At 39.8% G+C, this 568480-nt stretch overlaps 6 protein-coding genes and 2 long non-coding RNA genes across 17 annotated transcripts; 5 read left to right on the forward strand and 3 right to left on the reverse strand.

The window, feature by feature from the left end:
• Positions 1 to 4777: 4777 nt before the first annotated feature.
• dnajc19 (DnaJ (Hsp40) homolog, subfamily C, member 19) lies at positions 4778 to 30306 on the forward strand. The gene is made up of 6 exons (XM_073041254.1): positions 4778 to 4892; positions 5628 to 5679; positions 24092 to 24165; positions 28603 to 28679; positions 29085 to 29155; positions 30132 to 30306. Exons 1-6 carry the CDS (start codon positions 4890 to 4892, stop codon positions 30200 to 30202), a joined length of 348 nt encoding a protein of 115 aa, XP_072897355.1. The 5' UTR covers positions 4778 to 4889; the 3' UTR covers positions 30203 to 30306.
• A 3970-nt stretch (positions 30307 to 34276) lies between these two features.
• On the reverse strand, positions 34277 to 110878 carry fxr1 (FMR1 autosomal homolog 1). Of its 4 annotated transcripts, none has more exons than XM_073041250.1 (17): positions 110741 to 110878; positions 88341 to 88393; positions 86128 to 86221; positions 82828 to 82899; positions 81442 to 81590; positions 77849 to 77942; positions 74007 to 74123; positions 66797 to 66967; positions 64039 to 64117; positions 63129 to 63238; positions 58071 to 58157; positions 55574 to 55769; positions 46792 to 47001; positions 43705 to 43914; positions 43476 to 43571; positions 39182 to 39249; positions 34277 to 35323 (listed from the first exon to the last, which is right to left on the reverse strand). In XM_073041250.1, exons 1-17 carry the CDS (start codon positions 110789 to 110791, stop codon positions 35171 to 35173), a joined length of 2010 nt encoding a protein of 669 aa, XP_072897351.1. In that variant the 5' UTR covers positions 110792 to 110878; the 3' UTR covers positions 34277 to 35170. The 4 variants fall into 4 exon arrangements, with proteins under 4 accessions (XP_072897351.1, XP_072897350.1, XP_072897353.1 ...); XM_073041249.1 differs by having other exon boundaries at positions 39182 to 39279; XM_073041252.1 differs by lacking the exon at positions 43476 to 43571.
• LOC140725600 (uncharacterized) lies at positions 110776 to 162522 on the forward strand. Its single transcript, XR_012098392.1, has 6 exons — positions 110776 to 110885; positions 113289 to 113326; positions 136991 to 137065; positions 143803 to 143854; positions 156717 to 156762; positions 160228 to 162522. It is a non-coding gene; the product is annotated as an uncharacterized lncRNA (long non-coding RNA).
• A 24530-nt stretch (positions 162523 to 187052) lies between these two features.
• Positions 187053 to 308748, forward strand: LOC140725601 (coiled-coil domain-containing protein 39-like). 3 transcript variants are annotated; one of them, XM_073041255.1, is made up of 20 exons: positions 187053 to 187233; positions 190586 to 190705; positions 192550 to 192696; positions 193035 to 193193; positions 194631 to 194723; positions 197363 to 197491; positions 204256 to 204447; positions 205947 to 206050; positions 214337 to 214469; positions 227461 to 227655; positions 229769 to 229933; positions 258122 to 258259; positions 260010 to 260218; positions 272293 to 272416; positions 280550 to 280709; positions 282975 to 283081; positions 295704 to 295844; positions 297584 to 297763; positions 298194 to 298285; positions 308128 to 308748. In XM_073041255.1, the coding sequence occupies exons 1-20, from the start codon at positions 187144 to 187146 to the stop codon at positions 308249 to 308251; spliced, it is 2802 nt and encodes a 933-aa protein (XP_072897356.1). In that variant the 5' UTR covers positions 187053 to 187143; the 3' UTR covers positions 308252 to 308748. The 3 variants fall into 3 exon arrangements, with proteins under 3 accessions (XP_072897356.1, XP_072897357.1, XP_072897358.1); XM_073041256.1 differs by lacking the exon at positions 297584 to 297763; XM_073041257.1 differs by lacking the exons at positions 280550 to 280709; positions 282975 to 283081.
• A 4948-nt stretch (positions 308749 to 313696) lies between these two features.
• ttc14 (tetratricopeptide repeat domain 14) lies at positions 313697 to 357774 on the reverse strand. 3 transcript variants are annotated; one of them, XM_073041258.1, is made up of 12 exons: positions 357509 to 357774; positions 348334 to 348455; positions 345501 to 345700; positions 344885 to 344969; positions 344662 to 344791; positions 334410 to 334565; positions 330287 to 330358; positions 329341 to 329460; positions 326277 to 326399; positions 324994 to 325111; positions 317016 to 317116; positions 313697 to 316124 (listed from the first exon to the last, which is right to left on the reverse strand). In XM_073041258.1, exons 1-12 carry the CDS (start codon positions 357652 to 357654, stop codon positions 315161 to 315163), a joined length of 2337 nt encoding a protein of 778 aa, XP_072897359.1. In that variant the 5' UTR covers positions 357655 to 357774; the 3' UTR covers positions 313697 to 315160. The 3 variants fall into 3 exon arrangements, with proteins under 3 accessions (XP_072897359.1, XP_072897360.1, XP_072897361.1); XM_073041259.1 differs by having other exon boundaries at positions 357579 to 357731; XM_073041260.1 differs by lacking the exons at positions 313697 to 316124; positions 317016 to 317116 and adding an exon at positions 321995 to 322566.
• A 4983-nt stretch (positions 357775 to 362757) lies between these two features.
• Positions 362758 to 485867, forward strand: abcc5 (ATP-binding cassette, sub-family C (CFTR/MRP), member 5). Of its 2 annotated transcripts, none has more exons than XR_012098393.1 (30): positions 362758 to 363124; positions 370584 to 370746; positions 376434 to 376594; positions 377853 to 378008; positions 380960 to 381107; positions 390124 to 390357; positions 391208 to 391381; positions 392333 to 392480; positions 393904 to 394052; positions 397255 to 397362; positions 401270 to 401614; positions 401836 to 401907; positions 408167 to 408291; positions 413620 to 413692; positions 428300 to 428503; positions 430421 to 430564; positions 434066 to 434165; positions 454585 to 454769; positions 457001 to 457147; positions 461305 to 461434; positions 461598 to 461751; positions 466291 to 466419; positions 467677 to 467863; positions 468070 to 468159; positions 470947 to 471136; positions 471324 to 471483; positions 478957 to 479035; positions 479538 to 479587; positions 479679 to 479792; positions 484034 to 484053. XR_012098393.1 is itself a non-coding variant. In XM_073041261.1 (30 exons), exons 2-30 carry the CDS (start codon positions 370636 to 370638, stop codon positions 484988 to 484990), a joined length of 4284 nt encoding a protein of 1427 aa, XP_072897362.1. In that variant the 5' UTR covers positions 362759 to 363124; positions 370584 to 370635; the 3' UTR covers positions 484991 to 485867. The 2 variants fall into 2 exon arrangements, 1 of the variants encoding a protein (XP_072897362.1); XM_073041261.1 differs by lacking the exon at positions 479538 to 479587 and adding an exon at positions 484889 to 485867 and having other exon boundaries at positions 362759 to 363124; positions 484034 to 484198.
• Positions 485868 to 495851: 9984 nt separating this feature from the next.
• Positions 495852 to 500708, reverse strand: LOC140725607 (uncharacterized). Its single transcript, XR_012098394.1, has 3 exons — positions 500631 to 500708; positions 498282 to 498419; positions 495852 to 496763 (listed from the first exon to the last, which is right to left on the reverse strand). It is a non-coding gene; the product is annotated as an uncharacterized lncRNA (long non-coding RNA).
• Positions 499921 to 560268, forward strand: rnpepl1 (arginyl aminopeptidase like 1). Of its 2 annotated transcripts, none has more exons than XM_073041262.1 (11): positions 499921 to 500609; positions 519998 to 520138; positions 538343 to 538494; positions 540950 to 541066; positions 542570 to 542805; positions 546408 to 546521; positions 548001 to 548113; positions 551403 to 551511; positions 554483 to 554707; positions 555958 to 556100; positions 556946 to 560268. In XM_073041262.1, exons 1-11 carry the CDS (start codon positions 500148 to 500150, stop codon positions 557180 to 557182), a joined length of 2049 nt encoding a protein of 682 aa, XP_072897363.1. In that variant the 5' UTR covers positions 499921 to 500147; the 3' UTR covers positions 557183 to 560268. The 2 variants fall into 2 exon arrangements, with proteins under 2 accessions (XP_072897363.1, XP_072897364.1); XM_073041263.1 differs by having other exon boundaries at positions 551403 to 551442.
• Positions 560269 to 568480: the final 8212 nt, after the last annotated feature.

Genomic DNA, 568480 nt, shown 5'->3' on the forward strand with positions numbered 1-568480 from the left:
TTTAAGAGCTCTATCTAACTCTTTCTTGAAAGCATCCAGAGAATTGGCCTTCACTGCCTTCTGAGGCAGAGCATTCCATAGATCCACAACTGTCTGGGTGAAAAAGTTTTTCCTCAACTCTGTTCTAAATGGCCTACCCCTTATTCTTAAACTGTGGCCTCTGGTTATGGACTCCCCCAACATCGGGAACATGTTTCCTGCCTCTAGCGTGTCCAATCCCTTAATCTTGTATGTTTCAATCAGATCTCCTCTCTTCCTTCTAAATTCCAGTGTATACAAGCCCAGTCACTCCAACCTTTCAACATATGACAGTCCCGCCATCCCGGGAATCGACCTCGTGAACCTACACTGTACTCCCTCAATAGCAAGAATGTGTCCTTCCTCAAATTTGGAGATCAAAACTGAACACAATACTCCAGGTGGGGTCTCACCAGGGCCCTGTACAACTGCAGAAGGACTTCTTTGCTCCTATACTCAACTCCCCTTGTTATGAAGGCCAAAATGTCATTAGCTTTCTTCACTGCCTGCTGTACCTGCATGCTTACTTTCAGTGACTGATGAACAAGGAGACCTAGATCTGGTTGTACTTCCCCTTTTCCTAACTTGACACCATTCAGATAGTAATCTGCCTTCCTGTTCTTGCCACCAAAGTGGATAACCTCACATTTATCCACATTAAACTGTATCTGCCATGCATCTGCCCACTCACCCAACCTGTCCAAGTCACCCTGCATTCTCCTAACATCCTGCTCATATTTCACACTGCTACCCAGCTTTGTGTCACCTGCAAATTTGCTAATGTTACTTTTAATCCCTTCATCTAAATCATTAATGTATATTGTAAATAGCTGCGGTCCCAGCACCGAGCCTTGTGGTACCCCACTGGTCACTGCTTGCCATTCTGAAAATGATCTGTTAATCCCTACTCTTTGTTTCCTGTCTGCCAACCAATTTTCTATCCATGTTAGTATCCTAACCCCAATACCATGTGCTCTAATTTTGCCCACTAATCTCCTATGTGGGACCTTATCAAAGGCTTTCTGAAAGTCCTGGTACACTACATCCCTTGTCTCTCCCTTGTCTATTTTCATAGTTACATCCTCAAAAACCCCTTCGTAAATCCATGCTGACTCAGACTGATCTTGTTACTGCTAACCAAATGTGCCGTTATTTCATCTTTTATAATTGACTCCAGCATCTTCCCCACCACTGATGTCAGTGGTCTATAATTCCCTGTTTTCTCTCTCCCTCCTTTCTTAAAAAGTGGGATAACATTAGCTATCCTCCAATCTTCAGGAACTGATCCTGAATCTATAGAACATTGGAAAATGATTACTAATGCATCCACGATTTCTAGAGCCACCTCAAGTACCCTGGGATGCAGACCATCAGGCCCTGAGGATGTATCAGCCTTCAGTCCCATCAGTCTACCCAACACCATTTTCTGCCTAATGTGAATTTCCTTCAGTTCCTCCGTTATCCTAGGTCCTCTGGCCACTATTACACCTGGGAGATTGTCTGTGTCTTCCCTAGTGAAGACAGATCCAAAGTACCTGTTCAACTCGTCTGCCATTTCCTTGTTCCCCATAATAGATTCGCCTGTTTCTGCCTTCAAGGGCCCAACTTTGGTCTTAACTAATTTTTTTTCCTCTTCACATACCTAAAGAAGCTTTTACTATCTTCCTTTATATTCTTGGCTAGCTTACCTTCGTACCTCTTTTCTCCCTGTACTGCCTTTTTAGTAATCTTCTGTTGCTCTTTAAAAGTTTCCCAATCCTCTGACTTCCTGCTCACTTTTGCAATGTTATACTTTTATTTTTATACTGTCCTTGACTTCCCTTGTCAGCCACGGTCATCCCCTAATCCCCTTAGAATCTTTCTTCCTCTTTGGAATGAACTGATCCTGCACCTTCTGTATTATTCCCAGAAATACCTGCCATTGTTGTTCCACTGTCATCCCTGCTAGGGTATCCTTCAGTCAACTTTGGCTAGTTCCTCCCTCATGGCTCCATAGTCCCCTTTGTTCAACTGTAATGCTGACACTTCCGATTTTCCCTTCTCCCTCTCAAATTGTAGATTAAAACTTATCATATTATGGTCACTACCTCCTAATGGCTCCAAAGGGTTAGAGTTGTTTGTGACGAAGTTAAACTTCTAACCAATATTCATTGCTCAGCTTCTAGTTGTAAATTAGAACCAGTCTTCGGTTCTTGATATAAATTGCAAGTGGTAATCTGTTTCAAGCTACAAGGATACCTGGACTGTCTGCTAAAGGACATGGTTTGCAAAGTGAAGTAACTATGAGGTTTCTTGTCTGCATCAGCCAAATACAAGACACTGGGGCTATGTTAAATAGCCTAAATTAAACGAGGCAATTACAGCTAAGTTACTTGTACCATTGTCCACAGAATCTTTCAGACTATCTGTATAAATTACATTGTCCCAGCAAAGGTATCTGGAAAACATCACATACAAATGACATCATCTATTAGCACAACAGTATGAATTTTAGAAAGCATTGGAGATTGTTAGGAATGGCAAAGGGAATGACAGAGTGATGGGGTGACATAACGAAGAACTAGAATTCATTCCTCAGCCTTTGGTTTCTGTGATGGAGAACTCATTTGCATCCAACTCGTTGGTGTGTTCTTTTAGTTTGTAACAATTGTAACTGTTTAGAAATCCTTTGCAATTTATAAATCTTTTATAATTCAGAAATCTACTATAAATCAAAAATCCTGAGTTTTAAGTGTGTTAAGAACTATTTGTCTAAATTTAAATGTATATCATTAACATAAAATAAACTGTGTTTAAACTACTTCATTAGCAGGAAGTATCTCTTCCTGGTGGTGGGGTGGGGGGGGGGGGTGGAATCCACCGGTCAAGCAGTGGGTACTAATCCTTGAAGAGTAGGATGATACAGTATAATCTCCCTGTAGCGAGGGTACCTGTAGATGCCTATATTGGTTAGAGTTTAAAATCTTTTGCGTTTAGTGCTTTGCAAACAGGGAACCCAATATCATCACAACTTCCTCTATGGCAAATATATCTCTTCAGGTAAGGTGTACTTCTACTCTTCAGCAGAGTAGTAAAGATCAAATTGTAAAATCCATTCATCAAAAAGTATCTGGCCATTTTCCAGCAGGAAACGTGCAGATTTTAGTAAAGACACCATTCACTCTGAACTAATTCCTGCAATAAAGTCAAAGCTTCCAAAATATTTCTGCAAACGTAGCTGAGTGTCAGATCTTTCAGATGTCATTCATAGTCAAAAGTTACCTTGTAATAGTAAGTATAACATTCATTTCACATTTTTTCCAGAGGTAACAATCCTTAATTTCCTGCTATCCTGAGTATCTAAATAAGGACAGCCTTCACTTCCACCCACGCTGAGAAAGCGTCACATCCCCACTCCCATCTCATTCTTTGGGTTCCTCAGGTTCTTACAGTAACAGGATATCCTCTGAGGCATACATAAATGTCAAGTATCATGGTGGAATTGACACAAATACATGGTCTCATCATCCTTTTAGAATTAATCATGCTTAAGATTATGCACAGACCAAATTCAAGATGCTAAATTAGAGGTCCCATAAACATTGTGCATAGTGCAAATTATTTTCTAAATATTGCTAAGAAAATGAATATATTCTGCATAAAATGGCAAAGGTATGGTGTTGAATTTGTAATCTTACCTCTTCTTGGGAGATCAATGAAGCCATTCTCTGGGTGAGACTGCTGGCAGAGAATCTAAATGGCTTCCTGGCCAGGCCAGGACATCCAGAAATGTCAATTTCAATTTCCACTACAGGTGTTTATAAATATGAATCAATTGAGTGCCTGGAATATGACAAAAGACAATAACATTCATGTTACTGCATCTTTCTGGAAATCTGACTAATTAATTTTATTTTTTTGTCGGTTCATGGAATCTGCCAAAAACCCAAAAAACGTGCTGGGCTCCTTATGTAAATTGTCTCTTTGAGTATGGCATCCAGAATCCCATTTCCTTTCATCAGGACCATACAAAAAGAAGCCTGGAATATGTATGTAACAGCAAAATCATCTCACAAGTAAGAAACCGGTCACTAAGAACACTTTTCATCTCTGCTGATGCTGATCTCTAGTCATCTTAGAACCCACAGCATCTTCCTGGAAAGTCTTTTTCAACCTTGAGCGGCTGCACTCCGAGAAAAAATATGTATTTTTCAGATTCTTCTCATCAAATTTCCCACTAAAAACCGCAAAGATAATTGATATTATCATATACATTTGCCTGGAATATTTTGAAAATAAAAAGAACCATACAAAAATACTGCATACTTTAAATAATGCTTAAAAGGCATATTAGCAAATACATATGAGTTTATTCGGGTTCATAAGTTTTCTCTTGACGGACAGAAACGATCTTACATTAAAATAATTTATTTTTACACCTCACATTAAAACTAGTAAATTCACTACTAAGGAAGCAAACTCCAGTAAAGTAGAATGAGAAAAAAAAAACTTTTATTTTGCGTACGTCGTTACCTTGAGAGTTAGTATGTGTGGTACTATTTCCAAGATAAAATAGTCTACATGAGCACCATTTTTTAATGGGAGATAATTCCTTACCCTGCTCCGTTCACCACGGGTGCGTGCCCGACAGCTGATTGTCAACCACCCAAGGGTGAGAGGCGGGGCTGCCTGGCTCACGGCGGCCTCGGAGGAACGCACCAATCACGGCAGCGGAAGGCGAAGGAGGGCGGGAACTCCCACCGCCGTCACAAAACTTCACGACAGTAATCCACTGCACGGCAAAGTCTCGGGCGAACTTGAGGTGGGGAGGTTGCTCGGAACAGTTGGGACGGAATGTTACCGGCCAGTGTGTATTTTAACTAAAGTTAAAAATGGTAAGTGTAATACTTTAATATTATCTTTCTTTTCTGTCATAGTGGAGTCGATTTCAAATGATTAGCTGTTGGGAAGTTTCCCGGGATAGTGTACGATTAGTCTGTCATATTTGGAGGTGTTCATGCGTGTGCCAAGCTCACGCCGCCGAGTCCAGTTGCAGATAGCGTGATCGGTGCCCTTAACATTACTTGAGATAATAAAGACTTTAGGATCCCGCTTTTACTCAAGTTTATGACATTATTACTTATTTCTTCCTTCAGTACCTCGCTGGTATAGTTAGGGTAATATGAAACTATTTGGGAAGCCTGAATGCTTCTCAACATTACACTTGTATTAGTTAATTTTGAAGTTCAAGGTAAATCTGTAATCGAAGTCATAATTCGAATCAGGTTTATTATCACTGACGTCATGAAATTCGTAGTTTTGCGGCAGCAGTGCATAAAAACGATAAATTACAGTATGATTTTACTCAATACACGTGGACTGGAAGAGAGGATGAAGAGTCGATAATAGTTGATTTGGAGTTATAACTGGAAGAAGACCTGTTGTATTAGAGGAATTTGAAATGACGAAGGCAGACTGCTTTTGTGCAAAGCTTGTTTAAAGATAGCTCTTTAGGGCACATTTTTAAGAAATTACTGCTATGTAATGGCAGTGACTTGTTTCAAAAGTAAATAAATTCAAAGCCATGTGTTTTCTAAAGATGTGTAATATTACTGTAATTCTACTTCTAGGCTAGCACCATGGTAGCAGTTGGCCTGACAGTTGCAGCCGCAGCATTTGCAGGTTTGTATGGAATACTGTTCTTTTCTGTTTTATTCCTGTAACTAATATGTTTACAGATGTGCTTATTATTTTATCCATACCAAAAAATGTGATGTACACTCAGTGGCGGCTCTATTAGGTACACCTCCTTAATGCAAATGTCTAAATCAGCCAATCATTTGGCAGCAACTCAATGCATAAAAGCACACAGAGGTGATCAAGAGGTTCAGTTGTTGTTCAGACCAAACATCAGAATGAGAAAGAATTGTGATCTAAATAACTTTGACTATGGAATGATTGTTGGTGTCAGATAGGGTGGTTTGAGTATCTCAGAAAATGCTGATCTCCTTGGATTTTATTGCATACCAGTTTCTAGAGTTTACAGAGAATAATGCAAAAAACAAAAATCTGGTGAGTAGCATTTCTGTGGGCAAAAGCAGCTTAGAGAGAGAGGTTAGAGGAGAATGGCCAGACTGAATCAAGCTGACAGGAAGGCAACAGTAACTCAAATAACCATGCTTTACAACAGTGGTTGGTATCGGGATAGCCAACATGTCAAACCTCGAGGTGGATGGGCTATAGCAGCAGACGACCATGAACACACACTCAGTGACCACCTTATTAGGTACAGGGGGTACCTATTAGTGGCCACTGTGCGTATTTCTCACATTTATACTTTATTTTTTTGAAAAGTACATGACATGCATTAACATGTTAACGTTCGGCATGAAAAATCAGAGAATAAATTGTATTTCCTTATTTGGCTTAAAAAATTAAAGTGCTCTCCAGTGTTTTACAGCTTACAGCTAGATCAAACAAGGAGAGGAGATCAAGGGATGATGATAGGGCAAAATGGCAGTCAACAGGATGAGTTGCAAAGGCAGACAAAATCGAAAAGGGTGAATACAGTACTGAAGATGTTATATTTGAATGCACGCAGTATACGGAATAAGGTAGATAAATGTACCACAGTTACAGATTGGCATGTATTATTGTAGGCATCACTGAATCACTGCTGAAAGATTATATGCTAGGAGCTTAATGTCCAAGGATACACATGGTATGGCAAGGACAGGCAGGAAGGCAGAGGGGAGTTGCATTACTCTGTTGGTAAAAATGAAATTAAATCATAAGAAAGAGGTGACATAGGGTCAGAAGGTGTTGAATCATTGTGCATAGAGTTCAGGAATTTTAAAGGTAAAATGACCCTGTTGGTAGGTGTATACAGACCTCCAAACAGTGGTAAGGATGTGGTCTACAAATTACAATGAATTAGCAAATGCATGCCAAAAGGGCAAAGTTACAATAGTCATGGAAAACTTAAATATGCAAGTAGATTGGGAAAATCAGGTTGGTGCTGGATTCTAAGAAGGGGAATTTCTAGACTGCCTACAAGATAAATTCTTAGAACAGCTCATGGTTGAGCCCACTAAATTCGGTATTGTGCAGTGAACTTGAGTTGATTAAAGAGCTTTCAGGTAAAAGAACCCTTGGGGCATATGATAATATGATTGTATTCATCCTCAAATTTGAGAAGGAGAGCTAAAGTCATATGTATCAGTAGTGCAGTGGAGTAAAGGGAATTACAGAGGCATGAAAGAGGAGTTGGCCAGAATTGATTGGAAGAGAACACTGGCAGGGATGACAGCAGAGCAGCAATGGCTGGGATTTCTGGAAGCAATTCAGAAGGCACTGGATATATACATCCCAAAGAGGAAGAAGTATTCTAAAGGAAAGATGACACAACTGTGGCTAACCAGAGAAGTCAAAGCGATCATAAAAGCCTAAGAGAGGGCATATAATAGACCAAAAATTAGTGGGATGTTAGAGGGTTGGGAAACTTTTTTAAAAAAAAAAACAGAAGGCAGCTAAGAAAGTCATTAAAAAAGGAAACACACATAAAATGCTGGAGGAACTCAGCAGGCCAGGCTGCATCTATGAAAAGGAGTACAGTTGATGTTTCGGGCGGAAAGCCTTCAGCAGGACAGTACTCTTTTCCAAAAATGCTGCCTGGCCTGCTGAGTTCCTCCAGCATTTTGTGTGTGTTGCTCAGTTTTCTGGCATCTGCAAATTTTCTTTACCTTTTCAAATCACAAAAAAAAAGAAATACGAAAGCAAGGTAGCCAATAATATTAAAGGGAATAGCAAAAGTTTCTTCGGATACATAAAGTGTAAAGGAGAGGTGAAAGTAGAGATTGGACCACTGGAAAAAGACGCTGGAGAGGTGTAATGGGGGACAACAAAATGGTGGATGAACTGAACAAGTATTTTGTATCAGTTTTCACTGTGGAAAACAATAACAATATGGTGGAAATTCCAGCTGTCAAGAGGCATGAAGTGTGTGAAGTTATCATATTTGAGAGAAGGTTTTTGGAAAACTGAAAGGTCTGAAAGTAGATGTCACCTGGACCAGATTGTGTATACCACAGGGTTCTGAAAGAGGTGGCTGAAGAGATTGTGGAGGCATTAGTAATGATCTTTCAAGGATCACTAGATTCTGGAGTGGTTCAGGGAGACTGGAAAATTGCAAATGTCATTCCACCCTTCAAGAAGGGAGAGAGGCAGAAGAAAGGAAACTGTAGGCCTGTATGTATGATCCCAGTGGTTAGAAAGATGTTGGAGTCAATTATTAAGGATGAGGTCTCAGGGTACTTGGAGGCACATGATAAAATAGGCCATAGTCAGCATGGTTCCCTCAAGAGAAAATCTTGCCTGACAAATCTATAGGAATGCTTTGAAGAAATAACAAGCAGAATAGACAAAGGAAAATCAGCTGATGTTGTGTACTTGGATTTTCAAAAGGCCTTTGACAAGGTTACACACAAGGCTGCTTAACAAGTTGTGAGCCCATGGTATTACAGGAAAGATTCTATCAATGGATAAATCAGTAGTTGATTGGCAGGAGGTAAAGAGTGGGAATAAAGGGAGCTTTATTTGACTGGCTACCGGTGACTAGTGGTGATCCACTGGGGTTGGTGTTGGGATCAACTCTTTTTGTGTTATATGTCAATGATTTGGATGTTGGAATTGATGACTTTGTTGCAAGTTTGCAGGTGATAAGATGATGGGTGGAGGGATAGGTAGTTTTGTGGAAGTAGAGGGGAATACAGTGTTAAGAAGTGTCTTGTCATGCACTTTGCTAGAAGAAATGAAAGGTAGACTGTTTTCTAAATGGAGAGAAAATACTCTCCAAAGGAACTTGGGAGTCTCTGTGCAGGGTTCCCTAAAGGTTAATTTGCAGGTTGAGTCTGTGGTGAGGAAAGTAAATGCAAAGTTGGCACTCATTTCAAGAGGACTAGGATATAAGACAAGGATGTAATGTTGAGACTTTATAAAGCACTGGTTAGGTCTCACTTGGGGTATTGTGAGTAATTTTTGGCCCCTTATCTTAGATTGAGCAGCTTGTATGAAGAGCACTTGATGGCTCTGGGCCTGTATTCTCTAGAATTCAGAAGAATGAAGGGTGACCTCATTGAAACCTATCAAATTGTGAAAAGGCCTTGATAGAATGAATGTGGAGAGGATGTTTTCTGTGGTGGGAGAGTCTAAGACCAGAGGACACAGCTTCAGAATTCCTTTTAGAATGAAGGTGAGGAGGAATTTCTTTAGCCAGACAGTGATGAATCTGTGGAATTCATTGCCATGGACAGCAGTGGAGGTAAAGTCTTTATGTATATTTAAGGCAGAGGTTGATAGATTCTTGATTGGTCAGGGCGTGAAGGGATTTGGGGGGAAGGCAGGAGATTGAGGCTGAGAGAAAAAATGGATCAGCCATGATGAAATGGTGGAGCAGACTTGATGGACCAAATGCCTAATTCTGCTCCAATATCTTATGGCCTTGTGGTCAAACATAAGGTAATGAGGGCAATAAGAAAATTCCACAATAAAAACTACAGAGAGTAGTGGCACGAATCCCGTGACAAGTTGAAAAGGACCAGCAGAAATGGAACACACCTGGAGTCTGGTTTACTATAAATTAAGACTATATTTATTACTACTACAAATTAATATCATTAAAACGGGATAATACAATACAGGTTATAAACTATTATTTATATATATCTCTGTAAATGTGTGTGTGTGGATACAAAGATAATAGTCCCAGACGTAGATATCAGTCTTACAGTGTCAGGTAAGTTTAAGCAGTTCAGTTCACTTTGTGTTGCGTTGAGTTGAATTGATGGGGAGAGAGAGAGTTAATTGAGTTGTTGTTTAAGTTGGCAGCTTTAGTTCTTGCTTCTGAAGTCTTTAGAGTCACTTTGTGTGAACCCCACACAGACACAGACGGACAGAGCCCCTTCTAGGGAGCGGTCTACTAATGCACGGCATGGGTTCACCACCAGCATACCCCCACAGGCAAGCTCTTACCCACACCGGTAATCAGGGGTCAAAATTAATCGGTCCGTGGCCTCCACCCTCGTGGTGGTCTTAAACTCCACCAGTGGTTTCTCGGGTAGCTTCCACACTTCTCCCGTGTCATGTCTCCTCTGCCGTTATCAGACCAAAAGCCTCAACTTTTTATAGTCCATTCAAAATTTCAACCATCAGCTCAACAGTTCTGAGCTGTTACCATGGTGACTTCCTAGCTTGTGTCTCAGCTGGCGCCGTACTCTCTCTCTCAAGGTCACAATTAAAAGTGTTATCAAAACCAAGTCAGAGTCCTCTCTCTCTTTTAATTGCCTCCTTGTTCATTAGACTGCTGAATTTTCTAGCAGTTTCTCACCTGCGTAACAGTAGAAAGAAAAATGGGAAGTTGCTGCACAGGTGTTTGTGCAAGACCTTTAGTAAAATTTACAAGATAGTCCCATTCACTGCTTTTTTCCACAGCCTGTAAAAGTTTCACTTCAAATTTTATCTCATTTCCTGCTGAAATGTACAAATGAGTTAGTTTTGACAACATTTCTGGTAGTGCAACCTAGTTAATGCAGTTTATTGTAAGATTTCTTAACTGTTTTCTGCTCCTGGGTTCAAGAGAGCACTGAAAAGTGACAACTCTGCGTGCAGCTCTGATAGGAATCATCAATTATTCCTGTTTAGGACTACTACAGCTGAAAACCACAGTCACAGCCATGGGTACTTCAACAAGTGACAACAATTTAAGCATCGATCGATTGATACTCAAAATCATTGTATCCCAGGCTGCAGACTCGGGACTTGAGTGCAGTTCTCCTTTAAGAAAACAAGCGGGGACAGTGCGCCATTCTACAAGTACAATTGAAATGCAGAGGGCTTAAACCTCAACTCCCAACTATCCTGTTGGTGAATGTACAGTCTCTGGAAAATAAAATTGAAGACCTCAGAGCAAGATTGCTGTACCAGAGGGACACCTGGGACTGCTGTGTACTTTGCTTCATGGAAACATGGTTATCCTCTGCCATTTTAGACACCATTCTCCACAAAGGCAGGTCAGTTAAAGGTAGAGGAATGGTGTATGCTCTATGATTAAGTCATCATGGTGCACCAACGTGGCAGTTCAGTTTTGGACCTGCTCACTCAGAGCATCTCAAAGGTTCATTTTATTGTCAAAGTATGCAGAAGCAATAAGACTCTGATATTATTCTTCCCCAGAAAGACATGAAATACTGGAAAACCGTTGGAGTTGTTGCAAACATTGGGGAAAAACCATTGGAGTTCTCCTCCCACCCCAGCACCAAAAAGAAACAAATCCCCCCCCAACCCTGCGGCCTCTAGTGATCAAATGATCTTTTTAACTGCCAAAAGGGGCTTTCCACTATCATTCTTGTAGCGGTGTACATTCCACCTCAGACCAGCATCAGGCAATCACTGGAGGAGCTGAGCACCATAATCAGCAGGCATGAAAGAGTACACCCTGATGCCTTCCCAATCATTGCAGGGGATTTCACCCAGGCCAGCTTGAAAACTTCTGAACAACTACCACCAGCAATTACCTGTGGAACCAAGAGAGCCAAACACACTTGACCACTGTTATACCACCATCAAAAATGCTTACCATGCCAGCCCACTCCCACACTTTGGAAAGTCCGATCACTTGGCGGTACTTCTACTCCCAGCATATAGACTAAAGACTGCAGCCCCAGTGGTGAGGACCAAGAAGTTATGGTTAAGGGAGGCCATGGAGTGCTTTGAGTTGGTGGACTGGATGATATTCAGGCATTCATCTTCGAATCAGAATGAATACACTACAGTTGTCACTGACTTCATCAAGACATCTGTAGATGAGTGTGTTCCTTTGAGAACATATTGGGCATAACCAAACCAAAAGACATGGATGAACCAGGAGATTTGTAGTCTGCTGAAGACTAGATGTGTGGCATTCAAGACTGGTGATCCAGAACTAAACAAGACATCCAGGTATGACTTACAGAAGACTATTTTAAGAACGACAAAACAATTTCAATTGAGGTTAGAGACGGAATTAGAGCACATAATTCTGGCAGGTTTTGCAGGCCCAAAAGCTTCCCACAAGTGAAACCTGACACCATGAATGGCTGTGATGCTTCACTCCCAGATGAACTAATTGCCTTTTGTGCATGCTTGCTTTGAAAGGGAAAATACATCTACACTTGTGCGAATCCCTGCAGCATTTGGTGATCTCTATCTGGCAGGCCGGTGTCAGAATATCTTTCAAGAGGGTGAACCCTCACAAGGCATCAGGCACTTATGGTGTACCTGGGAATGCTCTGAAACCTTGTGCCAACCAAATAGCAGGAGTGTTCAAGGACATATATCCAATCTCTCACTGCTGCAGTTGGAGGTTGACACCTGCTTGAAAAGGGCAACAATCATACCAGTGTCCAAGAAGAACAGGGTGAGCTGCTTCAGTGCATATTACCCAGTGGTGCTTGCATCTGTTGTGATGAAGTGTTTTGAGAGGTTGGTCATGGCTAGAGTCAATTCATGCCTAAGGAGGGACATGGACCAGCTGCAATTTGCCTATCACCACAATATGTAAACAACGGATGCATTCTCACTGGTTCTCCACTCGGCACTGCATCACCTAGACAGTAGTAATACCTACATCAGGCTGCTGTTTATTGATTACAGCTCAACATAATAATACCCTCAGTTCTAATCAACAAGCTTCAAAATCTGGGCCTTGGTATCTTCCTCTGCAACTGGATCCCTAACTTCATCACCTGAGACCACAGTCAGTGTGGATTGAAAACATCTCTTGGCTGACAATGAACACTGGCACACCTCAAGAATGCATGCCTATCCCACTGTTCTACTCTCCCTACACCCATGATTGTGTGGCTTGGCAGAGCTCAAATGCCATCTATAAATGTGCTGGCAACACAACTATTGACAGACTTTCAGATGGTGATGAAGAGGCATATAGGCATACAGGAGTGAGATAGATTAGCTGGTTGAGTGGTGTTGCAACAACAACCTTGCGCTTAATACCAGTAAGACCAAAGAGTTGATTGTGGACTTCGGGAAGGGGAAGACACGGAAACACACTTCAGTCCTCATCGAGGGATCTATCCTGGGCTCAACATTTACAATTACAAAGACAGCATGACAGGGGCTATGGGCGCTTCAGGTAAAGTGTGATAGAATCCTTAGAAGATAGTACAGTCAGCCCTCCTTATCCGCGTGTTCCGCATGCGCGAATTCAATCAACCACAAATCGAGAAAACCGGGAAGTTCTCTTCCAGTACTTGTTGTTTGAGCATGTACAGACTTTTTTTTCTTGTCATTATTCCCTAAACAATGCAGTATAACAACTAGTTTACATAGCATTTACATTGTATTAGGTATTATAAGTAATCTAGAGATGATTTGAAGTATACGGGAGGATGTGCGTAAGTTACCGTGGATCGGTATTGAAAAAAATCGGAAGTTCTCTTACTATGTAAGTCGGAACAGGTACATCCAGTATTATTTAGCGTCAGATAGTCAAACATTTGTCTTAGTGTATAGTATATATTTTACCTTTCTATGCATATAAAACACTTAAGAACGTATGTTTCAGCACCCGGCTTGGGAAGTTCCCGAGTTTGATCCAGTGACAGACCACTTCCAAGCGAGCTCTCCTTCCATCCTGGTTGATATGAAGGATCAAAAACCCAAAACCCAATAATTAAACCACTGTGTTGCTTAGTAATATTTGTAGCTTTCATCGGGGCAGGGCCTTTCTCACTTTATCCTTTAAAATTGTTCCAATTGTTGACCGACTGTAGCCTAACACTTTTCCAATGACCGATGGCCTTTCACCTCTTTCCGATCGCTTTATTATTTCCACTTTATTTTCAATCGTGATCGTAATTATTTTCGTGAACAGACAAAATGTCCATCACACTGAGACAGGTTAAATCGGGTCTGGGGTTCCGCTGGGTCCTAAGAGCCACTGTATTTAGACAGGTTGAATAAGGGACTTGAGCATCTGTGTTTTTTGGTATCCTCGAGGGGTCTCGGAACCAATCCGTCGCGGATAAGGAGGGCCAACTGAAATCATAATGTGATAGAATATACACTTCAATTTGAGAGAAAGCAGATAAAGTCAGATGTCAACACACACAAAATGCTGGTGGAACACAGCAGGCCAGGCAGCATCTATAGGAGAAGCATTGTTGACGTTTCGGGCCGAGACCCTTTGCCAGGACTAACTGAAAGGAAAGATAGTAAGAGATTTGAAAGTAGTGGGGGGAGGGGGAAATGTGAAATGATAAGAGAAGACTGGAGGGGGTGGGATGAAGCTAAGAGCTGGAAAGGTGATTGGCGAAAGTGATACAGAGCTGGAGAAGGGAAAGGATCATGGGACGGGAGGCCTCAGGAGGAAGAAAGGAGGGGGCAGGTGTAGCACTTGCTTCCTCACCATCATTCAGGGTCCCAGACAGTCCTTCCAGGTGAGGCGACACTTCACCTGTGAGTCGGCTGGTGTGGTATACTGCGTCTGGTGCTCCCGGTGTGGCCTTTTATGAGACCCGACACAGACTGGGAGACTGTTTCGCTGAACACCTACGCTCGGTCCGCCAGATAAAGCAGGATCTCCCAGTGGCCACACATTTTAATTCCACGTCCCATTCCCATTCTGATATGTCTATCCATGGCCTCCTCTATTGTCAAAATGAATCCAAACTCAGGTTGGAGGAACAACACCTTATATACCGGCTGGGTAGCCTCCAACCTGATGGCATGAACATTGACTTCTCTAATTTCGGTTAATGCCTCTCCTCCCCTTCTTACCCCATCCCTGACATATTTAATTGTTTGCCTGTTCTCCATCTCCCTCTGGTGCTCCCCCCCCCCCTTTCTCCTGAGGCTGCCCGTCCCATGATCCTTTTCCTTCTCCAGCTCTATATCACTTTCGCTAATTACCTTTCCAGCTCTTAGCTTCATCCCACCCCCTCCGGTCTTCTCCTATCATTTTGCATTTCCCCTCCCCCCCCCCCACTACTTTCAAATCTCTTACTATCTTTCCTTTCGGTTAGTCCTGACGAAGGGTCTCGGCCCGAAACGTCGACAGCACTTCTCCTATAGATGCTGCCTGGCCTGCTGTGTTCCACCAGCATTTTGTGTGTGTTGTTGTTTGAATTTTCAGCATCTGCAGATTTCCTCGTGTTTGCTCTTTAAAATCAGATGTATCATTTTTGCTGTGGAGTGAAGGGAATTATAGCAGAGTGGGAGAGAGGCTGGCCAAAGTGCAGTGGTGGTAGAAAGTTTGTGATCCCTGTAGAATTTTCTCTATTTCTGTGTAAATATGACCTAAAATGTGATCAGATCTTCACATGTCCTAAAACTAAAGAGAACCCAATTAAATAAATAACAGAAAAACATTATACTTGTTCATTTATTTATTGCAAATGATCCAATTTTACATATATTTGTTGGGAAAAGTATGTGAACTTCTGGGGTAATGCTTTCAGCAAAAGCTATTTGGAGTCAGGTGTTCCAATCACTGAGATGAGACTGGAGGAAATTCAGTACTGTTGCTACTTTCTCTACAAGTGGGCATCCTGCAAAGATCACACCAAGAGCATAATGGGCAATGCTGAAGGAGGTGGAAAGACCCAAAGGTAAAAGGGTAAAAGACCAAAAGACCTGCTGAAATCTCTAGAACTTGCTGAAGTCTCTGTTCATGTGCCTGCTATAAGAAAAACACTGAACAAGAATGGTGTTCATGGAAGGACACCATGGAGGAAACCACTGCTCTCCAAAAAAAAAAAAAAAAATTGCTGCACATCTCAGACTTGCAAAAGACTGCCTGGATGTTCTACAAAGCTTTTGGGACAATGTTGTGTGGACAGATGAGGCAAATTAAACTTTTGGACAAAAATGCATGTTGCTATGTTTGGAGGAAAAAGGGAACCAATACCAAATCCTCATCCCAACTGTGAAGCATGGTGGAAGTAGCATCATGGTTTGGGGCTAGTTTGCTACCTCAAGGCCTGGACAGCTTGCGATCTTTAAGGGAATTCAAAATTGTATCAAGACATTTTTCAGGAGAATGTCAGGGTAGGAATATCTGTCACCCTAAGCTTAATAGAAGTTGGATAAAGCAACTAGACAATGATCTGAAAGAAGAGTAAATCAACAACAGAATAGTTTAAAAAGAAGAAAATTTGTGAATTTGAATGGCAGAGTCAAAGTCTTGACCTTCATCCTATAGAAATGTTGTGGAAGGATCTGAAGCAAGCAGTTCATGCAAAGAAGCCAACATCCCAGAGTTGAAGCAGTTTTGTAAGGAGGAATGGCCTAAAGTTCCTCCAAGCCGATGTGCAGGACTGATCAACAGTTACCGGAAACGTTTGGTTGACGTTATTGCTTTCCAAGGGGTTGTCCAGTTACTGAAAGCAAAGGTTCACATACTTTTTCCAACTAATACATGTAATATTGGATCATTTTTCTCCAAAAAAATGAACAAGTATACAGTTTTTGTGTTATTTAATTGGGTTCTCTTTATCTAGTTTTAGAACTTGCGTGAATATCTGATCACATTTTAGGTCATATTTATGCAGAACCAGAGAAAATTCTACAAGGTTCACATACCGTAGATTCCGGACTACAGAGCGCACCTGATTATTAGCCGCTGGCTCTAATTTTAGAAATAAAATCAATTTTTTAATTGTAAAGGCCGCACCGGATTTTAGGCCGCACCGCTACTTTTAAATATACATACGTATCGGTAACACAAATTACGTTGCATATACTTTTTTACTGAACAGCACGAACAACATTCCAATATCTCCTAGCGACTGGTAAAAATATATATATTGCAGCCTACCAGGAAAAGTTATTGATCGACTTTAACTTAAAAGCAGCGTTTTCGATCGGGTCTAATCGGGTCTGACGCTTGCGCAATGCGCTCGGGTCTAATCGGGGCTGACGCTTGCGCATTGCGATCGGGTCTAATCGGGTCTGACGCTTGCGCAATGCGCTCGGGTCTAATCGGGTCTGACACGCTTGCGCAATGCGATCGGGTCTAATCGGGTCTGACGCTTGCGCATTGCGATCGGGTCTAATCGGGTCTGACGCGCTCGGGTCTTGCTTCGAGTATTTTCCATGTTGATGAGGGTGAGTACAAATGACTGATTTACAATAATTTAATTGTGAAAGTGCGCTTGATTTATCGTACAATTTCATTGGACCTCTGTGAACTACTCATCAATTTTATTGGTCTACTGTTACGAGGCAAAATGTTTACGAGGCGGCATGAAAAAAAAAAACCATGTATTAGCCGCTCTGGATTATTGGCCGCAGAGTTCAAAGCTGTTCAAAATGTGGGAAAAAAGTAGCGGCTTATAATCCGGAATCTACGGTACTTCCTAGCACCACTGTAAATTGGAAGGGGATACTAGCAAAGATGACAGAACAGCAATGGCTGGAGTTTCTGAAGGCAGAGGATAGACACATTCTAGTGATGAAGTATTCTAAAGGAGGATAATGCAACTGTAGCTGACAGGGGAAGTCAAAGACAGTATAAAAGGAAAAGAGGGCATATAAAATAGCAAAAATTAGAGGATTAGAAGTTAAAGAATTGGGAAGCTTTTAAATACTAACAAGGCAACTAAAAAGCCATGAAGAGAGAAAAGATTAAATATGAAGGTAAGCTAAGCAATAATATAAAAGAGGATTCCAAAAGTTTTTCAGATGTATAAGAGAGGCAAGAGTGGATATGGGACTGCTTGAAAATGATGCCAGAAACGTAGTAATGGGGGGGGAACAAAGAAATGGTGAATGAACTGAAGAAGTGTTTTGTATCAGTCTTCCCTGTGGAAGACATAAGTAGTGTGTCAGGGGATAGAAATGAGTGTACTTGCTATTACCATGGAGAAGATGCTTGGGAAGCTGAAAGGTCTGAAGTGGATAAGTCACCTGGCCAGATGGATTACATCCCAGGATTCTGAAAGGGGTAGCCGAATAGATTGTTGAGGCATTAATATTTCAAGAATCGCTAGATTTTGAAATGTTCCAGAGGTCTAAAACTGCAAATATCACTCCACTCTTTAAGAAAAGAGGAAGGCAGAAGAAAAAAAAAATTATAAGCCAATTACCCTGACTGTAGTGGTTGGGAAGATGTTTGACTCCATTATTAAGGATGATGTTTCAGGGTACTGGGAGGCACATGATAAAATAGGCCAAAGTCAACATGGTTTCCTTAAGGGGAAATCTTGCCTGACAAATCTTGAATTGCTTGTGGAAATATCAGGCAGGATAGACAAAGGAGAGTCAGTGGATGTTGTTTACTGGGATTTTTGAAGGCCTTTGACAAGGTGCAATATATGAGGCTGCTTAACAAGTAGGAGCCCACGCTAACAATACTAGCGTGGATAGAAGATGGGCAGGAGGCTAAGAGTAGGAATAAGGGGCCTTTTATGTTTGGCTGCTAGTGGTGTTCTGCGGGGGTTGGTGTTGGGACTGCTTCATTTCATGTTATATATCAGTGATTTAGATGAGGGAATTGATGGCTTTGTGGCCAGGTTTACAGATGATACAAAGGTAGGTGGAGGGGCAGATTCAGATTCAGTTTGTTGTCATTTATAAACCACAAATACAATACAGTTTTAAAAATGAGACAATGTTCTCCGGAATGATATCACGAAAAAGCACAAAACAGACCACACAAGAAAAACTACAAACCCATCAGACAAAGCTAAAGCTACAAGACATGCACAAAACCACAGTTACAGATAGTTATAGTTAACGTATAGTTTCAACAGTGCAGACAATACCATAATTGATAAAAGACTAACTGACAAAGACCACATAATTATAACACTTAGTTTCAACAGTGCAAAGCAATGCCATAATCTGATAAAGAGCAGTCCATGGCATGGTTTAAAAGAAAGTCTCAAAGTCCCGACAGCCTATCATCTCATGCAGATGGTAGAAGGAAGAAAAACTCTTCCTGCCATGAACCTCCAGCGCCGCAGCTTGCCGATACAGCACTTTGGGAGCTCCGACCACAGCCAACTTCGAGCCTCCGACCAGCCCTCCGACACCGAGCACCATCTCTGCTGAGCGCTTCGACCCCGGCACCAGCCGCCAAGCAACAGGCAAAGCCGAGGATTCGGGGCCTTCCTCCCGGAGATTTCTCCGATCGCACAGTAACAGCGGCAGTGAAACAGGCATTTCAAAAGTTCCACCAGATGTTCCTCTGTGCTTCACACGTCCGTCTCCATCAAATCAGGATTGTACACGTCCTCTACTTGTAGATAACAGATATTCATTCCTGGAGTGGCCGCTGTGTGCTGTGTCACACCGCCATCTTGGATAATGTTGAAGATGCAGGGAATCTGTGGTAGAACTTAGATTGGGAGAATGGGCAAAGAAGAGGTCAATGGAATATAGTGTGGGAAATTGTATGGTAATGCACTTTGGTAGAAAGAATAAAGGTGTAGACCATCTTAAGAACAGAGAAACTTCAAAAAGCAGAGGTGCATAGCGACTTATGAAGGATTCCCTAAAGGTTAACTTGTAGGTCAAGTTGGTGTTAAGGAAGGCAAATGCAATGTTAGTATTCATTTTGAGAGGATGAGAGTACAAGGGCAAGGAGGTAATGCTGAGGCTTTATAAAGCATTGGTCAGATCACAGTTTTGGGCCCCTTACCCAAGAAAAGATATGCTAGCATTGTAGAGGGTCCAGAGGAGGTTCATGAGAATGATTCCAGGAATGAAAGAGTTAACATACAGTGCCTTGAAAAGGCATTCAACCCCCACAACTATTTTTATATTTCACTGCCTGATTTTCTAAATTTAAAATATATTGAAGTAGGATTTTTTTGAGCTAATCTACAAATCAAAAGAAAAATTCCAAAACCTGTGAACAATTTACTAAAAATTAAAACAAACTTTGTGAGGCTGAGGAAAATTCATCTGCTCTGTAATTACTCTGCCAACTTTCCTCAAGTGCCATACCGTATATTACCTTACCAACTCACCCAATTTGCTGATGTAGAAAATTGGAGGATCACCTGAGCAAATATCCCCTCTCTTTGTAAGGTCCAAGAGTTTGGTAGGTTTTTAACAGACCAAACAGAATGAAGACAGAAGAGCATCAAAGGAAATCAGGGAAATTATAATAGAGAAACATGAATCTTGGGAAGAGAACAAGACCATCTCAGCAGCGCTAAACATGTCTTGGAGCTCAGTGCAGTCCATTGAGGAAAACATGAACCAGCAGCCACTGCTGCTCCCAACTAACCAGGCACAGCTTGATCAACTTTGCAAGGAGGAATAGAAACATTTTGCTCCATCACATTGTGCAAAGCTAATAGAGACTTATCCAAAAAGGCTAACGGCTGTAATAACTATAAGAGGTGGTTCAGCTAAGTACTGAGCAAAGGGATTGAATAGTTTTGAACTGCTGACATTTCAGCTTCTGAATTTTTAGTTTTCCATGCTTTACAATTTTCTCTGTCTTGGGGCTCTGTGAAAATAAAAGCACAAAGATTTCCAAATAAAAATTCTCACTTAATTTGATTGAAATCCCTGGTGGTAATACTCATTTACGTGAACAGGGTTGAGGAACATTTAATGGCTCTGTGCCTGTACTCAGTGGGGTTTAGAAGAATGAGGTGGGATCTCACTGAAATCTATCAAATATTGAACAGATAGAGTGGATGTGGAGAGGATGTTTCCTGTTATGGGGGAAGTCCTAAGACCAGAGGGCACAGCCTCAGAATAGAGGGATATCCATTTAGAAAGGAGATGAGGAGTTTCTTTAGCCAGAGAGTAGTGAATCTGTGGAATTCTTCACCACAGACAGCTGTGGAGGCCAAGTCATTGGGAATAATTATAAAACAGATAGGTTCTTGATCAGTCAGGGCATCAAAGGTTGTTGAAGAAAGCAGGGGAATAGGGTTGAGAGGGATAATAAATCAGCCATGATGGAATGGCAGTGCAGACTAGATGGGCCACGTGGCCTAATTCTGCTCATGTGTCTTACAGTCTTATGGAAAGAAGAGATTTACTTGACCAAAAAGTCTAGGACTTGGGGGGTACAAGTTTTAAAGCAGATTAAAGCAGGACAGCATGAAAAGAAACTTATTCACTCAATGGACAGTTAACATGGAAACATACAGCACTGGATAGAACAGCACTAGATAGAGGCATCAAATGATAAGGGAATAATGGTGGAAAATGGTACTGAAGTAATCAGCCATGACCATGATGAATGCTGGGGTGTGTTTGAAGAGCTGGATGCGTTTCACTTGGCTCCTGCTTTTTTATCAGTCCCATTTGCCCACATTTCTTCCTATTCTCTCCCATTCATCAACTCTCCCTGATTCTCCTGTCACCCACCTACTCTCAAGCAATCTTCAGGGCTAACTAACCCATCTTGATTGTCTGGTTTTGTCAGTGTGAGCTTTAATCCTTGCAGCCCAGTAAAAACAATTTGTAGAGTACAGTGCAGCAACAAGGTTCATCGTGCAATCAGTTCATCTTCTTCCTCTCTTTTAAATGGTATTGTAAGGTCAAGCCTGGAGGCAAAAACCACAACTGCAGCGAGCACCCCTTACCATGACAACATTCTGACGTAGAGTGACATGGCTTAGACGCTGATGCTTCCTCTTATCTGTAGTCATTGATTTTCTACACTACCACTGAAAATTTTCTGGCCCCAGATTCCTCCTTATGATTATTCCTTCCCCTCCAGCATGCATTGAATTAAGTTTTAAAGCTACATTGCCAAAATCTGGAGCTTTTTGAAGTTGGGTTAGTATATCTGAAGCAAAACTTCTCGTGGCTATGCTCTGCTGGCTGAATGCAGCTCCACAAGTCGCAATCACTAGCAGTATCATATTCAATAAAAAATTATCACTGGTTTAGCAGCGAGCAGTGTATAATCAAGCTACTTGATAAAGGACTATGCAGACATTCACAATAAATTAAGGGAATTTGCAGAAAATGCTGGTATTTGAAGAGTGCTAAATTCTGAGGTTCATGGAGTGAGGTTTTAGGCATTGAGGGCAAACCCAGAGAAGAATTTGAATAGAAGATGAGTGTTTTAAATGGCATTGTTTCGGTTATAAAAGTAAATGATTTTACATTGAACCATTCAATGTTATTGATATTCAAATATGTTTTTTCCAGAAGCCCTGAGTGGCTTCTTCTGGACATCCCCATCATTCTCATACAATTGAGACCAGATAACATCCTAGGATGTGGTACTGAATATCAGCTTGCCATGCCAAAACAAGCCACACTTTTAACCAAGCTACACTGGGGGTAATTTCAAAGATGTGAGGGGCAAGTTTTTTAGTGTTGGATGCCTGGAATGCATTGCCTGGGGTGGTGGTAAAGAAAGAAACATTAGAGACTCTTAAGAGCCGTTTAGATAGGTATATGAGGAAAATGTAAGGATGTGGACATTGTGTGTAGGCAGAAGAGATTAGTTTAATTAGCCTTTAATTGGTTCAGCACAAAATTGTGGGCCAAATGGCTAGGTCCTGTGCTGTATCTATGATCTATACCACTGGCCTCAGCCAGCCAATGTGGAAAATTACCCAGGTACCCCCTTTTCACAGAAAGTAAGACAAATTTAATCAATCTAATCTCAATCTAGAATATTGATGGAATTTGGACCAAAAGAGTTTAGTCGCAGATGTGAGAGCAAAATTGATTCCTTGTTATCAAGGTGGTATTTGGTCAAATGCTACAGGCAGAAGTTCGAGTAAAACTAAATGGGGGCATCCCAAAGTAAACAATTTAGTGTCTGTTGTTACACCAAGCAAAAAGATGTGATCACACACAAAATGCTGGTGGAACGCAGCAGGCCAGGCAGCATCTATAGGGAGAAGCACTGTTGACGTATCGGGCCGAGACCCTTCGTCAGGACTAACTGAAAGGAAAGATACTAAGAGATTTGAAAGTGGGAGGGGGAGGGGAAATGCGAAATGATAGAAGACCGGAGGGAGTGGGGTGAAGTGAAGCTGAGAGCCGGAAAGGTGATTGGCAAAAGGGATACAGAGCTGAAGAAGGGAAAGTTGTTCCTGTTAGGTGTCAGTCATTCCAATCCAAAAGCATCATTGCTGTAACAGTTTGGGTTAGAGAAAGTTGACTATTTTCAGCTACTACACTCACCTGTCAAGGTCAGAAATGAGGATGATTACTCAACTGTTCAGTATTCAGTTCCAAAGGAGACTTACAAGGATATTGCCAGAATTACAAATTTATGTCAGTGTTGTTTCCCTTTAACAGGAGATTGGAACGAGGTTTAGGGTGGACAATATTATAAGAGAACTAGACAGTGATTAAAGAAGCAACTATTTCCCTTTAGAGAGGGAACAATATATTTTTAAAATTAATAGAAAGATGAGAAGGGACAAGGAATTATCCTTTTCAGTCAAAGGGTAGAGGAGTACAGAACTTCCAGTCAAAAAGATGGTAGAGGCAGATACCAGAAGCAGGAAGATGGGAATAGGTTAGTTACATATTTTCTATGAGCTGAATGGCCATCTGTATTATTTATTTATTTATTTATTGAGATACAGCGTGTAATACATCCTTCTGGCTCTTCAAGTTGCGTTGCCCAGAGATCCCCCGATTTAATCCTAGCCTAATGACGGGACAGTTTGCAGTGATCAATTAACCTACCAACCAGTATGTTTTTGTACTGTGGGAGGAAACGGGAGCATCCAGAGGAAATCCACGCCATCGTGGAGAGAATGTACTACTTAAAGGCAACAGCTGGCGTTGAACCCGGGTTGCTGGTACTGTAAAGTGTTTTGCTAGCCACTATGCTTTTGTGCCTGATTCTACAAATGGCTGGTCATACCATTTATCAAATAATTTAATAAAAGAAAATTCTTAGTGATTTACAGTGTCATTAAAATATCAATTCACAATTCAACTTTTTCAGTCTTGCTGTTGATTTTTTTTGTCATTCAACAGTTCTGGAAGGAATATCAATTTTCTTTCTCAAGAAAACAATCTAAGTTTGTATTCTTTTCCATTAAGTCATTCAATTTTTATGCAGGCTGGGATTTTTGTTTTTCCTTTTCAGGACGGTATGTTGTGCACGCTATGAAGCATGTAGAACCTGCTTTGAAAAAAACCATTCAGAATCTACCAAAATCGGTTAGTTTTTATACTGCTTGGTTTATAAGGACTTTGTACATGGTATAAAATGTCTTCACACCAATAAATCTTAAACTCTGCCTGGATGTATTCATCTGCCAACAACTAATGTAAATCTTTCCAGTACTATTTACCTGCTCTAATCTATTCCCCTCTCCCCCCAAACACCTTGCTGTATTAGGTTTGTTAAACATTGAAACATAGAAAAACCTACAGCACAATTCAGGCCCTTCAGCTCGCAAAGTTGTGCCAAACATGTCCCTACCTTAGAAATTACTAGGCTTACCTATAGCTCTCTATTATTCTAAGCATCATGTACCTATCTAAAAGTCTCTTAAAAGACTCTATCATATCTGCCTTCACCACTGTTGCCGGCAGCCCATTCTATGCACTCAGCACTCTCTGCGTTTTAAAAAAAAACCTACCCCTGACATCTCCTCTGTACCTACTCCCCAGCACCTTAAACCTGTGTCCACTTGTGGCAACCATTTCAGCACTGGGCAAAAGCTTCTGACTATCCACACGATCAATGCCTCTCATCGTCTTGTACACCTCTATCAGGTCACTTCTCATCCTCCGTTCTCCAAGGAGAAAAGCCCGAGGTCGCTCAACCTGTTTTCATAAGGTATGCTCCCTAATCCAGGCAACATCCTTGTAAATCTCCTCTGCACGCTCTCCATGTTTTCCACATTCTTCCTGTTGTGAGGCAACCACAACTGAGCACAGTACTCCAAGTGGGGTCTGATCAGGGTCACTATTCTCATAAGTGCGCGGCTCTTAAACTCAATCCCACGATTGATGAAAAGGACGTATTAATTGTCTTCACCAAACTTGCCAACAAGGAAAATGCTGTTGTTCTGTAAACAATTACCTTGCAGAGTTAAAACACCTTTTTAAGAGTTTTCTTGGGACCATGATGTGCTGAAGGTAAATAAGCCATTATTTTCCCATCACTAACCCTCTTGAATTCTTTACAGTACTTGATCCAACCACATTGTCCCCTAATCATGTTTCTTTGTAGTTCCCAAGATCCACAAGCAAGATTTACTAAGATAGTCTAGTCATTACAGTCAGACCTCCTTATCCGTGGGTTCCACATGCACGGATTCAACCAACCGTGGATCAGGAAAACACGGAAGTTCTCTTCCCAGCACTTGTTGTTTGAGCATGTACAGACTTTTTTTCTTGTCATTATTCCCTAAACAATACAGTATAGCTATTTACATAGCATTTACATTGTATTAGGTATTATAAGTAATCTAGAGATGATTTAAAGTATATGGGAGGATGTACATAGGTTACTGCGGATTGGAAATTGAAAAAACCCAGAAGTTCTCTAAGTGGGAACAGGTACATCCGGTATTATTTAGTGTTAGTTAGTCAAACATTTGTCTTAGTATATAGTATATATTTTACCATTCTATGCATATAAAACACTTAACCTTATGTATTTCAATAATTAAACCACTTAGTAATAATTGCTTAGTGCTTAGTAATAATTGTAGCTTTCATCGGGGCAGGGCCTTCGCATGCTCCATTATTCTCACTTTATCCTTTAAAATTGTTCCCATCTTTGACCAACTGTAGCCTGACGCTTTTCCAATGACCAATGGTGTTTCACCTCTTTCCAGTTGCTTTATTATTTCCACTTTATTTTCAATTGTGATCACTTTCTGTCAACGGAACAGAAACAGCAGCAGCCGCAGGCGGCAGGTCCCGAGCTCTGCTGGGTCCTAAAGTCCACCGCACTGAGACAGGTTAAATAAGGGACTTGAGCATCTGTGTTTTTGGTATCCGCGGGGAGTCCTGGAACCAATCTCCCACGGATAAGGAAGGCCGTCTGTACTGCCTGTTTAAAACCCGCTAAGTGAGGGAAACAAATGGTTAAACTTGATATCCATTAACCTTTCTCCAATCAACATTGCTCCCCAAATGCTTACCATCTTAATAGAAAAATAGTTGACTAAACTATTCCATTGCATGATGCCTTTAAAGCATAGCAAGATATATGCTCCAGCAGATTTTAATCTTTTTGATACACTTGAGTTTGAATAATTGTTGTTTAAAAAGTTGGCTGAAGAAGAAGAAGAAAAAAAACTTGCATTGTTCTGGGGGGTAAAGCAGAACAGTGAGATTCAGTGTTCTGATCTCACTGAACACTGGCTTCGTAAAAATGTGGTATAAATTTGGTATGAATAGGCATATTTTCACCATTGGCACCCAATTTTTATTATACCTTTTATCATTCACTTCATGATCTGAGGCCTCTCTCTCTCGAACAGAGGGTACCCTGTCCCTTTCTACCAGCACCTTCCTTAACCTGGCTGAACACATCCTTGCATTAAACCTCTTCATTTTCAATTTGGAGGGAAATATATATGACCAAGAATGTTGCTATGGATAGATGTGTAGATCCAAACAACCATTCACACCTTACCTTCTTATTCTGGCTTCTTCCTCTTTCCTTTCTGTCTAGGAAAGGGCCTCAGTCCAAAATGTAGACTTAATACTCTGAATAGATGCTGCTTTACCTTCTAAATTCCTCCAGCATTTTGTGTGTTACTTTGGATTTCTAGCATCTGCAGAATCTTATGTTTATGATTCCTTTCCCACTCCTACTGGTTAACCAAGGTTCTGTTTCCTTTTGATCATCTTTTTCATTTATTTCTGCCCATTCAGCTGGACTGCCCCCTTGGTCTATTCTTATCCTCTCACCTAGCTGGTTCTACTTATCTCCTTCCAACCTCTGTCCTCCACCTGCTCAGAATTTTCCTCAGCTGTTTCCATCTATCAGCCAACAGCACCAGCCTCCCTAAACTTTGCCCCCTCCCACCTTAATAATTCTGCCTATTGCATACTAGCCCTTGCCTCATCCTTTCCTCTCACTTCTATATTCTTGCTTTCTACTGTCCTTTTGCAGGGTCTTGTCCTAAAATGTTAATGACTATGCTTAGATAAACTTATGCAAATGACAGTAAACTCAACTCTGACTGTCCTGTTACCTCCACAGATGCTGCTTGGTCCACTGAATTATTCCAGCAGCCCCTTTTCTGCTGTAGATTTCAGCATCTGTAGTCTTTACTCCATGGGGTAAATGTGTTTTCCACTTCCTGAATCTTCTTTCATAGATTGCAATCAGTATCCCTTTGGCATCCAACTATGTTTGGAACTATGTTTTTTCCTATTTCTGAGCCCTATAACACTTCCATTGCCTTTTCCCATTTTTACAGTCTTCGTTAAATCCTTTCTATGTTGCCCTTCAAACACATGCCTTGCTCTTTCCAACTGCAGTTTATCTTCCACCATAGCTTAAATACTTGCAATCCCATCTGTTTAATTTCCTTCACCTCTGGTGTCACATCCTCTCATTCCATCCAGAAAAAGGTTAGGATTCACCTCATTTTCCCCTTCCACCTCATTGTTTTCCACATTCAAGTGGATCATCCTATGATTTGACACTCAGAAGTGATGCCACTACTAGATACTTTTCAATTGCATCTTTATTTTCAAAGAAATGGCTGCCTTTCGGATGCTTAAGATTACTTCATCTCCTCCAGTACCCTCTCCCTTTTCACACCTTCTGATGCAATTCCAATACTTTAATCATTCTCGCTTTCCAAGGACACAGATACTTTGTATATGAAACTGCAATTTGCTTGCACTGCTTTCAGTTTAATGAATTGCATTCTCCTCTGAAATAATTGGGTCATGGCTTTGCAAAACCCCTCTTCAAAAAGGTAACCTTAACTTACATTTGTCTGAAATTATTTATTCTGCTTCAACTCTCGTATGGTTCTAACAAAGTTCAATGTAAGTTCAAGAACTAGCAACTTACCTTCCTACTTGGCATATTCTACTCTTGCAGACTTAACTGAATGCAGTAATTTAAGATAATCACTCATTCTAACCTTACATTGAGTATTCAGGTTTTTCCCCTTCCTCTTAAGGTAACCTCTGATTTCTTTTGTTTATTTGCAATACTTACAAATATCTGGTTTGTTTTCACTGGTCCTTAACACTTCCTTTCACCATCACTTGTATCATTTAATTTCTCCTAGCTGCACCATGCAACAAGTATTTTTCTTTCTGTACCTCCTAGAGCACTATGAACACAGTACAGCAACCATTCAAAGGAAATAATTATGTGCATCTTGTCAGGGAAAACAGGACGGCAAATGATCCATCCCTTTCTAGTATTGGTCACACTTTTTTAAAATCAAGAATTATTGGGACTAGACATGTCAAGCAATGTTGACTTCCTTTAGTTTAAAGGCATTTTGCTATTTAAGATCATGACATCCAGAACCTACTGATAATTCTCCAGGTATACGCTTGAATTTCTACTCGTTTTCAAGTTTATAATAAAGTATTCACTTTACTAAATATGTACAACAATGTTAACTTTTCAAAGCAGTAATTTAAAAACTTTGATTTCAGGCTTTCAGTGGTTACTACAGGGGAGGATTTGAAGCCAAAATGACAAAGAGAGAGGCAACTCTTATTCTGGGAGTGAGGTGAGACAACATTTCAGCAATAAAATGCCCTTATAGGCATTGATGTTATGGTCAAATGGGTATTTATAAAATTATATTTTGAGATTTTTGTGGTCTTGATTAATATGTTGCTGAACAGTCATTTCTCAGGATATAGTTCTCCAGGGCACAAACCTGCCTGCCAAATAATACTTACTTAGTATTTTTGAAGGTCAGGTTGCAAATTTGGATCTCCATTCTTGGAATGTGTTCTCATATACACTTTTTTCCAATTGGAACACTTACATAATAGAAACATATAGATATGTCTTATTGATACATTTTTAAGCACAACTGACAAGATCGAAAAATTGCTATAGTTCTTATAAAATGTTTAATTTCATTTTTAGGTTGTTTAAAAATTAAAAGTACCTTATCTTTTAAAAGCCCCACAGCTAACAAGGTTAAAATCCGGGAGGCACATAGGAGGATCATGGTACTCAATCACCCAGATAAAGGTGAGATTATCTATTAAAAGCAAACCAAGCTCTTAAATTTTATTTGTATTTTAAACATTCTGCTTCAAATATGGATTAATAAGCGGATGAACTTAGGGCATGGATCAGCATAGTTTTGGTCACCTGCCTACAGGAAAGATGTAAGGAAGGTTGAAAGAGTGAAGAGAAAATTTACAAGGATGTTGCTGGGACTTGAGGATCCAAGTTATGGGGAAAGGTTGAATAGATTAGGACTTTATTCCCAAGAATGTAGAAGACTGAGGGAGAGATTTGATAGAGGTATAGGTAGCTTAAATGCAAATGGACTTTTTCCACTGAGATTGAATGAGACTAGAACTAGAGGTCGTGGGTTAAAGGTGAAATGTTTAAGGGGTACATGAGTGTGGAATGAACTTTCAGCACATGTGGATGCAGGGTTGATTTCAACATTTTAAAGAAATTAAATAAACGGACGAGAGGACTATGTAGGGCAGGGGTGTCAAACTCATTTAAGGTCACGGGCCGGATTGAGCAAAATGCAGCTTCATGCGGGCCGGATCAGTCGGATGCGTGCGAACGCAGCTTTCGTTGCCTCCGTTTTTTCAGCCTGCTCTCATGTGTCTCAGTCTCTGCTATAACTACAAAGTGTTTCACTTTACAAATTCCGTTTCTTATGAAGAAGACTGCCGAATAAACACTAAAAACCCTGAAAACCTGGTACCTGAATAAACTCAGCATTAGCCATATCATATGCCATAGGCGCTTCGATTACTGGGGCCAGCTTTAATAGTAATTAGATATTATCTCGCGGGCCAAAGATAATTCCACCGCGGGCCGGATTTGGCCCGCGGGCCTTGAGTTTGACATATATGATGTAGGGCTATGGTCCAGGTTCAGGTCAATAGGTCTAGGCAGATGAATGATACAGTAGACTAGATAGGCCTGTTTCTGTACTGTAGTGTTCTGTGACTAATTCTTAAATGGGTTTATTTGGCAGGTGGATCTCCTTATCTTGCATCCAAAATCAATGAAGCTAAAGATTTACTGGATTCTCAGAACAAAAAGTGATCTTGTCTGAAAGTAGTAAACTATGATACTTTTTCAAAAACAATTGTTATTGCGGTTTATTAAACCTCATGTAATCATTCAATAAATCAGATGCTAAAAGTTAATTGTATTTAAGATCAAAACCTGACCTAATGCAAGGCTTTTAATTACATGCAGCTTCTTGCATTTCATATTTAAAAAGTGATATATGCCAGAATTGTAATGCAAAATGACAACTAACTTCATGCAGTTAGAATTTCTTTCAATAGAGGGTGGTGAGTCTCTGAAATTCATTGCCACCAATAGCTGTAGAGGCCAAATCATTAAGTAAATTTAAAACAGAAGTTGATCTGTTCTGGGACTCCTCCCCTTTGTGATTTTTATAAATGACCTGGATGAAGTAGTAGAAGGGTGGGTTAGTAACACAAATGTTAGGGATGTTGTGGATTGCCTGCAGGACATCAATCGGATGCATAACTGAGAAGTGGCAGATGGACTTCAACCTAGATGTGTGAAGTGGTTCATTTTGGTAGGTCCAATTTGAAGACAGAATAATGGCAAGACTCTTGGCAGTGTGGAGGATTGGAGGGATCTTGGTGTCTGTGTTGATAGGACACTCAAAACTGCTGTGTAGGTTGACAGTGTTGTTAAGAAGGCATGTGATGTGTTGGCATTCATCAACCATGGGATTGAGTTCAAGAGCCATGAGGTAATGTTACAGCTCTACAAGACCTCATTAGGAGTACTGTGTTCAGTTCTAGTCACCTCACTACAGGAAGGATGTGGATACTATAGAGTGCAGAGATTTCCAAAGTTGTGGCCTGGATTGGAGGTCATACCTTATGAGAATAGGTTGAGTGAACTTGGCCTTTTCTCCTTGGAACTGTATAAGATGATGAGGGGCATATTGATCATGTGGATAGCCAGACACTTTTTCTCAGGACTGAAATAGCTAACACATGGGGCTTGGAAATAGGTACCAAGGGGATGTCAGGATAAGTTTTTCCACACGGAGTGGAATGCACAGCTGGCAGCGGAGGTGGAAGCAGATACAATAGGGTCTTTTAAGAGCCTCTTGGATAGGTACACATGGAGCTTAGTAAAATAAAGGGCTGTGCACCAGGGAAATTCTAGGCAGTTTCTAGAGGTTACATGGTTGACACAACATTGTGGGCTGAAGGGCCTGTAATGTGCTGTAGATTTTGATGTTCTATGTTAGGTTATAGGAAGAAGGTAGAAGAATGGGGTTGAGAGGGATTAAAAACAAATCAGACATGATTGAATGCTGGAGCAGACTTGATAAGCTGAAAGTCCTAATTCTACTCCAATGTTTGGTCTAATATGACAAAATTAATTGACTTTTCTCATTTGTAATGGCCAGTTGGTGGCGTAGTGGTATCAGCGCCAGACTTCAGAGCGAAGGGTCCCAAGTTCGAATCCAGCCAGCTCCCTTGCATGTTTTCCATCCGTGCTGGGTTGAGTGTCAAGCTAGCAACTCTGCCTCATAAAAATAAGAAAGCCTGCTTAAAAAACAATGCTGTCACGACGGCAGCCCGATAATTCCACTTGGAGTAAGGGCTTTCTTCTTCTTCATTTGTAATATAAAAGCTGCCTATATGTAAGAGCATAAATTTTAAAAACTGATACAAGCATTGAATTAGGCTACATCCACACTATGCGTTTTTGGAAATATCTCTATCCACACAAACAGATTTTGGCGAATCTCCTGCGCAGGACACATCTACCGAAAACAAGCGACGTGTTTGGTGTCGAATCTCGCTGTAAAAGTGTGCGTTTGTGTAGTTACAGACTAGAAAAACTTAAAACGATGGACAGCTGTTGGCTCTTACACAGGAGAACTTAAAACTAAAAAAAACATACTGGAGCGTACAGCGGCAACCAACGGAGTTCAATGACAGATTGACCCGGCTGACAACGAATATTGAAAAACTGACCAACTCTGTTGCATTAATAAACACCTTGTTAAATGTATAAAACATGTCTGCATCAGTGTTATCTTGTATTTCCATACAATGTTACATTAGGCTGTTACACATTAGATTTGTCAGAGAAGTACTTGCATAAACAGGTAAACCACCTTCATACGAGCAAGGACAGAAAACGGCAAAGTGAGTACAGTTCACTTATTTATTCAGTAAGTTATGGGTCAAAGTATTTGGTGAGTACATTTCTAACTCTTCTGGCTTCAGTCTTTGCCGTCTGTTCTGAAATTGTTAGGTTGCGTTCAAGAAAACAATGAAATAACGCGCTGCCGTCTGATAGTGATTTCAGAAGTCTCCGGTTACGCTGTCCACACTGATCTGCCCGAGCAGCGTTTTCAAAAATAACCCACCCTGGAAAGCGTTTCTGAAAAGCTCCGTTTTTGGGAGACGAAAACGCCATTTTAGTGTGGACGGAGGGTAATAACGAAGAGAAAAAGCTTCGGTTACGGATTTATGCGGCGTACTGTGGATGTAGCCTTAGTTTGTTCTTCAGACTAATTACTGCTACAGGAAGTACCAGGGCACAGCTTCTTAGAATGAGTTTGTTGATGCAAGGCATTTCTCCAAAAAGTTAAATTACACATAGTTCACCATAAGCAATTGTTATCAAAGTTAAGTACTCCAATTATTTGTAAACACTCCAAATGTAAGATAGAACATACAATGAATTAGAAAAGAAACTTGAAGTACATGTTCTTCACTTCAATATTTAGAAAGAGGTGATGGTCAATAAAATTTAAAAAGCAGTTTATTGGAAAGTATAGTCATTGTAAAATAGAACACTAAAGCCCCAGAGAAAGGAAAGGAACTTGTTTAACCTGATGTATGATGTGGGAGCAGTTGCCCAAGCATCAGTAATAGTTATAGGGTTACATGGCTTTGTGAACCCCAAAGTGTTTTCCAACCAAGTCAAAATATATTACCCTTACTAATAGCAGAAACAATTACTAAACAGCATATTTCAAAATCTGAAAACAGCAGTAAGATAATTGAGAGAGAATCTACTACTAAGTTTTTGGTTAGCACTTAAGCACAAGTTCCTTTGTATATTATACTGACATCATTTGCAGTAGAGTCTCACCCAGAGCAGAATCCTGGCATTAAATCAGATCTCACTGTTGAGTATTAAAACATACCTGGGAAACACATTAATTTATCTCTTTTAAATGGTTACTGTTATTCAAGTTGTATAAAAGAGCAGACTCCATGCACAAGGTAAACAAACTTCATCCTTCAGCTAAAACCAAATCTCAGCATGGTACATAGTTTTCTGAGAGGGGAGCTATGCTATTCAAATGAAACATCTTATGTTGACCAAAATGTTTAATTTGTGGATGGTGGTTTGAGAATTTAGAAATTTCTCACTGTTTCATTCCACTGAGCAAATGCAGATTGTGGAGTGCAAGTATATCCAATAGGCATTGCACTTCAATGCTATGGCAACAAATACATTGACATAATGCCAAGTAAATGGGTGTGGTACCTATACAATAAAAAATGAGTCATGGAAGAATTAGAGCACATGTTATAGCCAGAAACCATAATTAAACAGAGACTAATTTGAGCAAAATTCTTAATGAATTTTCTAAATAATAAATGGGTGACTGAGTTTCAGATTTCAATAAAAAACTCATCTATATCAAGACACTTATTGTTTGTTAACTGCCATTAATTTTCATTGTGCACCTCATTACCAGAATATGAAGGTATGTTACAAAAAGTAGAAAGATGCAAGGAGTTTCTTTCTCAAACAGGCCAGGATAAGATGAGGGATTTGTACATTTTCCTTTGTCTTATTAGAGTGTATCAGTTACTAACTACTTCTCTACAATGAACTAGGAAATTCCTAAACCGTGGCCAGAATACAATCTAACAAATCTACTATTCCCAAAAGTTATAGCAACAAGATCAAAAATACACCAGGATTCCCCATTTTCTTGCATTCTCATCCTAGAATGTTCCGCTTCAAGTTCCCCTTTTGTATGGTTCAATGTGCGTATATAGAAAGAGTGTCTTAAATTGTTCTGAGAGAAAAAACTCAGTTTTGCACATAGAAAATCACTTGTTGCAATATTAATGTAATACAGAAATATTAAATTTGAAAACATTTGTTTGTATTTTGTCAGAAGATGGAAGATCAAACTTTATTTATCAACTATGTCCATACAAAACATATTGCACATCAACCAAAACGAAATAAAAATACTCTAAGCACTCTAACCAATGTAGTTTACATGGAAAATTGTCTCTCTGGAACTTAATCTTACAGTAGTTGGATTATTATGGCAATGACCTCTACAACCAGTTTAGTGTAATATTTAAAGCATTGCTTGATTTTTAAATACTGTACAGTTAATAAATAAACCAAACAAGCCCTTTGTAAAATAGTCACTGCCATCAACATCCCATTGTCCCTGCAGATGTATAGATGCAAACAAGTATTCTCCAGTGGTCTGCAATTTTCTCTACATACAGCATTTAAAAAACTTAGAGATTTAGTAAAATTGACCAGTTTCCAGACTAGTATCCCTAATGTTAAATTTACAATTCAGTGCAAAATTTTGAAACTGCATTTTTCTATTGTTTTATTCCTTGAAAAAGTGGTTGCATATTGGAGAACTTGACAAAAAGCAGCCAATGCTTCACTCCATAACATATTACAGTAAATGTCAGTGATCTCCATCTCCAGAATAATCTGAAATTTCTTTGTATGTTTTAAAACATATTCCTACAACCAGCTATCTCTTAATTTTGCATCTACTGTCTGAAGGCACAACATCTGATAATGTATTGAGAACTCAACTAAGTGAAAAACAAATTCATACAAGTGTTTTATTCAAGAACCCTCCCATCTCCATTCCAGTATGGAGGAACTAGAAAAAAAGTGCGTCATAAAGTCTAGCAGTCCTTCCTCAATCTTTGGCAAGCTTTTACGAGCACTGTTAGAAAATGTAATTTATGTAGAACTCGATAATGTGGATAACTTTTAAGAAACACCATTCACCACAGCCCCTTGGTAATCACTTTTTTGGATCTCATTGGAATTAGAAGCCTTGTTTGCAGAGGCTTCAGAAATATTGCTTGTTCCATTCACGGTCTTGATGCCAGGACAGAACTCATCAAGTACATCGTCTTGCACCTGCAAAGGAGGATTATTAATATTGCTACAGAAAAACTGACGTGATGCATATTTTGCAAATAAATCTGAATCTTCCACAATCACTACGAATTATGCCCTCTACATCACAGAAACATTAGCTGCAGAATAGGTCAGTGCTGAATTCCAGCCAGTCACTGAAGCTCTGAACTAAATTCCAGTATTACTAATTTTAAACAATACAACTGAGGGGCCAAACTAAGATTCAAACAATTTCAGAAATGACAACTTAAAACAGAAAGAAAAGCCACTGCTGCAATTATAGGAAGGTCAGAAAATGTCAAGAGCTGTGAGGGCACAATTAACTAGAGGATGCAATTAACATAGTTCCTACATAGCTCTACCTGAAGGTAAAAAATGAAAATCATTGGTTCAAACATCACTGCCTAAGATTAAACATAGAATTGGAAAATAAATGATGCATTTAAGAGTTCAGAAATAGAGCACAAGTCAGTAATTGGATACATGGACAAATAGTAAAGTTATTGAGAACCAGGAAAGTAAATATTAATGACAGTTTTAAAGTTGTGATGTCTACAATTTATGGAACCAAGGCAAAAAGGAAATGGCCACAAGTTTTTCCCCCCTATTGTGTTAGAACATAAGAAATAGGAGGAGGAGTAGGCCATCTGGCCCGACAAACCTGATCTGTCATTCAATAGATCATGGTTGATCTGACCACGGACTCATCTTCACCTACCAGCCTTTTCCCCATAACCTTTAATTCCCCTACAAAGCAAAAATCTATCCAACCTTGTCTCAAATATATTTAATGAGGTAGCCTTCACTGCTTCATTAGGCGGAGAATTCCACAGATTCACCACCTTCTGAGAAAAGCAGTTCCTCATCATCTCTGTCCCACTTCTACTCCCCCAAATCTTGAGGCCATGACCCCTAGTTCTAGTCTCAAACCAACCTTTTGTGATTCACGCACAAGCACTCCCAAGTCCCTCTGCATAACAGCAGGCTGCAAGTTTTTAACAATTTAAATTATAATCTGCTCTTTCATTTTCCTTCCAAAGTGGTGACATCATTTACCAACATTGCAGTCCATCTGCCAGACCTTGCCCACTCACTTAACCCATCTACATATCCCTGCAGACTCTCCATATCTTCTGCACAATTTGCTTTTCCACTCAATTTAGTTTCATCAGCAAACTTAGATATACTACACTCTGTCTCCTCTTCCAGATCTTTAATGTAGATTGTGCCTAGCACTGACACCTGTGGTACACCACTCAGCAGTGATTGCCAACCAGAGTAACAACCAGTCTTCTATCCATATCTCAACTCTATTCATCCTTATCAGCAGCTGTGAAGCACAGAAGTTTACATTTACAATGGAAGCAAAACTTGTAAAAATAAACTTCAAAACTGAATTTAAAAACTGACACACAAGGCCATAAGACATAGGAACAGACTTCGGCCATTTGGTCCATCGAGTCTGCTCCATCATTCAATCATGGCTGATCCTTTCCCCTCCTCAGCCTCACTTCCCGGCCTTCTCCCCATAATCTTTGATTCAGTATCCACTCAAAAACCTATTAATCTTTCCCTTAAGTACACCCAACGACCTGGCCTCCACAGCTGCCTGTGGTAACAAATGCCACAAATTCACCACCCTCCCGCTAAAGAAATTTCTCTGCATCTGTTTTAAATGGATGCCTCTCTATCCCGAGTCTGTGTTCTCTTGTCCTAGACTCCCGCACCATGAGAACCATCCTTTCCACATCTACTGTCTATGCCTTTAATAATTCAAAAGGTTTCAATTAGATACCCCCACCCCATCCTTCTAAATTCCAGCAAATACAGACCTAGAGCCATCGAACATTCCTCGTATGATAATCCTTTCATTCCTGGAATCATCATTGTGAACCACCTCTGAACCCTCTCCAATGCCAACACATCTTTTCTTAGATGAGGAGCCAAAAACTGTTCATAATACTCAAGATGAGACCTCACCAGTACCTTGTAAAGCCTCAGCATCACAATCCTGTTCTTTTATTCAAGACCTCTTGAAATGAACGCTAACATTGCATTTGCCTTCCTTACCACTGACTCAACCTGCAAGTTGACCTTGAAGGGTGTTCCGTACACAGACTCCCAAGTCCCTTTGCATCTCAGATTTTTGGGTTTTCTCCCCATTTAGAAAATAATCTACACATTTATTTCTACTACCAAAGTGCATGACCATGTATTTTCCAACACTGTATTTCATTTGCCATTTTCTTACCCATTCTCCAAATCTGTCTTAAGCCCTTCTGCAGCCTACGTTTTTCCTCAATACTACCTGCCCCTCCACCAATCTTTGTATCATCTGCAAACTTAGCAACAAAGATGATTCCGTCATCTAAATCATTGATATACAGCATAAAAAGCTGTCCCAACACCGACCTCTGTGGAACAATCAATCAGTCAATACTCAAACCATGCCAGTAACTTTGCTGTAATATCATGGGCTCTTAACCTGGTAAGTAACCTCATGTGTGGCACCTCTGAAAGTTCAAATATATGACATACACTGCACTCCCTTTATCTAGCCTACCTGTAATCTCAAAGAATTCCAACAGGTTCATCAGGCAAGATCTTCCCTCAAGGAAACTATGCTGACTTTGTTCCATCTTGTCCTGTGTCACTAAGTAGTCCATAACCTCATCCTTAACTGACTCCAACATCTTACCAACCACTGAGTTCAGACCGTCTTGTCTATAATTTCCTTTCTGCTGCCTTTCTCCTTTCTTAGAGTGGAGTGACACTTGCAAGTTTCCAGTCCTCTGGCACCATGCCAGAGTCCAATGATTTTTGAAAGATCATTACTAATGCCTCCACAATCTCTACTGCCATCTCCCTCAGAATCCTAAGGTGCAGTTCATCCAGTCTGGGTGACATGTACCCTTAAGTCTTTCAGCTTTTTGAGCACATTCTCCCTTCTAATAGTAACTACACTCACTTCTCTTTCCTCACCCCTTCAACATCTGGCACACTGCTAGTGTTTTCCACAGTGAAGACTGATGCAAAATACTCATTTAGTTCATCTATCATATCCTTGTCCCTCATTATTTCTTCCCCGGCCTCATTTTCTAGCAGTCCTATATCCACTTTCATCTCGTCTATTTATTTTTATTTTCTTAACATACTTGAAAAAAGCTGTTACTATCCACTTCGATATTGTTTGCTAGCTTGCTTTCATATTTCATCTTTTCCGTTCTGTTAATTCTTTTAGTTGCAGCCTGAAGGGTATTAAAAGCTCCCCAGTACTCTATCTTCCCCCTAACTTTTGCTTTGTTATATGCCCTCTCTTTTGTCTTTACATTAGCTTGGACTTTCCTTGTCAACCATGTTTGTACTATTTTGCCATTTGAGTATTTTTTTTGTTTTTGGAACACATCTATCCTGCAACACCTTCATTTTCCCCAGAAACTCATGCCATCTCTGCCAGCATTTGGCCAACTCCTCTCTCATACCACTGTAATTTCCTTTACTCCACTGAAAGAGAAGAACAATTCTATAATAGGAAGGGTTGAGGAGGAAATGGTCAAATGTCCTTCACTCAATAAGATTTTCTGAAATCAGAACTAAGGGGTTAAGCAGCATTACGTGGACCACTGAAATTTCCCCATGAACAAGGAATACCTTACTTTGGAATGTTTAATGTGGAGATCTAAGTGACTGAAATGGGCAATTTTCATTCCTGATAGGTCATCAAGAGGTAAACTGTCAACAGTATATGTTAAAGCTGTGCTTTTCTTATTAAGATTTCAGTGCATGTTGACAGAGTAACCACATTTATATGAGGACCAATTAGGTCATCAGACCTCTAAATTTCGTTCAAGTTCTTACCAAAGTAACTGCTTTTTTGTTGGCTGCAAGGTTCTCTTTCGGCTGGACCCTTTGTCGACTCTGAGATTCTGCTCGAGATATATAATCAGCTACAGTTACTGCCATTAAAACAAAAAAAAAGCTCTTTACAAATTATTCTTTATGCCCCTAAATGGTTTGCATCGGTTAAATTTACAGGCATCTTCAGCCAACAGTTTTAAGTCTAAAGATATTTTAAAATTATATACAATACTATCCTTGCAAATATATTCTAAATTAATCAAAGATTGAGAGACCACAGAAAAGGCAGTAAAGAAAGCAAGTTTGTTTAACTACAATGACCTTAATCAGCACTTTTCCCAAATTCAGTACCAGTTCAAGTAACTGCCAAATAAATGAATGATTATCAACCTTGAACATACCATTTTCCAGACTTAAACATCCCAAGTTTACTGAGTTTTGGTGGCAATTTAAAAAAAAAATCACACTGATTCTAACTCATTTGTACATGAAATTATAACAAAAGATTACAATAATCTGTTATGATAGTTCAGATTTAATTTTATTCTATCTGCTCCTTTGAACATAATGATAAGATAGGGTCTTTTAGGAGACTCCTGGATAGGTACATGGAGCTTAGTAAAATAGAGGGCTGTGGGTAACCTTAGGTAATTTTTAAAGTACGTACATGTTTGGCACAGCATTGTGGGCCGAAGGGCCTGTATTGTGCTGTAGGCTTTCTATGTTTCTATAACATTTAAACCAGCTAAAATACATCTCCCAAAGGTGTTTATGTGTACTGGAAGTAATACTAAATCATTAGCACCTTAAGTAGGACCGTTACAGTAAAGGAATCGGCCATTTGGTCAATCAAACCATCACCAGTACATCTGTATGTTTATCCATCATCTTCCTACCATAATCCCACCCTCCAGCTTAATCCTCAATCTCATTCTTCCCCCCAAACATGCGTAAACCTCTAATCCTTTCACCACTGTCAAAATATGCTGGGTGTTTCTATTTTCTATTCTCCCTCTATAGTGATTTCTCAAAACAAGACCAATTTGGCTTCAGTTAAGCTTTCTTGAAAATAATCTAGGTTTTAAAGACTGCTTCCAAAAACAAACAAAAATTGTTAAAGATACGGCCACTAAATTTTTGCTCAGGATGACATTTCTCAATTATAAAAGTTGTCAATAGTTTACATTGCATTTCATAGAGCAACCATTGCTGTGGATAAAAAGATAAATTTCAGAAAACATGTAAACACCAAACTGTTTTGAATCAAGTCTTCAGTTTTACTGTTCATATGTTTCTCTCTCTGCTGATGCTTTCTGAATCAGACCACTAGTTAAAGCAAGGTATAATTCTTCAGTAAATCATTTTAACACTTAAAAAATAGTTTTGGTTGATTGTGCCACTTTGAATGAAGTGTATAAAATATTTAGGTTCATTGAAGATTTTGAATAATGTACATCTTGCATCACAGATGAGCTCTAGCTGCTACTCAGCAATATAAAATATTACCATGCAGTTAAAGCTTAAATAGTTTAGAAAATAGAATCCGAGTAATTTGACTACTTCAGTTATTGATTATATAAATTACTTAAATCTGTTGAACAAGCTATTGTAATACAATCATTTTAAGTTGCCTTTCCAAGACAGCAAATAGAACCACTACAAATATAAATGCATTTGGCTGCATCTTTGAAATGGTCAATTCACAGCATAATTCAAACCACCAAAAGAAATATTCAAAATTTTGTTACTCCGAAGGATCATCTTCTTCTTCTCAAGCCCATCAACCCTACTGGGGCATAGGCCGCCAACAGCAGCTCTCCAAAGTCATCTATCCATGGCCAGTCTTCCAAGTTTTCCCACAGGTGTAGCCCATCTTCAAAGATCCTTTGTCTCCCAGGAATTAGATCTTTGGAGCTTCTGTTGGTGTGTCTTGTAGCACTGGGATTTTAAGGGACGGGGTTACTAAACCCATACCCAACCTTCCTTTTGCAGCTGGGCTTGGGACCATCCACGGCAGAGATCCATAGGGTCACAAAGCACTGAAATGCCCTTCAGCCCAACTTACCCATGCTGACCAAGGTGTCTACCCGAGCAACTGATATCTCCTTGTGTTTGGCCCACATATCTCTAAATCTGTCCAATGTCTTTTATATGCTGTAATTGTTCTTGCTTCTACCATTCCCTCTTGCACCTCATTACTTACACCACAGTAATTTTGTCAGAGAGAATTCTTTACATTGCCAACTTAAGCAAAATTCTAAACCCTCCCCCACCCCCATTTAAATTTGCAAGCAGGATAAAATGATATTTCCTATCCTCTATACAAGTTTTGTGCACTTTATGCAGTCCTGGGTAGGCCTGTAGTCTAGTGTAGTTTTTTTTCTGTTTTTTTTTAATGTAGTTCAGTCTAGTTTTTGTACTGTGTCATGTAACACCGTAGTCCTGAAAAAACGTTGTCTCATTTTTACTATGTACTGTATCAGCAGTTATGGTCGAAATGACAATAAAAGTGACACAAGGACATAAAATGAAATTATCAATGATGAAGCTGAAGGGGATGTAAAAATTTTAGTACTTCAATTTCAATGTTAAACCTGCTCATCCAATGCTTAGCAGCAGCCAAAGACAATGATGTGAACCACAAAGATAGAAAGTCAGTAACAAACAATAAATGTACTCTGGACAAACTGTATTTTCAATATAAAGATCCAATTCTGGTCAGCAAAACACAAAGTAGAAATATTCAATTGCTGGAGGCAATACAACGCCACAAAGTTAATTGTTACTGTCAATGACTGAGATGAGGAAAGAATGGAAATATACATAACTTTAGCCTGAAGAGGAGACTCCTGTGGCAAGACTACATATTCAAGCATCCAAAGGGGGGAAAAAACCACTTACCAATACTGTGAATGGTTACAAGAGATTACAAGGCTTACTGCTGTCAGATATTTTATTGAGTAATTTATCTTGCTTTAAATGACAAAAAAAATCACTAAGTACACTAAAATGAGAAAGCACATAGTAGTGCAGATTACATTCCAGCTAAATTATATAGGCTGGATTTTCACTGGCACAAAAAGTGCAGAAGCATATTCTGTCCAAGTTTCACTGAGAATTGTAACCACTTATTTATTATACATTCTCAATCTTGACTACCAGGATGGGATGGAAGAAAACAAAAAGTAATTTATATAGTTCAGACCTGCTGAAGGGTCTTGGCCTGAAACATCAACTGTACTCTTTTCATAGGCCTGGCCTGCTGAGTTCCTCCAGCATTTTGTTTATGTTGCTTGGAATTCCAGCAGCTGCAGATTTTCTCGTTTGTAATTTATGTAGCGTTTTAAGATGCTATTATGGCAAAAGTGATAAAACTGATTCCCTAACTAGAGACAGTGACAAAAAAATATATTTTGTTGTAAAGGATGTCTCAAGATTTTTCCCAAGTCCTATCAACTATTCTTATTACCATTTCCTATGAGGTCTGAAAACACCCAAGAGAATATAGGCAAACAGACCTTACTAGTTCTTAATACGTTTAAATGCAACAATGAACTGGTGACCATTCAGCCCCTCAACTTGTTCTGCTATTTACAATATGAACCTCAACACTTCAATCTGTGAGCAATATTGCTTGATATCCTTAAAATTAACTTACCTACAGTATTTTAAATTTGAGGTAAGAACCTTTATCACATGAACAAAAATTCTTCCACTGCCTTCAAACTTAAATTATGTGCCCATTCAGTTTTGGCCCAAGCTGGATGGCTTTCAATTTACCTTTTCCAAACTAGCACTGAAGTCAACTGTCATACAATGCATTTAAGCTGGCAGTTAGTAAGTGAAGACCTGAGATTTTCATACTGTACAGATTCAAAAATCCAAGATCTGATCTATCTGGAAACTTTGACTTTTCAGAACACTGGCGACTCTCTTAAAAAACATAATTTTAAGTTCAAATCTCAAAAACAAAATCAGTGATTTTTGCATCTTGCATCAATATGCAACATAGCAGGTGATCTCAAGTTCACAGCTGGGTTATTTATAAAGCAATTAGCAAATCTATGCTAGTTTTTCCTCTTTTTCTCCCCCATGAGTTTGTTGTTAAATTGCCTTTTCTCCCCCCCCAACGGTATAAAAAAGTTTAAATGTGTTAGAATTTCAAAACAATTTTATTATTTATAAGCAGCAGGCCTTTGAAACCATGCTGATTAAACTAAGTTTATTAGATGATCTGCAATATGGTAAAATGTTAATATTCCAAACACCCTAACATGCTAATTTTAGGCATTACCTGGCTGGTTGTCTCTACTCAGAGAGCTTTCAATCTGACCACGTAAACGACGCCTGCGGCTGCGATTACGCCGCTGTGGCTTCCTTTCATTATCATCTGTAAAGGGTGAGGGAGGCTTTCTCTTTAATGTTTTATTTACAATAGTAGTCTGATGCATGGAGTTAATTCATTAAATACTAATCTGACAAATATTCTTTTGAAATAGTATACAAGTTGGATATTTACATACCCAAACCATTTTCATTAACTGAAGCACTGTCTGATTCTGTCATTCCATCAATCATGGTAGCATCATCATCAGTTCTTCGTCTACGTGACCTCCTGCGGCGGGTTGAGCTGCTATGAGATTCACTACCATCAGTGTCTGCTGTTTGGTCCGTTTCTGTGTTATCTGCATTATCTAGCAAACTATAAGGATTGCTATCTGGATCCTTGAACACTAAGAAAAAAAAATATTGTTAACAATCTGTTTTTAAATATTTAAATTATCTGTCCATTTGGTGTCTTAGGTGATCATGAGAAGTTGATTTATAATTGTACCATAGTTCATGCAAGTTATTAGTTACAAAATGTGCCCTTGACACAAACCACAAACTTCTAATTAATTCAATCCATTTACAACATTAAATGCACTTTAGTAAAAGAGAGCATCAAGTGATCCAAGTGAATAACAGAGATCTCTTTTCCCAGCACGTACAGTGGCGAAGAAACAGCTTATCACTGGCACAGAATGTTCAGACAATTATCCCAAGGAGTGGAGGATTTCTTTTCCCAAATCCGGGTAGAAGATCTCTTTTATATAATAGACAAGAATTCTAAACCTTCGGTAATTTCAAACATTAATAGCAGGGACATTTAATTCCTCTACCACAAGTCCCAACATATCGATGTAGTTATGAAGGAGGCAAGACAGCAATTATACTTAATTAGGAATTTGAAGAGATTTGGTATGTCAACAAAAACACTCAAAAGCTTCTACAGATGTACCATGGAGAGCTTTCTGACAGGCTGGTATGGAGGGTGGGTGGGGGGTTGCTACTGCACAGGACCAAATGAAGCTGTAGAGGGTTGTAAATTTAGTAAGGTTTGTCTTGTGTACTAGCCTACAAAAAGTACCCAGGACATCTTCAAGGAATGCTGCTTCAGAAAGGCAGCGTCCATTATTAAGGACCTCCAGCCCATGCCCTTTTCTCACTGTTACCATCAGGTCGGAGGTACAGAAGCCTGAAGGCACACACTCAGCGATTCAGGAACAGCTTTATTGAATACTGGATACCGTGTCCAAATATGGGTGCAACATTTGGCAAGGATAATAAGACCTTCAAGAGAAAGCAGCAGTCATTTACTGGAATTATATGAGAGATGGGAGACCATGAGGAGAAACTAGAAAAAAAAAACCACATTTGTTTTTCCTTCAGCAGAGAAGGTTGAAGGAAAATTTGAAGGCAGCAAGATGGGGCTCCAAAACAGAAAAAAGCATTATAATTGGTATATGGCTAAGTAATCATCAGATGTAGTTACCAAGTATGTGATGAGATGGAAGAGTTTATTAATGGAACCTAGACATTAAATGAGTGGTAGAAGCAGAGACAATTCCAACTATCAGAAGAATATCCAATAGCTACGTCATGGGTAACACTGCAGGGTTATAGAGGGAATTGAAAGCACTGGACAACCTTTACAAAAACCAACGAGGCAAATAGTCCAGTTCATACTATAAAACTTAATGTTTTATAATGCAAACAAGTAGTCTTAAGGATAACATATGGACAAAAATGTGTAAAAATGCTTGATTCAAGCTGCACAGATTTACCCGAAATATCTTTCACGCCATAACTGTCTAGATTTACCGTGCTGCCAAATTTTACGCAAATGATTGGCATTTTACATTAAACTGTGTAATAATCACCCTTTGATCACTATGCAAGCCATAGTTGTATCCCCATGATAAAAGAAACATACAAATATCAACAGTAGGTAGACTCCTGGATTTTCCAAATCTAAGAATTTTGGTCATTTTACTGCCAACCAGAAGTTTAATAGAACTACTACACCAACTCTTAAACTGCAAAACTGAATTTCCAGGCTGTTATGCTATGCTGTATATATATGCAAATACACTCAAACCCCGTATAACACTACTCTGAATAGTGCTGATTTCTTACAATGCAGTTATTCAATTCTTTACTGAAATATTTAAGAATTACAAAAATTCATTCTAAACACTTAAAACTTCTCAACAGCAGTCACCATTACAATAAACATTCAATCAGCCAATGGGAACACTTTACATATGTCTGAGCCACTCACATATTAGTTCATGCTCTTACACACATGGGGGAGGCAATGTCCTTGCTCCCTGACCAATTTATTCTTTCTTTCTTTTTTTTTTTATATAAAGTGTCTGGGAAACAGCTTGCAACTTCCAGTGAGGGTAGTACATCTAAGATGTCCAGGAAAAGCATAGCATGGATGTGAAACTGCAAATGATACGGAGTGAGGATATTAATGACAGTGATGTTGCAGAATTACTGCATTCTCATGGTGAGAGCCTTAATAATGAAGAGCTCGAGAATTGGAGGCGCATTACATCATGGGTGAATCTGAGGACACAGATCGAGAAGAGGAAACACCAGCAAGAAACTTCACCACAAAATTCCTCAGCAGTAGTGTCACCACAATCACACAAATCATGGACCAGTTCATCGATAATGATCCTGACTGGGAGTGAAGCAATAAGGTGAAGAGAGGTGTTCTCAATGCAATTTCCTGCTACCAAGAACTGCTTTATGAAAGGACACTTCAGAAAATGAAGTCAAATCTCAGCACCTACTCGAAGAAGAAGCCAAAGTTTGAGGAGGACCCACAGACTGGTCTCTCCTCTAAGATGTAACCACCACCCGCTTCCCTCTGCTGCTGCGAACTGTGGCCACTCCACTGATGTACAGATTAGGCCTATTTGTGTATTTGTTATTCCACAAATTACTATGTATACAATTAAATGATATATCATATCTCAGGCTTGATTTGTTTTCTAAAAAAAATATCTGGCATACATCTCTATTTACATAATGTTATAATGACTCGATGTAGTGCTCACCCTCTTGAGGAACGCATCCTTTGCGTTAAGCAGGGTCTCAGTGTAAATAAGCAAAACCCTACTACTGCTCTCATTCAAAACTGACCAAATTATGCTCTATAACGAAAAGTAGACTTTGTGTGCTTTCAAAACACAGCCACAGCTGAAATAAAACTGAAGAATCCAAAACATTATTCTCTGACTCTACTTAATTGAAGACCCATTCAAAAACCTTACCTGAACTAACTGATGAGTTGCTACCTCGTGCTCCTCCACGACCTCTGCTGGACTGTCCACCACCTCGACCTCTCCCTGTTGTAGGCCGCCTTCGACTATCACGATGTGGTCTTGAATCACGATCGTCATCAGCAGCCTGTGACCAGTCACTTAATTCATCTCTTCTTTCAGATTCAGTCTCCGAAGCATTTGACAATTCAGAGTTCGTACCTGAGCAATGAAAAAATAAATGGTTGATGTGACCAACACCCAGGTCCAAATGCAAATGCCCCCTTGTCCAATAAGGCAAAGTTCATTACTTTGAAATCTAAAAATCACAGGCCAGGATGAAAATTTCTATACATTAAAATGTTCTCGAATTATTTATCACCAGGTTGAACAGTGGAATCCAAACATAAGTACGACAAGTTGTATGATCTTAAGGAACAGTTAGCTTTCATTTTTCTCAGTTTCTCAAGCCTTTTTGCAGAGCAGCCAAGACACATTTCAGCAAATCTCTATACATTTCCAAAGCACTGGGAAGTTAAAATTTATTATCTTGCGGATGTCTGGAAATTGGAGGAGATGCGGGTGAGAGCAGCATCAATGGTGGAGGAAGGGAAACCCTGTTATTTGGGGGAAGGATATTTCTGATGTTCTGGGGAAAAAAAGTTTCATCCTGGGAACAGATGCAGTGGAGACAAAGGAAAAAGCATTTTTAAAGGAGATAAGTGGGAAGAGGTATAGCCAAGAGCCATGGGAATCTGAAGATTTCTAAAAGATGTCAGATAGACAATTTGTCTCCAAAGATGTCCAAGAGGAGGAGGAGGAGGGTTGGAGAAGGGAGAAGGGATTATCAGTGCGGCCACTGAAGTGGGCTCTTAGACAGTGATGGAAGAAGAACTCTGCGTCATGGCTGGCACAAAACTCACTGAGGTGAGGGTGAAGGGATCAGTTCCAGGTGCTGCTGATAATAGAGTGCCTATAAATTATTTAACCAATGTTTCCTGTTCTTTCTCATCTCCGCTAATTTCCTTCAAATGATTTTTTCCACTTTCCATTTTACGTGAACACCATGCAACCACAGCTCTGTTAAGAAAATAGAACAATACAGCACAGTATAGGCCCCACAGCCAATCCAAGGTCAACCTAATCTAAGGTCAATATAACACCTCCCTTTTCTCACTTCCAGGGGAATCCAGCCCTGGGAACTTATCTATCCTACTGTTTCCATATCAGCCTGTTCTTTGGTAACATCACATTCATCAAGCTTTCTCTCACAGATAAATATTGAAGCAAAGTATTCCCCCTTCCTCCAGGCATGATTGCTCTTTCATCCCCGATTAGTCATACCCTCATTCTAGTCATCCTCCCATTCTTAATATACATATAGAACATCTTAAGAGTTTTCCTTAAACCTAGGCACCAAAGCCTTTTTGTGTTCTAGTTCTCCTGAGTTCCTTCTTAAGTCCTTTTTTGGCTTCCTTATAATTCCAGGAGCCCTTTCTGAACCTCTTACATGTGCTTCCTAAACAACCTTCTCCTCAACAGACACATCACTTTGGATACAGGTGGGAGGTGGGGGGGGTTGACCTAATAGAGGGAACCCTCAGTAGTCTCTGGCACTGAGTCTGCCTGTGACTCAAACAGGATGGGGGGGGGTGGGGGGGAAGAAGAGGCATGCTGTAGTGCTAAGGAATTCATTAGTTAGGGGAACAGACAGGAGGTTCTGTGGGCAAGAACGAGATACCCAGATAGCATGTTGCCTCCTGGGTTCCAGAATCCGGAATATCTCGGATTGAGTCCTCAGCATTCTTAAGTGGGAGGGTGAACAGGCAGAAGTCATAGTCCACGTAGGTACCAATGACACAGGTAGGACAAGTGACGAGGTTCTACATAGGGAGGTCAGGGAGTTAAAGAGTAGGACCTCCAAGGTTGAGATCACAGGATTCCTACCCATGCCACGTGCTAGCGAGGCTAGAAGTAGGAAGATGATACAGTTTAACATGTGGTTAAGGATGGTGAGACGATTTTTAGATCATTGGGATCTCTTCCAGGAAAGGTGGGACCTGCAGAAGGGACAGTTTGCATCTGAACCAAGGGGGAGTAATATCCTAGTTGGAAGGTTTGTTAATGCTGCATTGAGGAGCTTAAACTAGGTTGCAGAGGGATGGGAACCAGAGTGCCAGAACAGTTAGTGGAGAGATTGTGGAGGTAGATGTTGGGAAGACCTCAAAGTTAGGAATTAAAAGGCTGAGCATGTTGCAACAAAATCGAAAAGGGTGAATAAAGGACTGAAGGTGTTGGAACTGAACGTGCACAGAATATGGTAGATTAACCTGCAACACAGTTAGATTTGCAGGTATGATGTAGGCATCACAAAATCATGGCTGAAAGCTTAATGTCCAAGGATACACATTGTATTGAAAGGATAGGCAGGAACGCAGAGGGGGAGCCATCGCTCTGTTGGCAAAAAGTGAAATTACATCATTAGAAAAAGGTGACACAAGGTCAGAAGGTGTTGCATTGTCATGGATAGAGCCAAGGAACTGCAAAGGTAAAAAGACCTTCATGAGAGTTGTATACAGACCCCCAAACAGTACTAAGGATATTGCCTACAAATTACAATGGGAGATAGAAAACACATGCCAAAAGGGCAATGTTACAATAGTCATGGGGGACTTCAATACACAGGCAAATTGGGAAAAACATCAGGTTGATGCTCAATCACAGGAGGGCGAGTTTCCAGAGTGCCTACGAGATGGCTTTTTAGAGTAACGTAGTTGAGCCCATGAGAGGATTAGCGATTCCAGATCGTGTCTTGTGCAATGAACCAGAAAAGAACCCTTCAGGGCAAGTGATAATATGATTGAACTCAGCCTGAAATTTGAGAAAGACCAGCTAAAGTCAGATGGAGTAAAGGAAATTACAGAGGCACAAAAGAGGAGTTGGCCAGAACTGATCGGAAAAGAACACAAGCAGCAATGATGACAGAGCAGCAATGGCTGGTATTTTTGAAAGCAATTCAGAAGGCACAGTATATACACACACACACTGCAAAAAGGAAGAACTATTCTAAGAGATGACAATCATGGCTAACCAGAGAAGTCAAAGCCAACATAAAAGCCAAAGAGAGGGCATATAATAGAGAAAAGATTAGTGGGAAGTTAAGGATTGCAAAGTTTTTAAAAACCAACAGAAAGCTACTAAAAAGTCATTAAGGTAAAGATGGAATATGAAAATAAGCCAGCCACTAATATTAAAGAGGATACCAAAAGTTTCTTCAGATACAGAAAGACTAAAAGAGAGGTGAGAGTGGCAACTGGACACTCTGATGCCGCAGAGCTAGTAATGGGGGACAACAATATAGTGGACAAACTGAATAAGTATTTTGCATCATGTCTTCATTGTGGAAGATACTAGCAGTATGGTGGAAGTTCCAGGTGTCAGGAGACATGAAGTGTGAAGTTATCATAACCAGAGAGAAGGTTCTTGGGAAACTGAAGGGTCTGAAGATAGGCAAGACACCTGGACCAGGTGCTGTACACCCCAAAGTTCTGAAAGCATTGGCTGAAAAGATTATGGAGGCATTAGTAATGATCTTTCAAGAATCACTGATTCTTGAGGAGCAGCAGCTTAGGAGAACGGCGACTCTATTGCTTGCAACTTCGGAATCAGGATTTTGTGGCTCTGGAGGTCAGGTGGGGGGATTTGAGATTGGTGCCACTGCAGGACACTGGTGTGTCGTGGAAGACAGAAGATTGAAAGCAGCAAGCTGGGGGCTGGCTATGTGCCAGAGCCCCGAGATCTTTGGGCACAGAGTTCGGAAAAAGCAACGCAACAGATTTCTAACATCATAAATCAGCAAATTACTTGTTATGTCTCCCCTCTCGCTGTGAAATGGGTCACCTCTTTTTCCCCTTTTTAGGGAGAGAGTGAGCCTGTGGTATGTCCAATTATCGGGTGAACGAGTAGTCTTTGGGGTACTGCAAGTCTGTGTCTTTATTGATACTTTGCTGCACGCTTGAGTGCTTGTGGGGGACTTTGGGGTTCTAACATTTAACTGTCATTCATTCTTTGGGGCACTTCTGTTTTCGTGGATGTTTGCAAAGAAAAAGATTTTCAGGATGTATATTGTTTACACATTTCTGACATTAACTGTACCTTTGAAATGGTTTCAGAAGACTAAAAAACTGTAAATGTCACTCCACTCTTCAAGAAGGGAGAGGGGCAGCACAAAGGAAATTCTAGGCTAGTTAGTCTGACCTCTTTGGTTGGGAAGATGCTGGTTGATTATTAAGGATGAGATCTCAGGATACTTGGAAACACATGATAAAAACAGGCCGTAGTCAGCATGGTTTCCTCAAGAGAAAATCTTGCCTGACAAATCTGTTGGCATTCTTTGAAGAGTTAACAAGCAGGATAAACAAAGGAGAATTGCTTGATGTTGTGTCCTTGGGATTTTCAGAAGACCTTTGACAAGGTGTCACACATGAGGCTGCTTAACAAGCTACGAGCCCTTGGCATTAAAGAAAAACTTCTAGCATGGATAAAGCAGTGGCTGACTGGCAGGAGGCAAAGAGTGGGAATAAAGCGAGCCTTTTCTGACTGGCTGCCGTTGACTAGTGATGGTCCACAGTGGTCTGTGTTGGTACAGATTCTTTTAAAATTATATGCCAATGATTTGAATTGATGGCTTTGTTGCAAAGTTTGCAGACGATATGAAGATACCTGGAGAGGCAGATAGTTTTGAGGAAACAAAGAAGCTACAGAAGGACTTTGCCCATTCTCTTAATCGGTCTAAGAAATAGCAGATGGAATAGCATGAGAAGTGTATTGGTCATGTACTTTGATAGAATGAAAAGGGTGACTATTTTCTAAATGGAGAGAAAACACAAAAAGCTGAGTTGCAAAGGGACTTGCAAGTCCTTGTGCAGGATTCCCTAAAGGTTAATTTGCAGGTTGAGTCTGATGAGGAAGGCAAATGCAATGTTAGCATTCATTTCAAAAGGACTAGAATATAATAGAAAGGATGTAATTTTTAAACTTTATAAAGGTACTGGTGAGGCCTTGTGAGCAGGTTTGGGAACCTTATCTTAAAAAGGATGTGCTGAAACTGAAGAGGGTTCAAAGGATGTTCACGAAAATGATTCCAGAATTGAATGGCCTGTCATAAGAAGAGCGTTTGATGGCTCTGGGCTTGTATTAAATAGAAATCAGAAGAATGAGGGGTGACCTCCTTGAAACCTATTGAATGGCGAAAGGCCTTGATAGAGTGGATGTGGAGAGGATGTTTCCTATTGTGGGAGAGTCTAAGACCAGAGGGGACAGCCTCAGAATAGAGGGGTGTCCTTTTAGAACTGAAATGAGAAGGAATTCCTTTAGCCAGAGGGTGACAAATCTGTGGAAAGCTTTGCCACAGGCAACTGTGGAGGCCAAGTCTTCATGTACAGTACCTATAAAAAGTATTCACTCTGCTTGGAAGTTTTCATGTTGTATTGCTTCACTACAGTGAATCAGAGGATTTAATTTCGCTTTTTCGACACTGATCAACAGAAAAAGACTCTTGTGTCAAAGTGAAAACAGATCTCTACAAAGTGATCAAAATTAATTACAAATATAAACCACCAAATAACTGATTGCATAATTATTCACCCCCTTTAATATGACACACCAAATCATTACTAGTGCAGCCAATTAGTTTTACATGTCACAAAATTAGTTAAATAGAGATCACCATGTGCAATCAAGGTGCTTCAATTGATTTAGTAAAAATACACCTGTATCTGGAAGGTCCAACCACTGTTGAGTCAGTATCCGGCAGAAACTACACCAAGACAACAAAGGAACACTCCAAGCAAGTCAAAAGGTTATTGAAAAGCACATCTCAGGAGATAGATACAAGAAAATTTCCAAGTCACTGAATAGCCTTTGGAGTACAGTTAAAGACAATCATCGAGAAATGGAAAAAACATGGCACAGCTGTAAATCTACCTAGTGCAGGCTGTCCTCAAAAATGAAGTGACCGTGCAAGAAGGGGACTAGTGACGAGGCCACCAGGAGACCTTTGACAACTCTGGAGGAGTTACAAGCTTCAGTGGATGAGATGGGAGAGACTGCAAACACAACAACTGTCGCCCAGGTGCTTCACCAGTCGTAGCTTTATGGGAGACTGGCAAAGAGAAAGCCACTGTAGAAAAACTCACAGGAAATCTCGGCTAGAGTTTGCCAAAAATCACGTGGGAGACTTTGAAGTCAGCTGGAAGAAAGTTCTATAGTCTGATGAAACCAAAATTTAACTTTTTGGCCATCACACTAAATGCTATGTTGAGCGTAAATCAAGCACCACACATCAAAAACATACTGTGAAGCATGGTGGTGGCTACATTATGCTGTGGGGATGCTTCAATGCAGCAGGCCCTCAAAGGCTTGTGAAGGCTTGTGAAAACTTGATGCAGTCTGCAAGAGAACTACGATGTGGGAGAAGATTTATTTTCCAACAAGACAATGACCAAACCAAAGCTACACAGGAATGGCTTAAAAATAAAGTAGTTAATATCCTCGAGTGGCCAAGTCAGAGTGCAGACCTCAGTCCATTTGAGAATCTGTGGTTGGACTTGAAGAGGGCTGGTCACTCATGATCCCAATGCAATCTGACAGAGCTTGAGAGAGCTTGTAAAGAAGAAAGGGGAAAAATTGCAGAGTTCAGATGTGCCAAACTGACAGAGACCCATCCACACAGGCTCCAGGCTGCAAATGCAGCAAAGGTGCATCTACTAAATACTGACTTGAAGGGAGTGAGTAATTATGCAATTATTTTGTGTTTTATATTCGTAATTAATTTAGATCACTTTGTAAAGATCAGTTTTTACCATGACAGTTTTCTGTTGCTAAGTGTCAATAAAGCCAAATTAAAACCACTGTGACAAAATGTTGTAGAACAATAAAATTCATGTTCCTGGGGTGGGGGGGCGGGGATGAATACTTTTCATAGGCGCTGTATATTTAAGGCAGAGGTTGATAGAGTCTTGATTGGTCAGGGCATGAAGAGGTACAGGGAGAAGGCAGGAGTTTGGGCCTGAAAGGAAAATTGGATCAGCCATGAAGTGGCAGAACAGACTCGATGAGCCAAATGGTTCCAATTCTGTTCCTGTATCTTATGATCTTATTTCCATTGTAAATTTCCCTTAGTACATCTGTTCCCAATTTATGCTCCCAAGTTTCTGACTAATAGCATAATTTTCCCTCTCCCAATTAACTTTCCCATACCATCTGCTCCTATCCCTATCCAAGGCTATGATGTCATAAGATGTAATCAACCCCATTTCTACTTCTGCTCTTCTTTGTCACATTGTAACATGCACTCAGTTAAAATGCATGAAATTTTAACTTCATGCTATTTTTTCCCCCTGATTTAATCTTGTTCACTAATCCACTGCTAAAACATGTCCATGAATCTGCTCAAGTTGGGAATTTTCTAACTTGCTGCAATGCTTTGACTTTTCTTTTTAAAAGTAAAGTCTTTCATCTAAACTTTCCACTCCCTCACTTCGACTATCTAATGACCAGATTCACCAAGAGCTTGCAATCCAGATTAACTGAGATCCAGCCAAAAGTTACCTTTCACACCAATAATATTGCAGTACCCCAAGAATCAAAATGTATCTCCTATACCACTGTGTGTAATTTACACATGGCCAAAGGTTAACCCTCTTTGAAATTCCTCATTTTACAATCTTCTCAAAGACAATGCTGAATCCAATTTTAAGATAATCCCACATATACCAGAAAAAAAATGGCATCCTACCAACTCTCCACCAAATTTTCTTCCACAATTTAACCAAACTATTTGACTTTAAGTTGATCTTTACTGGCCATATTAAACTAATGGATTTATTGTCATCTGAAATTCTAATATCATGCTATACAAGCAATTAGTTCATAAGAAAGGTATTGATAGGGAGACTAAACATTTCTTTTTTAAAAAAGTTCTCTACAACTTCATACTTGTTCTGCCTTTAGTGGCATTTCCCTACATCAAATCTGATTTAGATACAATCCTTCAAATCTAAGGGTTTATTGGTATTGGTCTTGAATGCTCAGTGATTAAGCATCTATTGGCTTCTTTGTGCAGAATTTCAAAGGATTAATTACCCTCCGGGTGAAGAAGTTTTGTATGTTCAATGTTCTGAAAAGTCAAATCCTACTTCTAGAATGTGGCCCAGTTATATAAATCCAAGGCAAGGGAGAAAGCAACACTGTTTCTTATGTGAAGAACTCTCCTCATTAGTTCCTATCTTCAAATGGTGATCACTTTTTCCTGCCCAAGTCCCAACTCCATCCCTCCCTAGACACTGGAAACAGAAACACTGGTGTAGTTAGTAGTGAATGATATGTTGTTTGCAGATGCAAAAGGCTTCAAATATATGTCTTGCTGCAATTTTCCAGGACGTGGAGAGACCATACCTTAAATATATTACTGATTTTGGACTCCTCATCAAAGAAAGGTGGTGCTTGCTATGGAGGGAGTGTAGCAAAGGCTTACCATACTGATTCCTGGGATGTAGGACTGATTATATTGAACAGCAGAACAAGTTCAAAGGGGTATATGGCCTACTCCTGATCAGTCTGCCATTATATAGTTGACTTACTTTAACTCTGGACAATATTATGAAAAGTATAATTTCTTCAGGATATGAACTGATTTTATACTTTATTCCATTTTGATAAATATTCTGTATGAATAGAGAACAGTTTAATGACGTAACTTAACATTAATATACATTTAAAAAAGGTTAATTACCATAACCTGAAGTGTAATTTGGACCTCGACGACCACGGCCTCGATAGGGTCTGTTACCACGCAGTGAAGCAGTACTCTCATCAGTGATATAACCCTTATCTTTCTCTGGCCGACTTGGCACTGGCCTATACCCCATACCAATCTGACGTAGTTGCTCATCGATTAGCAACCGGTCCAGTCTCAGCTGTTCTACTTCCTAAAACATACAAGACAAATTAATATTATTCCACAAAGGAACAAAAAGAATAATTCTGGATTAATACCTAGTGATAATTAAAAGCTTGCAGTAATAGAAGAGGTGGCAGGGTGTAGAATGCCCACTGGGAAAATAAATATTTGCTTGCAGCAAAATTTCAAGTTATAGCTTTGATCATTTTTTAAATGGCATTTTCTCATGCAGATGATAATTAATATTTTCCTTGTGCTATGCAAATTTTAAATGACCAGAACTACCTCAATTTCAAATATACGAAAATGTTTCAAAGATCACTTTGTGCCAAAAACAAATGAAACAGAACTTAAGATCATCACCTCCCTCTGGTTCCTCTTCTTCATGGCCACTGCCCTCTCCTATTGGATTCCTTCTTCAGCCCTTTACTACTTCCACCCATCACATTTCATTTGCTTACTTCATTCCTCCACCTACCCACTTTCCCCCTCACCCAATATCACCCATCACCTGCCAGCTTGTACTCCTTCCCCTTGCCCAATGTCATATTTTTACTTCTGTCCCCTTCCTTTCCAAACCTGATGAACGATTTTGGCTCAAAACAGTGACTGTTTATTCCCTCCCAAAGATGCTGCCTGATTTCAGTTCCTTCAGCATTTTGTTTGTATTGCTCAAGATTTCCTGCATCTTCAGAAACTCTTTTTAAGCATTTCTGTACTTTTGTTTTCTATGAAGTACAGAAACCTGTAATCTTTGTCAGCAATTTTCATTTGATGTACTCACTTGCTTTTCTGTCAAGTTCCATAACAAAAGCAATGGTCAAAACATGTTGCCTTTGGGATTTTTAGTGCTGATATATTTTTCAAGCGGAAGTAGGAAAAGGCCATCAGGCCCTTCAAGCCTACCCCACCATTTAACATGATTATGGTCTCAACTCCTCTTCTGTGCCATCGCTCCATATCTTTCTATTCCTCAATCAATAGCAGCAGAGTAGTGCTGAGTCACCATTCTTTGTAAGAAGAAATTTCCATCCACCTTAGTTTTAAATGACTTATCCCTTATCTTGTAGTTACTTCTCCGTGCTCAAAACTCTCCAACTAATATAAGTATCCCCACATCTACCCTGTCAAGCTTCCTTAATATTTGTATGGACAAGGTCATCCCCCATTCGATTGGTAGTACAACCTCCTCACCACTTTGTACAATCTTCAATGTTACTATATCCTTAAGGTATATATGTCAAACTCAAGGCCCGCAGGCCAAATCCGGCCCGTGGTGGAATTATCTTTGGCCCGCGAGATAATATCTAATTACTATTAAAGCTGGCCCCAGTAATCGAAGCGCCTATGGCGTATGATATGGCTAATGCTGAGTTTATTCAGGTACCAGGTTTTCAGGGTTTTTAGTGTTTATTCGGCAGTCTTCTTCATAAGAAACGGAATTTGTAAAGTGAAACACTTTGTAGTTATAGCAGAGACTGAGACACATGAGAGCAGGCTGAAAAAACGGAGGCAACGAAAGCTACGTTCGCACGCGTCTGACTGATCCGGCCCGCATGAAGCTGCATTTTGCACAATCCGGCCCGTGACCTAAAATGAGTTTGACACCCCTGCCTTAAGGGAATCAAAACTGTACTCAGTATTTCAGGTTAGGGAAAGAGTTAGCAGTGGGTGATGTGAGAAAAGTAAGTAGTTTATTATTCATATACAGGTGGGTCCTGTTTTTCGAACATTCGCTTTACGACAGCTCACTGTTTCAAAAGACCTACATTAGTACCCGTTTTCGCTAACCAAAGAGGATTTTCGCTTTTACAAAAAAAAGACGCCCACTTTATACGAGTTTACCCCATGAAAGACTACTATGACCGTGAAGCCTTGTGCAGGCAGTTGTGTGCGCATGTGTGTACGTGTGTATTTTTTCTCCAAACCGACTTTGGCTCGCTGTCTTCCAGATTTTGAGAGTGAAACTACACCGTACATACAATATTTCTACTTTATATAGGCTGTATATTTATCATATCATTCCTGCTTTTACTGTATGTTTGTGTTATTTTAGGTTTTATGTGTTATTTGGTATGATCTGGTAGGTTATTTTTTGGGTCTGGGAACGCTCAAAAAATCTTCCCATATAAATTAATGGTAACTGCTTCTTCGCTTTACAACATTTCGGCTTACAAACGGTTTCATAGGAACGCTCTACCTTCGGATTGCGGGGGGAAACCTGTATTTCAATGATAAACCACTGCTACATATCTCCAATTAACCCCAGATAAGGAATGGCTTAATGAGGTTCAAAACTGTCACTATGAACAGAAGATACAATGCATACCTTGAGGTAAGAAATATGATACTCCAAAAGAACTTGCACATTTCCAATGCTCTCCTTTGTTCCAACAAAAGTAAATGGAACCATGCCCTAATGAAATTTAAGAATAAATCCACCATTAGTAATATTCTTCAAAACAAAGTAGAAACTTTACTTTTAATTAAGTATCAATATTTTTTAAAGTGAACTTACTCCTGTAGTAATCAATATAATTATAGAAACATAGAAAACCTACAGCACAATACAGGCCCATCGGCCCACAAAGTTGTGCTGAACATGTCTATAGCCCTCTATTTTTCTAAGCTCCATGTACCTATCCAAAAGTCTCTTAAAAGACCTCATTGTTTTGGCCTCCACCACCGTTGCCGCCAGCCCATTCCGTGCACTCACCACTCTCTGAGTAAAAAACTTACCCCTGACATCTCCTCTCTATCTACTCCCCAGCACCTGTGTCCTTTTGTGGCAACCATTTCAGCCCTGGGAAGAAGCCTGACTATCCACACTATCAATGCCTCTCATCAACTTATACACCTCTATCAGGTCACCTCTCATCCTCCATCGCTCCAAGGAGAAAAGGCTGAGTTCACTCAACCTATCCTCATAAGGCATGCTCCCCAATCCAAGCAACATCCTTGTAAATCTCTTCTGCACCCTTTCTATGGCTTTCACATCTTCCCTGTAGTGAGGCGACCAGAACTGAGCACAGTACTCCAAGTGGGGTCTGACCAGGGTCCTATATAGCTGCAACATTACCTCTCGGCTCCCAAATTCCACGATTGATGAAGGCCAATACACTGTACGCCTTCTTAACCACAGCATCACCTCTGCAGCTGCTTTGAGCGTCCTATGCACTCGGACTCCGAGACCCCTCTGATCCTCCACACTGCCAACAGTCTTACCATTAATACTATATTCTTCCATTATACTTGACCTACCAAAATGAACCACTTCACACTTATCTGGGTTGAACTCCAAATGCCACTTCTCAGCCTAGTATTGCATTGTATCAATGTCCTGCTGTAACCTCTGACCGCCCTCCACACTATCCACAACACCTCCAACCTTTGTGACATCAGCAAACTTACTAACCCATCCCTCAACTTCATCATCCAGGTTATTTATAAAAATCACAAATAGGGGTCCCAGAACTCCCTGAGCCACTCCACTGGTGACCAACCTCCATGCAGAATATGACCAGTCTATAACCACTCTGTCTTCTGTGGGCAAGCCAGTTCTCGATCCACAAAGCCATGTCCCCTTGGATCCCATGCCTCCTTACTTTCTCAATAAGCCTTGCATGGGGTATCTTATCAAATGCCTTGCTGAAATCCATATACACTACATCCACTGCTCTTCCTTCATCAATGTGTTTATAGTCACATCCTCAAAAAATTCAATCAGGCTCATAAGGCATGATCTGCCCTTGACAAAGCCATGCTGACTATTCCTAATCATATTATACCTCTCCAAATGTTCATAAATCCTGCCTCTCAGGATCTTCATCAACTTACCAACCACTGAGGTAAGACTCACTGGTCTATAATTTCCTGGGCTATCTCTACTCCCCTTCTTGAATAAAGGAACAACATACACAACCCTCCAATCCTCCGGAATCTCTCCCATCCCCCTTGATGATGCAAAGATCATCGCCAGAGGCTCAGTAATCTCTTCCCTCGCCTCTCACAATAGCCTAGGGTACATCTCATCCAGTCCCAGCGACTTATCCAACTTGATGCTTTCCAAAAGCTCCAGCACATCCTCTTTCTTAATATTTACATGCCCAAGCTTTTCAGTCTGCTGCACGTCGTCACTATTATCACCAAGATCTTTTTTCATAGTGAATACTGAAGTATCCATCAAGTATCTCTGCTATTTCCTCCAGTTCCATACACATTTTCCCACTGTCACACTTGATAGGTCCTTTTCTTTCATGCCTTATCCTCTTGCTCTTCACATACTTGTAGAATGCCTTGGGTTTTCCTTAATTCTGCCTGCAAAGGCCTTCTCATGGCCCCTTCTGGCTCTCCTAATTTCCTTCTTAAGCTCCTTCTGGCTGGCCTTATAATCTTCTAGATCTCTAACATTACCTAGCTCTCTGAACCTTTTGTAAGCTTTTCTTTTCTTCTTGACTAGATTTATTGCAGCCTTTGTACACCACGGTTCCTGTACCCTACCATAACTTTCCTGGCTCATTGGAACATACCTGTGCAGAACTCCACACAAATATTCCCTGAACATTTGCCACATTCCTTCCGTACTTTTCCAAGAACATCCATTTCCAATTTAAGCTTCCAATTTCCCGCCCGATAGCCTCATAATTCCCCTTACTCCAATGAAACGCTTTTCAAAGTTGTCTGTTTCTATCTCTGTCCAATGCTATTGTAAAGGAGATAGAGTTTTGATCATTATCTCCAAATGCTCTGCCATTCAGAGACCTGACACCTGACCAGGTTCATTTCCCAATACCAGATCAAGTACAGCCTCTCCTCTTGTAGGCTTATCTACATATTGTGTCAAGAAACCTTCCTGAACACACCTAACAAACTCCACCCCATCTAAACCCCTTGCTCTAGGGAGATGCCAATCGATAATTGGGAAATTAAAATGTCCCATCACGACAACTCTGTTATTATTACACCTTTCCAGGATCTGTTTCCCTATCTGCTCCTTGATATCCCTGTTACTATTGGGTGGCCTATTAAAAAAAACACCCAGTAAAGTTATTGAGCCCTTCCTGTTCCTAACCTCCACCCACAGAGACTCCTTAGACAATTCCTCCATTGAATCCACCTTTTCTGCAGCCATGATACTATCTCTTTTCAACTTAATGTATGCATATTACCTTGAGATATGACATCTTCTTTGATCCTATTTCTTCAAACACAAATATCCAACTTCCCTTCCTGATCATTATCTAAATTGTATTATAACTAACTGCCACCCCTTGGGCAGTAACTCTGCAGTGCTGCCAACCCAACACCTCAAGTGTCAAACATTCCTTGCTCCATCAAAATTCCAGCTGCATCATAAGATCAGTATTCAGTTTTTTTTAAAGTTACCGAGAAAGAAAAATGCACAAATAACTGCAAAAAGATAAATATCACAAAACACTATAATACCAAAATGTAAGTACCATACTCTTAATTATGGGGGTACATAGTGCAATGGAATCATTTAATCTTTTCTGGTCAATGTGTCACACACTAAAATGACAGTCAATAAACCTTGCTCTTCTGTGAATACAGTCAAGGATATTCTATATTGCAATCCAAAGTCACTCTTCAGTGGAACAAGCCATAGTCTTGGCTGACAGTTCCACAGAGAAGCATCTGTAATGCTGCACTCTTTGCAGATCCATTTTAGGTTAGATACCAAAACATCTGACCTCCTGCTCAATTATTACACACAGCACCAAGTCTAGGATCTTGGGATTACTCAATACCATTTGTAGTTATTAAAGACCCACCAAAGATAACATTTTAAAGTTCCTAGCAAGCTTTCCAAGAAGCCCACAAATGGCTATCTGCATATTAAAAGCATAAATGATTGCATGACCATGAGGAAAGCTTCAAGCATAAATGGGACTCTTATCTTCAATTACCAACCACCTAATTTTTGGTATGAGCAACAAGCAGTTGAAATTAATATCACATCTCAAACAACTTCACATGGAAAATATTTTTTTGCACTTGCTGCAAGACCATAGTACTTCTGCAATCAATACAGCAAAATTCCCATAAATTTTCAATGGAACATGCAGTTTTAACCAATTAAAGAAAAATAAAGCAAGATTGAAGATCTACTTAAGACCTATTTAGCAATTTCCTTTCCATCAATGCTACTAATAAACATTAACCATCAGCATTGATATTTCAATTCATTTAGCTCATGTGCTTGCTAACACATAGCTTTCAAAATATACGTATTGACTACTGAGTCAATTTGTTTAAGGCAAAGCACAAGTCAAATTTTAACCAGGTAACAAATCAGAATACATACAATTTTGTTTGTGGATCATAATTTTTCAGTTTCCATAAAACAAAATTACATTGATGTCGTGTTTTGGAGGATCTGTCAAGACCTTCATTCCTTTGATTGTTCCTAATTGCCCCTGAGGAGATGGTGAGCCACTTTCTTCCACCAAAACATTCTTCCTAACCTGCTGGTAGGGTTTCATAGTCACCAATGAAAGAACACCAATAATAAGTCTCTTGACCAAAATTTCTTCCAGCACCAAAAATGTTCAACATTGTTCAACACTTAATTTTCTTAAAAAAGCTGAACTATAAGGCAGCAAGAAGTTCAAGTTCTAAGCAGCAGAACCATGATGCTTCCAAAAAAAACAACAAAAAAAAAGAAAAATTGTATTTAGATTGGAATCATTCAGTTAAAAGATGGTGCCTAGAAATTCATCTGTTCCACCTGTCGGCTACATTCTGTCTCCAAAAAAAAATCTATTCCCTGGACTACAATGGAATGATTTGGAACCAGAATGTAATACATCAATTCAAAATCAAAATAAAACTGTAGATGGTAGAAATCCATAACAAAACAAAAAATGCTGGAAAAACTCAAGTCAGTAAGCCAGCTTCTGTGGAAAGGTGAAAGATCTTTGACCTGAAACATGAACAGATTCTCTTCGCACTGATGCTGCCTGATTTGCTGAGTTAAAAATGTTTAGTACTATTGACCATATGTATATTTTGGCAATGGGCCTTAAATTTAAATACTAATACAAAAGGTCAACAAATAATGTGCTACCAAAGTTTTCTTTCATCTTACTTAAAAAAAATAAAACAATTAGTTACCTTACAATGTCACAGAATTATAAAAGCAGAATATAGCTTAGAGATTTTACTATAATTCATATTACTAAAGTTTCATGAGATAAAATATAAAAGCACTTGCAAATATTTCAGAATTGCAGCATCTTAATATTGAGAGAAAATTTTAAGTGTGGCTGGATTCCCAAAAATAATCAAATATTAGTACAATTGAACTGATTAAGAGCATTACAACAATCTGTACAAAATACATATAAGCAACATTTAAATAGATTACCTCTTCTCTTGGTTGCCTGCTGTCATTATCACCTTCAATTCGCACCCTAACTACTCCCGATTTGTCTACTATCTCCTGAATAACTTTACCATTTTTGCCAATTACTTTTCCTGCAATAAAAAAAATGGAGATTGGCAAAGTTAGGGAGAAGTCCAATTTGAAAAACATTTTCAAAGTCATATGTTTTACAAATCAGTTGATGGGGGCAAATTGAACAATTCTCTCCAATTCCTAGAAAAGCAATTCTAAAAATAAAATCAGTTTAATTCATGCTTTGTAAAATAATTTAAAAATCACTTCTGAAACAATGGGCATAATGAACACATTTGACTGCTTTTCAGCATTAAACCTCATGTTACGAGTAGGAAAGCCATTTGATCCAATGTTTAGGAAGCAATTTGTATATATAAAGTTACGTGCCTGTACTGTGCTTCCAGAGAATGAGGGATACAGGCAATATGCAGGTAGATAGGATGAGTTTTGATTTGCATTATGATCAGCAAAGATAGTGCAGGTCCTAGAGCCTGTTCCTGTGCTATACAGTTCTATGTTCCTACAATCCACCTTTTCAAATTTATCTGTCTATTTTATCAATAAGATATCTATAATGATTGACATACAATGTTTCTGCATGGATGAGCATAATGTAAGCACAGATTGATCAGAGATTGAAACAAACAAACGTCATTTGGGTTAAAATATTTGTGCATTAGATTTACTTCCTTAAATATCATTGTTTGGTTTCACAAACTATTTCCACAGATCTCAAAACAACAATCTGCTGATTTGAAATGAGCATTTCCAGGGGTGAAACTGTATATGCCCTGCATCAAGACCAGCATTTGTAATCTCTCGTGTCTCCAGACATTACAAATTTCATTTATCACTACTTTCTACATGCAATACTTACCTACTAATTCTCTGGGAACTTGAACAGAATCCTCTACAAACTCAAGAAAACTTCTAGCTTTCTGGACTGCCTCTTCCGTCTGGAAACAAAAGATTATTAAACTTCTCATTTGTTACACAGAATATTAAACATTGCATGTAGTAATCACTTTTGCCAGCATCTCTTCCTCATGATATTTCTCTTCCAATATTTTAACAAAGTTCCAATTACATTATAGTCAAAACAAAATAATACTGGAAGTACATTCTTACTGAAGTACTTTTATTTCTATTTCTTTTCTAATAACATATTTATCAAGTGGACAAGTCTGATGCAAGGCACACACTTCAAGGTTTTAAGAGCAGCTTCTTCCTCTCCGCTGTTGGATTGCTGAATGGACAATGAACCCATGAACTCTACCACACTATATTTTCCCCTCCTTTTGCACTACTTATTATTTTTATATATTTATATACATACACACACACACATTTCTTAGGTAATTTATAGTATTTTTACTATGTATTGCACTGTACTATGGCTGCAAAACATCAATTTTCATGACATATGCCATTGATATTAAACCTGATTCTGAACTGCGCAAATTCTATTAATAGCAGTGAACTGTGACTGCGCTCGTTTATGGGACATCAGCACTAATTAATTTCAGGTTGGCATTATAATGCAGAAAATCTCTTCAACAATCAACTTGATGACATTACTAGATCAACACCAATTTTCTCCTGGATTAGACAGCTTCAGAGAGCTTTGCAAATAGTCAAGACCAGTAATACTTATGAGTCGCAAATTAAACTTCTATTCACAAATTACAAACGTCTCAAATGCAGACAAGTGAAATTTAACAGATGACAGAGGACCAGCTCATCTCACATTACTGTTCATTGCCCAGCAAGTTTAAACCAAACTAGAAAAAAGTCCTTTTTAAAAACTAGCAGCTATTATTTGAGTTTAAGTCCTCAACACAGGAAACAAAACTCCAGTTTATAATTAAACATCTCCAAGCTGGCAGTTTCAATGTTTGAAATGGAAGTTGAGTTTTTAAAGCACAAGTTTACCCAATTTTGCTGCACTCTATCTCAATAAATTTACTGCACTTTTTCTTTAATTGAAAAGCCTTGGTTTTCTTACACTGAGAACTGCTAATATTAAAAAACAAGCAACACAGTACAATAGCTCATGACTCATCATAGAGCCCCATACATTTCAATACACCATTTCATTAAGTGTGATTCAAGATCGGATAATAACTATTGTTAGAATTTATAAATGGATTTTACTTGAATTATACCGCGGAAATCAATAGCAGCACACAGTAAGTGCAATGAAAATCAGCAGTTAAGACGTAATTGAATATTTCTTCTTCCAGTAGGAAATAGAACATCTTCCAACTTAGGAGTAGTTTGTATCATAATCTCTGCAGTAAATTAGTTGTCACAGTACCATTTGTTACATCTATAAGGATGTGGAAAATGGATTCGTTCCCTACCTACAATGCATTCATTATCTCTTTTTTTAAAAAAATAATCCATTTGTTACTGTGATACAGATGGCACCGCACAAATGTTCTTGTGCTGATGATATTAGATGATATATTTATGATTTTAAGCTTAGCAATGAATGGACAGAACTCAAACTGATCCTGTTGAAAACTGAAGTGGTCAAATACTGAGTGAAACATATATTGCTGCAAATATGAATATCCTTTCTGTAATTGAAATTTACAACTATGCCAAGCAATAATTCTACTTTGAGGACTATCTCCTTTCACAAAATTGTTTCACTGAACAAAGCAGCTTACATTCATTATGCGATGCTAAGGGTGTTGCTCAACAGATTAATAGTAGAAATTTTAGCAAATAGATCAGAACGATGTATTTTTACTTTTTATTAAGAATATATACATAGTGTATTTATATGTAAATATAGGAAAACAGACATTGCTCAAAATTATTTGAATTTTAGATCTCTTTCTATGATAAACAAAGGATATCACAGGTTATGAAAAGATAGGAAGATCTAAAGTTAAAATGCCAAGTATAACATTTTTTGACAGGCTATCTTTAAAGATATTAACTGGCACGAATACTTTCTTGGTACCAACAATAAATTTCTTTGCTGTGACTACTTATCAGAATAAAGTTAGTTACCTTATGCTATCCAAGGGAATAAATGTAAACATACCACTGATTTTCAAATGAGATATTATTACTGGCAAAATGCTGAGCTGTATTACAAATTTCCTTGAAGTACTTTATTTGTAGCCTTTTTATAGATATGCCAACACAAACTTAATATTATATAACCTTACTACTATGGTTTTTGCGCAATCAATTTGAACACATGACTTAATTGTCACTAGAATTCTCATTTTCTCAGGGAGGTGACAAAAGCAAGCCGGTACAATTCAAGCATAGAATGTAGGCCATCTTTTCTTTAAAGTAAACATTTTTCTTCATGGTCCTACAAAGGTTAGCAGGCCCAAATAAAGTACTACAAACAACCCATAGGAGAGGGAATTGATAGTGTTTCTGGGATTGTCTAAAAGAAGCCAAAATATTAAAAGTGTCTTGATTGGATGAGGGAAAAATGATTAAAGCTTCATTTCAAGTTTCCATAAAACTACACCAATTTTGTATCAATGTTGGTGGATATTTTATTTAAGTTCTTTATAATAAAGTGCATTGTTAAATATTGCTTCTATTTGGGTTGTCAAAGTTTTAATGAAATCTATAGATTTATTAATTGTCTGCAAACTTGCCTCTCCATAAATTCTGAATGTCCCAGTTTCTTCATCAAGTTCAATTGCTGTAACACCAGAAACCTTTCTTGCTTGCTGGATATTGGAACCATGCGTTCCGATTGCGAGTCCCATTAGATCCTCTCTGACAGTGAATTCTTCTTGGAATGCAGCTGCTAGCTGTTTGGTACTCTGGCAGTTTGGTTTAAAAAAAAACAAGAGCTGTAATTATTTCAGCTGATTACAGATCAGACATTTTTAACAGATCATGGAATAAACAGTTTAAACTGATTTTTTTTAAATGGTCCTTAAAAAGAACTAATTTTGCATGTAGAAGATAGCTTATGGCATTCATTTAAAAAGGTAAACTTGAATACTAATGATTCTGTTGGTAGCAATTACATATGCCATTAGCAATTAAAATCCCCCCCAAAAAGAAACACATTAACATGATGTAATGGTGCAAATCTAGGGTCTCCAATCATAGCAACATTACACACATTGTATCAATCTCACGACAGATGAAAGCACTGCAATCTTCCTTGGTTGTTTCCATTTGAAGCCATACTGTATTTTCAAGAAAGGTCATTAACCTGAAAGGTTAAACTGTTTCTCTATCCACAGATGCTGCCCCACCTGCAGGATGGTCTCAGATTATAACCCATCCTCTTGAGGATATCAACAAATTATATTTATGAATGTCAAAAAATCCATGGTATACTAATTTTACAGCAATTCTGTACATACTGAAACTCTGTGTTCAAACACTCTTAAAAGATGATCTAACTAGCAAATTGGTTTGCAAAAGTTATTATTTCACAATAGAATGAATGGGAAAATATTTTAAATTAAATCAATGGCATGACAAAGGTTTTTATAATAGACAAGGGCCAACATATACAAATTATTGTCAAGACAAGTATTCATTCAAAATGGAATCCTGTCTCCATTAATGAATCAATATATTTATTATATTTGGCTTTATACTACCTATATAGCCCCCCCCCTCCCCCCCATTCTCTTCACCAGTTTCTAATTTTCAAAGACAAAACTGAAGCTGCAATCTTCTCTCCTGGAACTTGTTTTTGTTTTCTTTACCTCTCCATCAACTTTCCTCCAAATCCTACTCCTTTGAGGAAGAGAATATTATCTTCATCTGCATTTCTTCCACCCAAATCAAGCAGTTATGTTGATGCTCTCCAGATTTGAGATCGCTTGTAGTTACACATTTACTCCTCAAAATTAACTCTTAATTTAGAAAGTCTTTTTAATTAAAGCCAATCTTATGCAGATTTTGAGAAGTTAAGATCCAATGTCAGGCTGTGGCTTTATAGCGTATTTTTGTTACTCAGTGAAACTATAAATAAATTAATTCTGAGCAAAAAATTAAAATGTCAAATCAAAGAGGAACGCAAGTTAACAATGCACACCATGGTATATGTAGACATACTCATCAAGGACTGGAGAAACAACTGGAAAAGCAATACCATGTACATTTCTTCATCCATTCCACAAATTAAATATTCATAACAGCAACAAACAAAATAAACCTAATAGTTTAGAGCAGTTACCTCCTCAAAAAGACAAGCCAGGAATAAAAAATCTTTGTCTTTTTTGTACGAGTTACTTGGTGGTAAGTAGTCACTTGGAAGAAGCTCATACTTTCACAATTGTAAACTATATCCCAACTCAAATACAACTCAATTTTTAAAAATCATTTACATTATAAACAATACTACCCTTTACTTCATTAAGATACTTTGCATACCACAATGCTACAATTTTTTTCCTCAATGCTAATTTTAATGTTTCTGGCTAAATATAATTATCCTAGATGAGCACTGCAGCAAGGCATTAAAGTGGCATACAACAAAAATGAAGTAGTAATATGCTTTAAAGGATCAAGACAAAGTTCAAGGGGTTTGGGTGTAGGGAAATGGCAGCTGGATATAAAATGGCCAACAGCCGCACAACAGTGTCTGGAGGTGACTTTCCAAGATTATTGGCTGGGAATTTGAGAGGATTAGAGCTAGGGGAAAACATCAGAACAAGGAGGAGGGAATTGTTGGGAGAAGGGGAAAAATAACTAAAGGACAAAATAGAGCTTACTAGGAGTCCCAAACCAGATTTAGGATCTGCTTTAGCAAAATGTGATTGCAACAATGGATAGCTCCAAGTACAACAGTCCTGTAATACCCCCATTACAGTTTACCACCTACTGTAACAGGACTACAGAAGATGCCATCTCCCTGAACTTACACTCATTTCTAGAGCATCAGCTCAGTAAAGACATTCATCTTAAACTATTGTATATATTCTACAGCTCCACCTTCTATACTAATTCCAAGCAAAATCATTTCCAAAGTCCTTGACTTGGCACTCAACATCTCCACCTGGATCCTTGACTTCCTGACCAAAAGATTGCAATTAGTTAGGGGAGGCAGCCACCTGCACTACAATTAACTTCAATACTAGAGCCCCACAAGGCTGCATCTTCACCCTCCTAATCTACTCCCTCTATACCTACCGCTATGTGGCTAGATTCTGCTCTAGCTCCACACCAAGTTTGCAAATGATACCACAATCATTGGTATCTCAAATAATGATGAGTCAAAGTACAGGAAAGAGAAAGAAGAGCCCAGTGACAGAGTCACAACAGCAACAACCTTTCCCCCAAAGTCAGAAAAATAAAAGAACTAGTTACTGACTTCACAATGGGGAAATGCACACACCCCTGTTTACATCAATAAGACTGAAGTCAAGAGGATTGAGAGCTTCAAGTTCCAAAGAATGAGCATCACCAATACCCTGTCCTGGTTCAACCACATAGACACCATGGCCAAAGAAAGCTCAGTAACACTCATACTTTTGCCCATACATAAGGCAAAAGAAATTTGGCAGGTCACCTTTGACCTTCACCAATTTTTAAATTGATGCACCTACACAGTTATCATGGTTTGGTAGAGCAACTGCTCTGGCTTGACCATACGAAACTGCATTGAGTTATGAACACAGCTCAGCACATCATGCAAACTGACCTCCCCTAAATAGACTCTACACTTTTCACTGCTCCAGTAAAGCAGCCAGGATAATTAAAGAGGTCATCCTCCCCAGATATTCTCTCTTCTTCCCCACTGCTCCCATTGGGCAGAAGATACCAAAGCCTGAAAGCATGTACCACCAGGCTGAAGGACAGTTACAATGTTTGAACTTGCAGCTTATTGCTCAGCTGGACTATGCTTTCTCCACAACTAACCTTGTACTACCTCAATATTGTAAAGATTGATCTGTGAACTGTAGGCAATTCAGGTTTTTCCACTTAATACATGTGACAGCAATAAACCAATCTTTTATCCCACGATGGAATCTCATCCTGTGTACAACTGATATGTGAGAGTCACGATGTACATTTTCCAGTGAAATTTTGGTAATATTATGTCAAAAGAGTTATTACTGCGATTCACTCCATGTAAATTTTCAACTGCAAAAAATGCAGAAAAAGTAAAAGTTTGAATTTCTAAATATTATTGCTAATATTTTTTCTAAAATTAACTATTAATGCAAGTAATTTGTCTTATAACCATATAACAATCAGAGCACGGAAACAGGCCATTCCGGCCCTCCTAGTCCGTGCCGAACTCTTAATCTCACCTAGTCCCACCTACCCGCACTCAGCCCATAACCCTCCACTCCTTTCCTATCCATATACCTATCCAATTTTACCTTAAATGACACAACTGAACTGGCCTCTACTACTTCTACAGGAAGCTCATTCCACACAGCTATCACTCTCTGAGTAAAGAAATACCCCCTCCTGTTTCCCTTAAACTTTTGCCCCCTAACTCTCAAATCATGTCCCCTCGTTTGAATCTCCCCTACTCTCAATGGAAACAGCCTATTCACGTCAACTCTATCTATCCCTCTCAACATTTTAAATACCTCGATCAAATCCTCCCTCAACCTTCTACGCTCCAATGAATAGAGACCTAACTTGTTCAACCTTTCACTGTAACTTAAGTGCTGAAACCCTGGTAACATCCTAGTAAATCGTCTCTGCACTCTCTCTAATTTATTGATATCTTTCCTATAATTCGGTGACCAGAACTGTACACAATATTCCAAATTTGGCCTTACCATTGCCTTGTACAATTTTAACATTATATCCCAACTTCTGTACTCAATGCTCTGATTTATAAAGGCCAGCATTCCAAAAGCCTTCTTCACCACCCTATCTACATGAGACTCCACCTTCAGGGAACTATGCACTGTTTCCTAGATCTCTCTGTTCCACTGCATTCCTCAATGCCCTACCATTTACCCTGTATGTTCTATTTGGATTATTCCTGCCAAAATGTAGAACCTCCATCTGCCAACGTTCAGCCCATTCTTCTAACTGGCATAAATCTCCCCGCAAGCTTTGAAAACCCACCTCATTATCCACAACACCTCCTATCTTAGTATCATCGACATACTTACTAATCCAATTTACCACCCCATCATCCAGATCATTTATGTATATTACAAACAACATTGGGCCCAAAACAGATCCCTGAGGCACCCCGCTAGTCACCGGCCTCCATCCCGATAAACAATTATCCACCACTACTCTCTGGCATCTCCCATCTAGCCACTGTTGAATCCATTTTATTACTCCAGCATTAATACCTAATGACTGAACCTTCTTAACTAACCTTCCATGTGGAACTTTGTCAAAGGCCTTGCTGAAGTCCATATAGACTACATCCACTGCCTTACCCTCGTCAACATTCCTCGTAACTTCTTCAAAAAATTCAATAAGGTTTGTCAAACATGACCTTCCACGCACAAATCCATGCTGGCTACTCCTAATCAGATCCTGTCTATCCAGATAATTATAAATACTATCTCTAAGAATACTTTCCATTAATTTACCCACCACTGATGTCAAACTGACAGGTCTATAATTGCTAGACTTACTTCTAGAACCCTTTTTAAACAATGGAACCACATGAGCAATATGCCAATCCTCCAGCACAATCCCCGTTTCTAATGACATCTGAAAGATCTCCGTCAGAGCTCCTGCTATCTCTACACAAACTTCCCTCAAGATCCTAGGGAATATCCTGTCAGGACCCAGAGATTTATCCACTTCTAAATTTCTTAAAAGCGCCAGTACTTCCACCTCTTTAATTGTCATAGGTTCCATAACTTCCTTACTTGTTTCCCACACCTTACACAATTCAATATCCTTCTCCTTAGTGAATACCGAAGAGAAAAAATTGTTCAAAATCTCTCCCATCTCCCTCAGCTCCACATATAGCTGACCACCCTGATTCTCTAAGGGACCAATTTTATCCCTCACTATCCTCTTGCTTTTAATATAACTGTAGAAACCTTTCGGATTTACTTCCACCTTATTTGCCAAACCAAACTCGTATCTTCTTTTAGCTTTTCTAATCTCTTTCTTAAGATTCCTTTTACATTCTTTATATTCCTCGAGCAATTCCTTTACTCCATGCTGCCTATATATATTGTAGACATCCCTCTATTTCCAAACCAAGTTTCTAATATCCCTTGAAAACCATGGCGCTTTCAAACCTTTAACCTTTCCTTTCAACCTAACAGGAACATAAAGATTCTGTACCCTCATAATTTCACCCTTAAATGACCTCCATTTCTCTATTACATCCTTCCCATAAAACAACTTGACCCAATCCACTCTCTCTAAATCCCTGCGCATCTCCGCAAAGTTAGCCTTTCTCCAATCAAAAATCTCAACTCTAGGTCCAGTCCTGTCCTTCTCCATAATTATATTGAAGTTAATGCTATTGTGATCACTGGACCAGAAGTGCTCCCCAACACATACATCTGTCAGCTGACCTATCGCATTCCCTAACAGGAGATCCAACACTGCCCCATCTCTAGTCGGTACTTCTATGTATTGGTGCAAAAAACTATCCTGCACACATTTCACAAACTCTAAACCATCCAGCCCTTTTACAGAATGAGCTTCCCAATCTATGTGTGGAAAATTAAAATCTCCCACAATCACCACCTTGTGTTTACTACAAATATCTGCTATCTCCTTACACATTTGCTCTTCCAACTCACGCTCCCCATTAGGTGGCCTATAATACACTCCTATCAGTGTTACTACACCTTTCCCATTCCTCAATTCCACCCAAATAGCCTCCCTAGAGGAGCTCTTTAATCTATCCTTCCAAAGCACCACCATAAGATTTTCTCAGACAAGCAATGCAACACCTCCTCCTCTGGCCCCTCCTACTCTATCACACCTGAAGCAACCAAATCCAGGAATATTTAGTTGCCAATCACACCCTTCCTGCAACCATGTTTCACTAATAGCTACAACATCATAATTCCAGGTATCAATCCACGCTTTAAGCTCATCCACCTTTCTTACAATGCTCCTAGCATTAAAATAGATACATTTAAGATACTCTCCACCTCCTCCTCTCTTTTCATCCCTAACAATGCATTCAAATTTATTATCCTTTTCTTTCTTCTCCCCGACATCTTCGGGCTGAGCGCATCCCTTCTCCATCACCTGCCTTTCCTCCCTCACACACTACTTACTTGCTCTACTGGTGAACTAACCTCCTCTCCCATAGTTTCCTCAAATTGATTCCTGCCCCCCCATCTTACTAGTTTAAAGTCTGCCCTGTAGCTCTAGCAAACCTCTCCGCTAGGATATTGGTCCCCCCAGGATTCAAGTGTAACCCGTCCTTCTTGAACAGGTCACGCCTGCCCCAGAAGAGGTCCCAATGATCCAGAAACTTGAATCCCTGCCCCCTGCTCCAATCCCTCAGCCACGCATTCATCCCCCACCTAATTCCATTCCTACTCTCACTGTCGCGTGGCACAGGCAGTAATCCCGAGATTACTACCTTTGCGGTCCTTCTTCTTAACTGCCTTCCTAACTCCCTATACTCTCGTTTCAGGAGAATTTACTTCTCGTTTATAGAATTAATGATTCTATAAATGATCAGGAAAACTGCAGAATTTAGGAAATATGTATTTTAATCCATACATGATGCCACAAAAATATCAAATTTTTAAAATGTTTACAATTTCCTTTCTGATATCATTCATATTTTATGAAATTTAATTCCCTTACTAAAAGTGTTTTATATTCTATGTCCTATATCTTTAAAAATAAAATCAATGATTAAAGTCATCTTCAAACCTTATAAGAACAAGTAGTTTAAAATGAAAAATAGGTTTTACTCACCTCCAGGTGTTTAGTTGCCTCTTCATTTCTGGACACAAGCATGAGTTTTGTACGAATGCTACGCAAGTGCATATCACTAAGGATGCTAACTCTCTTCACTGTAGCCTCTTTCGTGGACTGGTTTTAAGATGGAAAAAAAACATCTTTTGCATTGATTTTAAAGATTCAACAATAAATCTCCCACTCCTTCCTTACAAACTTTTTATTTTGTAAGAACTTTAAATTGGACATTGCCTCTCATTAATGTATACAAATATTTCTTGATTTACAAAAACCAGTTATTTATAGGAAGTCAAGTTTGCAAAAGTAAATTGAAAATGTCAGTCTTTAATAATCTGTTAACAAAAACTAGTTGCTTAAAAATGCATCAATAGAAGTACCCATACCACTTACAAAAGTATTAAATTTTTAAAAATCATAAAAAAACATTACCCTGTTATCAAGAGAAATGTGCAACAAAAATATTGATAGGCCGGACATCCTTCTTATGAAACAATATAGAAATAAAATCTTTAAGCTAACAGTAATAGTGACTTTGTATGTCAAGGTGGCAGCAAGAGAATTAAGAGGAAGAGAAGGCACAAACATTTAAATGGTGACACCAGCAAGAAGTTTGATAGAGTCTGCAATGTTGATTCCAAAGGTCTGCCTGTATTTCTCATTGGCTGATGAAAGCAGCTTAAGGATGTCAGAACTGTCTCCTCTTGCATTTGTTAAAGTTCGTAATGGAAATGCAATGCATCATCCATTATGTAGTCACATCTGATACTACACTCTATAGGTAGAATGATCATCTTTCAGAATGGTTACTGTTATCTTGACCTTTCACATACTCCATTATTCTCACTATCCTTTAAAATTGTTCCAATCGTTGACTGACTGTAGCCTAACGCTTTTACGATGACGTTTCACCTCTTTCCGATCACTTTATTATTTCCACTTTATTTTCAATTGTGATTGTTTTCCGTCAACAGAACAGAAACACTGCGGATTCAGCTGCAGTCAGGGGTGGCGGGTCTGAGCTCCCCCAGGTCCTAAAGTCCACCTGCACTGAGACAAGGTTAAACAAGGGACTTGAGCATCTGCAGTTTTTGGTATCCACAGGGGGTCCCAGAACCAATGCCCCACGGATAAGGAGGGCCAACAGTAAATGAAGCCAGTGAGGCCTCTATCAGGAAGCTCTAGAATTCGACCCCAATAGCCTCTACACATCAACATTGTTAAGGGTTTTGTCCCTTTACATTTATTTAGAAATATGGCATAGAATAAACCCTTCAAGCTGCACTGCCAGGCAACCCACTGATTTAATCCCAACCTGATTTACAATGTCTAGTTAACCTACTAACTGATGTGTCTTTGGACTGTGGGAGGAAACCCATGCAAACTTGTGATCCTCAAAAGTTCAACACCACATTTGGCTGGGTTAAACCCCACCTGCCATTTCTCCACTCCTACCTCCAACTAATCTACATCACCTTTGCCAGTTTTCTATACTATATACAGCAATCTTCATATCTGCAAACTTACTAAACCACCCACCCTTCTACTGCTGCCGCAAAACAAATTTCATGACAGATCAGTGACATAAAAGTATTTTGGAAACCCTGCTCTACAGTTTATCTGACTGTCTGGATATAGTGTAATGGAAGTGCTGCCTCCCTTCTCTGTTTAGCTCCATGCCCCCCTTCCTCGACCCAGATATTTCTTACGGCAACAAGCTCCACTGCCGAGCCTATTACCACTGAAATACTATAGGGTGGGGAGTGCCACTCAGCCAGAGGGCGAGATAGTCGCTCAATCATGTTAAAGAGGAAGTGATGTAGGAGAACACAAGATCCGGATGGTCTGGCTTCATTATCTGAACCTTTGCTGAAGGAACACGAATAACAAACAGACAGGGGCAATGTCCCCAAATTTATTCATTTATTTAACATCTGCTCGGACTGAAAACTGACATTATAAAAACAAAATTCCATCTGCATGGCAACAACAGTTATACACATGGGAATTACTGCTTGGCTGTGCACCTGTACATGTTAGAAGGAAGAGTGAACAAAGGCTAAGGCCAGGTTCCTGGTGCAACACAAATCAGGCCAAGAGGGTCACTTGATTAGGACAGCCACATTCTCAATATTAATCAGATATTTAAAGCACGATGAATGATGAGCAAGTCGCAGGGTATACTTTGCACAATATTGTTCAATGGGGGCCGGGGAAGAAAGAGATCTAAGCTGATATGATCTTGGAATAGTACAGTCATCCAGACTTTTGTTACATCACCACACCACTGAAGATTGAATTGTTGCGTTTTGAGTGGTAGATCAAGAGAAGTTTCAGCCACAAAAAAATTGCAAGGCAATTTTTAGTTACAGTATCTTCAAGCCTGGAGCAACTTCTTCGCTCTAAATCAGGGCTTCCCAATCTTTTTTATGCCATGGACCTCTACCATTAACCGAGGAGTCCACAGACCACAGGTTAGAAACGCCTGCTCTAAATGAATGCACAAAGAGCAAAGCCTTTCAAAACATCCTGCCTTGTGTTTAGGAGAGAAGCTAACTTTCTTGATTTACAATTCACTTTGTAAAAGCTTTCAATTCCGTGGTATCTACACCTGCTGCCTTCCCCACAAGATGCATATTAATACAATTTCTACACACATCAGACATTCAGAAAAATCAGTAAAGACTGGTTTGAACATGTCAGCATTTTGAGAAACAGCAACAACCTTCACATTCAAGTCTTGCATTATTCTCTTGTAGCAAAAATAAGATACGTATTCTAAAGAATATTTAACATTGAAAATTTGTAAATCAAGGAGTTTCATTATAGTTTCAAGTTGCTTTTCTGTCAATAAGAATCCCCAACCATCAAATTAAATGCTACTGTTACAAAGCACATGAATCTCTAGCGCACTTAGAATGTCAAACTGTCCCCATGTCACAGTACTCAAACTGCACAACTGTCAATGAACACATGTAGAATTCCAATAATTAATCTCCACAAAATAAATTGAGCAATTTCCACATGGGTTATCAGAGTTAAATTATATTCCACCCACAATGTTTTAAAGGACTGCTATAACTAGTGACAAAACTGAGACAACTGTGAAAATGCATAATTTGCACATTCAAGTCCAAATTTTATTTTTGTAAAAAAAACAAATATTCTTCCAACCTAACTTTCATTAATGAAAGTATTTGCCTATTTATTAATCTTTACTTCAAATCAAAACTACTAGAACTGAAATACATTTAAAATTTATAACATCAAAAGACACAATAAGTGGAAGTGAGAGATGGCCTCGAGACAAATCAACCTTTCAATGAAATGAATACCAAGAGCCTGTGTCCCTGCTGCATTGCTCCATGACTCTAATCCCTTATCTGAATTCAAGCTCTGTAATTCTCCAAATCCCTTGATAGCTAATGTTCAAGGTCTCAGACCTTAAACATACTTAGTAGCAAGGATCCTCATCTCAATGGAGATGAGAACTTCAAAGATTCACAGCCCTGAATAAAGAAACTTCTCATCCCACTCAGAAAGAGCCAATTCCTCTTCCAAAGATTATGACAAATTCCAAGCCTCCTACAACACAGAAGTAGTCTTTCAACATCCATCCTGCTATTTATATGAATTTCCAAGATCATTTTTCTCAATGAAGTTGCAATTTTCTCTTCACATTTGTTGTCTTTTAGAGAGAAGAGAGATGTGCTCCATCCCCATAAAACTAAGAGAATGCTTCCTAAGATAATAGAAACCAAGTCTAGTATTAAAAGTGTAATCTCAAAGCCCCATTATGATTGCAAAACACTTTTGAGATTGATTATGTGCTTGGTTCTTACCAAAACCAACAACTGACCAGTGTCAGCATTATAGAAAACGCAGTCTGCCTCAGTTGCCTTCTTAAAATCTTTATGTGCATTTTCATATGCGCAGCTGCATAAAATAAAAGAAGAGTGTCAAATCTAGATGAAATACTTCAATGCACAATTGACTGACAGGCTAAAATATTCCAGTAGTTCTGCATTAAAAATATAGAAATTACAATAATAAAGCCCCGAAAATGCTAACCTTGATTGAGGTCAGAATCAAACAGCACTGGTGCAATACAGTCTACCACATCTGTGGCACACAAAAACTTTCTCAATTGCTTTGTAAATCTTCTTCCACCACCTCTCCTAGCCATGTATTCCAGATCATACTTCATGTATAAATATGGCACTCACCTTGCCCCGATTCTTCTTTTTCCATTCTGGCTCCCCTCTTACCCCTTCTCTATTCACCTGCCCGTCACTTCCCTCCACCGTCCCTTTCTCCCATGGTCCAGTCTCCACTCCCATCAGATTCCTTCTTCAGCCCTTTACCTTTTCCACCCAACACCTCCAGGCTTCTCACTTCACCCCCTTTGCCCACCCACCTACCCTCCCCATCTCCTTCCCCTCCACCTAACTTCTCATTCTAGCTTCTTCCCCTTCCTTTCTAGTGCATGGTACTCCAGCCTGTCAATTATCTTGTCTTTCATTGCCAATTTCAATGTCAAAGGGAAAGTCTGCTTACGCATCTTCACAATTTCATAATCTTGAATTCCTGCTACCTCCCCCCAAACCTCTCACCCATTAAACATCCTTTGGGCTCTCTGCCTCAGATACTCCAATTTCACTATTCTTTCCATATCACTAAAGATCATTGGCCTGTACATCCTCCTGATATCTCCAATGTCCTTAATAAAATCTGGAAATAATACTTTAGCCAAAGGTAACCAGCAAATAGTAATAACTGAACTACAATTTAAATACATGCATTTTCTACTTTCATTTATAAAGTATTGCCAACTTTTCCCAGCGCCTAAAACTTGTATACAAGATTACTCCAGGTCTCCATAATGGATTTGCTTTAAAAATATGCCATTTAGTTTATATAACACACACAAAATGCTGGAGGAACTCAGCAGGCCAGGTAACATTTATGGAGAAGGGTGCAGCCGACGTTTCAAGCCAAGACCCTTCAGTAGGACTGGAGCGGAAAAAAAATGACGAGCAGTAGTTTTAAAAGGTGGGGGCAGGGGAGGGAGAAACACAAGGTGATAGGTGATAGGATTGTAGGTGCCCAGTGAAGTGGCCTCCCAACCTGTGTCAGACCTCACCAATATACAAGAGGTCACACCAGGAGCATTGCACACAGACGCTCCATCCACCAAAGGAAGCAGGATCTCCCAGCGGCCACCCATTGGAATGGGAAGTGGAATTAAAATATGTCTATCCATGACCTCCTCTACCGCCACGATGAAGCCACACTCAAGTTGAAGGAACAACACCTTATATTCCATCTGGGTAGCTTCCAACCTGATGGTGTGAACAATTTCTCAAATTTCCAATAATGCCCCCTCCTTCCATTCTCCAGCCCCTTTCCCTCACTCACCTTATCTCTTTGCCTGGCCATCACCACCTTCTGGTGCTCCTCCCCCTTTTTCTTTCTTCTATGGCCTTCTGTCCTCTCCTATTATATTCCCCTTTCTCCAGCCCCATATCTCTTTTACCAATCAACTTCCCAGCTCTTTACTTCAACCCCTCCTCCTCCCGGTTTCACCCATCACCTTGTGTTTCTCCCTCCCTGCCCCCACCTTTTAAATCTACTACTCACCTTTGTTTCCTCCAGTCCTGTTGAAAGGTTTCAGCCCAAAATGTCAAACGTACTCTTTTCCCCAGATGTTGCCAGGCCTGCTGAGCTCCTCGAGCATTTTGTTTGTGTTTGGATTTCTAGTATCTACAGATTTTCACGTTTGCCATTTATTTGTATTTTCCCAAAGATGTGTAACTTGCAATAATTTTCAAGTGCCTTACACCTGCCCACTTTAATGTGTTTGTCTTCCTGAACTCTGGCTATTTTTGTCATGTCTATTAGTGACGTCGCACGTGATGAAGACCATGGAGCGGCTGATAATACAGAATCTGAGGCCACAAACCAGGCACGCCCAGGATCCTCTTCAGTTTGCGTATAAGGAGAAGGTGGGAGTGGAGGATGCTATCATGTATTTGCTGCACAAATCACTCTCTCACCTAGATGGGGCCAGTTGTGCTGTGAGGATTACATTCCTTGACTTCTCTAGTGCCTTTAACACCATCCAGCCCAAGATCTTAAGGCACAAACTAACGGAGATGGGAGTAGACTCTCACATGGTGGATTGGATAGTGGACTACTTGACAGATAGACCTCAGTATGTGCGGTTGGGAGACTGTAGTTCTGACACGGTGGTCAGCAGCACAGGAGCACCGCAGGGAACCGTACTCTCTCCGGTCCTGTTCACCCTGTACACATCAGACTTCCAATATAACTCGGAGTCCTGCCATGTGCAGAAGTTCGCTGATGACACGGCCATAGTGGGGTGTGTCAGGAATGGACAGGAGGAGGAGTATAGGAAACTGATACAGGACTTTGTGATATGGTGCAACTCAAACTACCTGCGTCTCAATATCACCAAGACCAAGGAGATGGTGGTGGACTTTAGGAGATCTAGGCCTCATATGGAGCCAGTGATCATTAATGGAGAATGTGTGGAGCAGGTTAAGACCTACAAGTATCTGGGAGTACAGTTAGACGAGAAGCTAGACTGGACTGCCAACACAGATGCCTTGTGCAGGAAGGCACAGAGTCGACTGTACTTCCTTAGAAGGTTGGCGTCATTCAATGTCTGTAGTGAGATGCTGAAGATGTTCTATAGGTCAGTTGTGGAGAGCGCCCTCTTCTTTGTGGTGGCGTGTTGGGGAGGAAGCATTAAGAAGAGGGACGCCTCACGTCTTAATAAGCTGGTAAGGAAGGCGGGCTCTGTCGTGGGCAAAGTACTGGAGAGTTTAACATCGATAGCTGAGCGAAGGGGGCTGAGTAGGCTACGGTCAATTATGGAAAACTCTGAACATCCTCTACATAGCACCATCCAGAGACAGAGAAGCAGTTTCAGCGACAGGTTACTATCGATGCAATGCTCCTCAGACAGGATGAAGAGGTCAATACTCCCCAATGCCATTAGGCTTTACAATTCAACCGTCAGGACTTAAGAACTTTTTAAAAGCTATTATTAATGCTTTTTGAGATAGTGATTTAGATGCATATCATATTTTTTACTGAGTTAAGTATTGTATGTTATTAGTTTTGCTACAACAAGTGTATGGGACATTGGAAAAAAAAGTTGAATTTCCCCATGGGGATGAATAAAGTATCTATCTATCTATCTATCAAATTACAACACAAGGACATCCTTACTCAGTGGTTGTCTAATGTTCTTAATCTGGGTCAAATGTTGTTTATCCAGTTTGAAATACCATGTGTTAAAAAATGACAAACAGCAGAGCCACCTCCACCATGATACTGAAGAAAAAGCAATCTATATATTTTAAACAAAGGTGGTTAAGGTATACAAGTGTACAAATCTTCTACTTACGCTTCCCTTAAATCATCTGGAACATCAACTGTGCACTTAAAGAATGTGTTCTTTGTAATTGCCTTACTCGGATTCACTAGACGCAATCGTTCAAAAGTAACAATTTCATTGTAGGTTGCATCGCAGGCAGCATATTCAATGACATAAAACTACACAAACACAAAATAATCAAACTTTACTACAAAATCCAATTTTACATACTAAGTGCTTTCAAAATATTTTTTTAAAAATTGCAAAAGCCAACACATTTACCAGCTTTAAAAAATGGTCAGTATGAAGGCTAGAACATATTTTAAAAAACACACCAAAATACTTAAAATAAATGCAACTTTCCATCAGTAGATGTACAAGTTTCAATGACCAAAAAAAATGAAGGGCTATGTGGGAAGGAAGAGCTAGATTAATCTCAGAATTAGTTAAAAAGTCAGCACAACACTATGGACCAAAGGGATTGTACTGTAACGTTCTATAAAAATGACTGCTTCAAAGTAATAAGCCAGATCAGATTTATCTTGACTTTTAAAAATATACGAGAAGGACATAGCTAAACAATTCTCCTTATTGTCAGGAAGGTGCTGTACTGTAAATATAGTATACCAGAACAACTTGGCTAGAAAAACAGCTAATTTTAGAACAAAATTCCTTGGTATAATAAAGATATTGTCTCATATTAAAACCTTTGCTTTATCCAGTGCTCTTGGCTAGTTTATGAATAGCAAACCAGATTGGCTTCTATGAGGGGAAGCCATGATGGATCATCCACTCTACACTTCCTGCTAAATATGGTTAAGAATACTTCAGCCTTAGGTACCAGTGTTGCATCCTGCCATGATTAAGGACAGGGATGTTTGTGGAGCCACCTTGTGGTTAAGTATTTAATGCTCCAACACTAATCATAACTAAATGCAGCAAGACTACATAACTTTAATCTTACTAATTGGTGGCTAGATCACGTGGCATGCTGTTTAGCACAATGTCCTGTATTGTAATTTCATTTCATTAAGTATGCCTGCTGCTGCTCCAACAAAAGAGAGATCAGAATGCCACAAAGGAAAATGTTCATACGAAGTCACAATCGAACCATTTCACAATTTGGAAAAAAAAATTAAATTCAAATGTGATGGATATCAACTAATTATCTCAAATTTCTCATTACAATGGTATACTTCTGTATATTATTATGCTGTTATTTATTTCACTTATGGTTTAAATTACTCCTCTTCAAAAGGTGTTCATAACTGTATGCCATATTGTATCATGGCTTAATTAAAGCTTTATTACTGCCTCTAGGCTTAAATATTGAAAAACCACACCAACAGTATAACTTGCAATGTATTGCTGTAAAAAAAACCAAAACCAATTATCCAGTTTTCTTTTCCCACTTACATCTCCTTTCATCATCCGAACCTTAGCAAGCCACCAACCACAGGGCTCATGTTCATTTGCTCTCGAGTAAACCTTAGAGGAATAAAGACAAAATAAAAGCAGTTGATGTTTCTTATAAACTTCTAAAATTCTGATACTATATTTGGTGTTCACTCAAAAGCTATTGCTAAAATTGTACTGTTCAAATCTGCAAAACTGAAACTTACTTTAAATATAAAGAATGCTAGATACAATGATGCAAAGCTAGGCATAATTTTCACAATCTTGAGATCTGATACCATCTTAAACACCCCATATAGAACTAACAATAGACCTTCAACTTGAAAAGCCAAGTCCTTTAAAAAGACCTGTTACAAATGAACATTTGCCCCTTTTCCAACCACACCCATTCACCACCTTCAACTCTTTCCTGATTCCATCCACACAATTCATCTTCAGGCTGCCTTCCCCAACCACCCTCCCACCACTACTCCAATCAGTCCTGATGAAGGGTCTCGGCCTGAAACGTTGACTGCTCATTTCAACGGATGCTGCCCGACCTGCTGAGTTCATCCAGCTTGTTTGTACATGTTGATTTGACCACAGCATCTGCAGTGTACTTTGTGTATACCACTCCAAAATCTTTCCCCTTCCATCTTACATTCCCCACTATCACCACCTTTATTTATCAGATTCTAGCAGTGGTAGCCCTGTGTCACTGCTTACTTTTCTCCAGTAACCATCTCCAACTTTCAGACTTCCCTCCTTCCACCCCACTCAATCTGCATTTTTACTGCCATCTCATCTTCCTCCATTCATCGTTCACTTGCCACAGCCTCTCAACTACATGCCCTCTCCTTCAACACCTAGCATAACCTGCCTGTCATCTTTCACCATTTTCCTTCTAACAATCAGCTCAGGCTCCTGTCATGTCACTCCTCTTCTGTTCTCTACACTGCCCATCTCCCCTCTCCACTTTCAGTCCTGATATAAGGTTTTAACCCAAGATATCAACAATTCCTCCCCAATAAGGAATCGATCATACAGTTGACTACGCATCTACAACAGTGGGCAATGAAAATAAAGAGAAGAAAGCCTGAACAATCATGGTAATCAGCCACATGCACAACTGTTGTCAGAGAAATCAATCTGGTTGACTGTCTCAAAGTATTTTAAGCTCTGACAGTCTGAGGAATACTCATCCACATCAACTGTCAGCTAGTATCAAAAATACTGATTGTACTTGCAGAAGACACAATGACTGGCATAGTAGCATAATGGTTAGCAGAATTCTTTGCAGTGCCAACAAACCAGGTTCAATTCTCGCTGCTGCCTGTAAGGAGTTTGTTTTCTCCAAGTAACTCTGGTGTCCTCCCACAGTCCACAGATGTACTGGTTGGTAGGTTAATTGTTCATTGTAAATTATCGTGAGATTTGGCTGGAGTTGAATTGGGGGTTGCCGGGTGGTGTGGCTTGAAAGGCCAGAAATTGGATCTCAATAAAAACAATTATAACAGCCTCAATGTACTGAAAGACCTAAGTTAATCATGTTGCAAATCAAAGTCAAATTCAGAGGGTGAGACAAATGGAAATCTCTGGTTTCTGATTGCAATCTAAAATGCCCTCATAAGGCACTTAGTTACATCAAACTATTATGTCAACACAATTAAAATGGACAGCCACATGGCCATCAGCCTCTCAATAATAAAAAATCACATCAGCTGAGCAGATTCACATTACCCTTCATAAAAATGTTTTAACATTCAGTGCTATACAAAATGTTTTCAGAAATAACATTTTTATATGTCAAAAATGCTTATTTTACCAATATAGACATTCAAGGTTGGTCACAGACATTTACAGTACTGAGACAAGTCTTGGGTACAAATATAAATCTAAGGTGCCTAAGACTTTTGCACAGTACTGCATTTGCCAACATGGAACAGAGGACAAGTTTGTAAATCAGGCTTGAGCAAAGGATGTTGGGAATGGTGAGGGCAAAGCACTGCAGGAGTGGTATGGAACAGGTGACAGAGCAGTACCACGGGCAGGTGGTGGGGTGCAGATATACCCAGCCCTGAAACACCAGACAAGGAAATTTGATTCCAAACAACTGGTTTATTGGTTATTACAAAATGTCTCTCTAGTGCTTCCCACTCTTAACCACGATTCTCATTTTCCTGCCCCCTTCCAGTCCACAATTGAGATCCATATCAGAATCAGATTTATTATCACTCATATAAATCTTCCTCCAAGAGGACAACAAATTTGTGTGGTTTGGAGATTTGCATGCCTCAATAACCCATAGAACTATGTTGGCTGTAGTCAGAGCTTTATGCGTTGGCTCTTGGTAGCGTCACCCATGCCAAACAAGTCAAAGAGTATGACCAGACTAAGAACAGCCCACTGGTCCTGCAGGTTCAGGATTTCAGCTCAGGGCTACCAACCCTGACTAGCAAAACAAAATTCCAAGTGTGAGGTGGTTCATTCTAATAGGTCAAATAAGATAGCAGAATATAGTATTAATGGCAAGACTCTTGGCAGTGTGGAGGATCAGAGATATCTTGTGGTCTGAGTCCATCAAAGTTACTGCTCAGATTGACTCTGTGGTTAAGAAGGCATATGGTGCATTGGCCTTCAACTGTGGGATTAAGTTTAAGAGTCGAGAGGTAATACTACAGTTATATAGGACCCTAGCCAGACCCCACTTGGAGTACTGTGCTTAGTTCCGGTCACCTCAGTACAGGAAGGATGTGGAAACTATAGAAAGGGTGCAGAGGAGACTTACAAGGATGTTGCCTGGATTGGATGTTTCCCTGAAATGGCTAACACAAGAGGGCACAGTTTCAAAGGTGCTTGGAAGTAGGTACAGAGGAGATGTCAGGGGCAAGTGTTTTTTTTACACGCGGAGAGTGGTGAGAGCGTGGAATAGGCTGCTGACGAGGGTGGTGGAGGCGGATACAATAGGGTCTGTCAAGAGACTTCTCGATAGGTGTGTCGAGCTTAGAAAAATAGAGGACTATGGGTAACCTTAGGTAATTTCTAAATTAAGTATGTTCGGCACAGCATTGTGGACCAAAGAGCTTGTACTGTGCTGTAGGTTTTCTATGTTTCTAAAATTGCTACAGAAACAGCAATGAAGAATCCTTCTACATCTGAGTGCAACGGTATTCCTGATCTCCACCTGGAATTTGCATGACTAACAGTAGCAAAAACTGACAATGAATAGAAAACTCAAAAAAATTCTTGCATCACTAGCACAAAACAAAAATCACTGTTCATTTTTAAATGGCAAAGCAATCATTTAAAAAAACAACTTACCTCAACCTCATCTCCTTCACTTATCTCCTTTTTGAGATCAGATGGGGGTGGTAACCTCACATCACAGAAAGGTATCCGACGTGCTGGTTGCCAACTTTTGAAGAAAAATCAGTTTTAATTAGGAAAAGTAAAACATTTAAAAGCTCAGATTGTACTAATATAACACCCTGGGAAAGGTTTCACTGTCAATGTAAAAGCCGTGTTTGGGTTATGGTTAGAGACAACGGGTGCTTTGGAATGCGAGCCGTCCAATAAAGGGAGTGTGTTTTAGTGTTGTGTGCCTGACACCAGTGTGAGCTGGGTCTTTTGTTCAGCAGGAGATGAAGGGAGAAGAGGCCGGAGAGAAGAGGTCATTGGACTCGACCAAGAGCGGGGCCATGATTCGAAAAAGCCGGGGAGATCTAAGGAAGATCGGCGATGGGGAAACTGTGAGCTCCAACTTGTGCACATTAGACTGCTTCATTAAAATGGGCTCTTTTTTTGCTTTTTCTTTACTAACCCTCAAGTCAAATTAAGAATTCTAAAGCTAAATCATTTTTTTGTATACTGTGTACTGTCTGTTATGTTGTGGTCCTTATTTGTAACAGGGTAACAAATCACACAGCATCCTCACAAACAGGGGGTTTTGGGACACTGGCACTTCAGTCTCAAATGTTTGGTGGGGCTGGAGATTGTCTTCCCTAGACTTATGCAGCCAATGGAACCAGAGTATTTCACAAACAAGTACCTTGTCCAATTTCTACATGTATTTGTTTCAATAATTTATTTGCCACCAGCAAGAAGGCACTGACTTTCACCAGCACCATCTTAGACCAGACTTGCATTTGGACCAAAACACTTTTATGCACTTTAGGAAAGGCCAGTCTGTGTTGGCAGAAACCTCTCCATTACCATCACATTGAGCACCAGTGCACCCCTGAGCTACATGCTCAGCCTGTACCTGTTCATGCTGCTGACATATGACTGCACTGCTAAATCCAGTTCAAACAGAATGAAATTTGTTGATGACACAAATGGCTGACATAATCAACAATGACTATGAGACAGTGTACAGAGATGAAGTAAAATGGTTGGTAGAATGATGTGAGCACAACTTGAGTCTCAATGTGGAAAAAACCAGAAGAGAAGATTGTGGAATTTAGGAAGCTGCACGCTGACCACTCCTCACTACACATACACGGCTCTTCCATGGAGAGAGTTAGGAGTATCAAGTTTCTGGAAGTACAGTTAACAGACAATCTCACCTGGTGCCTCAATACCACCTCTAAGGTCAAGAGAGCACAGAAGGGTCTCCACTTCTTGAGAAGATTGCAGTGAGTGAACCAACACTCACACCCCATTTTATCTAGTTTTTAACAGGAGCACCATCAAGAGCGTTCTGACCAGCTGCATAATCATCTGGTACGGGAATTGCAAGGCATCTGACCACAAGTCCCTACAAAGGATTGCAAGGACTGTTTCGATGATCAATGGGGTCTCTTATCCACTCGTTAAATATTTATCAGGAGAGAAGTGTACGCAGGGCCCTCAGCATTGTCAATGATCCCTCCCATCTGTCCAACAATCTCCTTAACTCTCAACCATCACATGGGAAGTACTGTAGCATTAGAACAAGAACTGTTAAAATGGGAAACAGCTTCTTCCCCCAGTAAGACTACTGAACTCCCTGCCACCACCCAAGTCTCATCACATATGAAGCGCCAGGAGCCTTACACTGTTTACTTTTTAATTTGTATTGTGTATATACACTTCTATTATTTGTGGTAATATTACTTTATATGTTATGTACATGAGTTATATGTAATGTGTTATGCATCCTGATCCGAAGGAACAATGTTTCATTTAGCAGCACACTGCATACAGTTGAATGGCAAAAAATCTGAACCTGAAGTCCACAGTATCATGTGATATGGATACATTAAGACATCACTATTCCCCATCTCCCCCCCCCCCCCCCCCCACCACAAGTTCCCCAACTTTCATGACTTTCTCTTTGGTGAATACAAATGAGAATGAGTCACTTAAGACCTTGCCAATTTGTGACTTCACACAGAAACCACAATGGATCCTTAATGGGATCTATTAGATACTTTGAAACATTCTTTAAACATGTAGAAGCCAACTAAAGTTATTAAACAAGTCTAAGCTTAATTTTCCACATTCATGTAAGAGATATATAACCAAATTTTACAATTTGAATAGAAGATACTTACTTATTCTCAAAAGTAATGAAAACCGAATCTTCAAACACATCTTTGACAAATCCCTAAAAAAAATACAATGACAAGATATTTTAACCAACTCACTTGTATAAAAAGATTGCCAAGTCAAATGGATTGCTAGATTATAAAAAGTTATTACTTGCAAAATTGATTGTAATACCATACTTTAAATTCATTTTAACATTTAAAAAAAAAATCACAGAAAAGGAGAATGACTTTGATTATGTTCCATAACACGGATACAAATGAAATGAACATTGATTGAACATAGGAAAAGATCAAAGGAAGTTCGGTATAAAGTTTATTTGCATTAAATTCTGAGAACAGACACAGAAGTGGTAAAGTTGATCACAAGTATGGCTATTTCAGTAACATATACAAATAAACAAGCTGCATTCACTTCCCAGCAGATTAAAAGAGTAGCACACGTAGGAAGAGAACATTCTTGAAAACATTCATGCTTCCACACCACAACAAAACTACAAGCAGTCCCCGGGTTACGAATGAGTTCCATTCCTGAGTCCATCTTTAAGTCGGATTTGTATGCAAGTTGGAACAGGTACATCTGGTATTATTTAGCGTCAGTTAGTCAAACGTTTGTCTTAGTATATAGTATACATTTTACCTTTCTAGGCATGTAACACTTAAGAAATGTATGTATTTCAATAATTAAACCACTGTGTTGCTTAGTAATAATTATAACTTTCATCAGGGCAGGGCCCTTCGCATGCTCCATTATTCTCACTTTATCCTTTGCTTGTATCCTTTAAAATGTTACGATCATTGACCGACTGCAGCCTAACATTGTTCCAATGACTGATGGCGTTTCACCTCTTTCTGATCACTTTATTATTTCCACTTCATTTTCAATTATGATCATTTTCCGTCAACGGAACAGAAAACTGCAGATTCAGCAGCAGCTGCGGGTCCTAAAGTCCACCCGTACGGAGCCAGGTTAAATGGGACAAGTGCGGGCGGTGCTGACTAGAAGTGTGTGTGTGGGGGGGGGGGGGGGTCAGGGTGAAACTTGCTAAGAAACATTTAAGCCAAATACAAAGTTATACACTCAACACCATGTTAACGGCAACAACTTAGACGGCGTTGTGATCCGACTTAAAATGGTGGACGGCATTCTTCTCCCTCCGTTCGTAAGTATGAGTTGTTCGTAACTCAAGGACTGCCTGTACAATAATCTATTTTCCAATCTATCCAAAATCCCCAAGTTTTGCCACATGGGTTCTTTACCAAAAGACACCCACTCCTCCAACAATTTTGTTTTTCCTCCAGATTTCCATATTTAATCTCATGTCTCTTCAATTCAATAAATTCACAGGGAAACTTTTCTATACTATCGTCCATCATCATTCAGGACATTGAATATAGAAATCAGGATGTTTTGTTTCAGTTGTACATGATGTTGGTTAGGCAGCATTTGGAATATTGTTTTCAGTTCTGGTCACTCTGCTAGAGGAAATTTGCCATTAAGGTAGAAAGGATCCACCTCCCTGCTGTACAACTCTGACCAGGCAAGATATTTTTAAAAAGTAGTGAATGCAAAGTCCCTACCAGTCCAACAAAGTCTTTATTTGAAGGTGTCAAGTATTACTGTGCAAAATTGGCAATGGGAACACATGATAGTACAAACCCCATTTCCAGAAAAGCTGGGATATTTTCCAAAATGCAATAAAAACAAAAATCTGTGATATGTTAATTCACGTGAACCTTTATTTAACTGACAAAAGTACAAAGAAAAGACTTTCAATAGTTTTACTGACCAACTTAATTGTATTTTGTAAATATACACAAATTTAGAATTTGATGGCTGCAACACACTCAACAAAAGTTGGGACAGAGGCATGTTTACCATTGTGTTACATCATCTTTCCTTTTAATAACATTTTTTTAATCGTTTTGGAACAGAGGATACTAATTGTAGTAGATTTGCAATTGGAAATTTTGTCCATTCTTGCTTGATATAAGACTTCAGCTGCTCAACAGTCCGTGCTCTCCATAGTCTGATTCTCCTCTTCAGGATGGGTCATACATTTTCAATAGGAGATAGATCTGGTCTGGCAGCAGGCCAGTCAAGCACACGCACTCTGTGTCTACAAAGCCACGCTGTTGTAGCCCGTGCAGAATGTGGTCTGGCATTGCCCTGCTGAAATAAGCATGGACGTCCCGGGAAGAGACGTCACCTTGATGGCAACATATGTCTCTCTAAAATCCTAATATACGCCTCAGAGTCGATCCTAATATACGCCTTCACATACATGCAACTCACCCATGCCGTGGGCACTGATGCACCCCCATACCATCACAGATGCTGGCTTTTGCACCTTTCACTGATAACAATCAGGACAGTCGCTTTTCATCTTTGGCACGGAGAATTCGACACCCGTTTTTTCCGAAAATTAGCTGAAATGTGGACTCATCTGACCACAGCACATGGTTCACAGTCTTTCGGTCCATCTGAGATGAGCTCGGGTCCAGAGAACTGGCCGGCATTTCTGCATAGAGTCGATGTATGGCTTCCTCCTTGCATAATACAGTTTCAAGTTGCATTTCTGGATGCAGCGACAGACTGCGTTAAGTGACAATGGTTTTCCGAAGTACTCCTGAGCCCAGGTGGCTATAATTGTCACAGTAGCATGACAGTTTCTTAGGCAGTGCCGCCTGAGGGCTCGAAGATCACGCGCATTCAACAGTGGTTTCCGACCTTGCCCTTTACGCACTGAGATGTCTCTGAAATCTCTGAAGCTTTTCACAATATTATGTACTGTAGATGTTGAAAGACCTAAATTCTCTGCAATCTGTGTGTTGGGAAATGTTCCTTTTGAACTGACTAACAATTCTCTCTCGCATTTTGGCACAAAGGGGTGAGCCACGACCCACCCTTGCTTGCAAAGACTGAGTCTTTGATGGACGCTACTTTTATACCCAGTCATGATACCTCACTTGCTACCAATTAGCCTGCTTAATGTGGAGTCTTCCAAACCGGTGTTACTTGAATATTCTGTGCACTTTTCAATCTTATTTTAACTCTGTCCCAACTTTTGTTGAGTGTGTTGCAGCCATCAAATTCTAAATTTGTGTATATTTACAAAATACAATTAAGTTGGTCAGTAAAACTATTGAAAGTCTTTTCTTTGTACTTTCATCAGTTAAATAAAGGTTCACGTGAATTAACATATCACAGATTTTTGTTTTTATTGCGTTTTGGAAAATATCCCAACTTTTCTGGAAATGGGGTTTGTAGATAAGCCCCCTATTAGGATGAGCTAGTCCAATCACAAAGGAAGTAAAGAAAATTGGAAAAAATGGTTCACATTCTAAGTTCATGGAGCTGGAAGCAGCCATGCTTTCAAAAGTTCTGAAAAGAAAACTATTTTTTTTTAAATCAGATATTTTTCCTTCCACTTATATGGGGCTTCAGTTGGGTAAGGGGGTCAAAGACAGAAGTCAGTAAGATAGTGGGACAGAGAATTCAAATCACAAGCAACTGGAAGCTCAGGGTCACGTTTGTAGGGGCAGGAGCAGGAGTCCAGTGTTCGGAGTCCAGGCCAAAGTTACAAAGTGTATTTATTATCAAAGTATGTATCTAGTATACAACTCTGAAATGTGTTCAAAGAAGACATCAAACATCAAAGACACAAAGAAACAAATTATGCAAACGGCAAAAAAAGCAAATATCACACAATATTATCAAACTGCTGCGTCCTTCAAATGGTCTAGGACAGTGGTTCCCAAATATGCCCCACAGGGGGGGGGTAATTTGATTTTTAAGGGGGGCAATTCGAGAATGAGTTATTAACAGTGAATTTTTTTCTAGTAAGTCTGTGTGAGTATGAGTGTGTGTGCGAGTTAATACATATGTGTATATATAGTATGCATACATAAAAATACTTGTGTGTATGTACATGTGTAATTGCGTATGTACTGTATATATAGTGTATCACCATCATTACAACCATCAAATGGCTTTCATAATTAAATTAATGAATTGACTGATGTAGGAAGGAACGAATGAACAAGTCCAAACGCGTAAGAAACTCGTATGAGGTCGCGCCAATGCTGCTTTTTGCAGTAGCTTTCGGTTCTTGGTGGTGTGAAGGTGTGTACATTGCGTCATCTCTTTTAAACGGTGTATCTGTCTTTGTATGCTGTAGAAACGAATTGGCATTGTTTTATTTATTTATTATTATTTTTTTAATATCACTTAATGTTCTTTTTTTAACAATTTCTTAGTAATTTCATCCTCAGAACTTTAACAGTCCTTTGGTTCTTTTATTTTTCTCTTTCATGAATGCCATGTTCTTTGGAAGCTTGTTTAAACCAAGTTAATGGTCTTTTAGGCTTCCTCCAGGTGAATAGGAGTTCACTTTTTGAATAATAAGAATTATATATCACCACAGGGGACTTCAGGATTTTAGAGGTGATTAGGTGGGGCATGGCCAAAAAAAGGTTGGGAACCACTGGTCTAGGAACATTCAGTATAGTTCAGTTCAATTTAGCACCGTGTTGTTCGTTGACTGCAGGCTGTAGAGACAGTCCATATCGAAGCACCCCAATCAAAACCATGTAAAGTAGCAATAAAAAGAGTAAACAGAAACATATATAAGAATCAGAGTCCTCTAAAAACAAATCCAATTGACAAGCTGAGCCGATCAAACCTTACTCAAGACATAAGACTCCTGCACCATCTTCCAGCAGCAGCAAGCAGGAGGGAGAGAGACACCAGTCAAACACAGACAGGACTGAACACCTGCCCGCCCTTTGCTCTTGTACTGGGTTTCAATCTTGCTCGACGCTTTAATCGGCAAGTAATAGAGCTGATCAAAGGTTTGCACTCCATTTAGCCACACACTCCGTTCTCAACCACGCCAAACTCCCTCAGAGGATGCAAAGCGCCAAATCACTCAGTTGCCCCAAAAACACATCAAAATGCAAGTTACAAACTCCAATATATTTAAAATATATTGAGTAGTTAAATGAACTGCCTGCAAGACATCGCCATTGATCGCTGGTACCACATTAACTGTTTAGAGAGCACGCCGCAGTCAGTGATCTTGAAGGTGTGGTCAGCACGCAATGAAGAGACAGGAGATCCTCGGGTTGGTGAGTCTTGTTGTGGTTTTTCGTGCCTTACAAATGACCAAGAGACGCAGAAGATTCTTCAAGAAGGGTTAAACTTTAATTTGCAAATCAAAGCTGAGACAGTCATTGAGCTAGTCGCTGATTGCCCCCCCCCCCCCGCCCCCCATCCCCGGACACAGCATTTTTTATAGCAATCTCCTGGTCCAGTTGCATTAGCATATGTAATCGATCTATAGTTGCGTATTACACGTACCTCACATACATCATGTCCCTTTTTTTCCTATCAATTGGCTTAATCATGTTTTAATCTACATCTCTTAGCTACTTCTCATTAACACATCATTGTCTTCTACATTTTTAGGATATATGCATAGCAAATAGCAAGCTCTTTCTGTAGCTACCTCTCATTAACACACCATTGTCTTCCACATTCTTAAGATACATGCATAGCAAATTTCAAAACTGACTTCATAGTTTTAAATTGACTTCATAGTTTTGGTAAATTTATACTAGAGAAAGACTAAGAGTCTGCGCACAAAAGCCCCAATAAACTCAAGCACTTATTCCCAAATCTCGGGTTAAACTATAATTTTCTGCGCCAAGACCTCAAAGTATTCTCTCCCTGTTACCCTGGGCCGCTGAGCCAAAAACCTGTCCCTATGTATCTGAGACAGGGAAAAAGACTCAGAAGCCCTTACAATCTACTCCCACACTGTCGTTTTGCTCCTGTTCATCCTGCAGGTGCTGTAGGCTGTAATGATACATGTTTGGTGTTTCTTTCTCCACTAAGCTTGTTTCAGTAATTGCCACGAGCATCGGAAATTGTTTGGTTGCAGCACGCACTGCAAGAGATTTGAGACAAGGAAGAAAACAGCACAGCACAAACGCACAGCTCAACAATATAATACTGAGTTATTGCTATTTTAGTCAGCCATGCTCCCCATCCTCCGAGTCTACTTTCTAACCAATCAAAGAACTGATGTTCAAATCCTGCATTCTGTTTGACCTCCGTCCGCAGATTCTTTAACTTTTTCATTGCTCCGGTGAAAGACCCTTCTGGGCTAGTATTGTTCGGTATGAAAGTGCAGCATTGTTCTCCAAACATTACACACACACACCCTTTCTCTGCCAAAAGCCAATCCAGTACCTGTCTGTTTTGCCACGCCACCCTGCTAGCTGCATCTAGCTGTTGCCCTAAGGCCTCCAGTGCATCATCGGTGTAGTTGATGAACCTCTGTTGATTGTAGTATATATAGTTTATCCATTCTACATTTTTGCTTACCCCTATCACAGGTATGATAGTTTTCCAGCCTGCATCTCATGCCATATCGCCGCTTTTTCCTTCTCGTATTGTTTTTTTTCCTCCTCATTATCCCAAACTTGGACTTCTCCCTGCATGTTTACTGTTCCCGTCAGCAGGGGGCACTGCTTAGGGGTTCCTTCCTCATTATAGGGAGGGGGTTTTTCCTGTTTCTTTCGCATCTGGGTACAGAGCCGAAGCCAGCTTCTCACCGTACCCTTCTCTCTCTCTAACAGGCTGTTTCTCCAGCCCCTTAGAGTTTTCCTCGCTTGTAATCAATATTCTACCTGTCCTCCTCAGCCTTTCTCCCTCCGTTCTCAAGAGTTTTAGCACTTCCATTTCTCGTTCTCTTTTTTGCTCTCTTTTCTTAGATTTATCTTTTGATTTGTAATTTTTAATTAGTCCTTCCATTTCTTCACACAAACTTACATCAAACGTTCCTTCTCTTGGCCACTTTGTGACCAGGTTTTTGGTTCTTTTTTCCCATTTCTCTGAAGTTTTTGTGATCTCACATTTATTTATCGGGAATTTTTTGCTCAGAATCTCTACTGCCGTTCCTTTACCTGTCATGTTATTCTCTCTTTTAAGGTATTTCAGAGATTCACAGTTTGTTTACTTCTATGGTATAATCGATACTCCTCATATTCCTTTTCCTCTCTCAAGTATTTCATCCGTTCAATCCCTTCTTGCATTTCTCTCTGTACCTGTTCTATCTTTATCCTTTCTGCCTGTATCTTGTGTTAGAACCGCTGTGACATAACCCTCCTGTCGATTGGATACATACAAATGAAAAACCTTCTCGTAGTCAGGCAAAGCTAATGCTGGTGCTGACTGCAATTCCTGCTTAATAGTATTGAAAGCTATCTCCGCCTCTCCAATCCACTGTAAGCCGTTCTTCAAATTTGTATGTCCTGCTTCTTTCATTATCTTTCTTAAAGGTGCCACAATCTCAGCATATTCTCCTATCCAATCTGAGCTGTACCCTGCCATTCCCAAAAATGTCATCATCTGCCCTACAGTCTGGGGTTTTGGGGCCTTAGCTATTGCCTCAATCTGATCTGGTGCTATCGCCTTCACTCCCTTGGATATTACCCTGCCTCAGTACTCCACTTGCTGCGTGCAGAATTGCAGTTTCTTTTTGGATACTTTATGTCCTCCGTGCGCTAGCTTCTCTACCAGAGTTATAGTGTCCTGCTTACACTGTTCCTCACTGTGGGAGCAAATCAACAGGTCATCCACATATTGTAACAATCTACTTTCCAATGGCATGCCCTCTAGGTCTGCCTTCAATACCTGATTAAAAATGTGTGGTGAATGTTTAAATCCTTGCGGCATTCTGGTATAGGTATACTGAGCACCTCTGTAAGTAAATGCAAACAAATACTGACACTGCTTGGCCAGAGGAATGCTGAAGAAAGCCGAACACAAATCGATCACTGAAAAGTAACTTGCTTCTGGTGGAACATTAGTCAAAAGCGTGTGTGGGTTGGGGACTACCGCTGGCCAGTCCTCTACCACATCGTTTACCGCTCGCAAATCATGCACCAATCTCCACTTAGATTTATCTGCTTTTAAGACCGGCAACAATGGGGTATTGCATGGACTGTTTGTTCTTTTAAGCACTCCTATTTCAAGCAACCCCTGCACTGTCAACACTATTCCCTCTTCTGCTTCTGGTCTTAGAGGGTATTGTGGTCTCCTGGGTGGAATTGCTCCCCTTTTCAGCCTTATTTCCACCGGACTAGCTGTTTTTATTTTCCCTACATCCGTGTCATGCTGTGACCACAGAATAGACGGCAACTCATCTAACCTTTTATCTTTCTGCTGGCCTCTTTCCTTTCCCAGCACGGGCATGTGTGGTTGGGGAGTTATTTCGACCTCTCTCACTGTCCCTACCATATCTACACTTATCATTATTTTAATACAATTGTTGTCTTCTGATATCCACACCTCTGGCGTGATTTTCCTCCACACTGTTACGGTTTCAGCACTCTTAACTAAAGGTCCTAAGTCTTTAGACTGATATCCCTTATTTACCAACAACGCTACGTGGGGCGCAGCCTCCGGTATCCTGTACCATTTTTCTAAAAAGGTGTTCCACTTAACTTGTAAAGCTGCCCCTTGCTTTCCAATTATCACAGCCTCCCCTTCCAGGTGCTGCTGGGTACATGCCTCCAGGTGCCATCTCTCCTCTAACTCCCTGTTCTGAGTCTCGCCAAAAATCACTGTACAATGTAGCTCAGATTTGGGCATTACAGCCCTGGGTAATATAGCCTGCACGCCCTTTTTCCATTTTTCCCAGATTTTCTGAATCTGGTCTGCAATGTCTCCTATCCAAAAGACATTAGCCTTCTTGTCTTCTCGCACTATCAATTGAGCCCCTGCTCTTTCCACACTCAGCCCATTTCTGGTGCATTCTAATTTTAATTCCAGTTTCAACAAGGCATCTCTGCCTAACAAATTAATCAGAGTTCCTTTAAATACTAGCACCGGCAAAACAATTTATTTATTTCCCATTCTCAACCGCACTGGAGCCGTGCACTGTGTTTTCCCGGAGAACCCTACCGTCTTAATAAACTTTCCTGACATGGGAAGGTGAAGGGCATACTGTGGCTGTACGCAAGTGTACGTGGCTCCAGTATCTATCATCATTGATGTCAGTTGCCCTTCTAACATAACCTGAACAATGGGTTCCTCATCTGCCTCCCTTGTTATCATTGGGTAATGTCCCTTCCCACTCAAGTTCTCAGGGCAACCTCAGTACCTTGCATAGGGGTTCACAGGTCCGCTTGGGCCGGTGGGGGCTAGTCCTTGGCTAAACTTTAGTTCCCTTCTTATCAGTTCCTGCTGGTGTATGACAGGCCATAGTATAAATGGACAATCTCTTCTCATGTGACCTGGCTGATTACATTCCCAGCACAATCTCTCTACCTCTCTTTCCCACTGTCTTCTCACTGGTCTCCTTTGCCCATAGCTCCTCTGTCCCCCTCCTTGGGACTTCCAGTCCTGTCTGGGCTGTCTGAATTTAGTCTGTTCCTGATAGAGCATTTGTGGGAATGCTCCCTCAAAGTTAATTATTGGCATGGGGTTTTCCAGCCCTTGTCTTACAGTATGATCGGTCCCTCCATATAACAGTGCTTTGTCCAGCTCGATGGCCGGTGGTTGTTGGCAGCATCTTTTTGTTTTTCTCTTTTTCCTTCTTTTTGAGTTCTTCGAGCTGCATTTGTATTAACTTTCTTTGCACCTCGTCCTGCCGCGGTCGCCAATTATGTCGTGGTATGAAACGAAGGGCTGAACGGGCAGGGAAAGTAGAATAGAATTAGAGTAGAAAGTCCTCGTGGATACCGCCTTAAGAGATAAGGGTCTGAACGGACGAGGTGTTAGAATAGAATTAGAGTAGAAAGTCCTCGTGGATACCGCCTTAAGAGATAAGGGTCTGAACGGGCGAGGTGTTAAGACTATGCGTAGAATTAGAGTAAGTTATAGGAAGAAAAAGTCCACGTGGTGTTAGACTAGGACTAGGTGTAGAATTAGAGTAAATAATATTATCCAGTAAACATTTAGTGATCGATTACGTAGACATGATAAAGACAGTGAGAGGGAAAAGATACATGCTGGTAGTAATTGATCAATTTAGCAGATGGGTGGAGGTGGTACCTTCAAGAGATCAAGGGGCAAAGACAGTGGTAAAATTCCTGACAAATGAAGTGATCCCAAGGTTTGGAATACCTACAGAAGTTAGTTCAGACAACGGTTCAGCTTTTATCCAGAAAGTGGTCAAACTGGTACTACAGGCACTGAGGATAAAGCAAAGGCTTGGATGCAAACTAATCGAATAACATGCCTGACACCGCATGAGATGCTCACTGGGAGGCCCATGCCAGTGCCCCAGTGGAGAGGGCCGTATAAGGGACCTAGCTTGGAACAATTGGAAATAGAATTGAAACAATACATGCAGCAGCTAACTATGATACATAGGTCTATTTATGCCCAGGAAAAACAGAAAGAGCCGGAGACCGTACAAGGGGAAGGATGGATTAAACCAGGAGACCAGGTTTACCTGCGAGTTTTTCGGAGAAAGTGGAACGAGCCAAGAAGGGAGAGACCTTTTACGGTGACTAAGGCATCACCCACCGCAGTTCAGGTAGAAGGACGCTCCACCTGGTACCTACCACCTGAACCATTGCACAGTCCTGCAGGGGCAATCAGCGACTAGCTCAATGACTGTCTCAGCTTTGATTTGCAAATTAAAGTTTAACCCTTCTTGAAGAATCTTCTGCGTCTCTTGGTCATTTGTAAGGCACGAAAAACCACGACAGTCTCAGGTCACTACAGGCAGGAGTCATCGAAGCCAGTGATCCCCAGGTCACCAGGATTGGAGGTCCATGCAAGTCCGGAACTCAAGGCCCAAAGGTCAAACCCATTATCAACTGGAAGTTGAAAGGTCAAAGCTCCTGGTTTGGCTTGCCCAGAGATCAGAGGCATTATGTCTATGAGTCTACATGCCCAGAGGCAAATGCTCTGGAGTTGGAGTGCTCTGTGAGAGTGAGTGGGAGAGAGGGAAAGGGTGTTGTGTTGTTTCATGTCGTCATTGCTTGTATTGTTTTCATGAACATTGAAAGCATGCTATGTTGGCACTGGAATATGTGGTGACACTTGCAGACTGCCCTCTGCATATTATTTGGTGTGCTGGTTGTTGACATAAATGATGCATTTCATTGTATGGTTTAATGTACATGTGAAAAATAAATCTGCATCTAAATCAGGCAGAATGGAATGCTCTGCAAAGATCTGTGTTTTTTTTCTTTAATGGTGAGATTGCCATTAGCATTCAGAAGAACAAGTTAGTTGCCACTGAGGCTGCAGAATTTGTAGATCCCTGTACTATTTGCATATATTAATAAGGAAGCCATCAAATGCATGCCAACCCCTAACGGAACTATCATTCGCTTACTCGCCACTTTCTGTGGAGCCCTGCAAATTATTCTCCCACATGCCTCCACGATTTTTTTAGCCAACACAAAAGAATAATTTACAACAGCCAATTAACCACCTGGCTGTTGAAATGAAAGTTTGTGCAAATTATACATAAACAGGATCCAAACTTAGGATCCAACTCAGATTTCTGAAGTTGAGCAGCAACACTGCTAACTGGTGCCTCACCTCGTCACACAGTAAATTAAGCACTTTGCCACAGTGTTATATGGATGGGAGAATGGAATGGAATATAGCTCAGGACATAGTCAAGATACTGCTGAGATTGTGGGCTTGTAATGAATATTGGTTATTTATCAATCTATGCTAGTTTATTGATTCATTCCCACTTTTTCTCCATTGCAAATTATATTTTCTCTTTTGAAGGCAGTGAATAACTCAAAAATATCAGAAAGATTTTAAAATCTGGAGTGCAAACATCATACTCTAAAACTTACAGCTTTATGCACATCAAATACATCATTTCTCTTTATGTAGTACTTTTAATGCGAACAGTACACACATTTCTGAACAATTTCAATATGAAAGATCGATGGAGATCAGGTCTTCTCCTGCAAATCTTACTTCATGAATCAATCGCATGATATTAACCCAATACTAGGTTACATTAAGCTACTCTTTAAATAATGAAAGGAGGACAGGGTGCTCAGAACAGCATTTGGACAAAGTTGGCTCAGGAGATAAAGTATTGTAGCGATGTGCTACACACAGAGCTAGAAATAACGACACGCAGTCTGTAAGTTGCACTCAAGACTAGTTTATTCAAACTTTGCGGCACTGGCTTTTATACAGTTCCGTCGCGGAAATGACATTAGAGATGCACTACAAAAGTCTCTTCCCTCGTACGGCTGCTTTAGCGGGTTCTACAGGTCTTTGGGTACGCAGGTCGGGATCTGTCCATGCTGTGAAGTCGGTACGGGGGCCAGGTTGCCGAGCCTTTCGCGTAGTCTGTCCAGGACTGCTGCGGGTTCTTCCTCTTGCCCCCTTGGGGCTGGTATGAACTCTCCTGGGATGATCAGGGGCTCGGCCGAAGAGGTATGCAGATCTTCTCTGGGCGCTGTGCGGATTCCTAGCAGGACCCAGGGAAGCTCAACCACCCAGTTAGGCCCTTTCAGGCAGGCCATGAGAGCTGACTTCAAATGACGGTGGAAGCGTTCCACTAGTCCCTTCGACTGTAGGTGTTAGGCAGTTGTGTGGTGTAGCTGTGTTCCCAACAGGCTGGCCACAGCTGATCACAGGCCGGAGGTGAACTGGGCACCTCTGTCGGAGGTAATGTGGGCCGGTATCCCGAAGCATGCTACCCAGGTTGCAATCAGCGCTCGGGCACAGGAATCGGCGGTGGTGTTGGTGAGCAGGACCGCCTCTGGCCACCTCATGAACCAGTCTACCATAGTTAGGAGGAACCACGCTCCTCGCAACACTGACAGGGGCCCCACGATATCCACATGAATGTGGTCGAACCTCCGGCAGGTGGGTTCAAACTGCTGCAGCGGGGCTTTGGTGTGCCGCTGCACCTTGGCTGTTTGGCACTGCATGCACGTTTTGGCCTATTTGCTGAGTTTGCGAAGTCCGTACTACACGAACTTGCTGGAGACCAGCCGGACAGTTGTCCTGATAGATGGGTGCGCCAAGCTGTGTACGGAGTTGAAAACTCGCCGCCGCTGCCAGGCTGCCAGGATGATGGGGCAAGGTTGGCCAGTAGCCACGTCGCACAGGAGGGTCCTCTCACCTGGGCCTACGAGGAAGTCTTGCAGCTGCAAACCCGAGACTGCGGTCCTGTAGCTGGGCTTCTCATCGTCTGCCTGCTGCGCCTCCGCCAGTGCTGCATAGTCCACCCCCAGGGACAGGGCCTGGATAGCTAGTCTGGAGAGTGTGTCCACCACGACGTTGTCCTTGCCCGAGACATGCTGGATGTCCGTCATGTACTCGGAGATGTAGGACAGATGTCACTGCTGGCGGGCCAACCAGGGATCGGACACCTTCGTGAATGCGAAGGTCAACGGTTTGTGGTCCGTGAATGCGGTAAACAGCCTGCCTTCTAAGTACCTGAAATGCCGGATTGCCAGATACAGTGCCAACAGCTCCCAGTAGAAGGCACTGTACTTGAATTCGGGTGGCCGTAGGTGTGTGCTGAAGAACGCCAGAGGTTGCCAGCACCCTTCGATGAGTTGCTCCAGCACCCCACCGACTGCAGTGTTGGATGTGTCCACTGTGACGGCAGTTGGAACGTCTGTTCTGGGGTGCACCAGCATCGCAGTGACTGCCAAGGCTTCCTTGGCTTTAACGAAAGTGGCCGCAGCCTCTTCATCCCAAGTAATGTCCTTGCCTTTACCTGACATCAGGGTGTACAAAGGGCACATGATACAGGCTGCTGAGGGGAGGAAGCGATGGGTAGAAGTTCACCATACCAATCAACTCCTGCAGGCCTTTTACTGTGGTGGGCTGGGCAAAGTGGCGGATCGCATCTACCTTGGTGGGCAGAGGTGTTGCCCCGTCTTTGGTAATCCTGTGGCCCAGGAAGTCAACGGTGTCGAGTCCAAACTGGCATTTGGCCAGGTTGATCATGAGGCCGATATCATTCAAGCCGGAGTAGAGCTGGCGGAGGTGGGACAGATGCTCCTGATGACCACTGCTGGCTATGAGGATGTCATCCAAATAGATGAACGCAAAGTCCAGGTCGCGTCCCACCGCATCCATTAGCTGCTGGAACGTCTGTGCGGCATTCAGAGGAATTCGAACAGTCTGAACGGGGTGATGAGTGCTGCTTTGGGGATGTCTTCAGGGTGTACCGGGATTTGATGGTATCCCCGGACTTGGTCTACTTTGGAAAAGATGCTTGCCCCGTGCAGGTTTGCTGCAAAGTCCTGTATGTGGGGCACGGGGTAGCGGTCTGGAGTCATAGCCTCGTTCAGTCTGCAGTAGTCACCGCATGGTCTCCAGCCCCCGGCTTGGTGCTTTGGGCACCATGTGCAGGGGGGAGGCCCATGGGCTGTCGGACCACCGTACAATCCCCAATTCCTACATCCTCTTGAACTACTCCTTCGCCAGGCGGAGCTTGTCCAGAGGAAGCCTTCATGCACAGGCATGGAGGGGTGGTCCCTGGGTCGGAATGTGGTGCTGCACTCCGTGTCTGGGCAGAGCTGCCGTGAACGTAATGGAGTCCAGGCGTGTGGCCAGCAACCTGGGTTCACCCAGGGAGAACATCTGAAAAGTCTTGGCATGGACCAGTCTTTTCCCTTGCAAGTCAACCAGCAGGCTGTGAGCTCACAAGAACTCCGCCCCCAGGAGTGGTTGGGCCACGGCGGCCAGTGGGAAGTCCCACTTGAACCAGCTGGCGCTGAACTGCAGCTGCACTGTGCGGGTGCCGTAGGTCCGTATCGTGTTGCCATTTGCGGCCCTCAGGGTGGGTCCTGGCTCCCTGCTGTGGGTGTCGTACCCCATTGGGGGTAAGACGCTGATTTCCGCTCTGGTGTCAACCAAGAAGCAGCGTCCCGACTGTTTGTCCCAGAGGCAAACACTCTTACTTTGTAGAAAGGACAGCCACTTTGTAAAAATTGGGTCACCACAGTATAAAGATTCCAACAATGCCAACAAACTGTCAAAGGATGCAAGGGATAAATGGATTAGTTTGATCATTAGAATCCAAACGGTTAACACAAGCAGGGAGAAACAGCAATTGGAAAATAGTTGATGTAGTCAATACATTGAAAAGTCATGTGCTACTTTTTCATGACTATCTAACCCAAAGAATAAAAACATTTATGATGGACTTAGTATTCAAGGTCAAAAGTAAACAAAACAATATTCATTGGAATAATTAAATGTTTAAAAGCAACATTTAAATTACCTACATCATGTACATGCAAGTCTGAAGAAAGAGAAATAAGAACAGTAATTCTTACAATTACATTTTTATCTAATACAACCCCAGATGATTTTCTTTAACCGCAGAATAATACCAATCTTGCAAAATCTGGAAGAAAAATATATTTTTTCAGTACAGCTAAAGTTTGGGATATTAAAAAAGCTAGTTCTACATGTTGAAGGATTAAGCACAAGAGAAGATACGTAAACTCCAAAATCAGGGCAGTGAAAAGAAATTGATAACAATTATTAACCTTAAGTACAAGATCCATAGATATTTGTTTTGAAACTTTCCAATCGATTGAGGAAAAGGCTTGAGGGAATAAAATGGGCTACCCCCATTCTTTTGCTTCCTGGAAGACAATATTCTGCAATTATTTTCACAATAAATACAAAAATACAGAAATGATAAGAGTAGAAGAATTCTCACGGACTCAAATAATACAGCAGCCATTAGCTACTTAAATAATGTGCTCTTGAATGTTACTCTATAATGAAAAGGCAATATTGTAAATCAAAGACATGTCATGGACTTTGGGATATTACTGTGGGCAGTTTGTTAAAAAAGTAATGAATTGAACAAAAGTTAAATTTTGTGGGATCCAGATATACTGAAACGCAGTAGATATATGTTATGATGGCACATCGTCCTTCAATACAAAGAGCTTGGAGTACAGAAGAATGGAAAATATATTGCAATTATACAAAGCTGTTGTGATTGAAGTACAGTCGGCCTTCCGTATCTGCGGGGGTTTGGTTCCAGGACCCCCCCCCCACAGATGCTCAAGTCCCGTATATAAAATGGCGTAGTATTTGCATATAACCTACGCACATCATCCCATATACTTTATATCATCTCCAGATTACTTATAATACCTAATACAATATAAATGCCTTGTAAATAGTTGTTAAACTGTATTGCTTAGGGAATAACGAGAAGAAAAGTCTGTACTTGTTCAGTACAGACTCAACTATCGTAGCTTTTCTGGGAACGCTGATGCTGCCTCGGCATCAACTGATGCCGATTCTCCCGTGATCTTTAAGTTCTGAGGCTGTAGCGCTTTACATAGCTTGCCAGCCATCCCTTACTAGCCTTAAACTCCTTCCTCTCGCTCACAACACAAGTAGCGAACGAACGAGACACGAGGCAAACAATTCTCAAACAACAAGATTACAGTACCTTACACTCCCTCTTAGACTTTGAGGAATTGCTTTGAACAGTTAATTGCTTTTTAGGAGCATTCTTTCACAGAAACAAAGGTTGCACACAACACAAGTAGCGACCGAACGAGACGCGAAGCAAAAACTGCTCAAACAATGAGTACTGGAGAGAGAACTTCCAGGTTTTCTTCTCGATCCCCATCCGCAGTTGGTTGAATCCGCGGATGTGGAACCCACAGATATGGAGGGCCGACTGTATTGTACAAAGCTTCAGTCTTGGTACTCAAGAGAAACTTGCTCTGGCACATACAGCTTGATAAGATTTCTTATAGTTGGCTTGGGAGAAATTGAGGATTGGCATATACTTATCTAATGATATGAAACCTGATCAGTCCTCCATTGTTTATTTTTAAAAAGAGGAATTGACAAATTTGACTCGACTCGCTCCAAGATATGGAACCTCAACAGGCTTGCTATTTCACAATGAAAATGGAAAAGAAAACCTCTTCACACCGTGCGCCGTATATCCATGTCAATTTCCCTCTACGTCAGGAAAGGTGGGAATGTACTACAGTTCATATCAAGATTGGTAGATATTTGACCAAAGGATTGCAAGGATATGAGAATTCCACAATTTTACCAAATGGTGGAATAGTCAAGACATTGTGTGGCCTGGAAACAAAAGCAGAAAATACCGGACACACACAGCAAATCTAGCAGCATCAGTAACAACAGGATATAAACACAATATATTCTGCAGATGCTGGAAATCCAAAACAACATGCAAAATGCTGGAGGAACTCAGCAAGTCAGGCAGCATCAATGAAGGGGATTAAACAGTCAATATTTTAGGCCAAGACCCTTCATCATGACCAGAAAGGAAGGGGGGGGGGAGGGGAATAAGAGCAGCCAGATTAAGAAAGTGGAGGGTTGGGATGGAATACGAAATGTTGCTCCTCCAAATTTGAGAGTAGCCTCATCATGACATGAGAGGCAAAAATGTTTACATTTCAACTACTATTCTCTAGTAAAATTGATTCTCTTTATATAACATACACAATATATTGGAGGAACTCAGGTCAGACAGCATCTATGGAGGGGAATAACAGTTGATACATAAAAATATAAGAAATAGAAGCAGGAATAGGCCATCCAGCCCATCAAGCCTGCCCCGCTATTCAATAAGATCATGGCTGATCTGTCTGTAAACTCAGCTCCATCTACCCCATAATCCTTAATTGCCTTACTATGTAAAAACCTAACTGTTTCTTAAATATATTTAGTGAAGAAGCCTCAGCTACTTCCCTAGGCAGAGAATACCACAGATTCACCACCCTCTGGAAAAAACAGTTTCTCCTCAACTCCATCCTAAATCTTCTCCCATGAATCTTGAGGCAAAGTCCCCTAGTTCTAATCTCACCTAACAATGGAAAAAACTTTGCTACTTCTATCTTAACTATCCCTTTCAAAATTTTGTATGTTTCTATAAGATCCCCTCTCATTCTTCTGAATTCCAGAGAGTATAGTCCCAGGCGACTCAATCTCCCCTCATAGGTTAACCATGTCATCCCTGAAATCAACCTGGTGAACCTCCTCTGCCAGTATATTCTTCCTCAAGTATGGAGACCAGAACTGCACATAGTACTCCAGGTGCAGCCTCACCAGTACCCTGTATAGTTGCAGCATGACCTCCCTGCTCTTGAATTCAATCCCTCTAGCAATGAAAGCCAACATTTCATTTGCCTGTTGTACCTGCAAGCCAACTTTTTGCGAATCATGAACAAGCACTCCCAAGTCCCTCTGAACAGCATGCTGCAATCTTTGGCCATTTAAATAATAATCTGCTCTTCTATTATTCCTTCCAAAGTGGATGATCTCGCATTTACCAACGTTATATTCCATCTACCAGACCTTGGCCCACTCACTTAACCTACATATATCCCTCTGCAGACTCTCCACATCCTCTGCACAATTTGCTTTTCCACTCAGTTTAGTGTCATCAGCAAATTTTGCTACACTACACTCAGTCCCCTCTTCCAAATCATCAATGTAAATGGTAAACAGCTGCGGGCCCAGCACCGACCCCTGCGGCACCCCACTCACCACTGACTGCCAACTGGAGAAACACCCATATATACCAACTCTCTGCCTTCTATCAGTTAACCAATTCACTATCCGTGTCTTATTTATAAGTCTCTTGTGCGGCACCTTACCGAACACACTCTGGAAATCCAAGTATACAACGTTCACCTGTTCCCCTCTATCCACTGCACTCATTATGTCCTCAAAGAACTCCAGTAAGTTTGTCAAACAGGACCTGCCCTTTCTGAATCCATACTGTGTCTGTCTAATGGAACCACTCCTTTCTAAATATTTGGCTATTTCTTGATGACAGCTTCATTCATTTTCCAGACTACAGAAGTTAAGCTAACTGGCCTATGGTTGCCTATCTTTTGCCTAATCCTTTTTTAAAAAGTGGTGTGACATTTGCAGTCTTCCAATTCGCCAGGACCTGCCCAGAGTCTACAGCGTTTTGATATATGATTACCAACGCGTCTACAATAACCTCTGCCAATTCCTTCAGCACTCTGGGATGCATCCCATCAGGACTAGGGGACTTATCTACCTTCAGGCTGTCTAGTTTGCTCATCACTATCTCTTTAGTGACAGTGATTTTATTGAGGTCTTCACCTCCCATTTCGTCCATAACATCCTTCTTTGGTATATTAGACACGCCCTCCACCATGAAGACAGACACAAAATAGTCGTTCAATGGCTCAGCCTTTTCCTTATCACCCAATATCAATTTCCCCAATCATCTTCCAAGGGACCTACGTTGATTTTAGCCACCCACTTTATATATTTTTTAAAACTTTTGCTGTTTTTATATTTTGTGCTAATTTACTTTCATACTCTACATTCCATTTCCTTATTTCTTGTTTAGTTGTTCTCTGTTGCTTTTTAAAGTTTTCCCAATCCTCCAGTTTCCCACTACTCTTTGCGACTTTGTACACATGAGCTTTTAACTTGATACTATCTTTTATTTCCTTAGTTACCGAGGCTGGCTCTCCCCACGCTTACTGTCCTTACTTTTGACTGTAATATACTTTTGTTAAGCACTGTGAGAAACCTCTTTAGTGTTTGGGCCAAAACACTATCAGAATTCATTTTTATTTTCTGCATATTTACCTTCCAATTACTAAGCCATCTCTCCTGCTTTGCCAAAGTGGCATTTAAAATATCAAAATTTGAAAACTGCACAAGAGTAATGGAAAGAGAAGGAATTTCAACATAATATACCAGTTGGTCTTCTATTTCCAAAATATAATCAAGCTATGCAGTCAAATCTGTTATCTTCAGCATTAACCTATTTCAATTGCAACTTATTCATTATACCTTTAAAGTTGTTGTGGAATTCAAATAATGTATTTGTCAGTTTGTCTTCTGTACTGATTTGGAAATATAAATATGCAATATATAAAGCTCATCTTATGTCTGACTTGGTATACTACATGACTATTCTAGGATATTGATCATTATAGAAATTTGAGAATGGATGAGAGCTTTCAAAGGCATTCAAAGAATTAGTTAAAGATACCCAAAGTCAACATATCCAATGCTCACATTCATCTCCCCCCCACCATTTATTCCATATTATACAAATAAAAGCTATATTATTAAAGCCTTTAATAAATACTTCAAGCTTCGGTGGGCTCATTTTACATATTAGCATCACTAGGACATTAAAACTAATTTAATTTACCCTTTAACAAACTGGTTACAAAAATGACTTCCAAGAGCCTGATAAGTATGCGAGAATACTACAAGTATTGCTAACTTATCTTAAGTTTTGAAAATCTCCGGACCTTCAACATACTATTCAATCTTGAATTAAAGTACAAGACAGACAGTGCAACTATCTTGCACTGTTTAAAATTAAGGATTTTTCAGAATCAGTTTCTTTTTTAAAAAATCACCGGCATGTGTCGTGAAATTTGTTAACCTAGCAGCAGCAGTTCAATGCAATACATAATATAGAAGAGGGAAAATAAAATAATAGTAACAATAAATAAATCAATTACAGTATACTTATATAGAATGGATTAAAATTGTGCAAAGAAACAGAAATAATATATAATAAAAAGTGAGGTAGTGTCCAAGGGTTCAATGTCCATTTAGGAATCAGATGGCAGAGGGGAAGAAGCTGTTCCTGAATCATTGAATGTGTGCCTTCAGGCTTCTGTACCTCCTACCTGATGGTAACAGTGAGAAAAGGGCATGTCCTGGGTGCTGCACGTCCTTAAAAATGGAGCTGCCTTTCTGAGACACCGCTCCTTGAAGATATCCTGGGAACTTTGTGGTTATAAAAACCAACTTCCAAGCCCTGCATTAACTTTTTTGATGGCCAGTTTTGTAAATTTTTTAAATAGATCTGTACATTGCAAGGATATAGCAGAACTATGAAAACACCCTGAAAACGAACAGCGGTGATTTTTTGTGAAACATTTATACGTTAATATTCCAGGCATCCAAACGCAGATGTAGCATTATATAAAATATATTGTTTCTTGGATATACTGTGTATGCCTACAAGAAAACAAATCCCAGGGTTGTATATGGTGACATGTATGTACTTTGATAATAAATTTACATCGAACATTACCAAGAATAAGTTAACTAGTCATTCAGCACTTCTATGGCTATGGATCTCTACTGATGCGCGCAAAGACTCAAAATTACCCTATACATGACTGCATTTCAAAATGTATGCTGTTTCAAAAAGTTAAGAGACATGAAATCAAGAACTTCAGAGTTTAATGTTTTGTGCTTCGTTGTAATAAACGAGGGGGAGTTAAACTCTTCAACCGGGACAAACAGAACCTAGTGCTTGAGCTGCAACGTCATAAATATCCTAACAGGATTAAAAAGCGATGTCAGATACAATCTAGAAAAATATTGCAAGTGTCAAAGGGCGAGTAATTGATATAAACTGAAAACTTCATTCACGAAACATTTAGAAACGGGCCGTCATCTACATAAACCTATAAACAGCCGAAAGTATTTTTTATTTTTATAAAGTAACGGACAAGATTAACAAATCACCCAGCTACGATTAAATTATCTCTATAATAAAAAATTTTTGCCTCGTTAAGTTAGTTCCATCCCTCCTCTACTCTCATTCTCGATCCCTTTCCACTGTTCATTTTCAGCAAATATAAAACACCATTGTTTAGGCAGTTGATGTTTGAAACGGGAAAACGAATAAAAGAAATCGTACACAGCGCGGGGGGGGGGTGTGAAGGAGAAAAATAATAAAACTTATTCTCCATCACATTATTTCTACAGCAGATACCCTTTCGTCAAAGCACCACGCCTGAAGCCCGCGTTATTTTAAACTTTCCTATGCACTTTTATAGCCAAAAACATTACGCCTCAGCCTCCCAACATATGACCTCGGGTTAAAAATAACCTGAAACAAGACTCCAAAAGCATCAGTAAACTTGATAAAACATGACAGACAAGTAACAGCCGGTGAGGTAAGTACGAGAATGACGTACGTGAAATAGTTGCTGGATGAGAAAATAGTATAAAAATCAACTTTTAATAAATAAAAGAGCCTAAAAACAGAACCGTCAACAAACGGATGTTCAAACATCAGTTTCTGAAAAAAGGGTTCATTATTGCTATCATTACCCAAAAACGAATTTCTATTAGGAGTCGATCACGCAAGTATATTACGGTTACAGTTAACTGTGAAAACAAGGCCTAGTAACTATCTTCAAAGCAAGGCCTGCAGCTTCAACAACTGATTACACGAGTTCTCGGGAAGCCCCGACCAATCACCCACTCCTACGCCATTTAAACACTTGAGAATTAATAAGCTTTTTGAATAAGTTTGTTTTTAACGAGATCCATACGCCACATTTTAGATTAAGTGAAGGAAAATACAATAAAGTTGTGACTGCAGGAAGTTTACCTTATAAAAAGCTCCGTTGGATCCGCGCACTTCTACAGTCAGTTCCTCCATATTGGAAGCGCAAGGGAGACTGGGATGTGTTTCTAGAATTTGTACCAAGCCGCTGCGACACCTCGGGGACTGAGAACGCAGAGGGCGGAAGGAGGTGGGTAGGTAGGTAGGAAGGAAGTGGGGGGGGGGGGGGATGAGTGGGCGGGACAAAGGGGTTGCATGGAGGAGGGTGAGGGTAAGGGAGGGGGAGGGGGAGGGGGAGTGGAGGGGTAAGGGAGGGGGAGGGTGAGGGGGAGGTGGGGGAGGGTGAGGGGGAGGTGGGGAGGGTGAGGGGGAGGTAGGGGAGGGGAGGGTGAGGGGGAGGTAGGGGAGGGTGAGGGGGAGGTAGGGGAGGGAGGGTGAGGGGGGAGGGAGGGGAGGGGAGGGTGAGGGGGGAGGGAGGAGGGAGGGGAGGGTGAGGGGGGAGGGAGGGGTGGGTGAGGGGGGTGGGGGGAGGGAGGGGTGGGTGAGGGGGGAGGGGGGTGAGGGGAGGGAGGCAGGGGAGGGTGAGGGGAGGGAGGGAGGGGGAGAGGGGAGAGGAGGGGGAGGGGAGGGTAAGGGAGAGGAGGGGGAAGGGGGAGGGGAGAGGAAGGAGGGGAGGGGGTTAAGGGGGAGAGGAAGGGGAGGTGAGGAGGGGTGGGGTGGAGGGGGAGGGGAGGGGAGAGGGAGGGGAAGGGGAGGGGAGGAGGTTAAGGGGAGAGGAGGGGAGGGGGTTAAGGGAGAGGGAGGCGGGGAGGGGAAGAGGGAGGGGAGGGGTTGGGGGTAAGAGGGAGGGGAAGGGGGAGAGGAAGGAGGGGGAAGTGGGAGAGGGAGGGAAGAAGGGGTAGGGAGAGAGGGAGTGGGGGAAAGAGGTGGGAGGGAGGGAGAAGAGGGGAGGAGGAAATGTTGGGGAGTGGAAGAAGAGGAGATGGGAAGAAGGGGAGGGAGCAGCAGGGGAAATGGTAGGTGAAGAAGAGAGGGAGGGGAAGAGGGTGAGGGAAGGGGAAAAGGAGAGGTAGGGTAAATGGGGGTTGGGAGGGAGGGGAGGAAGAAGGTGGTGGGGAGTGGAGAAGGGGAAGGGATGGGGTGAAGGTAAGGGAAAGGAAGAGAAGAAGGGTGATAAGGATGAGAGGGGAAGGGCAGGAGGGAGGAGATGGAGAGGGGATGAATGGACAGAGAAGAGGGGAAGGAAGGGGATGAAGAGAAAAAACGTGCAGGGATGTTGGAGGGACAGGGATGTCGTGTGGATGTGGGAGCAGAATGGTTTGATAAGGGGAGGGATGGGATATGGATTCAGAATGGTGAAGGATTGAGGAAGGGAGGGATAGAGTGTTGATGGGGAAAGATTGAAGAAGGAGGTATGGTTTGTGGATGGAAGAGGGGAGAGAAGGGGTGGAGAGATGAGTGGACGGAGGAAGGTTGGAGGGAATGGAAGGAGGAGGTTTGGAGGGAAGGGAGTGAAGGAGAAGTGGAGTGAGAAGGTGAAATGGAAAGACAACAGAGGAGGGGGTGTTGATGGAGGGGAAGGGGAACAGAGAAGGATGGGGAGGAAGGGGGACTGGGGGTAGGGAAGGGAAACAGATAGGGGAGGGAGGGGATGGAGAAATAGGATGGAGGAGAAGTGGAGAGAGATGGAGGAGGAGCAGGGCTGATAAAAGATGGAAACAAGAGGAGGGTTGGAGGGGCAAGAGAGGGATGGAGGAGTGGTGAGGGGAAGGGGGAAAGGAGGAAGATGGGGATGTGAAGTGGGAAAGGATGAAGATGGAGGGGAAGGGGGAAAGAAGGAGGATGGGGAGTGGGGTGAAAAGAGAAGGGTTGAGGGAGTGGAAAAGAAGGAGGAAAGGGGTAAGGAGAGGAGAGGGGAATGACGAGGGTTGGAGGGAGAAGAGTAGTGATGGAGGAGGTTAGAGGTGTGGGAGGGATGGGATGTGAGTGAGGGAAGGATGGAGGAGAGGATTGGAGCAGGGGAGTGGGGATGATCATGGAGGGGGAATCGGCAAAGTGGGAGGGACCAAGAAAGGGAGGAGGAATGGGAAAGGTTTGAATTGTGGTGGAGGAGAAACGGAAATGAGGAAGGGGAAAGTGAGGAGGGTGGGGAGGGAAAGGGGAAAAGAAGGAGGATGCGGCAGGCATGGAGGAGGGGAAGGAGAAATGAGGACGGCGAGTGGGGGAGGAGGAAAGGGAAGTGTTGGGGAAAGAATCGAGGGAGGAACAAAGAGAGTGAAGGGATAGAGATGGTGGGGCATGGAGGAGGGTGGGGAGAAGGATGGGGTGGACAAACGTGAATGGGGGAAAGGGCAAAGGGGAAGCGAGGAAGGAGCTGGCGAAGAGAAAAGGAAGGAGAATGCATTTGCGGAATGGGGAGCGGAAGGGTCAAGGTGGGAGCTTTAAAAATCAGTGCTTCGTAGCTGTTTTTTCCTGATCTTGAACAGCGGCCCATTGGAATTTGGGATTCATCAGCAAGGTCAAATGAAAATAAGGCAGGGCAGGCAGAGTGGCTATTGTTAGAGTGAGGAGACTTTTGACTTTGGCTCAGCAGGTTTGGGCAATAACAGGTGTGGACAACGAAAGTATCTGGTAAGCTTTCTCTTGCTCATTCTTTATCTGTTACTGTGTAGTTAGGGAAGTAAGAATGGATCCAGGGGCTGTATTTTTTGTGTTCTGTGTGTAGGATGTTGGAATCCTGGGAGACCACTAGCCTTCCGGATAACCGAATCAGCACCAGGTACACCGAGCTACAACTCCTCAAAGAACATGTTAAAGAATTAGACCTGCAACTCTGGTGATCTTCAACTCAAAAGGAAAACTGAGGAGATGGAGAGGTTGTCACTCCGAGGTTGCAGAAGGCAGATGAATGAGCCACTTTCAGGAGAGGGAAGGGAAATGGGTAGTTGGTACAGAGTACCCTTGTAGCCGTTCCCCTCAATAACATGTATACATGTCTACCACTTTGGATACTGTTAGGGAGGAGCCCCAGAGGGACCAACATCCTTGCAGGCAGGTTTGCTGGAGCTGTTGAGGAGGGAATAAACCAATTTAACTGGGGGCTGGGAACCAAAGTGATAGGGTTGTGGATAGGGATTTTGGTTTACAAGTACAGACAATGTATAGTGAGACGGTTAGGAAGGACAGGCAGAGGATAGGGCAAAATTGCAGTCAGTGGGATGAGTTGTATTGTTAAAGACAAAATTGAAAAGGATATATACAGGACTGAAGGAGTTATATTTGAATGCACTGAGCATATAAAATAAAATAGATGGAGTGCAGTCAGAGATTAACATGTATGACATTGTGGGTATCACGGAGTCATGGACGAGAAACAACTGCAGTTGGAAGCTTAATATTCAAGGATAGACAATCTGTTGAAAGTATAGGCAGGTAGGCAGAGGAGGAGGAGTGGCTCTGCAGGTAAGAAGTGAAATCAAATTTTTAGAAAGAGGTAACATAGGATCGGAAGATGCAGAATCCTTGTGGGTAGAGTTAAGAAACTGCAGGGGTGAATAGACACTGACAGAAGTTATTTACTGGCCTTCAAACAGTAGTAAGGATGTAGTCTACAAATTACTGCAAGAGATAGAAAAAAAATGTAAAAAAGGCAATGGTGTTTTAGTCATGGGGGATTTCAATTTGTAGATAGATTGGGAAAATCAGGTTGATGCTGAATCCCAAGAGAGAGACCATGGAATGCCTCTGAGACAGCTTTTTAGAGCAGCTTGTAGATGAGCCCCCGGGGATTGGGTGTTGTGTAATGAACCTGATATAATTAGGAACTTTGGGTAATGGAATTCTTAGGAAACAGTGATCATAATATGATAGAATTCACCCTGCAATTTGAGAGGGAGCTGGTCAGATTTGTCCATACTGCACTGAAGTAAAGGGAATTACAGAGGCATGAGAGAGGAGCCCGCCAAAGTTGATTTGAAGGGGGCACTTAGCAGGGATGACAGCAGAGCAGCAATGACTGAAGTTTCTGTGAGCAGTGCAGGATAGATACATCCCAAAGAAGAAGTATTCTAAAGGCAGGATGACACAACCATGTTGACAAGCGTAGTCAAAACCAACATAAAAAGAAAAATAGAGCAAAAATTAGTCTCCTGCCTATCTCCTCCCTGCTTCCCCTCCCCCAACCCTTGATCTTTCCTCTGATTGGTTTTCCACCCTCCCCCCACCTTCTTTATGGGGGCCCCTGCCCCCCCTCTTTCTTCAGTCCCTGACGAAGAGTCTCGGCCTGAAACGTTGACTGCTCATTTCAACGGATGCTACCCGACCTGCTGAGTTCATCCAGCTTGTTCGTATGTGTTAACTAAAAAATGCGTAAGGGAGTAAAAGATGCAATATGAAAGTAGGCTAGCCATAATATCAATGATACCAGAAGTTTTTTCAGAGATAAAAGATTAAAAGAGAGGAATGAGTACATATTGGACTACTGAAAATGACACTGGAGAGACAGTAATGGGGGACAAGGAAATGGCAAACAAACTGAATAAGTATTTTGCATTGTCTTCACTGTGGAAAACACTAGCTGTATGCCAGAATTTTAAGAGTATCAAGGGGCAAAAAGTGAGTGAAGTTTCTGTTACTAGAGAGATCGTACTTGGGAAGCTGAAAGATCTGAAAGTAGATGAGGACCTGATAAAATAGGCTATAGTCAGCATGATTTCCTCAAGGGAAAATATTGCCTGACAAATCTGTTGGTATGCTTTGAGGAAATAATAGGCAGAATAGACAAAGGAGAATTGGTGGATATCCTGTATTTGGATTTTCAGAAGGCCTTTGTCAATGTGCCACACATGAGGCTGCTTAACTAGTTAAGAGATACTGGTATGATAGAACATTGACTGATTGGTAGGAGGTAAAGAGTGGAAATAAAGGGATCCTTTTTGGATTGGCTGCTGGTGACTGGTGGTATTTCACACACGGATCTGTGTTAGGTCTGCTTCATTTTACGTTTATTTGAATGATGAAATTGATGGTTTTGTGACCAAGTTTGTGAATGATAAGAAGATTGGTGGAGAGGCTGCAGAAGGACTTAGATTGGAAGAATGTGCAAAGAGGTGGCAGATGGAATACAGTGTCGGCAAGTGTAAGGTCATGCATTTTGATGGAAGGAATAAAAGCATAGACTTAATGAGGAGAAAATTCAAAAATCTGAGGTGCAAATTGGGAGTCCTTGTGCAGGTTTCCCTAAAGTTTAATTTGGAGGGCGAATTGGTGGCGAGGAAGGTGAATGTCTCCCATTGAAATATCATATGTTGAAAAGCCAAGGTAGAGTGGATGTGAAGAGGATGTTTCTTTTGATGGGGGACTCTCAGACCAGAGGGCACAGCCTCAAAATAGAAGGACATCCAATTAGAACAGAGATGAGAAGAAATTTCTTTAGCTGTGGAGTTGTGGAATTTGTTGCATCTGTGGAATTTGTTGCCATAGGTAACTATGGAGACCAGGTCACTGGATGCATTGAAGGCAGAGGTGTGCAGGTTCTTAGGGAAAGGTAAGGAATAATAAAGTTAGTTCGGGAGGAAGTAAAGGAGGGACAAGGGGTGGGGGAGGAGGGACAAGGCGTGGGAGAGGAGGAACGGGAGAAAGGAGTGATGCATGAGGGGGAGGTGATAGATGGGGAAGGAGGGGAAGGAAGAGCGTACTGCAAGGGGGAAGATAGGGGAATGACAAAAGGAGGAGGATGAGGAAGAATGTGGGAGGGGATGGGGAAGGGGTTTCAAGGAAGGGAAAGGGAGGACAATGGAGCAGACTGAGGGGAAAGGGAGGAGAACAGAGGGGGGAGGATTGGAGGATGGGAAAAGGTATGGAGGGGAGGGAGAGTGATGAGAGAGGACGGATGGAATGGGAGGAAGAGACAAGGGAGAGGGATGGGGTAAGAAGGGTGTGGCTTGGGGAAGGGCCAAAAAAGAGGAAGGAGGTGGGGAATGTGATGGGGTGGGGCAAAGAGAGATAAGAGTGGAGGGGGAGGGTGATGCGGAAAGGGAGGATTATGGGGAAGGTGGGGAAAGAAGGGAAGGGCAAGTGGGGAGGGACAGAAGGAAGAAGGTGGAGGAAAGGAATGGGAGGGACAAAGGGGGAGGGATAGGGAAGGGAGGAGAGTGTTCAGGGAGGGAGGGGTTGGGATGAGGGAGGAGGAAGTGTGTGTGGGTAATGGGGAGTATGGAGAGGTTAGGAGAGTGGGGGAGGGGAGAGCCAGAGGCCATTGGAGGGTGGAGGGAGGAAGGGAAGGGGCAGTGGTGAGAGTGAGGGTAGGGTTAAGAGATGTGTGTGAGCAATGATAAAAAAGGACTGTGCTAATTAGAGTGATTTATAGAGCCAAGGAGCACAAGGGGAAATGAGGCACGCTTCTCAGGCACAGATCATCAGAGTTGCACAAATACAGAGATGGCCAAAGTGAAGGTTTGTGCTCTATTCAGGCTAACATGCCGTAAGTCAATGGGTGGTTGTAAGCCACCCAGTCAAAGAAATGGGTTACTGGGAGGGAGAGAAGAAGGCACACAGTCAAAGAGAAAGAGGAGAAGCAAAACCATGATAAGAAACAGAGCGACTACCCTCATTTAACTATATTGACAGCTTTTCTCACTTTTTTGTGTTCTCCACACACTGAATGTTGTTGTGTGGGCAAAAATGTCATGATTATACTCTATATACAGCTCTGTAAACCAAAGGTCTCTTAAATAAGGCCCTCATTCTACTCTTGGTAGGATTCTCTCTTGTTATTCAAGGATTGGAATTATTAACTCATAAGTACAACAATACTGAAGTCAGTGGCACCAGAAAAAAACAAAATTTCCATTCGTTGGAATCACATTTTATACCAAAGAATTCAAATCATAGAGCTTCTGTTGACAATTTGATTTGAACCCAGGAGCTGTGTCCAATATTGGACTTCAGGACTTAATGGAGAAGGACTTATTTTAGTTGTCCAGCAAATAAGATTATACATTGCTGCAAAATTATATACCAGCTCGAATGTGCTGCAAGTGAGTCAAGTCAATGGAAGAGCATGAGTTTTAGAGACCACAATAAGAGTCTGTAATGTACAAGGGATTAGGAAATGAATCTGTACTCCAGGAAAAGGAAGAAGAGAGAGAATAAATCTACCGTAGATTCCGGACTACAGAGCGCACCTGATTTTAAGCCGCTGGCACTAATTTTAGAAATAAAATCATTTTTTTAAATGTAAAGGCCGCACCGGATTTTAGGCCGCACCGGATTTTCGGCCGCAGGTGTCCCACGTTGTAATATGAGATATTTACACAGAAAGATATTACACGTGAGGATTTTTTTAACTTTTAATTAAATCCATATGGTAACAAAAACAAATACATATTGCAAATGCTTTTTTTCGAACCGTGCCCGTACGCGGCTACTTTTAAATATACGTTGCGTATACTTCTTTACTGAACAACATTCCAATATCTCCTAACGACTGGTAAAAAATATATATACTGCAGCCTACCAGGAAAAGTTATTGATACCTTTAACTTAAAAGCAGATTTCGCTCGGATCCAAAGCCGCTCGCGGAATCCGCTCCCCCCCTCCTTTCCGTTTCATCGCAAACGGCATTAAAAAGCAGATTTCGCTCGGATCCAAAGCCGCTCGCGGAATCCGCTCCCCCCTCCTTTCCGTTTCATCGCAAACGGCATTTTCCCACAAGACGCCGCGAAACCGGGTGTGACGTCATAGCATCCCGCGATGTAGTACAGAAAACAAATATAGTTTAAACTAAGTAGGGTAGGTAGCACAATGCTTCGAGTGTTTTCCATGTTGATGAGGGTGAGTACAAATGACTGATTTACAATAATTTAATTGTGAAAGTGCGCTTGATTTATCGTACAATTTCATTGGACCTCTGTGAACTACTCATCAATTTTATTGGTCTACTGTTACGAGGCAAAATGTTTACGAGGCGGCATGAAAAAAACCTTGCATTAGCCGCTTTGGATTATTGGCCGCAAAGTTCAAAGCTGTTCAAAATGTGGGAAAAAAGTAGCGGCTTAAAATCCGGAATCTACGGTATATATTGTGTCTTATGCTCTCCGTGGCCACTTCGTTAGGTACACCAGTACACCTGCTCTTTAATGCAAATATCTAATCAGCCAACAATGTGGCAGCAATTCAGAGAGCATTAAAGCATGCAAATGTGGTCAAAACCAAATATCAGATTGGTGCAAGATGGGGTGGTTTGAGTATCTCAGAAACCACTGATCTCTTGGAATTTTCATGCACAACATTCTGTAGAGTAGAGAATGTTGCAAAAACAAAAGCAAAAATCCAGTGATCAGCAGTTCTGCGAGTAAAGATACCTTGTTAACGAGAGGGGCCAGACTGGTTCAAGCTGACAGGGATGCAACAGTAGCTCAAATAACTAGATGTTACAACAGTGGTGTGCAGAAGAGCATCTCTGAATGCATAACACTTCTTGCTGGAGAGGCTACAGCAGCAGATGACCACACTGGAATCTACTCCTGTACCTAATAAAGTAGCCACTGAATGTACGGTATATTTGGCATGACCCACTTTGAATTAGATACCAAACCGTAGGGTGGAAGCTTTCGTCATGATAGATGTTGTCTCCTAATTTAATTTCATCTATATATTTTTAAGAGGACATGGGTAACTAACAATATTGACTATTTTTGATTAATTTCATATTTTTTATCTTAATTAAATCTTTTGAAATTGCCTTTAGTAGTAAAATGAGTGAATGGATTGCTGTCAAGATTAAAAATAATATTAAAATAGTATAGTAAAATAGATTAGATGGTATCCGATATAGCCTCATCTACATCAGTTAGACCCAACATAGTTCAGGGATTGCTTCGTTGTGCACCTTCACTTTGTCCACCACAAAAGGCAGGCTTTCCCAGTGGCCACCATTTCAATTATGCTTCCCATTCTCATTCTGACATCTTGGTCCATGGCCATGATGAGGTTACTCTCAGGTTGGAGGAGCAATACCTCATAATCCATCTGTGCAGCCTCCAACCTGATGGCATGAGCATAGATTTCACTAACTCGCAATAATTTCTTCCCCTCTCCTCCTCTCCTTTTCCATTCTCATTCTGGCTCATCGCTTACCCCTTCTGCCACAACTATTGTTGGCAGATTTTCAGTTGGTGATCAGCAGGCATACAGGAGCAAAATAGATCAACTAGTTGAGTGGTGCCGCAGCAACAACCTTTCACTTAATGTCAGTAAAACCAAGAGTTAATTGTGGACTTCAGAAAAGGTAATATGAGGGAACACACACCAGTCCTCATCGAGGAATCAGAAGTTGAAAGGGTGAACAATTTCAAGTCCCTGGGTGTTTACATCTCCGGATCTATCCTGGGCCCAACTTGGCGATGCAGTTACAAGAAGGCATGACAGTGGCTACATTTCAATAGGAGATCTGGTATGTCAACAAAGACAGTCGCAAATTTCAACAGCTGTACTGTGGAGAGCATTCTAACTGCATTACATCTGGTATGGGAGGAAAGCACTGCACAGGATTAAAATAAGCTGCAGAATGTTTTAAGTCAGCTCTATCATGGCCACCAGCCTCCCCAGCATCCAGGTTATCTTCAAGGAGCGAAGCCTCTGAAAGGCAGCATCCATTATCCCTATCACCTAAGACATACCTCTGCTCATAGTTATCATCGGGGAGGAGGTACAAGAGCCTAAAGGCACATACTCAACGGTTCAGGAATAGCTTCTCCCCTGCCATCAGATTTCTGAATGGACATTGAACCCATGAACTGTACCTTACTACTTTTTTTTTTGTCTTTTTGCACTATTTAACTTAAAAGTATGTATATACTTACTGTAATTTACAGCTTTATATTAATATGTATTGCAACATACTGCTGTCACATAACAACAAATTTCACAACTTATGCAAGTGATATTAAATCTGATTCTCTTCTCAATGGACCGTCACCTCCCTCTAGTGCCCTTCCTTCCCTTAGCCCCATTCTCCTTTCTCCTATCAGATTCCTTCAACTTCAGCCCTTTACCATCTATCATCTTACAGCTTCCCACTTGATGCCCCCCTTCCCCCCACCGGTTTCACCTATCACTTGATAGCATGTACTCCTTCCCCACCTTCCACTTTCTTATTCTGGATTCTTCCCCCTTCCTATCCAGTCCTGATAAAGGGTTTGGGCCCAGAGTGTTGACTGTTTATTCCTCTCCTTATATGCTGCCTGACATTCTGAATTCCTCCAGCAATTTGCGTTTTGCTCTAGATTTCCAGCAACTGCAGAATCTCCTGGGTTTATGAAATAAAGTATATTTTGCGATCCGTGAAAATATAAATGAATAGATGTTTCCTATTAGCAACTTCAAAGTATGGTACTTCTGTAGATCATTCTTTCATTGTGATACATATTGATACCAATGACATAGGAAGCAAAAGGGAGGAGGTCCTGTAAAAAGAGAAGAAAGCTGAGAAGCAGGACTTCATCAGTAGTAATCTCAGGATTACTGCCTGTACCACATGACAGGATAGGTATAGAATGAGGTGGCAGATAAATGCATTGCTGAAGAATTTGAGCAGGGGGCAGGAATTCAGATTTCTGGTCAATTGGGACCCCTTTTGGGGCAGGAGTAACCTGTACAAAAGGATGGGTTGCACTTGAATCCGAGGGGGACCAATATTCTTGCAGGCAGATTAACTAGAGCTGTTGAGCATGATTTAAACTAATATAGCAGGGGGATGAGAGCCAGGATGATAGAGCTGAGGATGAGCCAGTAGGTTTACAAGAAGCTGATGGATGTAACATGAATGTAAGGAAGGACAAGCCAATGATTGGGTACAAATGCAGACAGACCAATGAGATAAATTGTACTACAGTGGCAAAATTCAAAAGGCCAAAGAATGCACGACTGAAGGTGCTGTATTTAAATGAGAATAGCATTTAGAATAAGGTGGACAAACTCGTGGTGCAATTAGAGATTGGTCAGTATGACATTGTGGGCATCACTGAGTCGTGGCTGAAAGAAGGCCACAGTTGGGAGCTCAGCATCAAAGGATATACTTTGTATCGAAAGGACAGGGAGGAAGGCATAGGTGGTGGTGTGGCTCGGTTGGTAAGAGATGGAACTACATCTTTAGAAAGAGGTGACATAGGGTCAGAGAATGTTGAATCTTTGTGGGTGGAGTTAAGAAATTGCAAGGGTTAAGAAAAACTCTCTTCACTAGGGAAGACACAAACAATCTCCCAGATGTAATAGTGGCCAAAGGAACTAGGGTAAAGGGTGAACTGAAGGAAATTTATATTAGGCAAGAAACAGTGTTGGATAGACTGTTGAGCCTGAAGGCTGATAAGTCCCCGGGACCTGATGGTCTGCATCCCAGGGTTCTTAAAGAGGTGGCTCCAGAAATCGTGGACGCATTGGTAATCATTTTCCAATGTTCTATAGGTTCAGGAACAGTTCCTACTGATTGGAGGGTGGCTAATGTTGACCCACTTTTCAAGAAAGGAGGGAGAGAGAAAACAGGAAATTATAGACCGGTTAGCCTGACGTCAGTGGTGGGAAAGATGCTGGAGTCAATTATAAAAGAGGAAATTACGACACATTTGGATAGCAGTAGAAGGATCAGTCCGAGTCAGCATGGATTTATGAAGGGAAAATCATGCTTGACTAATCTTCTGGAGTTTTTTGAGGATGTAACTATGAAAATGGACAAGGGAGAGCCAGTGGATGTAGTGTACCTGGACTTCCAGAAAGCTTTTGATAAAGTCCCACATAGGAGATTAGTGGGCAAAATTAGGGCACATGGTATTGGGGGCAAAGTACTGACATGGATTGAAAATTGGCTGGCTGACAGGAAACAAAGAGTGGTGATTAACAGGTCCCTTTCGGAATGGCAGGCTGTAACCAGTGGGGTACCGCAAGGTTCGGTGCTGGGACTGCAGCTGTTTACAATATATGTTAATGATTTAGATGAAGGGATTAAAAGTAACATTAGCAAATTTGCTGATGACACAAAGCTGGGTGGCAGTGTGAAATGTCAGGAGGATGTTATGAGAATGCAGGGTGACTTGGACAGGTTGGGTGAGTGGGCAAATGTATGGCAGATGCAGTTTAATGTGGATAAATGGGAGGTTATCCACTTTGGTGGCAAGAACAGGAAGGCAGATTACTATCTAAATGGAGTCAAGTTAGGAAAAGGGGAAGTACAACGAGATCTAGGTGTTCTTGTACATCAGTCAATGAAAGCAAGCATGCAGGTATAGCAGGCTGTGAAGAAAGCTAATGGCATGCTGGCCTTTATAACAAGAGGAATTGAGTATAGGAGTAAAGAGGTCCTTTTGCAGCTGTACAGGGCCCTGGTGAGACCCCACCTGGAGTATTGTGTGCAGTTCTGGTCTCCAAATTTGAGGAAGGACATTCTTGCTATTGAGGGAGTGCAGCATAGGTTCACAAGGTTAATTCCCGGAATGGTGGGACTGTCATATGTTGAAAGATTGAAGCGACTGGGCTTGTATACACTGGAATTTAGAAGGATGAGAGGGGATCTGATTGAAACATATAAGATTATTAAGGGATTGGACACACTGGAAGCAGGAAGCATGTTCCTGCTGATGGGTGAGTCCAGAACTAGAGGCCACAGTTTAAGAATAAGGGGTAGGCCATTTAGAACAGAGATGGGGAAAAACTTTTTCACCCAGAGAGTGGTGGATATGTGGAATGCTCTGCCCCAGAAGGCAGTGGAGGCCAAGTCTCTGGATGCATTCAAGAGCGAGTTAGATAGAGCTTTTATAGATAGCGGGGTCAAGGGATATGAGGAGAGAGCAGGAATGGGGTACTGATTGTGTATGATCACAGTGAATGGTGGTGCTGGCTAGAAGGGCCAAATGGCCTACTCCTGCCCCTACTGTCTATTGTCTAAAGGATATATTGTCAATGGAGGGAGTCCAGAGGAGGTTCATGAGGATGATCCCAGGATTGAAGGGGTTAACATAGGAGGAGTGTTTTGGAGTGGTGTCGCAGCAACAAACTGCAACTCAATGTCAGTAAAACAAAAGAGCTGATTGAGGACTTCAGGAAGGGCAAGACGAAGGAACACATACCAATCCTCATAGAGGGATAGAAGTGGAGAGAGTGAGCAGTTTCAAGTTCCTGGGTGTCAAGATCTCTGAGGTTCTCACCTGGTCCCAACATATTGATGCAGTTATAAATAAGGCAAGACAGTGACTATACTTCATTAGGGAATTTGAAGAGATTTGGTATGTCAAAAAATACACTCAAAAACATTTATAGATGTACCGTGGAGAGCATTCTGACAGGCTGAATCACGCTCTGGTATGGGGGAGGGGCTACTGCACAGCACCGAAAGCTGCAGAGGGTTGTAAATTTAGTTGGCTCCATCTTGGGTACTAGCCTACAAAGTTCCAAGGACATCTTCAAGGAGTGGTATCTCAGAAAGGCAGTGTCCATTATTAAGGACCTCCAGCACCCAGGGCATGCCCTTTTCTCACTGTTACCATCAGGTAGGAGGTACAGAAGCCTGAAGGCACACATTCAACGATTCAGGAACAGCTTCTTCCCCTCTGCCATCTGATTCCTAAATGGATATTGAACCCTTGGACACTACCTCACTTTTTTATTATATATTATTTCTGGGGTTTTTTTTCATTTTTTAAATTTATTCAATATATACTACAATTGATTTACTTATTTATTATTTTATTTTTTTCTTCCGTATAATGTATTGCATTGAACTGCTGCTGCTAAGTTAACAAATTTAATGACACATTCCAGTGATAATAAACCTGATTGTGATTCTTTGGGCCTTATACTCACTGGGATTTAGAAGAATGTGGGAGGATCTCATTGAAACCTACTGAATGTTGAAAGGGCTAGAGGGCAAAGCCTCAAAATTGAGGGGCGACCTTTTAGAACCGAGGTCAGGAGGAATTTTTTTTAGCCAGAAAGTCTTAAATCTGTGAAATGCTCTGCCACAGACTGTGGTAGAGGCCAAGTCCATGCATATATTTAAGGCAGAAGTTGATTGTTTCCTGATCAGTCAGGGCATGAAAGGATATGTCTGGAAGGCAGGTGTATGGAGTTGAGTCAGATCCAGGATCAGCCATAATGACTTGGTGGAGTGGGCTGAATGGCCTAATTCTGCTCCTATGTCTTATAGTCTTATCTGGTTAAGCTTTCATTTTCCACTGAGGATGTTATATTTGGATAGGCCAATTGGACTTGCAAGGGACCTTTGATAAAGTAGGACATACGGGGCAAAAAATACAAAGGAGACAAACATGTCAAACAATTATAAACTACCGATCTGACCCAAGTTGGTGCACCACGATTTAGGTATGTTGTGTTAAGGTTTATTGAGAATTAAGAGATTTAATCAAAACTATCCTCGGGATGCAATGATGGTAAGAAGTTGGATTGTTCCCAGAGTAGAATTTGGAAATTTAATGAAGGTACTCAAAATTGTGAAGTTTTTTCAAAACTGCTTCTTGTTCACAAGTATAAGTACGTAACTACTGGACATACTGATTTTAAAGTAATTAGATAAAGAGGCAAAAGCACAAAGAAGAAAAAATACTTGTACATGCTGCATTGTTATGATCTAGGATGTTCTTCCTAAAAGTGTGGTCAAAGGAGATTTAATGATCTCTAGAATTAATATTTTATGCGGGGAAAAAATTGTTGGCATAGGGAAGGACAAGAAATTAAAAGGTTTGCACAAGTAAGATCGGCTAAATGCGGTTTTCTGTGCTGTCTCATTCATTGATTTTATACCTTCTCAGAATCACAAGACTCCTTTTGACTGTTAAAACTTGGTTAAATGTTACAAATTTCCCACATTAACATTTTGAATGACTCCTCTAAATTATGGACTTTTCAATTGGAGGTAATTTTCTTTGAAACTTAATTGCTACGGGAGACTGGCCAACCTTCTCTTCCTTTAGTCTGGCTAGATTCAAATCAAGAATCTGTAATTTTAATAAATGGCAATGATCCCCATTTAATCGTATCAATTTTACTTGTATGACCTGCCATGGCTCAGTGGTAACGCTTTATTCCCTGTGTCAGTACAATATGTACTCAAAAATACAATCCAGGAGTTTTGACCTCAGTTGAAACCTACTTAGTGATAGTGACAGTGCCACAGGCTTTTGTATCTTCTGCCCAATGGGAGAGAGAAGAAGCAAGAATGTTGAGGAAGGTTGATATATTTGATGATTTTGGCTCTTCACCGAAAAGTGTGAAAAGAATGCATGGAGGGCAGGCAGGTTGGCTTCTGTGATATGCTGATCTGTATCCACAACACCCTGCATTTACTTGCAATCATGAACAGAGCAATTACCATGATGCACTCAGATAGGATATTGTCTACAATGCATCAATAAAAATTGGTGAGGATGGAAGGGGACATGCCAAATTTTCTTATCCTCCTGAGCAGATAGAAGTGCTGGTCAGCTTTCTTAGCTATGGCATCTACATTGTTAGTCCAGGACAGGCTATTGGTGAAGTTTGCTCTTGGAACTTAAAGCTCTCAAACCCTCTGGACTTCCACACTGTTGATATAAATAGGAGCATGTCGCCAACCCCTCCCCCTTCCTGAAATTATCTCTTTTGTTTTGCTGACACTGAGGGAAAGTTTGTTGTCATGGCACCATATCACAAGGCTCTCTATCTCCTTCCTGTAGCCTTACATCATTATTTGACACATGGCCCACAATGGTGGTATAATTGGAAACTTGTAAAGCTGCAGAATCTGGCCACTTATTGATGAACATAGGGTGTAGAGTTAGGGGAATGAGGCACCAGTTTTGAGCATGTTGGTGTTGCTGTCTATCCATATTGATTGTGGACTGTTGGTCAGGAAGTCAACGATCCAGTTGCAAAGGGAGGTGTTGAGGTCCCGGGTCTAGGAGTTTCCTTGAAATTATGCCACTGTATTGAAGGTGAAGCTGTAGTCAATTTTTAATAGTCTAACGTGGATGCTCCATAAACGAGTATAGGACTAGCGAACATGACAATGGTGACAACACTGTTAACCATGTGAAATAGAGACAAAATAAATAGCATAAAAGAGAAATAGTATTCATGGGTTCATGGACCATTCAGAAATCTAATTTCAGAGAGAAACAAACTGATCCTAAAATGTGGAATGTGTGTCTCCAAGCCCTGTACCTCCTTTACAATAATAACAATGTGAAAGAGCCATATCCCGGATGACGAGGGTCCTTAATGATGAATCCCATCTCTTGAAGATGTCCTCGATAGTGGGAGGGTTGTGCATGTAAAGGAAATGAGTCTACTACCCTCTACAGCCTCTGGATAACCTATATATTAGAGGCTTCGTACCATGCAGAATGCTCTCCACCATACATCTATGGAAGTTTGCAAGAGTCTTTGAAGACAGACAAGCTGAGCTTCAATGAGATAGCGCTGAGTTGCAACCTCCGTTATATCACAGCTCAGATTTAGATGTTTTTTATTTGCTTAATTGCTTTTTAGGTTTGTAAGGATGGTTTTGTGGGCAAAGGGCATTAGGGGTCAGGTAAAGGTTTAGGAACAGGGATTTAGGAGAATTAGAGATCAAGTAGGAGGCCAAGTCTCCACCCCCCCCCCCCCATTTGAAGACCAGTGATACGGACATAGGACATCCATGCTTGTGTGTAGGATGTCAGAACTGCAGAGAGTGGACGGGCATACACCCTGAGATGTTAAGTTTCCTAAGCTGGCATAGGAAGAGTTATCTCTGCTGGGCTTTCCTAGAAGTGAGCATAATGTGCTTGTCCCACTTTGATGTGATTGCTAATAGCAGTCTCCAGGAATTTAAATGACTTGACCACAGACACAGCCCATCTATTAATTTCCAAAAAGGGGAGGAGTCAGGTAGGGGTTGGCAGATGAAATCAATCCTCATTTTTACTGTCTTGATAGCTCCAAGTAGTTATGAGCACACCAGACTGCAAGATGGTCTATGTCTCTTTGACAGCAGGTCACATCATTATTACATCTGTGAACTTTAGGATTTTAATGGATTTGTGGAGGTACAGCAATTTGTATAAAGTGAGAACAAGAGGGGTGAAAGAACAAAGCCCTGGGGAGAGCTTGTGATTGTAGACATTGAACCAGACAAGTAGGAGCCCAGCCTTACATACTGCTTCCTTCCTGTAAGGAAATTGGTAATCCACTGACAGATACTGAAGGGTACAGCTAGCTGGGTTAGCTCACTGTGGAGCGACTCTGAAACAATAGTGTTGAAGGCAGAGCTAAAATGCACAAACAAGATCCTCACAAAGGTGTTGGGGGGGTCCAAATGCTGAAGAACGTAATGAAGGTTAACTGCATCCTCCACTGGGTGATTTGCTGTATAGGCAACCTGTAGTGAGGCAAAAAGAGGATTAGTAACGGACTTAAGGTCAGGATCAGAATCAGGTTTATTATCACCAACATGTGTCGTGAAATCTGTTAACTTACCAGCAGCAGTTCAATGCAATACATAATCTAGCAGAGAAAAATAAATAAATAAAATAATAATAATCATAATAAATAAACAAGTAAATCAATTACATATATTGAATTTGTAGGCTAGTACCCAAGATGGAGCTGACTAGATTTACAACCTTCTTCAGCTTCTTTCAGTCCTGTGCAATAGTGCCTCCATACTAGACTGATGCCAACATCAAGCATTCAAAGGTTTCCATTACTACTGAAGTCAGAACAACTGGCCTATAATCATTAAGTTCATTGATCTCGTCTTTATTGGGAAATGGAACGATTGTAGCAACTTTAAAGCAGTGTGGAACATTGCATAATTGTGGGGAGTTGTTTAATATCTCAGTGAAGGCAGGTGCTAGCTGATCTGCACAAAGCCTTAGAGTGTCAGGTGAGACACCATAAGGGCCTGCAGCTTTTCTATTGTAGGTTTTCGAAAATGATTATTACTCTGCATCCGATACAGCATAAAAACTTAGTAAGAAACATAAAGAACATCGTGGAGACAGGCATTATTGACATCAATAGATCTGGGGTTGAGAGAGTGAACAGCTTCAAGTTCCTCAGCATACACATCACAGAGGATCTAATATGGTTTGTACATACTGGCTGTGTGGTGAAAAAAGCACAACAGCATTTCTTTCATCTCAGACGGCTGAAGAAGTTGGATGTGAGCCCCCAAATCCTAAGAACTTTCTTTAGGGGCACAATTGAGAGCACCCCAACTGGCTGCATCACTGCCTGATATGGGAACTGTCATCGTCATGGCTATCCCTCGAGGTCGAGGATGATGGTCGTCATTCCATTGATCTATTTATGGGCTCTCAAGTGGCTTATGAGTCCAGTCAACTGTATTTCCCTCAATCACAGAATTCTGCAGAGAGTGGTACAGACTGCCCAGCACATCTGTAGATGTGAACTTCCCACTATTCAGGATATTTACAAAGACAGGTGTGTAAAAAGGGCCCGAAGGATCATTGGGGACCTGAGTCACCCCAACCACAAACTTCCAGCTGTTACCACCTGGGAAATAGTACTGCAGCATGAAAGCCAGGTCCAACAGGCTCTGGGACAGCTTCTTCCACCAGGCCATCAGACTGGTTAATTCATGCTGATATAATTGTCTTTCCATGTTATATTGACTGTCCTGTTGTGAATACCATTTATAACAAATGACTATAAATTGCACACTGTTTCCAATTTATGCTTCCAAGTTCCTGCCTGATAGACTCATATTTCCCCTTAGTCCAATTAAACATTTCCCTAACTTGTCTGGTCCTATCCCTCTCCAATACTATGGTAAAGGAGATAGAATTGTGCTCACTATCTCCAAGATGCTCTCCCACTGAGAGACCTGACACCTGACCAGGTTCATTTCTTAATACCAGATCAAGTACAGCCTCTCCTCTTGTAGGCTTATCTACATATTGTGTCAAGAAACCTTCCTGAATACACCTAACAAACTCCACCCCATCTAAACCCCTCCCTCTAGGGAGATAACAATCAATATTTGGGAAATTAAAGTCTCCCACTACAATAACCCTTTTATTATTATTGGATAGACAGGGTTTGATTAGGAATAGTCAGCATGGATTTGTGTGTGGAAGGTCATGTTTGACAAATCTTATTGAATTTTTTGAAGAGGTTACGAGGAAAGTTGACGAGGGTAAAGCAGTGGATGTTGTCTATATGGACTTCAGTAAGGCCTTTGACAAGGTTCCGCACAGAAGGTTAGTTAGGAAGGTTCAATCATTAGGTATTAATATTGAAGTAGTAAAATGGATTCAACAGTGGCTAGATGGGAGATGCCAGAGAGTAGTGGTGGGCCTGAGGGATCTGTATTGGGTCCAATGTTGTTTGTCATATACATTAATGATCTGGATGATGTGGTGGTAAATTCGATTAGTAAGTATGCAGATGATACTAAGGTAGGTGGAGTTGTGGATAATGAAGTAGGTTTTCAAAGCTTGCAGAGAGATTTAGGCCAGTTAGAAGAATGGGCTGAATGATGGCAGATGGAGTTTAATGCTGATAAATGTGAGGTACTACATTTTGGTAGGAATAATCCAAATAGGACATACATGGTAAATGGTAGGGCATTGAAGAATGCAGTAGAACAGAGTGATCCAGGAATAATGGTGCATAGTTCCCTGAAGGTGGAATCTCATGTGGATAGGGTGGTGAAGAAAGCTTTTGGTATGCTGGCCTTTATAAATCAGAGCAAGAGTATAGGAGTTGGGATGTAATGTTAAAATTGTACAAGGCATTGGTAAGGCTGAACTTGGAGTATTGTGTACAGTTCTGGTCATCGAATTATAGGAAAGGTATCATCAAAATAGAGAGAGTACAGAGAAGATTTACCAGAATGTTACCTGGGTTTCAGCACCTAAGTTACAGGGAAAGGCTGAACAAGTTAGGTCTTTATTCTTTGGAGCGTAGAAGGTTGAGGGGGGCTTGATAGAGGTATTTAAAATTATGAAGGGGATAGATCGAGTTGACGTGGATAGGCTTTTTCCATTGAGAGTAGGGGAGATTCAAACAAGAGGACATGAGTTGAGAGTTAGGGGGCAAAAGTTTAAGGGTAACACGAGGGGCAATTTCTTTACTCAGAGAGTGGTAGCTGTGTGGAATGAGCTTCCAGTAGAAATGGTAGAGGCAGGTTCGGTATTGTCATTTAAAGTAAAATTGGATAGGTATATGGACAGGAAAGGAATGGAGGGTTATGGGCTGAGTGCGGGCCAGTGGGACTAGGTGAGTGTAAGCATCGGCACGGACTAGAAGGGCCGAGATGGCCTGTTTCCGTGCTGTAATTGTTATATGGTTATATTACACTTTTACAGAATCTGTCTCCCTATCTACTCCTGTCCCTGTTACAATTGGGTGGTCTATAAAAACACCCAGTAGAGTAATTGACCCTTTCCTATCCCTACCTTCCACACACACACACAATCCATATACAACCTCCTTTTCTGCAGTCGTGACACTATCTCTGATCGACAGTGCCACGCTCCCACCTCTTTTGCCTCCCTCCCTGTCCTTTCTGAAACATCTAAAGCCTGGCACTTGAAGTAGCCATTCCTGCCCCTGTACCATCCAAGTCTCTGTAATGGCCACAACATCATAGCTCTATTTTAACTCTTCGTGTATATGAAAGATGTAAGTAATAAAGTCGATTCAATTCAATTTAAAAAGACAGTAAATATAAATACTTAAGATTAGTTTAATCCATAGACTGATTTTATATACACAAAGTGATACTACATATATGTATGTATGACTGACAGGAAATGATAAAATACTGATGTTGGGGTGGATTAATAATTGGAGGTGTTGATCAGCGTGATGACTTGGGTAAGTAATTGTTTTTGAGTCTGGAGGTCCTGGCACAGATGCTGCAAAACCTCTTCCCTGATAGGAGTGGGACAGATAGTCCACTGGTTGTGATCACAAGAAAAACATCCAGGACAATCACTTGCTGTTAGACTGCACACTGCCTTCACACACTGACTCCAATGCCTCTCTGTAGCAGGCAGCAACACGATCCACACCAAGTCCAGCACCTCTGCCAAAGAGCAACTCACTGATGGGGTAGAAATGCAGTATTTGAAATCATTAATGTCCAGCAGTATCTTGTGGCCGTAAAAAAGGACAATAACACCTTTGGTTGATGCTGTAAAGGCCATTGCACCCGAGCATACTGCCATCTTACCGGATTGGTAGATGGACTGAACTTGATAGTGATCCCAGTGCCAGAATGGACAGTTACATCAGCCAGTAGTAGAATTTCAGGACATTTTAGGCTTCTGCATTTGGCTGGCACAAGATTCTTTAATTGTAAATGGCTAATAGCTGGCAGTTATCTTTGAAACCACCACCAGCTATCAGCCAGCAGATTGTGGCCTTTTGTCACAATTGCCTCCTGCTTTACCAGTACACTGACATATTCACCTTCCTGGAATATAACTTTTCATGTGCTGCCATTTTAAATATAAGGGAGTAATGGAAATTGCCCAAAAATTGAGGCGATTGAAATTCATAAGACGTCTCCATCACACACTGAGAATTGAAGGCTTGAGAATATGGAGCGAGTACAAAAAAGGGATTAATGCAGGATTAGTATAAAGGGATGGTTGATGGTAGGTATTAACTTGATAGGTTGAAGGGCCTATATGAGCTATGAGAAGAAAAATCCATCTGTGGCTATCTTAAGTACGTTAGAGGTAGCAGCTAACTGAAAGAAAAAGCATACAACAATACAAAGAGTAATGGTAGGTCAGAAGGTTGGAAAAATTATTAAAATAAAACTGTAAACACGAGATTCTGCAGAAGCTCGAAAGGGGTAAGAGGAAAGGTGAAGAGTAGAGAAGAAGTAAGAGATACAGGTCACAACAGGGAGGATATCTCGGTGGCTAACCATTTTAAGTCCATTTCCCTTTCCTATTCCAACAGATTTGTCCATAGCCTCTGCTACTGCTATGATGACTAGGTTGGAGGAGCAACACATATTCCATTTGTGCAGCCCCCAACCTAAAGACCTAAACATCAATTTTGCTCCCCTCCTTTTTTTTTCTTTTCCCCTTCCCCATTCTGGCTCCCCTCTTACCCCTTATTTGCTCCTCACCTTCCTAATACCTCCCTCTAGGAACCCTCCTTGCCTTTCTCTAATGGACCACTCTCCTCTCCTATCAGATTTGTTCTTTGGTTCTTTAAAGTTCAAAGTACATTTATTATCGAAGTACGTATACTATATACAATCCTGAGATTTGTTTCCTTACAGACAACATACTCCTTTAAAAAGAAGACTGTAATACACCCAATGAGCAGGGGAAAAAAAACAAATCATGCTAATGATTAAAGTAAGCAAATAATATCCACAGCCACAATGCCAGTCACAGCTAATCCAGGTCCCCATTAGTTGCAGGCCGCAGCCTCAGTTCAGCATAGATAAAAGTAAACCTTGTGGATCAGTGAGAAACAGAAAACCTACAGCAAAATTGCAACTCCCCTCGCCTTTGAATTAAATGAAGCTGTAATAACATTTCCGACCCAATCGCTCTTTAATTTTTGATGTTCTATCTCTGTTAAGTGTGTTTCTTGTAAAAAAAGCTATATCTATTTTCATTTTCTTAATGTATGTTAAAATTCTTTTTCTTTTCACCGGTCCATTAACATTAAAACTTTAAAAATTCAGTAAATTAGTCATTTTTAACAGGGTTACTCCAGTCAATAGTAATACCTAACTTTTCAACTTTGATAGTACCTTGGGGAATCTTTTTAAAATTCTCTGTGTTGCTATGTGTCTCCCCCCCCCCCCCCACCCCTGGTTGTCCAGGCAAAGAAAGAAAGATTAAAGAAAAATAGATTATAAAGAAAAAAATAACAAAATACATCCTACTAATGTTGTGAATAAAAAAAAAACACAACATTACCCCCCTCCGTTGTATGGGTCATGGCAATCACCATGATTACACACGTGAATCCCATAGCAATTGATCCGAAGTTCCCCCAGCTCCCCCGTAACATAAAAAAGTATATATAAGAGAAGAAAAAATAATATCACTACTCTCGATAAATATTACTCAAATTTTTACCTTTCTCCCCCTGTATCATATAATCAAGAATATATTTAAATATTCTTCTGTCCTTAAACATCCATCAACTCCATTCACTGTCCCTGTCTTCATCTTTAATCCGTTTCACTTTTAAATCTTTGGCTGTGGTTAGCGAATGTTTGGGAGTTCTTGTGCAAATTCTTCCGCATCCCGATAATCAGTAAAAAATCTTCTTTTTCCGTCATCCAAAAAAATTATCAGGGTTGCCAAGTGACACAATATAAATTTATAACCCTTTTCCCATAATACTTTTTTCGCTGGGTTAAATTCCTTCTTTCTCTTAAAAAGGTCATAACTTATATCAGGATAGAAAAGAACTGTTTTCCCTTCTATCATCAATGGCCCATTTCTCTTTCTGGCACGTTGGGCAGCCGCCTTAAGGATCTTTTCTTTATCTTGATATCTTAAGCATTTTATCAAGATTGATCGTGGGTTTTGATCAACTTGGGGTCTTGATCTTAAGGCTCATGTCCCTACTTTAGAAATTACTAGACTTTCCCATAGCCCTCTATTTTTCTAAGCTCCATGTACCTATCCAAAAGTCTCTTAAAAGACCCTATCGTATCTGCCTCCACCACTGTTGCTGGCAGCCCATTCCACACACTCACTACTCTCTGAGTAAAAAAACTTACCCCTGACATCAGCTCTGTACCTACTCCCCAGCAACTTAAACTTGTGTCCTCTTATGGCAACCACTTCAGCCCTGGGGAAGAAGCCTCTGACTATCCACATGATCAATGCTTCTCATCATCTTATACACCTCTATCAGGTCACCTCTCATCCTCCGTCATTCTAAGGAGAAAAGGCCGAGTTCACTCAACCTGTTTTCATAAGGCGTGCTCCCCAATCCAGGCAACATCCTTGTAAATCTCCTCTGCACCCTTTCCATGGCTTCCACATCCTTCCTGTAATGAGGCAACCGGAACTGAGCACAGTACTCCAAGTGGGGTCTGACCAGGGTCCTATATAGCTGCAACATTACCTCTCGGCTCCTAAATTCAATTGCACGATTAATAAAGGCCAAAACACCATATGCCTTCTTGACCACAGAGTCAACCTGCACAGCTGCTTTGAGCATCCTATGGACTCAGACCCCAAGATCCCTCTGATCCTCCACACTGCCAAAAGTCTTACCATTAATACTATATTCTGCCATCATATTTGACCTACCAAAATGAACCACTTCACACTTATCTGGGTGGAACTCCATCTGCCACTTCTCAGCCCAGTTTTGCATCCTATCAATATCCCGCTGTAACCTCTGACAGCCCACCACACTGTCCACAACACATCCAACCTTTGTGTCATCAGCAAACTTACTAACCCATCCCTCCACTTCTTCATCCAGGTCATTTATAAAAATCACAAAGAGTAGGGGTCCCAGAACAGATCCCTGAGGCACATCACTGGTCACTGACCTCCATGCAAAACGTGACCTCTCTACAACCACTCTTTGCCTTCTGTGGGCAAGCTAGTTCTGGATCCACAAAGCTATGTCCCCTTGGATTTCTTGCCTCCTTACTTTCTCAATAAGCCTTGCATGGGGTACCTTATCAAATGCCTTGCTAAAATCCATATACGCTACATCAACGGCTCTACCTTCATCAATGTGCTTAGTCACATCCTCAAAAAATTCAGTCAGGCTCATAAGGCAGGACCTGCCCTTGACAAAGCCATGCTAACTATTCCTAATCATATTATGCCTCTCCAAATATTCTTAAATCCTGCCTCTCAGGATCTTCTTCATCAACCTACCAATCACTGAAGTGAGAGTTACCAGTCTATAATTTCCTGGGCTATCTCTATTCCCTTTCTTGAATAAAGGAACAACATACTCAACCCTCCGGAATCTCTCCTGTCCCCCTTGATGATTCAAAGATCATCGCCAGAGGCTCAGCAATCTCCTCCCTCGCCTCCCACAGTAGCCAGGGGTACATCTCATCCAGTCCCAGCAACTTATCCAACTTGATGCTCCAAAAGCTCCAGCACATCCTCTTTCTTAATAGCTGAACACTGGCCCGATTTTCGCCTCCAGCCCCAACACCCTGGCCAGATGTTGAAATTGGCCAAACCTCAGATCATTCTTCACTCTTGGATCCAGGCCTTGTTGCTTCGATAAGCTCTTGGACCTAGGTCCTGCCGCCTCAATTCAGCCCATAGCCAACGTTTCCAATCTGGCCTAGTGCTTAAATCGGTCAAACAGTGGCTTGTTCCTCACACTCGGTCCTGCCCCCTGCCGCCTCGGTTCTGCTGCTTTGAATTGCCTCCCTCCATTCTAGCAGTGGCCAAACATTGGCTCATTCTCTGTTCTCAGGCTCAGGCCTTGCCTCCTCAATTCAGCCCGTACATGCCACACTGCAAAGTTCCCACGCCTTCAAGACTTCAGTTCACACCACAAAAATGCCAGGTCATCAGGGCGGTTCTAAACCTCAGCTCCGAAAGGGAAGTTACAAATTATTGATTGCAGTGATCATTTACCAGAAAAAGTGTGACTAGTAAATTAGTTAATAGTTGTGTTTGCTGCCAGCAAGTCATCACTGTGCTCACCGATACCATCTTAAACCTTTTCCACCTATCCACCTATCACTTCCCAGCATCTCACTTCATCAACGCTCCCCCACCTTCACCCATGTATTCGATACTGAGGAATAGTGCAGAGCACATCAGGATGTCAGCCTTGCAGGATATTCAACCAAACTTTATTGATAACTCTGCTTGTACAGTAAGTGAACTCCTCCCATGTGGGAGTGACTAACTGAGTGTCACAGGAATAACACTATTAACTCCCACTACATCTCGATTTCTTGAAAAAAGACAGCTGTGTACCTCTTGTCCATAGAACTGCATTGAAATTATAGTCACTGAAATCGAGCAATTCCATTCACTTTACCAATAGCATTTAACTTAAGCTCCTTACATAAACATAAAAAAGAATTGGCAATATTATAACCGACTTTCTCTTTGTTTTTAATAGTCTCATGGTCTTTTTTTTTAACCAATTCATGTTTTTTTTTAGGAACAGTCTCATTATGTGAAATGTTTTCAACATTAGAACTCTTTTTAAAAACACTAAATTTAATGGAGATCAGGGCAGACTACCTGAGCACTCTGGCAAAGTGAGAGGATTATTCTGCCTCTTTAGTCACTTGTCCTAATCTATTAGGCAATGGAGTATATCTCTGTGGTGGAAAAGATAAACAACCTGGAAGTGTTGGAGTGGATGGAAGTTCTTGAAAAGGTGAGTCCACCTCAGGTAAGCAGTCCTCATCATAAGGATCAGGCCACTCTATTTCCTTCTCCACATTTTGTGTACTTTAAAGGAGCACGAGAGCATGCCTGTTCTGCCTGATTTCAGCCTGTGATATTCTAATCACAAGCTTCACCATTCCTGAGTGGTGACAAAGATTTTGCTTTGTGTCTGAGATCACACATGCTCTTCATTTTCTCACGCTGTGTTGTCTCAAAATTTCTCACTTTGTCTAAGTAAGTAAGGTTGGAGAAGGGAAAGAAGAACTGGCAGGCTTATTCTCAGTCTCTGCCCCATTGACAGCTCTGATGGACTGTACCTATTCACAAGAGGTGTGGAGCAATAAGTTAGCAGTGTTTTGTAGGGGTCTCTTGCCTTCAGTAGGAGACTCTTAACAGCAGTGCTGCTCTTTCCACTTCTCCATTTGTCTGTGGATCATTTGTCTGGTGTTTGAACTCACAGTCCCTAGCAAGGGCTTTGAATTCTGAGCAGCTGAATTGTGGACCTTTGTCTGACACAAGTGTCTCTGGTATTCCATTGTGAGTGAATACAGCTTTCAGCTGCTGTATAACTGCTGCTGAGAACGTAGAGGACAGCTCAACATTCCATGAGTAGTAATCTACAGTGAGGAGATATGTGTCTTTTCTCAGCTGGAAAATGTCTGTGCCTGCAATTTGCCACGGAAGGTCTGGGAATTCTGTGGGACAGACGGGTTCAGCATGATTTTTTTGTGCAGTTTTCTGCTTGCTTCACATTGCTTTATATAATCTCCCAGCTGTGTGCTCAGACCAGGCTACCATATGCACTGCCTTGCTCTTAGGCAACATGTTTCAATGCCTTGATGACCTTGGTGGATATGACTGATGATTTTGGCATGCATAGAAACAGGAATGATGAGTCTGGAGCCTTTAGCAGCAAAACATCAAGAATGATGAGTGTGCCTCCTCTTTCAAGCCAGTAAGGTCTGAGTTCGTGAGTTCCTTTTGGAAGGGTTCATTAAGTCAAATCAAATCTAGTTTATTGTCACTTAACTATATACATGTATAACATCAAACTGGAAGTTTCTCCAAACCAGGGTGTAAAGGACTGTAGTGTCAAGTACATAACACACGTAATACATAATAACTTGTGAAAATAAGGATGAAATCTACAGATGGATTACATATAAATAAACCAACTAAAGTTCATAAATTAAATATCATAAGATACAGAACAGACTAACCAGTGACACTTTGAACATGATACGGCAGGGAGTTCAGAAGCAGAATGGCCTTAGAGAAGAAGCTGTTTCCCATCCTGACCATTCTTGTTTTCATGCATCAGAGTCTCCCGCCTAATGGTAGAAAGTCAAGAGGATGCTGGATGGATGGGTGGTTATCTTTAATAATACTAAGGGGGCGGGTGAGGTCTGGGCCTGAAGTTCCGCTCACCCTAGAAAAGTGCACGCACAATATATTGCCTCGCCTTTCCCGGTGTAATGATGGCCGTGTGGTCACTGTCTGGCTTGCTAGGCAGGAGATCACTGCAAATGGCCTCTCCTACACTACTGCATCTGTAGCAACAACTTCTCGTCAGTGCCCCCTGTTTCCACCGATCTTGCTACATCATGGCACGACCAAATGTCTGGCAGTATAACTGAATGGGTAGGCTGGGCTCGTTAGCCTTGGTTGACAGCCAGCCTAAAAGAAGGACAACTCTTGACTCCAAATGCGGGCAGGTGGGGCTTGTCAGCCTTGTCAGGCCATCTACCTAAGAGAAGGACACTCTGACATAACTCCTAGGACCCGAGGACCTCACTGTCACCATCCCCGGGTGTAAAGGGCGCAGGCTGAAGCATACGCCCACGTCTACGACTATCCTCCCCGACCACTCATCAAGCCCTGCAGTAATGGGAAAGGGGTGAAAGCGGCAGATGGAAGATGACACTGGAAGCCGCAGTTCCGATCCTGCATTCAGGCAGTTCAGGTGTATGGGTTGTCTGATGTGGACCCCGGAGACGGCGATATCATTCAGTAGCACCCTGAACGACCAAGTAATCTTCTCTAGGGACAGCACTGCTTGTTCCACACAAAGAGGGGCCTAGAAAAGGTGGCCTAACCAAAGCTTGTTTCCATTTCCCCCAGTTGGCTAGCCGCGGGTCAACGGGCATCCTCAAATGCAGTCGAACAACAACAAAAAAGAAAAAGTACGCACCTGCCTCACAAGGAGAGCAAGGACTAAAGCTGGCATACTGGAACATCAGAACCATGCTGGATACAACAGACAGTGGTCGCCCAGAACGATGCTTCGCTCTAGTTGCACATGAACTTTCAAGACTGAATGTCGACATCGCTGCTCTCAGTGAAGTCCGCTTCCCAGAGGAAGGCAGCCTTCAAGAACATGGCGCCGGCTATACCCTCTACTGGTCAGGCAAGCCAGAGACTGAGAGATGCCGTTCTGGCATTGGCTTTATGGTCAGGAACTCCATTGCCTCCAAACTTGAAAAATTGCCAACGGGTCACTCTGACCAAATCATCTCCATGCACCTCCCACTTTGAATGAAGCAGCATGCCACACTCTTCAGCGTGTTCGTCCCCACCTTACAAGCGGATCCTGCAGAAAAGGACAAGTTTTACACTGATCTGCACAACCTCATACTGAACGCTCCTGCAGATGACAAGGTCGTTATCCTTGGCGAATTCGGTATCAGAGTAGGCCAAGATTCAGAAGCCTGGAAAGGAGTACTTGGCAAACATGGTGTTGGAAACTGCAACGACAACAGGCGACTTCTGTTAGAGTTTTGCATGGAGCAGCAACTCACCATCACCAACACCATTTTCAAGAAGAAAGCCAGTCTGAAGACAACTTGGATGCATCCTTCCAAGCATTGGCACCTCATTGACTACATCTTGGTGCACCAGAGAGACCTTCGGGACGTCTTACTCATCCGAGTGATGCACAGCGCAGAGTGTCATACAAACCATCGTCTTGTCCGCTGCAAACTCAGTCTCCAAGCCAAAGAGAGGAGGCACTCCAAGGAAGAAGTTTCAGGTTGGCAACCTCCAGTCAGCTGAAGTGAAAGCTGACTTCCAGGCGAATCTTCAGTCAAGACTTGAGGATCCCAGTTTTCCCACAGATCCCTCTCCAGAAGTGCTTTGGGAACACCTAAAAACCACCATCCTGCAGACCTCTGAAGAAGTCCTAGGGTTTTCCACAGAGAAGAACAAGGACTGGTTCGATGAAAACAACCAGGAGATGCAAGAATTGCTGGCGAAGAAGAAATCAGCCCACGAGGCACACCTTGCTCAGCCGTCTTGTCCTGGTAAGAAAGCAGCCTTCCGCCTTGTATGCAGCAACCTCCAGCGCAAGTTTCGAGAGATTCAGAACGTGTCGTGGACCAACTTCGCAAAGAGAACTCAGCTTTGCGCAGACACCGGTGACTACAGAGGGTTTTATGAAGCCCTAAAAGTGGTGTATGGCCCTTCACACCAGGTGCAGAGTTTCTTGCACAGTGCAGAAGACGAAGCACTCTTCACGGACAAGGCATCCATCCTGAACCGGTGGATTCTCTTCAGCACCAACTGCATGGTCCAATACTCAGCAATTCATTGCATCCCACAACAGCCAGAGCAAACAGAACTGGACAAGATTCCAACCCTAGAAGAGACTGTCAAGGCCACAGAGCAACTGAAAAGCAGTAAGGCAGCAGGAGTTGATGGAATCCCACTAGAGATTTGGAAGCATGGGGCCCAGCATTACACACCAAATTCTGTGAGTTCTTTGTCTGCTGCTGGGAGAAAGGTAAACTACCACAGGACCTCCCTGATGCAGTCATTGTCGCCCTGTATAAGAACAAGGGGGAAAAGTCCGACTGCTCCAACTATCGGGGGATAGCTCTGCTCTCCATCACAGGAAAAATCCTCACAAGAGTACTCCTGAACAGATTGGTGCCCATCATTGCAGAAGAACACCTCCCAGAGAGCCAATGTGGCTTCAGAGTGAACAGGAGCACCACTGACATGGTATTTGTTCTCAGGCAGCTCCAAGAGAAATGTAGGGAACAGAACAAGGGACTGCACGTGATGTTTGTCAACCTTACCAAAGTATTCGACACTGTGAGCATGGAAAGTCTGTGGCAAATCATGGAATTACTGGGATGCCCCCCAAAGTTCCTCAGCATGGTCATCTAGCCACATGAAGATCAGCGTGGCCAAGTCAGACACAATAACGACCTCTCAGAGCCCTTCCCAATAGGCAATGGTGTAAAGAAACACTGCATCCTCACACCAACTCTCTTCACCACCTTCAGCATGATGCTCGAGAGAGCCACAGAAGACCTTGACGACGAGGACATCTGATACTGCACCGATGGCAGCCTGTTCAACCTGGGGCAACTACAATCCCACACCAAGTCATTGGATCAACTCATCCAAGAGCTCCTCTTCGCCGATGATGCTGCCCTTGTTGCCCACACAGAGACAGCCCTGCAGCGTATAAGAATCTGCATTGCAGAGGCTGCCAAGCTCTTCGGACTGGAAGTCAGCTTGAAGGAGACAGAAGTTCTCCATCAGCCCACACCTCAGGAAGATTACCACCCTCCCCACATCACCATTGGCAAGGCAGAGCTGAAGACAGTCCACCAGTTCAGCTACCTGGGGTGCACCATCTCGTCAGATGCCAAGATCGACAGATTGACAACAGACTGGCAAAGGCAAACAGCACATTCGGCAGGCTGTACAAAAGAGTTTGGAACAACAAGCATCTGAAGAAAGGCACAAAGATAAGCGTGTACAGAGCCGTTGTACTGACCACCCTCCTGTACGGCTCCGAGTCGTGGGTCACCTACTGTCACTACCTATGACTCCTTGAGCATTTTCACCAGTGCCGCCTCTGCACCATCCTTAACATCCACTGGAGTGACTTCGTCACCAACATTGAAGTCCTCGAACAGGCAGAGATCACCAGCATCAAGGCCATGCTGTTGAAGACGCAGCTGCGCTGGGCAGGACACGTCTCCAGGATGGAGGATCATCGCCTGCCAAGATTGCGCTGTATGGCGAACTTTCCACTGGCCACCATGACGAGGGCACCGAAGAAGAGGTACAAGGACTCTGAAGAAATCCCTTGGTGCCTTCACATTGACCACCGCCAGTGCTCTACTCTAGCCTCCGATTGAGAGGTCTGGTGATCACCAGTCTATCTTCTCCTTCGAGAATGCAAGTAGGGTTGGCCTTGAGGACGAAGGGAGAAGAAGGAAGAACCGTGACACAGCAGCACCAAACCCAGAACAGATTTTCCCTTGCAGCCGCTGCGGCTGGGCCTGCCTGTCCCATATTGGCCTCGTCTGCCACCAGCGAGCCTGCAGCAGACATGGGTAGCCCTCTTCCTAAATCTTCATTCATTCAAACTAAGGGCCCTGCATACGCAGCACTCCTGATAAGTGTCTCCAAAGGATGGTAGGAAGAGACAACTATCATCCTGTCAGCCATACTCACTGTCCTTTGTAGTGACTTACAGCTTGGCTGCTCCCATGCCAGATGGAAATGTGACTTGTCAGGACACTCTCAATGGTTCTCCTGTAATATATAGTCAGGATGGGGATGGTGGTGGGGAGCCTCACTTTCCTCCATCTCCTTAGGAAGTGAAGGGGGTGCTATGCCTTCTTGTTCAGGGAGGTGATATTAAGGGACTAGGTGAGGTCATCCGTGATGACCAAGGAACTCCCAGGAACCTGGTGCACTTAACTCTCTCTATGGATGAGCTATGTATTCAGAAGGAGATGGTTCATTTGCACCTTCCTGAAGACCATAATGATTTCTTTGTTCTTCTCCACATTCTGACTTAGGTTGTTCTTCTCACACCGGTCCACCAGCCACACCACTTCCTCTCTGTTCTCCGACTCATCATTGTTGATCAGGCCAGTCACTGTTGAGTCATCCACAAACTTGATGACACAATTTGAGCTGAATCTTGTGACACAGTTGTGTATCAGCAGTGTGAACAGCAGCAGGCTGAGCACACAGCCCCAGGGAGCACCATCATTCAGTGTACTGGGACTAGAGACATTGCTACCCACACAGACTAACTGTGGCTTTTCTGTTAAGAAGTCCAGGATCCAGTTGTAGAGGGAGGTGTTGATGCCCAGTAAGGACAGTTTGCCCACCAATTTCTGGGGTATGATAGTGTTAAGTGCCTAAATGAAGTCTATAAAGAGCAGCCTGGCAAATGAGGCCCCATTTTCCAGGTGGGACAAGACAGAGTGGAGGGCAGAGGCTATTATCTTGTAGGTGGATTGATTTGAGCAATAAGGGAATTGGAAAGGGTCCTATGTAAGGCTTTAATGTGCTTCGTGACCAGCCGCTCAAAGCCCTTCACAATGGTTAATGTTAATGCCACCAGATGATGGTCATTTAGGCAGGTTACTGTTGCCTTCTTTGGCACTGGAATGATGGATGCCACCATTAAAACCAAGGAAACAGTAGACTGTCCAGAGAGGTGCTGAATATATCTGTCAGTACCTCAGTTAGCTGGGTTGCACAGTCTTTCAGAACCCAACCTGGTATATTATTGGGCTCCTCAGCTTTCCATGGGTTGACTCTGGCCAGGGTCTTCCTCACCTCAGCTTCAGCTAGACGGAGTGTGTGCTCCCCTAGGGGAAGGGGTGCCTTCCTCACCAGCTGGCCATCCATGCATTTTTACATTTTAAATTTGGAACACTGGGTTTAAACTGTTTCCTTTCTGAGTTGCAGAGATTGAATGGCACCACAGAAAAATAATTCTCAAGCATACTTACGTTACAAGGTACGAAATTTCACTCTCTGGAGATTTTAATAAAAGATTACTATGCAAATATAACAACTATAAAACTCAATGATTGATGGCAAGTTGTCTTTTCTGAATGTTGACAGGTGTATTGCAACATTATGCGGTGTTTTGCACTTCACAGGATCTCTTCACCATATTTACCAGGGAATTACAGATTGATTACAACAAGCAGCATTTAATATTTAGCAGATCACGAACTTTTCGTAAAAAGGCAGTCAAAATGATCACAAATACATTTTTATGTGTACACCATAAAAAAGAGAAATTGTTAAAATTCTTCAATTTTGATGATTTACCTGGGATAATATTCTGAAGCTTGAATCTATAAAAATACATAGTGTCTCTGTTGCCACCTAGAGACTAAATTTCTACAGTCACTTCTAAAGAGCTTGTAATTTATCACCAACTACTGACCTTCAAAGTCATAAATGTGGGTCCATCTTTATGAACTCACTCTCTGAAATCCTCCTGATCCTAAATGTTAATAATCTGTAAAAGCAAGGTCTTTAGTGATTTAATTCTGCCATTTTGGTGGATGTCTTAAGAGGAGAGAAATCAAAGTTCAAAGGACATTTATTATCCAAGTATGTATACTTTTTACAAACTTAAAATTCGTCTCCTTACAGACAGCCACAAAACAAAGAAACCCAAATAGAACCCATTAAAAAAGACCATCAAACACCCAATGTGCAGAGAGAAAAAAGCAATTCATGGAAACAATAAAAGTAAGCAAATAGTATTCAGAACTGAAGTTCACAAAAGTGAATCACAGCCATGAAGCCAGACATCACTGCAGCAATTCAGTAGCCCGTTTGTTGCAGGCTACAGCCTCAGTTCCATGCAGAGTCCAGTAAACCTGACGGACCAGCGAGTCTGACAGACCTGTCCCTCGCCTCTGGCTCCAACCCTACCCAGAAAACAGTGTAAAAAAACTTGAAGACATAAAAAAACATGCTTCTTGGGTTAGCTGAGTTTCAAACTAACTAAAGTTGTTCCCTTTTAGAAGCAATTAAAACATATTAAAAACAGTTAAAGGAGGTAAATTGAAAAAAATAAAACACTTAAAATAAATCAATTAATTTAATTTTTAAAAAATGCAATTTACCTGATAATTTCTCACAAATCTTTGTTCTGTCACTGGAATTTATGGAAGCCCAGCATACTGTCAATGAGTAGCTATAAGCAAGTTTGAAACTTTTGTAACATAAGAATCTCAAATATGATGGAAGTTATCCTGAAAGAATGTTATAGTTCCACTGTAAATATTTCTCAGTGTTCTGGCACAAGAAGGGAGAATAATGGGAATGCCTATAATAGGACGAAGACCCACAGATTAAATGACACAGGTGGTTTTAATGTTCGCCAAGAGAGGGTGCTGAAGGTTTGTTGGTTGCAGCTGATCTGAGGTGTAAGTAGATAGAGATGAATAAGAACAGAGAGAAGAAAAAAAGTAGAAATTGTAAAATTCAGAATAAAGCTATTACTGGAATTCTGAAATAAAAGAGAATGTTGGAAAAATGGGGCAGGTTATAAAACATCTGTAAAGTTACAAAACCTGAGTTGATATTACAGGTTGATTACATCAAAAATGACTGACAAAAGCGCCGATTCTCTCAATAGGTTTTAGTATCCTTCCTATAACAGATTCCACACAACCTGTAGGCGATGTACCCTGACACTTATTCTCTATATTCACATCTGGAAACCTAGCCAAGCTTCACAAAGCAATTTAACACAGAATTTTTATAAGTGGATCAAAAACAAGTAATTTTGCTATAAATAACAAAATATATTGACAATAAACTACAACAAATATAATATGATTACATGATAGGAAGTGCTACCGACTTTAATAATGATCATGTACTGCCACAATTTTTGTGACTAATTTCACACAGCTTTTAACTCTTAACTGTTATTTTGATCCCCATGTAAATAGCTCTAACTTCACATATGAATCCACCTCACCCTGCTGTTGGCCCCTGTCTGTACAGCTTAGGGTGCTCCCTTTTTGACTGTCCCTTGTAAGCCCTGTATATTCTTCATGTTGCCATGTATCTTAATCCAATTTGAACGTCATTAATTTTTACAAAAAGTTGTTTTTATCAGAATGAGCTCTGAGTTTATAAGCATGATAGATAGTTCCTATTCCAATGAAGTTCCAGAGACAACAAGACCTAGAAAAATACCGGTAACAAGTTGGGTTTTGGATTAACATTGCTGGTGAAATTAAATCACTTTTGTTTTATTCCATTCATAGACCTTTTTGTTTAAAATTGCTTTATAAAGATTCCCTTATTATAGCATGCTGGATAGGACTTAAGTCAAATTTTGATCAATAAAGGCAATGTTTTTTAACCAGAAATTAAATGCACATTTTCTAAATGTAACTGCCAGTATCTCTTCTACTTTTCTGCGACCATAATATATTCTTTAATATTCTTTAAATATTCTCCTAGTTTTCATTAGTTTATTTTCTTTCTTTACTGATGCTGCCTGTCTTGTTCAACATTTCTCATATTTTCTGTTTTAATTTCAGAGCTCCAGCATCATCTTCGTCTTTGCTTTCTAAAAGTATTTTTCTCATTTTATTGTTCATTACTGTGTGAGATGATTTGAGAAATTTTGATTAAGTCATACAGTTCCTTAAAAGATATTGTAAATTAAAAACTTTAAGAAACAGCAAAGTTAGAAATCTGCTGAAGATTTCTCAAGAGTATTCAGTAGTTGCCCACATGTAGTTTTTTAATCAAGAAGTTTATGCACTTGCTGTTATCTTCAACGTAGCATTTCCTTGAAGGAATATGTTTATGCAATATTGCCTGTGCAGGTCAAACAGTACTCACAAATTGCTCTGTTTAATAGGTATTCAGAGTATGTCTTTCCACTTCCTTCCTACTTATTTTCCAGCAAATTTTGGGAAATGTGTAATTGGAAACAAACTCAGAGAAGCACTGGGTTCTTTCTGTCTCCATTCGACTTTTCGTGAGGAAGTTGCAACCCTAAAAAAACTCTATAATCAGACATATGTAAATTAGTGCTTCCTAATTAAAGGCCAATGAAGGAAGCACTGGCGCATCTCAAAAGTTAATCCTATTTAATCTTAGCATATAATGTCCAGAAAACAGTGAACTAAGATGAATATTGTGCAAGCTCTCTACATCAATTGTCAAGCAGCCTGATCAGGGAAGTAGGTACTTATATGTTTCATTTTTAATTATTAACATCAGCACATAGATAATTCCATGATATAGTGTCTAGCTTGGCACAACTTTCTGGTGTAGTCTGTGGAGCTAGTCTAATTTGTATATCTCTGCAGTTGTAATGCTATCGTGACACTGTAATTTCCTTTGGGATCAATAAAGTATCTATCCATCTAATAACCAGCTAATGACATGTAAATTTATACAGTCCTAAGGGGACTTGACAGAGTAGATGTTGAGATGTTTCCACTAGTGGAGAGTCCCAAACAAGGGGGCATGAGTACAGAAAAGAGGCAGGTGATTTTAAAAGAGTGCATAGAGATTTCTTCTTGGAGGCTTGTGAAACTCTCGAAATCTCTGCTCAAGAGGGTAGTTGAGGCTAGATTACTGGTAACATTTAAAGTAGTAGATAAGTATTTGAAAGCTGGAGGAATTGGGGGCTGGCACAGAGGAGAAGTTAAGGCCAGCAGAGATCAGCCATGATCACTTTGAATGGTGAGGGATGCTTGAAGGGTTTGAAGCTCTACTATGAAATATTTTCTGTGTCCACCAACACAATGTTCAAATATATTATAAAACAATATTTATGGTATTGAATTCAATGGGTTTTTTTTCAATTATTTAGAGGGAGATTATTTATGTCTCCTCAGTACTAATCAACAATCTTCAAAACCGGAGCCCTATGTACTGTACCTCCCTTTGCAACTGGATTTTTGACTTCCTTATTGGGAGACCACAGATAGATAATCACATCTCTTCCTCACTGACAATTAACACAGGTGTGCCTCAAGAATGTGCGCTTAGCTACTGCTCTGCTTTTTCTATACCCACGACTGCCTGACTAGGCACTAATTCAACACCATCTATAAATTTGCCAATGACACACCACTGCTGTTGGCAGAATCTCAGAAGGCGATGAGGAAGCATACAGGAGTGAGATAGATTTGATGAGTGATGCCTCAACATAACCTTGCACTCAATGTCAGTAAGACCAAGGAATTGATTGTGGAGTTCAGGAAGTGGAAAGTTGGGAGATATTGACACAATCACAAGGAAGGCAGGACAGCGGATATACACCATTAGGAACAAGAAAAAATCTGTAGATGCTGGAAATCCAAGCAACACACACATAATGCTGGAGGAACTCAGCAGGCCAGGCAGTATCTATGGAAAAAAAGTACAGTCGACGTTTTGGGCCGAGACCCTTCAGCAGGACTGTTGACTGTACTTTTCTCTATAGATGCTGCCTGGCCTGCTGAGTTTCTGCAGCATTTTGTGTGTGAGACTTAATCATGAGTTTGAGGAGATTTGGTATGTCACCAAAAGACTCTAGCAGATTTCTACAGATGTACTGTGGAAAGTATTCTAACTGGTTGCATCATTGCCTGGTATGGATGCTCCAATGCACAAAATAGAAAGAAACAGCAGAGGGTTGAAAACTCAGCCAGCTCCATCATGGACATAAGACTCCCCACATTGAGGACATCTTCAAAAGGCAGTGCCTCAAGAAGGTGTATCCATCACTAAGGGCCCTCACCATTCGTGACATGGCTTTGTTTCATTACCACCATCAAAAAGAAAGTACAGAATCCTGAAGACAAACTCTCAACATTTTAGGAACAGCTTCTTCCCCTCTGCCATCATATTTCTGAATGGTCCATGAACCAATGAACATTACCTCACTATCACAAAATGCTGGTGGAACGCAGCAGGCTAGGCAGCTTCTATAGGAAGAAGCACTGTCGACGTTTTGGGTTGAGCCCCTTCGTCGTGTCCTGAGGAAGGGTCTCGGCCTGAAACATCAACTGTACTTCTTCCTATAGATGCTGCCTGGCCTGCTGTGTTCCACCAGAATTTTGTGTGTGTTGCTTGAATTTCCAACATCTGCAGATTTCCTCATGTTTGCGTTTTTAAATTACCTCACTATTCTACTTTTGCACTGTTTGTTTATTTTATTTCTTATGTAATTTAAAGTTTTTTTATTGAACTGTACTGCTGCCACACAAAAAAGGAAGCCTTTTAGGACTTTCTGAAGAGCTTGGGTACATTTAGGAACTTGGCAGGGGCCAATAAGCAGAAGATAGGTTTAAGTGGAACAGCATTGTTGGAGTGGTCATAGTTTAAGTGGGACAGAGTTGGAGTGGAGAACTAAGGCTTTAGCTCAATAGAATTTGGTGAGAAGAGGCAAATTCTAGGTTGAGGTTTTTGGCATCTCTCTTTTCTTTTTCATTAGTGTCTAAACAGACTAGAAAAAATGGATCCCAATTCAGTGGTGTGCTCCTCTTGCAGGATGTGGGAGATCTGGGAAACTTCTGTCTCCCTGATTGCTACATCTGTAAGAAGTGCATCTGGATGCAGCTCCTTACAGACCATGTTAGAGAATGGGAGCTGGAGCTGGGTGACCCTTGGCTCATTCTGGAGAGTGAGAAGGTGATGGATAAAGGCTGCAGGGAGATAGTCACACCTAAGATGCTGGAGGCAGGTAGCTAAGTGACTGTCAGGAGAGGGAAAGGGAATAGGCAGATAGTGCAGAGTACCCCTGAGGCTATTCCATGCAATGACAGGTATACAGCTTTGGATACTGCTGTGGTGGGGGTTTGACCTATCAGGGGAAAGCTGCAGCAAACAGGTCTCTGGTACTGAGTCTGGTTTTGTGGCTCAGAATGGAAGGGGTGAGGAGAGAGGCGAGTGGTGATGATAGGTGATTCAATAGTAAGGGGAACACACAGGATATTTTGTGCACATGAAAGAGACACCCAGATGGTATGTTGCCTCCCAGGTGCCAGGGTTATGGATGTCCCAGATCGGTCTACAGCATTCTAAAGAGGGAAGTCTTGGTACATAAGTAGAAAAGAGGATGAGAATATAGGGAGCTAGATAGAAAGCTGAAAAGCAGGACCTCAAGGGTAGTAATCTCTGGATCACTGCCTGTGCCATGTGCCAAAGAAGGGTGAGAATAGGATAATTTGGCAGATGAATGGCTTAAGAACTGGTTCAGGGTGCAAGGTTTCATATTTCTGGATCATTGGAATATCTTCTGAGGAAGATATAATCTACTGAATACACCTGAATTTGAGAGGGACCGATATCTTTCCAGACAAATTTGTTAGAGCTGTTGGGAAGGATTTAAATTAGCTTGGCAGGGGATTGGAATCAGAATAAGTCATTGGCTGTACAGGTAGATGCACCATGTAGGGAGACTGTGAGGAAGGACAGAATAAGGCAAAATTTCAGTCAGCAGGATGGATTGAAGTGTGTCTATTTTCATGCAAGAAGTAACAGGAATAAAGGTGATGTACTTAGATCATAGGTCAGTAGAAGACGTACAACATTGTGGCCATTACAAAGACTTGGATGTTACAAGAGCAGGAATAGATACTGGATGTTCTAGGGTTTAGATGTTTCAAAAGGGACAAAGAAGGAGGTAAAAGAGCTGCACCTTTGGCAATGATTTTTGTGATCTTACTTGCCACAGGAATAATATCAGAAAACTGGAGAAGAGCAAATGTGATTCCTTTGTTCAGGAAAGGCAATAGGAATAACACTGGGAATTATAAACCAGTGCTGGGCAAACTGTTGGAGAGGATTCACGAGCATTTGGAGAAGCATAGTCTGATTAGGGATTGTCAGCATGGCTTTGTCAGGGGAAGATGATGCTTCATGAGCTGACTGAATTCCTTGAGGAAGTGACAAAAAAATTGATGAAGATAGAGCAATGGATGCATACTGTTGAATCAGGTTCACAGGCCTGGTAAGTGAGACAGGAAATGCACTGACTTTGAATAGGTATATTAATCATTCATTTACAAACTATAAGAATTCCACCAAAGATTCATGTTCCCCAAGTTACTGACACTACAAATCTGAATATTCAACAAAACCATTTAACCAATTTACCTAGTTAAAGTGCGCTCAGAGAATACCTTCCCAATCGTCTTGCCTAAAGCAAAGGAAGAGGAGAGAAAACCCCTTCCACAGCAATTTTATACATCCAGGATATTTGAAACCAGACACCTGGCATCTATCCAATGGGAAAAGCAGCTACAGCTTCCAAATTAACCAATCACAATGGAAGAAACTTTTGACAATCAGAATAAGCCACACACCCACAGGATACTCCACCCCTCAAAAGTTGCAAAAGTGATGATCCAACACTCAGACTAGTATGACTCTCACAGACTCCCAACTGTTGTACCTAAAACAGAAGAGTAAAATGCCCAGTACTGTAAACCCAATAGTCACCTCTCAGTATACTATAGTAGTCCACCAGCCTTCCTGTGTCCCAAAAGGCCACCAGCCCCACCCTGGAGTGTAATAGCCAATGAGATGGTCCCCCATTTAATTTTATACACTGACGCTGAGATATGATCAACCAGGTGAGTGATGTTCACCAACCCAAAAGGAATGGAGGTCCAGCATTCTTAATCAATAACAGTACAAGTTCTGCCTTCTTTTGTGAGAAGATAATCCAAGGCATCAGTTCCTGTGACAGTCTGGCCATACCACGCTGAGAAAGGCTATCATTCAAAATATCCATCTTTTGTAATAGCCCTCTTACTGACCAGCATGGGCAAGGTGTTCATCCAGGGCACTGGGGCACATACATATGGCACCACATATCAACCGCACCACCCTGTGGGAACCATGGGTAGACCTAGGAACTGCATATCCAGTAAGTGGCATTCAGCATCCAGCAAGTGCCCAGCTTCACAGCACCATTTGGCATAGATCCAGCCATCCCAGGATACTGTTCCTGTTCACACTTGCATCCACCTTGTACCTGTACTCAGCGTGCCACCTACACCAACACTCTGTCAGGTGGGGAAATCACGAAGAGTCAAGACTTTACAATTATATAAATGGTATGTAGGGAAATAACAGCCCTTAAAGCACACACTCCACCAGAGCTATTAAGGCTCAAGTCCCTTAAGGCTCTGGTTTAATGTTGGCTGAAATAGACTACTCCCTACCAGCTCCCCCAGAACAGAAAGGCAAAACTCGAGAAGCCAGATAATTTCCTCCAAAAGTCTTGTCTTGTCATCAAGGGGATCGATATCAGTGGCATGCCTTCTGTGAAATAGTAAGGAGTCCTCATACAAATTCAGCAATTTGACCCATTGGTCTAGTGTGCAAATTCAAACACTATCCACAGGAATGTATAACAGGATCTCCCACCACAAGTCAGCATCCACCAGTTTGCCATTCTATAATGCAAGGAGATACAAATGCACTTGCTCCTGATTAGTCACTGGACATTTATAAAACACATAAACAATAAAACTACAAGAATTGCTCCCCAAATGCCCAATTCCCTCTGAAATGAGGGCATCTCATATCCAGAATAAAGTTGCTCAAATTTCAACACAAATGCCATATAGACAGTATGAAATGAGTCATCCCTAAACTAATTATATGGGGAAGCAAGTAACAAAGTAACATATTAAGACACAATAAACACCTAATAGGCCAGGAAGAGTACAGCTAATGTTTCAGGATTAAGGGTCTCGGCCTGAAGAATTGACTGTTTACTCTTTTCCATAGATGCTGCCTAGCCTGCTGAGTGATTCCAGTATTTTGTGTGTTGCAAGGATGAGAGGTGACTTGATAGAGGTGTACAAAATGATAAGAACAATAGCTCAAGTGGACAGCCAGAGACTCTTTACGAGGGCAGAAATGGATAATATGAGGGGGTATAGCTTTAAAGTGGTTGGAGGAAAGCATGGCAGTTTGTCAAAGTTACATTTTTTTCCACAGGGTGGTAGGAATATGGAGTGTGCTGGCAGGGGTAGTGGTAAAAACAGATGCATTAGCCACATTTAAGAGAGACTTAGACAGGCACGTGATGAAAGAAAAATAGAGGGTTATTTGGAAGGGAATGGTGATATTGATCTTAGAGTAGGTTAAAAGGTTGGGACAATCGTTGGCTGAAGGGCCTGTACTATGCTGAGCTGTGCTATTCTATGTTTTAAAACACCAAATTTCATAACATGTCAGTGATAGTAAATCTTATTTTGATACTGATTCTAAAACTATTAGAATGACAATACTGTAATAAAAACAATCAAATAGAAATTTTCTGATTAATTTGGTACTTTTTAACCACAGAACCATTTATAAAACAACAATCACATCTCTATAAAACTGTTGCTTAACTAAAGGCACCATAGTTAATTGTTCATTCCTTCAATACACTTGATTGAATACATGCAATTGAATGCCAAATCCTTAATTATTACTTGTGGCATTACTTAAAATTAGATTTAAATATTCAATCTTTTCATTATTTATATTTTATAGTATTTGTACCCATATGAATTGTGATTTACATTGAAATAAATCGTACAATATAATTTTTCATGTCAACTTAAGACCAAGTCTCACTGTTCCTCTTTTGCACTCTTTATTCTTCTTTTATTTTAACTTATGACATAACACAAAACAACAGATTTCATGTGTCAGTGATGGTAATTCTGCTTCTGATTTTAGGTAATTTGTAAATAATTTTCATTTATTCTATTGCTAAGTTAGCTTTCTTTTGAAAAGTTAAGCTATCTTTGTATTTGTACTCAAGTAAATGTACCAGACAAGATCCAAATAATACTGATTATAATTTTTCCATGTCAATTCAGCTATATTGAAATATATTTAAATAAATTTCTCAATGTTATCACAGGCAGTATCATTCTGTTAGTTACTTATGTTATGCAATCTATTTTACAACTGCAGCAACATTTTAAATCAACAGAATATAATAATTAATTATGTCCAATTTCATCCTACAGTTTTTGGGAAACAAGATGCCAAATTGAAAAATAATACACAGACTTTAAATTAAAAACAAAATGAGAAAAGTGCTGGCACCTTTGATGACCAGTCACTGACCTGAAGCATTAACTCTGTTTTCTCTATGGAATGTTTTCTGTTCTGTTGTGTATTTCCTATACTTTCATTTTTAAAACAGAAGCTAATCCTGACATGCTAAAATCAGTCATGAATGCACCAGGCCTTAAAGACAGAAATAGATATTTGTGATGTTTACCCAATGGGTACTTTACCACAAATGTGAAAGTGAAACAAAGAAGTACTTGCATTTAGCAAATGCTGGAAATATAGATTGGGCAGCATCTGACAAGTGTGAAATGGAGTTAATATTTCAGGCCGATAATGATTCAGGACTGGATCTGCATTTTCTTATTGTATTTACACCTGAGCTAAAAATGATTCCCTAAACTAAACTACACCAGTTAAATATTTTGTAGTTAGTGCCAATTATTACATACAATGAGATAATAAGCAGATGTACCATTTTAACATTGTTAACTGAGAAATAAATATTTGTCAGCACCGAAGGAATACTTTCTTGCTTTTCTTTGCATAGTGTTACGAATTTTGTACAATTGCACCTTGGAAGTGGTACCACCAACAGTGCAAAATTCCCTCACTATTGTACCAGTTGGTCTCCATGGAAATAAAAACCCACAAATTTCTGATTCAGCATGATTTTGGAGCAAAACCGCAATATGAACTTTATGAACCTCACTCCAATTGTATTGCGCAGGTTGACCACTCTCCATTGCACACCACTGGCTTTTCCGTGGAGAGAGTGAAGACCACAGAGTTCCTTGGTGTGCACATAACAGCGATCTATCCTGGACCCACAACTAAGTCAAGAATTCATGGCAACGTCTACATTTTCATAGAAACATAGAAAATAGGTGCAGGAGTAGGCCATTTGGACCTTTGAGCCTGCACCGCCATTCAGTATGATCATGGCTGATCATCCAACTCAGAACCCTGTACCTGCTTTCTCTCCATACCCCCGATCCCTTTAGCCACAAGGGCCATATCTAACTTCCTCTTAAATATAGCCAATGAACTGGCTTCAACTGTTTCCTGTGGCAGAGAATTCCACAGATTCACCACTCTCTGTGTGAAGAAGTTTTTCCTCATCTCCGTCCTAAAAGGCTTCCCCTTTATCCTTAAACTGTGACCCCTCATTCTGGACTTCCCCAACATCGGAAACAATCTTCCTGCATCTAGCCTGTCCAATCCCTTCAGAATTTTATACGTTTCAATAAGATCCCCCTTCAATCTTCTAAATTCCAGTGAGTATAAGCCTAGTCAATCCAAGGAGATTGAAATGTCAAGGCCCCCATTCTAACAACTTTCTACAGGAGCACCATTGAGGGAGCCCTGTCTGCTATGCAACATTGCATTGCAACACAACATTGTATTGCAACATGGCAGCTGCAGAGCATCACACCGCAAGACCCTAGAGGGGATGGTAAAAATCGCTGAGGATCACCAGGGTCTCCCTTCCCCCTATTTGTGACATTTACCAGGAGTGTCATATACAGAGGGCTCAAAGCATTGTTGAGGATCCCTACAACCCATCCCACAATCTCTTTGACCCACTACCATCAGGAAGTGATGGTACAGCAGCATCAGGACTACGACAGCCAGACTGGGTAACAGCTTCTTCCCTCAGGCTGTGAAACTAATGAATACCCTGGCACCACCGAGGTCTCGTCACTTGAACAGCGAGCTCTTTACTGTTTTCCTGTGCTGCACACTACAGGAATTTTGAATTATATTTTATTAACTTATTTGTGATAACGTTTTGTTTTATGTGCTGTGTGATATATGTTTTGTGGGTGCACCATAGTCCGGAGGAATGTTGTTTCAATTGGTTGGATACAGAATATGTACAGTTAGATGACAATAGACTTGAACTTCAATGTGAATTTAAGCTGAATCTCACTCAAGTGGCCGCCTCAGCAAAGAGGTCTATGTTTGAAGCAGACAACAAGTGGAAGGTTCACTGGCAAACAATTCATAATCAGTGTCACAATGCATCAAACTTACTCACTATATTTTACACTTTTCCCAATTGAAATCGCATATTCCGGCTGAGAACATTTTAATGCAAGTAGTTAGATTATAATCATTAATACTTAACAGGGGTCTGGTTGTCTCTGAAAATGGAATACAATGGCAAATGAAGCACCCTGAGAAATTGATGAGGGTAATTTACTCTTAAGGAGATGCTATTAATGTGCATTGCTCACACAAAAAAGTGACTAACAAAAGGGTCAGAACGCTTTGCTACACAAAGCACTTATTCGTATTGGGTTTGTGAAGTAAAGTCTAAAAGCATATTCTGGACCCCAAATCAGTTAGTTTTATTTAACTATGACCAATATTCTATCAACGTAAGATCTACAGCTAACAGGATTCAGATTACTTTCTTACCTTGCTGAAAAATATACAGTATAGCAAGAGTTTACAAATGTAATTTGGGGTTCATTAAAAATAACATTCAAAAAATCATTGTAAGTACCTAACATAGATATGGTTGAGATCAAAACTGAGCCTTAAGGCTCATCAGCATAAAAACATAACATATAGATGCTTTGTGGGATGGAGAGAAGTCTCATCAGTTTGCCGGGTTGGGCTTTAGGAATTCCAATAGTTTATATAACTCTGGCAAACCTACAGGTAGCCACAGAGTGGTGCGGTGGGGGGGGGGGGGGGTGCCAATCCAAAACAGGCAAGTTTTTAACCTGTTATTATAGCCACTGCTTCTATTTTTCCAAATAGAGGATTTTTCTTTTCTGTTTTGTGATTTATTTTAGAAACAAGTTTTACATTGAGCAGAGAGAGAGGAGGACCCTACAGTCAGTGAGTATATTTTTCTTCACTTAATGGGCATTATCTTTCAAAAAGAGTACTGTTAAAGTTTGAAACTGAAAAAAAAGAATTTCACCTTGGTTTGATTCATTGAAAAGGTAAAAGGTAATCATATTAATTCTAATAATATCTAATTTCTGATACCCATTAAGCCAAGGGAGAGAAAGATAGACAAGCAGATTCTCATTTTCATTGGCAGAAAATGCCGGAAATACTCAGCAGAACAAGCAAGTCTTTTTCAATGTGAAACATTAGCTCTGTTGATCTTTCCAATGAAGCTGCTTGATACATTGAGTGTTCCCAAGATTCTTTATTTTTATTTCTGATGTCCTGCATACTTTTTTTTTGGAAATTGAATTTTGAAAGCACGGGAGCCTCAAAGTTAAAACGAATAGGATAGGAAAGTGATGAAGGGTCTTTTGGTCCCATTGGGAAAATGAAATGGAGAACTATCAGTGAAGTGAATGCTGGCAGAACAAGGGAGAAATAGTAGGAACACTGATTGGCATGAGAGTGATATTGAGACAGTGGTGGAAAAGGGGGATACAACTAGCATGTGGGGGAGAAAGGTGATTTGAAAGGGTCCAATAAAAGCCATATTTTCCCATGAACAAGTAATCCAAAACATCATCCTACCAAAATTAAATATCAGGATAATCTGTGTCTTTATGGCCAGTATATCCCTCATTTCTCCATTATCATGAAGCCATAAGCCAATTAATGAGCAATATAAAGAACAGCACAAGGTGAACTTAAAAATGAAGCGACAACCTCAGCATTGAGACAGGACGGTGCATGCTGATCAGTGAAATCACTATGTCATAAAGAAAGTTAAGTAATCATAGGATGGCATTAAGAATCCACAAAAGATCCAGCTAAATGTAACATCTGCAGTGATGCACATGGTTTAATGAAATGGTTCCAATTTATAAATGAACCTCAGGGATTAGGGACAAACAAATTGCTTCAGATCTTTAAAGCAGCCTCTCAGTCAAAAGACAACCATGCAAAAATACCTCAGTGTAACAATGCACTTCTTCCTCGTGTATCTTGTAATCTAAATGGGTATGATTTCAAAAAATATATAAGTATTATATAAATATGAATGTGTACTGTTGAAACACAACGAAAAATGAAATAGCAACTCAATCATCATAAAACATAAAATATACTTCAAGAATGACAAGTTAACTGTCACTTAAAAGTAATCTACAGAAAAACGGGCAAATGGTCTTAATGTAATAGTGTTTTCCCTTCTTGGTGCATACTTCATTTTCCCCCATTCTACGTGCCATTTATAGGTATAATTGAAAATTAGCAGTACAGCTGTTTTGGGGGAGTAATTTATCACGGTGCATTGTTCATTACTGACGCTTAGCCTTGGCTCCACAAGGCAATAGTTGCTGGGGTTAAGACGTAGAAAGCACTTCTGCTGTGGTGCTGGGTTTTCACTGCTTTGTTGCTAATTGTAGCCTCTTTCTATTGAATTGTGAGCAGAGTAAAAGAGCTTGTTTGCTTGGTGCAGCAAAGCTGCCAGGGCTGCTCAAGCTATTATCAAAGATACTCTTGATCTTTTGAAAGCAGGAAATAGAATTTTTTCCAACAGAGAAAGTAATTTGTGATGCGTCCATTAGTTCTTCATTAAAGCAAGATTAAATTGCACGGCAAATCACATCTGTGTTTGGATGATTAAAGGGTGGCATTTTAGAGGCCAAAACTAATTACTAGTCAAAATGAATGAGAGTGAAAAAACAGACATGTTTTTACATTAGATAGCGTGGCTTGTAATTAGATTCTGGCTAATTCCACTATTTCTTCTCCTTTAATGAGATGAGCCTGTCCTCATCCTTTTGTAGGCTGTTCTAACGGCTCAAAATGCATAATTCCTAGAGTTTATTTTAATGAAAATTCTCAGCTACCTGCCATAAATGATGTTCTTTGTAGGGGTGCTTGATAATGCAAAAAACATGAACTGTGTTATTTCATAGAAACAATCTACTTAATAGGAATTCTCCTGTAGGTGTTCAGCAACTTATAAAGCAGATATTTCAATCTTCAAGTTAATTATGTCAGTTAGAAATGGTAAAAGTACTGCAATGCAAATAACAACTTTAATTTACTTTGAAAATTGTAAGTGAAGGTACACCATGCCAAAATGACATTATGTACTGAGTACATAATGATGATTCCATTGCAGTGTTGCAAGAAATTGAAGCTTTACCATTATTCCTTTGTGATTAACAGTCTAGAAAATAAATAATATGCCTCAAAATAAAAATTTAAATTAAAAATTAATGGTGTTATGCAACTTTTATATTCTTAGGAATAGGTAACTTTTCTATTTCAAAAGTCCTTGCTCCTAATAAATTCGATGTGATAACATTGCTGAAATATAGTCATTACTCAATAATATCTCAGCAGCTAGCAAAATCAGGCAGAATAAAGGCAATCAGATTTCAATCTTTGTGCTGTAAAATCATAAAAGAGCACTTCTAAGATAGGAGTATGAAAATTCTACTTTCAGCTTTGTTATAAATGTGAATTTTGACTCATTATGCCCAGGATTAATTGAATGAATTAAATTAATACTTTATCATCTAATATAGAAGTATGATATAAATATAAGAATTAATAGCTTTGAGTTTGCTGACTCAGTGCCAATTTATAAAAGAAACTGCTAACCCTCATCATCCCATAAAAAATAAAAATGACTGATATTTAATCCAAAAGGAAGTCAAAGCAATTCAATATTTCTATATGTCTTTAAATGTGCAGCACGTAAAACATAGCTCTGCAACACAATCTAGGCATCTGTGTGCCTTTTCATTTCCAAAGTAGCCTCCAAATAGTTTGGACCCATTTGTGATGGAAATAATACCAGACAACACATTGGTGATGGCTTTAATAAATCCCTAGGTGTTTATGCAGAATAACTTGATCATGATCTTAATCAATATGCAAAAATTATTTGATGACTTTGCCAGAGTTCAATGTTCCATTCAAAGAGATCATAAACTAATTTTCAAATTGAATGCTTGCTAATTTTCACCAGGTTTTCTACAGAGTTACAGTAGTTTAGTTGTTTCTTGAATTCTTTAAAGTTAAACTTTAAAGTCCACAGAAACTAGTGTGTCAAGAGCTGGAGGATTTTGTCTTAATTTCATTGTTTCTTCATACAGCTTTGCTCATAAACATATGGGAGAATGTGTGCAGTAATCAGGAAAAGGTGCCAGGAGCTGGAGGGTAAGGAAGTAAGAGAGATCATATTCACCCAGGGTCTTCAGGGATTAATCATCCTACCTAATCTCAACAAGTAACATTGTGTTAGATATCCTCAGTAAAATTTGTTTCTAATTCTAATTACAACACAATCTCAGAGCAGGGCAAGGACTGCTTTGCAGCAGGTATTAGGATGACTATGGCTATAAATTTCTATGTATGTCTGGTTACTTTCAGGCTGGAACTGGAGAAATTTGAAACATCACTCCACTGTTAAACAGAGGAAGTAACTGATATTATCTACAGTAAAGTGAAAAGAATGTATTTTGAATGCTTTTTTTGTTGTGAGAGGGCAACAAAGTGAGCACACGGTTCATGTGGATTGAAGGCTTGTCCGTGGGCAAGTTGGCTACATTCCCTCAATGTCCATCTGGTGTATGATTATAGCTAATTATGCAGATCAATGCCCTGTACTGTGGTAGAATTTGTTAAAATTTATCTATCCAGAAATAATATTGCACCCATTTTTGTTGCACTGACTTTAACATTAACACCAATTCTGAAGTCACTAAAAAAAAATCGCAAAACTGGGATATTTTTACTTTAAGAAATTTTTTACATGATTTATGTATTTTTAAAAAATGTTAGGATGCTGCTCGTGTATATCAGATGCATAAATACAAGAGATTCTGGAAATCCAGAGTAACATATACAAAAGTGTTAGCAGCATCTACAGAGAGGAATAAACAGTTCATGCCTCAGGTCGAGACCCTTCATTAGGACTGGGAAGGAAGGGGGGAAGAAGGCAGAATAAGAAAGTGGGGAAGGGAAAGAAGCACAAACTAGAAGGTGATAGGTGCAGCCAGGTGGGTGGGGGTGTTGTGAAGTAAGAAGTTGGGAGGTGATAGGTGGAAAAGGGATAGGGCTGAAGAAGAAGGAACTTGATAGGAGAGGAGAGTGGACTATGGGAGAAAAGGAAGGAGGAGAGGCTCAAGGGAGAGGTGATAGGCAGGTGGAAAAAGGAGAGGAAAAAAGGGGAACCAGAGTGGGAAATAGGAGAGAAAGGAAGGGAAAGGGGGAGAAATTACTGGAAGTTAGAGAAATAGTTGTTCATGCCATCAATTTGGAGGCTACCCAGACTGCTCGAAAAGTGAATTTGGTGAATCCTACTGCAAAACACATTTTTACTCCGCCCTCTCCACTTTCAGCAGGGATCACCTTCTCTGTGATTCCCTTGTCTATTTGTCCCTCCCCATGAATGTACCTACTGGCACATCCCTCAAGATGAAGTACTACAGCAGCTCTTCACTTCCTCCCTCACCGCCATTCAAGGCCCCAAGCAGTGCTTCAACATGTCACCTGCAAGTCTTTTGGTGTTGTCTACTATATCCAGCATTCTTAGTGTAGCCTCCTCTACATTGCTGAAACCCAACATAAATTAGGAAACCACTTTGTCAAACACTTTCACTCCATCTGTAACAAGTAGGATTTCCGAGTGGCTAACCATTTTAGTTCCAAACCCCATTCCCAATCTGACATCGGTCAATGGCTTCCTATACTGCCATGACGAGGCTATCCTCATGTTGGACCTCATATTCCATTGGGGTAGCCTCCAACCTGATGGCATGAACATCAACATGACAAGAGTGTGACTTGCTTAAAGTAAAAGATGAAACTTCTCCTGGGCTCTCGTCTTTTTCCTTTCAAATAGCTTTATGTTTTTGAGTTACAAAACATAATGGTGGTGACGAGGTGTTTTCAAAATGAACCAAGGACGACTACCTACACGTTGAAGTTCAGTGAGATGACTGAGTTTCAAAAAAACAGTGCAGCACATGTCTCTTTGGAAGGGAACAAGAAAAATTTTTGTTAAAAAAGGTAGAAAACATTTGACTGTTTCAAGCAAATCAGCTAAAATGAGCTTTGCTGATACCGTGAAAGTAATTCAGGAACACTTAATCTGAAGCCATTCTTGACTGCCAAACAGTTTGGGTTTCATAGGAGGCAAATAAAGGAAGGAGAGTCTATTTTAGCAGACATGGGTGAATTGAAGAGATTGTCTGAGCAGTGTCAGTTTGGTAATGGACTTAGTGATACACTGAGAGATCATTCAGTTTATGGAATCTTACAAAAAAACATTCAAAAACAGCTCCTAACTGAAGCACTATTTACATTTAAAAGACTAGTTGAAATAGATTTATCAATGGAAACAGCAGACAGAGACACAATTGAGTTACAGTCAGGAATTAAAGTGAGTGTGAATAAAATTGCATTGTCTCAACAAAAACATCTCTGGTCAAACAAATTGTGTTATTGTTGTGGCAGGACTCACATACAACACACCAATGCAGATTTAAAGGCAAAACTTGCAGAAAATGCAACAAAGTAGGTCACATACAAAGAGCATGTCAGGCAGACAAAAATAAATGGACTGCACAAGTAAGAGAAAAAGGTAAAAAGTCAAGTTGCAGTTTCAAAAAGAGCACTAATCTGCATGCTGTTGATGAAAAATCTGATAATGATGAGAGTGACACAGGGCTGTGAGACTTGAGATTTACAATGTGGAAACTAATAATAGACAAACAACATGGCTTACACCGGAAGTGAATGGCAAATCAGTTAAAATGGAATTGGCTTGGCTGTTTCAGACATTCCACAAAATGAGTTCGAACAGCATTTCATGTATGTAAGAGTGTCTGTAACTTAATCTATCAAAATCCCATCTAATTTATCAGCAACAAACTTTGGGAGGAACTCAGCCTTATTGAGAGCGTATGTTTTATCATCCTTTGCCTCCTGCCCTGCCTGCACGACACCTTGCACACAGAGTCTAACCAGCTGCAGATTCCACCTGTATATGAGCTTCCTGCTATGAGTATGAAATGAAGTGCCTCTGTTAGTTCAAATTCATTGGCTTCTTTCTTTGTTAGTTTTTTTTTCTCTATCTGACAGGACAAAGGCTTAAGGATAAAACTGTGGTAAGGGCACAGTGATGGAGAAGTGATAGGTCTATTATTACACTATCTACAGTTTGTAAACATGAGGCTGTGCGATGCCAGAGATGAAAAGGAGGATTGTTTTCCAGATCAGAATAACCTCTATTTGCTGTAGCCATAACATTAACTCCATTTATGAGGTGTATGATGGCTTTATGTGGTGCTAACTAGCTTTTGTCTTCATACTCACTCATGATAACCCACATTGACACATACAATTCTCAAAACCACATTTAGAAATGATTAAAACACAACGGTGAAATAAATAAATAAATAAATAAATAAATAAATAAATAAATAACACTACCGGTAATTTAGAACCTATGGGTGTATTTTAATTATTTTTAGCTGTTACCCAGTTTATCTTCCTAAGTATCAATAAAAACTTCAGTTTGAAATCTCAAGTAGATCCAATTTTTCCTTCTTAGCAGAAAATAAATCTCTTTCAACAAAGTTTAGGAAAATGAAACTTTTCTGAATCACAAGTTATTATATTTGTAGCTTAAATCTAATTCTAATTTGCAGATAATCTAATTATCTGTAAAATGTTTCCATTAAAACTCTGAGGAATTAATATATATTTATAATTATCCTTAAATCTTGGGATCATGATGAAAATATGCTTTATAAAGGACTCTTAAATATGGAAAATGATTTACAGTTTTAATGGGCAAGTGTGAAACAATGTTTCTCCTAAGGGATGACCGTTAGAAATAGGATTGGCAATTGCCAACTAACATCAGCTAAATTATCTACCTAACTTTAACTTTTGCAGAATTAGATTTTACAATGGGAGCACATCCCAACTGGCAGACCCCTCTTTAAATATTTGAATACCAGTGAATCCTTGGAGTTGTGAGCACAAAACACCAGACCCCCAGAATATATGACTTTTTTACAGTGTTGAGGCATGATTCCCAAGATACACATACAGCTAGAATATTAAGAGAGAAAATGGACATGTACTAAACTGTGTATTAAATCTTTAACAGTGTGTTAATACAGGCAATGGCCACTTCACTCCCTCCCTAATCTTATCATGAGGGTTTCAATAAAGACAATAACATGAACATTAATTTATTGTCTTCACTTTCATAGTTATAATTGTACAGAATCAGACTGTCCATGCCCAATGATTAGTTTCAGTGGCCTTAGCGCAGGGTTTCCAACCTGGCGTCCACGGACCCCTCAGTTAATGGTAGGGGTCCATGGCATAAGAAACGTTGGGAACCCCTGAGTGTCAGTGTATTGCAGCAGTAGAAGAAGGTGGCTCACCATCACCACTTTCTTCAGGGCAACAAATTGTAGCCTTACCAGTGATATCCAGATCCTGAAATACCTCCGTTCTAATGAGGGAGGAAGTTCTCTGAAGTTTCAAACAATTGAAAGAACATGCATCAGTTTAGCTCAAGAAATTGCATTTCTGGTTTGATTCTACTGCATTACAGCTCAGTTTTAATACTCCTTAGTTCTGAAGTTGGTTAAAAGAAACCCCATCTGAATTGTGAAGGTTCCCTGCAGCAAGCTCAGATCATTTTGGGAGTGTACTGTACATAGTTAATGTTCGCTGTCATGAATGTTGGTGATCATTGGTGTGTGCCTAATTCGGACTTTGCACAATTTGAGCCGTGTGCTAATCCCACCACCTCTGTGAACATTGCAGAAATTCTACTCCATACCACAGATGTTATATCATTTTCATAAAGAGTTGGATAGCACACTTCCCAACATGGAATCTGCAGGTGCTGTAAGAACTCAGCAGATCAGGCAGCTTCCACGGAGAGAAATGGACAGTTGCAGCTTTGGGTTTGAGACCCTTCATCTTGAAATGTCTCGACCTGAAATATTGACGTCCATTTCCCTCCACAAGTGCTGCCTGACTGGTGGAATTCTTCTAGTGCCTTTGTGTATTGTTCCAGGTTTTGATCGTCTGCTGTGTCTCCTTAATTTATGCACACGTGTTTTTTAGCAGACTGGTTGCTTTTTGAATTAACTCACTGCTCCCTCTATTCCACAATTCTTGAAGAAGTCCAAAATAATCTCAAAAATATATGATAAACTATTATAGGTTACTGTATGTGTTATTTTATTGTGCATATTTATGTTCCAACAAGTGCACTAAGCCTCATATTCTCTCATATTTCTTCACAAATACAAGACCATTCAGTCCATCAAACCTATGCTATTTTACAGAGAAATTTCTTCAAAGCAATTTCCAAATTTATTTCCCTTTAACTCACTCAGCCCATGAATATTACCATAATTCTCTGACAACCCATCCACATAGGAAATAATTTACAGTATTTAATTGATTTGCACATATTTGTGATCCGGTAGGTGGTAAATGGAGCATCTAAGGGAAATCTACACTGTTACAAGTGACTGTGCAGTCTCTACATGGACAGCACTGGTGGTCAGGGTTGAACTCAGATTGCCGGAGCTGTGAGACAGCAATATTACAAGTCATTGGTCTCAAATCATTTTAGATCTGGAGCAAAACTGCACTTGACCATCAGGGTGAAGGTGATGGGCATATGAGAGAGTACAGGTGAGGGCAGGGATATTAGTAAAGAAATTAAGTTGATGGGATCATTCTAGGAGCCAGCATAGACTCAATGGGCTGAATGGATTCCTCTGTCATAGGAAATCAAACTATGGGAGAAAACTAAGAAAAACTATGTGGCTGTTGGCGTGCAAAGCCCAGCCCACAGCAAAAGAATCCACACATAGTTATCTTTTTAATACAGAATTTCTAATTGTAAGGCCGGAAACGTCGACAGTGCTTCTCCCTATAGATGCTGCTTGGCCTGCTGTGTTCCACCAGCATTCTGTGTGTGTTGTTTGGATTCCCAGCATCTGCAGATTTCCTCGTGTTAAGCTATAGCAATGATTTGAAAGCTTTTCACTGCTTGTTGAATACATCTTGTTATTGAAACAACTTACAAATTTCTGTTTAAATATTCATGGAAGAGACTAGATCGTGAACATTTGGAAATAATTCCAGGAGAACTTATCTGCATTTTTCCCATGATCAAACAATTTACCATAGTACTTGCCTCCTATATCCAGGCACTGAAACACCACTAAGGGTACTGTCCTTTAATGTAGTTCTTCAGAAAATTAACTGAAGGATAAGTAACAATATGACAACGGGGTATTTCAAGGAACATTTAGAAATAAAAATACAAGGTAACAAATGAGTTTCAAAGCCATTTAAAAGATTTATCATTGATTCAGTTCATAGATTCATGGAGTTAAACAACTGGAAACAGACCCTTCAACTCAAATTGTCCCTACCAGTGTCTGACCCTTATCTTCAAAACCTTCCCACCCATGTACCTGTTCAAATGTTGTAATTGTACAAAACACCTCCCTGGTCAACTTGTTCCTTATACCGGTGACCCCTGTTTCCATCCAAGGGGTCAGTGTGGACATGGTGGAGGATTACAAATCCCTGGGGATACGAATGGACAATAAACTGGACTGGTCAAAGAACACTGAGGCTGTATACAAGAAGGGTCAGCGCCGTCTCTATTTCCTGAGGAGACCGAGGTCCTTTAGCATCTGCCGGACGATGCTGAGGATGTTCTATGAGGCTGTGGTGGCCAGTGCTATCATGTTTGTTGTTGTGTGCTGGGGCAGCAGGCTGAGGGTAGCAGACACCAACAGAATCAACAAACTCATTCTTAAGGCCAGTGATGTTGTGGGGGTGGAACTGGACTCTCTGACGGTGGTGTCTGAAAGGAGGATGCTGTCCAAGTTGCATGCCATCTTGGACAATAACTCCCATCCACTCCATAATATACTGGTTAGGCACAGGAGTACATTCAGCCAGAGACTCATTCCACGAGATTTAACACTGAGCATCATAGGAAGTCATTCCTACCTGTGGCCATCAAACTTTACAACTCCTCCCTCGGAGTGTTAGACACCCTGAGCCAATAGGCTGGTCCTGGACTTATTTCCACTTGGCATGATTAACTTATTATTATTTAATTATTTATGGTTTTTTATATTGCTATATTTCTTCACTATTCTTGGTGGTGCGGCTGTAACAAAACCCAGTTTCCCTCGGGATCAATAAAGTATGTCTGTCTGTATACACAGCACAGCTTGTGTGGGAAAACGTCTCCCTCAGATCCCCTTTTTCACCACAGTTTTAGACTCCCCTACCCTGGGAAAAGAGCTGTGACCCTCTGCATGACCCTCATGATTTTATCAGCCTCCTTTGCTCCAGAAAAAATAATCCCAACCTATTCAATCTCCCCTATTAACTCAATGCCCCCAAACGAGGCAACATCCTTGGGAATTTTTTCTGCACTCTAAACTAGCTTAATCTCATCCTTCCTATAGCACAACAACCAGAACTGCACAAATTATTAACCAACATTTTGTACAACTACATGAAAATGACAATTTATTACCAAAATTATGAGTTTTATGAACCAAGTACTGATTTTTGTTTAAGAATCATTTCTATTAATTAAATAGTACAGAAAGCAAGTGGTTTCCAAATTCAAATTTGATTTAAAAACATTAAATTATAGCTCCAAATTTTCCCATGAATTTGGCCACATCCCCAGCAGAGGGAGGAGGAAATTAGATTAACATTCCCAGGGACAGTGGTTGGTCTTCAACTGTTATACTAAGTCTGTGATCACCAAAAAGTGAAGAGGTTTTTAAATCTTCTGCCAATGTTCATTCACTACTCATGACTCTGATGCTAATTGAGTTTCTTTCCCAAAAAAACATTTTGGCATCTTTTTTAAAATGACACTGCAGATGACTCATCTGGTGGTTGAAGGACACATTAAATTTCATATGACATTGGGCCAGCATGCATAAATTTTCTCCCAATTGGCAACAAATTGGTCAGGTTGTTTAATGTTCATCAGCCTCACAGCAATATTGTTAACTTCTAAAGGCTCATTGAAATTGCGAGGGAAACTTGGGATGGGCACTAAATATTGAGCTTTTCAGTGACGAAAAGATAAAAAAAACACAGTATGTATAGGGAAGAGTCCAGGTATAACCAAAGCTGTTGATATCAGCTGACAAAGCTTAAAGTGCCCTTAGCACTCAAAATATTTCACTTCCCTGAGGACAACTGAGTTGTGGAACAGAATTCTAAATCTAATGGTGAAGATTAATTTTTTTAACAGTCTTTAGAAAAGAATGTAATGTTCTGCGATAAGTTTATCACATTTCCTCAATTAGAATTCACAGATTTAAAACAAGGACCCTTTGCATCTCAGATTTTTTGATTTTTCTCCCCATTTAGAAAAGAGTCTGCATTTATTTCTGCTATCAAAGTGCATGGCCATGCATTTTCCAATATTGTATTTCATTTGCCACTTTCTTGCCCATTCTCTTAATTTGTCTAAGCCTTCTGCAGCCTACCTGTTTCCTCAACACTATCTGCCCCTCCACCAATCTTCGTATCATCTGCAAACTTGGCAACAACGCCATCTATTCCATCATCTAAATCATTTATATACAGCATAAAAATAAGCGGTCCCAACACCGACCCCTGTGGAACACCACTAGTCACTGGCAGCCAACCACAAGAGGATCCTTTTATTCCCATTCGTTGCCTCCTGCTAATCAGCCAGTGCTCTAACTTCCTTGTAATACCATGGGCTCTTAACTCGATAAGCAGCCTCATGTGTGGAACCTTGTCAAAGGCCTTCTGAAAGTCCAAATATACAACATCTACTGCATTCCCTTTATCTATCCTACTTGTAATCTCCTTAAAGAATTTCAACAGGTTTGTCAGGCAGGATTTTCCCTTCAGGCAACCATGCTGACTTTTGTCCTATCTTGTCCTGTGTCACCAAGTACTCCATAAACTCATCCTTAACAATTAACTCCATCTTCCCAGCCACTAAGGTCGGGCTAACTGGTCTATAATTTCCTTTTTGTTGCCTTCCTCCTTTCTTAAAGAGTGGGGTGACATTTGCAATTTTCCAGTTCTCTGGCACCATGCCAGAGTCCAGTGATTTTTTTGAAAGATCATTGCTAATGCCCCCGCAATCTCTAACGTTACCTCTTTCAGAACCCTAGGGTGCAGTTCATCTGGTCCCAGTGAGTTATGTACCTTTAGGTCTTTCAGCTTTTTGAGCACCTTCTCTCTAGAAACAGTAACTGCACCCACTTATCTTCCTTCACACACTACATCAGGCATACTGCTAGTGTCTTCCACAGTGAAGACTGATGCAAAATACTCATTTGGTTCATCTGCCATCTCCCTCTCTCCTGTTATTATTTCTCCAGCCTCATTTTCTAGCATCCCTATATCCACCCTCATCTCTCTTTTATTTTTTTACATACTTGAAAAAGCTTGTACTATCCACTTTGATATTGTTTGCTAGCTTGTTTTCATGTTTCATTTTTTCCCTTCTAATGATTCTTTTAGTTGTTCTTTGTAGGTTTTTAAAACCTTCCAAATCCTCTGCCTTCCTGCTAATTTTTTGCTTTGTTGAATGCCTTCTCTTTTGTTTTTACAATAGGTTTGACTTCCCTTGTCAGCCAAGATTGTACTATTTTGCCATTTGAATATTGCTTCATTTTTGGAGTTCATCTATCGTGCACCTTCCTCATTTCTCCCAGAACTGCTCTGCTGACATCCCTGCCAGCATCTCCTTTCTATTTACTTTGGCCAACTCCTCTCTCATACCATTGTAATTTCCTTAACTCCACTGAAATAATGTTTTGTCAGACTTTACTTTCTCCCTATCAAATTTCAGGTTGAACTCAATCATATTGTGATCACTGGCTCCTAAGGGCTCTTTTACCTTAAGCTCCCTAATCATCTCTGTTTCATTACATAGTACTCAATCCAGTATAGCTCTTCTGCTAGTAGGCTCAATGACAAACTGCTCTAAAAAGCTATCTCATAAGCATTGAACAAACTCACTCACTTGAGATCCATTACCAACCTGATCTTCCCAATTGACCTGCATGTTAAAATCTCCCATGACTATCAATGCATTGCCCTTTTGACACACCTTTTCTATTTCCTGTTGTAATCTGTGGTCCACATTCTAGGTGCTGTAGGGAGGCCTGTATATAACTGGCATCAGGATCCTTTTACCCTTGCAGCTTCTTAACTCAACTCACAAGGATTCAACATCTTCAGATTCTCTGCCACACCTTTTCACTGATTTGATGCCATTCTTTACTAGCAGAGCCACGCCACCCCCTCTGCCTACCTTCCTATCCCTCCGATATAACGTGTAACTTTGGATATTCAGCTCCCAACTACAACAAATTTTCAGCCACGATTCAGTGATGGCCACAACATCATTACTGACAAACTGTAATAGTGTAACAAAATCATCCACCTTATTTCTTATATTCCATGAATTGAGATACGTATAACACTTTGAGTGCTGTATTTGCTACCTTTTTGATTTTGCATCCCTAATGCACTGATACTCAGCCTGCTGGCTGCAATTTTGTCCTATCATCTCACACAAAATGCTGGTGGAACGCAGCAGGCCAGGCAGCATCTATAAGGAGAAGCACTGTCAACATTTCGGGCCGAGACCCTTCGTCAGGACTAACTGGAAGGAAAGGTAGTAAGAGATTTGAAAGTAGTGGGGGGGAGGGGGAAATGCGAAATGATAGGAGAAGACCAGAGGGGGTGGGATGAAGCTAAGAGCTGGAAAGGTGATTGGCGAAAGTGATACAGAGCTGGAGAAGGGAAAGGATCATGGGACGGGAGGCCTCGGGAGAAAGAAAGTGGGGGGGGGGGGGGGGAAGCACCAGAGGGAGATGGAGAACAGGCAGAGTGATGGGCAGAGAGAGAGAAAAAAAAACCAAACAACTAAGTATGTCAGGGATGGGGTAAGAAGGGGAGGAGGGGCATTAACAGAAGTTAGAGAAGTCAATGTTCATGCCATCAGGTTGGAGGCTACCCAGCCGGTATATAAGGTGTTGTTCCTCCAACCTGAGTTTGGATTCATTTTGACAGTAGAGGAGGCCATGGATAGACATATCAGAATGGGAATGGGACGTGGAATTAAAATGTGTGGCCACTGGGAGATCCTGCTTTTTCTGGCGGACCGAGCGTAGGTGTTCAGTGAAACGGTCTCCCAGTCTGCGTCGGGTCTCACCAATATATAAAAGGCCACACCGGGAGCACCGGACGCAGTATACCACACCAGCTGACTCACAGGTGAAGTGTCGCCTCACCTGGAAGGACTGTCTGGGGCCCTGAATGGTGGTGAGGGAGGAAGTGTAAGGGCAGGTGTAGCACTTGTTCTGCATCCAGCATCTACAGATTTCCTCGTGTTTGTCCTATCATCTGTCTGCTCTTCTTGACAGTCGGACTGCACACTATCTTTGCTTTTTTCCCATCCACCCCAGCCTGAGTCCTTCATTCTGGTTCCCACCTGCTTGCCAAATTACTTTAAACCCTCCCCAACAGCTCTAACAAACCTGCTCACGAGAATATTGGTACCCCTCTGGTTCAGGTGCAACCCGTCCCTTTTGTGCAGGTCATACATCCCCCAGAAAAGATCCCAATGATCCAAGAACCTGAAGCCCTGTTCCCTGCACCAGCTTCTCAGCCAATATTTATCTGTCAAATTATCCCATTTCTACACTCACTAGCACATGGCACAGGTAGCAATCCAGAAATTACTATCCTTATCCTACTTCTCAGCTTTCTGCCAAGTTTTCTACATTCTCTCTTCAGGACCTCATTGTTTTTCCTTCCTATATCACCAGTACCAATATATACCAAGACATCTGGCTGCTTTCCCTCCCTCTCTAAAATGCTGTGGACATGATCCAAGATGTCCCTGATCCTGGCACCTGGGAAGCAACGTACCATCTGGGTGTCTCGTTCATGTCCACAGAATTGCTTGTCTGTTCTTCGGACTATTGAGTCCCTTATCCTCTCTTCTCCCTCTTTACCTTCTGCACCATGGACCCATGCTCAGTGCCAGTAACCTGGTCTCCATAGCATTCCCCTGCAAGATCATCCCCTATAACAGATGCTCATAAATTAGACTTTCAAGTTATTTCCTCAAGTAAAAAGTACAGGTTGAGTACCGCTTATCCAAAATGCTTGGGACAGAAAGAGTTTCAGATTTTGGATTTTGGAATATATAATGAATAGCTTAAGATCACTATCATTTCTGATTCTAAATTTATGTGCTACTGGAAAGAAGTCTTTGTCTTACACATATTCATCTCATATATGTACTGGTGCAGTTATTCGGTGTGTTAGATTTACATCAGCGATGATTTTGGCAAATTCATCAATGAATTTCTTTGCTGTTTTGTAATTAGCAGATGCATTTTCACCAGAAATCTTTCAAAATTGAATGCTATGCCTTTTCTTAAATTTTTGCAACCAACCTGCTGTATGTTCACAATTACCTTCAATTTTCAGTTCATCGTGATAGATCTTTGCTTGCTTCATGATCAACATACCGTTAAGTGGTACAGTATATGTTTACTCTGAAGCTGATGAATCCACTCTTTCAATACACGATCAAGATCTTCATTTTTTACTTTATGGGGTGTTTTTCTATTTTTCATTAACTTCTGTTCATTACATATGTAAGGTCAGTTCTCAGAATTGTCTGTGGTGACCAGAGACCTGTACATTACTTGGGAACTTTCCTGGTGTGTTGTGGAATTTTCCATTTTATGTCAGCACTCAAAGAAATGTCAAATTTCAGAGGTTTTCATATTTTGAAATATCAGGTATTGAAATACAATACCTTGTAATAACTAAGCCATTGGCATCGATCTGCAAATAATAAACACCTCACATAGGACAACATGGGCACGCTATTGAATTGTGAATACTCAGGCAGATTGAATAGAGAGAAAACACACCAACAGCCAAGCTTTTAAATAGTAAGCTAATAGTCAGCATCTTAAATCAAGCAAAATTTCCTTTTCATTTACCACAATTTAACTTGTTTGTTAATTTGTATTATTATGTAAACAGATTAGCATAGACATTAGTTTATTTCAATGCTGCAGGTGTGAACTTGTACTTACCTGGAGTAGAACATGGTCAAGGCCATCTTCATGCTAGTTTGCATCATTCTAGAAATTTGACTAAATACATTCTGGCACAAGATGTACTTGAACATCCTTATTAAACATGCAATCCTCTTTTTGGACATGGTGTGGGGTCAATCTTTCACAATCAATGTTTTGCAACCTATGTGTTCCATAATTATCATTGACTATTTCAAATAAAGAAACACCTTTAAAATGTTGCACACACAAAATGCTGGAGGAACTCAGCAGGTCAGGCAGCGTCATTGGAAATTAATAAACAGTCGATATTTTGGGACAAGGCCCTTCTTCAGGACTGGAAAGAAAGGGGGAGATGCCAGAATAAAAAGGTGGTTGAGGGGAATGAGGATAACCAGAAGGTGATAGGTGAAGCCAGGTAGGTAGGAAAAATAAAGGGCTGGAGAGGAAGGAATTTGATGGGAGAGGAGAGCGGACCATAGGGGAATGGGAAGGAGGAGGGGACCTAGGGGGAGCTGATAGGCAGTTCAGCAGTGGTAAGAGGACAAAGTGGGGTTAGAAGAAGAGTGGAAGGGAAGGGAGTTTTTTTAATGGAAGGAGAAATCGATATTCATACCATCAGGTTGGAGGCTACCCAGACGGACTATAAGGTGTTGCTGCTCCACCCTGAGAGTAGCCTCATCTTTGTATAAGATGTGGTTACAGACCTACATGTCAGAACAATAATGGGAATCAGAATTAAAATGTTTAGCCAACAGAAGGTTCCGCTTTAGGCAGATGGAGCAGAAGTGCTCGACAAAACAGTTCCCTCATTTATGATGGGTCTTGCCAATGTAAAGGATGCCACATCAGGAGCACCAGACACAATAGATAAGCACAGCAGATTCACAGGGGAAGTGCAGCCTCACTTGGAAGGACTGTTTGAGACCCTGAATGGAGGTGAGTGGGCAGGTGTACCACTTAGGTCACCTGCAGGGATAAGTGGCAGGAAGAAGATTAGAGGGGAGAGATCAATGGACAAGGGAATCATGAAGGGAACGATCCTTGTGGAAAACGGGGTGGGGGGGAAGGTAAAGATATGTTTGGTCCCTTTGGAGATGGTGGATGCTGCAGAGGCTCATGGGGTGGTAGGTAAGGACAAAAGGAACTCTATCACTGTTAAGGTGGAAGCAAGATGGGGTGAGTGCAGATGTATTGGAAATGGAGGAGATGCAGGAGATAGCAGTACAATGATGAAGAAAGGAAAACCCTGTTCTTTGAAGGAAGACATCTCTGGTATCCTGGAATGGAAAGCCCCTTCCTGGGAACAAATGTGGTGGAAGTGAAGGAACTGAGAAAAGGGTAAGGCATTTTTAAAGGGTGGGAAGAGGTATAGTCAAGATAACCATGGGAATTTGTAGATTTATAAAAGATGTTGGTCAACAGCTTGTCTCCAGAAATGGGGACAGAGAGGTTGAGAAATAGGAGGACGGTTTCAGAAATGGACCAAGTCAATTTAGGGGCAGGGTGGAAGTTAGAGGCAAAGTAGCTGAAATTGATGAGCTGAACATGGATATATATGAAGCGGCAACAATTCAGTCATCAATGTAGCAGAGGAAGAGTTGGGGAGCATTACCAGGGAAGGCTAGAAACATGGACTGTTCCACGTAGCCAACGAAAAGGCAGGCATTGTTTGGGGCCCATGCAAGCACCCACGGATGCCCCTCAAATCTGGAGAAAGTGGGTGGAGCTGAAGAAGAAACTGTTGAGGATGAGGAGCAGTTCTTCTGGATGGAGGGGGTAGTAGTGGAAGGGAACTGGTTTGTTCTTTTAATGAAAAGAAGCAAAGACTTTTAAGGCCTTCTTGATGGGGGATAGGGACTGAACATCTATGGTGAAAATGAGGTGTTCTGGGCCAGGGAATTGTAAGTTACTGAAGAGATCAAGTGCATGATCTCAACAGTCATGGATATAGGTGGGAAGGGACCAAACCAAGAGGGAGAGAAGTGGCTTGTTATTTTGCAGTTCAACATTAAAATGCTCACTGCTAAATTGTCTCTGCTGCTCTACATTTGGGTCAAGCCTCCTCTACATTCCCTGACAGGATGGGTGAACCATTGATTGACCCAGCAGAGTATGTTTGCCTAAAGGAAGTCATTCATTGACATGAGCACATCATCCAGAAGCAGTAGGAAATCACTGAACATCTGCTCAACACTCTCAGCCAACTCTCCATCTCGATACAGCAACTTTCAGTCAACCTTCTCCCTCTAAACCCCAGATTTCAGTACCCAAATGCTTTGACAGATCGCCAGCCCAAGCCCGACACAGCAGCTTCGTGTCCCACTACATCAAGCTCCAGCCTTCTCTGTATTATATGGACCAAGCCAAGATTGCCTTCATCATCTCTCTCTTGACTGGGCGAGCTCTGACCTGGCTGCTACTAACTAGGACAATAAAACCACCATTTGCAATAAGTATGAGGAATTCACCTCTGAGATGTGCTGGGTTTTCGGCCATCCATGAAGCAAAAGAAGGGGTAACAGACTGATTATTTCACCTGCAACAAGGCTCATGCTTGATGCCGTATTACACCATGGAATTCAAAATTCTCATGGCAGGGTGAGGTTGGAATGCAGAAGTTCTGCAGGCCCATTACCATCATGGCCTCTCAGAGTGCTTGAAAGATGAGCAGTCTACCAGGAGATGCCCATTGACCTCAAAAGCCACATCACAATGGCCCTCTGTATTGACAAGCATCTTATGGAACAACCCTTCAGCTCATCAGCCAGAACCCCAGTTCTGTTCTCAGAGCAATTTCAGACTGCAGGACCCTCATCATTGATGCCTCCAAAATCCTCATAGTTAGGAAGAGCTTCCTTAATCACCCCCAAGAGCGTGAGCATCAGTGGAGGAACAATTTCTGCAGAGTAGCTGATCACCCATACATCAAATGCCCACTGCACTGGGGAAATGGCAAAACCAAGTAGAGGCAAGAGGCCTTCTATATGGTAAGCTCTTCCCATCAGCCCCTCGTTCCAGTGCCAGAGCCCAACACACTCTGTCTTCCACACCTCAACGGCTCTGTGTACACAGGAGGCTCTGCTGGAGTCTGGTGCTGCAAGCAACTTCCTGGTCCAGATTATTTGTGCAGCTTGGACTTCCTACCAAGCCTGTCTCTCACTCCCTCTTCATTGCGACCATTGATGGATGTCTCTTGGGATCTGGAATGGTTACAGCGTGCACACAGCCTTTGCACTTAGTATCGGAGAGCACCACGAGTCCTCCCTATCGACTCACCCAGCACTCCTTTCATCTTGTGTAACCCCTGGCTCTCCACTCATGACCCTCACTTCACCTGGTCAACTGTTTCAGTGCTGAGTTGTGGACCCACTTGCCAGACCAATTAGCTGCAAACTCTGTTGACTTCACACCATGAATCTATGGAAATGAAGGAAGCCCTCAAACTCACCAAATCCCACAGAATAGTATGACTTCTCCATTAGTAAAATGGAAGCCATCACCCTGCTGCCTCACAGACCTCACAAATGCACATCCAATTTCCCCCCAGGTACTAACCCCCCAAAACCTGATGTTATCTGTTCTCCCTCTCCCCTGCTGAGACACAAGCCATGAATGACTACATCACCAAAGCATTACAGCACAGCTTCATTCGAACATTCTGGTCCCCAGCCAGTGCAGGATTCTTCTTTTTCAAGAATGAAGATGGGGGTTTTTGTCCTTGCATTGACTACTGTGGACTCAACAAAATCACCTTTAAGAACCACTACCCTCTCCTCTTGATGGATAGTGCATTTGAAACAGTCCATTGTGCCCTGATCATCACCAAACTGGATCTATAGAATGCGTACAACCTGATCCATGTCCGCCAGGGGAAGGAGTGGAAGACAGCATTCATAATGTCCACTAGCCTCTGCAAATACCAGGTGATGCCTTTCAGATACTCCAACAGTCCAGCCATTTTCCAAGCTTTCATCAATAAGATCCTCCAAGACAAGCTACACAATTATGTGTTTGTCCACCTTGACACCATACTCATCCTCTCCAAGGTCCTCCAAGACCACATCCAATCAATCCTTCAGCATTTCCTTGAGAACCAACTGCACTGCAAGTTAGAAAAATGCCAGTTTCCCCACCCCAGTCATTTCATTCTTGGGTTACATCTTTTCAACCCAAGGCATAACTTTGGATCCAGAGAAAGCATGCACCATTGTTAAATGGCCCCAACTGTGCTCCCTGAAACAGCTACAGAGCTTCTTGGGCTTCACCAGTTTCTTTTGCTGGTTCATCAGAAACTACAGCCAAATCACTGCTCCTCTCACCTCCCTCACCAAGTCACCTACCTCATGGACAACCTGGAATGCTCCTGCGGACCACAAATTCGAGGAGATCAAGAGACACTTCACCACCGCTTCACTCTCCACCATTCGAACCCCTCCAGAGCTTTTGTGGTAGAGGTGGATGCACCTAGATGGGAAGACACACCCTTGTGCCTTGTTCTCGCACAAGTTCAACTCTACACAGCACCATTATGGAGTAGCAGACAGGGATCTGCTCAGCATTAAAAAGGCCTTGAAGGAATGGAGACATTAGCTGATGGAAAACCCCAAGCCCTTCCTGATCTAGACTGACCACCAGAAACCTATATCCATTCAACAGACACACCAACTCAATCCACATCAGGCTCACTGGGCCCTCTCTTTAAGCAATTCAATTCCATCCAAGAATAGAAAAGGCAGATGCCCTGTCATGACAATTCAACCCAAATGAAAGACAGATCCTTGGCCTAATTGCCTGGGACCTAGAGAACCAGATGTGCCAGAACCCTACAGCATGAGCCTGCTCCGGCTGATGCACCTAATGATCACGTGTATGTGCTGGCGGCCATGCGCACCGAGACCCATTCCTCACCCCTCTCTCGCCATCCAGTTGCGTGACTGGCTCTGAATTTTCTGTGATACTGGTTCTGGTGTGCCACCATGATCACAGATCTAAGTCGGTTTGTTGTTTGCTTCCCCTCAATGTGCCCAGTCCAATTCCTACAACCAGAAGCCCTTTGGCTCCTGCAACCCCTGCTGGTCCCTCAACACCTGTGGTTTCACCTCACCATAGATTTCATCATAGGTTTGCCACCTTCTGATAGGACGAAGGTGGTCATGACAGTGGTGGGCAGGTTCTCCAAAGTGGCCTACTTCATTGCTTTCCCCAAACTTCCGTCAGGCGTTGAGGCAGCAGACCTGGTTCTCCAACATGTAGTTAGCCTCCACAACTTTCCCCAGGACATTGTGCCCAACCAGGGCCCACAATTAATTTCCTGCTTTTGATGAGCCTTCTGCTTCCTCCTCCACTCGTCAGTGAGTTTGCCCTCTGGCTATCATCCACAGATCAATGGACAGTAAGTCCCTTCAATGCTTTGCCACCTCTAACCCTTCCACATGGAAGAAGTCTCTGCTCTGGGCCGAGCTGTCCCACAATCTACACATTTCCCCTGCCACAGGTACGTCACCCTTTGAAGTGCTTCATGGGTACCAAATCCTGTTGTTTCCCACGGAGGAGCCGTCAATCTGGGATCAGGTACCCTGTTGCTGGAATGCATGGAAGAGGACACAGAGGGTCATCCTAGCTGCCAACCATGCCTACTGCCTCTAGGCCAACCACCGGTGGCACCCAGCCAGACTTGTCTGGCATGGGGCATGGGGCTCGTGTCTGGCTGTCTATCCGAGATCTGTCCCTGAGCAGCAACTCCTGCAAGCTCTTGCCGTGATTCGCTGGTCCCTGCAAGATTATTCATCCCATCAATCCAATCACTTATCATCCCTGTAGAACACAGCAGGCCGAGGCCCGAAACATCGACAGCGCTTCTCCCTATCGATGCTGCCTGGCCTGGGTGTTCTACCAGCATTTTGTGTGTGTTGTTGTTTGAATTTCCAGCATCTGCAGATTTCCTCGTGTTTGCACTTATCATCCCTGCAAGATTACTCATCCCATCAATCCAATCACTTATCATCCCTGCAAGATTACTCATCCCATCAATCCAATCACTTATCATCCCTGCAAGATTACTCATCCCATCAATCCAATCACTTATCATCCCTGCAAGATTACTCATCCCATCAATCCAATCACTTATCATCCCTGCAAGATTACTCATCCCATCAATCCAATCACTTATCATCCCTGCAAGATTACTCATCCCATCAATCCAATCACTTATCATCCCTGCAAGATTACTCATCCCATCAATCCAATCACTTATCATCCCTGCAAGATTACTCATCCCATCAATCCAATCACTTATCATCCCTGCAAGATTACTCATCCCATCAATCCAATCACTTATCATCCCTGCAAGATTACTCATCCCATCAATCCAATCACTTATCATCCCTGCAAGATTACTCATCCCATCAATCCAATCACTTATCATCCCTGCAAGATTACTCATCCCATCAATCCAGTCACTTATTATCCCTGCAAGATTACTCATCCCATCAATCCAGTCACTTTTGGACCACCAACACCTCGCTGCTTGTAAAAAAGGCACAACAAAAACTCTTCTTCCTCAGAAAGCTGAAACAGGCCAAACTCCCACAAAAGCTGTTGCTTAACTTCTACAGACGTACAATTGAAACCATCCTGACCAACAGCACCACAGTGTGGTATGCCAGCTGTACAGCCGCTGAGCGACAAGACCTGCATCGCGTGGTGAAGGCGGCTCAGTGAATTGTCAGGATGGAGCTCCCAGGACGGGACACCATCTATTCCAGCAGACTCAGGAGGAAAGCAATCAGCATAACCAGAGACACCACACACCCCAGCCACTCCCTGTTTGACCCACTGCCGTCCAGCAAAAGGTTCAGGACACTAAAAGCCAGAACAAATAGACTGAGGAACAGCTTCTACCCCAGAGCTGTGGCCTCCATCACACCACTCCCACAGAACAATGACTGAAACTGTGAGCACACACAAGGACTCAAATACTTGCACTAACGGCACTTTGTGCATTACTGTGATATTCTGGTGCTGCTGCAACTTATTTTCTGCTACTTATTTATTTAATACTGTTTTTCTATTACTGTCTTGTTTTTATCTATCGCTTTGTTTGATTGCCTGAGAGGAAGCCAAACAGAGTTTCATTGTACCTATATATAATGACAATAAAGATCAATCAATTCAATTCAATTATTATCCCTGCAAGATTACTCATCCCATCAATCCAATCACTTATCATCCCTGCAAGATTACTCATCCCATCAATCCAGTCACTTATCATCCCTGCAAGATTACTCATCCCATCAATCCAGTCACCCATCATCTCCAGCTGCCACTGCTCCTTAGGATCACCCTTCCCTTCCATGTGTCCAGTCTCAAGCCTGTTGTCTATGGACCACTGAACTCACCTGAGCCTGCATCTCTGGATTTAAGATGCTGGAAGGTGTCCCAGTGTACACTGTTTGCCAGTTGATGGATTCACATCATCGTGGATGGGATGTGCAGTATCTGGTCGACTGGGAAGGATATGGCCCAGAGGAGAAATCTAGGGTGCTGTCTGGTTACATCTTGGATCCATCATCAAGGAGCCATCGGGTTTACCCTGGACTGTTGTGGCCAGCAGTAGCGTGGTTGTCAGGCCTGCACATGCAAACTCCTCCCAGTCTCCACCTAGCTAACAGGAGTAACTTGCCACTCCTTTCCAACGCATCACCTGCAGCCTATTTAAACCCAGCTCTCATCCACAATCCTTGATCACTCATATGAACCAGCCAGCCCCTATCAATTGCTCCTAGCATTCAGTTACCTTGTTGTCTGTGCTGTTCAGTATCTGTTCTCTCTTGTTTTTGTGCCCCCTCATGGCTTGTTATTTTGTAGTTGATTATTAAAGTTATTGCTCACCACAAAATCACCTTCACAGCTCTGCTTTTAGGTCAAGCCTCCTCTATATTCCCTAACCATTCTTGGCAATAAATTCCCAAACTATGTAAACAAAATAAAATAGAAACTTCCAACCTTGCATTCTGGTCCTGGACATCGATCTATGTAATACTTTTCATGAGGTTATGATCATTTTACTTTCAGCTCGTAAGTTTTTGTAATTAACAGGCAACAACAGGATAAGATTGCTGAATTTGGAGATGGGCAATTGGAAGTAGAAATACATTTAATAGAGCAAAGAAACTTGTATGCCTCGGTTATAAATGGAACTCCCACAATTTCAGCCTTGTTATATCAGTTTTTCAGTTATGTATACCTTGACGTCTATGTTTGTTACAGTAAATTGCACAAGCCAATCCTCTAAAATTGATGCTGCTGTATTAAAGTTTTATGATTAGAGACACTACATTTCTGCTGAATTAGGATTTCTCTTTGCAGTTTATGATCATTGCAGAAATTCAAACCTCATACCATTTCAGCTAAAGCTTATAATAAGCTTTTTAGATGTTCCTGATGCTTTTGGTGATACTGATACAGTATTTCCATAAATCAGCAGAATTAACTGGTATCTTCAGCAGTGTAGTTAAAACTGGGCAACAGAAGTCCTGAATATGCCGCACTGAATATTATGATAACATTCTGAATTTTTTTTCCTAATCTACTCAAAGCTGATGTACTGTTACATTTTATATTTATACTTTACTTCCTGCAATTATGGTGCCAGTATTGTAAAGCTCAAGCAGAATTTCCAAAATATATATTCTCTGTGCAGGTAAACATTAGTTTAAAATAGGGAATATATAAAACAACAGCATAAAAAGTAACAAGTTGTCATGTTTCATTGCCATTCAGTATGACAGGCCAATAGTGAAAAATGTATACTTTAACTATTGTACAACAATAAGTCACAGTTAATTATCACAGCATTAGGTATCTGTGGAGAGTTTTGTACATTCAGCAGGACATGGGCTAAGTAAGTGGAAATGTTAGAAAGTATGTAAAACAATTTCTGTGTGCTGTGCAATTACTTTCAAATAAACTTTATTATCATGTGTGGAATAATCACTTCATAATATACCCTCAAAGTCATCAGTTTAGTATGCTTATGCACTCAAATAAAAACGAATGTGCTTGCTGCATTTAATACTAACAGTAAAAAAAACACAGTGCTGACCATTAAAAAGTGAGAAACCTCCTCAGTAGGGTGGAAAATAATATTAAATAAAATAGCATTTGCATTTAGTTTGATAGGTAAGAAGCAAAACGGCTGATACTGCTGAGGGATTCACTAATGATATTAAAGACTACACAGCATTTCAGAATACGTGTTAGTAAGATCCTAATGTCACTTATGTCAGTCTCTAATGCAAACGAAATGAGTCTTTCCTGTAATAAGAAGCTTCATGGAATTAGTTTCCATTTGCAGAAAATTGCAAGAGGCAGACACTTTTATCTAAAAATTTCACTCGTGTCTAAGGAAAACTCATATTATTTGGTTACATTCCATCAGAACTAAAAATAACATTGTGCAAATTCTATGCATGCTAATGATGTATAGAAATCCACCTGCTTTCAGATAAAATGAGTTTAATTTTCTGTTGCCAACTGCCTGGTTGGCCTTTCATAAATTACTTATGCACAGCTATTATTAAAAAAGAGGAAACGCAAATTAGAAAAGTCTTCCTATCTCTCTGCTGGATTTAGGCAACCCGTTACTCTGACTGCTGGAGTCAGCATTTTGAAATAAACCCCACTTGCTTAAAATTCTTTACACCGTGTATGGTTTTGCATCATTGTTGTAATATTTTCTATTCAAATTTCTTCTAACTGGATCTTAAATCAGAAAATTTAATAAAAAATCAGAAAGATCTCCAATTGGACTCACTTGTCACTAACATAGTAGTAGCTTAAGTTTGTATTTAATTGAACTGCAATCAGATAAATCATTTTTAAATTTTATCATTTTTAGATGGGCGGTATTAATTTGAGTTCTTATGGTTTGGTACATTACCTTAGTGTACACTGGAGACTCCTTTCTGAAAATAGTTAAAGCTGAGGAAAAATGAATCAGTGTTTTCAATTAGTTCCCTGGGTTTCTAATTAAATGTACTAAATCCTGGTACTTAATAAAACTAAGATATTTGCCCAAATGATTGAAGACATCCCTGAGTCATATAACGTTTAATCCAAAATTTAGCTTCACTTAATAAGTTGACAGAATATTCTCATTAAAAATATCAGTTTTCCTAATTCCCATTTTAAATTTCAAAGTTAGTATTTTACATTGAGCGTAAGTATGGGCATGTCATGTGGGCTTACATTTTATACATTAGATATAAGATGATTGTCAGTGAGTTATAGTTCAATATTTAACTAAGTTGTACTGATATAAGATAAACTGCAGGGACTGCATTCGTAATCATGAATGTCCATACAATATCAAGATTTAATTCGAGTTTTAAAGTCCTGTAAACATTTCTCCATAATTTGAAATAATTTTCTAACATTGTACAATATCTTCCAGAGGCATATAAAAGCCTAATCAATAGTAACATTGTAAAACTGAAAGTAAAACTGATACTTTTGCCATCACTTTAATAATAGAGGAAAGGACTGAGGAAAATGGCTCAGATACATTTGCTAATTGACTCATTTATATGTGCATTGAAACATCCTTCAACTCAGTCAAAGATGTCCATTAGTCCTTGCTTCACTATGAAATCTTAAACAATCGGTTACCCCATTGTTTTCATTAAATAAACTATCTCTAATATATCCATAAAATATAAAAATAATTTGAAAAATTAGAATAGAAATGTGATCAAAGGTGCCAATAAGATTCATAAATATGGCAGCAACAAAAACAACCTAGAGTTTGGATATTCTTTGGCAGCTTATTCTCCTCTTGACTCCCCAAAGCATCTCATCTGCCAGGCATGGACCAGGAATATAATGAAATGCTCCCCATTTGCAGAATGAGTGCAGCTTTGACAATGCAGACTTGGTATTATTGAGGACTACACAACCCCCTTTAACTTTGAGTTCTTTCCCTACCAGTAACACACTTTGGCTGCAATCTTCCATCCACAAAATTAAATGCAGAAACTCCCTAAGGTGTCTTTGACAACATGGAAAAAACTAGGACATTGGGTTGAAGCCCTAGTAACTGAAAGATTAACATTGAAAATTGACACCTTTGTTGTTGGATAAGTATCCTATTAATCCACCTTGAACAGCACCATGGAAATATCTTTACTGCAGAAAGTGTAGTGATTCAGAAAAATGGCTCACTATCACTTTCCAAAGATAATCAGGCCAGAGAAGTGTACACTGGCACAATGCCTATATCCCATGAAAGGATTTTGAAAAAGTAACTTGAGATAATTCAGAAGAAAATGAGCATTTCTTTCTGCTTAGAACAAGAAACAGAATGATAATTTGATATTTTGCGAAGAACACAATTTACAATGGAACACAATTTCACCACCACAATTATTTGTATTTCCAAGAATTTTGGCTCTGCTTTGACCAATTCAGAGAATCATAACATGGAAAAGAAGATCATACATACCTGATCCAAGGAGTTTGAATCCTTTCCAGGTGACTGATTGACAGTATTGATATTGAATTCTTAGTTTATGGCTGCAAATAAAATTAAGAATTTAGCATTTCTACATTAGAATAAATTGAACAGAAAATATCTGTATTTCTAAATTTTAAAAAAACATACAATGTATGGTAGTCTATACCCTGGTTTGCAATGAATGCGCATTAACATAATTTGTAATAATGTAAGTATATTTCAAGGCAATTCAGAGAGGTATTATCAAACAGAAGTTGACATTAAGCCACATGAGTATAAATTGGGTGCAATGTTATCAAAGTTGTCAAATGGCATTTTGAATGAAGAAAGGGAGTGGAGAGAACTATGGGTGGAATTACAGAATTTAAGGGCTTAGCCTGGGTGAAGTACATATATCAGAAGTTTATCTAGGTCTTAGGCCTAGTGCATTAACTACATTCTACAGAGGAGTGATTGAGAGTGTGCTGACCTTTTGCATCACAACCTGGTACTCCAGCTGCAGTGCTGCTGACAAAAAAGCCTTGCAGAGGGTGGTTAGGGGAGCAGAGAAGGTTATTGGGGTCTCCCTACCTTCTGTTCAAGACCTCTTTCAGAGTCGATGCCTCCAGAAGACACGGTACATCATTAAAGACCCCTCACACCCTCTCCATGAACTGTTTGTTCTTCTGCCATCAGGTAAACATTACAGGAGCATCAAAACTAAAACCACAAGGCTACTAAACAGCTTCCTCCCACAGGCAGTCAGACTGCTAAACAGCTGTTCTATCTGACTCTGCTTTGGACACTTTTAACCTTCACTGGACACTTACAACTTGTTTTTAACTGACATGTGGCTGTTGTGTTTTACTATTTATTGTTATGTTTATTATTTAGTGTTGCGTTTGTTATGTTATGATTGCACTGCTCCTGGGAATCGCTGTCTCATTCTGCCCTGCAGAACTGATGTATGGTTAGAATGACAATAAAGTTTTTGAATCTTTTAGTGCATAGATAATCACTCAATCACAGACCAGCATCTTGGCTTTCTTCAAAGTAAACTAGAAGGTTCAGCATGTCACTGAACACTTTTAACAAACTTCTATGGATGTGCTGGTGAAAGTATTCTGACTGATTGTGTCATAATCTGGTACGGCAATCCAAATATACAGGAAGTTACCACCAAGTTCAAGAACAGCTACTCCACTGTAACAGTTCAGTTCTGCACAACTCTGATCTCTACTTCAGCATAGCAACACTATGAACACTTTGCTGTAGTTGTGTTCTTTCTTGTATAATTCATGTCTTTCTTGTGTATAGTGTATCTGATGCTATGTGCTTGTGATGCTGCTGTTTGCAAGTTTTTCATTGCAACTGTGCATACAGGTTCTTGTGCACATGAGAATAAACTGAGATTTGAGATACTGGATTTGGAGGAGTGTGAGGTAGTCAACAACTTAGAGAGTTATTGAGCTGGAGAAATAATAATAAGAATTGAGCAAAGCATTGAAGGAACCAGAAAACAAGGATGAGAGCCTTAAAATCATATAGATGTTTAGCTTGAAGTAATTGTGTGTCAACAAACAATGAGATGGTACTACTTCAGACACAGCACTGAAATATGATGTTTCAAAGGAGGCTGGCCAAGAGTGTTCTAGAATAAATAGCAAAGAGATAGTAAAGCACAAGGATAAAGATTTCAGCAGAAAACAAGAGGAGGCAGGAATGAAATTGGCAATGTTACAAAGGTGATCAAACTCTGAGTGATATCTGCATCTGTAAACTCATGGCTTCTTTGATCAAATTTCAGGTTCAAACACTCAAAAATGCAAATTAAGAACAGGAATAGATCAAAAATCTCCTCAAACAATTTAATAAAATCATGTCTGTAACCTCAACAGTGCATTCCGTGTAAACTTTCACTGCTCATCTCATTGATAATCTGTCAACCTCTGCCTTAAAGGTAATCACGCATTATCTGTTGAGGAAAAGGGGTCCAAAGATTGACAACCCCAAGGGAAAATAATTCTACTTTATCTACGTTAAATAGGCGGCTCTGTATTTTAAAACCGTAACCCTTGGCGTTTCTCACCCCTCGGGCTCTTGCACCAGAACATTCTCATGTAGTTCGGTGTCACACACAAGAAATTCTGCAGATGCTGGAAAGCTTGAGAACATGCTCAAAATGCTGGAGGAACTCAGCAAGTCGAGCAGCATGTATAGACGGAAATAAACAGTCGGCATTTCGGAATGAAGAGACTCGGTCCAAAACGTCGACTGTCCTTTTCCCTCCAGGGATAGTACTGCCTGACATGTTAAGTCCAACAGCATTTTGCGTCTGTAGTTCGGTGTCAGATTTGTTTGATGATGTCTTTCAGAAACACAAAACTTGCTCTGTAAACGTGCTTGTTAAAGCGAAATGCAACAGAGCTCACGGGTCTATGATGAAAACAACTGGCGGGGTCTTGCACGCAGCTGACTGAAGCTCCTTGCGGGCACTGAGCGCCCTCTAGCGGCGTTCCTCCGTCCAGCGGCCGGAAGTACCTACTGTTTACAACCGGACGCTTGCGTCTCCAGGGCGGTTGCTGAGGGCGCCGCCGGTAACCAGGGGAACTCGCTTCTTCATACCCGCATATTGCCCGTTGGTGCAAAGCACGGAAAATGACGAACGCTGTTCTGTGCGAAATAGATTGGGACAATGGCTTCGCCATACCTGTGGCAAACGTCGAAAACAAGGCTTTGGAGGATGAAGTAAGTGGCGGAGGCTGTGGGCCACTCCTCGTATGTTGCTGAACGGGACGGAGTGGCTGGCTGCGGAGTTAGCCGCTTGTCCGGTTGCTTCTTCGGTGTTGGTATCCCTCAGTGCTGCTTTTTGTTGAGCAAATCGAATCCTACATTTTCCAACCAAAGTCTTATCGTCACACTGGTAAAAAAGAGCGAGCCCTGTTCGATTCTTCTAAAAAAAATCAGCCAGTAGCATTGAAATTAATCTAGTTAACATTCTGTGATCACACTAGCAAAACGAAATTTTTATTCTGTGCAATTTGTGTCTTTATATGATCATTTGATTTCTATTTTCCAATTCCTAACCACAAATGTGCGTCTGAAAAGTTACCTTTACTTTTATCAACATGGAAAAGCATATTGAGGTTTGAATAAACCGTATATATAGATAAATTGTTGGAATGATTCCATTCGATTTATTTATCAACAAATAGGTATGTATATTCTGTGGATGTTCCACATGGAAACATTCCTATAACTCATGTGGGATCAATTCATAAAGTGAATGATAGCACTCAGTGAGGAAATATGAACGAAACTATGGCAATTTCCACCGATACCAAAGAGCATCTTTTCTAGAAATCAATAAAAGCATGTTGAATACATGTATAAACACAAGAGATTCTGCAACTGCTGGAAATCCAGAGTAACACACACACAAAATGCTGGAGGAACTCAGCAGGTCAGCCAACATCTATGGAGAGGAATAAAGAGACACATTTGGGAGCTGGACCCTTCATCAGGGCTCATCTGCCTGACCTGCTGAGTTCCTCAAGCATTTTGTGTTGAATGCACTTATTTTTTTACAGTTATATTCAAAGATAAAATAAGCAATTACTAACTTTTGAGCAGCACAGTAAAAATATGGGCTGTAATTATGGTGTGTTAGAATTAAAGATTGAATCCATGTGTCAGATCTCAGAATCAGAATCTGGTTTAAAAATCACAGACATGTCGTGGAATTATTTTTGGCTTTTGACAGTAGGAGGTTGCAATATATAATAAATAAAACCATAAATTACAATATATAACTGTTAAGTAATGTAAGTAGTGCAAAAGAGAGCAAAAATAAAGAAGGAAAATAGTGAGGTAGTGTACATGAGTTCATTTTCCATTCAGAAGTCTGATGGTGGAGGGGAAGAAGCAGTTCCTGAAACATTGAGTGCACCTCTTTAGGCTCCTGTGCGTGCTACTTGATGGTGCCAACAATAGTCATCAACAAATTTATAAATGGTGTTTGAGCTTAGCCTAGCCACACACTTGTGGGCATAGAGAGAGTAGAGCGGTAGGCTCAGTACAGATCCTTGAGGTGCGCCAGTGTTATTTGTCAGAGAGGAGGAGATGTTATTTCCAATCTGCAGTGACTATGGTCTTCCATGAGGAAGTCAAAGATCCAATTGCAGAGGAAGGTACAGAGGTGCAGGTTTTGGTATCTGTTGATTAGAACTGAGGGTATGGTTGTGTTAAACACTGAGCTGTAGTTAATAAACAGCAACCTGATGAAAAAGGATCTAGTGCTTTTCTGGGGTATATGACGTATAAACTCTTCTCAGGCTTCTAGCTGGATACAAGTGTCAATTTTAAGACTTTTTGATGACAAGCTTCACCATCTTCATCCCTGATTGGTTAAAATTGACACCTGTACTCAGCCGGAAGCCCAAGAAGAGTTTATACAGCAACCTGATCTTTGAATGTATTGATACTCGGAATTATGATTCACTATATATCTGTAAATGGGCTATTAAAACATTTTATTGAGTTACATAGATAGTAAATGAGAGAAATATTAAGCAGAATAGGTAGTAACAGTGGAGAGAAAAATAGTTTATGTTTCTGGTTGATGACATTTAATCAGAATGAGGAAAGTTAAGAGAAAAATTTTGAAGATAGAAGAAAGACAAGGTTAACAAAAGGGGTGATGCTGCATCAGAAATGGAAACAGATATGTTAATGGTAGGATTCTTAGCCTTAGCTTAGGCCTCTTTTTTTGAGACCATGATCTTGGGTCTGGACAGTAAAGCCAAGATCATAGTTGTTCTTGCATCCATCCTGTTTGGGAAGATCAGATTTGGAATAAAACTGGAGTACCAGATGAGAGACCTAGATAAGACCATAAGCCTATCAAGTCTGTCAGCCATTTGATGGCTTATGATTTATTTTCCCTCTCAATCCAATTTTCTTTCCTTTTCCCTGTAATCTTTACTGCCCTTACTGATCAAGAACCTACAACCTCTACTTGGCCTCTACAGCAATGAATTCCACAGCTCCACCACCCACTGGCCAAAGAAATTCCTCCTAATCTTTGTTCCAAAGTGACATTCTTCTAGCTTGAGGCTTTGCCCTCTGATCTTTCAGTCTCCAACTATTGGAAACATCCTCTCCACATCCACTCTATCTTGGCCTTTCAATATTCAGTGGGCTTTCATAAGATCCCAGCTCATTCTTCTAAACTCAAGCCAGTATGGGCCCAGAGCTATCAAACACACCTCATGCATTAACCCTTTTGTTCCTAGAATCATTCTTGTAAACCTCTCATGGACTCTCTCCTATTCCAGCATGTGCTTTCTTAAATATGGGGCCCAAAACTGCTCACAGTATTCCAAATGCGGTCTGACCAATGTCTTATAAAGCCTTAGGATTACGTCATTGCTTTCATATTCTAGTCTTCTTGAAATGACTGCTAACAATTCCCTTCCTTACTATTGACTCAGCTTACAAGTTAACCTTTAGGGAATCTGGCAGTAGGATTGCCACTTATTTGCCAACTCTCTTGGCAGACTCCCTGCTTCTTTAATACTACCTGCTCCTCCACCTATCTTTGTATCATCCACAAACTTGGCCGCACCGCAGGATGTAGTAGTAGAGGCCAATACAATAGGGACAGTTAAAAGACTCTAAGTTTGGCACATGGATGTAAGAAAAATGGTGGGGGGGGGGTAGTGGGCTTTGAGGGAAGGGCAAGTTAGATTGATCATAGGTTCATACAGTACGTAAGCACAACCTTGTGTGCCAAAGGGCCCGTAACATGCTGTACTGTTCTATGTTCTATCAATAAACTGGAAATAAATTTCAGGGGAAGGTGTTTTGGACATGAGTGTAGGTATTGTTAGAGACGGAGGAGTGAATCATTGCTTCTCAGAAGGGAAAGGGGGGAGATAATAAGATGTTTCTGGAGGTGACATCACATTGAATGCTTTGAAGCTAATAAATGAGTCTGGATGTTGAGTTATTGGAAATAATTGTACAGCTGTATTTGTCAAATGGAAGCCAAATGGAATACCAATAAATTGATACTTTCTATTTTTTATTGTTATCATAGGTGCAAAAGAAGCAGAAAGAAAAAGCTAACTTTGAAAACCAGCTGACAAATTTTGAGGATCGCATCCAGGCAATGACAATGCATCTGCAGAATGTTCGTAGGGAGTTAACCAATACACAGGTATGCATTAATCTATAAGTATGAGATTATTCTGATCAGTCTGCATTATTTAGTACTGATTCAAATTCCTTAATCTACATTCAGTAGTCACTTTATTAGGTACATCTGAACAACAGCTTGTTACTGCAAGTGTCTAATCAGCAAATGATGTGGCCGCAACTCCATGCATAAAAGCATGCAGACATGGTCAAGAGGTTCAGACCAGACATCAGAATGGGGAAGCAATGTGATTTAACTGAATTTGACTGATGAATGATTGTTGGTGAATGGGATGGTTTGAGTATCTCAGAAACTGCTGATCTCTTGAGATTTTCACAGAAAATAGTCTTCCAAGTTTGCAAAGAATGGTGTGAAAAACAAAATATGCCCATTGAGTAGAAATTCAATGGGCAAAAACACTTTGTTATGAGAGAGGTCAGAGGAGAATGGCCAGACTGGTTCAAGCTAACAGGAAGGTAACAGTAACTCAAATAACCACGATTTACAACAGTGGTCAGCAGGAGAGCATCTCTGAACCTTTAAGTAGATGGGCTACAGCAACAGAAGACCATAGATGTACACTCAGGTACCTCCTGTACCTAATGAAGTGGCCACTGAATGTATGGCATCAGTGTGATCATTTGCAAGATTTTCATAACACTATTAAGGTCTTGAATTTTAGTAAAAGTTATGGCAGTTATCCATTTCAACTTGGGACTTCTGTGTAGTTTCAAATGTTTATATGGCAAACCCTACAAAAATACTTGAAGCATTATGTAAGCCAAGCAGCTTTGGTGAGGAGGAAGACAGAATCAAAGCTTTAGGCCGAGAAACTTCCACCACAATTAGAAAAGTGAGGAAGTCATTGTGTAATGTTGCAGCAAGTGAGATGGTCGGATAGAAGAATGTTTGTGAAAGAATGCAGTTCAAGTTGACAAGATAACAATTACTTTAAAAACAGGCAGTTAGAGACAGAAAGGGAGGAATGCAAACCTAAGCTGCAAAATACAGCTACATTTGTGGAGAGAAAAAACAAGGGTGGTAACCTAAATTCATTAGAAATGAGTCCTGAAGGCTTCAGTGTACTCAAATGAAAGATGTGCTGTTGTTGTGCATTGCTGGTTAAAGTCAGATCAGAATGAGAATGAGTGAAATTTGACAAGAAGCTTAATGTTAATCTTGTGGACTGAATGACGGTATTCTTTAGATGGCTTACCTGAATGCATTTGATTTCCTTAGTGTAGAGGAGATCATGTCATTAACACAGAATGTACTGGATTAAATTGGAAAAATGCAGCTGAGTTATTGTTTCACCTGGAAGAACTGTTTGGGTCTTGGTTGGTGGGAACAAAAGAGACAAAAATGCAGCTGCAAAAACTCCTGTGGTTGCAGTGGAAAATGCCTTGAGAAAGGAGTGATAGGTGAAGTTAAGAGAATGGACCAGGGAATTGTGGAGGGAAGGGCCTACTGAAATTCTGCAAGATGAGAGTAAACTGTGTTAATGTGATCCCATTAGAGGTAGAGCCATAGATTGGCTCCTAGTCCTTTGAACTGCAGAAACCAAGTGGAGTTGGTTTATCAAAATTTACCAAAATTTACAGTTTTGATACATGTACCTTGGTTTTTGAACACAAATCAAGGCTTTATTCAAAATGTTCAGTACTGGTTTACATTTTAATTATGCATAGTTGATGAAACGTGTTAATATCAAGTAATAATACGTGATGTGGTTCCCAAGATCGCTTTGTGTATGAGCTATGTCGATGCAACATTTGATGTGTTCTTCCTTAAGCCATTTTATCGTTAGTTTTACTTAATGAGAAGCAGGCAATACAAAGCTATTGATGGATGATCCTTCCTTTTAGTCTTTAAAAAGAGCCCGAGAAAAGGAACTTGAAACTGAACAGCATTTCAAGACAATTACAGAACATGAAATGCAACGTCTCAAGCAAGAGATTCAACGGCTTGAAAATGAATTAGTTTTATTGAGAGAGAGAAAAAATATTATGGAGGTACATACTGAGCATTTGGTAACATTTTATTGCTATTTTGAAAATCTTATTTGTACAATTGATGTCATGTTCAATGTAATAAGTGCTAGAGGTGCAGAAGACATTCATTTTTAACATTCAGTGGAATTTATAAAAAAATATAAAAATATATAATAATGTTGTTTTCCTGATCCTTTCAGTTTCCCACCTAGTGAGCTAAAGAATTTTAATTCTTAAGATGGTTAGCATTTTCAGATAATAAATCCAAGTGTATTCATATTTTCTTAACTGGAGAAATAAATGTTTATTGCAATCAAATGATTTCTAGAGTACTACATATTTTTAAAATTTTATTTTAGAATAATATATATAGGTACTCTCAAAAAATTGAGGATTTGAAGTGTCAGTTGAACTGGGATAAGCAAGCTTTGGAGGCCTGGCTGGAAGAGTCAACCAAAACAGATGAAGATACAATTACCATCCAGAAGTATGCTAAAGAAGATGAAGGAAAGATCAGGGTATTTTTTTTGATGTTGTTGATTTCTTTGTCAAATATATATATGACTGTGTCCCATGGTAATTTTAACAAACCAAAGGGGAAGACTACTTTGTGACAGCACACCAGAGTAATGATTGGTGTGTAGAGCTTAGCTACCTTGTGTCTGCAGCAGACAACAGAATATGTTATAACTAACAATAGCGGTTAGAGACCAAAAAGTAGAAGAAATCACCTTATTTAATGTTTTCCACATTTTATGTGTGCATTTTTCTTGTAATTCACTGTTCTAATATCTTCCTTCATGTGACTGAACTTATCACTGCACAAGACTGGTCAAAGCCTTAAATTACATCTCTACCATCAGCAATAGTATTCTCATCATCTTTACCATCAGTCTTTATCCTCCTTAATCTTTCTGTAGCTAGAGTATGGTCAGCTATATGAAACTCAGGTTCTTTACTCTTATTCAACTCTATGGGACACACAGTGCCTCTTTTACCATCATGATAAAAACATATACAGTTGGCCCTCCTTATCCGCTGATTCCGCATGCGCGGATTCAACCAACCGCGGATCGGGAAAACCCGTAATTCTCTCTCCAGCACTCATTGTTTGAGCATGTACAGACTATTTTTTCTTGTCATTATTCCCTAAACAATGCAGTGTAACAACTATTTACATAGCATTTACATTGTATTAGGTATTATGAGTAATCTAGAAATGACTTAAAAGTACAGGCAGTCCCCGGGTTATGAACGAGTTCCATTCCTGAGTCCGTCTTTAAGTCGGATTTGAAGTCAGAACAGGTACATCTGGTATTATTTAGCGTCAGTTAGTCAAATGTTTTTCTTAGTATATAGTACATATTTTACCTTTCTATGCATATAAAACACTTAAGAAACATACGTATTTTAATAATTAAAGCACTGCGTTGCTTAGTAATAATTGTAGCTTACATCGGGGCAGGGCCTTTCACATTTAAAATTTAAAATTGTTCTGATTGTTGACTGACTGTAGCCTAACGTTTTTCCAATGACAGATGGCATTTCACCTCTTTCTGATCATTTTATTACTTCCACCTTATTTTCAATCGTAATCGTGATTATTTTCGTGAATAGAAACACCAAGGATTCAGAGCTATGCTGCTGGGTCCTAAGGACCACTGCACTGTGACAGGTTAAATTAGGGACTTGAGCATCCGCGTTTTTTGGTATCCACAGGCGGTCTCAGAACCAATCCCCAGCGGATAAGCAGGGCCAACTGTAACCAGAAAGAGTTTCCTTTTCTACTTTCTACACTATTACCTGTGAAATTCTAATGTGGATCTATCATTGACTGTGTGTACCTTATGTAAATATTCACTGTGTTCACCACTTCATGTCAATTATTCAGCACCTTGTACTTATTGGGCTGCATATGAAACAATGTTAGATTATGATATTTCTGTTTAATACAGGAAATAACAGTACAAATGGAGAGGATGACAAATGACGCAAATAAAAAGCGGAAGCTGCTTGACAATGAAATGACTGAAACAATTGCTGCTCAGGTAATATACATTATATCGAACAATGTTATTCTCAGCATGGTTCAATTAAGCTGAAGCAAAAATAACAAGTGCAAGCACTCCAAAACAAAAACAGACCATAATAACTCAGAGGTCTAGTAGTATCCATGGAGAGAGAAATACAGTTAATCTTTGAGGTTGACGATCTTTGATCAGCAATGCTTAAGTGAGAAAATAAGCATGTATAAAATTGCAGAGAGACGGATGAGTGGAGAACAGAGGGTGATAGGGTGCAGATCAAAATTGTCAGGTTTATAATTACAAACCCCATTTCCAGAAAAGTTGGGATATTTTCCAAAATGCAATAAAAACAAAAATCTGTGATATGTTAATTCACGTGAACCTTTATTTAACTGACAAAAGTACAAAGAAAAGATTTTCAATAGTTTTACTGACCAACTTAATTGTATTTTGTAAATATACACAAATTTAGAATTTGATGGCTGCAACACACTCAACAAAAGTTGGGACAGAAGCATGTTTACCATTGTGTTACATCACCTTTCCTTTTAATAACACTTTTTAATCATTTTGGAACGGAGGATACTAATTGTAGTAGATTTGCAATTGGAAATTTTGTCCATTCTTGCTTGATATAAGACTTCAGCTGCTCAACAGTCCGTGGTCTCCGTTGTCTGATTCTCCTCTTCATGATGCACCATACATTTTCAATAGGGGATAGATCTGGACTGGCAGCAGGCCAGTCAAGCACACGCACTCTGTGTCTACAAAGCCATGCTGTTGTAGTCCGTGCAGAATGTGGTCTGGCATTGTCCTGCTGAAATAAGCATGGACGTCCAGGGAAGAGATGTTGCCTTGATGACAACATATGTCTCTCTAAAATCCTAATATATGCCTCAGAGTCAATGGTACCTTCACATACATGCAACTCACCCATGCCGTGGGCACTGATGCACCCCCCATACCATCACAGAGGCTGGCTTTTGCACCTTTCGCTGATAACAATCAGGACAGTTGTTTTCATCTTTGGCCCGGAGAACTCGACGCCTGTTTTTTCCGAAAACTAGCTGAAATGTGGACTCATCTGATCACAGCACATGGTTCCACAGTCTTTCGGTCCATCTGAGATGAGCTGGGGCCCAGAGAACTGGCTGGCATTTCTGCATAGAGTTGATGTATGGCTTCCTCCTTGCGTAATACAGTTTCAAGTTGCATTTCTGGATGCAGCGACGGACTGTGTTAAGTGACAATGGTTTTCCGAAGTACTCCTGAGCCCAGGTGGCTATAATTGTCACAGTAGCATGACGGTTTCTTAGGCAGGTGCCACCTGAGGGCTCGAAGATCATGTGCATTCAACGGTGGTTTCCGACCTTGCCCTTTACGCACTGAGATGTCTCTGAAATCTCTGAATCTTTTCAAAATATTATGTACTGTAGATGTTGAAAGACCTAAATTCTCTGCAATCTTGCGTTGGGAAATGTTCCTTTTGAACTGACTAAAAATTCTCTCACGAATTTTGGCACAAAGGGTGAGCCAGGACCCATCCTTGCTTGCAAAGACTGAGCCTTTGATGGACGCTACTTTTATACCCGGTCATGATACCGCACCTGCTACCAATTAGCCTGCTTAATGTGGAGTCTTCCAAACCGGTGTTACTTGAATATTCTGTGCATTTTTCAATCTTATTTTAACTCTGTCCCAACTTTTGTTGAGTGTGTTGCAACCATCAAATTCTAAATTTGTGTATATTTACAAAATACAATTAAGTTGGTCAGTAAAACTATTGAAAATCTTCTCTTTGTACTTTTGTCAGTTAAATAAAGGTTCACGTGAATTAACATATCACAGATTTTTGTTTTTATTGCATTTTGGAAAATATCCCAACTTTTCTGGAAATGGGGTTTGTACTTTAAAACCACCACTTCAAGAAAGAGAAGAAAAACAAAAAAAAAAAAATGAAATTGGAAAGTACAGCTACCTCTGGAGAGAAGGAAAACTAATGCATACCTGTAGTTGTTAAGTCAATATTCAGTGGTGAAGGCAGCAATGTGCCTAAATGCTTTTTCCAGGCTTACTTTTGCCATTCTTGAGCAACGTAGGAGGCCAAAAACAGAGGGGGTATGGCTGGATAGTTCAAGTTTGTCATGATGAAATGAAAGCTGAAGTAATCAACCAATCTGCATGTGTTTTCTCAAATGCAAGACAAAATAATGAACACCTAATACAATACACTAAATTGGAAAAAGTGTAGGGGAATTGCTGTTTCAATGGGAAGTATTGCCATTGTTTGAAGTTATTGTTATCTTGATCATTTTGGATTGCATCCATTCGCAGACATCCCCTCTGTTCTTAATGTCCCTCCTCATGTTTGCAAATTAAAATAAATACTTTCATAGCTTTCCAGTTTGATGAAGGTTTGTTGAACTGAAGTCTCTCTTCATTACAGCTGCTTTATCTACTAAGTGTTTCCAGCCTGCTTCCAAGTGTTTCTTTTTACTTCAGTAGTATTTCAGTTTTGTTGTATGTTTATTAAATACAACTTTGCATACATCTGAAGCTTCATAAAAATCATTTGACTTTCATGTAAAGCATAAATGTTTAACAGCAAAGGTAAATATGCCTTTTATGAAAGCAAATTTGGAAACCTGTTTGTATTGTAGATGGAATTAGACAAGATAGCACACGATTTTCGCAGATCCCACAGTGAAAGGCAAGAACTAATCAGACAATGGCAGAACATAATTGAACAGATGAACAAAAGAGATCAAGATATGGACAAGTGTGCATTGGTAGGAAGCTTTTCTTTCCTCGTCAGTAATTTAATTTTCAACACAATTTAGTACTATCTCATATTAAAATCATTATGTATAATGACTATGGACTTTGGGCAATTATGCTATATTTACATACTTTTGTCTTTTGTATGTTAAGGAAATGGTCTGGATGATTTGCAGACATTCAGTGTAACGCTTGCTGGGGTCACCATTAGTAATATCTGTGCTACTACTCGTACTTTCAGGAACATTTACATTTTTATAGCTGTTGCTTTAACCTGTGTAACTGACCAACTGGACATTGAGTTTAAATCCTTTGCTGTTGTTCACTCTATCCACAGGCTTTCTCAACCTGCGAGAGATCATGATGGAAAAAAATAAACTTAACTTTTAGAACTTTGCGCAATGCACAATGCTAGTGCTTGCCATGGTGGGCAGTGACTGAGCAGCTCCATTAGCTATCTCATTACCTTTAGAAAAATTAAATCCTGCTTTGGCTTAAGCCAATTATTAAACAGAAATTTATTATGTTTGCCTTATGAGTTTTTAAAATTTATAAAAGGGAAAGAAAGAGGTTAATTTCAAGAAAGGTAAGCTAAGCTTAACTGCCTGTTTTTTTCAAGAAAGGAAGGTTAAAAATTCATTCGTTAAGATCATTGACAATTATTTTTGGATTATTATATCTACAACTTACTGATCATGCTAATAATGATCTGTGAGCTGTAGATTTAATAATTTTTATGCAGGGGTTCCCTGAGTCCTGAACATTATTTCAAGGGTTCTTCCAGGGCAAAAAGGTTGAGAAAGGCTGCTTTATCCAGGTGTTACCAATTAAATATACCACATGGTAAACACAGCAGATAATGACTCTATCTCATAACCATATTTATTTGTTAATTCTGATTAGTTCAAACAACTCAAAAATTCACTGTGTTTCAAACAATTACCTAACTCCACTTTAAACCCACCCCATCTATTTTACCCATTATCTATATCACCTGGCTACATAATGTGCCTGTGATGCTGCTGGAAGTTTTTCATTGTACCTTAGCATAAACTCAACTTGGATTGATTGAGGTTCGATCTTGGCATGCTCTTCTCTGGGTCACTAATTCAGAGTAGTTTTTATTTATTCAAAGTGGTTGATCTCTGGCGTTACTGCTGTTGGTTATCTTGTAAAGCACCTTTTATGCATTTCTTTACATACTTGTAGCCATATAATTGGCAATAAAGAACTATAACTAAATGAGTATGGGGTTATAATCCACATATTATGTGTTTCTTTAACCCCTACAAATTCCTACTGACACCTTTCCACAATTACCTCAGCTATTAGTTCCTGAAGTACTCAGTGTCTGTTTATGCTTTTGCAATTTATTGGACTGAACCGTTTGCAAGATGCCACTTCCTAAATCATCCACATTTGCTCTCCAGATAGTTCCTATTGTGATGTAAAGCTTTCATAGCTATGTTCTTATGATAGTAATGACCAAGTATTGATAATTTGATCTTCCTTCTCTTCACTCTGTTTCTTTGAATTGGCTCCCAGTATCTCTCTTCCAGAGCCTGATGTGGTAACAAGCAAATTGCTGGGGAAAGCTGGCAAGTCAGGTGACACCTGTGGATGGAAATAGATGGTTCCCCTCCACAGGTGTTGCTTGTCCTGTTGAATTCCTCCACTATCTCGTGTTGCTTCAGATTCCAGCATCCAGTCTTTTGAGCTTGATGGGATATTTAACATCTCTGTCTGATACAAGGAAAAACAGGTTGCTGTATCTCAAGTTGTTTTGGTTAAAATAATAGCAAAAAATGTCATTTTCACTCTGTAATTTGCAGATTGTTTAAAGAGTTCACATTTTTAATAGGAATTTCTAGATATGCAAAGGAATATATGCTATAACACTTTGAAGCAATTTACAACCGTTGTCAACTGATCACCCAGCATAAATTAAGCTTTATTGTGCACATAGAACCTACCAAGACATCTCACTGTTCATGCCTACTGTATATGAAGACTATTACTTGCCATGTCATTGAGTCATTTTCAGACATGCCACCTCATAATTTATTGGCACATCAGGCAAATTTTATGTACTTATCCATTTAAAGGCATCCATTCCTCATTAATGTAGTTTCACTCTGTTATTTGCACTTCATTAAATGAGATCCGTGAGTTAGATTTTGTTTGGGGTGGGGGGGGGGGGCTACTGTTAACAGTTGTAAAAGATAAATGTATTATTTCTACCTGGAAAAAGCACAGTAGTTACATCCTTTTGGCATTATCATCTAATATGCACAGCAGGGAAATTATTATCAAGGCATCTTTTGTTTAACACTGTGAAGGAAATATCCAGGACTGTTATTCATTGCAATATATATTTTAGCCACATGATGGTGCAAAGTTCTTAATTTATTTCTCTTCGCTATATCAGTTATTAAACTAGTAACAGCTGCATATCACAACACTTCTTGATGAAAATAACATTTTGAATGTTATTAATTTGTATTCAAAGGCATGTTCACCGTGAAGGGGATCATACTTAGAATTAAAAGAAATACATATATTTCTCAAAAATAATAATAATTTATTACTTTATTGTCGCCAAACAGTTGATACTAGAGTGTACAATCATCACAGTGATATTTGATACTGCGCTTCGCGCTCCCTGGAGTACAGATCGATAGTAAATATAATAAAAATTTAAATTATAAATCATAAATAGAAAAGGGAAAGTAAGGTAGAGCAAAAAAAAAAACCGAGAGACAGGTCCGGATATTTGGAAGGTATGGCCCAGATCCGGGTCAGGATCTGTTCAGCAGTCTTATCACAGTTGGAAAGAAGCTGTTCCCAAATCTGGCCGTACGAGTCTTCAAGCTCCTGAACCTTCTCCCGGAGGGAAGAGGGACAAAAAGTGTGTTGGCTGGATGGGTCATGTCCTTGATTATCCTGGCAGTACTGCTCCAACAGCGTGCAGTGTAAAGTGAGTCCAAGGACAGAAGATTAGTTTGTGTGATGTGCTGGGCTGTGGTCACGATCTTCTGCAGCTTCTTCCGGTCTTGGACAGGACAACTTCCATACCAGGTTGTGATGCACCCTAGAAGAATGCTTTCTACAGTGCATCTATAAAAATTAGTGAGGGTTTTAGGGGACAGGCCAAATTTCTTCAGCTTTCTCAGGAAGTAAAGGTGCTGGTGAGCCTTTTTGGCAGTGGACTCTGCTTGGTTAGACCAAGTCAGGTCATTTGTGATATTGACCCAGAGGAACTGAAAGCTTTTGACCTGTTCCACCTGCGCACCACCGATGTAGATGGGGTCATGCGGTCCGCTACTCCTTCAAACAACCAATTCCTTCGTCTCTGCTGATGTTGAGGGATAGGTTATTGTCTTCGCACCATGCCACCAGGTTCTTAATTTCCTCTCTGTACTCAAACTCATCATTACCCGAGATACGGCCTACAGTTGTGGTGTCATCAGCAAACTTATATATTGAGTTTAATGGAAACTTGGCTACACAATCATGGGTGTACAGTAAGTACAGCAGGGGGCTGAGTACACAGCCTTGTGGGGCACCGGTGCTCAGAGTGATTGTAGAGGAGAGCTTGTCCCCTATTTTTACAGCCTGGGTCCTGTCTGTGAGGAAGTTGAAGATCCAGCTGCAGATCTGAGTGCTAAGACCCAGGGTCCGGAGCTTAGGAATCAGTTTATTTGGAATGACGGTATTAAAGGCAGAGCTGTAGTCAATGAAAAGGAGCCTTACATATGAGTCTTTGTTCTCCAGGTGTTCTAAGAAGGAATGTAGTGCCAGAGAGATGGCATCTACTGTTGACCTGTTGCTCCGGTAGGCGATTTGCAAAGCATCGAGGTTAACCGGTAGGTTATGGTTGATGTGTGCCATAACCAATCGCTCAAAGCACTTCATAGCAATTGATGTTAGAGCCACAGGTCGGTAGTCATTCAGGCATGCCACCTTACTCTTCTTCAGCACCGGGATTATTGTTGCCTTCTTAAAACACGAGGGGATCTTAGACTGAAGCAGGGAGCAGTTGAAGATGTCAGTAAACACTCCAGCTAGCTCGCTTGCACAGGACCGGAGAACCCGTCCCGGGACGCCATCTGGGCCCGTCGCTTTCCTTGGATTTATCTTCAGGGAGGCCCTTCTAACGTCTTCCTCGGTGACGATGAATGTCGATGCCACCAGGCCCGGTTCATCAGGAGGGGGCGGGACGCTCCTCTTCTGTTCAAGTCTTGCATAGAATACGTTAAGTTCATCAGGAAGAGAAGCGCTACAGTTATTGATATTCCCAGCCTTTTCTTTATGCCCAGTGATCTCATTTAGACCCTGCCATAGTCTACTGGCATCCCTCTGGTTAGCCTGGGCTTCCAACTTGGCTTGATATTGCCTCTTGGTGCCCTTAATGGCTTTCACGCCTGGATTCCATGTAGTGACTAGTATCCCCGGACTTAAAAGCCGCAGCTCTAGCCTTCAAAAGGGACTGGACCTCATAATTCATCCAAGGTTTCCGGTTAGGGAATACCCAGATCGTCTTGCGAGATACACAGTCCTCTGTGCATTTCCAGATAAAGTCCGTGACAGCTGAGGCATACTCATCGTGGTTAGCTGCTGGGAAGTAGCACTATGTACTTTATAGCAATCACTGTATTTACATTTTTTAATTTAATTTATTAGTATATGTCGTATTTAATGCTACCAAACATGGGATGAGTTTTAAAGTAACTCTGAGGGGAATCTGACTCACTCAGTTCTAATCTTAGCCATTTTTAGCAATTCATGGAATTATACAATAGTACATAAAACTACAGTCATTGTGAATCAGGCATATTGTAAGCCAGCATCTGCAGATTTTCTCTTGTTTGATATTGCTTCTTGGATTTTTTTCTATTTATACATTGCTTTATCCCAAAAACTAAATATAATAATATTGATATTAAAATGCTAGTAAAATAAGTAGAAATTGGATCACATATCATGTTTTAGGAGCTAAATGTGGAAAAAAGTGATTTTATTCAGTGTAGGACATCTCCAGGTAAAATCTTAATTGTACAATTGAACTGAGCATTTCAAATGTGGACCTGACAGTTACAAAAATCAGAAGCACATTTAATGACATTGTTTGTTCGAAGACTGTTTCCACTCACACCATTGTAAATTGAAGCTTAAAGTTATTATTTAATAGTCTTAATAGGACTAGCAATGCAGTGTTGTAGTTTATTGTTTTTCTTATATATTTACACATGTCTGGAGCTCTTAAAGGAACTCTAATTTGAAGAGTACTAATGCTTTAAGAGTCCTCTTATAACAATGTAACATCAAATATTACACCAAAACAAAGTCAAGACATTTGTCTGCAGGTTTCACACTTTTAAGTGTTACACTCTTCTCTCTGAGTCCACACATATATCCAAGATGCTGGCCTTAGACTGCTGTCCCAAGCTAATTGAAAAAGAAGTGGTTGTCGGGCACAGGTAAAAGTGCTACCAGTAAGGTCAGAATGGAGGTAAATTGGTGGCCTCATGAGGAGGAAAATCAATGCCTTGAACCTCTCAGGGGATTGGATAGGCAAGGATCAATTGATCTGTTGGCACTCAGGCTGCTGAACCATTATTTAGTGTCTTCAAACCCAGAACTTTCAGAGTCAACAGACTCCAAATCATATGTGTGTGTTCTGCCATTGTTGTCCTTAGTGACAGCTGTGAGTGCGATCTGAGTAGGATTCTGATCACAAGAGAGCCACGTTTTAATTAACATGCACAACTCGCTGGAGGAACTCAGCAGGTCGGGCAGCATCCATGGAAACGAAGAGTCAACATTTTGGGCCGAGACCCTTCGTCAGGACTGAAGAGGGAGGGAGCAGGGGCCCTATAAAGAAGGTGGGGGGAGGATGGGAAGGAAAAGACTGGTAGGTGCCAGGTGAAAAACCAGTAAGGGGAAAGATCAAGGGGTGGGGGAGGGGAAGCAGGGAGGGGATAGGCAGGAAAGGTGAAGAAGGAATGTAAGGGGAAAGCACTATGGATAGTAGAAGGAGGCGGAACCATGAGGGAGGTTTTTAGTTTTTGTATAAGAGCTACTTGCTCACACGTTACCCCTTTGCTGATAGTGGAGAGTTATTTGCTGACATTTAAGTTCCTACGTACTTGGAGCAATAATCTGCTCACAGCTGGCATTTCACTGCTCAATGAAAATAGTGATATGCACATAAATTATAATTTCTCTGGTTATTGGGGACACCAAGCGGTTCCTTGGTAACATTTCACTATTCCTTTTGAACTCCATATTACTCCTTGTCATTTCTTGCATTTGGCCAGGTAGGTCCAATGAAACATGAGGTTCATTCTGTGTCTAAATCATGGTTATTAAGTTGTAAAATCCAGTGTACTAACCTTAGGAGATGTGCACCAGATTAATCTTTGTCCTGTATATTTTAAAAACAATGAGTAACATATTGCGTGTTTATCTGGAATCTCTTTTGGTCTTTATCCATAAGCCAAAGGGATTTTTCAGATTTAAAAAAAATTGTAACATTATAAATTTAACTAACAAATCTTCACCATAAACTTCCTGTAAGAGAAAGCTTCTTCATGCTCAGGTAGAGCTTCATTGCAGACAAGAGATTGGAACAAGATGGAAGTGTGTTGGGAACAAGTTCTTTATCCCATAACTGTAATAGCTTTGACATTGAATAAAGATACACCTTGAACAATTTTGAACTGCATTTAGCTCATAACATTATTACATAATATTAAAGGTATCTCTTTAACAGTTACTGGCAGAAGTAAAACAGGAAATACGAGAAAAAGAAGCAGCCATGAATGAGAAGATACAGTTTCTTAAGAATGAGACTGAAAACAACAAAGAATTTGAAAAAAAAATTTCCATAAGTGAACGTCAAGCAGCTAAGCTTCGATTAGAATATCAAGCGCATGAAACGAACCGTATTCAACTACAAAATGAGGTAATTAACAAAATTCTTTGAGTTTAACAGTTGTAAATAGAAAATCTCAAACTAGTAAGTAAATTAGTTGGATTCCATTAGCTAAAAGCTGGCAGTTCCAAATAGAGAATTGCCCAGCAGATCTTACATTAGATGGTGAAAGATATAAGATCCTGTTGATTTCAGAGGGGTTGTTGGGCTGCAGATTTAGAGGCAATGTTAAAGTAAGTTACTTGAAAAAAATATCTTGTTTTGTTTTAATAGATATTTTCAATGAACAAGTTTTGTTTTAAGCTTGAAAGTGTCTTCATTCAGGGTGAAAGAAGTTGTCTGAATATATGGTGCCTCAAATAATGAATGCAGGAAAGTAAGAAATGTTGAAGATGGAAAATAAAATTTGGGGAAATTCAAACAAGTATATTTTACATTGAATACTTATTGAGGTTATTAATTTTCAGATATATATGAAACGATCATATTATTCCATTTATATATTTAATACATTTACATCTTCTGTTACTATTTCCTAAAAGTACTAGCTGCCAATAAACTTTACTTGGTTATTTAAAGTACCAGTTACATATGTTGCAACACTAGTAGTTCTTGACAGGCAAATGAAAGACACCAGAGAACCAGAGGCAGACTTCCAGATAAAGTTTTAAATTAGACCATTCCTTAAAGTTTAACTGTCTGTTTATCTGTAGAAGTGGATTTAAATCACTGCCATTAAAAAGTAAAATCTTGGGAAATGGTTTTTGAGTCAATAATTTCAATTCACTTCTTAAAATAATACTTGGCATTTATACATGATACAGCAATAGCAAATATGATTCACAAAACTCAGAAACACTGATGCTAGAAGCACTCAGGAAGTAAGGCAGCATCTGTGGAAAGAAAAACATTTAAGCTTTCAAGTGTAGGAACTTGAAATGCTATCTACCTTATGGCAAAAAGAATTCACCAGATATCACAAGAAAGGAACATAGAGCAATGCACTCTGATTTCCAACAAATCAGAGTGATTTAGCAGATCACCAGATAATGAGGACATAGTGAATAGAAGTTGGAAAACAAAAATGAAACCATTTGGTTCAGGAACAATTAGATATAGGAAATGCCTCAAACAAAACTTGTGTAAACACAAAGTACACTGCAGATGCTGTGGTCAAATCAAGACGTACAAAAAAGCTGGATGAACTCAGCAAATTGGGCAGCATCCGTTGACTGCTCCTTTCAACTGATGTTGCCCAACTTGCTGCATTCATCCAGCTTTTTTGAAAAACTTGTGTACCTGTTTTACCAGTAGCAGCCAAAATTAAGATTGAAATTTTTTTTAATGGATTTCTGTAAGGCTGATTTTGCTTCAATTTTCATGATGGAACAGGTTATGGAAGGTGTATGAACCCTATAAGTATTCCCTGTAGCTTGCTCATTTTAAATTGTGTATTGGAATCTCACAGCTGATTATACAGAATTGTGATTTTAAAGTGTCATCTAAAATTTCTTTGGTAATATGTACAGCTTGACACCTTAAAAAGCAGAGTGGATAGAACTGCAACTGATCTGGAAACTGTCAGAAGTCAAATAACAAATTTGAAACGGGAGAGTGTAGAAAAGTCCAACAAGTAAGAATATTATTACTATTTGTCATGATGCATGTATTTTTACCATTATAAACATGGCAATTTTATTTTCTATTTAACATATTTTAATTGTTTAGGGAAAGTGTGATGGGTGTTGGTGCTTAGGTAAAATATTTTCTATTTTCATGCAAAGGTTTTAACTTTTGTCAATGCAGAGGTGTTGGTTTTCAGGTTAACAGGAATAATTATTCCAGAGGTCTCCTTTTCTGCATCCAAGTTATCCAACACTGCCAATTGCATTCTTTTTCAGTCAACGAAGTCCTTTGCACATGTCAGCATTGATTGAATTTAGTTCATCATTCCTTGTACATTGAATTCAAACTCCAGAAACTTTCCTCCATAATCTTGATTCATCAAATTATGTGTTCCTTTCATCCGTTTTCTCTTCCTAATTCCAATTTTGTCTCATGATTAGTGAGAGCCTTCAGGCATTTTGCTGTAATTCTCTGGAGCTACCAAACCTCATCCATATCACTGTTTCAACATTTTCTAAAACATTCTGGATCCAACTGTGCTTTCCTCATTTCTCTTAATTGCCTTGTACATTTTATATAATTTTGTATCTCTAAACCACATTATAATCGTGATATGTAAATAGGCATTGAAAGTTATTTAAATTTGTATTTGTAGCTATTATCTGAGCAGAAAAATGGACAAAGTTTGTTATTATACTCCATAACATAGGTAAAATGACAACATTCTTTTATGCTAATACTGAAATTTATAAGGCTGTAATCCTCAAACAACACCAGTTATGACCAAGTGACATCACTTCATACTGTCTTCTATATCTGTGTATTTTTTAAGGATCAGCATTAAAGGTCATTCCTTTAACTCCAACGTTATGCTTTCAAAAACGTAAGTCTACTCAGTACCCTGATAATTTCAGTGAACATGAAGATCAAATACATTATCTTTCTATATATGTTGTGATATGCTGAAGCTCATAGAATCCAGCTAATAGGCAATAAATTGCAAGGGAGGACAGCTTTGATTTTGTTGAAGTAACCTCTAATTATAGAGTCACAGTCATAGAACACCATAGCACAGAAACAGACCCTTCTAGTTTGTTCTGAACCATTAATCTGCCTAGTCCCATTGACCTGCACTTGGGCCATAGCCCTGAATACTCTTCCCATCTATGTACCTATCCAAATTTCTTTTAAATGTTGAAATTGACCCCGCGTCCACCACACTCTCAGCACCCTCTGAATGAAGAAGTTCCCCCTCAGATTACCCTTACCTATTTCACCTTTCATCCTTAACCCATGACCTCTAGTTGTAGCCTCACACAACCTCAGTGGAAAAGCCTGCTTGCATTTACCCTATCTATACCCCTCATAATTTTGTATACTTCTATCAAATCTCCCCTTAATCTTTTATGTTCTAGGGAATAAATTCCTAACTATTTAAGCTTTCTCTATAACTCAGGTTCTCAAGTCTTGGCAACATCCTTGTAACCTTTCTCTGCACTCTTTCATTTTTATTTACATCTTTCCTATGACTGTGTGGCTAAGTAAAGCTCTAACACCATATACAAGTTTGCTGATGACACCACTGTCGTGGGCTGTATCAAAGCTGGTAATGAATCAGCATGTAGGAGGGAGATTGAAAATTTGACTGAGTGGTGTAATCAGAGCAACCTCTCACTCAATATCAATAAGACCAAGGAACTGCTTGTAGACTTCAGGAGAGGGAAACCAGAGGTCCATGAGCCAGTGGTGAAGAGGGTCAGTAACTTTAAATTCTTGGGTGTGACTATCTCAAAAGACCTTTTCTGGACCCACCATATAAATATAATTATTAAAAATCACAACAGCACCTCTGCTTCCTCAGGAGTCTGCGGAGATGCGGCATGTCATCAAAAGCCTTGGCAAACTTCTAGAGATGATGGAAAGTGTGCTGACTGGCTGCATTATGGCCTGATAGGGGAACACCAATGCCCTTGAGTGAAAAATCCTACAAAAGTGAGTGGATTTGGCTCAGTACATCATGGATAAAGACCCTCCCTACCATTGAGCACATCTACATGAAATGTTGCTGTAGAAAAGAGCATCCATCATCAAAGATCCTCACTACCCAGGCTCTTTTCTTACTGCTCCCATCAGATAGAAGGTACAAGTGCCTCAAGACTCACACCACCAGGTTCAAGAACAGTTACTACCCGTCAACCAACAGGCTTTTGAATAAACGAGGATAACTACACTCATTTAAGGACTCTTTTATCTTGTAATTTATGCTCATTATTTCTTGCTATTTGTTTATTTCTGCATTTACACAGTTTCTTGTCCATTGTTTACAGTTACTGTTCTATAGATTTGCTAAGTATGTCCACAGAAAAAGAATCTCACGGTTGTATGTGGTAACATGGATATCCTCTGATAATAAATTTTACTTTGTACTTTGAATTTTGAAGGTAGGTGACCGAAACTGGGCACAATACTCTTGTACCAATGTCTTGTACAATTTTAACATAACATCTCTACTCCTGTACTGAATACATTGATTTTTGAAGGCCAATTTGCCAAAAGTTTTCTTTACGAGGTATCTCCCTGTGACACCACTTTCAATGAATTATGGATCTGTATTCCCAGATCCCTCTTCTAGTGCACTCCTCAGTGCACTGCCACTCAAGCATGTAAAATGTATGGGGCTGAGGAGGGGTAAAAAGGATCCACCATGATTGAATGGCAGAGCAGATTCTATGGGCCAAATGGCCTAATTCTGCTCCTATATTATTATGGTCTTATGGGCCTACCCTGGCTGGTCATGTAGTTAAACCATAGAACATTACAGCACAGAAACAGGCCTTTTGGCCCTTCTTGGCTGTGCCAAACCATTTTTCTGCCTAGTCCCACTGACCTGCACCTGGCCCATATCCCTCCATACACCTCTCATCCATGTACCTGTCCAAGTTTTTCTTAAATGTTAAAAGTGAGCCCGCATTTACCACTTCATCTGGCAGCTCATTCCAAACTCCCACCACCTCTGTGTGAAGAAGCTCCCCCTAATGTTCCCTTTAAACTTTTCCCCCTTCACCCCTAACCCATGTCCTCTGGTTTTTTTCTCCCCTAGCCTCTGTGGAAAAAGCCTGCTTGCATTCACTCTTATCTATACCCATCATAATCTTATATACCTCTATCAAATCTCCCCTCAATCTTCTACGCTCCAGGGAATAAAGTCCTAACCTATTCAACCTTTCTCTGTAACTCAGTTTCACAAGTCCCAGCAACATCCTTGTAAACCTTCTCTGTACTCTTTCAACCTTATTAATATCCTTCCTGTAATTCGGTGACTAAAACTGTACACAATACTCCAAATTCGGCCTTACCAATGCCTTATACAACCTCATCATTCCTAGATTCCTCTGTTCTACTGCATTCCTCAGTGTCCTACCATTTACCTTGTATGTTCTACCTTGATTTTTCCTTCCAAAGTGCAATACCTCACACTTGTCTGTATTAAACTCCATCTGCCATTTTTCAGCCCATTTTTCCAACTGGTCCAGATCCCTCTGCAAGCTTTGAAAACCTTCCTCACTATCCACTACACCTCCAATCTTTGTATCATCAGCAAATTTGCTGATCCAATTTATCACATTATCATCCAGATCATTGATATAGATGACAAATAACAATGGACCCAGCACTGATCCCTGTGGCACACCACTAGTCACAGGCCTCCACTCAGAGAAGCAATCCTCCACTACCACTCTCTGACTTCTCCCATTGAGCCAATGTCTAATCCAATTTACTACCTCACCGTTTATATACCTAGTGACTGAATCTTCCTAACTAACCTCCCATGTGGGACTTTGTCAAAAGCCTTACTGAAGTCCATGTAGGCAACATCCACTGCCTTCCCTTCATCCACTTTCCTGGTAACCTCCTCGAAAAACTCTAATAGATTTGTTAAACATGACCTACCACGCACAAAGCCATGTTGACTCTCCCTAATAAGTCCCTGTCCATCCAAATATTTTTAGATCCTATCTCTTAGTACTCCTTCCGATAATTTTCCTACTACAGACGTCAAACTTACCAGCCTATAATTTCCCGGGTTATTTTTTGAGCCTATTTTAAACAACAGAACAACATGAGCTCCAATCCTCTGGCACCACACCTGTAGATACGGACATTTTAAATATATCTGCCAGGGCCCCTGCAATTTCAACACTAGTCTCCTTCAAGGTCCGAGGGAATCCCCTGTCAGGTCCTGGGGATTTATCTACTCTGATTTGCCTCAAGATAGCCAGCACCTTCTCCTCTTCAATCTGTATAGGTTCCGTGACCTCACTACTTGTTTGCCTCATTTCCATTGACTCCATGCCAGTTTTCTTAGTAAATACAGACGCAAAAAGCCCATTTAAGATCTCCCCCATTTCTTTTGGTTCCATACATAGCCGACCACTCTGATCTTCAAGAGGCCCAATTTTATTCCTTACTATCCTTTTGCTCTTAATATACCTGTAGAAGCTCATTGGATTATCCTTCACCTTGTCTGCCAAAGCTACCTCATGTCTTCTTTTAGCCCTCCTGATTTCTTTCTTAAGTGTTTTTTTGCAATTTTTATACTCCTCAAGTACCTTATTTGCTCCCTGTTCCCTATACATGTCATACATCTCTCTCTTCTTCTTTATCAGAGTTCCAATATCCCTAGAGAACCAAGGTTCCTTATTCTTATTCACTTTGCCTTTAATCCTGACAGGAACAGACAAATTCTACACTCTCAAAATTTCTCCTTTGAAGGCCTTCCACTTACCAAAGATATCCTTGCCAAAGAACAACCTGTCCCAAATCCACGCTTTTTAGATCCTTTCTCATTTCTTCAAATTTGGCCTTTTTCCATTTTAGAACCTCAACCCGAGGACCAGATCTATCTTTATCTATGATCAAGTTGAAACTAATGATGTTATGATCACTGGAACCTAAGTGTTCCCCTACACACACTTCCATCACCTGTTCTAACTCATTTCCTAATAGAAAATCTAATATTGCATCCTCTCTAGTCGGTATCTCTATATACTGATTTAGAAAACTTTCCTGAACACATTTTACAAACTCTAACCCGTCTAGACCTTTAACAGTATGAGAGTCCCAATCACTATGCGGAAATTTAAAATCCCCTACTATCATTACTTTATGTTTCCTGCAGTTGTCTGCTATCTCTCTGCAGATTTGCTCTTCCAATTCTCACTGACTATTGGGTGGTTTATAATACAACCCCATTAATGTGGTCATACCTTTCATACTTCTCAGCTCCACCCATATGGCCTCGGTAGACAAGCCCTCTAATCTGTCCTGCCTGAGCACTGCTGTAACATTTTCCCTGACTAGCAGTGCCATGCCCCCCCCCCACCCCCCCCCCCCCCCAGCCTTCATCCCTCTGCCTCTGTCATGTCGGAAACATCGGAACCCTGGAACATTAAGCTGCCAGTCCTGCCCCTCCTGTAGCCAAGTTTCACTAATGGCTACAATGTCATAATTCCATGTGTCCATCCACACCCTCAGCTCGTCAGCCTTCCCCACAATACTCCTCACATTAAAATAGACACACTTCAGAAGATTATTACCACCACACACAACCCTTCTATTTGTGACTTAGCATGAAACTTTAACATAATTTATTTTCACCCCAGCTCCACTATCTACTCTGTCACTCTGGTTCCCATCCCCCTGCAAATCTAGTTTAAACCCCACCCCCAATAGCACTAACAAACCTCCCTGCAAGGATATTGGTCCCCCTGTAGTTCAGGTGTAACCCATCTCTCTTGTATAGGTCCCACCTGTCCCAGAAAAGGTCCCAATGATCCTGAAATCTGAAAGCCTGCCCCGTACACCAGTTCCTCAGCCACGTGTTCATCCTCCAGAGCATTCTATTCTTACCCTCACTGGCACGTGGCACAGGTAGCAACCCTGAGATTACCACCCTCGAGGTCCTGCTTTTTAATTTCCTACCAAGCTCTCTATACTCACTCTTCAGGATCTCCTCACTCTTTCTTCCTACGTCATTGGTACCAATGTGTACCAAGACATCTGGCTGCTCACCATCACATTTCAGAATGCTGTGCACATGATCAGAGACATCCCTGACCCTGGCACCAGGGAGGCAACAAACTATCCGGGAGTCTCTGTCGCGATGACAGAATCTCCTGTCTGTACCTCTAACTATCGAGTCCCCTATCACTACTGCTCTCCTCTTCTTCCCCCCTCCCTTCTGCACTGCAGAACCAGACTCAGTGCCAGAGATCCGGCTGCCGCAGCTTGTCCCGGGTAAGTCATCCCCCCCAACAGTATCCAAATCGGTATACTTGTTGTTGAGGGGTATGGCCACAGGGGAGCCCTGCTCTGCCTGCCCTTTCCCTTTCCCTCGCCTGACGGTAACCCAATTACCTGTGCGCTGCTCCTTTGGCGTAACTGCCTCCCTGTAGCTACTATCTATAAACTTCTCATTCTCCTGAATGATCAGAAGGTCATCCAGCTCCTGCTCCAGTTCCCTAACGCGGTTTGTAAGGAGCTGCAGCTGGATGCACTTCTTGCAGGTGTCATTGTCAGGAAGACCAGACCTGACTTCCCACATCCTGCAAGAGGAGCATTCCAACATCCTGCCTGGCATTCTCTCTACTCTAAACGAACAAAACAAAACTTACCGGAACCTACCCTTGCCTCTGCCCGTTCACGCCAAAGCCTGTTGAGCCAAAACCATCCCATTCTGACTCAGTCCACTCTGATGATGGCTGTTACAATGATGGCCGTTGTATATGGCGGTCTTTTTTTTAAACCTTTGGTGCGCTATGTTACGCGCCTGCGCAGTCTAGCCTCTGTGCCCCAATCAGTTAAAAAAAAGGCTTCTCTCCGAGGTGCCTTTACTTCTTCACTCTCCGCCTCTTGCTTTGATTTAAAGGCTGAAAAGAAGTTAGAAAGTATAACAAATGCTTTAGATTATTTGCAACAGCTCAACTGTTTGGATGTATAGACATAAATAAAAGCTTTTATAGACAATATAATGTCTAAGACTGATATAAATAGAAACACAATCAAGCTGTTGGGGGCTCTTAAGCTAGTTTGGTAGGAGAAATTATGAGCAATTGATGAGGCAAGGTCTGATTAGGGATAGTTGGTATGGTTTGTGAGGGCAAGTTGTGCCTGATTGATTTCTTCGAGGACGTGACAAAACAATTTGATGAAAGTAGATGTGTTAAATGGACTTCAGTAAAGCATTTGACATGGTAGGTGTATTCAGAAAGTCAGAGCCATGGTAACCAGGGAAACATGGTTGCATGAATTCATAATACTCTCATGATTCTAGTGAATGAAGAGTATTCTGCCTGGAGGTTGGTGACTAGTTATGTTCCATAACGATATGTTCTTGGATCCCTGCTTTTTCTGATTTTTAAAGTAAATGACTTGGGTGAGGAATCGGAAGGGTGGTTTAATAAGATTTCAGATTGCACGATGGTTGGTGGTTTTGTGAATGGTGTAGAAGGTTATCATAGGTTAGAAGGGGGCAGTTGACAGGATGCAGAGCTGGGCTGAGATGTGGCAAATGGAATTCAATCTGGTAAAGTGTGATGTGATTTACTTCGGAAGTCTAAACCTGAAGGCAGAGTACTGGGTTAACAGCAGGATTCTCAGCAGTGTGGAGGAACAGATGGATCTTGGCTCACATCTCAAAATTGCTGCACAAGTTGATTGGATGGTTAAGAAGGCATATGGTAGGTTGGCCTTCATTAGACAGGGGATTAAGTTCAAGATCCATGACCCAAGAGGTAATCTTGCAACTCTAAAAAACTTTGGTTAGATCACACTTGGAGTATTGTGTTCAATTCTAGTCACTTCTTTGTACTTCCTTGTAGGAAGGATCTAGAAGTTCTCAAGAGGGTGCAGTGGAGATTTCCCAGGATGCTGCCTAGATTAGTGTGTATTTCTATGAGGATAGGTTGAGCAAGCTAGGGTTTTTCTCTTTAGAGCAAAGGAGGATGAGAGATTACTTTATAAAGGTGTATAAGATGGTAGGGTGCACAGGATGGACAGTCAATACCTTATTCCCAGGGTGGAACTAGCTCATATGAAAGGGAATAGCTGTGAGGTGATTGGAACAAAACATAGGGGGGATGTCAGAGGCAGGTTTTTTACACAGTGAGTAATGGTTGTGTGGATCGTGCTTCCCTATGAACGAAAAAAAATCCTATTAATGGTTTAACTGAAACAATATTGGGTGAGGATTTGATGTTGATTATGTAGATCAGTTTTGTTATTTAACTTGCAGACTAATGAAAGTGAAAGAGGAAAGCAAAGCTCTTGAGGGCAAACTTAAAGCTGTGACTGAAAAAGTGGTGAGTTCTGAGGAACAGGTGGCTAGAATGGAGAAGGAACTGAAAAATGAAGAAAAAGTAGTAAAGGTGAGTAAATTACAACTAATTTTAAAGTAAAATCAGGACTTTTTAAGTCCTGTGACTTAAAACGTATATTTTAGTGTTTTTTTTTAGTTGGTATAGTGTTGATTTAAATAAAACTTTGTAAATGCCTATGACAGTCCAAAGAACGTACATTTTATAAAGCTACCAGCAAATCATATATCATAATTGTAACTAAGATATGCAAAAATTGAAATCAAGCTCAGTTAGTTTCTGTGGAGCAAGCATGGAGAAGTTATTGAGCTAACATGGAGAGGAGCCAAGCAGCTGTGTAACTACAGAAACTTCCAAGAACAACAATTACCCTTTAATTAACTGCAGGAGCTATACAATACCATTTCCCATGAAAAATATAGAGTGACTGTAAAAAGACTGACCTGAGTATGAGGAATGTAAATCAGAAGGAGTAAAAGTAGAGAGAACTTGTTTGGAATTGAAAAGAATATTTCAGTTTTTATGAATAATTTAGATGTTTTGGATTTAAATGCCTCAATTGACCAAGTGGGTAGTTGTCATTCAGCATAGTATGAAATACATAAATGACTAGAGCAATATTTGCTAAGATCAGCATACAAGGGGTGATTGATAAGTTCATGGCCTAAGGTAGGAGTCAATTTTAGAAAACCTAACACATTTAGTTTTCAACATAGTCCCCTCCTACATTTACACACTTAGTCCAGCGGTCATGGAGCATACGGATCTTGGACCTCCAGAAAGTGTCCACAGCAGGGGTGATTGATAAGTTCATGGCCTAAGGTAGAAGGAGACTATACAACACACACAAAATGCTGGTGGAACACAGGAGATTATACAGCTCTCTTTACATGCACATGCAGTTCAACTCTTTGAGTGATTATGCAGAAAGTTTGACGTTAATAACTCATCAGGGGTGATTGATAAGTTCGTGGCCTAAGGTAGAAGGAGATGAGTCATAGGTTTAAGTGCAATAGGGACCGATGTGAGAAGCAAGGGGAGTAATGGATTAAAAGTATTATATATGAAAGCACGAAGTAAAAGAAATAAGTGGATGAGCTTGTGGCTCAGTTGGAAATTGGCAAGTATGATGTTGTAGGAATAACAGAGACATGGCTGCAAGAGGACCAGGGCTGGGAAATGAATATTCAAGGGTATACGTCCTATCGAAAGGACAGACAGGTGGGCAGAGGGGGTGGGGTGGCTCTGCTGGTGAGGAATGAAATTCGGTCCCTTGCGAGGGGTGACATAGAATCAGGAGATGTAGAGTCAGTACGGATAGAACTGAGAAATTGTAAGGGCAAAAAGACCCTAATGGGAGTTATCTACAGGCCCTCAAATTGTAGCCTGGATATAGGGTGCAAGTTGAATCAAGAGCTAAAATTAGCATGTTGCCAAGGTAATGCTACAGTTGTAATGGGGGATTTCAACATGCAGGTAGACTGGGAAAATCAGGTTGGTACTGGACCCCAAGAAAGGGAGTTTGTGGAGTGCCCCCGAGATAGATTCTTAGAGCAGCTTGTACTGGAGCCTACCAGGGAGAAGGCAATTCTGGATCTAGTGTTGTGTAATGAACCAGATTTGATAAGGGAACTCGAGGTAAAGGAGCCATTAGGAGGTAGTGACCATAATATGATAGGTTTTAATCTACAATTTGAGAGGGAGAAGGGAAAATCGGAAGTGTCAGTATTACAGTTGAACAAAGGGGACTATGGAGCCATGAGGGAGGAACTAGCCAAAGTTGACTGGAAGGATACCGTAGCAGGGATGTCAGTGGAACAACAATGGCAGGTATTTCTGGGAATAATACAGAAGGTGCAGGATCAGTTCATTCCAAAGAGGAAGAAAGATTCTAAGGGGAGTAGGGGGCAACCATGGCTAACAAGGGAAGTCAAGGACAGCTTAAAAATAAAAGAGAAGTATAGCATAGCAAAGATGAGCGGGAAGTCAGAGGATTGGGAAACTTTTAAAGAGCAACAGAAGATAACTAAAAAGGCAATACAGGGAGAAAAGATTAGGTATGAAGGTAAGCTAGCCAAGAATATAAAGGAGGATTGTAAAAGCTTCTTTAGGTATGTGAAGAGGAAAAAATTAGTTAAGACCAAAGTTGGGCCCTTGAAGGCAGAAACGGGTGAATTTATTATGGGGAACAAGGAAATGGCAGACGAGTTGAACAGGTACTTCGGATCTGTCTTCACTAGGGAAGACACAGACAATCTCCCAGATGTAATAGTGGCCAGAGGACCTAGGATAACGGAGGAACTGAAGGAAATTCACATTAGGCAGAAAATGGTGTTGGGTAGACTGATGGGACAGAAGGCTGCTAAATCCCCAGGGCCTGATGGTCTGCATCCCAGGGTACTTAAGGAGGTAGCTCAAGAAATCATGGACGCATTGGTAATCATTTTCCAATGTTCTAGAGATTCAGGATCAGTTCCTGAGGATTGGAAGGTAGCTAATGTTATCCCACTTTTTAAGAAAGGAGGGAGAGATAAAACAGAGAATTATAGACCAGTTAGCCTGACATCAGTGGTGGGGAAGGTGCTGGATTCAATTATAAAAGATGAAATAGCAGCACATTTGGATAGCAGTTACAGGATCGGTCCGAGTCAGCATGGATTTACGAAGGGGAAATCATGCTTGACAAATCTTCTGGAATTTTTTGAGGATGTAACTATGAAAATGGACAAGGGAGAGGCAAGGGATGTAGTGTACCTGGACATTCAGAAAGCCTTTGATAAGGTCCCACTTAGGAGATTAGTGGGCAAAATTAGAGCACATGGTATTGGGGGTAGGGTACTAACATGGGTAGAAAATTGGTTGGCAGACAGGAAACAAAGAGTAGGGATTAACAGGTCATTTTCAGAATGGCAGGCAGTGACTAGTGGGGTACCGCAAGGCTCGGTGCTGGGACTGCAGCTATTTACAATATACATTAATGATTTAGATGAAGGGATTAAAAGTAACATTAGCAAATTTGCAGATGACACAAAGCTGGGTGGCAGTGTGAAATATGAGGAAGATGTTAGGAGAATACAGAGTGACTTGGACAGGTTCGGTGAGTGGGCAGATGCTTGGCAGATGCAGTTTAATGTGGATAACTGTGAGGTTATCCACTTTGGCGGCAAAAACAGGAAGGCAGATTACTATCTGAATGGTGTCAAGTTAGGAAAAGGGGAAGTACAATGAGATCTAGGTGTTCTTGTACATCAGTCACTGAAAGTGAGCATGCAGGTACAGCAGGCAGTGAAGAAAGCTAATGGCATGTTGGCCTTCATAACAAGGGAAGTTGAGTATAGGAGCAAAGAGGTCCTTCTGCAGTTGTACAGGGCAGACCACACCTGGAGTATTGTGTTCAGTTTTGGTCTCCAAATTTGAGGAAGGACATTCTTGCTATTGAGGGAGTACAGCGTAGGTTCACAAGGTCAATTCCCGGGATGCCGGGACTGTCATAATTTGAAAGATTGGAGTGACTGAGCTTGTATACACTGGAATTTAGAAGGATGAGAGGGGATCTGATTGAAACATATAAGATCATTAAGGGATTGGACATGCTAGAGGCAGGAAACATGTTCCCAATGTTGGGGGAGTCCAGAACCAGAGGCCACAGTTTAAGAATAAGGAGTAGGCCATTTAGAACAAACTTTTTAACCCAGAGAGTTGTGGATCTATGGAATGCTCTGCCTCAGAAGGCAGTGGAGACCAGTTCTCTGGATGCTTTCAACAAAGAGTTAGATAGAGCTCTTAAAGATAGCAGAGCTAAGGAGTATGGGGAGAAGGCAGGAACGGGGTACTGATTGTGGATGGCCTACTCCTGCACCTATTGTCTATTATCTCCTTCTACCTTAGGCCACAAACTTATCAATCACCCATCTGTGGACACTTTCTGGAGGTCCAAGATCTGAATGCTCCACAACCGCTGGACTAAGTGTGTAAATGTAGGAGGGCACTATGTTGAAAAATGAATGTGCTAGGTTTTCTAAAATTGACTCCTCCTACCTTAGGCCACAAACATATCAACCACCCCTCATATCTTTAAAATCTAACTATTTGTGTTTAATTATCCTGGATGTGCTATATGCATCCTGGAGCATTAAGCATCCATATCAAATAAAATTGCACAAAGTGACTCCATTACGTCCACAAGCTCAGAACTACCTGCAGTGGTATTGTGACATTCAAGCAGAGAATGAATAAAACTGGATGGATAACCTACCATCAACCTAGGCACTGAATACAGACACAACCAAATTGTTCTCAGCCCAATCAACCATGTGTAGTCCTCCTCGCAAAAACCTGGGTACAGTTATCTAAATTGTAAGAGCTATCCTACATATAGTAAGATGAGGGAACACAAACCAATCATCATAGTGGCATCAGAAGTGGAGAGAGTGAGCAATTGCAGAATCAGAATCAGGTTTATTATCACCGGCATGTAACGTGAAATTTGTTAACTTAACAGCAGCAGTTCAATGCAGTGCATAATATAGAGAAAAAAAATTAAAATAATAATAAATAAATCAATTACAGTATAGATATATTGAATAGATTAAAAATGTGCAAAAAACAGAAATACTGTCTATTAAAAAAAAAGTGAGGTAGTGTCCAAAGCTTCAATGTCCATTTAGGAATCAGGTGGCAAAGGGGAAGAAGCTATTACTGAATCACTTAGTGTGTGCCTTCAGGCTTCTGTACCTCCTACCTGATGGTAATAGTGAGAAAAACTATAAAGAAGGCAAGACAGCAGCTATATTTAATGAGGAGTTTGAGGAGATTTGGTGTGTCAAGTAAACACTCGAAAATTTCTACAAATATATCATAGAGAGCATCCTGACTGGTTGCATCACCAACTGCTATGGGAGGGTAGGACTACCACACAAGATCAAAGTAAGTTGCAGAAACTTGTAAAATTAGCCAACTCCATCATGTGTACTAGCTTCCATAGTATCAAAGGCATCTTTAAAAAGCAGTGCCTTAGGAAGACAATATCCATCGTTAAGGATCCCCATATCCCATGTGCCATCTTCACATTCTTACCATCGGGAAGGAGGTACAGAAGCCTGAAGTCACACACTCAGTGATTCAGGGACAGCTTCTTCTCCTCTGCCATCTGATTTCTAAATGAACATTGACCCCATGAACACTACCACACTACTTTTTCATTTCTGTTTTTTGTACTACTTATTTTAACTTAATTTATTTTATATATACTTAACATAACTCAGTTTTTTCTCTGTTTATCATGTATTTCGTTGTACTGCTGTCATAAAGTATTTCACGACATGCCAGTGATATTAAACCTCATTCTGATTCTGATATGGGTCAAACAATAGGTTGACATCAGAAGACTCACATTTATACTTTTTGGACAAGATACCTGCCTACATCCTGCACCACTCACAGGACATAGCTAATTTGTGGCATTTGTAGTCTACCTATTGGTAGAAGTGACCATTGCACAGTACTTCTGGAGACAGGTATTGTCTTCATATTGAGAACAGAATAAATTATGCTGTGTTGCACAAAATGAATCAGAATCAGGTTTAATATCACCTGCATGTGACGTGAAATTTGTTAATTTAGTAGCAGCAGTTCAATGCAATACATAATATAGAAGAAAAAATATAAATTAATAAATCTTATTCAGTATACTTTATACAGTATACGTATATTGACTAGATTAACAATTGTGCAAAGAACAGGAATACTATATAATTTTTTTTAAAGTGAGTTACTGTCCAAGGGTTCAATGTCCATTTAGAAATTGGATGGCAGAGGGGAAGAAGCTGTTCCTGAATCACTGAGTGTGTGCCTTCAAGCTTCTGTACCTCCTACCTGATGGTAACTGTGAGAAAAGGGCATGCCCTGGGTGCTGGAGGTCCTTAATAATGAACGCTGCCTTTCTGAGACACTGCCACTTCTCAGCCCAGTTTTGCATCCTATCGATGTCCCACTGTAACTTCTGACAGCCCTCCACACTATTCACAACACCCCCAACCTTTGTGTCATCAGCATATTTACTAACCCATCCCCCCACTTCCTCATGCAGGTCATTTATAAAAATCACAAAGAGAAGGGTTCCCAGAACAGATCCCTGAGGCACACCACTGGTCACTGAACTCCATGCAGAATACAATCACTCTTTGCCTTCCATGGGCAAGCCAATTCTGGATCCACAATGCAAGGTCTCCTTGGATCCCATGCCTCCTTCCTTTCTGAAGGAGCCTTGCACAGGGTACCTTATCAAAGAGGTTCAAAAAACTAGGTAATGGTAGAAATCTAGAAAATTATAAGGCTAACAGGAAGAAGCTTAAGAGTGAAATTAGGAGAGCCAGAAGGGGCCGTGAGAAGTTCTGGGTGAGTAGGATTCAGGAAAACCCAAGGCATTCTATAAAAATGTGAAGAGCATGAGGATAAGTTGTGAGAACATAGGACCAATCAAGTCTGACAGTGGAAAAGTGTGTGTGGAACTGGAGGAGGTAGCGGAGGTACTTAATGAATGCTTTGCTTCAGTATTCACTACGGAAAAGGACCTTGGCGATTGTAGGGATGACTTACAGTGGACTGAAAAGCTTGAGCATATAGACATTAAGAAAGAGGATGTGCTGGAGCTTTTGGAAAGCATCAAGTTGGATAAGTCACTGAGACTGGAAGGGATGTACCCCAGGCTACTGTGGGATATGAGGAAGGAGATTGCTGAGCCTCTGGCAATGATCTTTGCATCATCAATGAGGACGGGAGAGGTTCTGGAGGATTGGAGGGTTGCGGATGTTGTTCCCTTATTCAAGAAAGGGAGTAGGGATAGCCCAGGAACTCATAAACCTAGTTTCATCACTTAGTTTTTTGAACCTCTTGTAAGCTTTTCTTCTTGACTAGATTTTCAACAACCTTTGTACACCATTGTCCTTCTACCCTATCATCCTTTCTGTCTCATTGGAATGTACTTATGCAGAACCAACGCAAATATCCCCTGAACGTTTGCCACATTTCTGCTCTACGTTTCCCTGAGAACATCTGCTCCCAATTTATACTTCCAAGTTCCTGTCTGATAGCTTCATATTTTCTCTTGCTCCAATTAAACGTTTTCCTAAGTTGTCTGCACTTATCCCTCTCCAAATCTATGGTAAAGGAGATAGAATTGTGATCACTATCTCCAAAATGCTCTCCCACTGAGAGACCTGACACTTGATCAGGTTCATTTCCCAATACTAGATCAAGTACAGCCTCTCCTCTTGTAGGCTTATCTACATATTGTGTCAGGAAACCTTTCTGAATACTCCTAACAAACTCCACCCCATCTAAACCCTTGCTCTAGGGAGATGCCAATCAATATTGGGAAAATTAAAATCTCCCATCATGACAACCCTGTTATTATTGCACCATTCCAGAATCTGTCTCCCTATCTGTTCCTCGATGTCCCTTGATGGTCTATAAAAAAACACCCAGTAGAGTTATTGACCCCTTCCTGTTTCTAACTTCCACACAAAGAAACTCAGTAGGCAATCCTTCCATGACTTCCTCCTTTTCTGCAGCAATGACACTATCTCTGGTCAGCAGTGCCATGCCCTCACCTCTTTTGACCTCTCCCCGTTCTTTCTGAAATATCTAAAGACTGGCACTCAAAGTAGCCATTCCTGCCCCTGAGCCATCCACGTAACTGTAATGGCCACACATCATAGCTGCAAGTACTGATCCACATTCATCTGCTTTGTTTATGATACTCCTTGCATTAAAATAGACACATCTCAAACCATTAATCTGAGCACATCCCTTCTCTATCACCTGCCTATCCTCCCTCTCACACTGCATACAAGTTTTCTCTATTTGTGAGCCAACCTCCTCTTCCTCTTTCTCTTCAGTTTGGTTCCCCCCCCCCCCCCCGCCATCAATTCTAGTTTAAACTCTCCCCAATAGCCTTAGCAAACCTCCCTGCCATGATATTGGTCCCCCTTGGATTCAAATGCAACCCATCCTTATTGTACAGGTCACACCTGCCCCAAAAGAGGTCCCAATGATCCAGAAAACTGAATCCCTGTCCCCGCTCCAATCTCTCAGCCACACATTTATCCTCCACCTCACTCCATTCCTATACTCACTGTCGCATGGCACAGGCAGTATTCAAGAGATTGCTACCCTTGTGGTCCTGCTTCTCAGCTTCTTTTCTAATTCCCTGTAGTCTGTTTTCAGGACCTCTGTTTTTGTGTCCACAGAATTGCCTGTCTGACCCCCTAACTACAGAGTCCCCTATCATTGCTTCCATCCTCTTCCTTTCCCTATCCTTCTGAGCCACAGGGCCAGACTCTATGCCGGGGCACAGCCACTGTTGCTTCCCCCAGGTGGGTCGTTCCTCACCCAACAGTACTCAAACAGGACTACTTATTGTTAAGGGAGACAACCACAGGGATACGCTCTAGTATGCGACTCTTGCCCTTCCCCCTCCTGATTGTCACCCACTTTTCTGTCTCCCAAGGCCCCGGTGTGACTATGTGCCTATAGCTCCTATCACTTCCTCATTTCCCCTGTCCAGATGAAGGTCATCGAGCTACATCTCCAGTTCCCTAACGTGATCCCTAAGGAGTTGCAGCTCGATGCACCTGGCACAGATGTGGCTATCCAGGAGGCTGGGAGTCTCCCGGACATCCCACCTCCTACACCCAGTACAGAACACCGACCTTGCAGACATACTTCTTAGTCGTATTCATTCCTCTTCACTAGTAACTTACCTCGCCTCAACCCTTTATTGCTGAAGCCCTGTTGAACTAAAGCCCTCCTACTCTGACTCCCTCTACTCTGATGCCCATTCTATAAAGCTGTCTTCTTTTTAAATTCTTCCTGCCAGTCTAACTCACTGATGTCCACGCGCCTGCTGAGTCGTGCCTTGATCATGTGCCTCCAAGTACTCTGAAACCTCATTGTTAATATTAGACTCTACTGAAGTCAGGCCAACTGGTCTATCAGTTCCTTTCTTCTGCCTCCCTCCCTCCCTTCTTAAAGAATGGAGTGACACTTGCAATTTTCCAGTCCTTCTGACCCATTCCAGAATCTAGTGACTCTTGAAAGATCATTACTAATGCCTCCACAATCTTGTTAGCTACCTCTTTCAGAATCCTGGCAGGTAGCCCATCTATTCCAGGTGACTTACCTATCTTCAGAGCTTTCAACTTCCCATGCACCTTTTCCTTAGTAATAGCAAGTACAGTCTCTTCTGCCCCCTGACACTCTTGAATCTCTGGCATACGGCTGGTGTCTTCCACAGTGAAGACTGACACAAAAGACTTATTAAGTTCATCCGCCATTTCTTTGTTCTGCATTACTACCTCTCCAACATCATTTTCCAGGGGTCCAATATCCACTCTCACCTCTCTTTTGATCAAAAAAGATCTTGGCGATTGTAGGGATGAGTTGCAGTGGACTGAAAAGATTGAGAATGTAAATATTAAGAAAGAGGATGTGCTGGAGCTTTTGGAAAGCATCACGTTGGATAAATCACCAGGACCAGACGGGATGTACCCCAGGCTACTGTGGGAGGCAAGGAAGGAGATTGCTGAGCTTCTGGCAATGATCTTTGCATCATCAATGAGGACGGGAGAGGTTCCGGAGGATTCGAGCATTGTGCATGTTGTTCCCTTATTCAAGAAAGGGAGTAGGGATAGCCCAGGAAATTCTAGACCAGTGAGTCTTACTTCAGTGGTTGGTAAGTTGATGGAGAAGATCCTGAGAGGCAGGATTTATGAACATTTGGAGAGGCATAATATAATTAGGAATAGTCAGCGTGGCTTTGTCAAAGGCATGTCGTGCCTTACGAGCTTGATTGATTTTTTTGAGGATGTGACTAAGCAAGTTGATGAAGGTAGAGTTGTTGATGTAGTGTATATGGATTTTAGCAAGGCATTTGATAAGGTACCCCATGCAAGGCTTATTGAGAAAGTAAGGAGGCATGGGATCCAAGGGGTCATTGCTTTGTGGATCCAGAACTGGCTTGCCCACAGAAGGCAAAGTGTAGTAGTAGATGGGTCATATTCTGCATGGAGGCCTGTTGACCAGTGGTGTGCCTCAGGGATCTGTTCTGGGACCCCATATTCTTTGTGATTTTTATAAATGACCTAGGTGAGGAAGTGGAGGGATGGGTTAGTAAATTTGCTGATGACATAAAGTTTGGGGGTGTTGTGGATAGTGTGGAGGGCTGTCAGAGGTTACAACAGGACATTGATAGGATGCAAAACTGGGCTGAGAAGTGGCAGATGGAGTTAAACCAAGATAAGTGTGAGGTTCATTTTGGTAGGTCAAATATGATGGCAGAATATAGTATTAATGGTAAGACTCTTGGCAGTGTGGAGGATCAGAGGGATCTTGGGGTCCGAGTCCATAGGACACTCAAAGCTGCTGCATAGGTTGACTCTGGTTAAGAAGGCATACAGTGCATTGGCCTTCATCAATCGTGGGATTGAGTTTAAGAGCTGAGAGGTAATGTTGCAGCTATATTGGACCCTGGTCAGACCCCACTTGGAGTACTGTGCTCAATTCTGGTCGCCTCAATATAGGAAGGACGTGGAAACCATAGAAAGGGTGCAGAGGAGATTTACAAGGTTGTTGCCTGGATTGGGGAGCATGCCTTGTGAGAATAGGTTGAGTGAACTCGGCCTTTTCTCCTTGGAGCGACGGAGGTTGAGAAGTGACTTGATAGAGGTGTACAAGATAATGAGAAGCATTGATCGTGTGGATAGTCAGACTTATTCCCAGGGTTGAAATGATTAGCACGAGAGGGCATAGTTTTCAGGTGCTTGGAAGTAGGTACAGAGGAGATGGCAGGGGTAAGTTTTTTACACAGAGAGTGGTGAGTGTGTGGAATGTGCTGCTGGTGACGGTGATGGAGGCGGAAATGATAGGATCTTTTAAGAGACTCCTGGATGGCTACATGGAGCTTAGAAATATAGAGGGCTATGGGTAAAGCCTAGATAGTTCTAAGGTAGGGACAAGTTCGGCACAGCTTTGTGGGCCGAAGGGCCTGTATTGTGCTGTATGTTTTCTATGTTTCTATTATATATTTAAAAAAACTAATGGTATCCTTTTTTATATTTTTGGGTCATTTACCTTCATATTTCATATTTTCTCTCTTTATGGCTTTTTTAGTTGCCTACCTTTGGTTTTCAAAAATTTCCCACTCCTCTAACTTCACAGTAATTTTTGTTATATTTTATGCCTTCTTTTCCTTTTATGGTGTCCTTGATGTTCGTTAGCCATGGTTGCCTCATCCTTTCTTGATCTTCATTTTTGGGATGTATCTATCCTGAGCCTTCTGAATTGCCCCCAGAAATTTCAGGTATCGATGTTCTGCTGTCATCCCTGCTAGTGTCTTCTTTCAATCATCTTTGGCCAGCTCCTTTCTCATGCCTCTGTAATTCCCTTTACTCCACTGTAATACTGATACATCAAACCAGGGGATCATTGCTAAGTCAATGAGAAGTGTAGAAGGGATATCAAAAGAATCATTAGGCTTATTCAAAAATGATGAGGAGCCAGTCCACCAAAGTAGCATACTTAACTGTAAAAACACTGCACAGTAAACAGAGAAAAGCAATTCATAGCCAATGGAACAAGTTACAGTTCTGCACATTCACCACATCTAGTCATAGATGATGGTGGAAAATTATACAGCTAAGAGGACAAGCAGGCTTACATTACAAGAAAAGGCAATATCCTAGAAGTAATACTTCAGAAACAACTGCTTTCTCTAGCCAAGGTGTTTCAATTCAGTTACACTCCTGGCAGGTATCTGTTAATGTGAAAAATTGTCCTCTTCACAAAAAGGAGAAATCCAACTTGCTACCATCTATGAAGGAAGATAAATACTCATTTTAATGTTAATTGGGGAGGCTACGTGAAGATTTATAGACAGAGGTAAACTTTAAATTGAGTTGAAGAATAACAAGAAATTTATGATTGAAGAGTGTGAAGGAAACCGAAAAAGAGATTTATAGACAAATGAGAGATTCATGCTATCTTAACTAGCACTGATTGTGGCAAGTTTGTAATTGTCATTCTCCTAATTAGAGGGTATCCCAGTGTGTAGATGTCTTGATTTATGGAAAGCAGGCTTTACACAAATTATCCCATACATTTTAAAGCATTTTTCAATATAGTAATCTTACATTAAAATATTTTGTGTTCATTAATGACTGTATAATGTTCAGTATATATTCCATTAGTTTAATTATTATTAGTGTTAGGTGAATATTTGATAAAATGAAAGAATTCTGACAAGTGTTCAAGTTCAAGTATAGTTGTCATTCAACCATATACATAAATATAGCCAAAGAAAACAGTGTTCCCTAAGTGTATGTAGAGTGATACAATATGATGGTTAGTTCTTCACTTGTGAAGATGAGGAGGGAAAATCTTCATTGCTGTAGGACTTTTCTTCCTGCCTGCGCTGTGTAGGTCTATAGTGAGGATTGGTGCGCGTGAACCAATTCCACTCTTTAGGCCAGGGAATGTTCCACAATGGCACAGCAAGCTGCAATGACCGCAGCATCCGCAAGACTGTAGGTTGAATATTGGAGTTTTCCTTCTAAATAGACTGCCTTGCAAGGCTAACAAGTCGCATCTACCCGGGTTTGGAATCAGAGTTGTCCTTCTAGGCTGGCTGCCAGCCAAGGCTGTAAGTCCAGCCTGCCCACCCAGGTATACCACTGAACACTGAGTTGCACCATGACATAGCAAACTCAGTAAGAACAGGGATGCCATGTGAAGGCATTGCTATGGGCACAGTAGTATAGGAGAGGTCATATGCGAGTGATCTGCTGCATTGCAAGCCAAATAGTGGACTTGTGGCGATAACTACACCTGGAAAGGCGAGGCTGTGGCAGGTGCTTCAGCTTCCTTAATTGAGCAGGACGTCTCCCATCCCCAGTACAATATGGGTGGCTGTAGAAAACTCATTTCTGGCTTATGAAGGAATTGATTTATGGACAATAGTCTTTATTTACCTATGAATCTTTAATAGGAACTGGATGATCAAATGAAGTATCTAAAAGACAAGAAGTTTAAGAAGACTGAGGAGCTTTATTCCATTAATGAGGATGTCAAAACAGCTACAAACCAAACATCAGGAAATAAGGCAACACTCCGCAATCTCAATAGCAGAATTGACAAACTTGACCATGACAGTATTAAACAGCAGGAAGTCATCTATAGCCAGGTAACCACAGGCATATTGTTATCCATATTGCTTTGCTGTATAATGTTATAGATGAAACTCTTTGGTTCCCTCGGCTGCGTGAGTCTAGGGAAGACAATCTCTAGCCCTGCCAAATGCGTGAGATTGAGGCGCAAGCCCACCCCAGAAGACAGTTTGTGTGGATGCTGCATGATTCGTTATCCCGTTACAAATCAGTACCACAAAATAACAGACAGTACACCACATACAATCAAAAGATTTAGCTTTATAATTCTTAATTTAACTAAAGGGTTAGTAAAGAAAGAACAAAACAAGAAAAGAGCCCATTTTAATGAAACAGTCTAATGTGCACAAGTTGGAGCTCACAGTTTGCCCTTCGCCGATCCTCCTTCATCAAATCACAGCCCCACTCTGGTCAAATCCTATGACCTCTTCTCTCTTCATTTCCCTAACAAAAGCCCCAAGCCTAACCTTAGCATCCCTCACTAGAGAAACCTCCCTTTAATCCAGCCATCCTAATTGCATGGCACACAATTCACCTATCTGTTATCTTCAACAGTAACCCAAACAAGCAGCTTGCACAGAACAGCATAACAACAAAAAAATAAGAACCAGGGTAATACATAGCTAACAATTTTTCCAGATGTTTTTTGTTGTCATATAATAGTGAATGAGTTTAAATATTTTTGTATATTAAGTAATCTGCTAATTACGTGTGCTGACGATAAGACATTGACTGGCCTTATCTCAAATAATAACGAGGCTGCCTACAGAGAAGAAGTCATCACCCTGACACAGTGGTGTCAAGAAAACAACCACTCCCTCAATGTCACAAAAACAAAGGAGCTGGTTGTGGACTACAGGAGGAATGGAATGTTTTCTTTCTGTACATTTGCTACACACCTCACCTGAGCAAAAGTTGTTCAAAACCAACAAAGCTAAAACATGATTTTCACTGGAACACACACAAAATGCTGGAAGACTCAGTAGGTCACAAAGCATCTATGGAGATGAATACACAATCAACATTTTGGGCCGAGACCCTTCACCAGGACTGTTAATTTTTACTGTTAATTTGAGAGATAATATTTGCATAAATGGTATAGAAATTATCTTGACCTCAAGGATTAGGTTTAAAATTCAGATTTCAGATGTTGTGAAAGAATAATTACCCTGTTTTTATATCAGGGCTTATCTTGCTTGTAATCAACACCTTCCTTGCTGAGACCAAAACTAGAAAATTATTCTTCAGTATCATTTTCTATTTCATCATATTGTGCACATTTATGTAAAAATGCTTTAATTTCTGTCATCAGTTGAAAGGCAGGTGTCTTCAGTGAATCATCATATACTTGATGGAAATAGACCTTTTGCAATTACGAGGTGTGATTGATAAGTTTGTGGCCTAAGATAGAAGGAGTCAATTTTAGAAAACCTAGCGCATTTAGTTTTCAACATAGTCTCCTCCTGCATTTACACACTTAGTCCAACGGTGGTGGAGCATATGGATCTTGGACCTCCAGAAAGTGTCCACAGATGGGTGATTGATAAGTTTGTGGCCTAAGGTAGAAGGAGATGTTATTAACTTCAAACTTTCAGCATAATCACTTAATGATTTGAACTGCATGTGCATGTAACGAGAGCTGTATAGTTCATCTCCTTCTACCTTAGGCCACAAACTTATCAATCACCCATCTGTGGACACTTTCTGGAGGTCCAAGATCCGTATGCTCCACGACCGTTGGACTAAGTGTGTAAATGCAGGAGGGGACTATGTTGAAAACTAAATGCGCTAGGTTTTCTAAAATTGACTCCTACCTTAGGCCATGAACTTATCAATCATCCCTTGTAACTCAAAGGCTGCTTTCAAATTTTAGGTATACTAATACTGTATAACAGATTATTTAAGGCAGAATTTTATCCTTTTTGCATTTGCATAAAATATATTCACCACCAATTAAATTTCACAGAGGTTGATATCAGAGACTGGAACAAGTTTAAGAATGCACAGTTGGTGACTTACACTTCTGCATACTACTAGCAGCAACAAATGAAAACCAATTTCTTTCCTGTGGTAAAACAAAACTAAATTATACTTGACTGGGTTGATGAAATATATATTCTCTTTTGATAGGATTTTCAGATCCAGCAGCTAGAACAAAGGCTGGCCAAGTTAGAAGGAAATGTGAGTCATAATGATAAAGAGATTTTGGGAGATAAGGTGGAAGAACTCGCAAAGACTTTAGAAGAGAAGAAGAGCACAGTGAACCTATTGAATTCACAACTTAAGAAACTCCAGGTAATTAATCTGCATGTACAGTAAGACTCATTTATTTATTGAATGATTGATTGATTGATTGATTGAGATAGAGCATGGAATAGGTGCTTTGAGCCATGCCACCCAACAACCTCAGATTTAACCCGTGCTGAATCAAGGGACAATTTACAATAACCAATTAACCTACTAACTGGTATATTTTTGCACTGTGGGAGAAAAATGGAGCACCTGGAAGAAACCCATGTGGTCACGGGAACAATGTACATACTCCTTACAAACAGTGGCAGAAATTGAACCCAGGTCACTGGTACCGCAAAGCATTGTGCTAAACATTACACTACCTTGTCAATTTTGACAAACTTCCTTTCAGCAACTGAATATTTTGATGTTGTTTATCTTTTCAGAATATCTCTAATTTCACATTGGTCATTTCTTCGGCAGTTTGTACGGGGCACGACTGCACAAGCGCGTGAAGGTCGGCCTCTGAGATCAGCGGGAGAGTTTAAAAAGCGAGCAGATTGAGAAGGGGCAGTCATTTCTTCGGCAGTTTGTATGGGGCACGACTGCACAAGCGCGTGAAGGTCGGCCTCTGAGATCAGCGGGAGAGTTTAAAAAGCGAGCAGATTGAGAAGGGGCAGTCATTTCTTCGGCAGTTTGTATGGGGCACGACTGCACAAGCGCGTGAAGGTCGGCCTCTGAGATCAGCAGGAGAGTTTAAAAAGCGAGCAGATTGAGAAGGGGCAGTCATTTCTTCGGCAGTTTGTATGGGGCACGACTGCGCAAGCGCGTGAAGGTCATCCTCTGAGATCAGTGGGAGAGTTTAAAAAGCAAGCAGATTAATGGAGCAGGCAACGGAGTAGAGGGAGACAAAGTAGGAAGGCTTTGGCTCTAGATGCTTCAGCAAGCAGAGGTTGAGGACGAGCTTGCTCCCATTCGGGTAAGGCCTGGTAAACTCCTTTAATAACTCTAATTAGCTTAGGAGTTGGTAATGGAGGCAGCAGTTAGGGCAGTCGAGTGCTCCATTTGTAGTCTGTGGGAAGTCAGGGTGAGCACAATTGTCCCTGATGATTACACCTGTAAAAGGTGTATCCAGCTGCAGCTCCTGACAAACTGAGTTAGGGAACTGGACCTGGAGCTAGATGAACTTCGGATCATTCAGGAGGCTGATGCACTATCATTAGCTCCAAAAGACTGGAAGTAGAGTAAATACTGAAAGGCTTTTATTAGCAGTAAAACAGAACACGTCCATGCTGGATGACTGTGGGAGGAGCAGAGACACAATCACCTTTATCCAGGGGTCTGTGGAAGGAGCCACAGGAGTAGTCAGCAGAGGGGCATGTCCAGACAGATATACATGGTTTACTACATTCACCCCTCCTTTTTAAAAGAGAGGCCCATGGGGTGAAGTGACTGACAATATTTAAGACAAGTATATTTACAGGTCAAGTCTATCAGGCGGTCGAGTCCATCGTTGCGATCTACGTAGCACCGGTGGTGATTGCACCGGCGACGGTGGTTGTGCTGGCTCCAGCCTGACTTGAGGTGCCAGCCCGTTAGGCATCAGTAATCCCTCGTGCGTGTGCGTCGTGCCTGGTATGGGAGTGTCGTGAGGTGTCTGTGTAGGGCTTGGAGTGCACGGTGTCTCGTGGGTATATATATCGATGGGTATGGGTTTCATAGTCACCGTGGAGTGTTCGGGGTAGGGGTCTGGTGCTCCTGCGGGCACCAGGTCGCAGATGGAGACCATGTCCTCCCGCCCATCAGGTAAGACCACATAGGCATACTGGGGGTTCGCATGAAGTAGGTGAACCCTCTCGACCATCGGGGAGTATTTATTGCTCCTCGCATGTTTCTGCAGCAGCACTGGCCCCGGGGATGTCAGCAAGCCGATAGGGTGGTCCCGGTGGCAGACTTCCTGGGAAAAGAAAAGAGTCGCTCATGAGGGGTGGTAGTGGTGGACGTGCATAACAGGGAGCGGATGGAGTGGAGTGCCTCGGGGAGGACCTCCTGCCAATGAGAGACCAGCAGTCCCTTTGACCTAACGGCTAAGAGTGTGGCCTTCCACACCATGGCATTCTCCTTCTCCACCTGTCCATTCCTCCGGGGATTATAGCTCCTGGTCCTACTAGTTGCAATACCCCTAACCAGCAGGTATTGCCGCAGCTTGTCGCTCATAAACGAGGACCCTCTGTCACTGTGGATATAGCATGGGTATCCGAACAGAATGAAGAGCTTGCACAGGGCCTCTATGACTGATGTGGTAGTGGTATCGGGGCAGGGGATGGCAAAGGGGAACTGCAACTACTCATCGATTACGTTAAGAAAGTACACATTGTGGTCGGTAGAGGGAAGGAGGCCCTTAAAGTCGACACTCAGTCACTCAAAGGGGCGGGTGGCCTTGATTCGTTGTGCCTTTTAGGGTCGGTAGAAGTGCAGTTTGCACTCTGCGCAAACTTCACAGTCCCTGGTCATCGTCCTGATCTCCTCAAGGGAGTAAGGCAGGTTCCGGGCTTTCACAAAGTGGAAAAGCCAGGTGACCCCCGGGTGGCAAAGATCTGCATGGAGGGCGTTTAGCCGGTTGATCTGCACACTGGCACACGTTCCCCGGGATAGGGCATCGGAGGGCTCATTGAGCTTTCCAGGCCTGTACATGATGTCATAGTTGTAGGAGGAGAGTTCGATTCTCCACCTCAAAATTTTATCGTTTTTGATTTTGCCCCGCAGTTGGTTGCTAAACATGAACGTGACTGAGCATTGGTCGGTCAGCAGGGTGAATTTTTTGCCGGTGAGATAGTGCCTCCAGTGCCTAATAGCTTCCACTATGGCCTGGGCTTCTTTCTCCACCGCGGAGTGCTGAATTTCAGGGCCTTGAAGGGTACGGGAGAAGATTGCTACCAGTCTTCCTGCCTGATTGAGGGTAGCAGCCAGCGCGAAGTCGGAGGCATCACTCTCTACTTGGAAGGGAATGGTCTCGTCCACTGCATGCATCGTTGCTTTGGCAATGTCCCCTTTAATGCAGCTGAAGGCCGCGCGGGCCTCGGCTGAGAGGGGAAATGTGGTGGACCAAGGGGCGGGACTTGTCTGCGTAGTGAGGGACCCATTGGGCGTAATAGGAAAAGAAGCCCAGGCACCTTTTGAGGGCTCTGAGGGTGGTGGGAAGAGGGAGTTCCAACAGCGCATACGATCGGGGTCAGGGCCAATGACTCTGTTCTCCATGACACACCCATGGATAGCAAGTCAGGTGGTTCTGAACACAAACTTGTCCCTGTTATAGGTAAGGTTAAAAGCTTTGGCTACTTGGAAAAATTTTTGGAAGTTGTTGTCGTGATCCTGCTGGTCATGACTGCAGATGGTGATGTTATCCAGATCTGGGAACGTGGCCTTCAGTTGGCACTGGTCCACTATCCGGTCCATTTCCCTCTGGAAGACAGATACACCATTCGTGACACCGAAGGGGACGCGCAGTAAGTGATAAAGCCTGCCGCCCGCCTCGAAGGCGATGTAGGGGCAGTCCTCCGGACAGATGGGGAGCTGATGGTAAGCAGATTTTAAGTCTATGGTCGAGTTCACCTTGTAATGAGCTATCTGATTGACCGTATCCGCGATGCGGAGTAGAGGATACACGTCAAGCTGCGTGAACTATAGTCTATAGTCCACGACCATCCTATTTTTCTCCCCAAGGACTTGTGCTTGCCTCAATGATCCCTTCCCTGAGCAGCCGCTGCACCTCTGACTGAATGAAGGCCCTGTCCCCCGCGCTGTACCTCCTGCTTTTAGTTGCCACAGGTTTACAGTCGGGGGTCAGGTTGGTGAACAGCGGTGGGGGAGGGATCTTGAGGGTGGAGAGGCTGCAAGTGGTGTCCATAGCGCGGCTGTTGGCATAGTGTTGGGTGGGATGTGTGGGTTGGTGTGTATGTGGTCAGTAGCGGGGTATGTGACGAATTCCTACAGAACTGGGGATTTCTGACAGTGATTGGTGGGAGGGGCCCGTCATACTCCATTGTCACGCTTTTCAGGTGGCTCTGGAAGTCGAGCCCCAATAGCACAGGGGCGCACAGTTGAGGCATGACCAGTAATGTAAAGTCTCGATATTCTGTGCCCTGCACCACTAGTGTCGCTACACAACCCCCCCAGATCTCTGTTGTATGCGACCCAGAAGCCATGGCAACCCTTTGGCTTACCGGCTATGTCACAAGTTTGCAGCGTTGCACCGTGTCCAGGTGGATAAAACTCTCTGTGCTGCCCATGTCAAACAGGCAGCTTGTCCTGCGCCCCTCCACCAGGATGTCCATCATTGACCTTGCGAGCTGGTGGGGAGCGATTTGGTCGAGGGTCACGGAGGCCAGAGTTGAATCGCCGTCTTGGTCTGGCACAGTGGGATGCCCAGTAAGCACCCATGGGTTGTAGGTGGTGCAAGGAGGTGCCGACCAAGATGGCCGCCCCTATGCCTCGCACGCGGCGGCGGGCAGGCAAGATGGCGACCCCCATGCCTCGCACGCGGCGGCGGGCAGGCAAGATGGCGACCCCCATGCCTCGCACACAGGGGGGCAGGCAAGATGGCGACCCCCATGCCTCGCACACAGGGGGGCAGGCAAGATGGCGACCCCCATGCCTCGCACATGGGGCGGGCGAGCAAGATGGTGACCCCCATGCCTCGTATGCGGCTCTGCTTGATCCCACTTGCGGTTTGGACTTATAGGCCTTGGTGAAGTAGTCCTTCTTTCTGCAGCTGGAGCAGGTAGCTTCTCGGGCCAGACAGTGTTTTCGGGGGTGCTTTTCAAGCCCGCAGAAGTAACACTTTGCGGACGCGCGACTGGCAGTAGCCATGGTCGATTCGCCAGCAGGTTGGGTCTGCGGCGTCCACGAGGCTGTCAGGAGATTGCATGCCTGGAGAGCATCAGAATCGTGCAGAGCGGCCTCCGGCGTGTTAGCCAGCTCAATCGCTGAATGTAAGATAAGATGGGCGTGTTCCAGCAGTCGCTGGCGCACGTACATTGACCTGATCCTTGTGACGAAGGCGTCTCTTACTAGGAACTCCGCATGCTGTTCGGCCGTCAGCCCCCAGCAATCGCAGGCCCACACAAGTGTCTGTAGGGCCTGGACAAACTCAGCGCTCGACTCTCCTGCCCGCTGCTGCCGAGTCGCTAAGCGATGTCTTGCATAGACAGTATTTACCGGCTGCAGGTATTGTCTTCTGAGGGTGCTCATCGTGCCATCTTAACTCGACTGGTCTCTAATCATCGAGTAGACCCATGGACTGACCCTGGAAAGGAGAACTCTGCGCTTTGCGGTGGACTTGGTCACTTCAATCTCCTCCAGGTATGATTCGAAGCAGGCTAGCCAGAGTTCGAAAGTGTTGCCAGCCTCAGGTGTTTGCGGGTCGATGTCCAATTTGTCTGGTCTCAAAACGCTCTCCATGCTTTAAAATTACTGCTAATAAAATTGATGCACTATCAATAACTCCAAAAGACTGGAAGTAGAGTAAATACTGAAAGGCTTTTATTAGCAGTAAAACACAGCACGTCCATGCTGGATGAGAGACACAATCACCTTTATCCAGGGGTCAATGGGAGGAGCCACAGAAGTAGTCAGCTGAGGGGCATGTCCAGACAGATATACATGGTTTACCGCAGAGGCAGAAATAAACAGGAGTTGCAGGGAGATAGTCACCCCTAAGAGTCAGGAGACAGGTAGCTGGGTGACTGTCAGGAGAGGGAAGGGGAATAGACAGAATGAGCAGAGCACCCCTGTGGCCGGTCCCATCAATAATAAGTATACCGTTTTGGATACTGTTGGTGGGGACAGGTCCCTACCAGGGACAAGTTGCAGTGGTTGCGTTTCTGGCACCGAGACTGGACTCTCAGCTCAGAAGGGAAGGAGGGAAAAGAGGAGAGCAGTAGTGATAGGGGATTTGATAGGGGGACAGATAGGAGGTTCTGTGGAAGAGATCGAGAATCCCGGATGGTCTGTTGCCTCCCTGGTGCCAGGGTCTGCGATATCTCGGATCGAGTTCTCAGTATTCTCAAGAGGGAGGGTGAGCAGCCAGATGTCGTGGTCCATCTAGGGACCAATGACGTGGATAGGAAGAAGGAGGAGGTCCTGCAAAGAGAGTTTAGGGAGTTAGGTGCAAAGTTGAAGGACAGGACCTCTAGGATTGCAATCTCAGGATTGCTACCATGCCACATGCTAGTGAGGCCAGAAATAGGAAGATAATGCAGCTAAATAAGTGGCTAAGGAGTTGGTGCAGGAGGGAGGGCTTCAGGTTTCTGGACAATTGGGCCTTGTTCCGGGGAAGGTGGGACTTGTTCCGACGGGACGGGTTGCACCTGAACTGGAGGGGGACTAGCATCCTTGCGGGTAGGTTAGCTAGTGCTGCTCTGGGGTGTTTAAACTAGATTTGCAGGGGGAGGGGAACCAGAGTGTTAGAGCAGATGGTGAGGTGGAGGAGGATAAAGGTCATGCGAGAGCTGCAAGTATAGTGCATGGAGTAAAGCCAGCTCTAGCATATAAAGAGGCTTTGAGGAAAGAGAAACAGATAAAGGGTGTAAAGGTAGTAAGGTAGAAGGGCTAAAGTACATGTACTTCAATGCAAGAAGCATCAGGAACAAAGGTGATGAACTGAGAGCTTGGATACATACTTGGAATTATGATGTAGTGGCCATTACAGAGACTTGGCTGGCACCAGAGCAGGAATGGATTCTCAATATTCCTGGATTTCAGTGCTTTAAAAGGGATAGAGAGGGGGTAAAAGGGGAGGAGGGGTGGCATTGCTGGTCAGGGATACTATTACAGCTACAGAAAGGGTGGGTAATGTAGCAGGATCCTCTTTTGAGTCTGTATGGGTAGAAGTCAGGAACAGGAAGGGAGCAGTTACTCTGCTGGGAGTATTCTATAGGCCCCCTGGTAGCAGCAGAGATATCGAGGAGCAGATTGGGAGGCAGATTTTGGAAAGGTGCCAAAATAACAGAGTTGCTATCATGGGTGACTTTAACTTCCCTAATATTGATTGATACCTGATTAGTTCCAATGGTTTAGACGGGTCAGAGTTTGTCAAGTGTGTCCAGGATGGATTCCTGTCACGGTATGTTGACAGGCCGACTCGGGGGAATGCTAGATACTAGATCTAGTATTAGGGAACGAACCAGGTCAGGTCACAGATCTGTCAGTGGGTGAGCATCTGGGGGACAGTGACCACTACTCCCTGGCCTTTAACATTATCATGGAAAAGGATAGAATCAGAGAGGACAGGAACATTTTTAATTGGGGAAGGGCAAATTATGAGGCTATAAGGCTAGAACTTGCGGGTGTGAATTGGGATGATGTTTTTGCAGGGAAAAGTACAATGGACATGTGGTCGATGTTTAGGGATCTCTTGCAGGATGTTAGGGATAAATTTGTCCTGGTGAGGAAGATAAAGAATGGTAGGGTGAAGGAACCATGGGTGACAAGTGAGGTGGAGAATCTAGTCAGGTGGAAGAAGGCAGCATACATGAGGTTTAGGAAGCAAGGGTCAGATGAGTCTATTGAGGAATATAGGGTAGCAAGAAAGGAGCTTAAGAAGGGGCTGAGGAGAGCAAGAAGGGGGCATAAGAAGGCCTTGGGGAGTAGGGTAAAGGAAAACCCCAAGGCATTCTTCAATTATGTGAAGAACAAAAGGTTGACAGGAGTGAAGATAGGACTGATTAGAGATAAAGTTGGGAAGATGTGCCTGGAGGCTGTGGAAGTGAGTGAGGTCCTCAATGAATACTTCTCTTCGGTATTCACCAATGAGAGGGAACTTGATGACAGTGAGGACAATATGAGTGAGGTTGATGTTCTGGAGCATATTGATATTAAGGGAGAAGTGGTGTTGGAGTTGTTAAAATACATTAGGATGGATAAGTCCCTGGGGCCTGACAGAATATTCCCCAGGCTGCTCCACAAGGCGAGGGAAGAGATTGCTGAGCCTCTGGCTAGGATCTTTATGTCCTCGTTGTCCACGGGAATGGTACTAGAGGATTGGAGGGAGGTGAATGTTGTCCCCTTGTTCAAAAAAGGTAGTAGGGATAGTCCAGGTAGTTATAGACCAATGAGCCTTAAGTCTGTGGTGGGAAAGCTGTTGAAAAAGATTCTTAGAGATAGAATCTGTGGGCATTTAGAGAATCATGGTCTGATCAGGGACAGTCAGCATGGCTTTGTGAAAGGCAGATGGTGTCTAACAAGCCTGATAGAGTACTTTGAGGAGGTGACAGGCATTTAGATGAGGGTAGTGCAGTGGATGTGACCTACATGGATCTTAGTAAGGCATTTGGCAAGGTACCACACGGTAGGCTTATTCAGAAAGTCAGAAGGCATGGAGTCCAGGGAAGTTTGGCCAGGTGGATTCAGAATTGGCTTGCCTGCAGAAAGCAGAGGGTCGTGGTTTAGGGAGTACATTCGGATTGGAGGGTTGTGACTAGTGGTGTCCCACAAGAATCAGTTCTGGGACCTCTACTTTTCGTGATTTTTATTAACAACCTGGATGTGGGGGTAGAAGGGTAGGTTGGCAAGTTTGCAGACGACACAAAGGTTGGTGGTGTTGTGGATAGTATTGAAGATTGTCGAAGATCGCAGAGAGACATTGATAGCATGCAGAAGTGGGCTGAGAAGTAGCAGATGGAGTTCAACCCTGAGAAGTGTGAAGTGGTACACTTTGGAAGGACAAACTCCAAAGCAGAGTATGAAGTAAATGGCAGGATACTTGGGAATGTGGAGGAGCAGAAGGATCTGGGGGTACATGTCCACAGATCCTTGAAAGTTGCCTCACAGGTGGATAGGGTAGTTAAGAAAGCTTATGGAGTATTAGCTTTCATAAGTCGAGGGATAGAGTTTAAGAGTCACGGGGTAATGATGCAGCTCTATAAAACTCTGGTTAGGCTACACTTGGAGTACTGTGTCCAGTTCTGGTCGCCTCACAAGAGGAAGGATGTGGAAGCATTGGAAAGGGTACAGAGGAGATTTACCAGGATGCTGCCTGGTTTAGAGAGTATGGATTATGATCAGAGATTAAGGGAGCTAGGGCTTCCCTCTTTGGAGAGAAGGAGGATGAGAGGAGACATGATAGAGGTGTACAAGATATTAAGAGGAATAGATAGAGTGGACAGCCAGCACCTCTTCCCCAGGGCACCACTGCTCAATACAAGAGGACATGGCTTTAAGGTAAGAGGAGGAAAGTTCAAAGGGAATATTAGAGGAAGGTTTTTTACTCAGAGTGGTTGGTGTGTGGAATGTACTGCCTGAGTCACTGGTGGAGGCAGATACACTAGTGAAAATTAAGAGACTACTAGACAGGTATATGGAGGAATTTAAGGTGGGGGGGTATATATGGGAGGCAGGGTTTAAGGGTTGGCACAACATTGTGGGCCGAATGGCTTGTACTGTGCTGTATTGTGCTTTGTTCTTTGTAAATGATTTAAATAAAAATTGTTTGTTTCATCAGAATATTAAGTGATTTGCCAGGTCATTAAGTAGCAATATCCAATAAAATACATATTTACAGGCATGTGAAGCATCAACTATATTTGAATTTTTAATGAAAAATATGTTGAATGAACACATGAAGTTGAAAGCACTAAAACCAGTAAAACACCCCATAGTAAACAATGTGTTAGTTGTAGCTCAATTACCCACAAAGCTTATGAATCTCCTGGCTTTCAATGAAAATTGTTCTAGCTTCAAGCCACACTTCACAAATAATTGTGATAATTTTTGGGCTGCATATCTAAGGAAAGATGTGCTGGCCCTGAAGAGGGTCCAGAGGAGGTTCACAGACTTATTAAAAATAGTCATAGGCGAGTGTGTCACCACAAAATTGTTTAGTCTTAGATCAGAGGCATTCAGGTCTGGCACCCAATGACAATACAAAAGATCCAGGAATGATCTCTGGAAAGCCATCACAAGAGCGGTGGCAATTTTGGACTAAACTTGAATCAATGAAGACTGCTCAATAACTGTGGAAGGACTTCAGTGCTATTACCTCTTACAAACTGAAACCAAGAAACGTAGTTGTGAAAAAAGGTTTCACTCCCAGATTATCTCAATGCCTTCTACGCTCATTTAAACCATTAAAACATCAACGAACCTTCATGAACTGCCACAACCCCAGTTCACTCTGTGATTTTAGTCTCTGAGACTGACATGAGAGCATCCTTTAGGAGGGTGAATGCACAGAAAACATCAGGATCAGATGGGGTACCTGGCTGAGTACTAAAGAACTGTGCTGACCAACTGGCTGAAGTGTTCACTTTTAACACGTATAAGTGTCTGCTTCGGCAGTCTGAAGTACCCACCTGCTTCAAGCAGGTTTCAATTATACTGGTACCTAAGAAGAACATGGTAACCTGCCTCAATAACTATCATCCAGTAGCAATTTCATACACTATGATGAAGTGTTTTGAGAGGTTCGTGATGAAACATATCAACGCCTGCCTGAGAAGCGATTTGGATCTGCTCCAATTTGCCTAACGGCACAACAGGTCTATAACAAATACCATCTCCTTGACTCTTCACTCAACCCTGGAACATCTGGACTGCAAAGATGTATATATCAGGATGTTCTTTACTGTCATACACAAAATGCTGGAGAAACTCGGCAGGTCAGGCAGCATCTATGGAAAAGAATACAGTCAACGTTTCAGGCCAAAACCCTTCAGCAGGACTTGGGGGAAAAAAAGATGAGGAGTCAGAGTAAGAAGGTGGGGGAAGGAAGAAACACAAGATGATAGGTGAAACTGGGTGGAGACTGGTGAAGTCAAGAGTTGGGAAGTTGATTGGTGAAGGAGATACAGGGCTGAAGAAGGGGGAATCTAAAAGGAGAGGACACAAGTCCATGGAAGAAAGAAAAAGGGGGTGGAGCACCAGAGGGAGATGATGGGCAAGCAAGGAGATAAGGTGAGAAAGGGAAAATGGGATGGGGAACAGAGAGGAGAGGGCATTACCAGAAGTTTGAGAAATCGATATTCATGCCATCAGGTTGGAGGCTACCCGGACGGAATATAAGATGTTGATCCTCCAAGCTGAGTGTGACCTCATCATGACAGTAGAGGAGGCCATGGATGGACATGTTGGAATAGGAATGGGAAATGAAACTAAAATGTGTGGCCATTGGGAGATCTCACTTTTTCTGGCAGACAGTAGGTTCTCGGCAAAGCGGTCTCCCAATCTATGTTGGGTCTCACTGATATAGAATCTGCCACAGCAAGAGCACCAGATACAATAGATGACCCCGACAGACTCACAGGTGAAGTGTTGCCTCACCTGGAAGGACTATTTGGGGCTCTGAATTGGAATGAGGGTGGAGGTCTAGGAGCAGGTGTCACACTTGTTTTGCTTGCAAGGATACATCCCAAGAGGGAGATCAGTGGAGAGGGACGACTGAACAAGGGAGTTGCTTAGGGAGCAATCCCTGCAGAAAGCAGAAACTGGGGGGTAGGGGGAGACGGAAATAAGTGCTTGCTGGTGGGATTCTGCTGGAGATGGTGGAAGTTTCCAGCATCTGCAGATTTTCTCTTGTTTGCTCTTTATTGTCTACAGCTCAGCATTCAATACTATCACCCCTCAAAACTAATCAATAAGCTTCAAAACCTTGGCCTCAATGCCTCCATGTGCAATTGGATCCTGGATTTTCTCACTTGCAGACCCCAGTCAATTTGGATGGGCAACAACAGTTCCTCGATGTTATCCATCAGCACAGGTGCACCATAAGGCTGTATGCTTAGACCCCTGCTCTACTCACATTACATTAATGTCTGTGTGGCTAAGCACAGCTCTAATGCCATATTTGAGTTTTCTAATTACACCAATGGCATTGGTTGAATCAAATGTGTAACGGATCAGCATATAGGAGGGAGATTGAAAAGCTGGCTGAGTGCTGCCAAAACAACAACCTCTCTCTCATTGTCAGAAGACCAAAAAGCAGATTATTGACTTCAGGAGGAGCAAAGTCCTCATCGGAGTTGAGAGGTGGGCATTTATAAATCCCTCGTTGTTACTGTTTCAGAGGACCTGTACTGGGCACAGCACATAAGTGCAATTATGAAGCAAGCATGGCAGCACCTCTACTTCCTACGAAGTTTATGAAGATTCAGCATGACTTCTAAAACTTTGACCAACTTCTGTAGGTGTGGTGGAGAATATATTGACTGGTTGCATCACAGCTTGGTATGGAAACACCAATGCCCTTGAATGGAAAATGCTACTAAAAGTAGTGGATACAGCCCACTCCATCACAGTAAAGCCCTCCCCACCACTGAGCACATCTACATGGAGCACTATTGCAGGAAACCGGTATCCATAATCAGGGACCACCAACCACCCAGGTCATGCTCTCGTCTCACTGCGTCTTTCAGGAAGAAGGTACTGAAGCCTCAGACTCTCACCACCAGGTTGAGGAACAGATATTATCCCTCAACCATCAGGCTCTCAAATCAGTGGGGGTAATTTCACTCAACTTCACCTGGCACATCACTGAACAGTTCCCTCAACCTATGCACTCACTTTCAAGGGCTCTTCATCTCATATTCTTAATATTTATAGCTTATTCATTTTTTTATTATTATTTCTTTTTTCTTTTGTATTGTATTTGTAGTTTGTTGCTTTTTGCACACTGGTTGTCTGCCCTGTTGGATGCAGTCTTTCATTGTTTCTATTATAGTTTTTGGATTTACTGAGTATGCCTGCAGGAAAACAAATCTCAGGGCTGTATATAATGGTATATATGTACTTTGATAATATATTTACTTTGAACTTTTGAACTTTGAACAAGGATGATTCCAGCACTGGAAAAGGGTTAACCTATGTGGAGTATTTAATTTCTATGGACCTGTACTTGATGGAGTTCAGAAGGATGAAGAGAGTTCTCATTGAATCCTGTTGGATACTGAAAGGCCTGGATAGAGTGGATATGGAGAAAATATTTCCATTAATAGAAGAGTTTAGGATGCGAGGGCTTGGCCCATTAAAATTTGTGAATCTGTGGGAGCCAAGTCATAGGGTGTATTTAAGACAGAGATTGATAGGTTCTTGATTGGTAAGGAGGGTTAAAGGTTATGGGGAGAGGATAGGAGAACATGGTTGAAAACAAAAATCAGCCATGATCGAATGGTGGAGGGGCCGAGTAGATTCAGCTTCTATATTTTATGTTCTTTCTATTAAATTATGGCCTCATTTGCTACTTCAAGTTGATGTCAAAGACTCATGGCAATCATTTTTTTCATTTCAATCTTTTTAAATTAATTTTCCAACAGAGAAAAAGATACAAATCAGAGGAGAAGTTTTAGCAAACACATAATACAAAAAACGTAGAAACAACAAAAGAATATATACTGTCAAGGTCAATTAAATATAATATTACGCTATTGTATATAGTATATTAACAAAAACCACAACTCCTCTTGGCAAATCGTAAAGAGAGAAAAAAAAGATTGGAAATTTTATTTAATAAGGAGAAAAAAAACCCGCTAAACTAACCTAAAGCAAAAAAAAAGAAAGATTGGGCAGTCCATTTGAGGATAAAATTAGAAAAAAAAAGAGGAAAGAAAACATCCTTCTAGTCATCTCCGAACCTTTGCAGATAAGGAGGAACAAAAAAAAATTGAAAAAAAATCCTTAAAAAAATAAAAAAAGAGAGAAAAAATTAAATCATATGAAAATATTGAATAAAGGGTCACCTAACTTGCTCAAAGTTAAAAGGTGTGTCAAACGTCCTGCTTCTAATTTTCTCCAAACTTGAACAGGACATAATGGAGAAGAGCCAGTTAAAAACAGTAGGTGGAGTAGAATCTTTCCAGCATAACAAGATAGCTTTCCTAGCCAGTAAAGTTGAAAAGGCTATCACATGTTGAGCGGAAGCAGGAACTCTTCCTGTTTCCTTTGGAATAATCCCAAAGACTGCCATAAGTGAATTGGGTTGTAGATCCACACCTATAACTTTTGATAATATTCTAAACACATCCCTCCAAAAATTATTTAACTTTACACAGGACCAAAACATATAAGTCAGAGTAGCCACCTCAGCGTTGCATCTGTCACAGGTGGGGCTTATATTAGGAAAAATATGCGCTAATTTGTCTTTTGACATATGGGCCCTGTGCACTATCTTAAACTGAATTAGGGAGTGACATGCACAGATAGATGAATTATTAACTAGATAATTTACTCCATTGATCATCGGAAAGTGAATGTTGAAGTTCTATTTCCCAAGTACGTTTAACCTTATCATTAGGTGTCATACGCACATTCATTAACTGTTTATATATAATAGCTGTTAATCGTTTTTGAAATGGTTTAAGCTGAAAAATAACATAAATCAAATTTGGTGAATAAGCCAATGGATAATTCGGTAAAAAATCATGTAAAAATTCCTAACTTGTAAGTATATAAAAAAATGTGCACTAGATATATCATATTTATCCACTAACTGCGAAAAAGACATTAAACAATCTTCTGAACACAAATCTAAATAAGTTTTTATTCCCTTAGTTTTCCATATTAAAAAGCCTTATCCAGAGTTGATGGTTTTTAAAAAAGTTAGAATGGATATTACTACAGAGTACAAAGTTATTTAATTCAAAAAATCTACGAAACTGAAACCAAATTTTTAAAGTATGTTTAACAATAGGACTTAGATCTTGTCTACCTATCCTGGAGAACGAAAAAGGAAGAGGAGCTCCCAGTAAAGAAGCTAAAGGAAACCCCCTTACCAAATTCTACTCCAAATGTAACCATGAAGGGCAATCCTGGTTATCTATACCGTGAATCCAGAAGGTGATATAACGAATATTAATTGCTCAATAATAAAATTTAAAGTTTGGTAGCACCAGTCTACCAGCTTTTTTTGTTTTTTTGTAATAAAGATTTATTCACTCTGGAGCTTTTATTATTCCAAATGTAGGACAAGATCATGGAATCTATTTTATCAAAAATATTTTCGAAACAAAAGATGGAACTGCTTGAAATGTATATAAAAATTTCGGTAAAATAACCATTTTTATAGCATTTATTTGACCAATTAATGACATCGACATAGGCGACCATTTAGAAAGCGCTTGTTGAGTATATTCAATTAGAGGGGAAAAATTATACTTATATAGGTCTTTAAAATTTTTAGTAATTTTAATACCAAGGTAAGTAAAATAGTTTTTAGCAATATTAAAAGGTATTTGATCATAATAATCAGAATAATTATTAATAGGAAATAGTTCACTTTTATGTAAGTTGAGTTTATATCCAGAGAAAATACTAAATTCTGTAAATATAGATAACATAAAAGGAATAGATTTCCTAGCGTCTGAAATGTAAACTAATAAATCATCCGCATATAATGAAACCTTATGTAATTTATCCCCTCTTTTAATATCCTGCACAGAATTAGAATCCCTAAGAGCAATAACAAGTGGTTCTAAAACCAAATTAAATAATGAAGGACTAAGAGGACAACCCTGATGAGTTCCTCTATATAATCTAAAATAAGGAGACTTTTGATTATTAGTTATAATCGCAGCCACCGGGGCTTGATAAATCAGTTTAATCCAGGAAATAAATCCCGAACCAAAATTAAACCTCTTCAAAACCTGAAACAGATAAGACCACTCCACCCTATCAAAAGCTTTCCCTGCATCCAGAGACACAATACATTCAGATTCTTTAACTGAAGGAATAAATGATATTTAATGGTCTTCGAATATTAAAATCTGAGTACCTATTTTTAATATAACCATATAACAATTACAGCACAGAAACAGGCCATCTGGCTCTTATGCCATCTTAGTCCATGCCGAACGCTTACTCTCACCTAGTCCCACTGACTCGCATTCAGCCCATAACCCTCCATTCCTTTCCTGTCCATGTACCTATCCAATTTTAATTTAAATGACAATACCGAACCTGCCTCTACTACTTCTACTGGAAGCTCGTTCCACATAGCTACCACTCTCTGAGTAAAGAAATTGCCCCTCGTGTTACCCTTAAACTTTTGCCCCCTAACTCTCAACTCATGTTCTTTTGTTTGAATCTCCCCTACTCTCAATGGAAAAAGCCTATCCACGTCAACTCTATCTATCCCCTTCATAATTTTAAATACCTCTATCAAGTCCCCCCTCAACCTTCTACGCTCCAAAGAATAAAGACCTAACTTGTTCAATCTTTCCCTGTAACTTAGGTGATGAAACCCAGGTAACATCCTAGTAAATCTTCTCTGTACTCTCTCTATTTTGTTGACATCTTTCCTATAATTCGGTGACCAGAACTGTACACAATACTCCAAATTCGGCCTTACCAATGCCTTGTACAATTTTAACATTACATCCCAACTCCTATACTCAACGCTAAATAACAAATCCAGTTTGATCATTTGAGACAACAGTAGGCAAAAATTCTCAAGTCTATTGGCTAAAATCTTAGAGAGAATTTTAAAATCTACATTCAGTAAAGAGTGTATATAGGATGCACACTCTGATAAATCTTTTCCTTTTTTAGGAATCAATGAAATTAATGCCTCGTAAAAAGTTTTTGGAAGATTCCCAGAGGATATAGAATCAGTAAAAGTTTGATGAAGATGTGGTATAAGCATTTCATGGAAAGTCTTGTAGAATTCCACCATATAACCATCTGATCCCAGAGCTTTCCCTAATTGCATAGAGGATATAGCTTTAGCTGTCTCCTCTTGTTTAATAGGTGCATCTAATATATCAACATTTTGAGTCAAAATTTTGGGTATATTAAATTTTTGCAAAAATCTATTCATAATAACAGTATTGTCAGAGAATTCAGATTTATAAAGGTTAGAGTAAAAATCCATAAATATCAGTTCTATCTGGTCTACGTATTTTTAAAATCTGTCTTCTAACCATACCAGCCTTTAACTGACCAGCCAAAAGTTTACCTTACCTATCTCCATGTATATAAAATAGACTTTTAGATTTAAGAATTTGCTGTTTGATGGGAAAGGTCAGAAGCAAATCATATTGTGATTGAAGTTCAACCCTTTCTTATATAGATCTTCAGTGGGTTTTACTGAATACGCTTTATCTATCTCTCTAATTTTATTAGTAAGCACTGACAGTTCCACTTTAGTTTTCTTTCTTAAAGCTGCTGAGTATGAAATTATCTGTCCCCTAAGAAAAGATTTCATCGTGTCCCGTATAACCAAGTTTGACATTCCTTCAGTTGTATTAAATTCAAAAAATATAGAAATTTACTCGTTAATAAAACTAACAAAGGCTGGATCTTGTAACAATATGGGATTCAATCTCCACTGTGACATTTTCAAAAAGCTGAGAGCTTCAGGGTTAATTTCAAAGGCGCGTGATCTGACAACGCAATGACGTCATACACACACTCAACAATGGAGTGTAGTAAATGTGTTTCTAGAAAAAAGTAATCAATTCTAGAGTATTTATGATGAACGTGCGGAAAAAAAAAAGAAAAATTTTTGTCATTAGGGTGTTTATATCTCCAGATATCGACCAGGCCATATTCTAGTAGAAAAGAATTAATACAAGCTGCCACTTTATTAGGAAGTGACGGATTGGTTGATGACCTGTCAATCGCCGGGTTCAGGCAACAATTAAAAGTCACCACCCACGATCAACTTATATTCATTCAAATTTGGTAGCTCAGAAAAAAGCTTCTTAAAAAGTTCAGGACTATTTACATTAGGTGCATATACACACGCCAAAGCTACCTTTTGATTGCATAATAAACCAGTAACAATTAAATATCTTCCAATCGAATCAGTAATAGTATTAAAATGTACAAAAGGGATTTTAGAGTTAACAAAAATAGATACCCCTCTAACTTTATTAGGCAATAAAGAATGAAATAAAGGTCCTTTCCAAAATTTGAAAAACCGGTCCTTATCCTGTATCCATATATGATTTTCTTGCGCAAAAATAATATCTGCATTAAGTGTTTTTAATTTCTTAAAAATCTTTTTACTCTTAATTGGATGATTCACACCATTCAGATTCCAATATATTAATTTTATTAACATCCATGTTTAAAATTTAATTTAATATTTTATAAAGAAAACTATTGTGCAAGCGCAGATTAATCCAAAAGGTACGGATATGACTAGAAGGAATGACATATTTGAGAAAAAATGTCCATCAAAATAACCGCCCAATCGAGAAAGAAAACCTGATCTAATAGCCCTCCCCCTCCCCCAAAGCCAGAAAAACAGCAACCAATAGGCTGGTCGCATGCTACTAGTAACCCTTGACCCTATCCTCCATTTTGCAGCTACGTATATTAAAATATTAATCCCATCCAATTTAGCCATAATAAAAAGGACAAACAAATTCCAAATACTGCAATGTTATTAACAGTAATAAAAACATAACTGGCGATGGCCATCTTAAATTCATCTAAAGTATATTAATCACATATTCAAAGAAAAGTAAATCCAAGCAAATAATATTACAACTGAAGTTCTTTCTTTCAAAAAAACTTACAAGTCATACAAAAAAATGAATATATATATATAATAAACCTAAAACTATATTAATACTGAAACAAACAAAAAAATAAAAAGAATAGTTCATGGCAGGTATTGTACAGATAATACTGTAAGAATTCCTTACAAAACAATTATATATACTAATTGTTAATGAATAAAAAGATTTTAATCAGCCAAATTCCATATTGGAGATTCAAAATGCATAGAATAGACTTTAATCAGGGCATCTATAAACATCTCATACATCAGAATTACCTATTCAACAATCAGCTTAACTTTAAGATTTTTAATGTATTCCCATCCATCTTGAGGGGAGTAGATTCTCTGTGACTGAGACTCAGCAGGAAAGATTATCAGCTGCGCTGGGTACCGAAGAGATGGATGTAAATTTCGCTTATACATTTCACTCATGACTTCCTGGTATTTCCTTCTTTTGGCAAAAATTTCGGGAGGAAAATCTTCGACTATACGAATCTCTGTTGATCTGAAGATTATCTTTCGCTTTCTTCTGGCCTTTCGAAGTACGGCTTCTTTGGTTGTATAATAATGCAAACAAAGTACTATTGGCTGAGGATGCAATTCAGATGAACGTCGAAATCTTGGAACTCTGTGGACTCTATCGAGTAAAGGGCTAACTTCCAGGGTCTCACTAAAAAGTGAGTACAGCATATCTGAGAATAACTTTAACAGATCACCAGCTTCAGTATTTTCAGGCAATCCTAGTATCCACAAATTCCTCCGATGTGCTCTACTATCTAAATAAATCATTTTTTCTTCATTTTAGATAGTTCCAAGGTAATTTCATTAATTTTCTTTTCCATCGAAGACATCTTCAATCCTTGTTCTTTAATAGTTTGCCTGAATAGTTCATGTTTGTTCTTAATTCGATTTGTAGTCTGCTTGAGCATCTGAAATTGAAAGTCCAAATTTTTCAGAGATTCTTGGACATTAAAGATAGATTTTTCAAGCTTCTGTCAGTTTATCAATCTTAGTATTGAGTGATCCAAATTCAAACCTCATATCTTGTATTGAAGAAAATATTCCTGCTAAAGTAACAGGTTCCTCCGATTTCTTTATTTGTTCAGTTTGCTCCGTTTCAGAAAAAGTCTTGCCGCTTCTCAATTCAATACCAGATCGACTTGCGCCCATTGTAATTAAATTGTAAATCCTTCAGCAGAAGTAATAAATCATCAAACTTAAAAGGAATCTGTCAGTGGGATGTAATATATAAAGAAAAGTGGAGCCGCTATAAAAAGTGTCTCACTCCATGCACTGCAAAATGGTGGATCCATGGCAATCATTTGATGAAGAGTAGTGTTATCCCATGTGCCAGAATAGAATTTATTCATCACCTAATGGACTGCAACAGTACAGCACTTGTGTATTGATGTAGATTTTCTGTGCAATTCTCTAGATTTGCTATCAAATGCTGCCACTAATTTTTTGACAATTAGGCAGAAAACAAATGAGCTGAGCCTTAATCAGTTTTTCAGAAATCAGACTCATACACAGATATTGATGTCAATAGAATTTAGTTCACCAAATCTGAAAATAACAGGATGGCATTAGTAAGAATGACTGCAAGTTTGTTGGATAGTTATATGCCTTTGCTGATAGTTATACATATTTGCAGTTTTCAGCCCCAGAGGAAAACTGGTTATGTGGCTTAAATGTGATGTAATAATAGAAAAAAATCTATTTTGGTTAGTAGGCAAATAGAATCTGAACCTTTCTCCTTTGAGAGGGAAAATAACCAAGTGATAATCATTTTAACAGAATCTTTTCACTTGCTGATGATGAATATGGTATATTAACATCTGAATAAAATTCCTTTCCCAATTAAAAGCAAGAAAAGAAGAAATAATGAGAAATACTTGCTCTGGTGACATCCTATAGTTGGATGCACCATTAGTAAAGGATCAGAGATAGTAATGAAGACAAGGATCAATCCCAAATCCTTTCCCTCTTTGAACAATAATATTTTCACAATTATCACTGCCAAATTACTCTCATCATCATTCCTCTGTGCATATAAGGTCAAATATGATGGCAAAATATAACATTAATGGTAAGACTCTTGGCAGTGTGGAGGATCAGAGGGATCTTGGGGTCCAAGTCCATAGGACACTCAAAGCTGCTACGCAGGTTGACTTTGTGGTTAAGAAGGCATACGGTGCATTGGCCTTCATCAGTCGTGGGATTGAGTTTAAGAACTGAGAAGTAATGTCGCAGCTATATAGGACCCTGGTCAGACCCCACTTGGAGTACTGTGCTCAGTTCTGGTCGCCTCACTACAGGAAGGACGTGGAAACCATAGAAAGGGTGCAGAGGAGATTTACAAGGATGTTGTCTGGATTGGAAAGCATGCCTTATTAGAATAGGTTGAGTGAACTCAGCCTTTTCTCCTTGGTGCGACAGAGGATGAGAGGTGACCTGATAGAGGTGTTCAAGATAATGAGAGGCATTGATTGTGTGGATAGTCAGAGGCTTTTTTCCCAGGGCTGAAATGGCTAGCACGAGAGGACATAATTTTAAGGTGCTTGGAAGCAGGTACAGAGGAGATAGCAGGATTTTTTCACAGAGAGTGGTGAGTGTGTGAAATGGGCTGCCAGTGATGGCGGTGGAGGCAGAAACGATGGGGTCTTTTAAGAGCCTCCTGGATGGCTACTTGAGCTTAAAAAATAGAGAGCTGAGGAAACCTATTGGCGTTTTTTTAGTTGCTCCTATTCTACTTAATTTACTGTTTCCAACTTGTTTTGATAACTTAATTTTAAATGCAGTATTTTTTTACGATGAGAGGTACCAAAGCTACTAAAAAAGAAGAGGATCCTCCTATGACTTTGGAATCTATTATGGAGACACTTCCGAAGCATAAAAACTGAACTTTTGGAGGAGTTCCAGCAGAAATTCCGGCAACTCAGTGCTGGATTTAAACAACTGATTGTAAAATTGGATTCTATTCAAAAAACTTTAAGTGAACACAATAAACGGATAAAAGAGAATGAAGACACTTTGATAATGTTGGATGCAAAGATTGATGACCTGGAAAACAGTCAAACTGTGATAAACAGTCAAAGGTTAATGAAAAATTAAGTCAGAAGATTATCAACATAGAAAATAGAAGCAGAAGAAATAATTTATGAATTCTGGGCTTTAAAGAGTTAACGGAAGGCAATCAGCCTTCAGAATTTTTTGCAAACCTTTTGGCTAACTTATTTCCGAATATTTTAAAATCTCCACCTAAAATAAACCGAGCTCATAGATCGCCTGTACTGGGACCTCCTCCAGGAGAACGACACCGTTCAGTGATAATTTGTCTTCACGACTTTCAAACAAAGGAACTTTTAATTCGTGAATCTCGTCGGAAAGGTATGATCGATTTTGAAGGCCAGAAGATCAGAATTGTGGAGGATTTTTCACCCAAGGTGTTGAATGAATGCTTCAAGTTTTAAAAGGTTATGTCAGAATTGTATATTAAAGGTTTTAAACCCTCTCTTCATTACCCTGCTCGTCTTAGAATCATTTTGAAAAATGTCTCTTAGAAATGGTTCCATTCGACTCAAGGGGTGCAGGAATTTTTAATTTCCAAATCGGTATCAGAAGTTTAACTGTTCAATAATTCCCTACATAAATCTATATTCCGTCTGCCTGATGGATCCTTTTTTTAGAATCTGCAGTCTAACTGTTCATTACTTTCTTTTATGAACAATTGTTTTTTTTTACTTTTGGTATACCTTTGTATCTAATTTTTTTTGTACTTTTATTTCTTTGCTTAGAAAATTAAGGATTTAACATCAATAAGTTTTCATTGAGTTAATACTTTCCAGGTTAATATGTTCTGAATTTTCTTAGTTTTTTAAAATATGTTATACATTTTTTCATGAGTTTTTAAAAATAAATTTAATTTCACTCTGATTTTTGTTGTATCTTGTTGGAATGCAGTTAGCCTTGAAAATTTCTTGGCACTCAGCCAGTAGATTGTTTTGGGAGGGTAATGTTGGTAGGTTTAGCTGTCGACTGCCCTTTGGTCGACTTTCTCTCTTAGGGTGGGGGGTGGGGTGGGTTTCTTCTTTTCTATCAGCTGTTTGGTTCTCTTAGCTTCATTTGTTGCTTGGTTACTTTATCTTAAAGCTCATTGTTTGGATTTAATATATATATATTCCAGCAGTTTTTATTCCAACCTCTCTTTTAAGTAATATTTAAAATGGACCATACTATTAATTTACTTAGTTTTAATGTGAAAGGATTAAACCATCTTGTGAAATGTAATAAGATACTTAATTATATTAAGAAATTGAATGTCTCAATTGTTTTTTTTTACAAGAAACACATGTTCATAAATGTTCATAATTTTATGTCATTTCAGGCTTATTTTTCATTCCTCCTTTCAGGCTAAGGCCAGAGGAGTTTCAATTCTTATAGACAATTCAGTTTCTTTCGTTCAGCATAATGTAGTGTCTGATACCAATGGGTGTTTTGTTATAGTGTCAGGGTAATTAGATAATAAATTAATGGTTTTTCCTAATATAAATGCCCCAAATATAGATGATCGAGGTTTTTTTTTAATGCTTTTTCTTCACTTTTACCAGATTTACGTCTGTATTCTCTGGTTTTAGGAGGAGACTTCAACTGTTGTTTAGACCCTGTTTTAGATCGCTCATCTTTTAATCGATTGACTTTTAGTAGATCTGCCTCCTTTATCCAACCTTTTCTAATGAAATGTGATATTGTGAATGTTTGGCGCTTTTTGCATCCAACAGATAAAGAGTACTCATTTTTTCTCATGTTCACACGTATGCCAGGATTGATTATTTTTTTTGTTGATAGTCAATTGATTCCATTAGTTCGATCCTGTGAATATAAAGAAATTGCTGTTTCAGATCATGCTCCTGTGTTTTTATCTTTAAATCTTCCGGGTGTCTCCCAAATAAACAGATTCTGGCACTTTAATCTAACTCTGTTATCTGTTAAGGATTTTTTAAAAATTTTGGAGAGACAGATTACTCTTTTTTGAAGAGAATATGCTAGAAGAGACTTTTAGTCTTATTTTATGGGATGCTCTTAAGGCTTATATTAGAGGACTAATCATTTCTTTTACCACAAGTGTTAAGAAAAAAGCTAATAAGGAGAGAATTGAATTAGCCAATCAATTGAAACGATTAGACCAAAAATATGCTTTGGCTCCAGATTCTGTTTTATATAAAAGACGTGTTGAAATTGAAACTAAATACGATCTGCTTTTAACTTATCCAATTGAAACTCAACTTTAAAAAGATAAAAGTCAGTTTTATGTTCATGGAGATAAAATGGGTAAACTATTGGCTAACCAATTAAAGACCTTTATAGTTAAACACCAAATTAAAGAAATATGTAAAGCTAATGGTGATAAAACATCTGATCACTTAGAAATAAATGATACTTTTAGAGAATTCTATTCTAAACTTTATAGTTCTGATCCCCCTAAAGATAATATTGTAATGAATAATTTCTTAGATTGATTAAACATTCTTACACTTTCTGATGATAATTGAAAATTGCTGGATCAACCCATTTCTTATGAGGAAATTGCCACGGTTGTTCACACTTTGCACTCAGGGAAGGTTCCGGGTCCTGATGGATTTTCTGGAGAGTTTTATAAGGCTTTTTCCTCTTTGCTTATACCTCACGTATATTCAGTCCTTTTGGCCTCTTTTACATTAGGTAGGTTGCCACAATCTTTTTATTAAGCCTGTATTTTGCTTATTCTTAAAAAGAATAAGGATCCAACTGAATGTTCTTCTTATAGACCAATTTTCTTACTTAATGTTGATACTAAAATTTTATCTAAACTTTTGGCTTGTAGGATTGAAAATATTTTGCCATCTATTATTTCTGATGATCAGACTGGATTTATCAAAAATCGATACTCCCACTTTAGTATTCGTCATTTTTTCAATGTTATTTATTCTCCTTTTAAAGAGATATCAGAATGTGTGATATCCTTAGATGCTGAGAAAGCCTTTGATTGGGTTGAATGGAATTATTTATGTAAAACTTTAGAAAACTTTGGGCCCGATTTTATTCAATGGATTAAATTACTTTATCTATCTCCCTCTGCTCAGGTTCTTACTAACTCTCAGAATTCTAAACTATTTAAACTTCAATGTGGAACTAGCCAAGGTTGTCCTTTGAGTCCTTTGCTTTTTGATGTGGTCTTAGAACCTTTAGCTATTGCTTTCAGGGAATCTAATGATATCACTGGTATTTTAAGGAGGGGTATTACCCACAAAGTTTCACTTTATACCTTTTGCTCTACATTTCTAATGTGGAGTCTTTACCTTCTGTATTTTCTTTACTCTTCTGCTTTAGTCAGTTTTTGGGATATAAACTTAACTTTCGTAAGAGTGAACTTTTACCTTTGAATAATTTGGTATTAGTTAATACTAACCTTCCTTCTAAAATTGTAAGAAATCAATTTACTTATTTGGGCATAACAACTACTAGGAATTATAAATTCCTTTAAAAAAAATTTTTTTACACTTCTGAATTATGTTAAGAAGGCACTATCAAATTGTTCACCCCTCTCTTTATCGTTGATTGGCCAAATTAATTCTATTAAAATGAATATTTTGCTTAAATTTTTATATTTATTTCAGGCCATTCCTGTTTTTATTCCTAAATCCTTTTTTTGATTCTCTGGATTCTATTATATCTTCTTATATATGGAAAAATAAAATTTCTCGATTAAATAAAGTTCATCTTCAAACAGCTAAAAAGAATGGAGTTTTAGCCTTACCCAATTTTAGGTTTTATTACTGGGCAGTCAATATATGGAATCTTACATTTGGTTATATTATATTAATCGAGAGGACTGTCTGGTCTGGGTTTAAGTAACTTAACTGATAACTTTGTAGTTAGACACACTTTGAAGATTTGGGCACAATTTTATTTTGGTTTATTGAGTTTTTCACTTTCAAGTCCCTTTTTTTCAAACTATTTCTTTAAACCTTCTATGACTGATGTAGTTTTTAAAGAGTGGAATAGATTGTGTATTAGATGTTTTCAGAATTTGTTTGTTGAAGATAGTCCCTCTTCATTTGAACAACTGTCAGCTAACTATAGCCTACCCAAAACCCACTTTTTTCGATATTTACAAATTAGAGACTTTTTGCGTTCTCAAATGGATTATGCAGGTTATTTATGTGATATTCGTCTCTCAGTTTCTTGCTCCCCTTTAGCAAAGCCTGCTGAACATGTCCTAAGCTCTCCATTTTGCAAAATTTTAAGTTCCTGTGTTTGTATTACATTTCCTAAAAGTCCAGATAAGAATTTACTTGATACAATTTTTAATTTGAAACCCTTCCATAATGGATCTGTATCTAATATCTATGGTACGTTGTTGGGAATGAGAAATATTCCTTTAGACAAAATTAAAACTCTCTGGGAACAAAATTTACAGATTCCATTTTCTGAGGATACTTGGAACGAAATTTTTAATTTGGTTAACACCTCATCGTTATGTGCCCGTCATTCCCTTCTACAATTTAAAGTGGTTCATAGGGCATACGTAACTAAAGATAAGCTGTCTCGTTTTTTATTCTGATGTATCTCCCTATTGTGATAGTTGTAACAATGGAGAAGCTTCACTAATTCAATGTTTTGGACTTGTCCGAGTCTTGAAAAATATTGGAAGGAAGTATTCCAAACTTTTTCGGTGCTTTTTAAAGTAAATTTAAAACCTAATCCTTTGACTGCCTTATTTGGTATTGTTGGAGAAAATGATATTATTTTGGAGACACATAATTTGCACATTTTGGCTTTTATTTTTCTTATAGCCAGGAGGGCATTGTTGCTTAAGTGGAAGGATGCCACTCTGCCTACTCATACTCATTGGTTAAATGATGTTATGTCATGCTTAAATTTAGAGAAGATTCACTGTTCAATTTCTGAACCTAGACAAGAATTTTTTAACATTGTGGGGACCTTTTTTGAATTATTTTCATAATCTTTGATTTACTATTAAGCACAGATGTTGACTAATAATATGTTTTACTATATGATAAGGACTTTTTCCTTTTTTTTAACCAAACAGCTGTTTTTTTATTCTGGTAGTAGGTTTAGATTTTTTTTGTATAATAAAATTACCGTAGATGTCGGATTATAAGCCGCTACTTTTTTCCCATGCTTTGAACAGCATTGAACATAGCGGCTTATAATAAGGTGCGGCTAATAGAAGGTTTTTTCCCATGCCGCCAAAACATTTTGCCTCGTAACAGTAGACCAATAAAATTGATGAGTAGTTCACAGAGGTCCAATGAAATTGTACGATAAATCAAGCGCACTTCACAAATTATTGTAAATCAGCCATTTGTACTCACCCTCATCAACATAGAAAACACTCGAAGAAAAGCATATGATGCAGCTTTTAAGTTAAAGGCAATCAATCTGGCGGTTGAACAAGGAAATCGAGCTGCTGCGCGTAATCTTGGCATACATGAATCGATGGTGAGACGGTGGAGATTTAATTTGGGACTGCCGCTTCAGGTCAGGAATGGCTCACGTGATATTAGACAGCAGTACAAGGGAGGGAGGGAGCGAAACTGAGGATTCCGCTGCACCGAAACTGCTAGCGATTCAGTAAACAAAAAAACAGTAAAACTCGTGTGTGAATGGTATCGGGCCAATAAGGACACAAGTGTCCGATGTTACCAAATACCGGTAGGTATAACAAAGTTTAGCCTTACCAAATATGTGTAGCGAGGGTTTGGTTTGGGGGAAAAAGGAGTATAAATAAGAGCAGAATGTAAGGGGAAGGCAAAACGCGTTCTGCAATAAAGCCACGCTGCACTGTAATCCGGTGTTGGTTGTCTCTCTTCCAAAACGAACACAGGGCAGAATTTGAAGCCCAACACGTGTAATATCTTTCTGTGTAAATATCTCATATTACAAGCGGCCGAAAATCCGGTGCGCCGAAAATCCGGTCCGCCGGAAATCCAGTGCGCCGAAAATCCGGTCCGCCGGAAATCCAGTGCGCCGAAAATCCGGTCCGCCGGAAATTCGGTGCGGCCTAAAATCCGATGCGGCCTGTACAATTAAAAAATTGATTTCATTTCTAAAATTAGAGCCAGCGGCTTTTAATCAGGTGCGCTCTGTAGTCCGGAATCTACGGTACCTCTTTTTCAATATTATGTTTAAATTTAATTTATATAGATATGGGGTAATGAGACTATATTTGTGATTCCAATATATTGTAATCAATATATATTATATATCCTAGTATACTCTGTATTCTTTTATGTAAGAAATCAGTAAAAATATTGAAAAAGAAAGAAAAATAGAGGGCTCTGGGTAAAGTCTAGGCAGTTCTAAGTTAGGGGCATGTTCGGCACAGTTTTGTGGGCCAAAGGGCCTGTATTGTGTTGTTTTCTATGTTTCTATGTTAACTGTATTTCTCAATGTTCCTCTTTCTGATGTAATTTTACAGATAAAAAGTCACGTTGCTTTGTTTGGCAATACAACTTGTAGATTCGCTACTCCTAAGTTGAAATGGTTGCTTTGTCTTTAATTATCAACCAATTATTTCTAAATCTATTATTTTTCATTTCTTAATAACAGAAGTATTTCATGCATTCCAAATGTTTAACAATTTCATTTGTTGCACTGAAAATTATGCAGTTTGTATAAATAATGTTTTAACTGTGTGGATTATGTGACAAGCAGTACATAGAACAGACCGCCATTTGTTTCTCTTATTGCAGAATGATATTCAGCATTTGAGGGGATATCTGGACAAGTGCAGAGAGGAGAAGATTGATCTGACCAGTAAAATAGAAGACATCCATCTTCACATTGATAATGGAGAAAAAGAATTAAAAAAGAACAAACTTGCTGAACAAGTAAGAGGAAATAACTAAAAATGTTAATTTACATAATGTTACTGGCTTTGATGAATAACTCAATAAACTCTTCAGTAACTCTGAATTCAAACAAATACTATTCATTTGTAGGTGGAGTACAAGGAGAAATATAAATTTCTTACCTTACAGGGACCATAATGGTTTTTACAAGTAAAATGAAATTAAGTTCATGGAACATTTGCAATCACACTGCAGGGGCAACTCAGAGTTCCATGTAGGCTACCACTTTAATTCTCCTTCATACTCTAACCTCAGTCACCGTTAACACCACAAGGCCCCCCAATGTAAAGTTAAGAAACCCCATTTCACATACGGTTTCAGGTAATGTGTTTGTTGCTTGTATCAGGACTAAAAATGGATTATGCAGGTTATTTATGTGATATCCGTCTCTCAGTTTCTTGCTCCCCCTTAGCAGAGCCTGCTGAACATGTCCTAAGCTCTCCATTTTGCAAAACTTTAAGTTCCTGTGTTTGTATTGCAATTGTCTAATTGCCTTCATCTCATAGATTTTGTTAATATTCTCTCACCTTAATTCATCAGTGAAAAGGAAAACTTTATAACTTATTGCCTTGGCTTCTCTGGGTTTGGCCAATTGGAGTTGCCTTGGACTAATTTGACCCACATTTGCAGGCATGGAGAATAAAGTAAAAAAAAATCCAAATCTGACATGTTTTGCTGATATTAGAGAAACATATATTTGGTCAATATGATTGAAATTTCAGTGAAATTGTGAAAATATGTGGCTTTCGTAAATGCAATTTAATTTGAAGCCAAACACAATATGCCAGTAATAATGGTTCTTTCATTCCTGTCAAGCAACAAAAGAGTCACTTAACCATTGAGTCTGTCAAAAATTATGGAAATGCTGTGCATCTGTTGGACAAAATGTTTAAATGCCAAGAGGAAAAGGTTGTTTTGACATCATGTACTGATATGCACAGCAATTTGATGAGAAATCTGCACAGGGCTACAATGGAAGAGTGACACAAGTTTTATGGGAGAGTTCAGCTACTACCATGCAAAGAAAATACAAATTAGCAAAGTGAGGGTGATGTCTTGCTCTTGGACGGAAGTTCAGAATAAATTATGCAAGCTTAACAATGACCATATTGGTGGATGAAAGGAAGTTGTTAAAAATTATACAAAAGAAATGTTATTCTGATACTGAACAATGTAATAAATTATAAAGCAAGTAATCAGCTGTAATATCAGCTAATATATTTAACTTACTTCATATGTGCTGTTATATTTCAAATATTCATTTGACCTGGTATCTTCATAATGCCTTCTAAAAAAATATGGAATTATCTTCCATGAATGAATAAGCGTTGGAAAATTTAAGCTTGAGACAGGCAAATAAAAGTTTTCTCATACACACCATCATAGCTTTCTGAGCATTTGTGCACAAATATCCATTTCATAGAAGTTTACCTAAAATCAGCCTCTTAGGTTCTCCTTCATGTACTCAGCTTTTCATTCCCACCTAAATCCTTATGTATTGGTGAAAGCTTATGTAAAGTATTGGTTTTATGTTATTGGCCAAAACAAATAACTGTGCAAATACTTGTTTTTCAAACCGAGAGTAAACAAATACATTGAGTTATATTGTATTGTTATATCAACTTCCATTGATGTACCTGGCTATGATTATTTAAAACTATTATACACTTTAAAGATTAACAATGAAATGCCATTTGTATTTGTGCTAACCGATCTACTCATCTTTTAGGATTTAATGGTTGAGGATAACCTTCTAAAGTTAGAAGTTAAGCGCCTATGGGACATGCTTCACAGTAAAGCTGATGATGTGCTATGTCTGGAGAAACGAAAGTTGCAGCTTGAGACAGCAATGAAAGAAAGAACTGAAGAAATCAAAATTCACATGGATATATTGCAAATGCAGATCAAGCACATTCAACAGGAACTGCAATGTATTAGGTATGCCAATTCTTAAATTGCCTGCAATTTTCTTTGTGAATCCTAAGTACAAATCCCAATATGACAGAGGTAAAAGTTGCTAAGCAAGGAGGTAAAAGGTATACAGAGTCAGGTTTACAGTCAGATTTGCATAATCATACTAAGTGGCTTGAAGGACTGAATGGCCTATTCCTCCTCCTAACTAATACATCTGTATGACTTGAATGTCCTACCATCTGAGTTGAATTTTAGTGCATGTGCCACATGCTAATGTTGGAGCTATGCAAAAGAGGAAACTGATGATATCAACGTATCTTCATGGAAGTTTATTTTGATACCAGTCCTGCAAATTGTGCACAATAATCCTACTAACAACATACAATATATTAGCTCCAGATGAAAAGTTTACTATTTAGCAGCAGAACATTCCCTCCAGCTTCAATCCCTAGCCCAACACATTCATAAAAGAGTTTTCACATTTGTTTTAATGTCCCAGAGTAAGTCGACTACTTATTTATATATTTTATATATTTATTGTAACTAATAATTTTTTTAGTGTATTGCACTATACTGTTGCCGCAAAATAATAAATTTCATGACGTGATAATTAATCTGTTTAAAATAATAAATTTACTGGTCCAGTTTATCACATTGTTATGTAAATCATTAATTTCAATGATGAACAACAACGGACCCACCACCAGTTCCTATGGCACATCACTAGTCATAAGCCTCTAGACAGAGAAACGACCATCTATTACCACTCCCTGGCTTCTTCCACAAAGCCAGTATCAAATCCAATATTTGAATACTTCATCTTGACTGCCAAGTAATTTAACCTTCTGCATCAGCCTTCTGTGTCTTGCTAAAGTCCATGCAGACAACATCCATCATCTTTTCTTCATTAACCTTTATGGTAACCTCCTCGAAAAACACTGTAAGGTAGACATGGCCTGCCATGCACAAACCCACGTTGACTATCCCTAATCAGGCTCTATCTTATCCAAGTACTTATATGTCCTATCCTATAGAATAACTTCCAGTAATTAATCCACGACAGATGTCAGGCTCACTGGCCTATAATTTCACACTTATTCTTAGAGCCTTTCTAACAATGGAACAACATTAACTATCCTCCAGTCCCTCAGTTTGTTTATTTTTCTTTATTTTACTGTTTATTTGTGTTAGTAGTTACAACGTTTTTACATTTTAATTTTTTATTCAAATGTTTCAAAATTTCAATAATCATCAAACACTATCTAAAACAGTGAAGGACAGCACAACAGAAACAGTAATTCTGGCAGTACCTCATAGTCTCAAGGCAGCAGTGTGTTATTACTGCAATGGTCAAAAGTGATCCAGCTTATTGGAATCATTAATATTTTAATAATTTTAAAACATGGTTTTAAGTAGGGCTTAAATTCAATTATTTTGAAAATTGTGTTCTATTACTTTTGACAACAAGTTTAAAATGATAATTATTTTCATTAGTAATTACAATTACTATATTGCCACATTAGTTTGTTTTTAATGCCAGTAAGGTACAAATACTTTTTTGGAGGTTGTATTTTAGGAGTTTTTGTTGTTTTTTTCAACAACAGCTTCATTTATGGCAAATATTCTCTTCTCCAGGGTGGCAAATTGGTGGAGGTATAATTTATTCTGCCAGTCCTCAGCTGTTGCTATGCTTACCTATTACGCAATAGGCAGAACAGTACACTAATCAAAATCACTGCAGTTAGCTGATGTACCTGGCATGGATGTAGAGATGTCAGCTTCTGGAAACTGAGAGATGTTGTAGGGCACCATAGTGACATTTTTTAGTTCAGTTTAATGGAGTCTGTTGTTATTAAAAATAAGTAAGTCAGATAATTCTACATCGCAAGCGCTGTGCACATTTTCTGAAGTTTTCCAATATCTCCACTATATATAGTAAAATATACCTCCTTCTTTTATTTGTGCATGAAAGGTCACAGTGTGACTTGACCAAATTTGGAATATTATGTGCATTTTTGATCACCGCACCACAGAAAAGATGTGGTAGCATGAGAAAGAGTACAGAAGAGATTCACCAGGATGTTGCTGGAAATGGAGGACTTCAGTTACAAGGAGGGATTGAGTAGACTGGGGTGCTCACTGGAGTGCAAGAGACTGGGGCTCATCTTGTATATATTTATACCATTAAGAAGGGGACTTAACTAGGATAAGTGCTTTAGTCTTTTTCCAAGGGTAGGGGAGTCTAAAGCTTGAAGTCATAGGTTTAAAGTGAAAGAGAAAGTATTTAAAGAAGATTTAAGGACCAAGTTTTTCCACACAAAGGATTGTGGGGATATGGAACAAGCTGCCAGAGGAGGTGGTACAAACATTTTGGAAGGTTACGTGCATAGAAAAGGAACAGAGAGATGTGGACTAAATGCAGGAAAATAGAACTAGCTTATATTAGCATCTTGAATTACCCTGCTCCTAAAAAGTAAGACCATGACATTACTCCTAAAGTTAATCCTAATGGCTAAAATATTCACACCTGATTGATTCGTGGCTTCTATTGAAAAACAGATTTCTTTAGTAGATCATACAATTTTCAGGAAGCTATGGTTGGTTACTCAGGACACATTACTAAATATATTCTATTTAGCATGTCAAAATGTCCTTGTAACATTATTTCATATTAAGATGATTTATGTGCATTGGGTTTGTCTAGAAAAAAGACAGACTTAAAGCTTAATATTTCATCTTTTACCAATTTTAATAATAACAATTTTCTAAAAGAATATTCACACTAATTGAATTTAAATTGGCTTATTTTGGTCATATGTACAGAGGAACAGTGAAAAAGTTTGTTTTGCATGCCATTCATACAGATTTTTTCATTACAGCAGGTCCCATTAAAGAACTCTTTAAGTGCACTATTCGTGTACAGCATCTTCTGAATGAAGAAATTATTTCTTAGCACTGTTTTTTGCTTTTTTTTGGACAGCTTGAAACTGCACCCTTTTCAAGTTCACTCTGCCCCTTATATCACCAATTTGCATTTTACCAGGGGAATCATTTTTGTATGTTACAATGGTATGTTGCACTAAGATCAAGATTACCTCCTGTAGTATAATGCCTAGATCTGTACACACCTTCAACCTAATTAAAAGCATAATGTATGAGATTTCTGAACTTCTTAAATTCATTAAATAATCTTTTGAAAGATAATTATGACCATTGAATGCCCCATATCAGATCAAAGCCTATTGTAGATACCACAACCCTAGGGAGCATGACTTCCTGCCATTTGATCCTGGAATGATTTTTTAAATATATTTTAATCAGTCCAAAATACACAGTTGACAGAGATTGCAGTATTTCAGAAAATGCTCAAGCTGTAGATCTGAAGATGATAAAACATATCACATTTCTTTGATCAGGTATCCTGAAAACCAATCTCGACACCCTTGGTTTTGACTAAAATGTTGATTATTGAAAGTGTGTCCAGTTAATAAAAACTTATGAAACATTATTAAAATTGATTAGTTTATTTTAAAATAGGAAAACAAGATTAATAAGATTAAGCTATCCTTTGTGTTATTTTTGTTTTAAAGCTGGATAAATGGAGTGAATTAAAGGTAACTTTTTACTTTTTTAAAATAAACAGAAAAAACAACCCAAAAGCTTTAAAAAAAACTGCAAATGTGAGAAAGCTGAAACAAATGCAGAAAATACTGGAAATACTTGGCAAATCAGGCTAAACTATAATTATATCAGTAGCAAGAGAGTAGCCAGGGAAAGAGTGTGAAATCTACATAGAGCTAGGTGACATGGGCAAGGTCTTAAAGAATAGTTCTCAACTGTATTCACCAAGGAAAATGATATGAAGAATGGTAAATATAGGGAGGGGTATTTAAATAATCTGGAATAAGTTAGTATCAGGGAGGATGTGCTATATGTCATGTGATGTAGTGTATAAGGATCCCTTGGAGAGGTTTGTCCTTGGTTGCTGTAGGAAACAAGGGAGGAGATAGCTGAGGCACTGGTGGAGATATTTGCATCTTTGTCAGCCATTGGTGAGCTACATAAGACTGGAGGATAACTAATGTTGTTCCTTTATTTAAGAAGGGTAGCCAGGTAGCTAGGATGGTAAGGAAATTTTTGGAGAAAATCCTAAGTATTGGAATTTATGTAGATTTGGAAAGTAAGGGTCTGATCAGAAATAGTCAGCATGGCCATGTGCAGGGAAATTCTGCCTCAGTAATTTGATTGAATATTTTGAGGACAAAAACTGAATGTTGTCCATATGGACGTCAGTAAGGCATTTGACAAGTTCCTGCACAATAGACTACTCTTGAAGATAGAGGGACATAGTGAGCTGGCTATTTAGATCCAAATTTGGTTCGGTGATAGGAGTTAGAGTGAGTGCTTGAGGAATGGTTGTCAGAAGGGAGGTTTGACACGGTTGTGTATCACTGAGATTGGTGCTGGGACATTTGTTATTTGTGATGTACATTAATGACTTACATGTGAATATGAGGGATCAGAATCACATTTAATATCACCAATATATGTCGTGAAATTTGTTAGCGTTGTGGCAGCAGAACAATACCATGCATGATAAATATAGAAAGGAAAACTGAATTACAGTGAGTATATATACTTATATTAAATAATTAATTTAAAATAAGTATTGCAAAAGCTGAAATAAAAAAACAGTGAAGTAGTGTTCATGGGTTCAATGTTCATTTAGAAATCAAATGGTGGCAGAGAGGAAGAAGCTGTTCCTGGATCACTGAGTGTGTGCCTTTAGGCATCTATAGCTCTTTCCTGAAGGGCATGTCCTGGGTGGTGGGGGTCCTTAATGATGGACATCACCTTTCTGAGACACTGCACCTTGAAGACGACTTGGATACTACAAAGGCTAGTACCCATAATGAAGTTGACTAAGTTTACAACTCTCTGCAGCCTACTTCGATCCTGTGCAGTAGCCCCCTTCCCCCCATACCAGATAGTGATGCAGCCAGTCAGAATGCTCTCCACAGTGCATCTGCAGAAGTTTTTGAGTGTTTTAGGTGACAGACCAAATCTCCTCAAATGCCTAATGTCTTCTTTATAACTGCATCAATATGTTGGGACCAGGTTAGGTCCTCAGAGATATCTTTCACCCAGGAACTTGAAATTGCTCACTCTCTCCACCTTTGATCACTCTATGATGATTAGTAAATTTGTAGATGACATGAAAACTTGTGGTGACATAGATAGGGATGAAGGTTGAGGCTGCAGCAGGATATTGTACAGATTTTAGGTTAGGCAGTGCATTAGCAGATGATATTTAAACCTAATAAGTGCAAAGTGATGCATTTTGGGTGTCAAATATGGGCAGGAATGTTGATAAAGAGGGACTTTGGAGTTCAAATCAATTGTTCCCTGACACTGGCAACATAGGTGGCTAAGCTGGTGAAAAATATAAAGAACACACACAAAATGCTGGTGGAACACAGCAGGCCAGGCAGCAATATAAAGAACATGCTTGCCTCATAGGCACAAAATAAGAAAATTGAGTTTTGTTGTAACTTTACCAAAGATTGTTTAGATTGCACTTGGAATATTATGTGCTGTTCTAGTAGCGACACTATAGGAAGGATATGACTGTGCATGAGAGAGTACAGAGGGGACTCACCAGGATATTGCTTGGTTTTGAGGACTTTCAAGCGAGAGATTGGATAGGCTCAAATTATTTTTCCTGAAGTGAAATATACTGAGTGATAAGATGAATCAGGATCAGGTATCACTAGTACACGAAGAAAACACGGCAGCACTTTTACTTCCTTAGAAATTTGCCAAGATTCAGCATTACAAGCAAAACTTTGACAATCTTCTATAGATGTGTGGTGGAGAGTATATTGATTGGTTCCATCACAGCTTGGTGTGGAAATACAAATGCCCTTGAATGGAAAATCCTATAAAAAGTAGTGGATACAGCTCAGTCCAACATGGGTAAAGCCCTCCCCACCATTGAGCATATCTACAAAAGTGTTGTCTTAGGAAAGCAGCATCCATAATCAAGGATCTCCACTTAGGCCATGCTCTCTTTGCAGTGCTGCCATCAAAAAGAAGGTACAGGAGTCTCAGGATACACACCACCAGGTTCAGGATCAGTTATTACTCCTAAACCATCAGGCTCTTGATCCACTGAGGATAACATTACTCACCCACAACCAATTGACTAACTTTAAAGGACTGATAATATGCTCTCAGTATTTATTGCTTATTTGTGTTCTGTATTTGCAAAATTTGTTGTCTTTTGCATATCGGTTGTTTGTCCTGTTGGGTGCGGATCTTAAACCTTAAGGCATAAGAGCAGAATTAAGCCATTTGGCCCATCAAGTCTGCTGCACCATTCAATCATGACTGATCCTTTTTTTATCCCTCTTCAACCCCAGTCCCAGCCTTCTCCCTGTAAATCTTGATACCATGTCCAATCAAGAACCTGTCAACCTCTGCCTTAAATACAGCCAACAACCTGGCCTCCACAGCTGCGTGTGGCAACAAATTCCTCAAATTCACCATCCTTTGGCTAAAGAAATTTCTCCGCATTGCTGTTTTGAATGGATGCCCCTCTATCTGGAGACTGTGCCCTCTTGTCCTAGAATCTCCCACCATGGGAAACATCCTTTCCACATCTACTCGGTCTAGGCCTTTCAACATTAAAAAGGTTTCAATGAGATCCCCCCCCCTCATCCTTCTGAATTCCAGCAAGTACAGACCTAGGGCCATTAAACATTCCTCATATGAAAACCCTTTCATTCCTGGGATCATCCTTGTGAACCCCCTCTGGACACTCTTCAATGCCATCACATCTTTCCTAAGATGAGGGGCCCAAAACTGTTCACAATACTCAAGGCCTCACCAGTGCCTTATAAAGCCTCAGCATCTCATCCTTGCTCTTGTATTCTAGACTGCTTGAAATTAATGCTAACATCACATTTGCCTTCCTCACCACTGACTCAACCTGCAAGTTAACCTTCAGTACCACGTTTCCACCCGCGCCAGGTTCAGTGCCGAGCTAGCCACTCGGTCTCGTAAAAAACAAGGATCAAGTCAGGAATGTTCATACTGTGACCCAGTTAAGCTGAAAGGAGACCAATTCTGACACCACGCGCCAGACAAGAATGGCTAACTGTCTGGTGTGATAAGCTATGAAATGACCTTCAGGATATTCTGCACAAGGATTCCCAAGTCCCTTTGCATATCAGATTTTTGGATTTTCTCCTCGTTTAGAAAATTGTCCGCACATTTATTTCTACTACCAAAGTGCATGACCATGCATTTTCCAACATTGTATTTTACTTGCCACTTTTTTGCCCATTCCCTTTATCTAAGAGCTTCTACATCCTACCTGTTTCTTCAACACTATTTGTCCCTCCAGTAATCTTCATATCATCTGCAAACTTGGCAACAAAGCCATCTATTCCATCATCTAAATCATTTATATACAGCATAAAAAGAAATGGTCCCAACACCGACCCCTGTGGAACACCACTAGTCACTGGCAGCCAACCAGAAAAGGATCCTTTTATTCCCACTTCCTGCCTTTTACCAATCACCCAATGCTCTAACCATGTTAATAACTTTCCTGTATTAGCATGGGCTCTTAACTTGGTAAGCAGCCTCAAGTGTGGCACCTTGTCAAAGGCCTCCTGAAAGTCCAAATACACAACATCTACTGCATCCCCTTTATCTATCCTACTTGTAATCTCCTCAAAGAATTCCAACAGGTTCATCAGGGAGGATTTTCCCTGAAGGACACCTTGCTGACTTTGTACTATCTTGTCCTGTGTCACCAAGTACTCCATCACCTCATCCTTAACAATTGACTCTGACATCTTCCCAACCACTGAGGTCAGGCTAACTGGTCAAAAATTTTCTTTCTGCTGCCTTCCTTCTTTCTGAAAGAGTGGAGTGACATTTGCAGTTTTCCAGTCCTCTGGCACCATGCCAAAGTCCAGTGATTTTTGAAAGATCATTTCTAATGCCACCACAATCTCTAATGCTACCTCTTTCAGAACCTTAGGATGCAGTTCATCTGGTCCGGGTGACTTATGTACCTTTAGGTCTTTCAGTTTTTTGAGCACCTTCTCTCTTGTAATAGTAACTGCACCCACTTCTCTTCCTTCACACACTACATCAGGCATACTGCTAGTGTCTTCCACTGTGAAGACTGATGCAAAATACTCATTTAGGTCATCTGCCATCTCCTTGTCCCTCGTTATAATTTCTCCTGCTTCATTTTCTAGATTTTCATTGATTCTATTGTTTTTTTTTGGATTTACTGTGAATTTCCACAAGAAAATGAATCTCAGGGTTGTATATGGTGAAATACATGTACTGTACTTTGAACCTTGATATATAAATTAAATAAGTAGTGCAAAAAAGAGAACAAAAAAGAAAAGAAAAGAGGTGAGGTAGTATACATGGGTTCATTGTCCATTCAGAAATCTGATGGCGCTGGGGAAGGAGTTGCTCCTGAAGCATTGAGAGTGTGTCTTTAGCCTCCTCCCCCTTGACGGTAGCAATCAGAAGAACGGCAGACTAATCGATTCAAAGAGATAGAGAGCTTCACACAGGTTGGGGAGAAAAGTTTAAAAAAGGAATGTTTCATGGGGCTCAGTGCATAAGAATAGTGGGTATGACTGCGAGGCCAGTTTTCTGTTCTGGGTGTCAGATGTGGGATGTCCGGGAAACTTCCAGCCTCCCTATGGCCACATCTGCGCCAGGTGCATTGAGCTGCAGCTCCTTAGAGACCGAGTTAGGGAACTGGAGACAAGGAAAGGATGGTAGAGTTAAAGAACCATGGTGTACAATGTATGTAGAAAATATAGTTAAGAAGACAAGAAAGCTTACGAAAGGTTCAAGAAACTAGGTAACGATAGAGATCTAGAAAGTTATAAGACTAGCTGAAAGGAGCCTAAGAATGAAATTAGGAGAGCCAGAAGGGGCCATGAGAAAGCCTTGGCAAACAGGATTAAGCATTCTACGCATTCCAACGAATTCTACAAGAATGTTAAGAGCAAGAGGATGAGCCGAGTGAGAATAGGACCAATCAGGTACGGTAGTGGAAACGTGTGCGTGGAGTCAGAGGAGGTAGCGGAGGTACTTAATGAATACTTCGCTTCAGTATTCACTAAGGAAAAAGAACAATGACTTACAGCGGACTGAAACACTTGAGCATATAGACATTAAGAAAGAGGATGTGCTGGAGCTTTTGAAAAGCATTAAGTTAGGTAAGTTACCGGGACCAGATGAGATATACTTCAGGTTACTGTGAGAAGTGAGAGAGGTGTCATGACCTCAGCCCCCTCCTTTGTGAGAATCGCAAGAGAGAGAGCCTTACGGTTTGGAATGTGGGCTGGCCGCTCAGCAAGACAAAAGCCTTGGACATAGCCATTGTCTTGGGAGACACCTTTGTGGAATAAGGAACTGGACTACGTGCAAACCCTAAGGGCAATGTGAGATGGGTGATGGGGGAAAGATTGCCTCACCCCCACCCTGATTGACATCTACAACCCTGCCAGTCCAGATAAAAGGTGGGCTGCCGAGGCGGGGCCTCAGACGCACCAAGGAGACACACGAAGAAGACACGATAGTGCTTCCCGTCGGAGCGGGAAGCCATTCTGAAGGAAGCCACGTGCGTTAGATTCCGATCGGGAGTCTGTGGCTGGACCCAAAAGGAAAAACCACTTTAACTAACAGCAGGGATTTGCTTCGCAAGGACGACGGGCAAGTGTTCCTTTTCTCTCTCTCCAACACGTGAAATGCCAGCGGTTCCCGAAACGGGGAAGCCTGCAGACTTTGAGTGACTCTTACATTTCATTGGACTCAGTATCCCCTAGACAACGATAGAGCTCATTTTTGATTGATTATTACTACACCTGTGCTTTAGATTGAGTTTTGACGATGTATATGATCTGAATGTTTTGTATTAACCATACGTTTGTGCCCCTTTATAAATAAAACGTTTGAAAATAGTAGCACCAGGCTTCAGCGGACCTCTCTATCTTTGCTGGTAAGTCACCCGGTTACTGGGGAACGTAACAGAGGAGATTGCTGAGCCTCTTGCAATGATCTTTACGTCATCAATAGGGATGGGAAAAGTACCGGAAGATTGGAGGGTTGCAAATATTGTTCCCTTGTTCAAGAAAGGGAGTAGAGGTAACCCTGGAAACTTTAGACCAGTGGTAGGCAAGTTGGTAGAGAAGATCCTGAGATGCAGGATTTATGAGCATTTGGAGAGACATAATCTGATTAGGGTTAGTCAGCTTGGCTTTGTCAAGGGCAGGTCATGCCTTACAAGCCTGATTGAATTCTTTGAGGATGTAACAAAACACCTTGCTGAAGGTAGAGCAGTGGATGTAGTGCATATGGATTTCAGTTAAGGCATTTGATAAGGTTCCCCATGCAAGGCTCCTTCAGAAAGTAAGGAGGCGTGGGATCCAAGGAGACCTTGCTTTGTGGATCCAGAATTGGCTTGCCCACTGAAGGCAAAGGGTGGTTGTAGGTGGTTCATATTCTGCATGGAGGTCGGTGACCAGTAGTGTTCCGCGGGATCTGTTCTGGGACCCCTCCTGTTTGTGATTTTTATAAATGACGTAGATGAAGAAGTAGAAGGGTGGGTTAGTAAGTTTGCTGATGATGCAAAGGTTGGGAGTGTTGTGGACCGTCTGGAGGGTTATCAGAGGTTACAGCAGGACATCAATAGGATGCAGAACTGGGCTGAGAAGTAGCAGATGGACTTCAACCCAGATAAGTATGAAGTGGTTCATTTTGGTAGGTCCAATTTGAAGACAGAATATAATATAAATGGTAAGATTTTTGGCAGTGTGGAAGATCTGAGGGATCTTGGGGACTGTGTTGATAGGACACTCAAAACTGTTGCACAGGTTGAAAGTGTTGTTAAGAAGGTGTATGGTGTGTTGGCATTCATCAACCTTGAGATTGAGTTAAAGGGCCGCGAGGTCATGTTACAGCTATATAAGACCTTGTTCAGACCCCACTTGGAGTACTATGTTCAGTTCTGCTCACCTCACTACAGGAAGGATGTGGATACTATCGAGAGAGTGCAGAGGAGATTTACAAGGGTGAACCTTAGGAGAATAGGTTAAGTGTACTTGGCCTTTTCTACTTGGAGCGACGGAGGATGAGAGGTGACCTTATAGGAATGTTTAAGTTGATGAGGGGCATTGATCTTGTGGATAGCTAGAGGCTTTTTCCCAGGGCTGTAATGGCTAACATGAGGGGGCATAGTTTTAAGGTGCTTAGAAATAGGTACCGAGGGGATGTAACTTTTTCACACAGAGAATGATGGGTGCATGGAATGCACTGCCGGCGATAGTGGTGGAAACCGATACAATAAGGTCTTTTAAGAGCCTCTTAGATAGGTACATGGAACTTAGGAAAATAGAGAGCTATGCGCTAGGGAAATTCTGGGCAGTCTCTAGAGTAGGTTACATGGTCGGCACAGCATTGTGGGCTGAAGGGCCTGTAGCATGCTGTAAATTTCTATGTACTATGTTCTATGAGTGCATGATGATCAGAAGCATGAGGTTATAGATTTAAAATGAGAGAAAGATATTTTAAAGGAGACTCCAGATATCAGCTATTCTTTACACAGAATGGTTGATATCTGGATTTCACAGCCAAAGGAGACACTTAAACTAAAAGTACAAGGCTTAGAAGGATATAGACCTAATGTGGACAAATGGGATTAGTGCACTAATGTGGCTTGAAGCTTTCTAATTCTAACTGGGGTTGCAGATCTGAAACAATGACTATTTCTCTATCCGGAGGTTATGCCAGATTGTTTTCTTTAAATCAATAACCATTTGTATAATAATAATAATAATAATAATAATAATAATAATAATAATACATTTGAATGTGAAATATTTTTTCCTTCACAATCAGTTTAATTCATTGTCTACCGGCACAGGAGATAGTTTGCCAGAAAATCCAGGAAAATTCTAAATGGGAAAATTTACTGTAAATTTGCTGACAGCTTCAAATAACTTTCTTTACCCTGCATTATGCTAAATCATTTTCTATGCTCTCTCTCAAATCAGTGCCGAACTACATGAAAGGTTTTCAAAAATTGACAAAATGAAGAAGAGGTATGAAATTCTGATATTTACAATGGAGCCTCCTGAGGGTGAAGAGGAACAATCTCAGGCTTATTATGTAATTAAGGTAAAAAAATTGTTTACAGCTATGAAGAGGAAATGGAAGATGCTGATCTCTTTATTTGATGCCATAAAGAAATCATTTTCTTTGACATCTGATTGTTTTATGACAATTTAACTATTCCAATGGATATTTGCAGACATAAAATAAATTATTTCAAACTTAGTTGATTAATTTTACCTGTTATAACATAACTGCAACAGCATTTTGTTCTCTCTGATAATACAGTTTTTATCATGCTAATGTATCTTGTCCTTTTGTTCTCTTGTTACGATATCAATTCATTGCTATGCACTATAATAAAATCCTGAAGGTGCTAAGTCAGTTCTCTGCATTAATACCAATTTTACCTTCCCTAGCAGAGAGATACTAAACACAACAGGAATATCCTTCTTATCAGTCCTTGCTGGTGACCTATCTGCACTGATTGGGCATCAAACTTAATGCAACTTATAGAAAAATGGATTATGCTATTAGGCATTTGATCAGTTAAGGAGAACATTGCCATCAAACCAATTACCATGAGATCTATTGAAAAGGCCCATACCATTATTTTCATGTTTACACGTGACTAACAACCTTTATTGAAAGCCAAGCTGTGACTGGAATTACTGTGATCTATACATTGACACATTTCATAGCATCCATGAAGCTTTAGTATACCTAGCTTCTAAATCATAATGAAGCTAAGGATTTTTGAATGAATCAAATATTACAAACTGAAAGGTTTAGTCATGGTGGAAGGCTATCAAAGCTTGCAGCAGGATCTGGACCCCTGGAAAAATGGACTGAAGATGGCAGATGGAATTTAATGTCAGGTGTTGGACTTCGGGAGGACAAACCAGGTTAAGATTTAAACAGTGAATGATAGAGCACTGAGGAGTGCTGTGGAACACAGGGATCTGGTATTACAAATTCATAGTTCCTTGGAAGTGGCACCACAGGTAGACAGGGTCATGGAGAGAGTTTTTGGCACATTAGCTTTCATGAAGCAAAGTATTGAGTACAGCAGTTGGGATTTGAAGACATGGGTGAGGCCAAATTTGGCATATTATGTACAGTTCAAATGATCTACTTACAGGAAAGATATAAATAAACTTGAAAGAGTATAGAGAAAATTCAAAGGTTCAAAGGTCCAATTTAATGTCAGAGAAATGTATACAATATACATCCTCAAATGCTTTTTCTTCACAAACATCCATGAAAACAGAGAAGTGCCCCAAAGTATGAGTGACAGATAAACATAAGATCCCCAAAGTAACCACCCCAGGCATATAAGCAGCAGCGAGCAGCAATCTCCCCTCCCCCCACAGGCAAAAAAATAGCAAGCATCGGCACTGTCACCGAGCTCTCAAGCTTTACAAGAATATTGCTGTTTCTTGAGGACCCGAACTATAGGAAAAGAGTAAATAGGTTAGGACTTTATTCTCTTAAACATAGGGAAATAAGGGAAGATCTTGTTAGAGATATTCAAAATTGTGATGTGTGCAGATAAGGTGAGTGCATGCAGGCTTTTCCCCATTGGTTGTGTGAGCTTAGGACTAAAGGTCATAGCTTTAGGGTGAAAGGTGAAGTATTTCAGGGGAATCCAAGAGAGAACTTCTTCACTCAGGGTGCGAGTATGGAACAAGCTGCCAGAGGAAGTGGTAGGTATGGGTTCAATCATAATATTTAAGAGAAGTTTGGGTAGGTACATGGATGAGAGCTATATGGAGGGCAATGGTCTGGGTCCAAGTAGTTGGGACTTGGCAGAAGATCAGACTGGCATGGACTTGATGGAGCCATAGGGCTTGTTTCTGTGCTGTAGTGCTCTATGATTCTATGTCACAAGTAACTAAGGAATATTTTGGTTATATTCCATGGCCTTTATCCAGCAGGTTTACAAGTAGATGATAGGTGTAACATGAATGTATGGAAAGATAAACCAATGATTGGGTACAAATGCAGACAGACCGAAGAGTTAAATTGTACCACAGTGGGAAAATTCAAAAGGGTGAAGAATGCAGGACTGAAGGTGCTATATTTAAATGCACCTAGGCAGATGAACTCATGGCGCAATTAGAGATTGGTTGGTATGATATTGTGGGCATCACTGAGTTGTGGCTGAAAGAAGGCCACTATTGAGAGCTTAACATCAAAGGATATACTTTGTATTGAAAGGACAGGCAGCAAGGCATAATCGGTGGTGGTAAGAGATAGAATTACATCTTTTGAAAGAGGTGACATAGGGTCAGAGAATGTTGAATCTTTTTGCCACACATGAGGCTGCTTAACAAGATAAAATCCTATGGCATGGAAATGAAATGGCTGAAAGGCAGGAGGCAGCGAGTGGGAATAAAAGGGGTCTTTTCTGGTTGGCTGCCAGTGACCAGTGGTGTTCCTCGGATCAGTTTTGGGATCAGTTTTGCTGCTTTTCAAATTGTTTGTTAATGTTTAGCTAATGGAATTGATGGTTTTGTGGCAAAGTTTGCAGATTATGTGAAGACGGGTGGAGAGTTAGGTAGTGCTGAGGAAGCAATGTGAATGCAGCAGAACTTAGACAAATTGGAAGACTGGGCAAAAAAAGTGGCAGATGAAATACGGTGTTGGGAAATGTATGATAACACATTTTGGTAAAAGGAACTGTAGTGCAGATTATTATCTAAATGAGGAGAATGTTCAAACATCAGGGGTGCAGAGGGACTTAGGAGTCCTCGTGCAAGACTCCAAGAAGGTTAATTTACAAGTTGAGTCTGTGGTAAAGAAGGCAAATGCAATGTTGGCATTTTCTTCAAGGGGAATAGAATATAAAAGCAAGGAGATAATGCTGAACCTTTATAAGGCACTAGTCAGGCTGCATTTGGAGTATTATCAACAGTTTTGGGCCCTGTATCTCAGAAAGGATGTGTTTTCATTGGGATGAGTCCAGAGGAGGTTCATGACGATGATTCCGGGAACGGAGAAGTTTTCGGCAGCTTTGAGCCTGTACTCATTAGAGTGTAGATTAGATTAGAAGAATGTGGGGGGGGGGGGGGTGGAAATCTCATTGAAACCTACTGAATGTTGAAGGGACCAGATAGGGTTGATGTGGAGAGGGTGTTTCTTATGGTGGGAAACTAGAGGGCACAGCCTCAAAACTGAGGGGCAACCTTTTAGAACAGAGGTAAGGAATAATTTTGTTAGCCAGAGAGTAGTAAATCTGTGGAAAGCTCTGCCACAGACTGAGGAGAAGCCTATTTAAGGCAGAAGTTGATTGTTTCCTGATCGGTCAGGGCATCAAAGGATATGGAGAGAAGGCAGGTGTAAGGGGTTGAGTGGGATCCAGGATAAGCCATGATGGAATGGTGAAGCAGACTTGATAGACTGAATGGCCGAATTCTGCTCCTATGTCTTATGAGAGGGAAAAGTGAATGGGGAATATTCAAGAGGAGGGGTTCATTACCAGAAGTTTGAGAAATCAATGTTCATTCCATCAGGTTGGAGGCAACCTAGTCAGAATACAAGGTGTTGCTCCTCCAACTTGAGGGTGGTTTCGTCGCGACAGTAGAGGAGGCCATGGATTGACATATTGAAATAGGAAGTGGAATTAAAATGGGTGGCCACTGGAAGATCCCGTTTTTATCCCCCTCCTTCTCTATTCCCCATCCCTTTCCCACCTCACCTTATATCCGTGCCTGCCAATCGCCTCCCTCTGGTGCTTCTCCCCCATTTTCTTTCTTCCATGGCCTTCTGTCCTCTCCTATTAGATTTCCCCTTCTCCAGCCTTGTATCTCTTTCACCAATCAACTTCTCAGCTCTTTACTTCACCCCTCCCCCTCCCAGTTTCTTTCTCTGCCCCCCCCCCCCAACAACTTCCAGCTCTGACTCCTCATCTCTTTTCTCCAGTCCTGCTGAAGGTTCTTGGCCGAAAATGTTGACTATACTCTATTCCATAGATGCTGCCTGACCTGCTGAGTTCCTCCAGCATTTTGTGTCTGTTGCTTGGATTTCCAGCATCTGCAGATTTTTTCTTGTTTATATTGTGCTTCCACTTTTCTTTCAGAATATCTCGAAGTGCTTTACAGCTAACAAAATATTTTTGAAATATAAACACTAAAATAAAATGGAAGTAGTAGTCACTGAAAGTACTAGAAATTAATTACTCTCAAATTTACTGCACTTATCAAAAACACTTTCTAATGATTTCACTCAGTTTCTCAGATTCAAATTATTAATCTTTCAGGTCAATGGTAAACATTGATTGAATTACCTCTAATATTTTTATTCCCCAAATTTAGAAAAGTGTCAGAAATATTTAAGCGCAAGCCTACTTCTCAAATTCAACAATAAGTTTATTCAGAAGAGTAATATGCAGTAACAAAAGGCTGAAGAAACTTAACTTGTCAGGCAGGTAAAAATGTATGCCAAAGAGGTAATTGGGAATTTCAAAATGCAGGTAGATGGGGAAAATAAGGTTGGCCCTAGATCCCAAGATGAACAATTTCTAGAATGCCTGCAAGATGGTTTTTAAGAGCAGCTTGAGGTTGAGTCCACTAAGGGATCAGCTATTCTGGATTGGTGTTGTGCAATGAACTGGAATTGATAAGAGAGCTTAAGGTAAAAGAACCGCCAGGGTTAAGTGAACATAATATGATTGAATTCATGTAGTAATTTGAGGAGGAGAAGCTAAAGTCAGATGTATCAGTATTACAGTGGATTAAAGGGAATTACAGAAGCATGAAAGAGGAATTGGCCAGAATTGATTGGAAAAGAATACTGACAGAGATGACAGCAGAGCAGCAATGGCTGGAATTTCTGGACACAGTTTGGAAGGCACAGTATATATACATCCCAAAGAGGAAGAAGTATTCTGAAGACAAGATGATACAACTGTGGCTAACAAGAGAAATCAAAGCCACAATAAAAGCCAAAGAGAGGGTATATGATAGAGTAAAAATTACTGGAAAGCTAAAGGATTGGGGACCTTTTAAAAACCAACAGAAGGCTACTAAAAAGTCATTAAGAAAGGAAAAGATGGAATATGAAATTAAGCTAGCCAATAATGTTCAAGAGGATACCAGAATTTTCTTCAGATACACGAAGTGTAAAAGAGAGGAGGGAGTGGATATCAGACTGCTGCGAAATGATGCTGGAGAGGTAGTTATGGAGGACATGGAAATGGTGAAGGAACTTACTAAGTGTTTTGAATCGGTCTTCACTGTGGAAGACACTAGCAGTATGATGGAAGTTCCAGAGTATCAGGGGTGAGAAGTGTGTGAAGTTGCCATTACTAGGGAGAAGGTTTTTGGGAAATTGAAAGGTCTTAAGGTAGATAAGTCACCTGGAACAGATGGTGTACACTCCAGTGTTCTGAAGGAGATGGCTGAAGAGATTTTGGAGGTATTAGTAATGATTTTTCAAGAATCACTAGATTGAGGATTAGTCCCAGAAGACTGTTAAATTGGAATTGTCACTCCACTCTTCAAGAGGGAGAGAAGCAGGAGATAGGGAATTGTAGGTCAGTTAGTCTGACCTCAGTGGTTGGGAAGATGTGAAGTCAATTGCAAAGGATATGGATTTGGGGTTCTTGGAAGCACATGATAAAATAGGCCATATTCAGCATGATTTCCTGCAGGGAAAATCTTGCCTGACAAATCTATTGGAATTCTTTGAAGAAAATACAAGCAGGATAGGCAAAGGGGAATCGATTGATGTGCATTTGTTTTCAGAAGACCTTTGATAAGCTTCCACACAAGGTTGCTTAAGAGCCCATGGTATTACAGTAAAGATACTAGCATAGATAAAGCAGTGGCTGGTTGGCAGAAAGCAAAGAGTGGGAATAAAGGGAGCTTTTTCTGGTTGGCTGCCAGTGACTAATGGTATTCTGTGTTGGCACCACTTCTTTTTACATGATATGTCAGTGACTGGATGACTGAATTGATTGCTTTGTTGCAAAGTTTGCAGATGACACAAAAACACGTGGAGGAGCAGGTAGTTTGAGGAAGTAGAGAGGCTGCAGAAGGATTTAGACAGATTAGGAGAATGGGCAAAGAAGTGACAGATGGTATACAGTGTCAGAAAGTGCATAGTTATGCACTTTGTTAGGAGAAATAAACGGGTAGACTATTTCCTAAGTGGAGAGAAAATTCAAAATTCTGAGGTGCAAAGGGACTGGGAATCCTTGTGCAGGATTCCCTAAAGGTTACTTTGCAGGTTGAGTCTGTGGTAAGGAAAACAAATGTGATGTTAATATTTATTTCAAGGGGACTAGAATATAAAAGCAAGGATGCAATGTTAAGACTTTATGAAGCATTGGTGAGGCCTTACTTGGAGTATTGTGAGCAGTTCTGAACCCCTTATCTTAGAAAGGATGTGCTGACACTGGAGAGGGTTCAAAGGAGGTTCACGAAAATGATTCCAGGATTGAACGGTTTGTCATCTGAAGAGTGTTTAATGACTCTGGGCTTTTAATCACTAGAAATTAGAAGGGTGAGGGGTAACCTAGTTGAAACATATCGAATGGTGAGAGGCTTTGATAAAGTGTATGTAGAGAGGATGTTTCCTATGGTGGGAGAGTCTGGAACCCTATTCCTACTATCCAGGTACTTATCCAAACTTATCTCAAATGTTGAAACTGAGCTCGCATGCACCACTTGTGTGGCAGCTCAGTCTACACTCTCACAGCCCTCTGAATGAAGAAGTTTCCCCCTCATATTCCCCTTAAACTTCTCACCTTTCCCCCCCAGCCCATTACCTTTGGTTGTCGTCCCACCCAACCTCAGTGGAAAAAGCCTACTGGCATTTAGTCTCAGCCCAAAACATTGGCTATTCTTTTCTCACGGATGCTGCCTGACCTGCTGAGTTCTTCCAGCGTTGTGTACGTATTCTTTGATCCACAGCATCTGCAGTTGTATTTTTGTGTTTTGTACTTATTTACTCTATCTAAACCCCTCATAATTTTGTATATCTATATGAAATCTCTCAGTCTTCTACATTGTAAAGAATACAGTCCTAACTTATTCAATTTTTCCTTATAACTCCCATGAGGGTCTTTTCACTCTTATTTTCATAACTCTGCCCACAAGGATTTTACATCTCCCCATTCTATGTCACCTCTTTCTAAGGATTTGATTTCTTTTTTTTTACCAACAGACCAACCCCATCTTCTCTGTTTACCTGCTTGTTCTTTTGATACAAGATGTATCCTTAAGCTCCCAACTATGAACTTCTTTCAGCTATGACTCAGTGATGTCCACAAAGGTTATACCTGCCAATCTCTAACTGCGCTACAAGATCATCTAATTTATTTTGTATACTGCATGCATTCAAATATAACACCTGTAGTCCTATATTTATCACCCTTTTCAATTTTGCCCCTATGTTACACTTCAACTCCAAACTTTTAATGCTGGCCAACTCGCTTTTTTCCCCTCTAGTCCTGAAGGAAGGTCTTGACCCAAAACATTGAACATCAATTGCTGCCTGGCCTGTTGAGTACCTCCAGTGTTTTGTTTGTTGCTCCAATATCTCCAGATGCTCCAAATTTCTAGCATCTGCAGTATGTTGTATCATCAAATAATGTTTACTTGTTTTGGTACTGAATGAGGGCTGTGTTAAATGAGAGATGTCAGAATTGGTATGTGGTTAATTAATTGACTGTTTGGTCTCCTCTGCTAAATGCCTCTCTTGGCTGCCAAGCTGCCATTACTAATTAGCTGTAACCCACATTTAAAAGTTCAAACTGGCAGATTCTAGTAGCAGAACATTCATTGGCTATCCTGCAAATGAGAAAATTAATTTTTGATTTTTTTACAATAGATACTTGTGGCTATTCAGAGAATTTCTAATTCTTGAAGTCAAGCATGTTAACTAGTTTGATGTTTGAATGCAGTTTTGAGAGTTCTTCTGTACCACAAATTTCATCCTTTAAATGAAAAAGTAAACCTAAGTAGGAATAGCTTCTAATTAAAAAAAAACATTTTTCTAATGTTCTCACCAATGACATAGTTTCCACAATAAATAAGAAATTAAATGGTTATTCTAAGTTGCTGTGTGGGGATTTTTCTTTTTGCAAATTGGCTTCTTTCTGCACACATGGTAATATTAAGATAATTTCTAAAACATTATGTAACAATCTAAAAACAATTGTTCTCTTTTTTTTAAAAAACTCTTTGTATTTAGGCAGCTCAAGAGAAAGAGGAGCTTCAGAGGCAGGGAGATGAGCTTGATGCTAAAATTTCCAAAGGTGAAAAAGAATTAAGAGCCCTCGAGAATACATTGCAGCTCCTCCACAATCAAAACACATCATACCGAAAATCTTTCAGCAAGGTTACGGAAACAAGTATGTCTTTTCCCACCATTACAAATACGATATTTGTAATTGCTTCTTTTCTTATAATAAAAGATGTTCAAATTGTTGAAGGTGGGATTAATACAAATTTTGCAGTTCATTTTTAAATACTGATTTTTATTATTAAAAGACCTCCTAAGTTTCAGTGGTGCGTGGCCAAGTGGATAAGGCATCAGTCTAGTGATCTGAAGATCACTAGTTCGAGCCTCAGCTGAGGCAGCATGTTGTGTCCTTGAGCAAGGCACTTAACCACATATTGCTCTGTGACGACACTGGTGCCAATTTGTATGGGTCCTAATGCCATTCCCTTGGACAACATCGGTGGCGTAGAGAGGGGAGACTTGCAGCATGGGCAACTGCAGGTCTTCCATACAACCTTGCCCAGGCCTCAGTCATCATCAAAAATCGATGGACAGCCGAAGAAGAAGAAGTTTCAGTGGAACAGCACATGTACCATGTTATTGTAAATCTATTCTTTCAGATGGTGATTTTCAGTGCAAAAATAAAACCCTCTTTTATCCATTTAATGACCCTGAAAATAAATAAAAGTCAAATGTGCAGTGCTGCCTTGTATTCCAAAGATCTAATACTGTTCCAAACCTATTTTAGGCCAGATTATTTTTTTACTTAACTGTGACAGCTACAACACTTCAAAAGTCCTATGCATATTGTTTTTTTTAAATTTTTGGCAACACTCCCATGGATTTCTGCCAGCCTATATTCACCTTCTGCACCTTTGCATAAAGTCATTGATACAAAATGGAATACTGACAATGCATAAATTGTCATTAGAAGCCAGTTGAGAAACAGTGGATGTTGATAGCTTATTCAATTAAGCCAAATCTACCGCTGGAAGAAATTTCTGGGAAATTTTAGATTTCCTCCATGGGACTTTTGAAAAATGAGACTAGTTCATAACCAATTTTTCTCAATCTACAGTAATTTCTGCTTTATAATTGTGATCTGTTTATTTAGTTCTTTGATAATCCAAATTCAAGTTTATATATTCTATTATTCCAAATAAACCAAGAATTATTTTGTTTATTCCTCATGATGCATTTTTGCCTAGAGTGCAAATCAGAATATCTGTTTCTCATCTTTTTGAAAATAATGTGCTTTTCGACTGCAAGTCACAGTGCCTGGATTTAGGTGTTGATTCTAGTGCACATTTGGGCCCCACTTCCCACTGTGCTCCCGTTCAAGTACTTGCACCCTGACTCCTGCTCTCTCTTTGCAATTCAATGACACCCCAGTTCTACACTGTCTTTTTCCTTTCTTTTTGCATGCCTCCATTAATCATTCACTTGCCACAGATTCCCAACTCTCTCCACCCCACTTATTCTCCCCTACCTGTCACTACCTGTTTGTCAATCTTACACATGCCTTAGTCCACTGATAAGCTCAGAATCCTTTCTTTCCCCTTCTTCCTTCCACTCTGTGCTGATCCAGGATTTGGACCTGAATCATTGAAAATTTCTTTCTCCCACCAATGTTGCTGAACCCTGAGTTCTTTCAGCAAGTTGTATGTTGCTCCAGATTTCAGCATCTGCAGGATGTTTTATTTCCAGAAAATCCCAAGCCACCTGTATTAACATAGCCTTGCTGTATATGCTACTAAAATAATTATGCTATTAATGATCAATGACAAAATTAATTGTATGTCTTCAATTTAATTTACAATCCTTAAATCACACAGGATTAGAAGATACACACACTTAAGAAACAGAATCAGGTTTATCATCACCGGCATGTGCCGTAAAATTTGTTAACTTAGCAGCAGCAGTTCAATGCAATACATAAGAAAGAAGAAAAAAAGTAAAAATAAATAGGTAAATCAATTACAGTATATGTATATTGAATAGATTAAAAATCATGCAAAAACAGAAATAATATATTAAAAAACTGAGGCAGTGTTCACAGGTTCAATGTCCAATTAAGAATTGGATGGCAGAGGGGAAGAAGCTGTTCCTGAATCGCTGAGTGTGTGTCTTCAGGCTTCTGTATCTCCTACCTGATGGTAACATCAATTTTCAATTAAGACATAAAAATGGAGTTAAAAGATGTAAGACAAAACCTGAACTGATAGCTAATATCAGAAAGTTCCTTTATCCAGAAAGTTGTCTGCTTCCAATCAACGAGGTTATTTTTTTATGTGCTTATTTAGTTGTGGTCTATAATCATATTAAACTGGATATAAAAGATTAATCCAATGCTTTCAAAACTTAAATATTTAAATATAATCGATAACATCAACAGGTGAAGAGTACGAGGATAAATTAAAGTTGGAAGAACAGAAACAGGCCATTGATGAAAAATATAGATACAAACGCAGGCAGATTCGAGAACTCCAGGAAGACATTCAGGTAATCATTTAAAATAGTCATGTTCCCAAGAATATTGCTGAAATATTGGAAAACTGATTAAATTCAGTTTTTTCAGTTTTTTTCATAAGACCGCACACTTCCTTCCTGATTCACTTACTCGTGAATTTGTGTTGAGGCAGGTCTTAAATGACGGTGATGGAAAACAGGTCCTAATCTATCACATTTTCTTTGGAAACAGCAGCTAATTATCTTTTGTATTGTTAACTATGTCTATCTGATCAACTGATTGATCTGAAAATATTTTAATAAGTTTATGGAAGTCTCTCAGTCATCATAAATATGAGATTCTGCAAATGCTGGAAATGTTGAACAACAAGCACAAGATGCTGGAGGAACTCAGCAAGTCAGGCAGCATCTATGGAGGCGAATAAAGTCATTTTTCTCAGTCATCAGCCATTTTTGCTACAAATAGGGACAATTACTGTTGTGCTCAGGCTGTGTTGGAATCTATGATTTAGGCAGGTCTTTGAATTTGAATTTGTTAAGTTAATCATCCGCTGCTGTATCATAGAGACATAGAGTATTAGTGCATGGAATTGGGTCCTTTGGTGCAACATGTACACAAAAACCATTTTCCTCTATATAGTCTGTATCCCTCTAAGCCACACCTTTCCATGCACTTATCCAAATGCCTCTTAAACATCGTTATTGCAGGCATAACTTTAAGTTGTTTAGAGGAAAGTACAGAAGAAATGCACAAGTAGGATGTCAGAGGTAGGTTTTTTACAGAGTGCGTAGTAGGTGCATGAAACGTGATACCAGGGGTGGTGGTAGACACAAATACTTTAGGGATATTTAAGATTCTCTTAGATAGTAGGCACATGGATGGAATGAAAATATAGAGGGCTATATGGGATGGAAGGGTGAGATTGGTCTTGGAGTAGGTTAATGGGTTGGTACAACATCATAGACTGAAAGGCTGTACTGTTCTATGTTCTGTTGTATTTGCCCTAACTCTATTCTTTGGCAGCTCATTCCATATGCACCATCCTGTTGTTGTTGAGTAGCTCGCCGAGCTGGCTTGCAGACATTTTGTTACCCAGCTAGGCAACATCAGCAGTGCAACTTTGAATGAAATGTTGGTAATCTACATTGTTCATCTTTTTTGTGTCCTGTGATTGGTGTGTTTGTGTGTGTGTATATGTGCTATTTCTATTGGTTACCGATTATGGAATTCGCGATTGATTCGTTAAAATCTGATTAGGTGATAATTGTTGTCCGGGCTGTGTTAGGCTACGTCCACACGACACTGGGTAAATCCGTAACCGAAGCATTTTCTCTTCATTTTGACCCTCCATCCACACTAAAATGGCGTTTTCGTCCACTAAAAATGGAGCTTTTCTAAAATACTCTCCAGGGTTTGTAATTTTGAAACCACCGGATTGGCCAGAGCAGTGTGGATGGGGTAACTGGAGAAATCTAAAAACGCTGTTATGACGTGCTGGCAGAAGCACACCATTTCATTATTTTCTTGAACACAACCTAACAATTTCAGAACAGACAGAAATGAGACTGAAGCCAGAAGAGTTAGAAATACACTCACCAAATACTTTGACCCATAACTTACTGAATAAATAAGTATACTCACTTTGCTCTGTTTCTGTCCTTGCTCGTATGAAGGTGGTTTACCTATTTATGCAAGTACTTCTCTGGCAATAGATGTGTAACAGCCTAATGTAACATTGCATGAAAATACAAGATAATACTGATGCAGACATGTTTTATACATTTAACAAGGGGCTTTATTAATGCAACAGAGTTAGTCAGTTTTTCAGTGTTCGTCGTCAGCTGGGTCATACTGTCCTTGAACTCCCTGTCGGTTGCCTCCATATGCTCCAGTATTTGTTTTTTTTAGTTTTAAGTCCTCCTGCGTGAGAGCCAACAGCTGTCCGTTGTTTAAGTTTTTCTAGTCTGTAACTGAACAAACACGCACCAACTCTTTCACGGCGAGATTCGACACCAAACATGTCACTTGTTTTCGGTAGATGTGTCCTGCACATGCACAGTAGAAGGAGATTTGCCGAAATCTCCGTTTCAATGTGGACAGAGATATTTTCAAAAACTCTTGGTGTGGATGCCTATCGTTTTTACGTGAAACCGGCGTTTTCAAAATTATGCGGTCTAGTGTGGACGTAGCCTAGTCAACCGTTATGTAGGTTAACATCGTCCTCATTGATGCGTGTAATCAGGTGTGAACTGGCCCCTGGCCCTGGACTGATGACATGACATGACAAGCATTATATTGGACAGACTAGTGGGAAGCTATCAACATGGGTACATGAACACCAACTGGCTGTCGTGATTAACTTTCCCTTATATCTGTACATTGTGACAGCGAAGCACATCAATTCGACTGGACCAATGTCACTAACCTAGGCCAAGCCTGGCAACAACAAGCCCAAGAATTCTTAGAGGCTTTGTTCTCCACACAGAATTCTGTCAACAAGCACATCAAAATGAACTGAGTTTACATCTCACTTCAGCGTCAAGTCATTGTGCACAATCACATTTCCTTTTCCAGTTTCTTATGTGAACGGTGTCTGCAATTTTAGAATTGGCTTATACTGATTTTATTGAAGAAGTTATTGATTCACTATATCAAATTCCAAAGAAGCAAAGGGCGTGAAACACAAAAGAACTGCTAGTTCATTTAAAGCAGAATTGCTTAATGAAACAGTAGAAACTGCTACACCGAAAGCTCAGGAACGTGGTCAGGAACATACAGCTACAAGAAATATTTATGTACACTACAGAAACTGGTGCTATCTGCGTATATTGTCGAGATGCGACAGTTGCTGGAGAATTTGCAAGTGGAAAGAGGATTGATATTTGGAAACTAGATTTTTTGAAGTGTCATTTAGCAAGCAAGTTTCATATGGATGGTGTGGATGGTGTGCAAAAGGACCAGCAAGAAAATCCTACATTATCCACTACAGGCTTGCTAAATATGTTTTGTGAAAGTGCAGATGAATGAGAGGGAGAATTATCAAACTCGAGATCAAACGTCTAATTGACGGTGTTTTCCTAGCTGTTAAAATGAATACCTCAATATATAAAATTCAGTGCATACATGTTGTCACTGGGCAAAATATTGCACAGCTCAAGATCTTTGGCGCACATTGGTCTTCACAAATTAGAGGGAACATTGCTCACCACGTAAGACTCACTGTAAGGCTCTCTCTGTCCTTGACCTGAAATTTGTTCTTTTAGCTTTTCTACCATCTTTTTAATTTGCTATCCCAAATCTGTGCTTAATTTGCAGTATCTCATTTTTGACAATGTCCAGTTAGGTATCCAGTCTTGCCACAACACTGAAATGGCTTTTATCAACATGATAAATTATATCATAGGTTACTACCAAAAAGTTACTGATGCATTTGACCAAAATATATTCCTTCATTGTTTCATTACTATTGCCAAGTAGTATGAGATTACATTCACCTAGTTTCTTTATTGCCTTCTAATCTGGCATGTTTTCAGAGGGTTGACTGGCCTGTTCTCATTTTCTCTGAACAGGTTGCTTCATGCTGCCCCATTTGCCTCTGCTCATCAAAACCCCTTCTGATTTCTCTAATTGATCAAACAGTCCATATGACATCCAGTACTAAATGATTAGAAATGTCTCCAGATAGTGATTCAAAATATCAAAATCATCAACTCTAGTCTTCATTGCAATCTTATTAACCAATCCATCAATTCCAGATATACTGGTCTAAACTTTTCAGCAACAATTGAAAAGGATAGAAGAGCTTATAAAGGTTCAAAAAAGAAGAGCTTACGAAAGGTTAAAAAAAACTAGGTAATTGATAGAGATCTAGAAGATTATAAGGCTAGCAGGAAGGAGCTTAAGAATGAAATTAGGAGAGCCAGAAGGGGCCATGAGAAGGCCTTGCGGACAGGATTAAGGAAAACTCCAAGCCATTCTACAAGTATGTGAAAAGCAAGAGGATAAGACGTGAGAGAATAGGACTAATCAAGTGTGACAGTGGAAAAGTGTGTATGGAACTGGAGGAGATGGCAGAGGTACTTAATGAATACTTTGCTTTGGTATTCACTACGGAAAAGGATTTTGGTGATTGTAGGGATGACTTGCAGCAGACTGAAAAGCTTGAGCATGTAGATATTATGGAAGAGGATGTGCTGGAGCTTTTGGAAAGTATCAAGTTGGATAAGTCACCGGGACTAGACGGGATGTACCCCAGGCTACCGTGGGAAGCGAGGGAGGAGATTGCTGAGCCTCTGGCGATGATCTTTGCATCATCAATGAAGACTGGAGAGGTTCCAGAGTGTTGCAGATGTTGTTCCCTTATTCAAGAAAGGGAGTAGGGATAACTCAGGAAGTTATAGACCAGTAAGTCTTACTTCAGTGGTTGGTAAGTTGATGGAGGAGATCCTGAGAGGCAGGATTTATGAACATTTGGAGAGGCATGATATGATTAGGAACAGTCAGCATGGCTTTTCAAAGGCAGGTCGTGCCTTACGAGCCTGATTGCATTTTTTGAGGATATGACTAAACACATTGATGAAGCTAGAGCCTTAGATGTAGTGTATATGGATTTCAGCAAGGCATTTGATAAGGTACCCCATGCAAGGCTTATTGAGAAAGTAAGGAGGCATGGGATCCAAGGGGACATTGCTTTGTGGATCCAGAACAGGCTTGCCCACAGAAGGCAAAGAATGGTTGTACATAAGTCATATTCTGCATGGAGGCCAGTGACCAGTGGTGTGCCTCAGGGAACTGTTCTGGGACCCCTACTCTTTGTGATTTTTATAAATGATCTGGATGAGGAAGTGGAGGGATGGGTTAGTAAATTTGCTGATGATAGAAAGATTGGGAGTGTTGTGGATAGTGTGGAGGGCTGTCAGAGGTTACAGCGGGACACTGATAGGTTGCAAGTTTGGGCTGAGAAGTGGCAGATGGAGTTCAATCCAGTTAAGTGTGAGGTGGTTCATTTTGGTAGGTCAAATATGATGGCAGAATATAACATTAATGGCAAGACTCTTGGCAGTGTGGAGGATCAGAGGGATCTTGGAGTCCGAGTCTATAAGACACTCAAAGCTGCTACGCAGGTTGACTCTGTGGTTAAGAAGGCATACGGTGCATTGGCCTTCATCAGTCGTGGGATTGAGTTTAAGAGCTGAGAGGTAATGTTGCAGCTATATAGTACCCTGGTCCTGTAGGACCACTTGGAGTACTGTGCTCAGTTCTGGTCGCCTCACACCAGGAAGGACGTGGAAACCATAGAAAGGCTGCAGAGGAGATTTACAAGGATGCTCCCTGGATTGGGGAGCATGCCTTATGAGAATAGGTTGAATGAACTCGGCCTTTTCTCCTTGGAATGGCGGAGGATGAGAGGTGACCTGATAGAGGTGTATAAGATGATGAGAGGCAATGATTGTGTGGATAGTCAGAGGCCTTTTCCCAGGGCTGAAATGGCTAGCACAAGAGGGTATAGTTTTAAGGTGCTTGGAAGTAGGTACAGAGATGTCAGTGGTAAGGGATCAGGGAAGGAAACCAGGGTGTTAGGGTCGAGGAAGAGGAAAATAGAAATAAGTTAAGGATACTGTGCAGCAAAGATGGCAAGAAAGACAAGCAGGTGAATAGACAGGATAATTTGCTGTGCGATAGAAATATAGCAAAATCAGTAACAGATACTGATCTAAGTGTACTATACTTAAATGCCCACAGCATTAGAAATAAAGTGGATGACCCTGTTGTACAGCTGCAGGTTAAAAGATATGACATAGTGGCCATCACTGAATCATGGCTGAATGATGGATGTGATTGTGAGCTAAATGTTCAAGGATACACCGTGTACAGGAAAGGTAGGAAGGTAGGTAAAGGGGGTGGCGTGGCCCTGATGGTAAGCAATGATATCAAATCACTAGAAAAAAGGGACATAGGATCAGAAGAAGTAGAATCCCTATGGGTCAAGTTAAGAAATGGCAAGGATAAAAAGACACTAATAGCAGTTATATACAGGCCTCCAAACAGCAGCCGGGATGTGGACTACAAGTTACAGCTGGAAATAGAAAAAGTGTGTCAGAAGGAAAATGTCAAGATAATTATGGAGATTTTAATATGAAAGTGAATTGGGAAAGTCAGGAAGATACTGGATCTCAGGAGAGGGAGTTTGTAGAATGCCTACGGGATGGCTTTTTGGAGCAGCTTGTCCATAAGCCCACCAGGGGATCGGCTGTTTTGGATTGGGTGCTGTGTAATGAGCCTGAGGCGATTAGGGAGCTAGAGGTAATGGAACCCCTTGGAAATAGTGATCATAATATGATCGAGTTCAGTTTCAAATTTGAAAAGGAGAAGCAAGTATCAGGTATATCAATATTTCAGTGGAACAAAGGAAATTACAGTAGTATGAGAGAGGAACTGGCCCAAGTTGATTGGAAAAGTAAGCTAAATGGAGGGACAGTAGAGCAGAATTGGATGAAATTCCTACAAGAAATAAGGAAAGTGCAGGAAAAATATATTCCAAGAAAAAAGAAAATCATAAAAGGAAAAATGACACAAATGTGGCTAATGAGAGAAGTTAAGGCTAAAACAAAAGCAAAAGAGGCAGTGTACAAGGAAGCAAAAATTAGTGGGAAAACTGAGGACTGGATGAATTTTAAAAATTTACAGAAGGAAACTAAGAAAGTCATTAGGAAAGAAAAGATGAATTATGAAAGAAAATTGTCAATTAACATAAAAAAGGACACTAAGAGTTTTTTTAAATATATGAAGAGTAAAAGAGTGACACAGGTAGATATAGGACCTATTGAAAATGACGCTGGAGAAATTATAATGGGTAACAAAGAGATGGCAGAGGAACTAAATGAGTATTTTGCATCAGTCTTCACAGTGGAAGACATTAGCAACATACCTGATAGCCAGAGGTCTCAGGGAATAGAATTAGGTACAGTCAAGATTACTAGAGAGAAAGTGCTTGAGAAGCTAAATGGACTAAGGATAGATAAGTCTTCCGGACCGGATGAAGTGCCGCCATGGGTTCTGAAGGAGGTGGCTTTGGAGATTGTGGAGGCATTGGAAATAATCTTCCAGGAATCAGTAGACTCTGCCACGGTTCCGGAGGACCAGAAGGTCACAAATGTAGTTCCATTGTTTAAGAAAGGGGGAGGCAGCAAAAAGAAAATTACAGACCTATTAGTCTGACATCGGTAGTTGGAAAATTATTGGAGTTGATCCTCAAGGATGAGGTTATGAATTACCTTGAGGTGTATGACAAAATAGGCCCAAGCCAGACCCTTCATGCTTTCATGAAGGGAAGGTCCTGCCTCACCAGCCTATTGTAATTTTTTGAGGTCATCTCGAATGAGATTGACAAGGGAGAGGCTGTGGATGTTGTGTATTTGGATTTTCAAAAGGCCTTTGATAAGGTGCCGTATAAGAGGCTGCTTAATAAGATGAGGGCCCATGGAATTACAGGAAAGATTGGAATGGGTGGAGCATTGGCTGATAGGCAGAAAGCAAAGAGTGGGAATACAGGGATCCTATTCTGGTTGGTTGCCAGTTACTAGTGGTGTTCCGCAGGGGTCGGTGTTGGGGCCTCTTCTTTTTACACTGTATATCGATTATTTAGATCATGGATTAAATGGTTTTGTGGCTAAGTTTGCGGATGACACCAAGATAGGTGGAGGAGCAGGAAGTATTGAAGAAACGGAAAGGTTGCAGAGAGACTTGGTCAATTTAGGAGAGTGGGCAAAAAAATGGCAGATGAGATATAATGTTGAGAAATGTACAGTTGTACATTTTGGAAGAAGAAACATCAGGCAGATTATTATTTAGATGGGGAGAAAATTCAAAAATCGGAAATGCAAAGGGACTTGGAAGTCCTAGTGCAGGATACCCTAAAGGTTAACCACCAGGTTGGATCGGCAGTAAGGAAAGCAAATGCTATGTTGGCATTCATTTCAAGAGGAATAGTGTATAAAAGTAAGGAGGTGTTGATGAGGCTCTATGGGGCACTGGTGAGACCCCATTTGGAATACTGTGTGCAGTTTTGGGCCCTCTATCTTAGAAAGAATGTGCTAATGTTGGAGAGAGTTCAGAGAAGATTCACGAGGATGATTCCTGGAATGCAGGGACTAACATATGAGGAGTGTTTGTCAGCTCTTGGATTGTATTCATTAGAGTATAGAAGAATGAGGGGATCTCATAGAAACATTTCGAATGTTGAAAGGGTTGGATAGAGTAGATGTGGAAAGGCTGTTTCCCTTGGTGAGTGAGTCCAGGACAAGAGGTCATAGTCTTAGAATTAGAGGGTACCCATTTAAAACAGAGATGAGGAGAAATTTTTTTAGCCAGAGGGTTGTGGATTTATGGAATTCGTTGCCACATACAGCTGTGGAGGCCCAATCATTGAGGGTTTTTAAGGAGGAGATTGACAGGTATCTAATTAGTCAGGGTATCAAGGGATATGGGAAAAAAGCCAGAAATTAGAACTAGACGGGAGAATAGTTTAGCTCATGGTGGAGTGGTGCAGCAAACTCAATGGGCCGAATGGCCTACTTCTGCTCCTTTGTCTTGTGATCTTGTGAAGTTTTTTACACAAAGAGTGGTGAGTGTGTGGAATAGGCTGCCGGGGGCGGCAGTGGAGTCAGAAACAATAGGGTCTTTTTAGAGACTCCTGGATGGATACGTGGAGCTTAGAAAAATAGAGTGCTATGGGTAAGCCTAGGTAGTTCTAAGGTAGAGACATGTTTGGCACAGCTTTAAGGGCTGGAGGGCCTGTATTGTGCTGTAGGTTTTCTATGTTCTATGTTTCTATGTTCTATAAAGATTTTCAGCAGGGATAGATAGATAGATAGATAGATAGATACTTTATTCATCCCCATGGGGAAATTCAACTTTTTTTCCAATGTCCCATACACTTGTTGTAGCAAAACTACTTACATACAATACTTAACTCAGTAAAAAAAATATGATATGCATCTAAATCACTATCTCAAAAAGCATTAATAATAGCTTTTAAAAAGTTCTTAAGTCCTGGCGGTAGAATTGTAAAGCCTAATGGCATTGGGGAGTATTGACCTCTTCATCCTGTCTGAGGAGCATTGCATCGATAGTAACCTGTCGCTGAAACTGCTTCCGGATGATTAGAGTTTAGATTTAAGTCAATGACCTTTAAACATAAGAATAAAAACCAACTTACAATATTAAACTGTATTTTGAAAATGTTACCGTTTTCAAATACCTTCATTGTGTTGAGATTAATCAGTAATGTCATCATAAAGAATTCTTTGAGAAAAAAACTGGTAACATAGTTAAACTTAGAGCATAAATTCATAACTATTCTCTATATTCAAATAAAGGCAAGGTTAAAAAAACAGAATAGAGGAAACCAGAGATCAGTTAAAAAACTCTCTTCCCCCAACATTATGTGGTCCTCCAGAACTTAAGATAGCAGCTGGAGTATATCCAAAAAGAAACACTGTTAAACCCATCAAAACAATTACTCCTGTTGGTTAATCCTGATGAAGGGTCTCGGCCTGAATTGTAGACATTTTTTAAAAATTTCCATAGATGCTGCCTGACCTGCCAAGTTCCTCCAGCGTTTTGTATGCATATTCTTATTGGTTGCTTGTTGCTTGAACAAAGACCACAAGTGATGCAGAGGAATATTAAATATCATTGCTAATCCTAGAGTTTCAATTCAAGAGGGAGAATGCAATTTGGAGAAGTGTGAAGCCACTATTTGATTCCCCAAGGCACAGGAGAAGAGAAACCAAGGTGAATATCAAGGGATTGTTCATTCTTAAGGATGAAATGGAGCGGAAATCAAGAAATATCCCAACTTCAGGAAAGAATGTGCGGTCTTCTCCTGGTAGTTAGGGATGGAAGTTGAGGAGTACCACCCAGAGGTAAAGACCCCATGAGTCTCATTCCTTTCCTCAGAATCCCCCAACATCATCTTCTGATCCAGATTCTGGATAGGATGAGACATGATCTCATAGTCATAGAACATTGCAGCACAGAAACAGGCCTTTTGACCCATCTAGTACATACTGAACTATTAATCTGCCTAGACCCATTGACCTGCAGCTGGACCATAGCCCTCTATACCCTTCCCATCCATGTACCTATCCAAATATCTCTAAAATGTTGAAATCAAACCTGCAGCTCATTCCAGACTTTCACAATCCTCTGAGTGAAGAAGTCCCCCTCATGTTCCCTTTAAACATTTCGCCTTTCATCCTTAACCCATGACCTCATCCAACTTCAGTGGAAAAAAGTGCTTGCATTTACCCAATCTACAGTATACCCCTCATAATTTTGTATACCTCTACCAAATCTCCCCTCATTTTTCTACACTATTCTAGTGAATAAAGACCTAATGTATTTAACCTGTACTGAAAGCTCATGTCCTCAAGTCCTGGCAAAATCCTTGTAAATTTTCTCTGCTCTCTTTCAATCTTATTGACATATTTTCAGTAGGTAGGTGACGAAACTGCACAAAATACACCAAATTAGGCCTCACCAAAATCTTATACAATTTCAACAAAACATCCCAACTCCTGTACTCCATACTTTGATATATGAATGCTAATGTGTCAAAAGCTCTCTTTACGACCCTATCTACCAGTAATGCAACTTTGAATGAATTATGGATCTGTATTCCTAGATTCCACTGTTTTACTGTACTGCTCACTATGTAAATCCTACTCTGGTTTGTCCTCCCAAAGTGCAACGCCTCACACTATTCTAATTAAATTCCATCTGCCATTTTCGCTGCTGGTCCAGATCACACTGCAGGCTTTGATGGTCTTCCTTGCTGACCATTTCACCCCCAGTCTTGGTGTCATCCACAAATTTGCTGATCCAGTTTACAAAATTATTATCCAGATCATTGATATAAATGACAAACAATGGACATCATTGATCCCTGCAAAAAACCACTAATCACAGGCCTCCAGTCTACTACCATTCTCTGACTTACCTTGTGACGCCAACATCAAATCCAATTGACTATCTCATCTTGAATGCGATTTGACTGAACCTATTTTACTAACCTCCTATGCGGGACCTTGGCAAAAGCCTTGCTAAAGTCCATGTAGTCAACATCCACTGCCTTGCCTTCATCTACTTTCCTGGTAACTTCCTTGAAAAAGTCTCTAAGATTGTTTAGACATGACTCCTACTATTTCAAAAATAGGTTCATGGGAAGATTTATGATTCAAAGCCTAAAGAGGATGATATACCAGTAACATCCCCACAGCCTGATATATTAAGAATCTGAAAATCATTCAGTGCCAGGTTACATCTTCGAAAAGACACTGGCATTACAATCCCACAGAGCTTATGTTTTCTAATTTAGAGGTTTTAGAAGACTTGTGAACAACCATTAATCCCAGATGAGTTGACAAGCGTAGCCATTTTTAGGCATGCAAAACTCCTGGAAGTAACCGTATGCCAGTTGAATTGTATTTGGCTCCATGGGACTCTTTTGGCCCAGAGTTGTTGGAAAATGCCAGCATATTAGAATTCATGAAGGATGGGCATCAACACCTTCTTGTACAAGAGAACAGAAGAGGGAAGAAATAATTAATCAGCAACCCATCTCAGAGTTAAATACAGATTTCAAGGTTCTGTCCGAGGTTTTTGCCAATCAAGTCAACATTTTTTCTGAGCTTGGTGATTCATCTGGGCCAGACCTCTGCTGTGTTGGTTAAGATGACTGCCAAAAGCCTTGCCTTACTGCTGATGATACTGATACAGGACAAGTGTGAACGCTTACCTGGTCAACTTGGTTCAGAAGGAAGCATTTGACAGAATCTTACATACACCTATGAAGTTTGCGCATTCAAAATGGGGTTTAGAAAGGAAAGAAGTATTGGATTCGGCATCACCTCCACAATGGTATTCAATGGATTGGAGGTAGAAAGCTTCCAGATCAAAACTGGCGTAAGACACAGCTGTAGAGCCTCCTAACTTGTTTGTATGTCACATAAAGCCTTCAGCCAAGTCCAACAGGAAAGATTCACTCATGTATCAGACTGATGATTGCAAACAGCAGGTCAAAGTCTCCATATGCAAGGGCAAAATGCCATTTTCTGCTTGGACTCATTTTAGTTCACAAATTGATGAGTGAGTGTGACCAAAACCAATCACAATGAAAGCGAGGTTTTTTAGCAGCTCCGAACAAATCCTATTGTTCCCTTCATCAGTAGCTCCTATTGTCTCGTGATTGGGAGGAGCTGCGATTGAAGATGATTTCATCTGAAGTTTTTTCCTAGTCTTAGTCCCACCCTATTAAAGGTAAGCTTCCTCCTATTGTTCCTGAAATTTGAAATTAACTTACGATATTACAATCTTCCGCTTGAAACATTTAAGTTGTTTCCTTTACCATGGATGCAGCCTGACTATTTTCTTATTTCAGATTTTTTGCATCTGCAATGTTTTCATTTATGGAAATAGCATGAATTGCTATGAAAATGAAGACGTTGATATGCTGTATTATGTGCTTATGATTTGAATAAAGGTTTTTCAAATAAAAATATATACTAAAGATCAGAAAAGGCATTTTAAATTATTGTTCCCTATACATTCACGTTCCAGAATGAAACAAAACTTTGTTGTTTTTTTCCTTAGTGTATGACAAACACCTTAGATACCTTGCTGAAGGAAGAATCAACACTGCAGATAGTTTCTCAAGAAAAACAAGATAAAACTGTTCATCTCATAAAGGAACTGGATGATCAGAAAGTCAAACTGGAAAGGGTGACCAAACACGTATGTACACATAAATATTAGTGTTTTTATAGAATAGTTTGATTCTTACAATCCACTTTTGCATTTGTAAACTATTGTACAAATCAGTATTCCTTAAAGTTCCTTATATAGTATGCCATTGATTAAGTTCACAATTTGAATTCTGAATTTACTGGCCACAGTCTTTGAGGGTGATTGCATTCAAATGCATTTCCCAACAGCATGCCAACATTAAACTCCATATGCTACTGTGCAAACTCTGCTGCAATTCTTCAACTATTGAGAAACCCACTTGAAAAGCCTGCACAGGTAGATGAATAGAAGAGATGTTTTACATAAATTTACATTCTGCATTTACTTTTAAATGAACATTTTAATCAATATTAATTCCTTATTCTGCTTAATTTCAACAAGTTCTTGACTCTTTCCCAATGCCCAATATGGTCTGAATTGTAACAGTAGATAATACACAGGTAGATATTGTTTTTATCCTACCACCTTCACAGTACATGAATTACAACATGTAAGACCATGCTGCCCTGTAGTCTGTCAACTTTGAAGAGTGGGTGAGTTTGGGTATAGAAATTGCTTTAGTAGGTCTTCAGTTTGTAATTGCCCACGAGTTGAGCAAGAAGCATAGTTGGCAGGAGATTCTGGTCCAAATTTTTTAATATTTACAAAGGTTTTAGCTTGATGAAATCAAAATAGGTTATTGATTCCATCAAGTATAAAACTGAAAATACTGCAAACACTCAGCAAGTCAGGATGCATTTCTGGAGACAGAAACAATTAACAAATAAAGTTCATAAGCTTTTGACTCTTAAACTCCTTGAAGTAAAAGGACTGCACTGTATTAGAGCTACCAAGAACATTCTGGAGGCTTCTGAAAAGGCCTCACAGTGGCTGTGGATCCAGAAGGGGAATCCGTAGATTAGTGCGCCACTTGGACACAAGTCAGGGACTGATCACTGCCCCCGGCTGGGTTGCCCAGGCGAGGGTGTCTGATGATTAAAGACCCGAAACATCCTACAACCCTGGGTTCATCACTGAAGACATGTCCAAGTAGCACCAGAAGGTGTATTCTACAACAACTATCAAATCAAGCATGCCAACCCAAACATTCTATTTGTTGTCACTGATGTTGCTGAGTATGGGATTTATGGCATTAACCATTTTCATATTTTTGCTATTTTTTTCTTTTAACCTAGTTTCTTATATAATACAATATTTACTATTCAGTAAACAGTTGAAAATATCTTAATTATTGTCAGGGACCACTCAAGTAGAAAAATTCAGAAAATATGAAACATGAGCAGCTTCCAAATAGCTTTACTAAATCTCAAATGCAAAAAAGAATGCCTGCAAGTCATAAAATGTGATATGTTAGAAATTACTGAGCAGATCAGGCAGCATCTGTAGTGACAAAAATGGGTAGTGTGGGATTGATAACATCCACAGACATTATCTGACTAATATCTTTAAACATACACTTCATTCAGTGCTTTCTTGCATCACAAGTTAATAGCTGCATTAACTCACTCATACAAAATCATATTCTAAATTTATATTAATTACTTTCCCCTGATATTTCTCTAAATTAAACCCAATTTATACTGGGGGTGTTAACCTCCAGAACACTTTCTAGCACTGAATCCTCGCGTGTGATTTCTATTCTTCCTCTCTACTTACCCAAATCGTCATCTCTGATATTAGTATCTTCAAAAAATTCTGAATGTTGGATCAATTTTCAAAATAAACAGTGCTCCAAAGTGGTTAAAGACGTACGTTCCACTAAACAAAGTGTTGGAGAAACTCCAGAGGAGCAAGACATTGATCTTCGTGAACTACGAGACTTTAACAGGTCATTGAACAAGTTATTAGCAGAAGCAATGGATGATTGTCCAAGTTTGGCTGCAGATCTTCAACTTTATTTTAACCAGGTAAAACAAACCTACGGGGTAGAAATAATTTTAATTGTTGTATTTTGTGAGAAAGCAGCTAGAATCCTTTTGTTTAATAATTAGATTTAAAGACTGAACCATGACTTACTGGTCAATGCAAAATTGGTACATATCAAATTAAAATAGATAAAATGATTTCTCATCTGAAATGCCTTGTTGGTTAAACAACAAAACTTAATTTCATAATCATATCTTTATCTGCTAATTTGTGACTGATAGATTAAAATTTAAAATAACAATCATTCTTACTATGCAAATAATTAGGTGTGTTGTTATTTATGATAAACTTTTATTTGTATTTGTAAATAAATTCTGAACCTTACAATGTAGTATCTGTTAAGTAAAATTGCTAGTTTAGCATTTAAAATATTGTAGTTGAATAAATCTAATTGCAAATATTTTGATTTAGGCTGGCTTGCCATTACCAACTGCTCCAACACCACCACGTAGTCATCGTAGTTCAAGATCACCATCAGTTCACAGCTCTGCATCATCTGTGAGGTTAGTAACTGGCATGTAAACATCCTCCCTGGTACAGGTCTTCACAAAGTAAGAATATTTTAATTAATGGAGTCACAAGAAATTGCAGATGTAGGAAATCTGGAGCAATATATAAAGAAGATGAAGAAACTCAGTGGGTCTGGCACCAGCTATGGAGGGCAGTGGACAGTCAACATTTTGGATTGAGACCCTTCATCTGACTGGAAAGTCGAAGGGGAAATAGGCAGTATAAAGAGGTGGAGCAAATTAATATTAATTCATGTCGTAACTTCCTATGCACACACAATTTCTTTAATTGTCAGGTTACCTTGAGCAAATTTGAGGGGATGGATTTTTTTCCATTACATTTGATCTACACCACAACTTTTTAATGCTTTGCACAAGCTGCCTCCTACTCTACATGGATTGTTCTTTGTCATTTATAAATGTAGCATAATGGAAACATTTCCATGCAACATTACAATTCCTTCAGCCATCTCTTCTCCTAGAGAAAAGGCCCTAGTCTGCTTAGTCTTATCTGATTATTAGCATGCTAACAAATCCTTTTTTCAGTTTTACAAATTACTACAGAATTTCCTTCCTGTTAATACTATTGGAAGTGTTGTGTGAGTTTATCTCTGTCCATTGAATAATGAATCTGTTATTTTAGAATAACCTGCATCGCTATTCATCTTCCTACCAACATTTTTCACTTTAAACATTTCTACAATTCAGTTACTATTGAATACATAGTTCCTTATGCTAATTTATTTTCTCTTTTCTCACAATCTTCATTTGTATGAAAAATGTTCAGATTAATGGTATTCAGAAATTTATAAGTTTTGCATGTTTGTTTTCCCAATTACTAATTAAAATCAAACCATTTAATACCCAGGAATAATTCATGCCAGACCTTCCCAGATTCTTGACAGTAAGCTGTAATTTCAAGCAGAAATAAATGGATGCAGTTTCATCGTTATTAAATTTAATAGCCATTCTTTCCCTTCATCCCACAAACAAGGTTACATCATTTAAAAAAGTTATTTTCCTACTTTTCCCCATTGAAGACGAGAAGCCAGCACCTCCTGGCTATTTTGCCTATGATCTTGAACAATGTTCGCTTTTTAAGAATCAAGATATCAGAGACAAGTCCAATCTTTGCAGATGTACTTGAATGTACCCCAGTTACAATTTTAAAACAACTTCTCTGATAGGGTCTCAGCCCGAAACGTCGACTGTACTTCTTCCTATAGATGCTGCCTGGCTTGCTGCGTTCCACCAGCATTTTGTGTGTATTGCTTGAATTTCCAGTGTCACGTACCCCATGACCAGGTTACCAAACTAGCAGAAATGGAATGATACATTGGAGTCTGGTGGTACTGTAACTAAAGGTGTTTATTAGTAAACTAAGTAATACAGTACAATAAAATGCAAATATACATATAAAACAGGTTAGCAATGATATATACAGAAGTGTGGAAATATAAATCAAAACCAAGCTCTATCAAAGTCTAGGGGTAAATGAATAGTCTGATGATGATGCAGAGTTCAGTTCAGTTTAAGTCGAGGTAGTTGCTGTGGTACCGTTGGGGAGAGAGAGCAAGCGAGAGGTGAGCAGTTGCAGCAGGCAAACCTTCCATTGTCTTTTTGTTCTGTTGTGCTGTTGCGGTCACCGACTGTGACCCCTCTGTTCCCGGCCAGACCATTCTTCAGTGGTGAGCCTGTCACCCAGCGAGAGTGGACACACACACAAGCCCCCACCGGTCTGCCTTCACACACTGTGAGCCTCTGATCGATACCCCCGAATCGATCCTCCAAACCCCCACCTTCCTGTGGGTGCACAATGCTCTTTCAGTGCCCCATGGCATGTCTGCCTGTGTCTGAGCAGACCTGCTTTTTATCTCCTCTGCCATGGTACCAACTGACCATGTCCATCAAGCTGGGCCACTCCTTGCTGTCTCAGCAAGAATGTTAATGAGCAAAGAAGAGTGTCCTTGTAGCAAAGGTAAATAATCAGTGAAGAAGCCATAATACTAAATTATGTGTGTGTGTCTCTCTCTCTCATCTGTGTAGGATGCCTACCTCCCCTCCTCTTCTCTCTCTCTCTCGTTAGCAGCATAGTTCACAGGGGGGTCAACTCTGGACCCCAACTCCATCTGGTTTTCTCATCACACATAACACCAGCATCTGCAGATTTCCTCATGTTTGCGTCTCTGATAATGCTTATTTTTTTTTTTTAGCATTCTCAAGCATATTTGTAGAGTGGCGGTGAGCTCCACTTGCTGAACGTGAGAAATCAGGGAGACCGGCATTGTCCCTGATAAGTACACCTGGGAGAGGCACATCCAGCTGCAGCTCCTTACAGACCACATTAGGGAACTAGATCTAGATGAACTATGGATAAGAATCAGGTTTAATATAAATGGCATATGTCATGAAATTTGTTGTGTTGCAGCAGCAGTACATTGCAATATATAATAATAAAAATTATAATGAGGAATAGATATTTAAAAATTAAATTATTAATGGAAAAAGAGAGCAAAAAAGAAAAAAACAAAATAGTGTCTTTGAAGATTCATTGTCTTCAGGCTCCTGTACCTGCTACTTAATGGTAGCAATGAGAAGATGACATGGCCTTGGTGATGGGGATCCTTAATGATGGATGCCACCTTTTTGAGGCATCACCTTTTGAAAATGTCCTTGATGCTGGGGAGGCTCGTGCCTTTGATGGAGCTGGCTGCATTTGCAACTTTCTGAAGCTTTTTCCAATCCAGTGCAGTGAACCCTCCATAGCAGATGATGATACCACCGGTTTGCAGGCTCTACATAAAATATCTGTAGAAATTTGTGAGAATCTTTGATGACATACCAATTCTCCTCAAACTCCTATTGAAAGATAGCCACTGTCATGTCTTCTTTGTAATTGTACCAATATATTTGGCCCAGGATAGACCTTCAAAGATGTTGACACCCAGCAACTTGAAACTGCTCACCCTTTCCACTGCTGATTCCTTGATGAAGACTGGTGTGTGTTTACTTGATTTCCCATTCCTTGTCCACGGTCAATTCCTTGGTGTTACTTTGAGTGCAACACAACTCAACCAGCTGATCTGTCTCACTCCTGTTTGCCTTGTCACCATCTGAAATTCTGCAATCAATATTTGTGTCATCAGCAAATTTATAGATGGTTTTTAAACTGTGCCTAGCCACACAGTTGTGGGTGCAGAGAGAGTAAAGCAGTGGGCTAAGCTCACATCTTGAGGTGCATCACTGTTGATTGTCAAGTGAGAAAGATGTTATTTCCAATCTGCAGTGACTGGTCTCCTGATGAGGAAATCAGGGATCCAGCTGCAGAGGGAGGTACAGAGGCCCAGGTTTTGGAGCTTGTTGATCAATACTAAGGATATGATTGTGTTAAACGCTGAGCTGTAATCAGTAAACAGAAGCCTGACATAGGTATTGCTATTGTCCAGGTGATCTAAGACTGAGTGGAGAGCCAGTGAGATTGCATCTGCTGTAACCTACTATGGCGATAGGCAAATTGCAGCAGGTTCACGTCCTTGCTTAGGTAGGAGTTGATTCTGACCATGATCAACCTCTCAAAGCAATTTATCACAGTAGATGTGAGTGCAGCTTAGCAATAATCATTGAGGTAGCTCACACTGCTCTTCTTGGGTACGAACATGATTATCGCCCTGTTGAAACAGGTGGGAACCTCTAACTGCAGCCGTAAGCGATTGAAGATTGAACACTGCCATCAGCTGGTTGACACAGGTTTTCAGTGCCCTAACCATCAGGGCCTGATGCCATGTTCTGACATCCGATCTTGAGACAGAAATCACAGGATTACCGGATGCTGCAGGAATTTGCACAGGTGTAGTTGTATTCTCCCTTTCAAGGCATGCATAAAAGGCACTGAGCTCATCTGGGAGTGAAGCATCATAACCATTCATGAAGTCAGGTTTCACCTTGTAGGAAGTAATGACCAGCAAACACTACTAGTGCATTTGATTCCAGCTCTAACTTAAAACAGAATTGGTCTTCATTCTTAAAATAGCCTTCTGTACGTTGTACCTAGACATTTTATACAGTTCTGGACACCGGTCTTGAATGCCACAGATCTAGCCCTCAGCAAAACATGAATCTCCTTGTTCATCTACAGCCTTTGGTCTGGGTATGCCCAGTACATTCATCAATGAGTTAAGTTGTCAGCTCATTGGGGGGGGGGGGGGGGGGTGGCTAGTGGCTGATGAGACAAAAAAATTATAAGGAGGCAGTTATACCTAAGTTGCAGAATGTAAATGGCTTGGAGACCATCAGAAGAGGAAATGTGAACAGGTAGTCACTGTGTGGTAGGAAAACTACAACAGCCAGGTTTCTGGCACTGAATATAAACACAAGAGATCCTGCAGATGCTGGAAATCCAGAGTAACACATATAAAATGCTGGAGGAATTCAGCAGGTCATGCAGCATAGGTGGAAAGGAATAAAGAGTCAACGTTTAGGCTGAGACTGGTTATCAGGACTGGAAAGGAAGGGGAAAGAAGCAAAATAAGAAAGTGGAGGGAGGAGGAGTACAAAGTAAAAGGTGATAGCTGAAGCCTGGTGAGGGGGAAGGTTGGTGGATGAGGGAATTGGGTTGCAGAAAGAAGGGAGGTGATCCCTAGAGAAGGCTGAAGAAGGAATCCAATAGGAAAGGACAGCAGACCATAGGAAAAAAGAAAAGGGGAGGGACAACAGAGGGGGGTGATAGGTGAGAAGAGAAGGGGTAAGAGTGGAGCCAGAAAGGGATAAGGAAAAAGAAAAAGGGGAGGGAATGAAATTACCGGAAGTTAGAGATATCATCCGGTTGGAAGCTGCCCACAAAATATGAGGTGGTGTTCCTCCAAACTGAGTGTGCTCTCATTGTGACAGTAGAGGAGGCCATGGACCAACACATTGGAATGGGAAAGGAAACTGGAATTGAAATGGTTGGTCACTGGGATATCTTACTTGTAAATCTGGCTCTATGGCTCAGAATGGAAGTGGGGGGAGGGGGAGAAGAGTAGAATGATAATGATAGAGGATTCATCAGTTAGAACAGAACAAGAGATTCTGTTGACATGAGCAAGACCCCTGGATGGTAGTCTCCTCCCAGGCCATTATAGAGACTTGGCTGCCACAAGGGCAGAATTGGCTGCTTGATATTCTAGGGTTTAGATGTTTCAAAAGGGATAGGGAGAGAGCTAAAACTCGATTGGATCAGTGGCATTGCTAATCAGGGATAGGATCATATCTGCAGAAAAGGAGGACATCATGGAGGAATTGTCTACTGAGGCAGTGTGGATGAAATTCAGAAACGAGGAAGCAATCCACTCTACTGGGAGTATCTACAGACCCCCTATTAGCCACCCAGAATCAAATAAGTAGGCAAATTTGGAAAGGTGCAAATAACAGGATTGTTGTTATGGACGACTTACATAGTATCGATTGGCATTTCCTTAGTGCGAAAGGTTTAGATGGGCAGAATACATTTGTCATATCCAGGAAGAATTCCTGATAAAAGTATGTGGACAGGCTGACTAGAGTAGAGGCCATGCCACATTTAATACTAGGTGAAGAACCTGATCAGGTAACAGACCTTTCAGTGTGTGAGCTGTAGCATAGCTATGGGCAAGGAGCAGATAATAAGTTTTTTAAATATTTAATTGGAAAGACTGATTATGATGGTATTAATCAGGGACTTGGGAGCATAAATTAGGAGCAATTGTCTCAGGGAAATGTACAGGAGAAAATATGGAGGCCATTTAGGGAGCATTTACATGGGGTCCAGGATAGGTTTGTTCCAGTGAGTCAAGAGGAAGAGAGGCATATTTAAGGTTTAGGAACAGACAGGGCTCTTGATAGTTATAAAGTAGACAAGAAGGGGATGAAGAAGGGACTTAGGAGAGTTAGAAGGTGACATGAGGCCTTGCTGAGTAGGACTAAGGAAAACCCCAAGGCATTATGCACATAGGTGAATAACAGGAAGATAGCTAAAGTGAGGGTAGGACCATTAGGCATAAAGGGGAAAATGTGCCTGGGTAGGTCCTTAATGCTTTTCCATGTTCACCAGGGAGGACTATGACAAATGTGAGATCAGGATAGCACAGGCTAATGTGCTGGAACATGTTGAAATTAGGAGGTAGTGTTGGAGCTTTTGAAAAATATTAGGATAGCCTTGTCCCTGGGGTCAAATGTGATATATTCCAGGTTAACACAGGAAGTGAAGGAAGAGATAGCTGGGGCATGAATGATGATGTTTGCATCCTCCCTGACACAGGAGTGGTAGCAGAGGATTGGAGGATGACAAACGTTATTCTGTTTTTCAGCAAAGCTAGTAGGGCTAATTCTGGGAATTATCGATTAGTAAGTCTAACTCCAATGGTGGGCAAAGTATTGGAGAAGATTCTTAGGGACATGATTTACCAGCACTTGGAGAAGCATAATCTTAGGAGGGGTAGTTAATCCCCCAGAGTCTAAATCATGTTTTTTTTTTGAGGTAACAAAACTAATTGATGAAGGTAGTGCAATGGATGTGGTGTATATGCATTTCACTAAGGCATTTGACAATGCTCCCCATGGTAGGCTCATCCAGGTCATGAGGTATGGATTCAGAACTGGTTTGCCCACAGAAGGTAGAGGATGGTAGTAGATGGAATATATACTGTGTAGAGATCACTGACGAGTGGTGTTCTGCAGAGATATGTTCTGATTCCCGTTATTTGTGATTTTCATAAATGACATGGATGAAAACATAAGACACAGGAGCAGACATGAGGAAGTGGAGAGCTGGGTTAATAAGTTTGCAAGATGACATGAAGTTGGTGGTGTAACAGAGTGTAGAAGGTTGTCATAGATTACAATGGGATATTGACAGGATGCAGTTTTGGGTGAAGGAGCAGCAAGTGGAGTTTAGTCTGGGAAGGTGTGAAGTGATACATTCTGGAAGATCAAACTTGAAGGCAGAGTACAAGGTTAATGGAGGATTCTTAGTTGTCTAAAGGAATAGGGGTATCTTGGGGTGCAAGTCAACAGATCTGTCTTAAGTTGCTGCACAAGAGCATAGGATGGTTAAGGCGGCTGATAGTGTGCTTACCTTAATTAGGTGGTTCGAGTTCAAGAGCGTGAGGTAATGTTGCAGCTGTATAAAACTGGTTAAACCATACTTTATTGTGTTCAATTCTGGTTGCCTCATTATAGCAAGGATGTGGAAGTTTTAGAGGGTGCAGAGGAAATTTACCTAGATTAGAGAATATGTCGTATGACAAAAGGTTGTACAAGCTGGGGCTTTTCTCTTTGGAGTGATGGAGGATGAGAAGTGACTTGATAGAGTTGTATAAAATTAGGAGATGCAAAGAGAGGACAGCCAGCACCTTTTCCCCAGAATGGCAATGGCTAATACCAGAGGACATCAGTGAGCAGAGTAAAGTTTAGGGGAGATGTCAGAGGCAGGTTCTTTACAGGGGATGGTAAGTGCCTGAAACACACTGGGCATAGCACCTCAGGAAGGATCCATGTTAAATTCTAGAGAAGCTGGAGGAGTTCCATTATCTGCTTGCATCATTGGAGCAAAACAAAAAATTAAGGGGTAATCCAATTTCTACTGGCATGCAGACAGATTTGATTCCAAAAGACTCTGAGGTGTAATGCTTAAAGAAATATTTTCACCTACAGAAATGCATTGACTGAAGGAATGCTGGAATGAGATTCAACAGCACCCTCCAAAGAACAATCAGGCGTAGGGTTAAAGCAGGATAATAGGAAGGTATTAGTGTATTAATTGAATGGGTCTTCTACATTGGGCCAAGCAGTCTTCATTAGCTCGGTAAGGTTCGATGAGAGATTACTGGATACATCTGATCCTCAGAAAAAAACCTTTGTGATGCTCCAAGATAATGACAAGCATGAGTTTTAATTTTATATAAGGTTTAGCAGCATCCTTCACCCATTATTCTCCATCGCAGACAACAAACTGTGATAATAGGTCTACATTTAAATCTGCAGTCTATAACTCAAGCCATCATGATATGTACATGTTGCTGTTCCTTCACCACCACTGGCTGCATCCCTCCTTAATTCTATCCTAAGACTGGTGACTTAATAGGACAAACTCACCTGTCCAGGATAATCATACAATTCCACATAAAGCTGGTTTTACTTGTGAAAATGTGAATTGTTAAAATGATTGCATTACATTAGCCTTTTAGAGGGGTCTCTGAGCAACCCAAGCACTCCAGAATTATATCTGCCCCGTCAATACAAGATGAAAAACTGAATAATTACAAATCTGCACCTACTGATACTGTTTGGGTAATAGACTCTAATCCAGTACTAAATTACTGATGCACCTTGTGTTTTCATCATGTAATATTCTCATGGGGGTAAAATGTCACAGGAAAACCAAGTCTGTTTGACCATTACTTACAAATTAGGAGTAAGAGTAGTCACTCAGCTCTCAATACTGTTCTGCAACTTGACAGATTGAATTGTACTGTACTCTAAACCCTGTAGTTATACTGTTTCTATCCATGGTAATTTTTTCACCCTTCTTATTTAAGTACCTTAAGTCTTATCAGTGATGTCCAAACCAGTGAAAGATTTTTCGATCATAAATCTCATTAAAATGTTCAAAGAGCTGGTGAAGCCATGCCACTGGGCTGAACTGCTTGTCCAAAAGTTTGCTAGTATCTGACTCTACAAAACTATTTAAAAATAAAAACTTTTCAAAATTTTGGTTGAAATAAGCTAAAAAAAGTAATATACTTAAAAATAGAACACACAAAAACAGACATAAATTATATTAAAATACCTGAAACTTGCAGTCTTGCTAACAGCTTTTCCATTCCATTGAAGGGAATATAGTTGGTGCAGATATTTCAGTGTCCAGTATGGGGACACAGTGATCACTGATTACCTACACAGAAGCCTGGAATTGCCAACCATCCTGCAGTTATTAAAGTAATTGCTGGTAGTCCTGTACAAATGGATGGGTGTATTTGCATAAAATTCAGGCCCATAAAACTCATTTGGTAGAAGCAATTGAGTGAGCCAAATCTTAAGTGTGTAAATGAGCGATTGTTGTCCATGATACAAAAAAGCCAGATGGGAAAGTGGGCTACAAGGAGAATACAAGAGTTTGCAAAGGATTACAGAATGATTATAGGTTAAATGAATGGAGAAGAGTATAGCAATTTGGCGTTCAAATTGGATATCGATAAACTATTTTGTAGGCAGGAAGAAGAGAAAAGATGGGCAATAAAGCAGCATTTTACACAAACAGGAAATATCTTGCAAAGTAGCTTCTGTACGGAGGAAAAACTAGCAAAATTAAAATTTCAGATTGATGACGTATTTTCTGAACACCATGCTGAGCATATGTATCCTTTTCACATTTTTTTTTCTATTTTAGATTTCCAGCATCTGAAGTTTTTTGTTTTTGATTATTTGCCTCAAGGGTTTGCAGGGAACTATATGACCTTTTTTTTGCAGGACTGCCATAAAAGCCTAGCCCATTATTCCATCAGATTTCTCAGTCCACCTTAACTTATTATAAACAATATTTGAAAGTACCTAGAACAAACTTGCTGTTTCATATCACTAAAATTTTAAATTGGACCATTGAGATATTGTGTAAATATGAGATTCAGATTAGTCCACAGTATTTTGTAAACTGTAATGATTAATTTCATTCACTGAAATGATTCAAATCATATATGAAAGATCTTTAGACATCTTCCAGTTTTCTGAGACTATTTTTGAAAAATTTGGGTCAGTGAAATTCATCTAAAAATAATGAGATCACTTAAGTAACTGATGGCCAATTGCATTTTTGCCTTTTTCAGATCTGTTTCATCATCTCGAAATAGTACAAATGGACAAACCAGTGTGACTCCTATAAATCTAGCCCTGGATCTAACAGCATCGTCGCCACCTACATCATCACGGGGAAGCCAGAAGAGCCAATAAAATTTTCAAAGCAACAAGTTATGATACACCAAGATACTTGATAATTTAAAGAAAAAGATTAATGGAACATAAATTTTAGAACTGCATATTCAGAGTTCCATTACAAGATAGGGAAAATGATAAAAAATTTAGTGGGCAGTCTAAGTAGCAATATATGTAATAATTTCATAAAACTAAGAATAAATGCAACTTTAAACTGATTTTGAGCTCCACTCAGGATCAGTCAAGTCTTTTATTTAAAGGGACGAATTCAGTTGCTCCAAACTTTCTTACAATTGGAAACTGTAAACAAATTATATAACCAGCATATTTGGGAAGAAAGTTTTCAAATACCTATATAATTGTACCCATCTGTTTATGGGCTGTGCTAATTTGCAGTTAAGTACAGAAATGTTTATCTGTAACTCACCAAAATACTGAGTTATGTTTGTGGTATAAATTTGTTTAAAATTCCAGTCCTGCTGATCAGAGCAGTTATTAAATATCAAGTGATTCCAGCGCTGGAAAACTGAAAATGACTGATCTTTTCTTAAATTCAGTTTACTGTCGTGACCATAAGGTAGATGATCCATAGAAACAGGATGGATTCCAAGAACAAATCTCAGTCTATACGAAATTAGCTGATCTGACAAAGATGGCTTCTATAGGGAGGGAGGAAGAGAGAGATAACATGGTTCCTTTCCTGAGCACTCTCCACTTACCCTTCTATGTGGACTTCAGGTTAGGATAGTATTAAGGTCAACTGCAGTGCAGCTGCTAGTCTAATTAGAAATAGAATCAGATTTATTATCACTGACATGTCATGAAATTCATTGTTTTACAGCAGCAGTACAGTGCAATACAAAAATAATTACCATAGAAAGTAAGAAATATACTTTAAAATAAATAAATAATGCAAAACAAGAGCAGTATAGTGAGGTAGTGTCTATGGCATAGAAATCTGATGGTATGGGAAAGAAGCTGTTTCTAAAACATTGAGTGTGCTTCCGTGGGCTCCTGTACCTCATCCTTGATGGTAGGAATGAGAAGAGGGCACATCATTTCTGCATTTGCAGCATGGCTCACCTTTGATCTCTAAAATGAAGTACCAACGAGTAATTGGTACTGGGAGAAATATATCTCATTAAGTCTTTACCAAAGTGTTCATAAAGATGTAAACAGTGAAAGTTAAGTTAATCCCATATTTCTAAAAGAACTAAGAATTCTATGTCACAACAAGCATCATAAAAATAACTATTTGCATGTCCTAAATTCCACTAAGATGGGATCCTAATCAAAACAGTGCTGCAATTTTAATAAATAAGATCAAAAGATGTGATTTTATTAAAAGATAGCACACAATGAGAAAAAGTTATGAATGTAGTTTTCATTACCACAGTAACATAGGAAATGTTAAATATGTGGTTGTAACTGCTATAGCAGTGAAGTTGATATTTCTTGAGAAAAATATTCTTATCAGTTGTGGCATTGCATTGTTGACAGGTGTACACAGAAGACTTGATATCTTGTAAGGAACATGTCAGCCATGGATCAGTGGTAGGACAATCACTACCAGGTTAAAAGGTTCGGAGCTAATGAAGGTACCAATTTGTGTGCTTCATGTGGAAACATTCTTCTGTGCCATAAGTGTCATAAGACACAGAAGTAGAATTAGACCATTCAGCTCACTGGGTCTGCTCTGCCATTCCGTCTTGGCTAATTTATTGTTCATCTCAATCCCATTCTCCTGCCTTCTCCCTGTAACCTTTAATGCCCTTATTTATCAAGAACCTATCAACCTCTTCTTTAAATATACCCAATGACTTGACCTGCACAGGCATCTGTAACAATGAATTCCACAGTTTCATCACCCTCTAGGTAAAGAAATCCCTCCTCATCCCTGTGCTAAAGGGACATCCTTGTTTCCAAGACTGTGCCTCTGGCCTGAGACTTCCCCACTATAGGAAACATCCTCTCCACGCCCACTCTATCTAGGCCTTTCAATATTCAATAGGTTTCAATGAGATTCCCCCTCATTCTTCTAAACTCTAGCAAGTGCAAGCCCAAGTCCATCAAACACTCCTCATATGTTAACCCTTTCATTCCTGGGATCATTCTCGTGAACCTCTGAAACCTCTACAATGCTAGTGCATCCTTTCTTAGCCCAAACTGCTCACAGTACTCCAAGAATGCTCTGAGCAATACCTTATAATAGCTTCAGCATTACATCCTTGTTTTTATATTCCAGGAATCCCAAGACCCTTTGCAACTCTAGTTTTTGAATTTTCTCCATTTAGAAAATAGTCTATGCCTTTATTCCTTCTACCAAAGTACAATTTCCTACACTATATTCATCTGCCACTTCTACTTTGCCCATTCTGTCTAAGTACTTCTGCAGGCTCCCTGCTTCCTCAACATTACCTGCCCCTCCATCTATCTTTGTATCATTGCAAACTTGGCCACAAAGTCATCAATTCCATCATCCAAATCATTGACATATAACATGAAAAGAAGCGGTGCTAACACCGACCCCTGCGGAGCACCACTAGTCACCAGCAGCCAACCTGAAAAGGTCCCCTTTATTCCATGCTTTGCCTCCAGGGTGTCATCCAATCTCCTATCCATGCTAGTATCTTTCCTGTAATACCATGGGCTGTTGTTTATCAGCCATAAGTGCAGCACCTTGTCAACGGCCTTCTGAAAATCCATGTAAACAATATCCACTGACTCTCCTTTGTCTAACCTGCTTGTTATTTCCTCAAATAATTCCTCAATGTCATCCCTCATACTGATTCTATAATCAACATTTCTTAAATATTATTGCACCAATAAAGTAGAATCTTGCAGTACACAAACCAACTGCATTACACACAAACAAATGTGGTGGAACACAGCAGGCCAGGCAGCATCTATAGGAAGAAGCGCTGCCGACGTTTTGGGCCGAGACCCTTCGTCAGGATTAACCGAAAGGAAAGATAGTAAGAGATTTGAAGAAATCAAGAAACGTCGACAGCGCTTCTCCCTATAGATGCTGCCTGGCCTGCTGTGTTCCACCAGCATTTTGTGTGTGGTGTTGTTTGAATTTCCAGCATCTGCAGATTTCCTCGTGTTCGCGCATTACACACAAAAGTAGCTTGTTGATTGTAAAGTAATTTGGGCTTCCTGAAAGACATTAGACGTGCTAGAAAATGTGAATATATATTTGATGACTCACGGGTCCAGATTTTGACAATGCCAACAATTCTGAATAGAACAGAACTACTGGTAATCACATATTCAAAAAGACCCAAGTCCAACAGTTCCACACATGCTAAATCAAATGCAAAAATTGCACTCTTAATGAAACGGCATATTTATCAAACATTATCAGATAATTGGCGCAAAAGATTGCAGCTAGCTAAAGTGTAACAGGATGGAGGCATCCTCGCTCAGATTTTCCAATCCACATTTAGTTTTTGCTTTTCCATATACGTATAAAACCATAGAAATTATGTTTATTCTTTCAAAAGCAATTAGAAGTTATTAATGAAAAATCTACTCAATAGAAGTATGTTGCAGGTTGTAAATCCGTAAATTTATAGCATCTGGCTTTCAGTAACCAAACTTTAAAATATTGTATCTCTGTCCAACTTTGTAATATAGTCTAAATTAGCTTTTTATTTAGCAGGGGTACAAAACCAATTCATTTAATACATGTATCTGCAATACAGCCCGTCAGATGCTTGGATTTCTCACATGTTCAGCTGTTAACATGGCTGACAATGCCTATATCAACAGTACTGCAATATGTATTTTACATGCAGAATCAGGTTTAATATCCAGGGCATATGTTGTGAAATTTGTTAACTTAGAGAGTGCAGTACAATGCAATACATGACAAACACAGAAAAAATGAATTACAGTAAGTATGTGTGTATATATAATATAGTTAAATTAAAAAATGTAAAAACAGAATTTTTAAAAAGTGGGGCAGTGTTCATGGGTTCAATGTCCATTTAGAAATTGGATGGCAGAGGGGAAGAAGCTGTTCCTGAATCGCTGACTGTGTGATTCTGTACCTCCTTCCTGATGGTAGCAATGAGAAAAGGGCATGCCCTGAGTCATGGGGGTCATGAATAATGAACGCCACCTTTCTGAGGCACCACTCCGTAAAGATGTCTTTGATACCATGGAGGCTAGTATCCATGATGGAACTGTTCCATGTGTCGATCAACTCCCCAATTGATTATTTTACCACAGAGGTAATTTACAGTAATCAATTAATTTACCTTTTAATTGATTAATTTATCAATTAATACCTTTAAGATGAAAGAGGAAACTAGAGTACCAAGAGGGAACCCACATTGTTAAAAGAGAATGCACAAATTCTACAGATTGGGAATCCAAGGTGAGAATCGAACTCACTTTTGGTTTTTTACAAAGTTTCTGGAGCTGTGCTATATATATTCATGACATATATACTGTAGTTAATAGATGCTGAGATGCTGGACTCCACAACAGGATTTCCCTGCAATATGCCAGGAAAATCAACTTTACAATCTCACATCAAACCTGAGCAGGATTGGTAACGCATTAATTGTGCAGGAGCTTTTTTTTCACCTGGAGAATGGGTAGAACAGTTCTCATATTTGATTTACTGTTTAATTATTACTCGCTATTTCAATGAACTTTGTATTTTCTAACAGATTTACTTTAAATATTTTTCATAATTTAATGGTTTATACATTAGCTCACACCTTTGTAAGAAACCAAAGATGTGTCCACCTTTGCATTCTGCCAAAACCTGTCAAGGTAGTTCATCCCTAGATCCACACTGCCTGAGTCCTGACCATAGTAAGATTTTGCTGTCTGCCTCTAGCCCAAAAAGTGTGGCTGGACAGAGATGATGGGTAGTTAATCTGGTTCATTAGGTATGGGTCACTTTTCACTCATAAGATCATTATGGGGTTAAGTGATTAAAAGAGATTGGACTGAATGTAGAGGTTTTAACCAGAGAGAGACAAATAACATAGCTGCTTTTCAGAGGAAGCTAAATTCTCCTTAGGCTGTCCTAGGTCAGCAAATAATGGAAAAAGAAATAAAAGGATACATTGATGGCTTAAGTGAAGAGTAGGACCTAGATCACTTAGAACACAGAGAAGGAATGCGGACAATCTTTAAATGATCTGTAATTCTTCGTACACACTTGCTTTGTTTTGCTCACACTGTTTATCATATGTCATACCTTTGTTCTTTTGCTTATTAATATCAATGTCAAAACTGAAAATTTTAAATGGTAATTACTTTTGGGAGAATTAGCTTCATTATTCTAAATGGAATAATTATTAACAGCTATATATGGAGTCTTCATGTCTATCAACTCCTTTGCATGGTATACACAATTCCACACAGCACTGAAAGGATATAATGCTATAATTTAAAACCGGAAATCATGCAATAGCTAGAATAAAATGAAAGACAAAAAAACAATTTGATTATATTTTTATATGACTGTCAACATCAGCACACAGTGCGTTTTTTAAAAATTTAACAGTCCATGTTTGAAAGTAAACCTTTACCATGGCACAATATAGTCTGCACTATGCAGGAATGTTTTAATACAATAATTTACTTCATTCATAGCCAAGTCTGACACTGTAGGCCAATGATAATGCACCTGTAATCAATAACAACCAAAATAGGATTGACATATTTTGAAATACACATATTGTACTCTTTTGAAAGGAATTTCAAACTATTTACTTAACAGAATGCAGCAATATAGTATAAAACCATGGTCTGTTACAGGTGTAATTATCAGAACCAAAGTTAGAGGCACATTAATGAAAAATAGCAATGTTTTTAAGACACTGACCTGTTTTGGAAGAAAATTGCCTTTTAATTTTCTTTCCCACCCTTCTTCATTCCTCCCACTTTACTCAGCAAGGCCAAGTATACCTTTCTTTTTTGTAGATAGTATACTGAATTCAAGTAATGAGTCTGGAAAATTCATTGTACACTTTTCCAATTTGAGCACATTTTTGTATAATGATATATTTTTTTGCGTTGGTTATTTCCCTCTGAACCTGCCCCAACCCCTTGCCTTAATATTAATAATTGATACATTTCTGTGCTACTTACCTTCCTACCCTAAAGTTTCCATATTTAATATATTTTTCCTTAAACTCTTTGGAGTGCAGGGATGTACACTCAATAAAGGTTGAAGGAGATGTTGCTTAATATTGCAATATACTGCTTGTCTCTATGTTTCTTCCTATAAAACAGAAACCTGTCACTAACAGACAACATAACAATCTCAGGTAACTACCAGTTCTTTTCTGTTCCACAGATCTTTCTGTTGGAATTTGTTTATTTTTGCTTTTTCTGTCTCTGCCAAATTTTAAAGCAATTGATACCTTGACAAGTTTGGTCTGACTCTTACCACAGAGATGTGCCGAACCCCTTCCCCATCTTCACAATTTAAAATATTCTTGTTTTCCCAATTTTCCAGCTTTGATTAAGAGCCCTTCATCTGAAACGTTTCTCTGTTTATCTACCCTCAATGCTGCTTGATCCTTTTAGTGCGTTCAGCTTTTTGTTTCTGCACTACATAACATCCTAAAATTCAATCTAACTCTAGCAAACCAAATTTAAAACCAATTTAAAGAAAATTATGGACAAATACTAACCTTTTCTTACTAATGAGCGCATTAGTAAATGTAAAATAAATAATTAAGTAACTACAGAATTAACAAAGATCTATGCAAACTCCCAGCAAATGAATTAACTCACCGATTTTCGGGTAATGCTTACTTTAATGGAAGGGCATACTAACGAAGTGAATTCACAATCTCAATCTTGGCATTTGTTTCTTCAATGTATTAAACTTCTTTTCAACAGAATATGTATTTTTGGAAATTGATTCTTCAAGAAACATGTCACAGTGCCCACCTAATTGTTTTTCTGCTTACATTCCCCTCCATATTCTCTCCCTTTCTCAAACTCTGCAATCTGATTGAAGATTTCCAGCAGGTTTTGAGGCATACTTTTCACAGCTTTCCCTGTTGCACAGTTATGATTATGAGGGTTGTCTTTGGAATTCTCCCTTTCATCATTCCTGTAATGTCTATTTAAACTTTCATCTTTCCAGTCCTTGGTGCTACTTTCATGTACATAGTCCTTTCCACCATCTCCACTTTTTCCAAAATCACATCTTCCATCTTTAATATTGGAATTAATTAACCCAGAAGCTTTCCTCTCATGGTGGTACTTATCACCCGATGAATGTGAATATTCTGTGCATGAAGACTCATAGTAGTTCCTACTGCTTTTTTTGCACATTTTACTGATGCTTTCATTCCCAAATTCATATTCTTGGCTCCACTTCCTAATCTTATCAAGATCATTTGATTTTTTGTCACACAATTCCCTACCTTTATTTGCTTTGTGCCTTTTGTCATGCTGAGAGTAACTATCATGAGTTCTTGAGCTATATAAAGAGTTTCTGTTATCTTCAGACCTACCTTCAAGAGGATCTAAAATTTCAACTGATGATGAAGAAACTGAACTGTACCTTCTTTTCTCCATGATTTCTGACCATTGGTCAACTGAACTTTCATTTTTCTCCAGCAACTTTGCTACTTCCTGTTTCTGATTCAGAAAGGAAGCGGAAGTATCAGCTGGAGGAGTGTACCATTCTTTTCTATTGGTATGCATATGATGAATTTTCTCATCACATGAACTTTTACTTAAATGCCTCTTCTGACTACGTGAAGAACCTGAGCGTTTTCTCTGCCGTTTCTTTGTTGATTTGTGTTTTCTAGAACGCTCAGGTGAGGAAGATGAACTAGACCATGAAGACTCAAGTGAGTCAGATGAAGATGATGACGTTGACTTCTTTCTTTTTCTCTTCATTCTAAATGGAAATATACAGATTATAAAACTGCCACAATGCTGAATCAAATGCCAGAATTCTTTTACCTCAATGTTCATTATTATTTCGAAAGCTAGATATTGCTAACTCAGAACCCAAGCCATTAAGTTTTGAATTAAGAGATTAGTTGCTACTAAAAGAACAGAACTTTCACTAAAAAATCTGTACTTCTGAATAACTGCACACAAGAAATAACAATGTCACAATTAACTGTCATTTTAGAACAGGATTTGAATTATCAAATATCTCCAAGGTTATCAAGTTTTCAATCATAGGATCAACATTACTTCAATTAATTGAATATTATAGCAACAAAAGGAGTATTCAAATGATTTCAATTTAAAATAATTTCAAAGTAATAAGGTTCACATACCCATAACTATTGGTAGAGAAGGACTATGTCCTTTGTTATTAGGTTTTGTACATTTTCAAAGTTAACACAAAGCTAGATAAAGTTGCTTTCCATCTAAAAGAAACGTACTACATCTCTGGGCCTTTGCAGGCGGCTTCTAAACAGCTCAATGTGAGCGTCCTTTTAAAAATAAGGTATAGACAAACAAATTGTGAAGTTAACCATTTTGTGTTTATCTAATTTTAAAATAAATCTTGCATTTTCAATTTCAAAGGCTTGTAAGAAGGACAAAGGGCATAATTATTAATTATAAATGTTAGTATCCTTTACAGATAAATCTTTACATTGAAATCTACAAAAGACAGCCTAAGTTTCTCACTATCCACAGTGATCACCTGCATGCCAGCCAAAAAATTTAACATTTTCAAATTTTACATCCTACCTTTCCAGAGAAGTATTAGCTTCTCAATTTCTTATAGAGCATTGAACAACTCCATAAACTACACTCCTCTGAAAGTTACCTTTTTTCTTCTTTTAACAGTTTACGCAATTTCTCTGCACTTGACACTTCGATTTTTTTTGCCTCTTCTTTAGTTTCTTTTGGTTTTTTTTCAAGTGATTTCTTTTATACCCAGTCATCATGAAATTGCAGCAAAATTGCATTCAGTTTTCAGTCAGCAACATCATTGGTAACAATTATTTTCAGAAAACCACATTAACAATAAAAACCAAAATTAAATAGGAATAAAATGTTATAAATTGTAAAATTGTTAAATAAAAGAGCATAAGGAACCACACAGATGAGCAATCAAAAAATGAATGAAAGCAATGTATATAAAAGCGGTATGTAAAACAAGTTAAAATGTTTTGTAGAGAAAACAAAATCAAAGACAAAATAGGCAAATGGAAAAATAACCAATTTGAAAAGCCATAGATTAAAAGAACAAGGAACAACAAAGCAAGGGATCATGGAGTATCACAAATGTGATCATAATTATTTTAAACAAGTTTTTCCAGAATTTACCAAATGTGTTTAGAAAACAAACCAAAATCACCGTGTATTACCAGTTGTTCCCCAATGACCAGAGTACAAACCAAGTTTGTGCCGCAGAATCCAGTTCAAATCAGGTTGGTGTGTAATAAATTTCAGCAGGCGTTGCCCCAGAGGGAAAATGCACACAAAGAAACAAATCAAGGAAAAAAAAATCAGTATTGCAAAAAAAATTTTAATATACAACAAAACTATCAAACTAAAAATAACTTACATAAGATAATATCAAAGATTTTACTAAGGCTGAATAATTATAGCAAAAGTACATAGCATTGAAATGCTTTGTCTTATTACTACATTAAAAAAATCACCAAATTAGCACGAGTAAGTTAATGAGTTTTCTGGGGGGAGAAAACGAAGGGATAGAGATATGTGACAATAAAGGGGCTTTACAACATCAGGGAAGCAGGAGAGCGTAAAGGCCAATTTATACTTCTGCATCAAATCTACACTGTAGGTACGGCGTAGCCGCGTACCCTACGCCGTAGCCTGACGCGCACCTCCCCAAAAATGTAACTACACCGCAACAACGGTGATTGGTCCGCTTGGTAGCATCGCATTTCCAGTTGCTGCTGCTTCTCCGCCATTTTCGAATTGAGAGAGAAGAGAGAAGAAGCACGTGAGTTGGAAAATGGACCAAATCGAGGAGAGGTTAATTGAGGAAATCTGAAAATATGTACACTTGTACGACTCTTTGTCGCCAGACTATAAAGACTGCCAAATGTCATCAAATTCGTGGAAAGAAATTTCCACAAGTCCGTGCGCGTCCGGAAAAGACTCACCAAGTGGAGCAGGGACCCAGGCAGAAAAAAAGTGCCCACGTTTTATTTGTTTCTTTCCTGGCTGGCACCACATATTAAGCACCGGGAAACAGAGTCAAATTATGACAGCAACAAGGTAAATATAACATGTTCTTTGTATCATAAATCTCTATGTTGTAGTACGTGTTTAGGTTAGCTAGCAATCTAGCAATACTGTCTAGCTGTAAACATGGCATATTGATTTGCGCAAAGAATGCTTCCGTGAAACAAAAATGTAATATGTAATAGGCTGTAATTGTATCTGGCTTGCTCATAAAGCAAACGCTATAACCAGTATTCTGCCAATGTAGCCATATGCTGTTTTCTCATTTTCATAGCTCTGCCAATCCGTGTACAGACACTGAATGCATATATTACCTGTATGTATAATTACAAAGACCATCTTAAGCTATTTGCAGTTTCTTTCATAATCACAGGATGGAAATCTTTCAACCTCAGGGTTGTCCGCCAGTTCAGTTGCTGAGGAAAACCAACCGCCAGACATTCCATCTCCACATGCAGAATCATCATCAAGTAGTGAGACATGTCCTCTGTCCCCCAGCCCAAGGATGGCACAGAAGAAGAAGAGGAAAGAAGACTTGTTTCTGAAGCAGGTCGTCCAGTTGGATGAACGGAGGATGGAAATGCAACCTAGACTGTTGCAAGAAAATGATGAGCTCTCCAGGTTTGGACAAACAGTTGCAGACATGCTGCGAAGGCTGTCGGAGGAGCACAAGCCACAGGCAATTGTTCGATGTCCACAAACTGCTATTTGAGAGGCAGCAACAGAAACGACGAGCAAGTGCCTATTTTAATATTTTGATATTTAATTAATAATTTAATATTTTGTCAGTTCCTACACTATACATTTTCCACACTTATATTTGGGCACTGAACTGTGTGTAATTTTCAGTGCTTTACAACTTTGCACCTTTTGCTTTTTATAGAACACTTTGCACCTTGTATAATATTGTGCACATTACTGCAAATACATAACTTGGTTTTATGACAGGTCTTTTTTTTATTCAAACAGCTACATGTTATTTATAGGTTCATTTATATTATGTCCTTACAATTTACTGATTAAGTTGACCATGACACACTATGTTATTCTGCCATGGCAAAATTCCATGGCATGATTGAAAGAAGGCCATCTAGGCATTCTGTACACCAATGGCAGCTCTGGTGGAATGGCGCCTTGAAAGGTAATGGGGATCTAGAAGTACCAAAAGGTTCGTGTCCCCTGGCACCACTCTTCGCCACTCGCCTGGCTGAGGTTACGCTGTAGTGTCTGAATCTGCAAAATTAGCAGGGATGTATCTGCTCACAGGAGTGTTGACTTCATCAGCGTAGGCCAGGAGGTTGTGTAGAGCAATAAAAGCTTTGACAATGTTTACTGCTTTGTCAGGCAGAAATTCTCATGGTCAACCGAGGATTCTCTACCTTGTCACCAAAATGCCAATGTGTTCTCAATCACCCGCCTGGCTCTAGTGACGGTAGTTATACATCTGCTTTTCCATGGTCATGTTCATCCCTATTTAGCAAAACGTAGTAAAACATAAAACGTAGAGTATTAATGAACAGGAAATCATTACGTGCCAATGTAGCTGTGATTACTACAAACATATAGGGGAATATATATAAAATCACACAAAACAAACACTGTTACATGAAATTAATTTTCATTGAATTCAATGTCTGTGACATACCTGGAAAGTGACGCATGAGATTGTTGTGTAGGGGGAACACAACATCACCAACGATTACATGCGGGATTTTGACTCCTGTTCCAGGAAGATTGACTGGTGGTGGCAGGTTCAGTTTGTGTTCAAGCAGCATAGAACCAAATCTGCTCTCCTTGAAGATACCCCCGTCACCTTCCCATCCGTATCCTCTACATCCGCCATGATAAACCGATATCTGGCGTCGCAGGTAGCCATCAGGACAATGGAGTGTGCGCCCTTGTAGTTGTATTAATCGCTCCCAGCATGCAATGGTGCCTTGGCATAGAAACCCCACCGCCAACTAACATTTTGGCAGTGAATTGCAGAGCGACGCACACAATGCACAAGTATAAAGGTTCACAATGGCGTAGGCCACTTGTGTTGAGTTTCTTTGTGTCCTTCAAACAATGGTGACTGAAACTGAGAGCATCATGTTGGAGTTGGAGCTAATAAATATTGAACAAGAGTTACGTTTATCAAAATTACTGCAATGCAGAAAAGAGAGAAGACATCGGAGGAGATGGTGTATACGACCATTGAACAGATTGAGGCAGAAGGAGGGTGAATTTTCTGTGCCTGTCCGGCCACTGAGAGACATGGATTAGGAAATTATTTTCGGATGTCAGCAGGTAGATTTGACGATTTGGTTCATCGTCTCCAACCATTTATTTCGCATCAGTGTACGCACAGTATGCCTACAGACATTACTCAGAGACTGGCAATCACCATTTGAGTTTTAGCTTCAGGTGGAAGTCAACAGGCTGTAGCAGCTAGCTACAAACTGGTGTCAAGCACAGTGTCCTCCATAATTTTGGAGGTCTGTAAAGCTTTATGGAAAACATTGCAGCCAGGGTTCCTTCCCTGCCCTTCATTCGCCCAATGGGAAGCTATTGCAGCTGATTTTTGGCAACTATGGAACTTTCCGAACCATGTCGGCAGCACAGACAGAAAACACGTGAACATCAAGGTACCACTGCATGCCAGGAGCGACTACTACAACTACAAGGGCGCACACTCCATTGTCCTGATGGCTACCTGCAACGCCAGGTATCAGTTTACCATGGTGAATGTAGGGGGATAAGGACGGGAAAGTGACGGGGGCATCTTCAAGGAGAGCAGATTTGGTTCTATGCTGCTTGAACACAAACTGAACCTGCCACCACCAGTCAATCTTCCTGGAACAGGAGTTAAAATCCCGCACGTAATCGTTGATGTTGTGTTCCCTCTACACAACAATCTCATGCATCCTTTCCAGGTATGTCACAGACACTGAATTCAATGAAAATTAATTTCATGTAATTGTGCTTGCTTTGTGTGATTTTATATTCCCCTAAACTTCTGTAGTGATCACAGCTACATTGGCACATAATGATTTCCTATACATTAATACTGTTTTATGTTTTCCATGGAAAAGCAGATGTATAACTACCGTCACTCCAGAGCCAGGCGGGTGATTGAGAACACATTTGGCATTTTGGTGACAAGGTGGAGAATCCTCGGTCGACCATGAGAATTTCTGCCTGACAAAGCAGTAAACATTGTCAAAGCTTGTACTGCTCTACACAACCTCCTGGCCTACGCTGATGAAGTCAACACTTCTATGAGCAGATACATTACTGCTAATTTTGCAGATTCAGACACTACAGGGTAACCTCAGCCAGGCGAGTGGCGAAGAGTGGTGCCAGGAGACACAAATCTTTTGGTACTTCTAGATCCCCATTACCTTTCAAGGCGCCATTCCACCAGAGCTGCCATTGGTGTACAGAATGCCTAGATGGCCTTCTTTCAATCATGCCATGGAATTTTGCCATGGCAGAATAACATAGTGTGTCATGGCCAACTTAATCAGTAAATTGTACGGAGGTAAAATAAATGAACCTATAAATAACATGTAGCTGTTTGAATAAAAAAATAAAGACCTGTCATAAAACAAAGTTGTTATTTATTTGCAGTAACGTGCACAATATTATACAAGGTGCAAAGTGTTCTATAAAAAAACAAAAGGTGTAAAGTTGTAAAGCAATGAAAATTACACACAGTTTAGTGCCCAAATGTAAGTGTGGAAAATGTATAGTGTAGGAACTGACAAAATATTAAATTATTAATTAAATATCAAAATATTAAAATAGGCACTTGCTCGGCGTTTCTGTTGCTGCCTCTCAAGTAGCAGTTTGTGGACATCGAACACTGCCTGTGGCTTGTGCTCCTCCGACAGCCTTCGCAGCATGTCTGCAACTGTTTGTCCAAACCTGGAGAGCTCATCATTTTCTTGCAACAGTCTAGGTTGCATTTCCATCCTCCGTTCATCCAACTGGGCGACCTGCTTCAGAAACAAGTCTTCTTTCCTCTTCTTCTTCTGTGCCATCCTTGGGCTGGGGGACAGAGGACATGTCTCACTACTTGATGATGATTCTGCATGTGGAGATGGAATGTCTGGCGGTTGGTTTTCCTCAGCAACTGAACTGGCGGACAACCCTGAGGTTGAAAGATTTCCATCCTGTGATTATGAAAGGAACTACAAATAGTTTAAGATGGTCTTTGTAATTATACATACAGGTAATATATGCATTCAGTGTCTGTACACGGATTGGCAGAGCTATGAAAATGAGAAAACAGCATATGGCCACATTGGCAGAATACTGGTTATACCGTTTGCTTTATGAGCAAGCCAGATACAATTACAGCCTATTACATATTACATTTTTGTTTCACGGAAGCATTATCTTTGCGCAAATTAATATGCCATGTTTACAGCTAGACAGTATTGCTAGATTGCTAGCTAGCCTAAACACGTACTACAACATAGAGGTTTATGATACAAAGAACATGTTATATTTACCCTGTTGCTGTCATAATTTGACTCTGTTTCCCGGTGCTTAATATGTGGTGCCAGCCAGGAAAGAAACAAATAAAACGCAAGCACTTTTTTTCTGCCTGGGTCCCCGCTCCACTTGGCGAGTCTTTTCCGGACATGCACAGACTTGTCCCTCAAGTTTTTCCATTTCTTTGTGCATTCCGTGATATCCAAACCGATGTTTGTGGAAATTTCTTTCTACAAATTTGATGCCATTTGGCAGTCTTTATAGTCTGGCGACAAAGAGTCGTACAAATGTACATATTTTCAGATTTCCTCAATTAACCTCTCCTCGATTTGGTCCATTTTCCAACTCACGTGCTTCTTCTCTCTTCTCTCTCAATTCAAAAATGGCGGAGAAGCAGCAGCAACTGGAAATGCATAGGAGGAAATGCGATGCTACCAAGCAGACCAATCACCGTTGTTGCGGTTTGTGTCGCTGCGATGCGTAGTTACATTTTTGGGGAGGTGTGTGTTAGGCTACGGCGTAGGGTACATGGCTACACCGTAGCTACGGCATAGATTCGACACAGAAGTATAAATTGGCCTTTAGAATGAGATTCTGACCAACCTAGAAATGCCCCATGTTCCTGGCCTACTATCCCATAAAAAAACATAATTAAATAAAATTATCTCGTTACCAGCACTTGGCTTTATCAAAGTCTACTATGCAGAAACTGGCTGCTACCTTTCTATATTACAATGGTCATTACCTGTACACTTAAAAAGATCTTTGACATCTTCAGGTGAATAAATGCACTATACAAATATTAGTCTTAAATCTAAAGTATGAGTGAACACTTTTGATTTTCATACTTATACTGTCTGTCAAACTACCTAAAATATTAAGTACCTGTGGTTCTAAAGCACACGTGCATTCAGATACACAAGAAAATTTATCCACAATAACGTAGTATTTAAGATGGATATATCACAAAAAGCAAGATTTTGCCTTTAATCAATGACATCACAAATAGCTTTCATCAATTTTTGGATGAAAATCAATGCAAAACCTGTCAACTACAAAGTAAAAAGGGCAAAACAGTACAAGATATAAAAGCAAAATTCAAGCAAAGCATTGATTCCTTGCCTTTCCCGACATAAAGCATAATAATACTGTTTGATTACAATTCTTCTGCTGATATATTTTTCTCAATTCATTTTGCTCCATATTATCAAAGACAGAAAGGGATTTACAGAGATTATGCAGCTGAGCCAAACACTAAAAAGTTCTTGTGGCACTTGTCCCCAAAAAATTAAATGAACTGGCTATCTAGATTGTTTTTGATCACGAATGTTAATCACTGTCCAAACTGATAGCCCTATCAAATTTAGAAAACTGTCTAACACTTGAGAACATGTAGACCAAAGAAGCAATTTAATCTGGGAATACAAGAAAAAAATTAAAAGAGGATAGTACCTCAGGTTCCCACAAATCTTAATCTTGATCTTTATATTATGTTGAACATACTTTTGAAAAAATATTCTAAAACAAAATTCCTCCAGCTTTAATATGCTAAGCACATTTCCTTGGTTTAAATGAACACAAGATTTGTAATTGGAATGGTACATCTTTTTATAACTGTACAAGTCAAAAACATTAACTGTTTTATTAGTTTTCTCAGTTTAAACTCAGTAAGTAATTAGGAAGAAAAATCATCATTTTCAAGAGACATTCTCATTCATAGTGCCAAGGTAAAAATAAAGTTAAATGCACACTTTAACTAGTGATAACAATAATACTATCCAGAATCAATTGTGCAACTTCACCCTCCATTCTTCACAAAAATCATCCTGAATTATGATCAGGAAAATACTTAATCAATGTGGCAATCTTTTTTCCTCCCAACTGGGAAACTCTTTATTCACCTCCCCCCCCCCCCCCCCCCATGAATAGCCCAAAAATGTTCAGGATTTCACTATATAGCACATCAAAGACCTAAATTCCATATGTGACCATTCCATTTGTTTTATTGGATAAATATATTAAATGGTCTTTTCTCAATGAATCTGGAAAAAGAACAGTGGTAACTTTTTACACTTGAGATAGTACTGAACTAAGTAAATCACCTGCATGTGTTTTCTTAACTTCTGTAAAGCTTCTTCAGCTTCACTGAAAGTTTCATCGAGATTCAGTGCTTTTTTATAGCAACTTTCAGCATTCACCAATTTTTCTTCTTCTTCTAACCTGTTAAAATATTTTAAAAGTGATCAGTTTATTTCCTGAACATAGAATATCATGAAGGGGTTGCTGATCCAGTGACAGTGAGTATGACACCACCCTCAAAATTAAACTATCTTCAGAGACTCCAAAGCAAGCTAAACTCCATGGCACTAATGTTCTGAACAATTCCAAAAATGCTGAAATTGTCTGAACATTTTGTCACAAGGTGTGCCAACAGTTATAGCTCACCTCTATCCATATCAAATTTCCAGAACTGCTGTAGCTTAAATGTAAATAATGCAACACTGGATGCAAAATATATAATCAAAATATATTACTTAAAAATGGAGATTAATTGGTGTAGTGGAATCATCGCATCCACAAACCTGAGTCTCACCATAAACAGCGTTTATAAGGTGGTTAAGAAGGCCTATGGAATGCTTGCTTTTATTAGTCAAGGCATTGAGTTCAAAAGTCAGGTTATGTTGTAACTTTATAAATCTTTGGTTAGGTCACATCTGGAGTATTGTGTACTGTTCTGGTTGTATCATCAATGGAAGGATGTTGAAGCTTTGGAAAGGGAGCAGAGGAGGTTTACCAGGATTAGCCTCTGCTCTAGGAAAAACAATCTAAGTTTATCCAGCCTTTTGTGATGTGCTATCACAAGAGGCTGGATAAATCTGGGTTGTTTTTCCTGGAGCAAAGGCTGAGGAGAGATCTGACAGAGGTTTACAAGATTATGAGAGGCATATAGATGGAGTAGACAGAGTATCTATTTTCCAGTGTTGAAATGTCTAATACCAGAGGACATGCATCGAAGGTGAGAGGGGATATGTTCAAAGGGGATGTGAGGTATCAGTATTTTACTCAGAGTCGTGGATGCCTGAAATGTGCTGTCTGGTATGATGGTAGAGGCAAATACATTAGAGGCTTTTAAAAGACATTTGGATAGGTACATGGATGTAAGGAAGATGGAGGGATATGGACATGGTATTGGTAGGAAAGATTAGTGTTTGGGTGTTTTTGATTTGCTTTTTAGCAGATTCAGCACAACACTGTGGGCCAAATGGCCTGTTATGTACTATTCTCCTCTATGCAATCTATATATTTAATAAAACAGAGTAACCTTTGGTACCTAAAACTTATCAACCATAACATTCAATATTGAATACAATAATTTCACACTCACTGGCCTCCTCTTTCAACCAGAGTCTGACAGAGATATTTCTTTGCATTCCTATGTGTTGGACAGGTTTCTAAGGCTAAGTCAAAGTCAGAAATAGCTTTGCTTAGACTTCCTGTTGTTGCATAGCTAAAATAAATAGGGAAATAAATGTTACTGAGATTCAACACACAATGTATTTACTTAATTATTTACAGTTCATAATCTGAATGAAAATGGAACATTAAAAATAGTCATGGAGAAATATTTAACCCCCCTCAAATTATCATGGAAAAATATAATGTAAATGACAAAGGATTTAAGCAAAACTAACATCTTCAAATTAAATGTTTGAGCAAAACATATTCCTTTCAAACAGAAAACAAAATTGATTTACAAATAATGTGGAAATAGATTATAGAACTTCTTAGCCCTTAGATCTTGAATAAACAAACAACCAAACTGTAATACTGAATGAACATAAAACAAAGGAGTAGGCCAAATGGCTGATCCTGTGCTTGAAGCTTTTTGTCTAATCCCCATGTTCTTTGATTCTCTCAGTCCTAAAAATTATCTTGAGTATATTCAATGACTGGGCACTCAAAGTTTTCCAAGAAAGAGAATTTATGAAATTTAGAACTTGGTTTAAAATGAACATCTGGTGCTGGGTAGGAAGATGCAATGAGTCCATAAAGTGATATAGACATGCTTAGCAGAAAATGTCAAAAGAACTTTAAGAATCCAGAATAATCAACACCTTAACCAGATTTACCACTGTCTTCTGGACTTTCCAACAAATAGTAAGAGCCAGAGGAAAGTCTTTCAACGATTACTCCATCAATCTCTCTCATGAATTTCCAAGTCATGATGAAATCACCTGCTAGTCAATAAAGCTCGATCTTGACCTCTCTGTACGGGACAATTTCTTCATTCCAGGAACAGCACAGTTAATTTATACAGCATTGAGTCAAAGGATATAATTTCCTTATCTAGATGGAGACCCTGAATGACATAAGCAAGACTTGCTGACTCATCTATTCAAACTCTCTTTCCATTTAAGTTTTGTATTTGGAATTGCTTTGTGCACTTGGAAGTTCTCTTTTACACTCATAAACGAACACAAAATCCCTCTGTTTTTTGAACTACTAGTAAAAGACTTTTTTTCTATTTCAACAAAATGAGTAACCTCGTATTTTCTTCTTTCACTTGCCGAGATCACTTTATGGACTCACTGTGCCTTCCCACAGTTCACTTTCCAACCCAGGCACTGGATATTCCCTGTATTCTATCCTTCCCTCCTATACCCACTATGCATTAAAATTAATTTGTTTTTTCTCTTCCCAGCTCTTAAGAAGGGTCTTGAATCTGAAATGTTAACTTTGTTTCCTTTTCCACAGACATTGCCTGACCTGCTGTTTACAAACTTTTGTTTTTTGTTTTTATTGTGGATCCTTTCTTCCTGCTTTTCACTGTTACTCTTCTTCAGCTGGAAAATTATCCCTTCATTTAGCTCTTCATATAACCCTCCGCTGGTTGGAATTATACCTGACACAAAGGAAGATGGTTGTGATGGTTGGAGGTCAATCATCTCATCCTCGGGACATCACTGCAGGAGCTCCTCAGGGAAGTGTCCTAGAACCAACCATCTTCAGCTGCTTCATTAATGACCTTCCTTCCATCAAAAGGTCAGAAGTGGGGATGTTCACAGATGACTGCACAATGTTCTGCACCATTTGTGACTCCTCAGGTAGTAAAGCAGCTCATACCCAAACGGAGCAGGACCTAGACAATATCCAGGCTTGGGCTGACAAGTGGCAAGTAACATTCAAGCCACACAAGTCCCCTATAAAAACTCTTTATATTGTCTCAGTTGGCCACTCAACTGAAGCCTAGAACAAGTGAACTGCTGAACCATGTGATCCTTATAGCAGAGCCCAACATCATTTACTACTTTTGTACATACTGCAGCCATTGTACATGCTCTAACCATTGTCCCTTGCCATTCAGTGGCATCACCATCACTGAATCTCCTATTATCAACATCCTGGGGGGGGGGGGGGGGGGGGGGGGGGGGGGTTTACCATTGTCAGGAAACTGAACTGGTCTAGCCATATAAACACCATGGCTACCAGAGCAGGTCAAAGGCTAGGAATCCTGTGGTATGTAACTCACCTCCTGACTCCCCAAAGCCTGTCTACCATCTACAAGGCTCAGGTCAGGAGTGTAATGGAATACTCGCTACTCACCTGGATGAGTGCAGCTCCATCAACACAAGAAGCTTGACACCATCCAGTACAAGGCAGCCCACTTGATTGCTATCTCTTCCACAAGCATCCAATCCTTCCACCATCAGGCGAACAATTGTAGTAGTGCATAATATCTACAAGATGCACTGCAACAACACACCAAAGTTCCTAAGGTAGCACCTTCCAGACCTACGACTACTATCATCAGAAAGACAAGAACTGTAGATACCGGGGAACACCACCACTTGGAAATCCCCCTCCAAGTCACTCACCATCCTGACTTGGAAGCGTATCGCCATTCCTTCATTGTCGCTGGGTCAAAATCATCAAATTTTCTCCCTAACAGCACTGCGGGTGCACCTACACCTCAGGGACTGCAGCAGTTCAAGAAAGCAGCTCATCACCACCTTCTCAAGGGAAACAAGGGATGGGCAATAAATGCTGATGAAACTGGCGACACTCATATCCCGTAAATGAATGAAGAAAAACTCTTTATATTGTCCCAGTTGGCCACTCAAGTGAAGCCTAGAACAAGTGAACTGCTAAACCATGTGATCCTTATCGCAGAGCCCAACATCATTTACTACTTTTGTACATACTGCAAATAGAAGCATTTAGATTTCTGGGCTCATTAAAACAGAACCATAAAAGCCAACTGTGAAATTCTGAATATTACTCTGATTCAAGAGGTTAACTTAATGCATTGCTTGGGCAACACCATTTGGTATGTTTATCCTCGTGGAGAGACCTATGCACATATTACTAAACAAAATTAAGAGTGTTAGCAAGATCAGCACGGCTAATTAAGGGCTTCTGCAATTACTTACAATCTCTCATATACTTACAGAGCACCACGAGCCACAAGAGCTTCAACATTATTGCTGTCAATTTCTAAAGCTTTGTTATACTCATTCATAGCATCAACATGGTGTCCAGCTTTAAAATGGTCCACCCCAGCCTTGACACTGTGGGCAATAAGCATTAAGTTCAATTCAATATGAAGTAGATATTCAGTAACTTGTTTCTTCCCATGATTCAAATAAATTGGTATGTTGATATATTTCATCAGCAACATTTTACTGAAAATACTCATGCAAGTAAATAAAATTCATAGCTAAGGTATCTATTCATTATTTTAAAATTATATTACTGGAGATTAGAATTCTCTTTTAGAATATGCTAAATCAAAAGAACATTGAAACTAGCCTTCATCTATTCTCTCTTACCCTCAGTTATGTGCAAGAGGTTTTATGAGATTACTCTGAAGAGAAGTAAGGACACATCTCCTGGACAATATCAATCCCCCAAACAACATTTAATATCAAACAATCCAAATCAACTGAAATTTAAAACTGCAATTCATAACTTGTTTAAAAATAACCTGTTATTAAAATTTTAATCTTTTTTTAAATAAATGTGACAAATGCATAGAGTTTAAGACAAATAAATTTGTAACATTGTGAAGATAGAGTTGTTTGAAGTTCACTATGTCCAGTTAAGAAATTGCACAAGTAGATTTTTTTTGATAATACACTTGCTCTTGGTGGCTTTTTGTCAAGATGTCCTTACATATTATAACAGATAATCAATAGTATATTTTAAATATGATTCCTTTATTACTTATTTGGCTATAAACAATCGAAACATTATGTAGTTAAAAGAAGAGCTTATAGAAGTTTGTATCTACTTTCCTTGTGAGCAATCAATCCACATAACACTTCAGATCAAAAGGGTAAAATTATTACAATTCATCCTTTGGACTTTGAAGTTAATCAAATTGTAATCACATACCACTTTAATGCCCAAGATGCTGACTGTTTCTTCCTTAAGGCAGCAGCATAATCATCTCCTAAAAAATTTTTGCTGTAGGAGGAAGAAAAGAATCAATAAACTCCACATGCGAAAATTATGAAATATTATTTTAAAATACCATCAGTATTTGTAAGACTATCTCAACAGTTTAGGTCAACTTGAGTATTACTAACTGAAGTATAAATCAGCAAGAGTATTTTTACCTGTCATTTTAAGACTTTCAACTATGGAAATATAATAAAAGTCACAAATTTATCAACTATCTGATCAGCCCAACAGAATTATTGCAGAGCTCTTATACAGTAATAATCTCTGGATAGAATAAGGACATCAAACTTTTAACCACTTGATACTTAAACTGAAATTTTACTTTCCCGCTCAATGGTTTTGGCTTTGCAGCAATTAGAAGGTACAGCATTAAAATATTAATAAACTGCAGATCCCGGAAATCTGAAATCTGGTGGCGTGTTGGGGAGGCAGCATTAAGAAGAGGGACGCCTCACGTTTTAATAAGCTGGTAAGGAAGGCGGGCTCTGTTGTGGGCACAGAACTGGAGAGTATGACATCGGTAGCAGAGCGAAGGGCGCTGAGTAGGCTGCGGTCAATCATGGAAAACCCTGAACATCCTCTACATAGCACCATCCAGAGACAGAGAAGCAGCTTCAGCGGCAGGTTGCTATCGATGCAATGCTCCTCAGACAGGATGAAGAGATCATTACTCCCCAATGCCATTCTGTTTTACAATTCAAACGCCAGGGGTAAGATATGTTAAAGTGCCGGGGTTAGGACTGAGTTTAAGTTACCATTCAATGTATTTTAGTAAACTACTTAAGAACTTTTAAAAAGCTATTTATTAATGCTTTTTGAGAGGGTGATTTTAGATGCATATCATATTTATACTGAGTTAAGTATTGTATGTAATTAGTTTTGCTACAATAAGTGTATGGGACATTGGAAAAAATTTTTGAATTTCCCCATGGGGATGAATAAAGTATCTATCTATCTATCTATATCTAAGATGCCAGAAACATTCACTATGTGCTGCCTGACCTGCTGAATATTTCCCGCATTTTCTATTCAATTTCATATTTCCAGCATCTACATTTTGATGCAGGCAAGGGCAAAATGATGTATTGTTTCTGTTTTATATCCAAGGCTAAATCACAAACGAAGTCATTACTGACCTAGAGCACCAAAGAAGTTGTTAGTAAAAAGCAAAACTTTAATATTTTAAAGTTCGAAAAGCTATTAGCAAGCCAAAGGATTTTTCATATCACGTTCAAAGTAAATTTATTATCAAAGTACGTATGTCACCATATATGTCACCATACACAACACTGAGATACATTTTCTTGTGGGCATACACAGTAAATCTAAGAAACACAATAGAATCAATGAAAGATCTCACCAAAAGAGCAAACAACCAATGTGCAAAACAAACTGTGAAAACAGAAGAAAGAAAGAAATAATAATAATGAATAAATAAGCAATAAATATTGAGAACATAAGGTAAAGAGTCCTGTAAAGTGAGTCTATAGATTGTGGGAACAGTTCAGTGATAGGGTGAGTGAAATTATCCCCTGGGTTCAACAGCCTGATGATTGAGGGTTACTGTTTCTGAACCTGGTGATGAGAGTTCTGAAGCTCCTGTACCTTCTTCCTGATGGCAGCAACAAGAAGAGAGAATGGTCTGGGTGGTGGGGGTCCATGACAACGGATGCTGCTTTCCTGCGACAAAGCATTGTGTAGATGTGCCCAGTGATAGACTGGGCTATATCCATTTCTTTTTGTAGGATTTTCCTTTCAGGGACATTGGTGTTTCCATACTCATCTCATCTGGGAACGAAGCCTTGTTCACACCTATATTGCTTGGTTTTAGTTTGTAAGAGATATAATAGCATTCAATCCCTGCCACAGCTGTCGAGCTTCCTTCAGTGATGCAAGTTTGGTCCAGAATTTCTACTTCGCATGTGAGATGACTTTCTGCAGATTGTACCTGGATCTCTTGTATCTTAGTTGTTTGTCAGACCTGAATGCCACTGATCTGACCCTCAGCAGATGGTGAATCTTATGGTTCAGCCAGGGCCACTGGTTGGGTAACTCTGAATGATTTTGTGGGGACATACTTGTCTGTGAACGTTTATAAAATCCATGACAACCGTGGTGTATTCATTCAGATCCTCTGATAAGTTTTTGAACACGGCTGAGTCCATTAACTTGAAACAATCCTGTAGCCACTCTTCTGCCTCCCATGACCATCTTTTTGTTGTCCTAATCTCTGGAGCCTTGCTCTTTAGCCACTGCCTGTGTGCAGGTAGGAGAAGGACAGACAAGTGATCAGATTACCCAAGATGCAGTTCTAGACATGGAACAGTATGTCGAGATTGTTGGGACCCCTGATGCTACATGCTGATGATAATTGGGCAGAGATTTCTTCAAACATGCCTGATTGAAGTCCTCGGCTATGATTTGAAATGCATCAGGGTAGGCGCATTGTCTCTTAATCAATATTAAAATTATAAGCAGAATATTATTTCAATAGTATTTGTTGAATGTAGTGTGATACAGATACCATAGCTTAGTGTCATAAGTCTAAAACATTTTCTTATCAGCAGCACTGAACAACTCCTATATTAAATAGTTCATTGTTTATTTTTTCCCACACAGCAATACAACATTGTATGCCTACCTGGTCAATGCGGGTGTGTTGATGCTAATTTCACCCAACCAAATGAGTACAAAGGACAAAGAATTCATTTCCATAAATACACACTGTCATCTTGTTATCAGCTACCTTTGTTGTTACATTGCTTACACAAGGGTCCAAGATCAGTCATAATTTCCAACATTTCACCAACATCATAATAATTTAAGCATCAGTTTACAATTGTGTGGAAAAAAAAGGAAACTTTATTACAGCATTACTAAATACGAGTTCAAAAGTTTCCAGCTTGGCAACTGAAGGTCAGATCACTTACGTTGTAATGTTTAAATTCAGAGATGATTATGGACCTAGACTTACAGCATCATAGATAACCTGTAACCTGTATAGATAACTATAGATTGGAGGAAATTACAGACATTACACAGGTAGAGATAACATCATGCAGGTATTTGGAAAAACAAAGATGTTTTATTTTAAATCCTGTTGTTGTTTAACCAGGAGCTGAGTGTTTTTAATGGTGCTGCAGGGTGAGTTAGGATTTTCTTTGAGTGAGGGTTGTGTCCAAATTTTGTTTCTTATTAAATGTTGAAACCTGTTAGATGAAACACTAAATTCATTTATTTCATAACATTCTCTATTTTCCCCTAACTCAGTTCTTGAGCTGTTCATGTTCCAGCACATACCTCTAGCATCTCCAACCAGGATGCTTTTAACAGGGTCCCACTTCATCCATCTTCCATGTACTTCAAATTGTCCAAAATATAATCACTAATATTCTGCCCCAACTTCAACTGACTCCATAGGCAATACGAGTGAATCTGCAGATGCTGGACATAAATAAAAACACAAAATGCTGGCAGAACTCAGCAGGCCAGACAGCATCTATGGGAGGAGGTAGTGACGACGTTTCGGGCCGAAACCCTTCATCACTACCTCCTCCCATAGATGCTGTCTGGCCTGCTGAGTTCTGCCAGCATTTTGTGTTTTTATTCAACTGACTCTATGTTCTTCAACACATTTTAAATCTTTGTCTGCAGATTTCTCCAGCACCTCTCTCAAATCTGGTTGGACAACCTCACATTATTATTTTCCTCCCAAATTCTGCCTTCCATTTGACACGTCGTTCACTCCACCAATGGCAGTAATGAAGCTCCACTCTGAATCTATTTTTTGTCAAAGTCTTTCTTTCATCAATGTATCTTAACAAATCCCTCCTTTACACCATTTGCGAAGTGTCTTAGACAATACCTCCTCTTAAAGGTGTCATAACCAAGTCTGATCTCATTTTGTGAACAAGACATAACAAAAGTTTTAGTTATGTTGGATTCAAAAGTTAAGAGTGTCAAACAAATGAAATTGAAAAATATCACAGCTTTTGTTACATCAGACATTTCATCTTTTGAAACTTGGTCTCAAAATATATTCAAAAAATCTCACCTCTGTAATCCTCTCATAAGAGACGGTGAATCAATTTCACTGATTCCAAGTTTGCCCAATAAATATTCAACTGCTGATGGATTAGCAAATCCAAGTGTGTGGTGTAAAATTTTGTCATATGTTTCTGTAATATGACTATCCAGCGTTGAATTTCGCCTATGGATAAGAAAGCAAAGGAACTACAATGTTTAAAACCCAGAGCAAGAATCAGTTTGTGAATAGAACTTATGTCATCATCTGCTCCTATTGATCTGTAGTGAGGAGCAAATGATGACAAATTGAGCAGCAGTAGTAAAGAAGCACATCACTTGGCTGTCACTTGGAAGAAATCTTAGAACAAATGTCACTACTGCCATCATGGGTGGGTAAATGTAAAAGAAATCCTACTGAACTGTATAACAATACCCACATTTCATGTGTTTTGCAATGTCTTTAGAACATCAGGTTTTAAAAGGGTGAGGGAATCCAGAGTACTCTATATTACATATGCATTCATAATAAATCAGAAGAAGCTGGTCAAGATTTCTAAAGGAGCAATTTATAATCATTCAAGGAATGAAAAAGCAGTGCACAAAGGAAAGTAGTAGCCTAATTTTCACATGGACATCTCCAGTTTCCTTTTTAAACCTGATAAATTAAATAATCAAATTATCCAATTATAAACCAGACACACTTTACCAGCAATTTTTTTCTAAATTATGGCCTTTCAAAACTAAGAAAGCTTGCTAGAAGGTTCAATTTTGTGCTACAAGGTTGTGGCTCTTGCGCAAACAGTTTCTTTCAAGTAACTTTCCACATACGCATGGGACAAAAGCTTCTCAGTCAGCCAGAGCAGATCAGCTTGGACGATTATTATCATCAAACTCATGATGCACGTTGAATAATGATTTGCACATCATCTAACAAGAGTCTACTGTACACATTCTGAGAAAGGAAATTTTAAAAAAGCCACATAAACAATAAGTATTTTTTCACCAAGATAAAAATAGGAGTAGTGTAAATATTTCATAAAGAAAAACTGTCCCAATGGATTTTGCATCATCTCATTTCTGCATTATGAAGGTAGGGAGCACTCCTGTGGGGCTGACCTATGCCGTTAAATTAAACATGCAGTTCATTGGGTATGTTAAAGGTGAAAGTTGGTAAGTTCTTGATTAATCTTGATTAGGGGGAGAAGGCAGGAGAAAGGGTTGACGGGAATAGTAAACCAGACATGATGGAATGGCAGAACAGACTCGATGGGCTGAATGGCTTCATTCTGCTCCTATATCTTATGGTGAAAATGTAAGCTTGTCTGTCAGAAAGAGCATCAAAAAATGACCCGAATCATACAAAAACTTTTGAAAATGAGCATTTCAATTAAATGATGCCAATACTGTAGATCCTGAGAATTTCTACAAATTCTGCATTCATCTAATAAACTATAGAAGCCAAATTATAAATTAAGTAAATATTTTACCTATCATTCTGTAAAATTGACTTTTAAAAAAAATAATCTCAAACTATATTTTGGATAGTACTTAATATTGGAATTTAATGACAAATGCTTATATATTACATTTTAGAAAAGGCTGCATCATATTCCAAATGTTAAGCTGCTTAAAATGTTTTCTACTTAGCCAGTCCCTTGAGGTCAAGGGTGAGTTCTTTAAAATCAATGGGTGCCATTGTTGATTTTATGGAGGATGGGGAGAAGTGCCAGGTGATTAAAAAATAGTGAAATAAATAGTGAAAGAAATATGGCAGATAGAATACAATTTGCTAAAATATGAGGTCTTCCACGCTGGTACAAAAAACAGAAAAAGTGACTACAAGAGACTGAAGAAGGATCTATGTGCTCCTATATACAAATCACTGAAAATTAAAATGCAGACACAACATGACAATTAATATGATAAACGATGTCTTCCTGTACAGTAAGACAATTTGAGTACAAAAGTAATGAACTGTTACCCCAGTTACTGTATGTACATAGGACCCCAAACACAAGAATGTACAGTTGATGAGAGAAATCTGAATCAGCACACACAAAATGTTGGAGGAACTCAGTGGGTCCGCAGCATCTATGGAGAAAATTAACAGTTCCAAGTTTCATGCCTAGAACTTCACAGGACCCTGTACTGGAACACTGTGTTTGGTCTCCATGCTTAAGGATGTACTTGTAAATGAAAATGTAAAAACAAAAGTGCACAAGACTAACTACTGGGATGAGGGTTTGTCATATGACAATAGATTTATCAGACCGGTTTGCACTCCAGAGTTTAGAAGAATGAGAGACAATCTCAATGAAACATACAAAATCATTAAGGAACTTTACAAGGTAGATCCAGAGATGAACGTATCACCTGCTAGGGCGCCTAGAACCAGGAGGTGCAGCATTAAAACAAGAGGCTGCCAATTAGAACAGAGAAGAAATTTCTTTAACCAGGCGATAGAAAATCTTTGGAATTCTCATTCAAGAGACCTTGTTGGTTCAATCATTGAAATACTTCACTGGAAAACAACAAACGCTCGGGTATTAAAAGAATGAAGAGTTACTGTAGGAAAACGATGTTGACATTTACATGTCACCTGTATGCCATAAAAACATCGACCACCAAGGTCAATAAGCTCAGGTATCACCTTTTCTGTGCCGAAAAAGGTGAAATTAAAAGTCATCAACTCCCACCATGCAAGGACTACTTAAAAAAACATGCACAGCGAGCCAACTACCAGGCTGGTATATGGAGAAGATGTTTGGAGAAGGACCCACAAGTGCCAAGCTCTGTTGGCAGAGGATGGAAGATGGAGAGAGGAAGCTGAACAGTTGGTGGTGCACTGGATGGAAGACCAGCCAGCACCCAATGCCATCCTGGATCTACTGGCCTGTAACTGTCCAAAAAAATGTTCAATCCCATGATGTATGTGTGTTGCAAATGGCCTCGGGTGTACTGACATGTGCAGACTGGCAGACTGTGAGAACTAGGCATCCACCTCAGAGAGCGTGGAAAGTTCAAATGAAGATGTGGAAGACTTGGAAAATTATTATGATTATTAATAGGTTATGAAAATATGGAAAACAAAGTATGGAAAGCAGTCTTCGATTAAATATATTTTTATATATATTTTTTTATTAAATTTTTAAGAGAATTACATAAAATGAATAGAATAATAGAATAGTGAAAATTAATATTAGCCCTCCCCCCCCCTTAACATCCCTGTCTAAAAAAAAGAAAAAAGAAAAAAAGAAAGAAGAAAGAAAGAAGGATTGCCTGGATATCGGAGAATCCCCACATGCTCCATGGAGTTCAAAATAACTTTAGTATATATCTTTATTTTTTTCCCCCAAATAACTAATAATTTTATCTTCAAAGGACCTATATATTTAATCCTATCTTTTGTAGATAAGGATGCCAAATTTTCAAAAATATATCATATTCATTTCTTAAATTATAAGTAATTTTTTCCAGTGGAATGCAGCTATATATTTCATTATTCCTTTCTTTTTCAATCTTTTTATTAGTATTAATAATATTATGAACAAAATACAATTGATATATTGATAAAGGGATTACAAACATACAAATTCCCATTAGACATGAAAGAATACATAAGCAATGAATACAGTATAAATAAGTTTTCCCGAAACATGAACCATATAGATAGATAGATAGATAGATACTTTATTCATCCCCATGGGGAAATTCAACATTTTTTCCAATGTCCCTTACACTTGTTGTAGCAAAACTAATTACATACAATACTTAACTCAGTAAAAATATGATATGCATCTAAATCACTCTCTCAAAAAGCATTAATAATAGCTTTTAAAGTATATAGTATATATATGAACAAGGTAAATCTAGATATTTCATAATATATAATATAAAAAAAGAAAAACTAAAAAAGAGAGAAAAAAAAGGGGCTGTTTATAATATCTCACAAGAATACATAAACATCAATGTCGTCAACTCCGATCCTCTCAACATAAATACGATTAAAGCTGAAAAAACCAATAAGCTTGGAACAGGGTCGTATTACATCATATGAAAATATTGAATAAATGGTCTCCATATCTTTTCAAATTTAATAGAAGTATCGAATACACTATATTTCATTATTCCAACGGTCCATAGTTAAGTATGAATCTCATTTCCAAGTAACTGCAATAGCTTTTTTGGCTACTGCCAATGCAATTTTTATAAATTTTTTCTGATATTTATTCAATTTAGGTTTCGGTATTATCCCTTCAATATCGCCTAATAAAAATAATATTGGGCTATGTGGAAGTTGTATTCCAATAATTTGTTCCAGTAAGAGTCTTAGATTTATCCAAAAAGGTTGAATTTTAAAACAAGATCAAGTAGAGTGTAAAAAAGTACCGATTTCTTGATTACATCGGAAACATTGGTCAGATAAATTTGGGTTTAATCTATTTACTTTTTGTGGTGTAATATATAATTGATGTAAAAAATTGTATTGTACTATTCTAAGTCGGACATTTATTGTATTTGTCATACTACCAAGACATAGTCTTGACCAATTTTTTTCATCAATTTTAATATTCAAATCAGTTTCCCATTTTTGTCTTGACTTATGAATTCTTGGTTTAATTGTCTGTTTTTGAATCAAATTATACATACAAGACGTAAATTTTTTAATTTTTCCTTTTTTAATTAAAGTTTCTATTTCATTAGGTTTTGGCATTAACATTGTTTGACCCAGTTTATCTCTTAAATAGGCCTTTAATTGAAAATAACAGAAAAGAGTGTTATTTGATATTTTATATTTATTCTTTAAATGATCAAATGACATCAATATACCTCCTTCAAAACAGTCACCTATATATCTGATCCCTTTTTGAAACCAGTTATATAAAAGTTGATTATCCATTGTAAAAGGAATAAGTCTATTTTGAATTAGGGTTCTCTTTGCTAATAAAGATTTCTTTATCTCATCATCCACATTTATCTTATTCCATAAATCGATCAAATGTTTTAATGTTAGAGATTCTTTCTTCTCCCGTATCCATTTGGATTCCCATTTATATATAAAATCTTCTGGTATATTTTCTCCTATCTTATCTAACTCTATTCTAATCCATGCCGGTTTTTCTTCATCAAAAAAAGATGCAATAAATCTAAGTTGATTTGCTTTATAATAATTCTTAAAATTTGGGAGTTGTAACCCTCCTAGGTCAAACTTACATGTCAACTTTTCCAAAGATATTCTTGACATCTTACCTTTCCAAATAAACTTCCTCACATATTTATTCAACTCTTGAAAAAACTTCTGGGGCAGTTGTATTGGTAATGTTTGGAATAATTATTGTAATCTAGGAAATATATTCATTTTTACAGCATTAACTCTACCTACTAATGTTATTGGTAACATCATCCATTTATCAAGATCTTCTTGAATTTTTTTCAATAATAAATTCTTTATATCATTATCGACTCTTATACCTAAATATTTTATACCATTTGTCGGCCATCTAAATTGAGTTACTAATCGACATTGACTATAATCTCCTTTAGTAAGGGGTAAAATTTCACTTTTATCCCAGTTTACTTTATAGCCTGATATTTTCCCATATTCTTCCAATCTAAAAGATAATTTATGCAATGAATGCAATGGGTTTGTTAAATAAATCAGAACATCATCAGCAAATAAATTAATCTTATATTCCTCCTGGTTAACTCTGAAGCCCGCAATATCTGGATCAGTTCTAATTAATTCAGCTAATGGTTCTATCGCCAATACAAATAGGGCAGGTGATAATGGACAGCCTTGTCCAGTTGACCTTGTTAACTAGAATGATGTTGAAATTTGGCCATTTGTCACTACTTTAGCTTTGGGATTAGTATTTAAGGTTTTAATCCATTTTATAAAAGATTTTCCTAACCCATATTTTTCCAATACCTTAAATAAAAAGTCCCATTCCAATCTATCAAATGCTTTTTCTGCATCCAAAGCAACTGCCACACTCATTTCTTCCTCCTTTTGTGCCAGATGAATTATGCTGAGTAACCAAGTTACATTATCCGCCGATTGTCTATTTTTAATAAAGCCTGTTTGATCCATATGTATTAATTTTCGTAAATATTTAGATAATCTATTAGATAAAATTTTTGCTATTATTTTATAATCCGTATTCAACAAAGAGATAGGCCTATATGATGTTGGTTTTAAAGGATCTCTATCTTTTTTTGGTAATACTATTAGGATCGCTGTCGAAAAAGATTGTGGAAGTTTATGTGTTCTTTCCGCTTAATATATTAACTCCATAAAGGGAGGGATTAATAAATCTTTAAAATTTTATAAAATTCAGGCAGAAAACCATCTTCTCATGGAGAGTTATTACTCTGGAGTGATCCTAAAGCTTCTTCAACCTCTTTTAATGTAAAGGATCCTTTCTGTTCTTCTGAATTCAATTTTGGAAGAGTTATTTGTGATAAAAAAATTTCTATCTCAGCAACCTCGTTTTGTGATTCTGATTGATATAATTTGGAGTAAAATTTTTTTAAAGTTTCATTAATTTCTAAAGGTTTATAAGTAATTTTATTTGCACTTGTTCTAATTGCATTTATTGTTTTGGAAGCCTGCTCTGTTTTCAACTGCCAAGCAAGAATCTTGTGTGATCTTTCACCTAATTCATAATATCTCTGTTTAGTTCTCATAATTACTTTTTCTGTTCGATATGTCTGGAGTGTATTATATTGTAGCTTCTTACTGACAAGTTGTCTTCATTTTTCTTCTGTCATATATCTTTGGGATTCTTTTTCTAATTTTGTAATCTCTTTTTCTAATTGATCTATTTCTACCATATATTCCTTCTTAATTTTAGAAGTATAACTTATTATCTGACCCCTGAAATATGCTTTCATCGCTTCCCATAATATAAATTTATCATCAACTGAATATGAGTTTGTATCCAAAAAAAAATTGGATCTGTTTTTTCATAAAATCACAAAAATCTTGACGTTTTAATAAAATTGAATTATATCTCCATCTGTAAATCAATTCCTTCTTATCCATCATTATCATTGTCGTTATCAAGGGGGAATGATCTGACAGTATTTTCGCTTTATATTCCACACTTTTCACACTATCCTGAATATTCATTGATAATAGGAAAAAATCAATCCTTGAATAAGTTTTATGTCTATTTGAATAAAATGAATAATCTCTTTCTCTTGGATTAATTCTTCTCCATATATCAATCAAATTTAAATTTTTCATCAATGATAAAGTTAGCTTTATTACTTTTGATTTTGTAACAGCCTTAGTTGACCTATCTAGAACTGGGTCTAAACAAAAGTTAAAATCTCCACCTATTAATATTTTATCATGTGTGTCGGCCAAATTCAAAAAAGCTTTTTGCATGAATTTTGCATCATTTTCATTTGGTGCATAAATGTTCATAAGAGTCCATAATTCCGAAAAGATTTGACAATGTATAATCACATATCTCCCCACAGAATTAATTAGTACATTTTGTATTTTAATTGGTAAGGTTTTATTAACCAAAATTGCAACTCCCCTCGACCTTGAATTAAATGAAGCAGCAATAACACTTCCAACCCAATCTCTCTTTAATTTCTGATGTTCTGTCTCTGTCAAATGTGCTTCCTGCAAAAAAAGCTATATCTCCTTTAATTTCCTTAATATATGTTAAAACTCTTTTTCTTTTCACAGGTCCATTCAGCCCATTAACATTAAAACTTTAAAAATTGAGTAAATTAGTCATTCATAATACCTTGGGGAATCTCTTTAAAATTCTCCAAGTTGCTATGTGTCTCTCCCCCCCCCCCCCCCCCCAATCATCCAGGCAAAAAAAAGAAAAATAGAAGAAAGATAGACAGTAAAGAAAAAAAAAACAAAATACCCCCCCACTAATGTTGTGAATGAATAGAAACACAACATTACCCCCCTCCGTTTTACGGGTCATGGCAATCGCCATGATTACACACGTGAATCCCGCAGCAATCGATCAGAAGCTCCTCCAGCTCCCCCGTAACAAAAAAAAGATATATATAAGAAAGAAAATTAATATCTCTACTCCCAATTAATATTCCTCAATGTTTTTATCTTGCTCCCCTTCTATCATATACTTAAAGTATATTTGTATATTCTTCTACTCATAAATGTCCATCAAATCCAATCCCTATCTCAGTCTCCATCTTTAATCCATTTCATTTCCATAATTCTTTACCGCATCTCGCGAATATTAGGAAGTTCTTGTACAATCTCCTCCGCTTTCTGATGATCAGTAAAATATCTTCTTTCTTCGTCATCCAAAAAGATTATCAGTGTTGCTGGGTAGCTCAATATAAATTTGTAACCCTTTTCCCATAAGATTCTTTTCACTGAATGAAATTCCTTCTGCCTCTTCAAAAGGTCGTAACTTATATCAGGATAAAACAGAACTCTTTTCCCTTCTATCATCAATGGCCCATTTCTCTTTCTGGCACCTTCAGCAGCTGCCTTCAAGATCTTTTCTTTATCTTGACATCTTAGACATTTTATCAAGATTGATCGTGGATTTTGATCTTGTTGGGGCTTTGGTCTTAAAGCTCTATGAGCCCTTTCGATTTCAATTAACTGACTTCCCTCTTCCATTTCCAAGATTTCCGGGATCCATTTTTGAAAGAATTTTATTGAATCTTCTCCCTCTATACCTTCTTTAAGAACAACAATCTTAATATTGTTTCGTCGGCTGAAATTTTCGAGCACATCTACTTTTTCCAACAACTGTTTTCTTTCTGATGTCCAGGCAAGGATATTATCTTCCATCTTGTCCATTCTTTCAGTATTGTCTCCCATTTTTTCTTCCAACTTTTTAACTTTCTTATCCATTTTCTTTTGTTTTTCCACCACCTTATCAAGCATAATCTTCACGTTTCTAATATCTGTTTTTGTTACTTAAAATTCTTGCATTATTTGTATCAGGACTTTTCTTATGTCTCTGGAAAGTTTTCCACCTTTAATTTCTTCCTGTTCTTCTTCTTCTTCATCTATTTCTTCATCTGTGTTTTCCAGAGAGTCTGATTCTACTTCCGGTTCACTTTCATTTTCACTTCCAGTCGCAGTTGGAACTTGTAGTTTTGTTTGCACCTGTTTGTGCATACTCGTTTCTTCGCGCATGCGCAGCTCCCGCTGTTTCTTCTTACAGACCATTGATATTGCCGCAGCCTCCTGCCCTGCACCATCGGAGGCGACATGTACTTCGCTGGGAAGAGATCCAACTTGAATACGAGACTCTGCCAAAACGGCCGGGCCTCTTTCCCCGCCAACTCGCGCTGTCTTCAAAGTAGTAATTCTCTTCTGTTTCTGTTTAGGAGGCATATCTAAAGATAGTCCTGAATTGTTTATAAGTAGTTTCTAGAAGGTATTTATTAACTCTTCTTCACTTAAACTTTGCTTTATTGGTTTTTACAGGCGAGCTGGATTTCCACATCTCGATCCTACGTCATCACGTGACGTCCTCCAATATATATTCATTTTACAACCAAATGGGGCCTAGGTTATGGCCGTATGGAACCCCACATTTGAATTATTGTACTGTAATTCTATATGCTATGACAAAAGATAAAGATTGATTTGATTTGATACAACAATACGGAAAATATCATGACATTGATAAAACTCCAGAAATCTCTCCAAATGAGGTTTTTTTTTAAACCTTCTGGGGGGGGGTAACATTTTCTGCTGTACTGATGTTAATATGGAATACACACAAAAAGTGATTACTTATTTGAAGTAATAAAGCTACCAGTGGTGCAATGCTATCACATATTTTCTAACTCTAGAGATGTATACCTTGCCAAAAATCGCTGAGCATTATTCTCCTCAGATGGTACCGACCAACCCTACTGGCTCACAGACAAACACCACTGTAGTTAACTTTTCCTAATTCTTCCTTGTTAGCCATGGCATTCCAAGACTGGCAGCAAAGTGGAAGATTGATTAGATTTCCTTTGGGACTAAAATCTCCATATTTTAGGTAATGAACTGTACTGCTGTTGCAAAACAGCAAATTTCATTACATATATCAGTGTTAATAAACCAGATTCTGATTCTGTTTCACTAAGCTTCAAGTCTCAGGTGATGTGGCTGCAGAAGCTGGGTTGGTGGGGGTGGTAAACAATTCAAACATGTAAAGATACATGTACATAAACCACACTGAAAAAACAACAATTTAAGCTATAATTCAGGTTGGCAGAGGGGAAAAAGAAAGTAAGAATCTCCATTTTACCACTACTTTTAGTACCTGTAGTACGTAGGGAGATCTTCGCTACCGATGACACCCAATTTCCAATGAGAAAGGCGAGCTGAAAGTAACGAAGGCCGCAAAGTAACTGCAAGTCTTTCATGGTAACGATCAACATCTTTTACAGCAACTGCAAAACATTTTTTTTAAATCATAGATGTACGTAGAGATCAACACCTCAGTTAATAATTTTCCAATAAGCATTCGTATCAACAATCTATACCTCTTACAAGATCTCCTACTTGAAAATAAGACAAAGGATCTTCATGTTTTCCATGTGAAGGTACATCTCTTACAGGACAAAGTGCCTATAACACAAACATTTTGATTAATGCATTATACAGTTTTCTTTTATGTATTTCAGATTTCTTAAAGTCAGAGCTGGACAAATTAAGAAGATTTAATTAAAATAATAGTTTTGTGTACTTTTGTATCAGTGTCGAGTCTTCCAACTTTCATGGCTCTAAAGAAAAATTAAATAATTGGAACTTTGCTCAAATGATTACTGACAAAATGGAAGTTATAATTATGAACACAACACTACATTTTGTTTAAGCAATTAGAAGCGTTAGAATGACTTGGGTCATCCATGCGCTAACCATGTAGTTTAATTAATCAAAGTAAACATAAAGGAGACAAATTTTATCACAAAGTTTGTAACATATTTCTTTGCATTTCAAGTTACATATAAATTTAAAAATCAGTGGAAAAATGGATCCTAAACATGGGTATATTTGGCTAGTATTTTCTCATAGCTGTCAAATATAAGCTGATCTACAAGTATTCATATTACATTTTATATTATACTTTTATAGTACAAGTATGAGTAATCATCTTACGGTTATTTCCAAGGATTCAATGTCCCGCCCAAGATCCCCTCCAAGACTGATCAATGTTAGAAAGAACCCAAATTCACGAATAGATGCAACACGTCCAATCACAATGTCCCCACGTTCAATGTCACGGAAGAAGTACTGTCTTTTGTCATCACCAGGAACCTCCATCAACTGTTCCAAAGGAGGCATAATTGCATAATAATCTGGAAAAAAAAGAAAGACTTTGAAATACTATTTCTTTCTATATCAATCAATCAATGCAAACTCATTACTTATACTTTTATTCCAAAGCTAGGACTTTATGAAGTAAGGAGCATCATAGTTATTCTAAGAGATTACTTAACTCAGTTGGAATAACATTGAAAAATAAATTAGCAAAATACTTTTCAAAATTATTGCTGATTTTCTCATTTTACTTCTCTCCACTTCACATAATGGTACAAGATAAAAAATGTGAATCACTTACTTGTTGCCGTACACTTCAGAGTCAGGGCTCTAATGGACAATTACAAAAGAGGGCAAGTATTCAGAAGTGTTTAGAATTTTAATAGTTCTGGAGTAATGTAATGATCAAATAGCTTGCATATCTTCAAAGTCAATACAGTCACTTCTGAAGAGCTGTCAACACTGTTATTCTGGACATGCAAACATGAATTTTCATAGAACAAGGTCTCAATATTAATGAAATAAGTGGGCAGATCAACTATCTTTGTTGCTGACTAGGAAAAAATCTTGAACACATTCTTCAAAAATATCTTTTGCATCCAACAGAGTATGAATGGTCCATGAAAACAACCTTGTTATTTGTCTTTTGCACTGTTTGTTTATTTTTGTAACATGATTTTTATGTCCTGCATTATACTGCTGCTGAAAAACAACAAATTTCACAACATACATCAGTGATAATAAACCTGATTTTGATGCAATTGGTTCCTCTGAAAATTAACACTTCAAGCATGAAGCAACACACAAAATGTTAGAGGAATTCAGTAAGTCAAGCAGCTCTATGCAGGGAAATAAACAGTCAACGTCTTGGCTCGAGACTGTTCAGCTGGAGTTCAAGCATCCTTCACTACCTCTAGGGGGGATGGGGCCTACCTTCTCTTAGAGATTATTATTTTGCAGCACAGTTGAGAACTGTGATATGTTGGTGTAACCCATCATATGACGCTCAATGGAAAAACATTGAGGAGCGGGTACTTCCCATCCCCATACAAGCAATTTTGGCTGATAACAACCTGCAAAGGTACATAAATACTACTGATAACCCATGGGTGAAACTGACTCTTAAAATATGGAAAACTACTATAAAAGAATATAATCTAGAGGGAGGTATTGCAATTCTTAAATGGTGTGCATATGACTCGGATTTTACACCAAATAAATTGGATGCTAGACAGCTAAAGGAATAACAGTTCTTTGCAACATAATGAAAGAAGGAACACTGTTCAGTTTTGAAATGCTTAAAGAGAAACACTTATTAGAAAAACAAGATTTTTATCGGTATTTACAGATGCGACAATATGTTAATAAGACATTAAAAAATGTAACCAAGGCAAATACATGCTTGATAGAGCTCTTTAGAAAAGCATATAATTTAGATAATGGTAGTAGAATCATTTCAAGCATGTATGAGGGGTTGTCAAATCTTAAAACACATTCGACTTCATACATTAAAACAAAATGGGAGAAGGAAGGAAGGATAATTAGATTTGAGGAAGAATGGACAACAATATGGAGATATCAATGGAAGTGTACCAGTTCACAGAAATGGAGGGAGTTTGGATGGAAAAACTTGATAAGATATTTTATTACACCCTCTCAGAAATCCCATTATGATAGTAACCTCCCTGTTTGCTGGAGAAATTGTGGAAATCAAAATGCAAATCATTATCATATTTTTTGGGACTACCCTGTTATCAAAAACTATTGGAGGGGGATACACAATGCCCTACAAGACATCTTTAAATGTGAAATACCCTTAGAGAGTAAGACCATGTATTTTGGATATATACCTCAAGAATGGTTGAAAAGAGATAAATATTAAATGAATATACTGTTGGTGGCTGGTAAAAAGACTCTTACTAGGAAATGGTTATCACAGGAGAGCCCAACTTTAAATACATGGATGGAAATTACAATGGACATTTACAAAATGGAGAAGATAACAGCATCTGTTAACCATAAGCTGGAACAATTTGATTCATACTGGGAAAAATGGTTTAACTACATAATGTCTCATAGGCCTGATTTTATTCTCACAAATCAATGAATCTGTTGTAAAAAAAGATCACTCCCTACTTGTACGTAGTTCTTTCCTTTTGCTTGTTTTTTCTTTCCACTCTTTTCTATAAGTGTATACCTCAGATAAATACTTTGTGGAGATTTGTGATATATATGATTATATGATATATATGTACAATGTCTGAAATACATCTTATGGAAATGTTTGATGATGAATTTCAATAAAAAATAAATTACAAAAACAAATTGAAGTCTGGTTTATATATTAGTGTTTCTTAAGTCTAAATTAACCCACAGGAATTGATTTCAGAAGGCTCCTGGACAGTCACTAACTTACTTCCAGATATTTAAGGAAGAGGTAGTGAAATAGTTCTTCTTCCAACAGTTTTGGCAGGAAATTTTATATGATCTATTGAGACAAGGAGCAAAGAAGGAACTATTTGTTCAAAAGCTGGGGGGGGGGAGAAAGATTTTGGATACAAAGAATATAACAGAATATGAAAATTCAATGAAAAATTTCCTTTTCTAAGATGAGGAAACATCAAAAAGAGACAAAGAATACAAGCTTAAACATCTTTTGATTTCAAATCACCTTCTGTCTCTTCGTCATTCAGTTCAGTACTAACAGTTGATTTCCATGATGGAGCAAACAGAAGGTCTGCTTTTCTTGCGATGAACTGCTGTATGCCAATATTATCAATTCTTCTATCCTTTCTGCAAAACAATAGTGTTCTATATCAAAATTACATTCTGTGTATTGTGGTACTACACACCTACTCACAACTTAAAAGAATTGCCATACCATGACTTTAAGCAGATGACTGATATTATTCAAAGATATTCGTATTTATACACACAAATATAAAAGGTTAATAAAAGCATAAATGTGCTATACAATTTTGATGAAATACTGACTTATCATATGAATGACTTTGTATTATTAGACTACATACTAGCTTTACACAACAGGGACACATCAAACGTGATGCATTCACAAGGAAATCTGCAGATGCTGGAAATTCAAGCAACACACACAAAATGCTGGTGGAACACAGCAGGCCAGGCAGCATCTACAGGGAGAAGCACTGTCGACGTTTCGGGCCGAGACCCTTCGTCAGGACTAAATGAAAGGAAAGATAGTAAGAGATTTGAAAATAGAAGGGGGAGGGGGAAATACGAAATGATAGGAGAAGACTGGAGGGGGTGGGGTGAAGCTGAGGGCCGGAAAGGTGAATGGTAAAAGAGATACAGAGCTGGAGAAGGGAAAGGATCATGGGACGGGAGGCCTAGGGAAAAAGAAAGGGGGATGTGATGCATTTACTGCTTAGTCAAATTTTGATTGTATCCGATTTTGCATAAATTTTCCATTTCCTTCAAAAAAAAATCTGCATTTTTCACAAAAATGTAAACTGGAGCTAGCTTCCAGGACAATGGATATTTTCATTAGTTTCCTTTCAGGGGACATGTTATAAATATTAACAGAATCCCAAAGACACCCTATACTAACTTCTGAAAGACAATATCAACTGCTGAAAAGACCATGCATTGTTAATTATCTATTTCTATTAGCTTATAACAAATCTCAAGTGTTAGTAAATCAACCAAAACAGAAAAATCAGATATTTGAAGACCCTGAATACCAACTAGGGTGCCAATTTAATTCATACCACTGGATATAAAATTCAAAATACTTCAAATATACCTCAAAGCATTATTCCTTAACATAAAATATGGTCTGGCAACTCAAAGATGAAAAAACACAGAACCTCACGAAAATCAGATAATCAAAAGGTTATCAGCTTTGGAACAAAGTCATATACTTTCTTACAATATAAGAGGAGATCATATTGGCTCTAAAAGTCACAGAACCATTTCACTTCCCATTAGTTTGCCATGTTCTCTCCGCATTCCCAACAGCAACACCCAGCCCCTAGGTTCAGTCACTCAACTACACATTAACAGCAATTTGCAGTGGCCAATTAACCTACATATTTACACGTGTATTTAAAATGAAGGAGGAAACGTGCAAATTCTACTCAGATAGCAAGCAGGGTCAGGACTGATTCAGGTCATTGGAGCTGTGAAGCAACAATTTTCTTAGCCAAACGATAAAGAAAATCTGAGCTGCAGCAAACAGATTTGCCACTGATTTTGTTTTTTTTCCCAGTGACACAATTTTTAATCAATATTCAGCAAATTTCCATCTATCTTTGCTTGAATTCGAAATATCTTGCTTTACACTAAAGCTGCACAATCAACCACAGGGTAGGGATAATGTGTAACCAGATATTGTGTAACCAGATATTGACTGCTGGGAAGGAACTTCAGAAGGTTGCTAGGATGATGAAATATACACCATATAGACAGGTTCCTCACATTAATCATTGGTAAAGGTAATTGAAGCTTTGCCAACTTTGCGTTTTTAAACATTGCTCTGACTGTATCTGAAAAATACTATCTCTGATCAGGCTGACTCAGTCTCACTCCCTTGATTCTGTTCTCATTTAACTGTTGGTCAAGAAACTTTTTTACCATCAATTAAATGACACCCACGCACACACATCAGGTATAGCCATTTCATTGTTGTCACTGCTTATTCAAGCCTAGCCTCCTTGTGCCTTTCAAAACAAATAAAAATTAGCTGAAAAGCAAATTAAAAATCCAGGTGCTGAACATCTGAAAGAAAATGAGAAAGTACTTAGATCAGAGACCATCTGTGGAGAGAAATAGCTAATGTTTCAGGTGACAATCTATATTCTAAATGTGAACCTGGAACACTTGTTTCTCTCTCCACATATTGCTTAATCTGCCAAGTAGTTCCAACATTTTCTGCTTATATTCAAGAATCTCATCATTTCTTTCGCAAGTACACGTCTATTTTCCATCAATCCATTTGTCACTCTCCTATTAGAAATTTGTTCCTGTCAAAGCACAAATTACATATGGTACTGTCTATGTGCTCAATGTACTTAACTGATCATGGTATGAATCACTTATGTCAATCAAGCCATTACCCTCCAGAACTTCAATCTTATGCGTAGCAAGACCATTGGTAAATCAAGTCCAATTCAATCCACAGGATGGCTTTGCATCTACCTCTTCACCTTTGTTTCTATTAATTTCCAGATTTGACTATTTATAAATTCTTCTCATTTGACCTCATCCTTGACAAATATATTCATTCAGAACTACTGTTATCTTCATTTTCTCAGAAACTGTTTTTGAAAACTACAATATAAAATGCTAAGTTTGCCATTTTAAATTCTTTATGGCTTTTCATCCTAACTGACATGAAACTCTTGATTTCTGACCAACCTCTCTGGTTGGTCAGAAATCTCTCTCTAGAGATTTCTGGTAACCTTCTCTGTGTGGATCTATCCACAATCAGTCATGGTCCAATTAACTGTCTTGACCACACAAATTGTTTTTCTCCTAAACTTCTCCATTTTGCCTTCCACTGTAAGATTCAAATTCAAGAACAAAAATTCCATCCTTCTCAGCCTCCACAGTCTAATTGCATCTCTATGATGGTTGAAGATATTTTTTGGATTTGTAATTATTTAGATCCCAGCTGTTAATGTTTTCTGCCTTTGTGAATTTAAACTAGATCAAATGAATGAACATTAGCTTCTGCTGGTAGGAATTTATTTCTACATCTTATGGCACAGGAAAAAAATCTGCGAAAATATAAACTAGAATTGTATGACTAACCTATGAAAAATAGATTAGTGACTTAACCTGAACAAGTTCTAGTTGGACAGAGTTTTAGACCTGATTAGACCATAAGACCGTAAGATTTAGGAGCAGAAGTAGGCCATTTGGCCTATTGAGTCTGCTTTGCCATTCAATCATGGGCTGATCCACTTCATCCAATCATCCCCACTCCTCTGCTTTCACCCCATAACCTCTGATGCCCTGGCTAATCAAGAACCTATCTATCTCTGCCTTAAATACACCCAATGACTTGGCCTCCACAGCTGCTCATGGCAACAAATTCCACAGATTTACCGCCCTCTGACTAAAGTAATTTCTCTGCATCTCAGTTCCAAAAGGACGTCCTTCAATCCTGAAGTCGTGCCTTCTTGTCCTAGAATCCCCTACCATGGGAAATAACTTTATCATATCTAATCTGTTCAGGCCTTTTAACATTTGGAATATTTCTATGAGATCCCCCCTCATTCTCCTGAACTCCAGGGAATACAACCCAAGAGCTGCCAGACATTCCTCATACGGTAACCCTCTCATTGCTGGAATCATTCTCATGAATCTTCTCTAAACCTTCTCCAATGTCAGTATATTCTTTCTAAAATAAGGAGCCCAAAACTGCATACAATAGTCCAAGTGCAGTCTCACAAGTACCTTATAGAGCCTCAACATCACATCCCTGCACTTGTATTCTATACTTCTAGAAATGAATGCCAACATTGTATTCGCCTTCTTCACAACCAACTCAATCTGCAGGTTGATTGAAGGTGGAAGGTAGCTACAGAAATGATCAAGCTTAAAAAAAACAAGGGTAAGAAACACAATTTCACCCACGGATGGGCTGACCCAGGAACTGAAATTATTTATGTTTCAGAGACAAGTGTACGGAGAAATGTCAAGATGACAAACAGTCTGGTTCAGCAGAAAACTGTAGCCAGAAAATAAACAACATAATTGGGATCTAGTAACAGTTTATAGAAAAGACCCATGAAAAATTGCTTTATTTTTCTTAGTGTTCAAATTATGGGTTCAAAATTCAAAGTAAATACACGTCACCATATACTACCATGAAATTCACTTTCTTGCGAGCATTCACAGTATACACAAAGAAAACAATAAATCAATGAAAAACTGCACACAACAAAGACAATGTGCAAAAAACAATAAAATGTGCAAATACAAAACAGAAAAAAGCCCCAAAACAGCAATAATTAAATAAATAATATTGAGAACATGAGTTGTAGAGTCCTTGGAAGAGCCCATAGGTTGTATAGTCAGTTCCCAGTTGGGTTGAGTGAAGTTATCCACTCTGTTTCAAGAGCCTGATGTTTGAGCAGTAATAACTGTTCCTGAAACTAGTGGGCATAGGGCCTAAGGCTCCTGTACCTTCTACCCGATGACAGCAGTGACAATATAGCATGGTCTGGATGGTGCGAGTCTTTAATGATTGATGACACATTTGTGTGATGGACTGGGCTTTATCCACTACTTTTTGTCATCTTTTCTGTTCAAGGGTATTAGTATCTCCATTTCTACTCGTAATGCAACCAGTGTATTCTCCAACACGCATCAATAGAAGTTTGTCAAAATTTTAGATTAGATGCCAAATCTTTACAAACTTCTAAGAAAGTAGGTGCTACCTTGCCTTCTGTGTAATGGCATTTATGTGCTGGATCCAAAACAGATACTCTGAAACGATAACACTGATGAATTTCAAAGTAAATTTATTATCGAAGTACATGTACATCACCATATCCAACCCTGAGATTCACTGCCATGTAGGCACTCAATAGGTCCATAGAATAATAACCATAACAACCAATGAAAAAGTCTGCACCAACTTGGGGGTTCAACCACTGTGCAAAAGAAAACAAACTGTGTAAATGCAGAAAGGAAGAAAGAAAGAAAAAGCAAGAATAAGTAAGCAAGCAAGCATTAATTATTCAGAACATGAAATGAAGAGTCCTTGAAAGTGAGTCCATAGATTGGGGAATATTTCAATGATGGGGCAAGTGAAGTTGAGTGAAGTTATCTCCTTTGGTTCATGAGCCTGATGGTTGAGGGTTAATAACTGTTCCTGAACCTGGCAGTGTGAGGCTCCCATACCTTCTACCTAATAGCAACAGTGTGAATGGGGGGAGGGGAATTGTCCCTATGATGGATGCTGCTTTGCTGTGACAATGTTTTGTGTAGACATCTTCAATGGTAGGGAGGGCTGTACCTGTGATGGATTGGGCAATATCCACTACTTTTTGTTGGATTTTCCACTAGAAGTCATTGGTGGTTCCATACCAGGCTATGATGCAGCAAATCAATATACTCTCCACGACTCATCCATAGAAGTTTCTCAAAGTTTTAGATGTCATGCTGAATCTTCACAAACTCCTCAGTAGAGGCAGTGCCATGTTATCTTCATAACTGCACTTATGTGCTGAACCCAGGTCAGGTCCTCTGAAACACCAAGGAGTTGCTGACCTTCTCTACCTCTGATCCTCCAATGAGGACTGGCTCATGGACCTTTGGTTTATTTCTCCTGAAGTCAATAATCAGCTCCTTGGTCTTGCTGATGTTCAGTAAGAGGCTGTTGTTATGGCACCAGTCAACCATATTTTCAATCTCCCTCCTATATGCTCATTCATCTCCATCTTTGATTTGGTCAACAACAGTGGTGTCATCAGCAAACTTACATTGGAGCTGTATGTAGCCTCACAGTCTTAAGTATAAAGTGAGTACAGCAAGGGGCTAAGCACTCAGCCTTATGGTGCATCCATGCTGATGATGATTGTGGAGAAGATATCGCCAACACAAACGGAATGAGGTTTGCAAGTGAGGAAATTGAGGAGCCAGTTCATTAGGAGGCATTTTGGCCTTGGTCTTGGAGCTTATTGATTTGTTTTGAGGGGATGATAGTGCAGGATGCAGAGCTGTAGTCAATGAAGAACATCCTAATATATGCATCTTCACTGTTCAGACGTTCCAGGGTTGAGTGAAGATCCAATGAAATAGCATCTGCTTTAGACCTGTTGCGACATAAATTGGAGAGGATGCAAGTTGCTCCTCAGACAGGAGTTGACATGTTTCATCATCAACCACTCAAAGCACTTCATCACAGTGAATGTAAGTGTAACTGGTTGATAGTCATTGAGCAAAGGAGGCTATTCTGTCCATACTGGCTGTGCTGCTCAATGCTTTGAGTACAGAACCAGACTTTCTTTTAATCTTATTGACGAGACTCCCATGTTTCTTATGCAATTCCATACTGTGATTTCCAGATTTCTACTATCATTGCCCTGACAATTCCCTATTTATTGACCTATCAAGCTGCAGGAACTGGGTCCTTCTTCCCCACATAGGCCACATAGGCTTAATTTTTATACACCAATGATTTTTTTTCTCTAGCCTCAAAGAAAGCCATCCAATCAAGCCAATCTTTCCTCAAAGCTAAAATATTCCTCTATTGACATTACTCTCTGATCTAAACCCTCACACTTTAAATTGAACATTTTTCACCCATTCAGTCTGATTGCTACACAAAATGTGAAGTGTCAATGGAGACATCAAGAGAGGTGACAAGTATAAAAACCACACATAATTAAACTATCAACATATCCTTTGTGATGTGAAGCAAAAGGAGACTTTAGATCAGGGGTTCCCAATCCTTTTTATGCCATGAATCAATAATATGAAGCAAGGGGTCCGTGGATCCCAGGTTGGTAACTTAGGGAATGCCTCAGAGCTTAGAGAAAACTGAACAAGAAAACACCACAAGAAATTATCTGACCACAGATGAATAGTTAAGAGTAGAAGCAGACTGAAGAGCAATAAGATGGAGTGTCTAAGGCTACATCCACACTAGACCGGATAATTTTGAAAACGCCAGTTTCGCGTAAAAACTATAGGCATCCACACTATGCGTTTTTGAAAATATCTCTATCCACATTGAAACTGAGATTTCGTCGAATCTCCTCTACTGGGCATGCGCAGGGCACATCTACTGAAAACAAGCGACATGTTTGGTGTCGAATCTCACTGTGAAAGTGCGCGTTTGTGTAGTTACAGACTAGAAAAACTTAAAACGACGGACAGCTGTTGGCTCTCAAGCAGCAGAACTTAAAAGTAAAAAAAAAACACAAATACTGGAGCGTATGGAGGCAACCGATAGGGAGTTCACGGACAGATTGGCCTGGCTGACAACGAACATTGAAAAATCTGTTGCATTAATAAAGCACCTTGTTAAGTGTATAAAACATGTCTGCATCAGTGTTATCTTGTATTTCCATAATATGTTACATTAGGCTGTTACACATTTATTGTCAGAGAAGTACTTGCATAAATAGGTAAACCACCTTCATACGAGCAAGGACAGAAAACAGGGCAAAGTGAGTATACTTATTTATTCAGTAAGTTATGGGTCAAAGCATTTGGTGAATACATTTCTAACTCCTCTGGCTTCAGTCTCGTTGCCGTTTGTTCTGAAATTGTTAGGTTGCGTTCAAGAAAACAATGAAATAGCGCGCTGCTGTCTGACAGCGTTTTCAGACGTCTCTGGTTACACTGTCCACACTGATCCGGCCAATCCGGCATTTTCAAAAATACACACTCTGGAAAGCATTTCTGAAAAGCTCCAGTTTCGGGGGACAAAAACGCTGTTTTAGCATGGACGGAGGGTAAAAACGAAGAGAAAAAGTTTCGGATACGGATTTATCCGGCGTAGTGTGGACGTAGCCTAAGTATCAAGAATGAGAAACAGATTAAGGATGAGGAATTATTCATTTCACTTACAGTTGTTAAACGATGTACAGGATTTAGCCGAAACTAGCATGACGATAGGAAGTAGAATGTGATGGATTCTGTGACTGGAGACAGGAACTAGTGGGGGGCAGGGGTCAATATTGGGACTTTGGTTATCCATTATTTATGTAACTGACTTAGATGTGAATGTATATGTCATGATTAGCAAATGCTGGTGATACTAATTATGGGGTCTTGTTAATAGTGAAGCAGCTTGCAGTGAATTGTACAAGTCATTAGCGAGACTACACTTGGGAGTATTGTGTACAGTTTCAGTCACCCTGTTATAGGAAATAACGTTATCAAACTAGAGGGGATGCAAAAGAGATTTTGGAGAATGCTCCCTAGATAGAGAGCTCAAATTATAGGGAAAAGTTAGCCATGCTGGATCTTTATTCCTTGAGAAATGGGAGAATGAAGGATGATGTCATAAAAATTTACAATGGTAGTAGAGGGGTAAGGATAAGGTGGACAATTGTAGACCTTCCCCCAGTGTTTGGAAGTCCAAGAGGGTACAAAAACAGAAGGGGAGTGATTTTATTGACCCGAGGGGTAACTTATTTATAGTGAGTACCTGGAAAAGTTGCCACAGTATGTGGTCCATTTGGGTACAACTACAACATTGAGAGTCGTTTGGATAGGTACGTGGGGGAGGTGCTTGGAGGGTTATGGGCCGAATGTGGGCAACTGGGTCGGTAGGGAGGGTGATGTGGCTGGCATGGCTCAGTTGGGCCAAAGGGCCTGTTTCTGTGCCGCATGGCTATAAAAGATTTTAAAACCAAGATTACAGCATTTACCATAAATCCTAATGAAGCTTGCCAATTTAACATTTTGAGTCACTTGCCTATCGACTTTTCTGCCTCACCGTTTTGATAATCATTTGTGTTGCCTTAATATTAAATCAATTCTAGATACAAACCAACTCAACAACACGATTGCCAAACCACGTACTCAGTACGTACTGACCTGATTAGTGCAATGTTACTTTTTGTTAAAATATTTAGTACATAAGCATTACTTTTATTAACTCTGCAACAACATATGGACGTGCAAAAAGGAACTAGAAAATCAGTCAAAACGCAGTGACCCTGACTCCATAAACGTAAGTTTAGAGAAAACAAACAGGCATTCAACCAAGAAATTGGCCTGTTTGCAATCGTTTAAATTCGATAATTTAATAAGTGACACTTTTTTTTTTACATGGGACTCCGGTGTTGCTGGAGAAAGAAACCGTGTTGATGCTGAAGCCCAGTTAAACGGAAACCGTTTACCTGTGATGCAGCGCTGTTTTCAAGAACTCGGCCGAAACGCTTTGAATGTCTGGGTTTTCATATTGCTCACTTTTCAAAAGGGACAACAGCGTGGGCCCGTGATAACCCACTGACTGGCGCATGAGATCCTTGTTCATATTCAGCATCAATTTAAGTCCCGCTAGCCAAACTCCTCGGCATCCTGCCTCGGGAAGCCCCAGTGCGGACAAGGTGGCGAAGGCCCGGTCGGCCGCTCCCGCTCGGTGCGAGTGCGCACTCTCCGACGGGCGGCGCCGACTGCGCATGCGCACTCTCCGACGGGCGGCGCCGACTGCGCATGCGCGCTCTCTGGCTTGGGACTTGTCTGATACCCCAGAGCTCGCCTCAAACTTCGTGTAAACCTACTGTGTGGCTTGCCGAGTATTTTCAGTAGAATATTCCATCCATGCCTTTGTTTTACTTCTGTAAGTGACAGCATATAAAACGGGGGGAAAAGAGAGAAAGGTATGGTGAGGAGCATGGAGGAGACGCAGTGGAGGGAAAGATGGGCGGGGGTCAAAGATGAAGATGGAAGTCAGAACGCAGGAAAGGATTAAAGGAAGAGAAAAGGGCAACAAGGTGGATAGAGAGTGGGGATAGGAACAGAAGAAAAGTGTTATGGTAAGATTTAAGAAAGTGATGATGAAAAAAATGAGAGGGATGGGGAATGGTGCTGAAAAAAAATGATACCAAGGAAGAAAAATGTGTGGAAAATCCAATGATAAGTGAAAAGAAAATGAGATAGATGGGGAGAAGAGCATGAGATTAAAACCTATCCTTCCACTTTCAATAAACTTCAAACATATGCAATCCAGATTTCTCTGTTTGTGTGTCCCCTTCAGATAAGTGCTGTCAATTGATGCTCTCATCTTTTCTAACACTTGAGATTTCTCAGCATAGGACTTAATGATGCCTCTATTCTGCCAGCATGTCTGTATATCTTCATACTATCCTCTTCACAGTTCATCGTGCCTCTATACAAGAAATTCTGCAGATGCTGGAATTCCTGAGCAACACACATATAATCAGGAACTCAGCGTTGTCAGATGGCATTTACAGAGGGAAATGGACAGTCAATGTTTTGATCTGGGGCCCTTCATCTGGACTGGAAAAGAAGACAGCAGAAGCTAGAATGAAAAGGTAGGGGGAGAGGAGATACACAAGCTGGCAGGTAGTAGTTGAGTTCAGGTGAGAGGGGAAGGTCGATGGGTGGGGGAAATGGGATGAGAGAGAATAGATGCTGCCTGCCCTGTTGAGTTCCTCCAGCATTTTAAGTATGTGTTGCACTATGTTTATGTTCTTCGAAGATTTAGAAATCATTTTCTATTCATCCAGGTACAAATAATTAATCTGCAATAAGAAAGCAGTGATCGTCTTACTGATTTTGGGGGAATTCCAAATCCTTTAATATCCTCTGAAACAAAGTTAAAATCAAGTTTATTGTCATATGCACAAGTACATGTATGCACAGATGCAATGAAAGTCTCACTTGCAGTAACATAGTCACATGGTGTCATATAAGCACTGTTCACAAGGGACACATAAATATACAATTTTTACATGAAAAATATGATTAGAACATAAAAATACAGAATCAGTTTTAGTGCAAAAATGACTGGTGCTGTCATGATGTTGCTGAACCATAGTGATTAGTGTTCTGCCAGTTGGTTCAAGAAACAAATGGTGGAAGGTTGAAACTGATATTGTAGGACTTCAGACTTGTATAACAATTTTCTATTTGTGTTACTATATCTCCCTTCTTTTAATTCCATGGCACTCTCTTGTTAACATGCCGTGTGTAAACATAAATTGTGTAAACTGACTGTTAACTGAAATATTTTTTATTATCCAGCTAGTAAGGGAACAGTTAGGGGAAAGTACTATGCTCTCCACCAAACTGACACTTAAGCCTTTTTTTAAAAAACTGTTACTTCTTACAAATTAGGTCACATAGAGGACTATTTTCTGGACTATTGGAAGACATAGATTTAAGGTGAGAAGGGAAAGATTTATTATAGGGGACCTAAGAGGCAAATTTTTCATCCAGGTTGGTGAGAATGTGGAATGGCCTGCTCTATGATAGGTACCCTTTCCTATTTTCTCCACCCTTTTTATTTCAGCAATGATGCAGAAGAAACATTTAGCCAGTCTGAGGGGCTGATTAAGCTGTTCTTTCCATTCTTCAACTCCAATGATAGATGACTGTTATTTCGATCTGCCTCTCAACCGGATGCCTTTAAGTTCAGACCCAGGGAATAACTGTCAAACACAGTTTACTTAAAATTACATACTATTTATCAGCAAGCTGTGTCACTCAGTTGAACTACAGAGTTCCCACTCACAGAGCCTGGGAAAATCTGCAATCCTAGTGAGCCCCCGAGTATGGTCTGGGCTGCTGATATACAATTGTTATCACATACATACTTTGATGAGGGTAGACAGAGAAGCTTTCTCATGCAACAAACACTTCTTTCTTCATACATTATTCTCACAGCACTTGTCAGGCTGCCAATAAGTCAGTTAGGTTTTAGCCCTTTTAATTCTGCACATCATTCCTCATTATGTAAAAGGTGGTGATGGATCAGCATGTAGGAGGAGGACTGAAAATTTGGCTGAGTGGTGCCAGAATAACAATGTCAGCCAGACCAAGGAGCTGATTATCGACTTCAGGGCAAGGAACCCAGAGGTCCATGAGCCAGTCCTCATTGGGGATTCAGAGGTGGAGAGGGTCAGCAACTTTAACTTCCTTGGTGTTATCATTTCAGTGGACATGTCCTGGTTCAGCACATAAGTGCAATTACAAAGAAAGCATGGGAGCACCTCTACTTCCTAAGAAGTTTGCAAAGATTTGGCATGACATCTAAAACTTTAACAAACTTCTACAGATGTGTGGTGGAGAGTATTGAATGGCTGTATCACAGCCTGATATGGAAATACCAATGTCCTTGAATGGAAAATCTCATAAAAAGTAGTGAATATGGCCCAGCCCATCATGGTAAAGCCCTCCTCAACATTGAGAACATCTATGTGAAACGCTCTTATAGGAAAGCAGCATTCATTATCAGGGACCCCCACCACCCAGGTCATGCTCGCTTCTCGTTGCTGCCTTCAAGAAGTACAAGAGCTTCAGGACTCACACTACCAGGTTCAGGAACAGTTACTACTCCTCAACCATCGGGCTCTTGAACCAAAAGGGGATAACTTCACTCCATTTGCCCATCACTAAACAGTTCCCACAAACTATGGGCTCTCACTTTCAAGGACTCTTCATCTCATGTTCTCGATATTTATTGCTTATCTGTTTATTATTATTTTCTTCTTTTGGGGGGTATTTGCACGGTTTGATGTCTTTAACACACTGCTTGTCTGCCCTATTGAGTGCAGTCTTTCATTGATTTCACTATGGTTATTGGATTTATTGACTATGTCCACATGAAAATGAATCTCAGGGTTGTCTTTTGTGATGTTTATAATAAATTTACTCTGAACTTTGATGTGAAACTTACCAGAGGGAAGAGAGTCAGCAGCTTTAAATTCCTGGGCCTGGCGCATGGATGTGAGTATGTTGGCACCTTTACTTTCTCAGGAAATTAAGCAGGTTCTGACTGTCACTGTATGAGCTAATAGACCTTGTTGAAAGTATCCTGTCTGGTTGCATCATGGTCTGGTACATCAATCTGAATGTGCAGGAATGTAAGAAGCTGCAAAGCAGTGGACTGCAGCTTACATCACATCGCATTGGTAACCTCAAGAAGGTAACATCCATCACTAAAGAGTTCCACCATCAGGTCAGCTACTATCAGCCTGAAGTCCCACGCTGAGGTTCAAGGACAGTTTCTTCTCTTTTTAACCATTTGGTTCTAGGATGAACTGGCAAAACCGGAATCACCACTACAATTCTCCAACACTGACTCCTTTGCACTAAAGTATGTTTTCTTTTTTTTTCCTTAAAAATGTGTATAATTTATGTTTTCCTTATGGATGCTGTTCATATGATGCTATTTGCCTATGATACTGTTGCAAGATTTCCATTGCACTTGGCCACATTAGATGGTTTATTCAACACGTACAAAAGCTGGATGAACTCAGCAGGTCGGGCAGCATCCGTTGAATCATCTGCAGTGTACTTTGTGTTTAGATGGTTTATTGATCCCAATGTAAATTGCAGTGTCATAGTAGCAAAATAAACTATTATTTTTAGATGTATGGCTCCATATATTACGACCTTTCAACGTTTTGAACCTAATTTGAGGATTTTTGTGGGTATTTTTAATTGCCAATCTGTCTGGCTATGGATTTACAGAGGATATTCGCGGTTTTCTTTCATCAGCTGAGTGCCCGAGAAGCGGACCTCATCTCTACTTGTCACCAGCTTTTCAGCTATAGGAATCTGACAATTCTGTTGCAAGGTCACATCTATTCAATACACAGATTTTCTTAACTACCCCGGCGTTTTTCAGAATTTAAGATTCCCGAGAAAACGCTGTATTTTGGGTTTATTGGAGTATAAAAGTTGCAGTGTTTGCTGTGTAACCAAAACTATGTAGTCAGCTTTGTGTTTGCTATTTGCTATGCATGTATCCAATTTAATAGAATGAAATCTCTGTATTGGCTCTGTACTATTGAACACATCAGTGACTTAAGAATGTAGCCAAATAAGAAGATAATGGTGTGTTAATGAGAGGTAGCTAAGAGATGTAGATTAGAATTAAGTTAATGGGTAGAACCAATAGTGGCTGATGTACTAGTGATACGCAACTGTAGACCAACGATTGGATATGCTAATACAACTAAACCAGGAGATTGCTATAAAAAATGCGATGTACAAGGATCGGTGGGATGACTGTCTCAGCTTTGATTTGCACATTAAAGTTTAACACTTCTTGAAGAATCTTCTGCGTGGGGCACGAGAAACCACGACATTCGAGTAGCTTGGTTATTGCCCCGTTTATCTTGTGTCAGCACGTTTCTGTGCAGTTGCGGCTTTTTACTGCAGTCGCGCGCCTCCACATAATCTGCCTCGTGCTTGTTCCGGGGTGGGAGAGGCGAGCTCCCTTCCCGAGGCAATTTGTCCGAGCGCAATGACTGTCGGGATATGAAGTTTTTTTAAAGCAGGGCCGCACACGTTTCGCTCGGTCGACATTTCCAGAAGCACTACAATTTCCGACATGCAGGGGGCGAACTGCGGTCCGATTGACGCACAGGCAGGGTTGGGTCTTTTTATTCTCCCCCGCCTGCTGCGGAATTTCGTACAAGGGAGCGACGTCATTGTCAGTGAAAGAAACAGGGAGAGGAATTGATGAAGGGTCTATTTTCCCAGTAATATCATTGTTAAAGGAACTATTTTTTTTAATGATTCGGAGCCGTTATCCACCCTGCCGCTGAATCAGAAACGCCCGAAGGGATCTAACATTAGGTTAAAGAACCTTGACACGATTTCGGGAACTTGCTGTCTGAGAATATGCGGTCTTAAACCCAAATGCAAACAAGGGACCTGGAGATTCAAGTTATGTGGCGAGTGAAATCGGAGTGACCTGAAATTGCGGGAGAAGGGCGCGTTGACCTCGAAAGGCAACCAGGCTAAGTCAGACGCTGCTGGTAATGCGAGCTCTTTCTGTCCGTTTACATTACACCGTTGAATTTGCAAAATGAAAGGCTGCAGATGTTGGAAATCCGACATAAAAAGCGGCAGATGGTGGGAACACACGGCATGCAGTGTCTGTAGAGAGAGTAAAACAGCATTTTCGATCCATGATTGTCAACTTGGAAAAGTTTGAAAATAAAACATCTTAAGTTGCAGCAAGGTGATGGGATGGGGGTTATAACTACTGGAATGTCTTAGAGATGGAGACTAAGATAAACTCAATGACACAGATGGTATTTGTGCCTGTTCAGCGAACATGGGGAAAACTTGTTAATTGTATCCGATTTGTCTGGAGTATACCTTTTAATATATGGAACGGGGTGGGGATGGTAGTGGTAAAAGTCTGTAAATAACATAAATGGTGGTTGATTGTGTGATCGTAGTAGGTCGCTGTATCTATATTTCTCTGTTGTATCTATGACAATAAAACAATTCTAGAAATGTGACCTACAAAAATTGTGGTGCTGGAAATTTTAAATGAAGTAGAATGTTGCAAATATTCAGGTCATCTGAGGAAAGAGGAGAAAAAGTTAGCAAATCAGGTTGATGGTCTGTCATCAGTTATACAGCCCAGAAAAGTTGGTTTTGTGTAATTATTGAATTCACAGTTGAAATCTAATGTGTGAGTACTCAATAATGTTTTCTGAACCTTGGAGAAACCAAATGCGAATTTGATGATTTCTTTCAGAGCTATCTTGATCAGGCAAGTTGATTTGTAGACCACCTGTAATCTGCCTGCAATTGATTGACTTGGATCGCAAAAGTGACTTTAATCTATTTTGCTGTTCGGATAAAGTCCAATGTAAGTTTAAAACATTTTGTCTTCTGGTGAGGAATGGTAAAACCCTCAAAATTCAAACATTTCAGTTAACTGACCTTTCCGATTTGTGTGAGAAAGAGTCAGTTCTAATGAAATATAATCCTGTAAAATTAGCTTGGGTTTTCTTCCTCCACTAATGCAACATTCTCTTTTTGTATTTCCAGTGATCACAATGTTTTGTACCTCACAGTTCTGGAATTGTTTATTTTAATCTTGTCTGTCTCCTGTTTATACCTCCTCCAGAGCGATCAGCTGTGACTAATGTACTTTGCCACTTTTCAGCTTGAGTCGTCACAACTTGAATCATTAAGTCTTTCTTGGACACCACTCAATCATAGATATTCCCAATGGTCTTTCCAGCCCTTGCCATTCTCTGCAGCTTAGCTACCTAAACTACATCTTTCTCCAACCTGTATCTTGTGGGACTGCCATCCTCTTTTCTAGCTTCCCCATATCTGATGTATCTGCTCTAATGGCGAGGCTTCCCGTCTGCTGTGACCAGTGGAGATCTCTCTCAGACTTCCTGTCACCCTGCCTTTTCCTCAGAATGAGAGAGAATTCCCCTTTTTCTTGCCTTTCACCCTATGAGCCTCCATATCTTGCACATCATGCTGCAACAAGGTGGCACACCTTCCCCTCTCTTCCCTTTCTACTGTCTGCAGAGACCATTCCCTCTGTGGTTCCCAAGTCTGCTCATCCATCCCCTCCCTGTCCTCGACCTTTGGCATTCTCCCCTACTACTATGAGAGCTGCTGCACATCTCTGTCCCCTCCCTCACCATCATTCAGGGACCTAAACAGTCCTTCCAAGCAGAGATTCATGTGCACCTCCTTTAGTTTCATCTGCTGTGATCTGTGCTCCGGAGGTGGCCTCCCCCACATCAGCGAGATCAACCACAGACTAAGCAACCAATTTGCAGAGCACCTTCACTCTATCTTGACCTCCAATCCTGACCTCCTGGTTGCATACAATTTCAACTTCCTTTTCCATTCTCATCCTACCTTTCTGTCCTTGGCCTTCTCTACAGTCAGATTGAGCCCCAACATGAATGAGAGACATAGCACCTTGTATGGGTAGTAAATTATTAAATTTCAAGTGACCCTGTCTCCATCTGCTTTCATCCTTCAACGCTTCTTGTCCACAATCTCCTACTGACCCTGAGTCATCACTCCCCTCTCTTCTTTATGCTGGCTATCTTTCTCCTCCATTCTTGGTACTATTGCAAGGTTTAGACCTTGAGTGTTAACAGTTCATTTCTCCCTACAGATGATGTTTGACCTGTTGAATTTCCCACAGTAGATAGCTTGTTGCTCCAGATTTCAGCATTCCTTGTGTCTGCCAGTTAAAATATGTCTGACTTATAACTACTGGTTCTCGTGAGAAGTCTTTAGCCTGACATATCAGATTCAGATTCAGTTTATTGTCATTTATAAACCACAAATACAGTGAAGTTAAAAAAAGAGACAACGTTCTCCGGAATGATATCACGAAAAAGCACAAAACAGACCACACAAGAAAAACCACATAACGTTTGTTAATCCCCAATTCAGAGCGGAATCCAGAGAGGCTGCTGCGTATCGATATCGCGCTACCGTCTTGGCATGTTCCCTGGAAAGGAACTACAAACCCATCAGTCAGAACTGAAGCTACAAGACCTACACAAAACCACACAGTTACATATAGTTTCAACAGTGCAGACAATACCATAATTGATAAAAGACTGACAAAGACCACATAATTATAACACATAGTTTCAACAATGCAAAGCAATACCGTAATTTGATAAAGAGCAGTCCATGGCACTGTTTAAAAGAAAGTCTCAAAGTCCCAATAGCCCATCATCTCACGCAGACAGTAGAAGGAAGAAAAACTCTTTCTGCCATGAACCTCCAGCGCCGCAACTTGCCAATACAGCACTCTGGGAACCCCGACCAGAGCCAGCTCCGAGTCCATCCGAAAACTTCGAGCCTCCGACCAGCCCGACACCAAGCACCATCTCTGCCGAGCGCTTCAACCCTGGCACCAGCTGCCAAGCAACAGGCAAAGCCGAGGATTCAGGGCCTTCCTCCCAGAGATTTTTCCGATCGCACAGTAGCAGCGGCAGCGAAACAGGCATTTCAAAAATTTCACCAGTTGTTCCTCCGTGCTTCACACATCCATCTCCATCAAATCAGGATTGTACATGGCATCCTACTTGACAGATTACAGATATTCATTCCAAAGTATTAACTATTAACTAGTAAAATATTAACTATTCCTCCCAATTGCTGCCTGACCCTCTGAGAATTCCCAGCACTTTCTATTGTTACTTTATAATTTCATTTTGGACAAACTGGAAGCATTGTTAATGTTTATTGGAACAAAGAGGTGCTTCTTGATATCCTCTGTGAAGTAGCTTTGGTAGTTTTTCTTGGCAACATTTTGAGATTTTTAGTTATCTTCAATTCCCTGAAATACAATGTAATCAGGAGCAGCTTATGTGAGTAGCATTATCTAATTTTTAATTTTTTTAAGTGATGCGTATGTCTCCAGTTCTGCTTTAGTGAAGGCTGCATTCGTAGGATATAGTACTGGATTTAAAGTCACAGATTGAGTAGGTTCAACACAATCATGCACTCAGTACTAATCAACAGGATCCGAAATCTGGGCCTTTGTAACTCCCTCTAGAAAAGGGATCCTGGACTTCGTCATTGGGAGACAACAGTTATTGCAGATTGGAAATAACATCTGCTCTTTGACAATCACTAGTGCACTTCAAGGATGCGTGCCTAGTTAACTGCCCTACACCTGTGACTGTGTGGCTAGGCACAGCTCGGAAACAGCATCTATAAATTTTCCGATGACACAACTACTGTTGGCAGTATTTCAGGTGGTGATGAGGAAGGATACAGGAGTCGGATAGATCAGCTGTTTGAGTGGTGTCAAAACAACCTTGCACTCTAAGTCAGTAAGATGAAGAAATTCAGGACGTGGAAGTCGAGCAAACATACACCCCAGTCCCCATTGAGGGTCAACAGTAGAAAGGATGAGCAGATTCTAAGTTCCTAGATGGCAACATCTCTGAAGATCTATACTGGGCCCAATATATTGATGCAATAACAAATAAGGCACAACAGCAACTATATTTCATTAGAAGTTTAAGAATTTGTCACCAAAGGCTCTTGCAAATTTCGACAGATGTACCGAGGAGAGCACCTTTAACTGGTCACATTACCCTCTGGTATGAAGGGACCACTGCATAGAATTGGAATAAGCTGTAAAAAGTTGTAAACTCAGCCAGCTCCATCATGGGCACTAGCCTCCCCAGCATCGAGGACATCTTCAAAAGGTGATGCCTCAAAAAGGTTGCATCCATCATTAAGGGCTCCCATCACCCACAATATGCCCTCTTTTCATTGCTACTCTCCAGGAGGAGGTACAGGAATCTGAAGACACACACTCAATGTTATAGAAACAGCTTCCCCACTGCCATCAGATTTCTGAATGGTCAATGAACCCAAGTACATTATCTCACAAACGAGAAAATCTGCAGAACCTGGAAATCCAAGCAACACACACAAAATGCTGGAGGAACTCAGCAGGCCAGGCAGCAGCTATGGAAAAGAGTACAGTTGATGTTTCGGGCAGAGACCTTTCAGTGGGATTGAGAAGGATCTCGGTCCAAAACGTCGACTGTACCCTTTTCCATAGATGCTGCCTGGCCTGCTGAGTTCCTCCAGCATTTAGTGTGTGTTACACTATCTCACAATTTTGTTTTTTACTTCTTTTGCTCTAGTTTTTACACTAATTAGTTATTTAATTTTGTAATGTGTATAACATATTTCATGACATATGCCAGTGATATTAAACCTGATTCTGATGTATAGAAAAAATATTGGTAATGGTCTAAGTATAATTTAGCAATTTATGTCATTCTCAAAGATTTGAAGTACAAACCCCATTTCCAGAAAAGTTGGGATATTTTCCAAAATGCAATAAAAACAAAAATCTGTGATATGTTAATTCACGTGAACCTTTATTTAACTGACAAAAGTACAAAGAAAAGATTTTCAATAGTTTTACTGACCAACTTAATTGTATTTTGTAAATATACACAAATTTAGAATTTGATGGCTGCAACACACTCAACAATAGTTGGGACAGAGGCATGTTTACCATTGTGTTACATCACCTTTCCTTTTAATAACACGTTTTAATCATTTTGGAACTGAGGATACTAATTGTAGTAGATTTGCAATTGGAAATTTTGTCCATTCTTGCTTGATATAAGACTTCAGCTGCTCAACAGTCCGTGGTCTCCGTTGTCTGATTCTCCTCTTCATGATGTGCCATACATTTTCAATAGGAGATGGATCTGGACTGGCAGCAGGCCAGTCAAGCACACGCACTCTGTGTCTACAAAGCCACGCTGTTGTAGCCCGAGCAGAATGTGGTCCGGCATTGGCCTGCTGAAATAAGCATGGACGTCCCGGGAAGAGACGTTGCCTTGATGGCAACATATGTCTCTCTAAAATCCTAATATACGCCTCAGAGTCAATGGTACCTTCACATACATGCAACTCACCCATGCCGTGGGCACTGATGCACTCCCGTACCATCACAGATGCTGGCTTTTGCACCTTTCACTGATAACAATCAGGACAGTCGTTTTCATCTTTGGCACAGAGAACTTGACGCCCATTTTTTCCGAAAACTAGCTGAAATGTGGACTCATCTGACCACAGCACATGATTCCACAGTCTTTCGGTCCATCTGAGATGAGCTCGGGCCCAGAGAACTGGCCAGCATTTCTGCATAGAGTTGATGTATGGCTTCCTCCTTGCGTAATACAGTTTCAAGTTCCATTTCTGGATGCAGCGACGGACTGTGCTAAGTGACAATGGTTTTCCGAAGTACTCCCGAGCCCAGGTGGCTATAATTGTCACAGTAGCATGACGGTTTCTTAGGCAGTACCGCCTGAGGGCTTGAAGATCACGCGCATTCGACAGTGGTTTCCGACATTCCCCTTTACACACTGAGATGTCTCTGAATTCTCTGAATCTTTTCACAATATTATGTACTATAGATGTTGAAAGACCTAAATTCTCTGCAATCTTGCATTGGGAAATGTTCCTTTTGAACTGACTAACAATTCCCTCACGAATTTTGGCACAAAGGGGTGAGCCACGACCCATCCTTGCTTGCAAAGACTGAGCCTTTGATGGACGCTACTTTTATACCCAGTCATGATACCTCACCTGCTACCAATTAGCCTGCTTAATGTGGAGTCTTCCAAACTGGTGTTACTTGAATATTCTGTGTACTTTTCAATCTTATTTTTAACTCTGTCCCAACTTTTGTTGAGTGTGTTGCAGTCATCAAATTCTAAATTTGTGTATATTTACAAAGTACAATTAAGTTGGTCAGTAAAACTATTGAAAATCTTTTCTTTGTACTTTTGTCAATTAAATAAAGGTTCACATGAATTAACATGTCACAGATTTTTGTTTTTATTGCATTTTGGAAAATATCCCAACTTTTCTGGAAATAGGGTTTATATATTTACTATCAAAGCTTGTATACAGAATACAACTCTGAGATTCATCCTCCCCCAGGCAGCATGAAACAAAGACATACCATGGAGCCTCTTTAAGAAAACATCAAACGCCCAACATGCAAAAAAAGAACAAGTTGTGCAAACAGCAAAAAGTGAGCAAACAACACTTAAAATGTCAAACATCAAACCAGGAGTCCAGTAGTATTCAATGTAGCTTAGTTCAGTTCAGCGCTGTGCTGCCAAGCCACTGCAGGCCACAGAGCCACTCTTCGCCAAAGCGCCCTAGTTTGTATTGATCGCCTTGATGAAACAGCTCAAAAGCAGCAAAAACAAAAGTAACTAGAATCTGGAAACACATGCCACATGAACCTCAAGGTCCCTCAAAATGAGTCCACAGCCTGATCAATCCTTGCAATGTGGAATTCAAGTTTCCTGCACTTTCCTCTGACAGCAGCTAGTGAAGGGGAGAGGAAGTCTGGTCCAATGCAGGCACACGGCACCAAATACCTGCCTGTCCTGTGCTCTTGTCCTCTTTGGCTTCAACCTTGCTTGACTCCTCAGTCGAAGAGAAGCAATGGAGTCGATCATGGACTTGCTCCAAGCTTCTAGGCCACATACTCTACTCCAAACTTCACTGAACTCCCTCAGAGAAAGCCAGATTGCTCAATCAGTCCAAAAACACACCATCAAAATATAAACCACAGCTTCCAATCGCACACAGCTTAGTGGTAGAACTTGACAGTGCAATTAAAATTTTAAATTGCAAGTTGGTTTATTGCTTAAAACTGCATTGAATCAATGGTAAAACTGTATTGGTTGTTCAGTTTGTTGGAATAGGAGTGAATATCAATTTTGATTTTTTCCACTCGGATTTTATGTGAGAAATTCTTAGACTTTTAGGTGCTTGTACTTGGAAACAAAATGTTGATTGACATCAGTGTAAGCTATTTGTACTGTTGAGTTCTTGAAGGCATTTTAGATTTTTATTTTCAAACATAGTGTAATCTGTTTCCTTGACTATTGTCTATTTTATTTGTGTTTTTTGAATTTTTTTTAGAAAGTGCAGAAAACATCAATGTGCCTTGGTGTGGTTTCCTAAAGATGCAAACATGAAGGATGTTGATGCCAGAATAGAATATGTAACTTCCAAGCCTGGATGTAAAACGGTGAATAGAAAATCCCTGCAGTTGGAGAACCATAATGAGCGAGGCAAAATACAGGTTAGACTTGTATGTTTTATCTAATGAAGAGGTTTAAATACTGTGGTTTATATTTTTTTTCCTGGATGAACTGGGTTATCTTGCTACATAGTGAGTGTACCACAAAATTGGCCAACAGATTTGTGCAAGTAATTATGCTGCAATTCATAATTCTGCTGGCATGATTCTTAATTTTTCTTTTCTCTTGTATTCTTTTTCTAAAATGGATCTAGCTCTGTTTTGTTGTATAAAGTTCCTTGTTCTCCCCAGTTTGTGATAACAAATTGAAATTTTAATGATTTTTATGTTTTAATTAATCAAAGTTGCTTCAATTCTCTGTGCAAAAGTGAAGTTAAATGTTTATTTTAATAAAATAATTCAATTTTCACAGTTTAGCCTATCATATCTTTATTTGGCATTGGAATATCTATGTTACCACTTTCCCTGTATGTTTGAACTACATTCTTTTCATGCATGGTTTACTTCTGAATCAATTAATTCGGTATCTGTTATTCTTTTTATTGCAGCATTTACAACCCTTGAACAGCCCGTTATTTTTTCAGGAGGATAAAATATTTAACCATGTTCTTGCAATGTAATCAACATGCTGATATAGTTTATCCTTATTTCTCTTGAAATTTTCTTCATTTTGAATTCTTACACCAGACTTAATCTTTTCTGTTATGATCTGTATCATTTATTTTTCCATCACCCCCATTTCCCCTTCTCTAAAAAGTTGGCTATCATTATTGTTATAATCTGAAAAATATTTTTATCATCTTGTATTCATATCTTTTCAGATATTAATATACCTACTGTGGACTTGATATTCTGTCCACTATCTTCTAGAAACTCAATTATTTTGTATCTCTCACATCATCAGTGCCCTTTTAAGAATCTGCATAACTGAGCTCTTACACATTGGTTGTTCATACTAACATTCAGTGCTATATTTTAATCATATAATGTATGAATTTGCATTTGTTTTTTCCTGTAGTCTCTGTTTGCCCAGTCTACTAATTAGGATATTGTATTTGCTTATCTGGTCATGGGATAATTCAAAAATATACACCATGGTTATGTATGGTTTTAATATCAGCTACCAGCTGAGCCTAACACCAACAAATAGGAGCTGTGATTCTCTACTGATCTCTGGGACGAAGCAGCAGTCTAAAAATACTTAGGTCCTTTAACGAAATTTTTATTCATGCTGCCATGCTATTTAATGCAGTACCTGCTAAATATCATGTGTTGAGAATAACATTGTTTTTTTGAGAATGTGCTATGCCAAATAACATTCTTCAGTTTGTACTTGAATGCATATATTGATTTAACAAAAATATACTTTTGGAAATTTAATTTTCCCATCACATCTGCTGGGATAACTACATCTGTATAGTAGCCAAAAAGATGGCCACTGATAGAATTTTTAAAAAGCCTTGAGTTTATTCTCCAGTGTGTCAGATGAATATAGAGAAAAGCAATGGCTTTGGAGTTTTCACACGATTGTCATTTAGGATATGTACTCATATCCTGAGATATGATTGTTGTTGTTAAGTCAAGGCTGACATCTTCATTTGTCACTTCACTTGCCTACTGAAAAGTCTCAAACGATAAACATTTTTGGAAGGCTCAGGCAATTATACTTGCTGCAATCCAGAGCAAAAAACAAATAGCTGGAGAAACTCAGCAGGTCAAGCAGCCTCTGTGGAGGCAAAGGGAGAGTCAGCGATTTGCGTAGCAACCCTGAATCAGGAATAAGTGTGTAGGAGGAAGATAGTCGTATAAGAGGTGTGATGGAATGTAAGGTAGGGAATGGCAGGTGATAGGTGGAATCAGGTGAAGAGTGAGAAATTGGGTGGACGGAGTTGAGAGGGATATAGTTGGGAGAAAATGGCTGGTGGGTGATAGGTAGAGACAGATGAAGTGAAAGAAGGCACCAGATGGAGCTGGGTGGAAGTAGAGACAGAAGCTGTAAGGTGGTAAGTAGTCTCTTGTGTTTCCGTTTATGCAGGACTCTTGTTGTAAGGAAGGTCATAATTGGAACAAGTTAAGTGAGGGATGATGGGCCATGTTGCAAAAATAGATAGGAGAACCAAGGTGTAATGCATTAGGCAGGTGGGGAGGGGAGCAGTGAAACAGGAGAAGATTTTGCACAAAGGTTGTGGGTTACCTGGAAATGGAAATGTATTCATCATTTTATGGAAATCTCCTGTTCTTTGGGGAAAAATTCCATAGGGCTCAATTTATCTTTTTAGCTGGGGTGGATAAGGGCTGGGTTACCATCTTTATCTAAACATGGTACATACAATATGGCTTTGTGACTTTGAAGTATTACTCCAGATTATGTGTTGCAGCCAGAACATAGAACTGTGCAGGCCCTTTGACCCACGATGTTGGGCCAATGTTTAACCTAGTCTAACACAAACCCCTCCCCATAGAGCCCTCCATTCTTTCATCCATGTGCATGCCTAAGCCTCTTAAATTCATCTCGTGTATCTGCCTCCATCACCACCTGTAGCAGCACATTCCATGCACCCACTTCTTGCCCCATTTAAAACAAAACTAGCTGTGATATTCTTCTTCTGACATCCCCTCTATACTTTCCTCCATACACCTTATGTTATGCCCCCAATAACAACAATCAAAGGGCATTTGGATAGGTGCATGGCAAGGAGCAGTTCAGAGTGATACAGGCCTTAATCCTGAATTCTGCCTTCAAAATCAACCCTCCAGAGTTTATCGCTTCACACTTTTCCAGATTGAATTCCATTTGCCACTTCTCAGCCCAGCTCTGCATCCCATCAATGTCTTGTAACTTAAGACAACCTGTACTATCCACAATACCACCAATCTTCATGTTGTCTGCAAACTTTCTAACCCATTCTTCTTCCTTGTCCAAAAGTCATTTATTAAAATTGACAAAGAGCAGGAGTCCCAGAACAGATCGCTGAGGAACATCATTGGTCACCAGTCTCCAGGCAGAATCTGTTCCATCTACTATCACCTGCTTTTGTGGGCAAGCCATTTTTGAATCCACTCAGTCAAGTTTCCTTGGCTGCCATGCCTCCTGACTTCTTGATTGAGCCTACTCTGGGTAACCTTGTCAAATGCCTTACTAAAATCCATATATAGCACATCCGTTGTTCTACCTTCATCAATTTATTTTGTAACTTCAAAGAATTCAGTCAGGCTTATGAAGCATGACCTTCCCATCACAAAGCCATGCTGACTATCCCTAATCAGACTATGTTTCCCCAAAAATTTGTAGATCCTGTCTCTAAGAATCCTCTCCAATAGCTTTCCCACTTTTGCAGGAAATTTACTGTCTTTGTGTGTTCTGATCTGTAACTGGTTCTGGATCAATGGCATTGTGGCACCAGTGACTCTTAGCTGTCCTCTGAAATGGTCCTGCATGCCATTTTGTTGTATTGGACATGTACATCAATATATAAGAAAAACTGGGAGAGCAACCAAGGCAAAGCAGCACCAATCAAATCGACTCTTCAAAAAGTCCCTGTATCTCACAATTTGTGCCAAAGGTAGGGGATTTGTTCCAGATGCTTGTCAAGCAATTGCCAGGTTTTACATCATAAATAAAGACCATAAAACAAGGGAGTAGAATTGGGCCATTTGGCCCCCCAGGTCCGTTCCTCTATTCAATTGTGGCTGATAAATATTTCCATTCAACCCTTTCCCCTACCTTCTCCCTGTAACCTTTGATGCTCTTACTAATCAAGAACCGATCAACCTCAGTTTTAAATACAGCTGTCTTTGGCAATTAATTCAACAATTTCACCACCGTCTGGCTGAAGAAATTCCTCCTCATCTCTGTTTTAAAGGGACACTCTTTTATTCTGAGGCTGTGCCCTCTGGTCCTAGATTTTCTCTCTCTAATGAAAGTATCCTCCCCATATATATCTAGATGCTTCAATATTCAGTAGGCTTCAATGTGATCCTCTCCCCCATTCTTCTCAACTCCAGCGTTCCATGTTGATACTCCAGTTTTTTTCTTCATGTACTTCCCCCTTTTTCTGTCATTAATTGAATGGATAAAAGAAAACTTTTTACACCACTTATTTAATCCTGCTGCTGATGTTCTCTTTTCTGCCTCATTTAATACTAGTAGTATTTTTGATTCTGATTAAGACTGAGGCAATGGCATTGATGAGTGATCGTAACTTCTTATATCTGATCTTTCTTAGAACCTTGTCTTTAATTAAGGATATTGTGTATTTCTGATTTTCAAAAATATTGGTTTGTGTTTTTTTCCCTTCCTAACAAATTTGTTAATTTAGATTGAAAGTATTTTAGAATGGAGTAGTGATTGATTCACACAATGATCTTGTACTTCAAGGATTCAAAGTGTATTTATTATAAACAAATGTATAAATTATATAATTTTGAGATTTGTTTGCTTAACAGGCAGTCACAAAGCAAGGAACCCGAAAAAACCAAATTTTTAAAAAAAGGCCAACCCCCAGTGCCCACAGAAAAACAGGGCAAAAAAGAAAACAAATCATGCAAACAATAGAAACAAGCAACATCAGCATTCTGAACCAAATTGAGTCCTTAGATCCAAATTCCTGGAGGCATCTAACCACATTCTTTTTATCTGGTTCGAATGTAAGACATTCATTAGGTATATCTGTACAGATATATTTGTATTTCACATCATGCGGTAGGATTTTAAGGCAGAATATAAGTTGCATTATTGGGCTGCAATTTGAGGAATGCAGCCTTTGTGGTTCCAACAGGACATTTCGTCTGGTTTTGATGTGGCTTTTCAAAGTGACATTTCAGGTATATTTCTGCATCAAGTTAAGCTGTCTTGTTGTGAATTTTCCTTCTCATTAACAAAAATTTAAGCAAAATCATGTGATAACTATTTTGATGGTAGAAGTTATTTGCATTAGAAATTCCAAGGTACTTGAAATGAATGTTTTTCGAGGAAAATTGATGTGGAGATAAGTAGAGATTAGAACATGACAAAGGAGAATGAAGTTTTAAGGGACACCTTAAGTGAAGGGCAGCTGCAGTGTTAGAATACTTTTTAGGATGGAATTTCAGATTGAGGGCATACACAGGTGCCAAATGAAGGAAGATGGTAATTGGGGATATGGAAAGTTTACGTTTTGATGAATGCAGAGGACTTGGTAATCTGTAGGATATGGAGAGAAGCAAATACTGAAGAAATACTCTGATTCAGAAATACCATTCAAGATCAGAATAGTAGTGGAGAATTTTTTAATGTGTTGCTAGCCACCAGGCAATATTGATCCATAGGCTTAAAAAGTGATAGTTAATGATGACAGTGTAAATCATGAATGGTACATCTTTGAGAGAGCTATAATTTTTTTGAGTGGCAAAGGTAGGAGGCCAAGCATGGAATGTTATAGCTGGCCATTTCAATTAATGTCATGGCTGTATTTTTCAGGCACAGTTGGAGGACAGGCAATGTTGACAAAAGTAATCTTGATGATGGAGAGAATATGTGATCTGAGGCTGTGTGGTGAAATGGAAAGCTGAACATTATGGTTCAGGATGAGAAAGTAGCAAGAGAGAGTTGGAATCTGTGGTGAGGCAATGGAGTTTGAGATCAGGGCCAATGATAGTATCTTTGGGTTTCCAACTATTCAACTGCTTTATTTATTTTCTTTTGTTTTCCACCGCTCCCCCCCCCCCCCCCCCCAATCTTATTATGGAAGAGAGAGTTGTGTGAAAATGCTTTGGAAACAGCAGGTCGTGTAGAAGGCCTGTCGCTGGATGTTTCAGCACATTCCTGTGTACAAATCTTGGATGAAGAAAAACAGAAGGGGAAGTATCACCAAAGTTTACACCTGTTCAAGCCCTTTCGTAGCTCTACCAAGTGAGTGCCTTTTTTTAGTACAAGTTTAGAAATATTTTTGCTCCACTATAAAGCAATCTCCTGTTAAAGATATGTGCTTCTTTGCTTTACAACTTCATGATCCACTTTTGTTTTAAGGCTTGGATTTGGAACAGAGGTTCTGCTGTAAAATTTGATATTAGTTGGAATTTAAATGAAATGAGAACATGAGCCCAGGCTCATGTATGGGAGGGTAGATTAAGCCAGATACAAAACCATCAGGATTCCAGATAGAGACACAAGGTTACAGAATGTATGAATCTGAAACAACAAATACTTTTCCAAATAGATAATGGATTAATGTGTTATTATTAATTATAAGTAGATAATACAAAAAGATTTGCATATTAGAACTGTGAAATTCTTCAGGAAGGTAAGGACAGATAAATATAGTATAATGAATTTTGAGAGGAAAATGGGGAATTTAAAGTATTGATTTGGAAAAAGTTGGATTTTTTGGTGGGAAAGAACAGATAATCAAAAAGAATTTTTTTTTTATCTCTAGGTAACTATAGGTTTCCCCCACAATCCAAAGATGGAGCATTCCTATGAAACTGTTTGTAATCCAAAATGTTGTAAAGCGAAGAAGCAACTACCATTAATTTATATGGGGAAAATTTTTGAACGTTCCCAGACCCAAAAAAATAACCTACCAAATCAAAGCAAATAACACATAAAACCTAAAATAACACTAACATATAGTAAAAGCAGGAATGATATGATAAATTTACACCCTATATAAAGTAGAAATATTGTAGGTACAGTGTAGTTTCACTTATCAAACTCGGGAAGGCAGCAAACCAAAATCAATTTGGAGGGAAAAAATCGGCACGTACACGTATGCGCAAACAACTGCCCACACAAGACTTCACGGTCATTGTAGTCTTACTCGGGGTAAACACACATATTAAGTGGACGTCTTTTTTTTGTAAAAGCGAAAATCCTCTTTGGTTAGTGAAAACAGGTACTAATGTATGTCTTTTGTAACAGCGAGTGGTCGTAAATCAAACGTTCAAAAAGTGGGGGCCACCTGTATTGGTAATGAAGAATTTACGTAAGATAGTGTTTAGAAATGGACAGATCTCTGGTTTTTAGATTGTATGTTTGAGAAAAGATATTAAATTGCTATCTTATTCTGAAGAGCGCACGAGAACGATTTCCATAAGGGGAATGGGTTCTGATAGTTAGATCCTGATGTTTAATTCAAAATAATGTTTTCCGTTTTCCTACATATATTTAGACAACAGCATCCTGTGGACAATGCTGGCTTCTTTTCATTTATGACCTTCAGTTGGTTGACATCTTTGGCATTCACGGCTTATAAAAAAGGGCATCTATTGCTGGAAGATGTTTGGCCCCTGTCAAAATATGAATCTTCTGAAATTAACAGCAGAAGGTATGAGTGTGATCCCAAAACAGTTGTATTGTAATCATCTTGACTAATCTCTGTGCTATTACAGTTTTTCACCAGCATTCATGTGCAGCTTTTGTATATGAAATAGGTTCTTTAATATTTCTTGACCTCTAGGTATGTTTATTATGCTTTCAAAAACCACTGGTCTCTGAATATGTTTATAATACAGTTGGTATACTCAAGTAACTTTCTTTTGTATAATATAAAGATGCAGAAGGGTGATTGCTTGAGATTTTTTTTTGAATAGTCTCTCTGTGTATGTATAGCATCACAAGCAAATCTTGTCCTTCCCTTTTAACTCCAAAGGAACTCCAGGAATTTATGGCTGAAGAATTTTCCCTAGATGGGTTGGAGGAATTGCAGAAGTCTTGGGCACGTATGTATAGCCAGGGTACCCAAGACTTTTGCACAGTACTGTATATCTGCTGCCAGTAATGTACAGAATATATCAAAGGATTCTCAAACTGCTTGAGAGGATAGGGAATTTTACTCTGGAGTAAGATATTCACTGCAGTCCACCTTTTTACTCAGCTTTTTGAGTTGTACAGGGTATGAGAAAATCATTTTGGCCAATATATCATGTAGTTCTGAAGCAATGCTGCATGGTCAAGGTGCTGTGTTTCAGCAGAGTCACAGGGACATAAATCATGGAAGTAAACCATTTGGGCCTCAAAGCTCATACTGAACTAAACAACCTACTTACACTAATCCAATCTTAATCCTATTTTTATCCTCAATCCTATTTTTCTCTTAACACACCAGCTCCAGCCCAGTTTTTACTGCTCACCTATAGGCTAGAAACAATTAACAATTGCCAAAGAACCCACCAATCCACTTATCCTTATGTTTTGTTGAAAATGGAACACCTGGAAGAAATCATCGAGGTCATGAAAAATGTGTGAGTTCCACACAGACCCCCATCGAGGTTTGAAATGAACTCGTTGCTATAGTTGAAGGGCAACTACAGTTTCAGATAAGGTGCAAGTTTAAACCTCTATCTATGTTCAAATGCTGTATTTTTAAAAAGTCACACCTTTTTGAATAAGCATTATGGAGTTAATCTACTGTTAAGGATTGTTTACATTTTTCAGTTATCAGCAGGTTACTCTTAGCTTTTTTAAAGATCTGGCAGTACACTTATTTTATACAGTACTTTATGTAACCTTGGAGTGCATTTTTCCCCTTCTGCAGTTTCCACTTCTACAATGAGTTGCTCTGTTTGGGTACTTGTTATTAATTTGCAGCAAGGCTGGCACTCGTTATCCATCCCAATTAAGATAATAAATTGCAGCATTGTTATCAAAGCCCATACACTGTGAACATTAACAGCACTCTTTTTGAAGGTACCCCACTTTCTGTTGGTTTGTATAGACTTAAGACTAGTTAAGTGGCAATTTATCAAGCCTTTGGTTTGAGACAGGCAAATTGTAATGAGGCCAAAGTTTTGAGATGTTGAATTGAATTGAAATTGCATTCCTATTGTCACATTTACTGAGATAAAGTTTAAAAAGCTTGTCTTTCATACTGTTCATGCATATCAATTCAATGCACAGTGCATTGAGATATTACAAGGTAAAACAATCAAAGAATGTGGAATAAAGTGTAACAGCTACAGAGAAGGTGCAAATAAGCAAAAAGGAACAAGATCATAATCATAACCATTTTATCGCACTCTGAGCAGAGGATGTCAACTGATGGTATCAGATGGTAAGAAATTGAATATGATAAATGGGGGGGAGGGGATTTAAAATGATTCGTGGTTGCTATTGTAAATAAAGATACTATTTCATGCCGGCCGGAGAGAAGCCGATCAGGTAATACTGAAACAATGAAACCATAAGATTGATGTAAATTACTGAAATTTAATTTCTGGATGCTTCTTTGCCTAGCAAAAATTTCCTGATTTTATAAAGATAAGTTGCTGCTGTTTTTAATCAAGTTCATTTTTTTCCCCCTCGTTAAATTATTTTGAAATGTGATTCATGCGAGTGAAGTCATACATCAACTGCACCTGCAAGTTCAAAGCTGAGATAGTAGTGGTAAATCGAACAAAGGGCATGATACAGCCAAGGAACTAATGGAATTGCAAAATTGTATCACCCTTTAAAGTGTGAGGAAGAGAGGCTGAAAAGCACAAGTATCCACACTACATTAGTGGAGAGAGAACAAGTTGACATTTTATGATTGTTCATTTGAACTGAGTGTTCATATTCAGGGGATTAGTTTCATCATCATTGCTTGATCAGTGGTAGAGTATTGTTTAATTTTAATTTCCACTGTAATAAAATATGATCCATGTTAATGTAATCCTACTGAATTACCAAGAAAATGGGATAAAATTTCTGTAATCTTTTATGAAATGGTATTGAGCAGATGTCCAAATGACACATTTCTAGTTGGCCTTAGTGTTTGCACTGTGCTGAGCTGTGAAATCAAAGGGGTGTGGAGGGGAGGAGATTGGGGCAGGGTGAAGGTCAGGTGAGAAGGAATAAATTGCAAAGCTACTGGGGACTAATGAAGGAGGAATGAAACTTATGGAATATTGGGCAATATTTGAGGGTGATTAGCTACCAATTTATCAGAAAAAACTGAATAATCTTGCACCTGTTCAGCAGTCTGATTTGTATAGGTCATGAGACTTGAGAATATTAAGAAAAGGAAAAAAATTCTTTCAAGTTGCACCTCAGTTTCAGTTATAATAAACTGTTATTAAAAACTATGAAAAAAAATTCAGATCATGTTTTTTCAAACTTCCACAAATTAAAATCTTGTACCTTATACAATGTGTGTCTTTGTTACTGAATATTTCCCCTCGTTGATTGGACTAATTTCTTTGTTGCCCTAATAAAGTAAATGTTGAGTGACTGGGAAACATTTCCTTTATCGAGCTCTTGTTTAATTCTTTAAATTAAAAATATATTGCTTCTCTTCAGATTAGAACGGCTGTGGCAAACAGAGTTGAAAGAATGTGGCCAGGAAAATGCCTCACTAAACAGAGTGATTTGGAGGTTTTGCCAGACAAGGCTGGTCATCTCTGTGATCTGCTTGATGGTTACAATGGTGGCCGGCTTCTGTGGACCAGTAAGTTATTTAAGATTTATGAACTTCCATTAATTTTTATGGGCTTTTTTCTTTGGTTAGGAAGAAAACAAAAGAAACTTTCTAACCCTGGTTTACATCACAATTTACTGTAGCTCTTCTTTCATTCCTTATGACCTTGCTTCAGAATAATTATCATTGCACTGGCTAATATACCATTAACCATTTACCTCAGTGTCTAAATGCAGTCATTAGAGTTGAAGGTAAAGCATGGAAGAAAACAACTATGGAATTATTTCTGTTGACTTGATGTTTTGGAGTTTTGCTGCATCCCTGTGTGTCACATTTTGGAGTTAATGACAAAGTATTGTTGGAACTCTGAAGTTTCTTTTTTACATTTAAGCAGAGCTGAATAAGCTGCAGGTTATAGGATGAAGATGGGTAACTGCATCTGAATCGCATTAATGTAGTGGAAGTGTGACGTTGAACCATTTTCACAAATCACTGCATTTCTTGTTTCCTAATTTCTTTTGGAGTATCTGAGTAAATCTACTACAGAGTTAGTCAAATGTGTCAGTAAATAACATTGCATCATGTTTTTAAGTGTGGGTTCATTTGAAACTTGAAGTCTAATCATTTTTTAATGCAGTGTATGGAACACCTTCCTGGAGCATGACATTATTACAACACAAAACAAATAATAGGTAATCAAGTATGTTTGAATTCAGTTGGAAATTAGTTATGGAGAAGCGTATTGTATTTATTCAGAATACTTTTTGTTTGACTTGCTGATGCTATCTGTGAATGTTTGTGTTAAGTGTGCGTGTGGTCACTTGAATTGAATCTTCTAACCATGTTGTTTTTGCTCTGGAAGGACATCTTTAAAGTTCTGTGGAAAAGGAATCTCCTCCTGCAGAAAGCTGCTCTCTCCAGAAATGTGTAGTACAGTATGTATCAATTTTACTGGGGTGGGGAAGTTGAAAGCTGGGAAATGAAACAAAAAAGGACCTGGTAGTGTTTGGTCAGTGATGGCTGAAGTTTGTGATTTGACAAATTAAAATGGGTGATCCTTCTGGTTTACATAACAACTTAAGAAGCAGTATCTGCTTGCTTTGTAAAAAGGAAAAGAACAATAAGATGAAGAGGCTTCAAGGTATTCTTTGGGGATGGGATGGTGGGTGGAGTTGGGGTGCTGGTTAATTGCCAGTGTTTCTAAGGAACTTGAAGAAAGAATTGGCTAACTCTATAGGTTTTCTTAAGCATGGACTGTAGCTTGGGATAGTGAGCAAAAATATCTAGTTTTGAGTGGAATTCTCATTTTTGCAAAGATAGCAGAACTTTTTCTACTAAGCTGTTTTTGAGGTATATTTGAAATATCTTGCTCTGAAGATCTGTTCTGTGTACATTCCACAACCTCTGATTTTGGAACATTATTTGAAGTGATTTCATGTAAAAGTGAATCAGTAAACCAGTTGAGGTGGAGCAAGATGTAAGGAAACTTGAAAATTTAATTTTTGCTCATGAAGCAAGTTTTTTGGTGAAATGATTCATTTGTGTTTTTTTATTCAAAGAGAGTCTAGTTCCTTATTGGGGGGGGGAACATCTTATTTAAAGAAGTTACTTCATTTTATATTGCTTTCTGGATTGAGTTTTACAAATAAAAATAAACTGGTTATTCTAATGAGATAAAAGCTTAACTGTAATGAGAAGAGTAGCAGTAGAAAATTCCTCTGGCCACGCCATTATGCAGTCAGACCACTTCTAGATTTATCTTTTTCAAGTCAAAAGCAATGTGCTTGAACTTTTTTTTTCATAACTGCCTAGAATTTCCTTTCTTTGCATTGGGAAAAAGTTTTCATTGATTAGAAGTGGCATGCTAATTGAAGTTTTTGTACTGTTCTGACCAGCAAGTTAATATGAAATTTGAAGTTTTCTAAATTCCGGTGATGTTTGAGAAGATGTTAATGGCCTGTTGAGTAGTTCTTGTATTCTGCTTATGCGATAACAATTGTATGAAATCAGAAGACCAAGAAGGTGACTTTCAACTGGGTTTGTTTTATCTTGTATTTAAATAGTAGCTTGATGTTAAGGCTGAGGAAAAGTACTGTATGTTACGGAAATGCATTGGTTTGCTCAAGCGCAAATCCTAGTATCTAGCTGAGTTGATTGACAATATGAGGAACCCCAGAGTACTCTTTTCCAGTTTGGTATTGGTGTACACAACAAGTAAATCAGTACTAGTAGAATTGGAGTGGTGTTTTTTTTAAATTGTTTGCTCATGTACTGAACAAAAGCAATGGTGAAGGGTGCAGCTAAATTTTAAGCTTTGTGAAAATTTGATGTTACCATAAAACACTTTTATATATACATGCTCAAGAATGGAGATCTGCATAATCCATGTAGGTTCACTGAAGGGAATGAATATGAACTTTTTATTACAGTGACTTTGAATGCTTTGGATCAGTGGAAAATGGCTACTCTTAACTGGCATTTGGAAATCTAGGGAAGAGGCAGATTACTTGGTATTCTTATGCATCAAAGAAACGGTCTGCTTTTTAAATTGTAATTTTATTTGTTAGTTTGATTTCTCAAACAACTTTCTAACACTTCTTGAATTGAAACAAAGTATACAGTTTTCCCCTCAATATGAGAAGAGCTTTGGTGCATTTTCCTGTGGAGTTCATGAAAACAACAATTGATGACTGACATAAATATTGTATTTTTGTCATGAACTTTGGGTAATTAGCCTAAAATTAAAATAAACCCAACATTTGATTTAACAATCAGAACATGTGCATTTTATCTGCCAATCCAGTTAAGTATATATTTATATTATGTTAAAATATTGATAAGTATTTTATTGCCCAGTCCATTTGTTGCACTTTTAAAATACCAATGACACGAGCTCCATATACGTCCTCTTTAACAAACGAACAGATTATCGTAATTTGTAGGCATTTAATCCTTTAGTCTGGAGTTACTGAATATAAGTCGAGTCAAGTTTACTGACAATGAACAAGAACGTGTTCAATGAAAAACTTGAACCAGGCGCTTAGGCAAAACTATATAAATTGTACAAGACATTGGAACCAAAAAAAAACTGCACAAAACAGGACATTTGTCAAAAAAAAACAGAGGTGAGTAGGACTTTCACAGTGAACGACAGGACCCTGAGGATTGTTGCTGAACAGAGGGACCTTTGAATGAATGTACATGGTTTCCCGAAAGTGGAGGTACAGTTGGACAGGGTATTTGGCCTTCATAAATCAAGGAATGGAGCATAAAGTTTGGGAGGTCATGGTGCAGTTGTACAGGATGCTGATGAGGCTGCATTTGAAGTATGCATTCAGATTTGGTTGCACTGCTCTAGAAAGATGTTATTAAACTGGAAAGGGTAAAAAAAGATTTACAAAGATGCTGCCACAATTTGAGGGATTGAGTTTATAAGGAGAGTTGGACAAGCAAGGTCTTTATTCCTTGAAGCATTGGAGACAGATGATTTGATGGAGGTGTATAAAATCATGAAGGACATATATAGAATGAATGTACTGAAGTCTTTTTCCTCAGGATAGGGGAATTGAGAACTAGAGTGCATAGATTTTCGAGAGAAGGGTGAGATTTGACAGGAACTTGAGGGGGCAACTTCTCTACACAAATAGTGCTGCCAGAGGAAGTGGTTGAGGTCAGTACAAGATCCTTTAAAAGACAGATGGATAGTTATGTGGATAGGAAAAGTTTAGACGTTAATCTGCCAAAAGCTAGCAAATTGAACAAGCTTGATTGGGGCATCTTGGTTGGCATTCATCAGTTGGGCTGAAGGGCCTGTTTCTTTATTGATATTACTCAATAATTTATTTATTAAGATACAGTGTGGAATAGGCCCCTCTGACCTTCAAGCCACACTGCCCACAACCCCTGTTTTAACCCTAGCCTAATCACAGGAGAATTTTACAATGACCAATTAACCTATCAACTGGTACATCTTTGGACTGTGGGAGGAAACCCATGTGGTCACGGGGAGAACGTACAACCTCCTTACAGACAGCAGTGTGAATATAAATAAGCAACATAAGTCCATGGAAGTGCAAGAGGTGATTGATCATGTTTCATTGCTGAGATAGGATTAGGGTTCTGTACAAAGACCTGTAGCTCGTAAGAAAGTAGCTATTCCTGAACTTGGACGTGTAGGACTTCAAGCTTCTGTACCTCATTTTAATATGGCAGTGAGAAAAGGGCATAGTTCAGATGATAAGTATCTTTGATAGATGCTGCCACCATGAAAGTTTTCTTTGTACTAAGTATATATTGTCAATAGCAGGGAGAGCTGTGCCCATGATCCTTATGTAGATATTGTCTAAAGTGGGGAGGGCTGTGTCCATGATGATTTATATAGATACATTCAATAATGAAGAGGGCTGTGTTCTATCATGGAACAGTGGTGTCACCTACTCTATGCAGCCTCTTGTGCCATACCAGTCTATGATACTATCAACCAGGATACTTCCGTGGAAGTTTGTGTGAACATTTGGTAATATGTTGAATTTTATTAAACTTCTAAGAAAATAGAGGTATTAGTATGCCACCTTCATGATTGTATCAATGTTCTAGGGCAAGGACAGGTAATCTGAATTTGAACCTGCTCACTCTTCACCTCTGACCCACAAATGAAAATCGACACTTTTGCTGTCTTCTGCTGTCAATAGCCATGAAATTAAAAATAACTGGGAGTTGTATTCTGGAAATAATTAATAAACTGTAGTATTTCACATGTTTCTGGACAGGTATTTCAAAAGGAGCCAAAAGGGTCATAGTATAGTTAAGGTTCAGAAGAAGGTTACTTAGCTCAGCAAGTTTATGGTATCTTCTGCTCCAGATAAACAACCAATTCAGTCATATTCCTTTACTCCTTATCCATTGCCCTGCAAGTTATTCATTCTGAAGTGCTGCTGAAATTGAAAACACTGCTGCTGTTTCCATCGTCACTGAATTCCAGATCATTGGCCAAAATTTGAATTGTCTGTCTCTTAGCCTGTTATTTCTGTATCTACCTGGACTAAGCCAGTCATTATCTTCAAACCTCCACTGGATCTCCTCACAAATTTGCTGCAAAGACAATTACCTGAATTTCTGCAGTCAAACATAGTTAAAATCTTTAATCACTGAAAACTTGGTAGTTAAGTCATGGAAGATGAGGAAAAGCTGATAATTTGATTACTTGGAATAGGCATTGACATTTTTTTAACCTGATTATTAGCTAGAGAAGGATGATTTCTGATTGATCTTGAATGAATTCTAAGAAATTCCTAGGATTTCTTTTTAGGATTTTTGTCAGTGAACAAAGGATGAAGAGATGAGAGAATCTGTTACTTTAGAGGAAAGTCCACTACATTTTCTGCTACTTTGGGTTTTTGAATAGTGTGATTTATTTACAACTCAAAGAACACTAGTAAAATGCACAACAGAAGCTTTTCTTAGCATTCACAGGATAGCCATGTTAAAGATGCATTGGAATGCAGTGAGGAGTCATTTGCAAGTGGTCATCATGCTTTAAGGTAAGGTAGTGATTACAAACAGTAACATTTGCAGTGCAGTTTAAAACCATCCAGTCAGCATCTTGATTTTAAATTTTAAATTGATTATACCAACAGTTTATTACAGTTTTAATATTCATTGGAAATATTTCAATGAAAGGAAATTACTGTGGAAGAAAAGAAACAATGGATTTTGTCTTATCCTTTGATTGCAATCTTAATTTCATTGCTCTTTTAAAAGTCTTGTAGAATAATGTTCTCCTTTGTGATTTTACTGTGTTTGGAAATAATTCAGTGCATGCTGTGTGGGAATGCTTTCTTTTATTGGTATGCTTTTTTAAATGTAGTCATTTTCAGAAGGTAAATGTGGGCAGGACTTGCATGACAATTCTGAGCAGGGATGATAATAACTTGGTTCAAGTTAAAACTTGGGATGAATAATCTTTTTGAAATGTTCCTGTTATAGCGGAGACACGAGACTGCAGATGCTGTACTTGGAGCAAAAAACAAATTGTGGAGTAACTTAGTGGGTCAGACAGCATTTGTGGAGGCAGATGAATGGTTTATATTTCAGGTCAAGGCCCTGTATCAGAACAAAGGGTCTCACCATGAAACGTTAACCATTCCTATTACTATTGTCCTTTATAATGTTTTGTGTAGTCTGATCACCACTGGGCTGCTTTTAATGACAGAATTGTTCTTGTGCCTTCACTAATTCTTTATTTACAGCTGCTAAGGTGTAAAGTCTGAATCCATACAAATTCAGTCTTCCATTGAAATTTCCATCCTTATAGAAGTTTTTATATGCTCTCTATAAAATGTTGACTGGAGGTTTTCCAAGAACAGCTACTTCACACTTGACTCGCATAGTGGAGGTGATCAAGAAATGGACAGCTGCTTTTTATGTTGTGATTTGCCATGGAAAACAATATCATGATGGAATCAGCTACCGAGAGAAAATGAGATGAGCGATTCAGCATCACAACACACTTCCAAGTAGGGCTTGATTCTCCTCTGTGAATCAGTCAGAAAGAATTGCTGGGACTGCAGTTAATGTTTAACTTGCAAATTAGCTCTATTTACAAAGCTTGTATGATTCATTTACTGATGTGACTATGATTGAACTGATGGACCCAAGCAGTTTCTGTAATTTCTCCAGAGCTGTTTTATGTCTTTCTAAATCTTTACTGATATGTTTATCTTGCATTATGCTGCATTGTTGCCTAGAGTTCTGATACTTGGGTGCATGTGCATGCATATTTTGTTTTCTTTCTGGTGGACGTTTTAAATTGTACACTTGTGTGATACATCAAAGCTCTGCCCAAAGTCTGATTTAAAATTAATTAATGAATATATTGAAATGATAGATGCTTTGTATTTATAAAAATACATGTATATTTTGGTTTTAGATGCCAATTTGATCTTAGGTTTTTATGTTTCTCCAAAATTTAATCAGAAGAATATTGCTTGATATGACTGTATAAGTTAGTAAAGCAAATTCGTAATGCGAATGAGGAAGCACACATTGATCTGGAACAGCAGTAGTTTTGCCAAGTAAGCTAGTTAATGGAGTTTTAGGACTTGTATAACTTCTGTACCTTGGCTCTACTTGTTAATATTGTCTCTGCTGTACCATAAGTATGGAAACAATATGCTAAAATAATGCACAGAGTAGGCAGAACCACAAGTTTAAGTATTCAAGATGACTGAAATCATTAAGACCATAAGATATAGGAGCAGAATTGGGCCATTTCATCATGGCAGAACCATTTCCCTTTCAGCTCCAATCTCCTGCCTTCTCCCCATATATCTTCATGTCCTGACTAATCAAGAATCTACCAACCTCTGCCTTAAATATATGTAAAGACTTGGCCTCCATAGCTACCTGTGGCAACAAATTCCACAGATTCCCCACACTCTAGCTAACTGTCTGGCTAATTAAGCAACTTAATGGCAGCAAAAGACATCAATGTGTTATGGGCAATATATAGTGAATCAATGTATCAATGACATTTGAATAAATCCTAATGTATCACTATTAATAATAGTCATCAGGTTGTTTTTTACTGTAAAGCACATCCATAAATTTAGAGAAACTCCATGGAAGCTCATTGGCAAGTACAATTTTAAGCTATACATGGTTACCACAGTAAATAATATTGATGTTGAAATCATGACGAGCTGTAGAGTCTATTTGCCGTAGTCCAAAGAACTTGAACTGCTTGTGTTCTTATAGCTGGAAGAATTGAGTAGTTAAGCATTTTTCTAAGGAACCCCAAAATATTTAGTATTTATCTAGGTTTAAGTTTTAAAGAAAATGAATGAGAAAAATAAATTCTAGGTAAAATTGAGCTCAAATTCCTCCTTTACCTTATTCCAAAATACATTCCTGTTTTTTAAAAAAAAAGAAATCTTCAGGTGGTCATGCTCCTTCCAATTATAAATATAAACAATAATTCCCCTTTTACATTCCTCGACACTAACTCCTTGGAATGGAAATGTTGAATATATATAACTTTTTAAAAAGTTTAATAATTCCCCATAAACATGAGATTCTGCAGAAGCTGGAAATCTTGAGCAACACCGGCAAAATGCTGGAAGACCAGTTCCCCTTTAATGTATTGGAATGAGTGCAAATAGAATGATTAAAACTGAAGAGTTTTAATGAATAGTCTGTTACATTCCTTGCTTGTAATTGCCATTACATTCTCATAGGTTTATGTTTCATTTTTGGAAACATCCATAAGTCAGACAATACCTTATTTCTGATGGCACAATTTGTGAATTATATTCTGAGTTTGTGCATGATGTAGTGAGCCAAGCACTGAATCTTCTTGCATTTTTCCAAAAGGAAAAAAATACATGCACTGGAAAGCAATGTAGTTCATGTAATGGTGTTCTACAGCATCAACTTTTCATCAAAATACTTAACATTTTGTAAAATGTCATTGCCTTATTAATGTACTTTATTGAGATAATTGCCCGTATGTGATAGCAATGTAGATGAAATGGACAGAACTTATGAGAATGAAGAAATTTGTGTAAATGTATTAAATACTTGCATTTTTTTTGCACTTGTATGTGAGTTTGATTGTTGGAACTGATTGAAAAAACAATAAATTAGTCCCCCCTCAAATGAGTTGAAATCATGATGTGTTAAAAATACCATTTTTATGGTTTCTATTTCCTCTTTTTCTATTCATAATGTTGACATCCATATTGTAGATTGTGCAGGAAGTGAATATTTTGGTTGAAGTGAGTATCATAAAATATTCTAATGTGGGTTTTTTTTTGCATTTTACCCGCTTTAGTGTCATTAAACTCCCAGCGTTTACTTTCAGCTGTGTTTTGAAAACACTACCAATTCACTCTTCAATCAATTGTAGGTATATTGTTCTGATTGACGCAATGGAACATGGTAAAATTAGTGATGCAAATTTTTAAGATATGTACACTTCAGAAATTTTTGTTTTTAAAATAAACTACAGAAACATTTTCATTTTCACACTAGTGTTTTCCTTTTCTAGGCTTTTCTTGTGAAACGTCTTCTAGATTATGCAGCACTGAGTGAGTCGAATCTGCGGTATGGTTTGCTGTTGAGTCTTGGGCTGTTTTTGACAGAAGTAATCCGCTCCTGGTCTTTGGCAATGACCTGGGCATTGAACTATCGCACTGCTGCCAGGCTTAGAGGAGCTGCCCTTACCATGGCATTTGATAAAATTCTGAAACTTAAGAACATGAAGGAGAAATCTTTGGGTGAGGTATGTTTCCAAAGCTCATTATAGCAGTGATACATAGAAGTCGGTGAATAGAAATGATATGGATTTAGAAAGAGACTAAAAGTACTGAAATTTAAGGATTGACATGCAAAAACTGGATCATGAAACTTTCAAGGGATAATTAAGTTGCACTGTACAAATTTGGCATCAAAATTGATACAAAACACCCATTCTCTACAACAATGGATAGAAAGTTACCTAGCAATGGCCTGAGATCTGCAACTGTGATTTCCTCATTCCTCTCTTTATCAGGTTGAGATCTTTCTGGCCCAATGCTTCCCAAACTCCATGGGGAGGTCCAAGCCACATGAAGGCCGTGTACGTTAAGGAAACATTACCCTAGAAAGCAAAGCTCCAGCCCCAGCTGTAAAACTTTTGAGAGACATTGAAATGGTTTCTAAAGTTTACTAAATATCATCAACCATGCTATCTCCAGTGAAACCGAGGGAATTTCAAGTATAGGATTGAAGTGGTTTTATTAATGGGCATCACCCTCCCTGTTGCACCATAAGTGCAGAGGAATCAGCATGATGGAGCACAGCTGTGGTAGAGTGAGTTAATAGATTTAACGTTCTAAGTTTTGCAATTATTCAGGGACTTACTTTGAAGGACCTTTCTTGGCTTTCACCTAGGCATGTTAGATGCCAATAGCAGTCCTTTTCGACCCACAGGCACTTACTGGCAAGAGCTGGACCATTTGAAAAGCAAAAGTTAACAGGGACATTTATTAGTTAATTAGAAACATAGTGATTAGTAGCAAAATGAAATTGGAATGACATGTGTTTTGTTTAACCAGTAAAACCCATCTAACTTTGATTTGCTTTCTGTCCAGCTTATCAACATCTGCTCCAGTGATGGACAGCGATTGTTTGAAGCTGTTGCAGTTGGAAGTTTGTTGGCAGGTGGACCTCTTGTAGCAATTCTGGGAATGATTTATAATGCCACATTGCTTGGTCCCACTGCCTTCCTAGGGTCTGCAGTTTTTATACTCTTCTATCCAGCTATGGTGAGTAACTACTAGTTTTTCAACACAAAATAAACTGGGTTGAAGAGCAGTTGGAGCATTGCACTGATGTTTATTATGCAGTAAAGTTAATTTTGAAATAAATTCAATGGTCGTAGACAGTGAGCTGGCCACTACTATTACCGGTACATGCTTTCTTTGATAAGCTGTTGTTGCCATGGGATTTGACAAATTTCTGACATACAATATGATTTAAGCTTCTATCAGTCTGGAACTGATGATTGTAATTAATGGTATGTTATTTGTTTCCATGTTGTATTTTTAAGATTTTTAACTTTGCTCTTTTTTATAGTTTTCACTACCATGTTAATCTTCTCCCATTTGAAAATGCAGATTTTGTGTAAATTGGTGATTTTAATTTGAATTTCACTTTTCTAAGTCATTTTCTGAAAGTACAGAGTGATTACAGGGATGATCAATAAAAACAATAATCTCTGTGTGCTGTATTTTGATGTCCGCTGTTCTCATAATGCATTGAATGAAAGAACCTATTGTACCCATCCTGTACTGGAGGAATCTCAGTTTGTCTCTTTATAGTAAGCAGTCCTTACTGTCTCTTCCATTTATATTTTTTCTGTATTGAAATAGATTTTTTGCACTTATTACTGTTACTGCCTTTCATTGAAAAAAATTATGGTAATGTATCATACAAGTTATTATAGGAAACATTATGCTCTGCAAGGTCAAATTATTTTTTGCTTTTCACTCATGCTTATTTTGCTCGTTCCTGCTTTTTTGCTTCGACACCGCCTTTTTCTGTTCTACTTTCTATGAATCAAAAATATTACATTCCAATTTTCCACTTTTTAAGTTACTATTAAAGATGTACATATATCTTTGTTATCACATCTATTTCCTGTCTGTTGGAGCTCTTACAGCTATTGCAAGTTAGAAGTCATGCTTCACACTGAAACTTGTTTTATTTTGTAAAAGATGTTCGTGTCCCGGCTGACTGTATACTTCAGAAGGAAGTGCATTTCTGTGACCGATGAGCGTGTTCAAAGAATGAATGAAGTCATCTCTTACATAAAATTTATTAAAATGTATGCCTGGGTGAAGGCATTTTCACAGAGTATTCTCAGTGAGTATGGTATACCAAATAAATTAAGTTCTTCAATTCACTATATACTTTAAACTGATTTAATTTTAGTCCCTGTTAGAATTATCAATATTTGTTTACTCCTGATTTCAGACAACTTCAGTGGAAACAAATTACTTAACTCTAAACCCCTTAATTGATTTGAAGATTAGTAGGAGTTTCCCTTTACACTTTAAGTCTTAACCTTTTAACCAGAAACCATTATTTATTCACCCTCTGCATATAGATAAATAGTTCATGGTTCACATGATACAAATCAATATTCTGGATTTTGCAGTAGTGACAACAACAGGGCAGCTAGCATTTGTTGTCTTTACTCTGTAAACATCTTTAGGATTTCCCAAATGTTCATTATTTTAATGTGCAAATCTAGAATTTTGCTTAAAATAATTGTGTATATGCTGAGTTTTTGCAGCCTCCTTCAATAGTCAAGGTAAATTAATTGAATTAATGGAACTTGTTCATGTAAAGTACATGAAAATTTTTGTACGATGACTGTGATTTCGGTGGGAATATTTCTGCTTGTCAAATATTTAAGGCCTAAAATATCTAATTGTATGTTTGTTTGTTATAATGTTCCTTGATAAGTATCTCAAAATGGTTTACTTTTTAAAATGTGTTACTTTAAGTTGTATCCGAATTTTATGTTCATGTTCTCATCTAGTGTTTGAAAATTGTTTATTAAATATAAATTGTATTTTTTCCTCCTTGAATTGCTGTCTGAGAGTGCAGTCTAGTTTAATTATGTCTCAGCTACTAAAGGCCATGCATGTTTGAAATGATATTTGGTAACAGTTGAAACATGATATTTCTCAGCATCGAGCTTGGAAGATCTTTTTGCAAGGTTGCCATGCCATTAACTCCTTTAAGTTTACCATCATATGTCATTATCATTAATTAATCTTTGTGTTAGTAAATCTTGTGTACAACAGTTCTCACCATATTAACTAACTTGGAATTGCCTCATATAGCTGTAGCAACCTAGGTTCTTTCCTGACCTCTAGTATGTGTGGAGTTTGCATCTTCCCCCATAACAAAAATGTACTGGTTGATAGGTTAATTGGCTACTATAAATGTCTCCTTGTGACAGGAATATCAAAGGGCTGCTGATGAAAATAAGTTGAAAAGAAATTTTGTGGTCAGGATAAAACAAATTACTCTTGCGAGGTAGCAAAGGCTTAGTGGGCTGAAAGGCATCAATCTGTTGTAAGGACATATTAAAATGTGAGAAACTTTGAAAATTTACATGAGTTCTACAACTCTTTTCATGTTGTGAATTATCATATGTGTATTTTTTTGAGAAATTAATAAAGGTTTTCTGTTTTCACTGAAATATGCATGTCATCACATTAGATTTCGATTTAAGTCTTCATTTGCTCATGATCCCTTTTGTTCTCCTTGCTAGAAATCAGAGAGGATGAACGCCAAATCTTAGAATACGCTGGATATTTTCAAAGCATCAGCGTGGGTATTGCTCCAATTGTTGTGGTTATAGCAAGTGTAATTACATTCTCTGCCCATATGCTCTTGGGATATGATCTTACTGCTGCTGAGGTTAGTCTGCATATTGGAAATTTTTAACTGTTTGAAGGAAAAACCCTGCTGGTTTTTTTTTGTAGCATTTTGATTAGATTGAATGGTTTACAGGTAGCAAATATGATGCGGCGAGTGTTGATGTTTCCTCTTACGGGAGAATAAAAGAAAACTCGGAGTCAATGTGCAAAACTAAGGGGGCAAATTTAATTATTTTCCTTGGATAAATCCTCAGATGGGTTTTACGTGTGAAACCAAAATACACATTATTCCAATTTCATTTTGCTACTAATCACTCCATGTTTCTAAATAACGATTCCTTGGATAGTTGGAAATCTCCTTCGACTATGACTTGAAGAAACTTCATAATTTTAAGGCAGAGGGTGTGGAAATTTAATGGGTATATGGTGCCGAGTGTATTGAAGATCAAGCATGATGTCATTGAATGGTAGAGTATCTTGTGGGACTAAGTAGCCTAGTGCTCCCTTTCAAATATCTGTATGAAAATTAAATTAATTGAAATGATTCTCATTCTAAAATATAGGACTCTGCTCTGAAACTAAAATATAACTTAGTGTTTCAAGTAGAAATCCTTGAGATTGCTGTGGAAAAGTGACTACTGTGAGCAGTTGTATAATGAATTGAGTTGGTCAGCATTAATGGCTTGCACATGAGTGCTTCTTCATTCCTTATTTTGACTGAAAACAATACAACTCCAATCAGCTCCAGGAGTAGAAACCATTGAATGTTCCTCAGTGATGAGATAGGCCAATTCTCCAAAGTGTCTGCCAGCAACCCACCATGTCCACCATTTTTTCTCCAGCTTGATAGCTGCTTACCCCATACATGGATCTGTGAATACTTGTACCTCCAGGGCACACTCAAAAAATGAAATAATTGCCTACATCTAGATCCTCATTGGATTGTCAAGGTGTCCAGAAACTCAGTCTTCGTTTACAGTCTGTATACCTTCCCTCCAACTTCTCCAGCCTTTCCAATTGTAACACCTTACATAGCCAAGCTATTTGGCTATAGTAGAACAACACTGAAATTTGGGAAACTGACTGGCCACAAATAATCATAAAGCCCCTTGATTGCAATGAACTCTGAGAGCCAACCTCCTGTTGAAAGAATATTCAGGAACCTTGTGATAGAAACTGAATAGTCTAAAAGCTATACTTATGGAAATTTGGGGTGTTTTACCAGTCATTGGAAGATCTATCACAAACTTTCAAGTTGTTGAACGTCAACTGAGATAGTAGCCATTTTACTTTTAATGCAAACTGCTTGAGCTGTTAGTATTTCTATTCTTTCAGATTTCTGGTGTTCAAAATTCAGTATTGGTGTAAAATGTTTAAAATGAAGAAGTAAATGATACTAACACATGTTTTTACATAATCTGTGATCTAAAGAAAATGTTTATGGTTTTATCAATTCTATTTTTAGGTACAGGGTCAATGACACCTGCATTACCGGGCATTTGCATTTTTCCATAACATGAAGTCATGTCGTCAAAAAACGCAAATTTAAAAAAATGTTTATTTATTTGCATTTGTCCCACATGAATTCTGTGAGAGCGAATTTAATTCCATGTCTTAAATTTTGGGTGGTTATTTGTGAATTCTGTCAGGGGTGAATTTCCATTGCCAGTCATACTTTCTCAGTTAGATTGTTTCTACACATTGTTATTAGTGGTACATGCAGTGGGCTCGGCAAAGCAATGCAAGTTGGCAAAATGTTTTTTTCCATTGGTCTCTCCTTAAAATTGAACAGTCTTATACTAAACATTGTGTGAATTGTTGCAGATTTTCATTAGGAATTATTCTGGTATCTTAGCTGAAATTGTTTGCACATTGGATGAAAAATCTTAAGAGCACCCTCTTGTGTCATAAAAGGTTAAATCCAGATCAGTTCCCCAGTTTTTTCAGTGGAAGTGTTCAGCAATGGCAACAGAAGTCAGATGTGATCTTGTACAGGCTAGTAGGAAGTTTAAAAAAAATAGTGCAAGTATCAGAATAGGTTTGCTAATAATCTCATATCTGACTTCAGATGGTAAGGTGTTAATTGGTACAGGAAGTCAAAAGAGGAGTAAGTGTTAGATTTCATTCCAGGAGTACTTTGGGAATCAACCTGTTTGAGATTTTGATTCCAGTATTCTGCCACTAAAAATTAGAAGTAGGGGTAGATGAAGGAACAAGTTTCTTGCCATTGATATTTAGTTTTAATCTTTTATTAATTGTCATTATTTCAGATTTTTGTAGGTATGAGTCACCATTCAACCTCCTGATCATCCAGTGTTATTTTACTAATATTGGAGAAATTGAAAAGGCTGACACTGTTTTGGTAGATCTTGGCATGAGATATCAGTGGGGGTGGTCCTCCACAACAGCCATACAAGTATCCCTTGCTTTACAAATATTCAGTTTACAAACTTTTGCTGCAATGTCATGGACTCTTTGGGTCTTGTCATTTAGGAAGCTATTTTCACTATTACAAATAGCACAACATTTAACTATCTATGGGATAACATTTTACCACAATATCCACAGTGCTTTTGTCTAATCAGTTAAATGTATGAAATTTTGCATAAAGCAATTTCCAGATATACAGTCCTCTGTCAACTAAGCTAAAAGCTATTTTCAATCCAACCTTCCTGTCATCCTCCATTTCTAAAATGATTGCACTGGAAGGCCGAAATGTCACAGCAAGAAAATTTTCAAACTTTATTTTGAAGCAATCATTGACTTGATTAGCTTTAGACAGCTTACTGCTAGGTCCACAATAATGCCCAGTGGAGTACCATTAATGATAATAGTTGTTGTACTGAGTTTTATTTGAAAATTACCGGTAATGTTTGAATCCCAGAAGACATTAACGATGTTGCAAGTGAATAATAAGTCATCAGGACCAGAAGAAGGCTGTCAGCCCGAAACGTCAAATGTTTACTCCCATAGATGCTGCCTGACATGCTGAGTTCCTCCAGCATTTTGTATGCGTTGCTTGGATTTCCAGCATTTATAGTTTTTCTCTTGTCTGTAATATGATTAGTGACTTGAAAATTTATGATTTAACGGTGTAAAAAAAGATAGATGAATTTTCCCATTTAATGTTCATCCATGGTAAAGGCTTAGTGACTTGAATGTTTGTGTATTTTCTATTTGGGTATTAAAATTATTTCAATTTGTAAATTTCAGTTTTTCACCATTATATTCTTTAATTTCAGGCCTTTACTGTAGTGACTGTTTTCAATGCTATGACTTTTTCCCTTAAAGTCACTCCATTCTCCGTGAGATCACTTTCTGAGGGATCCGTAGCAGTGGATAGATTTAAAGTAAGTATTTTTCAAAAACGATTCATTTTGAAATACTTTAAACAGAAATGTTGCTTTTAAGAAGCCCGATGCTAGCTTTGGATCAAAACCTAATTTACTGTTGATGAATTGGTGATGGGGAATTAATGGAAAAGTGGGGAGAATAAATAATGGATGATTGTAAGTGGGTGCAGACTTGGTGAAGTGAAGGGATGAGTGACTCTGTAACTATAATGATATTCCTGGATTTGAGTTGTATATTAATGAAATGTTCTGTCCACTAAGTGATAGGAAAATCGAGTGCTGAAGCACTTTATACACATCCGTATCATTTCTTAAGACTTGCTATTTTATCCCTGAGAGAACTGTGGAATTTTGACCATAACTCATAATCCAGGAAGTTGACTGTAGTTATACAGTTTAAAAATACAAATTCTAAGTCTGCAATCATTGTCTTTTCATGTTTATATAAAAGTAGTCCATCTTCCAACCACTGATCATGTTTGATCATGTGTTTTGCATTGTTGCGAAAGACGGTCATCATTTTAGACATCAAAGTGAGAACCTCACACTGTATAATTAGTTTGTTTTCTAATGACATTAAGTATTCTGGTAATATCTTTTATATTGATAAATGCAGTCTTTCAAAGTGAACAATTATCAGTACAGGTTTAAACTGCCTTAAATGGCCAGATTATCAACCTTCGCACCAGGACCTATCAGAAAAGTTCTTCATCAGTTACTGACCTTTAAATCCCACATTCACCTGCAAAGCCGTTCCCTTGCTATATTAATGGCAGCTGACTCTCTCAGCTCTTGGGTTGACAGATGGCATCCCTTTCCAGCTGTCCCATGTCACAGAGATTTTCCAGCACACTTGAATCACTGATAATGGGGTGCCTTGGAGTAATCACCATATGTTTTTGACTTGAGCTGATGTAATTCTGAACCATATTAAGGATTTTGGAAGTTCTGTGTACAGGCCATGTGTACAACGTAAATTATTTCAAATCTCCTTGATTTTGTGCAAATACTCAAATGTGTCTAGTTGAAATAAACAGGATAACTTAAATTCTGCCAATTACTGTCTTGTAAGTTTGCTCTCTGTCATCAGCAATGTCATGGAGAGTATTGTCGGACAGTGGCTTCAAGCCACTGATACTCAGCTGGGGTTCTGCCAGGATTACTATGCTTTTGTTTTCATTATAGCCTTTATCCAAGCAGTGAGACAGTTGAATTGCAGAGATGAAATATGAATTATTGCAATTATGACAGCATGATAGCAATTGACAGTGTGGCAGAATTGGAAAATACTTCACTACCTGAAATCAAGCTTTACAAAGAAAAGCAGACTGGTCAGGCAGTAATTAGATGGATTAGATTTGTCCCTTTATAGTGAACAGGTGATTGTAGGCATTGACCAGTACATGCCAGTATTGTAACTACTGGAGCAGTTTAGCAGGAGTCACAGCTAATTCTGGAGCTTGGGTCTACAGTCACAGCTGGGATACTTTTCTGACGTATAACCTTTTATGTATCGACTGTTCTTGAACTTTTTTGATATCATGAGAAGGGAATGGAATTTGTTAAGGACTGGCTTCCATGAAGGTAATTCAGGAAGTAGCTGAGATAGAGAACTATTCAATATTTCTGGCTGAATGTACTGTTGCAAGAAAAGTTTGTGAACCCTTCGCAATTACCTGGTTTTCTGCATTAATTATTAATAAAATGTAGCCTGATCTTCATCTAAGTCACAATAATAAACAAACACGATCTGCCTAAACTAATAACACACAAAGAATTGTAATCTGTCGTCAGTACTGAGTACACCATTTAAACAATCATAGTCTAGGTTCAAAAAAGTATGTGAACCTCTGAGATGATGCCTTTTATAAAAGCTATTTAGAGTCAGCTGTTCCAGTCAATGAGATGAGATTGGAGGTTTGGGTTATAGCGGTGCACTGCCCTTTTTTAAAAAAAAACACACACAAAATCAGTTTACTGATAGATCCTGCGCTTTTAAAGAAAGACCTCTTTGTGTGCACCATGCCTCGATCAAAGCAACTTTCAGAGACCTTAGAAGAAGACTGGTAGAGATGCATGAAGCTGGAAAAGGCTACAAAAGCATTTCTAAAGATCTAGTGTTCATCAGTCCACAGTAAAGAAATTGTCTCTAAATGAAGAAAACTCAGTACTGTTGCTACTCACCCTAGGATTAGACATCCTGCAAAGATCACACCAAGAGCACAATGTGCAATGCTGAAGGAGGTAAAAAAAAAAAGTACCCAAATGACTTGCAGAAATCTCTGAAACTTTCTAAGGTCTCTGGAAGAAAAACACTGAACAAGAATGGTGTTCATGGAAGGACACCACAGAGGAAACCACTGCTCTCCAAAGCAAAACATCGCTGCATGTCTCAAGTTTGCGTAGTCCATCTGTATTGTTCCACAGTGCTTCTGGGGCAATATTTTGTGGACAGATGAAATAATAGTTGAACTTTTGGCAGAAATGTACACTGCTATGTTTGGAAGGAAAAGGGCACTATACACCAATACCAAAACCACATCCCAACTATGAAGGATGGTGGAAGGAGCATTGTGGTTTGGGGCTCATGGCCTAGACAACTTAAAATAATTGAGGGAACAATGAATTCAAAATTGTCTGAAGACTTTTTTTTACAGTAGAATGTCAGGGGTAAGGGTCCATCACCTGAAGCTTAATAGACGTTGGATGATGCAACAGGACAACGATCCGAAAGACATGAGTAAATCATCAACAGAATGGTTTAAAAAGAAGAAAGATTGTGTTTTGAAATGGCCAAGTCAGAGTCCAGATTATAAACAAATTGAAATGCTATGGCATGACCTGAAGAGAGCTGTTCATGCAAGAAATATTGATGAACTGAGGCAGTTTTGTGTGGAGGAATGGTCTAAAATTCCTCCAAGCCATTGTGCAAGACTGATCAACAGTTACCGATTCCTGTACAAAGGGGTCACACCAGTTACTGAAAGCAATGGTTCATATACTTTTTCCAATAAATACATGTAATGTTGGATCATTTTTCTCAATAAATAAATGAACAAGTATAATGTTTTTGTGCTATTTATTTGATTGGATTTTCTTTATCTAGTTTTAGTACTTGTGTAAAGATTTGATCACATTTTAGGTCATATTTATGCAGAAATAGTGAAAATTCTAAAGGGTTCACAAACTTTCTAGCACCACTGTAGATGCTTCTGCTTCCACCTTTTCTTTCGCACACATGCTAGACCCTGCCATGGGGATGTTCTTGGAGCCTTGTCTGTTTTTACTAGCTACTTAGTTGTTCACCGCCATTAATGTTCAGATGTGCTGGGAATGAGGAGGGAACATCAGTCTGATCTGATGGTTGTGACACCACTTAGCAAAATCTATTACATGCTTATACAGCCCCAATTCAACCATTGAACTAGCTTCATAATAATGATGGAGGGAAGGATGCACTGGAAAATGATGTAAATGATTGTGGTATTGTCCATTTCTGCTACTGCTGATGTTTCACAGCTTTTTGTGGATGCTTAGTTTTAAGCTAATCTCTTCTGAGACAATTCTATTTAGCTCAAATGTAGTGCCACACAACACAAGGATTGAGAGGTGAGACTTTGTACCAATAAGGACTATGTGGTTAATAAATCAAACTGCATTTAAAATGAAGTGTTCTATTAAAACAGAGAAAGTAAATAAACACGAAAGTATTATTTTGAATTATCTTCCTTCAGGTTGAGTCTTGTTAGGGTATAGTTACACCTGGAGTTAGTTGCTCCTAATGAGCTACATTTGGTTTTCAGCATCTCTTCCTTTAACCTGCTGCTGTGTATTGCTGCCTGTGCCATTGGCTTATTGTGCATTGACCAGGTGTCATAACTTTACACCTCTTCAACCTGTTCAGAGTTTATTTCTAATGGAAGAGTTTCACATCATAAGAAAAAAGCCAGAAAGTTCTCAAATCGCCATAGAACTGAAGAATGCTACTCTGGCTTGGGACTCCCCAAATTCTAGTGCTCAGTCCTCGCCGAAGATGACACCCAAACTGAGAAAGGACAAATGTGAATCCAGAGGGAAGAAAGAGACAAAGGAAATGCACCAGAATGAACAAAATGGTCCTTTAACTGAGCAGAATGGATATCTTCTAACAAACAGTGACTTACAGCCCAGTCCAGATGAGAAGGAAATTTCTCTGATCAGTCCAAGATTACAGAGGACACTGCACAATATCAATCTTAGCATAGAAAAGGTAAGAAAAATACAAACATTGTTTAATTATTACAAAAATCATATATCGTTACAAAAGATAATTTGAAGCAAGGTTTTTTAAATATATAACTTGCCTTGGCCCTGTAGTTTGCACAACTGATGGATTAATTTAGTTAGTTTTTTTGATTTCTTGTTTAAAGGGATTTCTCAAACCATTTTGATATTCTATTAGTTGTAACTGATCTTTCTCATTTCTGACAGGGGAAGCTTGTTGGAATCTGTGGCAGTGTAGGATCTGGCAAGACATCCTTGATTTCTGCAGTTTTGGGTCAGGTAATGCATTTTTAAGTTTTCATCTACAAAATAGTTGCATTGTATACGGCAGAATTAAGTTACAATCTTAGAAGTTATTAGGCCACACATTATTTCCTTGAAGTTATCTTATAAAGCAAATTCACATTCATAAAGCTTGAGTTTTTGTTGTCAAATTAGTGTGGAAAAGAAACATTTTAAGCCTGCATCACTGGAAGTGAAACATGCAGTTTAGCCTTTAGTAATTTCCTTTCTAATGCCTCGTGTCTCTTTTTTAATGAGTCTGGTAATTACAGATCAGTTGAGCTGGAAGTATGGATCTGTAAATACTGAGCCAGATCTTTCTGGATACAGCCTGCTGTCCCAACCTGTTGCTCATGACTCACTCACTTCTGTATGTTTTTTTCTGAATACATTGGCCTTGATGAACTGATTACCACCCTCCTCCCCACGCACCCCCACGCCATCCCAACCAATAGGGATTGAAGTAAAATTAACCCTCCTGTTATAACCTGACACCCTTTTGGACTTTGCCATTTTGTTGGCTATCAGAGGCTTTTTTATGTTAATAACTGTCTTTGATAGAGGCATTTCGAAACAAGTCACAGATTTTAAAAAAATAAAACACTAAAAAGATGTTAAACCGCTGATACACAATCAAGAGCATTGATAAGCAAAAAAAGCCATTTGACCTTGTCCTTGGATTCAAGTGAATGGAGTTCCTCACATTCCATTCATTAGCCCTCAATACTGTAAAGTTGAAGACAGGGTATGAAGTGCATTTGAATCATTTTTTCATGTTGTTGCTGCACTACTGGATCAACGATGAGTCTGGCAATATAGCAGTTGGTCAGCTAGCCTGATTTCCAATATGACTTAAAAATTTCTATGTAACAACACATGGCAGTGATAAAACATGGACTGCTCTTAGCTGAATGTCTTTCAGCATTATTCAGAAAATTATTTCAAATAAACATTGAAAAAAATAAAGGAAGCAGAGAAAACGCAATAGATTTTGAAGTTTTCCAGTTCATTCCATAAGCCTATTACAGTACTCAAATACTTGATAAAAGTCAAATAAACTATTCATTCTGGGAGTAGCTAAGTTGTGTTAAGAAAAAAAAGTAGTCATGTAGCTTGAGTTCATTTAGGGTTTCAAAAGCAGTTAATAACTCTCCTCTTGTAAAGTGAGATCTGTGGAAGAGAGATACAGGTAAAACAAATGATAAAGTTTGCAGTGCCTATATATATTTAAAAAAAAAAAATATTCACCCCCCCCAAACCAAAAGTTTTCGTGTTTTATTGTTTTACAACATCGAATCACAGTGGATTTAATTTGGCTTATTTGACAATGATCAACAGAAAAAGACTCTTTCATGTCAAATTGAAAACAGATCTCTGCAAAGTGATTTAAATTAATTACAAATATAAAACATGAAATTATTGATTGCATGAGTATTTCCCCCCACCCCTTTAATATGGACACACCAATCATTACTGCTGCAGCCCATTGGTTTTGGAAATCAGATAATTAGTTAAATGGTGATCTGTTTTTGGAGATCTGTGCAGTCAATATGTTTCAATTGATTGTAGTAAAAATATACCTGTATCAGGAAGGTCCAACTGCTAGTGAATCAGTATCCTGGCAAAAACTACAACATGAAAACAGAATACTCCAAGCAACTTGCAAAAAAGTTATTAAAAAGCACAAGTCAAAAAATGGGTAAAAAAAATTTACAAGTCACTGACTATCCCTTTGAGTACAGTTAAGTCAATCATCAAGAAATGGAAAGAACATGGCACAGCTGTAAATCTGCCTAGAGCAGGCTGTCCTCAAAAAAGGAGTGATCATGCAAGAAGGAGACTCGGGAGGGAGGCCACCAAGAGACCTATGACAGCTCTGGAAGAGTTACAAGCCTCAGTGGCTGAGATGGGAGAGACTACGCTTGCAACAACTGTTGCCCAGGTGTCTCACCAGTTGCAGCTTTATGAGAGAGTGGCAAAAAGAAAGCCACTCTTGGGGGGGAGAAAAACTCACATGAAATCTCAGCTGGAGTTTGCCAGAAGGCATGTTGGAGACTCTGAAGTCAGCTGGAAGAGGGTTCTATGGTCTGATGAAACCAAAATTGAGGTTCTTGGTCATCAGATTAAACGCTGTGTCCTGTGCATCATCAAAAACACACCCTCCCTACTGTGAAGCATGGTGGTGGCTGGGCCATGCTGTGGGGATGCTTCACTGCAGCAGGCCCTGGAAGGCTTGTGAAGGTAGAGGGTAAAATGATTGCAGCAAAATACAGGGAAATCCTGGAGGAAAACCTGCTGTAGTTTGCAAGAGAATTGCAACATGGGAGAAGATTAGTTTTCCAGCATGACAATGACCCCAAGCATAAAGCCAAAGCTACACAGGAATGGCTTAAAAACAATGAAGTTAATGTCCTGGTGTGGCCAATTCAGAGTCCATACTTCAATCCAATTGAGAATTTGTAACTGGACTTGAAGAGACTTCACTCACGATCTTCATGCTATCTGACAGAGCTTGAGCAATTTTGTACAGAAGAATGTGGAACAATTGCAGTGCCCAGATGTGCAAAGCTGATAGACTTTTCCACACAGACTCAAGGCTGAATTGCTGCCAAAGGTGCATCTATTAAATACTGACTTGAAGGGGGTGAATACTTATGCACTCAATTATTTTGTGTTTTATGTTTGTAATTAATTTAGATTACATTGTAGAGATATGTTTTCAATTTAACACTGAAGAGACTTTTTCTGTTCATCAGTGTCAAAAAAGCCAAATTAAATCCACTGTGATTCAATGTTGTAAAACAATAAAACATGAAGACTTCCAAGAGGGATGAATACTTTTTATAGGCACTGTAGGTTCAATTGCTGTACCTTGAGAAAAGAGTAACGATGGATGTATAGAATATGTTCTCAAAAGTTATTGCAGACTACACTTGCATACAGTATGACTCATTGGGTATATGATGGCAGCCAGTTTGAGGAAAGATGAGATAAGCTAATCACAAACAAGAGAAAATCTGCAGATGCTGGAAGTCCGAAAGCAACACATACAAAATGCTGGAGGAACTAAGCACTTCAGGCAAACTCTATGTAAAATAGTAAACATTTGATGTTTTGGGCCAAGACCCTTCATCAGGACTCTGATAAGTTAATGTTCTTTTGCAAAGAGGGGTGACTGAGGGAAGATTTAAATGAGGTGTATAAAATTATAAAGGGCTGAGAGGGAATGGCAAGGAATGACTAGGTTCCCTTAGTTGATGGGATTGAGGAGTTTTACTCGGGCAGTGAATTGGTGGGAATGCAAAGGACAGGAGAGGCCAGATTCCAAGGATAAATAAAGTTTACTTTGCTGAAATGATACAGGCAGGTAAATCTAGTATGTTGAATATAGCATCAAATAATGTAAAATACACATAATGTGGAAGTATGTCAGTTGATGTGTGCTAGAATGAATTGGGTGGTGGCATTGAGTAGGGATGATATGATTGTAGATTATTTCTTCAAAAATCTAGTTAGTGCAAGACTGCATTGAAAGTTCTGGTATTGGCATATCATTGATTTATAAATCAAAATCTAGAGTATGATATTTTTGTGACTGTACTCAAAGAAAATTGATGTGCAAGAGAGTTCCATGTAGTTAAATCAGAATTATGCTTGGTAATTGTCTAAATTTGCTTTGGATGAAGAAAACATTTAGGGGGAGATGTTTTAGGAATCATGGAAGATGAACAAGGCTAAATAGATAACCAAAAACTTACAAAGATGTAAGTTTACAAAAACTTCGTAAAAACTTACAAAGATGATTGTAAGTTTTAAAATGGATTCAGATAGCCACTTGAGAAGAAAAAATTTGTAATCCTTTTGGAGAAGGAGGAGGTAATTCGGACTAACTGGCTCTTTCTTTCAAAGTGCTGATACAAGCAGATTGGCCCGTGTAGCTTCATTACTATTGACTATATGATTCTATATTTCATCCACCCTGGCCATAAGACTTTATTTTAAAGAAAAGGCTTTGGACTCCAGATGATTATATTTTCATGAACCATTCCTAAGAAATAGTTACTAATAAACATATGACTAATCATTCTGAACGCCTGGTTGACATTTGTTTTATTCATTTGATGTAAAACCTTAAAAAATTGCATCTTTTCAACCATTGCACCAATATGTATAATACCAGCAATGCTATAATGCTGCCTGCAGAATAACTGTCACCAGAACAGCTTCCAGTTCCTAAAGAGAGTTAATGTTGTGCTTAACTGATTATTCAAATAATGGTCTGAACAAATACAGTATCTGAACTGGATGGATGAGGAAAGCTTGATCTCCTGTCATATTGTTAACAGATCTTGAGCTCAGATACAGTGGTGCTAGAAAGTGTGTGAAATCTGTCGAATTTTTTCTATTTCTGCATAAATATGACCTAAAATGTAATCAGATCTTCATGTAAGTAGTAAAACAAGATAAAGAGATTCATTTATTTATTGAGAAAAAAATCCAATATTACATGTATTTGTTGAAAAATGTATGTGAAACTCTGGGGTAATGCCTTCTACAAAAGCTATTTGGAGTCGGGTGTTCCAATCAATGAGATGAGATTGGAGGTGGGGGTTGTAGAGGTGCCCTGCCCTATTTTTTTAAAAAAAATACAAAGTAAAGTTACTGACAGAGCTTGCTGTTCTCAAGAAGACAGACCCCACTCTTCTCACGAAAGATCTGTTTATGTGCAACATGGTTCTATCAAAACAACTTTCAGAGGACCTGGGAAGACAAATTGTAGAAATACATGAGGCTGGAAAAGGCTACAAAAGTATTTCTAAAGACCTGAGTATTCATCAGTCCACATTAAGAGAGATTGTCTACAAATGGAGGGAACTCAGTACTGTGGCTACTTACCCTGGGAGTGGGCATCCTGCAAAGATCACTCCAATAGCTCAATAGCTGAAGGTGGTGAAAAAGAACCGAAAAAACCTGCTGAAATCTCTGGAACTTGCTAAAGTTTTTGCTTGTGTGTCCACTATAAGAAAAGCACTGAACAAGAATGGTGTCAGTGGAAGGACACCACAGAGGAAACTACTGCTCTCCAAAAAAAAACAAACATTGGTGCACATCTCAAGTTTGCAAAAGACCACCTGGATATTCTACACCGCTTCTGGGACAATGTTATGTGGACAGGTGAGACAAAAGTTGAACTTACTGGCAGAAATGCACACTGCTATGCTTAGAGGGAAAAGGGCACTGAACACCAACCAAAACCTCATCCCAACTGTGAAGCTTAGTGGAAGGAGTGTCTTTTATTGGGGCTGCTTTGCTGCTTCAAGGCCTGGACAGTTCGCAGTTGTTGAGGGAACAATGAATTCAAAATTGTATCAGGACATTTTACAGGAGAATGTCAGGGTAGCAGTCCATCACCTGAAGCTTAATAGAAGTTGGATGATGCAACTTTCAGATGCAGTGATCTGAAAGACAAGAGTAAATCAGTAACAGAATGGTTTAAAAAGAAGAAAATTTGTGTTTTGGAATGGCCAAGTCAAAGTCCTGACCTTAATTTTACAGAAATATTATGGCAGGACCTGAAGTCTGCAATTTATGCAAGGAAACCCACCAACATCCCAGAGTTTTGTAAGGAGGGATGGCCTAAGTTCCTCCAAGCCAATGTGCAGGACTGATTTAACAGTTACTAGAAATGTTTGGTTGAAGTTATTGCTGTGCAAAAGGGGACACACTCCTCTGCCCCCTCCCCCCCGTCACAAAAAGCAAAGTTCACATACTTGTTCCAACAAATACATGTAGTATTGTATCATTTTTCTCATAAATGAATGAAAAAGTAGAATGTGTTTTGTATTTAATTAGGTTCCCTTTTTCTAGTTTTAGGACTTGAATTAAGTTCTGATCACATTTTAGGTCATATTTATGCAGAAATAGAGAAAATTCTACAAGGTTCACAAACTTTCTAGCACCACTGTATATGAAAAACTAGTTGGCATTCCCAAAAATTTCTGGAGTTGTTTAGTGCTTGTGAATTCCACACGTGCTGTAGTTCAAATCTTTAAAGTAAGCAAGTATGAAAATCATTTGCATGATTGGGAATAACATTTGATACAATTTTGGAAATGGATTTCTTTAGAGATAATAACTCAAGTAGCAAAGGAAAGTGGAAGGAGGTATGATTATAAGTTATTAGATGTGTTCTTTTTTGCTCCTTCGCCTATTTTCACCTCGCCCTTGAAAACATGAATTTTCATTTATTATCCAGATGACCCTGATAGAAGGAAGTATTGCAGTTGATGGAAATTTTGCCTACGTGGCTCAACAAGCATGGATTCAAAGTGCCACTGTTAGAGAGAATATTCTGTTTAACAAAGCATACAATGAAGAAAGGTAAAAAAAAATATTAGGAATTACTAAGGCAATTGTTGGTCAAATTTAAGTATTCAAAGCATAATGTTATCAATTAGTTAAACACAGAAATTGCCATCAATAATCTGGAGGTAAGGTAGTTTCTGTGTTGAAGGAAATTTTTCAGGCCAGTGATTTCTTGCTGGACACACGCATTATGGTCTTTCAGTGGAAGGAAAATGGTCAAGGCACATCAAACAAGATTTCAAAATCATCCTGGATTTGATTGAATGTTTATTTTTATTAGTTCACAAATGATTAGTATGGCAATGAGGGTGGATTTTGAACCATGTAAGTGTTCTGGAACAAGTACAAAACATTGAAAAATTCCTTATCTATGTTAGAGATAACGCCTGACCAGATGTGATGAAATATCCTTGTCATTTGCACACTTTAATGTGCTTGACCACACCATCCTTCTATGCTTCCTTGCTATTTCTCTTTGATACTTTGATTTGTTCTATTTGTATCATAGTCAGAAAATCTCTTGCTGACCTTTAATCTGTTGAACCTGAACCTACACTGTAAAATGCAAATATCTGAGACTTACAGATTAGGTAGCTGAAGCCCTCAGTTCTTCTATAGGTGTACTCCATGCAGCTGTAGAAAGTACTGTCGAGATTCTTCAGCACTATGTGAGAGAATTGCCATCCCAAAGTTGAGGTCTATTTGATTTCAGTGGGAATTTTTGGACAGAGGATTATAATATAAAGAGTTAAATGGGGCATTGATTATATTTTTTGTTAGACAATTTAACTTTTAATTATTTCATTAAGTTTCAGTAAGTTTTTCTATGACTTTGATTAGCAGAGACATTTAAATGATATTAAAATCAATAGAGCGCAATCAGAAAAGCACCACACTATACCCTCCATCCACCTTAGTCAGGGTGGCTTGGCGTCTGAACTCCACAGACAGAGGACCATGCACCACTGAACTTCAAGGTGCAGGAGTGCCAATGTGGAGCAGCAGGTTAGCAAGGTGTGGATATACATCTTGCTCTTCTTTTACTGTGTATGTTTTCCTTTCTCTTTTTCTTTGATTTCTCCCTTTTCCCCAAACTTTGCTTTTCTTTCTTTAGTTCTCCTGTGTTAGGCACAGGAGTACATTCAGCCAGAGACTCATTCCACCGAGATGTAACACTGAGCATCATAGGAAGTCATTCCTACCTGTGGCCATCAAACCTTACAACTCCTCCCTCGGAGTATCAGACACCCTGAGCCAATAGGCTGGTCCTGGACTTATTTTCCCACTTGGGATGATTAACTTATTATTTAATTATTTGTGGTTTTATATTGCTATATTTCTTTACTATTCTTGGTGGTGCAGCTGTAACGAAACCCAATTTCCCTCAGGATCAATAAAGTATGTCTGTCTGTCTCTATCTGCCCATCTCCCTCCCCCTTTTCTACCTTACTCCACCATCTCCTTTTGTCTTGCACCATTCCCTCCCACCACCCCCAACCTTTCTGTCATCAGCAAATGTACTAACCCATCGCTCCACTTCCTCATCCAGGTCATTTATAAAAATCACAAAGAGTAGGGGTCCTAGAACAGATCCCTGAGGCACTCCACTGGTTACCGACCTCCATGCAGAATATGGCTCATCTACAACCACTCTGTGGGCAAGCCGGTTCTGGATCCACAAAGCAATGTCCCCTAGGATCCCATGCCATTATCAAATGCCTTGCTGAAATCCATATACACTATATCTACAGCTCTACCTTCATCAATGTGTTTAGTCACTCCTCAAAAAATTCAATCAGGCTTGTAAGGCACGACCTGCCTTTGACAAAGCCATGCTGACTATTTCTAATCATATTATGCCCCTCCAAATGTTCATAAATCTTGCCTCTCAGGATCTTCTCCAACCACTGAAGTAAGACTCACTGGCCTATAATTTCCTGGGCTGTCTCTACTCCCTTTCTTGAACAAGGGAACAACATCTGCAACCGTTCAATCCTCTGGAACCTCTCCTGCCCTCATTGATGATGCAAAGATCATCGCCAGAGGCTCAACAATGTCCTCTCTCGCTTCCCACCGTAGCCTCGGGTACATCCCGTCCAGTCCCAGTGACTTACCCAACCTGATGCTTTCCAAAAGCTCCTGCACATCCTCTTTCTTAATATCTACATCTCAAGCTTTTCAATCCACTGCAAGTCATCCCTACAATCGCCCAGATCCTTTTCCATAGTGAATACTGAAGCAAAGTATTCATTAAGTACCTCTGCCATCTCCTCTGTTTCTATACACACTTTCCCACTGTCACACTTGATAGGTCATATTCTTTCACGTCTTATCCTCTTGCTCTTCATGTACTTGTAGAGTGCTTTGTGGTTTTCCTTAATTCTGTCTGCCAAGGCCTTCTCACGGCCCCTTCTGGCTCTCTTAATTTCATTCTTTAGTTCCTTCCTGCTAGCCTTATAATCTTCTAGATCTCTATCATTACTTAGTTTTTTTTTAACCTTTCGTAAGCTCTTTTCCTCTCGACTAGATTTACAACAGCCTTTATACACCACACTTCCTGTACCCTACCATCCTTTCTCTGTCTCATTGGGAGGTACCTATGCAGAACCCCACGCAAATATCCCCTGAACATTTAACACATTTCTTCTGTATGTTTCCCTGAGAACATCTGTTTCCAATTTATGCTTCCAAGTTCCTGCCTGATAGCCTCGTATTTCCCCTTACTCTAATTGAACGCTTCCCTAACGTGTCTGTTCCTATCCCTCTCCAATGCTATGCCAAAGGAGATAGAATTGTGTTCACTATCTCCAACATGCTCTCCCACTGAGAAATCTGACACCTGACTAGGTTCATTTCCTAATACCAGATCAAGTACAGCCTCTCCTCTTGTAGGCTTACCTACATATTGTGTCAAGAAACCTTCCTGAACACACCTAACAAATTCCACCCCATCTGAACCCCTCACTCTAGGAGGGTGCTAATCAATATTTGGGAAATTAAAATCTCCCACTACAACAACCCTGTTATTATTACACCTTTGCAGAATCTGTCTCCCCATCTGCTCCTCGATGTCCTTGTTACTATTTGGTAGTCTATAAAAAGCACCCAGTAGAGTTATTGACCCCTTCCTATTCCTAACTTCCACCCACAGGGACTCTGTAGACTATCCCTCCATGACTTCCTCCTTTTCTACAGCCATAACACTATCTCTGATCAACAGTGCCACGCCCCCACCTCTTTTGCCTCCCTCATTGTCCTTCCTGAAACATCTAAAGTCTGGCACTCTTAAGTAGCCATTTCTGCCCCTGAGCCATCCAAGTCTCTGTAATGGCCACAACATCATAGCTCCAAGTGCTAACCCGTGCTCTAAGCTATCAGCTTTGTTCATAGTACTGCTTGCATTAAAATAGACACATCTCAAACCATTGGTCTGAGCACCTACCTTCTCTATTATTTGCCTATCCTCCCTTTCGCAGTCTCCAAGCTCTCTCTATTTGTGAGACAATCTCCCTTTCCTCTGTCACATCAATTCAGTTTGCACCCCCCCCCCCCCCCCAGCAATTCTAGTTTAAAGTCTCCCCAATAGCCTTAGCAAACCTCCCTGCCAGGATATTGGTACCCCTGGGATTCAAGTGCAACCTGTCCTTTTTGTACCGGACACACGTGCCCCAAAAGAGGTCCAAATTATCCAGAAATCTGAATCCCTGACCCCTGCTCCAATCCCTCAGCCACGCAGCTATCCTCCACCTCACTCTATTCCTATACTGACTGTTAGGTGGCACAGGCAGTAATCCCGAGATTACTACCTTTGAGGTCCTGCTTCTCAACTTTCTTCCTAACTCCCTATAGTTAGGTTTTCAGGACCTCCTCCCTTTTCCTACCTATGAAAGTTAATAGTCTCCCATTGTGCCTGCTGATTAGAATGGTCCATATGAAGAATAAATAGCACTGTTGGGCCAGAAGAGCCTATTACCATTCTGTATCTCTAAATAAAGATAAAAATAAAGACGTAAATATTTGGCAAGCCTGAGACGAGTGTGCTGGATCTAGAGATTAGTGAGGTACAGTGAGTCCAGGAGCAATTAGAAGTAATTGGTTGAGTGCTGCACATTTTCCATAGAAGATGAAGAGTAGAAAATGGAGAAAAAGACTGCTTGAAAAGTCAATATGAGGGTGCACAGGTTGAGCAAGTGTTTCAAAAGTAAGCAAGTAAAGATGAACTATCTTGTAGCATGCAGTGAAATTTTCATGGCAGCAGAGCTAAAACCAAGGGCAAGCAATAGGCCAGAACAAAATCAAGTTTCCAACAGACAGTAGTTTTTCTAAGACTCAGTAAAGAAACAGCCCAAAATGAACAAACAGAAAATGCTGGAAATGTTTAAGAGATCAAGCAACATTTGTTGAGAAAGAACTGTTCACCTTTCAAGTATTTTGCCTTCCAGTAGAATAGTCCACAAAAGCTGCCTGACCTACATAAACTGTTCTCATTTAAGATTTAGAGCAGCCAAGGCACTTTACTTTTGCAGGAGAAGGTGGCTTTTGACCCAGACTTCCCCAGCGTAAAAGTTTAAGTTTCCAGGTACTTAGTTAATAACTACAATAATTGCATGAAAGGTTATGAGCTATAAAAAGTTACCTTTAAACTTGTAGCAATAAGCTAGCTGATCCAGATAAATCTTAATGCAATTCTGACAGCAGTCTAATCCTGCTGGTGGAGAAATCAAAGAGTTAGTGAAAATGGAGCAATTTCAACTCTTGAAAGAGCATAGTGGAGTGAAGAGTGGAGAAGTACAAGATCAGATTAAGGTTGGTGGATTCTTAAGCTAACAATTAGGATGTAAAAGTTGATCCTTCTAATAAGGCTTTGCATAATTAGGCTTTACAAGTCTAATTGTTGTAAAGACTTGCATTTAATTTCCAGAAAGACCCCGAAACCTATATAGATAGCTGCTGTAAATCTCTTCATGTTGAATTTGGCCATTTTAAAAGAAAAATTCAAACTGCTCTGTAAATCAGGTTCATGAGCTTCAAACTTTTAAAGGACTGTATTAGTTGCACCTGCAACATTTCACATCTGCAAAGGCCACTTAATTTAAAGTAACTTCTTTGGTGTAAACTAAGCATCTATTCCGTCAAAAAATGTGCAAACACTGGATTGCAACGTGGCTTATGTGGTTCTTCGGAACTGTTTGCTTGTTAACCAGCTCTTTGATGCAAGCAGTCTTTGTGAACATTTGTTCCACTTAATTGATTAAATATAGAGCATAAATGTTCTTGTGAATATTTTAAACGTGACTACATTTAATGTAATAAGATTAAATTTTTTCTCTTACTTCAACACAGATATAATAATGTTCTTTCTGTATGCTGCCTTAAGCAAGATCTTGCAGTATTGCCCAATGGAGATTTGACACAGGTATGAAATGTGCTCTTTTTGTTTGCTGTACCTATATTATGCTTAGCTGAACTGAAAATCAGATTTTCTGCATCTACAGTTTTAATGAAATTAAAACCAGAAAATTCTAAGGACAGCTAGTTGCTTAGGCAGCAATAATTTGCAGGAACGCATTTCCTGCTGGAACTTGGTTGGGCAAGCAGCACCTGTTGATTGACAAGAAGTTTAAATCTTCCCTTCGACGGGACTTCAGTGAAACTGTGTCTCACTGCTACCCCTCTGTGATCCCTGCTGCTCTGCAACTCTTTGAGACCTATCACCTGGTGTTTCTCTCTCCCCTCCCTCACCTTTTAAATCTGCTCCTCAGCTTTTTTATCTCCAGTCCTGCCAAACTGTTTTGGCCCAAAACGTCGACTGTACTTTTTTCCATAGATGCTTCCTGGCCTGCTGAGTTCCTCCAGCATTTTGTGTGTGTTGCTCAGATTTCCAGCATCTGCAGATTTTCTCTTGTTTATTCTTATTTCATATTGCTTGAGTATAGTAATCCTTGAATATCCTTTAAGAGTGAATACTTGAAGAGGTCCACAGAAACTGAAGTAAAACTCTTGCCTGTGAACTGATTGAAAACACAGACTCAAAGCATCAGCTTTAACAAAGTAGAAAAATTCCATGGTCCTTCTGTAATTCTCCACTCTTTTACAGGGTAAAATATATACAGAATTTAGTGGCAAAAGTTTTTGGATAATTTTGTTCCTTTGCTATGGTTCATAAGACCACGAGATATAGAAGCAGAATTAGGCTATCTGGCCCATCAAGTCTGCTCTGCCATTTCATTATAGCTGATCCAATGTTCCTATTAGCCCCAATCACCAACCTTCTTCCCGTATTCCTCCATGCCCTGACCAGTCAAGAATCTATCAACCTCTCGATTAAATGTACATGAAGACTTGGTTGCCACAACTGGCTGTGGCAAATAATTCCACAGATTCACTACTCTCTGACTAAAGAAATTACTCCTTATCTCCATTCTAAAAGGATGCCACTCCATTTTAAGGCTGTGTCCTCTGGTGTTAGACTCTCTCACCATAGGAAACATCCTCTCCACATCCACTTTATCAAGGCCTTTCACCATTTGATAGGTTTCAATGAGGTCACTCCTCATTCTTCTGAATTCTAGTGAATACAGGCCCAGAGCCGTCAGACACTTTTCATATCACAAGCCATTCAATCCTGGAATTATTTTTGTGAACCTTCTTTGAACCCTCTCCAGTTTCAACACATCTTTTCTATGATAAGTCAGAGGGGGTTCCATAGTGAGGGGAACGAACAGGAGGTTCTGTCAGCCTGATAGAGATACCCGCACGGTGTTTTGCCTCCCAGGTGCCAGAGTACAGGATGTCTCGGATCGGGTGCAGAGTATTCTGAAGGGAGAGGGTGAACTGCCAGAAGTCTTGGTACATGTTGGTACCAATGACAGAGGAAGAAGAGAGAATTCAGGGAATTGGGTAAGAAGCTGAAAAGCTAGATCTCCAGGGTTGTTACCTCAGGATTGCTGCCTGTGCCATGTGTTAACGAGAGCAAGAATGGCATGATCAGGCATATTAATGCATGGCTGAGAGACTGATTTAGGGGCCAGGGCTTCCGGTTCCTGGATCATTGGGGCCTCTTCTGGGGGAGGCACAACCTGTACAAAAAGGCCGGGTTACATCTGAACCCAAAAAGGTCCAATATCCTAGCAGGCAGGTTTAATAGAGCTGTTAGGGAATGTTTAAACTAATTCGGCAGGGGTTTGGGAAGCGGACTGATAGAACTGAGGAAGGGGAAAGCAGAAATAAATCAAAGATAGCATGCAACAGAGATGATAGAACAGGCAGGAGATATAATCACAGCCAGTGGGATGATTTACAGGGCTATAGAGATGTGGTGCAGTTAAAACGGAAAGCAACAAATACTGAACTGAGAGTGTTATATTTGAATCCATGCAGCATAAGAAATAAAATGGACGATCTCGAAATTCAGCTACAGATTGGCAAGTATCACATTGCGGCCATCTCTGAAACTTAGCTAAAGGATGCCTGCCATTGGGAGTTGAACATCCAATGATATATGGTGTATCGGAAAGATGGGTTAGTAGGCAGAGGGGGTGGTGTGGCCCTGTGTATAAGAAATTGTATTAAATCATTAGAAAGGGATGACATTGGATTGGAAGATGTAGAGTCTCTGTGGGTTGAGTTAAGAAATGGTAAGGGTAAAAGGACCCTAACAGCAGCCGGGATGTGGATTACAAATTGCAGCAGGAGAGAGAAAAGGCGTCTCAGAAGGGCAACGTCATAATTGTTGCAGATTTTAACATGAAAGTGGATTGGGAAAAGCAGGCCAGTACTGGATCTCGAGAGAATTTGTAGAATGTCTAAGGGATGGCTTTTTAGAACAGCTTGTTGTTGAGTCCACAAGGGGATTGACGATGCTGGATTGGATGCTGTGCAATGATTCGGAGGTGATAAGAGAGTTTAAGGATAAGGAACCCTTAGGGAACAGTGATCACAATATAATCAAGTTCACTTTGAAATTTGAGAAGAAAAAGCTAAATTCCAGTGTGTCAGTATTTCAGCGGAATAAAGGAAATTACAATGGCATGAGAGGGGAACTGGTTAAAGTTGACTTAGAAAGGGACACTAGCGGGAAAGACAGCAGAGCTGCAGTGGTTGGAGTTTCTGTGAAAAATGAGGGAAGTGCAAGACAGATATATTCCAAATAAGAAATTTTAAAAGAGGAGGAGGACACTATCATGGCTGACAAGTGAAGTCCGAGCCAAAGTAAAAGCAAAACAGAGGGCATACAAGGAAGCCAAAGCTAGTGGGAAGATAAAGGGTTGGGAAACTTTTAAAAACTTGCAGAAGGAAACCAAGAAGGACATTAGGAAGGAAAAGATGAATTATGAAAGGAAGCTGGCGACTAACATCAAAGAAGATACTAAAAGCTTTTTTAAGTACAGTATATAAAAGGGAAAAGAGAGTTGAGGGTAGATATAGGACCAATAGAAAATGACACTGGAGATATTGTAATGAGAGTCGCAGAGATAGCAGAGGAACTGAATGCATATTTTGCATCAGTCTTCACAGTGGAAGACACCTGCAGTATACCCGGACATTCAAGAGTGTCAGAGCAGTGAAGTATGTGCAGTGACAATTACGACTGAGAAAGTGCTCAGGTAGCTTAATGGTCCGAGGGTGGATAAATCTCCTGGACCTGATGGGTTCTGGTTCCCTTGGGTTCTGAAGGAAGTAGCTTGCGGAAGCATTATCAATGATCTTTCAAGAATCGATAGATTCTGGCATTGTACCGAATGACAGGAAAATTGCAAATGTAACTCCACTATTTAAGAAGGGTGGGAGGCAGCAGAAAGGAAACTATAGACCTGTTAGCCTGGCATCAGAGGTTGGGAAGTTGTTGGAATTGATTGTAGGGATGAGATTACAGAGTACCTGGAAACACATGATAAGATAGGCCAAAGCCAGCATGATTTCTTGAAAGGAAAATCCTGCCTGACAAACCTACTACAATTTTTTGAGGAAATTACAAGCAGGGTTGACAAAGGAGATGCAGTAGATGTGGTGTACTTGGACTTTCAGAAGGCCTTTGACAAGGTGCCGCACATGAGGCTGCTTAGCCAGATAAAAGTCCATGGAACTGCAAGGAAATTACTAGTATGGGTGGAGCATTGGCTGATTGGCAGAAAACAGAGAGTGGGAATAAAGGGATCCTATTCTGGCTGGCTGCCAGTTACCAGTGGAGTTCCACAGGGGTCAGTGTTGGGACCGCTGCTTTTTACAATGTATGTCAATGATTTGGACTATGGAATTACTCGATTTGTGGCTAAATTTGCCAATTATACAAAGAATAGGTGGAGGAGCGAGTAATGTTGAGGAAAGAGAAAGCCTGCAGAGAGACTTAAATAGTTTAGGGGAATGGGCAAAGAACTGGCAAATTAAATACTACGTTGAAAAATGTATGGTTATGCACTTTGGCGGAAGAAATAAACAGGCAGACTATTATTTAGATGGGGAGAGAATTCAAAATGCAGAAATGCAAAGGGACTTGGAAGTCCTTGTGCAGGATTCCCTAAAGATTAACCTTCAGGTTAAGTTGGTGGTGCAGAAGGCGAATACAATGTTAGTGTTCATTTCTTTCTTTCTTTCTTCCTTTCTTTCTTTATCAATCTTTTTATTAATATCAAAATAATAGATATACTGTTACGAACCCCGTAACTGGGTCACTTACCAGCAAAGATGGAGACGTCAGTTGAAGTCTGATGATACTATTTTTAACAGTATTTATTAGTAAAAATACACAAATAATATCAATGCAAATATACAGATAATATACGTCGTCAATACTAAATCTAAAAGTGTGGGTATAATAATAAGAAGAAATAGCTCTATCGTTGTCTAGGGGATAATGTATTGTCCGATGGAAATATAAAAGTCACTCAGTTCATGCAGGCTGCAGCCTTTGGGGACCGCTGTGTTGCAATGGTTGGAGAGAGAGAGAGATTTGGAGAAAAAACTTGCCGGCTTTCCTTTTAAGATTTCGATCCGTCCGGAGTCCCGTTGGTGTGGCCGTTCACTTGTGGCCTCTCCTTTAGCTAAACCGTTCTTCTGTGGTGAGCCCGCCACCCTGGCAAGGGAGGACGCACACGAGCCTCCACCGGCTTTTGCTATAAAACACTGTCACTGGATTTCCAGCGTTTCTCCTGGTGCGTCTAAAGGGGTTGTTCCCCAGACTCCTCTTTTATCCTTACTCACGGGGTCTCAGATGTCAATCAGGTTGGGATGATGCAATCCCTCAACCAGACCACTCTGGTTGTCCCCTGAGGGTTTCCAATGAATAGTACAGTACTCAATACACAATTCTGTCTCCAAGAGACAATAGCCGTTATCAGTGGTTCCGTTTTGCTGAGGTCAGGACACATTCCAAACCTTGTGTATTCTGGACGTCTCGCATTTCCTGGGTCTCAGACCCGAATTAATAGCGATCTTGCAATTCTCAAAAAGGAGGGGGCGACTTTGTACCCTTCGGCCCCTCAGAGTTGCTTCACATTCATAACAGTACATAGTATTGTTACACAATTGTTGGGATTACATTGTTAATAGATAACATATATAGTTATTTTTCAGTTAATACAAAGGTAATAAACCTCCCAAAAATGTTCAAAATACAAATGTAGAGTTCATAAAAGAAAGGATTAACATATCCAAAAAGACAAAAAAGAAAAAAAAGAAAAAATATATATATACCCTCAAAAAAGAACTAAACTAACCTAACAGGAAAAAAAGAAAGGAAAAGAACGTGGGCTGTTTATAGCGTCAAAAAAAAAACAGGACCATTAGTGTCATCCGCTCCGAACCTCCCTACATATATTAACACTGAAAAAGTAGGTTTGGAAAGAGGTCAAATCACATCATATAAAAGTGTTGAATAAAAAGCCTGCAAGTCTGATCAAATATAATAGAAGGGTGATATATAACGCTTCTGATTTTTTTCTAAGTTTAAACATAACATAGTTTGAGAGAACCAATGAAATGTAGTGGGAGGATTAATCTCCTTCCAATTCAGCAAAATCGATCTTTTAACCATTAATGTGAGAAATGCAATCATTTGACGCGCTGAAGAGGTTAAATGGTATGGCGTTCATTTCTGGAGGTGTAGAATATAAGAGCAGGGATATGGTGTTGAGGCTCTATAAGACTCTCGTGAGACCACACTTGGAGTATTGTGTGCAGTTTTGGGCTCCATATTTTAGAAAGGATATACTGACATTGGAGAGGGTTTAGAGAAGGTTCACGAGAATGATTCCAGGAATGAAGGGTTACCGTATGAGGAACGTCTGGCAGCTCTTGGGCTGTATTCCCTGGAGTTCAGGAGAATGAGGGGGGAATCTCATCGAAACATTCCGAATGTTAAAAGGCCTGAACAGATTAGATATGGCAAAGTTATTTCCCATGGTAGGGGAGTCTTGGATAAGAGGGCACGACTTCAGGGTTGAATGACATCCATTTAAAACAGAGGTGCTGAGAAATTATTTGAGGCTGAGGGTGGCTGTGGAGGCCAAGTCATTGGGTGCATTTAAGGCTGAGATAGATAGGTTCTTGATTAGCCAGGACATCAAAGGGTATGGGGAGAAGGCAGGGGACTGGATGACTGGAAGAATTGGATCAGCCCATGATTAAATGGACTACTTCTGCTCCTGTATCTTATGGCCTTATAAGTTTGTATATTTCTGTCAAGTCATTTCTTGGCCTTCAAAATAAAATGATTCCAAACTCGCTAACCAATCCTTCTAACTCTAAACCCCTTCCCAGGATCCAACCCTATAAAACTTTTCTGGATTCTAATGCTTTTGTCAGGTTTCATATATAGTGAGGTAAACGGAATTGAACACAATACCTCAACTGAGACCAGATCAGTATTTTATATAAGATCAGCATAACCTCTTTCTTTTATACTCCATGCATCTGTTGGACCTGTGTATGTGATATGTACCATTGCCTCTGCCTAGGCAGCCATTTACATCATTGATTGATGCACCCTTATCTCCACATTGCCCCTCTAAGAGCAGTATCCTTCATGCCTGTCCTCGTTCTTCCTGACACAATGTATCATTTCACATTTCCCTAAATTAAATTACGTTGGCCAACTGTGTACCTGCTTCAACAGCTTATTAATATCTTGTGCAGTCTATCATTTAACTCTTCTCAGTTCCTGATGCTGATAAGTATTGTCGTCCACAAACTTAGAAAATGTAAATTACATCCCCAGTGCCTCCCAGCACTTATCCTTGCAAGCAGAACAAGTGCTACACCTGCCCCTACACTTCCTCCCTCACTGTGCCCCAAACAGTCCTTCCAGGTGAGGCAACACTTCACCCGTGAATCTACTGCATCTGGTGCTCCCAGTGTGGCCTTCTGATTTTTTGGGTGAGACCTGATATAGATTGGGAGACGGCTTCGCCAAGCACCGAAGCTCCGTCTGCCAGAAGAAGCGGGTTCTCCCAGTGGCCACACATTTTAATTCCACTTCCCATTGCCATTCTGACATGTCAGTCCGTGGCCTCGTCTACTATTGGTGTGAGGCAACACTCAAGTTAGAGGAGCAACACTTTGTATTCGGTCTGGGTAGCCTCAAACTGATGGCATGAACATCGATTTCTCAAACTTCCAGTAATGACCCCCCCTTCCTTCACCATTCCCCATTCCCATTTCCCTCTCTCACCTTATCTCCTTGCCTGCCCATCACCTCCTTCTGGTGCTCTTCCCCCTTTTCTTTCTTCCATCGCCTTCTGCCCTCTCCTATCAGATTCTCCCTTCAACAGCTCTGTATCTCTTTCACCAATCAACCTTCCAGCTCTTTATTTCACCCCTCATCTCCCCCCCCCCACCACAGTTTCACCTGTCACCTTATGTTGCTTCCTCTTCTTCCCCCACCTTCTAACTCTGACTCATCTTTTTTTCTCCAGTCCTGATGAAGGGTCTCGACCCAAAATGTCGACTGTTTACTGTTTTCCATAGATGCTGCCTGGCCTGCTGAGCTCCAGCATTTTGTGTGTGTTGCTTGGATTTCCAGCATCTGCAGATTTTCTCTTGCTTGTGATTGGACTGCTACGCTGCTAAGTTTCTTCCAGTGATGCCTACCCTAAAAAAGTTTAAACCTTCCTTTCAGGAGTTCAGTGAAACCCCCCTCTCTCACTGTTCCTCTCTGTGATTTCTGCAGCCCTCCTACTCTTCAACCATGCGTTCATCCAGATCAGCTACCACAGCCACTTATATTTCCTGGGAACATATCTTTGCCGCCAGCTTGTACCATATGGCTTCCAGATCTGTTTTCAAACCTCTCGATTTGGACCCTTTGAGGACTCCTGGTACTCACATTCAATTGACTGCTTCTCCCACTGCATTCTATGCGACATGCTTTCTGACAGGAGAAGGCACCTGGGGTCCCATCCTAGTCACTTCCACAACTCTGTGATTCTCTCTCTGCTGCCTAAAATGGACCTGTACACTACTATATCCTCCACCAGATCAATGCTTTCAGTCACCAGTTCTTCAGCTTTCTCATGTCCTGCAAGGATCAGAAAGTCGCCCAATTACAGACTATAGAGCTTGCTGTCTCCAGTGCCGGCGGGCATGGAAGTTTCCAGTCCCTGATCCCTGCTGCAGATCTCAACAGTTCTAATGATCTCGAGCAGATTCAGATCCTGGACTCCACCACCATCAATGCAGGTTCCAATGATCTCGGACTCCTTCAAAGTGCCGATTATGCAATCTCCAACTCCAACTCCAAACTTGACAGACAGCACCTCCAGGCTGGGACTTTACACGCTGCTGCTGGAATCCCTGTCTCCCCTTCCTCTGCCACCACTCTGCAATCCTGCGTCTCTTCAGGTCCCACCGCCAGCTCTTGGGTCCTCAAAGCTTCCATCTTGCTGTTGTCCTTCTTTCCCTGAACACCCCAACCTTCCCCTCTCTTCTGACACGACCAACTCCCTTCCCTTCCTCTGATCCCAGCTCTCATCTATACCAGGTCTTCATGATCCCCTCCTACCTTACTGTCTCTGAGGCAAAATGTTCTGTCCTCGGTAGGAGCCTCACCTTTGTCCCCCTGCGCCTATACCTTGGTGAGTACCATGCCCACCATGATGCTGAGTTCTTCTACCACCTCCATCTCCGGGCCTACTTCTTTGGTAAGGAATCTCCATCCTGCACCGATGACACCTTCTCCCTTCAAACCCCCCCCATTCCTGGACACCCCACTCTGGTATTCTGCCTGTTCCAGATCTTTTCATTGCTAACTGCCGGCGGGATATCAACCATTTCAACTTCACCACTCCTCTCACCAACTCCAACCTCACTCCTTCCGAAAGCACTGGTCTCCACTTACTCTGCGCTAATCCAAACCTCACCATCAAACCAGCACATAAGGGGTGTGCTGTGGTAGTTTGGCAAACTGACTTCTACCTTGCTAAGGTCTGGTGACCACTGTCAGACAGCTCCTCTTGTTTATCCCTCGAAAAGGACCTCATTACAGAGCACCAGGCTATTGTCTTCCACACCATCATCGATCTTATTAACTCTGGGGATCTCTCATCCACTGCCACCAACCTCGTAGTTCCCTCACCTCACACCTCCTACCCAAGATCCACAAACTTGCCTGTCCAGGTAGACCCATCGTTTCTGCTTGTTCCTGCCCAACTGAACTTGTATCTGCATACCTTGACTCAGTTTTATCCCCCCTGGTTCAGTCCCTTCCTACATCCGTGACACTTCACACACTCTTGATCTTTTCAATGATTTCAAGTTCTCTGGCCCCGATCATCTTATTTTCAGTATGGATGTCCAGTCCCTATACACCTCCATCCCCCACTAGGAAGGCCTCAAATCTCCCCGTTTCTTTCTATCTTTGGCTCCTCCCCCTTCCTTCAAACAAAAGATATAGCCATGGGTACTTGCATGGGTCCCAGCTATGCCTGCCTGTTTGTCAGATACGTGGAACAGTCCATGTTCCAAGCCTACAATGGTATCACTGCCCAGATTTTCCTACGCTACATCGATGACTACTTTGGTGCTGCTTCCTGCACCCATGCAGAGCTTCTTGACTTCATCAACTTTGCCTCCAGCTTCCACCCTGCCTTCAAATTAACCTGGTCCCTTTCCAACCCCTCCCTCCCCTTTCTCAATCTCTCTGTCTCTATCTCTGGAGACAGCTATCAATATCTATTATAAAACCACTGACTCTCACAGCTACCTGGACAATACCCCTTCCCACTCTGCTACTTCTAAAACTGCTATCCCCTTCTCTCAATTCCTCCGTCACTGCCACATCTGCTCTCAGGATGAGGCTTTTCATTCCAGAACGAAGGAGATGTCGTCCTCCTCCAAAGAAAGGTGCTTCCTTTCCTCCACCATCAATGCTGCCCTCAACTGCATCTCGTCGATTCCAAAATGTCTGCCCTCACCCCATTCTCTCACTCACCCACCAGGGATAGGATTCCTCGTCCTCGTCTCAACCCACCAGCTTAGCACATAATCGTCCGTAACTTCTGCCATCTCCAACAGGATCCCGCCACTGATCTCCCTCCTGGCACTTACCCTTGCAAGCAGCACAAGTGCTGCACCTGCCCCTAGACCACTTTCAGGACCCAGTCTTTCCAGGTGAGGTGACACTTCACCTATGAGTCTGTTGGTGTCATCTACTGTATCAGGTGCTCCCAGTGCAGCCCTCTGTATATCAGTGAGACCGGATGTAGATTGGGAGGCAACTTTGCCGAGCACCTATGCTTTGTCGCCAGTAAAAATTGGATCTCCCATTTTAATTCCACTTCCTATTCCCATTCCAACATGTCAGTCAATGGCTGCCTCTGCCATCACAATGAAGCCACACTCAGGTTGGAGGAAGACCTTGTATTCTGTCTGGATAGCCTCCAACCTGATGGCATCAACACTGGTTTCTCGAACTTCTCCCTTACCATTCCGCGTTCCCATTTTACCTTTCTCACCTTATATCCTTAACCACCCATCGCCTCCCTCTGGTGCTCCTCCCCTTTTCTTTCTATCAATGGCCTTCAGTCCTTTCCTATCAGGTTCCCCCTTCTCCAGCCCTGTATCTCTTTCACCTATCAAATTCCCAGCTCCTTACTTCACCCCTCCCTCTCCCAGTTTCACCTATCACCTTTTGTTTCTTCCTCCCCTCCCCCCACCCACCTTCTTACTCTGACTCAATCTTTTTTTTCCTCCAGTCCTGATGAAGGGTATTGGCCCGAAATGTCAACTGTACTATTTTCTGTAGATACTGCCTGGCCTGCTGAGTTCCTCCAGCATTTTGTGTGTGTCGCTTGGATTTCCCGAACTGCAGATTTTTTCTTGTCCATAACGTAAGAGTTGTCCACTCTAAATGTAAGAAAGAAAAGTTGACCTTAGAGAACATTAGTTTTTACCTTCCTTTAATCCAAGAAGCAATCATTCACCATCTCACAATGCACACAACATGCTGGAGGAACTCGGCAGACCCTTCCTCAGGATTGTTACTCTTATAAAAAAAAATTATGTCAAATATGTTAAGCAAAATTTGGTCTGAATGAATCGGCGATTGTCGGTCTTAATTGGCCCTGATGAAGGGTGTCAGCCTGAAACGTTGACTGTTTCCTTTTTTCTATGGATGCTGCCTGGCCTGCTGGGTTTCTCCAGCATTTTGTGTGTGTCACCTGGATTTCCAGTATCTGCAGATTTTCTCGGGTTTCTGATTCACCACTTCACTCTGCTTTCTTTAACAGAGCCACTTTTATATCCAGTGTCTCTTTAGTGTCACATTAATTATAAGCCTGTTATGTGACAACTTGTCAAAAGCTTTATGGAAGTCAATCAACAATGCATTGACTGTATTACCATCATCAATTCTGATTGTTATCAAAACCTTCTGTCAAATTTGTTAAGCAAGATTTGGCCCTAACAAATCTGCAATCATCTGCCATAATTGATTCATTTTCCTCCAGGTCATTATCAATCAGTTCCCAAATCAGCATTTCTAAAAGCTTTCCCACCTCTGTGATTAAGCTGACTGGCCTGCAGTTGCTCTTATCCTTATCACTTTTGTTTTGATTCGGGGAGTAACATTTGCAACTCCAGTCCTCTGGCACTATCCTCTATCCAAGGAGTACTAAAAGATTATTGCCAATGTCCCTGTGATTATTTTGTTTGCTTCCCCAAAATCCTAGGATGTGTCTTAACCACTTTAACATCAGCCAACTTTTCCAATACCTCTGTTAAAGTGACTTTGCTATCTCCATTTCGACTATCAGTTTGGAAGGACTGATGTAAAATACTCTCTAAATATTGTGTAATTCCTATTTTTAGACCATAAGATATAGGAGCCGAATTAAACCATTTGGCCTTTCAAGTCTGCTCTGCCATTCAATTATGGCTGATCGTTTTTTCCCTCCTCAACCCGAGTCCCCAGCCTTCTCCCTGTAATCATTGATGCTGTGTCCAATCAAGAACCTATCAATCTTGGTCTTAAATACACCCAGCAACCCGGCCTCCACAGCTGCCTGAAGTAACAAATTCCAAAAATTAACTACTTTCTAGCTAAAGAAATGTCTCTGCATCTCTGTTTTAAATGGACACCCCTCTAACCCTCAGGCTGTGCCCACTTGTCCTGGACTCCACCACCATGGGAATCATCCTTTCCACATCTACTCTGTCTAGGCCTTTCAACATTCAAAAGGTTTCAATGAGATCCCCCTTCATCCTGCAAAATTCCAGCGAGTATGGACCCAGAACCATCAAACTCTCCTCGTATGACAACTCTTTCATTCCTGGAATCATCCTTGTGAACCTCCTCTGAACCCTCTCCAATACCCACATATCTTTTCTCAGCTGAGGATCCCAAATCCGTTCACAATTTTGAGGTCCTCATCTAAGAAAAGATGTGCCTTATAAAGTTTCAGTATCACATCCCTGCTCTTGTATTCTAGACCTCTTGAAATGAATCACAAACAAGAGAAAATCTGCAGATGCTGGAAATCCGAGCAACACACACAAAATGCTAGACGAACTCTGCAGGCCAGGCAACATCTATGGAAAAGAGTACTGTCAATGTTTCTGGCCAAAACCCTTTGGTAGGACTGGAGGAAAAAAAAGCTGAGGAGTAGATTTAAAAGATGGGGAGAGGGAAGAGAGAAACACAAGGTGAAATCTGAAGGGAAGATGAAGTAAAGAGCTGAGAAGTTTATCGGTGAAAATAACAGAAGATCATGGAAGAAAGAAAAGGGGAGGTGCACCAGAAGGAGGTGATGGCAGGCAAGCAGATAAGGTGAGAGAGGGAAAAGGAGATGGGAAGTGGTGAAGGAGAGGAGGGTGGGGGGCATTACCAGAAGTTTGTGAAATCAGTGTTCATGCCATCAGGCTGGAGGCTATCCAAATGGAATATAAGATGTTGTTCCTCTAACTTGAAATTAATGCTGACATTTTATTTGCCTTCCTCACCACCAACTCTACCTGCAAGTTAACCTTTAGGGTGTTCTGCACAAGGACTCCCAAGTTCCTTTGCATCTTACATTTCTGAATTTTTTCACCGTTTAGAAAACAGCCTGTATGTTTCCCCGCAGTGCATGACCATGCATTTTCCAACATTGTATTTCATTTGCCACTTTCCAGCCCGTCCAAGACCTTCTGCAACCTTTCTGTTTCTTCAACACTACCTGCCCCTCCACCAAGCTTTGTATCATCTACAAGCTTGGCAATAAAGCCATCTATTCCATCATCAAAATCATTGATGTACTGCATAAAAAGAAGCAGTCCCAACACTGGTCCCTGAGGAACACCAGTAGTCACTGGCAGCCAACCAGAAAAGGATTATTTTATTCCCACTCACTGCCTTCTACTAATCAGCCAATGCTCTAACCATGTCAGTAACTTTCCTGTAATACCATGGGCTCTTAACTTGGTAAGCAGCCTCATGTGTGGCAGCTTGTCAAAGGCCTTCTGAAAGTCCAAAAATACAACATTCACTGCATCCCCTTTATCTATCCTACTTGAATCTTCTCAAGGAATTCCAACAGGTTCGTCAGACAAGATTTTCTCTTAAGGAAACCATGCTGACTTTGTCCTATCTTCCTCTGTGTCACCAGGTACTCCATAACTTCATGTTTAACAATTGGCTCTAACATCTTCCCAACTACTGAGGACAGGCTAACTGGTCTATAATTTCCTTTCTGCTGTCTTCCTCCTTTCTTAGAGTTGGGTGACATTTGCAATTTTCCAGTCCTCTGGCATCGTGCCAGTGTCAAATGATTTTTGAAAGATCATAACCAATACCACCACAATCTCTACCTCTCCCTCTTTCAGAATCGTAGAGCGCAGTGACTTATGTACTCTTAAGTCTTTCAGCTTTTTGTGCTCCATTGTAATAGTAACTGCACTCACCTCTCTTCCCTCACACCCTTTAACATCTGGCACAATGCTGGTGCCTTCCACAGTAAAGATTGTGGAAGACAATTTTTGTCCTAATATCTCTGTGTAGAAGCTTTTTAAATATTTACCGATAGAAAACTTGTGGTTTCTCATTTACATTGGCAATTTTTTTCTCATATTCTTCACTTATTTAATTTCACACCCCCTCTTATTGTTTTGTAATTTGCGTGGTTCACATCACTTTTGCAACCCTATACATAATACATTGCCTTATTTTGCTTTGTCTTTCTTTATCTCCTTCATTATCCAGGGAAATTATGGAAATTTTTCCCATATAAATTAATGGTTTACGCCATTTTGGCTTAAGAAAGGTTTTATAGGAACGCTCTACCTTTGTAAAGGGGGAGGAGACACCTGTATCTCTAAAATAAAAGTGACATAATAAATAAATTATAAAGTTGAACAGTTCAAAGTATTATCAAAATCTCACTTTTGTGTTCACATGTAATTGAATTTGGAATGATACTTGTTTGTTCTTCAGAAATTACGGTAAGTTCTAAACAAATACCCAGAGACAATCCATAAGTTGCTGTCTTAGTATAGAAACTTGTAAATTTTTTTAGCCAATGTGCTGATAATTTTCCACCACTTGGATGGCATACAGGTGGGTGAACACGGGGCTAACTTGAGTGGAGGACAACGCCAGAGAATAAGTTTAGCACGTGCCTTGTACAGTGACAAAAGCATTTATATCTTGGATGATCCACTCAGTGCACTGGATGCTCATGTTGGGAATCACATCTTCAACAATGCAATTAAAAAGCAACTAAATTTGAAGACTGTTCTGTTTATCACTCACCAGCTTCAGGTAATATAGATCATCGAAATGTATCTATGTTTACCATACTGAAACTTTAATCTTCAAAATCAGGCATATAATGATTAAAATTCCCTTTTTGATCAAAGGAAGATTCTGAGTTGAAATGATATTCACTGACACTGTAATGCTGCTTACTTTTACCTGCTTGATTATTTGGCATGTGTTTATCAAAATATAGTATGTTTTTAAATAAAGATAAAGTAGCTGATTCATGGGTGAATAGGGGTTAGTTGATACTTAAGCAATAGATAGACTCTTATGGGAATAGAATTGCATTTTGAGTGCACAAGCATTAAAGGACAGCAGTAGAATGAAAAATGTTCAATATTGAAGAAAAAATTTAATTTTAAGATTTTGAAGAGAATATATTGAAAGACCTTAATATGATGCAAATAATGCTTCCACCAGACAGTCACCATCTCCTGTCAGGGGCAAGTCCTAATCAGTTATTCTTGACACAGTCCTGTCTGGATTTTGCTGAGAATGCCAAGAAGCAACAAAACTTTTCATTAACAGAACCCTTTACGCACAGTGTTAATGACACTGAAGAAAACTTTTTTTTTTATCGTGATGACAGTTGTGCTTTTTGTCTCAATATTTTGAAAGGAAGGAGAATATGGACATTCTATGATCCTTGGATCATTGTTTTCAGCATATAAAATTGCAGAAAATGGTTGTACCTTAAGTACGTAGTTAAATGTACAAGCCTAGATGTAGTGTAATGCAGCTTTATAATCTTCAAGTAGTCAGTAGGTAAATGTTGAACACCAAAATAATAATTTCTTCTCATAATTTTGATCTGTTGCATCATATTTTCAAAATACTCTGTTACTCTCAGTCATCTAATTTAAGGAGAAATAACAATTAGCTGACGTGAACTGGAAAATTATCCTTGTGCTAAACTAAAGATATTTGTAATCTAGATATAAGCTAAGTGTTTGGACTTGTGTCATTAAAGTACATCTTGCTTTATCTCCCAATGTAGCTAATCCCTTCAGAAAAAAAGTTTAAAAAACAAGTTGTTTTGTGCCTAATTCTTAGACATTTTAAAATATCAGGTTTGGTTCAATACAATTTGCAGAGTAGTGATGTAAAACATTCTGCATGCTTTTGGTAAGCATTGCAGTCTTGCCTTGATAGCCTACCATGACAGAAACTTGATCACTGGAAGCTGGCTTGAAATGTAAGTCTTTTGAACTGCATTTTTCATACATTTCATTATTATATGATCAGTTTGGATGAATGTACAGCAGAACATTGGCAATGTAATGTAGTTAAACCTCAAGTTGCTACATTATTTGGTCAATTCTAATGCAATTGAAAGCATTTCTTATTTATTTCACTGACTTCTGTAATGCTTGTTCTGATTCCTTTCCATATTATTGCTTTCTTTGTTCTGTTATTTTTTTCCGGTTGGACGACTACCTATGCAGTTCTTTTTAACTTTGAGGTAATTTTCCCCCATCAAATCTCATTGTCCCCCCAAGGCCAAAAATTAATTTAATGATCAAAGATGCCCAGTGGAGGGTTGTCCGTTATATTAATTTTCAAACCTAATGAATTAACATTAAAATTCAAAGTTTTCATTTTGATCAGAAATATTTTTTCAAGGATATATATTGGAAAGAATATGGGACTATAGGCCAAGCGGAGATGGATGGAAAGAAAACAAAATATGATGATTGTGCTTCATGGGTAAACTTAAAACTAGTAAATTTCTGTGTTTTTAATTTTACAAAGGAAGTAAGTGGAGTTTTCTGTTTAGTATTGTACTAGCAGATCTATGCAGTAATATGTTCTGTCCCCTAAAATATTCTTCAACATGTGAGAGGTTGATGAAAGAATCTTAAGTGAGATATAAAGCTGCAGAAAGAAACTAATTGTTTGTCTGCCTATCCTGAGCAGTATTTGGTCAACTGTGATGAAGTACTGTTAATGAAGGACGGTTGTATAACTGAGAGGGGGTCTCATGAAGATTTAATAATCTTGAGTGGAGATTATGCAGCAATGTTCAATAATCTACAGCTGGGAGACGCTCCACATATTGAGGTAATTTTATTGCATCGCCTACTAGTGTTTAAGATGTTTAGGATCTCTGTATTTTCACCTTTTATGTGGCAAGTGATCTTGCAAATTTCATCTGACTAATCAGGTGATCATAATGACTACTTGACTAATTTGAGAGGAGTGTGATAGCTCAGTACATAATGATTTTCCCTTTTTGTCATCCCAGACATTCAAGATTTATGTGGCAGTGAAATTAAGAATTAAAAGTGATGAAGAATGTGCTAGTGCATTAATAAAAACACAAACATTATCAGTTTAAGATATTACCAGTTAATGCTTTCTTTGAATTTAAAATGAGAAGAATTTGATCTGTGGAAAGAAGAGAACTTCACAAACCCACCTACAAAAATACGTAGCAGTCTCTGTAGAATGGGCTCTTTTTCCAGTGAGAATTTCCTGAACCATATCACAAAGTTCAGTGAATTTTTATTTTCAAGTTTGTTATTTTAATATTTATTAAGGAATTAAATTCCACACATGTTTTGGGCTGAGAGTTTTGGACTGATAATTTTTGAATATTTCTCTCAAACCTAATCACACCTCACATAGTAAAGCATAACACTTTTAAGATACCTTGACAATAATTTATAAACAATCGTTTTTTCCTTAGTTTGTCACTTCCTTCGAATATTATGGAAAAGTTTGTAAAGTAATGTACTCTCAGAGAGCAAGACAATGTCTGTATGTGGAAATTCAGAACAAGCAGATACAGGTCCACAGTCCGTTATCCGAAATCTGTGGGGCCAGTTGCATTTCGGAATTCAGAATTTTTCAGATTTCAGAAAATTGATAATTATATTGATAATTAACCTGTCTCAGTGCGGGTAGACTTTAGGACCCGGGGGAACTCCGGACCTACGCACAACCTCCCATATACTTTAAATCATCTCTAGATTAATTATAATACCTAATACAATGTAAATGCTATGTAAGTAGTTGTTATACTGTATTATTTAGGGAATAATGACAAGAAAAAAGTCTCTATATGCTCAAACAACAAGTGCTGGAGAGAGAACTTCCGGGTTTTCCCGATCTGCACTCTTTTATAAATGCTATTACAGTTTATTTATAGAGTAATATAGACAGTAGGTGCAGGAGTAGGCCATTCGGCCCTTCTAGCCAGCACCACCATTCACTGTGATCATGGCTGATCATACACAGTCAGTACCCTGTTCCTGCCCTCTCCCCATATCCCTTGACTCTGCTATCTATAAGAGCTCTATCTAACTCTCTCTTGAATGCATCCAGAGACTTGGCCTCCACTGCCTTCTGGGGCAGAGCATTCCACATATCCTCCACTCTCTGGGTGAAAAGGTTTTTCCGCATCTGTTCTAAATGGCCTACCCCTTATCCTTAAACTGTGGCCTCTAGTTCTGGACTCACCCATCAGCGGGAACATGCTTCCTGCCTCCAGTGTGTCCAGTCCCTTAATAATCTTACATGTTTCAATTAGATCCCCTCTCTTCCTTCTAAATTCCAGTGTATACAAGCCCAGTTGCTCCAATCTTTCAACATATGACAGTCCCACCATTCCGGGAATTAACCTTGTGAACCTACGCTGCACTCCCTCAATAGCAAGAATGTCCTTCCTCAAATTTGGAGACCAAAACTGCACACGATACTCCAGGTGGGCTCTCACCAGGGCCCTGTACAGCTGCAGAAGGACCTCTTTACTCCTATACTCAATTCCTCTTGTTATAAAGGCCAGCATGCCATTAGCTTTCTTCACTGCCTGCTGTACCTGCATGCTTGCTTTCATTGACTGATGTACAAGAACACCTAGATCTCGTTGTACTTCCCCTTTTCCTAACTTGACTCCATTTAGATAGTAATCTGCCTTCCTGTTCTTGCCACCAAAGTGGATAACTTCACATTTATCCACATTAAACTGCATCTGCCATACATTTGCCCACTCACCCAACCTGTCCAAGTCACCCTGCATTCTCATAACATCCTGCTGACATTTCACACAGCCACCCAGCTTTATGTCATCAGCAAATTTGCTAATGTTACTTGTAATCCCTTCATCTAAATCATTAATGTATATTGTAAACAGCTGCGGTCCCAGCACCGGACCTTGCGGTACCCCACTGGTCACAGCCTGCCATTCCGAAAGGGACCTGTTAATCGCTACTCTTTGTTTCCTGTCAGCCAGCCAATTTTCAATCCATGTCAGTACTCTGCCCCCAATACCATGAGCCCTAATTTTGCCCACTAACCTCCTATGTGGGACTTTATCAAAAGCTTTCTGGAAGTCCAGGTACACTACATCCACTGGCTCTCCCTTGTCCATTTTCATAGTTACATCCTCAAAAAAACTCCATAAGATTAGTCAAGCATGATTTTCCCTTCATAAATCCATGCTGACTCAGACTGATCCTGACCTGCACCGTCCAGAGGTTGAGCTGGAAGCAGGTGTACTGATAAATGAAATAGTGGTATAATTATAGACCATAAATACACTAGTACATTTTATTTCCAACAAAAACATTCAATAAAACATAAAAATATACAGCTTCAAATGAACCAAGTCAAACACATGGTAAATGACTTAATGGAATAAATGTAGAACGTAAATACTCTAGGACATATACAAGTTCAAACTAAGCTAAGTACGTACAGGTACCTCTAGTTGCATTACTTCTGGCAAACAAAGCTAAATACTCTACAAGTACCCGATGGGCCAGGAACAGGATTCTCAAGTTATGAAGCAGCACTGCGACAGACAGCGTTTTTAAAAACTTCTTGAAGTGTCAACTGTGTCATTAACATAGGTTTATGTCTAAGCAATCTCTCTTTAAGTGAGTAAACTGCCATAATCTCTTGCTCACTGATAAATGCACGTTGTCTTTCTGTTTCTTTAAATCATATACAGTGGTAGTTCCGACACCATATTCTTCAGTAAGACGTTGCACAGACACACCCTGATCAGGCTTCTGCATTAACTTCACTTTCTGTGTTATTGATAACGATAGATGCTTCCTTCTCTTTTTCTCACTGTTACCCATAGGGGTATCTGCAGCTCTTTTTGACATTTTCACAGTGAAGTTAACACAAAGTCAACAGTGAACACAAAATATCAGCGAACAGCAAATGCATGTGTAACCAGTACGAGCGCTGAGCCACAACTGACGTCTGGCGGCCTGAGTGATGTCAGCTGTTGGTGCGCCAAACAAGCCTTGTTACGACACACTCCACACTCCACGAAAAAAATTTTCGGAGTTTTTCGGATTTCAGAATTTCGGATAAGGGATTGTGGACCTGTATTGAATTTCCATATTTAACTCTGCCCAGTTGCTTCAGAAGCTGCTATCATTTTCTTGATGCAATGAATTTTAATACTGATAGTATTGCAAGGAAAATTAAACTAAATTGTAGATAAATTGTCCTGGTAGTAAATTTACTAGGAAAAATCATAATAATGTAGTAACCAATTTGTCTGAAGAGAGTCTTTGTTTCTATTCTGCATTGGTTTTTTTTAAGGTACACAACCAAAAAAATACCAACAGTTCCTTGAAGAAACCTCAAGACAAAAGCCAGACTGGATCAGTAAAGAAGGAAAGAAAAGTGAATAAAGCAGCAGGTACTTTAAAAAGAGTGTTCTATGAACTCTAAGTTATAGTGTTTAATGTTGTTAATGTGGAACTATATTTCAAAGGGCCATCACATATTTTAAAATATAGAATGCAAGCCAAGGACAGAGAATTTGGCAGAAATAGCCACAAGCAGATTCTAAAAGGAGAAATCAAGACTGATCAGGGTGTGGGGTTCAGAATTGTCAGTCACAGCAAAGTTAACGATTTTTCAAAATTGAGGGAATTTACAAGCCTAATTTGAAGAGTCATGTCAGTTAAAATTTAGTTTTACAGGCAGTCCCCGGGTTATAAACAAGTTCTGTTCCTGAGTCCGTCTTTAAGTCGGATTTGTATGTAAATCGGAATAGTTACATCTGGTATTATTTAGCGTCAGTCAAACATTTGTCTTAGTATATAGTATATATTTTACCTTTCTACGCATATAAAACATTTAAGAAACATTTGTATTTCAATAATTAAATCACTGCGTTGCTTAGTAATAGTTGTAGCTTTCATCAGGGCAGGGCCTTTCACATGCTCCATTATTCTCACTTTATCCTTTTAAAATTGCTCTGATCTTTGACCGACCGTAGCCTAATGCTTTTCCAATGACTGATGGTTTTTCATCTCTTTCTGATGGCTTTATTATTTCCACTTTATTTTCAACCGTGATCGTTTTCCGTCAATGGAACAGATACAGTTACATACTGTACTGTACACCACGGGTGCCGGGCCTGAGCTGCTCTGTGTTCTAAAGTCCACCCGCACTGTGGCAGGTTAAATGGGACAAGTGCGACTCAAATACACTAAAACATCTTAAACATAATAATACAGTACTGTACATAATACAGTAATAATAAAAGTAACTACATACGGTTGCATCGATGTCATGCATACCAGAAGGGGCATTCATGAGGTAACATTATGATGGACCTGGTGCTGGAGAGTCAGGGTTTGATTCTGCTGCAGTAGGTTTACTACTGGAGTCAATTTCTTGAAGTAGGCATCAAGGGAGGCTCATACAGAGCTTTTCTTTTTTTTCATCATAAATGGCCTTGTAGCAGCTGAGGTTCTTGGTAACTGCACAGTAAACTTATGCTGAACCTCTCTGTATTAGGATCTTGCTCCTCTAGCTTTGCCATTCCTGCTTCAATGAGACGAAAGGCTTCAGCTAACTTCTTCGGTTCCAGAGTTCCTAGGGTCAGTCTTTTTCCTCAAACGCTATCATCTGCTGCTCTAGTTCCATAAGGTCTTCATTGGTCAGTTCTTCGGGATGGGAGTCGAGTAAGTCTGCAAAATCATTTTCACTGATGTCTAACTGCAGTTCATTACCAATATCAACCACAGCTTGCCTGGCTTTGGCGATGTCATCAGCTGTAAATCCCTGAGAAACATGCACAAACTGGGGGCTCAAATTAAACCACACTCCTTTCATATTTGACTGCTTCACTTCATCCCAAGAATCAGCAATATTTTTGATGGCATCATAGATGTTATAATCCCTCCAAAACTCTCTTAAGCTCATCACATCATCTTGGGTAGCCCTGACTGCTTGTGAGAAGGTACACCGTAAATAATAGGCCTTAAAGGAGACTATGACTCATTGATCCATTGGCCGAAGTAGCGATGTGGTGTTGGGGGGTAAAAATATGACTTTTACATTGGGGTGAAGGTCATCTAAAGTGCTTGGATGTCCGGGTGCGTTGTCAAGCACAAGGAGAATCTTGAAAGGAATTTTCTTGGCCAAGCAATAATGTTCAACAGCAGGAATAAAATGGTTCAAGAACCAATCTTCAAAGATGGCTATTATAACCCAAGCCTTTGAATTTGCCTTCCAAATAACAGGAAGAGATGCCTTAACGATATGGCGAAGTGCCCTCAGATTTAGGGAGTGATACACAAGCAAAGGCTTGAGCTTGAAATCCCCAGATGCATTACGCCCAAGCAATAATGTTGGCCTATCCTTCGATACTTTATGCCCTGGTGCACTTTTTACCTCTTTCGAAATGTAGGTCCTTTCAGGTATTTTTTTCCAAATTAAACCAGACTCATCTACATTAAATATCTGGTCTGGCAAATAACCTCCCTCAATGATTTTTTTTTAACATTTCAGGAAAATCACTCACAGCACTTACATTGGCACTCACTGCTTCACCTTGCACTTCAATATTATGTAAATTTGCCCTCACTTTGAAACAGTTGAACCAACCCCTACTCGCAACAAATTCTTCATCTCAAGCACCTGTACATGCAGCTTTTCAATCATTGAAAAGGCTTCGAGCCTTTTCTTGCAGTAAAGTAAGGCTAATAGGAATATTACGCTGATTTTAATCGACTAACCAAATTATCAATAGCCTTTCCATTTCAATAATGAAACCACTGCTTAGGGCCTTTCACATACTCTATTATCCTTTAAAATAAGGGTTTTTAATACCCATCTGATTAAGTGCTCTAGCTTTATTTCTGATCTGTTCAAAGGATGTGTCTATCGGGACCCTGAGGACTTGTGGAAACTGTGTGGTGGTTTCTTTCAAACTTATAGTCTTTTAACATCTTTGGACTATTTTTACTGTGCCCATGGTCTTTTTTATCTTTCTTTTTAAAATCTTTTTATTAATTTTTAAACAAACATAAATGAAACATGAATACAGAGAGTTTGAGAGTACATAATTAATAGTTTAAAGTATAAATACAAATAGATGATAATCCATATATAATAACCTCCCAAACTCATAGTAGTTATGAAAAATGGAGAAATTAAAAACAACAAAAAAAGAGGAAAAAAAACCTAACCAACATGGGCCATTGCATTATGTCAAATATACACAGTAGTGTCAATAACTCCGTACCTCCATCCAAATAATTAAGGATGATAAAAGTAAGGTTTAGGAAAAGTCAGTTTAGCTCAATGAAAATGTTGAATAAATGGTCTCCAAGTTTCTTCAAATTTAACTGAAGGGTCAAAGACAACACTTCTAATTTTTTCTAAACTCAAACAAGAAATTGTTTGAGAGAACCACTGAAATATAGTTGGAGAATTAATTTCTTTCCAATTCAATAGGATAGATCTTGTAGCCACTAATGTAACAAATGCAATCATCCGCCGAGCTGAGGGGGATAATCAACTATTATCCACCTTTGGTAAACCGAAAATTGCAGTAATAGGATGTGGTTGCAATTTGATATTCAGAACTGTTGAAATAGTACCGAAAATATCTTTCCAATAATTTTGCAAGCAAGGGCAGGACCAAAGCATGTGGGTCAATGAAGCAACTTCAGAATGACATCTGTCACAGGTTGGATTAGCATAAGAATAAAATCGAGCAAGTTTATCCTTGGACATGTGAGCCCTATGTACAACCTTAAATTGTATTAAGGCATGTTTAGCACGAATAGAAGAAGAATTGACTAATTGTAAAAATTTCTCCCACTGCTCAGTGGGTATAAGACAATGAAGTTCTTTTACCCATTCCTTAATTTTTTCTGATACTTCTGGCTGTATTTTCATAATCATATTAAAAATGATGGCTACTAAACCCTTCTGGCAAGGATTCAGAGTTAAAAAATTTTCCGTAATGTCCATTGGACATAATTTTGGAAAAAACTGTAACATATTATTCAAGAAATTTCTAACTTGTAAGTATCTAAAAAAAAAAGTTTCAGGCAAATTATATTTATTAGATAGCTGTTCAAAGGACATAAAACTGTTATCTAAAAATAGATCACAAAATCATGTTATACCTTTTGTTTTCCATAATACAAAGGCTTGATCCATAAAAGAGGGCCAAAAAAAAAAGTTAGATATAATAGGGCTTGATAAGATACTTATTCAAGCCAAAGAATTTACGAAATTGAAACCATATTCGTAATGTATGTTTAACTGTAGGAGTAGTTATTTGTTTATTCAATTTAGATAAAGCAAAAGGAAGCGAAGATCCTAAAATAGAAAATAATGAGAAGTCTTGTACAGATTTATATTCCAAATTTACCCATTGTGGGCCAGATGCTATAATCGATTCTTGTGTCCAAAACATTAAATATCGAATATTAACTGCCCAATAGTAAAATCTCAGGTTTGGCAAAGCCAAATCACCCTCCTTCTCAGGCTTCTGTAAATATTTTTTTACTTAATCTAGGATTTTTATTCTGCCACACATACGAGGTTATTTTGGAGTCAATGATATAAAAAAAAATTTAGGAATAAAAATTGGTAATGCTTGAAATAAATATAAAAATGTGGGTAATACTGTCATCTTAATAGCATTAATTCGACCAACCAATGACAAAGATAATGGGGACCACCTGGTAACAAGTTGCTTGATTTGGTCAATTAAAGGTAAAAAATTAACTTTAAATAAATCCTTATGTTTCTTGGTAATTTTAATACCCAAATAAGTAAAATGATCTGTGACAACTTTAAGTGGTGTTTATAAATTGGAACTTGCATATTTAATGGAAATAATTCACTCTTATTAAAGTTCAGTTTGTAACCAAAAAAGCTACTAAACTGAGCAAGCAAGGACGAAATAGCAGGAATAGATCTCTCAGGGTCAGATATGTATAGTAACAAATCATCAGCATATAATGATAACTTATAAGTCCCTTCCCCACGGGTAATACCAAAAATATTAGGTGATTCACGAATGGCAATGGCTAAAGGTTCCAAAACAGTGTCAAATAATAGAGGACTTAAAGGACAGCCTTGCCTCGTACCACGGATTAACTGGAAAAAAAGGAGATCTCTGATTATTGGTAAGAACCGAAGCCAAAGGTTTATAATATATTTAATCCATGATATAAATTTCAGACTAAAATTAAAATTCTGCAATGTATTAAATAAATATGGCCATTCAACTCTATCAAATGCTTTTTCAGTATCTAAGGAAATGACACATTCTGGTATTTTAGATGGAGTATAAATTATATTAATTTTCTAATGTTAAAAGATGAATAATGATTTTTAATAAGTCTGGTCTGGTCTTCAGAGATAATTTGAGGTAATATATTTTCTAATCTAGTGGCCAAAATTTTGGTAAAAATCTTAGAATCCGTATTCAGCAAGGATATAGGCCGATAGGATGCACATTCAGTGGGGCCTTTATCTTTTTTAAGAATTAGAGAAATGGAGGCATCATAAAAAGATTGTGGTAATTTACCTACAGTTAACGCATCTTTAAAAATTTTACAAAGCCAAGGAGAGAGTATAGAAGAAAAGGATTTTAAAAATTCCGCAGTATAACCATCCGGACCAGGGGCTTTACCTGAATTCATTGAAAAAATAGCCTCTTTTATTTCGGTTTCCGTAACAGGTGCGTCTAGAAGTACACTATCTTCTGTTGTTAATGTCGGGATATTCAATTTTCTTAAAAATTCATCCATTATGGAAGAATCCTCAACAAATTCTGATTGATATAATGAAGAATTATAAAAATCTTGAAAGGCTTTATTTATCTCTTTATGATCAATCGACAAAGTGCCATCTCGTTTACGAATCTTAGTAATTTGTCGTTTAACCGAAGCAGTTTTCAATTGATTAGCCAATAATTTGCCAGATTATTTACATAATTACATTTACATAATGTAATTTATATAAAACTCCATTTACATAAAACTGGGTTCTAGATTTAATTAACTGATTTTCAATCAAAGAGGATAATAAACTATGCTCCATTTGAAGTTCAACTCTCTTTATAAAGTTCTTTATTAGGGGTCACTGAATAAATCTTATCAATTTCTTTAATTTTATTGACCAATGTTAATATTTCAGTATTAGTTCGTTTCCTAACTCCAGCAGAGTATGAAATAATCTGTCCGCGAATAAATGCTTTAAAAGTGTCCCATAATGTGCCACTAGAGATCTCTTCTGTAGAATTTGTTGAAAAAAAACAAATCAATTTGTTGTTTAATGAAGTTAAGAAAGTCTGAGTCCTGCAGTAGAGTTAAACCTCCAAGATATAGCATTAGAAGATGAATCCATTGTCTTAATAGATAGCTTCAAAGGTGCATGGTCAGAAATGGTAATGGAATCATATTTACAATCAATAACATCTGTAAGTAAATGATGATCAATAAAGAAGTAGTCAATTTTTGAATAGTTATGATAAACATGAGAAAAGTATGAAAATTCTTTATCGTTAGGGTGTATGAATCGCCAAATTTCAGAAATTCCAGAATCAACCATAAAGGAATTAATAAGAGAGGCTGATCTATTCGGAAGAACCTGGGTGAGCTTGGATCGATCCATCGAAGGATTTAAACAACAGTCAAAGTCCTCACCCATTATCAACATGTACTCATTTAAATTAGGAAGGGATGTAAATAAACACTTAAAAAATTCAGGACAGTCAGTGTTTGGAGCATAAACATTAACTAAATCAATTTTTTGATTAAAAAGTGAACCAGTGATAAGCAAAAATCTACCTTGTGGATCCAAAATTGTTTCATAGTGTATAAAAGAGGTTGAAGGATCTATAAAAATGGAAACGCCTCTTACTTTGGCTTGGGAATTCGAGTGATACTGTTGGTCTTTCCAAAACCTAAAAAAACGTTGACTATCCACCTTCCTCACATGAGTCTCTTATACAAAGATAATATTAGCATTCATTCTGTGGAATACTTTGAATATTTTTTTCCATTTGATCGGATGACTTAAACCATTAGTATTCCAAGAAACAAAATTAATAATCTTATCCATATTGCCAGTATTTATCGCAGTTAATACATAAGGTTAAAAAATAGATGAACTCGTGAATCCAGAAGAGGGAAGTAAGTTCAAGGAGGAACCGGAAGTTATGACACTCCAACCATTTTTGTAGTTTCGAGTCAGCCCATGAAGTAGAACTAAGCAAGAAGCAAGCAAAAAAAGAATCTCCCTCCCCCACCCTCAAAACCCCAGGAAAAAAAGCCAAAAAGAGGCAAGCGGGCAAACTAATACTAACTTTACCCCCATGTCTCAAGATGGCAACTCAAACGAAAAAGTTTAAAAAAACAGACACCACAAACCACCCTTTTTTTTTAAAGGGTTAGTATAACAAAGATTAAACTATAAAATTAGTGTTATATATATATAAATAAACAAAAGGATTAAAAGAAAAAAGAAAAAAAACTAAAACATTAAAACCCAAGAATGGATAATATTGTATTAATATTTTAAAAGAAAGTCCTAAATCTTGTTCAGACACATCCAAACGGATGTGACGTATCCAAGCACTAAGGTCTTACGGAAAAAAGAAATGACGTCTTAGGAAAAAGTTTCTTTGAAAAACCTTAATATTTAAGTGTTAAAGATATAAAAAGTGTATATAAACTTTAAAAAAAATCTAATGAGTTACTTTCAAAACTAACAGAATAATAATATAAAAATAATGAACTCAGAATAAACAAAAAAAAACAGATCTTAAGTGTATGAAACAAATACACTATCAGCCATCATGTAAAAATCATCAAATTATAAAAGGTCTAAATCTATAGACTAATTATTAGCACAAAGAAAAAAGTTAATACAAATAGTAAAAATACAATACATTAGTCAACTCGTAGTGAAAAAAGTACTATTCTTCAAGGAATCTTTGAGCATCCGCTGGAGATTTGAACAACTGACAAGTCTCATCCTTGAGAGTAATTCTCAATTGTGCTGGAAATAACAGCGCTTGTTTGTAGCCTTTCTGATGAATTTCTGACATAACCGATTTAAAAGCCATTCTTGCCCTCAAAATTTCGGGACTGTTGTCTTCCAGAATACGAAATTTGAAATTTTGAAAGCTGATCATACCCTTTTTCTGGTCAGCCCGGATCAGACGTTCTTTAGTATGAGGATAATGAATCCGGAGAATCACTGGTCGTGGTTTTGTACCTGGAGCTGTTTGAAAATGAGAAATGAGATGTACACGGTTGATTATTGGAGGGGTATCCAGAACTTCTAAGCTGAAGACATCCATTAAAAATTTAGAGAAAAATACAGTCAGATCACAGTTCTCAAAATTTTCTGGAAGCCTAATTATCCGGAGATTTTGTCTTTGAGACCGGTTTTCAAGATCAGTAATTTTAGATTTATAACGATCCAGCAGTTGAGAAGTCGAAGATTGCTGTTGTTCTGGAGTTTCAATTTTACGATCTCTCTGGCGAGCGGCATCTTCGAGAGCTAAAGTTCTTGCTTCTTGTTGTTGAGAATCCAGTGTAAGTGATTGAAGTTTTGCATTGACTGTCTTTAAAATTTCATCGAGCGTAGAAAGCTTTGGGGTTAGTTTATTCTCCAGTTTTTCAAGTCTCTCGTCCATAAGTTTCGCAGTTGCTTCCAAAGTTAACGGTTCTTTCGCCAGTTTCGATTCCTTAGCTTCTTGTGGTTTAGACATTTTAACGAGTTGAAAAATAATTCAAACAGTTAAAAAAAATTTCATAAGTATCAACCCCTTTAGAATAGGTATAAACAGGTCAATTAGGGGGTGATTGTAGGTAGAAAAAAGTAAAAGGATTGGAGCGAAGCCTAAAACAGTCTCACTCCATAAGTGCCATCTTGATACCTCCTGGTTTTTTTTATCGATTATGGTATTGTTTGCACTGTTGTAACTATATGGTTTTGTGTAGGTCTTGTGGCTTTAGATTTTGGTTTGTTTAGTGGTAGAGTTGGTCTCCTGACTTGGTGTGTCTGGGTAGTCTTGTTTTGTCTGGATTTGGAGCTCCTTTCCAGGGAACGCGCTAAGATGGTAGCGTGATATTAATACGCAGCAGCCTCTCCGGACCCTGGATTTGGGGATTGCCAAACGTTATGTGGATTTTCTGGTGTAGTCTATTTTGTCTTGTGCTTTTGTGATATCCTCCTGGAGAAACGTCGTTTCATTTTTTTAACTGCATTGCAGTTGTGGTTTCTAAATGACAATAAAATGAAATGACAATAAACTCCTTACAGGCAGCAGCAGGAATTGAACTGAGATGGCTGGTACTGTAAAGCATTGTGCTAACCACTACGCTACCATGCCTCCTTATTACTGTTACTACCGGTCCACGCTGGCTGCGGTCTCCTGATGAAGAAGCTAAGGATCCATCTGCAAACATCATAACACGTATCTTCTATTTATAAAATGGTATCGTGCTGATGAACATGGCTACTGTAGCCAGTAATTATGCAATTCAGCAAACTGCATGTGACAGATTGTAAGCTATGCACAGGAAGTAGCTTCAAGGATAGTAAGCAGAATCTGCACTTACTTTAAAGACTAGCTTTATTTGTCACATGTACGTAGAATCTTGTGTACAGTGAAATGCATCATTTGCATCAACGACCAACTCAGACCAAGTATGTACTGGGGGCTGTCCGCAAATATCACTATGGTTTTGATGCTAACGTAGAATGCTCACAACTTAGTAATATGCATGTGTTTGGGATGTGAGAGGGAACTGGGGTAATAGAGAAAACCCACACTGACACGGGCAGAACACAAATTCCTTACAGAAGCAGCAGAAACTGAACCCTAATCACGGGAACTGTAAAATATTATGCTGGCTGCAACACTACCATGCCACCCCACTTGGAGGTATTCTTAAGAGGTCCAGGATTAATGGAAATAGATGTGAACTAAATCTTGTTCTCTTTGAAGAAGATGCTAAAGTGCTGTCAGAGTCTTGTATATTTTACCCATTGTGGTTAAGTTTTCAATATTAGTTTCACTAACCCTGATAGAAGGCATAGACCTTTTCCATGTTTTCTCTACCCATGATAAAGGTCACATGGCACTGAACATATACTTGCGACTTTCCCAGGTGGTGGTGACTAATTCCTGTTGCATCCTGCAGTTTGCAACTCACGCTACAATTCCTACTTCAAAGAGGTTTTCTGATCAAGTGGAGAGGAATTTTTATCCTTTTCTTGCAGAAGGCATCAAATATCCCCCAAGGCAACAAACAATACCAGAAGTTAAAAATGTGATAATACAGGCAGATTTCAATTGGGCCATTCAAGTTCCCTTTAATGGCCATCGAAACCAAGGGGAACTATTTCCTCTTGCTGCTCAATGACATTACTATTGAATGCTGACCCATTGAGCAGAGAACGCTACTTAATTTCTGGGGCTGTATGGCGACATAGGAGTCAGTGTGTTGCAGTGTAAGACTCAACTAACATCACAAACCCTTTCTACCATCTACAAAGCACATGGGCATTATGAATAGGATGTTGTTTATTTGTATACATAACTGCAGCTTCAGAGATAGTATAAAGCTTTGTTTAATTGAGCATAATGTAATCATCTATATTGTCATGCTTGTCAATTAGCCTAAATATGATTTAGGTCCATTATTGATTCAATAGATGTAGAATGTATTAAATAGATAGCAACTACTGTCTAGGTTTTATTTACAATACATGGAAGAGCCTCCGCCTATACAGTCTGAGGTCATAAAATATAGGAGCAGGAGTAGGTCATTCGGCCCATCGAGTCTGCTCCACCATTCAATCACGGGCTGATGCAATTCATCCCCATACCCCTGCCTTCTCCCCATACCCTTTGATGCCCTGGCTAATCAAGAATCAATCTGTCTCTGCCTTAAATACACCCAATGACCTGGCCTCCACAGCTGCTCTTAGCAACAAATTCCACAGATTTACCTCCCTCTGACTAAAGTAATTTCCCCGCATCTCTGTTCTATATAGACGTCCTTCAATCCTGAAGTCGTGCCCTCTTGTCCAAGACTCCCCTACCATCAGCAATAACTTTGCCAAATCTAATCTGTTCAGGCCTTTTAACATTCGGAATGTTTCTATGAGATCCCCCCCTCATTCTCCTGAACTTCAGGGAATACAGCCCAAGAGCTGCCACACATTCCTCATACAGTAACCCTTTCATTCCTGGAATCATTCTCATGAATCTTCTCTGAACCCTCTCCAATGTCAGTATATCCTTTCTAAAATAAGGAGCCCAAAACTGCACACAATACTCCAAGTGTGGTCTCACAAGTGGCCTATAGAACCTCAACATCACATCCCTGCACTTGTATTCTATACCTCTAGAAATGAATACCAACATTGCTTTCACCTTCTTCACCACTGACTCAACCTGGAGGTTAACCTTTAGGTTATCTTGCACAAGGACTCCCAAGTCCCTTTGCATCTCTGCATTTTGAATTCTCTCCCCATCTAAATAATAGTCTGCCCATTTATTTCTTCCACCAAAATGCATGACCATACACATTCCAACATTGTATTTCATTTGTCACTTTGCCCATTCCCATAAACTATCCAAGCCTCCCTGAAGTCTGTCTTTTTCCTCAACACTACCCGCTCCTTCACTTATCTTTGTATCATCAGCACTTTTTGCACACTAATCTCCTGTGTGGGACCTTGTCAAAAGCCTTTTGAAAATTTAAATATACCACATCCACTGGCTCTCCCCTATCCACTCTACTAGTTACATCTTCAAAAAATTCTATAAGATTCATCAGACATGATTTTCCTTTCACAAATCCATGCTGACTTTGATGATTTCACCTCTTTCCAAATGTGCTGTTATCACATCTTTGATAACTGACTCTAGCAGGAGATTAATGTGCAAACTTAAAGCACACGGTATTGGGGGTATGGTATTGATGTGGATAGAGAATTGGTTGGCAGACAGGAAGCGAAGAGTGGGAGTAAACGGGACCTTTTCAGAATGGCAGGCAGTGACTAGTGGGGTACCGCAAGGCTTAGTGCTGGGACCCTAGTTGTTCACAATATATATTAATGATTTAGACGAGGGAATTAAATGCAGCATCTCCAAGTTTGTGGATGACATGAAGCTGGGCGGCGGTGTTAGCTGTGAGGAGGATGCTAAGAGGATGCAGGGTGACTTGGATAGGTTAGGTGAGTGGGCAAATTCATGGCAGATGCAATTTAATGTGGATAAATGTGAGGTTATCCACTTTGGTTGCAAGAACAGGAAAACAGATTATTATCTGAATGGTGGCCGATTAGGAAAAGGGGAGATGCAACGAGACCTGGGTGTCATTGTACACCAGTCATTGAAGGTGGGCATGCAGGTACAGCAGGCGGTGAAAAAGGCAAATGGTATGTTGGCATTCATAGCAAAAGGATTTGAGTACAGGTGCAGGGAGGTTCTACTGCAGTTGTACAAGGCCTTGGTGAGACCACACCTAGAGTATTGTGTGCAGTTTTGGTCTCCTAATCTGAAGAAAGACATTCTTGCCATAGAGGAAGTACAAAGAAGGTTCACCAGATTGATTCCTGGGATGGCAGGACTTTCATATGAAGAAAGACTGGATCGACTAGGCTTATACTCACTGGAATTTAGAAGATTGAGGGAGGATCTTATTGAAACGTATAAAATTCTAAAGGGATTGGACAGGCTAGATGCAGGAAGATTGTTTCCGATGTTGGGGAAGTCCAGAACTAGGGGTCACAGTTTAAGGATAAAGGGGAAGCCTTTTAGGACTGAGATGAGGAAAAACTTCTTCACACAGAGAGCGGTGAATCTGTGGAATTCTCTGCCACAGGAAACAGTTGAAGCCGGTTCATTGGCTATATTTAAGAGGAAGTTAGATATGGCCCTTGTGGCTAAAGGGATCAGGGGGTATGGAGAGAAAGCAGATACAGGGTTCTGAGTTGGATGATCAGCCATGATCATACTGAATGGCGGTGCAGGCTTGAAGGGCCGAATGGCCTACTCCTGCACCTATTTTCTATGTTTCTAGTTTCCCCACCACCAATGTCAGACTAACTGGTCTATAATTCCCCGGTTTTTCTCTCCCTTTTTTAAAAAGTGGGGTTACATTAGCCACCCTCCAATCATCAGGAACTAATCCAGAATCTAAGGAGTTTTGAAAAATTATCACTAATGCATCCACTATTTCTTGGGCTACTTCCTTAAGCACTCTGGGATGCAGACCATCTGGCCCTGGGGATTTATCTGCCTTTAATCCCTTCAATTTACCTAACACCATTTCCCTGTGGATAGACCTCACAAGAGCAGTGCATGCAAGATGGTCCAAGAATCTCACAGAACTAGAAGCCTTTTGCAAGGAAGAATGGGCGAAAATCCCCCAAACAAGAATTGAAAGACTTTTAGCTGGCTACGGAAAGCGTTTACAAGCTGTGATACTTGCCAAAGGGGTGTTACTAAGTACTGACTGTGCAGGGTGCCCAAACTTTTGCTTCGGGCCCTTTCCCAAAAAGGAAAATTTTTTGTTATTTTGAAACTGTGAAAGAGGGAAATAAAAGAAAGTAATCTTGCTTAAAATATTAAAGAAATGTGTCATCTTTAACTTTATGCCTATCAGAAATCAGGTCATCTTTTACTCGCTTAGCTATTCACAGTAACAGAAATTTTGACCAAGGGTGCCCAAACTTTTGCATGCCACTGTATCTGACTTGCACTTCCCTCATTTTTCGCAGAAACTCCAGCCATTGCTGCTCTGCTGTCCTTCCTGCTCGTCTCCCTTTCCAGTCAACTTTGGCCAGTTCCCCTCTCATGCCATTGTAATTTCCGTTAATCCACTGAAGCACTGACACATTGGAATTTAGTTTCTCCTTCTCAATTTTCAAAGTGAACTCAATCATATTGCGATCACTGTTCACTAAGGGTTCGTTAACCTTAAACTCTCTTATCACCTCCGGATCATTGCACAACACCCGATCTAGCACTGCTGATCCCCTAGTGGGTTCAACAACAAGTTGTTCTAAAAAGCCATCCCTTAGACATTCTATAACTTCTCTCTCTTGAGGTCCAGTACTGACCTGGTTTTCCCCATCCACTTTCATGTTAAAATCCCCAACATTTATCATGACATTGTCCTTCTGACACACCTTTTCTTTCTCCTCCTGTAATTTGTAATCCACACCCTGGCTGCTGTTTGGAGGCCTGTATATAACTGCCATTCGGGTCCTTTTACCCTTGCAATTTCTTAATGAGAAGGATAGGAAACTTTTCACTTGAGTACGATCTACTGGGTCACCACAAAGTCAATGATCACCTTTTCTGAGAAATTATATGCCTGTTCCATTGTGCTTACTTGTTCACAATTTGGATATTCCTACATATCATAGACTGGTATAGCAGTTAGTTTGGCAAACAAGACTTTACCTTTCGAAAATTTGGGTTGATCAATAAATGTTGAACTTCCAATGAGGCTCCTCCGATGAGTGATCAGGAACAAAGAGGAACTAGAATAGTCCAAGCACCACTATCCCCCTGTTCGCCTTCATGTTTGCTACACTCCTTCAGAACCATGGGGACTACACTCAGTGCTCTGACAGAGGTAGCTAAAGAGATTGTGGAAGCATGAATAATAATCTTCCAGGAATCACTAAATTCTGGAATGGTTCTGGGGGACTGGAAAATTGCAAATGCCACTCCACTTTTTAAGAGGTGAGGGAGTGAGAAGAAAGGAAATTAATGTCCATTTAGCCTGACATCAGTGGTTGGGAAGATGTGGGAGTCCATTATTAAGGATGAGGTTATTCTGTAAATTGCTAAAGCAGATTGTTTTTCTAATACCGTATGAGTACTTCCCAACAATCTGGCTTGCCAGATGCTGCCTTACTCTAAATGCAAAGCCTGTCTGCAGATTGATAATTGATTTATTATTGTCATGTATTGAGATACAGTGGAAAGATTTTATTTGCATTACCATCCCCTCAGATCATTTATATAGAAGTACATCAAGGTAGTGCAAAAGAAATGGAATACAGAATATGGTGTTACAGTTACAGAGGAAGTACATTACAGGTGAACAAATAAGATGCATATGGCTTGATGAAGTAGATTGAGAGATTGAGAGTTTATTATATACAAGGTCCATTCAGGAGTCTTAACAGTAGGGTAAAAAATTGTTCTTGTGGAGGGTAGTACGTGCTTTTGTATCTTTTACATCTTCTACCCAGTTGAAGGGAGGAAAAGAGAAAATGACAGGGGTAGAAGGAGTTGTTGATTATGATTGCAATGGGCTGGGTTACATTCACAGCACTGAAATTTCTTGCTTTCTTGGATAAAGCAGTGCCATACCAAGCTGTGATATATCTGGATTGGATGTGTTCTATGGTACACCTGTTTAAGAGAAAGAAAATTGGCAGTAGAGGTGCTGGTGTGCTTCTTTGACTGTAGCGTCCACAGTGCTAGACGACCAGGACACAGTTGGTGATACATACATCTTGGAACTTAAAGCTCTCAACTATTTTCACTTCCGACAGGGGCATATGCTTCATTCTAAAGTCAGTGACCAGTTCCTAGTTGAGTGGTTTTACAAAAGTAGCCTCACAACATCAGCAAGACCAAGCAATTAATTGTGGACTTCAGGGATATATGTCAGGAGAATACACACCAATTCGTATTGAGGAGCAGGCATTGGAAAGTTCCTGGGTGTCAACATCTCATGTGTTCTCTCTGAGCCTAAAACATTGATGCAATCATGAAGACACGCCACCAGCTCTACTTCATTTGAGAAGATTTGATATGTCATCAAAGACTTGCACATTTTTATTTATGTATGGTGGAGAACATTCTGACTGGTTGCATTACAGCCTATTATGGCAGTTCCAATGCACATTGTTGCAAGAGACTGCATAGTGTTGGAGATTCAACCAGTTTGATCAAGGCTCAAATCTTCCCACCATCAAGGACACCTCCAAGAGGTGATCCTTTAAGAACACACATCCGTCATTAAGGACAGTCACCATCAGGACATTCCCTCTTCTCATTACTACCATCAGGGAGGAGGTACAGGAGCCTGAAGACCAACACTCAATGTTATAAGAACAGCTTTTTCCCCTCCGTCATTAGATTTCTGAAGAGTCCATGAACAATACATCATTGTTCATTGGACTCTTTATTTAATGTGTAACTTGGGGTAGTAATTTTTATATCCTGCATTGTACTAAAATTTAAAGTAAATTTATTTTCAAAGTACAGTCAGCCCTCCTTATCAAGTCAAGTCACTTTTTATTGTCATTTTGACCATAACTGTTGGCACAGTACACAGTAAAAATGAGATGACGTTTTTCAGGACCATGGTGCTAAATGAAACAGTACAAAAACTACACTGAACTACCGCCCCACAGATATCAAGAAACGCAGATGCTCAAGTCCTTTATTTAATCTGTCTCAGTGCGGGTGGACTTTAGGACCTGGTGGAGCTCTGAACATTATTTAATCTGTCTCAGTGTGGGTGGAATTTAGGACCCGGGGGAGTTCCGGACCTGCTGCCCACAGCTGCTGTTGAATCCGCAGTGTTTCTGTTCTGTTGACGGAAAACGATCATGATTGAAAATAAAATGAAAATAAAGTGATCAGAAAGAGGTGAAACATCATCGGTCAATGGAAAAGCGTTAGGCTACAGTCGGTCAACGATCGGAGCAATTTTAAAGGATAAAGTGAGAATAATGGAGCGTGTGAAAGGCCCTGCCCTGATGAAAGCTACAATTATTACTGAGCAACACAGTGGTTTGATTATTGAAATACATGTTTTTTTTTAAAGTTTTTTATATGCATAGAAAGGTAAAATATATACTATATGCCATATATGTCAAACTCAAGGCCCGCGGGCCAAATCCGGCCCGCGGTGGAATTATCTTTGGTCCGCAAGATAATATCTAATTACTATTAAAGCTGGCCCCAGTAATCGAAGCGCCTATGGCATATGATATGGCTAATGCTGAGTTTATTCAGGTACCAGGTTTTTAGTGTTTATTCGGCAGTCTTGCTCGACAGTCTTCATAAGAAACAGAATTTGTAAAGTGAAACACTTTGTAGTTATAGCAGAGACTGAGACACATGAGAACAGGCTGAAAAAATGGAGGCAACGAAAGCTGCGTTCGCACGCGTCCGACTGATCCGGCCCGCATGAAGCTGCATTTTGCTCAATCCAGCCCGTGACCTAAAATGAGTTTGACACCCCTGCAAGTATATGCTAAGACAGACGTTTGACTGACGCTAAATAATACTGGATGTACCTGTTCCGACTTAACATACAAATCTGACTTAAGGATTGCCTGTACTGGAAATCATCTCTAGATTACTTATAGTACCTAATACAATGTAAAGGCTATGTAAATAGTTGTTAAGCTGTATTGTTTAGGAAATACTGACAAGAAATAAAGTCTGTACATGCTCAAAACAACAAGTGCTGGAGAGAGAACTTACGGGTTTTCCCAACCTGCGGATAAGGAGGGCTGACTGTACATAAAAGTCACTGTATACAACCTTGAGATTCATTTTCTCGTGGGCATACTCAATAAATGTATAATAGAAAAATAACCATAACAGTCAATGAAACACTGCACCAACTTGAGAATTCAACCAGTGTGCAAAAGGCAACAAACTGCAAATACAAAAAGAAAAGAAATAATAATAAATAAGTAAGCAATACATAGAAATGTAGAAGTCTGTAGCACATTATAGGCCCTCTAACTCACAATGTTGTGCCGACCATGTAACCTTCTCTAGAAGCTGCCTAAAATTTCTCTACCGCACAGTCCTCTATTTTTCTAAGCTGTCTAAGAGTCCCTTTAAAGACCCTATTGTATCTGCCTCTACCATCTTCGCTGGCAGTGCGTTCCACGCACCCACAGTGCATTTCAGGAACATGAGATGAGAGTCCTTGAAAGTGAGTCCATAGGTTGTGGGAACATTTCAATGATGGGGTAAATAAAGTTAAGCCCTTTAGTTCAAGAGCCTGATAGTTGAGGGGTAATAACTATTCCAGGTGTATGTCCTGAGGGTCCTGTATCACCTTCCTGATGGCAACAGCAAGAAGCGAGCGTGTCCTGGGTGTTGGTAATCCCTGATGATGCTGCTTTCCTGCAACGTTTCGTATAGATGCGCTCAATGGTGATGAGGGTTTTGCCTGTGATGGACTGGGCTGTATCCATTACTTCTCGGAGGATTTTTCGTTCAAGGAATTTAGTGTTTCCATACCAGTCTGTGATGCAGCCAGTCAATATACTCTCCATTACACATCTTTAGAAGTTTGTCACTGCAGACTCCTAAGGAAGTACCAGGACAGATCCTCCTATATAAAAACACCAGGAATTTAAGGTTGCTGAACATCTCCACTTCTAATCCTTTGATGGAGACTGGCTCATGGACTTCTGGTTTCATAACCTGAAGTCAATAATCAGTTCTTTGGGCTTGCTGACATTGAGTAAGAGGTTGTTATGGCATCACTCAGCCAGATTTTCAGTTTCCCTCCTATATGCTGATTCATCTTCATCTTTGATTCAGCCAATGACAGTAGTGTTGTCAGCAAACTTAAATGTGGCATTGGAGCTGTGCTTAGCCACACAGTCATAAGTGTAAAGCAAATAGAGCAGAGGGCTAAACACCTGTATTAATGGAGGTCACAGAAGAGATGTTGCTAATCCAAACTGACTGGGGACGACAAGTGAGGAAATCAAGGATACAATTTCACAAGGAGGTATTGAGGCCAAGGTCTTGGAGCTTATAGATTAGTTTTGAAGTGATAATGATATTGAATGTCAAGCTGTAGTTGATAAAGAGCATCCTGATATGCATCTTTACTGTCCAGATGCTCCAGCGTTGAGTGAAGAGCCAATGAGATGGCATCTGCTGTGGACCTGTTGCTCCAGTAGGCAAATTGGAGAAGATCCAAGTTGCTTTTCTGCAGGAGTTGATATGTTTCATCACCAACCTCTCAAAATTCTTCACATTGTGGATGTAAGCAGTACTAGGTGATAAGACATTGAGGCAGGTTACCATGTTCTTCTTGAGCACTGGTATAATTGAAGCGGGTGGGTATCTCAGATTGTCGAAGAGAGAGGTTAAAGATCTCAGTGAACACTCCAGCCATTTGATCAGCACAGGTTTTTACTACTTGGCCAGGTACCCTGTCTGGGCTATATGCTTTTCGTGGTTCACCCTCCTGAAAGCTACTTGCACATCGGCCTCAGACTGAAATCACAGGAACGTCAGGTGCTCTGTGAGTTTGTGATGGCAACTATGTGTTTTGATGATTAAAGCAAACATAGAAGGCATTGAAATCATCTGGATGCTAGGCCTTGGTGTTACCCATATTGCTTGACTTAACATTATAAGAAGTGGTAGTATTCAAGCCCTGCCAAAACTCTCGAGCATCCTTCTTTGATTCAAGCTCAGTCCAGAATTGCACTTCACCTGTGAGATGGCTTTCCGGAGATCATACCTGGAACTCTTGTAACTTTCTTTGTCACGAGACTGGAATGCCTCTGATCTGGCCCTTAGCAGATTGTGGATCTCAGGTTCATGACAAAAATGGTGTCTTCATTCAGATCCACAGATGAGTCCTTGAACATAGTCCAGTCCACTGACTCAAAGCAATCCCGTAGCTGCTTTTCTATATCCTGTGACTGCCTCTTTGTTGTCCTTATCTCTGGAGCTTTGCTCTTTATCCTCTGCCTGTGTGAAGGTAGGAGAAGGACAACCAAGTGATCTGATTTACTGAAATGCAGTCTGGGCATGGAACAGTAGGCATTCCTTATCGTAGGATAATGGTGGTCTAGTGTGTTGAGACCTCTGTTGCTTCAGGTTATGTGCTGATGGTAATTGGGCAGGGTTTTCTTCAAACAAGCGCAGTTGAAGTTCTTGACTATGATCTGAAATACATTGGGATGGTCAGTTTCTTATTTGGAGATGGCTTAATGTGCTTGATTATAGACAGCCACTCAATCAGGATTATGGAAAACTCCCTAGGTAAACAGAATGGATAATATTTGACCATTAGGTGTTTAAGGTTGGGGGAACATGAGTTTGATCAAACCACCACATCAGAGCACTGCCGAGTGTTTATCATGAAACACACACCTCCATGTTTTGCCCTTTCCAAATCAACAGTTTGATCCAATTGGTAAATCATGAAGCCTTCGGGTCTGACTACTGTGTCTGGTGTACTGGGGGAATGCCACATCTCTCTCAGATATAGAACACAATCTCTTATTTCCCTCCGATACAGGAATCTTGCTCTCGGGTTCTCAGTTTTGTTCTCCAGCAACTGTACATTTGCTAACAAAATGCTGGATAATGGGGACTTTAACCCTCTGCATTTCAGCTTGGCTTGGAGTTCCCCCCGCCCCACTTTTTTCTAGCCATGGCGATGACCTTTTCTCTACATGCTTTGCAAGTCCTTCAGAAGATTGTGAAATTTGTAGCCACAAAACAACAGATTTCATGGTGTATGTCATTGATACTAAATCTGAATTTGGTAATATTACAAGGAATCAAAAAACCAAATATATCAGATTCTGTTAATGTGAAATATTACTAAAAATTGCTGAAATTATTGGACCAGTAAGATAGGAGCTATGGAGGGAAAAACAGAATTAACCTTTCTTCAGAACTTGACAATCTCACAAAGAATATTGTGTTCTGTAAAGCTATTTTTCTTTTTGCAACTAAGAATATGCTGGTACTAAACTTAACAATGGATAATACATTTCTTTTATTCTGTCTCTAGATCAGCTTGGACAGTTGGAGGATAAAGGAAAAGGTTCCCTACCGTGGTCTGTGTATGGAGTGTACATCCAAGCAGCAGGAGGCCCACTTGCATTTTTCTTTATATTAGTCCTTTTTATAATGAATGTAGGAAGTGTTGCCTTTAACAACTGGTGGCTTAGTTACTGGATCAAGGCAGGAAGTGGGGTAAGAACTGAGGTGGCATTTCATAATGCTGATATATATAAAAAGAAATTTAAATTGACGGTATTAATCATTTTTGCGTAATTTCAACATTATTGTAATTTTTTTAATGAGGTGAATACCTGTGCCAGTTATCCAACATTTACCGAAGGGGTTGAATGGTAGCGTAATACTATTACAGCATCAGTGATCTGGGTTCAATTCTTGTTGTAAGGAGTTTGTACATTCTGTGATCTTTTGGGTTTCCTCCAGGTGCTCTAGTTTCCACCCATGTACCAGACACATGGGCTAGTAGGCCAGTTGGTCACATGAGTGTATTTGGGTGGCATGGGCTCATTAGGCTGGAAGGGCCTGTTACCCTACTGTATCTTTAGGTCCATCAGAGCATGCAACCTATTGAATTGGGGACCATTTACAGGGACCATTGAACCACGTAAACTTAACTGGGATCTGTAACTTTAAGGTCTATTCCTAATGCTGTAATTTGCCTTCATTTCTATTACTTTGTTGCTGGCATTGCAATGGTTTTCATTGCTACTCATTGATGGGCAAATTAAATATTTGAAATACATTTTATAAGAATTGCATAGTTACTTTCAACTTATTAATGTCGAATTGGTCTTTAATTTTGAAGTAGAAGGCGAAAGCTTATTTGCTCCTTGCATCAACCTCAGTTGAATTCAGCTCCTTTCGGTTGGTTTGTTCGTGCCTTGTGCCTTTTAAATTGCTGCCAGATGAATAAGGTTATTTGTCTTTAAATACCAAGTAGCAGTGAATTCTCCTCCCCACCAACATTTAACAAGGTTAAGAATCCCAGTTCATATTAATTGCTTGCATTTATGATATGGTGGTTAATTGGGACAGATCAGGACCACCATATTCTGGCCCAGTTAAGTGGCTGCTCCATTTACCGAAGTTTCATTGAAGTAGTTAAAAGGTATAAAAAGACCAAACTGAGTAACAGTATGTATTTGAGTGAAATACAGAATAAACCAGAACACTACCAATACCTCTACAGTCTTATAAAACTATATTAATTCCTATTATTTATCAACAGAGAAATTTATCTGCCCTGTTCTGTAAAAGAACAAGATCAGCATAATTTCAGATCATGGACTGCCTCACTTCAATGCTTTAGACCAGGGGTTCCCAACCTTTAGCAGAGGGTGGTGAATCTGTGGAATCTATTTCCAAGGATGGCTGTGGAGGCCAAGTCATTGGGTATATTTCAAGTCAAGTCAAGTCAACTTTTATTGTCATTTCGACCATAGCTGCTGGTACAGTGCATAGTAAAAATGAGATAACGTTTTTCAGGTCCATGGTGTTACATGACACGATTAAAAAAACTAGACTGAACTACGTAGTAAAAAAAAAAGTGGTGGTTGATAGATTCTTGGTTAGTCAGGGCGTCAAAGATTACAGGGAGAATGCAGAAGAATGAAGTTGAGAGGCATAATAAATCAGCCATGATGGAATGGTGAAGCAGACTCAGTGGGGTGAAAAGCCTAATTCTGCTCTGATGTGTCTAATATTCAGGTTATAATTTCTATCTGGTTTTTTTCCCCTCCAAGCACATCATACCTTTCTTGAGTATATTAAAATGCACCTGCTGTATGTCTGCCATTGCACCAGTAACTCTTCTGAATTTGGTTACTATTCTATTTATTATTTATCAGCTGCAAATTTTGTATTATGTTTTAAAATTAAAATTAAAATCAAGCAATGCCAATGGTCTTTCAGTGGTATATATTGGTGCTGAGTCAGAGAACCACTAATCACTGCTTCCTAAACCAGTTAAGTATCCATTTGCCTTTTGTACCTCATTCCAACTAAAGAATATGATTCTTTTTTTAAAAATATATGTATTTCCATCCCTCTCCATTGGGTTATCATTTTTCATCATATGACATAGTATTTTATTTCTCTTTAAATCAATCATTCCTCAAAAGTTGCCAACCATTAAATGTATAGTTCTTTTCAATTTCCAGAACAGTCAATTAGTGAATGATGGAACAATTAATAACTAGGACTCTGTGTTATCCATTCATTCAGTTTTATGCCTGGAAGCTGCCTGCTTCTTCTAAGTGAAACAAAATGATGTGATCATCAAGTGGTATAGTCAGCTTAAAGTATTGTAATTTTTCTAGAAGTTACAGAAATGTTTACTCCGGCATCTTCCTTGTAACAGAAATAAAAAATTTCCAAGTTTTCTTATTATGTACTCTTTCTTTCAGAATACATCTGCGACAATAGGGAATAAAACTCATGTGGGTCAAAGCATGAAGGACAATCCACATATGTGTTACTATGCAGGGATCTATGCACTTTCTATGGCAGTAATGCTGATTCTCAAAGCAGTGCGTGGCATTGTATTTGTTAAGGTATGATAACGTGAACTTGAAATATTAAGGTGTAGTACAGTACTTAATCTTTAAATTATTTTCATCTTAATATCAAAAACTCTAACTGCCCTCAGAGTAGCTTCATGATAAACAGTAATGTTATCTTTGGATTATGGTTGTCTTGGTATTCATTGACATAGAACGCTGCAATGTTCCTAGAATGAGATATTGTTCCTCAAAGTTAAATTGGGCCTCATTAAAACAGAGAAAGTTTGGAATGGAATTAAGTGACAGGCAACTGGAAGCTCAGGTCCACTCCTGTGCACTGAATGCAAATGTTCTACAAAGCAATCACCCAACGTGCATTTGGTTTCTCCATTAAGAGAGAGAGATAGATAGATATAGCTAGAGTGCCTAAGACTTGTATTTGTCAACATGGAGTTTGTGAATCTGGTGGGAGTAAAAGATGTTGGGAATAGAGAGGTGGAGAGTCTTGGAAGGGGTGTAGGACAGGTGGCAAAGAAGAAGTGTCACAGGTGCAGACATACCCAGCCCAGAGACACCAGGCAAAGTCATGTGATTCCAAACAATTGGTTTATTGATCATCACAGAATGTGTCTCCGGTGCTTCCCGCTCTCTTCCCTCTACATTCCCCTTTTCCCAGCCATGATTCCCCTCTCCCTGCCCCTTTCCCACTCTCAGTCCACGGTAGAGACTCATATCAGAATCAGGTTTATAATCACTCATCCCACACAAAATGCTGGAGGAATTCAGCAGGCCAGGCAGCATCTATGGAAAGAAGTACAGTCGACGTTTCAGGCTGAGACCCTTCGGTAGGACCGGAGGAAAACATAAGGAGTAGATGTTAAAGGTGGAGGAGAGAAACACAAGGTAGTAGGTGAAACCAGCGGGCGGTGGAGGGGAATGATGTAAATAGCTAGGAAGTTGATTGATGTAAGAGATACAGAACTGGAGAATGGGGAGTCTGATAGGCGGGGATGGAAGGCCATGGAAGAATAAAGGGATGAGGAACACCATAGGGAGATGATGGGCAGGCAAGGAGCTTCTACCATCTCTAACGGGATCCCACCACCAAGCACATCTTTCACTCCTCCCCCCCACCCCCACTTTCTGCTTTCCGTAGGGATCGCTCCTTACGTGACTTCCTTGTCCATTTGTCCCTCCCCACTGACCCCCTCCTGCAAAAGGAACAAGAGCTATATTTGCCCCTTCACCTCCTCCCTCATTACCATTCAGGGCCCGAAACAGTCCTTCTAGGTGAGGAGACTCTTCACCTGTGAGTCTGTTAGGGTCATATACTGTGTCTGGTGCTCCCGGTGTGGCCTCCTGTATATCAGTGAGACCCAAAGTAGATTAGGAGACCACTTCGCCAAGCACCTATGCTGTCCGTCAGAAAAAGTGGGATCTCCCAGTGGGCACCCATTTTAATTCCAGTTCCCATTCCCTTTCTGAAATGTCTATCCGTGGCCTCCTGTACTGTTGTGATGAGGCCACTCTCAAGTTGGAGGAACAACACCTTGTATTCCATCTGGGTAGCCTCCAACCTGATGGCATGAACTTTGATTTCTCGAACATCTGGTAATGACTCTCCCCACCCCTCTCCTTCACCAGTCCCCATCCCCTTTTCCCTCTCTCACTATATCTCCTTGCCTGCCCATCAACTCCCTCTGGTGTTCTTCCCTCCTTGTCTTTCTTCCAGGGCCTTCTATCCCCACCTATCAGACTCCCCCTTCTCCAACCCTGTATTTCTTTCACCAATCAATTTCCCAGCTATTACTTAAACCCTTCCCCTCCTGGTTTCACCCATCACCTTTTTTTTCTCTCCAGTCCTGCCAAAGGGTCTTGGCGTGAAACATTGACTAATTTTTTCCGTAGATGCTGCCTGGCCTGCTGAGTTCCTCCAGCATTTTGTGTCCGTTGCTTGGATTTCCAGCATCTGCAGATTCTCTCTCATTTATCATCACTCATGTATGTCATGAAATTTGTTTTATTTTATGGCAGCAGTACAGTGCAATACATAAAAATACTGCAGTACTGTGCAAAAGTCTTGGGCTTTTAGTTGTATAGAGTCTAGCTGAGCATGTCCTATCTTTTGCATAGACAAAAGAGGCAAACTGGATGGGGTGGCTCTATTGGTGAAAAAAGTGAAATCAAATCCTTAGAAAGAGGTAGAATCGCTTTGGGTAAAGAAACTACAAGGGTAAAAAGACCCTAATGGGGTTTCTATATATGTGTCTGAACAGTAGCCAGGATGTGGAGTACAAATTACAATGGGAGATAGAAAAGATAGAAAATAAAATGTATATTATTTGCTGATAATATGATCTCCCTCCTGGCACTTATCCTTGTAAGCGGAACAAGTGCTACACCTGCCCTTACACTTCCTCCCTCACCACCATTCAGGGCCCCAGACAGTCCTTCCAGGTGAGGCGACACTTCACCTGTGAGTCGGCTGGTGTGGTATACTACGTCCGGTGCTCCCAGTGTGGCCTTTTATATATTGGTGGGACCCGACGCAGACTGGGAGACCATTTTGCTGAGCACCTACGCTCAGCCCGCCAGAAAAAGCAGGATCTCCCAGTGGCCACACATTTTAATTCCATGTCCCATTCCCATTCTGATATGTCTATCCATGGCCTCCTTTACTGTCAAGATGAAGCCACACTCAAGTTGGAGGAACAACACCTTCAATACTGGCTGGGTAGCCTCCAACCTGATGGCATGAACATTGACTTCTCTAACTTCCATTAATGCCCCTCCCCTTCTTACCCCATCCCTGATATATTTAGTTTTTTATCCCCCTTCCCTTTTTTTTCCTTTCTCTCTCTGCCCATCACTCTGCCTGTTCTCCATCTCCCTCTGGTGCTCCCCTCCCCCTTTCTTTCTCCCTAGGCCTCTCATCCCATGACCCTTTCCCTTCTCTAGCTCTGTGTATCTGTGTATCCCTTTTGCCAATCACCTTTCTGGCTCTCAGCTTCACCCCACCCCCTCCGGTCTTCTATCATTTCACATTTTCCCCTCCCCCTCCTACTTTCAAATCTCTTACTATCTTTCCTTTCAGTTAGTTCTGACGAAGGGTCTCGGCCCAAAACGTCGACAGCGCTTCTCCCTATAGATGCTGCCTGGCCTGCTGTGTTCCACCAGTATTTTGTGTGTGTAACTGTATTTTGTAGTGGGGAACATCTGAAACAACTTATGGATACAGTGGAGAAAGAACTAAAAATTATAAAGAAATGGTTTGATACTAACAAATTATCACTGAATCTAAGTAAAACCAAATTCAGAATATTTGGAAACCGTGTACCAAACTCGTATAGTAAACTTAGAATAAATGACGTGGAAATTGATAAGGGATCTGAAACAAAATTTTTAGGAGTGGTAATAGATAACAAATTCAGATGCTAGACCTGAAATGTTAACTGTTTATCTTTCTGTAGATGCTGCTTGACCTGTGAAGTGTTAACTGCATGTTCTGTTTCTTTGGTTTATTGTTCATTTGATCAAAGTCTGGGGTAATATTTTCATGTAGTCACATTGGTCATATTGAAGTCCAAATCCACAGATCTCTTCTGCTGCAATTTTTTTCACTTGAGCTGTTTATAATGCTCTGGGATGCAAGGTGAATAGATCTGGGTGTCAAATTATTTAAATATATCTTTCTGGAAGTAAACAGTGCTTCTGTACATTAGAATTATAAAGTCTAATAGGATCATGAAGATGGATTTGGGTTTATTCTACTGCCATTTGAACTGAGATATACATAGTCAGACAATGTTAAAGAACTGGAAATAGTCTTGAGATGATACAAATATTTGGCTGAAACTAAAACAGATCTCCAGATGAGGTAGGGAACAAGATTACAGTCTGGTTTCTGTTTGTATTGTGGAAAGGAAATTTAGTTGTGACAGTTTTTCACTTTTCAGGCATTTTTATATTTAATTCTATGCAAGTAGTTTTAATATCATAATTTTATTTTTGGTTGGAATTTGATTTTGAGTAGATTCTTTCAATAAGATTGATATCAATAAAATATTTTGTGTTTCGATTTGACATTAGTTAGTAATCAAAATTTATACTATGGCTCACATATCTTAATGAGTTGCAAATAAGATGTATTAAATTTGAAATGAGTGGAAAATACAAGTATCAACTTTGTTCCTATATTATTTTTGAAGGGAACACTTAGAGCTTCTTCCCGCCTTCACGATGAGCTCTTTCGTAAAATCCTCAGGGTCCCCATGAAATTTTTTGACATTACACCCACTGGCCGAATTCTCAATAGATTTTCAAAGGATATGGATGAAGGTAAATCTCTGTTACATTCTGACTTGTACTAGTTTTTTTGTGAAAAGTTTGTTATTTTTTTCTCTATCACATGAAGATTGCCATGAAAATAACATAACAGATGAGTATTTCCTTATTAATTTCTCTACATCAATAATATGTCTTCTTTATTGATTTTGCTTAGTGGACACAAGGCTTCCTTTACAAACAGAAATGTTTATTCAGAACATCATTCTGGTATTTTGCTGCATTGGTGTCATTGGTGCTGTCTTCCCATGGTTTTTGGTTGCAGTTGCCCCTCTTGCCATTCTTTTCATGATTCTCAACCAGGTATCCAGGTAATAACTGTACACTTCCTTCTTCACTTGATAATTGTTTTCTTCTGTTACAATATGTTGATCACACTAATGACATTATATAATAATTTCATGTTTTTTGTTTACTGTTTATATTGATCCAATTGTGCTTGTATCTCTTTTGGTCAGAATAAAGCTATGGGCAGAACTTCAGATTATTTTCATCCAATTCCCATGAAAAGTGTAATTTCTGCCAATGAACATGAGACATCACCAAATATCTTACATCAGTTTTGTCTGAAAATGAGTACATTTAAGATTGTTTCAGTTATTACTAATGCATAAATGCAGTATTAATGCACATTGTATTTATTCTTTCTCTGCTGCTGGAGGTTTACCAGTACAATGACAGTTTTATTTTTGATGAGCAAAATTAATTTTTCAAGATTGCTTTGATGTTAACAATAAAACCATTTCGAAAAGTTGGGGCAGTTAGCATAGTGGAGAGTGTAACACTATTACAGCGCCAACAATCCATGTTCAATTCTGCTGTTGTCTGTAAAGAGTTTGCATGTTCTCCCCATGACCACGAGGGTTTCCTCTGGGAGTTCCAGTTTCCTCCCAGGTTCCAAGGACGTGGATTAGTAGGTTAATTGGTCACATGGGTGTAATTGGCCAGCACAGTCTTAGGACAGAAGGGCCTGTTACCTTGCTGATTCTCTAAATTTAAAAAAAAGTGAGAATTTTTCCCTGTTCTAAGTACTCCTTCCAAATTAAATAATATTATGATGGTCACTAGTTATGCAAATTGCATTTATAGATAATATCTCTTGTTCATGTCCACCATTGTATAATCATTAGAGTAAAAGATGCCCATGAAAGGTGGATTTGATGGGTTTGGGCTTGTATTTACTGATGTTTACAATAAGCAGGGAAACTCATTGAAACCTATCGAATATTGAAAGGCTTGGGTGGAGTGGAAGTGGAGAGGATGTTTCTTATAGTGGGTGAGTCTAGGACGAGAGGAAATAGCCTCAGAAAAGATGGATGTCCATTTAGAACAGAGGAGGAGGATTTTCATGAGCCAGAGGGTGGTGAATCTGTGGAATTCATTGCCTTGGATGGCTATGGAGGCCAGGTCATTGAGTAAATTGAGTGGAGGTTGATAGGTTCTTGATTAGTCAGGACGTCAAAGGATTATGGAAAGAAGGCTGGAGAATGGGTTGAGAGAGATAAATGAGCCATGACAGAATGGCAGAGCAGACTTGAAAGCCTAATTCTGCTCCTACGTTTTATAGTCATGCTCCTAAGAGTGTTCAGAACACACTTTCTGGCTGCACTTTTATCCAAAGCAATGTCACAATAGCAGCAGCCTGGGATCTATACCATTCATTGAGTTACTGGAGCAATTGATTAATCTTGCTGGAGTACAAGTGTTTTCTAGATTCATAATCTAAAGAAATACTGAATGTTTTTCTGTAAAATTGTTCTTGAAGGAGATATGTCATGTCAGTCCTGATTGGAATCCTCATTACTGTCATCCACAGTGACTCACTTTGTGAACCATTTATAACTTTATAACTGCAAAGCCACTGACGTCTAGGTGCTGTTCTGATTTCAAGCCTATTTACCATTATGACCAAATGTGCCTCAAACAAATTGATTGCATACATCACAACATAATGACGGTGTTCGTGGTGTCCTATTTCAATGCATCCCTCCTCCTTGATTTATTTCCCTCTCAACTGCTCCGCTCCTGTGTTAATGATTTAAACTTGTACTATAGTCTCAGATTTTAGAGTATAGTTATAGCATCAGATTTTGTGTATATGTGCTCTAATTCATTTATCTTTATCTGTAACCCTATGCTGTCTAAGGACTTTGTTCTTGGTACTAATTATTTGAGCTGCATGAGTGCCCATTTTGTTTTCAGTTTGGCATGTGTTGCAGATATGTTTGCATCCTAATTCCATCAGCTCTCATATTAGGAAGGGGAGAGACCTATGAAGTAGGAATTGCGTAGAGTAAGCTAGTCATGATCCCTGTAAGCATTACAACAGTTATATCACACCAGCACTGCCAATTTTTACTTCTCCAGTATAACTAATCCATCAAAGATGGTGTGTGTGTGCGCAGCTCAAGGAATTTGTATTGTTCTCAAGACCTCTCCAGTTACAACTTTGAACATTTTCATGAGCATTTTAGTGGCTATTCCCCTTGATGTACAAATTGGCAAGAGTAAGATCAGAATATAAAGAACAAAAGACTTTGTTAGAAAGGATTTGTGAAGAAGCCATTTTCTACCATATGTCTTTGAGAAGCAGTTCTTCTACATACTCTTCTGTGAGGAACAGTGGGAGACCTGTTGTAATACCCCCTTCCTACACAACAATTGCAGAAACTTGTGGATACTCCTCCAACACCATCTGTGGAAGTTGTCGTATGAATTTGTGTGCCAAGTTCTTTTTGGGCTGGTGCTACAGGTATCTATAACATATACTTCAAGTTTTCAAACATTATTATGCTTGGACAGGTACAGACACTTCATTCCAAGAAAGCTGAATATACTTGTCTCTTTACAAGAGAACAGCATATGGAGTGAGTTCATGTATTTTGCCAAGATTGGAAGCTTCCCTGTGCTGCATAGTGTCATTGTAAAGATACTCAATTTCCTGAAAGTTCACCTGATTATGATGCCATACATATAGCATATTGTTAGTTAATTTCTGGCATTCAGGCAGCAAATGATGCATTCCTATTGCAACCGTTCGTCAAAACATCTGTATGGGAGCCTAATGATAATCCTGGTGGTTATCAACAAGAACTTTCCCTTAGCAACCATTTCTTTCATTTTCAGACAAAGCTGAGGTAAATTTTTTTGATGATGTCTTATTTTCAATGACAGTAATTACGCTTAGTTACACCACTGTGAGAAATGTGAGACAGTGGGTCATTAATGTTTCCAAATTGATATTCAGGTTCAGGCTTATTGTCATTCAACCATACAGATGTATAGAGTCAAATGAAACATCGTCCCTCTGGGGCAAAGGTGCAAAGCACTGAACATGTAGTCATGCACAGCACATAGTTACAATCCAGCACAAACAGTCATAAAATTATATTAATACAAGTTCTATGTGGCATGGCCCAAAGATTGACAGGTTGACATAAAGTGCAATGTGCATGTTTGTGTAAGATTGCATAGTGTTACCCGTATTATTATAATGAGAAACAATCATATAAACGCATGAAGCAGCAGCAATTAAAAAAAAGTGATTAATGTGGGATGAGAGTGTCTGTTGAGCTGGGAGGTGGAGGGAGAAGGGCAGCAGGGCATTCAGACAGGGTGTACATGAGTGCTGGGTGGCAGCAGGATGTAGAGAAGTCTAACAGCCTTGGAAAAAATGTTATTACCCAGCCTTACTCTTCTGGTTCTTATGCTGCTGTGGTATCTTCCTCCTGACAATTGGAGGTCAGAGAGATTGTGGGAAGGATGGGAGTGGTCTTTGACAACATTAGAGGCAATTTCTTATGTGCAACTTTGCTATAGTGAGGGCAGAGCCTTACCACCAACTAACCATGGAGTAATATAGGAGGATTAATCCTCTTTTTGGACATAATTCAAATACAGATTAAATTGACTTGAAGTGGTGATGTCATCTTTGCTCAGTGTTGAAATATTCCTGTTTAGGACTACTACGGCTGAAATCCACAGTCACAGCCATTGACTTCAGTAAGCAACATTGATTTTAAGAAGTTTAAAACTCACAAATCTAGGACAGCAGACTCGTGTCACCAATGTAGTTCCCCTTTACATGGAAAGTAAACCTGAATACATTGCGTTAAAATATTAGTCCTGAAATATGTACTACCCTTCAATTACATTTAATTTGAAAATTACATTTCTCTCAACACTGCAGGATATCAACTAATTTCATATAGAAAATTAAGTTCAAACACTTATTATTTTGACAATCTCCTTTTTTGTGTCCAAAGCTTTAATTACCAGATTACATTTATATTAGGCACGATGGACTGTCAACATTCCTCTCTATTCTTGTGGTTGTTTCATGTATAAGAGAGCAATTTCTGTTTCAAGGAGAATCTGAGTTCAGTAATGTTTATGCACCATACAAAATGTCTTGTTTTCTTATGAAGAGAAATTTGGTGTTTACTTAATGTGTGGATGACACTTGGAATACATTGTAAACATGGTATTTGCGAGTTGAGGCAGGTAGACCATGACATGTGAATGTGTGTAGTCAATATTTGGGCTGCAGACCTGTTCAAGAATTATACTTTGTTTTGAAAGTGTATTCAGAGGAATGTAATTGAGAATTTTAAATTGAAAAGATCAAAAAAGGAAGAATATAACTTCATTATGATAGTGATCAGATATTTATAATTATTGCAACTAAACTTCTATAAGCTAATATCACAAAATGCAGAATGAGTTTCATAAGTGGCTGAACATTCTTGATCTGGAATACTTAAGAATTATATGCAGTTTTTGTAGTCCACAGAAAAAATTTAAATGCAATGAACTTGACATGTTTTTTGAATTGTTGAAAATCTCTGCAGGATTTTTATCCGAGAATTAAAGCGTTTGGACAACATCACTCATTCGCCTTTCCTGTCACATGTCACATCCAGTATACAGGGGTTAACCACAATTCATGCTTACAACAAGACAGCAGAATACAGACGCAGGTAAGTAATATCAAAAATAGTGATAGATAGATAGATACTTTATTCATCCCCATGGGGAAATTCAACTTTTTTTCCAATGTCCCATACACTTGTTGTAGCAAAACTAATTACATACAATACTTAACTCAGTAAAAAAAATATGATATGCATCTAAATCACTATCTCAAAAAGCATTAATAATAGCTTTTAAAAAGTTCTTAAGTCCTGGCGGTAGAATTGTAAAGCCTAATGGCATTGGGGAGTATTGACCTCTTCATCCTGTCTGAGGAGCATTGCATCGATAGTAACCTGTCGCTGAAACTGCTTCTCTGCCTCTGGATGGTGCTATGTAGAGGATGTTCAGAGTTATCCATAATTGACCGTAGCCTACTCAGCACCCTTCGCTCAGCTACCGATGTTAAACTCTCCAGTACTTTGCCCACGACAGAGCCCGCCTTCCTTACCAGCTTATTAAGACGTGAGGCATCCCTCTTCTTAATGCTGCCTCCCCAACACGCCACCACAAAGAAGAGGGCGCTCTCCACAACTGACCTATAGAACATCTTCAGCATCTCACTACAGACATTGAATGATGCCAACCTTCTTAGGAAGTACAGTCGACTCTGTGCCTTCCTGCACAAGGCATCTGTGTTGGCAGTCCAGTCTAGCTTCTCGTCTAACTGTACTCCCAGATACTTGTAGGTCTTAACCTGCTCCACACATTCTCCATTAATGATCACTGGCTCCATATGAGGCCTAGGTCTCCTAAAGTCCACCACCATCTCCTTGGTCTTGGTGATATTGAGACGCAGGTAGTTTGAGTTGCACCATATCACAAAGTCCTGTATCAGTTTCCTATACTCCTCCTCCTGTCCATTCCTGACACACCCCACTATGGCCGTGTCATCAGTGAACTTCTGCACATGGCAGGACTCCGAGTTATATTGGAAGTCTGATGTGTACAGGGTGAACAGGACCGGAGAGAGTACGGTTCCCTGCGGCGCCCCTGTGCTGCTTACCACCGTGTCAGACCTACAGTCTCCCACCGCACATACACATTAGTGTATTGTAAACGAGGAATAACATACCATGTAAGGTACAGCAAGTAGCTAGCTTACTTAATATACCAGTTGAACCTTTTGTCCCAGCAAGCTATATACAGTACATCCTGAATTATAAATGCTATATGTTTAAAAATCTGATTCATATGTGTATTAGTGATTAAATGGCATACCTACTGCTGTTTGGGTAAACTGAATTAGTGTGTTTTTTTTTCAGGTACCAGGAGCTGTTAGATGCTAATCAGGCTCCATTCTTCCTGTTCACTTGTGCAATGCGTTGGCTTGCCGTGAGACTGGACATAGTCAGTATTGTTCTTATTGGGACAACTGCAGGAATGATAGTTTTAATGCATGGTCATATTCCTCCAGCTTATGCAGGACTTGCAATTTCTTACGCTGTCCAGGTTTGTAATAGTCAATGAAATTGTCTTAATAGTTACCATTCGTTGGTACATGAATTGAATTCTTTAATAGTTTGAATTTTGATTTTGTTTGTTTTATATCAGAGTAATTAATTGTACAACAAAAGATCATTCATTAGCCATCATAGTTTATTTAAAGGTACAAGTAGAATTTTGTCCTTTTTTCAATTACCATATTTTTCTTGCAGCTGACTGGTTTATTTCAGTTTACTGTCCGACTCGCTTCTGAGACTGAGGCTAGATTCACTTCTGTGGAAAGGATTCATCACTACGTAAAGGTATGAATAAATTTGCTACTCTAACAATTTCAAATTTCTGCAACTTTTTGCTAGAGCTTTATACAGCTGTGGTTAGGCTGCATCTGGGGTCTCTGTGGCCCTACGCTGGTTGGGATTGACCGTGGATGTTGCGTGCCAGCTGTCTACGTGATATGCAAGCAAGCCAGGCAGTACAATAGCGAGAGCAAGCTGTTGTCCACGCAGCAGGCTCCCGCTCTCCACGTAGCTCATGAATCCAAAGGAACGGCAGAGACCAATACAGTTTGGCAGTGGCGACGTCCCAGGAGTTGCCAATCAGCATTGAACTCCATGTAGGCTGCCTGAGGGACTCCAGCTCTGGGTTTACTCCTAAAGCTTTCCCCGTGAATGGGTATCGACGCAAGGCAGCAGAGGTTTAAGGCCAGTCTTCCTTCGAGATGACCTGCCCATTCAGCTGATGAACATCATCTGCCCAAAGCAACTGGCTTTATGGCACCAGTAACTTACCTTTACTCTTTCTCCTGTAAGTAGAAACAGTTCCATCGGGCTTAGCAGCTAAACTTCCGGTGAAGATTTACGAGAATGTTGCCTGGACTGGGGAGCATGCCTTATGAGAATAGGTTGAGTGGACGCCTTGGAGCGACGGAGGATGAGAGGTGACCTGATAGAGGTGTACAAGATAATGAGTGGCTTTGATCATGTGGATAGTCAGAGGCTTTTTCCCCAGGGCTGAAATGGCTAGCACGAGTAAGTTTTTCATGCAGAGTGATGGAATACAGAGTGATTCATGCGTGCAATGGGCTGCCAGCGGTGGTGGTGGAGGCAGAAACAATAGGGTCTTTTAAGAGACTCCTGGATGGCTACATGGAGCTTAGAAAAATAGAGGGTTATGGGTAAAGCTTAGGTAGTTCTAAGGTAGAGACATGTTTGGCACAGCTTTGTGGGCCAAAGGGCCTATATTGTGCTGTAGGTTTTCTATGTTTCTATGAAGGGCAGGAGTTGTACATGATTTTCAGAGGCTATTTGAGGCGCACGCTATTGAGATCATTTAGTAGATAGTAGGAGCTTATCCTCACTACCTCTCCCCAGCTATGACAATCTTCAGGAATCCGCAGCTGGAATATTGCATATAGTTCTGGTCACCCCATTATAGGAAGGATGTCAAGGGTTTAGAGAGGGTACAGAAGAGGTTTACCAGGATGTTGCCTGGATTAGGGGGCATATGCTGTAATGAGAGGTTGGACAAACTTGGGTTGTTTTCTCTGCAGCAGCGGAGGCTGAGGGGAGATCTGATAGAAACATATGATTATGAGAGGCAGGGATAGAGTAGATAGACAATATCTTCTTCTTAGGGATGAAATGTCTAATACCAGCGGGCATGCACTTAAGGTGAGAGGGGGTAATTTAAAAGGAGAAGTGAGGGGCAAGTTTTTTTAAAGTGTTGAATGCCTGGAATGCACTGCCTGGGGTGGTGATAGAGGCAAAAACATTAGAAACTTGTAAGAGCTGTTTAGATAGATACATGAGGAAAACGTAAGGATATGGACATTGTGTGTAGGCAGGAGAGATTACTTTAATTAGCCTTTAATTGGTTCAGCACAAAATGGTGGGCCAAATGGATAGGTCCTGTGCTGTACTGTTCTATAACACTTTTGGGGTTGGACATATTGGAAACATTTTTGGAAAATAGGGTATACAGCTTGTAAATGTGTGTCAGTGCATGCTTACTCTTTTCAGTTGTAAGCCATAAAAGGACCTAGAACGGGTTGATGTTTAAATAACTGTTAACTTTATGAGACTCTTTCAAAATGTTAAGTTCATTCATCAATAGCAGATTGTCTCCATCAAGGGTTGAAACTCAACAGAGATCTAGTTAAAGGAGGAAAATCCTTCGCAGAGATTGGATAATGTAGCAGACCGGATGAGATGTCGATTGTAGCATAGTTGAAAATTTTCTGTCAAACCTTATGGATGAATCCTTTTCCCTTTTCCATGTTAACTAAGCTGTAAATGAAGACCTATGATGGCTTTAAAAGAATGCGCCGTATTTGTTTTTATTTTTACTTAGCTTTATTTCTAGCTTGCATCAAGCAAAAGAAAGAGAAAACAAGTATGCTTGCTTATTTTCACAACTGAAACACGTCTTCAGATTTGCAATTGGTAGATTTCAATTGGTGCAGCACAATTGTGTGTGTGTGTGTATATATAAATGTGTATGTGTGTGTCCCTTGAAAGTGCAAGTTTCCAAGGCTCTTGGGATATCGTTTTCCTGAAATTGAGTGATATATGCATATCACATTATAGAAATAATATGTGGCAATAGAAATCTTAATTTTTCTTTGGGTTTGTTCCATATAAATTATGCTCATAGTGGTGAATGAGCAAATATGCATTTAAAAAATTTTAAATGTGATATTTTTAAACATATTTCTTCATCAGAATTACTGACTGCCTAACCTAATTCTTTTCTCGTGTTTTCTATATGTCACAATAGTAAATATGAATGGTTAATATATATGAATAAGAGATGTATGAATGTGTAATATTACACTGATAACAAGTTTAACACATTTGCTAGTTTTGTTTATATTAAGATTTATAATTTATTTTCTCTTCTGAAGCAATTGTGACAATCTGTCACTAACATTGCAGTCCAATTTCTAACTGTCCACTCCATGTTACAGTTGGGATGAGGTACAAAATACCTGAGATTCCTCTCCTAATAAACTTAAAATTAACTTGATATCTTTCTACGAAGCTATGCTCTCCCTATATGTTAGAAACCTAACTTTGTTAACTTTCTATTAGGTTCTGGAATTGGAAGCTTCAGCTCATGTTAAGGATAAAACTCCTCCTGCTGACTGGCCTCAGCATGGACAAATAACATTTGCAAATGTTGAGATGAGATATCGTGAGAATCTACCTCTGGTATTAAAGAAAGTGTCCTTCACTATTAAACCTCAAGAAAAAATTGGTATTGTGGGGAGAACTGGATCAGGTAAGAAATGTGTTGCTACTTGATGTAAAATCAAGTGTAGGTTTTTCACTGAACGAGCTTGCTTTGATCAGAAAAGCAGCTTTTTAAAAAGTCTCTGGTGGAAGTGGAATAGCAGCTTGATTTGGTTTAAATCTGTTACCATCCTATAAAACTGGGTTTGTATTAAACTCATTTTTTGTTTTGGCAGGAAAGTCATCACTGGGAATAGCACTGTTCCGATTAGTTGAACTCTCGGGTGGTTCAATAATCATTGATGGGGTGAACATTACTGAAATTGGTTTGGCTGATCTTCGCAGCAAACTATCCATTATTCCACAAGACCCAGTTTTGTTCACTGGTACTGTGAGGTGAGCCCTGTTCATTTTCAGCATGCAATTCATTTATACATAATTATATCTTAATTCCTGCAGAGATTTGATAATTTAACATATCCGTGTATCACAGAACCATAATACTAATGAATGTTAGCGTATATAGTGCCAATGAAAAGTATTCACCCACCACCCCCCCCCGGAAGTTTTCATGTTGTATTGTTTTACAACATTGAATCACAGTGGATTTAATTTGGCTTTTTTGGCACTGATCACAGAAAAGACTCTTCTGTCAAAGTGAAAACAAATTTCTATAAATTGGTCCAAATTTATTAAACAAAAAATTGATTGCATGATTATTCACCCTTTTCAAGTTAGTATTTAGTAGATGCAGCTTTGGCAGCAATTGCAGCCTTGAGTCTATGTGGATAGGTCTCTATCAGCTTTGCACACCTGGACACTGCAATTTTTCCCCATTCTTCTCTACAAAACTGCTCAAGCTCTGTCAGATTGCATAGGGATTGTGAATGAACAGCCATTTTCAAGTTCAGCCACAAACTCTCAATTGGATTGAGGTCTGGACTCTAACTTGGCCACTCCAGGACATTAACTTTGTTGTTTTTAAGCCATTACTGTGTAGCTTTGGCTTTATGCTTGTGGTCATTGTCTTGCTGGAAAACAAATCTCCCAAGTCGCAGTTCTCTTGCAGACTGCATCAGGCTTTCCTCCAGGATCTCCTTGCATTTTGCTGTATTCATTTTACCGTCTACCTTCACAAGCCTTCCAGGGCCTGCTGTAGTAAAGCATCCCCACAGCATGATGCAGCCACCACCATGCTTCACAGTGTGTTTTTAAAATAATGTACGGCATTTGGCTTACAAATGGCCAAAAAGCTCAATTTTGGTTTCGTCAGACCATAAAACCACCTTCCAGCTATCTTGAGAATCTCCCACATGCCTTCTGGCAAACTCTAGCCAAGACTTCACATGGAGTTTTTTCCAACAGAGGCTTTCTCTTTGCCATTCTCTCATAAAGCTGCAACTGGTGAAGCACCCAGGCAACAGCTATTGTGTACTTAGCCTCTCCCATCTCGGTCACTAAAGCTTGTACCTCCTGCAGAGTTGTCATAGGTCTCTTGGTGCCCCCCCCCCCTTCACTAGTCCCCCTCTTGCACAGTCACTCAATTTTTGAGGACAGCTTGCTTTCGGCAGATTTACAGCTGTGCCAATTCTTTCAATTTCTTGATATACTTAACTGTACTGCAAGGGATATTTAGTGACTTGGAAATTTTCTTGTATCCATCTCCTGACTTGTGCTTTGCAATAACCTTTACATGGGGTTGCTTGGAGTGTTCTTTTGTCTTTATGGTGTAGTTTTTGCCAGGATACTGACTCACCAACAGTTGGATCTTCCAGATACCTGTATTTTTTTACTACAGTCAATTGAAATACCTTGACTGCACACAGGTGATCTCCATTTAACTAATTATGTGACTAATAAAATCAATTGGCTGCACCAGTGATGATTTGGTGTGTCATATTAAAGAGGGTAAATACTAAAGCAATCAATTAATTTGTGTTTTATATTTTCAATTAATTTAGATCACCTTGTAGAAACCTGTTTTCACTTTGACATGAAAGAGTCTTTTCCTGTTGATCATTGTCAAAAACAGCCAGATTAAATCCATTGATTCAATGTTGTAAAACAATAAAACATGAAAACTTCTAAGGGGAGGCGGTGAATACTTTTTATAGGTGCTGTATTTTACTAATTCAGTAAATTTATTTGGAAATCAAATAAACTACAGATGCTGGAAAAGAAATAAAAACACAGACTGCTGGAAAATTTAGGAAGAAGAGGAACAGTTTATGTTTTAGGCTGTGGACATTCTGCCAAAAGATTCTCTGGCCTGAAATGTAAACCACTCTTAGACAGGTGCTGTTTAACCTGCTGAATTTTTCCAGGCTTATATGGAACTTGAAGTTGTATGAAACTGTGTGAACTGCCAGTTTTTAGAAAGAGCCACATCACTTTAAAATGAGGATAAATTAGTAAGGTAGTAAAAAGAAAAGTTATACCGTCCATTCATCTTTTTCTACACACTAACATCCTTTTCTAAACAAAAATAGTCTGTACAGTGAAGGAGAGCCATGTTAACCTGACATTTGAATGGAAGTGGGGTAGGGAAGTCCTTTGGATAATTAGTTTTAAAACAAAAATACAGTCAACATTGACTTTTAAGAAATGAAATGTGAGCATTTTGTATCCAATCCAATTAAGTATATGTTTATATTTATGTTAAGTTTAAAATATTGAGAAATATTTCTCAATATTTTAACATAATATAAATATTTGATGCCCAGCTCGTTTGGTGCATTTTAAAAATACCACTGCCAAGAACTTCATGTAAGTTCTCTTTAACGGCAGTATATAGAGTGCACTCGTTCTACAGGCTTCCACTTGAAAAGTAATGTCTGGCCAGGAGAAAACTGGCCCTTTTTTTTTATTGCTTCACACTGCAAGGGGAATAGACAATAGACAGTAGGTGCAGGAATAGGCCATTCGGCCCTTCTAGCCAGCACCGCCATTCACTGTGATCATGGCTGATCATACACAGTCAGTACCCCGTTCCTGCCCTCTCCCCATATCCCTTGACCCCGCTATCTATGAGCTCTATCTAACTCTCTCTTGAAAGCATCCAGAGACTTGGCCTCCACTGCCTTCTGGGGCAAAGCATTCCACATATCCACCACTCTCTGGGTGAAAAAGTTTTTCCACATCTCTGTTCTAAATAGCCTACCCCTTATTCTTAAACTGTGGCCTCTAGTTCTGGACTCACCCATCAGCGGGAACATGCTTCCTGCCTTCAGCGTGTCCAATCCCTTAATAATCTTATATGTTTCAATCAGATCCCCTCTTATTCTTCTAAATTCCAGTGTATACAAGCCCAGTCGCTCTAATCTTTCAACATATGACAGTCCCGCCATTCCGGGAATTAACCTTGTGAACCTACGCTGCACTCCCTCAAAAGCAAGAATGTTCTTCCTCAAATTTGAAGATCAAAACTGCATACAATACTCCAGGTGGGGTCTCACCAGGGCCCTGTACAGCTGCAAAAGGACCTCTTTACTCCTATACTCAATTCCTCTTGTTATAAAGGCCAGCATGCCATTAGCTTTCTTCACTGCCTACTGTACCTGCATGCTTGCTTTCATTGACTGATGTACAAGAACACCTAGATCTCGTTGTACTTCCCCTTTTCCTAACTTGACTCCATTTAGATAGTAATCTGCCTTCCTGTTCTTGCCACCGGTGGATAACCTCACATTTATCCACATTAAACTGCATCTGCCATACATTTGCCCACTCACCTAGCCTGTCCAAGTCACCCTGCATTCTCAAAACATCCTCCTGATATTTCACACTGCCACCCAGCTTTGTGTCATCGGCAAATTTGCTAATGTTACTTTTAATCCCTTCATCTAAATCATTAATATATATTGTAAACAGCTGCGGTCCCAGCACCAAACCTTGTGGTACCCCACTGGTCACAGCCTGCCATTCCGAAAGGGACCCGTTAATCATAACTCTTTGTTTCCTGTCAGCCAGCCAATTTTCAGTCCATGTCAGTACTCTGCCCCCAATACCATGTGCCCTAATTTTGCCCACTAATCTCCCATGTGGGACTTTATCAAAGGCTTTCTGAAAGTCCAGGTATACTACATCCACTGGCTCTCGCTTGTCCATTTTCATAGTTACATCCTCAAAAAATTCCAGAAGATTAGTCAAGCATGATTTTCCCTTCATAAATCCATGATGACTCGGACTGATCCTTCTACTGCTATCCAAATGTGTCGTAATTTCCTCTTTTATAATTGACTCCAGCATTTTTCCCACCACTGACGTCAGGCTAACCGGTCTATAATTCCCTGTTTTCTCTCGCCCTCCTTTCTTGAAAAGTGGGACAATATTAGCCACCCTCCAGTCCGCAGGAACTGTTCCTGAATCTATAGAACATTGGAAAATGATTACCAATGTGTCCACGATTTCTAGAGCCACCTCTTTAAGTACCCTGGGATGCAGACCATCAGGTCCTGGGGACTTATCAGCCTTCAGACCCAACAGTCTATCCAATACCGTTTCTTGCCTAATATAAATTTCCTTCAGTTCATCCATTATCCTAGTTCCTTTGGCCACTATTACATCTGGGAGATCGTTTGTGTCTTCCCTAGTGAAGACAGATCCAAAGTACCTGTTCAACTCGTATGCCATTTCCTTGTTCCCCATAATAAATTCACCCGTTTTTGTCTTCAATGGCCCAATTTTGGACAACTATTTTTTTGCTATTCACATAACTAAAGAAGCTTTTACTATCCTCCTTTATATTCTTGGCTAGTTTACCTTCGTATCTCATTTTTTCTCGGCGTATTGCCTTTTTTGTTATCTTCTGTTGCTCTTTAAAAGCTTCCCAGTCCTCTGGTTTCCCGCTCATCTTTGCTATGTTATACTTCTCTTTTATTTTTACACTGTCCTTTACTTCCCTCGTCAGCCACGGCCTCCCCTTACTCCCCTTAGGATCTTTCTTCCTCTTTGGAATGAACTGATCCTGCACCTTCTGCATTATTCCCAGAAATACCTGCCATTGTTGTTCCACAAGTGAAACATCCTACATGAGCACAGAAGGAATTCTCAGCAAAATATGATGAATCTGATTGAAAGGAGTTATTGAATACAAGTCAAGTTGTTTATTGTCGCATACACAAGAACAGTGAAGAAAAGATTCAGTGAAAAACTTGCATCACAGGCACGTAGATTTAGCCAACTCAGAATATAATTCAGACAAGATAGTGGAACAAAGAAAACTGCACAAAACCAGACATTAATGCAAAAAATAAAACAATCAGAGGTGGGTAGTACTTCCACAGTGAACAACACCACCCTGGGGAGTATTGCAGAACAGAGGAATCTTTGAGTAAAAAGACATGGTTTCCTGAAAGTGGAGCTACAGGTAGACAAGTAACTCAGGACACTGGTAAGGCTGCACTTAGGTATTGTTCAAGATTTGGTCACCCTGCTATAGATAAGGTTGTTAAACTGGATACAGTGCAGAAAAGATTCATGAGGATGTTCCCAGGACTTGAGGGACTGAGTTATAGGAAGAGTTGATAAGGCTGAGTCTTTATTCCTTAGAATATTGGAGACAGATGAAAGATGAATAAAATCATGAAGGGCACAGACGGGGCAGGGTGAATTAACTCGTCTTTTTCCCCAGAGGTTAGAGAATCAAGAACTAGAGCACATAGGTTTATAGTGCGAAGGGAAAGTTTTAATAGGAACTTGAAGGGCTTACTCCAATACATACTTGGAATGTATGCGAAATGAGCTGCCAAAGAAAGTGGTTGAGGTAGGTACAAAATATCTTCAAGGACAGTTGGGTATGTACACAGATAGGAAAAGTTTCTAAGGTTATGGGCCAAATGCTAGCAAATGGGATAAGCTTGGCTGGGACATCTTGGTTGACATGGACCAGTGTACTGAAAGGCCAGTTTCTACACAGTGATTACTTTATTAAGCACAGGATTGTATCTACAAACTTTGTAATAAAGCGGCCACAAGTTGGAACCCAGTGTGGTCGTCTGCTGCTGTAAGCACATCCACTTCAAGTTCTATATGTTGTGCATTCAAAGAAGCTCTTCTGAACAGCACTGTTGTAACACGTGATTGTTTGAGTTACTTCTGTTTAAGCAGTCTGGCCAGTCTCTTCTGACCTTCCTCACTAATAAGACATTTTTGCCACAGAACTGCTGCTCACTGGATTTTTTTTTTGGTTTATCTCTGTGATCTCTAGTGACTGTTACGCATAAAAACCCCAGGAGATCAATAGCACCAACAATCATTCCACAGTCAAAGTTACTTAGATCACATTTCTTCCCCATTCTGAAGAGCTGAACTTGGCCATGTCTGTGTGCTTTTATGGATTGCCACATGATTAGATATTTGAATTAATGAGCAGGTGTAGCTAATGAAGTGGCCACTGAAAGTATGTTAGATAAGTATAAAATCAGTGCTCTGGAGAATTGTTTTAGCTCTGGAGCTGACTGACTGGGAAAATGTTTGGGTTCCATGACACAAAATGCATTTTAAATTTCATTTATGTAATTACAATAGACAGTAGGTGCAGGAGTAGGCCATTTGGCCCTATGAGCCAGCACCACCATTCACTGTGATTATGGCTGATCATCCACAATCAGTACCCCGTTCCTTTCTTCTCCCCGTATCCCTTGACTCCGCTATCTTTAAGAGCTCTATCTAACTCTTTCTTGAAAGCATCCAGAGATTTGGCCTCCACTACATTCAAAAAAAATTTGTTTTGCCTGGATGGATTTGAAACCAACCCACTGAATCAAACCCCACAGAATAAATTTCAATAACCATATATTAAAGGAACAATCAGGTGAAAGTTCTGCGCAACACAGTTGTGGAAGTATCGGTGAACTACTCTTGTAAATCATTCTGGCCTTGATCATTCTGATGATGCATTCTGTGCCTATCATGGGTGTCATTTGTAGTTTTGGATTAAGGGGAGCCATCTACTTTCAGCAAGGAGGTAAGCAGTTGATCAGCCTATTTGTACTTACTAACAAGGGATACTGCTAGTCAATATACAGCTCTGACAGTGTAAATCAAAAGCTCATTTTCTGAATAATTCTGGCAGCTATACATCAGAGGACTATATTCTACCAGACACATCCATACAGTTTTCCAGAATTGAATCAACTTGAGCAGGGATGGCTATTAGATTCATCATATTTTGCTAAGAATTCCTTCCCTGTTCGTATAGGACCTTTCAGCTGTGATTTCATTTTTGGAGAGAAAATGGTGTCCTCCTATCTGGGTATAGTAGTTAAAATTTGCAGTTAATGGTACACCAGAACATAAGCCAAAATCCTCTCAAAATCTCTGTAGTAGGTAAATACTATATGTTACATTGTCATTGGTAGCTGCTACAACATTTCACGACCTTGCTTAACTGACCACTTATTGGCTGCTTTAGAGCAAAGAAAGCCTCATATTGAGAATTGGTGACAGCTTTTGACAATCCTGTTGTGCATGTGTATAAATTTATCTTAATCAGAGTGAATTCCAAAATAACAAGGTGATCAATCAAATTTTTCTCTAAAGTACATTGTCCTGAAAGCAGCAGCATGTTGTTTCCAGTTACGAAAGGTGTAATTGAACTTACTATCATATAGAAACTTAACTAATGGAAAAGGATAGCTTGTTTTACATCTAGGATTAGATTGGGAATATTTATAAATTGTACAGTTTATTGTCACACTAATGATTGCTTAACCAGAGCTGTGAGCTCTGATTTAAACTTGTTTTAACTCCAACTGTGATTCAAGTTAGCTTTTTTTATCTTGCACTTGTATTTTTGAATTGCAAGTGGATTCAAAAATCAGGTCTACAATGCTCAAGAAAAAAAACAACTATACATTTTTTTGGCAGATATAATCTAGATCCTTTTCAGCAGTACTCAGAAGAGCAGGTGTGGGATGCACTGGAGCGAACACACATGAAAGAATGTGTAAGTACAGCTGAGAATTTGTTTGGTAATAGTTATAAATAAAAATGCATATCATCTGAAGCACTATAAATTTTCAAGAGAATAATTTGTATTTGTAAAGTATTTGATAGGTTAGAGATAGTTTAGTAAACAATCTTATGTTTTGGTTTCGATAGGAATTGAAAATGATATTTATCCCAGTGTTACTTTGCATTTAGAATGTATTCAGTAGTATAAACTTGGTTTAAATTCAACTGTGATCCAGGTTAGCTTTTTTAGTCTTGCACTTGTATTTTTGAATTGCAAGTGGATTCAAAAATCAGGTCTACAATGCTCAAGAAAAAAAGACAAATTAGTTGCTTTTGAGGAATGGGTCAGTAGCAATGATCCACCAAATTAATTGAGTTTGAGGTAGAGTACAGGGAGCTTTAATTTGTGTTCATGAAGTGAAATATTTAACTGGCTTTGATAAATGCTTACACTAGGAGTACAGCTAAATATTGAGATTTTGTTTTTAATACAGCTAGCTTTTATGAAGCTTGTAGCTGCAAAGAACTCTTGTACATTACAATGGCAAGTAGAAAAAAAACAAACATTTCAAAGTAGATTGCCATTGTCATAAGGTGCTTTCAAACTCACTATGGTTGTTTTACACTCAATATAGATTTCTCAGCTGCCTTTAAAGCTGGAATCTGATGTGATGGAAAATGGAGAGAATTTCTCAGTCGGAGAAAGACAGTTAATATGTGTGGCGAGAGCACTACTACGGAGGTGTAAGGTAAGAATTGAAGGGCGAGTCAGATTCTTTATGGATGAACTTGTATCATAATCATTCCATGTACATCTAGCTGATCATTGTGTGTAAAATTGGATCTAAAGTCATGAAGAGAAAGAGAGCACAGAAACAAGAGGGCATAGGTTTCGGATGAGAGGAAATAATTTTAGAGAGGATTTGAAGATAAAGTTTTTTTACACAGAACATGATTGTATCGTGGAGCTTGCTACCATAGGAGGTAGTGGAGTCAGATATAATCACAGCATTTAAGAGTTATTTAGGCAGGCATTTGTATTGGCAAAGCCTAGAAGGATACAGATGGGAAATGGGGTTTATGTAGGTGGACAAAGGTTGATGTGGATATGATGTATGTAAGGGACCTGTTTCTGTGTTGTACACCTCAGTGACTCTATAAAAGTGCCCTTCAGGTTTAGAAGTCTGTGGCAGCCATCAACTGCCCATTTACCACAAATTCCAACATTAATCCCATTTTTTCTTTCTTCTCTGCACATCCTCATCCACTTTCCGCTGATTTTACCACTCATATACATATTGCAGATAATCTACAGTGGCACAGTTAACCTTCCAATTACATTTTTTGCTTCTCCCTTGATAGCTGCTATTGGGAACAAACATGGCATGTTAATTTGTGTCATGAGTGTTTGGAATCAACTGATTTCATGTATGTTGCTCACTGCTGTGCCTGGGCCAGTAGTGAGTGTGTGAATACATAAAGTAATGAAGGTTTGTTGTGTGGAAAAATTAAGGGAGAATGTATATAAAAATCTATGTATACACAGGGGCAATAATAAACCTATTTGCAGCAGTAGCACAGGCATGTAGCATTCACAAGAAAAAACGTAAATTAAATTACACACAAATTTTACAGAGGAGAACACAATTAGAAAACCAAGTCTAGCTTACTGCAAAGTGGTATTGGTGTGGCTAAAATATAGTGATTAAGGGTTCACTGGTTGATCAAGAAATGAATGGTTGAAGGGAAATAACTCTCCTTGAACCTGGTGGTGTGCAACGTCAAGCTTCTGTGCCTCCTGCTGATTGTAGCTGTGAAAAGATGGTATGGCCTGGATGATAGGAATTTTTGATGCATGTTGTTTTCTTGAGGCAGCACCACTTGTAGATGCTACTGATGATAGGGAGGGACGTGCCCGTGATGTGTTGTCAGAGTCCACAGCTTGAACTGCCGTATCAGACCATGACACAATATGAATACTTTCTATAGTAAATATGTAGAAGTTTGTTGAACAATCAGAACCTCCTACTAAAGTGAAGACGCTGGCTCGCTTTCCTTATGATTGGATATATGTTCTGGACCCAGGACAAGTCATCCGGTATGTTAATACCCAGAAATTCAAGACTGCTGACTCTCTAGTGCCAACCCCCCAGTGTAGATACACGCATGTTTGCCCTCCTTTCCATAAAATCTGAGTGATTTTGGGTATTTGGTTTTGGGGTTTCAGCTTTACTTGCGCTACAAATACAAGGTAACTTTTATCTTAATTATATTGCAATAGAGCTTATTGCCACCCTCACTGAAGAATTCCACACCAATCACAACTGAGGGAATAAAAGCTACAATAAGGGATTTCTTTCACTGGGGTGATCAATGGGTGACTGATTGGCAGCCTCAAGAAAGATCTGTGTAAATGTTGCTTGGAATTGAATGTTAGAGTTCATTTTTGTTTGCTGTTTTAAACAGGAAATTAATTCCATTGTATTTCAGAGATTTCTGTTCATGTATATATGAGGTAGAATTTTGATTTCATTATGTCTGCATGAAAAGATTCAGAAAAAAACATGCTTGTGTTCAATTTTATCATTAGTGTTTGGACCTGTAATTTAAAGTGGACACATGACATGACACTTTTTTAAAAACTCAGTATACATATACAATTTCAATAATATTTTTTGTAAAAACCCAACTTATTCCTGTATTTCAAATGAGAAAATCTGCAGATGCTAGAAATCTAAGCAACACGCAGAAAAGAGTAGACCAGTCCTACTGAAGGGTCTCAGCCCGTAGTGTCAACTGTACTCTTCCATAGATGCTGCCTGGCATGCTGAGTTCCTACAGCATTTTGTGTGTGTTATTCCTACATTTAGTGGTACTAATCAGAATCAGGTGTACTATCACTGACATATGCCATGAAATTTGTTGTTCTGTGGCAGCAACATGGTGCAATACATAAAATTTACTGTAAGTTATAATAAATAAATAGTGGAAAAGAGAAATAGTGAGGTAGTGTTCATGAACCATTCAGAAATCTAATGTAAGAGGGGTAGAAGCTGTTCCTAAATGTACCTTCTCCACGATGGTAGTAATGAGAAAAGAGTATGTCCTGGATGTTGAGAGTCCTTAATGCTGGATGCTGCCTTCTTTTGAGGGGATCACCTCGAGAGGTACCAAAACTTGACAAATCACATTCATAGAGATTTGACATTTTGCCACTTAGCTGTCCTACAAACTGATGAAGAAGTCTGTTTTACTCAAAGAAACATCCCTTTCAGGCTGTGGCTTAGAATCAATGTATCTTTTGCAACTGCAACTGTTGGTAATGCCATTCATCAAAATCACTGTCAGTCTTTTTGGGGAGAGCTCAATTTCACACTATGGTAATGAATTTTTTTTTCAAATTGCTGGTGGTTGAAATCTGAAATAAAAAGTTAAATATGCTGGAAGCACCCAGTGAGTTTGGAAACATTTGTGTTCAGAGAAGCATGGTTAACATTTCAGGTTGAAACTTCATCAGTAGTTTTGAACAGCAGAGAGATGAGACAGGGATGGATAGGCAAACAGAATACCCCTGAACAGCTGAGGCCAAGGTTGTTGCCATTTGGCAATTTGGTTGATAGATTGATGAGGGTAACTTGCGTACATCTGCTAAGATGGCAACACGCTCAGAGGCAACGGTCACTCTGGGTCCAATCAAAGGTGCATTTGTTTGTCTTGTGTGTCTCTTATGCCTCTTGCATGTTATTACTGGATACTAAGAACATTGACTACTGCAGGACCATCTCATCAGCAATTTGCTCAATAGTGATAGAGCTGGACTTACAGCATACTGTTGTGTTGTTGCTTGGAATGGTTGCATACTGTTATGTTGAGATAGTGCACAATCCTACAAAGGGTGTGTGTGATTGTCTTGCACATCTTCCTTGTGAATACAAGGCCCTGTTCCACTTTGATAATGTAGAATACTGCAAGTGCAGCAGTGGTTCATTGGTGAGACCAACAGCGGGGGAGTTGCATTGCCTTGGTTGTGGCAGGGACTAGGTCAAGTCTGCAGAGTCACCTGTTGCAGCCACCCAGGGGAGAAGAGGGCCAAGGCATTGTGGGAGAGACCCTGCAAAGCGTGCTAGAGTCTGTACTTGGGTTTGGGGCTTGGCCCCTCCCATAAATGCTGCCCTCCAGTGTTTGCTTGGTGGAAGAATAAGCTAGACCAGGACAATCTACCATTATGCCACTCAGGGACTTGGGCTATATTATTTATTTTATTTCCTTGTGACTGCATGTTTTTCCAAAATTGTAATCATATGTGGTTTTTGTGCAATGTACACTGCTGTTGGTAATGTGTTTTGCATCTTGGGCCCAGAGGAACACTGTTTCATTTAACTATATTGATGTATGGGTGAATGATAATTAAACTTCAACTTGGAGGGACAGACAGAAAACTGAGAATGCTGTCATTTCCCATGTGGTTGATGGTCAGACAGACTTAGTGAGCCATAGGACTTTTCTCCAGGGATATCACTGGATATCAGGAATTGCCCGGTTGTACTGGATACAGAAAAGGTTGAGAAACTGGATAGTATCTTAAATAAATTACTTGACTTTAGAAAACTTGTGCTCCAGAATGAGCCACATTCCAAGCCAAGCAGTTACAAATTCTGGCATGTACCCAATAATGCAGAAAATCACTTGTGTATCTCATGTCCCAGTAAACACAGGTCAAATCAACACAACAAATTATCAGTCAACACTCAATCATCAATTGTTTGATGGAAGGTATTATCAACAGCACTGTCAAAAGGCAATAAGCATTACCCTGCTCACCTGGCTCCATTAAAGTTTTAATGTGACCACTTGATTCTGGGCCTATTTGCACTTCATTCAAGATAGGTATAACAAGAAAATTCTTGATTTGCAACTTCAGTGTCCCACCAGATGGACAGTTGTCATGAAGTGTTTTAGTCTGTGTGTAAATTTCTGATTAATTTTACAGATTTTGGTATTGGATGAAGCTACAGCTTCCATGGATACAGAAACAGATTCTTTGGTGCAGGAGACAATCCGGGAATCATTTGCTGACTGTACAATGTTGACCATTGCACATCGTTTGAATGCAGTACTCAGCTGTGATCGTGTCATGGTGCTAAGTCAGGGCCAGGTAATAGAAATACCTGCCATTTATTAGGAAGAATTGTATTTATTTGGAGCCTTTTTAAACTTCAGACTGTCCCAAATCAATTTATAGGCAAAAACCTACGAACATCCTTGAAATGATTCACTATTATAGGCAATCCAGCAGCTTGTTTCCACACAGCAAGAAATAATGTGAAAGTGATCAGATAATCCTTCTCTAAATCATCTCATCAGAACTTGTATCCATCTAAAGAGCAGATAAGGCACAGTTTAAATGCCTGAGCTGAATGTGTTTCTCTGAAACTGCATCGACCGAGTGGAATATCAGCCTAGATTTTTTTATTCATGAAACCTGGAGCCATAATGTTCTGATTGAAGCACAAGTTCTATTGACTGAGCCACAGCTGACATTTAAATAAGAGAGGATCTGGAAAGCCAGTTGTTTTAACTGTTGTGCTTAAGTAAACATTTGGGGAAATACAGAAATGATGTTGAGTTGATCAATGCTGAACAAGTGTGGAACAATTGTACTTAACATTTTTCTTTAATTAGAGTGGATGTATTTTCCAATCATGAATATCGGTTCAATTTACTGTATAGTTTTTAAATTTGGGAGAGTTAAATAATAAATGGCATGCTTCTACATTTATGTATTTTTACCGTATATCTTTTAATGCTGTGGCTTGGTTTAATGAAGTAATATTTATTCTTTCAGGTTATGGAATTTGATAAGCCGTCTGTTCTTTTATCCAATGAGAACTCAAGATTTGGTGCAATGTTTGCTGCTGCTGAAAATAAGGTTGCTGTAAAGGGCTAATAAAATCGATGGGATTTTCTCCAGAATCATGGACTTGGTAACTGTGGCATGTTGCCTCCAATTCTCTATCCAGGGACAACACAACCTCAGTTTTATAGCACCTTGCACCATGTACCTTCAGAGTGGTTCCAGCTGCTCTGTCAAACGTTTTTTTTTTCATTATTTTCATAATAATAAACTGAGTTAATTATCTTAACTTGAAATGCACTCTTAAGGTTCAGAGAGCCTCTGATATTGATAGCTCCATATGCCTAAAGTTAAGCTTTACACATTACAGATCTATAAATCTGTACATAGAATATTTGAAAAACATACATGCTGTACTTTACTTTGTATTCTATTTTTGCACTATTAATATTGTGCTTTCTTTTGTATTCTATCCTGTACAGTTTTGCACTGTATCAGTCTGCTATTTAACTGTGAGACAGTTGTCAATGTCAAGCTATATTTATATAGAATAAAGAGTGCTTCTATTCATAAATCAATATATTAAAATATATGACTGTTTTATCCAGACAGCATTGAGTGTTGCTTGGGCATCAGTATAGAATGGAATATTTAATAGAATTCTGATTTTAGAATGACACTAGTTTGTCTGGGTTCTTTGTTATTGAGTGAAAAAATATATCTCAGGATCAACTTGCATTTTACTGTATGATTTGCACTGTTGGAAATTATGTACTGTTGGTAAAAGTTATTTACTGAAGTCCACATGAAAGTGGTCACTCCTGTTGCCATAGAAGCTTATTACATTTGTCCAGACAATGTTGCATGTATTTGTCACCTTGTACTTTTTAGAGCCTTAGCATGATTTTGCAAACTAAGCAAACCTGCCTTGTTAAATCTTTAAAATATAAATAAACTATTTTCTACCTAATATCTAGGTTTTTTTTAATCTGCTTCAATAAATTTATTCAATAAGACTTTGAACCCATATTAATCCCATGTGCTATAATCAGGGCAGGAATAGCATGATAGTATAGATTAATGAGTGGCCGAGGGAATGGTGAATGGGGCAAGGTTTCGGATTTCTAGATCACTGAGATCTCTTCTGGGGAAGGTATGATCAGTACAGAAAAAGATGAGTTACACCTGAACCCAAGGGGAACCAATATCCTTGCAGGCAGATTCACTAGAGCTGTTGGGGAGGGTTTAAGTGAATTTGGCAGGAGGTGGGAACCGGAATGAAGATGGGGCAATTGGTATACAACGCATTGTGTTAGTGAGACTGTGAGGAAGGACATACAGATGATAGGGCAAAATTTGCAGTCAGTGGGATAAGTTGAAGTGTAACATGGGAGGAAAAAATCAAAAGTGTGATGAATACAGGACTTGAAGGTGTTGTATTTGAATGCATGCAGTATATGGAATAAGGAAGATGACTTTGTAGAGCAGTTAGAGATTGGCAGGTATGATGTGGGCATCACTGAGTCATGCCTGAAAGAACATTCAAGGATACAATGTAATGAAAGGTCAGGCAGGTAGGCAGAGGTCAGTTGGGTGGCTCTGTTGGTAAAAATGAAATCAAATCCTTAGAAAGAGGTGACCTAGGATTAAAGATAGCAAATCCTTGTGGGTAGAGTTAAGAAACTGCAAGGGTAAAGGACCCTGATGGGAATTGTATACAGGGCCCCGAATGGTAGCCAGGACGTGGGATATAAATTACTAAGGGAGATGGAAAAGACATATAATAAGGGCCAAAGTTGATTGGAAGGGGACACTAGCGGGAATGATGGCAGAACAGCAATAGCTAGAGTTTCTGGGAGCAGTTTGGAAAGCGCAGGATAGATATATCCCAAGGAAATTCAAAAGGAAAGATGAGGCCACCATGGCTGACAAGGGAAGTCAAAGACAGCATAAAAAGCAAAAGAGAGGGCATATAGTGGGAAGTTACAGGTTTGAAAATACAGACCATATAAAAGATGATACCAAAAGATTTTTTCCTAAATATTAAAAAGTAAAAGAGAGGCAAGAGTGGATATTGAACTCCTGGAAAATAATGCTGGAGTTGCTGTTACCAAGGAGAAGACGCTTAGGAAGCTATAAAAGATCTGGAAGTAGGTAAGTTAACTAGACCAGATGGATGACACCCCAGAGTTCTGAAAGAGGTAGCTGAAGAGATTGTGGAGGCATTTGTAGTGATGCTTCAAGAATCATGAGATTCTGGATTGGTTCTGGAAGACTGGAAAATTGCATATGTCACTCCGTTTAAGTAGGGAGGGAGGCAGAAGAGAGGAAATTATAGGCCAGTTAGCCTGACTTCAGTGGTTGGGAAGATGCTGGTGTCTATTATTCAGGATGAAATTTCAGGATACCTGGAGGCACATGATAAAGTAGGCCGAAGTCAGCTTGGTTTCCTTAAGGGAGAAACTTGTCCGACAAATCTGTTGGAATTCTTTGAGGAAATAACATATGAAAGACAAAGGAGAGTCAGTGGATGTTGTTTACTTGGATCTTCAGAAGACCTTTGACAAGATAGTGCACATGAGACTGCTTCAGATAAGAGTCCATGATATTACAGGAAAGATACTAACATGCATAGAAGATTAGCTGACTGACAGGAAGCAAAGAGTGGGGAAAAAGATAGCCTGTTCTGGTTGGCTGCTAGTAACTAATGGTGTTCCACAGCGATCGGTATTGGTACTGTTTTTTTTCACTTAGTGTCATTGATTTAGAAGATGGAATTGATGGTTTTGTCACCAAGCCTGTAGATGATACAAAAATAGATGGGGAGCAGGCAGTGTTGAGGAAGCAGGGGGTCTGCAGAAGGGCTTGGACAGATTGGGAGAATGGACCAAGAATTGGAAGATGGAGTATAGTGTAGGGAAGTGTATGCTCATGCACTTTGGTAGAAGGAATAAAGGCTTAGACCATTTTTTAAACGGGGAGAAGATTCAATAATCAGAGGTGTAAGGGGACTTGGGAGCTCTTGTGCAGGATTCTTTAAAGGTTAACTTGCAGGTTGAGCCGATGATAAGGAAGGCAAATGCAATTTTTGCATTTGTTTAGGGAGGATTAGAATAGAAGAGCAAGGATGTGTCGCTGAGGCTTTATAAGGCACTGGTCAGACTACACTTGGAATATACTGAGCAATTTTGGGCCCCTTATCCAAGAAAAGGAATGATTCCAGAAATGAAAGAGTTAATGTATCAGGAGTGTTTGATGGCTCTGGGTTTGTACTTGCTGGAGTTCAGAAGAATGAAGGAAGCATCTCATCAAAACTTATCAAATATTGAAAGGTCTGGATAGAGTGGATGTGGAGAGGACCAGAGGGCATAGCCTCTGAATAGGAAAACATCCAATTGGAACAGAGATAGAAGTGATTTCTTCAGCCAGAGAGTGGTGAATCTGTGGAATTCATTGCCATCGTAGAGAACAAGTCATTGGATATATTTAAAGTGGAACTTGATAGTTTCTTGATTATTCAGGGTATCAAAGGTTACAGGGAGAAGGTTGAAAGCGATAATAAATTATTCATTATGAAATGGTGGACCAGACTTGATGGGCTGAGTGGCCCAATTCTGCCCATTAGATGTGTTATAATAAAAATGTGAGAAGTAATTGTCACTGCTTCTTGAAATCATGTTCGAACATATTTTCACTTGTAGCAGGTTTGAAGTTCAAAGTAAATTAATCAAAGAATATATATGTTCCTATATAGAACCCTGAGATTAATATTCTTGCGGGTATTCACAGTAAATATAAAGAAACAATAGAATCAATGAAAGACTGCACATAAGATGAATAAACAACCAATGTGCTTGACAATAAACTGTGCAAATACAAAACAAATTTATAAATAAACTATAAATACTGAGAACATGAGATGGAGTCCTTGAAAGTGCATCCATAGGTTGTATTCAGTTCAGTGTTAGGGTGAGTGAAGTTATCCCCTCTGGTTCAAGAGCCTGATGGTTGAGGGGTAATAAATGTTTCTGAACCTGGTAGTATGGGTCTTGAGGTTCCTGTATCTTCCTCCTGATGGCAGAAGTGGAAAAAGAGCATTTTCTTGATGGATGCTGCTTTCCTGCAACAGCACTCCATGTAGATGTGCTCAATGGAAGGGAGGGCTTTACCTGTGATGGACTGGGATATATCCACTACTTTTGTAGGCTTTTCTGTTCAAGGGCAATGGTGTTTCCATACCAGGACATGATGCACACCTGTAGATGTTTGTCAAAGTTTTGGATGACAGGCAAGAAGAGGCGCTGCCCTGTTTTCTTCATGATGGCACTTACGTGCTGGGCCCAGGACAGATCTTCTGAGATGATAACATGGAGGAATTTAAAGTTGTTAACCATCTCCACCTCTAATTCCCCAGTGAAGACCAGCTCAAGGACCTTCGGTTTCCTCTCCTGTAGTCAATAATCAGCTCCTTGATTTTGCTGACATTGAGTGAGGGATTATTGTTGTGGCACCACTCAGCCAGATTTTCAGTCTCCCCCCACATGCTGATTTGTTACCACCTTTGATTCAGCCAACAATGGTGGCGTCATCAATAAATTTAAATATGACATTGGAGCTATGCTTAGACTCACAGTCTTAAATTTGTTCCAAGGGTTGAGTGGAGAGCTGCTGAAATGCAGTCTGCCTTTGACTTGTGACAGTAGGCAAGATACAGTGAATCCAAGTTGTTTCTCAGGCAGGAGTTAGTATGCTTCATCACCAACCACTCAAAGCACTTCATCATGGTGGATGTAAGTGCTACTGGATTACTGTCATCGAGGCAGGTTACTCTTAGGTACTGGTATAATTGAAGGCTGCTTGAAATAAGTGGGTACTTCAGCCTGCCAAAGCAAAAGATTAAAGGTATCAGTGAACACTCCAACAAGTAGATTAGCACAGGTCTTTAGTACTCAGCCAGGTGCACCATCTGGGCTGGATGCTTTCCATGGGTTCATCTTCCTGAAAGATGCTCTCATGTCATCCTCAGAGACTGAAATCATAGGGTCTTCAGGGACTGTGGGAAGTTTGAAGGTGTCATCGTGTTTTGATGGTCAAAGAACGTACAAGGCATTGCATTTATCTGGGAGCAAAATCTTGTTGTCAGCTACTGTATATTGTTTGGTTTCACATTGTAGAAGGTGATAGCATTCAAGCCCCACAACTGCAGTTGAGCATCCTTCAGTGATCCAAGTTTGGTTTGGAATTGCCACTTTGCATGTGAGATGGTTTACTGGAGGTCGACCTAGACCTCTCGTATTTTAAGTTACCAGGCCTGAACACCACTGATCTGGCCCTCAGCAGATTGTAAATCTCAGGGTTCATCCAGGGATTCTGGTCAGGGAAGACTCTGAATGTTTTTGTGGGTACACACTCATTTACGACTGTTTCTTTAAACTCCATGACCATCATGCTTTATTTGTTTAGATCCTCTGATGGGTCCTTGAACACATCCCAGTCCATTGATTCGCAGCAATCCCATAGCCATTCCTCTGCCTCCCACAACTGTTTTTGTTGTCCTTATCACTGGAGTCTTGGTCTTTAGTCTCTGTATGCAGGTAGGAGGAGTACAACCATATGGTCAGAGTTCCCAAAATGATATCTAGGGATCAAACGAAAGGCATTCCTAATTGTAGTACAACAGTAGTTGAGTGTGTTCGGACACCTTGTGCTGCAAGGCATGATAGTTAGGCAGATTTTTTTCAAACATGCCTAATTGAAGTCCCCAGCAATGATATGAAAGGCGCTGAGGTAAGCTGTTTCTTGTTTGCTGATTGTGGCACTCAACACTTAAAGTGCTTGCTTAACATTGGCCTTTGGCTATTAATTAAACTAATTAATAGTAGAAATATTGTTACATATCAGAAGCCATATATTATTGTTTTATTATGCTTGTTAATATATAATGGATTCCAGTTAATTGGTCTATCAATTAATCGGGGCCGCTACTTATTTGGGACAACTCTTAAAGAACAAAAACTAATAGAGAAAATTGTTGGGATTCCCATTTATTTGGAAAACTATGTGCCTTAATTGGGATAGAGACAGTTGCCAAACAGTTTCTAACTAGAGTCAGTCATGTGAACTCGTGTGGCTGTTAGACACACCCTATGCTTAGCATGAACAGTTTTTAAATAGTGTCCGCTAAGTGTGTTTGTGTTCAAAAATAGTGATTTTGGTAACAGATAGCTGGTGAGAAATAAGCAGTAAGAAAATTTGGAATTATTTTGCTCACTGCGGTTTCAAGCATTCAGGCTTGAAGATGTCAGTAATGGCCAATAGTGAAAATGAAACAATTTCACTACTTCAACAAGTTAAGAACTATGAAGACTGTTAAAATATTGACAATAATCTTGACTGTTACAATGACAATGAAGATTTGGAAGCTGCAATCATCAAATACATTGTATGAAAGCAGTCCATTATCTTGACTAAGTATTTGCACTAATTTTGTTCACTTCCACTCAATTAAGAGAATTATATTGGCTGTTCATTGTAACTGACAATGACAGTGAAACTTGTGTGGGAGACTTTTTAAAGTGAAAAAACCATTGCACTGGGGCTGTTCCACTCTTGACCATGGAAATCTGGGTCTACTGCTATGAGTAGTTGCCACAAACTGAGTATTCCTTGGTTGCAGTGGATAGCCATGACTTTTTTCCGTGCCATACCATGCTCTTTGTTCTCCTCGAAGCATTGCAGAACCACCTTCTTGGCCATTGAATCTCATTTATGATTTCATCCTCCCAATCCGCTGGAGCTGACTTCAATGCCAGGACAGGCATGCCCCTATTTCACTGGAATATGGGGCCCACTGTCTAACGGTTTAGCCCACCTGTTGAAGTGATGTACCATGATGTGGCTGCTGTGGCATGCAAACAGCTACTTGGAGCCACAGCTGAGAGCCAAGTGTCCGCTGGGGACCAAAGGCGAGTGAGCTGCCCCAGAATGGACACACCAGAGGTGCTACTCACCCCCCCCCCCCCTGCAGGGGAATGCCATACATGGTAACATACACTGGATGAATTCCACTGTTGTTAACTATTAGGAACTATTATACAGTTTTATAGTACTGTACTGGGATTGATAGTGTTCCAATTTGTTCTGTATTTAACTTTAATATATATATATTTTTACTCAGTAAAACAATTCATCTTTTTTATACTCTTTTAACTATTTCTATTGAACTTTAGCTAATTGAGGAAGCTGCTTAACTGGGAAAATTGTACTGGTCCCAATTAAGCGGAATCCACTGTAATTGAAAATCTTCATGAAATATTTTGAATTCTATGAATGGCAATATCTTGCATGAATGATAAGTGTTTATTATTAAAACTTTGCAAACAGCAATGTAATCCTTAGGTAGCTAGTTTGCCTTTGTAAAGCTGATTCTGCTGCTACAAGGTTTTGTCATTAGATATGCCACTAGTTGAATGTACAACTGTAAAACCTGTTATGTCTGTCAACATCTCATAAATTGCAGGATATGTAGAATCTATTGGAAACATGAAAAGTTGCCAAAATATTCATCTAGGTAATAGAGGGCAGTCATTGTCAATATTGCACAGAATTGAAGAAAACTCATCTCCGGGCACATTTTCAAATGAGATAATTAGCAACGTGGGGATTTGGTTCTTGTTGAATGGGCTGAGAATATAATGGGGGAAAAGAATCATAGCCCTCTTTGACATCAGGTCACATGAGCTTTTGATTGTTTCACTGGGGGGAGACATTGAAATACGGCAATATTTTTTGGAAAAATCAAAGCAGAAGAGGGCATCACAACAGTTACATGTTACCTGAATTGAAAACAGGCTATGGGAAGAATAGGCCATCTGACCAAGGCACTGTGGCACAGACCATCCAGGGACATAAAAAAGTAAACAGTGGTGTGGAGGGAAAATATAGTTAAGAGGATACTGTTCTCTGTAACAGTAAGTATAAGCCAGAGTATGTTCTACTCAGGGCAGGCTGCAGGTCATCTGCTTACAGCTGGTGAGATAAGAATGAGAGGGGCTGGGAGAAGCAGGTCTAGTTGTAGGAACTCACAGTATGCAATGAAGAAAATGATCCTGCTTAAGGGCTTGGGTTGAATTAACAAGCAAAATGATAAACCCCTTGATTACCATTTAATCCATTGCAAACTGGCTGAAGATCAGATAGGCTGGATCCAGAGGGAAAAGAGGGAGTGTTTCCATTGAGATGGGCTTCACTTGAACAAGGTTGGGATCAATGTCATGGCAAACATGAATTGTAGCCAAATCTTTAAATTAAATGGTTGGAAGGAAGGGAAATTTTGACAATAAAGAGAGGATCTTGCCTCAGAAGGTCAGAAAATATATTCCATTCAGGGGAGGATGAGGAGTTTAGGATAATAAAATGAACATTTAGATAAGATCAGAACCTTAAACCTCAGCTTCCTGTAGATACTCTTTTTTTGAGCGACAACAGCATTGAAATCAGGGATTATTTGGATCAGGCTGATAAATTTGAGCTGACGCTAATGACCAGAAGGGAAATGATCTTGTTGAATGATATGGTGGACTTGAGGTTTTACGACATCTCCTTCCCTATTTCTTCTGTTGATCCTTCTAAAGAAAAGTACTATTATTTTCTTGTCAGGCAAATTAACCTTTGAAATGAAGTAAAGAAATGACTGCTAACTAAATAGTCAAGATTTCATCCATCCAGAAAATGATTATGCTCTGCACCACTTTCTAAAACGGAAAATTAAACTTCTGCTAGACCTGCTCTATGCATGGTTTTTTTTTCTCCAAGGAAGCATTATATTCTACAAATTGTACAGGCTTATCTGCTTATTCATAAGAATGTAAAGAATCTGAGGGATATTTTGTTTAAAAGTTCTCCAGATATTCCACACAAAATGCCAGAGGAACTCAGCAGGTCAGGCAGCAGCTATGGAAAAAAGTAGTCGATGATTTGGCCCGAAACATTAACTGTACCTTTTTCCATAGGTGCTGTCTGGCCTGCTGAGTTCCTCCATCATTTTGTGTGTGTTGCTCGGATTTCTGGCACCTGCAGATTTTCTTTTGTTCCAGATATTCCAGTTCGTATTTATGTTCCCACACTTCCAACAGCATTGAATAGTTTGGAAATGACCTGAAAGTGCGAACCTTGCAGCATATTTTCCCCATCACAAGTGGAACTTCCCGGTCGCCAATCATTTTAATTCTGATTTCCCATTCCTGTTCTGAAATGTTGATCCATGGCCTGCTCTTGTGCCAAGATGAGGCCACCATTAGGGTGGTGAAGCAACACTTTACATTCAGTCTGAGTACCCTCCAACCTGATGACATGATAATCGATTTCTCCTTCCAGTGAAGAAATTCCCTCCCCTACTCTGACCTTTCACTTCTACTCACCTGCATGTTACTTCCCTTTGGGTTCCCTCCTTCCCCTTCTATGGTCAACTCTCCTCTCCTATCAGATTCAAATTTCTCCAGCCCTTAACCTTTCCCACCCTTCTGGCTTCACCTATCACCTTCCAATTAGCCTCTTCACCCCCACCACCACCACCACCTTTTTATTCTGGCATCTTACCCCTTCCTCCTCAGTCCTGAAGAAGGGTCTCAGCCCAAAACCTTGACTGTTTACTCTTTTTCCATAGGTGCTGCTTGACCTGCTGAGTTCCTCCAGCATTTTATGTGTGATGTATTTGTTAAATGTAATCTTACATTGCAATATTTCTGATTTTGGTATTGCTGACTGCAACTGCAGGTAGTTGTGGATGCTGCTCAGCACATCACAGAAACAAGCCTCCTGTCCGTGAACTCTGTCTACACTTATCACTGCCTCGCTAAAGCAGCCAGCATAATTAAAGATGCCTCCCATCCTGGACCTTCTCTCTTCTCCCTCCCCCCACCCCCAACCCGGCCAATTGGGAAGAAGATACAATACTCTGAAATCACATACCACCAGGCTCAAGGACAGTTTGTATCCACTATATACTATTGAATGGCCCCCCAAGTACGATAAAATGTACACTTAACCTCACAATCTACCTCATTTTTGGCCTTGTACCTCCATTGTCTATCTCCATTGCACTTTCCCTGTAACTAACTTTTATTCTGCAGTCTGATACTGTTTTCACTTGTGAACTCAACATACTGTTGTAATGAAATGATCTGTATTGATGGCATGTAAAATATCTCAGCCGAAAACAATGACTGTTTATTTCCCTCCATAGATGCTGCCTGACTTTCTCCAGCATTTTGTGTGTTGCTTAACATTTCCAGCATCTGCAGAATCTTTTGTGTCTCAGCTTTTCCACAGTATCTCAATAAATGTGACAATAGTAACCAATTTACCATTTTATTTTGGTACTGTCACAGGTCAAGTCTAAAAGTGAAGCTTGAAAGAATTGGCCTGAAAGTTAAAACCGTCAAGTAATAAGGGCAGTATATAGATCTTCACTCATGGATGACTAATTGGAAAGGTCAATTCAGCAGAGGGAAAAAAACCATGGTTTAACAGAATCTTGCTGGTACAATCTGGACATTGTCAATTGTAGGTTAAACAAGGCATGTCACTTATATTTACCACAATCTAAACTGAGATAGGCATCTATGTTGTTTTGGTCAAGTACTGACATGCTTTAGGGTGGAACCATCCCCTGCTTTTAGGATCCCATGAAGAAGTTGATGCAGCATGCAGTGTCTTAATGGATGCCAATTTGATTCTGGGCTACATCCTTCACTTGGTGACTACCATGTGAATTTATGAATCCCTGCTATCGCAATAATAATAAACCAATAATGTAGGAATATCAATTAACACGCAGGTATTCCTCCAAAACTTCAACCAGGTAAGATATATTCAATGATTCAATGTCTGTGGTATTATTTGAGTGGCAATCTCACCCAGGAAAAATTCTATATACATTAATAAATACATACAAGACAATTAATTTAAATTTATTGAGGGATATGGGCCATACATGGACAAATAGGAAAAACATAGATGGGTATCTTGGTTAGCGATGACACTAGGCCGAAGGGCCTGTCTCCACAGTGTATCACTTACTTCATTAACTGCTTTTTTATGCAAACTTGAAGATGCCTTTGGATAAAGAGAAAATAGAACATGCAGCAGTCACGAAGTGTCGGAATTTTTAATTTAACAGCGTTTGCTAACAAAATGTTGTAATCCACTGATGGCTTGAACTTCCTATTTTTTAGACCAGAGCAGCATTAATGCATTGGAAGTGTCTTGGATCTTCGACACCCTTTAAATATGGTTCAACGCCCACACACAAACACATGTACACTGTTACTGTGCTCTTTCTCTTCCTTGTTTCTTTTAGCTTTCTAATGTTTTGTAATGATTGGTTTGCTGTTTCAACTTCCTGCTACAACCATGTAAACAGCCGGAAGCTGCATTTGTATGAGTATTAGGCATAGGATATATCATGGCTCTTGCCCATTTAGATAAATCCATTAATTCAGTTGTTGAAGTTGAATTGGTTTCAGAAATTCAGAAATGTAGTCCAATTACTTTTGCAATAATACTGGCATTATCATTGTGACCATTGTAAAATGATATTTTAAACCAAGATTTTTGTTTGTATTAATTTCTTCTCAAAAATGTAAATTCTAATACAATTTATATGTACATTCCTGTCCAATTGTAGGGGAATAACATTTTACTGAATTCTGAGAGCCTGGCTTAATTTTTACAAGCTAAATGGAACAAAACAGATTTGTCCTTATTGTTCATGCACTGTAGATTCCTGTAGCCTATTCAAGAAAATAATCCAGAGTCTGGTCTCAGGTTAAACCCAGCGTAGGATCAGCAAATGGGAATTGTAGGGCTGCAGAGAAGAAAGCAGAGTTTTAGTTTTAATGATTTGTTTGATACTTTTGTCAGAAATGTTTCTAGTCTTTTAATTGGCTTCATTTTGTTTAAAAAAATAGGATTTTTTGAACTACCTATTCTGGCCTGGCCTGCTGCCTTTTTCTAGAATTTTGTTTATATTTTGTATTTTCAGTATGTACAGTTATTCTGTTTTTCATTTAGCCAAATTATACTTCATAAGCTTTTAATTTGATAATTTAAATGATCTCACTTCCTTAGGCTTCAACTATTAAGGTAAAATATGAAATAATCAGATTATCTAACCAATGGAACACATTTCAGATAACGAAGAACCTTACCGGGCACAGTTTTGATCTCCATAATCAAGAAGGACATAGTAGCACAGGATGTAATCCAGAAGAGATTCATAAGGCTAATTCCTGGGATAAGAGGATTGTCCTATCAAGAGAGGCCTGGACAGTTTGTTTGTCATCCATGAAGTTTTGAAGAATTAAGGGTGAGGGTAGATATATGAAATGTTTTTACTGGTGAGGAAGTCAAGCAAGAGTACATACTCCAAAATAAGGGGCTGGTCATTTAAAACTGTGTAGAAATGTCTTCTCTCAGACAGTAGTGAAACTCTGGAATTCTCTACTCTTGAGAGTAAGGCAGCCAGATCATTAGATGTATTTAAAACAGAGTTAAATAAATATTTGAAAGATCAAGAAATTAAAGGTTATGAGGAACTGTCACAGAACAGGACTTGAGGCCAGTTAAGGTCCTGGAAATGGTGAGACAGGCTAGAAGCGCCAATTGGACTACTTCTATTCCTATTTTCTTGTGTTTTTGTGTACATTTACACTATTGTGGGCCCTATCTACATCTAAGACTTTGAAAGAAAGTTAGTAAAGCTGTGAAATAGATGCCTGGTTCCCACGATGCAGGAATGGTTAAATTCAGAACGTTCGAGTTTATTGTCATTCAACTGTACACATGTATATGACCAAACGAAACAAGGGTTCTCCAGACCAAGATGCACAACATAGTACAAACAACTCACTCACATAACACATAAAGTAATATTACCACAGATAAATTAACAAATAATAAGGTGCATTATATGATATAAATTATAAAGTAAATAGTATAATGCTACATAATGCTACTGGCGCTTCATACATGATAGGACTAGGGTGGTGGCAGGAAGTTCAGTAGTCTTACAGCCTAGGGGGAAGAAGCTGTTTGCCATCCTAATAGTTCTCGTCTTAATGGTACAGTACCTCGTGCCTGATGGAAGGGGGTCAAAGAGATTGCTGGATGGATTGAGGGATCACTGATAATCCTAAGGGCCCTGATAAATGGGTGAATAAGAGATTCCGATGATCCTCTCAACAGTCCTCACAATCCCTTGTAGGTTCTTGCAGTCAGATGCCTCGCAATTCCCGTACCAGACGGTGATGTAGCTGGTCAGGACATTCTTGATGGTGTTCCTGTAAAAATTGGTTAAAATGGGGTGGGGGGGAGGCCCACTCACCTCAATCTCCTCAGGCAGTGGCGATGCTGCTGGGCTTTCTTGACCACAGAGGTGGCACTGAGGGATCAGGTGAGATCATCCAGAAACTTGGTGCTCCTAACTCTCTCCATAGCGGCAACACGAGTGAATCTACAGATGCTGGAAATAAATACAAAACACAAAATGCTGGCAGAACTCAGCAGGCCAAACAGCATCTATGGGAGGAAGTAGTGACGACGTTTTGGGCCGAAACCCTTCATCAGGAGAAGAGTTTCAGGAGAAAATAAAAATTTGATGAAAATAAAATCAACTAACATTTCTTGGTCTTAATTACTGCTGCAAGTTATAAGTGTATGTATGTCACAACAGCCTTAGACTTAGTTATGATATTTTAAGAAGAAACAGCCTTTCAGAATTTCACACAAATTGCTGGAAGGACTCAATAGCTTAGGCAGCAGTTATGGAGAGGAATAGAGAGTCAACATTTTGGTTTGAGACCTTTCATCAGGATTTGTTACTGACCTGTTTGTTTTATATACAGTCTTAAATGAAACATTATTTTCTCCACTGAATCAATACAAAGACTATAATGTTGCATCTACTTCCTTTCTCTGGCCACTGTTCTTTAATGAGCTGAACTACTCAATATCAGTCAGACAATAAATTCCCACAACAGATGAGATTTAATCACATTTAAAGACAGTTTCCAGCGCTTCATTGATTCTAAAACTACCTTCTCTGTATATTTTCTTTCCAAAAACAGGCTACCATTTTGAGCATTTAATCTATTACTTTAGAAGAAATAACATGAAATGACTTTAGCAAGTCATCAGCTCATTTACTGCCTTATCTTACCATGAGAGAAAAACTAGACACAACAACCATCAAATCTAACCTCTGACAGATTTGACAGGCTGAGTTCCAAATACAGCAAGATGCTATTGTTTGATATGGCATATTATTCTCCTATTGCCCTCTCTTTATTACTGACCTTGGTACTGGTTGTGACCCATTGCAACTCTTGTCTGCCATTTTTTCATTGTTGTTTCCCATCTGACACTTGTCACTAGCCACTCTTCCCTCTACCATCTTATGATTAGCCTTGCCCCAATGCCTTCCTGTTGCTGATCACCTGTCACGATCCTTGTAGCATTGCTGCCAACTTTCCTTTGGCACCACACAAGTCTCACCCGAGTGTTGTCCCTCCCTCTGCTGCAACATTGGCCAGGCCTAGTTCTGTCAACTGGTCTTTGCCCCACTGCTTGCCTGGTCTCTTTATTCCTGGTTATTGACAATATCCTATTGCCTTCCTTGCTTCACTCTGTTCCTGGTCACTGGCATCCAAGTGTCTTTGTGCTCCTGGTCATTGACCCTATCCTATAGCACCCCCTTGGCTTTCTATGCTTCTGGTTTCTGGATGTGGCATTGCCCTGGTCGCTGAACTTGCTCCATTGACCTCCTTGTCTCCTGCTCATTGGCCTCGTCTCTCTCTGGCCATTGGTTCTGCCCCATTGTTTGCCATGCACAGACCACCTCCCCTGATTCCTGGCTTTGCCCCCATTTCCCCCTTCGCCCCTCTTTGCCACCTGAGCTGTGCCCTATGCCTATTGGCCGGCTCCCCGCCCGATGCCCTCTGGCGGTTGCCCTGTCGGCTGCAGCCTCTCCTTTACTTCCTGTTTTACCGGGGCCGGGGCTCCGTCTTGTGCCTGTGGGATCTGCTGTCTTCGTCGCCGGTTTTTGTCTCCGGGACTCCAGGAGCTCATGGATTTCACGTAGGGAAGGTCCCGACGCCATTTTTGCAGGGTTCCGGCCTGTTTCTGGCGCTGGGGGTGGTTCTCCCCACCTTCCCCTCCCCCAGTATCTTCCCTTGTTGTTCTCTCCTGGACCATGGCTGCTGCCTTCGAGCGGCCAACTTTTTGTTGTTGCCGCAAAGTTATGACCGGCTCGGGCAAGGGCGAGGAGAGAAGCTGGCCCCAGCCCCGGGGACCCCACTGCCCCGTCGATATCGCATCCGCTTCCAACTTCCAGCATTTTGAGATCCGGCACTTGCACCTGGAGCTGGAGATTAACTTTGGACGGCGGCAGATCGACGCGGTCGAGGTGCTGGACCTGGTGAGTCTGGAGCCCGCCACCCGGAGCCTGGTCCTCGACTCGCACCAGTCGCTGCTCATCCGCTCGGTCAGCGCCAAGTGCTCGTGTAACTCGGCTCAGAACAGCTGGCCGCTCAGCCACAGACTCGAACCCTTCACCGACTACGGCTCGTCGCTGGTGATAACGTTGCCGGCTGCTATCAAACCTCACAGCAACTTCCAGATCATCATCAAGTACACTACAGCAGACGGGCCAGCGGTAAGTGAGTCCAAAACTCACCCAAACACAAACTCCAGTTCACCTTCCTCAGGTGCACTTTTAAACCAGTTTGTCCAACTACCCATTCATCCGGAAAACAAACCTATCCATAGCCTGTCGAGCTGGCTCCTAAGGGGTGGGGGGAGGCTGGTTATCTAACCAACGTGACTTGCAGTTTTTACCGGGCAAGTTGCTAAACTGCATCAAAAAGTACAATAAAATTTTAAACAAATTTTAATGCGTATTAGGGCTAATTTTGTGGCCCGCACTAGTCATACTTTTGATAATACGGAGAACTTGGTGCCACCGCTCTGTTACATCAGATGCCAGAATATGTTCTGCAGTACACTGCTATCACATTACCAAGTTCAATAGTTTGGCAGTTTGAGAAACCCAGAGTTCAGTATTGTATGCATTGCTGTAGCAAACTTTACCACATGAATTGCTATTTGAAAACAAACAAATCTTTCTAGTCATAACCATAGTGTTTGAACTTTGTTGACTAAAATCCATATTTTGCCTTGTAATGGAATACTTAATTGGGGAATAGATAGATAGATAGATAGATAGATACTTTATTCATCCCCATGGGGAAATTCAGCATTTTTTCCAATGTCCCGTACACTTGTTGTAGCAAAAACTCATTACATACAATACAATACTTAACTCAGTAATAATATGATATGCATCTAAATCACTAGCTCAAAAAGCATTAATAATAGCTTTAAAAAGTTCTTAAGTCCTGGCAGTTGAATTGTAAAGCCTAATGGCATTGGGGAGTATTGACCTCTTCATCCTGTCTGAGGAGCATTGCATCGACAGTAACCTGTCGCTGAAACTGCTTCTCTGTCTCTGGATGGTGCTATGTAGAGGATGTTCGGGGTTTTCCATAATTGACCGTAGCCTACTCAGCGCCCTTCGCTCAGCTACCGATGTTAAACTCTCCAGTACTTTGCCCACGACAGAGCCCGCCTTCCTTATCAGCTTATTAAGACGTGAGGCGTCCTTCTTCTTAATGCTTCCTCCCCAACACGCCACCACAAAGAAGAGGGCGCTCTCAACAACTGACCTATAGAACATCTTCAGCATCTCACTGCAGACATTGAATGACGCCAACCTTCTAAGGAAGTACAGTCGACTCTGTGCCTTCCTGCACAAGGCATCTGTGTTGGCAGTCCAGTCTAGCTTCTCGTCCAACTGTACAATTCTGTCATTTTACCAGCCACATTAACATTTGTTTGTAATAGCAATTTATTTTGTAACTGGGTGTATTTTTCCAAGATATGTCAGAACACTGAAAAGGATGAGTCAACATTTCTGTAGCACCATTTGCTACATCAACAACAGAAGGAGGTTACTTGGGCCAGAATCATAGAGTCATGCAGCATGCAAGCAGGCCTCGTGTATCAATTCATCTGCAAGCTACCCGCTGGGCACTCACTATTCTGAATTAGTCCATCACCCAGCACTTGATCCATTGCCTGTCACATTTCTGGTGGTTTTTCAAAAGAGTATCCACTTTCTCCTTTATTTTTCCCACATCTACTCTCAACTGACCCACATCTATTTTAAAAGTTACTGTAATTTCCACTTCAACTTTTGGCTCAGGGATAGCATGGCCTGTGCATGTTAAAATTTATCGTCTCTCCTTTATCCTCTGGACTGAGGCTGTGGTCTTTCTTTACTCAGCTTCTTTACTGAGCCCACAACCTATGGGCTCACTTTCAAGGACTCTCCATGTTCTCGATATTTATAGCTTGTTTGTTTGTTTGTTTGTTTATTTATTTATTATTTCTTTTTCTTCATTTTGTATTTGCACAGTTTGGTGTCTTTTGCACACTGGTTCTTTGTCATCCTGTAGGGTCGTCAGCAGTCTTTCATTGACCCTCTTGTGCTTGTATATACCGTGAATGCCTGCAAGATAATGAATTTCAGGGTTGTATATTGTGACATATATGCAGTTTGATAATTAATTTACTTTGAAATTTGGATCTCATTTTAATTTTCTCTATTCTAGTGGAATGAACCCTGGTCATTTTGTCCTACAAGCTTGATAATATTGCAGTAATTCCCATTTGTTCTGTGGCAAGATCTTGTCATATTTCATAATATGATGCTCAAAATCTGGCCAACTCATAACCAGTGATGCAAATAATTTTTGCGTTAACAGTTCCTTTTATGATTTATGCCAGTGTTTAAAACCTATTCCATTTAATGATTTAGCAAATTTATTAAGTTGTCCGCACTTAAAAGGTCTGAATATGGGTAGCTTGAGAGTTTTTGGACAACTTTTTCCTGTGGTGAAGATGAATTTGCATATTCAGCGAGCATTTTAAACCAAAGTACAACGAATGAGCATTTTATAAAATGCACAGTGAGCGTAGCAGCTCTATACTGTTGCAGAGCCACATGCTCACCCCCTCCTAACAGATCATTAAAAAAAAGATATTTAGATAGCAAGAGAATCACAAGAGAAATATAGGAAAGTGACTGAGATAAAAGATCAACCACAATCTTATTAGACTTGATAGAGTGGCTATGGAGAGTCTAAGACTAGACGACACAGCTTCAGAATACAGGGGTGTCCTTTTAGAACAGAGTTGAGGAATTTTTTTTGCCAGAGAGTGGTGAATCTGTGGAATTTACTTCCACCGGCAACTGTGGAGGCCAAGTCTTTATGCATATTTAAGGCAGAGGCTGATAGATTCTTGATTTGTTAAGACATGAAGGCAGGAGATTGGGGCTGAGGGGGGAAATGGATCAGCCATGATAAAATGGTGGGGCAGACTTGATGGGCCAAATGGCCTAATTCTGCTCCTATATCGTACAGTCTTATGAATAGTGAAACAAGTGGAAGGGGCTATACAGCATACTGCTAAAGTGTCTTTGGTTCTTGAGATCCTAATGCTACATTTTGTTCTTGAATTTTATTTTGTTGTTTAAACTGGAGATCAGTCTGAACTTTTGACTTAAATAGGAAATATTTATTATATTTCTAAACTAAGGGTCACATTCTTCACTCTTTACTAGGGTAAGCATGAAGCCTCTACTAACTTTGTGCCTTAAGTGCTATTGGGCAATTTATCATACTGCATGTTTTTATCCTGACCTGTATCAGAAAGAATATCCAGTGGACTTTTCTCCCAGCTCACTCACTGTTCCAGGATGCTGGTTTGATATTAAAATTAAAATGTGACTTAAACGTTTTGATAGACCCAATGTGTTCATAGACTGTCACATGCCGTTTGATTCTTTTCCTCCTGAACAGGATGGAGTCTATTTAAATCCCACTTAAATCCATTATTTAAATCCCTCTAAACTAACACCCACTGAACTGCTCTTCATAGCTCCCATACATCCCAAACATCGAAAACCTACAGCACAATACAGGCCCTTCAGCCCACAATGCTGTCTGGAACTTGTACGTACTTAGAAATTACCTTAGGTTACTCATAGCCCTCTATTTTCCTAAGCTCCAGGAGTCTCTTAAAAGACCCTATTGTATCTGCCTCCACCACCCTCATCGGCAGCCCATTCCACACACTCACCACTCTCTGCGTAAAGATTATTAAGGGATTGGACACACTGGAGGCAGGAAGCATGTTCCCGCTGATGGGTGAGTCCAGAACTAGAGGCCACAGTTTAAGAATAAGGGGTAGGCCATTTAGAACAGAGATGCGGAAAAACCTTTTCACCCAGAGAGTGGTGGATATGTGGAATTCTCTGCCCCAGAAGGCAGTGGAGGCCAAGTCTCTGGATGCATTCAAGAGAGAGTTAGATAGAGCTCTTATAGATAGCGGGGTCAAGGGATATGGGGAGAGGACAGGAACGGGGAACTGATTGTGTATGATCAGCCATGATCACAGTGAATGGCGGTGCTGGCTAGAAGGGCCGAAGGGCCTACTCCTGCACCTACTGTCTATTGTCTAAAACTTACCCCGAACATCTCCTCTGTACCTACTTCCAAGCACCTTAAAACTGTGTCCTCACATGCTAGCATTTCAGCCCTGGGAAAAAGCCTCTGACTGTCCACACGACCAGTGCCTCTCATCATCTTATACAGTTCTATCAGGTCCCCTCTCATCCTCTCCCACTCCAAGGAGAAAAGGCCAAGTTCACTCAGCATGTTCTCATAAGGCATGCTCCCCTATCCAAGCAACATCCTTGTAAATCTCCTCTGCACCCTTTCTATAGTTTCCACATCCTTCCTGTAGTGAGGTGACCAGAACTGAGCACAGTATTCCAAGTGGGGCCTTATCTCTCGCTCTTGAACTCAGTCCCACGATTGATGAAGGCCAATGCACTGTATGCCTTCTTGACCACACAGTCAACCTATGCAGCAGCTTTGAGAGTCTTATGGACATGGACCCCAAGATCCCTCTGATCCTCCACACTGCCAAGAGTCTTACCATTAATACTATATTCTGCCAAAATTTTTGACCTACCAATTTGAAACACCTCACCCTTATCTGGATTGAACTCTATCTGCCACTTCACAGCCCAGTTTTGCATCCTTTTGGTGTCCCGCTTTAACCTCTGACAGCCCTCCACACTATCCACAACATCCCCAACCTTTGTGTCATCAGCAAATTTACTAAACTATTCCTCCACTTCCACATCAAGGTCATTTATAAAAATCACAAAGAGAAGGGGTCCCAGAACAGATCCCTGAGGCACACCATTGGTCACCAACCTCCATGCAGAATATGACCCATCAACAACCACTCTTTGCCTTCTGTGAGCAAGCCAATTCTGGATCCACAAAGCAAGGTCCCCTTGGATCCCATGCCTCCTTACTTTCTCAATAAGCCTTGCATTGGGTACATTATCAAATGCCTTGCTGAAATCCATATACACTACATCTACTGCTCTACCTTCATCAATGTGTTTATTCACATTGTCAAAAAATTCAATCAGGCTCATAAGGCACGATCTGCCTTTGACAAAGCCATGTTGACTATTCCTAATAATCTTAAGCATCTCCAAATATTCATAAATCCTGCCTCTCAGGATCTTTTCCATCAACTTACCAACCACTGAAGTAAGACATACTGGTCTATAATTTCCTGGGCTATCTTTACTCCTTTTCATGAATAAAGGAACAACATCTACAACCCTCCAATCCTCCAGAACCTCTCCTGTCCCCATTGATGATGCACAGATCATTGCTAGAGGCTCAGCAATCTCCTCCCTCGCCTCCCACAGCAGCCTGCGGTACATCTCATCCGGTCCTGATGATTTATCCAACTTGATGTTTTCCAAAAGTTCCGGCAAATCCTCTTTCTTAATGTCTATATGCTGAAGCTTTTCAATCTGCTGTAAGTCATCCCTATAATTGCCAAGATCCTTTTCCGTAGTGAATACTGAAGCAAAGTATTCATTCAGTATCTCTGCTATCTCCTCCGGTTTCATACACACCTTTCCACTGTCGCTGTTGATTGGTCCTATTCTCTCCCGTCTCATCCTCTAGCTCTTCACATACTTGTAGAATGCCCTGGGGTTTTCCTTAATCTTGCTCGCCAAAGTCTTTTCATGGCCCCTTCTAGCTCTCCTAATTTCATTTTTAAGCTCTTTCCTGCTCATTATAATCTTCTAGATCTCTATCACTCCCTAGTTTTTTAAGACTTTTGTAAGCTTTTCTTTTCTTCTTGACTAGATTTACAACAGTCTTTGTACTCCATGGCTCATGTACCCTACCAACCTTTCCGTCTCATTGGAACGTACCTACGCAGAACACCACGCAAATACCCCCTGAACATTTGCCACATTTCAACTGTACATTTCCCTGACATCTGTTCCCAATTTATGCTTCCGAGATCCTGCCTGATAGCTTCATATTTCCCCTTACTCCAATTAAATGGTTTCTTTACTTGTCTATTCCTATCCCTCTCCAATGTTATAGTAATGGAGATAGAATTGTGATCACTATCTCCAAAATGCTCTCCCACTGAGAGACCTGACACCTGACCAGGTTCATTTCCCAATACCAGATCAAGTATAGCCTCTCTTCTTGTAGGCTTATCTATATATTATGTTAGGAAACCTTCCTGAACACATGTAACGAACTCCACCCCATCTAAACTCCTTGCTCTGGGGAGATGCCAGTCAATATTGGGGAAATTAAAATCTCCCACCACAACAACCCTATTATTATAGCTTTCCAGAATCTGTTTCCCTATCTGCTCCTCGATGTCCCTGTAACTATTGGGTGGTCTATAAAAAAAAACACCCAGTAGAGTTATTGACCCCTTCCTGTTCCTAACTTCCACCCACAGAGACTCAATAAAGAATCCCTCCATGACTTCCTCCTTTTCTGCAGCCGTGACACTATCTCTGATTAGCAGTGCTACTCTCCCACCTCTTTTGCCTCCTTCCCTGTCCTTTCTGAAACATCTATAGCCTGGCACTCTAAGTAACCATTCCTGCCCCTGAGCCATCCAAGTCCCTGTAATGGCCACAACATCAGAGCTCCAAGTACTGATCCACACTCTTAAGCTCACCTGCTTTGTTCATGATGCTTGAATTAAAATAGACACATCTCAAACCACCAGTCTGAGCGCATCCCTTCTCTATCACCTGCCTATCCTCCCTCTCACACTGTCTCCAAGCTTTCTCTATTTCTGAGCCAACAGCCCCTTCCTCCATCTCATCATTTCAGTTCCCACCTCCCAGCAATTCTTATTTAAACTCTCACCAATAGCCTTAGCAAACCTCCCTGCCTTTTACTAATGGAATCTGCATTGTACCCACTTCGTACAAGGTTTAGTGCTCAGAAGAAAATGTTGAAGTTCACATGGGACCTGACAACTCAACCCAAATGAAAAGCAAGTTTCTCAGTTATATTCCAGCCCTTTTGATATAAATTTTCATTTTGATTGTCAATGTTTGTACTGGTGAAGAAGTATATGTACAGTATACAGAATAAAGTAGATGCAGTTAGAAATTGGCAGGTACGAATTGGTGGGCACCATTGAGTCATGGCTGAAAAAAGATCATAGTTGGGAGGTTAACATCCAAGGATGCACATTGTATTGAAAGGACAGGCAGAGAGGGTGGGGTGGCTCTGTTGGTAAAAAAAAACTCGATTCGGAAATGAAATCAAATCCGTAGAAAGAGGTCACGTAGGATTGGAAGATGTAGAATCCTTGTGTGTTGAGTTGAGAAACTACAGGGGTAAAAATTGAATTGAGTTGACTTTATTTCTTACATCTTTCATATACATGAGTAAAAATCTTTACATTATAACTCCGTCTAAATGTGCAATGTGCAATCATAATAATTTATAATAAATAGAACAGTCAATGTAACATAGAAATACACTCAAATCAGCATGAATTTATCAGTCCGATGGCCTGGTGGAAGAAGCTGTCCTAGAACCTGTTGGTCCTGTCTTTTATACTGCGGTACTGTTTCCCAGATGGTAGCAGCTGGGATAGATTGTAGTTGGGGTGACTTGGGTCCTCAGTGATCCTTTGGGCCCTTTTTTCACACCTGTCTTTGTAAATGTTCTGTATATATGTCAGCAATCGTTTTCTATGGGAGGCAAAGAGTGGGAATAAAGATGGTCTTTTCTGGTTGGCTGCTGATAGAGGGGGTAATAATTTTTCTGCTCAGAATGATTGTGGAACTCTCTGCCTGTGAGGATGGTGGAAAACCTGTCAGTCAGAGCTTTGGAATGGAAATTAGATTGGCAGAAGGTTACAGAGGAAAAAGTTGGGAATTGAACCCAATGAGGACAAAATCAACAGAACAGTCTCTTCTGCCATTACACTTATTCACTTATTATATAAATGGAAGTTAGAACGTGCCTTTACCTTGACAAAATATCCTGGGGTGTTTCAAGGTGATTTTCAACTACTAAGCTCAGTAGGAGGTGTTGGGGCAAAGATGTAGCTTTTAATGGAAATCTTAAGAGGAAAGTGGAATGAAGAAGCAGTGAGGTCCAGGGAAGAAATTCCTGTGCTAAAGGCTGCCAGTAGTGGGCTGAGCCAGAATCAAAGACACAGTTGTCTTGGAAGGCTTGAAGGGATTACTGAGGTAAGAAGGGCCAAGAGCATGGGAGGATTTGAAAACAAGAAGGAAATTAACTAAATGGGAACCAATATAGCGGTAGGTGAATTGAATGCTGTGACCTCTTGTATATTGAAAGTAGACTGGCCTGGAATTAATCAGAATAATCAAGAGTAGTTAGCTTAGAAATGTGGACAAAATCTCAGTTCTGCGCCATATATGATATGAAGGTTGCAAATAATCCAGTTGATTTTCAGGTAGTCTGGGAGAGGGATAGAGTCAATACCTTGGGAAATTTGTGATGGGGACTGAAAGTGTTCATTTTCCCAATGTTGTTATAGCTATAAGATGTTTGATTACATATTGGGTTCAGATTGTGATCCTGGTGTTTTAATTAAGATGGAGTGAAGAAACCATGCCAATCTCACAGATCTGCTATTTGATACACAATCAGTTGGCTAAATGAAGAAGAGGTGCATGTTATCATGATCTAACTCAATAGTGAAACAGATACCAGTGATAGGTTGTCCTATTTGTGTTTTATGTGCCTCTCCCTTCCTTTTGACAAATCATTTCTGGTTGGGCTGGCTATAAAGCAAATATTTCAAAGTTCAAAGTAAAATTCATTATCAAAGTATGTATACCATATTCAGCCTTGAGGTTCATATCCTTACAGACAGCCACAAAACAAAGAAACACAATAGGATCCATGAAAATAAAACCCACACAATAAAGACTACCAAACACCCAAAAAAAACCAAATCATACAAAAACAATAGAAACGTAAGCAAAAAGACACAGAAATTGAATCCACAGTGATGGAACCAGTTCAGGGCTACAACTAATCCAGGTGCCCCCCCCAGCTGCAGGCCACAGCCATGGAGCCAGATCCACACTGCAACCAGTCCAGGAGCCCGATACCATATACTACTATGAAATTAATTTTCTTGCAGGCATTTACTGGAAAAAGAAATATAATAGAATGTTACAAAGAACCATGTATAGACAGACCAGGACTGACAAACACCAATATGCAAAAGAAGACAAGCTGTGCAAATAAAAATAATATGAACATGAGTTGTAAACAGTTCTTGAAAGTGAGTCTGTAGTTTGCAGAATCATTTCAGCATTGTGGTGAATGAGGTTAATCATGCTGATTCAGAAGCCTGATCGTAGTAGGATAATAACAGTTCATGAACCTGGTGATTTGGGACCCACAGTGCCTATAAAAAGTATTCACCCCCCCCCCTCCCCAGAAGATTTTCATGCTTTATTGTTTTACAACATTGAATCACAGTGGATTTAATTTGGCTTTTTTTTGACACTGATTAACAGAAAAAAGACTCTTTTGTGTCAAAGTGAAAACAGATCTCTATGAAGTGATCTAAATTAACTAAAAATAAGTACAAAATAGTTGATTTCATAAGTATTCACCCCCTTCAAGTCAGTATTTAGTAGATGCACCTTTGGCAGCATTTGAGTCTGGGTGGATAGGTCTCATCAGATTTGCACATCTGGACACGAATTTTTCCCCATTCTTCTTTACAAAACTGCTTAAGCTCTGTCAGATGATATGGGGATCATGAGTGAACAGCCACAAATTTCATTTGGATTGAGGTCTGGACTCTGACTTGGCTACTCCAGGACATTAACTTTGTTGTTTCTAAGCCATTCCTGTGTAGCTTTGGCTTTATATTTGGAGTCATTGTCTTACTGGAAAACACATTTTCTCCCATGTTGCAATTCTCTTGCAGACTGCATCAGGATTTCCCTGTATTTTGCTGCATTCATTTTATCCTCTACCTTCACAAGCCTTCCAGGGCCTGCTGCAGTGAAGCATCCCCACAGCCTGATGCAGCCACCACCATGCTTCATGGTAGGGATGGTGTGCGGTGTTTGGCTTATGCTAAACATAGCATTTAGTCTAATGGCCAAAAAGCTCAGTTTTGATTTTATCAGACCATAGAACCTTCTTCCAGCTGCCTTCAGTCTCCCACATGCCTTTTGGCAAGCTTCAGTTGCAATTTTGTGTCAGTTATTTTCAACAGTGGCTTTCTCTTTGCCATTCTCCCATAAAGCTGTGATTGTTATAGCACCTATAACAGTTGTATGAACAGTCTCTCCCATCTCAGCTACTGAAGCTTGTAACTCCTGCAGAGCTGTCATAGGTCTCTTGGTAGCCTCCCTCACTTGTCCACTTCGTGCATGATCACTCCGTTTTTGAGGACAGCCTGCTCTAGGCAGATTTACAGCTGTGCCATATTCTTTCCATTTCTTGATGATTGACTTAACTGTACTCCAAGTGATATTCAGAGACTTGGAAATTTTCAATTACCTTTTCCTGGAATTGCTTGGAGTGTTCTTTTATTTTCATGGTGTAGTTTTTGCCAGGATACTGAATCACCAGCAGTTGGACCTTCCAGATACAGTGTATTTTACTACAATCAGTTGTAACACTTGGATTGCACAGAGGTGATCTCCATTTTATGACTTCTAAAACCGATTGGCTGCACCAGTGATGATTTTGTGTGTCATATTAAAGACCATGAATACTTATGCAATCAATGATTTTGCGTTTTATATTTGTAATTAATTTAGATCACTTTGTCAAGATCTGTTTTCATTTTGACATAGGTCTTTTTCTGTTGAACAGTGTCAAAAATTAGCCTCTGATTCTGTAAAACAATAAAACTTGAAAACTCAAAGCGGAGTAAATACTTTTTATAGGCGCTGTAAGGCTTCTGTACCACATGTCTGATGATAGTAGCAAGAAGAAGGTATGGCCTGTAAGGTGGGAGTCTTTGATGGATGCTCCTTTCTTGTGGCAATGCTGCATGTAAATGTACTCAGTAGTGGGGAGGACTTTGCCTGTGATGGACTGCTGTTATCAACCACCTTCTGTCGCCTTTTCCGTTCCTGGGCATTGGTGTTTCCAAACCAGGCCATGAAACAACTAATTTAATTAGGATATCTTCCACTGTGCATCAATGGAAATGTGCCAAAGTTTTTGGTGACATGCTGAATCTACGCAAACTTGTAAGAAAGTAGAGGCACTGTTGTGCCTTTGTGGTGACTCTCACCTGATGGTCCCAGGACACATCTTCTGATGCGTTGATGCAAAGGAATTTAAGGCTACTGACTCTCTCCACCTTAGTTGCCTTGATTTGGTTCATGGGCCTCCAGCTTCTTACTCCTGTCATTGATAAAGCTGCTGTCATTGAGTGAGAGGATGTTGTTGTGGCACCACTCAACCAGATTTTCAATCTCCCTCCAATACGCCGGTTCATAACCACCTTTGATTCAACCAACAACATTCAACAGTTAATGCAGGAATCCCATAGGTTTATGACAATAAGCATTATATTTTCACATAATTGAAAACCATGTTTCTGCTATTTGCATAATCCATAAGGGAATCTTTAGTTCCCTCAAATCATCAAGAGTTTCATTATTATCTCCTGAATTACATGATGATACCAAGAGAATAGGCAATCTTTGCTTCCTTTTTATAGCGGATACAGTCCAGTCCATAACAATTAAAGCCCTCCCCAACATTAAGCAGATCTACACAAAGTGTTGTTTCAGGAAAGCTGTGTCCATCATTAGGGACCCCCACCTCCCAGGCTATGCTTTCTTCTCACTGCCTCCATCGGGAAGCAGGTACAGGAGTCTCAGGACTCTCACCACCAGATTCAAGAACAATTATTACCCATGAACCATCAGGCTTTTGAACAAAAGGGGATAACTTCACTGAACTTCACTTGCCCCATCATTGAAATGTTCCCACAACCTATGGATTCTCTTGCAAGGACTCTTCATCTCATGTTCTTGATGTTTATTATTTATTTATTATTATTATTTCTTTATTTTTGTATTTATGCAGTTCGTTGTCTTTTGTCCACTGGTTCAATGCCCAAGTTGGTGAGGTCTTTCATTGATTCTATTATGGTTATTATTGTACTCTGGATTTAGAGAATGCCCACAAGAAAATGAATCTCAGGGTTGTATATGGTGACATAAATGTACTTTAAACTTTGAACTTAGAATTAGAAACCATGACAAGTTACAGAAAGGAGATTTATTTTATTATTAAATATAGACAATAGTGAATTAGTTATAATTGATGTAAGCATTTCCAGAGAATGACAACTGACACTATGAATTTCTGTAGTTGCATGTGCAGTTACCAAACTCAATCATTGTAAATGCATATTTCCTGTGACTTTTATGGGACAAAAAAAGATTACAAGAATTGTGAGATTGTACCAAGTGTCTCCACTAATACAGTGTAACTGTCCATCAAGTAATAAGTAATAGTAGATCTGCTTGACAGAATTTTGGGGCACTTTATTATTTTTACTGTTTTACTTTTTACAGGAGAAGTGAGATTTTTTTTCTCAAAAACTATTCAGAATTAAATGTATTTCATATTTTTTTGTAGTTCGAATGTGACATTGATGATAATACTTGTTCCACTTGTTATAGCTCAGCATATTCTGTACTTGATGTGCTTATCAGAAAAGAGTTTGGAGAAAAGGTCAGCATTGCTATGATTGTAGACTGGTGCTGAAAATATTGTGTAATTTGTTTTCTTGAATTTTTAGTGAACGAGTTATTGATATTAAAAGCATCAATTGCTACTTTTTATCAGCAGGATTCTTGCTTGACATTAACACTCAGCAATTAATCCCTGATTATGGTTTTTGCAGTAATAAACTTCAGTGTTTCCTTCTCTATTGGGCAATCACCAGTATACACACCTGTGCTTTTTTTTCTTAGATGGAGTACACATTTACAGCTTTGTTACAAGGACTGGGGTAACTCTAAAGGACATTGGTACAGTTCTGTTTTAAACTGGAACCAAAGTGCTCTTCAGTTTTTTTTAAACCACCTGCAAGGTACAGGTTGAGATCCATACATACCTCGAAGGAATTCTTTGACGACAGCTTCCTGAATGAAAATCTTCAAAAGTAATTGGTCTTTTCAATCTTAAATGGCAACCCCACCCATAGAAATGCCTCGACAGCCAGCTAAATCATTCTCATGGACTTGACAGCTGTCTGAGCAGTCAAGAATCTTGTCATTTGCTCCTATTCAAGACCCATTAAAATTGATATTTTGCTTAAAATTAAAATGGAATGTTTGGAAAGAACAGAAAGCTCAAATTAAAAGAAATTTTAACACATTAGCTTAAAAAGAACATTCAGTGCCTATAATAAGTACCGTATTCACCCCCCTCGCAAGTTTTTGCATTTTATTATTTTACAATATTGACTCAAAGTGGATTTTATTTGTCTTTTTTTGACACTGATCAGCATAAAAAGACAGTTATGTCAAAGTGAAAACAGATCTCTACAAAGTGATTTAAATTAATTACAAATATAAAAACACAAATTGATTGCATAAGTATTCACCCTCTTCAAGTCAGTATTTAGTAAATGCACCTTTAGCGGTAATTAGAGCCTTGAGGACTTTCGTTGTTTTTTAGCCATTCCTGTGTAGTTTTGGCTTTATGCTTGGGACCATTGTCTTGTTGGAAACCAAATCTTCTCCAAAGTTGCAGTTCTCTTGCAGACTACATCAGGTTTTCCTCCAGGATTTCCATGTATTTTACTGCATTCATTTTACCCTCTACCTTCACAAGCCTTCCAGGGCCTGCTGCCCCACAGCATTATGCAACTACCACCATGCTTCATGGTTGGTATGGTGTGTTTTTGCTGATGTGTGGTATTTCACTTGCACTAAACATAGCATTTAGTCTGATGGCCAAAAAGTTCAATTTTGGTTTCATCAGACCATAGAACATTCTTTGAGCCGACTTCAGAATCTCCCACATGCCTTTTGGCAAACTCTAGCTGAGATTTATTTTGAGTTTTTTTCTCTTTGCTATCCTCCCATAAAGCTGTGACTAGTGAATCACCTGGGCAACAGTTATTGTATGGGCAGACTCTCCCATCTCAGCCACTGAAGCTTGTAACTCCTCCAGAGTTACAATAAGTCTCTTGTGGCCTCCCTCACTAATACCCTTCGTGCATGATCACTCAGTTTTTGAGGAAAGACTACTCTAGGCAGATTTACAGCTGTGCCATATTCTTTCCATTTCTTGATGATTGACTTAACTGTACTGCAAGAGATATTCAGTGACTTGAAAATTTTCTTGTATCCATCTCCTGACTTGTGTCAGGGAGTTGCTTAGAGTGTTTTGTCTTCATGATCTAGTTTTTGCCGGGATACTGACTCACCAGCGGTTGGACCTTCCAGATACAGGTGTATTTTTACCACAATCAATTGAAACACCTTGACTGCACACAGGTCTCCAAAAACAGATCTCCATTATTTCATTATGTGACTTCAAGATCAAAAACTGGCTGCACCAGTGATGATTTGGTGTGTCATGTTAAAAGGGGGTGAATATTTATGCAATCAATTATTTTGTGTTTTATATTTGTAACAAATTTAGATCACTTTGTAGAGACCTGTTTTCACTTTGACATGAAAGAGTCTCTTTGTGTTGATCACTGTCTAAAAATAACCAAATTAAAACCCACTGTGATTAAATATTGTAAAACAAAACATGAAAACATCCAAGGGGGTGGGTGAATACTTTTTACAGGCACTGTAACTGACCTGAAACCTGCCTGTCTTCCTAGCAGCTTGTCGTCTACATTCAAATGAATGGTGTCCCTTAGCCTGCAGGATGTCAAGGATACGAAAGGGTCTTTTAAGAGGGTCCTGGATAGAGTACATGGAGCTTAGAAACATAGAGAGCCACGGGTAACTCGAGGTAATTTCTAAATTAAGTACATGTTCGGCACAGCATTGTGGGCCAAAGGGCCTGTATTGTGCTGCTGGTTTTCTATGTTTCTGTGTCAAAAGCTGGAACAGGTTCAATGGGCAGATTTCTCATTAAGTAGTGGGAAATTGCAGCAATGTTGCAGTCCCCTGTTTGGCCCTATGATGAGTCCATTGTTGGTGTTCAGTTAGAAACTCACTGGTGACAACCTGTTAATAAGTTTGTGGCTATTGTTGTGGGCAAGTCCTGGCCTTTTTGACAGTTACATAGGGAACTAATAAGAATTCCCTTTAGTAGTGCTGCCATTTCTCAGGGAACCAAACTGAAGAGACAGAGGAAGGGGTGGTTGGCTCACAAATCAAGAAAACTTGTAGACAGTATGAGAGGGAGGATAGGCAGGTGATAGAGAAGGGATACGCTTAGACTGATGGTTTGAGATGTGTCTATTTTAAGGATAAAGGGGAAGCCTTTTAGGACCGAGATGAGGAAAAACTTCTTCACACAGAGAGTGGTGAATCTGTGGAATTCTCTGCCACAGGAAACAGTTGAGGCTGGTTCATTGGCTATATTTAAGAGGTGGTTAGATATGGCCCTTGTGGCTAAAGGGATCAGGGGGTATGGAGAGAAAGCAGGTACAGGGTTCTGAGTTGGATGATCAGCCATGATCATACTGAATGGCGGTGCAGGCTCGAAGGGCTGAATGGCCTACTCCTGCACCTATTTTCTATGTTTCTATTTTAATGCAAGGAGTATCATGAACAAAGCGGATGAACTTAGAGCGTGGATCAGTTCTTGGAGCAATGATGTTGGGGCCCATTACAGAGACTTGGATGGCTCAGGGGCAGAAATGGTGAGTTAGAGTGCCAGGCTTTAGATGTTTCAGAAAGGACAGTTGGGGAGGAAAAAGAAGTGGGGGCGTGGCACTGCTGATCAGAGATAGTGTCAGGGCTGTAGAAAAGGAGGAAGTCATGGAGGGATTGTCTACTGAGTCTCTGTGGGTGGAAGTTAGGAACAGGAAGGGGTCAATAACTCTACTGGGTGTTTTTTATAGACCACCAAATAGTAACAGGGATATCAAGGAGCAAATAGGGAGACAGATTCTGGAAAGATGTAATAATAACAGGGTTGTCATTTAATCTCCCCAATATTGATTGGCATCTCCCTAGGAGCAAGGGGCTTAGATGGGGTGGAGTTCATTAGGTGTGTTCAGGAAGGTTTCTTGATACAATATGTAGATAAGCCTACAAGAGGAGAGGCTGTACTTGATCTGGTATTGGGAAATGAACCTGGTCAGATGTCAGGTCTCTCAGTGGGAGAGCGTTTTGGAGACAGTGATCACAATTACATCTCCTTTACCATAGCATTGAACAGACAGGTTAGGAAAGCATTTAACTGGAGTAAGGGGAAATATGAAGCTATCAGGCAGGAACTTGGAAGCATAAATTGGGAACGGATGTCCTCAGAGAAATGTATAGAAGAAATGTGGCAAATGTTCAGGGGATATTTGCGTGGTGTTCTGCGTAGGTACGTTCCAATGAGACACGGAAAGGATAGTAGTGTGCAGGAACCATGGAGTACAAAGGCTGTTGAAAATCTAATCAAGAAGAAAAAACCTTACAACACACACAAAATGCCGGTGGAACGCAATAGGCCGGGCAGCATTATAGGAAGAGGTACAGTCGACGTTTCGGGCTGAGACCCTTCGTCAGGACTAACTGAAAGATAGTAAGACATTTGAAAGTGGGAAGGGGAGGGGGGAATCTGAAATGATAGGAGAAGACAGGAGGGCAAGGGATAATGCTAAGAGCTGGAAAGTTGATTGGCAAAAGGGATACACAGATGGAGAAGGGAAACGATTATGTTCATGCCATCAGGTTGGAGGCTACCCAAATTTTGTAAAAAATCTTACAAAAGGTTCAAAAAACTAGGTAATGATAGAGATCTAGAAAATTATAAGGATAGCAGGAAGGAACTTGAGAATGAAATTAGGAGAGCCAGAAGGGGCCATGAGAAGGTCTTGGCAAGCAGGATTAAAGAAAACCCCAAGATATTCTACAAGTATGTGAAGAGCAAGAGGATAAGACGTGAGAGAATAGGACCAATAAAGTGTGACAGTGGAAAAGTGTGTATGGAACCGGGGGGAGATAGCGGAGGTACTTAATGAATACTTTGCTTCAGTATTCACTACGGAAAAGGACCTTGACGATTGCAGGGATGACTTACAGCGGACTGAAAAGCTTGAGCATGCAGATATTAAGAAAGAGGATGTGCTGGAGCTTTTGGAAAGCATCAAGTTGGATAAATCACTGGGACTGGATGGATTGTACTCCAGGCTACTGTGGGAGATGAGGGAGGAGATTGATGAGCCTCTGGCGATGATCTTTGCATCATCAATGAGGACTGGAGAGGTTCCAGAGTGTTGCAGATGTTGTTCCCTTATTCAAGAAAGGGAGTAGGGATAACTCAGGAAGTTATAGACCAGTAAGTCTTACTTCAGTGGTTCGTAAGTTGATGGAGAAGATCCTGAGAGGCAGAATTTATGAACATTTGGAGAGGCATAAGATGATTAGGAATAGTCAGTATGGCTTTGTCAAAGCCAGATCGTGCCTTACAAGCCTGATTGAGTTTTTTGAGGATGTGATTAAACACATTGATGAAGGAAGAGCTATAGATGTAGTGTATATGGATTTCAGCAAGGCATTTGATAAGGTACCCTATGCAAGGCTTATTGAGAAAGTAAGGAGGCATGGGATCCAAGGGGACCTTGGTTTGTGAATCGAGAATTGGCTTATCCACAGAAAGCAAACAGTGGTTGTAGATGGGTCATATTCTGCAGGAATTTGGTCACCAGTGGAGTGCCTCAGGGATCTGTTCTGGGACTCCTCTTCTTTGTGATTTTTATAAATGACCTGGATGAGGAAGTGGAGGGATGGGTTAGTAAATTTGCTGATGACACAAAGGTTGGGGGTGTTGTGGATAGTGTGGAGGGCTGTCAGAGGTTACAGCGGGACATTGATAGGATGTAAAACTTGGCTGAGAAGTGGCAGATGGTGTTCAACCCAGGTAAGTGTGAGGTGGTTCATTTTGGTAGGTCAAATATGATGGCAGAATATAGTATTAATGGTAAGACTCTTGGCAGTGTGGAGGATCAGAGGGATCTTGGGGTCCGAGTCCATAGGTCACTCAAAGCTGCTGCGCAGGTTGACTCTGTGGTTAAGAAGGCATATGGTGCATTGGCATTTATCAACCGTGGGATTGAGTTTTAGAGCGAAGAGGTAATATTACAGCTGTATAGGACCCTGGTCAGACCCCACTTGGAGTACTGTGCTCAGTTCTGGTCACCTCACTTCAGGAAGGATGTGGAAACTTTAGAAAGGGTGCAGAGAAGATTCACAAGGATGTTGCCTGGATTAGGGAGCATCCCTTACGAGAAAAGGTTGAGTGAACTTGGCCTTTTCTCCTTGGAGTGACAGAGGTTGAGAGGTGATCTGATAGAGGTGTATAAGATGATGAGAGGCATTGATTGTGTGGATAGTCAGAGGCTTTTTCCCAGGGATAAAATGGCTAGCACAAGAGGGCAAAGGTGCTTGGAAGTAAGTACTGAGGGGATGTCAGGGGTAAGTTTTTTGCGCAGAGAGTGGTGAGTGCATGGACTGGGCTGCCAGCGACTGTGGTGGAGGCAGATACGATAGGGGCTTTTAAGAGACTCCTGGATAGGTGCATGGAACTTAGAAAAATAGAGGGCTATAGGTAACCCTAGGTAATTTCTCAAGTAAGTACATGTTCGGCACAGCTTTGTGGGCTGAAGGGCCTCTATTGTGCCGTAGGTTTTCTATGTTTCTACCAAATTTTATTTGATATTCTTCTATGAATTGCCTTTTTGTACATTTGTAATGCTATATCATTGAAAACTGATGGTGTAAGAAAACTTTTACTAAGTGATATTAAACCTGATGAGAAGCATTGAAAAATAGTTGACCTAACATTTGGATAATTGTCTGAAGTATGAAATTGTCTTTTCGTTTTGAACCCCTGAAATAATCTTGAACCAATTGCTTGTGTGTAGTTTTTGATTGTCTTTTTCCAGCACATCATACAGCTGACGTTTATGAGCCTGCTGCTGAAGTATCACTCCTAATATCATATGAAATATTAATTTCTGGCAGCTGCATGTTGGCTGTTTTATTCATGTTCCTATGGAAGATGTGGTGGACCAGGAATTACAGGTCATTTCAGACGAGACATTACGAGTTCTCGATCTTTTTAATGGTGTCTGGTGTTGGATGTCAAAGCACCATGTAAACATATTTCCATCAGCTAATTACTGAAGCAATGGAAGCAGTAAACGAACACAAAGAAATGGTGACATACAGCACACAAACAGAAATTGCTACTGATGTGGGTGTAAGAAGTTAGGTTCTAGGTCTGAGCCTCTGAACAGCAGCAAATATAATCAGTGATCACCAGGTAGCCGGTTTACTTCTGATCTCTTTTTAAAACATGAAATCAAGATGAAAGTTTTTGAAGTAACTTCAACTGGGGGGAAAAAATTAAATGAACGGTTTTCTGTTTTTTCCCCACTCAGATTTGGTGGCTGGATCCAGAATTAACAAGTGGAAACTCCAAACCATTCCTCTTCACACATGGTCATTCAGTATGTAACAGATCCTTCTTCCCCTGTTTCGATACACCTGCAGTCAAGAGTACTTATTCCGCTACAGTCATGGTAGGAAAGTTACTGTTAACTGTATTTTAATTATTGCTACCACATGCTGTTTTCTATGAATAATTGAAACAATTGATGCTGCAGTGTTTCATATTGACAGCAGATCAATATGAAAGCTAACGAAACAGTGCCTAATTTCAGATATTCAATACTTTCCAGGTTTTTTTAATCATTCTGCTAGTGGTTGAATATTTGAACTAACAATTCTTTGATAAACAATGGCATGGTAAAATGACTTTCCAAAGATGCAAAAGATGTTTAATGGAATTGAAATAATTATAATCGCAGGCTGAAAGTAGGAAAGAACAGTTGGGAAGATTTAGGAAAAGACTTCCTGAGAATGGGGCTGGCAGAGGTTTTGTCAAAGGATAGGGAGTGTGAGTGAAGCAAAATATCCAAATGTGTTTCATGGAAGTGTATGCAATGTCAGACAGACCATAAACATAAACAGTGAAGGGCAGGAACTGAATCTCTGGCCAACCATAATGCCAGTACAAACTAATCCCATCTGCCTGCACGTGGACTATATCCTTTCATCCTCTGCCTGTTCATGTGCCTGACTAAATGCCTCTTAAAGTTTGTTATCATTCCTGCTTGCACTATTTCCCCTACAAAATGCTGGAGGAACTCAGCAGGCCAGGCAGCATCTATAGAAAAGAGTACAATTGACGCTTTGGGCCAAGATGTCGACTGTACTCTTTTCCATAGATGCTGCCTGGCCTGCTGAGTGCCTCCAGCATTTGTGTGTGTGTTGCTCAAATTTCCAGCATCTGCAGATTTTCTCTTGTTTCTACACTATTTCTCCTGACAGTTTTTTTTCTCTGCACCTATCACTTTCTGTGTCAGGGAAATAATTTAAACTTTCCTCTTCTCATCTTAAAGCAAGTTGACATTTTTACCCTAAGAAAGAGACTTTGACTATCTATGCCTCTTCAGGTTTTATATGCAGGTGTCCGTTCCCCCCCCCCCCCCCCCCCCCGCGACAGGTTTCATAGGAACGCTCTACTTTTGGATAGCGCGGGAAACCTGTACTTCAGTCAGGCCTCCCCTCAGTCTCCAATGCTCCAGAGAAAACAGTGCAACTTTTTCCAACTTCTCATCATAACCAATACTCTCTAATCCAGGCAATGTCCTGGTGAAGGTTTTCTGCAACTTCTCCAGAGCTCTGCACATGTTAGCCATTTCAGCCCTGGGAAAAAGATGATGCCTATCATCATCTTGTCCACCTCCATCAGATTACAACATTCAAACTTCTATAGATGTACTGTCGAGAGCATTCTGACAGGCTGTTTCACCGTCTGGTATGGGGGGGGGGGGGGGCTACTGCACAGGACTGAAAGAAGCTACACAAAGGTGTTAAGTTAGTTAGTTCCATCTTGGGTACAAGCCTCTGTAGTATTCAAGACAACTTCAAGAAGAGGTGCCTCAGAAAGGTGGCATCCATTATTAAGGACCCCATCACCCAGGACGTGCCCTCTTCTCATTGTTGCCATCAGGTAGGAGGTACAGAAGCCTGAAGGCACACACTTAGCGATTCAGGAACAGCTTCTTCTCCTCTGCCATCCGACACCTAAATGGACATTGACCCATGAACACTACCTCATTTTTTAAAATATATATTATTTCTGTTTTTGCTTTGCTTTAAATTTAACTATTATATACTGTTGTGATGGAAAATAACTGGTTCTTTGAGTCTCAACAGTAGAGGCCTGGACACACACAGTTTTAATAATAAGGAATTTATTTACAAGGGGAAGTCGGGTCAACACAAGCAACTACAATACACAGGAAGCGGTGTGGGGACAGGGTACGGTTACACAAACAAAGAACAAGGGAAAAGCACTACAACAGCTATCCCCCTTGACCTTGGATAGCTGCAGCTCCCTTACCAGGACAAACGATAGACCTTCCCAAACATAAATCAATGCACTTACCTCCAATGTGGTGATCTGTAAGAGAGGGCTAGCCAAGGGCAAGTCTCACCTTTTAAAGCACGGGGCTGGGTGAGATAATCCAATTAAGGTGACCAATAATTTAGGTGTGCATTGATTAGTTGGGAGGGACTAAATATTGATTGGCATGTGGTGTGTCCTCCGACCAGCCAGGTGGCAGTGCATCTGCCACGTGGCCGGTATCTCTGGATACATATACACACACACACATATATTTGCTGTAATCGACTTATTTTTCTATCATCATCATGTATGGCTTTGAACTGCTGCTGCTAATTAACAAATTTCACAATACATGCTGGTGATGATAAACTGGATTCTGATTCCTTGCTCCAACTGATGAAGACAAGCATGCCGAACATCATCTTTACCACATCATCCACTTGTGTTGCTACTTTTAATGCAGCTATGGACTTGCACCCCACAATCCCTCTGTAAATCAATGCTTCTAAGGGTCCTGCCATTTACCGTGTATATTCTTATTAACATTGACTAGCCTGGATTAAACTCAATCTGCCCTTTCTCTGCCCACATTTCCAACTTGCCTATATTCTGCTGCATCCTTTGATAAACTTCTTCGCTATCCACAATTCTGCCAATTTTCTGTGTCATTTGCAAACTTATTAATAATATCCCTCTTACTTTTCTGTCCAAATCATTTATACAGAGGTCCTAGTGTTGATTGTTACATAACTCTACTAGTGTAGACCTCCAGTCAGATTAACTCAGTGACCCTCTGACTTCTATGGCCAAACCAATTTTGAATCCAAACTACCAAATCTCCAAACAACACACACAAAATGCTGGTGGAACACAGCAGGCCAGGCAGCATCTATAAGGAGAAGCACTGTCGATGTTTCGGACCGAGACTTCATCAGGTCCTGATGAAGGGTCTCGGCCTGAAACGTTGACAGTGCTTCTCCTTATAGATGCTGCCTGGCCTGCTGTGTTCCACCAGCATTTTGTGTATGTTGTTTGAATTTCCAGCATCTGCAGATTTCCTCGTGTTTACCAAATCTCCATGTGCTTTAATCTTCTGGATCAGGCTACCATGAGGAACCTCATTGAAAGCTTTACTAAAGCCCACATATACAACATCCACTGCCCTACTCTCATCAGTCATCTTCATAACCCCCTCAGATATGTAAGATATGACCTCCCCTGCACAAAGCCATGCAGTCTATCCTTAACGCCCATGCTTTTCCAGATGCTTTTTAAGAATGTTCAGTAATTTCCCTACCACTGACTGAAGTCCTTCTGTCAAATGGAGAAGTCCATGACTACAAATCAGACCTGATTGTATGATTACCCACTGTTGTTGGACTCACCATCAGTGGAGTAGTGACTCCCAGAAGCGTGGGGGAACTTCCCATTTGACTCCAAGCTTCTTACCAGGGGTATCTGATAATGAAAGGCAATGTTTGTGACAACCTCACGAACTCAACCAGTGAGGCCCATTTAGTATAGACCCCATGGACTAGGTGGTTATAGCTGAATTCTTGGTTTTATTTCAGTATTTTGAAATATTTTTTGGTGTCTTCATGTGTTCTTTGTAAACCTCAAAGTAAAATTTAGTGTCTTTTTTCCCTCAAGTGTCTTTATGAAAGGCATTTAAAAGAATTACAAAGCCTTTTACCGTCAATGAGCTGTCAGAGGCTCTTGGTCCTCTCTGGGCACGAGACCTGCTTGTAGCACAGAACTCTCTCTGCTTCATCAGGCATCTGTCTGGTGAGTGCCCTCCACATCATGGAAAAGTAAGTTCAAGTGATGGAAACCCCAGGTAGCAAAAAAAAAAGCAGGCTGTGTTCAGCATGATACACAAATGGCCCTTCCAGTGTTAAATATCAGGGCATTATAATCTTTATACTTGCCTTGATGCAGCTTTTGTGAGAAGCTTCCAAGATTGAAGAACTTGACTTTTACCTTAATGAGCTCCACTATTCTATTGTTTCCTGGGCCATCTAGTGGAATGTGCCAGTATTCTTATGCCAGACCTCCTGACTGTGCCATATATTAAGTTGCTGATTGAACTATTTGTGTCTCTTCAGGTTAAGGTTCTTCAAATTTTCCATTGATCATTATATTCTGACACCGTATTACTGGTTTGTGCTTGTCAGGGAATTATTGCAACATCTGTTTGAACTATCTACTAAAAATAATCTAGCTCGTGTTGTCCATTGTTATCTTTCTAACATTACGTCATGTCACTGACATTCATGTCTGTGGCTTTGGCTTCTTTCTGGCCTCCACTAGTGATATTTTGGACATTGTGTTATTTGTAGGTGCCTTCGTCTATTGATGTTCCAGGGTAGCGCAGTATGTCTGTGCTCTGGCAATGACATAACACAATCTAAATGTTGTCTACCACTGTCATTTTTGCATAATACAGCAGGTCAATGCCTTCCAGTTAATTAGTAACACTAGTCTGTGTCAGCAATGTTTTTTTATTGTCTATCCTGGCCTTTTCACCAATCAGTAACAAAGATTATTGCTTGTATTATCTGCTTCTGTTCAGTAACTTCTCTCAGTTTGGTCTGGACTGGCATCTTCTGAATCATCTGGTCTGGAGAAAAAAGTGAATGGAGAAGCTTTTGGTAGAGAATAATTGGTTTTGGCACATCTGGGGGAATACTTCTGGTTAAAGTCAAATTTGTGTTTTTACTGTCATAGACAATTGCATAAATGCACAAGTTCACTGAAAAACTGGCAATAGCATCACAGGCTTACAGTTGTGTGCAGTTGATTAGGCACATATAAAAACAATTCTGTAAAGCGAAGGTGCTGTCAAAATAATGAAATGAAAAGTTTCTGAATATCAAAAAATTTCTGTAAATAGCAGTAAACAGTTAAAAAAAACTAAATAAAATCAATATTTGGTGTGACCACTGTTTTCCTTTAAAACTGCACCAATTGTACATATTGTGCAGTTTCATAAGAAAATCCAAACATCTTGTAAAACTTGCCACAGTTCTGCAGCCCGAGGCTGTCTCACTTGCTTCTTTCTGTCCAGGTAAACCCATACAACCTCATTGCTGTTGAGATCAGAGCTCTGTGGAGGCCATTCCATCTATTACAGAACACCTTGTTCCCCTTTTCGCTGAAGATAGTTCTTTATGACCTTGGCCGTGTCATTGTCTCGCTGCAGAATAAAGTTAGGCACCTCCCTGATGGCTTTGTGTGATGGATGAGAATCTGTACTTCTCACCATTGAGGATTCCATTAATTCTTTAGCCTTTTCCTCTTCCACCTATCCCCTCACAGCTTCTTACTTCATGCCCCCTCCTTACCCACCCATCTTCCTTTAACCTGGTCTCAGATATCACCTGCCAGCTTATCGTGCTTTGTTTCTCACAAATTTTTATTCTGGCTTCTGTCCCCTTCCTTTCCAGTTGAAGGGTTTTGGCCCAAAACGTTGACAGTTTATTCCCTTCCGTAGATGTTGCCTGACTTGCTGAATTCCCCCAGTATCTTTTATGTGATGCCCCAAGGAGATTTTATGTTAATAATAAATGTAATGAGTGGATTCAATGAGGATAACTGCTAAAGAGTTGTCATGCTCCTGTGCCATCTTGGAAATTATTTCAAAAATATTCACCCCTCATCTGTTCCCATTCCCATTTTGACCTCTTAGCCTGCTGAGTGATTCCAGTGAAGTTCAGTTAAAAAAAAAATCATTTCTGAACAGGCACAGTAGAATCTAGTTTCAACAATATCTTCACTTCTGTTTTCTCCTACTCTTCCCCTTTCCTCTATATCTTAAAGCATTGTTATCTCCAACTTCTCGGAATTATAGATCATCAACCTGAAATAACTTGTTTTCTCCCTGCAGATGTTGTGAACTACTGGGGGTATTTCCAACATTTTCTGTTTTTATTTCAGGTTTCTACTTTTTTCTGTATTTTATTTTCTCTTTATTAAGGATTTTAGAAACTATGTATTATTACTGGCATTAGCTTGTGATGGGTACAATTTCATAACAAGTTCTTGATCTTAACATATTAAAACAAAGTTTAGACTGAGAACAATAAAAGAGAGAGAAAGGAAAAGGAAGCGAACAGCTATGGAGAAATCTAACAGTGAAGTAGAGAGCAAGTGTAAAGTTAAATTGTTCATGACTAATGTAACAAGTGAAATATAGATTAAACATATTAAATATCATCAAAACTTAGCTGGAGGCAGAATAAAATTAAGAAAAATGAGCTGTGTTGAAAGATTAAAAAATAAATCTAAGGTTAAAGTTAGTAAAATTATTCAAGGAAGACATTAGCTGCTGGAAGATGTGTGATTTTAAACTAATTCCTGATAAAGGTATTAACAAATTTAAATCAAGGCCACACCCTTTTATCCCCTCAGTGTCCACTCTTCTCTCGTTCACTTCTCACTTAGCATCTGTAGCATTGAATCAGGTTCATGGGTCTGGTTAGTGAGACAGACAATACTGACTGTGAATAAGTATGCTAATCATTTATTTACAAACAGTAATCATTCAACCAAACATTCTTGTTCCCCAAATTATAGAAACTACAAAGCTGAATATTCAGCAAACGTAACCTTCATTCAAAGAAATACATATTGTGTGCATAGCATACCCTCCCAATGGTCACGTGCACCACTTGCTTTAAACAAAGGAAGAGAGAAAGAACCTCCCACATGTGCTCTCTATATACCCAGAATATTTGAAACTGGACACCAGGCAGCTAACCAATTGGAAAATCAGCTGCAGTTTCGAAACTAACCAATCACGACAAAGTGACTTTTGGCAATCAGAATAAGCCATGCCCCCCCCCCCCCCCACTCCCCCACAGGACACACCACCCCTTGAAAGTTGCACATGTGATGATTCAACCCTCGGATTGGTATGACTCTCGCAAACTCCCGAAGTTACATACAGAACACAAAAGTACAATACCCAGTATTGTAAACCCAATAGTCACCTCCCAATGTACTACAGTAGTCACCAGCCTCCTTGTGCTCCAAAATGCCACCAGCCCCACCCCAGAATGTAATAGCTAATGAGCTTGTCCTCCACTTGATTTTATACACTGACTCTCAGATATGATCAGGCAGGTGAGTGATGTTCTCCAACCAGTCAGGAAGATAGGTGCAGTATTCTTGACCAATAACGGTACAGGTGGCCACCTTCCCTTGTGAACAGGTAATCTAAGGTCACCAAAATCAGTTCCTGGGACAGTCTGGCTGCACCATGCTGAGAAAGAATATCATTCAGAGTCTTCCTTTCTTTGTAACGGCCGTCTTACCAACCAACATGGGTAATGTGCTCATCCAGGACTGGGGTGGCATACATACAACACCATGTATCAACTGCACCACCCTGTGGGGACCACAGGTAGACTTAGGAACTGTGCATCCAGTCAGTGCCATTCAGTATCCAACAAATGGCCACCTTCACAACACCATTTGGACACAGCGGTCCCTGGATACTGTTCCTGCTCACACTTGAAATCCACCTTGCACCTTGTACCTGTGCTCAACATACCACCTACACCAACAGTGTCAGGTGGGGAAATCACAAAGAGTCAGGACTTTACAGTTAAACAAATGGTACGTAGGGAAATACCAGCCCTTTAAGTACTTACTCCACCAGGGCTATTAGGGCTCAAGTCCCTTAAGATTGTTACTATAGTCTGGGTTGGGATTGGCTGAAATAGACTACTCCCTTCCAGCTCCCGCAAAACAGAATGCCAAAACTGAGAAGCCAGATAATTTCCCCCAACAGTCTTTTCCTTGTCAAAAGGATCAATATCAGTGGCATCCCTTCTGCATTGTAGTAAGGAATCCTCATACAAATTCAGCAATCTGACCCATTGGCCCAGTGCGCACATTCAGACACCTTCCCCAGGATCTCCCACCACAAGTCAGCATCCACCACTTTGCCATTCTATAATGCAAAGATTACAAATGCACTTGCTCCTGATCAGTCACTGGTTATTTAGGAAGCACAGCAACAACAGAACTACAGGAATTGGCCTCCAAATTCTTATGTCGCTCTGAAATGTGGAGATCTCGTATCTGGAATAATTTCTACCCCATGAACTTAAAATTCATATGGCCAGTATGAAATGGAAGTCATCCCTAAAACCAACTGTATGGGAAAACAAATAACAGAGTAACAGATTAAGACACAATAAACACGTAACAGATTTAAAATACAAGAAACAAAGTAAAACACAAAAGCCACAGCTGGATTCCTTTTCTTTCAAGCTTGGGATGGAACTGCAAAAACTTAAATCAGACAGGTAATTTCTCACAGAGAAATACAGGTTTCCCCCGCTATTTGAAGGTAGAGCGTTCCTGTGAAATGGTTCGTAAGCTGGAATGTCGTGAAGTGCAGAAGCAATTACCATTTATTTATATGGGAAAAATTTGTGAGCGTTCGCAGACCCAAAAAATAACCTACCAAATCATTGCCAAATAACACATAAAACCTAAAATAACAGTAACATATAGTAAAAGCAGGAATGATCTGATAGATACACAGCCTATATAATGTAGGAATACTTTTCTTCAATCATTGCAGCACTGTCCACCGCAGCAAAAATCTCACGCAAGCGCTCTCGGCAGAAACACACGGTGTAAGTGCTCCCGGCAGAAACACATGGTGTAAGTGCTCCCGGCAGAAGCACTCTTTCCAGTAAACTTTAAGCCTTGAAGCTACCAAATAACACATAAAAATACACAGCCTATATAAAGTAGAAATAATGTATGTACAGTGTAGTTTCACTTAACCGGAATCGGGAAGACAGTGAGCACACTGATGATGGTGTGTTAGGCTGAGTCGTCGGAGGTTGCGGTGGTGGGAAGTACAGGAGACTGGGATGTCATCTCATCGTCGTCTGTTTCCATCAGGGCAGGCAGGTCACCTTCTTCTATGTCTGCCTGCCTTGATGTCGAAGGTCGAGGTTCGTTGTCTGCTGTGGCTGATGTGGAATGCTTGAAAAACCTCAGTATGCTTGACTGCTTAGTCTCGTGCATTTTTCTATCGTACACTTCTTTGTATGCACTCAAACCATCCTGCAAATATGCCCTAAACCTACATACCCTTTCAAAATTAAAGTCCTACTTTTCTGCAATCATTGCAGCGTTGTCAATTGCAGTGAAAATCTCAAGCAATTGCTTCACGTTCAGTTCCTGGACGACTTCGTTTTCGGGCAGTTCGCTACTGCGTTCGGCTTCAATTATCCTTTCCTTTTCATCAGCTCTTCATCTGTCAGTTCTTGGTCATGGAATGCCAAAACCTCTTCAAAATCATCTTCGTCAACTTCCACAAACCCTTAGCCAAACTCACTATATCCTTCCTTTGTTCACCACGGTCGAAACACTTAATTATGTCTAGTTTTACGCTAAGTGTAACACCCTTACAAGCTCTTTTAGGCTTTTCCGATACCTTAGAACTCACCTTGCTAATGGATGCACAAAATAAATCGACATAAAGCACAAGTGCTCACAGGCATGAGTTTAAGCAATGCCGTCTAGAATACAGTTCCAGGGGAATTGGCTGCTTGGGGCGCGCTGCCTTTTTTGATAACAGTGAAAACACGTTCTGTTAGTGAAAACAGGTAACTAATGTAGGTCTTTCGTAATAGCGAGGTGTCGTAAAACGAACGTTCGAAAAATGGGGGACAACTGTAGCACATTTATCAGAGAACAACTGAAAAGGGAAAAGCAACTGGGCAAGGCCAAGCACATTCACCAAGTGACTTAAAGGCAAAATCCTCACATGCACGCACACACAAAAGCAAACTGATGAGTGTGGCCACACCACACACATTTCTCCACATTCAAATCATTCATACTCTATTTACAGGGAAGAGGGATGCAGGTCGACTAACCCCATCACTACAACAATAAGGCACCAATGTGCTAAACTGCACCCCCCCCCCCCCAACCCCGATTCCCAATGCTGGCAAAGGTCAGGCACAGCCATTTGTAATGTCTCCAGCGTGGGATATAGTGTTACTGAATGGAATGCCAGGAATCTGGTAGAGGACAACAGGAGCCCTTATCTGCAGAGGGATTGAAGAATGACCCTTCCCCTTCAATGACCTCCCTCTCTTGCTTCCCCCAAACAGTACTTCCTCCATATTGGATAGATGGTGGGGGTGGGAGCCCCATTTACCTGCTCCTCCAGGACCCCAGCTTTGAGCAATGCTAAAAACCTTTTTTTACGGGATATGCGGTATCCCCCCCCCACTCTCCATCTGCTTATCTAACTTGCATACCTGGCTACGCTCACCCGCTTCTACATACTCTAAACCTTGTAATAATTGGATCACTGTACTTATAGGATGACCAACAGCTGGTGCTATTAATGACAGCGCTACCCCTTTTATTGGAAAAACTGTCGCTGTAACCGTGTCCCATCATTCCAGGTTAGTTCAATATCCTCTGGTGGGTTACCACTATCATGGTATAATTCTGTGATAAGAGCCCACTGATGTAGAACTTCAGTACCCTTCTTTAGTATGCTCCACTCCGCTTGGGGTTTTAAATTCCATTCAGTAAGAGTGGGGTACCTAAGTTTAACTGCAGTGGCTATTCGAACCCGTAGTGATATATTATGCTCAGGGGAAGCAAGCAGTGTTCTCAGGGCATTATTGATCTCATGTTGGCATGATAGGCTCCCTCAAGCACCCACCTCTCTGTTAGATAGGATCACTCTGGTACCCTCCTCATCCATGTATGGGAACATGTGGTCACTGGCCTGGCCCAAGCTGTTTCGGACATGCAGAGTAGAGGGTGATCATTTTGAGGGTTAAACTGAGGAGTCCGTGCTATCCTCTCTCCCCCATTTCCAATATCCTGCCAGACATTCCCGTCCCCCAGCCCTACAGTAAGATCTTGCTTCTGCTGATCGTTGCCCTGCTTCATCATGGCTCGAACCTTAACAGGGTTGGGCTGCCAACCAGCTCAGTGTGCAGTGTCCAAGTTCTGTAACTTCATTAGTTACCAAGCTGTCACTGTGTTCTTATCCTCAAACTTTGCAGCCCTACCCCGAGCCATTAATAGTGATTTCTTTCAGAATAATACAGCGCTGACTGAGATCTTCCAAGTAATTTTAAGACTCGCTATTGTTTTATACTGATACCTTACAATTACTGCAAACAGCCAGAAAGCATCCCGCTGGCTATCTTTTCTCCTGGGGAAAACCCAATGATATAAGTATGAAAACAATGTGGTGACTAATTACAACCCCGGCAAAATCTAACTGGTCTGGCCAATCTAGTGGCATTCCATAACCCATCAGTAAGTTAGCAAGTCTTCCAAAGCCCACACTATTACCTGTCCACCCTAGGACTCTGCATCTCTCATACTGACCATCCTCTCTTTTAAGTAACCTCTTAAAGAAATGCATATCTGCTCAAAAAAGCCAGACCCTGCTTGCAGCACCAAAATGTAACATTGAATCAGGTTCGCGGGTGTGGCAAGTGAGACGGAAAGCACTGACTGTGAATAAGTATGTTAATCATTTATTTACAAACAGTAAAAATTCGACCAAACATTCATGTACCTCAAATTACAAAAACCACAAAGCTGAATATTCAACAAAACATAGTTAAAAGTGCATGCAGAGCATACCTTCCCACTGGTCATGTGCACCACTTGCCTTAAACAAAGGAAGAGAGAAAGAACCTCCCACACGTGCTCTCCATGTACCCAGGATATTTGAAACTGGGCACCAGGCAGCTAACCAATGGGAAAAGCGGCTGCAGTTTTTAAACTAACCAATCATGACAAAGTGACTTTCAACAACCAGAATAAGCCACTCCCCCCATAGGACAGCATCCTATCTTTGCTCTCTACACCCCCCCCCCACCCCCCACCCCCAGTCCTTTACCCTGTTCCACTCTGGTTTCACATCTACAGTGATGAAATGCTTTGAGAGGTTGGTCATGACTAGACTGAACTCCTGCCTTAGCAAGGACCTGGACCCATTGCAATTTGCCTATCGTCAGGATAGGTCAACGGCAGACGCAATCTCAATGGCTCTCCACACGGCTTTTGACGACCCGGACAACAGAAAAACCTATGTCAGGATGCTGTTCATCGACTATAGCTCAGCATTTAATACCATCCTTCCCACAATCCTGATTGAGAAGCTGTAGAACCTGTGCCTCTGTATCTCCCTCTGTAACTGGATCCTCGACTTCCTAACTGGAAGACCGTAATCTATGCAGATTGGTGATAACATATCCTCTTCACACGCACTTCAGGGGTGTATACTTAGCCCACTGCTTTAATCTCTCTATACCCATGACTGTGTGGCTAGGCATAGCTCAAATACCATCTATAAATTTGCTGACGATGCAACCATTGTTGGTACAATCTCAGGTGGTGAAGAGAGGATGTACAGGAGTGAGATATGCAAACTAGTGGAATGGTGCTGCAGCAACAACCTGGCACTCAACATCAGTAAGACGAAAGAGCTAATTGTGGACTTCAGGAAGGGTAAGACGAAGGAACACATACCAATCCTCAGAGTGATCAGAAGTGGAGTCAGTGAGCAGTTTCAAGTTCCTGGGTGTCAAAATCTCTGAGAATCTAACATGGTCCCAACATATGGATGTAGTTATAAGAAGGCAAGACAGCAGCTATACTTTATTAGGAGTTTGAAGAGATTCGGTGTGTCAACAAATACACTCAAAAACTTCAATAGTTGTACCGTGGAGAGCATTCTGACAGGCTGCATTACTGTGTGGTATGGAGGGGCTACTGCACAGGACCGAAAGATGCTGCAGAAGGTTGTAAATCTAGTCAGCTCCATCTTGGGTACTAGCCTACAAATTACCCAGGACACCTTCAGGGAGTGGTGTCTCAGAAAGGCAGCGTCCATTATTAAGGACCTCCAGCACTCAGGCCATGCCATCAGGTAGGAGGTCAGAAGACAGAAGGCACACACTCAGCAATTCAGAAACAGCTTCTTCGCCTCTATGATCCAATTCATGAATGGACATTGAATATTTGGACACTACCTCATATTTTGGTTTTGTACATTTTTTATATCTATTCAATTTATGTATACTGTAATCGATTTACTAGTTTATTTATATTATTATTTTTATGATTGTTATTATTTTTTTTCTAATGTATTGAACTGCTGCTGCTAAGTTAACAAATTTCACGTCACGTGCTGGTGATAACAAACCTGATTCTGATTCTGATTGATTCTGGTCCATTTACTTGCTCATTTTACCAAAACCACTTTGCTCCTCTCCTTGTTTTTCCCCACTTCTCACTTGCCACTTCAGTTTAAATCCTGGTTTATCTGAAGCCACAGTAGTTGCTGAGCGCCGTGAGAAGGATAGAGGATCATCCATTTAAAAAAGAGTTGAGAAGCAGTTTCTTTAGCCAGAGGGTGGTGAATCTTTGGAATTCTTTGCCATAGTCAGCTGTAGAGGATGCCAAGTCATTGGGTGTATTTAAAATGGAGGTTGATAGGTTCTTGACTAGTCAGGGTGTCAAAGGTTACAGGAAGAAACCAGGACAGTGGAATCGAGAAGGAAAATACATCAGCCAAGATGGAAAGGCAGGACAGACTTGAGGGGCTGAATGGCCCAATTCTGTTCTTATGTCTTACAGTCTTGTATGCTATCCTTATAAAATTCCCAACTCTTGAAGCCAATGACTGATTGGCTTGAAATAGCAGCAGCTCATGGCTGTTTGGAGTTACTGTTAGTTGAAAATCGCAGTAATCTAATCTATGATGGCAAGATAAAAATGATGATTAGGTGCAGAAGATTTTAGTCCACATACAGATGGCACTGGAATATATACTGACAATGCATAGTTGGATAGCTGGACATATGAATATGAAGGGAATGGATTATGTGGATGATGCACAGGAGGAGGGCAGTTAATATACACAGTGGCCACTTTATTAGGTACCTCCAGTGAGGGGGCACTGAGTGTATGTTCGTGTTCTTCTGCTGCAGCCCATCCACTTCAAGGTTTGACATGTTATGCATTCAGAGATGCTCTTCTGTTTGAACACATGGTTATTTCAGTTACTGCCGCCTTCCTGACAGCTTGAACTAGTTTGGCCATTCTTCTCTGGCGTCTCTCATTACCAAAGTGTTTTTGCCCACAGAATGTTCGCTTACTAAACATTTTGTTTTTTATAGCTTTCTCTATACACTCTGGATTCTGTTGATTATGCAAATCCTAAGAGATCAACAGTTTCTGAGATACTCAAACCACCCCGTCTGTGCCAGCAATCATTCCATGGTCAAAGTCACTTAGATCACATTTCTTTCCCCATTCTGATGTTTGGTCTGAACAACTGAATCTCTTGACCATGTCAGCCTGCAAATGCATTGAACTGCTGCCATATGACTGGCTGATTAGATATTTGCATTTATGAACAGGTTTACCTCGAAAAAGTAGCCACTGAGTACAAATCCTTACTTTTATATTCTCGACATCTTGTAATGAATGCTTCAGCTGAAGATTGCTCTTCACCTTGCTTTCATTTTGCATTTCAGACTTTAGACACCCACAGAATCCTATTAATGATAACTGGAATAAGGAGCACACTTGATTAAAGCAGGGATATTTTGTCAGTAGAGATGATGCAGCAAGATGCATAGAAGCAATTTTGTAAAGCAATAAATGAGAATGTTTTCAAATTTTTATGTGACAGTTATTGATTCTTTGACAAATGGTTTTCATTGAAAGCACTATACCATTGTTTCTACAATTTTTTCAGAGCAGAATCAGTTGCAGTACTGAAAATAGACATATGTTTGACCATGTTTCACATCTACGCAGCTGACATCCCTTTCTGCTTCTCGATTACTTCTTACAACTCCATACTCACAGTGCTTTAAAACATGTGCTGTCTGGTATTACATTGAAACTCACAGCCTTTATTATTATCAGTGTTAAGCTGTGGACTTGCTGTGGGGAATCCAGGGGATCAGGTAGACCATTGGGTTCATTTGAGAGTCTGATGTAGAGTAGTACCTGATCTCATTTGTTCCAGTCATTAGGGTAAGATAAAAATTCTACTATGTTTTACTATGTTAAAGGAACCTTTAAAGAAAAGCAAGAAATTAATGGGAAAAATAGGAAATGGTGAAATTATATCCAGTGTAAAATGAAAATTCTCCAGAAGAGCTGGCTAGATAACTTTGTAATACCTATGGCATTTTGACCACCTCATAGAGTTTGAGGATTACTTACATACTTACTGCCCATTATTCTGCTGGCATTTAGGACAGCAGTGAAGACCCTTCATCTTTGTCTGTACATACAGTCACACACATATGTAGAAGGATTCTTCATTGCTGTTTCCATAACAATTCTTTTTATTGACCACTCAGGGTTTTTAGCCCTGAGCTGAACCCCCAAACCTGGAGCACTGATAGACCATTTTTAGTCTGGCCACTACCCTTTGGCCTGTTTGGCATGGGTGAACCTATCAAGAGTTGAAGCACAAGACCCTGACTCCAGCCAGCTTAGCTCTCTGTGTTACTGAGGCATGCAAGTCTCCAAACCACGACAAGATTGTGGTCCTCTTGGAGGTCATGAGTTAAAGTTTCATTCTCATTCAACCAGACATATGGATACAGCCAAACGAAACAGTGTTTGCCGGTGAACCCGATTTGCAGTATTCTGCATTATCAATGTCCAGCAGGGTCTTGTGATCACAAGAAAAACGTCCAAGGCAATCATTTGCCCTGTTTGTTAGACCACGCACCACTTCCTACACGGTGTAGCAGACGGCAACACAGTATGCCACAAGTCCAGCTCCACTGCTATCAAGCAACTTGCTGGTGGGGTAGACCTGCACTACTTGATGTTAATAACCTACTGGGTCTTGTGGTAGTAATAAAGAGGGAAAGCTCGACCAATTTCACCTTTGCTTGGACCCAGAGATCCTCTGTGACCAAGCTTGGTGCTGCCTCACCAGTATACAAAACAATATACTGAATGTCTTTCATGGTTCAAAAGAATGTACTGATTTTTAAAAAATGTAATGAACTTTTTGACGTTAGGCATTAAATGTACAAAAATATAAGGTCAAATGTTCTTCAAGTTCCCTCGCTCACCTTCAGCTTATATACAGGCCACGTGCAGGCTATTTTCATGCTAAGCTTGCAACACTGCTCAGTTTTTCCATTCACACTAAGGCAGAGATTAGTCCAGCTTCATGTAGAATACTTACACAGAGGGTCAGTGTGGTGTGTTTCATTACATGGGCTGACGGTGGCAATTATGGTAATTTCATAAAATTTGAAGCAGTTATGAGCCTGTATCATTTAAAGAAATTGAGAAGTTTTATTCTAAGACATTGTTACAACATATTTTCTTCCATTGAAATTAATGGCAAAGTCCTTTTGCCAAATCTAAGCTGATGCATATTCTTTGAGTAAATTCACTTGTATAATTATTTATTATACAACAATTATTAAACAATAATTAATTATTGTACAATATTTACTGCCTAATTCCATAATGAATACAATGGCTGATAACAGTCTTCAAGTTGTTGGTAACACACACAAGATGTTGCAGGAACTCAGCTGGCCAGGCAGCATCTATGGAAAAGAGTACAGTTGCTGTTTTGGGCTGAGACCCTTCTGCCATAAATGCTGCCTGGCCTGCTGAGTTCCTCTAGCATTTTGTGTATATTACTTGGATTTCCAGATTTTGCATACTTTCTCTTGTTTCAAATTGTTGGTGAACAGTTGTTGGTCAGGAATAGGTCCTTAAGGTTGTTATAGCCGGGCTGGTAATAAGGACGAGCTCACAATACCTATTAAATGCTGTCAATGGCGTGTGCCTCATATTAACAACCAGCCCAGCTCCTGGCCTTCATGTGTGGCTTAGCTACTAAGCCCAGTGGAATCATTTCTACTGACAGGAAAAGGAGCAAAGGTGAGTTACTGGCACCTTAAAACCAGTTACTTCAGGCAGATGGGGCTCATCAGTCGTGTTTGGCAGCTCAACTAGGAGAAGGAAAACTCTGATCTCAAATCTCCGCTGCCTTGCAGTTATACCCACTCATGGGGAAGGCTTCAGGAATAAACTCCAAGGGAAAATCCGGAACTGGAATTCCTACATTGAGCTCAATGTTGACCGGCAACTCCTGCGACTCTGCAGGTGCCAAAACTGTATCAGTCTCTGCTGTTCCTTTGGATTCATCAGCTGCATGGAGAGGGAGGAGCCTGCTAAATGGGCAGAAGCTTGCTCTCCATATTGTACTGCCCTGGCTGGTGTATCACGTAGACAGCTGAGATGCAACTTCTGTGGATTGCCCTGACTTAACGGAGGGACTCAGTTGTCAGGAAGTTTCTGACTTCTGTATTTGCCCACACAAAAATCCCACGCTAGCTTGTACTTCAATCAGGAAGTGCCAACAGTTCCATGTGGAATTTCTTGCACAATATGCACTCTAGAAATTCTGCAGCTGGAGCATTTCAAATCTCACCACTTAATCTCTCAAATAATATTGGCGCTTATGAAAGTGAAATTAGTGAAATTTCAATAATGACCCTAATTATCTGCCTGACACACAGGATGGAAGTTCAGCGCTTACCCCACTGTCTCTGAAATTGCACCCACAACTTGATTTCCTTGTTTCCTTCACACTCAGAACTCTGGCACATTTTATCGATGTGTCTGGTATAATTAGAAGAAGCATAAGCAATGGCAAAAAGGAGAAAAAAAAGACTAGTGACTGAGCAAAAATACAATGGGTCTAAAATAGCTTAAATGAATTCTTAATTCAATGCCTAAATGAAACTTCTGAAATACAACAAGATCCCAGTTTAATAGGTGTTGAAAGTGAAGAATAGTTCTCCAACTTGGAATGTGGATTTTTCCATAAATTTACATAATTTATGGCAGTACATAGAACCGAGCCATGATTAGTAATCCATAAGAAAAAAATAATTCAAGTTTGCCATTATGTTTCTATATCCATCTTCTTTTCCTTGCTGGTGAGTGTTCCTTTCCTAAGTATCAGGCTTAGTCTGTCATGCCAGACTTCTTGCTGAATATCTAAACAAATTTGTTTATGATGCATGTTTTGGTGCTGTCACTGTTCAATGGTGCTTTGGGGCTGGCTTGTTTCCTAGTGTAGGATGTTGACTTTGGAGAATGAATTTTTTGTTTCTGCAGTTTATGCTGGTCATCCATGATGTTAAATACTTAGTCTAGGCCCCTGATTATATGAAACAGATTGTGCCAGAGGAAATAAAGTTCTTTTTAATTCTGTTTTGTTTCTTAGGTTCCACCTGGTATCAAAGTACTAATGAGTGCCACGAGGAGCACATTTGATGAGCAAGAGAACATATATCGATTCCAAATGGAATATCCAGTTCCTGCTTACCTATTGGCCTTGGTAGCTGGAGATCTGATTTCTGCAGATATTGGTCCGCGGTAAGTGATTGTCATTTTAAGACTCAAAATTGATTTTCGTACTCTATTTGTAATTAATTATCCATTGATTTAAATCTAATCTCCTTAACCTTCTCTACCCCAATCAAAACTCACAAACTTGAAACCTCTAGATTTGTTGAATCAAAGTGCATTTATCTATGGTGGTGTGTTGCTTTACACTGGAAGTTTCGAATATGTTTACTTAATCTCCTGATAGCTGCATGCAGTGATGTAAAATCCATGTTTCTAAAATAGTATCTCATCTATCTACTACTACTAAATTAGTAAATTAGTTTATCACTGTCACATGTACTGAGGTATGATAAAGGGTTTGCTTTGCATAACATCTATCCAGAGCATTTCATTAAAACCCTGCTTTGAGTTAATCACAGAGGATTACAGCACAGAAATGAGCCCTTTGGCCCATCTAATCCATGTGGAACTGTTATTCCGTCCAGTCCCATCTACCCATACCCCTTCCATCCATGTACTTATCCAAACTTACCTTAAATGTTGCAATTAAACCTGCATGCACCACTTTGAGAGGCAGCTCGTTCCACACTTGCACCACATGCTGAGTGAAGAAGTTCCTCCTTGTGCCCACCATAAATATTTCACTATTCACTCTTAACCTATGACATTTAAATCTACTCACCCTACCGCAGTGGAAAAAACTCCTGATATTTATCTTATCCATGCCCTTCATAATTTTATATACTGCTATCAAATCTCACTTTATTCTCTTACGCTCCAGGGTAAAAAAGTCCTAACCTATTCAAACTTTCCCTATAATTAAGTCCAGGCAATATCCTTGTAGTAGAAAGGAAAACAATAATTGAATGTAATAATAGAAAACAATAATAAAAAGAGGCAGCACTTGACGTTTCAGGCTGAGAATTTCAGGACAGATGAGTCCTGATGAAGGGTCTCAGCTCAAAATGTCGACTGTTTACTCCTTTCCAAAGATGCTGCCTGGCCTGTTGAGTTCCTCCAGCATTTTGTGTGTGTTGCTTGGATTTCCAGCATCTGCAGATTTCCTCTTGTTTGTTAATAAAAAGTGAATTGCAGCCAGATAATAAGCTGCAAGGTTATAACAAGGTAGATTGTGAGGGCAGGTCTATCTCATTTTACGAGGAGACCATCCAATAGAGTTATAACAGCAGGAGAGAAGCTGTCCTTGAACTTGGTGGTCTGTGCTTTCAGGCTTTTGTATCTTCTGCCATGGGGGGGCAGGGCGGGTGGTGCGCGGAAGAGAGTGTCTGTGGTGGGTGGTGCCTTTGATTATTTTGATTGATTTATGAATGCAGTGTAAAGTGTAGGCAGAGTCCATGGGGGGAGCAAGTTTCCAAGATGTGCTGAGGAGTGTCCACAACTCTCTGCAGTTCCTTATAGTCTTGGCATCACTAATTCAGCATTATCAAAGCAACCTGATGAATATCTATGCCCTGAGTTTGTGCTGCAGGAGAGAAAGATTGTTATGATGCATTCTGCAATTTCAGTAAAACTCTGTAGGTTTTGGTTAGGGAAAACCGTACTAGCGTTTAGTTAACAAAGATTAAGTTTGTGCCTTTTTCTGCGGTAGCTACTTTAGACAATTTCAGCTGGATGTGTGCCAGCTGACACATTGGGCCAGAGCTCAAGAAGGACATTCTTGTTGCAATAGTAGATTTCCCCAGTACAACAGGTGCTGGCTATCTTTGTGAAATGCCAATATCTTTAAGTATTTTTAAAAATGACACTGGTCTCAAGATCTCCAGCATCCAGGCCCAACAGAGATCTTCAGTATTAAAACCTTGATCTCACAAGGGAGCTCCTCCAACTCAACCTAAGATCACAGCCACCACTGCCAAATGCTTTTTCTAATCCTCAGCCTGAGCTGGAACCAATCTGAGCTTCCTCAGAGTCATGTGCTAATCACTACCCAAATAACCCTCCCCAACCTTTTACTAGAACACCTGCCTATTGCTATACCTGCCTTACGGTAACCACATTCCTCAGACCTTGCCGTTCGTGCTCAGTCAGCTTGAGTTTAATGCTGATTTGTATCATCGAGAGATTTGATAGCATATTGGTATTATGTACTGTAGCTCAAAGTATGTTGCATTGAATTATTAGCCCAATTATGAGCTCAAAAACAGAACTAGGTCTTGAGCCAAAACTATCTAACTGCAGCCTGAGTATTCCCAACGGAGCCAGACTGACAGTATTGCGTGAATGCCTCAGCAGTCTACAAGAGTTCATCTCCGTCTAGGTTGCATCAGCTGATTTTTTTTTTTGTAAATTCCTAAGAAACTGCAAGTCATCTGAGATTTAAGTATGATGTTTGTAAATTAGTTTAGGAACCTTCATTACCTATTTGGTTTGTGCAGTAATTCATTAAAGAAAGAAATGCATAGTTTTTGTTGATTGTTCAGGTTTTTATATTCCTAAATCATGTATTTGAATATGCATACAGAAGCAGAGTTTGGGCTGAACCTTGTTTATTAAAGGTTGCAACTGCAAAACTCAACGGTACAGTGGAGCGATGGCTGAGTGCTGCAGAGAATCTCTTCGGACCTTATATGTGGGAAAGGTAATAAAGCTAAGTAGCATTTTCACATCTTGAAATTTTGCCCATAATACAGTTGCAGCGTAATGGAAATTGGTATCTCACCAATTCTGTGATTTCAACCTTATTTTACTCCCAGGAACTAGGAATACTGTAGTGGTGTTCCATCTATTCAGGATGGTGGTGTGGAAAGCAGATGTAGCACTTTCTGCAAAGAAGAACACAGATAGTCTGAATATTTCTGAGAATGACCTGTTGTCTGGGCCCTACATGCACTTTTCATCTCCTCTAACAGAACAACGAGGTTGGAAAGGGTGACCTCGTTGGCTGGATTGTGCTGGAGCTGAGTGACAAGACCCTGTGTGTCAGAACAACTTTGAAAATCACAATAGGAGATGTGGGTGGATTAAAACATCCCATAAAACTTTTCTGAAAGCTTCTGTTATCAAAACAGTCAATATTTTGCACATTTTAACATTTCTGAAACATTGAAAAACTATCAAGAAATAATATTTAAAAAAAACTAAATCTAAACAATTATATGTACCTTAAATAATTGAAGACAATAAACACAGCAATTGTTTAAAAGATTTATCAGGTTATTTTTGGAGACAAAATGATCTGCAGGAGGAACCTGTGCTGATTCAGAGTTTTGACTTGAAATGTCAATAACTCCTTTCGTCCTACAGATGTTGCTTGATGCACTGAGTTCCTCCAGCAGATTGTTTATTGCTTCACCTTATTCTTCCCTTTCTTTGCTGCAGCTCTGTAGTCATAATGGAAGTGTGTGCCTATACCTTGTGGAGTTGGCACGTGATCTGATAGCAGATTTACCAGTGTCAGTGAGACACCAGGAGTCTCACTGAGATGCTTCTCCAGCACAGCAAACTCCTGGTGTCCAGTATCAGGAGGCACCAAGAAATAGTGACAAAATCTAGGCAGCTACTGTTCAAGTAGAACCAGGGCTTCCTTGGACAAGTCCTCTCCCATTTTTCCTGTGCATAATAAATGTATTGCATCTTAAAACTAAAATAAAACTCAAACATGAATTAATGTTTAAGTTTTTCTGGTTAACAGAATAGGTTGTTTACTGTCCAAATGGTATTAGATTTCCTCCTGCTTGGAGATTCAATTGTTTTATGCTTGGTATGATGCAAAAGTTGCCTAACAAGCCTTCAGTTGCATATCCATGTAGTAACCCAGCATTTGGGAACCCAAACTATGTGGTTTAACAGATGCAGGATATTTAACCATTGAGGCACCAGAAGATAGAATTGCATTTTGTCCTTGGCATTCACCCATGTGTTTTACAAGTAAGAATCACTGGATAATTATTAGGAGATGGAAGCCAGCTTGATTTCCTTTTGTTCTTTAGCACAGTGGTGGAGCAACCATATGTTTAATTAATCAAATAGAATTAATCAGTCTAAATCTAACCATATTTGAAGTTTATTGGTTTTTGTGGCCTCATTGAAAGTTTGTAAGAAAATAACTTTTGTAAAATGTGACTATGTGTTTTTCCTTCAGGTATGACGTTGTATTCCTTCCACCCTCTTTTCCAATTGTTGCAATGGAAAATCCCTGTTTGACGTTCATTATTTCCTGTATTTTGGAAAGTGATGAATTTCTCATTATTGATGTTATCCATGAGATTGCACATAGTTGGTTTGGAAATGCAGTTACCAATGCTACTTGGGAAGAAATGTGGCTGAGCGAGGGCCTGGCAACATATGCACAACGTCGCATTACCACAGAAACTTATGGTGAGAACATAATTCTATTGTGCACGTTTTTCTGATGTCATGAGCTATGATTTTTCATATAGAAATTCCCAGTAAGGTATAATATGCAGAAAATATTAAGTGAAAGTTAAGTTCTAAGGCCTAATTATCCATACTTTTAGAGTAAATAGGTGAAATATAGACATCGTTCTCGGGAGAAACTTTTCGGAAAGGAAGCATTTGGAGAGGAAAGTATTGTTAATACCCATTGTTCATTAATTTCTGAGCTACTGGAAACCTTTTGAGTTACTGAAGTCCTAGGTTCTAGATTGCCAGCGATAGTGCAAGTGGTACTAAACCAAAAACTGCGGAACAACAGTCTGAAAGGAAGTAATTAGGATAAGGATTGATCCCATTAAAGGCACTTTGGGACTTCAGACAGTTTAATGGTTTTATCTAGTACATCTAGAAGAATATAACAGAATTGGACATGTTATGCTACACATTTAAAGCCACTGCCATTCCTTCTGCTTACATGTTTTATGCATCTCCTCTGGACAAAATGTCTTCACTTTAAAACTTGAGGGTCCTGCTTTTAAAAGATTGATCTTACAGATTCTTGCTTACATCAATATCTGCAATGATATGTGAGCAGGTTAAATGCAGGAATAATTCCATCCAATAAATTAGGACAAAAACATAAAGTGCTAGAAATGCTTCCCATTTAGGTGGCACTGGTGAATCCCAGCGACTACTTATCAGTGGCAAACAAAGCAAAGCAAAGTACTGAATACCTTATTAATAACACTTTATTTGTAACAATCATCGCTAACAATGGAGAGGCAAGCGGAAGCAGGCTTGAAGCAGTGTCGAGGTGTCCCCGAAAGCAAGGAAAGCCCCGATGTTTGATCAAACAAAGCGTCGAGCTGAATTGGAAAGGTCGGGTACGGGACGAATCATGGTGCTGGGGTCCAGGCCTCAGAGCAGCTCAAGAGCGAGGAACAGCCCGATGTTGGAACGATTTAAGCGCCGAGCCAGAGTGAAAAGGTCAGGGTGTTGGGACTGGAAGCGAGTGATGGGCCGGTTCTGCTCGCTGCTTGGCGACATTTACTCGGCTCCGTGCTGAACTGAGGCTGTGGCCCGCTCCGGCTGCAGTGATGCCTGGCTTCGTTTCCCTCATAAAACTTCAGCTCTGCATGCTGTTTGCTTATTTTATTGCTTGCGCAATGTGTTTTTCGTTCTCTCTGCACATTGGATGTTTGATGGTAACACACACAAAATGCTGGAGGAACTCAGCAGGCCAGACATCACCTATGCGAAGGAGTATGAAGTCGTCGTTTCGGGCCGAGACCCTTCATCGGCATCTGAAAAACAGATGAGCCATCAGAGGAAGAAGGTGGGCGGAGGGGAGAAAGAAGTACAAAGTGGTAGGTGATAGGTGAAAGAGATAAAGGGCTGGAGAAGGGAGGGGGGATCTGATAGGAGAGGGTGGAAGACCATGGAGGAAAGGGAAGAGGGAGAAGCATCAGAGAGAGGTGATGGGCAAGTGAGGAGATGAGGTGAGAGAGGGAAATGGGAGTGGTGAAGGGGGTGGCAGTTGAATTTCAGGATAGACTGCATCTGTGAGAGGAGGAACAGAGCTAACAGAGTATTTCTAGCATCTGCACTTACTGATTTCCAATAAATTGGGCTTCTCTGCACTGTTACTGCATGGGAGGGTTAGCTGATCTGAAGTTTGATGGAAGTTTGTTCTCCATCCACAAATACTCATACTGCTGTAGTTAAGGTGGCTCTCTTCTGGTCCCCAGCCATTTGGTGCTGGGACTGCCAGGGTTTCACTGATGTTATAATTGTGTCTATTTAACCCTGCCAGAGTGTCAGTACTTCTGTAGTCCACCTGAAATACCATAAACACTATTTGTGTACACTGCTGAAGTCGTATGAAGTTTTGGCACAATGAGTTCACCCTGATCATCATCTACCCATCTACACTGACCCTCTGTATCATTCTCCCCATATTCCCATCCCATCCCCCAGGTTCCACCATTCACCCACAACGTAGAGCAATTTACAGCAGCCAGTTAACTTCCTATTAGGGGTACCATTGGTGTGTGAGGAAAGTGGATAGTCCAGAGGAAACTGCTGTGATCACAGGGAAGCTGTGCAACTTACACACAGAAAGTGGCCACTGGTGTCTGGAACTGTGAGGCAGAGGCTCTACTGGCTGTGCTCCCCTTGATATAAGTAGAACAGGCAGTTCAGCACTACAGTCCTGGAGATTCTGCAACACCACAATGAAGACCATTCCAGATGGATTCATTGCCTTAAAATATCTTCAAACATTGGCATACAGAATTGAAATGCTGATGGGATATTGGGCCTACTTACAACTTCTCAGTAGCTGATAAAAAGTCAGAATGAATCTTGCCTTCCTCATAGAAAATAGGAGCAAAATTGAGCCATTTTAACATGGAAAATACCAGTATTAAGCTTTTGGAACTGCTCCACTATCCAACACATCATCCACTGATCGTCCAAATGCTGTTATTTCATCAAGATACAGGGCTATTCCAATGAAAACTCTGTTCTTTAAAAGAAAATAAAAACAAAATCTGTTGTTGTTAGTGATAAACTTTAAATGATTCCACATCAACTGAGAGATATATTCACTGTAGATCCTTCAGAAATAGCTGCAGGTCCCTTTAAATCAACTGCAGTATTTACTTTAAGCATCTGGCAGTGCTTCAGGCACTTTATTCCAGTATGATTGACAACTCAGCCAAAGGGAATAATAAGTGATATGACTGGTATGTGATGTGACTTGTTTAAAGCCACTGTCCATAAATGTGCAGATACTGGCACACTTACATGTTCTAGTTTTATCACAAATCCCAAGTGGATAGATGCCCAACTGGTGTTTGTTTCTGATTGTTGTTATGGTAGAACTATTTATGGAGCCTTAAGGAATGCTGGAAATGCTGACAGCTAAAGATGAATTTGTTATTTATCTTTTACTTTGCACTTTATGTGGAGGAAACGATGATTAAAAACTTGGCCTGCTTTAAATGACGCTTGTGTGGTTTTGTTTGTCTGGTGAAAGATTGGATATTTTAACAGCATGAGATTTGGGCGTCTTTGTAGCAGGCTGGCAAGGAACACAATGGCAAATGCTCTTATTGAAAGTGTTGCATTATGAAGCAGCACCTTCATGTTTTTCTGAGATTTAAAATTCACAACATTTTGTTTCCAAGATAAATATGATTACCTTCATTTTCTGCTTCAAAGATGATTTCCTTTTAAATACAAAGGAAATTGAAATGTTATGCTTTTTGACACAGAGCACTGTTAACGAATAAGCCATTTATCTGTACACGTAGGGGCACTCTTCATTCACATGCATATCATACACTAGTCCATGCTGTAAGTCATGTCAAAATGTGAGTGTGTACTGTCCTATAGACTGACATTTAAAAGACAAGTGGTTAGCCAATGTATGTCTCCAAGTGGCACAATGCAAGGATGGGCTCTAGCTCTGTCCACCCATTCAAAAGAATGATGCCAGATGCAGAGAATTCAAATTTTAGCACCAAGAAAACAGCTATTTTTTAGGTAGAGAAAAAAATACTGTTTTGTTTTACTTTCAGGGGCTGCTTTTACTTGTCTTGAAACCACTTTCCGACTAGAAGCACTACATCGTCAGCTGAAACTGCTCGGAGATGAGAGTCCGGTCAGCAGGCTACAAGTGAAATTTGAGCCAGGTATCCATGTTACCTCTCTTTGCAACTAAAATGAAATCTGCTCCATTGACTAAGTAAACTAAATCCTCTCTTTGATATCAAAGTATAACTGATTTTTTTTCCACAGAAGTTCTCTAGTATTTGCCAGTTTCTGTGAAGTATGATATGGCACTTTCAGTCTAGGTATTGTGAATAATGATAGATTATATTATGTAATAAATTTGCTTGGTAGATTCTTTAGACTTGAATAGTAGTAGTGAAATCTCTCGAGCTGAGTATGATGTTCTCCTAAGGGGTTGTCTATTGGTGGGTCCTCAGGTAGCCGTTGAGGCCGATCCAGGATTCGCATATTCTGGTGCAGTGTGAGCAAGAGTAAGTGGCGGCAGTGGTTAGTGACTGGGTTTTTGATTGATCAGTCTCTCAGTTTGCAGGTGCCACTTGTTCTCTGCCACAGTGGAGGTTGCTCTCAATGTAGCTCCCTCTTGGACAGATTTTCTTCAGATGTGTCTTGAGTGCAATGCCTTTCCAGTTTTTAAATGTAATGTTGAATTCCTTCAGGCTGATTTTGACATCATCTTTGAAGCATTTTGTTTGCCCACTAGGGGCTCACTGACCTTCCTTCAACAGGCAGCATCCTCTCCTCAAGGGATGACATTGCCTCAGAGATTAATGACCACCTGTGTAGGGCTGGTGGAGCCTATGCAAGACTAAGGAAAAGAGTCTTTGAAGACTGTGACCTACAGGTTCAAACAAAACTTTTGGTCTATAGAGCAGTCGTCCTTCCTACATTGAACACAAAGTACACTGCAGATGCTGTGGTTAAATCAACATGTACAAAAGCTGGATGAACTCAGCAAGTCGGGCAGCATCTGTTGACTGCTCATTTCAACGGATGATGCCCGACCTGCTGAGTTCAACCAGCTTTTGTACGTGTTGATTTGTCCTTCCTACATTATTGTATGGAACTGAGTAATGGACCACCTACAATAGGTGCCTGAAAATCCTGGAACAATACCAATAAAGTTCCTTATAAAAGATTTTTGATTAGCTGGAAGGACAGACCAACGTGCTGGAGGAGGCGAATAGCATCTCCATCATGATAAAGCAGCACCAACTGTATGGATAGGTTGTCATCCGAATGCTTAACTCTCATCTCCTTTACTCCCAGTTGAAAGCTTGAATAGTTGTGGATGAAATCTTCAGTAGATTTTAATCCTTGATCAGATGGAATTTCCTCATAATGCTTGGATTTATTTTTTATTTTATTATGACAAGTTAGTGTTACTACTGCTGTAAGCTGAAGTTTGTAACCTGAATTAAAGTAGGTGGAATTGTAGATCAGTTTTTTATATAACCGAGTGCAGAAAGCTTCTATGAATTAGCATGCAGTGTGAAGGAAATGGAGTCATTAGACCAAAAGAAGTCAAAGACAATTACTTGTAAAATGTTTTGGTGATCAAAGATGGGTACATGTAATATTTCTTCCATATACCCATACAGGAGTCAATCCCAGCAGTCTGATGAATCTCTTCACCTATGAAAAGGGATTTTGCTTTGTATACTACCTGTCACAGCTCTGTGGTGATACAAAGTGCTTTGACTCTTTCCTTAGAGTAAGTTAAGCAACTTGTTTAATCTTAAATTTTACTTTTAAAGCCTACTTTATGTTAATTAAATGAAAACATGTTAGCAACTGCATCATCTCATTTACATCAAACACTGCAATATTAACAGAAAACTGCATTGTCCAATGGAATGTCATAATCCTTGATTCAGAGATGCATTTTATATGCACAGGTGTATGATTTATATGGACCGCTTTGTTCCGTGACCTTACTGAGAAGCGGAACCCTTCAGGAAATTGAGCTGCTGAGGGCAATCCCTCCCACAAAAGAAGCACTGTTACTGTTATATTATCTTTTGTGTTAGTTTCACCTAAATTTTGATACTGTGGAATCAGCTGTATCTGACCTCAGTGGGCTAGACTACTCCCACTTTTGGAGTTTCTGGCATTCATCTATGGCTTGACTTCCGTCCAGCTCCCAGACTCAGCTTTTTCTACACAAATCTCATCCCCACATTACAGTAATGAACTAGAGTGCAGTCAAAAGTCTTAATTATTAGTAATAATCATTAAGGAAAAATGTGCTTCAGACATGATTTAATAGCATGATTGAAATAAAGGTATGACCATGTTAATGGGGCTATATTACAGACCACCCAACAGTCCTGGGGATTTAGAGGAACAAATTTGTAAAGAGATTGCAGACTGTTGCAAGAAGCATAATGTTGTTATTGTAGGTCATTTTAACTTTCCACGTACTGGCTGAGAATCCCGTACTGTAGAAAAGCTAGATGGGGATAGAATTTGCCAAACGTGTTCATGAAAGTTTCCTTCCTCGGGACAGAGAAGTCCCAATCAGAGAGCTTGCGATACTGGATATACTACTAGGGAATGAGATATGGCAGGTGACAGAAGTTTGTGTAGGGGAACTCCTTGCATCCAGTGACCACAATGCCATTAGTTTCAAAGTAAATATGCAAAGAGATAGGTCTGGTCCACAGGTTGAGATTTTAAATTGGAGAAAGGCCAATTTTGATGGCATCGGAAATTATTTGGCAAGTGTGGACTGGGACAGGCTGTTTCCAGTAAAGGTATAATGTGGAAAGTGGGAGGCCTTCAGAAATGAAATTTTGAGTATACAAAACTTGCATGTACCTTTGAGAACAAAAGGTAAAGATAACAAGTATAGGGAACTTTGATTTTCAAGAGATATTGAGGCCCTGGTTAAGAAAGAAAAGGGAATACATAGTAGATATAGGCAAGTAGGAACAAATGAGGTGCTTAATGGAGTATAAGAAATGTCAGAGAACAGTTAAGTAAAAAATCAGGAGAGCTAAAAGAAGGTATGAAGAGTTGCTCTAACAGACAAGGTGAAGGGGAATCCCAAGGGCTTCTACAGGTATGTTAAGAGCAAAAGGATTGCTAGGGAAAAAATTAGCCTCCTGGAAGACCAGGATAGTAATCTATGTGTGGAGCCAAAATAGATATGGGAGATCTTAAATACATTCTTTGCATCTGTATTTACTGGGGAAATGGATACAGAGTCTGTAGAGTTGAGGTAAAGTGGCATCAACTTCATGGACCCTGTATAGATTACAGAGGAGGAGGTGTTTGCTATCCTGAGGCAAATCAGGGTGGATAAATTGTCTGGGCCTGACAAAGTGTTCCCTTGGATGCTACAGGAGGCAAGTACCGGGGCCCTAGCAGAGATATTTAAAGCAGCCTTAGTGACATGAGAGGTACCAGATGACTGGAGGATAGTCACTGTTCCACTGTTTAAAAGAGGCTTTAAACAGAAACCAGGAAATTTTAAGTCAGTGAGTCTGACATCAGTTGTGGGAAAGTTATTGGAAGGTATTCCAAAGGACTAGATATTTAAGTTTTTGGATTGACATGGACTGATTATGGATAGTCAGCATGGCTTTGTGTATGGCATGTCATGTCTAACCAAACATAGAGTTTTTTGAGGAAGTTACCAGGAAAGTGGATAAAGACAAGGCAGTGGATGTTGACTACATGGATTTTAGTGAGTCATTTGACAAGGTCCCATGTGGGAGGCTGGTCAAGATTGTTCATTCAGGATGAGGCAGTAAATTGGATTAGACATTGGCTTTGTGGGAGAAGCCAGAGAGTGATGATAGAGGTCTGTGACTAGTGGTGTGCCTCAGGGATCGGTGTTGGGTCCTTTGTTGTTTGTCATCTAAATCAATGATCTGGATGAAAATGTGGTTAATTGGATCAGCAGATTTGTGGATGACTCCAGGATTGGGGGTGTAGTGGACAGTAAGGAAGGCTATCGTAGATTGCAGAAGGATCTGCATCAACGGGAAAAATGGGCTGAAAATGGCAGATGGAACTTAATGCAGACAAGTGCAAGGTTTTGCACTTTGGTAGGACCAACCAGGGTAGGTCTTATACAGTGAATGGTAGGGCACTGATGAGTGTGGTAGAACAAAGGAATCTGGGAATATAGGTCCATAATTCGTTGAAAGTAGCATCACAGGTAGATAGGGTCGCAAAGAATATTTAGCACATTGGCCTTCATAAATCAATCTATTGAGTACAGGTGATGGGATGTTGATGTTGTATAAGACATTGGTGTATTGTGTACAGTTTTAGTCACCTATCTACAGGAAAGATGTAAACAAGGTTGAAAGAGTGCAGAGAAAATCTACAAGTATGCTGCCAGGTCTGGAAAACCTATATTAATGATAGATTGAATAGATTAAGACTGTATTCTTTAGAATGTAGAAGATTGAGAGGAGATTTGATAGAGGTATACAAATATTGAAGGGTATAAATAGGGTAAATGCAAGCAGGCTTTTTCCACTGATGTAGGGTGGTAGGGTAGGCCACTTTTTCCAGAGGCCTTGGGTTAAGAGTGAAAGGTGAAAAGTTTAAGGGGAACATGAGGGGGAACTTAGGAATATGGAGGGCTATGTTCTTGGTGTTGGGAGCAGGCCATTTCATTTGGTTTTTGGCATGGACTAGATGAGCCAAAGGGTCTGTTTCTGTGGTGTACTTCTCTATGACTATTTCTGTTTTTTAAAAAAATGGTAATTCAAGCTGAAACCCACTGTTCTTTCCCAGAAATGAATACGTCTTCTGATTTTTGTAAATTAATTTATTGAAAGTAAATCTTTTCTGCCATTTTTGTCCCTCTTACAACTCAGAATTAAATTCATGAAGTTCATCCTGCGGTTTAGAGCCTTGGTTTAATGGGGAATGTGGTATGTTCGCACTCACACTAACGGACCCTAAAAACATAATTAGTTACTATGAAGTACAAATAATTAACTTAAAATTCAGTTTGCTAATGTTAATGACTTCCTTCTTAGGCTTACGTGGAGAAGTTCAAGTTTACAAGCGTGGTTGCAGGTGATTTACTGGAGTTTTTCTTGGGCTTTTTTCCTGAGCTGAGGGAGAAATGTGTAGACAGCAAGGAAGGTTGGTGAGATGTTTGAACAGAATTTTCTAAGTATCCTTCAGACTATTCTGAGTAACTGTGAACAATGTTTGATTGCATTCGATTGCACAGAACCTACCATGTAACATTGGAGAGGAGAGTGGAACATGAGAGAAACCTCCCACGATCCTGTCCTATCAGATTCCTTCTTTTCCAGCCCTTTACCCTTTCCACCTATTATCTCTCAGCTTCTTACTGCATCTCCCCCCTCCACCAACCTGATTTCCACTGTCACCTTTCAGCTTGAACTCCCTCCCTAACCCCACCTTCTTATTCTGGCTACCTCCCCCTTCCTTTCCAGTCCTGATGAAGAGTCTCATCTCGAAACATAGACAGTTTATTCACTTCCACAAATGCTGCCTGAACTCCTGTGTTCCTCCAGCAATTTGTATGTGTTACTCTGTATTTCCAGCTTCCGCAGAATCACTTGTGTTTAATGATACACAAGCCAATGGGCCTCACATTAGCATTGACCTCTGCTTTGATCTCTTGTGATAATAATACTGAATTAGCAGTTAGAAGTTTTCAGGAGCTTTTTTTATAGTAGTGTTCTTTATTTAACAACAGTTTTTATAAGCCTCACTAGGTTCTCCCAAATGAATTCTCTTGATCCACCTGTTCAGCTGTATGGAAGGACACCAGGCAGTTGAGTTGATCTTCAAAAGCCTGTTAACAGGCTCAGAGCACAATAGTTATTAATTTCCTTCATGATTAGATGAGTGATGCCTAAAGATGGTGAGATTTAAAGGAGTATATAATGGATGCACAGCATGCTGCAAGCAGTACACTATTATTGTATGGCACTGTCATTAGTTTCAGGATCAGTAACCTCAAGCTTTCCAACCTCAGACATCAGCAACAATAGTCAACCTGTCGAGCAGGTTTCTGATGCATTTTCAGGAAAGCAAGCTGTTTTGTTATGTCATGGGCAAATCGAGCTTGAAACGGGGTCCAGAGTTGACCCTATGAACTGTGCTGCTATTGTGGGGGGGGGGGGGGGGGGGGAGGAGGCATCCAGCGCAAATGAGAGAGAGAGAGAGACAAGATTAATGTTATGGTTTCTTCTGCCAGCTTGTTTACCTTCTCCCCAAGGACACTTTGCCTGCTTGTTAAGGTTCCTGCAGAAAGAGCAGGGCGGAGCCGGTTGATGGACAGCCGGTGTCCAGCATGTGGAGATAAAAAGCAGGTCCGCTGGGACACAGACAGACACACCATGAGACATGCAATGTGGGCACTGAATGAGCTTTGTGCACCCACATGAAGGTGGGGTTTTTGGAGGATCGATTCGGGGAAATCGATCAGGGGCTCACAGTGTGAAAAGGTGCGACCGGTGGGGAATTATTTGTGTGTCCACCCTTGCCTGGGTGATAGTTCCACCACTGAAGAACGGTCGTATGTGATATGGTCATCATCGGTGACCACAACAGGACTTTGGAAGACAACGGGAAGATTGACGGCATCATATCTCTCTCTCTCTCTCTCTCTCTCTCTCCCTCTCCCTCTCCCCAACATTACTCAAATAACTACCTCGAACTGAACTGAACTCTTCACTATCGTAAGACTCTATCCATTTACCCCTAGGTTTGAAAGAGCCTGGTTTTGGTTCCTATTTCCACACTTCTGTATATATATCTATATATTATTGCTAACCTGTTTCATATATTTGCATTCTATAGTACTGTATCGCGTAGTTACTAATAAACACTATTAGTTTATAGCAATACTAGACTCCAAAGTGTTTTTCCATTTCTGCTGGTTCTTTAACCCAGTCACGGGGTACGTGACAATTACCTGTAATTTGGACACACAACAGCACTATACAGTGTAGAAAAGTTGCTCATCCTGTAAATTGTGGACTCTGCCCTGTGAGTCTTTATGTGTCATTGCTCAGTGCCATCACCAACATAGCATAACATCGAGTGCACAATTTGTGTTTTCCAGTATTTTTTTTTTGTAGAAGGCAAATAGTGACATAACTTAAACATTGCTATACAGTATATCTTGTCTTTTCTTATGGGTTAGTGCACTATCTCAGATCGTGAAATTCAATATGATTATTGCTCTCATATTACTGCAGTGTCATATTTGTGAAAGAATCCCAGCTGGAGTGTGCTGTGCATGCATGATGGTTTGTGACATTAGCTGGGAAGACTTTTGACTGAAACATTGGAACCTACCCTTAGGCAAGTTAGGGAAGCCATTGCACTACTAAGGAGCAAGCTCTGCTCCCTCCTACTTGGTTACTGAAAATCTACAGTTCTGATCTACTCTTGAGAATCACATGCAGCAGATAAAGCTGCAAGTTTCAACCTATGCTATAAATCTCTTTGTACCTCGCACTTCAGAATTCAGTTTTCCTTTCCTGAGCACTATGTACTGTTGCTAAACTAAGGGCTTCATACTCGTATCAGCAGAGAATAATTTCCAAAAAGGACAGCCATTTGAATTTGAGTCAGTGATTTGCACATACATGCTATTTATGCATGAGGTTTTACCATAAATAGATAAACAAGCTGCTCTCCCAATTAGAGCCATCATTAATATATATTTAAGCTCTGTACAAAAATGTTACTGAAGTAAAAAAAACTTAAATAGCATCAGCTGAGATTTTTAGTTGCTCATAGTTTATTGAAAGTAACTTACCTGAGATTAGTTTGTACAGTAGAAGAGAAATGCTATTTTAATTCTAGGTTAGACTTTGCTGCTGAAGCAGAATTATTATCTAACCAATTTCTGCAACTAAATAGTATGAACTGGCAATGGTCAGTCTTGTTTATTTTCATAATATTTTGCTATTTTAAAAAACCAATAAATTACTGAAATACTGTAAGTTGTACTCTTATTACTGCTGACCATTTTATCAAGATAGAAATTATTGCATGGATTTCAACTAAGAAGTTGATTGATCAAATATTAGTTTTAACTAGAGTGTATTTTCTCCCTTGGTTTTAGGACTGGAGTTTGAGCGCTGGCTGAATGCGTCTGGGCCACCACTGTTGGAACCAGACTTGTCTCAGGGATCCAGTTTGATAAAACCGGTGGAAACTCTTTACCAACTCTGGAGTTCAGAAAGTCTTGATGGAAACCATATTACAGACATTGATATATCCAAATGGAAAACATTCCAAATAGTCCATTTGTTGGACAAACTCCTGGACAGATCTCCATTGCCTCATGGTATGACAATAAGTGGAATAACTCATTATTATTGTTATATTATTGTACGCTTTGTTTGTTTTGACATAGATGTTGATGGCTTTAGTGCAAAACAAATCTGTCATAGTTGAAATAATAAGGAAGTTCAAGTTCAGAGCATTCAGCTGATTGGGTGGGGGAGAGAAAACGGAATAAAATTTGCTTGTGAGCAGTTTTATTTGGTGCATTTAGGAAGCCCTATCATTTATATGTTGATAAGAAGTAGAGTTAAACAAATTGTTCCGTTGTGTTGTGAGATCCAGCTCAGTAATTATGGCATGTATTAGCATTAACAATTTAATAGGCTATCTCAATGAAAAGGCTTAATCTGAAGTTTGAAGCTTCAATATAATGGATTAAAATTTTGATTTTACCCCTTGCTGCTAACCACTGGAAATGTCACTCCACTCTTTCAGAAGGGAGGGAGGCAGAAGAAAGGAAATTATAGGCCAGTTAGCCTAACTTCAGTGATTAGAAAGATGTTGGAGACTATTTTTAAGGATGAGGTTTCAGGGTATTTGGAGGCATATGACAAAATCAGCCAAAGTCAGTATAGTTTCCTTAAGAGGAAATCTTGTATGACAAACTTTTTGGAATTCTTTGAGGAAATAACAAGCAGGACAGAGAGTCAGTGGATGTTGTTTAGTTGGACTTTCAGAAACCTTTGACAAGGTGCAGCATATGAGGCTGTTTATCCAGATAGGAGCCCATTGTATTACAGGAAAGATACTAGTCTGGATAAAAGATTGGCTAACTGGTAGGATTTATAACTGGCAAGATTATAACTGTTCGCAAATAGTCATACTGATTCATTGTTCCAGTGTGTTTTGGATAGCTGGATAATGCTGATACTATTCTCACCAGTGTGTGGATATTGAGCAGCAAACTGTGAATTTTAGCAGTGCAAGAAATTAAAATCATACATTTTTGTTTGAATTACTTGTAAAACATCCCTTGCTTTGACTTTACTATTATGCTGAAGTTTTGGCTGAAAATTTGATTCAGGGTCAGCCAGTCCTGAATTTAAACTGGTATTGGTTGCATTCAGTCATTACCATGTAATCATTAAAAGTTGTTTCTTTACAGCTGGAGGCTTACAGTGACCAAGCCCTGTTTAGAGAATTGCTTTCTTAAGGTCTGCCTGTTCCATTTATATTGCTTAGTGATATAAAATGAAATGCCTGATAATCATTCTGGTTAATGCCTAGATTTTCTCTTTTATGCACTGTCAGAAGTCATGATGAAGCTATCAAAGAGTTACTCTGCACTGCTCGACTCAATGAATGCTGAAGTAAGAATTAGGTGGTTACAGATTGTGGTCAGAAATAACTATTTACCCGATTTTTACAAAGTACGACGATTTTTAGAAAACCATGTAAGTGACATCATTTTTTAAGCTTCCGATTGATTTGGATTAACCTAATACAATAATTAACCAATTATTGAAATTACTTAAGATTTTGTTCTTGAATGCTGTTGAACTACATTCAGATCAATGACTATAATGTGCATCAATATGGAAGGCTGCAAAGTAATTTGTTCTCAAGTTTTGGAACTTTTGAGATAGAATATTTGAACTAAGTGGAATTCAATGAGGACTTTATGGTCATGAAACCTAGACCTGAATTTCAGTAGGTTGTAGGGTGTATTGTAGGGATCCGTAACACTTGTAATAATGACCAGTGAGGCACAGGGAGAATTTGTATTTACTGAGAAATAACCTTTATTGTCTCAAATAAAAGGCACTCATGGGTCTCCATCCCATTGGCTCAAGGTCACCTGACCTACCGAAGTCACCTTACTGGCTCTAGTCCAGGGCAACAATCAATGTTGTTCTATGATTTCTGCCCCCTAGCCTTGTATATTTATGTTGTTCAACTCTGACTGGTCCAAACCAGTCAAACTAGGTGGCCCACACACTGGGTTTAATGAGATTACAGATTGCTGTAAAATTTTCTTCAGAATCTGCTCTGTACATCCACTTTCCTCTTTCCCTTTAAGATCCTCAGGGGCTACCTAACAATCTTTTCGTTTTTTTTAAGCAGCGGTTAATTATTAAGTACTAGGTAACAAAAAAACTTACTTAATGTTTTCAGTTAATACTGTGAACTGCTGGTACTAAAAGCTGAAATTTATTTCCAATGTATGCAAATGTATTGTCTTTGTATTTAATGTGATAAAAAAGGAGCCCACCAACTTCTTGTGTTACATCTTTTCTAGACCTCACGAATGTATACTGGTCCTTTATATGAGGATCTGTGTGCTGGAACCATGAAGGCTATTGCCATGGAGACATTTTACCTGACACAGAACAGGCTGCATGTAAACTTGAGGAGAGCAATCCAACAGATTTTTGCACACAGTGCTAACCCTGCTGCTGTTATGACACTGCTTGAAGATAAACCATCAGATACGACCAACCCCATCTCACTCAGGGATGTGAATGTCTCCGCGTAGCTGATCAAACCGTGCTTTTGTAAAATGGATATAACTAAATATTTGTGATTTCCTAATTCAGTCATTTTTCACAGGATATATGTTGGTTAACATAAGGACCTCTTCTGGAGAATGGAGAAGCCTAAGCCAGCATTCCAAAAATGTTTCATGCAAAAAAATAATATTTGTTGAAAGATTGGCCACAGTGTAGAAACCTTGTCACTCTTGTATTGTTAGATACACATGTAAATTGTAGATTCTAGAACCATAGTTTGAGGATCATTCTTCTTAATCCAAACACTTGAACTCTTTAGCTAGAAGAGCTGCTTGGAAGATAAAGATATTTCCTCAACTCCGACAGAATAGTTGACGCAGTACAGAACTGTTGGTGCTAAAGAAGTAATCAGGAAACAAGGTGAGGCCAAATGGTTGGTTTTAATAAAAGTTTAAATAGTATTGGTTGGTGCTGTTGAGCTGGTTGCACCATGCCTACTATCTATTAAATGGAACAGGAATTACCAGAAAGGATTTCTAATGAACACATCTGTATAAAGAATGTGAAGTCTCATTTTTGCCAATGTAGAACGTATGACTTTGTTTAATTCACATGGGTTTTATAGTGCAAATTTGATTTGGTTTTTAGCTAGTACAGGCTTTGTTAGCAATAACATTTTACTCAAGGCAAAGTTTGTAGGTTCTTTAAGTTATTGTAAAGTTGTTTCTTCCTGGGTTTTCTAAGTTAAGTCTGTAAAAATTGAGCTTTTAAATTCATTACACATATTTCAGATACTCTTGCCCTCATGCAGTCAAAGTTATCAATGTGAAGTTAATGACAACAGATTTCATATCTAGGTTGTTTCAGAACATTTTTTAATCTAAATTCTTCCCATATTTTCTATAAATAATTTAAGATGAGTTTTCCTTTGCCTTTACAATAGATAATGAATGGAAATTAGTCAACTTTTCTACTGTTGTATTTTCCACTTCACATTCTTATAGAATATTTTTTTCTCCAAAATTTATTGCTAGGGGTATTTCTGAGAAAGTAAGTGGCTTCTGAATTCTTAGAGTTCACTTGTGGTTGTTTGGAATTGTAAACTGAGATGGAATAAGGAACATGTTTATTTTATCCAAGTTAGTGATTGTTAGTGTATTATAAGGAGAAGTACAATCAGGGTGATAGTCTGTTTTAAAAAGGAACATCATGACTTGTGTTTCAATTAATCATTTAAGTTTTAATCCACAGGACAAGCTTCCCTTTTAATGTGCTTCTTGCACTGCGGACTTAAGATACTTAATCTTCCATCCATGTGCTTTTCTTTTTTTCAATTCCATTGTATTTCTGTTTAAAGTATAACAATTTTAGACAACAAAATTTGTTGGTAAACAGACCTGAGGTGCAATGGAATAATATTTGAGTTCAATTTTGATTGCTGACTTCACTGACTGCTCATTTAAAGTTCCCAGATGTGGTTCAAGGCTACAATGGTGGGATATTATGCAGTTGGTAATGGTTAATGCCACATTAACTTGGTGGTCCTGACTATTCTCTAGTTTCTGATTTTTTTTGTTCCTGACTGTAGTCCTACAATTTGAATAGAGTGTTTCTGATTCTCAATTTGAAGATGTGCTATGTGCTCTGCCTTGGAAATGTTGGAATCAGCAGGTAGTTCATTGAACAAAATCCAATTGTGAAGATCATATGAAGAAATGTGTAACTTTCCAACACTGGAAGCACATCATCAAAAATTGAATTATCTGATGGATTTTTTAAACCTTTTTTCTGCTTTCTGTTCAAATGTGTTTTGAAAGCATACGCAAAAAAAATGTTAAGGGGCCAACGACTGTGTAATGGATTTGCACAAAACTTTGTGACTGTACCTTTCTCAGGAAGTGCAACCACTGGTGCCTTTCTCAACAGTATTCAACTGATTTATGGTCCATAAGCTTCTGTCCCTTTTAACAGAAGTCTTATTAGTAAAATGAAATAAAACACTTCCTCAGAAAATATATCATTAATTTGTTTACAAAAATATTTTGTAAGTCAGAACTATTTTATTATGTCCCGAATAATACACTTAGTAACAAAATATGGTTTAGCTTTGTTTTTATAAATTGCAGTGTTTTTCACAGTGTCAGATGTCATGAGTCACAGATAATTTTTTTCCCCGAGACCGAAGAAGCTATTTGCCAAACAGCTTGTGTGGAGAATGTAGTTTTCAGATTTATGCGGTTTTTTTAAATAACAATCACTGATAATGAACCTACACTAAAAAAATTTTTTTAAAAAAGGATTAGAAGATCCAAAAAAAACACATCTACCCAAAATATTGTAACACTGACTTGGTGTGGTTTTCCAGCGTTTTCTGTTCTAACTTCAAATTTACAGCACTGGGTTTTGTATTTGTATTAATGAAACTGTCTTTGTATAAAACAACTAAAAAATTTTGAAATGTTCTTATGCCTGCAATATTTTAAACTGAACTTTACACTTGATAAGAAAGGGCAGATGATTATCCAATCAAGTGCTGATTTGGTGAAAAATATGAATGTGGACAAAATTAAACAAAGTAACTATTGATTTATTGGGTGAATTGGATAATGCCAGTACAGTATTTAAATGTATGAACAGATTGGTTTGATCCCTCTTCCTGCTTTAACAATGTTACAAGGACGGGTTCAAATATTTGTCTATGCACAGGTGAAGTAATAGTGTAGATTGAGAAATGATTGTTTTGACTACGAAGTAATAAAACAGCTTTTGGGACTGAACCTGCTTACCAAGGCATTGAAAAAGCCTGCAACTAAAGCTAAGTACTTGAAAAGTAATTTTTGGGAATATGTAAAAAAAAACTTTGTTAGTGTTAGATTTAATTGTGTAAGCAAAGCTAAGTTTTTTTTAAAACTGGATTACCTTGTTTTGGAAATGAAAGTTCAGAAAAAGTGAAACATTATGCAATGGGCTCTATATCTGAACAGTAGAGACTATAAACATGTATGCATTAAATGTCAAAATTCTGTATATTGGACAATTTAATATAGTAATTGATTTTTTTGTTTGTGTTTTACATGCTTATGTCAATATATATGTATATACTCTTTCTGGACTTGGAGAAAGTTGGATGTGTTTTCTTACACTTGTGTTCTATTCATTTTGCACTACACAGATCTGCAAGTTTCATTTAAAGAAAAGGTTTAAAAATTGTTTCTCTGTGTGTTGAAAACTTCTGTAGTCTTTTACAGTGGTTGAGGTTTTGTTTGTGTTTTTGTATTTCCCCTAAAATCAATGTATTCTATTATTTAATAACAGTTTAATACCAGGAGGGGAGTACAATGGGCAACTAATTATTTAGTATGTATTTAGTTCTAGTGACCAAAGGCACATTTTGTTCCTTTAGTTTATTTTCCTGCCACAGTATAATGGCATTAACTGAGGACTGCCCCTGTCTCTTTTCATGTGTTAACTGGGTATGCTTCAAAAAGATCCTCTTTGTACTGGCCTCTTATTGTAAACTTGAGAAATTCTGCAAATGCTGGAAATCCAAAGCAACACACAAAATGCTGGAGGAACTCAGCAGGTCAGGCAGCATCTATAAACAGTTGATGGTTGGGGCGAAGACCCTTCTTCAAGATTCATTGCAAGTTACCTTGTGCAAAGTTGCACAATGATACCATCACCATCTCAACTTTCTGAAAATGATTTAGAGATTATTGAAAACCTAACGGCAATCAAATTCCTGTCATTGGATTAATTATCCTCATGGCCTTCATTGCTGCAGTAACTAATGTGTAGTACTATTAAACCCAACACTTAATTCTTTAACCAAATAATTATATTTAATATATTACCAGAATAATTTTAGTAGTTTCAAATCATGATCCAGTGTTGCAGTTGAGACACAGAAAACTCATTTATAACTTACTTTGTGTTACCAAACCATTTATTTATGGGATTGAAATAAGTACCTGAAAAGTGTTGCAACTATTTTATTTTCTATATCGAATATTGTTTATTCTTACTTAAACTTACATAGAAAAATAAAATAGAAAGAACTTGCAAAAAAATTAAAAATCTAAGCAATTTGACAAATTTTAGTCTGTTGCATAGTTCTACTAAACTGAAGCTTGAGCTATTATTAAAACGTGAAAATTCACAAATTTGTGAAAATGGAAGTCAACAGTTACAATGTTTTGTTGAATTGAAGACAAGGCCGAAGAATAGGTTTTGGCAATGTCTCATCAGAATTAGATTTAATGTCACCAGCGTACGTCACGAAATTTGTTAACTTTACTACAGCAGCACAGTGAATTCATGATAAATATAGAGAAAAGAAATGGAGTTACAGTAAATATATATATTAGACCATAAGATATAGGAGCAGAAGTAGGCCATTCAGCCCATTGAGTGTGCCATCATTCAATCATGGGCTGATCCAATTCTTCCAGTCATCCCCACTCCCCTGCCTTCTCCCCATTCCCTTTGATGCCCTGGCTAATCTCTGCCGTCAATGCACCCAAAGACGGCCTCCAAAGCTACTCATGGCAACAAATTCCACAGGTTTACCACCGTCTGACTGAAGTAATTTCTCCGCATCTCAGTTCTAAACGGACGTCCTTCAATCCTGAAGTTGTGCTCTCTTGTCCTAGACTCCCCTACCATGGGAAATAACTTTGCTACATCTAATCTGTTCAGGCCTTTTAACGTTTGGAATGTTTCTATGATATTCTCCCTCATTCTCCTGAACACCAGGGAATATAGCCCAAGAACTGCCAGATGTTCCTCATATGGCAAGTCTTTCATTCTTGGAATCATTCTCGTGAATCTTCTCTGAACCCTCTCCAATGTCAGTATATTCTTTCTAAAATAAGGAGGCCAAAACTGCACACAATACTCCAAATGTGGTCTCACGAGTGCCTTATAGAGCCTCAACATCACATCCCTGCTTTTATATTCTATACCTCTAGAAATGAATGCCAACATTGCATTCACCTTCTTCACCACTGACTCAACCTGGAGGTTAACCTTTAGGTTATCTTGCACAAGGACGCCCAAATCCCTTTGCATCTCTGCATTTTGAATTCTCTCCCCATCTAAATAATAGTCTGCCCATTTATTTCTTCCACCAAAATGCATGACCATACACTTTCCAACATTGTATTTCATTTGTCACTTTGCCCATTCCCATAAACTATCCAAGCCTCCCTGAAGTCTTTCTTTTTCCTCAACACTACCCGCTCCTTCACTTATCTTTGTATCATCAGCAAATTTAGCCACAAATCCATTAATGCCATAGTCCAAATCATTGACATACATTGTAAAAAAAAAACAGCGGTTTCAACACCGACCCCTGGGGAGCTCCACTGGTAACCAACAGCCAGCCAGGATACAATCCCTTTATTCCCACCTTTTGTTTTCTGATGATCAGCCAATGCTAGTAACTTCCCTGTAATTCCTTTATCTTGCTAAGCAGCCTCATGTGCAGCACCTTGTTAAAAGCCTTCTGAAAATCCAAGTACACCATATCTACTGTATCCCCTTTGTCTACCCTCCTTGTAATTTCCTCAAAAAATTGCAGTAGTTTAGACAGGCAGAATTTTCCTTTCAGGAAACCACGCAGGCTTTGGCCTATCTTGTCATGTGTCTCCAGGTACTCCATAATCTCCTCCCTATCAATTGATTTGAACAACTTCCCAACCACTGATGTCAGGCTAACAGGTCTATAGTTTCCTTTCTGCTGCTTCCCACCCTTCTTAAATAGCAGAGTAACATTTGCAATTTTCCAGTCATCCAATACAATGGCAAAATCTATCGATTCTTGAAAGATCATTGTTAATGCCTCTGAAATATTTCCAGCTACTTCCTTCAGAGCTCGAGAGAGCATTCTATCATGTCCAGGAGCTTTATCTGGACCATTAAGCTTCCTGAGCACCTTCTCATTTGTAATTTATACTGCAGGTGTCTTCCACTGTGAAGACTGATGCAAAATACGCATTCAGTTCCTTTGCCATCTCGGTGTCTCTCATTACAATATCTCCAGCGTCACTTTCTATTGGTCCTGTATCTACCCTCAACTCTCTTTTACCCTTTATATACTTAAAAAAACTTTTAGTATCATCTTTGATATTAGTTGCCAGCTTCCTTTCATAATTCATCATTTCCTTCCTAATGACCTCCTTAGTTTCCTTCTGCAAGTTTTTAAAAGCTTCCCAATCCTCTATCTTGCCACTAGCTTTGGCTTCCTTGTATGCCCTCTCTTTTACTTTTCCTTTGGCTCTGTCCACAGTTGTCAGCCACGGCAGTGAATTTCCATTCAAACATTTCTTATTTGTAACATATCTGTCTTGCACTTCCCTCATTTTTCACAGAAACTCCAGCCATTGCTGCTCTGCTGTCCTTCCTGCTAGTGTCCCTTTCCAGTCAACTTTGTCCAGTTCCCCTCTCATGCGATTGTAATTTATTTTATTCCACTGAAATACCAACACATGGGAATTCAGTTTATCCTTCTCAAATTTAAAATTCAACTCGATGATATTGTGATCACTGTTCTCTAAGAGTTCCTTTATCCTAAGCTCTCTTATCACCTCCGGATCATTGCACAACACCCAATCCAGCACAGCAACTCCCCTCGTGGGATCAACAACAAGCTGTTCTAAAAAGCCGTCCCTTAGACATTCTACAGATTGTCTCTCTTGAGGTCCAGTGCTTGACTGGTTTTCCCAATCCACTTTCATGTTAAAATCCCCAACGATTATCATGACATTGCCCTTCAGAAATGCCTTTGATATATATGTTTTTTAAATAGTTAAGTTGAAATAAGTAGTGCAAAATAACAAATAAAAAAGCAGTGAAGTAATGTCCATTTAGAAATTGGATGACAGAGGGAAAAAAGCTGTTCCTGATTTGCTGAGAGTGTGCTTTCAGGCTTCTGTACTTCCTGTTCTTAACAGTATGAAGAGGGCACGTCCGAGCAAGTGGGGATCCTTAAAGATGGATGCCGCCCTCCTAAAGCACTACTCCTTGAAGATGTCTTGGATACCCATGATACAGCTGACTAATTTTGCAAATTTCTGCAACTTATTTCAATCTTGTGCAGTAACTCTCCCCAACACCCCATACCAGATGGTGATGCAGCCAGTCAGGATGCTCTCCACATTTCAAGTGTGTTGACAACTTAAATCTCCTCAAACTCCTAATGAAATATAGCCGCTGTCTTGCCTTCTTTATAGCTGCATCTATATGTTACATCCAGGTTAGGTCCTCGAAAACTTGAAATTGCTCATTCTCTCCACTTCTGATCTTGATAAGGATTGGTGAGTGTTCCCTTATCTTACCCTTTCTGAAATCCACTGTCAGTTTTTTGGTCTTGCTGACATTGAGTGCAAGGTTGTTGCCGCGACACTCCTTACCTAACTGGAGTATCTCATTCCTGTGTGCCCTTTTGACACCATCTGAAATTCTGCCAATAATGGTTGTATCATCGGCAAATTCATAGTGCCATTTGTGTTATGCCTAACCACACTCTTGCAAGTATTTCTCACCTCTTCAAACTTTGAATTTATACAGAATTAGATGAGTTTGTCTTTTCACTTCTGAGCTCAGCTTCAAGACAGTACAACTGGAATACTGTATCATTACAAAAGTACTAAAAAAAAGCTTAGGTGAATAAACTCCCAACTTGTAAAGATACCTCACAAACTCATTATCTAGATATCAGTGTTCTGAAGTAGGGTTTTGATCCAAACCGTTGACAGTTCCTTTCCTCCCACAGACACTGTTTAACCCTCTGAGTTCTATCAGCAGATTGTTGCTCACTATCTGGAAGATTTGTCACCAAGTCAAATAAAGAGACATTAAAGCAATTTTTTTAAAAAGTCATAGTAACAGGTAAAAAGATTGTATGTCTGAAAAGGAGAAAGAGAAATTTAAGAGGGAATTCCAGTGGTGGACTACTTAAAAATTTGTATATCCTTGAAGACAGGTTTGGAGCACAGACATGTAAGGTTTTAAAGCTAAAGGCAAGTACAAGTGTATCTCAAGAGAGGATATGAAAGAGTTGTTTGTAATTGAGATGATGCTTACCTGGGAGCTACTGGAGGCCAGAAAGCAAAGAGTTGATGGTTTTCATGCAAAATCTGTTTCTCAGTTTTACCCCTTTAAAATAAAATCAGAATCTTCTGGAAATGCATACAAACATAGAAAACCTACAGCACTATACAGGCCCGTTTGCCCACAAAGCTGTGCCAAACATGTCCTTACCTTAGAAATTACCTAGGGTTACCCATGGCCCTCTTTTTTTCTGAGCTCCATGTACGTATCCAAGACCCTATCGTATCTGCCTCCACCACGGCTGCTGACAGCCCATTCCACGCACTCACCACTCTCTGCATAAAAAGACTTACCCCTGACATCTCCTCTGTACCTACTTCCAAGCACCTTAAAACTGTGCCCTCTCGTGCTAGTCATTTCAGCCCTGGGGGAAAAGCCTCTGACTATCCACATGATCAATGGCTTTCATTATCTTATACGCAGGGTTGTTTTCCATTTCCAGGTTTTCAATGGATTCCTCATTATTCTCTGATTTTTAGTAGCTCCCTTGCTCCATTTTAATACAATATTTATTGACCTTAAGGGTGAATCTTTGTTAAGTCTTTCTAATCCCTGATCCAACAAATATTTGCAGATTTCACTAATCATAGAGTGGCGTCTGGGGGAAAAAGATGGAATGTCTTTCTCTAAGTTTGTGACTTTTTCATTCCTCTGCAACAGAAACAGTGAGACATCTGCAGTCTATTACCTTGGACTTTCAAGAGTCAAGATTGGTTAATTTTCAATACTCAAGTGTGAAGGAAACAAAATAATTGTTACTCTGGATCCAATGCACACAAAAATAACAAGATAAAGAACACCAATAAAAAGACATAAGGTAGCTTATGTACACTGATTGTATCTTCATAAAGTGATGCTCGGCAGAGGAGTGTCTGTACATAAGGTGACTGACAGGAAATGATAAAAGTATGGTGGTTGGGGTGTGGAGGGGTGGGTTAGTGGATGTAGGTGATTCGCTGTACTACTTGGGGAAAGTAACTTTTTAATTCTGGTGACCCTGGTATGGATGCTACTTAGCCTCCTCCCTGATGGTAGTGGGACAAACAGTCCACAAACCAAGTGGGTGGGATCCTTCATGATGTCACTCGCCTTCTTCCTTCACTTTTCTCTCATTGATGGCAGGTAGGTTGGTGCTGGTGATGCATTGGACACACCATTGTAGAGCCTTCCTGTCTTTTGCAGTGCAGTTTCCGTACCATGCAGTGACGCAACTTGTTAGGATGATCTCTACTGCACATCTGCAGAATGACTTGAGTACGGATGTGCATAGTGCAGCTCTCTTCAGCCTCCTCACAAAGTAGAGGCATTGGTGTGCTTTCGCAATTGTGTAGAGTGTGTTCTGGGACCATGAGAGGTTGTCAGAGATGTGCACTCCCAGGAGTTTGAAACACCTTGCAGTTTCCATTGGTGTAAAAAGGGGTGTGAACAGTGCAAATTCTGAAGTCTCTTTTGTCCTGTTGACATTGAGGAAGGGGTTATTTGCCTGGCACCAGGCCTTGAGCTCTTCCACCTCCTCTCTGTAGGTCGTCTCAACGTTGTTGGTGATGAGCCCCACCATTATTGTGTCATTGGCAAACTTCACAATGTGATTACTTGGGTGTTTTGCCATGCAGTCATGTGAGCAGAGTTCATAGCAATGGGCTCAGCACACACCCCTGGGGAAGGTGTGGGGAGTGGGCGTTGGGGAGTAGGAGTTTGTTCACCAAGGTCTGTGGGACGGCAATGTTGAATGCCAAACTGAAATCCAGAAACAGACTTTTTCAAAGATTGGGCCATTGCTCTTGTAAGATATTGAGAACTTGCTGCACATTTGAAGCTGCAGATCTTTAGATCAGATCCCTTTCCTTCCCCAGGTGGAGGTAAAAATTAAATCCTAACCTGCTGGGACTGCACTCACTGTAATCATGTTTGGAACACCCATGCAATCTTGGCAGTTCCCGACCTGCTCATCTCTTCAGTGGGGCTTTGCTGACTGTAAATACCATGTTGGTTCAAAGTTGAGCGCCTGGCCAAGTGGTTAAGGCATCTAGTGATCTGAAGGTCGCTAGTTCGAGCCCCAGGTAAGGCAGTGTGTTGTGTCCTTGAGCAAGGCACTTAACCACACATTGCTCTGCGATGACACTGGTGCCAAGCTGTATTAGCCCTTGCCCTTCCCTTGGGCAACATCGGTGGCGTGGAGAGGGGAGACTGTTGGTCTCCCATACAACCCTGCCTAGGTCTGCGCCCTGGAAACTTTCCAAGGTGCAAATCCATGGTCTCTCAAGACTAACGGAGTTCAGTGGCAGTGCCACACACTTAGGGTGTGTCTTTGCTCCTTGAACTTTCACCATAATTACCTTGGTCAAAGTACAACAAATGGATTCATTTTTGTGGATTCATATTTATGGAGATGAATAGCTGTAACTGAATTAACCGTTAACTGTTAATTGCTGTACAAATGTTTTTAATTGGGTTTTACTTCTTAATAGAATTCATTGTTATTAGTTTTTGAACGAGCATTTATAATCTCAGACTAGACTCTAGAGTGTTTCAGTGGTTCAGTCCAGATGAGTGGTCCCAAGCACTGATCATCTTCAGTGTGGTCTCATCCACACTGACCATTTTCCTTCACAGATGCTGCCTGGCCCACTGAGTTCTTCCGGAAGTTCCCCCCCCCCCCCCCCCCCATTCCAGTATCCGGAGTCCTTATGTTGCTGAGATGTGTATGAGCTATTTGTTAGAATGTTTTTGTGTTTCAGCTATTTTTGTGATTAAGAATTTCAAGCGTTTCCTGCAAGTGATATGTAATCTATATGCCTGGCTCTGCTTAAGTAGAAAGGTTGGCTATCTTTGATCAAAATGAATGGTACTTAAAATTGAAAGTTCAAAGTAAATTTATTATCGAAGTACATATACAGCCCTGAGATTCGTTTTACTGTGGGAATTAACAATAAATCCAAGAAACACAATAGAATTCAATGAAAACGCACCCACCAGGACAGAAAGTGTGCAGAAGGCAACAAACTGTAAATACAGAAGTAAATAAACAAACAAATAAGCAATAAATGCCAAGAACATGAAACGAAGAGTCCTTGAAAGTGAATCCATACTTTGTGGGAACGTTTCAGTGATGGAGCGAGTGAAGTTATCCTCGAGAGCGGATGGTTGGGGGGTAGTAACTGTTCCTAGACCAGGTGGTGCGGGTCCAGAGGCTCCTGTACCTCCTTCCTGGT

Source organism: Hemitrygon akajei, chromosome 3, assembly GCF_048418815.1.
Source record: "Hemitrygon akajei chromosome 3, sHemAka1.3, whole genome shotgun sequence".
Classification (NCBI taxonomy): domain Eukaryota; kingdom Metazoa; phylum Chordata; class Chondrichthyes; order Myliobatiformes; family Dasyatidae; genus Hemitrygon; species Hemitrygon akajei.

Excerpts from the sequence above, each read along its gene's own strand:
- dnajc19 (XM_073041254.1), top strand. Across the intron at positions 28,680-29,084 it reads ACTCTTATTCTGGGAGTGAG|CCCCACAGCTAACAAGGTTA; the intron begins GTGAGACAACAT and ends ATCTTTTAAAAG. Across the intron at positions 29,156-30,131 it reads ACTCAATCACCCAGATAAAG|GTGGATCTCCTTATCTTGCA; the intron begins GTGAGATTATCT and ends TTTATTTGGCAG.
- fxr1 (XM_073041249.1), bottom strand. The coding sequence starts at position 110,791 with ATGGAGGAACTGACTGTAGAAGTGCGCGGATCCAACGGAGCTTTTTAT. Across the intron at positions 77,943-81,441 it reads CCAGATGATTTAAGGGAAGC|CTGCGCATATGAAAATGCAC; the intron begins GTAAGTAGAAGA and ends TATTTTATGCAG. Across the intron at positions 74,124-77,848 it reads CTGGTCAGTTGTTGGTTTTG|TCCACGAAAGAGGCTACAGT; the intron begins GTAAGAACCAAG and ends TCTTAAAACCAG.
- LOC140725601 (XM_073041255.1), top strand. The coding sequence starts at position 187,144 with ATGACGAACGCTGTTCTGTGCGAAATAGATTGGGACAATGGCTTCGCC. Across the intron at positions 204,448-205,946 it reads GTATTCAACTACAAAATGAG|CTTGACACCTTAAAAAGCAG; the intron begins GTAATTAACAAA and ends TAATATGTACAG. Across the intron at positions 206,051-214,336 it reads AGTGTAGAAAAGTCCAACAA|ACTAATGAAAGTGAAAGAGG; the intron begins GTAAGAATATTA and ends TTTAACTTGCAG.
- ttc14 (XM_073041258.1), bottom strand. The coding sequence starts at position 357,654 with ATGCTGAATATGAACAAGGATCTCATGCGCCAGTCAGTGGGTTATCAC. Across the intron at positions 330,359-334,409 it reads CTTATGAGAGGATTACAGAG|CAAAAATTTTTTAGGAGATG; the intron begins GTGAGATTTTTT and ends TTCCTCCTACAG. Across the intron at positions 325,112-326,276 it reads CTGGTTGAAAGAGGAGGCCA|GTTAGAAGAAGAAGAAAAAT; the intron begins GTGAGTGTGAAA and ends ATATTTTAACAG.
- abcc5 (XM_073041261.1), top strand. The coding sequence starts at position 370,636 with ATGAAGGATGTTGATGCCAGAATAGAATATGTAACTTCCAAGCCTGGA. Across the intron at positions 397,363-401,269 it reads TAGCAGTGGATAGATTTAAA|AGTTTATTTCTAATGGAAGA; the intron begins GTAAGTATTTTT and ends CAACCTGTTCAG. Across the intron at positions 471,484-478,956 it reads TTGTTCACTGGTACTGTGAG|ATATAATCTAGATCCTTTTC; the intron begins GTGAGCCCTGTT and ends TTTTTTTGGCAG.
- rnpepl1 (XM_073041262.1), top strand. The coding sequence starts at position 500,148 with ATGGCTGCTGCCTTCGAGCGGCCAACTTTTTGTTGTTGCCGCAAAGTT. Across the intron at positions 541,067-542,569 it reads GGACCTTATATGTGGGAAAG|GTATGACGTTGTATTCCTTC; the intron begins GTAATAAAGCTA and ends TTTTTCCTTCAG. Across the intron at positions 556,101-556,945 it reads GACGATTTTTAGAAAACCAT|ACCTCACGAATGTATACTGG; the intron begins GTAAGTGACATC and ends CATCTTTTCTAG.